The sequence below is a fragment of the Falco rusticolus genome, chromosome 6 (genome assembly GCF_015220075.1).
Source record: "Falco rusticolus isolate bFalRus1 chromosome 6, bFalRus1.pri, whole genome shotgun sequence".
In the NCBI taxonomy this organism is placed as follows: Eukaryota; Metazoa; Chordata; class Aves; order Falconiformes; family Falconidae; genus Falco; species Falco rusticolus.
The window spans coordinates 20,627,123-21,203,838 of NC_051192.1; the positions used below are offsets into that span (position 1 = coordinate 20,627,123).

A 576,716-nucleotide genomic window follows, 5' to 3' on the forward strand; every position below is an offset into this window, starting at 1 on the left:
TTGAAATTCGAACCAACTGTAACCAACACAGGGATGCCTGTCTGGTTTTTGAAGCAATCCTAGAAACACGCTCAATGAGAAAAAAGCTCTTTTGCATCTCAGTAGGACTGTACTCTCCAGACCACTTTCTGTAGCCCAGAAAGTAATACTATTGCAGTGAGGAATGATATGGTGTCAGGTGGAGACAGGAAGAAGGCTCTGAACATTATCATTTAAGTTGTTGAGATAAGTATGATATGAATCCTTTCCTTTCCCATCAGAAGAGGACACAACTGCTTCCACAGTTTCCCAGGGCATGGTGGCTGTTTCTGCTCTTAGAAGGAAGAAGTGTCCACCTTGAGACACACAGTTATCACTCTAGTTACAGACCAAGGCAATGATGCTAGAGCTGGGTTATGGATTTGAAAAGTATGTGCTTGGAACTTCACTGTTTTATCTAGCCATTGGTCTGAAGCATAATAGATCATGCTTCAAAGGCTGTCAGTGTGTAAGCAAATGTATAAACCAGTCAGAAGGTTCCAGTTCAATCTCTCTTTTAACTTATCCATTTAGTGGCATCACTGAAATGGCCTGGCAGTATATTATTAATTTTCCCAGCTTCTCATACAGTATTTCCAGCCTGGCCTACAGTTTAGAAGGCTGTATATATTGTATAAATAATTGTATTGTATAATATATTGTATAAATATTGTATAAATAATATCAAATTAATTTTTTTTCTCTCTCTCTGTCTTTCTCTTGTACAGTTGCCCACTATTCTGCCTCGCTGCTCAGACTCACCAAGCAGCTATTGCAAGACAAGGAGTAGAGGCAGTACTTTTTGACTAAGGTTTCATCAGATGGCCTTCATCAAAGAAGGTGAGGTTCTTCTAGGAATAAACATCTCTAGCGGTTATTCCTAAAAATATAATTAATGACATATTGTGTGCAATGGAGAGCAGTATTAATTTACAGCTTCACAAGAAGAGCTAATAGCTTTGGAACCTTGCTAAGGCATAAGATTTTCTTTAACTGCTCATTTTAAGCATTTGATAAACCTGTAGATGAGTTATGGAAGCTTAAGAATTAAACGGGATTTTGTTGTTTAGTAAAGAAGCATTATTCTCCACTGAAGATGTAATGATTAACTCCACTGTGTGGCTTTGTTTTATATTGCAGGTTGTGACATAACAACATTGGTCTACAGTTGGCAATGATTTATAAATTGCATTTAAAAATGGTCTCGATCCAATCTTGACAAACCTTAACTTAGTCAGGAGCTAGTTTTCCTTATCACTGTTATTATTGGAAGGGAACCTGTTGCCTGTGAAGACTGGAAGACAGGATTTTCCAGAGGGAGAGAAGTTAATATTTATTTTAAGCTGCTAGGATATGTTCAAGCTGTATAAAGTGAACAGCATTCCCAACTATCAGACTTCTTAGTCTGTAATAACCTGTGGAAAACTCCAAGTCTGACAAGTAATTGATGTTATCAAGTGTAGTAATCAGAATGATTTTGAGAGAACACACAAAAATATAGTAATTTAAAGGGCATATAGCTATTTCCTAACAAAAACATTCCGAAGGAGTTTTAGAATATAAGTTTAGGATGCATAGGGACTAGCTAAACTACAAGCTAAATGTGACCCCTTCCTTTCCCTCATACTGCAGGTGATAGGACTGTGTATATCTTTTTGATCTGTGGGAGATAACCAATTAAAGTAAAATTGATAGCTGGGTTCAGCATCTGAACACTGTTTTGAAGTTGTGGCCATTCCTTTAACTTCTCTGCTTATTGAGGCCCAAAATGGCAAAGCAGGATTTTGGATATACTTCATTAGGGGAGTGAATGGCAGAATATTCCTTAAAGTAGTTTCCTCACGGAGGTATAATGTATAATGTATGTGCTAAAATTATGCTAAGTGACCTGATAACTCAAAGACCCATTGATTGTGCTGTTCTGTCGCAGACAATTAATTTTGTTATATTGTCTGGAGCCTATAACTTTTTAAGGTAAATAAGTAAGACCTGTAGCTAAAATAAGAAGATATAAATAATTTTTAATTCTTCAAAACCTGCTTTAAAATAATGACTGCAGATTTTTTTTCAAGTCCTAACATGTGGCTTTGGAAAGGAAATGGATTACTTTGAAGTCATTTGTAAAGGTGTTGGTTGCTGTGAAAACATTCACTTTTAGACGGTCACTTTGGAATTCTAAAATGGGAAAGAAAAGAATTCAAATGAATCACACATGGTTCAAAGCCATCATTATCAGAGCGCCTCATTTCATCATCTGACATCTGTGAGAAGCTCCCTCTGTAAAATAAGATTAAAAAAAAATGAAAAGACACGGAGTGAAGTAAAATGGGCAGACAAGCTCCTTTCACCTGTGTGCACACACGGAGAACCAGCCCCCACTGACGTTGCGGGTAACTTGCCTGGCCATAGCCACTTGCCTCAAAAGTCAGAAAGAACTGACAAGCACCCATCAACAACCGAAGCTGCTCCATCAGCGATCATGTTTCCCGTTGTACGTGTATGTGCATTGATTGACAGCGCTTCCTCTTCCTCCCCGAGGGACCCCAAGGGCAGCAGCCTGGCAGCTTGTTTTATCAGCTGCAGTCAACCACCGCCGGCCTGGCCCGGGACCCTGCACACCACAGGGAGCCCCACAGCCAGTGCACCACTTGGCCCCTGTGCCACAGCAGAGCCCGCCGCCTGCCCCCAGATAACATCTCACTGCCATCATTTCAGCCTCCCCTCAGAAGGGAGGAAACACAGAGGCAAGGGCGACAGCAAAGCCTTGGAAATCTGAATTTGCAGCTAAGCTGTCTGTCCAGATGAATACAAAATCTGGGACTTCACAACTGCTTATTTTTTCTAACACTTGTGTGCTTACCTGCTTGTTCCTGCTGTATGTCAGGGATCATGTCTATAAAAAACAGAAATTAAACCAGTTGGTGTTTTGCACTATAAAATAGAAAGAGGAGAATTAACTAGAAAATGAACAGAAATGTTTGTGCTTTTTATAATAATTTTTCCTAATGTTCCATTTAACTCTAAGGACCAAATTCAGAAGACAAGCTTGTCCCCTCCTCTCAAGTCCCACAGTGATCTTGCTTTTAAACATTCTTACCTGCTCTTTACAGAAACCTAACAGATATAGTTCACGTGCTAAGAATCCAGGCAAAGTAACTTCAAGTAAAAGATACCTTATTCTGGTCTCCCAGTAGACAAATTAAATCAATGCAGACTCTTCAAAAAGTGTGAGATTTCTGTTTTTACAATACTTTATGTATTACTTCTAAACTTCATACAGAATTTTCAGATTTAAATTTAAGTATTTGCACAGCCCTAACTGCAAGCTTGGATGCCTTTAAACAATTCCTCCAGCTGCATGGCAGTCTTGCCACTCAGTCCCTGGTGCCGCTTCATAATGCTCCCTTGCCCCCCAGGAGCCACCTCCTTCACCACTCTCCTCTCCCATTATTTCCCAGCTCTTGTGGAAGTGTTGCCACCTTGAATTACCCACTGAAATACTGTCACTTGTTCTCCTCCTTCCATCTCAGTAGCAGAGCTAAAACTGGTCTGAAAATTTTGGAAGAATGCAAAATGCCTGTGCCTATTTTAATCACATGATTGAATGCTAGCTAATTGAGGGAAGGATTTTCTTTCTGAAATAAGGCAGCATTGCTCAAAGTACTTTTAGGCCTTTTGACTGTATAAATAACCTTTTGCACTTCAAGGGTCATTAGATCATGATAGTTTGTAATACAATTATAGTCAGCACTCTGCTCTTATGGGCTGCCTGGTAATTTGCTTGTTAATATATTAGCACAAAGCATTGATCAAGTAGCTAATCCAATCACACGCTTGTTATTGATCTCTTATTGAGCATCCCGCCAGTGATCACTTTTCGCTCAGGCCTGGTCAATAGCAAATGCCAAATAGGCTCTCCCACACCTAATGAGCTTACGAAATAAACCAAACATTTTCCTTTGCCCTCAAGGCTAGGATCAATTGAGAGCTTTTAGAGCAGAAGTCAGATGATTTTTTCATCAGCTTTTCCCCTTTCTTTCTGCAAGCATGCAGGTTTGCATTAAGACCTCTATCTAAGGCTTTCATTCTAATTTGAGGACATCTGAAAAGCAGCTGCCATGTCTGAAATACTCGAACAGCTGTAAACAATAAATCACGCGGGTGAGGAATTCTGGGCTGTACGTTGGCATGTGGTCTGTCAGGCCAAAAAAATAGAGACATACAGAAGATCAAGAGGTCAGGGGTACCTGAAGTCTACAAAAAAATGAACTTGTCCCATATTTCATTCCAGAAAGCCATATTCTGGAGGAAGGTCTACACAGCATTCTTTTACAGGAGGATCATACCTTCATGCATTGGGGTGGGGGGAGGCTTAGGGGTGCTGCAATGAATTAGACATGAGCCTTTTCATACTGCTGCTATTGCATTAAGGCAATTCCAGTATCAGCTAATGGAATTTCACACTATAGACACAAATTCTTGCTGATGAAAAGCACACCCAAATTATGCAGGAAGAAACAGTATTTTAGTCACATGCATAAGTGCCAAATGCTAGTTCTTTAACTTGTAACAGTTCCCAGTTGCTTACCATGCAGTATACGAATGTGACCGTAATGGATTTACAGTTACTCAGGAAAGAAAAGGGTGAGAGAGAGGAGAGGAGAGCAATTTTTTAGAAGAAGTAACTTTTACTTATTGCAAGAATTTTGTAACTTTTATCAGATGTCTTTTCAGCTAAAACAGCTTATTAAGTCTCTGAGGAGAGTTCCTTGGAAAGAACATTTTTCCATTTAGTCAGAGGCCTTATAATAAAACAATAGTGCTGTAATAGTAGCTTCTATTAGATCATAAAAAAAGAATGCAAGATCCTTAGATCTTAAATATCCTTGCTTCAGCTATTACTATTAGCACTATTTTTATATAGCTAGGTTGCATTTTCACTTTAATCACTTTTATTCCATGATCTTGTTTTGATTATTGTGCATACTATTTTCCTCATTACCATACCAGATTTAAATTACAGAGAGACACAATGTGAATATAAACCAGGTACAGATTCAAAACCTTTAAAAGCATTTGTAACATGTAAGCATGCAATTTAAAACCATTACCAAAATCTGATTACTTGCCTGAGGAAAAGCAGTTCAGCTAGAAACATTGGTGATATCTTTTTCAGAATTTTTCTTTTTAATTACTCACAGTTATGCATTACAAAAATATTTGTTTGGCAGACTGTTTTGATGTCAAATGAAAATGAGTGCATCTTGTGACTCCGTATTTTGCAAGTTTCTGCTATCTGTTTCTGTGCAATCCTCTTAATAACTAGCTGTACTGTACAAATCTTTACTGCTGAGCCTGGAGCTTAGGTAAGAGGACTTTAATTTACATGACAAGTCCTTGCTCTTGCCATTAGTAAGTCTTACGGGGTCAGTCCCCACTGACAAATACTTTAGCTCAGTGGTTCACCTTTATATTTCATCCTCTTATTGTCCTACTGTCTACACTTATTCTCAGGCTTTCTTTTGGAGTGATACAGACAATTCCTCCGATCATGATACACATGCTTCCCAGGGTAGTTTAACACTGACATCATCCCTGAAAAGACTGTGAGGGGACTGAGCTGAGTATGGGCAGCATCCACCTTGACCTTGGACAAGGCTCACCTTCTCAAACATGTACACGTGAATTCATGATGCAAACAGCACTGGGCTGGTACCTGTGTCACTACTCATCCTGTTTAAGGCATTTTTGTTGAATGTTCTGGGCTCCCTAGTTCAAGAGAGACAGGGAACTGCTGGAGAGGGTCCAGTGGAGGGCTACAAAAACGTCTAGGGGACTGGAGCATCTCCTTTATGAGGAAAAGCTGTAAGAGCTGGGGCTGTTTAGCCTGGAGAAGACTGAGAGGGGATCTGATCAATGTCTACAAATATCTTAAGGGTGAGTATCAAGAGAATGGGGCCAGGCTCTTTTCCGTGGTGCACAGTGACAGGACAAGTAGCAACGGGCACAGACTGTAACACAGGCAGTTCCACATGAATATGAGGGAGAACTTCTTGAGGGTGACAGAGCCCTGGAACAGGCTGCCCAGAGAGGCTGTGGAGTCTCCTTCTCCGGAGACATTCAAAACCCACCTGGACATGACTCTGTGCAACCCGCTGTAGGTGAACCTGCTTTAGCAGGAGGTTGGAGTGGATGATCTCCAGAGGTCACTTCCAACCTGACCATTCTGTGATTCAGCCAATGCACTCCTTTAATGCCTATCTGGGAGAGGATTTTCTTGGCTTCCTGGCAAGTACCTGGCACTACCTTCTTCAAAGTACCAAAAGCTTTTTGTTGAAAATGGGAGCCATTCGAAAATAGCCAGAAATAGATTTTAGCATAGTAAGTTTAGTCATATATTTTATCATGACTTGAATTTGTGCTGTTCTTAGTTATTTCTTCAGTGTTGATGCAAACTATTCTGAAGTTCTATAGTGGCAACAAAGTAACTTATCTCTATGAATACAAAGGCTAATTGGCTACACATAGCAAGGTGAAGTGTTGTGAAAATATTCAAAAAAAAGAAAATCAGTATGTTAACATTTTCGTGGTGGAATGACACCAATAATGACACGGGAATTATAAATTTAATTAAATAATATCAATATTATGTTAGAAGCATAAGCATAAGTGGAAATATTTATTTTGCACATTCACCTGTGAAAACTGACAACAGTGTTAAGGCTTGGTCAAATACAACAAGGCATGCATATGTAGCAAGAAACTATGAAAATGCCCTTTTTCCCCAAATCATTTAGATAAGTGTTTTTCTAAAGCAGTGGATAAGAAAGCAATTCTCTGATCTGATCTGAGTAGCCACCAACATTTGGTATATAATGCTGCATGTGATCATTATCTACTTCTTTATAGTGTTTCAAGAATTAAAAGAAATCACAAAGTCATGCTCAGCTCAGTTCCCTTGTGAAAAAAAGGCATTAGACAGACTATCAGAGACATACTCCAGGGAAAGGCTGATGTCTCTAGAATGTCAAGGAGGTTCAGAGAAATGATGATTCCAAACACAAATCTGATAGAGGTAAAAATTAAAGATGCAAAAATGTTAATATGAAACACTTTAATGTTGTTTTACATGTGCTGCTTTTGAAATGTATATTTGAAAACACTTTGTTTAAGAACTTCCTAAAAACAAATCTGTGCATTAACAGCTAGTAACAGCAATTTAAATAGCTATGAAAATTTCTATCCTTTCAATAACATTATGAAAGAAATCAGTAAAATTTGTAGAATTAGTCCCCACTGTGCTTCTTATCCACAATATTTTAATTATGTCCTTTAAAATATCTTTTAAATATTCTGTTGTAATTATAGATAATAGTCTGTTTTAATACTGTTAATGTTGTTTTAAAACTACCATCCAAACACACTAAATCAGCTACCAGAACTCTATAATTAATAGCTAACAGACTGAAGGGAGTGAGTAGGATACCTTCAGAAAACAGATTAACTAAATGACACTGAAAAATCCAAAATGTCCACATTAGACACTTGATTGAGATTTTAAGGCATTGAAAAAGACAGGCTTCAGACTTGCTAGACTGAGTTAGATGCTACTGTAGTGTCTAGTTCAAGAAATACAGCTCAAGAAAACTTGAAGGCATATAAAAAAATTTCATCACCTTCTTAAATAGCTATAACACAGAAGACATCTTTAAAAACTTCTCATGTGCCTTCCTTCACCTTTGCTTCTGGACCCATGCAGAGGTACACTGCTCTCAAAACCTAGACCTGTATTTGCTATATGGAACTAATTTGAACCTAAGTGCAACTTATATTTTAATCAGTTACTCCCTACAGAAATAGTGCTCGGAGCCAGGACTGACATCTTTTGGCTAGTCTGAATATCCTAGCCGTTATGCCACCAATAGTTACAATTCTTGTCCCTCCTGCTCGCTTGTTCTTCTTCTGCCTCAATGCTGGCCACTGTCAATTGGATGAGAGGAAGATGTCTCTGAAGTACTGTCTGGATTGAGTGCAGCACATACTTGTCAAGTGGAGGATGTAAGAAATTTTTATGTTCTCAGGTTATGTAAGGAACTGACCCTCAGTTTCTGCCTTCCTAAGCAGTTGCTCAAACCACTAGGTCATCATAACAAAACAGATTCACAGTTTAACCCTCTCCTTTTCCCCTTCAGCAGTGTTCCCCTTGCTGTTAGTTTTTTGTAACCAACAGGATTTGGGCTTTCTGTGCTAGACTCAGTGTTACTAGTGTAAAGTCTAGCATTTCTGAGAACTAAGGTATTCCTATGATTTTCTACTTTCCAGCTGGATCATGATGAAATTGAGGGGGAATCTGGTCACCCAGTTGCTCAAGTCAAAGCCTTTATGAATATGTCCAAGATGTGAACTGAAGACATCTAGCAAAATTTCAGGACCACTGGCAAGATATCTAGAAAGCTGTAGGTGCCTCTAGAGGTATATAGTGCTAGGGATAATCTCTCTAAATCACTTCAATGGTTTAGGTGCCAACATTATACAAAAACCCCAATCTAAGCTGATTTTGCAAGTTTTATCTCACCTTTAAATGTGTTTAAAGCCTAATCTGCAGGTTATTTTGGATTAGAAGCATAATCTTTTTTTCATGTTGAAATATAATTTCTTCTATTGCTAATTCTGTTCTCATCAGTGGAGTAAGCCTTGAAGGAAGCTGACACCTGACATCCATTAAAGGGATGAATGGCTGGCTCTATCCGAAGGGTTTTGTTCACTCTTAATCAAGCAAACTCCCACAAAAGTCAATGGGAGCAACCAAGCCAAAACTTTAGAATTCATTCTGTACTGAACTTTAATGTCTGGGGTTTCTTTTTATTTTATTTAAAAAATAAGAAAAGAAGAAAACAAGCACAACTTTTTAATGTGGTCTCAAACTTCCCTGTAAACTCTTAAAAAAATTCTCTTATTCCTACTCATAGAGTCAACTGATGTAAGAACCATTAGGTTATTGCAACAGCAAAGGCTCAGTACATTTCATGTTGTTGCTTCTCTTTAAGTGAAATATATAAATATATGTCTCTTCTTGAAAACTTTGAGCTCCGGCTTGAAAGATGTCAGACTTAAATTGTAGTAAAACATTAAAATGCTCTCTGAAAAGTTAATTTCAGAATTATAAGTCTGCATGTTCCTTGTCCCTAATATAGATCTACTATATAGTATTTTTTAAGTGCGTGTTTTCTAAATTAAAACTATTTGTGATTACATACACTAGGGAAATTGTAATGACACACTAATGCACAAATTTATGTCTCTATGTGATTGAGATTAATAACATCTTAAGAATTAGAAGGAACATCAAAAAGACCGTGTCAGTCATTGGCACAGGAGAGCTATTATGCTTCTTTGGATATCTACTTATTATTCTAAAATTAGGATACAGATACAGAAGCTAGCCAACTGGGGTACCAGGAGTCATTTAACTGCAGTACCATACACCTCTTTCTGGATCTGGTTTCACTGCATTCCCCGTGTCCCAATGTCACGGTCACCTTATGCAGTGCAGTCTCATGGGTTTGCTTCCTCTTAAATATGTCCACGTTTATTCTGCCTTGGGAGCATATGCAGTATATCATATAAATCACAGTTACAGTGAAAAATAGATCTCTCTTCTCCCAACATAACAACAAAACAATAAATCCTGCCAAAAAAATGAGGCAGGGGGAATCCCCGAACAGCCTCTTTGGTCATTATCCCTCCTTAAGAATGACTAATCAGAAAACCCAGAGATTTTGGACCGTGTCCATTTTGCACACTGAACCAAGCAGAAATGGAAATTCCAAAGTCAAACCTTCCACGGAAACTGTCTTGCATTATAATTCCCTGTTGAGCTCTACCAACACGGCATCATCTGAAGAAAAGTCTGTCAGGACCTAGAAATACAGGGAGCAAAATGCATGTTTTCCAAAGAAATTCATGGCTGATAAAGGCTACAAATCACTGCTCTAACGTGCTCACTGAAAGATGTTCTGTTTAGTGAATTCTCACCACAGTGTGCAGCACTCGAATGTCTAGTCATCCATGAAAGCAGAAACCCCAGAAACACAAATTAGTGTAGGCTTGTCTCATAGGGTTCTCTGTAGGAAGATTAATATCTAATATTTTCAAATATATCTTGGCAAGAACAGATGCACATTAAGATTCCAGCAACATTTTCTGAATATGGCTCCAGACGGCAGAAAAGCAGGAGAACTCCTTCTGAACACTAATATGTTAGCAGCTCCACAGATGGCATCCACAGTATTGATTGCCTTTGACACAGTCACAGTGAATCTTTTATTTAAGGAGATATTCTTCAGTGAATCCCTGCAATAAGCAGTAACAAATACTGCATGTTCTTGGTTTCCTGCTGGAGTGGTAATGGGCAGAAACTCAGAGTGTTATTGTTGCCATATGTTTCGACAGTCATATTGATTTAATTGGTTGTCATAAAAAATCTGACAAGAGGGAATCCAGTTCATAGCTGGGTATGGGCCAGAGAGTACTGGTGAATGGACTGTGTAGATCTCTCAAGTGCCTCTTCGTCTTCTACCAGTGTCATTGAACTGGTTGTCTTGTCCATAATCTAGAAACAATCCATTTTATGGATGGAAATTAAGGCCATTTATTTTTAGGTCCAATTTGTCTTACAGAATGGCAGAAAATCTTGTACTGTATGGAAGCTATCTGCCTTAAAATATAAATTCCCTCAAATGGAAAATGATTTTACTGAGGGCAGCAGATGGACTGCTTCATCATTTGTATCCATATCACTCACCCGTATATCTGTGCTGTATTTAAACTACTTCAGTCCTTCCTTGACATCAAAAGACAACCACATGCAAGAACATCCATATTACATAACAGAATATTTAGCATTTGCATGAGAACCATCACACTGGAAGCTTAATGCACTCTTTCATATCTGTGGTTTACTTCAGGGTAGTGTTGCTACCCACACTTTATGGAAAGGGAAGGAAAACAGAGGTGCTAGAGAAATGATGCGACTTGGATATGGTGTGAGGTAAAACCAGGAGTGGAGCAGGGGTGCTCAGCTTTTGGGCTATGGGTTTACTAACAGAATGGTCCTCTTACTTTTTACCTGCCACGCAGGCTCTGGAGCAGTGTGAAAATATTCACCCTGTTTGGAAGAAAATGAAATTACATTTATCTTCCTACCTCATTGAAAATATGACAGCCAGGAGATACTCTTGTTTGTGTGTTCACTTTATTGTATGCAGTTCATCAGTTAGGTTCATTCCATGAGGAAGTTAGGTGCCCAGCCTGGGTGAACCACCTGTGCTGCCTCTGTGTCATCTTCTCTGGCAGCTCTTTCAATTGTAAGATGAATATGTCTAATAAACAGAGAGAATCATCCTTATACATTGAGAACATATAAGCATCACCTAAGAAAGGATTTTGAACAATTTTGAAGCAGTCCAGTGTATCAACTTAATGTACTACACGTACTACAGCTTTATGAATGCTTTCAGATGCACCAGAACTTCTGTAGATTTATTGCAGACTTAGTGAAAATACAAAAGGTTCAATAGGTACTATTATATTCAATGTATTGCATTAATCTATAAAAACTAGAAATGTGAATTTAAAGACAAGGTTCAGCTTAATCTTTTATTGTCAGAGGTTCCTAATGATGTTACTTATTTGAAAATGAACTGAAAATGAACGTAAGGTTATGCAAAAATGCTACACTAAACAGTGTGCTGTTCTGTTTGGGTTTCCTCCAGTAAAAGATTCACCCAGACTACATCCATCAAGGCTGACTACCCAAATCATTTACTGAAATCTTTTTTTGGTTCAGAGGTCTATCAGTGTAGGTAATTTGTAAATCTAGACATTTATGCCCATAAACCGTACTATGCAACAAACAGAGTTGACAAGCTTATCTGAACAAATCAAATTAAATTCTTGATTTTCATGCCCTAGTAAACGGTTCAGCTAGTTATGAATGAATTTAACATATATAAGTTAGCATCACCTACTCCTGAGAGATGATTATTGAAAACAGCATACCACCGTGGCAAAAAATTGTACAGCAAGGAACATTTCCATGCAGCAATTAAGTTGATACCCATTAGCTAAGGACAATGTATGAAGGCATGAAATTGATTGAACAGATTCTGCACAGTAACTGACTCCTATTTCAAAATACTCAGTGAACAATCATCTGACTAAATACAACTTATTATAATTGAAGAGACTGTAGCTGATTTTGGCTACTGTGTCATAAACCTTGAGAAGAATCATGCCACTAATAAATTTACTCAGTTTTCACCACTAAACTTGAGATTAAGTGACTTGCCCTAAGGAGTGTATTTGCTGTGATAGGAAAAGCAAACCAGTCAGATCACACCCTTTGGTGTATTACACCTGTGCAATCCTACTTACTTCTGTTGGGTTATTTCCAATGAAAGTTGTTGCAAAACTGAGTGTTGAACATTTGTATGTGGAACGCTGATGGGTTTTACATTCTTAAGAGCTTATCACGCTCTAACACAAAAATCAATTGCATTAAAGCAATACTAAGCAGTTTATTGAAGATCCTGGTTTTCCCTTGTGAAAGGCTTATCTGAAAATTGGTTTAGATGGTGGCAATTAATTATTTCCATAAATCTAAGAACTTCCAGATCCCAGCTATTTTGTCTAGTAATCAAGATAGTGCGTACACCTTTTGCTGGCCTATGTAAAAAAAGAAATTCCTTTAAATTGTTAAAACTAAAATAAAAGTTTGAGATATTCAAGTAGGAAAAATCTAAGATTTTTTTTAACTTGAAGGTATCACGTGAAATGCTGGATTTGGACACACCAATTCTGAGCACCTCCAAAGAAGCAGATAAAGTTATTGACTTTCAACCGCATGCATGACAGCAGATTTTGGCCTTTCCATTTCTGACCTTTCATTTTTATAGGTGTTAACCTGATCTCATATGCGTTCAAGCATATTTTTCTGATTTATCTGCTATTAGATTAAACACATGAAGTTGAGGACCTACGCAAAAATTTAGGGATTCAAGTGCACTACTAAATAGCACTGAGATGATCAAAATACCAGCAAATAACTGCTTCTTAATAAACCACATGCCTAAAGTACCTGTGTTTTCATTTTAAAATTGGAGCTGGTTAGAATTTTCCTTTTGAAACCCAACAAGCACTTCAACATCCCCAAGGCACTTTGGGGATTTAGGCTCATTTAGCCCACAGGTAACACAAGAGGCCAATTTTCAAACCTGTCTGTACCCAGTGCTTGGTCTTAGAGGGTAGTACAAGTATATGGTCCCAAATTTAACGGGATCTAGGAGACCTTACAGGAGACCACTGGCTACAACACGTCCAAGGTAGTGGCAGCCAGTGCCTGCTAACCTCAGGAATAGAGGTTAATGTCAGCTATATCCAGACTCACAAGCACTCCAAGTTCCTGCTGAGTTCCTCTAAGCCCTGTGATGTCCCATGCAAGGCTCTATTAGGATTTACCCTACTGGAGAATTTTCTGTGGGTTTCCCTGTATGACTCAGCTCCTTAGCAGTTATGTCCACTGCTGAGCTGAAGAGCTGACCAATTGCAGTTAAAGCTTTTCTATATTAAAAAAAAGCCAAGTCAAGCAATGTGTTTCATGAACCCAGCTGGAAGATGAACTAAAGGTAATTATTAAACTAACTATGACTGAATAAAATATTACTTTTTCATATATCACCACATTTGCTTTGCTTCTTGTATTTTATCCTTTCTACAAACAGTGGCAAGTCATATGGCCAGGAAAAAAAAAACAACAAACATCAGTCAGAGTAGTCTCACAGAGAGCAACAACTAACCTTCTGCAGAGCTTAATCTCCTCCAGTGGAGTAACCTCTCAGTTACGTTCTCTTTACTTATCCTTCTCGGCAATGCTGCTTTGTGCTGACCAGGCTGACAGCATTTCTCATCCACACTGTATTTTGCGTTGCTGTTCTGCAAAATGAAATCAGAAAGCTGTGTTCACTCAAACATTATATAATATTTAAATTCGTAATGTATTTGAGGTCTTTTAGCTTTTACTCCTGTCCCTACATTTTCCTTTACTTTGCTGCTTTAAAAGGGGTAAGTCATGCCAGCAAGCAATAAAAAAAACCCAAAAAAAACCAAACCAAAAAGTGGTATTTTGCATTGTTGAGGCAAATCCAAAGAACACAATAAATAATTTTTATGGTTGTCTGGATTGGTTATCAAACCATCTTTTTAAAAGGGGAAGAAGTCACTGAAAACTGTCAAATGCCTTTACAATTTACCAGGACTCATGATTTCATTGTGATTAATGCTAAACTTAACAGTTCCGCCAGCATTTGAAATGAGTTCACCAGCATTAAGTCTTACACAAGTAGGTAAGTGCTACATCCAGCTCCAAAGTGTGTATAGTAATTAATGGTTCACAGGAAGAAAGCATACCGCTAACAGAAGCAGCTAAGTAGCTACCATCACACTGTATCGGAAACAGCCATCATTATCACTTTTCATAGCCTCATACCAACACACTCATATTGCCAGCAGCCACACAGATTGAAGAGCTAAGGAAAAGTTTTGGGAAGTGGTCCACAGACAAAAGACCACAGTTGCTCTGCAGAGATTTCATTGTTTCTCTGCCTAGAAGTGGTTGGGGTGAGCCAGAGCAGGGCAAGGCAGAAGCCTCCACAGGCTTGCTTACCCACATAACCAGGATTCCAGAGTACGTGGCCTCCATTCTCCATTTTACAGGTAGCATGCCATCTGGAAGCTTCACTTCAGTAGAGGAAAAGCTGCGAACAGGTCACTCCTACTTCATATAGTACAACCATTTAGAGAATTTGATTTGCAAAGATACAATTACTTGCATGGCACAATGGTCAGCATCATTAGATTAACACAGAAAGTGCTGCAGGCTCTTTAGTTAGCATCAGTGATTAGTTCCTTATTTCAGCTGGAAGATAGGACCTCCAGCAGTAAAGGGCCCACTTACTTCACAGTGAACCATTGACTCAGTGAGATACAAAGTTTAAGTGCCACCTACCAAATAACCAGAACCTCCTCCTGCTCCTCCTACATCCTTCCCTTGGCTCCAGCACCCAGGCTTTGATCCTGTTTGCTGCTAATTTGGAATCAAATTCAAGAGCCATAAAACACAGCAGTCCACAGAGGTAGACTTAAAAACTTAGAATTAAGTTAAAGAAACTAAAATGTGGTTTTGTTTTTCAAAATCCAAGCAGTTATTTATTCTAAAAATCACAATTACGTATTTGAAATCCTTCCACAGTTAAGAAATTTTATTTCTGGCACACAAAAGGGATTCCTGTTTTAAGTGTTTGTTACAGTGTTGGTCTGCAGGTGAAACCTGTTGGTTTAGGTGTCTTGTCTGAATTTGTCAGATTCAGAAGTAATTAACAAATATTTCGAGTATGTTGAACAAATGAGCCGGTCATGTAAGTAATGGGCAACACTGGACAAAGAAAATAGGAGTTGTGCTTGTCAGTATGAGGGATTTCACTGCAGGAGAGTTGCTGTGGCTTTCATTATTTCAGCAGTCAATGGATGTTGCTATAGAAACTATATAGTTAGCAAGCCATGTAGGCAAAAGAAATATGATAAAGCCAAAACTAAAACAATGTAAGGATAAAGGACATGTCCAACAACTTAAACTCATTTGTTGGTTTTCTCTTTCAATCATACCACCAATTGACGAGATTTCTAGCAACAATATAGTAAATTCACATATCACTTTTATATGTCCCATCATGTAATTTAACACATAATAATCAAAATCGGCATCAAAAAAAAAAAAGCATTTGGCTTCATAACAATATATTAACTGTCCATAAATACTAATAAGTAATTATAATACCTCTTGTAAGATGTACTTTCTTTGCTTAGAGGAAAAATAACATTATAATATTTTAAATAACATACGTGCCAGAAAGTACTTGCAGATGCAGTTACCTGCCTGAAGTATGCACACATTGATGATCACCTGCCTAACAGGTTGGCTTCTATTCAGCGCATGTCATGGTTTATGCTGATTTAAATATTTGCACTTAATGAATGAAGTCTGAGACTCTTCTTCCATTTTGGATAATCAAGTAAATAGCCATAAGAGCCAAATGGGATTAAAGAGACTTACAGATTATATCATTCTAAAGAGAAAAACGTGTATGACAGGTGATTATATAGCATTCTGAGTTTATACAGAATCTGTGGGCTGTATTCTGTGAAAATATTTTTTGTTGATTTTTCCATAGCCACATTGTCCTCTAAATTGATTTCTGTTGTGTACCCTTTCAGTAACAGGACAATGTGATCTTTTTCCTTTTAGAGGTGAACACAGTAAATATATACAGAAAAAGAGATACCCACCAGGACCTGCAAATCCTCTTATTTCCTTTCCTAGTTCTGCAATCAGGGCTGAGTGGCAGAGCCCTGAGCTTTTCCTTCCAAAAGCTGCCTAGCCAGAGGACTTTTTGGTAGAGGAGGCCATGGAATTAATCAGCAAAATAGATGCATTAAATAGGCAAAAGTCAAGCAAATGAGAAAATCTGATATATCAAGATACGAGCTGTGCCAAGTTACCAAAAACAACACAAGCATTAGTGACTTCAAACAAAGAAAAGCAACTTGAGGAACATAGCGAAGCCACACAACATTTCCTCTCTATTCAACTGCAGCTTGTTCATCTAGCCATCACAAATAAACCTTTCATTATCACATTGCTTTCCAGGTCTATGGAGAAAAAAATGTCAACTTATAGAAATGATTGCTTGAATTTCCACTGAAAGCCATGGTGCTTTTAACTGCAAAGTCTCTTGAGAAATAAACTCTTGCGGCTAGGTCACATTAGAAAAAAGAATACCAAGTGTTTCATAAATGCTTGTATGGGCACTATAAAAAAACATGCAAAAATGATTAAAATTAAAGAGAGCATTCCAAAACTTCTTTTTAGATAGAGAAAGAAATAAACAAGAAATAACAATTTAAATAGGACACTTCTGGTTTGCACTGGTCCATGATTTGGTCAGTTTGGTCATTTTAGCTGGACTATTAAAAGTAATTCTCAGAAAAGGCACTGAGTCTTCAAGGGTCTATTCCCTTATCATCCAAGAGGGATGAGACTAATGTCTACTATGGGACTGTGCCAGGAACATGGTCTTTTCTTGTTAACGCTGCTCCTGGAAAAAAAAGAACTATTGTAAACCTCTTAACGCACTTTCCTCTTGCCGTGTCTCTCAACCCTGTCACACAATTTGAAAGGATATTAGAACAGACAGAGAGTGCAGAGTTGAAATCAAGCAAAAGTCCTTATTCCATGAAAGCTTTGCATATCACAGGGCCTGTGTTATGAAATGGCCAACCGTTTGCCCCTGAGTCCTCATCCATTACATCCACATAAAAAGACCATCTTGTAGTCAGAGCTGTGCAAACCGCTGGATGCTGCCTCAATCTGGTAGGCAGGAGGAAGTCTGCTGCCCCAGCCTGCCAGCTCGGTGTACCCCGGGGGACCCAAGCCGAGCCAATGCAGCCAAAGGACAGACATAAAACCAATTTGTTTCTTTATAGAATATAATGTCTGAGGCTGTTATTGGTGTGCCTAACCTTTGGATTAGGGGTCTCTCAGGTAGAGAGAGCTTAAAGCTATAGCAGTGGTTGGGGCAGAGCATACTACCATGGCTGGTGATGAAGATCACTTACCAAGGCAGACATTCCTTAGGAATAGAGTGGATTTGACAGGATTTCTGTAAAAGGAAATTATGTGGTTTAAGTGCCTTTGCTTGGTGTGATTTGAGGGAAATCTACTAATGCAAAATTGGTCTGTTGCAAAACCACAACACACACTATCACTAGCAAAGAAGAAACTTCAGCAGCTGAACACGATTTGTTCATGGAAAATTCTCTGAAACTGGAAAACAGTAATTACTTTCCTTATCACCTCAGGAAGGTAACTCAGTGTCTTTTTTACACACAACCAACCTAAGGCATGAAGGTCTGAATCTATCCTATTCAGTACACATCGTTCAGTGCAGAACGTCACCCAGGTTTGCATTGTAGCCACCAGAGGGACAGGATCATCCTGGGAGAGACAGCACACTTCACCTCTGCATCAGGTAGAGAGAACCTGGTGAAGCAGCTTAATTCGGTAGCCCAAAGCCGTGCACCAAGTTAACGACAAACCTCAGAGCAGAACGCTGCCCTTAACAGTTTTGGCGGCAGTGTCAGTCAGCCATGAGGATAAGTGGGTTCTAAGTATGGGGCAATCAGTAGTGAACAAGGGAAAATATAAAGGAAAAGGAAGGCATGGATATGTTTCTATGGCTTCTCTACACATACCTTATGCACGACATTCCCATGTCTTTTTCTAACTATCCCAGTAACTTTTTAATCACAGAAAATACTTTGGCTTGTTTTGGAATTGCTACTCATTTCTTCAGAAAACACCATTCAACAGATCTGAGCTATAAGTTTAAGTCAGTCCTGCTGTAATAGATACATAAAGCAAAATACTGAGAACATCTATAAAAGCAGAGTTGGGAATTTGCAGACCATCAGCTTTCAGTGCCTAGCTTGCAACACCTGGGGTTTGAATTTCAGTGGTACTCATTGCTGGCAGTTTACAGTGACTTCAAGAGCAGTAGTAGTGCTGCACTTCTTTTTCCTTATTAAATATTAACACATTCATGCATGAGAAACCACAAGGGTAGTCTAATATGTTGTATATTTATCAAATATTAAACAGTCATTGTTTGGAATTTAAGAAATGGAATCACAGAATTATGTTTAACTTTGTTCCACTTCTAGCAAGGCGGGCTCAAAATAGTGCAGAGTAATGTTTAGGTTACTAGCAGTTTAGTAACACTGTGCCATGGTTCCTTAATGAAAAATAAGATGTTAATAGAATGAACAAATGTTAAGGGGCAAAAATCTCTTCAGACATCGCCCACTTAAACAGTTGCCATTAGAGGAAGCTGTATTAAGCACAGATGTTGAGCACCCACAGGGGCTGCTGTGCGAAAATGTCAGGCTGGTTCAGCTCTTTCCAAGGCTCAGTGCCTGAACCCTACATGCCAGTCAGACTGAACATCCTCTGTGGAAGGAACATTTGCATGGAATTCTGTCTCTATCAATACAGTACACACCCAGATCTGATTATTTTAACAAGGTTTCTTACTGTGTCAGTTCCAAATGGGCATTAAGGCTGAGCACCAGAGTAAACAGTGGGGGCAACAAACTTCATCACCAAAAACACCTGATGACCACTTCCACCAGCCCTTTCTTTTTCTCTTGCAGGCTGCCCATTATTTTGGTCCTCCTGGCAGCAACTAGCTGTCATCAGGCTTGCTCTCTCAGGCACCCTGCTAGAGACTAATCCCCTCAACACAGCCCATTCTTCTGCCTCTTGCCATTCTTTGTTGGTTACACCATGTGCACAAATTAATTAGGGCTCAATTTAAGGGCTGACTAAGCTGGTTTGTAGCACAAATGAGTGCAGCTGTTTTTCTGCATAAGGTTTTCAGCTTCTTTTTTTGGCTTTTTTATCCCTCTTGGTTTAGAAATATATTCTCTGTGTGTGTGTGTGCGCACGCGTGCGCAAACTAAACGAGATTTTTGGGAGATGCAGTTGGCTAGGGAAGTTGGCAACATGGATCTGTTTAGCCCATCTGCCCCTGAGGGTCCAACTGAATTTCTTTCAGAGCTATAGGGTTAGGACTACTGAGTTTCCAGTGTCAAAGGGTGGCTTGTCTACCTCAGGCATGCTGGCATTCTGATCCTGGGAGGTCCCTGCCCCCAGAAAAGAGAAACATCTGGAATTACATGGGCAGCTTGTCTGCTGAGCTCAGCAGCAAGGATCCCTGTAGCTACAGCTCCACCCCACTGTTAGGGGACCTAGAAGGCACTTAACAATTACTGTCTTTACTATAGGATTACAAGTGCATTCAATATCATGTGTATAGTACGATCCTTCAGGTTTTACACAGAAATATTCTTGGGGTATAGTTCACACTGAAATATATCCTCAGAGAGATAAGCATCATGTTTTAATTTAATTTAGTGAAAATTCCTGAAATAAAAGGATATTTCACAAGTGACCATGTTATGTTTATATCCTCTTACATACACTTGAATTTTAAAATTCTGAGTGATGATTCAACACCACAGCAATAAAGCACCTCAAGTGATTGGGAAAAGTACATTCTTCAAATGCAGATATTAATCTTCACTGTTCATTTCAGCTAAAGGAAATTAGAATGATTATGAAATGAGCGTTTGATCCTCTGTTCTCACTGAAGTCAAATGGGAGTGTTGCTGTTAACTTGTATAGATGCCTCTAAAATGTTAGGATATGTGTGTTTATGAGACCAAAACGTTTACTACTTTGGGCTTGGTTTCACTGCCACTGGGCTTTAAAGATGATATATAGATATAAATGATATATAAATGATGCTAAAATTACCTAGTTGTGGAACAGAAGATACTCTCATTGACTTCACACCATTTTCCATTCCCTGTGGTCAACAGAGGTCTTATTAAGATATATAATTATTATAGAGTTTAATTATGTAAATATTGCCAAAAAACAATCACATACAGGTGTAAGCCTCAGGCTAACCAGAATTTTCCACAAGCTAGAAGAATTAGTATATATTTCAAATCTATATATGTACATATGTATATACACATATATATACACACACACCTTTATTTTTCTTTCAGAATATTTGTATGCTCCTTGGGGTAATCATTGTCCCTGACTAAAGTGTGCATGCCATTCAACAGGGACCACAGTCCAAACAGTGGCAAAGGCAGCTTGGCATATGAAATCAGAGGACTACTTACATACTTGTGATTAAACAGCTGCTGAAGTGCTTTATTAGACCGGGTTAACCACCTCCTCCCCACAACACACCTTCATTTCAATAAATGAAATTCTGTACTCGTATTTACTGAAGCAAAAGTCTTCAGTTTCTTTGTAGTTTAAACAGGAAGGAAACAAATACATATTATTTAGTCTGTTCTATCTTCCTTTTTGTAAAAAAGTAGATACTCAGTTGTCATCAGTTCAGATGTGAAGTACTACCTTGAATGTTGAATACAAATATTGCATAAATTATATGTTTGAATCACTCGTGGAATAGATATGGAATTATTAGACATACAGTATGTAAACACTAGGGCAAAAGTCTCTGAATTGACCTTTGAAGGTAAGTTATTTAAATCAGTAGAGTGAAAACAAGAGGTAAAGAAGGTGCAGTTCAAAAGAGAAACCAGATTCATAATTTCCTAAAACAAACGTGCAAATCTGAATTCAGCTGTGCTAAAAAAAAATAATAACAAAGGCAAATATTTACGTGAGCAGAATCTCACCCAGCCCAGTCCCAATACTTGTACACATGAATAACTTTAGACACTTTAGCAGTAAGATTGTCTCAAGTGGCATTCCTCAGGTAAGGAATGTCCTGTACTTGCAGAGCCTGTCCATTACCACGTAATTGTTATGCATCGTAAGAAAAGCTTGCCAGTCTAAAGAAAATACTTCAACAATCCAAAATAAACATTTTTTAACAAAAAGATTACATTTACCTGTAGACTTTGCTATTAATAGCCACTGATTTTTAGGCTGTACCTCATTAAGATCTTCTGTACCAATGAAGCCTCTTTCTAGATTGACAGGTGGCTAATTTAACAAAACAAAAAAAAAATCTTATTTTGAAGTTTTTTATCATGAAAACCCCTCTCAAACAGCCCAATGCATTGTGATTTCCGTGGTTCTTTTTCTTCTGAGCTGTTCAATTAGTTGGAAATCTCTCTCTGATGGACTGAAGCAGCTTGAGTGAACGCCTGAGCGCACAACCAATTAGGCTCATTTGAAGTTGCAGAATTGCCTTCTTTGGTGTTAAAACCCCATGTCAAACACTGGGTCTAAGATCATTTGTACTACAAAATGAGATTGACAGAGCAGCTGCAACAGGGGGCATGCCTGCTGGACGACTTAATTGTGGAGACTGAAGGGCCATCATGAACTGGCGTGTGGAGATTGTATCGCCACTGCTGCATTACAAATGCTCTTTATTAACAGTGATCTGTAATCAATGAGCTCAGGCTTTTTGCCAGACCTCCAAAATCAGATAGGCAGCTCTCCTCACAAGGAATGGGAGGAGCCACTGGAGAGGGATGTTGTGCTGAGAGAGGGCGCAGGGATGGGCTTCCTGGCATCTCCTTGGGGTTGTGAAGCTGCCGAGAGGGAAACAGCCATCCAGTGACACACAGCTCTACTCATTCAGTAGAATATGCATTGACTGGGTTGAGCATGTGGCAACATACAGGCAATTGCACTTGCATTGGCATGAATGAAAAATGGTTACTTCAACAAAGTGATATTTTATTATTCAAAGAGACTACACCAACTCACACTGGCCTGAACAAATAGTTTTCATGGTGGCATGATGTCTGTAGCTTAATGGTAATCCCATGATACAAACGACCTGAAGTAAATCCAAGGGGGTTCCTTTCAGCAAATTAATGAAAAAACCCCAGTCTATTTTAGTCTTTTCAGTAGAAAACCTTTACCTTTTAATAATAAGACATAATGCTTTTGAAAGGACTAGTTACCTTTCACTGAGACTTCCCAGCCAACAATTTTGTTTACTCCTTCATTATGAAAACCAATGTCCACTTACTGTAACTGGAGAGAAATCAACATATCTGCACAAGTATTCAAAGATTACGTTATGATGAGGCAGATGTAAAACCAATGTCAAAGTCAACCTTAAAGTTAGGCAAAATCAGTGGTAGCTGATTGTAATTACTTTTGCTATGAGAATAACTTCACTGCTTTTTTAAAAGGCATTTTAGTCTTACCTACTTCATGCTGAAAGAATCCCAGAGAAGGAAATAAGAAACCTGAGTGAACAATACAGGAACAGCTCAACTAGTGTGGCAAATCACATGCAGATGAGCTCTAGTATCATAAAATAGTGCTTCAAGTTTGCACTCCTCAGTTAGATAAGTAAATCATGTAGAGATGCATAGTCTAAACTTCTGGCTCCTCATTTCAGAACGAGGGACAGAATTTACTTTTAATTACAGGCTTTGTTCCCCAACCCCACCCCTCCACCCCACCCTTTTTTTCTTTTATTTATACCACAGAGTAAGATTATCTCTTCAGGTTTTTGTTACAGGTTTGTGGGTTTTTTTCTGAAGGGTTCATTTTGCTATTACCAGTAATTCCCACATGTTTATAAAATCTGTTCAAATTGAACAGATTCACATTGTGTCATTCTGCATCAATTGCAACATAAGCAGCAGGCAGCTGAAATCAGATCATTTTAGGAAAAACTTCTGAAGTAAATACCTGCACATGCAGTCACATTTTAAATTATCTTTAGGAACTCTTTTACCACAATACATGAAAAAAATTTAATAATAAACTTGACATTGTTTAGGCTGCAGATTGTCTCACTGCTACCTTGTGGTCCTTGTGTGACTCAATCTGTCTGCACTCTCTTTCCTTAGAACTAGAGAACGAGCTCTGAGTGAGAATTGTATTTCTGTCTTTTGCACAGTGTCTAGCTCAACACCATCATTGCCTATGACTAGTGCCCAGGAAGCTACAGCAAAATCACTTACTGCTACTGTTACAAAAAATGATAAGAAAAATCCAAATATCCTGCAGGTTTAATGTTGGGAACAAAATGTTATTGTATTCTATTGTTTATGCACTCTTTATTTACCTGTTGCCAACTCTTGTGAAATGTTTCTTCTGCATCAGCAATTCCTGATAGTAGGAAGGTAGATATACAGGTAATAGAGAATTTTAGTATAATCTAGCTATTTAAAAAAAAAAAAAAGTAGAATCCTTTTTTAAATAAATGGGTGTATCCATCAGCTACACTTGACCACACCATTCAATATTTTCTAGGTTTTTTGCAGTGGTGTTTAGACCAGCTCAACAAAAACTAGTATCTAAACTAATATGCTACCTTAGCATAAGGAAATAACTAAACAATAAATATGTGACTGAAATTAAATGGCTATGTGTTTAGCCATACTAATGCTGTTGCAACTAAACTAATACCACAGCCAGTTGTAGTGGAAGCTGGGTTAATTAGCATTGATAATATACAGCTGTGGGCTGGCTTCAGGAGTGGTGGGTTGGCCGATGTAGATGAGGTGCAGCTGTGGGTGGTTCTGTAAAGTGGTTGAGAGCCAGTGAAGAGAGAGCAGCTGAGGAAGAGAGGCAGGGAGAAGGGAGAGTGTGCTCTGGATGAGGAGAGGAGAAGGCAGTAGAGGGATTGTATGAAGAGTATGTTGGTATGTGATGGTAAAAGACCCTTTTGCAGCTTGATGATTTTGAGTGTGCTGTGATAGCCAATCAATACAAATACGAAATGTCAGTTCTTTTTCCTCTCCTGCTTACAGTTTCTGTATGTTCACTTAACACCACCTTTCCCACATATCTCAGAGTATGGCCTTACATAAACTGATGGTGGGGCCACTGAAATCTGTATGAGTTGTCTTGATATTACTTTTTCAGTTCCACAATTTCTGATCCTTGGTCTTGTTTGCTGTTTCTTACAAAACTTCAATGCCAGCAAAGATCTGAAATTTAACATGCTCTGGCTATGGAAAGGATGGGATGATTCAACGCAGGCACAATTATTTGGTGAATTTGCAAGCTATCAGCAGCCTGTGAAAGTTTTCTCTAGCTATGGTGGTGAATGTGTCTGTATCATGCTGTCAGTATCAATTAGTACCCTGTGGTTTCAAATAAACAATGTATGGAGGTTTCACAATACTGGAAGAAGACCACAGCTGCCCTGAATAGGTGGTTGTCCTACCTCTTGAAGGATGATTTAATAACAAAGAAAGATTATATTTCCTTTTTTATTTCCCAGTTATTCTGGGAAACCAGAGAGAGACGGTGTGGTGGAAAGCTCTCTGTGTGTGTATATACTAAAACTCATCACTACCTTTTGAAACTAGAATTTCACTAAAACCAAACATGGAAACCATTTTTTTTTATTGTGCTTTGTCGAACTCACAACCCTTTCCCCTTCTCCCACTCACTGCTGTGAGAGATGCAACCATGAACTTACAAGCATCCCATTGTTATTTTGTTGAATAAGTGATATTCCATGCGTACATGGTAGAGATACAAATTCAGCATGCATATAATAAAGCAGACTAGTTTTGAATTATAAAATAAATGGAATATGATAAAATGAGAGAAAATAAACAAAAATGCTCATGTTTTAATCTGGAAAGCTATTGTGTCTTCTAGTATAATTCATTTTTATTTAAATTATCTATATGAAGAGCCACAAAAGGAAAAATACAGAATAAGAGAAAATTTTATGATCACTATACAGTTCTCAAAGTAAAAATAAAAAGAAGTAACTGCTACATTCCTTTATAAAAACTTAAAGCAACTCACAGTTGGTTGTACAGGATGTATAGGACTGAATAACTACAATTCATCAATATCCAAAAAGTACAGCAGGGCATATTCTGCACCCAGAGTCAACAGCATAATTTCTGACTGCCTGCAGTAGAACAGTCAAGGCCCAGCTCTTCAGCCTTTTTCTTTTAATTGAATTATTTTTGCCTAAATACATTACTGGGATATATTTTCTTTAAAAAGTTACCTTGATTCCTAAAAAGCTATCCCATAAACTCAGAAGTCATCTTTTAAAATTATCCAAACATTTCAGTCAACAAATAACAGGGTCTAACATAAATCATGCTTTTAGAATATGCTTTGAAAACATACTCTTTACATTCCACCTTCTGAAGACAACAGCTGCGTCCTCTGTAATCTAGAGAAATGGGGAAAAACTTGGCACTGTACAAACATTTTTTTAAAAAATACATCTTGCTGCTTTAAATCTGTGCAAATTCTTCAGTGATTATTGTCTTTAAATACTATCACAGATATAAAAGGGATTAGTGTTGATGCTTCCAAAATTTCATGCTCATTTGCATCCTATAGATTTTCGTACAAAGAAATCAAATTGCTCACATCTGCGGAAATACCACATACTATACTTATTTGGACTTCTATTTGGGAAGTCAAAGCTTTTTCTGCAAGCTACTTTTTATAAAAAGAGAAAGAAAATTAAAATACAACATACAAAATGTATTGGCATTGCTAATCAATAATCTGTGACTTTATACCTGGTTATCAAAAGGAAGTTTCATGCAACCAGGAATTAAAGGACAGAATACTGTCACTGGTATTCTCAAGAAGAATATTTTAAAGAGCAGTCAAATATTACAAAGTAACAAATATATCTAGCACCACACTACCAACAATTGTAGCTGGGACTTACAAATATATTTTTGATGTTTTAAAACCATCACTAACCATTAGGTTAATACAAGACTTCCTAGAAAAGGACTTATTCTTTATCTAGCAGCCATGGGTATTTTGTACCTTTCCCTCTGCTCATACAAGCATTCCCTCTGCTCTGGTCAAGCAAGCTTTAACTGAACAGACTATGTTTAATTCTATCATTCAGAGAACAATAATTGCTGTTATTCAAAGACTAATAACAAGCTGCAGTCTAGTTCTGGAATATTTATTGCATCCTCTTCTCTCTGCTGTCTTTTGTTAGTTATGAGAAGGTAAGGAATGTCTAAAATATTCTGCTTCTGAAGTTATATATAAAAATTCTAAATATGCAATATAAAAATACAATATTATTTTTTAGTCCTGTGGCAAGACTTATTTTTCTCTCCCACAAAAACAGGGAAATAAATCTGACAGACTCAAATACCAATTGATTTATAGCAATATACCCAGACTGGGATTCATCTTCTGTAGTCCAAGTCATCCTGATCTCCTTTATGGTCAATAGAAGAAATCATGTAACTTCAGAAAACAATTCATGTTGCCTGTATAAATACAACCAGTTTAAGATGAAATGAATTGCTTATTTGTCTCATTGACTATACATGGTCCCTAGGGAGACTAACCTGAATTTGAACAACTTAACTTTAACACTTAAATTAAGGAAGATAAATCTTCTCCCAGTCTGTAAAATTGCTTAATTCACAAGTAAACCAGAAAATCAGCTATATGGCAGCATGAGACAATACCCAGGCTGCTATGGTGAGCCTGAAAGTTTTTACCCTTTTAGTTTTGCTCCAGTCACTCTAAGTCATTAATATCTCCTTGATTTTCAGTGATTAATTTCCTTTCTCATTGATTATCCTTTTCCATTTGTAAAGAAATGTTGACCTGCTTCTCTGAATAACATTTAACATTAACAACAAATATTGCCTCTCTTTGTGATCAAGCAGGATTTAAAACTCTAAAAAATCCTCCTCATTTATGGTTTAGCAACCCTTTTTTCAGAAGCCAACCTACTATTCATATTACAAAAAAGTTATAAAATGAAGAATGTAACACAGGAATAAGATCCTACAAGCAGTAGAATTTCTACAAAGAAAAGATGTAGAATCCTAACAGGCTACAGATAACCTTCAAAGTACTGTTGTCTGAGTCTGTTTTGTTCATTTTATAGTTCTATTATTAAGCCTTTTTATAGATATTTGCAATGATAAAAGAGCCAAAAATAATTAGGAAGTCAGACTGTGACTTCATGAAAGAACAGGAAAGAACAATAATAGTATATATATTTTTATGAGCAGTCTAAATTAGGTTGTCCTCAACTTTGTTGTGGTTACTTGCGAATGATTGTCCATTTGGATTAAATGTGAAGATGATTTGGCATTCTTCCTTGAGTGAAAACTAATCAGCTGACAAAGATTTTGTTGCCTACACTTAAAGACAGAACCTTTCCACCAAGAGGAAAAATATCTAAGTCACCAATGATTCGGTTTATTGCTGTATGGTGCTTTACTTGCTGTTTGATCATTTCATCTGTTAACAAACCAATTTTATTTCATTTGTCCAAGTGAAGCCTGATCTGTGCATATTATGTATCACTCACCTATGCTGTGTCACACATTAGAATCAAAACCCCTGTGATATTTTTATTGTACGCACTGGTCTTCTGTTTCTTGCCAAACTTCTAGTCATGCATAAGTGCTCTATCTCAAACTCCAAATGCTTCTGCAGAGATTTTAAAATATTACTGTACAAATTATCGTAGGATATAATGGTCTGATATGGTAGCACATAAACTATAGTTTAGGAACTTCCAAACAATTACGACTACAGCACCAATGCATCCAACCTTGTTTCTACTATCAGTAGATGTTTCTAGAGATTGTTCTTCACTGTAGTCTTGACTGATAATGCACTTAATGACTCAAAGATGGAGATGCATGCTTGCAGGCACCTCTCCATAGACCTTTTCCTGATAAACATGGGAAAGTCAGCTGCCAAGGAATGCATCTGGGTCTTTTCAGAGCCTGAATCTATAGACTTTTGAACTTAATATGCAGATATCAACTAGGTTCTTTCCTCTTTTGTTTTTCATGTGACTAATGATTACATTCTTCATATGTTCTACATCCTTTTTTAGGCTCTTAGACTTCTTCCTCCTAGTTTGTCCTTTTTTTTCCCCTATTAACTTCCTTCACTATACCTTCTTTTCAGTTCCTCTGCTTTTTTCCTATCTCTTCAATACTCCACTTCCTTTCAAATTTTTATTATTAAAGAGTAGATTTGTCTCACATAACTACAGCCATAGAAATGCTAGGTATTTTGTCTAAGGCAGTTATCTCAACCTCCTTTATAGTCAACAGAGAATAAGTATATTGAACAAAGTTATTTGCACTGTGCACTTTATACATCAGCCTCAGATAGGGTCGTGCAAGGCCTCCTAGCAACCTCCACAGATGGAGACTGGACAACTCGTTTAGGCTGGATGATGAAATTTAAGATAGTTATAGTTTGGCAGAATAAATCCCATCTGTTATAACTCTCTCATCATCGTTTGCTGTAAGCTTTTAACCCTTTAGTTTCACTTCAATAACTTCAGCTATTTGTCCTTGCACACTCAGGCCTCTCTTCCTCTTCTGCTCCTTCTGCAACTTTAAGGAAAAAAACAGTGACTAAGGATCTTGAATCTTCTTACTGTTGCTTTCCTTTATCCCTTTTCTCTTTCCCCCTTCTATGTGCATGCTCTCAGTGTGTGAGATTAAACTGTGAATGCTACAAGTAGATATGGACTGAATGTATATTTTTCTGTAAGTCAGGCAGAACATTTTAGATGCTCTTCTTTTAATAGGCACCCTCTCAGGTGTTGATGGGATAGAGTGTGGACTAGAGACACAGATTTTCACCTGGAACAGAAGACAGCCAACTTTTCCTGGGATGCCTGAGAAACAATCCATGGGTTGCTCACCAAGTTCTGTAGGTGTTCACTCTGATGATGAAAATACAGGAGAACTTTCTAAGGGAATGTTAAGGATGTTTCTTCTCCCTGTGATTCTTTCAAAGCTTTTGGGTTTTTTCCCCAAAGAAAAAAGGAATCAGTTTGATCAAACGTGCTGTGTTTAACTGCGAAAAAGCAAGGAAAAAGTCTCTGCAACAGCTTTATCTTACACCTGCTTTAATAAATTTCCTACACAGACAATTGGTAAGTTAAATTCATTTTAGTCAACCACAAATTGATCAATGATTAAAAGAAATGTTTTATTTAGAAGTAACATAAATATTTCTGACAAGTCATACAGCTTTTTTAAGCAATTTAAATCTGACATGCAGCCTTGCTTACCTTCTACATCATTTAAAATATAGCCTAAGCGCTTCCAAGAAACTTATGACTGCTTTTTTTCAGGATGAAATATAAAAATATTCACACATATTAAGCACCTTTATTTCAGTATTTCCCAGACACTTCAAAACACTGAGGTTGAAAAAGCCTAGTCAGATAAGTGAAACACTTCACTCACGATTAAATACCTCAGAAATGGCTGTTAAGCATTACGTAGTCACACATTAAACAATCAGTTTTCAATTATGTCTTCTCTTGCCTAAATCAGAGCAAGAATCCAAAACTAGGTGAAGGTTAAAAAGCATTTTATGTGCAGAGGCTGATGAAAGGAAAAGCAGAACATGCTGGCTAGGAGAGATGAGGGAGGTCAGCAGGTAAGTAGAAAACCCTCCTCATCTGAAATAGATGGGACACACTAACTTAAAGCCTTGCAGCTGAAAAAAGTCTTGCGGGGCTTTACTGATCATAAGAGCTCAGTCTCAGTTTTGAAGGAGATATATTTCCTACATTTTCTGTCCTGAATTATACTGTCACAGCTGCACTGACAATTCCACAGTATATTTTTTTCTAAAAATAATATCATAACAAAAGAGATCTTGTTTGTTATGTTTGAAGTACATTCCTCTGAATGTTCCTCCAGCCAGGCAAGTTATTTCAGAATTTTACATCATCTTGCAATGCAAGTATTAAAAAGTATAAAAGCACCCCTCCTGACTTTTCTATACCACTTCACTTCCTCCAAAAAAATGAAACCAGATGACATTTTGGTTTATTTGTTATTGAGTGGGAAGAATCTGATGTTGTATACATCCTCAGTCCATTATTTCTGTGCCAGCTTGAGTTTCATAATTTAATTCAATTCCAGTAGGGCAGAGCACAGCAATACATTTAATAAAACAGTAAACTATGCAAACATGACATTGACGTTATAATGCAGTATTCATATGCATGCTGAGTTGTCATTTTTATAACACAGCATTTTCACCAGAGGGACACTTAATTAAAAACAGATTCTTTGTATCTGGTATCAAACTAGAACCAATTAATTCATTCTAATGCTATTTTTCTATCAGGAGCTAGTCTTTAATTGTGTTGAAAAATGCAGCATCCACATTTGGTTTGAATTAAAGAAACCATGCTAAGGCTCAGCAAGAAGCAAAAAGTGGATAACCATTTTGTTACAAGGGAAAAAACCCCAACTATGTACAAACTACAGGAGACTGCTGTTTTTTGAAGAGAAAGGGAGCTGTCAACATTACACAATATAGAAGGTGGACAGGTGTAAAAGTGATCTCGTAACATTACAGCCTGTGTAAGTTATGTAATACTAACAGCATCCTTACCTAATACAGTACTCAAATAAAGATGTTCCCTGCCCCTACTCTTTGACTCAGATATACAGGGGGCTGAATCCAGTAGAAAACACCAAAGTGAGCAAGGTTGGGTTTGAGTGTTTTCTCACTGTCAAATTCACTTCTGTGTGTTTAAAGAGAAGCAGTGCTTTAGAAAGCATTTGAATGCGAACAAGGTGATGGGTTTGTAAACAAAGTTGCTAAAAAATATCCATGCATGGCCAGAAACATGGGAAAATACACAGAGAACTATATGTGACTGCCACTGGTGACAAGACTGGGATAAGTCAAGGTGAGAACTGGATGTTTTTAGGCAGGAAGTTAAGTTCAGAAAAGCTCTCACTGGCCTCAGTAAGCTTTGGACAAACACTTTTTTGCAGATTTCTGTATCTGCCACCAGATACAATCCAGGATACCCTGAGCAGATGATTGCCCAAGCATGAGTCAGAGGTTTTTACCTGAGAAAGACTCTTCCTTAGTGCTGATGCCTCCTGTCTCAGTGCCCTACGTCACACCCCTGGGGCAAGACACAGAGCAGAAAATGGCTCTAGACTTGGGGAAATGCCCAGAGTGTGGGCAGAGCTATTCCATCTCACCTGCCTTATATTTCATTATGAAGGTTCTTAAGACGTTTTGCATCAACTTGGCTGTGCCTCCTTTGTATATAGGTCTTGTTTGAGTCAAAGGAAGACCAACAACTAAGTCGGCCTCATTAGCTTTTCCCACAATCAACGTTATGGTCATTTCTCACCAGTCTGTGGCACCGTGTGTCTCTCTTTCCAGCTCTCTTCTGCAAACTGCTACTTTCTTCCACAGCTTCCTGTTTAAGATTTCCTCGCTTTATGACCTGTTATTGTTACTGTTTCTCAAGTATGCTGTCTTTGTGTTCCTACTTTGAGCTAATTGGAAAATGACTATTTATCTTTTTCTGCCAAAAAGCAGAAAAGGTTCATGGCTCCAGTGGTTTTGCTACATCTAACCTCTCAAATCATGCTTTCAGCAAGCAAACACCACAAAGAATACCAGGCTCAGTCAAGATACAGAGCCTGTGTATCACTGTTCATATTCCATGGCCCTTGTTTGGTAAGTGAGATATTCTTCATCTCAGGAGTTGGAAGTAGTGCAATCAGGCTAAAAACCATAATGGTAATATAACAAAAGGAACAAAACCAGATAAAATGAAGGCAGAATTTAAATACCTGTGTCAAGGACTACAGTCTGAATCTGCTAGACCCTTTCTCCCATCTCATTTAGGCACCAAGTTGCTTGGCATCCAGGTTTTTGACAAAGTTGTTTTGCAAAATGGCAAACTTTACGATTTTCCTGACCTTGGTATAAATCTGTTTTATGTGCCAATAAACCTAAGCTTGGATTTTTGTTTCCAAGGTCTGTTCTGAGCATGCCCAAATAAAAAAGATTGAGTCCAGCAGGAAGGATAGGAGCTTGTGGTGCTACTGTCCTCTTCAGCCAGCAACACTTTAAATACTACAGACAGGAGTGAAGCTTGTTGCCAGAATCACAACAGATCAGACTGCCCTCACACTGAGCCAGAATAGCTGTTCCCTTTGGCCATTATGAGTTTCCAATTTGTGAAGGACATAAAGAAGAAATATATACCTAAAGAATGTGAATTTTACTGCCATGATTGAAATGGGATCTGTCTACCTAAATATGAACATTACCAAATGTACAAATGTACATCTAAGGAAATAAAATATTATTTTCTTTAAGCCAGAAAATAAATTAGTCATTTTCTAATACTTACTCCAAGACTTCTAACTTGATATCTCAATTTTTGTTTTATTAAAGAGGGCAATAAACAGTCACAGCCTTTCTGCCTTCACTGATTATAAAGGGACACTGGGGTGCGTGTGTCCAATCTCCTGTAAAGATGGATGAGATTAATCTAACTCTCAATTCCTGAGACTTAGGCATAGCAAGCGCTGCTAATAGTTGTCACATGCAAATTCTGGTTATTAATTGGAACTTATCACAAAATGAATATTTTTCTAGCCTAAAGAAGAAAATAAGGGTAGGGTTACACCAATGTTTTTTTATCATCACAAATCTTTTTGACAACCCAGCTTCAGATCACTTTTGTAGGTTGAATGTGAAGAAGATATATAAGGCAAATGGTTGGTTTGGGGTTTTTTATAGACATGGTTTACTTGAGCAGTTCTTTTGATTTATTTTCAGTTTCATTTTCATATATTTTCACTTTCAAGCTGCCCATAGCAGTTTATTTATGCCCTGGTAAGTTCTGACCAATGCATTTTGGACATCTCCAAATCTGCTACAGGTTGAATAGTCAATTTCATTTCTTTTCTTTCTTATATTTCATTTCTTACAGTGCTCTAGTAAACACTAGTGGGCAACCAACTAGGAAACAGCTCTGCAGAGGACCCAGAGATCCAGTTCTTGGCTCCTCAGTACAAGACAGCCCTGAACTTACTGGAGGGAAACAAAGATGATGAAGAGATGGAACATATGTCATATGACAGGAAAAGGCTGAGAGAGATGGGGTTGTTCAGTCTGGAGAACAGAAGGCCCAGGGGTATCTGATCAATGTGTGTAGATATGTGACAAGGTGAGCGACAAGAAAGTCAGACTCTTCCCAGGGTATCCCAGTGACAGGAGAAGAAGCAATGAGCACAGACTGAAAATCCATGTAAACATGAATACACTTTTCTATAGTGAAGGTGACCAAGCATCGGCACAGGTTATCGAGAGGCTGTGAAGTCTCCATCCTTGGAGATACTCGAAACCCAACTGGACACAGCTTGGGACAACCTGCTGTAATTGACCCTGTTTTGAGCAGGGGTCTTAGACTTGAGATCTCCAGAGTTACCTTTCCAATCTCCGCCCTTCTGTGATTCTATGGCTCTGTAAAGTGTTTTTTTCAATGAAAAAGAGACATTTCCATGAAAGCCGAACTTTTCAGTAAAAATTATAATAAAAATAAGCAACTCACATAAAAGTTCCGGTAGAAATTTCCAGTGCCTGGTTTTCAAGAAGACAGCATTTTTAGGAATTTTTGTGTTGCTTTGTAGAGGGAATAGATATAAATCTAATCTATTTTTGTTACCCAGAGAACTTAATACAACAAGGTTGAATTTATTAGAAGGGAAGGCAGAGTAAATTTACTGTCTGTGTAGGCAAACATGCACAAAAGAGCATAAGAAAGTAATTATGTAATGCTCAGATTTGACATGCAAGTAAGTATAAACTAATACTGACTTGAGCCTTCTAATCATGTTCACACTGATTCAAATGAAAATGTATGTTTTCTATTACAATTATTTTACCACTGATTTAATGGAATTTCTCTCCAGCTAAGAGTGATTATTAGTCACAGAAGTGCTGTAATGCTGTGACCCTTTCAAACTTTTGCTATGAAACAGTTGTTACTGCATTTCTAATGTCCAAATAGTTGCAGTTGGATTCACATAATTTGACAATATCTTGCAACAGAATGTCCATATGTAATTTAGAGTTTTCTTATGATGTTCGTTTTCAGAAATACAACAGATAGCACCTAGCCTATTGATCAGAGTAAGTAGTTAACTGGTTTAGAATCATTCCTCTCCACAAACTTGACAGGATCATTTACAATAATATTCAACAAGACAAAATAAACAAAGTTAAATGATTTAAAGACTGACTGCTATTCTTAAACATTTTCATACGCTTCATCTAACTGTAACACATATTTTTGAACAGATAATACTGTATGACTGTTTCTTTACGTTGCATTCTTAGCAGGTGGTTAAAGGACTTCTTGTTTTCTTATTTTTCAATTAATCTTGTTATTTTAGGGTTTTTTGTGTAGAATGCTTTTTACACAGGTAAAGCTCTAGAGAAAACCCATGTGAGCAGAGCTATATATGATCGCAACTGTTATGTACCTTTTCTTATAAGTATCAGTGATAAAGGTCAGTGCAAACATATAATATGTAGTCAATTATTATGTCTGAAATAAAATGGGACAGATTATTAAGAAGTATGCTAATAAATTTGCCTGAATGATCTTTCTTATATTCACAATGAAGTATTACAGATAGAAGAAACAGAAGATGTTCTCAAGAATGGCAGTAGATAGCCGTAATTGATTTTCCTATTCTTACTGCTTGAAAACACACTATTGCACATATTTAGATCTGCAGGGTTACAAAAATGCTTTAGATACTATTTTACTCAATAGGCTTTGCTTTACTGTAGTTTTCTTTATCTACTTTCTGTGTCAGACTTGTCCTGGACAGAATAAATTCTAAGCACAGGTGAGTAGAGGCAGATGTGTGTTAAATACACAGCATTTCTGGTTAAGTGAGCATTCACTGGTGACTGAAACTAGTGGCAACAACTAGTAAGTGGGTTGGAGACACTGGCCCATGAGTTATTGTGTTGCTTTGCACGCCCTGAGGACCAAATACCAGTAGTGAAGAAACTGCAGTCAAAGATTTGCCACAGTTTATCCTTGCGTTCTCAGTGAGAAGAGATTTTGCACATTCCTGTAGGCTCATGCCATTAGCAAAGTTTGCATGAACAGCTTTGCCGCATCCAGCACAATGATGAAATGTGGAAGTGGAGTTGTACTCTGAAGTGACATAAATGCATTAATATTGTATGTCCAGCAACATCTGCTCTGGCACTAGGGCTGTTAATAGATCTTTAGCTTTTTTAGCGCTTAGCAAATAATAATATTTAAATTCTTTGGACATAATGAAGATAAGTCTTCTTTTTCTTCTTTTTTTTTTTAGTACAAAGACACGTTTAGGGAAATTGGTCAACTGCCAGTTCAAGAGAAATACTAAATGTGAGAAGTACTTCAGACATACATTAGCTAGATAAATTAGATAGCTTGAAAGCTCCTTTCCTCACTGTAGGATAATCAAGGAACTTGGTCAGCCTCCAACTCAAGATATTTATTTTACTTGCTGCAAGCTGCAAAGAGATATAAAGTACCCCATAGCTTTTGGGAATATAGAACTAAACCAGCCAAGCCTGAAGGAAAAATACACTTGTGAATACCAGCAGTCAGGAACTATCCATCACTGATGAAGAACCCCAGTATCCTGACAGCCTGTATTGATTTGGTTTGATATTTGTAGTCAGATCTTGCTCCTGAAAGCAGTGAAATGATCCTCTGTGATGCAATAGTTGTGGTAACAGACCAAATGACCATCTTCCAGAGGCAAGTCTCTAACAGACTTGCCGAAACCCAGAAATACCCTTTAAAATTTATTTCTTTAAACCATGAAAAGGATTTAAAACTGACTTAGCCAAATATATGCAGGACTATACTTTCTGAGTTTTGCGTACTTCACCATAAGGCTTCCCATAATCATTGCTGTTTCAATTCTACATTGAGGCATTTGAGAGCAGACTCCTAAAGGGCTGCAAATGACCTGGCTGTTATCCACACACAGGGCTGTAAAACATGTGACCTTGAAAGAGTAGTTGGTGCTAGTCTTTGGTTTTCTCATCTGTGTTTGGTGTTTGTTGTCTTTGCCAAACTTTATTTTCTGTGTCACAACACATATAATGCCTAGAAAGTCTTTTAAGCTTTAAGTCGTGTTGGTTTGTGGATTTTATTAACTTGGTTCTAGATTAAATTTTATAAGCCATAATGAAAGACATATGTCTAGTTATAGCTTCACAAAACTATACTTTGCCTCTTCCAGTATGCTGACATGGTCTCAGAGGGTCAGGAGAACACCCTGGCCTTGGCTCCCAAAGCTTTTCCTCTTGATGAGAGGGAGACCTAGAAGACTCCCTCTTCCCTGGGAAGGAGCCACAAGGTAGCCACCACCTTCTTAGAGCAGAACATCTGAGGAACCAGGAGGCACTCTGCACCACTGAATGCACCTGCTCCACCGCCCAGACATCCAGCCAGTCCTCCACTGAAAATGTCTTAAGGGCAGGCACTCAGCACGAGGCTAAACTCAGCCCAAGTGTTACAGGACTTGCTCTGCATAATGTTTAATTTTGGCTCTTTGGTCAGACAGAGCCAGGATATTTCATGATACCTTCATAACAACTTTCCATGGTTTCTCAATAGATATTTTCTGCTTTTAAACCTCAGCTGAATTATGTAGTTGTAGATTTTGTAACTCAAAAGGGCCTGACATGTAGGTGAATAAGGAGGCTAATCATTTTGCTGTAAAGAAGAAAAATATGTATATGTTCTCATGCTTAGTAGAGTGTAATAGATATCCTAGATGATAAAGGCTCACAATCACAGAGTAGTTAAAACAAGGCTGGTCAGTTTAAATGAATTAAAACCCCTTTAATTCCTCTGAGGCCTCTCGATTTCTGTTCAGATTTAAACTGTAGTTACAGCCCCCTGTTAAGTAATACACATGCTGTGGATTTTCCATCCTATTCATCACAAATTCCTGCAGTAGTGGGAATGGGGGAGGGGGTGAGGAAGGGCTTCAGCTCTATAAATCGCCAAGAAGTGACTGACAAATACCAATGCAGACCTTTAAAGGCACAGTGCTGTGCTGGGGATGGCACAATGCCAGGCAGGCTGTGGATACACATTGCATTCTTTCTGAGCAATTTTAGAGAAATTATATGTTTATTCTAAAGTAAGGGCGGGGGGCGGATCATAAAGGCGCTTTTGCCATTTCAGTTGTAAGACAATGGAAAAACTATTTGAATTGCCTTTTCCTGTTTTATTGCATATGCAAATAAGGAAAGGGAATGGGGAAAAAAACACCAAGAAAATTCATTATCATACACTGTGAAAAATAAAAAGGTAATGAAATTTATTTATTTTATTCTAAATGTGTTGTGCATTTGCTGTTCCTTCTTCAGGCTTCAGTCACATTTTATCATTTTTGTATGTAATATAGTTGAATTCCAGGGTATTTTATATTTCTGAAGTAAGCATTTTTGCTTGAAGTAAAAAAAGTAATTTCCAAACTTCTTCCATCTAATTAATGATATATGTTGTATATTTATTTAATGAGCTCTATGTAAATTCAGTCATTTATCTGATTTATGTACACAGTTGTCTAATCACTGTTTGGTACTTGCCATATAGCTACAACTATGCAACGTGAAACTTAAATTATGATTCTACAAGTCTGTGTCACTGTTTGGTCATAGTTACAAGAGGACAAGATGATCATACTTTAACTTAGACAGTGATATATGCAGTCAGTGTCTATCCTTTCTGTTTATTTACTTAATTTGTCACAGTAATACATAAAATCTGAATACAGGAGGGAAGAATTCAAGAAAAAATCAAGAAAAGACAGTCTGGCCCTGCATACTGTTTTCCTAAGATACGCATGTAATATTGTGGCACATAAGATACACAGCTCACATTTATACACACTCATGCCGCTGTCATGTCAAAAATGTCATGCCTACTAGACTTCTATGAAAATATTCATTTTGCTCATTCCTGTGAATTAATGTCAATATTTTTTTTTAAATCACTAAACAGTGACCAATGTTTTGGAAGACTTTTTCCCAGTCAGCTTTATTTATATTGATAGGAGAAAAATGAATGAATGGAAAGAATACAGAACTATTTTCAGGTTCAAAAAAAATACAGAAAGGAAGCATTCAAGTCACTATCCCTTTCATCTCTTGCAGCTTACTGATCACAGACAGAAGGCAAAAATGTGGAACATATTCCAGATTTCCTACTTGGCTCTGTTGTTTCAGTGCCAAGAGGAAAATAAGTAAAATATTATGTAAAATATTAAACATTATGAGCCAAATATTCTTCAGGGGGCCTGGAGGAAAGACAGCCAAAAGAAAATGCTTTTCAATAGGGGTAATGATATTAACTTCCTTTCCAAAACACTTTGGAATACATAGCTCAAAAGTGACAAGTATCTTTAACAATAAAAAATAATAATAAAAAAAAAATCCACTCAGCATTCTTACAAAACTGACTATTCAGCACAAATTACGAACAAAAAGAAAGCTGATTTCAATAAAATTTCCAAAGAATTAAACCCCCTGAGTTTCAGAGGTGATGAAAGTGAAGTGTTAATTACTAACCAGATTGCTTAGTGTTCCTTGTCTTCATATCACAAATACAGCTCTTGGAGTTACACAAGCAGACACTTGCTCTCACTGGCGCTCAGAATAAACCAAGCATAGGGATCTTGGTGGCAAGTCTAATTATGCCAGTGCCATCTTATTAGTTTTCCTTGTCCCTGTGAACAGGCGTCTGACAAGGATAGATAACTATCAGTGGGATGACAACGTCTTGCATTTTAACAGGGACAACAAATATAAAAACTGAAATACAGAAATTCAGCAGGCACAGCAAATGACAATAATAATTTTCTTTATACAGTTGGTTAAGGTGATATTTGTCATTGTTTATCTCATATAATTCAAATGCAAAATAGACATTGTGAGCCCATTTTACATTTTGATGTCAGGGAAACCTACAGGTTCAAGAAAAGAGAGAAAGAGGACATATCAGGGTATTTGTTTTCAAAAGAAAATGAGCAATCCATAACTGCAACTCTGCCTGTCTGTCATCCCTGGCTGATTACTTGTAGCATCCAGCAGAGATCATCAGAAAGGGATTTGGATGAAAGCAGGCTAGCAGTTTTGCAGATTTATTTATGGAGGAAAACTTGTGTGATCAGCACTGTGATATCATCCGTGGAGATGACCAAGAGCAGAAGCAGATAAATTGATCTTCAATATTAAGAAGACTGGTGGACAGATACATTAAAACCCAACATTGGGTAAGTGGTTTTGAAGAGAGATACGAAATGGTTGATTGGATACTATGGAAACCTTTAGAAAGTTTCTAAAACAGGCATGGTCTCCTCAATGTAAGGGACAAGGAAAATCACTTTACATGCTCAGGTCTCCATGGATTATTTGGATCTGAGAGGAAGAGTGGCAAAAGGAAAGACTGACATCTCTGCAAGACAGGTCAGAAGAAGGCAGTGTTCAAGGGATTAAATACCAACCTCCAATGGCATTTGAGAGAAAGTGACTTTGCCTCCTCCATGAATATCCAGCCAGACCCCTTTTTGTTTGTTCGTATTAGTTATGAACAGAGATGTACAGATGCATCAGATCTTGAAACAGAGGTGTGATTCAAACCATACCTATTAACACACATATATCATACAGACCTGCTGAAGAGTTTAACACAATGTGGAAGGAGTCAAAATTTTAATACATATTACCATAAATCATGGTTAATCTTGGCAAACAAAGTCCACTCTTTCTAAGGACTCTCAGATTCTTTGGATAATTTGACTGTGTATATTCAAATCAACAACTTTGAAAAATGAGAGTAGTGTAGCTGTAGCCATTGCATGGCAAAGCCAAGTGTAATGCATACAGGGCAACACAAGAGCTCCCGTGTGTCTCTACCATTGTTTCCCAGGCTGAGCAGGGCAGGCCAAGCTGCAAGGAGATTCTGTGAAGTGGAAAATCCCTTGGCATGCAAGATCAGGTCAGCAAACGTATTGTAGCTTGTTGAAAAACAATAAGCCCTGATTTTGAGTCAGATCTCTTGTAACTGAAGTCTATGCAGCACATGACATGTTTATTCACCCGAACAAACCCAGAAAGCATAGTAGTAAAGATTTATTTCATGTAATGTTTAGTTTACATTCAACAAAATGTATCACACACAGTTGCTACTTGTCTTTGCATCTGTGCAGGGACCTAAACCAGCAGAATTTTATTCATAAGTTACTATTATTTAAGCTTGTTTAGGAACAGAGACAACTGTATCTTAATAATTTGTCAAATGGACAATTTCTACTTGGGCTAATAAATATTTCTGAAGAAGTTACCTGATCATCTCTGTGGTCTATTGACTACTTTTAAGAGATGTGAGAAACTAAATTAAAAAGACTGATTAACATCGGTCAGCTTCATTTTTCACACTGAAAAAAGATTAATTCAGAGACATCATTTTCTCAAGGTGTCTCCAGATGAAAAATGCTTGAAAACCACTGTTTTGTGGTAGTCTATAATCACATTTCTGGTTGGATTCTTTCCAGAATAAATGATAAAATCTCACACATTTGACACTGGGGAACTGAAAAGACTGATCACTTTATGGAAGTATCATTCTCCATTTCTTGGGTTTCTAAACATGGCATTATAATTTAGCATATAAAAAATGAATGCATGTGAAAACAAGTAATTGGGCAAAGAAATAGGAGGTGGTACTGAAAAAATGTAGATTTATAAGTGGTATTTAAAAAACATATTCTTTCATTAATACAATATTTTTGTATAAGGTAGTGAATATGATAGTTTTAAAGTAGGTTTAAGTACAATTAAGGCAAGACTCCTTTCTCCTCAGCAAAGTTGTACAGTAGGTAGGTAGGAGGGTATGTAGATGATAGATAGATAGATAGATAGATAGATAGATAGATAGATAGATGTGTTCTGCTTATAAGTGACCAGATGTTTTTCCAAAGAACTGCACAAAAATCTTGAAGTGAAAGATATTGCATGTGTTTTAGCAAAGCAAGGACAATGAGGGGGTATACAAAAAAAAATTAGGAACTAGCCAAGCAGTGTAACATTGCTGATCTTCAGAGTGTCTAGAGCATACATGTATAATCCTAACTTGTTCATCTTTAGGGCTTACAGTTCTAACCTGTGCTTTTAACTTCAGAAATGTTGTCTGGTTCCATGACAGCATGTTAGCTAATATGCCAGTTCATCCTCGTTTAATGAGATAAGCAGCGTGATTTCATGTACAATGTCTTCTTAGGATGCTCCACAACCCAGCCCACTTTTTCAGTGGGCTGGGAAGAAATTATTTTCTTTCTGTATTGCCACTTGTTCATTTAAACCGTAATTACACTCCCAAAAAAACCTAAAATTCCCATACGAATACCAAAAAAAAGAGTCTACAAAAATTTTTCATTCAATGACATGGAACCAAACACAGCACCAGAAATGTAGCAGCAAGATATATCAGAGACTGGAAACACCTGGAGACTTGTAAAGGAAATGAATAAATAGCAAACAGCAACAAAATGGGCCATCACAACACGACACCCGAGGTGATGCTCAGAAAGCACTACACAGCTGTATGTTTCCTACTGGCTCAACCAAGAATTCAGTCTTGTTCGGATAAATGTCTGATAAATGTTCCACTATACAGCAAGCATTGTGATAGTCCAGCCTTGGTGATACAACAGAGCTGACCATGCCAGCCAACAGCTACCAGTGACTTCTCATCACAGCAGCACAAAGCAGCAGAAGAGGAGCAGAGTGGAAAAGGGGTATTTCTGGACTATATATGATGATTTATTTGCCATCAATAGCAAACATCCTTCCAAAGGTGTTGACAATCTCTGGAATTTTTTACCAGTTTTGGAGTGACACAGTGGACAGTCACTTATATGAAGTCCCATTACGAAGTTGGTAATGTAAAGATATACAAGATCAGTAGGTATCCTCAAGTGTCTTTACTTTCTTTACTTTAATGGTGCCTTGGTGAAACATGGAATATTCTTTTAGAAAATATCATAAATAGGAAGACAGAAAAACATAACATGCAGGTAACTCTACTGACTTACTGGTTGCTCTCCTTGCATTCTGGTTCATGTTTTAGAAGTTACATATTTAACTAATGTTTCTGTCCTGTATTTGCACTAAAATTACAGCACGGAGACAATCAAGGTTAGGGTTCTTTTTTCCTTCAACAAACCAAACCCTTTTATCTTAATTACAGGACATGGCAACATGTCACAGAGCAGGTAGTAGTTTAACATAAGGCAAAATCATATATCTAAAATTATGCAGGCAGCATTAAATATTTTCTCTAAATTAAAAGTAGAATTTTAAAAAAATTAGCCCTGTTTTTTATTAGTTTTGTTCTTGTCTTCTGTTGAACTTCTAGTCAAAAAAGCCAAAAGAGACTGACGCGTCGAAGAAGAGCCAACAGCCCACTCTGGCTTCCGGCTCCTACACTTCATGTAGAAATTTGAGAGAACTTTGGAACCAGCTTTGCTCAAATGATGGAAAGACTGACAGCAGCTCCTTTCCCTTGTAAAAACCCTCAGTCAGCATGAAGCCTACTTAGTACAATAAACAACACAGTGTGAACTATTTTTGCAGGTGAGACATCCTGCTGGTGGCCCACCCATAAATCAAGGACACTGCCTAACAGCAAGGGAAACAGCCAGAGCTAAAAGAAGGGGAAATGAAGTGTTGCACATAACCCCCTACTGATTGAAGGTCACAGACCTGTTGAGACTGACAATTTATTATAATTTATTAGTGTTGCATTTCTTCTTTAAACCAGCAGGAGCATCAGAATCCAAGCATATGAATCCTGAAAACCTGAGGAAGAAAAAAAGGTCTTTAGACAATGTGCAGTCTATGAAGTAAAGGGAGATAAGGTAAAGGTAACTAATTCAGCCAATTTGCTTTTGACAAAGGTAAAATTTGAATGGTGGATGAAAAGCAGTATTTGTAAACATATTTAGAGGGACATAAAATATGCCAGAAATTATTAACGTGTGTTCATTGATATAAACATGCCAAAATTTACCTTTCCCCAGTGTCTGGTACTTAACAGTTAGACCTGGTATCAAAGACTTCCTGGAATTTTTACTGTAAACAGTAATTAAACAAACCCAATCTTTGGTTGTTGTTAGGCAAGAGATTAACTCCATGTGAAGTCAGTAGCAACCCACACTTTTGAAAGGCTCTTTGGGACCAGTTTTGAAGTCCTTCATCTAGAAAGGACTGCATTTTCTGATCACATATTAAAAGATTTCAGCCAATGCCAGCTTGCCCAGCTCCACAGAAACTGTTCATCTGCCAGGTAAAGAAACAACCTGTGAGCTACAGTAAATCAGCATTGTTTCTTTAACAAATGAGAGGGGCAAAATGCACTACCTTTTATATATTAAAAACCAACAAAATTCCTAACAAAAGGAAAACTTTTTTCTACCTTTCTTAGCTTCTTCCCACATTTAGATATTACATTAGCTAGTATGTACTGGCTCATGAAGTGTTTAAAAGTAGGAATCCCCACATTTCTACCTCAAAAACTGTGATTTTTGGAGTTAAGGTAGGCTCTGTATAGTCACAAAATCATTCAGAACAAAGTACCAAAACTAGCCAAGTGAAAATTCACTAGCTTCACACGGCTGGACTGATAAATCCTAAAGATTTCCTGGGAATAAAACATGAATATCAAAGTCATGTGTTGGGGAACATTTTTTTAATCAGTCATACCATTTAAAAAACTCCTAAACCAGAACAATACAGTGCCCCTCAGGAAAAGGAATGATCAAAAGAACAAACCCCTCTGGCAGATATAAATCACCCCACTTAATGCATTACTGGAGGGTTCTTATATTCGGGTGATGAGGGCAGTTTAAAAATGTAGTTTGACCATATGGTATGATGTCTCATAACTTGGATGGTAAGATGCCAGCTTCATCTCTCTGGCTGCAGATCCCAAATTCAGCTTGTCCCCACTTCCACCAAGGTTCAAATGACCTTTTTTGTTGTAACTTAAATTGCTTTGATAGTGAATCACCACTTTCTCTTTGTTCTGCCTTACTGAAATTTGGATGTAACAGTGATTTCCTTGCTACATTCTTACTTATCCAATGCTTTCTTACTCTACCTTTATTGCCACTTGAAGTGATCAGTTCTGAACTTGAAAATGCCATTTCTTACAGCACATGGGTGAAAGCATGCTCCTTTAAGAAGTAAGTACAGATGGCAAGTCCATCAGCTAAGTTCAAACCGGAGGTCAAGAGAGGAAAAGGAAATTACCCCTCGTACTCCTCTCAGACTCTGCCCTCTTCCACTGTCTTCTCTGACTGCTGGTAAATTTAGCTCATCATTTCCCCAACCAGCACCCAGCTTAGCCAGTGACAGTGGGAAATCAATATATCCACCACATTTGACCTTATCACCTTTAAACCGGTATCTTACAAATCACTCAGGGTAAACAGTCATGATCACAGAGTTAGTAGGGAGGTCAACTAGTCTAAAGGAAGAATCAACTATACCTAAACTGTTCCTGGCAGATGTTTGTCTAATGCTTTCTTAAAATCTTCTAGCAACTGAGACTCCTTAGCTCCCCTCAGAAATCTCTTCCACCGTGTAATTATCCTTACTGATAGAAAATCTTTTCTCATGTCTAACCTAAATCTTCCTAGCTGCATTTTAGCATGCTATTTCTCACCTTAAAGATCAATGGATCAATGTCCTAAATAATGCCTGGAGAACATTTTGTTTGTCTCACCTTTGCAGCAGCCTTTTACATGTTTGAAGGTTTACATCTACCCCTCAGTTTTCTGTTCCTTGTACTCCTCCATCCCAATTCTTTCCTTAAAGCCATATTTTCTAGGCTTATGATCAATCTTTTTTGCTCTGCTTTGCCCTCCCCTTCTTCTGGTCCATAAACTCCTGGAAATATGGTGCCTTTAATTGGATGCAGTAATGCTCCAGCTGAGGCCAGTATTCAGCAGAGCAGCTGGTTTACATATAATACTCATGTTTATACATCCTGATACAGTGTTTGCTTTTTTAAAAATATTTTTGGCACAAGTTTAACATTGAGAATACATGCTTGGTTTGGGGTGCCTTCTAGTTCCTAGGCTTTTTTCTGCAGAACTGCCAGCCAGGTAGAGATTTGTCTTCATGAAACAACAGAAAACCAGAGAAGCCCTCTCTTCTATGTCAGAGGACTCTGATGTGAGGAAATTCTGGGCTGATTTGACAATTTAGATTAGTTGTTACTTAAAAGGTTATTATCTTCAAGGTGCTTACAGACAGTGTGTTATTTGTTCCCTCATTTCTCTGCAACTCTGGTTATACCAGCTGTTTGGTAACTCCTTCCTCTAGCAAAGAGAAGACAAGAATTAGCTTCCTTGCCAGCCTTAGGCCATGATCAGTGCGTGCCTTATACAGGCATGTCTCTTTAGGGAAAAAAAGAAATCTTATGGATGGAAGATGTTTACCTCTCATAACTGAAGACAAAGAGAGGTCTTTTCTAAAAGAGGTCTAGGTGGCTGAGGAACACAGGTCCTACTAATTGTATCTCAGGGCTCAGCAGTAAGTCCTTGTTCAAGTAACCCCACTGATTCAAACCAGTTGTGCCATAGAACTGAAGGAAGAGGCCCAGAGCTGTTTTATGTGCAAATACTCAGAGATGTTCCCAAACAGAAACATATTAAGCTGTTTCCAATGAATCAAGAGGAGTTTTAACTTTCAGATATCCAAAGGAACACTGTTTGATTGCTTATATTTTTTAGGCTATGGTACCTGGTAGCAGCAGTCAGCGCACAGGGGCTGGTAACAAGCCCCACAACCAGCATGCGGAGTGCAGCAGGCACTGTTCCACAGCTCAGCTAAGTAGCACCTGCAGTTACAGAGCACACTGATTTCAAAGGCTTTTCTACTTCATATTCCAGGTATTCGGCCTCATGTTCACCCTACTCAGCTTTAATTCATTGGAAATTATACGTTCAGACTAGGCATGCTTACTTTCTTCTGAGGTAAATCAATAACAGGCAAAAAATTATTCAAAGTCTCTAAGATCAGAATAATGCCCTGGAGCTATTAATCTCTATTAAATATGCATCTGCCTTATAAATTAGTAGGTTTTGTGCTCTAAATCCCCTATGTCTGATAGTACTGGTTTTCCTACTTCTTAGGCACCTCAACTGTAAAGAGCTTGGTAAACATCAAAATGATGTAAAAAGATAGGAGGAGGGTGGGGGTGGCGACTTACTCTGAATGAAAAAACAAAGGACTTTTTTTTCCCTCAAAATTTGACCCTATTGGCTAAATTTCTTTCTTCCCCAGAGCTGTGCCTCGTAGCAGAAAAAAGAAGGCTATCATCTAGCTACCTGGTTCTAATAGCCACTGCATTCCCTGTGTGATGCACATCTACCAAACCTGTGACACTGAGTTGTGCCAATAGAGTTGGTTGCTTACAGATCTCGTGCTAGAATGACCAACAAGGTTAAGAAGCTTTGCTCCAATTAATCCTCCGTCCAAATGCTTTTGTGTCACCTGGTCAGGAATGCTATGACAAGACAACATTTTGGGGGATTAAAAGGCATTAATAAAAGTATGCTTTTCAGAGGAGTAATTTTTTTGAACAGGCTAGCTTGCAAAAAACAGGGGTTCAGAGTTGCCTAAAAGTTTCTTTTGCATTTATCATTAAAATAAAAGCTTTGCTTTTCACATGAAAATCCCTCTCCTGTTGAGGTACCAAGGTATTTTTAAAGGATTAAAATAATTACACTGATTGTATTTGATTTCTCTTTTTCTAATCAGTTCACAGAGGTTTTACAAATTGATATTTCATCAAAAGTCAAAGTCAGAGAGGTTTCACTGTTTCTGTAAGGATTAGAAAAATTCCCAGTTGACTCAGATCTGCTTTTGAGCACTTCTGATTATTTTGTATTCTTTTGTCCATATGTATTTTTTTCCTCATGCTAACGTTTTTACAGAACTTATTTCCATTATTTTGACATGTGCACTCATCGCTTGAAAAGCTATAAATATCTTCACACCCCTCATCCCTAACTACTGCTTTGAAGGTACCATTAAGTCATGCATGTGGCATAATTTGGAATTGGGGTGATAACTCTTCTTGCAGCCTGGACCACTTATCAGTGTTTAACACCTAGTGAACTCTTTAGGACAATCTTTTAAAGTATTATGTATTGGTCTGAACTGTACTGAGTGACTTTGAAAATTACTGTCACCAGAAATTGTTCCTTGTGAGAAAGTCTTGCACAGCCACTGGAAAGGGAAATGTTTTCATTTTTGCCTGGCCTCTGCTCAGGGAAGGGTAGTTATGGTTAAATTACCCATATTCACTAGTGTATTCATCAAGATCTGAACTTACAAACTCACCAATATGGAGATACTTCCAAACAAATTCAGCATCCCTGAAAATTTCACTCAGAAACATAAACAAGCCTGTTCAACTCCATGTGTGAAAATCCAACCACCAAACATTCTGCACAGTAAACTTAGTTTTCATTCACAGAATAACAAACAAAGCGCGTATTGTAATGACTTTTGATCCTATAATCCACACCAGAGCCCAGAGGTGAGCTAGCAATTTGCGGAGCTTTCTCCCCAGGCCTTGCTGGCACTTTTGTGCTATTCAGGTACACACTGTCCTGGTGACTGATCCAAATTACAGATATGGTAGAAAGCAGGGGATCTTGCAAAGCATACTCTGAAAATTTCGATCACTAACATTTTTTACCAATTTTTTTTTTACTTTTTCTTCTCCTAAGGAAAATTTCTCATCTTACTCTTAAAGCTGTCATGTGATTCAGCATAGCGTTATGCCTGCCAACAAGTCAGCATAAAAGTGGAACAGCAATGAAAAAGCACTGTTTTCACATGCCTTTTGACTTTATTTCACAAAACATGGCTTCTTTTCTTCTCTTAGAATTTCCAAGTGCCAAAATCTCAGCATCTACATTATAAACCAGTACAAAACAAGCTCTTAAATTGCAGTAATTTCAACTTGTGCACTATTGTGAAAATCCGTTTTCAGGCATTTCACTGAAATATTAATTAAAAACTTGAGTAATGTTTGATTTTTATATTTTACTGACATTAAGTTGACTATAATGAGAAAGTGTCTCTTGTGAGGACTTTGGTTATCAAAAAGGGCATTTTGCTCTATCTGATTTCCTGGCTGTATTACCAAAGAAATCCTAAAAGCTGAATTCAGATTTGGAACAAGAAGAAAGTCTCGTAAAAAATGTTCTAAAATGCCAGAGAGGAAGCATGATCAGTCAGAGAGGATTAGAAAAACTTCTTATTAGGATTACCCAGAACTACTGAAAATAAAAATAAAAACCACTGGGAATAAAAAAAAAAAAGGCTGAAATAATCCAGATTATTAATATAATTAACACTAATAATAATAACAGATTATTAGTTTAATTAACAATCAATTATGTTGCATTAAAAGGCCAAGCCAGATCTATCTGCAGACCTGGCTAAACCTACCCAGGAGAGGGCAACGAGGAGAATGCACATCTCTGCTCAGTCACAGGTTTTCCACATACAGCAAGTGATTTCTCCACTTTTGATCTCAGCCCTTCATTGGTGGGAGCAAGAACAACCACTGCTGTCTGTGCCATTTATGCCCACACATTTTCTTCTGAGCTGCATGTTTTTTATTCTCCACCAGAAGTTAGCCACAAATCAGGCATGTATGGACACTCCTGAAAATGAATTAAAGTTTAAAATAACCTGTTGGGCCACGTTATTAGGAGTGTAACCCTCATTTAGAAATGTAGAAATCTTGACTGGGTTAAGTGGGAGATCATGCATCCTGATCCAACTGTGGCCAATGCCAGATTCCACAAAAGGGTACAAGATCCTCTGAAGTGTGCAAAAAAGGGTTAATAATGGAAGAAAATATCTCTTAACTTTTTAGAAAGTAATTCACTTTCATTCTGATTCAGAATCCTTGCACTTGGTCTAAGCTTCTTTCATTTAATTCTGTTTCTTATTGTCCAAGTAAATATGAACCTTTTAAAATTATGGTGAGATTCTGTAAGCAACAGTATATTGTAGCAATTAATTCCAGAAAGACATAACACATTGCATAATGTTTTTTCTTTCTCTAGAAATTTTTCATCTTTTAAATTATTTAAGCAATCCCTTCTCTCATAATCAGAAGCATGTTAACTTATGTTGCCTTTTTCTCATTCCTGTGTTCACCAACCTCTTCAAAGCCTGACCATTCCTTCAATAATTTTATTTTTCCATCTGCAAAATTTCTGATATATGAACCAAAAATATTTTATATATAGGCAAAGTATTTTTAATAGGATCTCATATCTGAAATGTAACACAAATGAGAACATACTGCCATTTTTTATTATTGGCACTGCACTAACATTGGAATTTTTTCCCCTCTTGTTTGCAACATTTTCTTCACTGGTTTCACTGTAGCAGCAGACTGAGATGAGAATGCCATTGAGGCAAACTCAGTGATGCTGAGGTCTACTTTCCTAATGCCAGCACTGAATTTTAAATTGGCAGAATTCACTCAGACTGTTCCATCTCAGCATTTAGGAGCAGTGAAACCAGTGCTGTGCTTATTTTTCCCTACACTTTTTACAATTCTTATCAACTACCAATTAGTCTAAGTACCTAGTCTAATTCAATTTTTGGTACTTGCCACTTCTCTAATTGTGCCTTTTTTCTAGGTCATTAATAAATAAAAAGCAATAGCTTTGGATATTCTACTCCTAGAAGTGGTTACACAAAGCTAGTAATGTATTCTTAGTCTCACAAGATTGTGAGTACAACAGTATGGCTGCTTATTTGGTGCCTTCTATCACGAGTCCTGATATTACCTGTATGAAGGAACAACTTCAATGCCACACATATCAAAACAGTGTACCTGAACCAAGAGCTTGCTTCTGGAGTCTTTGCCTGTGTGAGAAATAGAGAGCAGTGTTCAGCCAGTTTCATATATATGTTCATGTATATATATTCATTTTGCCCCTCAGTGAGTGAATTAATCATGCTAATAAGCCTACTGCAGAGCTTTGAAAATCAAATAGAGGTATCTTCAGATATTTATTAGAGCAAGGACTCCTCCAGTAAGCTGTTCTAACAACTGATCTCAAGACAGGAGGGATTTGACTACCAGGGCTTATTTTCGCTACCACTGAGCAGGAGACAACACACAATGACAGCCTTTATCTTTGATGAGCATATTATCAATGTCCTAGGTAAAGCACCCTGTTATTCTCACCCACAAACTACATGGGAAAATAACAGGCAAAATTCCTGTGATGTAAATGTGCTACAATCCTCTAGCAGCTACATACTCTCTCCTGATCTGCTTGAAAATATGCACCAAAACAGCAGTCAGCTCCACACTGTTAGGGCTCAGAGATGTGAAAACCAGATTTCACTGAGATGAGCATCTTGGGTGATGGTTCCCCAGTTAACTACATCCCCTCACCAACCATTCTGGTCTGAACCTGTAATGAATCTCCAAGAAGTACACAATCCACTCTGTCCTTTAAGGCTGGTTGAAGGAGTCTCTGCTCAGACATCTCTGTTCGATACAGAACAATTCACCCTCTAGTGGGAAAAATGTAGAGAAAAAAACATTCACTCAAATCCTTCCATGAATCTTTTCATAACCTGGGCTTCCACTTTTGCCCACCGATCTGGTAGCTTATTATCTCAGGATAAGTCCGCCTAAGAGGTGGCTTTGTAAATGGCCTCAGGTTGTCTCAGAAAGCCTTTTCAAAGGCAAACATAAGCACCGAATACAAAAAAGTAACCAGCTAAATCATTCATGAATGCTTCAGGCAGAAGGAAAATACCAGAAAACCCCTTCAAGCACCATCCAAATCCAAATGGTTATGCCCGAAACCTGCAAAACACCTTAGTCTTGGATATAACAATATAATTTGCAATATACAATGTCCCCAAAGGGGAATTTACACCTTTCAAGGTTTCCCAAAGAGCCATTTTTCCAGTGTTACCCCAACAGCCTCATCCTTCCCCAAACTGGACCCCAGTGAGCTGTGCTATATGGAAAAGTCACAAGTGGGAGAAAGTAACATACAAAGGCAACAAATCCTTCAGCATGGTAGGGGCCACCAAAGTGAACAAGTCACCAGGGAAAGACAGAATTACGAGTTTCCTGTCAGGTTTCTATCCCTAAGGAACAGCAACGGCTTGCTAGTATAAACCCCGCTGCCCTGAACTGTTCAAGGTGTACATTTCCAGACTAAACTGCATGTGCCCCGGACATCTCTGATATCAAGGTAGTTTTCCTGTCTGCCTCATGCCTGCATTACAGCTGCAAAGCATGGGACAGGGAAATGGGCAAGTGAAACAGATCGTTGCAGCAAATAGTTTTTCTTGTTTTGATTTTTGGTTGTGGTTGGTTTTTTTAGACATACATATAAAGCTTATACCTGTTTTCCTGCCTGACTGTACACACTGGAGATTGGAGATGCTGGGACCTGCTGAAGACAGCTTTGTCGGGTGGGGTGGGCAATTGAAGTTACCAGGACTGTGTACAGTAAGTGGTCAAGGCACACAGTTGTTATACAGTTGTGATTGGCTCATGTCATCCAGATAATGATGCATAGGCAGATTTGGAAGGTATAAAATGTACAGACCAACTCTTCTGGCAGGGAGACTACCTGAGCAGTGGAGGTTTTTAGAAGACCTGGGAGTGTGTGTGTTCTTGTGTGTGCTCAGTGATGAGCCCAGATTTCTCATTCCTCAAATAGGAAATCTGGGGGAGAGGGGGATTTCCTGAGACAGCATGAATCTGTGTGTAGGAGGGTGCTGCAAGGCCAGATCTGAGGTTCCCACCTCCGCAGGGTTTCCAACACCCCACTCATAATACACATGGGTCAAGGCCACAACAGAAAGCCAGGGAACCTACCCCTGAGGGAACCATGTGGGGCTTATTAATAAGACAATGTAGATGCCATCTAGAAGAAAGGAGCAAGAGGCATCGCCATTGCAATACTTTTGAGTGTTGGGGGGGAGCACACACAACATATTGATCCCTTATGGATGGTTTGGGAACACTTAGCTGACGAAGTCCCTGAGGAATGAATCTTGTGAATCACAGAGGGGTTTGGCTAGGAACTGGGCTCCAAGCTGCTCAGTGCTTTTGAGACTAAGATGCTCCCAGGTCCACAGAGAAACAAAACGTGAGGGCCTATAAAAGTCCAAAAGCACAGTCATCTCTCATTTTCACATTGCCTCCCACGTTAGGCAGTGGTTGAACAGGATGTGTGCAGTTTTTCCCAGTTACAAGTAAGCAGCTAAACTTTACATCCTTTAGTAGGATTTCTTAAATGTCAATTGGACAATACAATCTGGTTCTGGTAGTTTGCTGGTCCACAAAGCATCCAAAAGTTCCAGTACCCTTTTTATGTTTCAGCCTGTAAGTCTCTACCTTTCTTATCAAAAGACTCATCTGATGTTCTTTGCAGACCTACACAATAAAAAGATAAAAGGACCTGTGAGTGTCCTCTTGGTGGTTATAAGTTATATCTACTCCTGTCTTCAATGGCAGTGACAAATAATCAGGGAAACCTGCAAGAAAGAAAAGGGCCTTAAACCAAGTTTCTGAACAATGACACAAGAAGCCAGTAACACTTTGGAGCCAGTTTGAATTCTGAGCACTAAACATTTTCTCATGCTACTCACATTCTTAAAACTAGAGCAAGCAGTCTGCAGACTCCACAAGCACACGGCTTGAAGCCAAACTTCTTACCCAAAATGTTTCGACATTTTGTTTGGATGAAATACTGTTCAGTTAGCAAGAAGCAGTGATTCTGCTCATCAGACATACCACTGCCTTATCAATAATTGACATGCTTATTTTGCCAGGATGGTATCTTCAGAGGTAAATGGAGATAGTTTAAAAAAATTGTACTTTCATCTGAATTTCTGGACTTTCAATGTTCTCTCTTATTGTTATGTTTAGTATTGTTGGCCTGTCCTGTTAACAGGATTATTTAATTCCTAATCTTAATTACTTACTACTTTATATAAAATATAATTGTAACATCCTTTTTAATTTTTAAATCAAACTTTCCTGGTACTTTCACTGTGTTTGGGATTTACTTGAAATTCCCCTAAGCTTTAGTTTAGTCTACTACCCTAACAGTTCATAAACTAAGTCCTATTATTTTTTCCTTTATTGCAAGCACAGGATAAGTACTGTTTGTAGTAACTAGAGGATTTATATGTAGTGTATGCATCATATTACCTATCTTAAGAATGCCAGGTGAAATATTACCAAAACTGATCTTGGCAACTGACATTTTGCTAATCTTTTGTTGTTTTTAAAACAAAAAGGTGTAAATAAAGTAATGCTGTAAATGCTCTGTAGTCAATGAATACAACGTAAAAATATGTAACTAATTTTGCAGGCTAGATTTGCACTATTCCAAATGGCAGCAGCATGCTCCAATAAATTATTATTCTAGTCAGCTCTTTTGTAATATTGATTTGTTACTTTTGTATAGCTTTGAATCAATAAACTGATTAAAGTCAGCTGCATTAGCTTTCAAACTTTTATTCAGCCATTAACTTCTATTCAACAGTATCACAGCTGACAGCATCAGTAAAGCTTTTAATAGAGACAAGCCCCAAATACAGAACACTAAAGAAGTTTGGATATGAATACCACAACTGGACCTCCTTAAAACAGAGCCTGCCTTAGAATAGTTATCATCATTTTTAACCTAAATCGCACACAGGTTTGGTTTTCTAGACCTTAAAGCACATCAAACTAATTCTCACTTTATGCTGGAGCAGTATAAACAATTCTGAGCAGGAATAAGAGTCAGGTCCTTATCTATTTCAATGTTTGCTTTCTTACAGCTATAGTTTCCTTAAAATAAGGTGAAATACAAAATCAATTTGCTAGTTTGGACTGTGAGGTTTTTTCCCCTACCAAAGTGTTTATATGGATACTGTAAAAATCTTTAACTCAAAGCATTAGTCCAGCTATAGTTCTAGCTGAACTTTGCAAGGAAATACATCTTTTCATATTTTCTCAGGGAAAAAAGATCATGTTCTGTTAACATATCACTGCTAGAATGAGTAATACATATTTTTATGTATTAAAAGTATATTATCTTAATACTTATGTATTAAAAGCATCTCTGTTGAAAAAAGTCAGTCCTTTGTGTAATATTAAACCAGTAAGAATCATATTGATTTTCATACTTTTCCTGTGCTGTCAATCTGCCATTCCCATTGTTCCTTGCAGTATTCTTATAATAGAAAATATACAAGAAGTGTTGCATAGCTGTGCTGAATCCATTTGTCTCAAGTACGCCAGCAACTGCTGGTATTGCTCTTGTGTTTCCTTGCTAAAGCTCCCATATCTATCACTACTTACATGAGAGCCAACATTCACTTAAGGCAGCAGGAAAGGAAGTGGAAAACCTCCCCTGCAAACTAGATCTGTGCTTTAAATGCTTAAAAAGATGAGCAGTGTCACTCTAAAACGGGCATTACTTATATGTTAGAGTCTTTTTTCTATTTATATACTTTGCAACATTTACCATTTAACCTAAGAGAGCCAGTTCACCGAATGGAGATAGGGTTTGTGCCTGATCCCCACTAATACACCCTAGAAGACTTCTTGATGTGCCAAAACATATGGAGAACAAACAGCAGTTGCACAATGTTCAATTTATTGTCCACTCTTGCATACTTTACCCACATCCTAAAGGAACTCACAAGTTACAGCCTGAGGTGAAATAAGCTTTGCTGCTTGCAGTTCTGCAGCCATTGAATTATTAATGCTTAGGCCACTGCTCAGAAAGGTTCATTTCCACAGTTCACAAGATCACTGCCTGGTGAAATTGCTCTTTGCTTTGCTACACCAATAGCTCATACACTGGCCCTAATGGGGCAAAGTTAAAAAGTAGTACAAGGCTTCCCCTTGTAAACACTTGTGCATGGGGATGTGAGTATGTGTAGGGAAGAGAGGGAGGAAGGGGGAGAGAGTCGTTCTGATTCTTACATATTCACATCTGCCTGCAAGGTGTGCAGTTCCTCAGGGCGGAAGACCTGAGCCTGGCAATCGGTAAAAGCTAAAGAAGCCACCCTAACTGCTAGGAAAAAAATAGCTAGCAAGAAAACAGATGGTTATACATGTGGGGGTTCTCCCAGAATTTCTACTTAAGGCTTTTTTACTTTGTTTTCACAGCAAAATGGAAAATTTGGAAGCATACAGAAAAAGCCACAGATTTATTTTCCGATTTTGGTCACAGTATTCTTATAAAAATGAAAAACTTACAGATCTGGAAACAATCTTACTGTCACATAGCTAATTTCAAAAAAGGAGTGTAGACTGTAAAATGAGCGTGCAATTTCCCACAAATGCTTCTGTGTGCACAAATGGTAAGATTTTATGGGTACTCTTATTTACACGTGTGAAATTATGTGGTTACCTAGTGATGCAAGTTTTCAGGCATAAAATAAAATCACAATTTCTGCACATAGACAGCAGTCCCAGAAAACTCTATGCAGACTGACGCTAGAGCTTAGTGTGCTGCTTCTACATCAGCTCAGGAATAAAAATAATTGTAATATTAATATTTTTTTTAAATAAAGTTAGTGAAAAAAATGGCTCAGTCCTTGTCCACTGATATGTAACAGTTTAGCTTACTGACCATGAGCCATACAGGGTATGTGGTTCAGGTGAATTACTTAAATAATATATTCGTTCTGTATTGGTTTGTCTGTCTTCATTCCAATATCCTTGTGCTGACATAAGGCAAACACTGCATGTGACAGCTAGAGTGAAGGGGGGAAGGGAGTAAGAAGGGAGCATAAAACTGACATGATTAATAGAGCTGCCACAATTTGTTTACCAGAATGACTTTGATGAACATGTACTTTTTTCAAGACTGTTAGCTCACTGCCATTTGTCTGTTGATTCACATTAAGGGTAAAATCAGGCCATCAAACTGTCTAGGGAAAAAAACCCCACCCTAGCAAGCTGGCTTGAACAGCTGAAGGTATTACAGGAATGTTCAAATGCTGTGATCACTGCACTGTGCATCTGAGTTATCTTTTTATGCATTAATGTAGACTAAGGACAATGGAGGGCACTTTCTGTTACCTTCTTTACAATGCCCTGTACATTCACAAATAATATTCCTCATTGATAAAAATTACATGGAGTTAATAAAACAGAAACTGCCATGTTCCAGTGATTAAAAAGGTTAACCGTAAAGTAAGTTTGAGCCAGCATTTCAGTCTGAGTTCTCTAATCTTATCTACAGATTAAAAAATGTATAAATTAAGATGCTTTTTGACATACTATTGTCTTTCTTTGATGTGAATGACTAGCAAAATTTAATAAATTTGCAGCTTGTTGTGATAAAAGGAGATGGAGACACTGATTCTGTCAAGGTGTTTCTTAGATAAAATCCTGTTTACTCAGAGAGCATATCTGAAATCCCAAAAGAACTCAGATAGGAGACAGTTGATTTGCCCACAGATACAAGCTTTTTTCAGACAACACTTGACCCAAAAATTACATCTCAGATTTTCTCAAGGTCATACTCCCAGAGCATCTTTGTTCTTTCCTTGTGTATAGCCACCCTGTTTCTACCACTTCTTTGCAAGCCCTGATCCATCCATAACCTCTCTAGCCACTCAATTTATCTTACTGAGTAGTTTTACACATAGGTCAGCTTTCCGATGAAACTACAGACCAGCCAGCTAGCTCCACAGAGAGATTTGTTTCTTCCACCTAAATAAAAATCCTAAATATTGTTCCAAGAACTTTTCTCCCAATCCTTTGCATAACAATGCATTACATGTCTTTTTTACTCATTTAAAACCTCCCACATAACCAAAGTTATACCAAGTCCTCGGGTTTACAAAAGGAGGAGGGAGGGATTGATAATGGCTCACTAAGCTGAATTTGTAATTTCCACTGTCCCCCAGGTGGCAGATACTTGGATTTTTCATGAAATCATTGACTAGGAGAAATGCAGCTAAGTGACCAGGCTTTTTCAATTTTCTCTTGCTGGCTTTTCTTCAACAACTTTCATCAAATTTGTAAACTTCACAGTGATCAAAATGGCCCTTGTGTGGCCCACAGGTGTTGTCTCTCAAACTATGAATTTAAGTGCCCAGAATAAGGCATCTCAATTGGGGAAGTTGTGGTCATATTTTTGAAATATGAGACTCCTGTTTCTCTTGATGACATTGTTGACCTGTGAATGTGCAAGTGAAGAAAAAAATAATGCAAAAGCCCTTAAACTATTAAAATAGAAAAGTGACAGAAAATTTGAATTAGTTACGTTAAAGATCAGTCAGTCTCTTTTAAAATGGTTAGAGACTGAAGTTCTCAGTTTATGGCTTCAGTCCTATAGCTTACTCAGGTGTTGTATGTGTCTGGACTCACGGAGCCTTACTGAGTCTTTCAGTCCCTGCGGTCTGTCACCCAGGCAAGACAGGCATACAAACAGTTCTGTAGATTAATTCTTCGTAAGGAATACTCTGAGAATGAATCTACACAGTAGCTACTAAAATATGGCTCACGGAATTTTATTAATTTATCACAGTTATTCAGTTGTTATAATTAGATTCCAAATTCACATTGCATTTAAAAGATACTTTTTTTATCAATCTAGTATTCCACTTTTTAGGAGGCAATTTATTCATGGATGTGCTGCACTCTTAAATAAAAAATAAATAAATAATGTAAGGGCAAAAACTCAAGCCACTGTATAAATAGTAGAAATAGTAAAATAATAAAATGAACTAGGGTTGTTCATAAAAATTATTTTACCAAGTTTAACTAAATTCACAACATAATAAAGGACAGAGATGATAGCCCATAACATGCTGCTACTCCTCTTTGTAAGTTTACAAACTCAAGGCATTATCTCTCTTTAACAAAAAGGGTTCATTTTCTAATGTTTAAGCCTTGAAATGTAAACAACATTTAAAGGTTTCCTTTACACTATGGCACCTAAACTCCTTTTACATGATCAAAGTTAACATGGATAAATATGAAACTAAGTACTCCAGTTCAAAATTTTACAGAGCATCATTTTCACTGGGCAGACTTTTACAGTATTTGAAGGTTATTTGGGGGGTGGACTTTTGTTTTTCTCCTTCAGGAAAAAGGAAGTCTTATGTGATGGTGTTTAGCCCTTTTGTAGCTGAGTGTCAGTCTGTAGTGCCAGAGTACCAAATCACCATATCACAGTGATCTCAATAATTAGCCAGCTTTTTTCTACTGTGCAATAATAGGCAGTGGTATATAAACCATTCTTTATAGAATCTTCACAAAAAGCCTATGACTGTAAAAAGTCTAGACATGATGACAGTGAATATTTGGGATAAAGGAACAATCTGACAGCCGCGCAAGGAATCTCACACAACAAATGCATAGTTTATAGTGAGAAACCTGTGCACGAAATACCATTTCAGAGAAAATTCAGTCCTCAAGAAGCATCACAGTTTCAGCAGCAGCTACAGACCTAAATGAAATAAACCAGATTTCTTCCAGTGTGAAATTGAAGAGAAAAAAATGAGTCATCAGTCTCTCTTCATCCAGTTCTTCCTATCTTCATTGTGTGGAATATAATCCTTACAAACCAGAGTATTTTATATGCACAGAAGCAGAACAAGCTGTGCATTAAATACAGTAATGTGAAAATCCAGCAGAGCAATACATGAAATCCAGTATTTTACAATCCAATCCAACCTAATCCATATTTTAAAACAGGATAGCTAAAGAAAACTAAGGCATCAAAATATAATTTAAAAGAAAGTAAATAATACATAATATTAAAACAAAATAATTGTACATGAACACTTCACAAAATACTGTCGAAAGCAAAATGTATTTCCAGGGTCTGTTAAGCGAATTGCTTTTAGTTCTTTCTCTGCTTTTTAAAGTAAATCATAATAAGCTTCTAAAAATAAGTTTAAAAGCCACATGTAATGACTCCACAGATATATCACAAGAAGGTCACTTGCCAGTATAGCATTTAGACTCCCTTCTTCTCAACCCCTTTATGAAATGCAGTACCTTCCATCACTTAACCAGATAAAGGCGTATTTTCTTACTCTAAGTGCTAGTACATATTACATCATCTTCACTCCAGATCTGAAAGGTCTCTCTTTATCATTTTGGACTCATGAATTTTAATAAGATTTAATATGACAGCTAGGTTAAAATGAGATATTTTTTGTGAGATATGATACAAGTGTAGTCACTGGTGGTATGTCATTTGTGATCATCACACTGAGACCTTCCAATGTTTTTCAGTCTGGACAGCAGGGGTTAAGATACATTTTGTGGCACTGTATGTTGATCCCACATGGAGTAAAGATCTGCTGCTAGAGAGGTAGGAATAAATCAGGCATTCTGTTAAACTTTTTTTAAAAAAAACTGATTCTAGTTTTCAGTAATCTAATCTGTAAAAGATATAATGAATAACTAGATTATACAAAACTGGGGGGTTGGGGGGAAGAAAGCTCCTTATTACAGCTAATGATCTAATTGTTCTAATATTCCATGTCTCTCAAAAACTCTTGTAACCAATGGTAGAGAAGCCCAAATGAAACACATCTGCAGAACAGAGACAGTGTTACCCACATCCTTCTTCTCTATGCAGCACAACTATAGTAGCTTTATTGCTTACAAAGTCTTCCAGAAACAGTAAGTCTGAATAATTTCTCCATTTTAATATTTTGTTTCTAGAGAAGAGGGCTGAGGGTCAAATCAGGAACCATTTTCAAGTCATAGTACTTAGAAATCTTAGAGGTGGGTGAGAAAAAAAAAACTCTTACAAAATACTTATTCAAACTAGTCATGCTTTTTTGTTTTAATTTTCATGTCTCCATTGGCACATTTCTCAAGAAAAGTTGTGTTTTAAAGTGTTCACAAAAATAATTTCAGGCAAGAGGAAGAAATCTGTTCAATACTCTTTTGGACTGTTTTTTGTGACAAAAAGAGGAAGAGAAATGACATTATACCACTGAGAGGATCAGGCATACAGACCAAGTAGAGTGACTAACTTAACTCTGTGTATGAAATAACTAAAGTAATGCTCCATTTTTACATAGATCATACAATGAAATGTATACAAATAAAGTAGTATTCCACCAAACTATGACTAAACTATTTGGATTTTTTCCTGAATCGGAGAGCACTTTACCCAGAAATAGCCAGAGTTAATCAAGGAAAAGTTGAACAAGAAAAAAAAATCACATCAAAAAGATAAATTGCCCCACACTGTATAAATTAGCAGGGGATATTATAATATTGCCTTCGAACTGCCTTCCCTATACCTGAATAAAAACATTAAGAACCCAGACTTTTTCTCAAAAACTCAAGTTTAAAAAAGATATAAGTGCCAAGATGTAGGTATTTTTTAGATCTTATGTGTGCTATTTTATGCACGCAATCCTATGCATGCAACTGTATTGCAGCAAGTGTCTAGGAGAAATCAAATCTATTTTGTTCTAAACATTTATGAACAGTGCCTTTAACTCAGCACTTATGAGACACACACCACAAGAAGATACTTTTTTCCTTTCCTGGAATGTATACGTCAAGATTCTGCTATTGCGAGATGAGTTATCAAAACCAGTTTGTGTTAAATGTAATGAATTAGGAAATTGAGAAAAAAGGACTACACTCTTTTCTCAAGTCTCCCTTCAGCTGGGTTCGGCTAGAGCTTCAGTTGCTCAAGAAAGGACATAATCATGTTCTAAAAGAAAGAAAAAACCCAAAACACTTATATCTGCCTGATGATGAGACCTAAGTATAGTTGCAGCAGATTCCTTGTTAAGCTCCTCATCAAGAGTTTTTCATAAACCTGTTTTTGTCTCTCTGGTCAGTCATCAGTACTATGTTCAGTTTAATTCTTCTCGGACTTGTTTCTGTCTTTGTATCCAATTTAAGAAGTTCACTAGTGAAAAACCCCATTTTTATTCAGCAATATTTCCAACAAAAATATTCACATTTTTTTCATCAGGAGATGCCAAAAAATTAAAAAATGCTTCTGCAATGCCACATCCAATGCCAAAAAATCTTCAATTTTCATTTGTTAGTATCACTGCTTTCCCAAAATTTGCACCTAACTTTATCCTGAGGACACCACAGCCCTCCAAAACACAGCACAAAAAGAAGCCTGTGAATGTCAAAAATTAAATAGAAATAATTTTTTCCTTATCAATCAACTTTTGTATTTGTATATTGCCTTTTTATTTTTTTAAGTTACAAAAACTGAGTGCAAGTTAGCATGTAGCACACAGGGTACCTCTGCTTCTACTCCATTTATTTTCTATTTCCATTTTCAAAATGTCAGATGCAATATTCAAGCTAGAAAATGATCTTGTATTCATCTTCACATTAATACTATGCTGTATCTAAATTGTAAGTCGTGTGGCTTTTAAGAATTCTAATAGCATGATGCATACTTCATACATTACCTCTATTTTCCTCTTGCCCTTTCAACCTTGTTTATAGTTTTGCATAATTTGTAATCTGCTCAGGAGGGTGAGATAATTGCCTGGTTAAAGTGGAGAATATTGAGGCAGGGCTTGAGCCTGAAAATCTTTTCTTGAGTAAGCAGTCCTTACTCAAATATGTATTAGCCAACAAATTCAAGAGAGTTTACATAAATGCAGTTTGCAAGTGTCTAGTCTAGGAGGATATTGAATCCCGTGTCTGTAGTTTCCCTACAGGAATGGATATCAGCTATGCTTTCATTTTCAGTACAACTGGAAAAGGATTAATTCATTAGATCATGATGGATCATCCTGCACTTAGCTTTCTAAGTTACCATAATTTTTTAAGGCCAGATAAAAACAGTGCATCTCCAGAGAATTCAGGAGAATTATACTGTTGTTACTCATGAACAAACTCCCACTCCCATTTTACAATAAATCTTATTATAATTTCCAAGCAATACTGTATTCCACAGCAAAGATGGGAACAGAAAGAAGCACAAGACAGTTTTATAAATCACTGCAAAGATTCAAGAGCTGAAAAAGAAGGTATAGAATAATAAACCATAATAATACTTATTATTTTTTATTTATTAGATTAATCAGGAAAAGATAAATATAGAGAGCGCAAATATTTCTTAAATTGTGATTATGGTCATACAGTCTTAAAAATGGAAGCAGGCAAGGAAAAGAAGAGGTCTAGCAAATCACAATGTGAAAAAGATAAATCAGCTCCATGCCACTTATTTTCCTTTGAGTCAATGGAGAATGTTTCCATTTCATTTCCAAATGGAAAGGGGTAAAGAGACTTTAATTAGTATTCCATAAACAACCCCAATACTTTCATTAGAGGACAATAAACAAATGACAAAGAATGTAGATCTTCAAAAGTGGCGAAGTGTTTGGATAAAATCTGTGGAAGCAGTGGGAACAAAAATTAAAAAGAGCCTAATAGATGAGGTATAATCTCTGTAAGAAGGGACAAGATGCAGAGAGGATAGGCGAGAGCATAGGTTAGTTGGGGTTGTTGGAACTGACACATCTAATCCAAAAAGTAAACTAAACACAGAACCTTTGTATTTTGAAACCATCTTAGGTAGCAGACTTTTGTGTGCTTCTACCTTTTTAGTTTAGAAAGGAAAGTTAAAAAAACCCACAAACCTTTTGATGGAGAGTAAATGGCATACTTTAGAATTTCACTAAATCACGATTCCTTTGCTGTTCGATTAGGAATGCATTTGAGAGTCTGGACACTTTCTTTCAAACTTGTTTGCTTTTCTTCCTCCCTGCTTCTCTTTACGCGACATTGTCTGTCTGTGGTGCCGAGATTTTAGAGCTCTCTTTACCCTTTAAACTGTTGCTGTCAAAGACTACAATAAAAGGGGGATTCATAATACGAAGTGCATTCTGCCAAGGCGCTTCTCCAATATATATTGCCATTATGTATCTTGACAGACCCTTGTGATTAATACCGTCATTCTAAGCCAATGAAATTGATCCTGTCACCACCTTTAGAAAAGAAGACAACCAAAAGAAAAAGTTCATTTCTAGGGTTTACACAGGAGATGAAAAAAAACTTTTAAATGGTCATCACGCAAAAGGCAAATTCATTCCTTGCATGTGTTCACCACCGATTGCTGCCAGCCACGCTGTACACAAAAACCACCTTGGACTTTATCGCTATCTAAATCTAGTGTCCCTGATACACTTTCATTAGCTGCATTCTCCAGAAGCACAGAGAGTATTTTCACACAACCTGGAATGAACCATATGTTGTTAGCAATTTATCATCCTTGTCTTAAATTCTTCTGCTCCTATAGACACACAGTAGAATTCTCAGGCCAAATAAAAAGTGTCAGGGAACAACACAAATCAGTCTTACAAACAGGTAATGGAAAAATTTCATTGATCGAAAAGCATTTACAATAAAAGCAATAAAGACATAAACACTGCACCTTTACCAAATTCCTTTTATCTTTTTATCTTTTCTAGCTCACCTTTTTTTTTTTTCTCCCTCCTGCTGGCAGTACATAAATGTCCAGAGAAGCTATATCTTCTTTGGGCATGGGCAATCTTTTCAATAATAACTTGCTGCTTCCTTCCTTTTCCTTCTTGCTGCTTGAATGAAGAATTCTTCTGCAAGACCACATTTTTGGCTGAATTGATTGCCCAAACCTTTAATTCTAATGTTTCAATACATTGACTCCTGGAGATTATATATGTGTCTTGTATTTCATAGACTTTTAGTTGTGATAATTTTGGCTTAGATTGCTGATAATGTTAGACCATTAGAGAATATATAGTCTGACAGCAGTCATAAAACAGGCATTTGTTACTGCATTGTGTTTTATGTTGGTTAATGGTGTGTCCACAAATGTTTGCAAAACATAAAAGATACCAATATTTTAATGATGCAATAAGACTGAATCAAATAAAAAGCCATATCTTTGTGACAAGAAAATTTATTCCAAAACAATGGCACCAGAATTTAAATGAAAAGTTTTATAGAAAAGAATAGTATGCTTGTCAGAGCTTTATATATGTATGTATTTATTGGTGTGCTAAATTGATTATATACAGTAAATGGCATTGCTGCTATTACACCATATTCTGATCATTTCCATATGCTCTAGGCTTTTATTTTGACTTTGCAATTATGAAAGTATAATCACAGTTATTTGAGTAGGTTACATTCTGCAGGGAGAAAAAGTGATTGATCGAGTAACAAAATAACACATAAAAACAGGAAAGTTTAGGCGCTATGTTGATCAGATGGAAAACCAAAGTGCTGACTGCTTGCAGGCTTCAAAATATATGCTGCAAGTTTGTTAATTTGAATTGTACCAGTAGTCAAGGCCAGATAAACAGCCTATGGTAGCAAATGTGAAGCTGCTCAAATTTGAAAGTAGCAGACCTGTACTGACAGCAATCTTTTGTTGTTGTTGTCCTTATATCAGCATTTTACAGGTAAGAAACTGAGACAGGCAAGGGATTAAGCCACTTGCACAGATCAGAATTTCATACTTAAATTCTGCCTGCCTCAAATGGTCTTTGCAACGACAGCAATACTGCTTTTCTTTTTTGTCTTAAACTGATGTAGAGGAGCAGACAAAGAGATGCTGAGTGCTTCCATAGCAGCATTTGCCAATCTGCGTTGGATAAAGTTACATCCTTCATCTCTTTGTGGTCTTCCCCCTTGCATGAGTCCTGGGGCTGTAGCTGTGGAGCAGAGAGCTCACTGACCTCACCACAAGGTGCCTCCAGGCAGCAGAGCAGCTCAGTGGGGAGACTCAGAGCCCCAAACCAAGTGTGGAGATGGAGGTATGGAGCACACAAGCAAGGGAAATTACTCTGACTTACACAACAGCTGGGCATTGTGCTGGTGAAACCGCAGCTGCACTGCCACGTAGGGTAACAGGATCCCCTGCAAAGGCAGAAGTGCCTGAAGTGAAGCACTGCTCTCACCAGCTTTTACATCTCTTTCAAGCTCAGACATAAAACAAGGGGCAATGGCACCAGGAGGCAAAGTGGTGAAGAGACAGAAAAATGGCTCCCTTTTCACAGAGGGATATTGTCCTAAATAGCACCTGTCCGGCCCCAAAGGCATAGGCAGAAGAGAAGCCAACCACATGGGTGACACTCCAGGGAAACCTTTTTCTTTCCTCACTCAGCATGCAGGGGGATAGACATCAGCTTCCCTTCATCACTTTCAAGAAGGACTGTTGCAATGAAGTTAGATACTGCAAGCCAGAGAAGTCTCCTATGCAACATCACATGGGAGTTAGCAGGAATCTTCTGCAAGACGAGGAGGGCCTGAAGGACTATACCTGTTCCCTCTGCACAGCAGCCTCTTGCTGTGAAGCAGTCAGTGAAATAAGACACAGGTGGTGCCAGAGCTATGCCACAGGATCAAAGAAGAAAGACTGATGGAGATGCACAAGGCATATCAATGAGCAAGACCGTGTAAAATAAAATGACATAAGAGATAGGGCTATGTATTTTCTACCTAAATCACGTTCTGCAGATGCTTTTTCCTACATCAGCCTACCCTTTTGTCTCCTTTGTGTTAAGTACCTCCACAGAGTACTGGCATTTACTGTTATGTCAGTACTTTAGTCAGTAGCAATTTTGGCTTAGCACTTCATAGAATAATCACCAGAATTTTGAAAAATAATTCCCCCAGTATTTGACTATCCTTTGAAAACATTTTGTTGTGTTATCAGCTTCAATAGCTCCTCAGAGAATCTTAATTTGTTATGAATAATTTATTGAGGATGTTGGCTGAGATGTACAAGCACATTCTGATTTTTACATTAAAGAGTGAGTAACATACAAATGTATACTGCTTTCAAAGAGTGGAACCATTTCTGGTGGGTTCTTTTTAAAAAAAAAAAAAGCTTGATGGACACTTGTCACTTTTTTATTTACTGATTGTCTCAATGGCAAAACTGGCCATTTTCCAAGCAAGATTTCTTTATTTTGCAGCCTATTTTCCAAAAAATACAACTGATTTATGTACACATTGTATCCTGGTTATAGCAGGTAAGCAAGGTCACAAAGAGGGGTTTGGTTGGTGGGAAAAAAATCTTTCAGTCAGCACAGTTCATCTGCAGGGACTTGGACAGACTTAGGACATTTCGGTGATTGGTATTTCCCTGAGTCCAAAGTATGTAACTGTGAGAGGAACACAAGCAATATGTAAAAATCAGATGCTTAAAATTATTAAGAGGGCTATTATGTGTACTAAAATAATAAGCAACTGCATACTTCAGGTTGTATATCCATAAAGCTGAAAAACATGTTTCTGCTTTTAACTAGAATTGCCTGCAGGGCGATAGTATTTGGCATTATGAAAAAGTAAAAACATTTTAGAAATTCATGCTTAAATTAGCACACAAAATCCTGGTTGTGCTAGGAAGTGTTGTTAATCCAATTTCTATAAAGGGAGGTGAATAAAACAGCAGGTTCTCTAAGTACAGCAAACATGTTTGTTTCATGGGGAGGAGAAGGCACGTCCTTGGTTCATAGATCAGTTCCAGTAACTTTCTGACAGTAAAGAGAGAAGAAACTCTGAGACTCTTTCACGCGAATGTGCCTCATAACTAATGGAAGTCAGACAGAGCAACACAAACAATTCACCGATTGCATTTTGTATTAGAAGTCTGATTCTGTGCTTTTAAAAGAAATAGAAATGTTGGTGGGATTGGGCTCCAACAGATGTGTGGTGAGTTCAGAAACTGGTTTGGTCTACACCACATCTTCAAGACCACTTTTCAGAGGAACAGAGACCTGTTTTGCCTACTTCAGAGACCCATGAAGCTGACAGAAAATTTCCATTGTTTTTAACGCTACTATCCCTCACAGCGTAACAATGGATGTGGAATAAATATTTCAAGATTAAAAAGTTGTAGAGTCTTATGTCTTAAATAGAAGAGATACCACAAAACTGTACTTATACATTACTGTCAATGGAACAAAACAGATCTACCTACAGTCAAATTAATAATATTATTTTTTAATTGTTTTTATTCAGAATCTACAGTCTTCATTCGGGTTCACTCACACTGTTACAGCTATCTGCAGCTAGTTTTCCAGTCTGTTGTTGTCAGGAGTGACATGTTGGTAAATACCAGTTTAAAGTGTGTTATCCAATAAAGGAGGCCTATTTTTTTCTACAGAATTTGCATTAAATTTAACTTTATAGGGAAATAGTTCACTATAAAGCAAGGACCTCAGGTTCAGCAAAGCAGCTGGGTAACTCTGCTAAAACAGTATCCACTGGACACTCCACTCGTGCTGTAAGACCACTACATGCATGGTCAACGTGGCTGTAGTCAGCACTGTTGAGGACAGTAACTCCCCAAAGCACAGTTATGGCTCTGCAGCTACTTGCAAAAATGTACAGTTCGATTTTAATGTCATCTTATCTATTCAATAGCAGTTCTCCCCTCCCCAGTTTGAAAAAGCAGCTGTGGTGTCAACAGGCACATTATGTAAAAATAAACCATTTGATAAGTGGATAGAGAAGAACACTCTTTGATCAGCAGAATATACAGACGTCTACGAGTGCAAGGGGCACTGGTGGAATGCCTAAGAAGTAAGTTCCAGCAAGAGTGAATTTGCTGGAAGGGTAATTGTGTAAGAATCTGTCAGACAGCAAGAAAGAGCTATAAGCTTCCAAACCATATGATCCAAACCAAGGGAGGGGGGCGGGGGGGGGGGGGGGGGGGGGGAAGGAAAGCACTTTTGCTTTCAAAGGTCTCCCGAAAGACTAAAAATAGATCATGGGGAGATGAATCAAATAATAATTTATTCAGAATACTAACTTGCAGACAGAATACACAATCCTTTGATGTTTGAAAACTATTGAAGAAGGTCAGTCCATTTCAAAATAGTACAGTTTGAAAGTTTTCTTTCTTCCCCCTTATTTCAATGAAGTTTGCGATGTGGGTAAACTTTGCTCCTGCTGTCATATTTTCAGGCATCAAAAAAAGCAGAAGAGAAGTCTGTGGGTTTGGGTAAAGAATAGATTTGTGCCTGCTGTTAAATTAACAGTAAGTCCTGCTCCAGCAGAATATACCCATGGTTAAACAATCACCTCTAGGATTCTCCAAAGATTACATTTTGTTCAACCTCTAGATAAAGGTCAGCTCTTTTAAACAACTAATTTCTAGTTTTTTCTTTGGGTTGTCAACTTACCAGTTTCCATGTACACTTCAGAAAAACAAGCACACAAGGTTTCTATGATGTATTATTTATAATGAAAATTGAAGGTATTAAAATGCCTTCCCCTGTATAAACTCTTCATGTTGAGGAGTCAGACTACACTTAAATTTGATTTGATTACTTGATTTCATCAGATTATGATGGAATCTGATGATCTGTATTTTCTGTAGTAATTTGAAGACAGAACCTTTGGGAGATGTAGTCTGGCAAAAACCTGGCAACTGACAGCATGTTTAAGTCTCAAGTTGCTATATTGATTATCTCCTTTTGCATTTTAGGATTTCAAATGTGCAGTTGATTTAGCTAATCAAGTGGCAAAAAATTTAGTAAGCTATTTTTCCACCCTTACTTTTCATGTACATTTTCATTCCGTAACAAAAATCCGGTTTATCAGGAGGTAAGCTTTCTGGGAAAATCCCAGATTGCTGGCTTTAAAGACTGTCAGCAATTACTGAGGATACCAAACTTCACTGAGACTGTCAAATCCAACACCTGCAGAAAGATAACAGAGGAACCCAGTGCTGTTTCAGAAACACCAGCAGTATCACAGTCACAGCTAGATAAACATCACATGACGAGAAGCGATAACAAACACACTGCCATAACCTCAGGAAGATCTACGTTTACAAAGATCAAGGGGGAAAACACGAGGAAATCCAGTTAAACAAAGAGCCTAAAAGATACTTCCATTTCACATCAGTTGTGGAAAAATCAATAGAAAAATACAAAGAATGAACTCGGTGTGTTGAGATCCTTATAAAAATAACTCAGAGCAAATGCAAGCAAGCTGGAAAATCAAACCACGCTGGCAGTTGTTAAAAGTGCTACCAGGAGGATTTAAGCCCTGCACTGCGTTGGCTTTCAGATGCACGCAGTTTGCTTTACAAAGAGGGGGTGTGTTGCAATTGAATGTGTCACCTTCTATTAGCTGGTGACAAAATGCAAGGCCCACGAGGAGCTGCTTAGGTCAACCTTAAAGACTCTGCCTCATACGACAGAAAATTACATCACCCACCCCCTGCCCCTCATTTCCCAACCAGTGCTGAGATAAATGATGCTTCCTTTGCTGAATTGTGCTGCCTTGGCTGTTCAGGAACCTTACCAGACTCTGCATTAATACTGGCATCACCACTTCCACCCAAACTGGAATTCAAAGAGGGAATTGATGGGGCAAAATGTCATATATTTTTCAGTGACTTGCCCCATATTTTGTGTTCTCAGTATGTTAACTTCATACGATGCTGCTGGTGCCTGTGTGAAAGAAATATGCATCTAAACCATCTTTCTTAATTTGTTGGGTATATGAATAGAAAAACTTAATAACAGTAAAAAATTTTAAGTCTTTGAAACAACGAGTATAATTTACTTCACATTTGTACCCTGACCTTCTATATGAGTTGGATTTTTACATTATGTCTTAAGGCTCAGATACATTTCTTTTCCCACAAAGAATAATTCCAGATTAGATGTCATAGTCCTTGCTATCATTACTGGATGAAAATGTTCTGAGTTATTTGTTACACATGATGAAAAAGTTCTAGAAATGAGCCATCCTTCTGAAAATAATGGCTTTTTGGTTTAGACTGTATACAACAAAGACGGGAAAAAACAGTAATAGCCACTGCTTTATTTTGCTTAACAAATATGAACCTGTAAAGCACCAACCACATAAATCCACAGTCATTTATCTGAAACAACAGGACCCTTTGCAGACCCTGACAAGTATGAACATGTAAGCAACCTGATAGATCTTTCAGGCTCTTCCTGATTTCGTCCCAAACAAATAAAATAAAATTGGACTTTCGAATGAAAATTCTTTCACAGCTACTTGCAGGCAGAGGCATATCGCACAGCAGAGGCAGGAGCGCGCATGTTTCCTTCTCACCTGTGGTTGGCAGAGTGGGCATGGGATTTCCCACCTGGCTCTGTCCTTCCTGGGAGGGAAGCGTTGTGCCCTTCAGTGCTACTGGCTGGACCTCAGCCTCGACGTAAAGCTGAATACACATCCTCAGCATTTCTCATTCTCCCTCTGCAGAGCAAGGATGCCTGTTACAGGCCAAAGAAAGGCTGTTATGGACCTGTTCTGGCAGATGAGACTTCAAAGGGCTATTGAATATGATCCCATATCTTGTACACGTCATTTCCCTTTCTTTTGTGTTTCAAAGGCCAGCTGAGACTTAAAAAGGTGTTTTAGTAACAGTTTTCAAGTTAGTTACAGCTTCTAAGTATCAACCATAACCTCGGGGACCATTTACTGCCAAACAGGTTTAGTGAAAGAGTTTTAAAGGTTTCTTTTAACAATGTTTTCCGTTGTGTGAATTAGCTGACAAGTGATAAACACCTGCCCACAATCCTGATCAAGACGGCTAAGATATTGTGTACTATCCTACCAGAATGATGTTTGTTTTATAAGGTGTCTGCTTCTGAAGATCACCATTAACAGACTTGAACATCGCTGAGACAGTGCTAGGAACTGCTGGGATAAACATATTCAAATACTTATATTGTCTTACTGATGAAGCTGTTTTGAATATTTTTTCTTCTGCCTTCACACAGAATGTGCCTCCTAGTGCTCGGTGGTCCGTTGCCCCCCGAGTCATTGAAGTACTCAGAAGTTTTATGACCAGTCTTCCGGCAGGAAGCTACACACTAACTGAACTTCAGGCATGTGAACCATCCCATTGAAGTTAGCTGCAGATTTCAAGATCATGCCCATGTGTCTGTAGGATGACAGTACCTCAGCATCTTCATGCCTCTCAATTAAAGGCTGGTAATTGGAGCCAGCTTCTGGTAATATGGGCAACATTTCCCTCTGCAGCTCTGAGGACTCAGGATAGGGCTGCTCCTGTAACAAAAAGTGAAAAAAGACAGCCCAGGGAAGCCAGACTTGCTGTTTCTGGAAGGGTCTATCTCCTGCACTTCACATCACAGTGGCTTCTCCAGGGCTTTAGCTCAGGCAAAGTGATGGCTGTGGGCTTTGCTGTCCACATCTTATTTCGCTGCTGTAGCAACTGCTGACATTTCCTGTGCCTGGAGATGGCTGCAATCTCAGTCATTCTCAGCATTGTCATAGGAATGTTGTGAACCCAGAGACGCAAGTAAGGAGACAAAAGATAACTTGATACCCTGCACAATAAAAGGAACCCAGGCGCACAGAGCCTCCTGCTGAAGAAACAGACATTTTTCTCTTCTGTTCTGGAGCCAAAGGTTGTTTCACGTCTTCAAGGCCTCTTGAGAGTCCACTCTTTGGGGCCTCTGCCACAGGATTGTATATGAGGCATAACCTCTAGCATATATTCATCTCAGCTCAAACACTGAAAAACTAATAGAAGAGAACACCAAGGGAGAATAAGATGATGGAAACTCCTGATAGTTGGAAGACAAAATTAGAGAAGGTCCAGGTATTTGTCATAAAAGAGCTTTGGGACCACCAGCTACCTCTGTGAAGAGAAACGTTGTCTTTACTCCTCCTCAGTAGTGAGGACATTTGGACTGCATTAAACTGCAGAGTGGGAGGGGATTTAAAACAAAATCCCCCCTGCCAAAGATTGCGTGTAAGGAAAAGAGCATGATTGTCATAAAGCTTAGTGTTACAATGTTTTCAATTAGTTTAAAAGCATTTTTTATTGATAATTTTTATTATGGTTCTTCAGTTATTTTGTAACTTTTATTTGTAATAAGACTCAGTTTATTTGAAACATTTTTAAAAACTACATTGCTTTTTCAAGTGTTGTCAAGTATGAGTACTTTGCAAGGCCAAGTTAGCATACCTACTTTCAATTTTTAGTGGCTATTTTTGATTTAATGTTTAAAAAAGTTCATGTTGTGTTTGGGTTTCATCTTTTAATCTGATTTTGCAAGGCTTTGTGTGAGGCTTAGCTTCCGTTCATTTGAGGTGCTAAGCACCTTGCAGAATTTTGGCTATTGTTTTGTAATTGAGATTCAACAAATTCAGATACTGATGATTTGTATAGAATTCAAATCTGATATGGAGATAGCTTTCATGAATAGGTTAGTTTGCTATATTCTTACTTTTCTAACTTAAACAACGCATTGTCTTTTATTTCTGTTTATTTCAGGTTTTGTTAAGTGTTTTTGTTCTGGCTTGAGTCTAGGTTCTGCACATTTTGTAAGTTCCATATTAAAGGTTTTAAAAATCTGAAAACTGATATGTCAAGCAGCTCAGCAATACTTGGATGATATCCATGCCACATGCACTTAACACACACGCACAACAGATAAGTTCTAGTGCAAGACCTATGCTGAAGATTTGCTATGACTGAAGATTTAGTATTAATAGGATACAAATTGCTATAACAGAGTTATCCTGAGTAAGTACTTTCAGCTATTAAATATAAGTAACTTGATCTATTTCTAAACCAATTATAAACTGCAGGGAGTTTGGGGGAGAGGGAGGAGATGGTGAAGGATAACTGGAGAAGGAGAAAGGAAATAGAGAAAAGGATTAATTGAACACGAGCAGAAGATTCGTATGAAGGAAAACATATCTATAATGTTACCTATGAGACCTAAAGAACATACAACAGCCTACCTGCTATTTTTGCTAATAATTTATAGACACAAGATCACTTGTAAAACTTGCCACTCGGTAGATGTAAGAAAAGTGTAAGCAACACTTAGGTTACTTCAGTGATTCTGAATGTCCATGCTTTACAAAAAGAGATGGGAAGAGATAATAACTAGATTAACAGGATATTTCATTCCTAAAGCTGATACCATGGTAATTTTTTTCCCTTCTGCCACTACAGTCATTCCCCTCATAACCGACTCCAAACGCTAACTGACATATCTGACAGCTATAACCAAGGACCACACCATAACAGAACTACATCACAGAGCAACTTCATCACACAGCTGGTGCTATTAGGTTGTCCTTAATCAATCTAGCAGAGGGAAGACACCACGAAGCTCAGATCAGTTTATGCACGTTTAATAATTTGGAACTTATTCAGGTATATGACTCTTCCTCTATAAAGGATTTTTTTCCTTTTTTTATTTTTTTAGTGTTTTCTAACCCTATTTGGTGGTGGTTTTTTAATGCTATTCTTGTTCAGAATGTTGTGGCAGATGACAAACCTGGGGCATATTCTCCTTTCCACACAAAATTCTTTGGGGAAAAAAATAGTTGTCAATTTTCAGAACAAACAGACTCATCTCCAAACCACCAGAAAAGTAGAAAAGGGGAAAGAGGACTCTGACAGAAAATGAGAGCCAAGTATTTTAAGGGTTTTTTTTAATTACAGAAATGGCAGTTTTACTATGAACCTGTTGCCAGACTCCAGCATAGAAGCAGGAGGAGGAGGCTGGAGTGAGAAAAGGTGAATTGCCTCTGCCCATTTTTTTGCACCATTCTGTTAATATGGGAATTTTCTCATTAACCAAGATGCTTGAAGACCTACACATACAAAATACACATATTTAAAACTTTTGCAAGACGCCTCCCGCAACTCAGTGATTCATTGTATGTAGGCTAAAAAGTGAAAACAGAATTCCACATCAGTAAGATTGGCCTAAAAATACAAGTTTGCCAAAACTGAAAGATAAAGATTGCAGCAGCACTCAATTTGAAGCAAGAAAGCTAAGCTTTTAAGTTCAGACAGTCCTCATTTCTGATTAAATTCTTTAGCACTCTGATTTCCTTTCCCAGAATATGAAATCAGATCACAGAAAGGGAAAAAAAAGATCCCAGAGAGGAGACCATTACTGACGGAAGCCATGTGTCATTAATTCAGTTATAAATTATTAGCTGAAAGCAGCCTCTCAGCATTTGTATTTGATGAACAAAAATTGATTGCTTCAAGGGCATTTCAATCCTTTTGATGTTACCATCTTTTAGTCCACCACAAATCTGAATCCTTAACAGAATGATTATAGCATTATAGTAATCCTAAGAGCCAATACTAAAGGATTTGGAAGAGCAACAGAGATCAATAGTTTGAAAAAAGCATGCCTTTTTGAGTTGACAGAGCTGTCTAGCCTGATAGTGAACCTGAAAAAAGTAAGTGGGGACTAAGTAAACAAGCAATCGTGCAGACTGAGCTAAACTGAGATGATGAGCCATTTTTCTGAATTGTTGAATACACCAGGAAGCTCTGAATATTTCCATGGGATTTAAGCAAAACTAATGGCAACCAAGGGATATTTTGACCACAATAAAAAAAAAAGAAGTTTCAGAAATATGTTTGCAAGTGTTTTCAGAGCTTTGTGAACTATTCTGGAGGTTGGGAAGTTCTGTGAGGTCAACATTTGTGTTTTGCATAGACTTTGAGATTATTTGAACTGGGATTTGAGGGAACATTCTTAATGATTGTCTTCCTTTTAGTTGCTTTGAAATCCAGAATCTGGGCCATATTCCAACACAGAGATGAAAGTGTAGTCCTCTCAGCAATTGGATTGTGAGATACACAGTAGACAGTACCATGCATCCTTATCGTGTAATCTCTACCAAACTTTAAAAAGCGTTTAAACTATGGAAGCAATAGGTAAGGTTTGTGGAAAGTTCAGGTTGTGTCAGGTTGTAAGTAACAAAGTTTCCCTAGCACAACAAAGCAGATAATGAGCTGAAAGCTAATGCTCTCTTCAACAGCTCAAGGATTAGCATAAAATTATACTTTGAAGAAGGAAAAAGAACAGCATTGCAACAGTGGGGTATTGTTAAAGATCACTGGAATGGATAGAGGGAAGAAAGAGCAGAAAAAAATCCTTACACCAGAACACTGCAAACTGGTATAATGTTTAGCAGATATTTAACGATTCTTTTGGTGTGCTAAACAACAGATTAACTTCATAGTACTCAAGTGAAAATTCAGAGAAATTCAGATGCAACACATCTGGAGAGCATCCCCTGGCAAATGGTGAATAGCTAAGTAATCTATTTCAATAGCAAGACATGTAGTGATAATTTATTGTTTGTAACAAGGGCTGTGAGCTTACCATTACTTCTAACACAAAAAGTTCTAAAATTATTTGAAGGATAAATGCAGGACTTCCAACAATCACATTTCTTTAGTGAGACATATGCCACCGATACATAGTATTATATAAAAGATAAAGGCATAAAAGTAATTTGAAAAAGGGTGTGTTTTTCAATTCTGTATGGTTTTGTCTATGAAGACTAGTGGAAAAAAAGTGCAGCATGTACCTTTTATGCTACTGCAGATGATTTTCTTTATGGGCCATAGCTTTTTAGCTTGGTTCATGTTTTCACATTTCTTACATCTGAAAGAGTGGCACAAATTAAAGGCACATTAAAGAAATTATTTCAGAACATTGTGTTGAAGCAGGTTTAACCCATTATTTTGAAGCTGTGCATGATAACATGTGATCTTTAAGCTTAACCTTTATCTCAAGCTGTTTGAAATGTTTTGTAGCTGTTCTTGTCTAAACGAATAAAGAGGATTATAAGCAGGGACTGGCATAAATAATAGCTGTTTTAGAATGGGCACAGAAATCGATAGCTCTACAAATGGTAGCCACCTGTATCAGGAAACTAAAGAAAGAGTATTCAGTGAAGAAGAATGACTAGAAACCTGACAGCAAAGTATAGAAATGACAAGGGGAGGGGAGAGAGATCTTTTTAAATTGCTCTGTTATCTAATCATGAAGTGCCAACTTCAAGCCTTGAATATTGGTTATATCACTGGTAGTCTGCTGACTTTATCCAGCCACTCCTAACTTTACAAGATTTCATCAGTGTTGGAAGCTGGCTTGTCTAATGAATACACCAACCTTCATTTTTCCTTTTTGTGGGAGCGTTGTTTTGACCATGGTCTGTAATCCTTCGACCACATCTCACACACTCTTAGGCAGAACTGGAGACTATGAGCATGAAAGAGGACAAGTCTCTGACTGTCTCATGGTAAGATCTCATGGAAAACCTGCAAGCATTGGTGACTTCCCAACAGAGGTTCACAGGAGCAGAGGTGCTTAGCAAAGTACAGCTGGCTGACAAAAGACGGACACGATTCATGAAAGCACATGAGCAGACAAAATGAGACAATAGAATAACTGTTGTAAATCACAGGATGCTGGGACATGCAGGTAGTCTCATGAGGAGATAAAAGGCTAATTTGTGAGGCCTAAGACAAAATCTGAATCAATGCTTCCGATAGAGACAAAAAGAGAAAGCTATATTTTATGCCACATTATACTTCCTAGGAGACCATAATATGCTACTTGTGAGGCTAAGTCCTTGAAAATCATTACATCTTTTTCTTTCTGTGACCCACATTCACATCAACACATGTGAGCTTCTGCAACAGGACAGGGGCTTCAGCTGTCCTGAAAAGCCAGAACATCTCTGACTCTGGCTGCATGGCATAAATCCCATTAGCTCCCAAATGGGAAAAATTTTTAACTTGCTCAATAGGGCTTTTCTTTGTCTTGGCCCAGAAAATTTTCTTGTTTTCAACAATTCAGAAAAAGTAGTCGCTCTTCAAACATGAAGCTACTGTAGAGTTGCTTACTACTAACACATTGTTTTTGCATTTTCACCCCACATCTGGACAGTCAGAAAATATAAGTTACTAACTTTACCCTAGTCTTTAGGAACAAAGTAGCACAGAAGCATTGCAGGAAAAGATCTGCACTTCCCCTTGTTAAGGTCTGACACATTCATCTCACCCTACACTTCTATAAGAAATGTGGAGTTATTTCTATAGATTATTGCTGGGGTAGATTTGAAATTTGCATGTATGCCCCTGAAATTATTGATATGATTCTTGGTAATTGGGTTGTCAGATTTATACTTTTGATAACAAGACTGGCATTCTAACCAAAGTAGCTTAATCCCTAAAAAAACATATATAACAAAAATCTTTATATCCTGTCTATCTATCTACAGAATATTCCCCACAAATGTAAATCTCTATACAGACTGAAGTTTCCAAAGGTCCTGTTGACGTTGGTGGCAGTTTATACATATACAGTTTGTTCTCCATGAGAGGGGAAATTAACTAGAAATAAGAAAATTTAGTGCAAATATAAAAAAGTTTTGTAAGATTTGAAAATAATTTAAAATAATTTAAAAAATAGTTAGACCTTACACAGATGCATGTATCATGTAGACATACAGTCTCTTATACAGTCATAGAGTCTTAAAAATATTTCAGCTGGACAGGACCTCAGGAGATGATCTGATCCAAACCTGTCTGTCCTTACTGAAGGCAATCAAGACCCACTTGATTCTACCATGCTTATCAATGAATAACTCATTCAAGTTAATGTTCTTCACCTGTGGTACAAGAAGGCTCAGAAACACAGTATGTGAACTGTAAAAGTTACTGTTTCTTGTAGTGTCTGAAGGATTAACCTCCTCAGGATTACTGTCCTTCTTGAAGTTGCCCCATCTTCTTCTCAGACCTTTATAACTCACTATAACTCTCTTCCTAAGTTACAAGCTTTTACTAGTTGCCTACTTGCACATAAATTCTTATTCAGAGTACCTAACTTACTCTGTGTGTTCTGTAATACTCACATCTACTTCTCACAGGCATTTTAGAAGTGTTATGTGCACATTATTTATCAATGAGGATTGCTAAACAAAAGCAGATAGAATTCATGTTGAAAAGTGTTAAATATTATTATAAAATTTTCATTCCACAATTAAAGTTGTGTGACATGGACTCCAAAAAGACTGTCTTATTTTAGGAACTATATATGAGGTCACCTGAAGGCTTCCCATATAGTTTTGGTGAATTGAAGGGCAATCACAAATATATATTTAGGATTAGAAGGATGCTTAGCCATTAAATTTGTGATTATTAGGGATCAAAAATATCCAGTGAAGTTCACTAAAAACAGAGGGACTGATCCACCAACAGGCAAACCAAAGGTTTTCATTAAGATGGAAAGTTTTAAAGTCTAGAAAGGAAACAAATCATCACTATGAAATATAAAACATTTCAGCTGTGTGATACTGAGAAACCATAGGGAGATGACCAATGATTCCTGAATCAAGGCTTAAAAATAAGAATAATTCTATGTCATTTTCTGTTTTAGTAATGTTTGACGGGTTTCTGATCTGGAGTCAATTGATCTATCACTATTTCTACTTTAGAATAGTGATACACAGCCTTTGTATCTGTTATTCAATAAAAACTGGATCAATACTATAAGTATTTCATGGCTACATGTCACATATACAAGTTACATTAAGAGTATAGGACTGGAGAATCTCTCAATCACACAGCCTACTCAGCTGCCATAGCAGGCAATCATAACTACTCACAAGCTGCGACATCTTTTAATTTCTTTGTGTTAATTTTCTTTGTTCCAGAACATCGCTGTGTTCTACACTCAAAATTGTCCTTAGTTTTCACCCTACATTTTTTCAAGAGCATCTTCTACTCATTTATTCTTGGATCAAGATTGTCCTTTAGCTTAAATAATTCTTTTTGCTCCTTAGGGCTTCTTTCCATCATACATTTTGAGACAGCAGTAAAATTTCTCCCAGTTCTTGTTTTGCTATGCTGCACAAAGCCAGCTCCTCTAGTTTGTTCTCACATGTTAGCTCTGCATCTTGTGATTACCCCATCCTACTTACTTTTTGAATTGGAGCTTTCTAGAACTTGGATAACCAGATATTCTGGAAGAGTACCCTGGATAAGGGAAAAATTATTTCCCCTACTGAAAAATCTTTGCATGATAAATCCAGTGACTGAATTTGCCTTTCCTATGGTTCCTCACCTGTGGATTTGCCTTTCCCATGTAATCCCACCTGTGGATTACAGCCATTTTATGCTTAACTAATGCAAAATATTTCTCCTCCTCTACTCATAACCTTTGAATTTTATTATTAAAACCCAAAGGCACAAATCTGTAATTCCTTCTGTTCAGTGTAATTTCACTGCAACCATAATCCAGGCTGATTATTTAAGGTTTTTATATTTTAATGTATTTAGTTAGTATCTTCAGGACCAACACTAGCAGCTTCCTTACACCCCAACACCTCAATTCCAGTACTCAACACAGTATCTGCTCAAACCAGGTTTTCTGCCTACACTAACCAGTAATTTCTCAAATGTAACATCAGTCTACTCAGGCTGAGATAACTTGTGCCTACTACATTTAACTTGTAAAAAAATAACAAATAAAAGGCTACTGCGTACATTCCTCAAACGTTAAAAAAAACATGACATATCTTTTATCCTTTATAAAAATACATCCCACGTTTGTTATTTATTTGTTACTATATTTGCCATATAGTAACAGTGACTAAATTTATTTTTAAATACCTTGCCACCAATCTTGCAATTTCACATGCTAGGCCTCTCAGAACTCTGGAAAGGGCATGAAATTCAGAGTTTATTCCCCCATAACATAGTAACATCCATCTTTTTATTCCCTGTAGCTAGCTGCCTTGCCCTTTCTTACCTGTATTTCATATGACTTATTAAAAATTGAAGTAAAATATAATTTTAGAGATCGGACAGTGATCCTTTGACCCATTCCTACCCCTTTCAAATGCAGAGTAGTATCCCTTCTTCCCTCACTCTCATTTTACTTATAAGGCTAAAAAACCTTTTGTTCTTTGTTTTGAATTCCTTTGTGATGTCTAACTTGTCTCAGCTTCTGCTGTCTTATAACTTTTAACTGCTCTTTCTATACCTTATGAACTCTAGAATGTCATTTCCTTTGCTTAACAATCCTTCTTTCCAGCTGTATTCTCTTACCTAAATCTTATTTTTTTTCTCGTATTTTGCTCTTATTTTGAAGATGATTATTTTTCAGCCAGGATGAAAGTGTGACTCTCAACTTTGGATAGAGTTCCAAAGATTTTTTGCTCCTTTGACTTAAAGTAAATCCAAGCCTTGACTATGTTGTCCCTCCTAGTTCCTTAGTCCAAAAGATATGACTACCTGAATTCACTTAGTTTAGTAAGCATATTAAGGTTTCTAATTTAAGCAATCAGAATTCAGAAGATACCAGTTCTAAGGGTGCCTGTGCAATTTTCATTCAAAATCTTTATGCATACACACTATAAAAGAGTCTTTATGAACTATATTATTATTTCATTCAGCCTCATGCAACATAAAATAAGGACAGTATTTATTGAGTACATAATCATTCACAGTCTTTTTTTTTTTTTTTTAACTAATTTTTCATTGGGTTGCTCCCATCATTACTTGGTATTCATCATCCAATCCCTTCACAGAATGCAGACACATTTACTTGCATCTCTGCTCTGCTGTGCTCATCACCTGATTTAGTGGAGATACACTCTGCCTTCATTTTCATAATAAGTGACAGATTCTTTAGTCACTCAAATTCCAAGATCTTCAGTGAGGAATGCCCAAAAAAAAACACTCTTTAAAAAAATGTTTTTTGGAATCATAGAATCATTTAGGTTGGAAAGGACCTTTGAGATCATAAAGTCCAACTGTTAAACCAGGACTGCCAAGTCCACCACTAAACCATGCCCTGGAGTACCACACCTACACATTTTTTAAACATCTCCAGGGATGGTGATTCCACCATCTCCCTAGGCAGCCTGTTCCAATGGTTGAAATATTTAATCAAACATGCTAAATGGGTTTAACTGGTTGCATAAGGAATTGCTCACAGGAATTCTTTCACAAGGGCATGGATATTAAAGAGTTTTCTAAGACAGTATTTAGATCATGTAATTGAAGAACATGCCCCTCTACATCTTTTCCCTTATTCTGTGCACAAGAAATTTATCTTCTGTGGCCAGCTCCAGAAGGAAGCTGAGTGCATGGGGTAGTGAACTCCAGGTGGAAGAAAAAAGGTTAATTGCTAGAAAGATGATTTTAAATTAAAGATTTGGCCTTTCCATGATGGAATGAGAAGTTTCCCTCTTAGTTCACTAGATCCTGTTCCCGGGTACGTGATTTTAGATTTCCAGTAGATGACAGGGTACCCAGAGTTTAGCCGTAGCTGTACTGAAGTGGAAGGCCTCATGTGGCTCTATTTTCTATTTTATTAAGCAAAGAACATCAGTTCATTCCAATGCAAAAGAAGCAGAAATGTGGATTTACTTGTCCAAAATTTACTCTGATTTACACGAAGTTGTGAGTTACGAAGGAATTCACCGCAAGCCTGATCTTACTTTCTTTTAAGTGGTAAAGTCTGCAAGTTCCCAATTGCAAAGTTTGCAACAAGTCATGCTGTTCTGGGGACTAAGTTAACAGGACCTGCCAACGGCTTAGAAGGACAAAACAATGTGATCAAGTATTCCCAGAGGGGGCACAAGAAAGCTGTGGAATATATAGAGGCATAATATAGCCCTCCAACCCCTCAGGCAGCTGGGGTCTGACACCTATGTACATACTGTCTAGCTCTGCACGATAGGCCTAGGAATCTGGGGCAGGGGGCGGGGGAAGTTAAGCATTCTAAGTATTAATTTGAAAAAAATTTAGGCTGGCATTTTTTAATGCTTCATACTAAAGAGCTGCAGGCAAAACTGCACAGAAGAAAGACACCATCTCCCATTTGTTCTCTGCTGTCATTCAGCTACCCCTTGACTAGCTTTGATGTGGAAGGGATTGTAATACAGCACAGGTTCCCTGCTCTGACCAGGGCATATCAATATACCTTGAATCAAAAGCAAGAAGAAATTATTTCTTGACAAGACTTATAAAACATTAGCAGACATCTCAGTGAACCATTACAAACCTGAGAGCAAAAATGTATGTCTACTAGCTTCTAAATTAATTGATGGGCCTATTATTCTCCTCACAGGGCGAAAAAGAGATACCATTTCTTGAATTTTCTTATTGGTGTTTCCCTTTCCCTTAGGGGAATGGGACTAATGTTAGGTACGTCAATGTAGTTACCACTGAAAATGAGGAACCACATGGAGCAGCTTTTTGGTATGTTGGAGATCACTCATTCCTGACATATAATGAAGTCACCAGCTTTTTTTTTTTCCCCTTTCTTTTTTTTTTTTTTTGGTCTTTAATTGATCCAACTTTATTTCTATTTTGAAGACATTATCTCACTAGAAAAGTATGAAGATCTGATAAGAATTGAGCCCATTATAGCCAGCCAATTCCATGTAACCCTAGGGCAGCATGCCATACTTTTTTTCATTGGAAACTGGCTTAGTCCCACAAATGGAGACAGGTCAGGGGGAATAATGCCAATACAGAAACATAAGATCTTAGAAATACTGCCCATGTGAACTATGACTAAAAATATTGTATTAAACATAATAGTGTTTCAGGGGAAATTTCTAAAAAACAGTTTAAGTGCAGTAGAGCAGCTCCAACAGGAACAATAAAGAAAGGACCACCTTAGACTTCCAATATCTTCTCTATTACTTGGTACACCCCATGGGATATTGGCCTTTTGCCACACCATTCATGAGGTCAAAATGCACTTTATGCTTACTCCTCAGTGGAAGCATCCTAACAAGCTGCCAGAGAGAACATTCATGTGAACACCACCCCCCTTTCTCGCTTTACATAGAGTAAACCGTGCCTAAGATAGAACAATTTGCTCTCCAGGCTGCTGGTTAAGACAATTCTTTCTGAGCCCTACAGCCTGCTGATTTCAGTATTCCCTTTGCTCACTGGGGCTCTCAGAGAGATGGGAGAATGAGAACATGAAGTTTGAACGTGGCTTTCCTGCCCTTTTTTGAGTACTCTCTTAATCTGCATATATGTGCAGAGAACTAACAGAGCTCAAGGAACCAGCTCCTGTTAAAGAAAGGTTTTTAAAGCACTTTACTGAAAATAATTACAAAATTCAGCAATTAAGAGTACATCATACAAATATTTTATGAAAATATGCATACTACATTTAAAAGAAAAAACGAACAGAAATAGAAGAATTATAATTCAGAAGTTTTTATGTTTTAAGATGTTAGAAAACACTAACAGGTGGACAGTCTGTTAGGGATAAATCTTGCCTAAGCTTTAGATGTTAAGCTGCAAAAGAAATGGAGGTCTCATTGCATTTGCAGATGGGAACTTTGGCATAAATATGAGTTCAATGCCAGATGAAGGCTGCCTCGTGGAAGAGTCTTCTTTTATCACCTAATCACCAGCATTAAGCTGCACTAGTACAAGTATGGCAAATGAATGCATTTAATGTCTGTGGGTGGACTAGATCTGACTTTTGTCCCAATGCATATACTTCATTGTTACCTAAATGAGTCTGGTGTTATTCTGTGGTCACTTTTGTGAATGTGAAGAATTAATAGTTCTGTGAATGTGAAGAATTAATTCAGTGACCATGCCTTTTGATTCCTGTTCTCTGTTCTGACTCAAAAGCCAGTCAAAGTTTGACTAGAGGTCTTAATTTATAAATCTTAGACCTTTAGTATTCTATTTCCTGCTTATTCCTGGAAGCAGTCTTTTTACTTTATTTGCAACACCCTCACCCTTAATCCTAGAACTGTTAAAAGGTTTAGAACTGAAAAAAAAAAAAATGGAAGTGAACTGGAATATAGCCCCCTGTTTTCTTACTCTAAGTATCCAAAGTTATCTTTTATTTTTTTTATGCCAAAGGACATTAATCTCAAACAGTTCACTTTGGCAAGAAAATTCCTTTCCCATCCCACCCACCACCACCATTTTGCTTTATTTGCTCCAGTGAAAAGAGAAGAAACATTAGCATACAACCCTGAAAATTCATAACTTATACTCACAGAAACCCTGATGGGCAATCAGAGGAAGCTGACAGAGTTTGGGGACTGTTGCCTCCATCAAAGAATGTGAAGACAGAAATAAACAAACCTGTGGGCTCACAGGAAGTGTTTGCCAAAAATCATCTGGGAGGGCAGACAGTGATGACCTGTTCCCATAGATGGTATTACTGTTCCCACATGAGAAGCAATTTTATTTACATTGCATTTAAAAATCGTAATTTGTGTTTTCAAAGCTTATATTCTCTGGGACTGGTCAAGGTCAGAATTCATTGTGGATGCAATACTGACTTTCCTTTTTCCATATTTCTGATGATACTAAGGCCAAAGAGACCATTAGGTATAGTAACATCTGTATTATCTGCTACTAATTTAAGCCACTATGAAGTTACAAATTCTTGCAGGATCATCCTGGCCCATTATGCTACTAGTAGATGTATGCACTCTGCTATCCAATGAAAAAAGTAATTTTTGTGGATACCATTATTTTAGACCCATATTTCAATAAAATTTCATGTTACTAGTTCCCAGAATTTATCCTTAAAGGAACTGGTGTGCCCAGAAAGTGAATGTGCAAAAATTATTTGATACTTTAAAAAGTGTTCCTGGTACATGTCTAATCTAAAACTCATTCCTCACTCTCCTGCAAAACAGTGGTTAGCTCAGCAGAACTAAGAGGTGAAAGAAAGAGAAAGTTATCCTTCCTCAAACGTGCTAGAGACACCATTTCAGTTATAGATACAAAATCATTACTGCTGAACATAAAAGATTAAAAACAACAGAACAGCCTGCCTAAATGTCAAGAGTTTTAGGTAAATATGCAGAGTTACATGTTTGGTAAACCCAGATCTAGATAAAATAAAATATTCTAAATGGTATTTTAGGCAATGATAAGACTGTCATTGTCATTCTAGTTATGGTCAACTAGTACTCAATTATCTTATTGCACTTTTCAGAAAAACCATTAGTCGTGTTACGATTTAAGAAGAAATTATTCCTTTGTACTAACATACTTTTAGGAGGTTTACCACAGAAAAAAAAAAAAACTTACCTTTTCATCAGTTCTTGATGGCTGGAAACTATTTGATTTCCTCAAACCATCTTCCTTCATTCCTTCAAAGGAATTATCTGGACAACAAATTAATTGAAACTGAAGACTCTGCCAGCTGAGTCAGTTCATCCCAAGCTCATTAGACCCATAAATAATTTTTCATCTCTTACCAAATCTAGAAGCACCTGCCAGCATCACAGTGTTGGTCAAGGGTGGCCATCAGTTTGCGGGTGTATGAAGAGGTTCCATCCTGAAGCTGTGATTCATAAAGTGATTCACAGAGAAACATACTTTGTTAGCTGCATTACTCCTCTAACAGCACTGCTAACGGTGACAATCTCTGTCCAAGGTGCTCGCTCCCTGCACCACCTTCCTCTCCCTTCCAGCAGCTGCACAGTGAACCAGGCCAAGGAGCTGATCCAGCAGAAACACAGCTTTCCCAATTAGGCAATTTTCCAGCCATATCACAATTCTGATTCAGCTCTTTTCATGGTTATCCAGTAGAGGGGTATCAATCAAAGGATGGGCACCTCTTAAGAAGGTTTGAGCATTGCTGCAGCCAAATGCTAGATTGATTTTTTACTGATTGCTTATCAGGGAAGCTAAAGCATTTTCTTTCAGTATAGCTTGATGCTACACTAAAACCTTGGCCAAAGCCCAGTAGTGTGGTGAGCTGTTTATCCTCTGGAGAGGTGACAACCACATGTGGTTACTCTTAGGAACATCAGCATTATGACTGGTTGAGGATTAAAGTGGTCAGGAAACAAGAAGGGAAACCCCTTTCTTGTTCATTCAAAATCTGAGGTGGGAGAAAGCAGAAAGAGCAAAATGGAAACTTGGTTTAAATGGCCTTCCAAGGGATGCTTGGACTATAAAAGCAGGGCTCCAGACCAGATCCTTCTTCATAAGTGCAGCATAAAGATATGAAGCTGAAATAGGAGGGGCTGTCATTAAAGAGGGTGTGATTGTCTAACATTTGGCCAGCAAGAGAGTGAAGGCTGAAAGGAAATTCTGGTGATACACTGCTAAATAGATCTGCCAATGGATCTCTTTTCACTTTTATTCACCTGTTGCCATGAAGTTTTCAAACTCACTAGAGCAGTAGGTGATAGGGAGGATGAAAAGAACATCTGTCTTTGTTTTATGGAAATGTTCTGCTGCTAACTACCAATGCCTTCAGTGAACCCAGTAATGAGTCGCTGAAGAAAGCAAAACAAACTTTAAGGAAAATACGTAATTCCAATTTAGAGATTCCAGCTCCTTCTGTGTGAGAACCTTTTGGAACTGAGTTACAGATCTCCTATAGCACAAAGGAATATAAGTGCTGAAGACATAAATCAATCACAGTATTAACAAATTGTCCACATTTTTTAACAGCAAGTCTAGGCAGAATATGTGAAGTTTTATCCTGAGATGCAAAAGAATAATCGATCTACATAAAGACACTATTAAAAGAAGCAAATATTCAGTTATTTAAACAGTATTGAAGCATCTGCACCAAAAGTATACCATCAATACAAACAGACATTTATTTTTTTTTTATCCTTTAAAATCTAAGGGCTCTGAAATATTCAAGTCACACAGACTAATATATTTTGGCTTTTTATAAAAAGTTTGCATGCAATTATGAAAGGCATCTGCTAGTTGCAGACCTACCAAAAGGCCCAGTTTTTAGACTTCTTAGAGCTTTTGTCACCACAATTTTTCAGAAGAACTTTATCAGATTCTCCATTGCTTAGTATTTCCACTGTACTTAAGAGAGTACACAGTAAAAAGAAGCTGTGGAACCATAGTCAGGTTCATGGCCTTATACGGAAGGCTGGACTAGATCATTACATGATCCCTGGCCTTACAAAAGAAAAAAAAAGTGTTAGAATCTCATCCAAGCAGTTGCAATTCCCGTTTACACAGATTAGTTTAATATCCATGCACTGGTTCTCAAAACTATTATCCCTTACTTCAAGGAGGCAGGGAAATTTGAAACAAATGTAGAAACTATAATTACAAAAAATATATACTTGCCAGCTGGAAAAGAAATGTGAAGCACTCTTATATGCAGAACATACTACTACTGCTTCTCTCCCCAGATTAAATACAAAGCAAAAAGAAAGAAGCATATTAGCAAAGTCAAATCTGTATTACCAAGCCCATGGGTAACAAAAAAACCAACAGATCCTGGGAAGGGGGCTAAAAAAAAACTGTTTTGAGGATTACTACCCAAGATGTTTAGTGAGAAAGAAACAAAAGAAAAAAAGCTTATTGCAGACTTCCATTTATTTAGCCATCTTTTTCTGTCTATCCACATCAATAAATTTTCTGGACATACACTTAAACAGGCCAAATTACATTTCTCTGGAAATGTGAAATATTATTAACATGATTAGTATCCATAAGCATGATCCAATGGGATTTTTACCATTAACACATATACAGTACAGATTTTATTTCAACTACTATCCTGAAACAACTAGATAGGGTCTTTTTGTCTTTTCCATTTACCTAAACAGAACTTTTCCTTATACATGATAGAAGTTGACACCACACATTTCAGAAGACACCCTGCAACATGCAGAATCCCCCATCAGGATCTTATCCTTACCTTGGCAGTTAAAGAACTTTATAGTTCAAGAATGTGAGGGATACTTCATCTTCCTTTCTATAGTTTTAAATTGAATTATTGCACTCTGAATGTAATTGCTAATCATATGAAAAGACAGTTTCTCTTTCAACCCCACTGAACGGTTGGTCTTTATCACTTTCTGAACACAGATCTCTGTGCTGCTACCTCAGCTCTAGATTGTCTCTCAATTAATCAAATTGCCTTTTTCACAGAGACACACATGTCTTCCTGAAAGAGGAGTTTGATTTCAGTGAAGTCAGTGCACCCCCTCGCCAAAGAAATGCAGACATTTGTACAGCTATTTGAAAGTATGTGATATTTATCTCACATATCTACTAATATATTTTATCATGGTTTGCTAGGAAAATCGTGGCGTAGTTCTTCACTGGATATAAGTCAAAGCTAATTAATTTAGGAACACGAACAAAGTACCCCAAGGTAAGGCAGTCTGCCAATTTACAGTGCTCTCAGGATGCTCATCAAGAGCTCATTCAAAGCAGCTCATCCATTGCTGACGACAAGACCATTTCCACAGACAGTAAGCCCTGTGTAACTGGCCCTTAACGCAGCTTAGCTAACCCAGGCTGGTTCAAGAATCCAGTCTCATGTGGACCTCTGCACAACTGCAATAGTTTATCACAGCTGAAGGGTCAGTTCTTAAGGTGTGGGGTTTCTTTTCTATTTTTCCTTTAGAAGAAAAAGAAAAAAAAATATTGCACTCTACAAATGGAGAGAATACAATGCTTAAAGAGTTTTGAGGGGAAAGCCTTGTGCTTTAAAACATGAAAAAGGAATACCAGTTCAAAACCAGGAAACATACACTATTCTGGGCTTGAGCCTGAGGTCCACAGACCTTACAGGTGCTAAGAACATTTTAGACTTTTGGGGAAAGTCAAGCCAGGGCTGTCTTAAATTTTCCTTACATTGTCAACTTTAAAAAAGGGGGTTTCCTCCTCCTGCTTTTAGCCAGTGAGAATTTTCTTTTTCATAAGGGTCATCAGGCCTGTTGGTGTGGAAAATCAGTTTGGGGAGTGTGAATGCCACTGTTGCCAGTAGTCCATGGTGCTGATGAGGAGATTTATATTTGAATATGGTCAGTGTCCTCAGCCTGCAGCTGGAATGGATTATTTCCAACATTTTTTGAAAGGTCAGTTGGTGTGTTTCTGTGTCAGCATTGTCAAGGATTTATGGACAGCAAGAAAAGGTCAATAATGCACACAAAATGGCCTGCCAAAATGAGTTGTGATCTACTAGTGGGTTGTTGCCCTACAAAGTTCCACTAAACTGGAGATAACATACAAAAGAACCCACTTGTTCGTTTACCATGCCATTTGGCAATTGCTCAGCATAGCTCAGGTCTCCTCCTGAGCTAAGAAAAAAAAAAAGTGGTACTAAAAGTCACAATAGGAAAAATTTTATTATATATCATCTTCATGGTCCATTTTTCTTTCATGTGCTTCCCCATAATAATGTAGTGTTCACTAGATTGTCATGGGTATCCAGGGTATGCATGTTAAAAAGAGCTGATCATATTCACAAATATATTTGCCATTTTAACCCTATTGTTCTATGAGATCCTTAACTGTGCAATATTTTCATTAAAAAGATGCTGTTGCCTGTCTTTCATTAAACTAAGAAAGGAAGAAGTGTAGCAGGTTGGTATTATGAGATTTTTTTTAAAATTACTAGTGAAAAAGGCTAGACTATGTTGTCACATTTTACAATGGTAACCGACAATGGCTGCACATGAGAAACAGAGTGCAGAGATAAACTTCCCTTTATCCCCCCCATCCAGATTGTGTCCAGACCATCACATGTATTAGCAACTGACTGACCTAACCTTCATTAGTTTGGACCCATTTAGCTTTTGGCTCATAGTCAAAATCTATAGCTCTAGCAAATACAGGAGGACTGAGTCACCTGTCAATGCCCAGAGTAACCCACTGAGATCAGACCCAGCATGGCAGCCTTCATCACACAATGCTCATTCTGCCATGCTCATGGTAGCACCATTCTCATGAGTACTGTTAAAAAATGTCAGTCCCCAAAGCAAAGATGTGTGATGAGCACCCAGCTACTCCCAGGACAGGGGCTAACCAAGTCTCAGCACAATTACCTCCTCCTGAGTTGTCACTTCCCTTTGTGCAAAGAGACAAAACCCAGACTCCTCTTCTGTAATCCAGCCAAAAGATTCTGTGGAAAACAACGGAGTATTGTTCCTCCTAAAATCCTTCGCTATTTCCCTAAACATTTGACTATCTTCCCTTCAGATTTTTCCTGCCTCCCTCTGAGCCACCAGAAAGGGCACCTTGCTCTGACACCTCATTTTGGCCTTGGCTGAGATGTCTGAGTGGCTGCTTCTGCTTGGTGACTTGGTCACAGATGCAAAAAGGCACAGGCCCCCAACTAGAAAACATTTCTAGGACATTCCAAGTTGGTTGTTTGTGCCCTGTCCCCCAAATAAACATGCAGAAGTTAGGATATCTACAATGTTTTGCATCAGATGAAGGTCCCTCCCTCAATCTGCTTCCGTTTTATTGCTGTTACTAGATAAATTATGGAATTACATCAAAGAAGAAACAAAAACAGAAATGGCTTTTTTTTCTTCTATATCAACAATCTACCCTTACCCACTTCTGTGTCCTATAACCTTTTCAAGGAAGTCAGATAAACTTTAGATAAGCAATCAGAAATCTCCTGTTATGCTTTCATACTTCAGCTATTGTTTGTACTGCCCCTGTACATCCCAATAACAGGTATGTTTTACCTCGCATCAGAAATGCATCAAGCAGGCTTACTGTGGTGCACTCACCATGGGCTCACATCAGGCAGCACCAAAATGGGGAGAATAAACATGGAGAGAAGCTACTTTTAAATCTCAAAGTAGGACTTCGTTTTGAGTTTTGTTCATCACTGGGATCCATTCCAATTTTAATGAAACAGTATTTCTTGGTAATATTTCCACATTACTGTTCCATCTTTCATTAAAGTAGAGCCAGAAAAGCACTTAAGCACATGCTTAAAACTTCAAAATGCATTCTGAACGTATTGCCTAATTCCTGTGATATTTTTGTTCACTGGGGGTCTTAACAAGTTCAGACTAATACTAGAAATTGGCTTTGATTTAGATAAAAGCATTCTTGTGCTAAATGAGGTCAAATACAACAAGGCCAAAACCTGAAACCTTCACATGTGCTGGGGGAGACAGACACCATCATTCTTCCCTAACCTCGTGCAGTTAAAACATTGGCCACTCAGACGCGATGTGAAGAGGAATTACTAAGTCTGCTAGCTTCCTCGCTGCAGACAGCTGCCCGTTCGCTGGCCTGTGGGCTAGGTCAACTCAGGTGCCAGCACCAAGAGCAACAACTGCTTTCAGCATGGCGACTTGCTGAGTAAAGTGTTGTCCAAAATGAGCTCTAAAAGACTGTAGAAGTGGCAGCGTAACCATTGCCCTATCCAGATTTTTAGGACAGCCCTGAGTCTTTACTTTTATTACTGGCTTCTCTTTGTCAAAAAAAGGGCATTTTGTACTGTGGGATGTAATTTTCCCCCTTACGGACCTCATGTCTTCACATGAAAGCATGGGATTTCCTACGTGGTTCACAAACAGGCCAAATTCTTAATCCAGTTTCAAAATAGTATTTTCTTCAGTAGTCTTTGTGAAGAAGGTTCAGCTCCCGGAGAGCAGGAGTGGGCTATTTTAATACAAAGTAACTCACACCTTTAAAGGGATTCAAGCTGCTCTTTATATATTCCAGAAAGCCTTGCTTCGAATCTCATGCTTCCAGCATCTGCTCCCTATTCTCACCTATTCTCCTTCTTTCACCTGGGGAGTTAGGTAATGTCTGGCCCAAGTACAATAAGGCCCCCACCCCCTTTAAAGACCATCTTATTCTAGTACAACATTGTTTATGGATTCCATATGGTGTATCATTAGTGTTATCCTTGATTCTCTGTCTCTCACTTTCCTCTTGTGCAATAAAAGAGATGAAGTAACACATTGTAAAAGAATGTGTTTGCAAGATAGAATAGACATCTGCCTCTCTACTTTAGAGGCTGCTGTGAGAATACAGTTGCTACCTATTTTGCCAATTTGACCCCAACATGTCTAGGGCCTCTCAGAGCAATTGTGCGTGAACACATCAATCTGTTCATGAGCCATAGCTCTGTGTCTGAGATGGCCATTGATATTATTTTTTTTTTCGCTGTTACTTTGTCCAAAACCTGCCCGAGTTATTGTTGGTACCGTTACAAAAGATGTTAAGGATCTTTTGGGGAAGATATGACCTGATCTTTCTGGAACATTTTTAAAGAGATTGTCTTTCTTTTTTTAAAGAAAATATCATTCTTCCTTTGAGCCAGCAAGCCCCACATGCCCAGGCAAGGCCAGGAAGAAGTCATGTTTCCACTTTCAGAATTGAAGACAGAATGCTTTGTGCATTTCTAAGGAAAAACAACCCACTCCAATTCAACCACATGACTTGCCTTTAGATCTGTTGTGACAGCTTAAAAATTAGTAAGGATAATTTCATCATTAAAACCACCTGCTGTTTGATTTATGACAACTACATAACATCTAAGAATCAGTGAGCACAGTGGATATTGTCAAAAAGGCTCATATTGACCTCTTTTTCTTTACACCATCTTAAGTCAGGAATACCTCTAGTCAATTTGCTGCAATTAGCCTGCTGTAAAATGTACCAGAGGTGGACAGCTTCTAACTGCAGTGGAGCCATCCCCCCCCCACCTTACACTGGTGCGGCTGAGATAGGAATCAGGCACAAAGGCTGCAAAACTGGTCCTTAACCACACACTGTCAAGCCTGACAGCATTTGGAAATCTGTTTGTATATCTCATTACATTGCCTCTTTGCCACAAGGCCATTGTTTAAAAAAAATTATAAAATGATATGTCTTCTCTTATCATCACATAGAAAAGGATATAAAAATATAAATAAAACTGAAAGCATCAGTCTTTCTGGATTATTTGAGAATAACCTCATATTAATGAAGATATAAACAGTATGCTTTAATAGAACCTGCAGCACAAACTGTTTGAAAGAGAAATTATTATTTCTCTTCCATTTCCTGAGTAATCAAACTTGAAGGCAGGTCTTGTGTTACTTCACAGACATAAGACAAAGACTGTTTTAAAAACACTAAATCTGTTCTTTCCTCTTCGCTGAAGATCTGCTGTTTCACTGGTTACTCAGGGAAAACTATTGCTGGTGTTGGTGAAATATATTTGGACTGAGGGGTGCAGAGGTGGGCGTACTTGTTATAGTGCTAAAACTATCTTTCTCATGCAAAAGATAACCAATCAACCAACACAAATGAATAAAACCTTACTAGTTGCCAGCAAGTCCACTGAATCTTTCTTCTTAAGTTAGAGGAAGCTGAAGTATCTGCCTTCCTGTCAACTTCATTTCATGGTCTTCTATCTTCCTCCTACAGGTATCCATCAATTTCCAGCCAGAATGTTCTGTGTGCCACTTTTTTGCATGTGAACGACTCTTGCCTTATTTTTCTCTCTGCCTTCTGAAATCTCTATAATCTGAATTTATCTACAGGGTGAGAAAGAAAGTAAATTCAAATCTGTGGGAGAACCAAGGAAGTTCCCTCAGATCATCTTGCAATTTTACAGGTAAGACTGGCCAAGACCATGACTAGATCCTTCACAACTGCAGCAGCCAAACAAATACACTGTTTCCAGGGAATGCAGGTGTACAACTAGCAAAGCATTCTCCATTCACTAGAAGAGGAAGCCCTTAAGAAGGACAAAAGACTGCATGTGGAATATGGTACAGTGGGAAAGACACTAAAGATCTTAACCTAGATGCACTCATATAAGCATTGAAAAACCTCAGGTCACCTCAGGTGTTTGTTATTATTTTAATATCATTGCCTCTGACTGACAGTAAAAGTGAATTGGAAGAGTATGTTTGAAAATCCTTATGTATAATACAATTATGCCAAAATGTATTTGAACCTCTATACTTGTAAGGGTCCGCTCATCATTAGTCTGGAACTGATATTTGGACACTGCTTTTTGCACTGTTTCATTTGAACTAGATAATGGTAAAGTCTTCTTTTCTTCAGCATACTTTGTGCAGTGTAATTTACAGTGCTATGCAGATGCTGGATCATTCGAATCTCCATTCTGTTGCACATAATTTACATTGCCGGTGGCAAATAAAAAGATAAGTGCAATCCATATTGCAAATGTATCGTACCATTGTGAATTTGCATGCTTTATCCTTGTTCTTCACCTCGTGGAATTTATGTGGTCATTGTAGCAATGTCCGATATCACAGTGAATATCCTCTTATCAGTCATGTTTGGATTTTAAAACTAGCTCTTTCTATATACATCATCATAGCAGTCTTCACTATCACTCTAAATAATTTGAAAGCTACAGTAAAAAAATCTGCAGAGCTGACATATCACAGTAGAAGTAAGGACACTGCTTGAAAATAGACATGTAATGTTTCCTCTTATTTGATTCATACCCAGGCAAGCAGTTCTAAGTCAGATGTTTGGGGGTTTTTAATTAAATCACTTTACAAATTTAAATCCATTTGTGTTGGGATATTTTTTAACTCAGTGACACTTTTATGTGGACCGTATAGCTCTTTTGAAATATTTTCAGTTGAGCATCAGTGTTTCACCATGTCAACAAATGTTCCCCTGATGCAGGAGACCATCTAGTCTTTCAAAGCTCAGACACATAAATTAATCTTCCAGCTATATTTGAATCAAAGTAACTTTAAATACAATAAAATACACAGTTCTAGGAGAAGATAACCCACAGAACCTCACTCTCTAAGGTCTGGTTTCTTGTGCCTTGAATTTCCATGTTCTGATGTTGTGTAAGATGAAAGCCTGTGCTTCACTTTACTTGAGCACAGAAGGTCTTGGCTCTTTGTAGCATCCTATTTTTTTAAAAAATGTGATAATTTAGACTGATGTCTCTTTTGAAAACTCAGTTCAAATAGGCTGAAGAGTTGCAAAGATATTAAGGATGAAGTAACTGACAGACGGACAAAGAGACAATGTGGTTGCATGAACTTCATTCCCATAGGAAACCATGACAACTAGAAAGAGAGATTTGGAGATCTTTAGCTGGAGCAAGTCGTTACAGCTTCACTTACCTCAGTGAGATGGAGTGACCTGCTAAGAATCTGAGCGGTAAAAATAGATAGCAATTAAAATGGAAACACTGGGCTGGGCAAACTCTGCCTGAATGTTCTCTCTCCTCTTCACCTCCTTGTAATAAAAATACAGTGCAATTGAATATGAAGTTCTTCATTATATTCATAAAGTAGCATGGTTTTAAGTGGGCATCAAAAACAGCACTTTAAAACAGCAGTTGTAGAAGTACCTTGTAATCTAAATACAGTACATTCTTTTTGGCATAAATGAAAAGTTCAGTTCTTACTCTTGACTTTTTGAAATTATTTTTATAACACTGCAATTCCAGTGCAGGAAAATTACATTTAAGAAATGGAAATTAAGATCCTCTGTTTATTTATTTTCTAATCACTTTTCCATATCCTTCTTACAAACTACCAAAAATGTTTACAGTAATTGCTAATGCTATAAAGCATCTGTATTTGGCCCCTCCCTGTGAAGCCATTACCTAACCAAGTGCCACATAATTAAACAAATAAACAAATACCAAAATATGATCCATTGCTGTTGTGTAAAAAAGGAAAATATTAACCAAAGTCTGTTTGAAAAACTTTCATGTGATCAATCACAACTTGTTAAAAAGTCAAATGAGTGAATGTTTTCATAGAAGCAGAAAACAGAGAATTTCAATCTCTTTTAAATTCTCTCCATAAAAAATAACCTCTTAAATTAATTTGATGCAGTACATTAGTCAAACATTGTGGATTAATATACAGAACCTGTGACGTGTTGATGTGGGTAGTGAGGGAGTTGTTTAAACTACAGAAGTCTTTAAAAACTTCCTTGCCCTGGCAGAGTGATCTCAGGTGGGATGTTAAATGTATGCTCAGCCACCGGCTGCAAGTAGTCACTAAAGCAAACACCAAAGCACCCTGGTGAAGGCAATTTCAGCCTCAATCCTATCAGCCGACACTTCTGCTCAGTGACCCTCTCAGGTCTTAGAAATGGTCTTTTCAGATTCCGGGTCTTGCTGTATTGATTTCAATCAGCAGCTTTTCCTATGAGCCCCGCTTTGAAATAGACCTGACATAATTTCTACTCTCTAGCCCAAGTTTTATCTCTGGGGTTTTATTCACATTTGACATCGTTCAGCTAAATGACAAGTGAGGATTTTGTGTGCACTTGTTTTCCTACCCACATTTTTTTTTAATTATGTTTGTTTCAAACAGGAGTAAATCTCTTTGTTTACTTACGCTTTCACTCGCTCCAGCAAGGGAAGCAGACTCAGCTGCCTCAAGTGTTGTTTTCAAAATGTTTTTACATTTTTGGCCATGCTTCAGTGGGACCAAAGCATTTCTGTCAACGACTTCATTAATGTCAGGATTCTACCCCTGGCTTTTGAATGCCAGCAGCACCCCGTCGGAGGCTCTCTCACTGCTCAGATCCCCACGCTTCCCCTTTACCCTTACCCCAGCAGCACAGGCTCCGACAGCCCGCGCACCCCTATGGCACAGGCTGGCCAGGGACCAGGCAGCTGCTGCTCTGCACCAGGAGCCAGGAGGGGGGCAGAAGGGTGGAGAGTGGGCGCTGCAGCCCATCACGCCTCTCCCTCGCCAGAGGCTGCATCCACTGCACCACACCGCCAAAGGCGCCCAGCAAAGCAGGCTGGAGGCAGGCAAAGTCCCTTAAACCATGTTTGCACCTTCTTACTTCTATAACTCTTGGCGTAAATTAGAGCACCCTAAAAGGGCACAAGATGGTTACGATTTGGGAGAGGGGGAAAAGGGTATTTCATATAGTAGAAAAGTTTCAAAGTTTTTCTCTTTTTCTGTTGTTTTTTTGTTGTTGTTGTTGTTGTTGTTTCTTCTTTTAAATGAAGAAAGCGATCAGGAAATCCTCAGCTGAAACTGAGAATGGGTTCCTGATGGCTGGATGGATTTTGCCAAAATCCATTTTAAGGTTTACTTTGAGTAAGCTCAAATCAGGTTGCCATATGGAATTACTCCATGCAGCAGCCTGACCCAGAGCAAAACTGAACAAAGCTGAGATTATTTACTAAACTCCTAAACTGCTGGCTGTTTTGCAACTCTCCCACACTGGATCTAATTCCTTAGGTAAATAAGCACATATTAAGTTAAAAACCCAAGTTAACCGATAGGCCAAATAGTTGTACACAAGGTAGGCTGTTTGATGACACACAAAACGCAACCATGAGTCAACATTCATGCCTCAGACTGTCTCAAAGCTTGCTGGCACCTGCAGTTTAGCATATTTACTGCTGTAGCCGAGAAGATTGATCACAGGAAGCCAAAGCTGTTCAGTTAAAAAAAAATAAGAATCAGCTGTTTTCTATGAGCAGTCTGTCAGATAACCAGACTAATGAAACTGTGGGCATTTCTCTTGAGCTCAAGAAACATTCATGCTGGAGAGGATACTGGAGTCATTCTAATACTTTGCAGTTGTTTTGGAGGTTAAATAGAAAGCGGCACAGAAGAAAGGTTTTGCCTTTGTGATTGAAGAAAGGCAGAAACATAACATCAAAATGCACAGTTGTGCCCTCAGCTAAAATAGTCATAACACTAATACTGTATTTTTCACCTCACTGATGCGCTCCAAATTGAAAACACAAAAGATGTCTTTCACTAATATTGTTAAAAAAAAATAAAATACAACTGTCCCACAGAGAAACCAGCCAGACAAAACACAGTCCTGCTTTTGTAAAAATAATTCATAACCTGATGAAATGTCTTGTGTCAGAATCAAAACCAAGAAGCTTCATATGAAAAGTGGATCTGACTCCTGTTAGGACTGCATAAGCTGCTCTACCATCTTGGCTTTCCCCATCCTGGGCTCCAAATGAATGCAAAGGTAAAGGGGAAGCAGCAAAAGGCTCAGCACATGGTGATCTTAGTGTCCTTTGACAGGACACATCACCGACATGGAAAACACCGACATTCACGCATGGGCTTTTGGTTAGCTTCTACATACAGACATGGTTTCGCCAGCTGCCCCACTGTCAGTGCAAAAGGGCATTCCCACAGGGGCTGCCTTACCTGGCTGGATACAGGCAGGACTCTACTGGGCAAGCATTTCTTCTGCCCTGGTGAGAACAGTCTTGTGGATGTTTACTCAAGTTTTGCTGGGCAGTGTGGGAGAAAAAGCATAGTTTCACATCTTCTGGTACCTTCTTCCTTTCATTTCTTACAATTTGTGAAGCTAATAGCACGGAAGAAAGGTGGCAGCCTAGCCTAACCTGCTTTACCTCACAAGACACAATACTAATGTAAAAAAGTGTTTTTAAATGGTGGTGAGATGCTCACCGCTATTCCAGCACTCTTGCACTTGTAAACTCACTACAGGCCAGAGGGCCATTGTTTTTCATGTGACAGACATGTAGACCATCATGGTAGGTAGCACAAATCAGTGTAGCCTCAAGGCCACTCTAGCTAGTCCCAAGAGGCTGACCGTTTCAGAGCTACCTCAAGCTTCAAGGGACATAGAAGGTGCCATAGGAAGGTTCCAGTCTGCCCTTTGAAAGTGAATCAAATCATCTCTGGCACTACATCTTGAGGGGAAATTGAAAGTGTCCAGCTTAAAAAAGGAACCTTAAGCTTTTTTCACTATTTTGTCATGTTTCTCCTAACCAAAAAAAACCCAACAAACAAAAAACCCAAGTAAATGTAGCACACTTGATAATATACAAGTTTATCTGTTGGCAACACAGCTTTGGCATAATTTCCAAATACATCATACTAACAATTCCTAGGAATACTGCTGGAAGTGAAAGATGGCTCCTGTATGACATTTACCATCTGATACGTTGGGTACCAAATAGGGGAGCTGATAGCCAGTTGAAAGCTTTGAATATGCTGATACTTTCTGGGGTTTATTTTCCAAGCCTCATTTTATGCTCTGCATTTCATATTAATGTTATTTTTGTTATAGAATATTTTTATTTATAGATTAATAAGAATATAGGTAACAGGTGACAAATATAGATAACATCATAAAAAGGACAAAGCTGATGACAGCTTGTGATAATAATGGACAAATTAATAAGAATGATATGAACTGTAATAATGAAATTTTAATTATTTGCATGTAATTTAATGCATGCTTAGACAAAGTTTCCCTCTGAGGTTTATCTAATAGTAGCTTTTGTTGTTATTTTCCAATACAGGCATACATCCTCTGCTCTCACCTTTTATCTTCATGTTCTGTTTGCAGGCCAAGAATGACAATATTTTGCAATGCAGCTAAAGCAGTATGTGTATTTAGTATGCTGAAGGCATCTATCATCTTTTGTCTGTAGCTTTTCTGAAAAGTTCATCACCTCCATTCCCTCAACCAATAGCTTTCTTGTAGCAGAACTAATGCCTGTGAGGAAAAGATTGCAGGGTCCTCAGTATGGCATTTTCACCAGCTGTATAAAAAAGGGAAAGGGGAGTGCAAGTGATGGAAACTGTTGTCAGATGATAGTTATTTTCCTCATGAAAAGGAAAACACAATTTTCAGGATCAACTGAGGACACTTGCTGGACAAGCTAGATCACAGGATTTGTGAAATCACAGGCCAGGGCTTGGGGCAGAAAGGAGGAAAGGGAGATGGAAGGGGCAATGCCTGAGAGTGCCAAAAATGAGAGGAGTTTGGGAGAAAGGTAATGACAGACTCTGGGCAGAGAGAGATGTCTGTGAGGATGAGCAGGCTTGATGATGGTGAAGCCCAGCTGTTTCCATGTATCTTGTCATGTATTCCAGTCTTGTACCTGACCTCTGGACCATAGTCCAGAGTGTTGTATGCATGCTTAGTGAAGCTCCATTTAACATCCATGAAGAAACCATGTAGTCTGTCAGGCTTTGCACTGTGGTGCATAGCCCTTTTTATTCACACAGGCACACCAGGCTGCATAGCAGCAGGCTATTTGTGACCTTCTGACAGTCAGAGAAGTTGTATCAAATGAAATTGCTGATGCCGAAATCTCTGATGGCCACCATATGGGGATAGAGGAAGTTCCTGATGGTATCACACACTTTTATTACAGTGGCCATGACAGCAGATTTCCTCACTGCAGAGCAATTTGCCAATGAGCCTAGGAGTCAAGAATGCATAGAGCCTAGTGGGCAATGGGTACTCTTTATGGGCTAGAAGAGCAGTCATAGATATGGCAGGACTTTCAGCGCATAACAGTGAGGATGATACTGAGTTTTGTTGCGGAGCTAAGCATGGAGAAACTAGGACTACTGCTGTCCTATGGAGGAAAATATGGTCCCATGAGTGCCTATTGATCTCAGTGTCTCTTTCAGTATGGGCTTCAAAGGCAGAGAGGTAGGTCAATAACAGGCACTTCTGAAACCCCTCACTCATGCATTTAAAAATAAAAAGAAAAGAATGAAAGAAACCAAACACATGTTTTGCACAGCTAAACAGCATCATTTGGGGGAAAGATGACACCATTTCCTGCCTGCATGGAAAGCCAGGGCCAAATTCAGGCCAAGGAGAGGGGAACTGCCTAAACTACCCTGTAGGAAATGCTAAAATTATGAACCGTGTTCAAACATCTAACTCAATACTGCAGAGTATTGCCTAATCCCAGGAGCTTCTCCAAGAACTGAGTGCCTACGTCCATGCAGGAACATAGGACCAGCGACACAATTTCATCTCTATTTTATGCAATTAATTTCCTTGAGATCCAAAACTGACTCTTCAGTGCATCTCACCCCCATCACTGCTGCTTATGCATTTTGCTCTGAGTCTTGAGAATGGAAAATAAGTGAGCAACCATTGTATCCTGAGAAAGCTGCTTTCTGATCCAACCACCGCATCAGGTTCCCATTACTCTGACACCATCAGTCTCGCATTTGTTCACTTGCAGGGAAGACCCTCAGTGAGAATGACTGAGAGGATGGGTTTGATGGCTCAGAAACCGCTCCAGAAAGTGAACGCTGTGACCTGAGTTCAAAAAGACCTAAACCCCAGACCAGGCAAGAGTTGCAGCCACTAAGCCGCTGCAGTGTCTCATGTTTTTATGGGTCAATTGAACCATACAAGCACACAGACCCAACTAATAGCCAGCTCTCAGGTCTGAATGCAGTTTAGCACAACTTCTGGCCTATTCCTTTGTCATAATACTGCTCTTTGTCTGTGTATAGTATTTTAAGCACCTAAGGGATGTTACGCTCCAAGTCAGCAAGCTGATTTAGCTGATGCACAGGGGTGGTGGGTGGCTTCAAGAAACATGGCAGACTATTCACAAAGTAGACAACCTTAACTAAGGCCCTGTGAGTCGGCTTTTCTTGATTCAAATAGTATCTGAGCAGATTCAGATGTCTTTCTTAAATGCGGTAGCAGTATATTATCTGTGTCTCTTCATATTTTGCTAAACTTCATTCAAGATTCTGAGAGCACTTAGGATTCACAGGAATCAAAGTAACTTACCTTTACTGTGTCCTCTCCCAATTCTGAGAAATGCTACCATTAATTAAAGTGAATTCCTGACAATGTATCCTACATAGGACAAATCTTAGTTTAAAAATGTAGAAGAACAGACAAAAATTGCATATTAGTAGCTATATTTTAAACCAAAAAAAAAATCTTCACATAATAAATACATCTTATGCACATTAACTTCAAATTTACTTCAGAAAGCTATTTACAATATAAATAATTATAAATGGGAACACTTTGCAAGATATTGTTGACATAGCTAAATTGTGTTTCCTACATTACATTCCAAAGGAAAACTTCAAATTACAGATGTTATGCTACAATGTCACTAGACCTTATACATTGCAAGGCATGGGATTTGAAACACTGGCAATCGGTGTCTTTTTTTCCATAAATATAACCCGTTGGTTTAAAGGAAACATGAAATGCTTCATTATGTCTCAAGTGCTTTTTTTGCTAGATAAATAGTTTTATGCATTGAAAGATCTACCTTGGGAAAAAGTTGCAGTGCCTTAAAAGTACTTTTTCCAATAGACTTTGTTTTCTTAGAGATGTAAGGATGCCAACATTTTATAAGTGAGCAAGATTATTTCTTGCATTTCTAATCTTCCCACTGTATCGGTAGCTGAAAAGAAAAAAAAATCATGCAGTCCAAATTGCAATAAATAAAAATGTTTTAAAATTGTCTTTTGAATCCTACAATAGGTAATCTTGAGAAATTCAGTCTTGAGAAAGGGGAGTTAAATAGTGACTACAACCAGACAAAAAGCTTTGCTTCTTCCTGTATTTGATCTTGCCTTTCAAATACAGCTTCATAGATGGAGTCATAAATTACCTCTTTTCAGAAAGGGATGTATTCCTAGCAACTCAGAGCCAGATTTATCCACAGAGTTTTTGTATACATAAGTTAAATGCCACAGTGAAGTTTAACCTCACAACATATTTTTTTTTCATTAATAAATGCTCTAAGGAAATATGAAATGGAGTCACACTAGTGCTCTATCCACTCTGAACAGAAGACTATTTAATTTTTTGGCCTTCAGAATAACAGCTAAACCCTCAGCTACACCTCTAGCAGGCTTTACTAACACCAAACTGAAGGGTTATAATAAAAACTGGAGGGTTTTTTGTTTTGTTTTTTCTGTTGTTGGTTTTTGGGTTTTCTCAGTGCACAGAGCTGAAATATTTAAACCTCAATACTAAATGCAAATAAAGTAAAATGGTCCTCCTCCGCACTGTGGAGGTATCTAGAGTTAATCCAGTATACCTACAGGAAAGCATGTTCATCCACCATTGTTCCTAATAACAAAGCCTGTATTGCCTTAAGACCCTTAGGTGTTTTCAGTAAACTTGCAAATCATGGAGAGACCAGAGCCTGAATCCATTTACTACCAGACATTAACTATAGCCACCTTAAAATAGACATAGCTAGGTCTGATCCTGGAACTGTATGCTATAATCCCCATTATATACAGCTTTGTATGCAGAACGTCTGAAACCAATGTGTGTGCTATAGCTTTGTTCCTTGACTGAAAGGTTAACTGACCTTTGGAGTAGCCAGTCTGATGTTCTGGGGTGGCTGCACCTCTTCCAGAAATGCTATGTGACCTTTTATTTTTTCCAGCTCACTCAGGATGTTCACATAAATGAACATATGGTGGTTGACATACTTAGGGACATTAATGAATAAATGCTGCACATCCAGAGATAAAAACAAGATTCAGATTAGAGTGATTAAAAGAGTTTAAAAGAGCAAAATTTCACTGTGTAACCTATGGCAGTGTTGTGGACACATCAGCAAAAGCCATTCAAAGCTTAAGAAATACTTCTGGGGCTCTTCAGTGCAGGGAGATGCACTCATTTTTTCAAAGCACGTATAAATAACCTCTATTACAGAAACACAGCCATTACAGCTATTACCTTCCATAGCTTCCATACTCACATCTTGAGATTTAAAAAAAAATAAATAAATTACAACCCCCAAACCTATTGACACTTCACAAGAAGTCAGCTTTTTTGCCCTTACATATATTAAGTAGTAGCTTACTCCACAAATATTCCCATTTGAGTCAATGGGACAAATTGCTGAGTAAGGTTCTTCTATTTTAACAATTGCTTTGCAAATTTGTCCAAAATTACAAACTCCATGCCCCTGGGCTGCGATTTTGTATAGAGGGGTTTTTTGCTTCTTTAAATAAGACATATATCAAAATCATAATGCATAAAAATCATAACACACCATCCACTGATATCAGTAAGAAATGGTTTGAAGGACCTGTGGTCACTCTGTATTTGGAGTAGCTACAAAATATTAATTTGGTGTTAATAGCAAAACAGTATTATTTCAGAGAAATGATACAACACAGCAGTTTATATTGTTTCTGTTCCAAAACACAACCTACATACCTCATTTGAAGTGGTAACCTTTAGCTAATGTGATACATTGGAAATATATTTGGTAGAAATGCCTTGCATTTTTCAGTTTTGCAAAATATCTCATCTTATCTGATTTAGAAAACAAAGAAACAAAAAAAAGAAGATGATATCCTTGAAGGATACTAAATGAAAAGTTGAATTAAATAAATATATACTAGAAAAAATAAGCTTTATACCATATTGAAAAGTACATGTAATATGAGCTGCAGTGATATTATATGCTAGAATTAAGATTGCAAACTTACTTTCATGTAGCATGCGGAGTCTAAGTCTACATTTAATGATTTCTGTCAATTGAGAAGAAATTCCTGGCTATCTAAAGAAGCAAGATGGCAAATTAGCTGACAAAAGGCATCTATCTCTAGCAGGTTGTACTGAAGTGCTAAGGAGTGCCAGTTGCTGGAATCCCATGAGAAGAGCGAGCATCAGCCTTTGCTTGTAGCACAATGTGGCTGCATGTACAGACTGCTGTACTGATATATTCCATTCATTACAGTGCATTTTTTTACATTTGTCATTGTTGTGGACTGGAACTATTGAAAATAGGATCAATAACTACAGGTTGGGAAGTTTTATTTCACTATCACAATAGATAATAATGGGGAATTTTTATTGCATAGCACACTGGCTTTTTTTCCTAGGTGAAATCATATAGAGTATAAGCATCTTATATTGTACCTGGGTTTTTTTTTGAAAGTGCAGAATGCGAATACAACCGTGCCCAAACTGTGGTCTCCTGACTGCTTGTGGCCATTAGATGATAGCCAGGGAACTGCAGCTGGTCTGCAGAACTCTATTAACTTCTAATGAGAAGATTGATAACAAGAGTGCTTGGTGATCCCAAGAAACTTGAGTGCTGACAAATTCCCATTCATCCAAACTGTTTAGGAAACTCTTCTGTAATACAAAATAATATTGACACTTAGACTTATTTTTATATGTACTAGTAGGGATAATATGATACCATGTACCTCTACTCTAATTCGCTTTGCAAATTGTATTTTAATACTGTACAATGAGACTCCAAATACAAGTTTATTCATATTATTCATAGGAATAAGTGAAATAAATATGTATCCAGAACTAGATTTATCAAAAATACTTTTTCATTCCTATGCTTTAGGAATATATACAATTGTTGGGCTGAAAGAAGTCCATTTTGGTCCATTCCTTCCTCTGAGTTAACAGTTGTCAATGTTTTACTTCCCCTCAATTATTTGTCTTGCTTTTATCTTAAAACAAACAAACAAACAAAAATCTCTAGCTGCTTCTCTTTATGACCTTTATTGTTCATTTGGCAGTTAGTCAAATAAACTTCTTGCCAAATCATTTTGTTCTCATTTTGCCTTGGCTAACATTCAATGCCCTGTCTCTCATTTCTGCCACTAGTTCAAATAGTTTTAGACCATTATTTATATCTCCTCCGTGCAGAGCTTGGTGCACACCAGTGACATTTTCCCTTTCTCTTTTCCCTTGCAAAGATGACAGACCCAGTTTATTTAAAGTTTTTATTAGATCTTTCAGTCTCTTTATCTTTTGCTGAGCTCTGCTCCACCTTTTCTATTATGAGGTTTAGATAATAAAGACCAGACTGTGTTGCCCTTCCTTGTGTTCAACGTACATTTCATCAGGAGTGATCACACTGCAGTCAACAAAGATTGCTTATGGAGTAAGGTACTACTCAATTCAACATTCACAATCTGCCTTGGAGTGATCAGGACTATACACAATATTCCAAGTTCAGAGAGGTAATTTCCTCTGCTTTCAAGTACATCTCTACTTACGTGGCTTAGAATGTTATTATTTAGCTTTTGCTTCTGATTAGTTTTATTTGAAAATAGATATTTTTAACCCACCCATAGCATGCTGGTTTATATTTAGTCCCATTGATGACTCAGTCCCATATGTCGAGCTTCTTAATGTTACAAATGAAGCTAGACTTAGTGCTGATCTCATTTTAGTAACCACAAGTCCCCTTAACTCCACATTGGTGTAATAGGGAGCAGTGGTCCTGCTCCCATGGCAGTCAACTTTGAGACTTCATATAAATGCCATACAAAGAAGGACAGGTCTACCAATTGTGCCTACAAATGCCCTATTTTACTCTTTTTAGCATATGCTTTTTATTTACTCTTTTCCAAACAATTAGTGTCTCTTTGTTCATGAGATTATTAAAAATTGCAAAACGTTTCTCTGCCTCTTTTGATGTCTTCTATAAGTCTAGGACAGGCCCCGATAACATCAGCATTCTTAAGACAACTGAATTTCTTGGAACCCTGACTTTCCTCAGTATTTTTTAATGAACATATGACCAATTTTGATACCCGTAATATGTTTTGATATTCATTAAATTTTCTGCTGCAAGTAAGAAAAGAATGCCTATCTCTTTTTCAAAGTTATACCTATTACTTCACTGTATGTCCGACAGAGCAGTTACAAATTTCTATACTTTCTTAATTTACTCCAAAACTTTATCAGAAGTAGGACAAACCACCATACAGTTTCTGTCTATTCTCATCTCTCATATTTTCACACTTATGCAATTGCATTTGCATTTTACAGCAAAATTTCTAGATTCTACTGAGTTCCTTCTGTGTTTCAAATTAATACTTCATTATTCAGCCACTTAGAACCACTTTTCCTGTTTTTATAATATTACTAAATGGCATACATAGCTATAGGGTTAAATGTGTTTATCTTGGACCACTCCTAATTCCAGCCTATTCTCCCCATTTCTCCTGACAATTTTCTTTCATTTCACTCCACTACCCACCTTGTGCAACCTTGCAAAAATATGAGGACAATCTCCCATCTCTACATCAAGACAACCAAGCCCTATGTGTTTCTCAAAAGTACACTGAGAAAGGCCCTCTTTCTTTTAAATACAGTAGAAGTAAATACTTGATTGTACTAATCATAAGGATACTGCTCATTTGACTCCTTTCAAATCAAGCATGTGTAAATAACTATGCATGTGAGTACACAAGGAAATAACAATTTGAGTTCTCTCTTCTTTTTCCCCTTTTTGATTTTTGTATTGGTTAGCCATGGATGCTTTATACCATGGAGCAGCATAACATACTTGGCCATTAGGGAATAAACAGATCACCAGAAGTACACTTTTTGTTGTGTATTTCAAAGGAACACATTCCAACTTTCCGCATAAAAAGAGTGCATAGCAGTTTTGTTGGCTGGGACCTGTGGTGCACATGCAGTTCAGAAGGGCTGCCCTTGGCAGTGTTTCCAAACAGCCAGCTCTTACACAATGCACACAAATTGCTCTGCTATCTGCCCCAAGCACTCCCTGCCTAGACCTTTTCCATCCTTCTCATCTTGCATGGCACCAACGTTGAGTTTAGCTCCACTCACTCTAACCTGCATGCCAATGCATTTTTATTTTTAAAAAGTAATGTGTGTTAACTAATTTAGCCCCTCAAACCTTAGATTATTCTTTGTAGTGCACTGTGTTATATCAAATGCTGGTAACGACAAGGGCATGAAAACATATAATATCTTCCAATTAGATCTCAAAGGTTACTTTTTAAAGCACAGAAGTTTTTAGAAAAAAAGTGTCAGCTTCCATTGGTTATTATAACAGATGTTCCCTTGTGTCCTTGTGCTGGATCTTGCTGCATCCTTAAGTGAGAAGTCACATCAAAGTGTGATCCATTACAGCCTAGTGAATAGTTTCTAATGGTTTCAGTGTCATATAGATGCTCCAGGGCATATCCAGTTAATGTGTAAGAATGCTTATCAAAGTACTGCCTGTGGGAGCTGTAATAATTTGGAGAGGCTGCTGGGTGATCCCCTGGGGTTTGATGAGGAGACACATCTGAATGCAGGTAGTCTTTTGCTAGTACCAAACTAGATTTTGATATTCTGTCAGAATTAGGGCTGCTTATCCTAGACAATGTTGTGGGGCTGTTGTCATAGTCATTTTCATGTGGGCTCATGATCTTTCCATCTCGTTGCTGGATGTGTTCACAGGGAGGAGTGTTGGCAACCATCGGGACGCGGCAGACATCCCCTGCCAACTGCTGCTGAGGGTAATTTGCAAAACAGATAGCATGCTTCTTCCCTGTGCCATTAATGGAGATCAGTGGATCAGGAGTCGTTTTCCGCAGTTGTAGTCTGTTTTCTTCCTCTTTAATCATTTGCTGGGTGGCTCTTATAAGAGTTTCAATTTTGCTAGGTTCGTGTGGACTGCTTTGATATTGCTCAGCACGGTATCGGTCACCTGATTCACTGGCAGAGCCAGGATCAGGTGAGCTAACAACACTGTCCTCATCCCAGTGTCCTCTCCCTAGGAAAGATAGAAAGGAGACAAGCATTGAGATTGAAGGAGGCAAGCAATCTTAAAGAACAAGTACCCTGAATCTTATTTTACAGACAGAAAACCAAGACAGAGGCAAGTGACTCATAACAAAGTCACCAAAAATGACTGTGGTAGACCCCTTGCTTTTCAGTGACAACCTCTAGTTTCCAATGTCTGCACATGGAACAAGTGACCTAGCTGAAAATATACGAAGCAGAGGTCTAAGCACCTCAACACAGAAATCCAGTGCCACCTGAGATGCTCTAGGGTAACCAAGCTTCTGCATGGGCCCAGCAGGTATGGCACCAGCTCTACAGGAACTCTATGTCTTCTGGAGCAGCTAGAGGCTAGGCAGGGCACTATAGGGCATGTCAAAGTGCCCTCAGCACTGACCTTCAGGCCCTGACCCCTCACTACCTCTTTGTGTCAACAAAGTCTGAGTGAATTGGTACCATGATGAAAACAAAAATCTCAAGGAATTACAAATGTACATCATTCCAACGTATCTTCTGAGGCCTTTCCAGGAGCTAAAACATAAAGACAGCATTGTGGAATAGCTTGTGGCTCTATAGTGACTTTATGCAGGTTACACAACAATAAATAAACACAGGTAAGGAAGTAGATCTTTAGAAGCATAAGAACCCATAGCTATTAAACAGGGTTACTGTACAAATGCGATGTCATATCCCAACACATAAATATTTGCCATATAAAACTTTTAGAATGGGAAAATATAACTGTATTTGAACCTCTCGTTAAAAAATAAGGCCCACAGACATATCAGAGAAGGTGTTCAGCTTGCATATATCTGAAAGCACAGAATCAGACCTGTCAAACCTCACTAGGAAGAAAGCGAGTGAACCCTAAACCTGAACAACCAACTAAGGCCACACGATAATAAAGTGCTTGATAAAGGATTTGCTGAGATACATACCTGCAGGAGGGCATGCGTTGGACTTACAAAAATTACTTAACGATGCCTTTGCCTCAGCACATGCAAAGTCCTCTTTGGAGATGAGGCCCATTGGGTTGGTTGACCGGACTCCTCAAAGGAAACCCATTTTCAGACTAGCACGGCTTTCCCTGCTCTGCGTTTGATCAAGGCATACAGATCTGCCCAGCTACCACTGTGTGGCAGAGTTCATGGCAAAAATCAGTGATGGGCTTTTATCATAAACATATCCTGCCATTTGTTGGTGGAAGTACTACACTGTTCAATACTCACGAGCACAAATTTATCCTTCACACCTTTGTAAGATCTGGACCCAAAACACCAGGGCCTGGAGCTGGAAGGGAGCTCCAGCCATCCACGCACACAATAGGTCCAGCACACCATGACACACTGTGGAGCTGGTTGGCCGCAGCACTAAACCATATGCTCAGCTTGTCTCACTGCACAGACCATATCTGCAGTGTTCCAAACTTCCTGAGCATGACCAGAAATGCATGGATTCATGTGTAATTTCCAGGACCTGTCGTACTGGTCAGCTAATTCTCATTATCGTAAGGTGACTCCGAGCCCGGACTACCAGAAGATACATTAAAAGAACAGAAAAGGATGCAAATATTTTCTGCCCAAAGAAACTGCTCTGACAGCAACATTCACATAGTATTGTCAAAAGGATTTTCATTTGTGAAAGGCCAAGGTTTGAAACTGCCTAAATCTAAATGAAAATGTCACATTTGCAAAGGAAGATGAGATGTTTCTCTCCTCAACTAAGGCCAACGTGTGAGGTTTTACCCTCAAAGCTACATGCAGACTGAAGGCCTATTGAAATACATAAGACTTGATACAACAAAGAAAATAACTGCAGCACATGGAATTACAACACCACCAAGGAACAAACTAAAATCAAATTATATTAACCATTTGCATTGATTAGCCTTGATAAAGGTGTGGAATAAATATTTAACACTTTTGTATTTGTACCTCCGTATGGTATTCCTACATTACTATCTTTCTGTGCTCAGCAAGAATTACCATGCATGAAATTTCCCAGCAAAATCATCATACTTTGTTCAATTCTCTTCTTTTTTTGGAGAAAAGAAAGCTAGAGAAACAAGCATGACAGACGTACAAAAGAGACACAAGGAAGGAGGTGTGTTCTCACAGGGAAAATGGAGAACTGTCCTCTTCAAAATTTAGGGCTCCCTTTGTTTCCTCATTTTTCCACTGATTGTATTTCTTAGAACTTGCTATTTAATCATATTTCTAATCTCAATAGAATTTTCCTCGGATTAGAGTGAAATAGTGCAGTTCTTTTTTATTTCCAAATTCTCATTCTGCAAGTCACTGGAGTGGTATTAATGTAATTAGCTTTTATGAGTTCTTTAGATACAACCTATATTTTAAAAGATTATTTTAGTAGAAAAGCATTTTTTTAATTTAAATTTATTATATATATATAAATATAAAAAAACAATTTTCAATTAAAAAAATTAAATTCACTATCCTTACAACCTTAAACTCTGACTTCTGGGTCAGCTGCAGTCCTTCATCTCTCAGCCTACCCTTTAAACCCGAGGAGCTTCAGATTTTTCCAAACCCAAGATCAGTCTTTCACCGTGATTTTTTTATTAGCTTCAGCCTCTGATGATGTGCTACTGCATGGAGTTTGCAACCTGCCAGACACCAAGCAAGGCTTCAGACTTGGTGCTAAAAGGGTGAAGAAACTCCAATTAGCTAAAAATTATTGGTGGGGGTAAATGTCTGAAACCAAAAGCAAATGTTAATTTGAATTGCCAATTTTAAATAAAAATAAACAGCAAATCTTTCAGAATCTAGTAATATCCAGTTGGATATTAATGAAGAAAAAAGTAATTTGGAGAACAATTTCTCCAAAGACTTTAAAGATTTTTTAATATCTAGCTTGGATGGAGCTCTAATTTTTTGCTAAAGATATTCCACCCAAATCAGTTTGATCTTCAGTCAAATAAATAGCACATTTCTATCAAGTGTATCATTTTGTTTGTATTTTTAAGATTACCCTTAAAACCTCACCAGTCGGATATTTCCACTTTAATTTCACAGATTAAAAAAATATATAACAAAATTATATTTTGCTGCATATAAGCCAGACCATCAAACTCAACTTGAATTTTAAGCATTCCTCATCTCCATAGATGCGATCTCTGAGACCAAGACATATATCAAAAGCCTCTCTCAATTTCTGCCTCTCACATGAACAGCTGCATGTTTGTGTTGCGTTGCTCTGTCGGAGATGGTGCCTTGTTTTCGCTTACCATGAATCCTGTGCACTGACGTTATGTGGGGCATACTGTTCTCATATGCTTCTCTGCTCTCTGGGGATGACTTAGTCAGAGGCAATGCTGAACGAGAACCCCACCAGCTCTCCCTTCCCGGCTGCGGTGTGCCGAGGAAATACCGGCCAGCTTCACATCTGCCGCCTTCACAGGCCTGAGTATGGAAATGTCTGTCATCAGTCAGCCTGGAGTGGTCGAGTGCAAAACCGTAGCAGAGCGCACTGCGGTCTGAGTACTGTCTGTAGGCACAGGAGACATCATGGTGCTGGGAGCTCGGTCTGTCTGTGGGCTCCAGTAGCTGGGGAGAAGCTGTATCAGTCAGGGGGCTCCCACCCCACTGGCTCTCGTGGTCAGACTCGGATCTCTCAGTGTGAAACCCAGAATACTGCAAAACAGGAGAAGCAACAGGGAAATTACTACGCCTGGGTGAAATCTGCAAGTAATGGCACGGGAAAGAGAAAGCATGTATGTGATAGGGTGTTTTTTGCGAGCGTGCCCACATGTCTGCACCTTCTGATTGGGCTCCTAGTCCTTTCCTGTACAACACTCGGTAATGAGCTCACAGATGACAGCACAGACCTCATGAAAGCCTAAAACATCCCATGTCGACCCTTAATAGCCATCTCCTTTATGATGTGTAATATTAAGTTCAGCAACATCAATGTCACAATTCAATATTTTTTTAATATGTCCAGGTTTTTCCTATTGCTTTGAAAGCTAGTGCTTGTGCTCAGCAACGGTGCTCAAATGCTCTTCAGCAAAACACTTTCAAAAGGGACTGAAATAAGACTGCTCTGGAGCATTCTCACATGTCAAATTGAAACTGAATGTATTTCAAATTCTTTTTCTAAGGGTTCCCTCTCTTTTTCTCATCTTTCGTTTGTTGTTGGGTTTTTTTTCTTACCTGAAGTGGTATCTTTGTACTTCTTTCCTCCTATTAGTAAGGAAAAGAAAGCCTCCTGTAGATCCTGGGACTACCAACACTCCTACAGAAAAAAGCTCTGAAGTGATGGCAGATTGGCAAGAAGGTAAAAATCACAGCTCTGTTGCAACATGAGAGCAAGGAAAATCTAGAAACTATTTGCCAGAAAAGGTGACTGCTAGCCAAAGCAGGCAGAGTTGGCATTCCGCACCCTCACTTAAGCTTTCCCAACACGGAAGAAGCAAGTAGCAGGCAGTTGGAAAAGCAGAGCATGAGCATTTGTTTAGAGAGAAGTAAGGGTTAAGTTAAATGTCACAGATTTCTAGATATTCATAATGAATGTTTCAAATTTTTAGATACTTTTTGGGAAAGGAGAGAAAAAAAAAGATAAAGAATGCTTATTAAACCTCCTAGGATTTAGCTATCTCATTTTTAAATCTTTTTATTTATTGGAACTGTCAAACTTCATGGAACATCTTTAAATCAATTTCACCCATGATTACAGATTGGGATGAGACCAAAGCTGTACATGCTCGCCTCTTCACTACTGCACACTCATGTCACAAATCAATGTATTACAACATGAAACCTTGGAATTCTCCCATTCCATCACTCACCTTCCAGATGCCCACTATGCGTTTTCTTTGAATAGGCATTAGGCCTCTCATGAAAACATAAGCCTACCTTCCTTTTCATTAGATTGAGTTGCTATGAAACTCCTCATTATCAGCCAGGATCAAGGTTTTATGCACTTACCAATCGAAAGTACTGACCAGATGTTTGACTTACAGAAACTTAAACCATCTGTGCAACACCAGTAGTGGTTTTGGCATTTAATTGAGTATTTCTTCAGTATTCCAGTTTATATTTGTGAATACTGTTTGTTAACATGGTAGGCTATTTAAAGGAAAGAAAGAAAGGGTCATGGCTTTGGGGAGCTTGATTATATTTTGTTATTAGTTGTCAGAGAAATACCTGTAGGCAAAAAGCCTGCCAGTGAATATGGAGGAGGTCAGCAAGTTAGTACTACCATACTCATTGCACAGTTTTAGAGATGAAAGGATAAACTGATTTTGCATGGAGGTAAGATAGTTTCAGAGGCAAAAAAGAGTTCTTTTAAATGCCAGTAGCTCAACACACATTAACTAGGAACTTTATTCAGCCATCACGGTGTTATGTGACCAACTGGAATGTCTAACTCTTCCATTACCCTTTCAGATCTGATGTCTTCAAACTGCTTTGTCACAAAGATATCTCTATAAATACAAATTGAGTTACTGTAAACTTTTTAACAAAAGCATACAAATCAAATTAAGTTTCCAATAAAAAAATAGAAATTATTAACAAGATTTTGACTATTACATTTTAGTTAAAATGGAAATTCACAAAAGGAAAAATATTTTTGTACCTGTTCTTAATTTATTTTTAGCACTTTTTTTATTTGACTTCTACAAACTGGTTTTTTTAAATTTAAAAAGCTGAAATATAAGATATTATCAGCCTATATGTAAGTAGAAAAAAGTTTTAAGTTAATTTATTTTCTTATTAAAAACAAAACTCATAGCACATTTTTCTTTCATGAGGAAGACAAGGAAAATCAATTTCCAATAATATTATAATGATATTCCTTTTTTTATGTACAGTTTATGATTATAAGAAACATCAGAGATTCTTTCAAACTAAAAATCCTTAATTTCACTTAGCTTTAATAGATATTCTCTTATTAGTTTTCTGTTTCTAAAGACACCTCAGGGTCAATACAGCTTCTCTTGAAAGGAATTTCTCCATTTAACCAAAAACTTGCTCAATTTTTTTTTATTTTTAACCTAACCACAAAGGATTCAATTGCACAGCATTCATGCACTTCCTTAAAAGAAAGGGAAATATTTTCAAAGTACACATGTTCAGTATATGAGAAATGCACCATGTAATGTCAAGTAACCATGTAGTCAAGAGCAACAATACTTCATGCATATTCTTTGTACTTGATGTAAATGATGATTATTTGAGATCTGACCCATAGCAGCTGCTGGCCATGGACGGAATTACATTAGCACAGTGAATTATTTGTGGCACACATCGTCTACCAAGGTTTGATATGACTGCTCACCCTTAAGGTACAACATAAGCAGACATAGGCCAAAAATATGTCTAATTCCCTCCAAAGCTAATCACATCTCTATTTGGCATCACAAAGCTGCCTCTACCACTGCGGCCCTACCATTACCTCTTCTGGGAATCTGATGTTGACAGGTGGAGTCTCCAAATATGGGTATGTGTGACATGTTGACAGGCGGAGCAATGAAAGGATGATCAGAGATACTGCCTTACTGAAATGAGAGCGGAAACACTATCTCTCAAGTCAGAATTACACTCCCATATGTCAAGTGATGAAAGACCATAGAAAATGGAATCAGATTTAACGAAAATGATGGCCAAATAAAATTACTGAAAATATATAGCTTTTTCAGTCCTGGTCCTGCCTCACCAGAAACATTTTCCTTTCTGCCAATTTTTGCCTTCTGACTCCTATCAGTCAGATTTTATTATTTTGGGGTTTTTGACAAAGTTTGACCAGCAGACAGAAGTTAAACATGATAAAGAACTTCAGATAGGCAACATCTGAAATCCCTTTGTGATTTCTGAATTGTCTTCTGGCATAAACAACAATGATAAATAAATTAAATGATCCTCCAGCTGGTTCCTGGAAATGGAGTTGCCATCTCCAGATACTAGAAATGCCTTCCAGAGTGCTAATCCAGCGTACCATCGCAGTAAGAGCACACCAGCAGGATTAGGACTGGTGTAGAAAGGGGCTATAGGCCACCACTGACACTATTTTCACCCCAAGAAAAACTTTGTGATGGCCAAAGGGGCAAGGAAATAAGAAAATATAAACTCAATGTCAAAGAAAAGCTTGCTTTACAGGAGTCCATAGAATTGTATTAGGCCAGTAGACAATTTAATATTTCTCTGGTGATTTTATTTTGCCTGACCTTCCTTCCATTCCTACAGGTGTCTCACTGGCCTGAGCCCATGTCCTGTCATAAGCAGCAACATCAGCCTGCTCCACACACTGTGCCAGATGTTCAAACAATAGATGTTATAGATATTTAATTTTCTGGCAACCTACTCAGGTTTTTATCATTATAAACATTAAATATATAGTGAAACCCTCTCAGAGTTCTCTTTTCCATGAAAAACTTTCACTGCATCAGCATTAACAGCTTTCCTCTTGATTTGTGTCTTAACCATGAGAAAAAAAATCACAGATGCTGGCTGCATTGTACTACGAACATATGCATGCTTTTAAATCACTTTTATCTTACTTTTTACTAATGTAATCCTGAAATGTAAAATACATTCTTTTTGCATTCACTATTATAGGCAGAACAGATGGTGAAAAGGCTTAGATTAAAGTAATACAGTATGTCCATTAAAATAACCCCCACTGCTGGTGACTCTTCACCAGATCAGGAGTTATGTTTACTATAAAAAGAGAGGTTTGCTTTGCTTTTGAATACACTGGGAGTTGCCAAGGCTTTAGTCTACAGGCAGAAATGGAAAAAAACCCAAACAAACAAAAAAAAAAAAATAGGCTGACTAGAATTCAGCCTGATATGATCAAATAGAAGTGGACAGCAGAATTAATCCAGATTATCTGTTTAAAGGAGCTATAGAATCAATTTACCTCCAAAATCAGGTGCATTAATAGACACATACTAGAGAAGGCTCTTACTTCCAAAAACTCCTGCATGGTGTAGCACGCACCAAAGCCTCCGTCCAAGAGCTCTTGGGTACATCCTTACTTGTATACGTGCATTCCTTTTATATATATATATATATATATATATATACATATATATAATATTTACCCAAGAAATAAGATGAGATATGAATCAATAAACGTTTATCCAGATCTGACCAATAAACATTTCCATTAGAGGCAGACAACAGACAATTTTAAATGTTTTCTTTAAACAATCATTACTAATGGGAGATTAAACTCCAAAGCGGTTGTTCAGATGATCACAATTAAAATGTTTTTCCAATCTTGTTGTTATTTCCTCTGTACAGAATAAATGAGGTCCAGGGCTAGCTTTTGGGAACACAAAATAAATGAGGTCCAGGGGTAGATTTTGGGAGCCCCTCACAATTATTATTATTATGGGGGAAGACTACACACATCTTTTAACCAACTCACAATTTTCCTTTTTCTGCAAAACCCTATCAAGCCTTCATCTTTCTTGTTTCTTCACCTCTTCTTTTGGCTGTCCACCTCCCTGGTAGGACAGGACTAGAAAAGCCCTGTTCAAAGTGTCTGGACAAATCCTACAGCTGTGTCGTGAATTTTGGTTTGCTCTCCTCTCTGCTGGCCTTTCCCCTGTCTGGGGCTGGTTTCACAGAACCCAGTAGCCCACTGTACTAATGTCAGTCAGTGCTAATCATATGCTGACTGATGCCTCCAATTTAATAAACTCTAATTTTGCTTAAAGTGCCTATAAGGGCCATATTGCACCATGTCTGCTTTTGCATAAGATTTGAGGAAAAAAACATTAACGTTGTCTTAGGTGACCAAAGCATCTGCATTTTGCTCTAGTGGTAAACATTCAGCTGAAATTTATTAACCTGGTTTTCATACAGTTCACATCTCATGTAGCTATCCTAGGGGCACACAGCTGGAAATGGAGAGGCTTCTCGGTCATCACCCAGTAAGGCATATGACTCTCTTTTCTCTTCAAGACTGAAGCAAAGTAAGTGGTAAGGTGAAAAGAAAGAAAAAAAGAGGAATTAAAAAAAAAAAGGAAAGTATGTACATTTAAAATTACCTAGGTGCCCTTAACTTTAAGAAATACATTGCCCACTGCCATTATTTTACCAACAAACTTCCTGCTTCCTTTGTCCACTAAAATCCAGGCTCCTGTGTAAACCAAAATCTGTGACTTCATCTTTCAGTCATGGCTTTTGAGCCACACTCTGCTTCTCCGCAACTGACTGGCAAATTATGTAGGCTGGGGACTGAGGGACACAGGCCATGACACCTGCTGCATGTTCTTCACAGCAGCTCTTACTCTTTCAACAGTTTGTTCAGTGGTGGGGGAGGACGAGAGGGATGCAAAGCCAAGCTGCCAGTGTTGCTTGTGATGATGTGCTGCAATGAATGGTATGACCATTTTTCAAGATATTGGCAACTAGTACAGCTGGTTCTTTTTGAATTATGAAATCTGTGACTTTGCTACCAGGCAGCTGGTAATGAGGATACAAAATGAAACTGGAGACTAAACACCCTGAGCTGTCAGACAACAATCCCTGGTAAACCAACAGTCTCGACACTGCTAGTCCAGGGTTTTTTCTGGTGGCAGAGAGAATAAGGAGATACCGATGAAAGTCACATTTTCAGAAAGCAGATTGATGTGGGAGGATAACAGGTCTTCAGCTGGGATCATCCTGCTAGCAAGTGAGGACTTCTGAAAGGACTGTGTAAGGGGAGATGAAGGGTAATTTCAGCAAATCAAAGATAGTTATCTTAAAAATCTAATTTAGAATTAATTGTAGGGAAGTTTCCCAATTCTTTAAAGCATTTTTATTACAATTGTCTGGTGTAACGCATTCAAGAGAAAGACTCTCCTTTAACAACCTACAGAAATGCATATGAACAAATGATTAAACAACCTCTGGCAAAATTAGATTCATAAAATTAAGAATCTGACTTCATACCTAGGCACTTGGTTAAATATTCCCTGTGCCAAAAGCAGATGTCATTTAACTGAAATTCTTACCACCCGGTACTTTTGAGGGGAAAAAGAAAGAAAAAAAAGAAGTGATGTAGACACTTGGGCTCACATTGTACGGCCTTAGAGGTCAATTTAGAAAACATTGTGCCTGCAGAGAAACTGTAGTCATCAAGGTCATTTATCAGTTAAATATTGACCTGAACTCTTTAAAAATACATAGCTTTTAAATGTTACATCATGAAGGCATATATTTACATCCACTGTGTGGTGGCATAAGGGCAGTAAGACTTGCATCATTATTTAGTAAACATAATGGTTATTTTGACAAACAGATTTATTTGAGCTAAAGGGTTGACAATGTAAGTATGCAAGTGCTGTGGCATTCTCTGCAGAAATCAGTTGTGTTAATGTATTAGGTAGGCTCCAGTCCAGAGATCTAATCAAATTTGGTCCGTTCTCCAGGCAGGGACATGTTCCTTACACATTAGGCCTGAAAATGGAATCTGGGAAATTACAGTCCACTGATGCCAGTGGCCATCTCCTAGCGCTTTCTCCCTTTCAAAGCTTTGTACGTAGAAAAGCTTTCTTGTTCCCGTTCAGCGTTAGCTTGTTGCTTTCCCTCCTTAAAACTCAGTCCTCCTGACTAAGATTTCAGTATTAAACTGCTGTCAAACATCTGGCAGCTTTCTAGATATGCTGGAATTATCGAAGAGTAAGAAAAAGCAAGCTTTCTCAAATGGCAAAACTCACAATTCTCTCGAACCAAGTATTTCAAAACCAACATTTTCACTTTCTTCCTGTCCGCTCCTCGTTAACTCTGAGCCCTGCACTGTTATTGTTGTTGATGATGATTTATTATGCATGCTGAAACATAAATGTTTCCAGCTTTTTAGAAACAGTTTAAAGAAATATATTCCTGCTTCCAGATCTTTTAACCTGTCATCCTTTATTCCCTTTCAGTAACATGTTCTTTGGCCCATTCTAATTACTTGGGTAAAATAGCAGTCAAAATCAAGATATTAAAAAAGATATTATTTTGGTTTTTAAAGGCAGCTACCTGTGGGTATGGTGATGTCCTTGATTTTGACTTTGTGCTCGAGAGGCGAGATTTGCTTCCCTTTCTATTATCCGTTATGGTCGGAGTTGTATTTGCGTAAGAGAATGCCGGCTTGGTAGCAGTGACCTGATCCAGGGAGAGCTGTAGTCCTTTATATTCAGTATCCCTATATAAAAGGCAAAAGTGAAAAAGAAACTCACTTCGTATCTTAATGGGAAACATTTCTTCCTTCTTAGTAGGGGGTGGAAACAAAACATATTTCTAAGGAAAAAATAAAACCATCCAGGGCAAGCCACTATATCCCCCTAATACATTTAAGTAGTATAGCTTACTAAACAATCGCACTATTTTTATACTGAAAATATGATTGCTTTTTGCATCCAACTGTTATCATGCTGATCTACTTTCTTCAGTAATAAAAAACAATGGGATTGAAATTTCTGAGATTTATATTACAGTTCTGCATTGGTCATATAGCTAAGCAGTAAATAGGATACATTTTCCTCAAAACTCTTTTAACTGTACAACTACAAACTTACCACATGTGTATGTGTGTTCATGCATGTGTGGGGGTGCACATAGCAGCCTACATAGATGACTAAATAAATTTAACAATTTTTTTTTTTTATGGAAAACACTTATTTTGAAGTTATTTTTCATTGTTCACAAAATTTCAGGCAACTGGTGCAAATTTTTGAATGATTCCTCTTCTATGAGTCTTGTGAGTGTTTATTCCTCTCTTTTAAGTTTACCAGTCAGAGAAAACAGCTAAATAAATACATATCTTCTGATTTAAATGGTCTGTCCCCCACTCACCAAATACTAGAGGTTTTCTGTGGGGAGCTAGATGCAATGGCAGTTTGTGATGTTCAGTGTTAGTTTCTTCAAACTTTCTAATGAATACATAAAAGTAAGGAAAACTGGCATTATTCACAATGTCTTACTGCGCATAACGAGGGCATATGCATTGGACTGCACCCCTCTGCACACATGTGCATGTCTGCTGATACCCGGGGGAGTAAGAAATGAGCTCTCCAGCTTTCATGTAGTCATACGGAACCTATTCTGACAATGATTTATTAAAAGACAGCAAAGCAAGAGTTTCTTCCTGACCTACCTACCTGGAGGAAAAGAGGAAGGATTCATAGCTTTTCTCTTCCTTTGTGTTAATCAGCAGAAAAGTAAGAGAGCAAGGGAAAAATAACGCTTCTCTTATGCAGTCAAGGAGGCATATTCATTCACACATTACCCCATCTAAACCTAACTCATCCTTAATGAATTATATTAAGTCCAGCTTTAGCAAAAATATCTTGCTTTATAATTACACATATATCAATGTAAGCCATGAGAGTCTTAACATTTTTAGAAAGGAACTGCACCACAACCTGAGCATAGCACAGCTTAGTACACTGGAATGCTTTCATATAAAAGTCAGGGATAGAAGGACAAACTTAATAAATCACTGAAATAAATGAAATAGGATGAATCTTTGAAAAGCCACAGATAAACCTGCACAACAGACAGATCTATTCATACCAGTCCTACACTAAAATGTTTTTGCACTTGATAAACAACAAACTTGTTGGTTGAAGAGGTTTAGGTTTTTTGGCAATGCAGGCAATGTGTATGTATCCATGTGTTATATATAAACACATGAAAATTCATCACTGACATTAGAACTGTGTTGACTACACTGTTTCCAGTCCATAGAAGACAGAGATTAGCCAAGTATAATCAATGATTTCTAATAAAAAAATTACTTCTTAATGAGGCCATTTCTTCAAACTTTGGCTTTAGTAGATATAGGCTTCTGCTAGAATATTTGCATTTCAAACATCCTGCCTGCAATGAAAGTACCTGAATATAGGGATTTGCTTTGGCCTATTTGACAGGTAAAGCTCATCCACATGTTTAGAAACCGTCATTTTTTCCCGTGGTTAGCCTCCAGAATTTCTATCCAGACACCTTGACTCGACATGCAAAACATCTGTCTCCATAACTGAGTCCTACCAAATTATCTTTATGTTGTACAAAATGTCAGAAACAAAGGATGCCAATTAATCTTCATACTTTACTACTACAGTAGCATGACATATTATCAATAATCCTGAAAAAACTATCAGTCTCATCCTGATACACACATTCCCCCTGACTATTTGATTGTAAGAAAAGGAAGCCTCCTGTGGTCTCAGTGTCCAATGCAGCAAGTATTGCCTCCAGAAATGAAAATTAATCAAAACTAAGTAGGTAAATTATATACAGCCTTAGGGATATAAGAAGGTTATTTCATTTTTTAACCTTCCAACCCTTTTGCCTCCCTGTTTGCTGGAGAACCTGAAGCTCTGCACTCCTGCCAGTACCCCTCCATCCCTGGTGTATGCAACCCTGTAACAGTGTGCTGCTTTCTCATGTCAGTGGAAGAGTTTTAAAAAATTGGACGAAACACCACCCCAGCATTCAGACCACAGACTGCCACTCTAACACTACTTGGCTGCCGTTACAATCTGTGTAAGGGCCAAGCATTCAAATCACAGAGACTGCGCCATAAAATGCTTCTAGGTCACAGAAATCTAAAAAAAAACAGGCAAACGAGGCTGCCCAAAACCTTGCATGCCATTATCTGTTACTTTTCTAAGTCCTTGGTATCATTACAGTGAGGAGTCACCCTCCCAGACCACATATAAGAATAAACACCACAAGGTGGCATCTGCAGCCAGTTGCTTAGATGGCAACATCATTAAACAAAAGATAAGAAGAAAACTATCTGAAGTTCTTGCTGCGAAATGCAAAGTTTCCCCTTAGAAAAAGAACACATCTGTACTCTCCTTGCAGATGAAACACCTGGACTTTTTTGCATCACCATCTCAACCCTATCCTAGCACAGCTACCCTTCAGAAGAGCCAAGATAGACACCAGAACACCAATAGTAACAGGCCAAGATAAATACCAGATTAAAAAAAATGCAAAGAAAACATGAGGGAAGGGTCCTGTGGTCTCAACGTCAGTTGCAGACGATGTTCCATCAAGAAATGAAAATGTTTGAGTATATCCATATCCACTATGAGGCAAAGGACTAGAGGAACCAGGGCTCCTAGTGGTACACAAACTACAGATGAAAATTCTGACAACTTCCTAGAGGAATTTATAAAACTTCCACCACCTGTGGAACTGTAATCTCCAGATTCCTGTTCTCAGGCACCTGAATCCTCTATTAAACAATCCCAGCAACGCAGTAGTACTGCATCTTGTGTTCTACATGCAATTTAAAAAAAGGTGGTGGATATGAGCCTCTTCCTCCAAGGTCCTCACCTTCAGGATCCCACAGGGATCCATACAGTCTACATCTATCTACATGAGACTGCTGAGAGAGAGAGTGATACGGCATATGTTCAATTGCTAACAGTATGTTGCTGACAATCTACTATTTATCTCATTTTCTGATGCAACTATCATCACTATAAAACATCAGAATAACTACAGGAAATTAGCTCTTAAATGAAGAACAGATGGAATAAACTGAATCCAGACAAGACCAAAGTGATGCTTCTTTGCAAAGGGATACATATTGAAGACCTCCACCTTTTCATGATGGGAAACAGCCATTCTTTCCACAGTTGGATGGAAATTCTAGGTCCTCTTTGACTCCTCAGAAAACCTGGATGCAGATACTTTTGGTAGTGTATGCTTCCAAAACTGTATTATTTCTCCTCTGCCTTGTCCCTCCCCCCAGTACGAGAATCTGGCCAGTATGGTCAATGTATCAAGCACCTACAGACTGGATTACCATGCTTCACTGTAAGTGAAAAGAAATCAGAAGACAAAGTATAAAATCCTCTTGCTACAATATGTCGCTTCCCGTTTTCATCTCAGATCTAACTCGCACAAGCATTTCCACTCTGTCCCATATCTCTGGCTCTTCCAACGCCTATTATAAAGCTTGAGCCTAATTTTGAGAGCACTTGTTGATGTAGTAGAGCTAGCATCATGAAAAAAAACAAGGATCAATGGCTGTACCAACTGCACTTCTCTGCAATAAAGCATCTGAAAGTTGAGTCCAAAGCATTTTTACTAAAGGGATCTAGCTATAATTAGCTGCATAGGTAGAGAAGGACAAAGGCTGAAGCAGAAAAGCATTTGGAAGAGGAAGGCAATCTGTTTGCTCACAACTTGGATGACAGCTGGGTCTGCAACACTTGTGTAAAGAGTTCTCATAATTCAGCTTTAAGAGACACTTTCTGCCACTACCATTGCCAAAATGTACAATATGAAACATGGTGGCAACAACAGTCTGTCTAATGGAAGTTTGAGGAAGGGATAATGACTTATTAGCAGATAGACCCAAAAAAGTCTGGTAAGGGAGTATCAGAGTGCCACAAAACCTGAAATCTCAGCAAACAACAGCTTGCACAAATACGGCAACTGAATGTGTCGATAGAGCTCACCATAAAACTGAAGAAAATGAAAGGGTTTTTTATATGATATCTTTGAAGGAAAAAAGATGAGGAAAGGGTGAGTCAGCATTGCTAAAATAATGTTGGGAAGACTGGAATTACTGACAAAGGTCCCGTGGGCATGGTATGCCCCAAGACAAACTAAAACTGTACAGACAAGCCACGCTTTTTTGTAGTTGTGTTTCTTCAAGTAACACGATGAAGTCTGGAACTACTTTAACCAAAATCTAAAAGTAAAAGTGAGACTAGACATTAGCATTAGAGAGCTAAAAGCATAAATAATTTTGAAGATATTTAGATTCCTACTTAAAGACAGTGTTGGCTATGGGACAGAAAAGAACTTAAGCACTGAAAAACGCTTTCAAATAGAAAGAACAGTTCAAAAGGATGTATGCAGAAGAAGGACTAAAATAATGGCATCCATTAGTGAAGAATAAATATCCAGATTCAACCAAAATAATTTAAGGACAACCAGACTTAAAAATAGAGATCTTACATATCTACAGTCATAAGCAACATAACTTTCGAACCAAGAAGAAAACCTTCAAAACAGAAGAAAAAATGCTCAGCCCATGGAAAACCCTGCAAAAGCCATAAGAGAGAGCATCTTCTTACCTTAATGCCACAACATGCCAGAAAGGAAGAATAAGCTCTTCATAAAGTGACAGAGAATACACAGATAACCAAAAAGAGGCAGATATTTGTCATCTACCTGGACTTGTGCAAAGCTTTCGACATTGTCCCACACAATATCCTTGTCTCTAAACTGGAGAGACATGGATTTGACAGGTGGACCACTCAGTGGATAATTGGCTGGATGGCTACGCTCAAAGAGTTGCATTCAACATCTCAATATCCAAGTGGAGACTGGTGACAAGTGGTGTTCAGAGGTCCGTACTGGGACCAGTGCTGTTCAACATCTTTGTCAGCAACATGGACAGTGGGATCAAGTGCACCCTCAGCAAGATCGCCAGCACCAAGCTGAGTCGTGTGGTTGACATGCTGGAGGGAAGGGATGCCATCCAGAGGGACTTTAACAAGCTTGAGGGGTGGGCCTGTGCAAACGTTGTGAAGTTCAACAAGGTCAAGTGCAAGGTCTTGCATGTGAGTCAGCACAACCCCCAGAATCGGTACAGGCTGGGCAGAGAACAGACTGAGAGCAGCCCTAAGGAGAAGGCTTGGGGGTGCTAGTGCATAAAAAGCTGGACATGACCCAGCAATGTGTGCTTGCAGCCCAGAAAGCCAACCATATCCTGGGCTGCATCAAAAGAAGCGTGGCCAGCAGGTCAAGGGAGGTGATTCTTCGCCTCTAGTCCACTCTTATGAGACCCCACATGGAGGCGAGTCCAGAGGAGGGCAATGAAGATCATCAGAGGGCTGGGGCACCTCTCCTGTGAAGACAGACTAAGACAGTTGGTGTTGTTCAACCTGAAGAAGAGAAGACTTCAGGGATACCTTGTAGCAGCCTTTCAATACTTAAAGGGGTCTTATTAGGAAGATGGGGACAGACTTTTTAGTAGGGCCTGTAGTGATAGGACAAGGGATAACGGTTTTAACCTAAAAAAGAGTAAATTTAGATTAGATATTAAGAAGGAATTCTTTACTATGAGGGTGGTGAAACACCGGAACATGTTGCCCAGAGAACTTGTGGAAGCCCCATCCCTGGAAATGTTCAAGGCCCGGTTGGATGGGTCTCAAGCAAGCTGCTCTGGTGGAAGACGTCCCTACTCATGGCAGGAAGGTTGGAACTAGATGATCTTTAAGGTCCCTGCAACCCAAACCATCCTATGATTCTATATTTTATGATATTTACAGTGTATTTAATTCCATCAAAAGACACTAAATTGAGACGCCTTAAAGAAGATTCACAGAAATTCAGTTTTCATGCATGGAGTTATGGCATTGGATTATAAACACATATCAGATCATTCTTTCCAGCAGCAATCAAATTCTAATTTGATTGGATCCAATACAGCAATTCCAGTATACAACTGGAAACAGAACTTATTCTTGTTTTTAGGTATCTTTCAATTTATAGTCTGAATAATATGCAATTTTGTCACTGGAATACTGTCACTGGAAATCACAGCAAATAAAAAATAAAAAAGCATCATGTGGCCACATAAACCTGAAAAACACTGGATAACCTACACCCATGTCATTCCCTACACATTTCAAAGTAATTGATGACATACAAGCTGCAAGTAAAGGCATTAGATGATTTTAATGCAGCAGGTTCCTACATCATAGGTACAATCACAACTGAAACAAAGTGGAAAGCATTGTTCATGCAAAAGAAATCAAGGTGCCATTTTAATTGGTTTCACTATTTTTTCTATTGAACTCATAATATATGTATGTTCATCATTTCCTCTAGTTTTACACGCAAATCTATGAAAGGGGTCATATGCACTCTGCATTTTTTAGTTAAAAATCAGAAAAATTATTTGTCAGATTTTCTGCCAGTCTAAGAGAATACAGGATAGAAATGTTGGGATTAAACTGAAAGTGTTAATGTCATTAATGCTCAGTCTATTTTGCCAAGTTGTTGCAATTCATTTAAAATCAGCCATGAAGGTGGTAAAAGTCTGGCACATCCTCGTACATGTCTGACCACAATACTATAATATATCATTCTTCTACTTTTAAACAATGCCTGCAACTTTTAACATTTCCACACTCCAGCTTATGCAATGCTAACAGAGCGCCATTCAGCAGATGAGTGAAAATAGAACAGATTCTGGCTGTTTGTCATCTTCAGGCTTTCTAAATCAGCAGATGGCACAACAAAACAGACAATTTCCTCATCTGCCATGTCCTCTGTTCATGTACAATGTGTCTCAGAAATGTTTACAAAGGCCTCAGTCTGCTCACAAGACTTGTCAAGGAGGAGCGTATACAATCCCCTTAGCATCTTCCACAACCAGTCAAAATAAGATTTTAAACTTAGCTCATTCAGGAAGCCAAATTTCAGGACAAAGTAGGAAAAAAGCTTTGAACCTCACTGCTTGTTATGAAACTACACTGACATTCAGTTGTGCGGCATTGAAGATACTCCCTGCCTCGATATTCCCATTGGTTATTGGGATGGTGTTAGTACGCCTCTTTTCTAAAACGTCTCAGTTGAAAAGTCCCATATAGGCCTGACCTACTGCTCACCAAAGTCTTTGGAAAGACTTTCCAGAAATCTTTCAAGTGGCTGTCTATCATTAACACACTTAATGGTTAAGCAATGTATCTACTTGGAGAAGTACAAGATCTGTATATTGGATCCCTTCATTAAGTTCCAGGCACCCATTTAATTCCATAAATAGCATAAGCAACGGTAATACATCTTGAGTCAAAGTTTACAGCTCCTCCAGCCCTGAGATTCACATACATGATATTTTGTTTCTGTATTTGTGTTTCAACACAGAACGATCCAAACCAGGAAGCTTAATTAAACGATTTGATACATTTGGGAAAATTGAAGCACAAAGTTTCCTATACGAATCATTTAACACAAATATCTGAGGGTATCCTCTAGACAGCTACTCTCAGAGAAGTTTTGTATATTCAGTGATTTGTTTCGGATCTCAGAATGCATTCACTTTACTGTCAGTTGGAGTTAAATAAAACACCCTGGCCTCTAGACAACCATGGTGTGGCAGAGTTTTCAGCAGTCTGAAGGTACCGTTTGTCATTCTCAACCACATAGCTAGCATCTCTGGCTCCAAATGGAATCCTTTGTACACCATATTTGCCTTTATTTACTAGATTTGCTAGATGAAAACCTGCACCGGGGATTTATTATTGTTTGTGAATAAAATGCCTAAGATACCTTAGGCTAATTATATATAAATGCATTACCATTTTGTTACAGATAGCACTGAAAAAATGCTTTAAATAAATAAAATATGATGACCTGAGTATAATTCTGTAACATTTATATATACTGTGAGTGCTTTTTTTCAAATGTGAGGTGCCTAGGAGCACAGCTGGCTAAAAGTTATGTTCTATGTGTATTCAGCCAAGTTAAACAGAGAAATATATTTGACAGTAGTTTATAAATGTTTGTATATGTTAAAATCTGTCTGATAATGAGAAATTTGGATTAGAGGGACATAGCCAACAATGCTTTTTTTTCTTTTAGTTTTTTGGGTTTTTTTTGTTATGGCCACCAAATAGTTAAGAATACTTTACCTGAAGGCATGTTAAACCTTGCAGAACTCCATGACTCATGTCCATACTGTCAGCCTTTGTTAAATTATCATGGTGACCTCTTTGTAATCATTTGAGGGTTTCCATTACTTTAAATTCACCTGCACATTCAAAATAATATTTCTGAATAAACCAAAGGCCTGTTAAATGAGACTTCAAAAAGTCTCATTTTTTTCTCCTAACTACTCCCTTTCAACCCCTCCATAAAAAAAATGTCACTTCAGTGCATTGGCAAGCTCAGGTACGCAGCACCCCTTTAGGAATTAATGCCACATAAACAGAAGTTCTCATGTATCCTTCCGTTTTGCAGAAAGCCAGACTGACAACAGCACAACAGACTGCTATTAGAGAGGGTACATTTTCCCATCTTGGGCTTCTTAGTATTTTTCCATGTTGAAAACCATACCTTGAATACCACTGACACCTTTAAGACACCAATCTGATAACCAAGTGATGTGGATTCAATTCTCAATCCTCCCACAGCGTACGGGTGCCACACTGGACAAATCACGTCATGGGATTTCAGCAAGCACTTGGCACTTGCCTGAGCTTACTTGCCAGGTGGCCAGCAGGACTTTCCGTTTTGCCAGGGTCAAATTTAGCCCAGCACTGATCACTGATCACTTCTGAGAATCCCTACCTTAACTTTGCTGAATATTAGCTCTGAAAAGGAGCATAAAAATATGTTCTTGTAGGAAACGTTTTTGTGAAATATCTTTGTCTGTCTCACCTATTAAACTGAAGCTTTTTGTTGGAAGGAACAATCTCCCACTATTAATGCATGCTAGCTAATGTTACTAAGCTAACTCTCAGCTGCAGCCCCTGGCTGTACATCTACCAGAGATGCCAAAAAATACATTTCTCAAGACCAGTACTCATGTCACTATTGATGCAAAGCATAGCTTTATTATTTCAGAATCTCCATGTATTCAACACAAATGTTTTTAACTACGTCCTATACTATTTATCCTTGATTAAACCTCTTCTAGATAATCATTAATGATTTATTTACAGTTGCTGTGTAAACAGTTAATTCACACCTATGATATATCAAATTTCACAGACATGTTCTTTAATTGGATTCATTTATTTCTAATCTATTTAAGCCCTCACTACTGTAATGCTTGACTAAATATACATTAAACTCACTTATTTAAACTGCTAAAATAAATTTGAAATGTATTCTATGAATAAAAATACTTGATTGAATACATGTAATACCATTGTTATTGTGTACCTAACTGAGCAGAAATTCTTGGGAACAGCACACTAGATAGCTATATGATACGCTTGGACAAAAGGATTTGAGAGGATGCTGACGATTTTTTGGCAGAGATTATAGATTAACGGTTTTCTAAATCCTAAGAATTCCTATATCACATTAAGGTATGGAATAAGGAGAACCAAAATGAGCTCCTCATTATTTTCTTGATGGATGGTGGGTGTTTCCTTTTTAAAATCCAGGTATTTTTTTAGACATAAGAGCCTCATACCAGATCTGTCCCCTCATGGCAAGAATAAGAGCTAAAACAGCCAAGATACTTTCAAGATTTGACTATTCTATGTTTTGTAAGTAACAGCAGCTGAAAAGTTGACACAAAAATGGGTAAAAGTCCTCTTTCTGGGTGTTTAGAAGCCACAAAAGACAATTATGTAGCTAGGGACTCCAAGTTACTAGGGATGTATATAAGAGTCTCCTCTATGGAGCTTAAGTATGGTCTTTAAAAGCTAGTTTCAGATTTTTCTTTCTAAAACTAGTAGCCTTAAACCCTGTTTTAGTGAAGAATCCTCTAAGGTATATGTTTCTTCACTTACACTGAGAAGTTTCACAAAAGAAAGATTCATCACATTGCAGAGAGGTCACTGATAACACAGACTGCCCTGTGTGTAAGAAAATGCATGACTATGTAGTAAATGAGGATTATAAAAATGAGGTTTATACCTGTCATGCACTGACACCTCAAATACTGCATACTCTGACTGTCCCATCTGAAAACCTGAAAAAGCTCAGAGTGGGACAGCAAGGATGGTGGGCTTGGAACAGGCTTTCTATGAGGAACAATTAAAAAGACTCCTCAGACTGAAGAAGAGGTGCCTGGGAGAAGAAAATAAGATCTGTAAATTAAAAGCAACATAGAGAAAATGAGTGGGAAGCAGTTTTTCACTTTTCCTTCTAATGCAAGAAGTAAGGGCTATGAAAGGAATAAAAAGGTGGCACGTTCACAACAAAAGGAGAACTTTCTTACCACATTTACTTCAGCTTGGCAAAGGCTCACATGGTTTCAAAGGTAAGGAGATAAATTTATGGAAAAAAAAAAAAACCAAAACACTGACAGCTAATACACTCAAAGATCTCACCTCTTTCTAGGAAGTCATTTGAACTTCTTGAAGATTGGGACAAAGTGCTGGGGAAGCATTATTGCATGCTTGTCCTATTTTTAAACTCTTTCCAAAGTATTTGCCATGACCGCCACCAGTATGTGCCTGATCCCTTATAGCTGTTCTTACGTTACACTCTCTACCACAGCAGTTAAACAATTTCATACTTCAGTTCCTTTGAAACTGTGCAGTAAAGACTTAGTCCTAACAATTTGCTGTCATAATTTACTGTAAAAATTAATCTATTAATATTTCATATTTTATCAACTCCTCTGTGTTCCCCATAATTAAATCTTTTCTTGTGAAACTTTCCTAAGATCCTAAGGTGAACACTTCAAAAAATTAGCTTTTCTGCAATGACTTTCTGAACAAGCTTCTGTGATCTTGCCATAGTTTATTTGAGCAAAATTATGTGCTTGGAAAGTGGTTTGCTGTTTATTCTGTTTGTTCGTCCTTGGGAAATTTCCTATCTGCATGCCTCATAACATACTTGTCCATCATTCCAGCCTACTTTTTGTGGTCAGCTGCACCCCATAGTGAAGAGGCATGTTAAATCCAAAAGGATTCATGAACTCCATCTGTTGAAGAGGTCCCATCTGCAATAGATCGCTTTCATCAGATTAGTACTTTCTTGAGATAAGACTTTCACCTTCCTCAGAAGAAGGAAGATTTTTCTACAATGAAAGTCTTTCCCATTCACCCGTCCAGAGTTCCTCAGCTTTGGCCAAGGGACAGCACTTTGCCCCTGAGGGCCATTGTGGGCCATTACCTGCCCACAAAGCAAGCAACCATGACATCTTACTAAATGCTTTTCAACTGAACCTTGTTTGGCTTAAGTTTTAGAGTAGGTAAGGGGAGGAAGACAGGCAAGGACTTGCACGTCATCCTTGGCATGTGAGGAGAAGGGCTTTTTGACTTTTTAACAAATTAATATACCTGTTTTCTCATTTCATTATTTTTACCTGAGTTAGACTGCCTTTTAACTCCTTCCCACGCATAGCCAAACCACTACTGCAGCCAAATCTCACTAACATTACTTGCCACTTGTGTCTAAGGCTCTGTTCATATCAGACTCAGGCTTGATGATCCAGCTTTAATAGACATACAATGTATAAAGAGTTGATGTTGATAAAACAGGAAACAAATAGCAAGAAAAGCCAGTATCATGAGGCTATAAGATAGCCCATAATACTCCATTTTATTTGATACTTTCCTGGTAATCACTGATTCTGTCTCCTGAAAGTATACATTATACATGGTTATATTGGTTAAGTGGGTCCATTAAATGCTAAAATTGATACAAGATAACCTGCTTGACTACCTAGACCCTCTGGGCCACGGAATAAGTTAAACCACCATATATGGCACAACTACTGCTGACCCCATGCCTTCTATCAAATTCAGGAGACTTTTTTAATAGTAGTTAATGCTTTTTGACAATACTCCTAACAAGAACTCAGCATTAACATACACAGTCCCAGAAATGCATGCCCATGTTAAAATCCAGCTTATGAAACTGAAGAATAAGTCTCCAGTGGGTTCAATGGTTGTAGATAGTGAAATACTTACTAGGTGTGTCTAAAGTTTCTCAACAAATAAATAAAAATCATTTAATAAAACACAGGAACATCAAGCTAAAATCTTCTTTAGAAATTTAAATCTATCATCTGACTAGTACCTTTGCCCTCTTGGTCCTTGCTTTGACTAGGACAAGCAGAGGCCTTAGCCACTCTGTTTTCACTGCTTCATGTGCACATTTATCAAGGGGTTTTGGATGCCTACAAGTGTCTCTGATCAGGCTGCTGCATGTTCTCATAAAAATGTCCAAAGCATATAGGCAGATCAACTCCACTGACAACCTACAGCTGTCCTTGGACCGACACTACAGCTCATCTGCAGCTGAAGTAACTGAACATTTGATTTGGTTTGTGCAACAAGTTTAGTATATCATAATGTGTGAGGTTTACTGTGCTTATGGTGACCACTTCTGTAGCCCATACACAGCAACACCGGAGTAGCTCACCTGTGCAAACGGTGCTGTGCACCTTCTCTCCTATTGCTTTCTTGAACCCACTAGATATCATCATGGAAGCCCTAACTGCATATTCCCATGTTAAGTTACACAGTTGTAGTCACACAGACATGCAGTTTTCTTTGGACTGAAGCCATGCTCCCACGCCTCTTGGTGGTTTTCATGGACTAGAAAGCACTAAGGAGGCTGATCATCTTTCAGAAGATGGCACTTTTTCTGTAACTCTCTCTCCTACTAGCAGCTTAGGATCAAGAGAATTATTTTCAGCATTTTGGCTGCAAATGGGAGGATGCTATCAAGCTATTTACCAAATCCGGCCTTTATTTGGGCAAATACTCTACTGGGATATGCCTTGTGAAGCAGTCATTGAAGATTATGATTTTGTTGTGGGTACAAAACAGTCTTTGGAAACAGCAAGAGAAAAATTGCGTGCAATGCCTTTGGGTGGGTTTCAGTTAACCAACAACTAAGTCAGGGAAAGAGAGTTTTCTACAGCAACAGCCCAGGCTACCAGCTGCCAAACATAGTACAGAGATGATCGAAGCCACAGGCTACTTGGGAACAGGCTGCCTTCAGGGCAGACTGTGCGTGTTCACTTCCTAACCGACAGCACAGATGTAAGAACATTGAATATTGGATGTTTAAGGATCTTCACTCTAGGTTATGTCAAAATATCCACACAATGCTAGGGATATGTCCAAACTTTAGTTAGCCAGGCATTTGAGTTTCCATAGCTGGACTGAAACTTCAGCAGATAATAGCTGTTATTTTCAGCATTGCTGTCCCCAAGATTTATACACAGTGGTTTGTAGCTGAAAAACTACGGCTGTTCTTTATTAGGTCCCAATTCAACACAGTAACAAACACGTCCTTCAAGTCATCTCTATTATGGCAACACCAAGGAATATTCTTATTTCTAAGCGTGTGCCTAAGGCTTTCCTTTTATTTCAAAACCGAATTCACTAGGATATAATCATGTACTAAAAGTTATGTCTAAGCACTTTTAGAGCCTGCCATGTGCTCAAGTGCTTTAGTAAATCAGGACTTCTGCAATTTAATTGCACTAAGTGGATGATAACAAAAGACAACAACAGGAATAAATTGTCTAACTGTGTTCAAGATCATGTGATTGACTCCAGACTTCAGCCATCCCAAGCCTTCAGAAGGCTCAGGCACTATACCCTTGTTCACACAGAGCAATGCCTGCCTCCATAAATAGTGTCATCAAAGTGAAAGGGGCTGCCTCTGAAGTAACCTACTGAGTACGAACATGTGTGCTGGAGCCTAGCCCATGCTGTAAAGTACAAAAGAGAGGTGAGGGAAGGCGAATTAGATTTTAAACAGATACTTGCCACTGTTGAATGGACAAAGGAGATTTATTTGTTAACACTTAATTTAGGCCATGTCGAAATGCCACATTTGTGTGTATACGAATAAAAACTAGCAAAACCACCATAACATAAAGAGAAGTGCTTACTTCAGAAGTAGTTTGGTAACTTACCACACCTGTTGTATCTCATGATAATTACAGTGAAACAACACGGGAGCCACAAGAGTACTGAGATGCAGCACAGAGCAAAAAGAGCAAACATGCAACAGATTAAGGAAACAGAAGCCAAGCTAGTAAAACTGTAAACCTGCTTAAGGAACACACTGTTGCTGTTATGAGAGCAGGAGCCAGTTCTGCATCAAGTTTTGTGCAGAGTATCAAGGCAGTGATAGCATGGAGGTGAATCCTTAGGCAGCAGTTCAGTGGCTTGGCCTGCCTCTGCTGCACAGCCACTGACACAACCCATAGACAAGATATAAATGCCATGTGGTAAAACCAGCAGATGCTCTTCCAACCACCTTACTTCTTTCCAGGTCTCTGAACTCTCACAGAGCAATGAACATAACCCTGAGCTCCATGGCCTATGGTCTCCCCTGGTCTGCTGTGTGAGAGGACCACTGGCGCTGATCCCCACGGGACTGAAGCTCTCAGCTGCTGTATTGGTGTTCACAAACCTCATTGATGCCATTCAGAGTGCGGAAGGGCAGAGTAAGAATAAAGTGTGAACAACCTCTCTAGCAATAACAGCTGTGCTACAGTGTACAGACCAATGCTTCCATGTAAAGTGAAATCTGCGGCAGCTTACCTTAAGCCATAAACTGTGGCATTTTAGGAGTAAGAAACCCTGGAGCAGGCCCTGTACCTTTCATCAGTGGAGTGAGGCAGACAGCTGGAGATAGTAATTACTCCAGCCATTGCCCTTGCTGAATGTGTCTCAGCCCCAGACAATCATTTTACAAGATCTGTAACTCAGTGTTTGGGAGGAGGGAGTTTCCAAAGGTCTGGAACAGCTGGTATGCCGAATGGGAAAAGGATGAAGTGGAAAGCATTTGAAGTCGCTTTTCTTTCTTGGAATAGAGACACTTACTTGCAATCCTGAATTTCATGCTGTGTGAGACTATCAGTATGCATGCATTTAAACTAATGACTGCTTTTCTGTGGATCTGAGCTGCAGTCCTTTAATCCTTACTTTAGCAAATAAAACTTTCTTCATGCGAGCAGTGACTGTAGACTCTGGCCCCCAGTTTTAGTGCCTTGGCCATTACAGTCACCTGGTTGAAATACAAGCATAGAAATTTGGAGTGAATTAAACAAATGGTAGCTAAGAAAGCCCCTACATGAACAAAGAAGAACTGCAGAAACGTATTGTGGACACCTGGAAAAGCCTGTCTCTTATTTGCAAGATATATATAAACAATGTTCCAGGGAGACAAGTCTGTAATAAAAACTAATGGCAAACAAACAGAATGCTGCACTGAGTAGTTCAAGAAGAATCCTTTTATACTTTTTTCCTTTGAGGCATATGCTTCCCAAGCACTTTGATTTATTAAAACAATTCCTTGATATATTTACATTGCTAATTCAATCATGTGAGTGATGGTAGGTTTTCCAGTCTTAGGAAAAGTACATTGCAGATTGAACAGATAAATTGGGACCCAGTTCTGTGCACAATTAAGCAAGTGGCAAAATTCCCATTAATGCTGAGAAATATAAAGGAAAAGTAGCAGCTCAAATTTATTTCTGCTGTTTACAACTATTTAAGAAAGAATACATTATTCAGTTAAAGCCACTAAGCCTAATGTCGAGAATTAATGTTAGATGGCTAAGCTTACTCATACAACTGGTTCCACTAACGATATGAAAAAGGGTGTAGTAGGATTACTTCTGCGAGTAATAACTTTCCCAGTGTCTTCATTATGCCACATACTCCATCACACACTTGGGAGATACAAGAGAACATGCATCTGCCTTTGTCTAATGAGAAGACCCTGTGGCAATTCCAGATAGGTCAATTTGAGAAAAACACTTAAGGTAGGCCTGCAGGTGTGGACATACAGTTTGTGGATTCTCCCATTGACTAGGAAGACAAGAAGGTGAGACCTGATGTCCCAGAGACAGGCCAAAAAGAGGATTCCTATGAAAAGCTATGAAAATATTTCATTGTAACTGTCAAAAAATATGGGGAGAGGTTTATTTCCACCTGAAACACAAATTGCCCTAAAGCCCACTTAATATGCTGGGATGGATTGTTTTCAAAGTCTGAGTCATTACACATAATGACACCACATTGCTCATACAATCATTTTAAATCTGGTAGTACACAAAGCTATAAATAGTAATAATAATTTAAAGATTAAGTGTGTAGATACAATTAATGGTTAATTTATTCTAAATTGCATTTACTGCATCATTAAGTAAAACATTCATCAATATGGCAGTTGTTTGTAAAATAATCTTTCAAACAAATTGCATTTAATTTGTGCTTCTAATCAGCCAGTTACATAATGCAATGTAAAGAGGTCAGATGGAACTATATCATAGATGTACTATATCATCAGAACAGAGATTAGTCACAATTAGGTACCTAATCCATGTTATCTGTGTATGTTACTGCTACTGCTATTCTTTTAAATGCTAAAGGACAATGAAACGTATATAGGAAAACTTCCTTAGCTTTCTCTGGAGACAAATTATTATAATATTTGCTCACGCTCAAAAAGTCAAAAGATTTGCCCTTTGTGTTACTCATTTGTTTAAAGGGAGTTTGTTTGCGATCTAAATATAAACTTAACTTCAGCAGTTGCGTTCTCTACTAATTGACTCATACTTGAGTCCCTTTATGTGATAAACATGCACAGCTAATAATCAATGATATGGCAACTGTGTGTACAGAACAAATAAGAAACAAATATTCTGTGTCTGTACTCACATATGCCAAGCAGAATACAAAGAAGAGCAAATACGTGTGCTTTAAAGCTGGAGTCCTTAAAGGTCATTTACATTAATTTTTGACACACTGCTGTTACATAGAAAATAACCTTTCCTCTTGTTGCTAAAATGCCCTTGCCACCATACCTATTTAGTTCAGCATGTATGCTTATTACAAACATTTGTCCTCAAGCCTAGAACTCACTTTTTCAAAGCTTGGGACTTACTGAAGTTGGAAATTACCCCTTTTTTATTTTCATAGCTGGGGGGGGGTGGGGGGGTGGGGGGGGTGGGCAGGGGAGGGGAGAGTCCTTTCTGCATAAACCCATTCTCATTTTTTCTGTTTTCATTATCTATACCACCCAGGGCAGTTGGGAAGCTACAAGGTAAGAGATTCTTGCTCTTCCTCTCAGCCTGCACTGAAACTAGTCCTACAGACCAGTTTGGCACTTACACCCCTCAGTATCCATGCCTTTCCAAAATATCAGAGCACTCAGGTTCCTCTCAATAGTGAGAAAAAGCTCCTTATCCCATGAGCAAACTAAAAAAACTCCTAGGGCTTTCCCTGAGTGAAGAAGTACTGTGCAAGGGGACCAGGGACCCAGCAGGTCAAAAACCTGCACCATACCTTCCAAAGCTCACAATCCCTTTTGCTATTTTCACCCCATTTGGGTGAAAAAGACTATCACCTATTTTCAAAGGAATCTTCAGCAAGAGGCATCCCACCTTTCAAGCTCCATTCTGCGATCCCAAACACGACTGTTATTGCAAAACCACTAGTTTGCACCTCTTTTGCTTTCTCTTCTGTATCCATACACAAGAATCAATATGCAAAGGTTTGTCTTCTTCTTTCGTAAGCAGGTTTTCCCTCTCTGGGTTTATAACATGACACAGGCTGCAGCGGGCAAACCAGTGCCTCTGCCAGGGGTTGCATCTGCACAAGTGGCTCTGCCATGCACCCACTGCTGGGTGGGTAAAGTGCACATACATATACACACGTCAGCTGTTCCAGGTTTACTGGAATAATCCAATGTCATCCTTAAGGAACTGCAGTAGCTATAGGATTTGCACAGAAACAAAGTCCATTAAACACTTGCAAATGTTGAGTGCTACAGGACTTTTACTCAGCACTCCTTGGATGGGGTCTGCTCCATACAGAGGAAAACACCAAATCCTCGTAACCTCTCATTTTTACCCTGTATTTTCACCACCTACCTTCCTCATTTGAGTGATAAAATGTTGACTCTGAATAACTCCTTAAGGCAATTAAGCCATAGCTAGGTATGAGTTCAGCATCCATCCTGCCCGACTCTCCCACAAGGAACCTTTCCCCAGCAGCTCCCCTCCCCCTCAGGTTACCCATTTCAGAGGCTGGCTACAACTCACTTTTTTAAAAGCCAGCCCTTTTGCTGCTTACAGCCCCCAGCACATGGTGCAGCCTGTTTTTCTCATGTATTTTTCCAAAAGGCAGGTTAGCCATAGGGTAATGATGATAATAATAATAACAGTAATAATAATACTGCAGTGGAAGCTACGCTTGTGCCCTGCATGCAGGACAGCAATTTCAGCAGTGGCAGCCCTGCCGCAGAAGCAAGCAGGATGCAATCCCTTCCTCTGCAACACTCTAATGGAAAGCCAGGCAGGATTGATGAGACCTCGAGGACCCAAGCATACCAAAACTAGATTTTAAAGCAGTCGTGGTGCCTGCATTGCAGCCCCTGGCAGCACATGGCAGCTGCCGCAACCAACGATGAACCTCCCAGCATTCAGCATCCACATTTTGGCTAGCCTGGCTCCCTCTCTGCCCTCTTGCCGTCCTCCCCACTCGAAGCAATTAAGCTAAGAGAGCAAGGGGAGCCTTACACCGAGTGCGACGGAGTCGGGCCGCGGTGTAAGCTCAGTCTCCAAGGGAAATCTTGAAAGAACTGGAGTTCTCCTACATGTCAGCCTGGCGGAAAACGGGTTTAAATATAACCTTGTAACCGGGGAAGCCGTCTCGCCTGCAGCGCTGCTTGTCGGTTGGGGTTTGGGGGTTTGTTTGGGGTTTTTTTAGGGGGGTGGGGGAGGCTGTGAGCGCTGGGCCCCCCCACGGCCAGCGCCAGGCGGCGGGGAAATGCCGGCGGGGCGCGCAAGGGCTGCCCGGGGCGGGCGGATGGAGGCGCGGCCGAGCAGCGGCTGCGGGGGCGCAAACAAGGACTGCGAACAAGCTGACTGCGGTGGCCCCGGCCCCTCCGAGCCGCTGGTAGCCACCCTGGGCTGGGCTGCACTGGTGGTGAACGCGGCACTGGTGTGCAGGCAAGTGGGCTAGGGCGGCAGGTGGTGTAACCGGTCCCGCTGCTGGAAAGCAGCTCCGAAGGGTTTGTCTGACCGGCCCCCAGGGGACCAGGGTACTCCCTGCTGGCTTTGTTGTGCCAGTCTGAAAGGCTGGTGCCGTGGTGGTCACCCCGGCAAGAAGGGGACAGATCAAGCCGGATCCCCAGCTGACTTTAAGCTGAACCGCTGGGATGTTTCATTTCCACTCGGGTCATTTGAGGTAGAGTTCCGTGATTGATTGTCATGCATTGAGGATTAAAGGAGGGGGAAACGACCGATAATCTCAGGTGCTCATAGGAAAACATGTAGCCTTTCTGGTACAAAACCACTCTAGCATGCTAGTTGCCTTTGGGTTCCTTGTTTCTTAGCGTTATGATACACTGACTTCTGTCTTTGCAGTTCCCCCTTCACCTAAGGTAAGTACTTGGACTTAATTGACAACGTGAGAAATACAGAGAGGTGCTGGTATAGGGGAGATGGACACACAAACGTGCGGAACGGCTGGGACAGAGGTGATGGTGCCTCCGCTGATCTGCATCCTTGCTGGGTGAACGCCAGACTATTCGCACCGCCGCGCCCCCTGTCCCTTTTTAAAGCGAATAAAAAGGGTTTTCTTTTAAAGGGTCTCATGGTTTACCCCCTACACCAGCGTACTGACCCAAATGTATGCCTTTTCATGCAGGCGCCATAACCCCATTCTGCCCAGCTAGAAGCACGATGCCAGTTACCACCTTGCGTACCTACGTGACTACATCCTAGGTGCCGTGATCCCCAGCTCCTTCCCCACCCCACCAGCCGCGCCTGTACACATGGCCAGAGCCGTTCCCTCCGTACCGAGCCACTTGATTCTGGGAAGCACGTCTTAAATTCGGCTACCAAACCACTTGCCACCTGCACATGGGCGAAACCCGCAACGGCAAAACCGCGATGCTGCAGTTCTAGAAGAGCGGAGGGTCGTACCTCTCAGACGTTCCCAACACCTACATTTGCCTCCGGAATATGAAATGAGCAGCGGAACAGAGGAATATTCAGCCCCTAGGATCTACAGGTACCGCCGCCCCGACCGGCCCTACGGTCCCAACGAAGCATCAGTGCGGCCGCCAGCAGCTGCCGCTGTGCCTGCAGGAGATGCTGACAATCCCAACGATAAACACCTCCAAACAGCCCGAGCGAGCGTCCCTTCCTTCACGGGGCCTCCCTGCTTCAGTTTAAGCAGCATAGCTAGAACACAACCCCAAATACTAGGAAGTGCGTTGAGATATATGGTATCTCAGCAGTCACTGATATTTAAAAAAAAAAAAAAAACTATTTTATTTTGGTTTTTAAAAAGTTTAACTGACCCTTCTGGTCACCAACTTGCTTTGTGGTTCACTGTAAGGATCGTTCTCCAAGAACAAAAAAGAAATCTCGGAGCTTTGATAGAGACTCTGGATGAAATTAAGAACTTCAAACCCCAGATTTTTGAAAAGAAAAACAGATGTCCTGTTTGTTGAGTATAAATAACTCCGTACGTGGAAACCTTTTTTTTTTTTTTTTTTTTTTTTTTTACGGTGCATTAAATGTTAGTTAATGCCGGGTGCATTTAAGCTGAAAAAAAAAAATAAAAGGGGGGGTGGGGGGTGGTAGGCAGCAAAGTATGTGGGTGACAAACCTCTAAATCTTTTCCCCTCTCGAAAGAGAAAGAAACAGGCAGACGGGAAACCCTTCATCTACATGAAAGTGTTCAGTGTGTTTCCTAGCAGACCTGGCGAGCCTGCCCTGGTCAGCGGCAGCGCGGGGGCTCAGCAGCCGGGATCGTGAAGGGGGGAGAGGAGGCGGAGGCGCGGCCGCCGGGCCCGGCCCGCAGCGCTGCGCGGCACTGCGCGGGGCGCGCAGGCAGGTGCCCGCCGCCGGCTCGGCCCCGCTCGGCCCCGCGCAGCGTGGCGCGGCCCTCGGGCTGACTTACGTGAGGACGTAGTTGACGCTGACGATGCAGTGCGGGCGGGACGAACGGCTGTTGTGCACGATGGTGGCGTAGCTCTGCACCCACACCCAGCCGCCGTGCTTGGCCAGGAAGCGGTAGTACTTGGTGGTCACTTGCCCTTTCACCAGCACTGCGGGGACAAAGCGGGGAGAGCCTCAGCACGGCTCCCGCCTCCGTTTGGATCGGCCCTGGGAAGGGGGCGCACACACACCCCAGACCCCCGTGGGCGGCGAGAGGCGCTGGGACCCCCTGCGCAGCACATTGGGAAGCGGCGTGGACCGAAATCCACGGGCAAAGGTGGTGGAGCCCTGAGATTCGGGCCGCTCCTTGTCAAAGGCTGTTCAGGAACATTTGGTGGGGCAGGATGAGTGTGTGTGTGTGTGTGTGTGTGCGCGTGTGCGTGTGTGTGTGTGTGTGTGTGTGTGTGTGCATCCCATCACCACCACCTACCCCCATCCCAACATATCGTCATGGAGATTTCTCGCTACAGTCTCTGTAAGGAAACTTTGTGGAAGTTAGTTTCATTTTTATTCATCTATCCACGTATTAATGTCATCATGATATCAAAATAGAATGAAGAACAGCTCTCCGAATCGGGCTCACTACTGAGGTCAGAATTAGATACACAGATAAGGTTTGTGAGACTTGGTGGAAGTGGAACAAAAGTATTTGAATTTCAGTGGCATGGCTTCTTGGAGCAAGAAAAAAGGGGTTTTCCCTAACTGGAATGTGAACTGAGAGCCTGAAGTTTGCGCAGAGGAGTTCTGGTCCTACAACGGGGAGCTGAGGAGAAGAAAATAGCCTTTCACAGTCGAACCCCTCCATCTGCCTCCAGCTCGGAGTTCAGTCTCTAACGACTTGTTTCACTAAAACCTGCTGCAAATTTTGCTTATCCTCCCCTCCAGCAAGCTGGTTTTTCCCGTTCCGACCTAGAGGTAAATCCTAGCAAACCCGAAGTCCATCTGCGGGGTGGGGGGGGCAAGGTCTCTACAAGAACATCATCTCCTTACACAAGTGATGCGCGCACCGCAGGTGGAAGGTGTCACAGCCATGGACGTGGTGGTAAAGGGTCTTCTCTATCAAGTCCTGGGGCTCGTAACCTGTTAGCTCAGCTACCCTGCAAGAGACAGAAGCAGCAAACAGCAGTATGTGAGAGGACAGGAGAGGAGGCCTGGGAGAGAATAAGGGAGGGACTAGTGAAATAGATTTGGAAATAACGCCAGCTCTACCTGGAATCTAAGAATATGAGCTTCATGTCCAGGCTGGCCCGAAACATGAACATATTGCTGTGGAGCTTGATCTCCGTCACGGCGCTGGGCGGCAGCGAGTGGCCCACGGCGACCAAGCCAACGTTTTGGTAGCAGCCGTCGAAGGGGGACATGTCCAGGCTGTACTGGCGGATCTTCAGGTACCCGCTGCAGTGAATGACCTGCCGGAGACACAGGAAAGCTCGAGGTCTGCCTAGCAGGGGGGAGGGCGTGCTGTGACAGGCACCCAGCCCCGTTGGGGGGTCCCGGCCATACCCCCACCGCCCCGGCCAGTGCCGATGGGCCACCGGGTGCCCCGGAGCTGCTGCCCGCCCCACCGCTCTGGCACTGCGGCACTCTCTGAGAGTTTTCTGCTTTTCTCTTTGGGTTGGGCTTGGGCTTTTTCCATACAAGAGTTCAGCACTGATCTAAGGCCTATTAAAGTCAACGAGATTTTTTTTTTTCCACTGACTTAAGTGGTTTTTGGACCACCTCCTAACTAAGCTTTTATTATTCTTCTAAAAAGGAAAGACGCGGAAGTGCCAAGCCAGTTACAACTTTGTAATGAAGAGTGTATGCGTGTGAGAGAAAGAGTTTACATGTGTGCGTATGTCATATGTGTAAGATATGTCTATTATATAGATAGAGCAGACGCGATCCGTAGCCAGAATGTATCTTTGGACGTAGATTTAGGTATGTCTCCTAAATGTATCCTCGCAGATGACTGCTTATGTACTTCCATCCTTTTTTCTCTATTATTAGGGCGTTTCTTCCTAGAGGAAGTTCAGCAGATGTTCGTGTACGTCGTGGCACAACATCTCCTTGGGTTATAGGTCCCCACGGCTCTTCGCTGTTGTGCAGCTGACACAAAAGCAGCGAGCAGGCAGGAGAGCAGGGGCTGTCCTCACCAAGGAGCCCTCAGCAGAACCGTGTGAAACACCTGGGCAAAACCTTTGACTTGGAGAGCCACCCCTGAAACTGGCGAGTTACCCAATAAAGAAATGAATTAACCCAGGGCTGCCACTGTGTCACCTGACAGCTCCCACAGACACCTCGGGAACGCCCGTGGTCGTGCAAGCTTCAGTTTAAAAAGCAAAGTCAAACAAACAAAAAAAAAAACCATAGGGAGCTCGATTGCTTAGTTTTGTGGTTTGAGCTCTTTAACCTGAAACTCCGACAGAAATTCTGGCTCTGAACCACATGAAAAAGGGTACCGGGCTGGGACAGACCCCGCGGGCAGAGGGCGCATCCCCACCCCTGTCCCCGTTTTCGCCACCCCAGCCCACCGCGCGCCTGCGCTGCCGGAGCAGGGCCACGGGAAGGCTGGCGGGGGCGCAGGGGGTCCCGGGCGGGGTCACGCACCTTGTAGCCCCCGCAGGTCAGGCCCGCGTTCCTCTTGGCCAGGACGCACTTCATCCTCAGGAAGAAGGACCTCTCGATCTCGTACTCTGGGAGGGGGGACAGGCAGAGATGGGTTGAGCCGCGGGCTCCACCGCCTCTGCGCGGTCCCCTCCACGCGGTTCTCTCCGCGGCCGCGCAGGCCCGGCGGGGGGCGGGGGGCGGCGGGCTGTGTACTTTACCCTGCACAAAGTGCGAGTGGTAGGGCTGGTGGGCCGTCAGCACCGCCGTCATCTCGTCGTGGTCGGCGGGGTGGATGTACTCGTAAATGCTGTTGCCGGTCAGCTCTACCTGTGAGAGAGAAGGACGAGGAAGGGCAGAGAAGGGTTCGGGGTTCGCGGCCGGCACCGCTTATCCTCCCCGCACGCACCTCCGCTGTCAGCCGGGGAGGGGGGGGGAAGGCAGGCACGGGGGCTACCGCCCCCCCCCCGCGTACCTGCGACAAGCCCAGGTGCACCGAGGCAGTCTCCGAGATGTACATGATCTTGCCATCCGGAGCCACGACAAATATGAAACCGTCCAACGTCTGCAGAAAAGGGTTGAGGGGTGGGAAGTATAAATACATCAATAGAGAGATAGATCCACCTCTGAAGACAGACAGATCTATGAAGTACCTGTCCCTCTGATTTATTTTAGCCATCAGTCATCCCTGTTCAGGCTGTGACTATTCAAAAGGTTGGAAGGAAATGAACAACTCCTGGACAGGGATGCCTCTAAAGTTCTTGGACCCCCGAGACACAACGGGGCCGAGCTCAAAAGTAATGCAAAGTACCTGAGAAGTATCTAAGAAGAGCCTGGCTACCCGATGATGAATATGTCGGTCCCAGAAATCCTGAATACTTCTACCCCATTTCAAATGTCACTAGGGGTTTAGTGCTTGGATATTTGCTGAGGAGACTTCAGGCGAGCGAGGAGGATCTGAAACTCTCCGCAGTGTACATAAGGGACGAGATAAATTGTCAGGCATGTTTCAGCAGACATAGGTGGGACTTCTGGGTGTGCTGAGGGCAAAATAGACCCCCAAAAGGCCACACAACCCCACCAAATACGCGTCCTGATGGTAAACGCTAATATTCCTTAATATTTCAGTTCGCAGTAAGTTTTCAAATATGTCCTACCTCCGACGGTGCTAATTTCTGTGCCTGATGAGCCCTTCTACCCAGGACAGCCTCCCCCCAGCCTCTTTCTAGAGCCTCTCCCTGTTGTCTCCACACCACGCTGGCTTCAGCACATTGACGGGATTTGTCACCTTGTTAATAATTTGGGGAAAAGCCATCACGTTCCTGTATCCCGACACACCAGGATACACTGAGAATCCTTCGCTGAGGACCCTGTGTTGGACAATGCTGGGGCAAAGGACCCGAAGGGACCAAACCACAGCCCCATTGAAACGCACGACATTCAGCCGCTACTGTTTGTATTTCTGAAGTTGTCCCCCTCCCGCCCCCCTTTTTATTAAACACTTGGACAGTTAAAAATTACTCAAGGTGGCAATTAAAAGGGAAGAAAAGGGAATGATTTCTTTAATCATTAATATCATATGTCTGCCGTTTCCAGACCAGTACCTGCAAAAGATGGGATCCCAGTTCTCGTCCAACGTTATCCAGCGGGCTGGTTCGGCTGGAGTGGCCCCAGGCTTCTCCAAGTCCTGTTTATTTAAGACACACAAAAAAGTAAGGCGAAAATATGAAAAATTGACTCCTGTTGGCCTGCTGGAGAGAAACTTTTTTTTTTCAATTTTTTTGCTTGTGTTCTCTCTAAAACATGTATACATACAATCTTTGCAAAGCTAGACATGATTTCGTTGCACAGAGAAGCCTTTTTTGAGGAGACCTAGCTCCCATAAGAGAAAAATAACAAAATACTTATTTAGAGTTAACGGTGAAGCTCATCCCTAAGACCTAAGTGAAATAGTGTGTCAGATAAAAGGGCTTCTTAGTGCTGCCTTCAGCTACTGGGAACTGGCTCCCCGAACTTCAGGGAACGCGCTTTTCTCCTAACGCCACCGACTCCTGGACAGCACTGGGAGCCATTTAAAATGAAAGAAAGAGGTGTGCTGGGGGAAGCCTTTGATGTCGAGGGGAGGATGCGGTTAACGTGGCACGACGGTCTCTGGGAAGAACCTCCCGGCGGTGCGGGCGCTGCGGGTCGGCCCTGCCAGCGCCCGGCGAGGCTGCGGGCTCCCCCCCGGCAGCAGCCAGAGCCGGCCTCGGCCTGCCGGGTAATCAGCCAGCAGTCCTTGGACGGGGAAGGGTGAGGAGCGGCTTAGACCCTTTGCTCGCCAGAGATCACTCTCCAGTTTGGTCTGTGACCTCCCCCTCTTTCTCTGTTCGGGGCCACCGTCCTCTCACTTGGAAGGTTTGTCATACGTGTTTGGGGAGGGAGAGGAGCGACCACATGAGGCTCATCCAGCCCTCTCCGAGCCCCGTGTTAAAACACTTTTGCTTTTAGTGACCCCCACACAAGTGAGTGGCTGTCACTAAGCCGAGAGTAGTTTCACGGCTGCGGTAAGGCACATTAGGGCGGCCCAGGCAAGTCACTGTCCCACGGCGCGGACTTGTCCTCCCTCCCCCACCCCGAAGCCGGGTCTCCGGGGTTCACCTCCCTCCCCACCATTCCTCCCTCCCGCTGCGCTGGCGGGCGGCCGTCTCCTCAGGGAGGGATGATCTGCCTCCAAACAACCCCCTCCAAAAATGAATCTTTCCGGACCTGTCTAATGTTTCAGACGCCGCTTGTTTTCTCCTATGCAAAGTGAGGAGGAATAAAAGCCAGATGGAAGTCACTCCAGCGGAGTAAAACTGTTTATGAGCCATGCCTTTTCACACTGTTGTTTGCCGAAATAATTTAAACGGGGCAGTTGAAACCTTTTACGCTTATGCTACTAAATAAGGCTGAGGTGTCTGACATGCAGACACCAAGATAAAGTAAAAGGGAGGGAAAAATTACAAATCCTGATTGCTGGCTGAGGTGCGGATCGCCCGGGGGAGGCGAGAGCCGTATTCCAGCCGTATTCCGGCTGTTTCGAGGCAAAAAGGCGAGGCGGCGGCAGCATGCAGCCGCGGGCATCCCTCGCTATTGACCGATTTCACCTAGCTGTTTGCCGGTCCAAACAAAGCTAACGATCTCCTCCGCGCTGTTTGAACGGGGCATCCCACGGCGGCCCTCGCCCCCCTACCCACCACCGAAGCGCAGGAGCTATGCGCCCCTCTCACCCCTGCCTTTCCTTCTCTCCTACCTCCTTCCTGGTCCACCTCTTCACGCCAACCTGTCTCTTCACCGCTCCTGCACTTCCTTCCTCCCTCGTTAACTTCACAGGCCCTACAAAGGCCGGGCATCTCTCTGGCCTGGCCCCCACCCCGCAGCCCCAGCGTGTACCAGGGTGCCAGTTCGAAACAAGCTCCTTCCCATTACTTCCTCCACGGCAGCTGACGGGGACCCCCAGTGAGTGGCTTTTCCCTGAGTCCCCGGGTTTCTCTGTTCCCTGCGCCCTTCGAAGCGAGTGAACCCGCGGGCAGTGCACCGGGTCCCCGCAGGCAGCTTTGCCCGTCCCCGGACACCCAGCGACCAGGACGGAGCTCCGTCCCCCGAAATCAGCAAGGAGCTGGCAAATCGTGCACAGCTTTCAGGAAAAGAGAGAAACCCCCGCTGTATATTTGTTTTTCGCGAGCACCTCAGAGGTTTCTCTAAGCCAGGATGGCCCACCAAGGCAGAGGCGGCCGAGACGGCTCCTTGCGACGCCCCCCCACCTGGAGGGAAATTTGAATGGCGGGTTCCTGTATTCAGGACTAAATCTGCACTCCCCTCCTGTGATTTAAGTTGCTTATTAATCGAAGTTTACGGGTCTAATTATTCTGCTTCTAAAAGGGAAAACAACCCGACCCTGGCGGGTTAATGAACAGCTCATGGGCATTGCAGGTTAACCTCCCCCGGGAAGCTGGTTCTTCACGGGGCGCTGAACTCCTCGCTGTGCTTCAGGTGGAAGCCCCGCGCTGCTGGGCTGTGTCTGTTAATGGTTTATAATTAAACGTTTCCACTTGTCTACCTGAGCCGGTTTTTTAAAATCCTATCGCATGAGACGATTCTTTGTACTTCCCAGATGTTTCAGCATTTTCAAGTCGGAGACTATTTCTATCCATTGGCAAGCCCAGCCTCTCCCAAATCGACGGGTCCTTCTGATGCCCCTTAAAAACTGGTTTTGAAGATTATACGAGAAAACCTCGCCATTAATACTCCCTTTTATTCCCCCCCCCTTTTCGCTTTAATATCCAATTTCCTTTTATCGAGGGGGCAAACTGTGATTTCTTGCACTTGACCTACCGCAGAAAATTCTGCAAATCCTTTGATTGTCTATTTAAAACAAAACAAGGAAATCAGATCTCCCTTTTGCTTCAGGATTACGCTTGGAAACAAGATCTAAAGATTCTCTTGTAATTTGGAGAGCCAACAGCATAATAGGTTTGGAATAGAAACAAGCAGCTTTGTGAGGGGATGGATAAAGAAATCGTTTTTAGGCGAAGGATTTTCCCAGCTAAAGTGGCCGAAGACAAAGCAAAACATAATCTATTTTGGAAGATTTCCAAGATATGCCACATTAACCTTAGCAGATAAAATTTGCTGTCTTCCCTGCGTTCCCTCCCCCATCAAAGTCTGGTTTATCATATTTACATAAGTAGCCTTAGAAGGGATGTATCTATTATGGATCTAAGGAGCTAGCGAGCTCACATTTCATTTGGAAATGGAGGCGAAGTTTTCCTGTTGCTTATTACTTGACGCATTGTAGAACCGCTGCCATTTAAATACCCCGACCCACGGATTACCTCAATGGACTGGCTGCATGGGTTTTGTAATTTCCTGAAAATGAGATTTCGATTTATAAAACAAGAAACCAATTAGTAACCAAATGAGGCGAAGTAGATCCACTAAAATTGACCTAATCCCACAGGCACCATTTAGGCCAGTTCTTGGCGAATGAATGATGAGCAACCATCTAGCGTAAGCTCAAGGCATCATCCAGCTGTGTTATTCAAGCAGCAAAAATAAATGGATCGAGCTTTTCTTTCGGAATGAATTTGATACTCTTGACAAAACATAGATTATAGGCTTCTACCTAGCAATCTCCCCCACTCGAGGATTTTTTCTTTTATTTTTCCTAAGAAGTTAAACAAATTGGGCCACAAGAAATTGTTCACTGTCAGGAGGAAGGGAGGGAAAAAAAAAAAAAGAAATAAGACAGGCTCTTGATTACTTTACGAACAACAGCCTCGTACCTAACGGCGTGCGCCAAGGCTGCACGGAGATTGCGCGGATCCTGCTCGGAACAAGCGTGCTGATTCATCGTTTCTCTCAGCATTTCCCAATGGAAAACCACTGCACTTTCCACATCAAAAAGCATCTCCATCGGTGTTTCATGGGATAGCTACACCGGCGGATCCATGTGAAATGCCTTCTCCCCAGCCGTGCCCACCCCCGGCACTAGGCACGCCGCCCCCCCCCGGCCGCCTGCCCCCCCAGACAGGCTCACGGCCGCCGCGCTTGGCTGCGCTGGCCCTGTCCTTCCCCTCATCTTTTGATTGCTGCAAGCCTTGATGTCGGCAGCCAATGGAGGGCTGGGTGGGTGTCATCCCTACCCAGTGGCGATGTTGTCTCAAGAAGCACTTCTGTCCCACGGAAGGGGGAAGAGATTCCTCAATCATTTCTACCTCGATCTAGGCAAAGACGGAGGAAGGCAGGCGCAGGGAAATGAAACTCCAGGAGGCCCGGGCAGCTCCTTGGCCCTGGTTGGTCTCCGGGTTACTTGTCCCTCTGTGAGCATCTGCAGCGCAGAACCCACCTCGACCCCCTCCTTTGTCTGGCAATAGCAAAGTGGGGCGGGGGTGGGGTGGCCAGAAGGTGCAAGCCCTTACCTATTTTGTGTTGATTTGCCGGCTTTTAAAAGCGCTTACTACGATTTCCCCAACGGACTATCCGTCACGACACGTCAGCGCGATCCGGACTTACGGTAGCGCAAAGACCGGTAGAGCGGACCGTTTGACGTCCGGATTTAAAAACCACTTAGTGGAGAGCCCCAGCCTGAGCTCCGGATACGCTTCTTTGGAGGCCAGGCTTCGAGGCACAGCCATCCCCGGGGACTGCCCGGGGACTTGTCCCTGCGCCATGCCTGGCCGCACGGCCCGGCGAGGTGCACGGGCCAGGGCAGGAGTACGAGGCCCACGGCTGCCGTGCACGGCGGGCAGGTGCCGGCCGGGAGCCGGGCCCCACAGGCAGGGAGTTTTCTCCCGTCGCTGGGGTCAGGGCGAGGGAGAGGCGCAGGGGGCTCGCCCGGAGGCGGCCCGGGGCGCCGGCCCGCCGGGGCGGCAGCGGGAGCGCCTGCCCGAGCCGGGTCCAAGGAGCCCCGCCGCGCCTTTCGCTTCCAGGCGCTTCTTAAACCTCCCCCTCTGGGCAGCGGCGGCGGCCGCCGCCCCGCTCCCGGGCTCTCCCCGCCGCCTCCCGGGGGCCCCGGCCCGGGAACGTCTCTCACTTCTGTTTCGTTGCGTTTGTTCTGCCCTTTTAAGAGCCGCTCTCGGCTCGTTAAAGATGGAGGAGAGGCGGCTCGCTCGCCCGCCCGCCCCTCTGGGGATGCTAACACCGCGGGCGAGGGGTGCGGGACCCCCGACGACCTCCGCCCCGGGGCTCGCCCCTTCGCTGCGGCACCGAGGCAGGCCGGCCCCCGTCAGCCGCCCCCGCGGCGCTGGGGAGGCCAAGGAGGGGCGGCCCGGGCCTCGCTCCCTCTCGCCTCCACTCGCTGGCTTCGTGTAACCTGCTCGGCGAAGAGCCCGTAAAGCTTTACGGCGGGCACGGGCCTTCCACCGCCGTGTGCAGCTCGTAGCGCAGCACCTCTCCCGCCGCCCCCTGCTGCCGCACGGCCCTCGCCGCGGCGGCTCGGGGGACAAGCGGGGCCCGCCCGGCTGTTTGGGGAGAGGGGGGCGGCATGGCGCTGTTCCCATCTCCGGGGCGGTCATTTCTCCTTGCTGCCCAGGGAAAAGGATAAATAACAGCACCGGGAGCCGCAGGGACAGCAGCTGTACGTCCTAGTCACCGCCAAGCGAAAAGGCAGGCGGCTGCTGTATCGAGGAATTAGCTTGATTCGATTAACCATTTAATTAAATAGGCTCCCGCCAGCCCTCCGCTTTGCCATCGCCTAGCGTCCGACAGGGCTGATTTCTCAGTTAATTTAACAGGCAGTGGTTAATGATAACTCAAAATCTTGGCCAAATGAGGCTTCTGTGAAGGAGCGGGTCGCCGTCGGAGGGTTCGGATGAAATGGAATAAGCTACGTTTAAAAAAAAAAAACAATGCTGCTCGTTTCCAACTGCCTGCGGATGCCATTAGCGAGGTTTTGTAAAGATTTATTATCTCGGTAAATCACATGTGTTCATTTAGAGCAGGGATAAGTTAGCATCCCGCTTACTTTATAAAAATAATAATAAGAGGGAGGAAAAGTCCTGTTGACTAAACAAACAATCCTATTAAAAAAACGGTAGTGGAAATAATGCCGAGACTGACTCACTCTAGAAAGAAATACCAACATTTTGGCACACACGGGGTAATGGAATTGCGCTCTGAAATGCAAACAAACGCAACCGTGCCCAAATTGGAAGGGGGCGGGGGGGAAATCAGGGAAATTTGTGAGCGCAAACTGTTTTTTCTCTTCTACAGAAGATGCAAGTTCAAAGAGCCCTTATTCCGAAGAAACTGGGGAGGGAAGGGTTTGCACCAATGCACTTGCGAACACACCCTATTTATATGCAAGTTGGAAAATAGCCTCCAACATTAAAACGGTCGTATGCTACTAAGAAGGGAGGGGATGTTTCTAAAGAAAATTGGATTTTCCCCACTTATGTCACTTAGTACTCTATTTAATACATAAATTTGCTTTTTCAACGTTCGTCCTAGTAGCTTAGTTCTCACTTCACATTTTAAGTTCGCATAAAAACTGGAATTAGACAGAAGCAGCGTGGAGAGTAAACTGCAGTTTAAATGAGAAAAACTTCTGTAAGAAAATAAACACTGAAACCTAATGCTCAATCATTTCCCTTAGCAGTAAGAAAAACAGCATTAAATCACCTATCCACGTGGGAAAACGGATTTTTTTTTTTCTGCTGATCTTCCCCCCTTAAAAATAAAACAAAGTTAAGGATTTCAATATTGAAATGTTAACCATCCTGATTCCGGCGAAGTTTATGTAACGGAGCCTCTTTTGTCCTTGAAAATCAACGCCTCTCGGCGCGGAAACGATCCATCCCCATCAGGACAGAGACTGCAAACGCTCCTTTTCCCTCTGTGCGCGTAAGCAGAATAGGACCCTTAAAATATTCCTAATTAAAAAAGAAAAACAAAACCCCCAAACCAACCCAAACAAGTAAAAATCTATGAATTGCGCCACTTGTTGGTTTGGGTGGGGTTTTTTTGTTTGTTTGGGTCGGTTTGGGTTGTTTTTTTTTTTCTTCTCCCTTCACTTTTTGGATACCGGCGAAGGTCAGTGAAGAGCTACCCCACTGGTTATAGCGATGGGATCTATTTTTAATGAAAACTTCTTTAGTCCTTCGACATCCCGGAAATTTTTCTAGGTATTTCTCGAGGCTACGTTACTTGCCATTAAATATTTAATGTTCAATTGCAATTTTAGGGTGTGGGGTTTTTAAATGAAAGTTAACTCAAGAGTAAATTTATTAGGAAGTTCTGCTTAAAAATTTTTTTTGAAAAATATCTTCCTTACTCTCCTCAACGATTTAGCAGGTCTTCAGCCTTCCCAAAAGCTGTCCGATCACGAAACTACTATTTGTTATAAGCTTTCTCCTCCTGAAGCAAAAGAGTTCTAGCACTGAAACGATGCGAGCTACCTAAGCCGCTGAACACTTTTCGCCCTTGACAATTTTAATCTGCTGGAGACCTAGTAAAGTGAAATCAGGGGTAGAGAGAACAACCCAGGTGTTCTAGTAGCTTGAGAGAATTACACAGCCATTACGGGAGGGATCTCGTTGGAAAATCTCTGCTCGGTTTATCAAGGTTATCCAGTGCCACTGGTTTGTGTTTAGATTTCTGGGGGCGAGACGGGAACCGCACCGTGATTATTGCGTGCGTGACGCTCTTGTCATTTTACTCCCAGAAAACTCTCCTTTCCAAAATTAATCCGAAGTCTCCCAACTTCTCTATCTCTAGGAACCTTTCAGATGTAAAAATATGCAGACAAATGCACACCGATTCTTTCCGCCTGTTCCCCTGTCCCCAGCCCCGCGTGTGCGCGGCGATGGAGAGCGTACATCTTTCTGTACGTGACTGTTTACAACCAACCCCTATGCAAGCACTCTCCGGGCAGATGGAAATCCGCTTTTGCACCGGCGAGAGGGGGTGTGAGTTACATTGGAAGGGCAGCTCACTCTTACGGAGGCAACGCTTCTCTATCCTGACTCTTCCAAGATCTCTTTAAATGTATGACGTGACACTTTACCGTGCTTGCGAGCCTCCTGCTACCCATCTCCAGCCCTTTGGCCAACTCATCGGCTCTGTCCCAATGCTTGTATCGCTTTCCTCCCCAGGGAAAAACAAGCAGAGGGACACCCCACCCCCCCCCTTTAAATTCGTCCAACATTCCCAGCCTGCCTCCTCTCAGGAAGGCTTTTCCATTCGGTGCGCACCTTCCCTGCCTGTCACTACCTGTCCTCCCTTCCCAGCGAAGCAATTACTTCATTTTCTGGCCGGGGGCTCCGGGAGACCGGGATCGCCCCCCTCTTCCTCACCTCCCTCTCTGCAGCCCGGCAGAGCTGGAAGCGCCCGCTGCACAAGCACACCCGCACCGGGAGCCCCAGCGGCCGCCCCCGCCGCTCCCGGAGTCCCTGCCGCCCCTCGAGGTCGCGGGGGAGACCGCCCGGCCCCGGGCTCTGCTCGTGCACGGCCAGGCACGGGAGCAGCGCCGGGAGGCCGCCGTGGGCGACTCGCTCGCCATCAATCGCGGCACCGGCGACCCGCGGCTCCGGGACCGGGCCAGGGCCGCCCCCCGCTCACCCGCCCGCCTGCAATACGTGGGAGGCAGAGCGAGCCCGCCTGGGCCGCGGAGGGGCCGTACGGCCCGGCCCCACGCCACGCCGTGGCCCCGCTCTCGGGCCTTTGTGCCCACCCCGCTTGCGGCCCGGGGGTGGGGGGCGCGCGGCCCCGCGTGGGTCTGGCTCCCGCTCGGCGTCGGGCCTCGCGCGGCAGCGCGCCCCGCCGGGGCGAGCCCTCTCGCGCCTGCTCGCCGCCTTCCCGTTTAATTTGCAGTTTGCCTTTAATTAGGCTGCGGAGGCTCTGCTGCCTGCAAAGCCCCGCTCAGCCGCCCCCTCTGTCTCCGCGCTCAAATTAGCATCTGCTGCGACCGGCCCCGGCCCCGGCGCACTTCGCCACACCGCTCCCCAGGGCATTCAAACATCCTGCGCTGCCACCGAGGGACCGGGATCGGCTATTCTTCCTTTCCCGTGATTACTCGCAGCCTACAAGCAACACCATATGCTTCTTCTGATCAAACAACCCGCTACATAGGCACCGGTAATTGACGAGACCTGCTCGAAATCACGCAGAAAGGTAGCCTACTGAGACCGCAGGAGTTGACAAATCATTGCTAATAATCCTTTTAGGAACATCATGGGCATCAGAGTTTGCAATAGCTTTATTTTTATAAAGTATGCGCTGACAGTATAAAGGACAACTAGGTCTCCTTTGAAACAGGGGGCTGTCCTGCATAACGCTCTTCAAGGTGGCAGGTCCCATAGAAGAGGAAAGGGGCTTGATGAAAGCTTTAATTATTATTTAAGGCTTTCACTTATCCCCTTCTTTGGTTCGAAGTGACTCGGAGGTATGGAAGGTTGTTTAAAGAAGTTATTGCAAAATGCACTGGATTGGAAATTACTGCTGTGGACTTTAGGTATAAGCGTTCATACGTAACCGGGGGTGGTGTGTGTGGGTGTACCTCCCCCAGTCCAAATGACTGCCCGATTGCATATTTACTTTTAAAAATTAGAATTAACACCGGTAGTTCACAGATGTAATCAGGTAAAAAACCCACCCCAAACACAAAACCAACAAACCCAAACAACAACAACAAAACCCAAAAAGCACACACACCCCCCAAAAAAAGCCACCCCACAAACCAAAACCAACACCGAAAACCAAAGCAACAGAAACCCAGGCCGTATACCCACTCTTGATTTGTAAAATATAGTACAAACATAGCACAGACAGACCGACCGACTCGAGGTACAGCTACAGAAAAGCGAGGCACATAGCTGTATTACATTGTTTCTTATGTACACATACTTTTCAATAAAAGATGCAGCAGATTTTGGTTTTATGTCGGGGAAATAAAAAGTTCTTAATACTTTTTCTTTCATGCGGACTCTCTCTCCACCGAGTTGATCTAAATAAATGATTCGTGAAGTATTTTCTGGGGGGGGTTCCCTACATCTTATGAAAGCAATAGGGTGAGAACACAGGAGAACTTTATTCTGACTTTTAACTTTCTGCGCTGTTTGTTTTTCTTGGCAGCCGATGTATAAGACCCAATCCTAATTCTACTCAAAAGCAAGGCATACTTTGGCACGCTTAAGTCTGCTTTCGCTAGGCAGGCGGGACCGTTGTTGCAGCTGTGGAAGCCAGCGCGAAGGTTACTGCTTGCCTGGCTGTGGAGGAGAATCAGGCCCGGCCTCGGACGCTGGGCTTGCAGCACTGGGTGGGCAGGGGGATGGAATGTGTCGGAGAGCAAAACGCCTGTTAAAAATTGCCGAGGTCGATTAAAGCCCTCAGACTGCCCTAATGATCCTCAGAGCGAGATGCATCACATTTATGATGCGATTCGGTGTGCTCGGCTTATTTATTTAGGCTGCGTGTGGGAGCATGCCTGTACGCGTGTGCTGTACCTGTAAACCGCACCTTTGCTCGAAACTTGAACTAAGGCTTTAGGACTTTGCGTAGACTTATGTAAATATTTACCCATATATTAACTCCCCCCCATAGTAAGGCTATAAATAGGGGTGAATCGTCCCCTCTTTCGCCACGCACGTGCTTGGCGGGGGATGTACATCTTATTGGGAGACTGGGGGAAAAGAAAACCCGTGTTTGCTTTAGCAGAACACGTAGCAGAGCTCAGTGCCTTCAAGTGTTGACAAAAGCACCGTAAGTCCCCAACCAAACCTGTCATAGGAACTGAAGGGAAAGTATTTACGACAGAGAAAAGTGACAGCGGAGAGCACCCTGCCTCCGAGCACACCACCCAATGCAATTTACTTTAAAAAAAAAAAAAAAAAAAAAAAAAGTAAAAGCGGCAAGCGATACCTGGATCAGAATGAAAATAGAAGCGAATAGGCATTCCCACCTACCTTCTGGAAAAACCACCCTCATTTTTAAATAGCTGGTGGTGAGTCTGATTATGGATGCTTTGTCCAGCTGAGAGGTGATAGCTGAGGGCAGGGGTAGTAATTTAGCCAGTTCATAAAATTCACTGTTTTCTTTCTCCCGTCTAGTCCGGGCAGCATTTTTTGACTTCTCTTTCATCGTGATTTTTTCCCCTTTCCTTCCTACAATTTAAACTCCAGAGATTCATCCAAAGGTGGAAGGGAAATTCAGCGGGAATTCATCTCTCCAGAGCATCAGACAGTGATTCTGAGCGCGGCCATTACTCTGAGAAACCGTTCAGTTGCGTAAAATGCAAACAAGTATTGAAGACCAGAGAGGTGTTCTTAAAAAAAAATAATATATATATTCTTTGAAAAATCAGAGTCAATCGGATGGGAAAGGCATTTATCCAATGCAGCTCAGAGACTCCAAGCAACTGCAGGGGGGGAAAAAAGGAGGGAAAAAAAAAATGAAAGAAAAAAACAGCTAGGATCTTGCGGCCCCAGACAGAAACCAAACGACGTATTTCTGGCCCTTTTTCCTACTCGTGGCGGGCAGCATAGCTCCTCGGAAGAGGGTCATAATAATCCCGTTTCTTCCCGTGATCCGCTGTCAATCCGAGGCCCGAAACGCCCGGCCGTGGGCTGCCTCCCAGGGCGCTGGGTGCCTTCCCGGGGAGCCTCTGTGAAGACAACAGCAGTCCTGGGGTGAGAGAGCCGGTACACAACGTCGCAGCGGAGCCGCGAGAAATAATAATCAACAAGCAGCCTCCGGCGGGTGTAGTATTTTCTCCCACCAGAGGGGAAAGAAAAAAAAAAAGAAAAGAAAAGTATATTTTCCCATCTAGTGCGCCTGCAGCGCAGCCTGCCCCGCACTCTCCTCCCACAGCCCCCACACTCCCCAGCCCAGGTGCGCGCTGCATGGCCGGAACAGGGCACAACCGAGGCGGGCACAAGCCCCCAGCCGCCGGCGCAGGCGTTACCGGCCGGTTTCGGTGCGGCAGGGCTGCGCCGTCCCCTCCGTGCTCCCCCGGACTGGCTCCGCCGCGGCGGCCAGACCTCCCCGCGCTGCCAGACCCGCAGCGGGGCAAGCATTTCCAATCCCGGAGTATTTAAGCTCTTTTTTTTTTTTTTTTTTTTTTTTTTAATTTTCCCCTCGTCTCGGCCGCTTTCCTCATTCTCCGGCTGGGGTCGGTCGGTGGTGGTGGTGGTGGTCTACCCCAGCTGCACCCTAGCCAGGGGAGGCACGCTCTGCCCAGCCCTGCCCCGAGCCGGAATCCACCCAAACATCACATTTTTCCAACCAAAAAAAAATTTTTTTTTCCACCGGGAGGAAGCGACCCACAGCCTAGCCCCGCACATCACTGCGGCTCCTTGCTGAGGCAGGCAGCTTGTGGTGGGCTGTGATCTTCTTTTTACCTACCTTGAGTCCCTGAGCCCGGCAGCCTGCAGAGAGCTCTCCCGGGGTGAGGAGCCCAACTCTTTAATTAGCTCATTAATGGCACGGGGAAAAGTTTGCGCCTGTCACTGCTCCTCACACCGATGGGCAGACAGACATTGCCGCCTCCCCATCCCCTTTATCGGCTCCTGGGCTCTCCCTCTCACATAACGGGGGGGTTAGGGTGGGGTGGGGGGCGAGGTTGGTATTAATGAAGAATCCCTAATTTGCGGCTGAGAAATGCCTAATAACTTCTTGATGGCTAAAAGCCTTTTAGCACAACTTCATTTCTCTCCCAGTTTCCCCCCCCCCCCCCGCCCGGGGCCGAGCCCTCCCTTAATGCCACTCACGGACCCACCTCGCTTCCCATTGGCCGCCACCACCCTGCGCCCGGCCTCCCACTGGTGAAGGGGGCGGTGACGTCACCGCGCCCCGGACACACCCCCCTCCCCTTTCTCCCCGCGTCCGCCCTCTGACCTGGCGGCGCCGCGCGAGGGGTGGGCGCCGTGCGGGGACGCCCCCCCCCGCCCCCAGAGTGTACCTGCCTGCGCCGCTCTGTTGGGGTTTATTTTTGTTTATTTGAGGGGTGTTAGGTGGGTTCTTTAGCCATCGCGATGCAGGCGACCCTCCAGCCTCCCCGCTGGGCACCGGAGAAGAGCGGCTGAGGTCCCTCCGGACCGTGGGTTGTGAGCATCGGCGGTTCTGCCCCCTCCCAATCCCCCACACCGAAGCCCCCCAAGCAAGTGGTCGTGTTTGAGAGAAATAAGCTGCAGCCACGTGTGTTGTCATCCCGTCCCCCCCGGCCCCCCACCTTAACGGGGTACGGTTCAGCGCCGGGCTGATGCTATGTGGAACAGCGTGAACTGAGTCGCGGGTTAGTGGGGAAGGAGCATGGAGCAAGATTTTAATAAATCTTGATACACGCTGAAAAAAAACCCACACCAAACAATCCCACAGAAGACCAAAAAAGAGGGGAACCCCCCCACCAAACAACCCCAGTCCTCCTACATCAGGAGACAGAGGCACTTTAAAACTGCCCTCAAAGTGGATGTGGAGCGAGGGGGGTTCTTTCTTTCCCGGAGAGCGGGACTATTCCTAATCTCGCTAGTTCCCTCAAAAACACTCACCACAAAACCCAACAAAAAACCAAAAAACCCCAGAAGCAGCTCCTAAAACTGTTGGCTATTAAAAAGAGTAGATAGAGCAGAAAAAGAGCGCCTGGGGGGGGGGGCGCGGGGGGAAGAAGGCTTATAGAGCCTTCCCTAAAACTTCCCTAAAACTAATTGCCAAACCAGTCGGTGTGAGAGTTCAGCTAGAACAGTTTTTTAAAATGACACTGCACTGGCAAGGCAACCGTCGGAATATTTCGAGGAAGAAGAAGCAGTTTCGGTTTTCGAAAGAAGAAAAATGTCAACAGAACCCAATAGCCTCTGAAGCACCCCATCCCTTTGCTGCACGGAGGGCTGCAGCTCGGAGCGCAGGCTCCCAGTGCCGACCTCCTGTTCGCTGCTTATCACCTTAAGTCTCCCTTCGGTTAAAAGCTTTCCCTGTGTTCATTTGGGTAAATAAAGGAAGGATGGAAGGAGAGGCATTCAACAACTCCTCTGGGTGTCCATCGTCTACCAGCAGCAGAAAAATGTATCCACGTAGTCTCAAATGTTCTTTTGATTGTCTTCTTTACCGAAACAACTCGTTGTTAAACAAACACGAACGCAAGTCATTTAGTGAAGGTATGGATTTAAAAAAAAAAAAAAAAAATGGGAAAAAAACCCACCAGCTATCCCCGCCCCCGTCATGTTGTAATGCAATCGCTGCTATGGGGGAAAGTGATACTGAAATTTTCAGAAATCTTCTCTGTGCGTTGCTGCCATCAGGTATGAAGTGGGTTTGGGGAAGAAGAAAAAAACCACCTTCCTTCTGGTTTTCATTTGAGGTAATTCTCTCGCTAAAAAGCACTGACGTCTCTTGGAGGGTATTTAGACATATGGGCAACAACTGGACTAACGCTGTCAGGTAGCTCACGGGTTATTTGTCAACATGAGCCGCAGAGAATGTCTTTTATAACACCCTTGTTTTGGAAAAAATAAATAGATCAGTAGGATACACTTCTGCTAATTTATACCAGGGAACATGAGCACCTTATACCTTAGCACCCCCCTACAGCCCCGGCGAGGACAGCAGCTCACCGAAGATCAGCTTTCCCGGTGCACCGGGACTCGGTTTTTCCCCAGCAGCGGCAGCCCGGGTGGGTGTCAGCAGCCGCCCCCGTTCCCCCCGTGGCCGGAGCCCAGGGGCTCGGACTCGACGAGCCCCTACGTAGATTTTTAATGTATGAATGCTGCGGTAGATGAAGTACAAGATATGAAAGGACCGGCGTACGAAAGGCAATTATTCAGCTTTCGAAGTGATGCCAACCGTGGACAAAGTCACGGCGTTACGGCATTACTAGCGCGGGGTCAGTACGCTGGGGACATTTCCCAGCACATTTCCAGAGGCAGCTCCCGAACGATGAGAGAATTTGGCAGTTTCAGAGACATTAGCCTTCTTTCCTTCGTCAAAATACTCTACTTCTGAAAGTGGAGATCAGAGCTAGCACTGCCCTGTTCCAGGTATACAGAGAAAGGCAGCCCACAGTAGCTAAATTAGTGGTTTCCGTACCAGCCGAGAGCCCCGTGTCACTTGCGGCGGGCTCGGCGAGGCCACCGCCGCGCCCCGGTGGATCTCGCCTGCCTCAGAGGGGAGTAGAGGATGCTGCTCACTAAATACAGCGAATGCACCACTTCGGGATGGCCATGCCGCCGTTACTCCGCGGCGTACAAGCCGTCGGAGCGGATTTTTAAAACAGCGGGGCGCACTGACGGCGCGGAGCGGCCACCTGCGGGCGGAGGGGCTGAGCCCCGGGAGAGCGGGGCAAACCGCAGCTCTGGCCCCCCGCCGCCCCGTGTCCCCCCTGCCGCTCCCGAAGCGGGGAACGGAGCGCCCGGGAGGGGGGCGGCGGTGTCTTGCCGTTCGGGGCACCGGGGAAACGGGCCGAGAGAGACCCTCCGGTTGCCTGGAGCACACGGGCAGCTGAGCTGTGCTCAGATCAGATGCGTTTATTCTCGGATGAGAATACTCTGGAAAACAGATAATGTGGGGAAATTGAATAAACAGGTACTGCAGCGCAATTTTATTTAAAAAGACGCGTAATAAAATGGGATATCTGAGGAAAGGCTGGGTGAAAACAAAGCGTCTCACAGACAGGTTTCCAACTATAGGTAGCAGAAAACTTGTGCACCCAGGCACATTGTGCAGCGTATATTGCAGCATGTGTGCGTGCGTGTGTGTGCGTGTGCGCGGAGAGAGTGGGGAAAGAGAGAACTGTACAAATCAAAGCCGGGGTGGGGGGTGGGGTGGGGGGTGCGGGAGAAAGAAAACCGCTAGTGGGTCATTTCCCTACGGGGCAAGTCTGATCCAGATCCTTCTCCAGCACATTCTGGCGTATTCTGATACATTTATTAGTTTATGAATTTGGGTGCGTTGACTAATTCCCGCCCCCCCCCCCCCCCCCAAACAATAAGGTGGCCATTTCTTATGCAGAGAGAAGAATCTTTTCAAGCATAAGACATGGCTTATACACCGCTGTCTTGGCAGCGTTCTAAAAAGGTAAGTATTAGCTAATTAACCATACGGGTCACTCTCACGATCACTTAAAAAAACCCATCGGCCTGGTATTAGTAACGGAGAGATTTGGACACGCCAAACCTCGCTCCGCTCTGTACCGGCGGGAGGGCAGGGTCCCACCTCGCAGGGACCCGCACGGCTGAAGGGACCACACCGCGACCGCAGCGTCCCCAAATGAGACGCGTTTCCGTCGCCTGAGGTGCACAACCTCGGGGATGTCTGTGTAGGTGCGGGCTCCTGGAGGCTGAGGCTGTTTTTAAGAGACCGGTAACTTCAGACACACGTGCTCTGGTACCCTGGTGAATTGGAGTGTGATGTGAATTTCCATCCCTGCCCTAATCAAGGCTTTATTGACATAAATATACACGGCAAATGCTCTTTGAGACCATTCAGAAGCCATTAATATGTTTTAACTGATCTAGATCTTAACCTCCAAGATTCAAGCCATGCTCTAGGTACTTTATTCCCGGTCTTTTGCTAACGTTATTAGGATATTCAGGAGAGCAGGACAACGAGAAAACCGATTCTCTAACAAAACACAGGAAATAGTTAACAGACCCTTGGATACCAGCTCTCAGATATAAGCAGTTCCGCATACATCTCTTAAAAAACATTGTAAAATTAGAGTACTCCATCCTTAGCATGACTGTTAGCTATTTTCTGTACCTCTCAAATATTTTTTGGCGATATATCCGTGGGTTTTTCAAGCGATGCTTGGGGGGTGGGGGGTGGCACTTCGCTTAACCACGCACTCCTTTCAATTTTATTGTTTTTGGCATAAATGTAGAGATGATTTATATTAATTTTTCCAGTGGAGTCAAAGTTCAGTACCTTTTAGCCCCTATCTTATTGAATACACTCTCGTTAATGATCAGAAGTCAAGCTATTTTACCGTTACTTGGAGCAGCGAATGAAAACATAAAATAAATGTTTAAAAAATGCTTAAAAAAGATCTACTTTGTGGTCAGTAACAATTACCCCAGGCACATTTTTCTTGCCTTCTGTATTTCCAAAGGAGCCCGGTATACTGAACGGTCGAACCGAGCCGAAATGCCTTTGGAAGGGATGAGAGGTTCTGGAGGGGCACGGGACTGGAAGTAACTTCGAAGGAATGGTGAACTTTGGAAAGTGCTTCCTGCCCTCTGTCTTCACAGACATCTTGCTTAGCTCCTCTGTCTCTTTCTGCTGCGCGGCCTTTTATTGTTTCCCTCCTGCCCCCGGACGGTACCTACGGCCCGGGCGCCATCGGTGCTGCGCCCCCGCCTCCCCCTCACTTGCACCGGGCTGCCCCGGCCACAGGGCCCGCCGTGCGGCGGGCAGGAGGCTCCGAGACCCGCGCCCCGCTCCCTCGCTGCCCCCCCGGGGGTCTGCCGCCCCCGACCCGCGCCGTGCGGAGCCCACCCCCGCGCAGGGTCTCCCCTGACTTCGGCGGGGAGTGACCCCTCTCCCCGTGAGGCCGCCGCTGCTCTATTTCTCTTCCTTCTCCCGGCGGAGGGCCCCAGCGCCGGTGGCGGCAACGGCCGCCGGGGGCGCAGCCAGCCGGGCGCCCCCTCCCAGGGGTCTACCCCCTCTCCCTCACGGCTCTCCTTCGTGGGAGGTCAGAGCCGGGCTGCCGGTGCGCTCCCGCCCCGCCGAGCCTCCGGAGCATTTCGGGGCAGGCTTCCCGGCGGCCGCGGGCTTTGTTCGGCTGCGGTGCTCCCGCCGCGCTCTCTGGTGGCTCGGCAGCGGCCCGCGGCGAGCAGCGCAGCCCCGCGCCGCCCCCCGCCCCCCTGCGCCGCCCGGCCCGGGCCCGACGCCACCGGCCGCGGGACCGGCAGCGCCCCACGCGCCGCGCCGGGCCCTGCAGGAGCGCGCCTGTGCGCGCCCGCGCGGGGAGCAGCGCTTCGCAGCGCGCCCCGCCCCCCCATCCCATCCCCGCCCCGCCGCGCGCGGGCGGGCACGGGCGGCCTCGCGCCGCGCGGTGCTGGCTGAGCGCCGTCCCGGGCAGCGGCCCCCCACCTGCGGCCCGGCCCGGGGAGGCCCACAAGGCAGGGAGAGCAGCTGCCCCCCCCCCAGTTTGTACGTCCACCTGCCTGGGGTCAGACCTGCCCTCCTCGCCCTGAAAGAGGGAGCGCGAGCGTTGCGAGGGGGGCGACAAGGGGGGGACGACAACGTCCCTTTAATGTTATTTTGTTTTATTGGCTTCGGCTTGCTAGGTTGGGTTTCGCTCTCCCTGTCCCCAGTTACAGGGGGCTTTAGTCCCGGGCAGGGCCGGCTGCAGGCCAGCCACCGCAGGGCAGGGGGAGCCTCCTTGGGGGCGCAGCCTCCCCCAGCTCTCAGGTACAGCGCCAGAGCTACACTTGGTCTGCCAGGGGGGCTGGAGCTGCGTCAGGCTGTCTCCAGCCCCTTGCTATCACTGAAATTTCCTTTCCCAAGGCCTGGCTTTTATTAGCAAAAAAGTTATTTCATTAGTCGTGGTGGGGTGGTGGTGGGGTGGTGGAATCTGTCAGCAGAAGCCTGTTTAAATTTCAGCACCCCAAAGAATAATGCTTAAAATAGTGGGATCCGTTCCACAGCCTGTTCTTACTATCAACCTGACAATTAAGAGGTCAGAAACAGACTTTGTTTCAGCAGAGGAAAGCATCTTAACCCATCTCGAGAACACACTTTGCTTCGAAATAACACATGCCATTTCAAATGAAACTAATGGCAAGAGGAACCACGCCCTTCTGGTGCTCTGAAATTCTGCCTTTGGCCTCCCATCATCTAGGAGAACAGGCTTGCTCAGAGCAAAGAGGAAGGATGTGGAGTGTGAGGCTGCTGTTGCACTTGGTGTGTATCGTAGTCATCGGAATGCCTATGGTTTTGTTGTAAGGCAAGGTGGGAAGTGTTCCCTGCGTGGATTATAATAGAAGCTTTGCTTGTTTTAGTGTCATACCTGTTTGCGGTTAGAAGTTTAATCACATTTGTGAACATTGCATGCTAAGCTGGGAGCAGCCCCTCTGTCGCTTAACAGTTTCTGAATTATTTGCGGGCTCTGCAAGGCTGTCACTACTCTCCTCTGCATTCCCTACGTAGTGAATAGATGCTTTCTTGCAACATTGGTATGAACTGAGTTTGTAACCGTTTTCTTCAGAAGTGATGCAGAGGAGATGATGTCTCCAGGGAAAACACTGTGGGATCAATTGCTTATATTGGAAGGGGGCACAGGGAAACAGCATCAGACTTGTAGGTCTGAATGCAGTTTTAAGTTATTTCAGACTATGCTAAATCTGTTGCTGAAGGGTGGGGGGTGTTTCCCAAGGCTTGGCATATGCCCATGATTAATATTTTTTTTATTTAGGTTTCGCCTCACTGTTGAACTGTTTTGTCCAAGCCCTGAATTCTGACTATTATTCACTGATGGTGGGACTCCGTTTACATAATGCTGGATGTAACCAGCTGAAGCTAGAGCCTATTAAAAGGACAGTTTCCCTGCAGTGCCTCTCTTGAGGAGTGTCCTCTACTTGCAGCTGGAGGGAGGAAGCTCCAGGGCTTGCTTGCTCTGTGTAATTCCTGTCAGATTTAGCTGGTAGATGAACAAGGAATTGTCATTTCTTTGGTCTGGCAATAGCTTGGTGATGTTAATGCCACATTTTTGAAATGTGCCAAAACCTTAGGATGTACTGGGTCTGGTTTTAATTTTGGCTTCAGCACAAAATGCTCCTGGTGCATGGCTCAACCCAACCACTTGTCAGAGCAGCCATACTGGCAAGAAAGGAGAAGACTGTGGGTGTCAGGCCCCGAGTGCACTAATTAGCCTTAATTGCCCTGATTGGCCTCACCTGCCAGCTTCACACACACTTCCTGCCCTCAGTGCTTGCTTAAGCCAGGCTGTAGGGGTTCCTGGCTGCAGAGGTACTGTAGCTATGCTTGTACTTTACTAGGGACCTTGTTGATCTGGACTCTGATGCACAACTGACTTCCCAGCTTGACTTCGGACCTGCCTTGCCACTATGGACTCACCTGATGACCTGGGCTCTGGCCTGAGCCTGAATGCTGTCCCTCTGGCAGCCCTGCTCTCCTGGCTCAGGTAGGTGGGCCCTGGCTAGTGCCCTAATAGCCTGGCTGTCACATTTGGCTTGTGGCTTCCTGTCCTGTCCCTGCAGCCCAGCCCTCATTGTTTACTGATGCTGTGCTGCTTCTATAGTGGGCTCCAATGACCTTTCTGTTTTCCCTCTAGGGGAGAGGATTCTCTGTCTCTAGCCTGCTTGTCTATGCTCTTTTGCTTTTCCAAGAATAATGACTATCCCAGAAGCTGTCATGCTCTGGGGTGCTTCCTGAGAGGTACCACAGACCCCTCCATGGGTGCAGGAGTGTACCTGCAGTTATGGGACCTTAGAAAACAGGGCTGGAGAGGGAAGGGTGTTGCATGGCATAGAGCTTCCTCTCATTTCCTGGCAGGAGCAAAACCTTTGAGTTGGAGAGATGTAAATAAGGGTCAGAACTTTGGTAAGATAGTGGACTCCTAAGCTTGGGTGTTGTTCAACTGCTAAAGGGCTGGAGAGGCATGGATTAGAAAGGCTCAGGCTCCCTGCACTTGAAGCTTGCTTGCTACTTCTCCATATAGGAGAGTTATGCAGGAAGCTCTGATTGCCTAGGAGGGCTGGGGGACTCGGCAGGGGTGCAATAATCTATGTACTCAGATCAGTTTACAAGGCTGGGACCATACAATACAAGCTCTTGGAGGCAAGGGCTGTGTTTATCTCCATACAGTGTTGATCACAATAGGATCCTATTTCTGTTTAGGGCTTCCAGATGCAATGCTAGTCAATGCCTATAATAAACAATAATATTAATAATAAGTATTAACATGCCAAGCTGCAAATCACTGACATAGTTTTCTAATATTGTTGGTTACTTTCCAGTATTGTCCTCCAGTCTTACTGCAGTACATTATATACAAAAGAATTGAAACCCAATAATTGGCGTGTCGAGAGTTTAAAGGCATGATCACTTTTTTTTTTCTAAAAATGAAACTGACATCACAACAAGTGAGTTCATTTGCCTAATGAACCCCGTGTCCAGCATGCTCACACTGTTCTGTATACCAGGACATTAGTAATTAGGCTGGTAACGAGGCTGCTGTTGCATACAATAACTAGTATGAAAATGTTAAAAGTTAAGCATAATGAGAGAAAAATGTAGTGAAAATGTAAAGAGTAGACATCAGATATGACATTTATTTTTACTCCTGGGAAGACAACTGAAAGGAAGACTTTAGCTATAATTTGTTTTTTCTGCTTTACTGAATCTATAAAAAGTTTACAATGATTTCGTCCTTCTGACCACAGTAATGTAGCTTTACATTTGAACAGAAAAATATCTTTAAATTTAGGTTTTAATTTCATTTCTGATTGCAGACATAGTAGAAACTTTACCCTAAAATAATATTTCTTCTATAGCCAGCTCCTTTTGTGCTACTGAAAGAAATAATAATGAGAAAGTATTCCAGCAGGAGGAGCTGGTTTAGAAGCAAATGGATTCCATGGCAACTCCTGACTCTACATGACACCTGATAACTAGCATTTATGTTGGAAATTGTCTGTGTTATCTTGTACCCCAGATCTGATCTTCTTATAAGGTTTCCCCCTCATTTTAAAGCAATAAAACATAGAGTTGGTGTGTTGGTTTTTTTTTTTTAATATAGATCCAAGAATTAACGTGAAGTGAAATGAGTGAGTTTGCACATTTGAGAACACATTTAAATGTGTGCTTAGGCAGGCTGTTTTCAAATTAATGTAATTAACTTTTTTTGAATTATTTCAGAAATAAAGTATTTGCTGAGAAACGTATTGATCTGTCAAGGGAAGAGTTGTATAGGATCAGAACACTGGAACTGTGTTTTTTTAACATCATGAGATATCCATATTTATAGTTTGAAACATAACATGAGAAGATTCAACTGAATCAGACCAGTATCTTGCTTCTCACAGTGCTGAATGCACCAGGGGACTCTCATCATGAGCAGCTGGAGAATAACCCGGTCCTATGGGCATCCTATCTGCAGTCAGTCAGCCAGTTTGACTGATTTATGATCTGAAGAATGTGGATATTTATTCTTCTGTGCCATGATCCAATCTAGTGTATGTGTGGGGCCTGACAACTGTTGCTGTTTGAGTGTGGAATATTTGAACTTGCTATTTTATACCTAGATTGAAAGGAATCTGTTCTTAAACTGTAATGTGACAAGCAATCTTTGTCTATGACAGTTCCAGTAGTACTTCATGACCAAGAGAACATTAGCTGAAATCAACCCTGGAGATGAAGTTTTCAGTAGACACTTTCAGGCCTGGATGGTTTCTCAGTTAGCTGCTGTTTAGCTGGTTTCTTGAGGGCCTCAGATGGTAGAAGAGCATAGTCTAGGCTTGGAAAAAAATACGGATCTCTTGTGGTCAAATGAAAACTGATTCAGGTTTGTGTTGCTCATCCCTCTTCTGGAATGAAGAAAGTGTGGCTGAAGAAAAAACTGGTTTCATGATTGTTTGGCTGGGGACACGTGTAATTGGAGACGGTGTTCTAAGGTGCAAGTGAAAGGTGGCCAAAATGAGAAAGATGGAAGAGTCTCGGGTAGTCTAATCTTATTGCTAGGTGTTACTGATAGCATTTGCATTTACATATTGATGCCTCTTGAAGATGCCTAACACCATTTAACGTTTTGCCCAAGCGAAAGAGTGCTTGTTTCCTCTTCCTGTTCATACAGACAAGGTAGGCCTTGTTACTCACCTATCGCTTAAAACATGGAGTAATCTTCAGCAAATACACTAAATGGATGGGTAGAAAATGTGAAAATGTGTCTTGGTTTAGCTCATCTTTTACCGTAGCTTACAATTAGATGCTGGCATGGAGTTCCTTCAGTGGAAAGCCTGATCTACCACAGAGATATTTGTGACTAGCACTTAGAGTAGTTTGGTTTTGATCCCAAGAAGGGTTATAACAGATTATCTAGAAAAGGTAATGGAAGAAGGAGGGCAAGGCCACAATCAGACTTTGGAACACAGTTTGAAGATAAAGGCATAGAAATGGAAAAGGCAATGGAAAATACAGGAAGCCCAGAGAAAGGTGCTCTGAGTAGCACCACTAGTAAGAAAATAATTTTTTAGCTTCTTTAGTAGGTGTGTATGTTTATTTTTATCTACAAGGGAAAAGAAGATACACCACAGAAAATAGAAAGGTATAAATAAAACGGAAGCAATGCTAGACACTGAGAAATTAATACCGAGCTGAGGTAAGGGCTATAGTGGAAAAGTGAGCATAATTATGGGAAAGGAAGAAGAATTAGAAAAAAGAGAAATTTCAAACAGAATTACTTGATTTATCCTTATTTCTGCATCTTATTTTGTTGCTGTTTCTCTTAGTCTGAAGTTTTTTAGTTTGGGGAAGAGATGGCAGAATAATGTTGCATTGGTGATCTGAGCTGGACAGCGATTCTTACATGAAAAGTGGCAGAGAAAAGAATGAAATAATAATTGTGTGTGTGGTGTGCTTTTTTTTTAATTCTTTTTTTTAATTACAGGAAAATAAAGGGGTATACATAAAGAAATGGAACAGTGGAAGTTAATTTTAAAGATAGTCTTCTCCAGTTATACATAAGCCTAACACATAGACAGGGATCTGATTCCAATCAGTAATCTCTTTGCTCTTCCAAAAGATCAGAGTGACATTTCTTTTCTGAATGCTAGTTTTGGTGGGTTCTTACCTTCCTTTGATAATGGTGGCAACAGTGACTGCTAACTTCAATGGCTTGTTATGTTCATGTTAATACGTAACATGTTCATATTACTATAATATTTATGTATAGGATTATACATACACATATAACATTGTCATGAGTCTATGAATACTTCCTTCCTTGAGAAATGTTGACATAGCTGAGTATATTTTATTAATGTCACGTGCTGTACTTCCAAATGTAAGGATACAGACCAGTTTTAAATACAAACTACTTATTCTTAATATCAAGTGGGTGTGATGTAACATGAGAGCTACAAGCATAAGCATGTAAAATGGAAAAAAGAGCAATATAGTTTAGAAAATGAAGAGCAAGCACTTAGTGATATAGCTAAGAAATGATTTTAAATAGCAAGAATTTCACCCCTAAATGCACCCAGAGTGGATTTCAAGATGTGAGGTACTGAGATTCCCCTATCTGGTAAATATGAAAAATTAGGGTCTCTCAGGTGGGACTGAATAACTGCATATGAAGAGGGAAGCCTAGCACAAAGATGGGACACAGAAATGTAACTTAAATTTGGTACCTTGCCTAAGACTACAGGAGAGGAGCTTGTCTGTTTAGGATACGTTACTTGGAACCTTCCTCTGAAAATAAGAGGCTTGTTGTCTTTCAGAATGAGAGACAGATAGCTCTTGTGCTTTCTTAAAAATTTGCTGCATTCCACTATCCCATTTGCTCCCATAAAAAATTCCCTCCTTCAGTTCTTTCTTCCTTTTTCTGACCACGTTTTCCCCTAATGTGCCCTAATCACCAGGTAAATGGTAGAGGTATGCTTTTGTGGAAGCTGTGCCATCATGCCAAAATATTTTAGTGTCATGAAAGCAGGTGAAATTCTGTAATAAAACCAAACAGGACCATTGCCTTACAGCAGCCCTGTCTGCATGACTCAAAGCTCTGTCTCTCCTTGGAGATGGGATTCTTATCCTGTTTTTCTCACTAGGGATATTTTTTTCATCTAATTTCATCCAATTTGCAATTTTTCATGGTCTTGAGTTCTTAGTTTGTTCCTGTAAACTCAATGGTTCCTAATAATTAAATAACTTTAGGACATTACCTACCAATCCAATTCAAGAAAACACAATTTATCCCTGAATTAGAAATGTTATAAAATCTGCAACTGTTAATCTTTGAGTCCTAGGTCTGAGTGAGGGATTAGATAATACTAATGCTACTGTCTACTCACCAAATCCTTTGAAAGTAATAGCAGAAACTGAATTTGATCTGCTAATAATATATGTTGGAAATGCATTTCATCCTTCAGTCTCTGAAGCAAAAGGGCAATGCATCAACAGAAAAGAAACTTCAGCATATTTTTCAGTCACTTAATGTTGGGATTTCTTTCCAGGTTCTGTTTGTTTCCTTAGCAGCACCCATATTTCCCAAAAGATTATCACTAATTTGATGAAAGTAATCCAGCTGTTCCCCAAGACTTTCAGACAAATATGTAGGTACAATGTGTTTTTAAAATGAAGAAACAGTGTTTGACATTCTTGTCAGTATCCTTTTGGTGAGATTCATGTTTACAAAGGATAGAATATTCTAGCAATTCATCTGGACTGTTTATTTCTAAAAAAACCCCTATTTCTTAACGATTTTGATCTTTGAAGGTCAGCTTTCCCTGTGGATACCGGTCCTGGGAAAATTTTGGACAAGGTTCAGTTTAGTTGAGGTGCATTTAAGTTTGGAATAGAAATTTAGGCTTCTGTTCCTAGTGTTTCTCTGGGCACACTCTCTTGCCAGCGAAGGAAGCTGAAGTATGACCTGGAAGGCTGATGTACTCGCCCACTACTGTAGGATGTGTGAGGCAGTGGGGTGGATATAAAGTTTCACATCCTGTAGTGGGGCTCAGGTGCCTCTGGCAATTCAGGAGTCACAATGCAGTACCTGAGAGCTAGCACCTGACTAAGAATCTCTTGCAAACCAGAGAGAAAATGGACTAAATGTCTAGTGTATCTTTCTTTGTGTGTTCCTGGTCTCAGAGTATGCAGTAACATTGATGCTGGTATTTTGATTTCAGCAACAAAAGGGAAGTGCTGTCATTGCACGTTCTGTGATTGTTTTTCAGGGAGGTCAGGATCATATCTATGTGCCAAAGACTGTGCACAACAACCTGCTTTTCTGTCCCAAAAAAAGCTAGACAGAAAAAATCACTTTCCACACGTCGACAAAATAAAAATTATTGTCTCATGACTTTTATACTGCAACAATATGATTGTGCTTCATTCAGCTTGCATAACCCAAATGTCATTTCTTCTACTCTTGAGCACCTAAGGAGTTTGAATGTTATTGCTTTATGTCTCATGGCTTTAGGAATGGATGTGATTCTAGGAGACTGGTAGCATTTCTTGGCTTTATAGGGCTGGACTAAATTAATTTGTTGATTAAGTAAATTTTTTACCATTGCAACTACTTTAATTCATAATTTAGTTATGTTTTTTAAAAAATGATTTAGCAGTCTTCTACCCAACTATCACTTTAAAAAAAGGTTAAAAAAGTATATTCATTTAGATCTACGTGATCTAGAAAGCTTAGATCTTTGATTAATTCTAGACATGCTTAGAACAGGTAAAATCAAAGAATTTCATCCAGACAGGGCGATGATTTTACTCGGAGCTGCTTTCTCCCAAAGGATACATAGTCCTTATCCTAAGAAAGCCTTTGTTTCAGCTTAAACTCTTATCTCTGAGTACAAGCCAGACTATTTTATTCTCACTTTTTCCCCTCCAATTTTCATTCTCTTCCCCCCATCCCCCCAACTTTACAAACTCCCTCTATTGGTAGCCATTTTCCAGTGAAACTTGCCAAAAAAAAGTTAAGTGTTCTGCAATTGGATGTCTAAGTCAAGTCTTCAGAGTTACAGTGGTATGTATTCTTTCGTTGTTCTTCCAGCTTGAAGTGTGAAACAGTTTTAGGACCGAAAAAAAGTGGTGTTGAGTCAGCTGTTATCAATTGTCATAGGTCTTGTAGGCTTATGGGATGAGAATGGAGTAATTGGGTTATGAATATAGCTGCAAGAAAACAAACACCTTTTGAGCAAGTTTGTTTCTGTTTTCTCCAAGTTATAAGTTTATGGCCAGACTATTGGTAAGACTGAACAGGTTGAAAAAGCTATTGCAGTACTCCTTGGATATGTGACATGCTGTGAAGCCAAAACCTGGGGACCATCAGCAGTGTTAGGGCAAAAGCCCTCTACTATTGCAGTTGAGCTACAAGATAGTGCTGTGGTGTGAAAAAAAATATGTTTTATGAAAGATAATTATTTGTAGGTGACAATGTCTGTGTTTATCAAGAGGAGGCAAAAATTGTTAGCAAAAGTTTCAGAAACTTAACCTAGTTGTGATTTATTCTGAGTTACTGGGTAGCATTACAAAAGATGGCACTGCAGCTTTATATACTGGGTGAAAGCAAAGTCTTAATCCTTTATGAATGTGTTTTGCAATTTCTAAACTTTTCATTAAGGGGTCTTCGTGAAGTTGTGAGATTCGATTGCCTTCTGGTGCACATACTATTGTATCTAAACTATGGAAGCTTGATTCTCTTGAGAACAGCAGAGCATGTATTTTCCTAATATCTGCAAGGGTGAGGGTGAAAAATGTCAGTGTTTGCATGTTTTAAGAGTTAAGTAAAAATGTGGGAGATGCACAAAGGCAGAACTCGTACTTGACTAGATGAATACTACATGTGTGGATATGGCCTATAACTATTTCACTATGGTCAGTTCTGAGCATTTAATTACCAAGGAGAACTGAGAAATCTCCCCATCCCTCCTTTCCCCCAGATTAGCTCATTCCCTCTTTGAATCAAGTCACTTAGAATTACAAACAAAAATTAAACTGGCAATTGCCTTAATCATACAGCTAACTGTGCTGCATCTTTTGCACCTGTCTTACTTAATATATTCTTGGAGTAACATTGCATTGTATTTTGAGTTTAGTACAGTAGAGCCTTATGTGGTTATTTGTAGATCTCACCTTGCAGGAACCTAATCGTGGACCAGGACTTCCTCTGTGCTATGTGTCCTATAAACAGAGAATGAAATTCGCTTAAAGGTCCAATCCCTGAAAGCTGAGTTGAGCCTAACATGTAAGGCTGTGTTGGCAGGGATGGGGGGGTTGGGATAGTACAGGGCACAGCCATGCCAAAGCAAAAGCGAGACACTAACTGGTGTAAACTGTAAGATAGTAATGTAGTAATAGTCATGTAGTCTCTCTGGGTACTGAGTTGAACTCTTTTGTTGTATTTTCAATAGGGATGAATCTTGCTTTGGTGTTGGTGATTGAAGGGGCCTTTTTATGGAGATGGCAGGATCCTATCAGTGTTTTTTCTAGCTCCCCCTTTAGTCATTGCAATCGTTTGAGAAAATAAGGCTTAATTGCAGAATATTCACAGCTACTAAGATGACGGTTTATCAGAACCTGATATTACTGTCCCACTACAATGAGTAATTAGTCCCTAATTAGTTGCATTTGCTGACAAATACCTGATGGGAACTCACCATGTGTTATTTGCATCTGAAACAATTTTAACTTGTTAGCTAGAAGAAAGTGCTGCTGTAAAGTACGTAAGCCTAATTTTCCCACATTAGCACGGTAGAAACTCAGTTATTTCCATTTCAAAGTGCAAATTTGCTAGTGTGTGAAGAATGCTGTTGATCACATTTATCTAGAGATTTAGAGTGTATGGTGATATTTCTAGACTCCCTTTTCTACTGTTCTCCTTGCCAGTAATTAATAGCATAGCCCTATAACTATTTGTACGTGTCACATTATTAAGAGCGTGATTTTTCAAAAATGCCCAATTCACCTCTGCTGTCATTACAATTAGTGGGAATATTATTACTGGGAATGGGAATACTCAGCACAGGACACATTTCATTTATTCATTGGCTTTGTAGCACATGAACAGTAGCCAATGTCTGTCTGTACTCGCCAACTCCCTCTACACCCCCACCCCCATTCTCATTTCTATTCTAAAATCTAGATGTAGACACCCCCCCCACCCCCCCCCAATGGTCACATGATATTTTCAATGAGATCTCCATCTTGTCCTCTCATCTGTGTGACCTTTGTCATTGTGCAATGAGATGTTGCCAATTCTGTTTCGTACTGATCTTCTGCAAGGAGAAATACAAGGCTTCTACTTTTGGGTGCATGTTTTTATTGAGAGTCTTGGTAGGACAAGACTAAGCTGGAGTAAAAAAAGCAGCAGTGAAACCTAATGCATAGGCTTAGTGAAGCTTTTATTTCTGAGGAGAGATTTGATCAGAGAAGGTGATTGTGATTTTCTACGAACAAAGATGAAGAAGAAAGGCTTATTGACTTGGGTAGTCCTGGATTCTAATCACATTGATGTAGTATGGTGCTCATTAGAAGACTGGAGTACAAGACATATTGTAAACATATTTAATTGCAGGATGGCATAATCACTGTGGAGAATCCTTTTCTATAGAGCTTGTTTCTTCTGTCTGGATGGAATCCTCGTAGGAATTATTTACACAGAGACTCATTTAGTGCAAGCAGTACAATTGCTTTCCAAAGAAGTTTCTTTAATATAGAAGTTCCCTTCAGACACTTCATGAAAGCAGCTTAACCTCTTGCCGCTACCAGTATCTGACATTAATAATAAACTTGGTCAGTTCATTCTTGAGCTTTTGCAAATCACTTCAGAAAAACGTGTGTCAGAATTTCTGCAGATGTAAGTCCTGCCACAGCCTGCTGAAGTGCAGCATGCTCCAAGAAGACATGTCATTTAACAAGTTTTTAAAAAGACAGGTGGGAATCAAACATAGCCAATGGAACAGGCATAGCGTGTAAGTTGAAACAGAGTGACTGTTCTCAGCAGCAGCCCTACTCACATTTTTGTAGCTCACATGTCTGTTGGGGCATCCTATGGCATCCAAACCTTTTTGTCAAAAAATATTTCTTCTCATGAAGAATTCTCCCTTCTCAGAAAATAGTTTGGAAGAGAGAATTCTGAACACTTATGGTTCTGACTTGTGAAATAGCAGGGGCTTGATCAGCTAATTAAACTTCACAGGGTAAATACTTACATACTGATATTGGCATACCTGCACAGGGTTAGCAGAAGTGACACAGAACCTGTGGAAGACTTGCTGTGTTCTGGAGTGCCAATTGAAATAACTGGTGATTTTTAAAGTGCGTTAGACACAGTTAAGCAACTGAATTGCTTACCTGTGACTAAACAGGTAATAAGAGCTCAATTTGGTTACCTGAATGTAGATACCTAGGGCCATTTCAGATGCCTTAGGTGACTTGAGGCATCCACAGAGAGTGACATATATAGCAGCATCATGTTTCACATCTGATATCCCTCTGCAAATGGTATATGTTCTTCTGGAGCTGAATGTAGAGGCCAGGTGAGATACTGCATATTAAATGGCACTAGATATCTACACATAAGCAACTTGAAGGCAATTTAGCTGGAAGAAAGGATACCTACAAAAAAGGTTTATATAAAAATCACTTACACAAAATTACCATTTCATATGAGGTATCAAGCACACTTGGATGGATGGGTGACTTCTTTTTACGCCTGTGACTTGGCTTGTTACAGATTTTTTTTTTTTCTATTCTCAGCATTAGTTCAGACTTTTTTATGGAGACCTTTAGGATGTGGAAAAAATATATACGGTTTGCTTGTATTACCTTCCTTTGTCTTGCTTCAGTATTTACTACATAAGCTAGTGTCCATACCATGTCATAGAAAGATTAAGCTTAAAAATACCTTCTGTGATAATTTCCTGGCCCTGATATGGATAACTGTCTCCAAACGGGTATGAATGCAGGGTCTGCAGGAAGTGGAAGGAGCTAAAGGGAAGTTTACTTTAAATGAGATGGGTGGAGGCAAGACAAGAGAGTGATGATTTAAGAACCAGATGCAGTAAATAAGCCTCTTCATAGAGAAGTGATCCCTGTTAGACCAGTCCATCAAACTGTCTTAAAAATATCACAGCCTCTTTTTCTTGAGTGAGGGAGGAACATAGGAATTTGGATTCAGGCTGTGATGTGCAAGAGCAGATGCACGCGCGATACCTTATTCTTTCTATAAGCACTCCCTAGAACACTGGAATTATGGAACTTACCTTTCTTTAAATGCAGCCTATTCAGTGAATGTTCAAGTTTTATACTAGGCTCCAGGATGGAGGTTGATGAGAGACTTCTTGAAGTTTCCTTCAGGATGACCACCTAGAGATGGTCTCTAGAAGCAAACTAATGATCAGGAAGAGGAATTTCGTGTCAGCCGCATAAAACCCTGAATTCATCTGGATGCAATTGGGGCCTCCAAAGATTCAACTTACAAGAGGAAGACCTGCACGATGCCACTGATGGATTCAGTACTTGGACTAGAACCAAAATCTTCAGTGAGGTTCTAAACAACAGATTGCATTGTAAGAACTCCTTAAGAGATGGGTGATGGCTGTACATACCCAAACCTGCTCCTGCTCAGTACTGCTGTGATGCTGTTATCAGATTAGGATAGGGGAAGGCAGAAAGGTTGAAGCCACATTGGCAGACTTAAATTCATCTTGATAAATGAAACATGCATGTTTTTTGTTGCTCTTTCAAAGTTTTGGACTGAGCAGGTGGGCACTAAATGCAGCTGCCCCCACAAAGGGGAAAACAAGAGATAAAATAAAAACCTGCTTGCAAACTGGAATGAGAAACTTGAACATTAAAAATTTCTGTATGTGCTGTTAATTTGTTCACTTATCCACAATGGTGAAAGTTACATCACCAAAGCATTTATCTCTATTTTTTCCCTCCCTGTGTTTAATTTTTGTACTTCTGTTAGCTGTTCTCACTTTCCACCATTAGATATCACTGGATTGAATGTATTGATTGTTCCTTCTAAGCAGCTGTTTCAAATGCATCAGAATTCCTTCTCTTGGATTCTTCAGATAAATACATATTCTAATCAATTTTCTTGAATTTATTCTGTGTTACTTCAGACTTTGGCTTCATGAATCCAATACTTTTGTAATATCCCCCCCCCCCCCCCCTTTCAAATATGTTATTAAGAAATTTCACCAAGCTATTTATATATAAAAAAAAAATTACCATGCTAGGAAATTAAATACAATATTTCCAAACCAGAGTACAAATGGTACAAATGACATTACAGAATCTCCTTAGTTGATTAATAAAGAATACTGAAGCTATTGTCTGTCTGCAGTTAGATTATTTTGTGTTGTGCTTTTAGCATCACTATGTTGGTATGTTATTTGACTGTGGCATAGCTCTTTTTCCTAATAAATTAAAATTGTTGAGGAACAATATATTGCTTAAGCAAAGAATTTTCCCAAAGAAAGGATTTAATTTCTGTGAAAATTTACTTGCAGATTAGAGCAAACAATTATCTTAAAAATGGGCACAGGACTAATAAACTGTGTGCATAACCAAACTTTTGCCTACCAATTTGAAAAAAATCCTGTTTGCTGTGTGACGTGGCACCACATTATTTTGATACAGTCTAAAAGGCAAAGGCGGCAGTTCCGTCATCTAGCAGGCTGTAAATACAGTGACAACTTTTTCCATTATTGTCCCATTTTCTTAGGCAATAAAGTCAACCTATAATAATGAAATAAAGCATTTTTAACAACATCAGATGATGTGAAGACCTCTGAAAACACTCAACTACAGAATTATTTTAAAAACTTTTCTTACAATTTAGAGATGCCAGATACATATGAAATAGATGTTTAACTGCTGACCCTTTGAAATCCTTCTCTTTGCTGCAATGTAGTGCTAGTGATGCCATACCTCGAGTACTGTGTCTGCTTTGGGGCTCCCCAGCGTAAGATTGATATGGACATACTAGAGACAGTCCAGCAAAGGGCCACAATGGAGATGAAGGGACTGGAGCATCTCTCATATGAGGAAAGGCTCAGACAGCTGGTACTGTTCAGTCTGGAGAAAAGAATGCTCATGGGGGGACCTCATCAGTGTGTATAAATATCTGAATGGAAGATGTTAACAGGAAAGAGCCAGGCTCTGTCCAGTGGTGCCCAGTGACAGGACCAGAGGCAAAGGGCACAAACTGAAACACAGGAGGTTCCCTCTGAACTGCATGAAACACTTTTTACTGTGAAGGTGACTGAGCGCAGGTTGCCCAGGGAGGTTGCAGAGTCTCCAGCCTTGGAAATATTAAAAAACTGTCTGGACATGGTTCTGGGCAACCAGCTGTAGGTGACCCTGCTTGAGAAGGGGAGTTAGACCATAAGATCTCCAGAGAGATCCTCAGCCATTCTGTGATTCCATGTGGGTGCAGCACCACCAGTGTCATTTTCTTCTGGAAAACTTTCAGGCAACAGCTCTGCCATATTCTTTCATCTGGTGAAACACAATGGAAATGATAGCAAAATGATTCCTCAGAGAGGTAATGCTTATCGGCTAAATGCAAAGCTGAACAAGTTCAACCGTTAATACTCAGTTTAAAATCCAGTCTGAATGAAGATGCATGATGTTTTTGCAGTGTGTTGCCTCCAAGTACTCACACAAGCAGCATCTTGAATCCCCTTAAGGCCGCAAAGAGGACTGACCTCAGGATGCGTACACCTAGGTAAGCAGTCTCATCACTGCACTGTGCAGAAGATAGGTGCTGCTTCTTTCAGAAGAAGTTTCAGAACTTCTCCTTTCAGATTTATGTCTTGCAGGTGGAAGTGCCTCCATGGTATTATCGCCGAGCTGGGCATCTCTTAGAGACTACCTCTTGTCTGGCAGAAGTCTTCCTTGCTCATCAAGCCATCTGTTGCAAACTGAAGCCTCACTTTTACTTACAGAATGTAGTTGCCCACTTTAGCACTGAACCCTAGAACAGGACACCTGATTTTATATGCCTTAGTCCTTCAAAATTCAGGAAAAAACACTAAGGAAATTGTAAATATGAAATATATGTGTGGCGTGTATATATACGTATGTGCATGCATGTAACGGGTAAACTTTATGATCTATATAAATTGCATCATTGCTATACTGCAAATATTTTATATTATTTATCGTGCCTTTATAACCAGATTTACTGTTTAATAAAAATCTGTGAAATTTTTCCTTTAGAGTACCTTCAAAATGTAGTATGTGTAAGAAGAGGATATTGTTACTATACATCTCATATTTTACACTGAAAAATCTAATGCAAAACATTCTTATGGACATATTTTTATTAAACATGAAATATAACACATTCATCAATATTTTCAGCAGTTCTTACACCAAATTTTGTATTTCTCCCTATAAGTTAAAAAAGATGACTATTTAAACTACCTTAATACATAGGCTACAGAACACTTTTCAAAATTAAGACTATAGCCCAAAATTTGCACAGATTACAGTATCTTTTAGTCTTTTGTTTAGATGTGTCAAAATTCAATTAATGATATGACTTCTGAAAGAAGAAAGATGAAAGAAGAAAAGATAAATCTTCATAAAGGAGTAAGGCCACTGTGGCTAACTCTGTGTTACCAGAGTCAATACAGTAGTCATTTTCAATTTCCTTGTTGTCTTGAGGTTTGAAGTTGGTTCTACTAAGGCAAACTCATTTTTGGATATCCAGAATGACCTGATGTCTTAGCTGCACAACCAGTTCCTTTGAATGGATTTTTCAGATCACCTTACTTCACAGCCAGGTGACACACAGCATCAGCCACCTCTGCTGTGACTTGTGCTGAATTACTAGCTGGTATAATATTCAGGTAAATATCGTACTGTTGGTCCATGCCAAGGTAACTGTCACTCATGAGATACAATGTGTAGATACACCTAAAATGCAAAAAAGCAGAATAATTAGTTTGGAAATTAGGTCTTGACTACTTGGAAAAAATAATCACTAGAAGAACTTAATTTGTAAATTTGTCATACTTTCCAGGAGCTTCTGGAGTATAAAAAGCAACAGAAACAGTATTTCGATTTCTGACGTATCCGGTTCTTTTCAGGGCAATGAGTTCTTTTTTATCGACTTCTCCCAATATCAAAAACCATCCTTCATCTTTAGCTTTGGGGAATCGAGGAGCCACTGCTTTACTGTCTTGCTTTCCCTGTTGGGGAAAAGAAACAGCTTAGTAAAGCTAGAAATCACCTTTCCAAAATGCCATTCTTTCTTGAATGAAACCCAGCTCAAAACCATGTTATCATGAATCGTTACATAAGACTATAATTTAGGCACACTAAAATTTTTTTGTTTCTTTCCAGATAAGCGTTTTTTAAAAAAATAAAATCACAGTCCACAGAGAAAAACCCAGAGTACAAGATTCTGTTCCACTTATTTTGTATCCTATTAAAACTTGAATGGAAATACTGTTCTGTTTTTTGTAATTTCATCTAATATATTCCGAATGCTATTCTCTGCAGAAGGGTTAATTGTAAACCTAGTGTCTTTAAATAAAGCTAAACAGTATTGTTCAAGATTAATATAAAGACAAAAACAGCACTTGAAGTCTTTATCTGAGGTTGATACAGCAAAAGGACAGATTATTTCAGTGATTCTTTAAGACTGTGACTTTACTGCTGAGAGCTGAAGATATAATGATGCATACTCAATCAGCATTCATTTCATGTTCTGTAGATGGAAAGGTTTTACTGAAGATTTATACAGAAGGAAAAGCACCACGACAGCAATGAAGCTTCAGAAACAGTTTGATCCAGCTGTTTCTTACAAAAGAGGGATCAAATTCTAGGAGAGGTTTATAAAACAGTGATCATTTCATGAAATGTTCCTGCTCCCTTCTTTTCTGCGGCTTCTGGTTAGAAAAAGTCTCTGTCAGTAACTGGCACGGCATATAGGACAAATTATGGAGGAGCTCTGACACTTTCTCCTCCTGCAAATGAGACAGTCTCCCATTGAAGTGATGGTGACATCCTTGTACTTGCTGTAGTCAGGACAAGAAGTATTTTGGGAAAGAAGAATACTTTTCAAAAAGGACTTACAAAAGAACATATTATTTTTATCAAAAGAAATTTGTCTTTACGAGTCTTCAAACTAACATCTAAAACTGTTCTCTGCTTTTATTTTGAACTCTTCTTTGTACCTTAACAAAAATGCTGGCAACTAATTCTTAAGTTGTTTGAAATGCTAGAGAAATTAATTAGCAAAATCATTATCATATATACAATATAAAAAAATCACATATATATGTGATATAAGCATATCATATGCCACTCGTGGTATACAAATGACAAAAAATGCATCTATAAGTGATAGCTACAATGTCAGCAGTGCCCAATTTGAATGCAGGAGGCATGGTCCTAAGGCTTACAAGAGCTGACAGACAGGTACATTGAGTTACTGCTGCTGGGGGCAGAGCAGCTGGAAACCTGTGCAGCTGCTATGTTTCTGTCTTGGTGCATGAAGACTTGCTGGGGGCCCAGCGAGGTGACCAGCCCAAGGTGAAATGAGATGTGCTTTAACTGGGCAAAGGGGTGGGACTGAAATTTAGGTGTGGAAAAGAACTGTATGTAGTTTCAAAAAGCTTCACATGTAAAATAGGAGGAAAGTATCCTCAGTAAAGGCCTGAGGGTGTGTTGTGAGTAGAAACATAGTTATAGGTATGGGTTTGGTATGCAATTTGGAAGTACACGGGAATATAATAGGGAAGCAGGATATGCAAGAGTACAAGTGTTAGGAGTTTGGGCCTGGTGACTACTTAAATACTGCCTGTGAAATTACCATCTCTACTGTCGCTGCTTACAGCACCCTAACAAATGAACTTTATGAGCTTCTGGTTTGTAAAAAATGAGGGAATTTTTTCATTGACTTGAATTGGTCTAGGATTTTACCTTAAGACTCTATTTACTACCCTACTGCAACCTGAAAAACCATTTGCTTCATTATTAACACAGAAAAGGCTTTGAAAGTTTATAATATACACAATTCTTAAACGATAAAAAACAGTTATGCTGTATAAAGCATTATTGATAAGGTAAATGGATTATTGGAAATGTGTGTGCTTGGAAAGGAAATGATAAATTAATCTACCTGATACCCCATCTGGGTTCTCTGCAGATTTATTTGGAGCACGTACTCTTGATCAGCATGTAACTTGATCCATCGTCTGTCATCTCGCGCGTCTGTTGTCACAGAAGTAACAGGCACTTCGTTCTGTGGCTGAACTGGGTTATCCCAACAGCCCTTAATGCTCAGGCTGACGTTTAGAATTGGCAAACGGCACAAGAAATTCCAAGCCTGTAGAAAAAAACAGATCCCTGTGGACTACCAGACGATCTATACAAACATTGCCACTGTAACAATAACGATTCAATGTGCAGTCTACACATTTATTCTATATTAATAACATTTTATTATGTATTAGAATATCATCTATAGTTGTATGACTCTCAGTCATAAGCATAAAATGCTTTTCATTAACTTTTTAGTCTACTTCCTTCTAGGCAAATAAAACAAGTATGAAACTTCTCAAGCATGTTACACGTGCCTCACTAAGATTACTGAGGTCTGAACACAGGAAAAATTCCTTTCCACTCTCGATTAAAGTATTTTTTTCCCTATAAGCCACTTAAAAACTAGTATAATTAAGTTTTAAATTAAAACTTCCTTAGCATAATCCATAAAGAACAAGTCACTGCAGTGCTAATTAGCAATGGGCAAACCTCAGAGAGTTCAGAGGATCAGTTCAGATAATTAACCAAAAGTTCAACTGCATATCCGAAGTTATCCCTAGTTTGTTTTTTTTTTAAAGGTTTTCTTGCATTGATCTTCACGAATCCTCCTTACAGTCCTCCTGAGGAATCTTAAGTCTCTGTGGTTTCTCATGAACTGCAACAGGCCCTCAACTTTCTCTCATCCTTGTACAGGGAACTATTGTTAGAGGCATACAATTTGTGTAGTTGAACATGACACTCCCTTCAGCCTTAAAGCAGCATCCTGAAAATGCAGCCCTATGTATCTATCACTCATTTTGGTCTCTATCAGACAAGGAAAAGCACCCTGAGAAGCTGTGACAAAAATGGAGAGGGGTAATGCAGGCTTTCATTTAGTAAAAAAGAAAATCAGCATGTTCACTCAATGAAATTTGTTAGGAAGAAATGAAAAAATGGGCTGTGGAACGGAGGCAGTGATTTGTGGCTTCATTATGGCTGAAAAAGATAGATGAGGCTGGCACTGGAAAAAAAACAAACCCAAAAGACCAAGAACCACGCGCTGCCCTGCCCTCCTTCCCCTCCACCCGCAAAACAAAACAGGAATCGGCACTTCACCAGTGTTTTCAAAGAATACATATGAAAAGCTAGCGGGTGGGAGGGAGAAGAAGGAAAGAATATTGGTCTTGGTAAAGAGCCAGCAGATGTTAAAATGGGAACTTGTGGGAATGAAGAGGGTAGGCATAGTTGCATGGGCAATACTTGCATGGAACAGAAATGTTTTATCTGGAAAAACACTAAAGTATATTTTTCAAGTACTGGCTTGACTATCTTGTGTTTCAACAAAATCTATTTTCATTTAGATTGTGCCTGATGTGTCTCCGATTACTTTTTCTGTGCTGGAAGGCCTAGAGCCCTAATAAAAGCTCAGTTTGCTTTTTGGAGACACCGTTGCCATGACTCATACTGACAATAATGGTGTATGTTAACACATAATTAGGGATACAGCAGCCAGGGTAAGCAGACCTAAGATCGCCCTGCTGCAGGAAAAGGTGGTGCCATCCCTCTCTCTAACATCCTCGCCACCAGCAAGCTGTCCCCCTCTCCATCCCCAACACGTTGGCACCGCCATGCTGTGATTGTGCAGCGAGATGGATCAGCTTGCTAATCATTTTGGTGGAAGCATGAACTTAGATCAGCTTAAAGCTGATTGTGGAAGCATATTCTCTAATCCCGTCAGTACTCTGAGTAAGCATGAACCTTCAGTGCCACTGGAAGAAGTGGTCCAGCCACCTCCTCTGCTGGCACAAGCATTCATGTAGCTGTTTGGCTACATGCCCTTTCGACCGTCAGCGAGAGGGCTGGTATGATCCCTCCTCCCCTCCGCCCCGGATGCTCATTCCCATCTCCTTGCCTGAACCAGCCCCAGCGTTTGTGCAGCTGTGCAGAGAGCTGGGTCAGCAGAGGTGAAAATGGCACGGGGAGGGCAGGGCTGCCCATTTCGGCTGCAGCGCGGACTTGGATTAAAATGGCTGCATTACCAGAGCCTGGCTGAACTAAATGAGAAATCTGATTTAGGCTAAAAACTAATCTCTCTCTCTCTCCCCTCCTCTGTGTGCTGCGTGAACAGCTGTGTCTGTTCAATGGAGAAGGTGGGGAGGGCCAGCTGTGAGCACTCAGGAATTGCCGTATAAAAGCAGGGGACGCCAATGAATTGCACTGATGTTCTTAACAGTGCCTTAGCTAAGAAAGGGCTGGAAAAATGTAACAGAAAATAAACCGCCAGAATGTCAAGGGAAAAGACATCCCTCTTTGTCCCAGCTTTGAAAGGGAAAAGGGGGAAAACAAGGCAGCACCTTGAAGCAGGAGAAAAAGCACTACAGACACTCTAAATGAATTAGCCATTGCTGGAATTTTGCTACATTTAACACACAAGACTACTAAAATCACCTCCCCAGATCACACTGGATGAAACAAGTTGAGTAGTAACACCTTAACTGGCAAATGATTTTACGTTTAAAGGTTTTTAAGATGAAGCTTACTGTAGGAACTGCACAGACCTACCTATTGTGTAAGACTCTCCATGTACCAAAGCAGCGTACTTCTGCTGTGCTCAGTAGAGGCACCCTAACGTATACCAGAGTGGTGACCACCACTTTGGTTACATTTTAGATATCATTTACCTGGAAAACTTTTACATGTACTATCTCAGAGAACAGGCCCTCTTACAATTATGTTAGAACAAGGTTTAATTTCAGCAGAGATCATAATGTATTATTAACTCCTTTAGTGGTGTTACTTGTTGCTTTGCTGAAGACTATGATTTGATCTGGTTTATACTGTACAACACCAACATATTCCATTTGTCAAAAGCTGTCATGTCCTCATGTAGCTTTCATGGTGCAAACAAAGTAACTCAGTAACTTTCTAATTAGATAAGAAAGTGGTTGTAATATGTCATTCGGTCATTAATGGTTGGACTTGATCATCTTAGAGTTCTTTTCCAACCTAAATGTTTCTATGATTCTATGATTTCAGGCTGTGTGTATTTGAAAATTAAAGGCAAAGTCAGTACTGCTCAATCATTGATATAGTATGGACAGCAGGCTGCCTTTTTATCATCCATGCAATGTGAAGAAAATAAAGAAATATTTTTTGTACTGAAAAAAAAAAAAAGTCAAGTAGTAGCAGGAGAAAATGAAAAAGATTATAGGAACACAGATATTTCCAGAATAAAAGCAGCTAATACTACAGCAGGGATAATATCTTTTGCAATCTTGAGGTTTCTTTTTTCTCTTTCAGTAATATAAATATCAGCTTAGTATTTGAAAAAGTGCCTAATGCCTAAGTGACTTAGAAACTGAAAAAGATTGGTAAAAGAAATATGATTCAGAATGAATCACAGAAACAAAGATGGAGCTTAGGCCAAAGATCAGTGTTACAGTCTAAATAGCTTTTGAATTTAGGCTGTCAGCTTTTAAAGTCCTGCTGACTTTCAATGAGGTTTAGGATTATAACTAACTTTTGGAAAATTAAACTCAGGCTCCCACATCACTTGGGTATTTCTTGACAATTTTACCGAGTTGCTATATAGGATGACCTAAGCACATATTATCTCCTTTTACATTAACAACATGCCCAATGTGTGCATATACAAATATACTATATATATATATTTACTTACCAAACCCATAGATTCAAATCACAATCACATGAGAAATTCTTCATGAACCTCTGATAACATCATTAGCATTTTTTCCAATAATCTGTCTCCCCAGGACTCAGCCTAATATTCCAAATCCATGAGCAGCTTCAAGAGCTGCTATTTAAAAATTAATTACCAATCTGCTTAAAAGACATTTTCTTCTTTCCAAATGTGAAATTTCTTCCTTTTCCTGTCTGCCTCCAATTTATGTAAAGCTCAAGCTGTTTTTACTAGTCCTGTGCTAGTAACAGCTTTAAGATAGAGGTTCAATATACTGTGAGTGAGAAGTAATAGGATTGTTAGGAAAAAGAATGTTTTTGGCAATTTACTGGTGTACTTACCACTTTATTTGATTTTGTTCAGGTCTGGTGCCAGAATCCTAGGCTTAAACTCTGTGATTTTATATTTTTTATTTTTAGAAAATATATCATATAAAGATGCATTATTTATTGCAGAATTTTTCTCTTGGTTGGCCCCTGTCTAACTGTGTATTGAAAGACTTTATATAAGAAGATGCTCAATAGGCAGTCTCAAAATGAATTTTAATTCTGTGCAAGGTATTACAATATTTTTTTTCAAAAAAAAATGCTGTAAAGAATATAAAATATTGGTATAAAGATTTTACATTTGCAATGACCTGCATAATACAGTCATGGCTTTGCTAGACCCATTACGGCCATTCCCAACTCAGGGAAATGAAACTTTCTTCTTATATGATGCTAAGACATTGTTTTTCCCTCTTATATGCATCTGTATTTACAAACATAAATATATAGAGGCATAGAGTCATTCACACTGTGAACGTACACATCCCATACACCATACACACAAGCTATTTTTGAAGAAACTGCTAAGACATTTCAATACCAGCCAAACATATTTATCTGAGGATTAATCTTCATCTATTGAATCAGACGAGAACACTGCCATGCATACAATTATTTAATTAGCAGCCAAATCCTCTGCCAGTCAGCAGCCGTTCCAGGCATACTGATGGGGCAGTAGATGCAAATCTCACAGTAGTACTGCTTTTTCTCATTACTACTGCAATTAGCACTTAAATTGATGCTTTAAACATACTAATTTCTGGAATAATTCAGGATTTGTATGTTACCTGGGATCGCCTCACTGCAGAGACGACACCAGATTGCTACACAAATTGAAGCACTTTTGAGCCAAATAACCATTATCATATCAGACAGAGCCAATTTGCATTTGCTTTTAAAGATAACAGAATGGCAATTTATGCAAATAAATTAAGTAAGTTTACTTCTGAGTTCTCCCTGAACTAATTATAACAATGTTCTAATTTTTTATCACATCTAAAAGTTGGACTGAAATCAATGTGTATTATGTTAGAAATCTGTTGTTAAAGGAAGCCTTGTTTTGATGTCAATACATTTTCGTAATTCAGAATTTTGATGTTAATTTAGTTACAAATGCAGATGTCTGTTATAGACATTTAAGTACTTTTCTTCTTGTTTGCATACCAGTAAAAGGTTTAACTGAAGCTGAACAGTCAAACACAAGACATATTGCTGTCCTTTTAAATATTCAAATAAAAAAGATTTTAAATGTAGCTGTTGAAGTTTTCATCTTTTGTACATTTATTTGAAATCAGTAGGCTTAGCATGTGATGAATACTATGGAACATAGCTGTCCTTTGCTGGGAACGGCTTGAAAATCAAACTGAAAATAAGACTCTAGCAGCCTCAACATTTTGGAATAGTATTTTTTTCCTTCCCCCCGTGAAGTGTGAAATTGTCATCTGCTTTTTCTGTTTCAAACAAAAAATGAGCGCTGCTTCTTTTACTAAGGGTATTCTCAGAAAAAATGGTGTTTGACAGACCACTTCAGAAACCAGCTACGATGACATTTGCAATGCATGTATTCCTAGTGCATAGCTGGCTATGAAAAGGTGGATAACACTCAGCAGATTGAGTGACCTAGAGAAGCATCTTTAGAGCAAAGAGATGTGGTAATATCAGTCATAAACCAGACTCTGTTACTGGTTAGCAGGGAATAAGTGAAAAAAATATTAAGAAAACAGGCCGAGAAGAACCTTTGGAAAGCTAGCACTACCTTGAAATTAGAGTAATGAATGTGTTACACTTTATACAGAACATCACATGATATTTGCTGAAGGAAGTGGAGAGAGTATTTCTTTTCCCAACCACTCTTCCTTTCCAATCACATTGATAATGACCACCGATAGAAAGTATTACCTGTGAAATGTGTGCTGTTTGCAATTCACTGTCCACAATGGAAGCAAAAACATTCTCTCTTCCTTCGCAGGCAGCCATTAGTTCGGGAAGACACTCGATAGGTCCTTGGTAACCTCCACGCAGACTCTTCCTTTTGCCTTGGCTCCACTTCCTGATACAGACAGCAAAACATATGCCCAGGGAGGGAAAGCAAACATTTGTTTTCAGTTGTTTTGGTGGTAAAACTTGATACTGGTTTCTGTTAGTAAATGCTGGTCATGTATTTTCAGGCAGCATTAATTACTGCATCATCTAGGCATCTATAAGGCTTAGCATTATCTATGACCTTAAGATGGATACTAATGTATTTTTATAACAGATTAAAATAAAGAGATAATTAATATACAGAGATAGATTTGTTAGGACTTGGAACTCTTCCAGTAATCTCTTGTTAATTTGTCTGGAATCATGGTTCTCAGAATAATCTGTGGGGGTTGATTAATCAATGAATGTTGAAAACAGGAACAGAAACACCATTTGGGAAAGCATCATTGTGAAAGAATGAGTTCTGCTTCTGGTGCATTAATGAACATTCTGGGGCACAATAATGACATTCAAACACAATCAGCAGTCAGAAGTGGAATGAAATTGCAAACCTGCAAATGCTTAGAAGAATTACATACCGAAAAAGGTAAAGATGTTGTAGCTCTATATTGGGCAAAGTAAGCAGGGAAGAGTCATGTATCCATCTACCCTGAACCACCATCTGCACCAGGTTGGTTATATTCAGAGCAGTCACCAGCCAGCCATGATGTGCTGCAACGTCCAGCATTGCCTATTCAAAGGAGACGTATAAAACAAAAGAGGATGGAAGTATAACTGTGTACGTGGTTCATACAAGTAAGAGCATTTATTTAATGTTTAACATACAGGAAGTTCTAGGCCTTCAACACAGGAATTTACGTCAACCTCTACTGATGGGAGTAGGCACCTTTTGCACTCACCTTGAAAAAACAGATTAAATCCTGCACTATCATCATCATCATCAACTCTTACTCTTGAAAAGGTAATTTACACCACGAGAGCAGAAGGTGGGATCTTTTCCTTACAAAACCCCTCTCTTTTACATAATCCAACTCAGAATGAAAGGAATAAATGATTATTCTAAAGGAAGAAGTTACAATTAACTGTAGTATTTGCTTATATTTTGACATGAGAGCTTTGCCAGAACTGCGTAATTGTTCAAAAATCCTTGAATTCTTTAGGAACAACAAAAACATATTTACATTGGTTCAAAAGTTAATGCTACTGTCATTTACCAGTAGCATTAATTATTCCCATTTTAACCTAAGGACTTAAAAAATCTCTTGAACCGGACTAGGTAAATGCACTAAAATTCAGCTCAATGAGCATTTTTGAGGTTTTGTTCAACACTGACAGCTAACTTGAAATCTTGAAGAAAGATTACAAAATAGCTACAAGTTTACTTAAGGTAAGAGCAGTCAGAAATAACATGGATTTCACCCTTTGCATTGTAATCAGTTGACTGTCTTGAGAACGAAGGATACTTGGCTGTCTCTCCTTTGGCACCTATATCCTGAATCTGAAAAGCTTTCCCAAAGTACATAAAACCCCCAAGCAAACACCTCCCCCCCCATCACACTTTAAAGTGTTAATGAGCATCCTGCCTTTCATGTCTCTGTGAGTTTCTGTTCCATATGTTTTCGACAATACAAGTGAAAGATATACTACAAGTATCACTAGTATAAAGAACTAAGTCAGCAAAATTCATTATGGGTTGTGCATTGTGAGTGCCCCAATTGACAAGAAAAAATTGTTATGCTTGCTTTTTTCCTGACTGGACTTAAATTCCGTTTGGTTAGTCTGAAAGAGAATTTAAGGGTTCTTCAAAGGAGAAAGGACCAAACATGGGCTTTTAGTTTCAACATGTTTTTTTTATAGTAAATGCAGTTATTTGAATATATAATATACATTTCACCTTATCTAGAGTACATTAAAACAATTACTATGATTTAGAGAAGCATTTCAGCTGGTGAAGAAAATTACACTGCAATATGTTAGTTGTCTTGCTTCTTTTGTTAATTCCATTATGATCACAATAAAGCGCAGGTCCTCATATAACAACACTCTAATTCAGTCAAAAGTAATGCATTTAGAAGTGGTGTTCCATGTAAGAAATTTGGAATTTGATTAAAATACTAGAAAATATTTTTTTAAGAAAGCAAGAAAAGAGTCTGGTACATGGAACAATTTCAACACTTCTTTAAATACCATCTTCTTGGTACTAGAAGAGTCGTAGTTTGACTTTTAGGACTAGGCTTAAGATGTTTCCATGGGTTTTTCTTTTAAAGACAAATGCTATTGTTTAATACTTCCTCAGACAGCAGATACCTGCATCATTTCAACTTATTTTCCAGCCACTAGTGTAATGAGGAGAAGCTGTCTATGTAAGTCTTCACATTTAATCAAATGCTTTACAGACAAACAAAACGCAGCATTTACTTAAGGCAAACTAAACAGTGAAATCTTCTTTAAACAAAGGAGTTGTTTACACACGCAGAGCTATTTCAATTAAATTACACTGATTCTGGAGCAATACTGAGTTTAAAGACACAAGTTAGTTTCAGTCCTGGCCAGTCACACAGTTTATTTTAGCAGTTTACAATGCAATTTCAACAGGTTTTATTCCAGATAGGGGTGATAAGATCAGTGACACAGAAAAATATTTAAAGTGTTACCCTGCATTACACAAATGTTGCCCCATTTCTCATGAATTGTGGATAAAGTGCCTTTCAGCTAATAAAGATCTAGATGTAACATTTAACTCATCCTTTTTGCAGGAAAAGCCACAGCACCCTGAAACACTCTAGTGACATTCTTAGTGACTGTTGAAAGAGTACCTCACAGCACAGCATTAATGGTTTTCTTTTTCTGTCCTTTCACTTGGCTTGCCAAGGTGATTTCCAGGTATGATTATTTTTACTGAACAGAAAATAAAATTTTGTTAGAAATCACATTTGAAAGAAGCAGCTTCATGGCCTGTTGGTTCACATGATTTTTAGTCAGATAAAAAGGGAATTGTTCTCAGCGTGTACCAGAGTGAAGTCCCATCTTTTCAACTGACAGGACAAGTTGCTCTTTACCCGCTTCCACATTTTAAAATACACTGAAGCCTAGGCACATGGCATAGTCTGTCTCTGAGTGTGATGATGAGACAGTATGTTATCGCTGTCCTATTCTCCACTACCTGATTCTTGTTTTTTCCTTTCTGCTTTTCTGACATAGCCTGAAACATCATGTTCCTCAATGACAAGACTGCTCTATATACATGAAGAATAATGGGTGCATCGATAGCCTGTCTTTTTCATGAGCAGCAAGAAGAATACAGTAAGTTGTATGTTTAGTCAGCATGAAGCTGTGGTATTTTCACAAAATTTCTGAGGATACACGCATAACACTGTTTTCATTGTTCTCTTTTTTCTTTTATTTTTATTTTTTTGTTTTATTTTAATCTATTCCCCTACCCCCACCCCTTTCAACGGAGGTTTGAAAAGGGGAAAGGAAGAGAGAAGACATAAGAGAAAGATAAATCTAAAACAAGCTATACACTGAAATTAACTGGAGGATCCTTTCACATAGAAAATCTCCTAGAAATTGATAGAGGCCTACAGATAGATATCCCGTAGGGAGTAAGGAAAGCCTGTGTGTGTGAGACTCTGTGTTCCACATTGTTATAATGAATCCACATGGCAAATCCTCTTTTCCTCCTTATTTTCTGCTTCTTCACCCATAGAATTTATTCACAGCATCTCTATCTGGATGTGAAATCCAAGACAGTGACATTGTGAAAAAGTCAGAACAATGGTAAAGTTGGCTTGTTTCATCTGCTGCGTTGGAAACCTGCACACATTTCATTTTCTCCTAAGTAAAACACACAGATGCTTGATACTTAAATGGTTATTGAAATTCCTATAAATACTCATGGTAACAAATTGACTTATACCCCTATCTCCAAAACAGTTATATAAAATGTGGCAACTAAGTAGAGAAAATAATATAAAAGAAATAATAAAAAATCAGACATATTTAGTATGTATGTTATCCGATAAATAATATTTAGTCTCTCTAGATTCTCCAGTTGTTACTTGTTTGGTTTGTTGTTATTTTTAAGTACAAACCAGTATAATTTTCTAGAAATGTGTGGCTTCTTTAACTCTTATTTGGCAAAGAAGTAATTTCTAAATATCTTATCATTGATAACATTGGAACAGATTAAGAATATTATTAAAAACTGAGAAATGGCATAAATTGGTGATCTGCCTTTCTAGCCTCACAATTTCACCAACACAGGACAATTTCATCACAGAGAAAAAATTAAAAAAGGAGGACAGCGAGTGCACAAAATGAAACAGAACTATAAAGATGCTTTTACTTATAGAAAAAACATACAAATATTTTTTGGTAAATCAACAAGTTAAAAAAACCCAAACAACCCCTAAGCCCACCTCTTTTTAACCTAAAGTAGAAAATATGTGGTAAGTACATGCAGTCAAAGGAAATATTGCTTGTTATAATGAAAAATCTGTTTACCATCATCTTATTTGGGTCTCTTTCTGCACTTAGGAGAATAAAAGCAGAGGCCTATACTAAGATGGTTTTTAATGAAAAAATCAGGTGTCAGCTTTGAAGTCTTTCAAGGGTCATACTTGAACAACCACAAAGTAATAACAGCAATTAGTGACATATCCTTTAACATTTTGTTCACCGTTATCAAAAATAGCTTGGCTTGTAACAACATGGGAAGTAATATGCTATAAACCATGGCAGGGGTAGGGCAAAAATGCTGATGCTAGGTGTACCTGTCAGGTATGGCAAGAATTTTCATTTTGATGATATTCAGAATTGACTATCATCTTGCTTCTTTCTTCATTCCAGCAGTGCATTAATATGAAACTCTCAGCATCTATTAACAGGTTTCCATCATCTTATTTTCAGAAGCAGTGGTTGGTTATCCTTAAGTACTGAATTATTTAAACTGAACAAATTGTACCTTTCTGGTCAATTATGAAGCTAAAGTTTAACAGTTTGTCTCTTTTTAGCCAAAGTTACCACTGATGCTCGGAATTTAAATCGTGTTTATAATTCCCTACCTTGAAGAGAAGCAAAGATGGAGGCAGGATGTGGGAGAGGTGAGTGTGTAGCACACTCACGGATAGTAAAACATTAACAGCAAAACACACTGACAGCAAAACATTGCTTTTCTGTGGTGTTGTAAGCACTCTGAATATGTGCTCAAAATAACAGATACTAAATTGGTCCATATTTAACATATCTGCCTCACTAACCCCCTTCCCATTTAGGAGTTTTGTCTAGCAACTGAAATATCCGACTGCAAAATCTTCTATTTTAGAAATTTCTTGCAAAGTTTTAACACTGTTTTTGGTATTACTTTCACATCCTTCATTTGAAAGCCAGATATTCTGGATCACTCTTGTACGACTGGGTAGGTGGCAGGGGAACAGAGGCTGTACAACTAGCAGAATTTCTGATCTACTCAAATGACTTTAATTGTTTTTTCCTTTAAGATAAGTTATTCAAGTGTTAAAATGAAACAGCTTGCAGCTTATTAACAGAGATTGCATACTGCTTGGAATAATTTCTTTCTCTGTTTAAAGACACCTGTCATATAACTGAATACACTAAGCATTTCTACTTAAACACTGTAAATATAAATGTCATTGTAAACGTTGTAAATATCAATGTCAATATTTTGTGGCTAAATTATATTTAAGGAAAGTGGCAACGATGCTAAATGAACAATGACAACTGCTCTGGATACAGAGGCTAGCTAAGGAGACTAAGGTAAGTTAAGAAGTGCCATTGTAGCTGAGAATTGCATCTGGGATCTGTGATTACTCAGCTGATAGTCAACTGCCTTACAGTGATGCCGTTGGTCATAATGACTTGGTGGATGGGGGCTGAAACTTCCGGAGTACTCAGGGTGAGCTACATGGCTCAAATTTATCCACTCTTAAAAGATTGTTTTTAATTTTTCTATCAGTGCTTCACAGACTATGACATTTTCTTGAGCGCCTTCATATGGGAAATTGAAGGTCGGTACACAAATGTATATGGCCCTCTAAGCAGAATGACATTCGTCTTAGACTTGAAAGTTTATGTAATGTAAATCCAAAACATTCTTAGCCAGACAAATACAAGTCTTATTCTGCAATGATGCTTTGAGGAAGGAAACAGGTATTTGAAAGAAATGAAATATGTAAGACTAAAATACTTCAAACTATTAACTGCAGTTACATCAAAAAGCAGAGTTAAGGCTGATTGGGTTTTGTATCTATTTTTGCACCGGAATTTATTGTATATAGTATTCCAATATCAAATAATCAAAATATCCCCACTCTTGTCTTCACTGTATGCTAATATAAGTTATGTTGTCTAGGACTAGACTTCAGTTAGAAATATGATTTTAGATCCACAGGTCTATTAAAATCATTAGAATGCTGCCTAATTACAGCTGTTTAGGACTACAAAGTTTATATGACAAATATTTGTAGATAATAATATACAAAAATGTATGCATTTTACCCATTCTCCTGAAAAATATGAATTCATAATAGATCTTTTTTATACATGCTTCAAACATAGGAAGCCTTCCAGTATGTAATATTATATTATCATCCACATGTGACTTGAGATAATACTAATACAAGTAAAATATTTTTCCAGATGTTAAAGCATGCTATGTACTATAATTTTCATGGTTTTATACAAATCATGATTACGATGCTTCAATTCTATACTCCAGAAGCAACAACTAACTTGAAAAGTTGAAATTTGTCTGAAGTTTTGCAGAGGGTTTTAAGGTCACTACCTTTTGTATGTTATATATTGGTAAAACAGGTACCTACGGAACCTTTGCCCTTCAGAGATCTAGTCCAAGATCACTTTTTAGAAATGTATTAATCTGAAGGAGGAGTTCTTAAATCAGACTCATACAGCTCATACAGACTCATACATCTGTATAGTTTCAGCCTACAGACACCCCCCCCCTTCCCCCACCTTGTACTTTATCTGATGTAGTAAATAAGATGTAATTAATCCTATTCAGGAGGCACCACTCCTTTTATACTGCCCTCTGCATCTCCTTTCCCTTCACTTTTTTACAAGCATATTCAGCTCCCACTTCCATATGCTCTGCTACCCCCTACGAGAGACTAATGCTTCATTCTCCCATCATCATAAAGGTCTCACTGATGTATGCAAATTATGACCTTCCTAGCTGCTTTGTAAGATTCCTATCCCTGTATTCATCTGTTAGCCTCCATAGTAACATTACTGGTATGATTAAAACCAGGGAAAGGACAAGTCACTTACTGTCTGCATTTAGTGGAGTGCAACCCTTGGGTTCTTACTGACTTTTTTTTTTTTTTTAATAGTATTACAGAGATAAAAGCAGTTATGGAATGTGATACAAGCAATGTAAACTTGGTAGGGCATAATGCAACATGTTCAGAACTTGCTGAGTCCCAATATCCAATTTATTTTCAAATTGATAATTAATAAATTGATATTCTCTACTATGCTAGTGAATGGTAAATACAATAAAACATTTTTGATAAAAATCTCTTGGCAAGAAATCACAGTTTCCTAACATAAACAATGTCTTAAAGACAGCATTTGTTCCAAATCTTACAGAAATCTACCAAACCTGTGAAAAATATAGCAGCATCTCTCTCATAATGTATCTCCCCTCTTTAGAATTTAAAATCAGTTTCAAAGTAGTAATGTAAAATTTTGTCAATAATTAAAATTTTTTGAGTGCATTCACAAGAATCCTTTTCAACAGCAACAGTTATTCCCAGTAACTTTCTCCTGAACTTTTAGCCCCATAAGGTTAGCATTCAGGAAGCTCAGCTGCTGTCTAACAAACTTAATTAATCAAAAAGTCATTTCCGAGCTGTAACTATGAGTAAAAGTGCTTCAAGTGTGCTAGCAAGCCTACAAGTTAATCAAAATGCTAATGCAGTACAAATTAAAGTTGTGATTAACATTTCACAGTAGCTGCTTAAGTGAATTGATCACACAAATGGGTTAAGCATTACTCATTTCCTCCAGCCCCAACTGGGAAAAGGTTTGTCATGGGTGGGGGAGGGATTATATATAAACAGCACCAAATCATCATTAAACTGTCACCAAGATGCTTCCATACACCAGTTCACCAGTTATCCACAGCAAGCAAAAACCCCAACACCACCGCCACAAAGGTAACCCTCCCTTCTCCCACATACACACCTATAAAACACAAGCGGGCAGCAAGTAATTCCACCCCAACATGTCTGGGTACTTTCATTACAAAGCTCTTCATTGCTGTTTAGTATCTATAAATAAGCATTACTGGTCAGTATATGCACTACAAGTTTTTTGATTATTCTATTACTCCCACCCTCCTAATGTGAAATAATAGCCATCCGACCATGAAAACAGCCAGTATTTAAGGAACATTGCAAACATGGTGCTACGGCTGGACTGTTACTCCATACACAAAGAATACATGTAGTACCTAAAGAGATACGGCCTCTGCTCTTCGCTGGTTTCTGAATAATCCTCTGCGTTCTCAAGTTAATTGGATTCTCTTCTCTCCCTTCAGTAAAGCTGCCCATTTTTTTATAGTTGCCAATGCATCCGTTAAACAAAACAATTATCTCTTTCCCTGGGCACCTCTGGGCAAATCTTACAGACACAACTGTAAAACAGGCCATTCCTGTAACTGCTACCACCTTGCAGCAAGTGATCGGCACACCTGCGCTAGCAACGGACAACGTAAGAGCTCAGAACACACTTAAGATCTTTTCCATTTCCTCACGGGCAGGAAAAGAAATAACCCAAGAGGTATGGCTCCCCGAGGCAACAGTTTTAGTGGCTGTTACGAACTGAGGAGGTTTAGGGAGGACAGGAAGTCCAGAGCTGAGGGACGCTCTCGTTCTTTTAGTCCAGAAACCACAGCTCGGGCACCTCTGCTGTTTGCAGCTGTGTGGATATGGCCAGAACATACCTTCCGTGTGGGAAACAGTAGATACAGCTCCCACCATCAGTCAGAACAGTCTGCAGTTTAGTAGAGCAAGTGTTTTGCACATAAGCTAGCTCTGGAAAGGCGGCTGAATGGGGCAGCATATTTGACCACTCTGAACTTGTACCACAAAACTGATTTTTATAAGCAGAACTGTAGCAAAAACTGCAATTTAAACAACGTCTTTAACTATTTTAGAATGGGTAAAGCGGTGTTACACACATGATCGTTCAGCTAAGGAAATGCAGTGCTTAACCCAAAGAGTTTTTTCTTTTCTGTCAAAATTAGATGCTCCAGAGGAGTAACATGATGGGGAACAGCAGGCCACCAGTGACAGCATTACAGGGTCCTCATTTTGGGGGAGTGTATGTTTCCTCTGCAAACTAGTCTTTATTCTGCAGTTTGGAATCTGACTTCATGTCCATCTTCTCTCAGTGCACAGCTACCCCACTGAGATGCATTTAACACATCCATAGGTAAACACTTCTCAAAGGTTAAGGCTGAGCTCCATGGCAGTTCTACTCCTGGCAATATTAAAATATTTTATCAACGATTATACTACAAGTGGAGGCTTGTGGCCAATCCCAATGCAAAGCCAGCAACTGTCACATTATTTCCAAGAACAGACTGCCCTGCTGAATGTGAGACTGACAGTATTACTGCCTCAATTATCCATTTCAATTAATGCAAATATAGGCAATAGTCTTAGATCAGCAGAGTAAGAACTGATCGCTGAATACACAGTCACAAAATATAAGGCTTGAAAAAAGAAGTAAAAAAGAGATTAGATTTATTCTGTTTCACATATTCTTAAATCAGAGATGGGAAAAATAGGAAAAAAAGGTGGGGTGCTGTCTTTACAATAATAATTATATTCTATAAAAATATTAGACAAATAATTTCATTAGAGGTTTTATTCTTTGATGTTCTTCTGCAAGAAGTGGACAAGTGATTTTGGGCAGCTACTGGACTGCTCGGTACCATCTTACTGACATCTCTGTCTTTTCTCGGTAAAAACAACGCAGAGTGCTAGGCTTGAAGAGAACATGTAGTCTACTGTAATAGTATTAAAGGTAAGAGAGGCAAATAAAAATTAAGGGCCTTGACCAAGGTCACATAGGAAGTCATGGCAGATTTTTTTGAGCCATGGGAACCTTCAGTGCTTTATCTATGACAGCCTGCCACTGATAAACTTGTTAGTTTTTGACTTGAGGTTTTCAATGTAGAGCAGGGACATTCGTTCAGTCTAGTCAATGCCTCAGTGGCCATTCATTACAGAGATGGGTGTGGGAGCAGATAGGCGTTCACCTTCCAGAAGGTTACTTATTGTTAGTCCCCATATTTCTGCAGTAAAAGGGAAAGAATTCTGTATTTCACTCTGGGTATACAGATACTAAATTTTTTCTTGCTATAAGCTCCATCTATATCTAACAAATGCTAACTATAGGAAAACTGTAACAGAATATATTTCTTCCATTTTCTATGTTAACAATCACATTCCTCTATTGAGCAGCACCATGATACGACTCCTCACATTCTGTTAGATGCTTATGACTTCTATCTTTCATCATGAGTATAAATGAACTGAGTTCTGACATAACACAAAACTTCTAAGACACTTCAGGAAAATTAAAGAGTGGTTGCCTATTTTTTTTTTATTAGAAGAGAGTGAAATCTCACCTGAAATCCATCAGCTACATTTATCTATGTGATGCTGTTAACACAGTTTTCTGACTGACTGCTAACACCACACAGCCTAAAGCCACCAGCAATGAAAACAGCCCAGAGGATATCGGAGGAATGAATGGGAGGACACAACAGGTGGGGTGCAAGAGGAACCATTGGAGACAAGGCTGATTCAGGTGAAAGACAGCTCAGGAGAGTGGAGAAGTTTAATAGTCTGTGATGGAAAGGCGCAGTTTTTTTTTAACTTGCTTACATATCATGGCTCGCGATGGCAAATCTGCCCTGCAGAGGACCTGGGACGGAGGCCTGCTGTACATACCCAGATACAACCACAAGCCCTTTGAAAGATCTTGCTTTCTTGTAACAAAGAAGCACTGATGATATGAAAAGTCTGTCATTCACATACTCGTCAGCAAAAATAAGTTTATGTTCAGGTCACAATTTGAAGGTTAGCTATACAACCTTAACAGCTAAAGTACTTTGTAAGTAAATAAACAAAAGTTCAACATAACTCAGAAAAACCAATTCCCATCTCACTGCTGAATTTTATGTTTGGTGGTGCATGAGCATGTGTTCACACACACAGAACACCACCCACTGAAATGTTTATCAGTGGACCCTTCTATGGTTCAGTTCCTTTTCCCAAAACATCTTTTTTTCCACCTCTGATGACCCAGAGTTCATCAGCAGGTCAGTGCTAAGGAAAAGGTAACAACCAGTATGGAAAGTGTAACCCTGTCTATTGCTTAGATTCTGGGAACTTTAACCTCCATTTGGAAAGCGTGACTAATAAGATGGAACAAATATGCTCCCAAGAGATGTAAACCATGTGCCAACTTCAAAATAAAAAAATGCTTGCACGTTTTTTCTTCTTTTTTTGTTGTTTTTGTTTTCTTGTTAAGGAGGAACTTTTTTTTCTTTAAGACGACAGTATATGTTACATTATGTAGTAGTTAACTGAAGGCCAGAGTGCCAAGGCCGAGTATGAAAGAGTAGTATTCTGAATTCTACTTTGGTTTAAAGGCACTGTTGAATATTTTAAGGTTTTTTCTTCTGAGTGCTTATTGTTTCTGAAATACCTATTATGCAGTAACAGGATTTGAGAATAAATTTCTTAGCAAAGCAGGATAAATATTGAGCAAAATAATTATTGAAAAGAATCTTTAATTTAAATTTTCTTCCAAATATGTAATTACCTCCCAAAACGTTAATTCCACAAATGTCTAAATGAACTTTAGGTATGTGATTTCTTTGAAACAAAGGTGAATTTTCTCATGTGACACTGTTCTTTGTTAATAACTGAGCATTACGAATAACCACTGTTCATACATTGAAGCTTTCAGCACCATGATTTTATTGATTTGAAATAACTGGAGTATGCAGAGTGCATTCAAGCACTGCTGGTTGCCAAGTTAAAGACTGCACAGCAATAACATCTGTGGCGTTACTTGCTTCTTACTATTCTTAGTTTTAGTTTGCTTTTTTTGATACTAGCATTAAAAGCTTGTAGTTTTTGCTAGTGTAAGGTCAAGACTCATCCAAATCACTGGACACTGAATTGCCCAGGTATTTTGTCTGTCTAGAGCATTGATTAATAATGTCCCGTAGAGTGGTTTTACAAACTGGTAGGCTTGACACAATGATGTTTGAGGTTGCCATATTGCAACAGGCTTCAAACAAAACCAAAGCCTCATTCTGCTGGTTGACACACAGATCACTGAAGATATTAAAATCCGAACAAACAAAAGCAAGGAAAAAAAGTAGGATGCAAGAATGATTGTCCCTATTTTACAGATACTGAACTGAGGAAGACAAGAACAGTTGAAGACTACCTGATCTTCAAGAAGCTATATATGAGTCCTTGTCCAGTTCTGCTAAAGAGAGTATCATTCCCTTCTCACAGAACCAGGGGATGGGTGTTCCCTGCATCAGCTAGGTCTCACCCTTCCTGCTGTAATGGTAACTGTGTTTTCCAGATATTGCAGCACTCTATTCCAAACTCAAATCGCTGCTTTAAAATTCTTTTGAGGCGTGCAGCCGTGCATGTGATCGCTTGTTACTAGTACTCCATAGTCAGTTTAGTTTCTGTGGGTTCTGACAATGGTGCAACCATAAAAGTCACAAGCCTCCAGACCAAGTTGAAAAACTGTGTTTAGAAGTGTGTTCTTTGACTCTGTGGTAATTGGGAAATAGTAGACATATCTTTTCACAAGCCTGAGAAAAATGCTGTATCTCATCCAAAATCACATTTCAAGACATATTTTATTTATGCTTGGCAGTGACTACAGCACTTTTGGGTGCTGTAAAAATAAAAGTACCCATGGGAGACAGGTTCTTGGGGGATCAGCATAACAATCTGCAGGGAGCACACTCATGCAGGAATGACTTAAAACATTCCACAATACAGAGATAGAAAGCTCTTGCATATGAAAGAAGGTGAGCCCTATGGCAACAGATGCCTTCAACCAGAGTACCACAGTTTTTACCATGTTTGTTTACCTCCAGTTCTGTAGAGTGGGTATCTTTATGGGCATCTAGATCCTTCCTAAACATACCGTGGTATCATACTGTGTGGTACCAGTCCTCCACAGGACTGCACGAAATCTTCAGGCTCTTCTATATTTAAAATATTACAACACACTAACAATAAGTAGTAAACCAACAGGAGTTAAATACTGAAATGCATTACTATACCTGACATATTCTAATTGCCTGGTCCAGCACTGTCTTTGTATCAGTTGCATAATCTGGGCAAGGCAGCATGGCATGACTGAAGTGGGCTTGCAGCAGGAGATGTGTTTTTGTGTGTGAACTGTCAAATGAATGGGGATTGACTTCAATTGGAAGATGCTTTGCCAGTTCACTGTTCATCTGATCTTCATTGTGTCTTACAGGTAGATCTGTGTACTCATCAGCATTCTTGAAAAGAAATAAAAATAAAAAATTAACTATTGTACTTAACTTCAGAATAATTACTATTCCTTACTGAGACATTAAAAGTATATGCATTTAAATTACTACAGTTAGATTTCATTGTTAAAATAGCAATTTTACTGTCTGGAAAGTGTACTTATTTATCAAAGTGATATGTGTGGGAAAACAAAAGCTAGTAAAATATTCACAAATATTCACAAAATTATAGGTTTTAAATTTTTTTTCACATAGATGATTTCATCATTAGAAAAGAAGAAAATAAAAGCAGTGAAACAAATACATTCATTGGATGGACTCAGTATTTTGAGATGACCTACAGATTGGTTGGCTTTCAAAAACATTGCGAAGTTAGCCATAAAGAAGTCAATAATTCACATTTTCAGTTTTCAAGGTATCTACTTTTCTCTCTGTATTCAAAACACAGTGAGTTTGAAATAGCTCTGGTAAGGTTCTTTTAAAATATATCTTCAATATTTTGAGCAGTCAGTGTCTAAGCAACAGACGATCAGCAATCAAAGCAAAGAGCAAAATTGTAGGCAGGTGCTTAAAACTATCCTCTGTGCTCCAGAGTGGGCCAGTACCATTCGTGCAAAAATGAAAGCTGTCTAAGAACTTTCTCACTGTTGCAAGAAGGAGCTGCACAACATCAGGTAATCTAAATGTAGTTATGAGTAGCAACACCCTTGGGGCTGAGAGGAAGAAGTATGACTGTTCTAGCAGCCAGAGCAGAGATGTTAATTCTCCTGCTAGGGAAATCCACTGTTTCTGAAAGAAAAAATATTCAACAGAAGCATCCTAAGAACTGTAACTTAGGTTGAAGAGTCAGTTCTATGACTTAATTGGTAACTTTTTGTCCACAAAATCCTATTGTGAATGTATGCATACATATTGTTTGGAATGATCTTTATAAAGTATAAAACTTGCAAGTGAAGTAAGAATTTTATAATATGTGATCTTTTCCCTCAGTAATTTAAGACAGTGTATTTCTTTTGCCATAAAATAAAAAGTCATTTTGGTAACCCAAAGGGCAATGTCTTTCAAACTATGGGCTTAGCAGAGACCACTAAATTAAAGTGTTCATGGTTTTATATTCCTCTTAAACTATAGATTTGTTATTATGCATTTTAGTCTTCAATCTCCATTCAGACTTCCTGCAAATCCGTATTAAAGAAATATGCACAACAGTAATCAATGCAGAGTGAGGTAAAAGAAAAATGGCAATCTTAGAACAACTGATAGAACTATCTAATTGACTTCAACGTACCCTATCTGCTCATTATTTAATATCCTAACCCACAGAACACACAAATTTTTTGACAATTCCTAAAAACAGTTAGATAGTTGTTTTTCAACCCCCTTGAAAACTGACAGCACAACATTTTCTATTTTCTTTACTGGCACAGTGAAACTACACCTTTTGTGTATTATTTTGTGACATAAATGTAAAAGGAAAGGTAAGTATTAGACAATTTAAGCTTTAGAAAGAATATCAGAATGTCATCAATTTATATCATATCTCAACTGCAGATTAGAACTGAAGATTGACTAAAGACAACTGCTGCTTAATCCTGGATGTCTCTGCTAGATCTCTTGTGAAAACTGGTCATTTATTCTCTGAACCTAAGGTCACAATCTTTTTAAGCCCTATAGAAGGTTGCATGTTTGCTTCACTCTTTTTATTTAACTGGCTTCTCCTTCAAAGATATTTTAAGGAATATTTACCAAGGAGATTTTTTTAACTTAGTTTCGCTTTGCAGTTAAAAGTAGCAGAAAGAAGAAAGATAGCCAAGTTACTCCAGACCAATTGGTACTCCTGAAAATGCATTTTCCTTAATTCTTCCCCAGCATGTTTTATTTATCTCCAAAACACTCCTCTTATTTTAAACAACCTGCCTACTTAATTTCCTGTTTGTGATCATTGACTGTAAGTAAGTGAGATTCATTTTCTTATCTGCATCATGTAGGTAATTAAAGGAAATTGAGAATGGGTAGTGAAGCTTTTATACAACTGAGAATGAAGCTGAATGGAGGGCACTGAGGTCAGCAGAGTCCATTATATTTTTATGTGAGAGGCCAGTATGTCTGCCCTGTCCTTGTTTGCTTAGTGTAGGCTGGACTGACTACTAACTGCAAATCTGTTTCTCTGATTTGCCCAGCTGTCCTTGAATAAAGACATCTTCCATTGCAAAATGTTAAATGACAGTGATTGACAACTCTGTGATGAACTCTGCTTGTAACCCCCTGCTACTGTTTTCAGGTTGCAGAAGAAAAGACAGAATAAAGAAACATCCTTTGTAATCACCTCAAATAGGCCCTGCTGTTCACTCAATATTTTTTCATTTTAGTTTTCCTTTTCATTGTGAATCTCAATCTGTTCTGCAAAGGCTATAGCTTCAACTGTTCCACAAAACATATAATATATACTATTTTAGTACATTCTATCTGAATACTGTTCTTACTTCCATGGGTGAGGAAACAGATCATATTACGTATCAATCATTAATCTTCATTCTAAAGTCAAGAAACTTAATATGAACTTTATAGTTAAACCACAAAACACTGCTGTGCATTTTTCACTTTTTCTTCTGCTAAATCAGGACTATTGCAGCCCATGTGCAAATAATATGTTTACAAGCACCTACACAGTTAAGCATAACTTGGAGTATACCAGGAGATAACTAGGAATTTTAGCTATGGGTTCTGCAATCATGCATTTGGTAGTCATGTCACATCTCTTCTATAGGTCTGTAATGGACTTTCCCAATAATGTCTTCTTTTGGGCATTAGAGACTGCTGCATCATTTTGAGGGTGCAAACCTACATTTTGACCTGTTTGTGATGCAGGGTCATATAGGAAACAGCCACTTGCTTTGCCAGTGAGAAAAGTCAAATGTAGACTTGCATAAACTCGTTAGTTACATTTTACAAGGCCAATGGGCTATTCTAATAATTTAATTCTGTTTCCTGCATAACAGCAATCACAGAATCATCTTGGAGTTCTGTCTGCAACACTGTGTTCCAGATATGCAGCTTATCATCACCCTTTATTTGAATTCCTAGCATTGTTCTAAAAGTAAAGAACTCATTCCATTTTAAAATGTATCTTTTGCATTTTTCTGGTACTATGAGGCATTTGAGGAGTCAGACTGAACTAAAATTTAAATAAAGTATCCAACATGGTGAGTACTATGCTCCACAGTGTTCACAGGGTTAAGAAAAAAAATCAGATTTTCTTTCTACCCACAAAATGTGTAAGTTTAGCTGAAATTACTGATTTATAGTGAGAGCTGAACTATAAACTTATACCATATGTAAACTTTCTGAAATATTTTAAATCTCAAGTAACTACACCTCATCATCTGTCTACAACAGAGAAGAGGATACTTGTGGAGCATAGGCAGAAAAGGGATCAAGGTGAGCAACCACAGTAAACTTGAATATTTTAAGTTCAGTTCAGTCATGGGAACGGTAAAACTTGTAAAGTTAATGAATTCTAGACTATAAAGAGCAGTTGATTAATTTGTAACAATGAGGGTCTAAACCAAACCAAAAATAGTTTCTCACATTCCAGAGTTGAAGCAGTAGTCTTTTCTTTAGCCATGCTGTTACTGAAACTACCTTAGAATTGACTGCCTGTAAGTTCCTTTTCTTTATACATGTACAATGAACCCAAACACACCATATTCTCAACTTTGATAAACCTGCAACTTGTTTTGCTCTTTTTCAAGTTTCTGATGTAGAAAGAAACAAGGAAAAAGCGTTCTTAGGAAATTTGATACCAAAACTAACAGTTAAGCCGAAGTATTAAAAAAAAAATCTTGCAGTAAACTACTACTAAAAGTAACTACCAGAATAATAAAAAAGGAGAAAAGATGAAGATCATTTTTAGCTAATACAGTAATTGCATCCTCTTTACCTGAACCTTGGCTTAAATTACATAAAATTCTGGTAGTCTAAGTACTGCAGAAATCATACATTTGTGCATAGAATGATAAATAAAAAATAAGCTGCAATAAATAAATAAATAAATGGGTGGTTTTTTACAGCCTTTCTGCAGTTAACACTAATCACACATTATGAAGTAAATTTTAGTTCTCTGCTATGAGAAGTTCAAAGGTATGCCAATATGCAATTTATTTTCCCAAGTGAAACCAGCATATTTTGATCTTTAAATAACTGGATAGGCAAATATAAGCTCAACAATAATATTATTATATAATTGGCTTTTCCTTTTGTTCCATTGTACAAAGTGCTACGGAGTATTTTAGTGCAGTGTCCTGACCTGCCACTTCCACATAGTGCTACAGTGTATAGGAAGTAGCTGGACTGCAATCTTTAAAGCAGTTTGTAACTGTCCTCATTTGGGTGATATCTATGGTATCCTTACTATAGGATAGAGAAAAGTAGCATGTTCAAAACAGAGAAATAACAAGCACTGATAGTTTGTGAGTAGCTAGGTAGCTGAATAATGTCTTATAACAGATTCACAAACTCTGAATTTTTCTTTGAGGATACTTGAACTTCTGTACTTAAAAACATCTGAAATTATTTCGGTTTTTCATATATACATATATGTACATGTCTCCATTCACATGCTGACAAAAGTCTCATTTGATTCTGTTAACTGCATTATAAGGAAAATAAAAAAAATAGCTTAACTGAAGTTCTCAAGTTAATCTTCCTTTGCCCATGCTCTTCCCAAGAGCACAGAGCATATAATGTGACATAATAATGACACAGGTATATATTACGAAAATAATTTAAATTAACCAACATATTTATACTGTATTTTATCATCACATTTTCAAGTGTGAATTTGATATATAAGCAAAGACATTAAATTTATACAGATGCATCCTGGCAGGCAGCTGGAACACAATCAAGCTTACATTTACTCAGAAAACAAATAATTGTGAGAAAACATGTGCTTTAAAAAAAAAAAATGGTAAAAAGAAAAAAAAGCCCAAACTGCCCACATATTAAAAGTTGTTTTTCAGTCATACCAAAAAGTAAAGTAGACAGCAAAATGGAATTGGAGAAGTACTTGCTAGAATTACTGCTCTGAAAATTGTATCTGTGTTAGGTATTCCATTATAAACTCCTATTTTGAGGAGTTTACTGGTAGCTTATAAATGTATATGCTTTGGTCTCAGTTTTACAGGACATAATTCAAACTTCCAGAGTTTTAAATGTTTGGGTGTTTTTTTACTCTTAGATATAAAAGATCTAGGATATTCCAGTTAAAGACAGTTCTAAACATATGTTACTAGTTATAAATTTTAAGAACAAACACGATGCATGTGTTCAAGATTCATATTATAGACAAAAAGAAAAAAAAAAAGTAATTTCTACCAGCTTATTGAAGCTGCTACGTAACACAGGGCTATTTATATTGGAAGCCACCTTTTAGACAGCAGACACTGGCACAAGGCCTCCTCACCCTGTTTTATACTTGTAAAAATATACTTTTAAGACAAACTTTGCAGAAGTGACATTCCAAATTGTTAGGGCAGCCTGGCAGGCTCCTCTATGCAACAGAGCAGGCTGAGGTTTTGTAGGGATCTTGAAAAGGGGCTAACATGATGCAGAAGAAGAAAACAGAAATTGTCAGGCAAGATTAGAATACATTTCCTGCATGATACTGTAATTCATCACAGAGACCATTTCTAAATAAGCTCCTTGCCTTCATATACCATGCACCATCGCTCCTTGTCAACTGCATGTGTATGGCAGCGCCACCAAAGGGCACCCGGCGTATCCGAGCCAGCCCTGCAGCCCAGTCCTTTCCCACGGGGGCTTCCCCGCCGCCCCCTGCCAGGGTGGGTGGCTGGCAGGGAGCCAGGGCAGGCAGGGCAGGGCAAGGCAGGACGCAAAGCCCCTGCCGGGCACAGGGTCAGAGCGCGGCCCCCGGGCACCGGCTGTCCTTGGCTGCCGAGAAGGGATTCTCTCTCTGGCACTGGTGCTGCGCCTGCCCTGACTCTCCGCTCCTGCTTGGGTAACAGGAAAATGATCTTGCCGCTTCCCTGGTACTCCATCAGCGCACTCTCCACTCTCTACTTTTGGAAAAATGACAGGAGGAAACCAGATAGGTGTAGGGTGGAAAGCAACATCCAAGGGATAAGGGCCGCTCAGTATCTTCTTGAAACAAATACTAACTCTTTTTATTAGTTAATTAGTGGTTAATGCATTTCCAGAGATAAAAGATACGTCTCAAAAAAAGAAATACAGAATTCAAATTGTAAAGTTAATCCAATAAACTAGGTAGGAGCAAAATAGTGAGGCTGGGCTACCCTGGGCTCTGTCTCTAGATTTAAGACTTATCAGAGCAGGAACTGGAAGTTTCCAGTTCAGCATGAGAAACTGAAGAGATGAAGTTGTAAAACTCAGTAACATGCAAGTATGTAAATCTATTCTCTTTTAAAAATTAATTTATAACTATCTTTCAGGATTTAAAATGGGCGCATTTCAGTAATGGGACCTACAAACGTAGTTTATAAGACCATGAAAGTTAAAAGCTCTTATAGTACTCACATTAGTGATCAGAGAAATCATACATAACTGTATTCTCAGACTTACAACTTTAAACAGACAAGTGTTTGATTTTCACTTTTAAATAGCTGCATATGATAAAGACCACACATTTTACAATTATAGACATCATAAAAAGTACAAGCTAGGGCAATGAAACAGTTGAGTGATCACTTAAAAACACCCTGAAGGGTTTAGATTTCACAAGTTCACCTCTTACTTAAAACATCCAAACTACAAACTACTGATGACATTCCTGATGACCAGGGGTCAGGAGTCTGAAAGACCTTTGCCACTGTGCACAGAGCAATAGGAGGTCAGCAATATTAGCTACCAGTAGCAGAGTGACCTGGCAGATCTGGGAACTTCTAAAGTACAAAGTTAAATTACAGACCTCTGCTTCAGCATAGAGTTGCTAAAAGAAAATGCAAGCATGCTAGCACATATGAGAGGGAGGATTATATAAAATAACAATAATTTGACATGGGAAAAAAGTTCTTAGGACTTCTATACTAACTTGAAAGTCGATTTCCCTCCCCCCCCCCTCCCCCCCAAGTTTCTTAAGCATATCAGAGAAGCTAGGTATCAGTGTACAGAAATATACAGTAACAGATAATACAGTCATTATAATTGGTTTACCAAATAGCAAAAAACATATTTATAGAACCATTCTGTTTCAGAATAATTTCCTTTTAAAATTGCATGCATTCCTGAAATACATCGAACCAAGGAATGAATTCATGATTTTAAGTCTTAACTCTCACAATCCATACTTCATAAAGTTTATGATTACAATTATAACTCAGTGCTTCATTTTCCTCCCAAATGTGTAAGTACTTTCACAGTATTAAGCTTATACAACTTTCATAGAGGTGGCTTTAGTTCACTCTCAGTTTTTTAAGTTAAATTATTGATTGTAAGCAAGCTGGTAACACTTGCCCCGTCAGTTTAAGGAAAAATAAATGCAAAAGAAGACTAAAGTAGGACAAAAATTAGAGAAAACATCTGAAACTGGTATGGCATACACATTCTTCACCTACAGCAAGTTACTCTGACCATAGCAAATAAATATAAATGGAATGTCATAAATTCCATTAAAAAAGTGAATTATAGTGAGAGAATTACTACATTTTATCACTGGAAATGGGATTGTTGAGATTTTTGCCTCTCCAAGATGCCAGACTTTTCCCATTACTTTTCATGAGAATGCTTTGAACCTGCCCATTCTGAATACATTATCATCACCCCATTTTTAAAATCTCAAGACCTAGATGGGGCAGTGACCCACAACTTTCTTCCCTTGTAATCTCTGGTGACATTACAGGAAAGATGTAAACCTGACTTTTTGTGGCCATACTGAAACTAACTGTATTGCACTAACACAGAAAAGCTTTTCAGTGTGTGAACTCAGTAATGTGCTAACACAAAACTGGGATAATCTCTTGAGTGTGCATTCAAAAGTCTGATTGCCATGAGAAATCTACTTCAGTTCTATTTGGACGTTTGTCCACAAGCTGAGCTTGGCTGAATCAGCTGGCTCAACTGCTGATTGAGATGATGATAGCAATAAAAACTGGAATAGCAAATCTTGGCACACAGCTTTCCCTGGGAAAGCGATCAGTCATTTTCCATCTTTGGCTTTGATTCTCCATTGGGATCTTCCAGTGCAGAGCCCAGACCCAGGGAAGAAGTTAACAGATCTCTGCATTAAGTTAATGATACTTTGCATGGGAGACAGGAGTAAGCACTACTAGTTCTTTATGTGAAATGGGGCCCATACATACTGTATATGTTAATGGCAAGCTGTAAAAGCTCTGTGTGTTGAAAACCGTATTTCAGATCTGCTGACCTGTGGCAGCTCCCCTAGCGGGGAGCCACAAATGCACACTGCTGCATTTTTGTACTGGATTAAATTCCAGATCTAGACTACTGTGTGACCAGAGACAAAAGGGAATAAAAAGTTCACAGGCGTGAATACCTGTCATCATGTGGTGAAATGACTAGCAGCATCTGTTCAAGAAAGGCTCAAGCCAGAATAACAGAAGAACAATACAAACTGGCAGAAATGTATGGAAACTTGGAAGGTGCCTACATGCACAATGCCTTTTCAGCAAGCCAATGCTACTGGTCTCATTCTGAGCACTTTTAAATGAAAATAGTTTAATAATAAAAAAAACACAACTGTAAGAGGAAGTGACAGCTGCTGCAAGTAAATTTCAATAAGGGTAGCTCCCTGCTGATAAAAACTGGCATATCTCCACTCATTTCAGTGTAACTATGTGGATTAACATTGCTTGAAAATCTGACCCAATGTTTTGAAGAACTCAAGAGCTACAGGGTAATGCAGAGATGGAAGACGCTGATAACTATAAGGCTGAGGAAGAGAGGGAATCACTGAGGAAACAGAAGTCAGTAAAAGGAAAAATATTTGAAGTCTATTAAATAAATAGACTTATCTGTCAGTATTTTAGTGTGCTTGATTTGAGGAAGTTGTATCAACACTTCTGTCATGAATGACCAGAGGTCTGATACAGTGAGTAACATGGCAAAAATGCCTTGGACCACACTTGACCTTAAACAGAACATCCCATTACCTGAATGAGACATACCATGCACTACTAGGGCCTATCTAATCCTTTTTGGATAGCAAGCGATAATTTTTGTTGGTGATGTTCACTGCACACACATTTGTGAGGATACTGTAAACTCAGGTTCCTACACAAACTTCTACCATGTATTTTCTACCTGTAAATAAAGGCATTCATCTAATGTACACTATAAGAGCTGTATTAAAAAAAAAGAAGAAAAAAAGAAAGATAACTGACGATTAAGAGTTGCAGATATTTTGCCTCTGATGTAAAGTTTTAAGAACTTCTTTTAAAAGACAAAAAACCCAGAGATTTTCAGTACCAGATGTCTAGGAAGATCCCATTTGGCTTTGAGCTACTTAAATTTGCAATCATGTATTTATACATCTAACAGAGCTTCTGTTTCCCCTAGAATCTGAAAATTAACTAGCTTTGTAGCATCTTCCTTGATCTGCCACCCGTGCCCTGAGGATTAGAGACTCCACCTGAGCTTGTTTTACAAGCATAACAGAAAAAATTAATCTCTGCTGGCAGCGATCCCACTGGGATACTGATGAATAATGATATCCCTCTTTTGCTGCCCTCTCAGTCCACTAGAAAAGCCACTCTAACCCAGCAACGTGGAAACCGCTGAAACCATTCCAGCTGTGGATTAGCAGGCAGTCAAGCATCCATCTGTTCTGTGTGAATCAAGAGAAAGCAAACATGCATTCTTATAGCTAAAGAAGTATTAAAAATTAGCATCTTATATGACTGCATATAGTAAGTATTAAGACAATCATATACAAAAGAAAAATAATTATCTACACCTCATGTTGTTTACACTTGCTTGCTGTCTTAAGCAAATGATAAAGAGTTGTAATTCATCTCATTAAAATCTACAGAATAATGTGCATTCAATGATATAGTATTTTTTAGATAAATTTTCATAATATTGTAGGTATCAGTTATACCTAAAAATATTTTGCAAGTAGACATGCATATATACACTAAATAAAGTGAACATAGTAGCATGCCTTCACCTTGACAGGAGAAGGATTTGAGAGACCTGTTGTGAGAGGAATTTTAGCCATTTTCTCAACTGCAAAGGTGAAAGCAATAGACTTGAGTTATTTTCTCTTTCTGAAAACTAGCAGTTTGAACAATCTCTGCTGGCTTGCTAGTCTTTTCCATTAGAAGACAGAAAGGAAAGGCAGTGGAAAGTTGGCATGTGGGCAACCCAGTCAAACTGGTGATGTCTGATTTGACTCTTCCATAGGCAACAGGACGATGATCTACTACAAATTAAGGAAAGCTGTATTCAAGCATCATATCAGATAAAATGACTTAGAAAAGTGTGCAATTTGACAGTTTTCACGTACATTTTCAGTATTTTGCTGGATGTCTGGCTCACATTCATTAAGCTTCAGAGGTGAAGAAAATCTGCAATCATTTGTTCTCTAAAAGCAAGCTTAGTATGCTATACCACATTTACAAAAATATATTAACTTTTTCAAATGCTAAAGAAAGTTTTGGCTTTTTGATATCAAAAATCCCACTGCAATTTCTTCTAACATAGGTATAGGTAGCATGAGCTACCTAAGTAACTGTGAAACAAAGCACATTGTAAATATTAGACAAATAATAGGAGAGGCCAATTTCTTAAAAGTTAATTTGTGATAATATAAAACATCAACATTTAAAACAAAATTCAACCTGCTAAAGCTAGCCAGGTTAAAAAAATCAGGGGAAAAAAAAAAGAAAAGAATGAGACAAAGAAAGAATCTAAATGTAAATAGGAAAATACAAGTGTCAGATACTTCATTAAGGACTGATCAGTAATCCTCTTATGTCCTTTTTTTTTCTTCTTTAAACTACTATGCTAAAGGAACAATTTATTGGATACCAATCTTGTATGATGTAATTATTTCAGCCAAACCAATCATTATCCTGAAATTTCTGTTCCAATCAGGGAACAAGCTACAAAATGCCTTCCTCTTTCTTAACAGTTTTACAAATCTGAGCAATAACTTCTCTCCTGACAGAAAAATGTTTGTGTGTCTTTAAACAGCAGTTAGTAAGGCTGAGCTGGCGTCACTAAGTGAACTGAATTCTGTGAAAACAAATTCATCAGCAATATAATTGTAACTGTATAATTAACAGTGTAATAGTATAATTCTATCATAAGTAAAGGCAATTAACTAGAAACCAGTGAAGACAAAAGAACTGCAGGCTGCAGAGGGCCCAAATCTGCCTACTGGACTTTAATTACAAATTGGGAAGGTCAAAGTCGGTAGAACTTGTACTGACTCCCTAAAGGCACACCAAGCTTGTAAGGCTGCCTTCTGGAGTACTTGGGGCATGGGAGCCCACGGCCACAAAGCAGTGCTGTGTGTTATAGAATGTTCAGCTTTATCTTAATAAAGATGTAGTTTAGACCTTCAGTTGTGTTTCAACAGACACAAACGTTATGTCAACAAATACATTGTATATTTATTTGAAAGTAGAGTCATATGACATGACTAGTGAAAAAGTGTCATTTAATTTTCAGTATGAATACTTCACAAAGTATTGGCTGCATGTACACAACTATGCATATTTTGAAACCTTGCATAATGATGATGTCTACAATTCTAACTGCCAAGTGGTAAGAAACTTTTGTGCTGAAATCAATCAATCAATAAAAAAATGGTGCATGGTTGAACTTCCTGCAGCTTTAAGTAGTCAGCTAAAAGAAGCTTGCTATCACTGAACTTGCTTCCAGCACATATACCAAGGACAAGCACTGATCTGCCACAGATGGCAGCCAGCGTTCACATTTTTAACTACAAGACCAGGACAGTATTTGTATCTGCCCTAGCAGATACAAGTGCAATAGTTCCCCAGCTCATCAAAATATATTTCATTGGTATATGTGAGCGTTTTGCTGCTATAACTTCATCTATAGCTCCTGTTAAAGGAGTTTATTTCCACATTTTTCTGACAGAAACAGTTACTAAAGGAACTGTTTGAAATGGGGATACAGACCAAAGCTACCGGCTTCAACTACGACATATACACTTCTCCAAGTTTTTACCTCAGATGTTGCACTATAATAAAAAAAATTTCAAAAAAAAGAAACAAATTAAAGATACTATATTATTTCCAAAATAACAGTTCTTGTCTTACGGTCTGCCTCATGAGAAATGTATTCAAACCTTTAGCTTCAACTTTAAAATAGGTTTTGTTTTAACTTTCCTGAGTATTGACTCATTTTTTTAAGCTGGCAAGTAATGTCAGAAGTTGAGTAAACAGATTGGACGGAAAAAAGAGATATGTTAAACAGAGATTAGACAGTCATGTGTATTGGAGATGGGAAGGTTTTATATTTTGTGGTTTTGAACGTAATTCTTTCTTATTGATGCCATAAAAAGGAAAGACTTATGTTGTGTTCAGTTAGCTGTCAGTGGTGGGCATTGTCATCTTGATTTACCAACTGATTGTGCTTTTCTGGAGAGGCAGGCAGCATATGATGCTTTCAAACTAAAAATCAAACAATCATTTGGAAAAAGAAAAATAGGAAATAATTGTGTCATGATGCTAGAAAAAAATTACTATATTCAAGTACTACAAGAACATTAAAAACTGCTCCATCTACTGGGACCACAGAAAAATCAAGACAAATTTAATCTGTGAGTATTCATATGTGTAAGTACTCTTTCTGCTAATTACAAGGTATTTTGAATATACTGGGTATAGATGACACAATTTAGATGCTATTAAAATTCACTGTAACATTTTGTTTTATTTTCATGAAGCCAAACACAATTTTCAAATTTAGACAATTTTATTAAATACACTATGGTACTATCTAGATGTTCCAAGTGGGAACTGAAGCACAAATGTTTTAAATACTAAAGTCCAGAGAGTATAGGCCCTATAAAAGTTAAGGAAATGATCCTGGAAATGCCTCTATTTAGGATGATGTTTATGCACTGAATGGTCCTAGGTATGGATTTATTGTGAAGAAAAGATTTAATGGTAAGAGGTAACAGTTTTCTCCTGTTACAAGGGGTCACTGAAATATGCACAAGGGCTGAGGCCTGTTCCTATTTGTTGAGTGGCCACAGCAGTCATGCTCATATTGTTGAGAATTCATGATATATGTGAAACCAAATATGTAAGTTCTTTAAAGGTTAGCATGTAACATAATTAATTCTCATCTGATACAAAGTTTATGTAATAAGGTGTTTTCTATTCTTGACACTGAAATGTCATATTTAAAAAGAATAACACAATGAAGACAGTCTTACTCCACTTTTATTATGAAGAAAATAATAGTAGCACCTTTATTTTCTTCTAAATTAAATGTAAATTTAAACTGGAAAATGACTGACCTAGGAAGAGTGATCTGATTTTTTTCTGAAATGGCTATAGAACGGTACATCAGTTTTATATAATACCTTAAAAAACCCCCGAAGTAATGCTTTCTGCCATGGCTTGCAGAGAAAATATTACACAAAATAGCTCACATTAGCTTGTTCTTGGGCAGTATTTTTGTAACTTATTAACTCCCCTTTCCCTGGCATCTAACTGGAGACCAGTTGAAAAGGTGATTTATTACTAAGTCAAAAATCTTTGTGGCAGCTTTAAGGTAGAATCCTGTTGCAGAAACAGTATAATTTTTGAATGAGAGTGTAAATACTCACAATGACTCGCATATTTCCCTGGTTAGAATAGGATGTGCCAATGATGATGAACAGAAAATAAAGGTATTGGTTGAGTTATTTAGAATCTCATACTGCAAATACTGAATAGGTAGTGAAAGACAGACAAGACATAAATAACTTTCGGCTATGTATCTTGAAGAGTGCCTGTTTCATGAATCTCCTCCTTCGACCTTCCAAATCTGCTACTTCAGGAATGCCAGATTTTCTGCTGAGTTCCAAAATACTTAGTCTAATACAAGCCAGTGTAAGAAAACCATGTCAATTACTGGATAGAAATATAGGGAAGAGGTATGTGGATACCAATTTGATAAGCCCATGTTTATGTCACAGAAAGGTGGATATGTATGCCTTGCTACAACACAAATAACCATGTTGTGCTGTCCCTAAGCTCCCCAGTTAGAAAGAAACCATCGCTTATAACCAGTTTATATGAAAGACAGTAGTAGGCACAAGAAAATCAACCAGTTCTTTCTTGTAGGTAGAACTCAAAAACAAAAATAAGAGACAACATGCAGATAAAACAAGGGATGAAAAATGGTAATGTTCTCTCCTTCACTGTCTGGTATGAACAGATATGATGAAGCATTTGCTCTGTAAATAAGAATATTAACCAGATGACCAAATAAGTGCAGTAACAAATCACCAAAAATCATGAAGCTAGTGGATCTAGCCAACACAGACCTGATTAATCATCAAGACAGACCTCCTTTCTTCAAGGTACAAAAAATTGTACATTTGATTTTAAAAATATTTGTGGTGATGCTGCTTCAGTACAGAAAATTAAAAAAATATACCCCAAAGTATCTCTTACTATTTTTTACCTAGACTTCTGTTTTAAACTTTGCACCTAACTTTCAGAATAAAAGGAAACAGTCTAGGTACCACAGGGAAATCCAGCCTGTCAGTAATAATTCATGAACACTTTCTCATCAATAATACTTAATGCAAGAAGCACCATAACTCAACAGTGATTAAGCTCATTTGGATTACTACTGTCTGAAGCACAGTTAGGGAAGTTTTAAAGAAAGCTCTATGGAAAAGCATCAAACATTTTCTCTCCGAAAAATAGCAGGGTCACTAGCACAAGTCAATTACAGAAGTAACTGAATCTGAACTTTGCCTGTTAACTGCAAACCTAATGCACATTTCACACCTCCAGTACAGATTTACTGAGAGGAAAAGGAAAAAGCATGATTGTACCCCATCTATTTGTATCACTTACTACTGTATACTTCCAACGTGACTGGAGGTGTTCCCACTTGCCATGTTCCTGCTCATGTTATGGATACTTCAACCCCTAAACCATACTGAAAAAAAATCATTTGATCTTGCAGAATGCTGGCAGATGATCAAATGAAAAAAATACAACAAAGAACAGATACTGGAGAATTGACTATGAATGGTCCTGACTACTAAGTGGAAACAATTCTTGCTATCAAGCGACTTTTTTGAGAGATTCATCAGAACTAGAAACAGGATGACTCAAAACTACTTTTTTATGTGAGTTGCAAAGATTCATTGATAACTCACTGGTGAATCATCCTGCATTCATCATGCCATCAGCATGGCAAAATATCCATCTGAAACACAAAAAGCCTTAAACATTTAAAACCCTTCATATGATGATAAACTTCTGAATTCTTGAATGTGATCTTGCTTTTTTCTTGGTTTTGTTTTAAACAAATGTTTGCTCCTTTTCAAGTTACACACTGACAATTTGGTAAAAACTTGTATATAACCCATTTCAAACCCACAGCATCAGTATCTTCTTTGTTACAATTGTATACTTCTGCCTTCCTCACATACATCAGACAACTTGTAAATGTCTAAAGGCTTGCAAGATTATGAACAAAGCAAACAAACAGAAGACCCACCCATATGTCACATCTACAAAATCCTGTAACTGCATTTGGGAATTGTTTTGGTTATTCTTAAATAACACAGTCCAAAATCCAAAATTTTAAAACTGAGTGATCAGTGGAATAATCACAATTATAATTATGTTTTGCAATGAGCCTTTTTGTACTATAGCTACAGCTTTCAGTTCCAGCATCATTAAGAGATTCTTCAAATTACTTTTTAAATATCCTTTTCCCTCAGGATTTTCACTTATACCTAATTAGACTACTTACCCCATGCCATGTAATTCCCTATTGACAAAACTGCTAAATGCTTCAATAAAGAAGGAAGAGGGCACCAGTGGAGCAAGGCAGATGTAATGTCATTGGTTAACAATAGAGGTGTGAAGCAACTGCTGTAATTATAAAACTCATTAATTCACAGTGTTTAGGGGAAAAAAAAGATCCTTGGCAATAACTCTCTTGAAATGGCAATTCTTTTCAACACTACATCAGATTGAGAAAAAATCTTTTCATTTACACCTTCAAGAAGATAGAACAGTAATTCCACTAGTAATTATGAAAATCAACATCTGCATAAAAAGCACGGAAAAATTGTCAGCTATAATGGCATCCAGCATTCATACATTCTTTTCATCTTTCAAATTGAAACTGGACAATTTTTGACCCCTAACTGATTTTATTTTTAGTCTCGTTCCTCTTAAGACTGTAAATGGACAACTTTACAGATTATATTGCCAGAAAATACTAATAAAAGAATAAGAATTAAAGCAAGGTTAATGAATTTTACATTTTACAATTTCTGCCCAACAGTAGTGCGCTAGGTTTTGTCTACAACAGAAATATTTGCCATTTACCTTTGTGCTTCATGGATGCAAGCTGTTCAAATAGATGAGGAGACCTGACATAAGACAGGCAGCACTACGTTCTGCTTCCATCATTCATCTTCCATATGCTGCTCACTAGCTTGAGCAGTGTCATGAAATGTCCCTCATCTCTTCTAATGTTATTCTCAAACTTTCCCTGTCCAAATTTGTCTAAAAAGAAATCCTGAAGTTTCTAAGGAGAATTTTTTCTCTAGAGAGAAGAGATTTTAAGAAGACAGCAGCTGGAGTAAAGCTCTCACCTTGAATGCTCAGCATTATATTATTTGACTTCTGTTCACTAGTGGGTATTCCTTCTTAAAATTTCAGTTATTTTATATACAGCGCATATAGGAATTGTGGTTGATTATCATTTTGAATTCAGCCAAATAGACTGAATGTCATTTCATATAATTTGCAATGTTTTCTGACAACAGAACAACAGATATTGCAGGGTCAGTGACAGCAATTCCCCTGTTTAGGCTGTCTAACACTTTCCATTATAAAAGATTACTGTGGCCTTTATTTCTGAGCTGTAACACTCCGAATGTTTGCAGCAGGTGATTTAAATTTATCAGAAAGAAAGTCTCTGTACTAGAAAAGTGGCTTTCCTAGTGTCATGAAATACTGATCAGGTTTTGTTGAGATGCAAACTGTTGAACAGCAGTCTTTATTTTGCTGTTTGTATTTCTCCTCAGAGAAGTTTTGGCAGCATATCAAAACAATAATGAATATAAAAGAACATACATAAATACTGTAAGATGGGACTCTAGATTTGAAGTTAACACTTGGAAATCAGAATATTACGGAATTTGGGTAACTTCTATAATGTATTACAAAGACTACAATCATAAGTGGGCCTGGATAAAATTCAGGCTATTCTTGTTTTCAAATATGTTTGTATAACTAGACTTATACAATTTTGAAAAAGAGTATTTTTTAGATATAACTACTTAAGTACTTAAAAAGGAACATGGAGAAAACCTTGATTCTTTTCTGATGAGAATGTAATACTGTCATGCTGCATTGTACACTGTGTCTCCGGATTTGTAACCTAAAATTTTTTTTGTCTTACATTGCTATTTCTCTACAAAACAGTCATTAGACTAACTGTAGGAGCTGGCATTATTGCAAGTTATGACCTCAGGGACTGTGAGGTGGCTGGGAGAAGGAAAAGAATGCATTTTAGGAGACAGGTGTTCCCCATATGTCTCCCCCACTTATTAAAACTGCTGTGTCTTTCCCATCGTCCCAGTGCAAAATGGTGGCCCTGGTACAGATTTAGGATGTTGACAGGCAGTTATTATTGCGGCATTTCAATATTATACCTAGCTTAGAAAAAAACAAGTATCAGATTTGTATAGATACTGAACATTATAAAGGGACATAAAAAGAGAAACAGCTGTTTATAGTAATTTTGATGTACTGATTAGATGAAATACTTGAAACTTCAAAAATGACTCAGGTATACTATTCAAAACAACAAAAAATGAAATTATAGATCAGGAAAGAAAGGTTTTTTTTTAATTTCAGGGGTTTAATTTCACTTCTAAGTGTCTACATGTGTCATGAGTTAACGTATGTGTAAGTTAAGAAAATATCAGCACTTACTGTCAGAATTAGGAGCAATTCTTCAATGCTGCTTTCAGGTTTCAATTGATCTTTGAACATCCCAATAGTTGGATGCTTCAAATAGTAATAGGAAGCAATGCGGCCATATGTCAGAGGTTCAATGCTGCGATTATCCTGTTAAAAGAGGAATCAAATATACATGGTTCCTACAGGGTTCAATATGAATGGTTTCTACAAAACTGTAAAATATTTAAAGACTACTCTGTAAAAGAGAACAGCAAAAATGATTTAACATCATAATTTAGCTGCAACCCCAACTAAGCTCAGTTTTCAATGTAAGTCTCACAAATAGCTCCATAGACAAATTGAATCAGGAGCATGTATACTGCTGTTCCCAACTTTTAGGAGCATGTATCTTACTGAATCTTGTAAGGCACAGATTAGTCTTACCTCCCCAACTTCAATACAGTAGGAGCATTCCAAATCGAAGAGGGATTTCTCAACAAGGCTTGAGAGGTACTTATTCATAGTGTCATGGCTCACATCATCCAAGTTATAGTAACTAGATAAATTGAAAACAGATGCACTACATGAATACTTCTTAGACTGAAGATTTTTAACAATAACGTCTTGTAGGAAAACTTACAAGGCTGCTATAATACACACACATAGTTGGAACAGCAAATATCCACATTAAACAATTAAACAGAATTATTCCCTTATATAGTCTAACAAGAAATTAATGATTCTTAAATGGTTGATGAGAGTAACCAACATAATACAAGCATGTACATAGAGAAAGATGGCAATTTATCTGTCTATTAATAGAAAAATTGATACAAACAGAACTCAACTGGTTATATTTTGTTAGTGGGAAAATTCTCCTGATTGCATATTTTCCTGATCATATAAGTACAAAAGTCAACTAGCAATAATAACACAACTAACAATACTTTAACTTCAAGAGAAAGGAAGAAAGCCCACCAAGGATAGCAAATGTTCCTACATCCTGGAACTCTGAAAACTAAAACTAGGCACATACAGTGACATCTCTTTTAAATGTCACCTTAACCCAATCCAAACACTCATGTTTATTGTTTTATTTTCATGTAATTTGATTCTCAAAATCACTAAAAAAAGGAATCAGGTATTTTTTCAATGTGGTTATTTCACATGTTCATTTTCAGGTAAAAGTTATTAGGTTCACTATATACAGCAACAATGGCTCTTAGTATCTGTATGAAGGAAAAATGCTTATAAAGTGTGCCAAAAAATATTGTTATATCAGCCTATAACAAAGACCCAGTCACTGAAGTTCGTACTTCTTAACTGCAGAACTTCAGCTGTGTTATAAGATTCTTACTAACACAAACTAGTATCATTTCAGGGAGAGCTCCAGATAAAAATGTAGTAAGAAGTTTTGTCCTAGATTCAACATGGGCACCAATTCAGAAAGTAACAATTAAGTTCAATGAGCAGTAAAGAAAAACTGAGCATGCTCAGAAAGTTCAAAAATTCTGAATTTAAGCAGAGCAATTAAATCATGACATTTCAAAGTGGAATTCAAACAAACAAAAATTTTGATGATTTACTGACGTGTTAAAGGTTGTCCCTGTTCATTTAATTCTGTAAAATACTGTCACACAGACTACCGAGATTGCTGCAATGATGGAAGATGCTCCTTTGTTCATACTAGCTGTTTTACTAAATTTTCCTACTGTTACGATGTACTCAGCATCCCCACTGGGAACAATACCACATGCTGTAATAGAAAGTAGGTTCTTTCCGTGTTATTTTGTGTAGGTGAACAACAGGCTCCAAAACACTGTGCTAAGATTCATTTTAGCTGATTTTACATAGTTACAGCTACAACAGAGTAAGTCTTTTTAACTCCCTTTACTGCCAGTGGAGAGGAACATGTGCTTGCAGAATGCCATTCATCTGAAGTATTCTATATATCTGCTTTAGGATGAGGTGAAATGTAATCACTGACTGAAAAAAAGAATGTTAGGCAATCAGTTCAGTTGTTGATGCCATATTTGGGCAGATGAACCCCATTCTCTGATTTAAGCTCTGTTTCATTCACTGTAATGCTGCTGTTAGCAAATTTCAAAAGATGGAGTTGTGTTTTTATATACTACAAGCATCCTTCCATGACTGTTTTATTAACAGATTCTGATTTGCATTATTATTTTCTTAAAGTTTTTAACATTTATCCTTTTTAATAGCAGTACCATACATGAAAAAAGCCTGCATGCTAATGAGCAGTACAGTAATTTCCACATTTTTTCCCTTGTTATTAATCCCAAATTATGGGGTTAATTCTCTGATGCTTTGAATGTTCACTTATAATTGGGTAAAGATGGAGTAAAGCTGGATTAAAAAAATCTGTTCTGATAGCAGGGAACAGCTACAGTAGACAACAACAAAGTGTGTATATATATGGCAGAGGAGTTTTCAACTCTGTGATATTTCATATGGGTTCATGCTGAGATGATCTCAAATATTTAAAACATAGCTATTGTCCAAAACCAACCCAAACCAAAAGAAAAATTTATATTGACTAAAAAGTTTTATATGGTAGACAGCCAAACATTATCAGCCTTATGTGAAGAAAATTTAATTGTAGCAAAAGTACTCTAACATCATTTTCAATGCAACTTAATTTTAATGAGTCCTCTTTTAAATTTACTGAAGTAATATAGCAATGATAAAAAATGGTCAATATTTCCATCTGCACCTTTTATCTGCCTGACATCATCAAACACATTTAGATTCTGTTTTATTAGCAAAAATTACTTTGTAACATTTTGTTTACCTTCTGAAAATAATTGAGCAAATTAACTACATAAATTGTTTAAAGATGTGGAAAGATTTTCTATTTTATACATCTAAACTAATAATTATTCATTAGTATTTTTCTTTAAATTGAGTGTAACACTACTGAAATGATTATAATTAAGGCACTTTGTTGTCATAGTATTCAGACTTTCACGGTATCATTTCAGGACTGTTATTTGCAGTACCACAATATTAATGATGAACATCGATAAAACAAAGGAAGAGACATGGGCAACACACTGAAATTCTTTTCTGAGACTGCAATTTAATACACTAATTTGAACAGCTTTTATCTTATGCTCTGCTTAATTTGCAGCATTTCACACTAGACGTAATCATAAAAGGCATTATAATGCCTTTTAAAAACTATGTGAGTTCTAAAAGTGCTGATTTTTGCTAATTTTTTGTCAGAGGAGTAAACATCTATCTGCCTAGTGTGAATAAAACAATGTAAAGAAAAATCTTAAATGGTCTGTAATCTTGAGTGAAGTGGCACCAGTGTGTTTTAACTACTATCTATAATGGGGTAAATATAATTTTGAGCACACCCACAGGAGCTTCTTGGTCACTCAGCACATTTTCCCTTAATAAAAAGCAAAGCCATTCATCTAGAAAGACTATGTTAAAATCATTAGTGAAAACAGAGGTATCATGACATTAGACAGTGTTTTGAATGCACAGGCATAAATGCAAGTTGAATTTTGCACGTTGGTATGCTCCAAGTATAAAAACTGCCTTGTATGTGAGTTCCTCTATGAAGCTTTATTACCTAACTATTTAATTACAGATAAAGAATAAAAACAATGCAGTTTCATGCTCACTGCATTGAATCATCTAGTCATTATTTTCCCTTTGCTATAAACAGACAGCCTACCTTTTTATCAGCACACCATTTCATTTATTTCACAGTGAAGCCCAGTTTCACAATAATTGACTTGTCAGAAGCTCTAATTTATGAGGCTGGGCTCTGTAAGCCTTCTCCTATATTGGACTCAACCTGCACACAAGCAGGGTTGAATATTTACAATGCTGTTAACAGGTGCTGAGTTGTTTAATGATTCTAATAGCCAGAAGCGTACTGAGAAAGCCAGCGGGATCACAATTACAGGCTGTTTGAACACAACAATTACTCGTCCCCTGAGAGGTGTGAAAGTCAAAGGCAGTTTTATCCTAACAGCATCTAGCACATGGGCTAGACAGGCTAACTTCTATTAGTAGTCCATTGGGAAAAAGCAATAACAAACCCCTACGTATCATAAAAATTTACAAAGTATGTAAAATTTAAACAATCAAAACCTGAAGGAACTTTTTATTGTCTTTTAAATATTTAAAATCCCAAATCTTGTAGAGCTTAGCAAGAACAACAAACCGTGAAACATGAACTTATTTCTCTAATCTAAGGAAGTGTGGAATTTCATCAGCTGAGAAAGAGAGAGACACGTGCAGGAACATAAAATGTAGATGAAGTTACACAAAACATTTAGGATTTAATGTGAATAGTGGCAATCATTTCCTGTTTAGCTTATGTAAACCTGACCTGAGATCTCTCTGGAAAATTTTTCATCAGCCTTGAAATGGTCTTGCTATAACTGTCAATGCTGTGAAGTCATTTGTAACAGCACCATGTTTTTTATGTTCAGATTATACGGTAGTAATAGTGACACACATAATGAAAATCGGTGGCAGAGTCAGCCAAAAATATTAAAAGGACAAACTTGCTACCCAGAAGGCCTTTTGAAACAAATATGCAAAAAAGGTGAATCTACAGCATTTATTTGACAGAAGAAAGTGTGCTGAGACTTTTACTGTCCTGAAAGCAACATTTTGTTATGAACAAGTATGGGGGAAGCACAGACAGCAATTTTTGTAAATCGTTTTAATGCAGCCATCAACTGTGTTTACTTTCATCAGCTTGTAGCCTTCAGCAGCTGCCATCCTCAAATGGTACTGGGAAATGGTACTGAGTATATGGTACAACTGATGGACCATCGTAGCCAGAGAGCTATGAACCAATGTACCAACTCACTTCTGTTGCGAAGGCATCACTGACTGACTCTGGAGTCCGTGACTGGCTTGCTATAATGCATTACAGCATGCACAAATGCTGCAGACAGTAATCTCTATATGTATTTTATGATATTTTCTTGCATTCACATATTGACTTGTGCCAGGTATGAGAAATAGGTACTTTGCTATCTTTAATCAGTTTTTAGTATATTAAACATTGTGGTTATTTAAGAAGATCAAAAAACAGCCCAGTTTCTCCGACATCAGCAAGGTACTTGCCTCCACATCAGTGTTTGTAATTAAAACACTTACAAGAAAGTTTACCTCCTAAGATGCATTCAGAAAGAAGAGAAATCAGAGGTAATAGGCACATGTAAATTTGCTTACATATTGACTGGGCATTTCTTTTTTCCTGTGATATATTCCAACAGATAATTTGTACAGGTAAATCACATCCAAGAGTAGGAAGACATTTACGTGAATCTGCTTTCTGAACGGGGAGTTGTGGGGTCTTCAGCTTTGCATTCTCACTGCAGACTGCAGCACACTGGGCAACAGGAGGTGGCTCAAATACTCAGCAGCCTGGGGCTTCCCAGTCTGAGAGACTCAGAAAAACTTCATTCATGTGAATAGTTTGGTAAAAGCATATAATGAATTACATTCCTGTACTTCTCATATCACTGTGACCCTAATAATTTAAAAGAACAAGCTCTTGTTATGAAATTCATAATAATGCCTATAGCTGTTATTTATGAAGTATATATACATGCACACAGATCTAAATGTGACTGTAAAAGAAAGAATTCAACCTCGAGAAATATCTTTTTACTCACTCAAAATATGGTTATTGGTAATTACTGTAGTGTAATACACCTACACCTTCACCTTAGCTTCCGCCAACCTCTTCCATCTTATGTCTTAATCTTAACTAATTTAACTTGCTTTAACTAAATCTCCCCCTTCTGATTTAATTCCAAACTAGGCCTAAAATTCTGAATAACTGTGATTTCATCACTGAAATACATATAGTTCTATCCTGACTGGCTGATATTTGCTGTCACTTCAATACCAGAAAGTATATTAGAACAGTACATATTCAGATGTTTTATTTACATGTTATTAGAAATGCTCAGCTAATCATACTGAGAAAAGAAAATTTTAAGTAAAATATAAGTGTACGATGACAAGAGCATCAGTCTGAGAAAATTTAATTATAATTTATGCTACTTTATTCTTTCACTCCAGAAAACTTCATAAGACTCATGCAAAGTGAAAAAAACCCTCCCCAATAATAATTCTGAGAATAAATTAATAAAAATTTTTTTTCAGATCTTCACAAAGAATTTACACAGAAAAATCATTTTATAAATGTGTAAATATACACACACACTCATATATATGTATAAATACATAAAAAACCCACACACATTTTAACAGTGATGTGATTTGATGCTCTCAGAATATCTAAAAATTAACTTTCCAAATGAAAGCTGATTCTGCTTAACTTTATATATGTTGCAGTTTTCTAGTTCTCTTTTACTGCACATGTATCTGGAAAATATAACTTGATTTACAAAAAATGTCTCCCATAGCCATTTCTCCATTGTAGAAACTTGTGGATTATCATCTTTTATAAGGGTGAAGGAATGAAATAGTCAAGGAATTTCAACCAAGGAAAGGAGATAGACAAGCCTCTCAAAATAGCCCCTTTCAAAGAATGAGGCACTTTGCTGATCTAGTTTGTATGATCTTATTTAAGGAAAGAACATACTGGCTAAAGCTGTATGTGGAAAGGAGAACACACTGTAGTACTTGACTGAAGTAGCACAGAAATTTTGACTTAACATGCAAATTCAAAACCCTCTCTATATTTAGGAATAATTGCTTTGAGGGAACAAGAAAGAAAGGGAAGAAACTCTGGATATTGAGACTGATACACTTTGATAAACAGTTTTACTTGGACCACCCCTCTCATTTGCACATCATCTCTTGAACAGCATGCACATGAGTAGTCAGTATACCTCTGAACAAAACCAGCACTCAGCTACTTCACTCCGCCAAATCAATAGCTCAATTACTCCTCTTAACTAGACAGTTCAAACCCATTTCACAGATTTCAAGATACAGGGATTCATCAAACAAGAAAATTAAAATGTTTTGATGAAAAGAAGTATTGTAACACATAAAATTTTTCAACACCACCATTAAAAAAGCCATTATTACAAGTCTAACCAATTATCTCAAGTGTGCCAGAAAAACTTTTGTAATAATTCCATGTTTAGAAGAAATCTGGATACTCAGAGCAAAAGGATACTTCGATCTCTACCTCACAACAAAGGTAGATTAACATTACTTAAATAATACAAATTGTAGGCATTTAGTAAGGCATTTTATGATACTGGGTTGGAACAGAATGATCCTAAATTTGTTTATGCAGCTTTAATACACAAGTAGCTAAAACTGACAATAAATGAGAATATAAATCTTCTGCATATTATCTAAGCCCATTATTTTGGGGATTTACAGCATCACATGCAATGACTTTTATGCCAATGAATCCCAAGGCAATTTACCAATCATGCATGCAGGAACTACTTATTCAGCACTAAGGTACAATCACCTGCTGGCTGGAAAACAGTTCTGGCTTCACGGTGGAAAGCAAGCTAACAAAATTGCTCTGGGGCAGGACATGATAAAGAACACTGCATCAAGTGACACTACGTGGTTATTGTGTAACTACCCAAATCAAAATTCAGCCATTGTGCTCCTACTCTTTCAAAGAAAATAAACCCTAAAACCTTTGGATTATTAAGGGTCACATCACAAATAGGTCTTGTTTGGTAATATCAATCGCTTCATATGCTCGTCTATGGAACAGTAAACTCTGTTACCATACTGCAATTTATTCAAAATTGTCCCAACTATCACTGACTTCTGCTCATAAAACTCTTCAGTCTTCCTTTGGTGTACCTCATTCAAACATCAACCACACTGGAACTGCTTGGCTTGTGGGAGGTCTGAAGATACCACAGACAGTAGGTCTAGGGACGCTACTAACTGGCTAGTTTAGTAACTTCCTATGAAACTTGATAGAATTTATTGTTATGTCAAAGAATGGAAAGCATGCGCATCCCCTGCATTTTGCACTTGGTACCTAGAAGTGACCTCTTTGACACAGTCAATAACATCCTTCACTTTTCTCCCTGCATGACTGAGTTCAGAAGGAATGCTGAATGCCTCTGCGTGGATGAGACAGGGAGTAAAGAATGCCTCTGCGTGGATGAGACAGGGAGTAAAGCAGCACTACTTGTGAATTGTTCCAACCCCCATGTGTGGCATTCCAATCTCTAATTTCATTAGAGACTTAGACTTCAAGATGCATTTCTATCTTGCCACTATGGACATGAGTAGCCAAGGTCTGTTCATCTTGTTTCTCACTACAAAGGCTCTGCATCTTACTATGAAATATAGCAGGTTCCTCCCCCTTCCTCCACTTTCTTCCCACAGTCCTCTCAGAACAGCAGAACTTTTGCTTAGAAGTTGATATTGTGGTAACTTCAGATTTAGCTTTCCATGACACTGCACATTAAAGAAACTGCTGAGTAAAAAGGACCATCAGTCAACATGCCAACCCCATACTCCAGTGGGAACCTTCTTTTATATTGGGAAGAGCTTGCCTATTAAATCAAACTACTATATTTCTATATTCTACACTTACCTTTGGGCTGTATGTTGTGTCTTAAAAATCTACCTACCACAGATACTGCACGATCAAAGTTTGCCAAAAACAAATAATTAAAAAATCACTTTAACACAGCAATTCAAGAGCAAGACATTTTAAAATAACATCACTTATTCTTTATACTAAAAAAGAATAGCGTCTGCAGTGGCAGAGTTTTTCACATTAGTTGCAGTATGGATCACCTGTAAATTCCGAAGTCATACAAATAAACACAGTTTTACCTACACCAAATTACACAAAACCAGAATTTAGCTGTTCGTTATTGACAGGGGAGAAATACCTTCCACATGAATGTATTCATTTTGTTCATTATGAAGTGAGAGAACTGAATATGTTTTCTTTAGTGTACAGTTCTAACACTCTGCATTTTTTATTTCCCAAGAAGATTAGGTGGAAATTCTGTTTTGTGGGAGATTCTCAGCATAGGACTAGATGCAGAATTCAAAACTAATGAAGACTAATAAAAAATTTAAGAAATTATTTTATCACCTGCAGCCTCCCACCAACAGGTACCCGTAAGAATCCAGCCAAAAATTCAGCCAAATGTTATAGACGTTAACATGACGTCAGGAATACAACATTGTGGAGTACATCAATAAATATTTAGTGCTATTAATGCCTAATTCTTTTTTTGCCACATTATTTTAGTGGGTGAGTGATCACATGATAGGTAACATACCGTTTACCCAAAACAATGTTGTGGCAAAGGCAGACTGCATTGCTGGAACAGCTCAGAATGATCTGCATACCAGCTGGAGCTAGGCAGGATGATAACAATCACTGAAAGTATTGCACACATGGTTTCACCAGGACACCCTAATGAAAGTAAACTTTATCACAGAGAAACAGCTGATAGCTATTCTCCCATTTATTAGGAAAATCCAGGTCTTAATAGATTTTCTATAGAAAACTGGGCAGAACATATCAATGTAGTAGCTAAAAAAAAAGTAACACATTATAAATACATACCTAAAGGAATGTGATAATCTGGAGTTTTATTTTAGGGATGCTGATGTAGTCCTCTCAATAAGGCTATTTTATAGTTGTCAATAAATTGTAAAGTTATCTGCTATGAAACGCATTTATATTTAAGAGAAAAAAATATTAAAACAATGTGCACACCAGTTCCATGTGAGGGCCAATAATGCTCCTACATTGGAGACTGCTAAGTATTCTAGGCTCCAACAGCACTGGGATCACCTTTGGATCAACTCTACCCTCAAGTTACCTTTAGATTAAATTGCATTTGTATTTTATACTTACGTTGGGTTCATTATAAGTCGACGGAAGAAATAAGTCCAGGTGATATAATCCATTGCATCCTGCTTAGAAGTAATAGTTCCAGCAGCAATTTCAGCATTTAAGTGGTCAGCTAGGACTTCTAACAAGCTGAAGAACAGGAAACAAGAGGACTTAGCTGACTTTATAATCACAAAGGCAGGTAATGCACTTTGTAGAGTTGTGCATTACAAGGTTTATTGCTTTTAATCTGAAAATATATATTTATCTTCTGGTAAAAGAGAAGCAGGGAAGAAGGGGGAATGTAATTGCAAGGTCACTCATCTTCTTTACATGATAGTGGAATGAAGATCAAATTATTTTTAGATTGGACCAAGAATGCACAAGTTTAAGTCATTCATGGAATGTATTCAGATGGAGCTACTCAGTGGTAACTTCTGAATACTGTATGTTGACCATATGATCATGCTGGTTTAATCCAATAGAGAATCATATGGAAAGACAAACAGGAAATGAAACAGTGGCAATAGCTTAGCTAATACTTGACAAATACTTGAGGGCTATTAAAATTACATCAAAATTGCTTCCCCCAGATTTTGCCTCATCTTTATCCAAGGTAAAAAAAAAAAAAAAAAGAAGAAGAAAGAAAAGGCAACTACCCTTACCCAGAAAGATCTAAACTCAGAAACACAGAAGAACAAAAGAAGTTTAAGATGATTCTTACAAAGTAAAATACTGTTTAGTGTCGTTAAATGGAACAAAGACCTTCATTAGGGTATCTAATGAGATCATGCCTGGCCAGAGTTCAGTCAGAGAATGGCAAATACCCTTAAGGACCAAGCTAATTTTTCCGGTATTATAATCCTTTTCTTTTCCTACTGTTCTTTTTCTATTGCTAATATTTTGGTTTTACTGCTCGATACCACTGATTGCATGCTTCTGAAGATAAGAACTGAAGACGTTCTACCCAGATTGTCCAACAGAAACCGGACAGATGACAGCTATTCCATAATAAAGAGTGCTTTCTCTTTTGCTTCTAATGTGCTATATTTCAGACCCATGATTGGTGAGAGCACAAGGCCTGTCATATGAGTTGTGTACTCAAGTCTTACAACTAATACATAGACAATGACTTTTGGAAAAAGCTTTAATTAAAAAAATATGAAGTTTAATTTTACAAATTGGAAATACCACACAAAGCTGATAAATCTGTTCTTTGGTAGAACAGATGGGAAAGCATGCTGAAGCTAAAAACCCTCTAAAAACCCCCAATCAGTTTCTCTTCAAAGCTATGAAGCTTCTTAGTTCAAATACTTGATCACAAAAGCGACCAAGACAACTCTTGAGTTAATCAGTTCACAACCTACATAGAACTTAACGAGATTGCTGATACGTGAATTTTTCAAATATTCTCTGTTTATAATAAAAGGTGAAATATATCAAACTACAAAGTAAATATATGCACAGAAAATGGAACTACTAGAAACATACAATATTTATAGTATTCCAAAGCAGAACAAGGTGTGATTACTACTGTTATATTGAAGATACAATTTCTTTATTTAGAAACACCACTTGCCAATTAGTAGAAAGTTTTCCTAGTTTATGTTAGTGCCATAGAGTCTGGATATATCATCAACATTTTACTCACACTGCTCTTTTGACTTATTAACTATCGTTTTGAAGTTCAACTCCTTGCCTTTTGTGCTAAGTGCAATTTATATGTTAAAAAAACAGAAAAGTGTGGTTTCCTAATGAAATGAAGTACATGTCTCCACATTCTTTCTTTCTTTGCAAAAATTGTATGTCTGTCTCTGCAACACAGAAATTAACGTTCAAATACACCAGCCTATTTCAACTACATTTCACAGGTGGATAGCACTCTCAAGCTCCTACAAATTTCCTGACCAGATAAAGGTCCCTTTATTACTTCTGTTGAGGGATGAAGTTTCCTTAGGAGAACTATACTGTGAATTCTTCCATCCCTGAGAAAAGCTTTCAGTAATGCTCATGCTTTATTAGATGTCTGAGAATTCCTTGACAAAATCTGCATCTATAGGAGACCAATGTAACTAGTTCTGCTTCTTGTTGAACAACTAAGTATGTTATGAATATCAAAACCAAGGCATAAAAAGGCTAGACAGCAAACTTTCTATCAACTAAGTTCAGAGAGGCTGCAAAAAGATGGTATTTCTACATTTCTGTCAAATATATTGCAATTTTGAAGTGAAACGTGTGTTGAAATGTATTAGTAGTATTTTACACTATGTAGATTTCTTTGTGAACTTGTGAGATTTTGAAGAGTGTGATATCTCTAATGGTACAAGTATTCTACGTAAAACGTGACAGAAGCTCACTTCTCTTTTTTTTTTAAAGAATTTATCACAGAATTTCAGAGAGGGTTCAGAGGATCACATATAGTTGTTCTAGACACTGGCCTTGAAGAACAGTTTGTGCTCTCATTCAAATGTCTGAGATAAGACTCAGAACCAGAGAAGCATTTGCAGTACTACCTGGGAACAGACTAAAAAGCTCAACAGTGCTTCAAAACTCATGGAAGAAAGGATTTTTCTGCATAAAGATGGGTAATATTTTTTGGAAAATGATTTCCCTCTAGGACCCCAATATTTAGGCGGTGTTCAGCACAGGAATTTTGTTTCACTTTTCTCTAACCCTCATTTGTAGTATTGTTTATAGTTTGATCAGCTTTTCTGATTGCTTTCTTTACCTTGATTCCACTGGGAAAGGTTCATAAAGGAATTTTTTGTAGAAGTCTTTCTTAATATCATGAACTAGAATTACAGCTTTTCCTTGGTCATCAAACTGCGGTCTGCCAGCACGTCCCATCATCTGAAGGACATCTGCCGAAAGACAATAATGTATAAACAAATGTATTTATTTGAATGTATAAGTAAATGTATTTACATAAGTATAATGTGCAATACAGGATATTTGGATTTCTTTGGCCTTATATGCCCTATTCGTTTTGACACTTCTGATTTTTTTTTCCATCTCAGATAAATTTACGATAAGCTTCTTTCTGGCAGGGTCGATCTTCCTGCATGCTTGAAGACCACCCACTGCAATAGAATCCAAGCTTACATCTAATATAAATATCCTTTACTCCCCTTCCATTCCAGATCCATCCCTTGTTTGATCATATGCAACTAAAGATGGTAAGTAAGAGAACTCATGATGCCTACAATGGCAACTGTCTATTTCCTAATTTTCAAGTATTTGACTTTACAATAATAAAAGTTCCTTGTATAAGCTTTTCTGCTATATATGATTTCTTAGGATTTGAGTATTTCAGCGATAAAATAGTACAGGCAAATTCTAATTACTGACAGCTATGATCTTTACCACTCAAACTTCAGGACAAGTTATATTATTTATTAGCACTGGAATAGAGATGGTTTTGCATCATATATTGTCCCTGTATCAGATCACAATATATGAATTTAAAAGCAGGTATGGTTAAAGCTTACCTCTACTACCCTGCCTACACATCATTACTGGCAAATACTAGTTAATAATTTCTAAAAACACTGAAAACACTAGTTTATACAAAACACGCTCAACTTGCTTCCTGGCCACCAAGGTAAGTATCCCTATCATCTATTTGTGTCTTTTGATAATCTGAGAAGTGCATCTGCATAGACTGTTTTGTGTCTCGTTTAACAGAGCTCTGATTCCTTTTTGGTACCTCCAACTGCTACTTAACTTCGAAGAAACAATGGAAAGAACTTAGTAAGTAAGTTTTACATCTTCATTTTAAAACTTTTTTTTTTATGCTTTGTGGATTCTCTATGATTCTCTGCCATACCTGCACAACATGGCTTGCAGTACCTGGCATTTTGAAAAGCAGTATCTTTGGCTTCAGAATCATTAAGGTTTTGGCCCAATGGTCAGTTGGTGAAGGAAAAGCAAAAGGGTGTAGAATGGGATAAGGCAACAGGCCATGAAAGGAGGAAACAGCCTGATGACAATAGAAGTTTTCAGTAACACATTTTCACTTGTGTACCTATGAGCTATATAGACAGCAATGTTTTTTATCAGTTTATTCCTTTTGTTCATTCAGTAGTGACATGAAAATGTAAAATGAAAATAGTTCAAAAATTATGTTTCTGAATAGGTTAGTGCACAAGAGGGTGATGAAACAACTTCTTGCTACTCTAATGTGGTGAATTAAATTGTGCATAATACCACACAGGAAATGGATTTACCAAAAAGCGTCAGGAAATGATTTTTGCCAATACCCACTACGTAATTATCCAAACCCAGTATTTTCTTTAGTGACTATATGTTGCTTGTCTGCTTTTAATCTGGACTAAACTCCTAACATGTTAAATATGATCCAACTGGCTAACAAAACGTCTGGTAACTGAGAAAAGGCCCTCCCCAAAACCTCTGACTTCACTCAAAGAAGCACTTTTACTTATTTTGAAATTACTGAATACACCAGAACGAATCATTCTGCCCTCCGCTACTTCCTTGGAGCCAAATGCACCCATGATACAGAAAGGTAACTTCAGCAGGGAGAAACCAAACTACACCATGACAGAAAGGAAGGCATAACTTGAGGGCAGCATTAAAGGCAGTATTGTGAAATTTTTGGAAGTATTTCAGAAAGAAATTAATCATATTTTCATTTTATTGCTGCTTCAAAACTGTACTACCTATCCACAGAACTTCCAGATGCATAAATATTCTCTAGAAAGTTAAAAATAAAAATGCTCTAAGTAAACCACACCACATGTTTCTTCATAAAGTAAGGAATCTGCATTTTCGGTTGCAGTGCAGACAACAAAATCTAAATGCTTCCATTACAGATGGTGGTATTCCATCCCCCCTCCAGTCTTACTGAAAATTTAACAACCCCCAATGTCCAAGTCACCTGAATTCAAAAAAGCAATAAAGAGTGCAAGTATAAGCATTCCCTAAAGCCTTTGTGTGTACTTGTACGACAGATTTACAGAATAGCATAGTAAGCCTTCAATGCTTATTGAGTTTCTGATTTCTTCTGAATATACTATTTTCTCGAATACTGATCTCTGACAGTCCTACAGATTCAACATAAAACTTCAAACTACAGCTGATTTCTTTCCTCATCACTTTTTCCCATTCAGGAATAAAGTCGCTATTCTTCCAGTTGGGACTCGCAAGATACTACTTCTCTGCAGAGACTGTAGTATGTTTAAATCAGCCAAAGTCTGTCACAAAAGGCAAGTGTGCATGGCTGAGCTCCCAGGTCATACCAGAATCTTTGAACAAGAGAGCTGGTCTGGAAATTGATCCCAAGTTTCCTGCAGAGCTCTAACCACTAAATTAAACTCTATGATAGGTTACTTGGAGAAGTAACCCCTGTAGTATTTTCAGTTTGAGCTTTTTTTCATTAGTAAACTTATCAAACTGAAAAGACAGCATGTGGTTAAAAAGACGCAAGTTCTCTATTTACATGACAAATAACATTCAGATTGTCCTTAGGTGTACACATCTCTGGCATAGCATAGGATTAATTAATCTCTTGCAAAAAGAGAAAGGGAAAACAGAACAGGAAACCTGGAATAAATTTAGCTTGTCCTCATTCTTCAAGCTTAGTACCATCCAGAGAAATATTCTCCCTGTCTGAACTCTGAAAGAAGTTCTTCTATGGTTCACTTTCTTAAGATTGTTGAAAACACTGCAGAACAGTTTATAAAAAGTGGAGTTGACTGGAGCTAGAAATCAATAAAAGCCTATATCAAACCAGAAATTAAAATATTTAATTTAGCTGTTTGTTTCTTAAGTATCACTTACATCACTGAAGACACCAGACTAATGGTTTTTTGCTTACTGTCAATTGACTATGTATTAATTTTATGTTCTCATACATGTGTGAGACAAGTTGCATTTCAAACCATGGCTAAATTTAATATTAAAAACAGATTTGTTCAAAAAAAAGGTTTCAAAAATGAAAAAAAAAATTGCATGTATGAAAATTTCCTTTTATACTATATATATATATTGTATAAATAGTAGTAGCTAAATATAACTTTAAATTGCCCCTATAACTGTTTAATGTCTATTTTGAACAATACCATTAAAGGAATTTAGCACGAAAAAAGATTCACAAACCAGAAACATTTTCATTATTACGTAAAATCTTAAGAGTTCTTTTACAACTTGCATTAAACAAAGAAACCCTTTCCTCAGTACTCCTAGTCTACCCAAATTAGGCATTTTCAGTGATTAATTACTAAAAAATCCAGATCATTTGCATATGCTTGAAATACATTTCAGCATATGAGCATTCCCATAATTTATGTGAGTACCTGTAATGGGATAATCCACGTAACGCCTTGTTTTTCCATCATAGTATTCTGTTCCTTTAACAATTACTAAATGAGCTGGAAAATTTACACCCCAAGCTAATGTGCTTGTGGCAATAAGAACCTAAAACAGAAAGAAAGATTAATGAGGTATATGTAACAAAAAGCCAACTTTTAAAATTCCATGTAAAACTCATTATGGCAGGATTAAAAGAACAAACGTACCTGGATTTTGCAGTTCACAAACAATTCTTCCACAGTTTTCCTGTCTCTCTCATGCAGACCTGCATGGTGCATGCCTATTCCAAAAGCAAGTGTCAGCTTCAGATTTGAATCTCTAACTGTCACTATAATGTCATTCATCTGTAACAGAAAGGATAGTTGCATGCTTTAAAACAGACTACTCAGAAATTTTAAACTTTTAGCGTTGTTATCTTTTTTTCTTTATAGCAAGGATAATTTGCTCAATACTGTTTATACAAACAGGAAAACGCAGTCTTCAGTCTCTGAACAGTCTGGTTTTAGTCTAAAAAAATCAACCATATTAATGATGGGGGGGAATACAAAACACACATGACTTTATTGACATACCAAGTAGTGCAGATAAGGAAATGAAAATGCTGAAAATATCTTGACAGGTCTGGGCAAATGCTGTGCATTCTGCTGTGTGTTTGTTTAATGCAATCCCTAGTATCAAAGGGGTTAGAACTGGTATAAAACCATAGCAAATCCCTGCAACCAGTAACATAACAGTCATGAAAAATAAACCTGGCTCTCTTTAATACCTATGAAAAGACACAGTTTTTCAGTTTGATAATTCTGTAATTATTCACAAAAAAGTTTCCTATTCACAGGCTGAATGCAAATTAATTTGAAAAAAAATTTTGAGTGTTTTTAATTCATAGACTCAAGCCCTGTACTGAAATCCAACATACAATAAGTGTCTTCATTTAAAACTTTTAGAAGTCCAGAAAAAAAGCTATTTATTATTATTATCACTATTTGTTTTTTCAAATGTCACATCAATGACTACTTGTAATCATTTTAACTACTATCATTTTCACTGTATTTCTTGACTATCTTTCCAAGCAGTAAACTTCATAATAAGCTCATTTATATCTGTAGATGACCTCTGTGAAAAGCCCCTCACTAACAATGAACAAAAGCTTTGTAACTTTTGTCTTGTTGAGTGATTTTACCTCTTAATAGTCCTTCTGTTGTTTTACTTCTTAAGGCCATTATTATTTTATGTGATTTTAATATAATTATAGCCAGGAACTTTCAAACCTCATCTCTTATTAGTGGTTTCCTGGTGCCACCAGCAGTGGCATGATGATATTGCATACTTATGGGCAGCATCATTCACAGTGAACCTAACAGGTATAGCGCCAAGGTTAGAGACAAAATAGTAGCGCGGAATGAATTACTCAGGGTAACTGAAGGTATTCAGTCTCATCTCAGACTGAGTATCTTAAAGTACTGAGATATGATACCTGCATGACTGCAGTGAAATCTTAATTTCCACTTAGGACTCTGAGGTGTTGCACCTCTGATCAGAACTGTAACCTTCTCTAAATGTCTCCTGGATTTTATAATTCTCAGACTTTAACGTTAATAAAATTATTCACATATCTAAACTCAAATGACATATGTCACTACCATTATAAAAAAAAATCCTTAAAAGGTACAAAAAAGCCAGAGAATATAATAGTCCATATTCAGGTTTTAAAAACTATCAAACACACAATATAGATTTTGTAAATCAATTTTGTCAGGAAGAGCAAATTGCAAAGCATTTTAAAATATCTATTGCTTGAAGTAGTATTGACTAACAGAACCAGAATTGATGGAAGTAACAGAAAACCCAATTTAAAAAAAACAAAACAAAAACCACAATCAAGTTTTTGCTTGGTTCAATCAATTTGATCTGTCAATGGAAGCTCCTAACTTTATTCTTCCTTACAACACAGTTGACTGGATGTTCCTGAGAGTCTCCTACATTATAAGACATGGAAGGTTTGTTGTATAAACTGAGCAGGCACGTCTAAAAGAAAAGGATGCTTACAAAAGAAAAGAGTGAAAGGGACTATAAAACACTAAAAGGAATGGAAGCAGAAAGAATAAAGCAATGAATTGAGAAGTGAAGAGGGGATAAGTCTACTTAGGAAAGGGAAACAAGAAGAGGGGTAGATAAGTAGAAGAGAGTAAAGAACTGAATGAAAGGAGGATATGTTAAAGGATAAAGTTTATCTATCTAGATACAATCAGCAAACCTTTGATTTCTCTAGTCAACATGTAGGCATGTGACTGTAGTGTAGACAACATGAATTATGACCCATCTTAAAGATTTTTTTTTCTCCTAAGACAAAAAAATAGCTCCGTAAAATGAGAACCTGTATACTGTTTTCTCTACAATTATGACCATCAACATACATTACTAAATACATTCTCGAACCTATTAATACTTGTTGTGCTATGGATTTATGAAGTGGTACTAGCACTGCACAGGCTCCTTATGCTTAGGTACACACTATGAGAAATAATAGTTATATGTATATATTTGACAGGAAATTAAGATGAAAAAGTAGAAAATGGCACTGGTAAATATCAGAAAAAATAAATGAAAAAATTAACGTATTTACATTTTACTCAATTGCTGCATTCAAAAACTGACAAAAGATACTATATTGCTGAATAAAGTTTTCTCTTCCCCACTAAGAATCATCATCTCATGATAGTTCTATCTTGAATGTAACAAGCCAGTTCCAATGACGTTTATCTCATTGTTAACATGAGCAAATTTGGTACTGGGAAACTAATGAATCTAAACTCTCTTTTCCTTTAGAAGAGTACAGGGATCAAATTAGCTGATTTGGATTAGTCTATAGCGATAAGACCGCTCCTTCAGCACATGCAGTTTTACAGTGTTGGTTATTTTCAGTACAGAATCAGAGCTAAACCTTTTTGCCATGTAGCTGACAGCATAAAACTTCCTAAATTCACACTGCTGGGAATTTATTTGAAGATGTTCTTCTTGCTTTTACAATCAGTGGTGGTTATTTTTTTTTTTTTCTCTCTGACTTGTATTACAGCGGTGGCCTGTGGTGCTGTTAGTCATACCTGCAAAGCACTGTAATTTACCACAGGAAAACTAAAGAACCCTTAGCAGGAGAGCTGGCACATGTACTACTATCCTGTCATTTTAGCAGCAGGGAATCCTAGTCATTTTTAGCTGACCCCTCACTTTCACATAAATCAATGTAATAAACATAACTATTTTACCCATAGGCACAATCCAAGGCTTAAAATTCTCATGACAATTTATTTTAAAATAAAACTCTCATGTCAGTGTAGCGTAAGAATATTATCACTTTGTATTAAGGAATAATAGCACAATTAATAGGTTCATTAGCCAGAAACAGACACAGCATTGTGACTACAGAACAAATCTAACGTTTCTATATTGTTGTAACTTCATTACTATTCATCTTTCTGAAAACAACAGTAATGTTAACTCATAAAAGGGTTAAAAAAATTACATTTTATTTTATGAACACAAGTGTATTAAAATAATATAAAGAAATATACATGGTACTGACACAAAAACCCACCATACAACACTGATGCAGGGAACTTAATGCAAGGAGGGATTTTTTCCTGGACTCCAAGACAGGCAGGATTGGGCCCATGTGGTTTTGCTATCCTTTTCTGATGAACAAACAAAAATATCTCATGTGCTTTCTGAACATTAGGCTGATTAGGAATCCATCTTTTAATAAAAAACCTTTGAAAACCAAATTGGGACTCCAGTAGCACTGAGAAATATTTATTATAAAAAATAAACTTTATTTCTACCTTTAATATTCTAATCTCTTAACAAGCTAGATTTTTCTCAAACTAGTAAGTAGTCATTTTCTTTGTTCCTGCACATATGTAAACTGTTGAACCATTTACTTTAAGCTAATAGAACTTTTTTATATTTTAAATTTATTATACTTAAAAAGCTTTTGTAGAAAGATAGGATTCCATTTAAGTAGATACATTACCCTGTGCCTGAAATACATTCCAGTCAGAGTATAATTCAGCAAGTTGATGACAATGCTGGCTCCAAAAGAAAGGAGGAGACCAGATTGGACAAGAATGAGCTAACAGATTGTGCAGCCCAATTCTGTCCCTTTGAGTGTGATATATTGTTTCAAGATGCTAAAAACCCATACTTTCTCAAAGCATATCTGTTGTGCTGGTTTTCCCATTTTCACAGAATCCTCATTATTAGTACTCTCTACTCTTTTCAAAGCACGTCAGACTCAGACCATATGCCACTGAATAATGCTTATCAATTGTCTAAAATGCCCAATAGAAGAAAGATGTGCCAAACAAAAGAATCGTGAAAGTTATGAAGTCTTTTACAAAAATAATTACATATTTCACATCTGCTACAGATGTTAAGTGTAATAAAAACATCTCCTTGTTATAACTAAATGTTAATTTTTTATGACACACTTTTGTGTCATAAAAACAACATCTTGTAGAAGGAAGTTGAACTACTATAATGAGTGAAACACTTAGAAATCATTCTTGGGTACCCTCCTGATCTTCGAAGGCAGAAAAAAAAGTCATCTTACAAAATTATTTTTGATGAAGAGTTGACTTGTACTCCAGAACTCTCCCACACAAAACAAGATGCCTAAATTTCTCAAAAAAGATTATTCAAGAAACATTTGAAAATACAGTTTAAACAATTGAGATATATTATTGAAACATATATATTTAAGGCTAAAAATCTCATCTAAAAGACAGCAATATACCTATTCATGACATAGACCAGATTCTTCTATTCCTGTTTTATAGCACAACATTACCTCAGAACATTAACATGGAGATAACAGGTTATTTGATTTAAAGGTTAGAGAAGGAAAAGTCATCTTTTGTCTTTCCAACAATTCTTGGGATTTTTTTTTTTTTAGCAATGCAAACCAGAACTATACAGTAAAATTTAATTCACTTTCATACATATGTCTATGCATATTTCCACACAGTGTATGAACACATATACAAATCCATAATTAGCGCACACATGTTTATACACTCACATAACTAAAATCACAGAATCTGTATGGGCCTGATTCATTCTTTTGGAGTCAACGAATGCCCTTCATTCAAATGCCTTTGAATTCAGTGGAAGCTGGCTATTTCTGGTATGGATGCTATTGAATATTACAGAAAGTATCTTTATGCTAAAGGATTTTAGTTATTTCTAGAGGTTTCATAAAGAACAGTCTTAACAAGATGCAGATGGTAAAATGATGCACAAAGCAGAATGCAAAAATCATTGCGGTTAAAGTTAAAACTGTGTACATGGGTACATTTCTTATCCATCCTTGAACTGTAAGTATATAAAAAAAATCCAAGTATCTGGCCAGGGAATAAATTTCTTAAAAAAACCCCCAAGAAACCCAAATAAGATAACACCCTGCTTGCTTGCTGGTAAGGACAGCATTCTAATTTCAAACAATAAACAATAAACACTACTTTGTAGTTTTGTTTTAGCTTAAAAACAATAAGCAGTAAAAACATTAGAGAAAAATAAACTGAAAAATAAATAAACTGATTCTAATAAATTATGTTGTAAAAAGACTGCAACATCTGCTGCCAGAACAGACATAGATGCAATTTTTGAAAGAAAAGGACTTGTTCCTCTTTAGGCAGCTCCTAACGCAGAACCGTAGAAGCGATCTTACCCCAGCTTAACACCACAAACCAGTGGCACTGGCTGTTTCCAAAAGGATAATCTGAGATATTGTCCCTTTCAAGAAGATAAGTAATGGGTCACACGCTTGAATGTGACAGTCCTGGCTAACAGCTCCAAATTAGAATATTAGCTAGAAACTGTATATTTAAAAATCATCTCACGATGATACAAAAAAGCAGGGTAAGCATAAGGTTTTATTTTTTCATTGCCACATTGGCATCAATGAACAAGAAAAAGAAATGAAGAATTACTCAATTTACAGGGGCAGTCTTCTTGAGGTGCACTGCCTATTCACATTTCTGTCACAATGCACCTGTGCCTCCTAAGTGTAAGTGGGATGATCACTACAAAGTGATGTCTACTGAAGTGTCCTTGGAACAACTGCAAATGGCAAGGAGGGCAGCTCCAGCTGCTTCTTCACTCTTTGGTAAAAATAAACTGTGTTGGGACTGCAAATCGAAAAAGGGATAGAGAGCTCATTTTGGAATGCGTATGGACAATGCACTTTACAGAAAAAGAAAAAGCTTCACTTCTAAGGCTCTAGAGATAGGTAACTATTCTTTCAAGAGACTGCCCACTCAATCTACTTTGGGCAAACTGTGGCAGTCTTGCTTAAATCCTGAAAAACATCTGCACGTGCTATCCATAGCAATTGGCAAATGCAGAGATGAGTTTTGAAGTATCAGCCACAAATCTCAGTAAGTAGGGTATTTCAACATCACTGGAGGCTTTCTTGCTCAGACTAAACTAGACATGAGGTATTTGAGTGGACATTTCCTCACAAAAAACATGTACATAGCCTGAAAATTAGTTGGATAGAATATGTTGTACAGATCTAACTATTGTGCAACAACAGTTCCGGTAGAACTGGAAAACTTATCTGTACTAGAAACAGCAGTTTTCATCAAGTACTGTTCAGTCTTATGAAGACTGACTGCTCTCTCAACTCTCAGTACCCTTCAGCTTTCTGAATACTGCAGGAACATGGGTATGAGCAGGAAACTACATCAGAGATAAAATTCAAGGAAAGCATCCAGGAAGAGCCATCTCCAAAAACAAATGGAGCTGCCTGTAATATATATTTTCAGTAGATGGATGCAGGACAAAATTCCTTCTTGACTATAATTCAGTTGCACCTGCTAGGCAACTGACTCCTTTGAAGGAAAGAACATTTTGCATGATTCCTCCATGATCCAGGTATGCTGTTGTCTGCTTTGGTGGCAATGGTTGAAGGGCTGTTTTTGTACATCATTTATACAAATAGATATTCCAGAAGATTCATACAAGTTCACGTTCTTTGAAATATGATTGTTTGAAATATTGACTGAATCTGGGACTTGGAGCTGGGTGGCAGAGATGGGGATGGATTTGCCCAGTATCTGAGAGTACTGTGAAAAGAAGTAGTGTGGTTTTGTGAACGGAACCCTTGTGAACCATCCAAATGAGAGCATGGCTTGGCACTACCACTACAGGGAGAATCTGTACGCAGAAGAGGAGAGAAGCTCAGATGATGGCATAGCTGATAAACAAGTAACAAATATCAGTGTTGGTCTCTCCCCCTTTCCAATCCCCGTCCCACAAGGCCTGAATCTCTCTGTTACCATCACAGAAAAGCTGACATGTAGGGTAACAGAGAAAACTCACTTTTAATGGCTCTAAGAATCTGTCTACCTCAATAGCAGTCTTCCAGGTATTATTATAGATTGCATTGTTTACAGCATTTTAAGAAGGTTTATGAAGTCTACACACTGGGAAGCTAACACAAACATAGACCAACATTTGGCTATCATGTAGAAAAACCAATTACACCATTAAACAAAACTAAGCAATGAGTTCTCAAAGGATTCTTATGTCAGTCAAAATTAGTATCATACAAATAAGGCTGAATGAAGAAAAATGCCAAGGCCTGTTGTAAAGCTTGTAAATGTTGTATACAACCACTTATGAAAAATGTCTTATATCTCAACATACTTCACAATTAACAATTACAAGTATTTTGAAAATAAAGTAATTTGTCTGTAAGTTCCCCTAAAGGAACACTGGTTGGCAAAAAAACAAACGTGAAAAATTGACAGGCAACAAAAATTGTTGTTTAAGGGCAACAACAATTTATGTCTTCTAACTAGTCCATTTTTATACCACATGGAATTGAGAAGCACTTGAAATATTGGGCCAAGTGTTTAAGACAGGGAATAGCTACTATAAAGTAAGCATCACTATTTCTACTTCTAATGCTTAAAAATGCTATAGCAATATGGAGAGAATTTTGTATAATTCACCCAGTTGAAGCCTGAGTTTAATATATCTTGAAGTCAGACTTTTTAAATAAAATAAAATTATTATGGATAAAGAATTAAGCAGCACATATGCTACGTATGTAGCACTACTATAGCTTTGTCCTTTGCTTCAATGTTGAATGAAACTCAGGCTAATCATGCTTATTTAAAACACAAAACTACAAACCTGTCCCATAAATATCAACTTGAAATTGCAGGTACTTCAAACACAACTGTGTTCTGCATAATAGGGGTAAGATATAACAATTTAGGACTTAATCCTGTCCTTTACACTTATGTAGTAAGAACTGAGTAACTTGGTAGGTATCTTATGCTCCAAACATTTGGCTTATTAATTCAAATACAAATCATATGCAAATATTATTAAACTAATAAATGCAAAGTCTGCTTGTCCTTGTTGGCTCCTCTTTCAAAACCTTCACAGGTTTATTCTGAAACATATGAAATTCAAAGACTCTTAATTGAAAACCCTTTTCCAGCAAATGAAGAAGCTTCAGTTACAGTTCTTTTCAGGACAGTAGTGGCTCACAGGACATGAGGAAGCTATTTATATTAATGCAAGTAATTTAGGGCAAGCTGGATGTTGCATATTCTAGTTGTAGGTGAGATTACTACAGCCAACTAGCACAAGGTGCTAGAGTACTCTACTATGCGGTAATATTTTTGATATGAAATGTTTCTGTTATGCTCAAGAAAACATTAAATACAGGTTACACAGTTAGAAAAGCAGCATCAAATTGAGACATGCTTTAGTACTCGTAGTTTATCAGCCAAGACATCCATTTTCTCTTTTAAAATCCATCTAAGAGAGCAAGGATACAGATGTTATGCTTTATTGCAGGAAAATCACACTTTAGTTTTTTGCAAAGAGCAAACAAACCCCCAAAAACTCATCTAGAAAGCTACACTTTTTGGCATATAATTTTTGGTATAAAATGGTATAACTATTCATACAACTGTTGATATAGAAATACTCATATGATATTCAATTTGGATCTTTTATGTATGAGTCACGTATTTTGATGCATTTTGGCCCTATATTATCACAGAAATTCCTATGCACAAGATTTGCAACCACTAGAAAAAGCTAACTTCCAAAATCTATGAAATCTGAGTATAAACCAAAAAACCAGTTTTGAGGCAATAATACACTATAATCAGGACCATTAGTCCAGAAGGAAATACACAATTCTGTATTCAGAGCAGGTGCTGAACTGAGTGCAGTAAATAAAATCTAGTATACATTTTGAAGAATGCAGATAAAAGAGAATATTGAATGGTTGTTTATTATTTGACCATCATTCATATTTTGCAATAAATGAAAGAAGGATTTTTTTGAGAAACAATACAAGAAAATGTAATTAAAATTATATTGCTTGAAAAAGAATAAAAAGTTAAACATTTACTCCAGCATTGCTTAACATCTGAGTGTTTGACTTTGTAATCTTTATGTTCTTACAACAAAGATATTGGCAGAAGGTATCCTATTTTTTTAAATAACATTTGATTTATTTCATTGATATGCAAGACTGAACCATTCCTAAAGGGTTGGTTCTGCTGTGTATCTATCTATATATATGTATGAATATAGATGGATAGACACATGTATATACATACGTACATATACACACAGATACATATATGCATATACATAACTCTCTACACAGAGTTACCTTATGAGAAGGATGCTTTTGCTCCTAAAACACTGAAAAAGATTTAGTTTAAATTCCAGCTGTAAACTTCGGAGAACACTAGTCTTCTTTCTTATATTCTTTGTCTTATCCTTGTATCAAAGACTTGTACCATGTGATACATGTTGTCTGGGACAAGTGAACCAGCATTAATAATAGATAGCAGAAAAAACAAAGATAAAAGAGTTGTATTTAAAGTTCAGATCTTGAAAAGATGCTTATATAGTCTTAATGCTGACACCAGTTTTAATATATACTGAAGTTTAGCATATGCATAGCAGTTTCAAGATCTACCCTCAAATGACTCTTTTGTTCTAGATGTATTTTCTTTTCAAAAATACATCAATAAAATAGAAGGAAAGCACAAATAATACAGGTAAAATCATTCTACCTCTCCTTCATCCATCTTCAGCCATTGTTTGGGATCGTCCTCAGTGGCTAGGAAAGCTATCAGATCTAAGGCAGTAAGCCTTGTCTGACGTCTGGATGACACAAAAATAAGGACAGGCTTGGCTGGAGAATGACTCCGAATTGCTGTTGAGGAAAACAGAAATTGAGAATTAGGCCCTTTAATGACAAAAATTAGAGTTTCTCTTTGCAATACCTAGACAGCTGATACACCTCTTTACAGGTGATACACAGATATGTATGTTTGGTCTCTATTCTGCCAGATATAACGGAGATGAGCATATACCGTCTCTCTGAATCAAAGATCACATAACTACACTTAGTCAAGTCTGAATTCATTCGTTATGCTACCCCACCAATCATTTTAAGCTAATTAAGAGAATCAGTTAGGACACCCCCCCACCCCACCCGCCTAAACCACCATAAAATCTGGACAAGCTTTCTAGACTTCAAAGCTTGTGAATTTCTCTATCTCAGCCTAATAAGTATGTTATGTTTTTTCTACCCTGTTGGGATATGTTGTCAAGCTAAGTGCCATCAAGGTCCAAAACTTGCTTTCTGCCTGACCAAGAGTTTATGCCACACTGCATAAACTCATGTCTGCCTGCAAAGGATCACTTCAATCTACCACAAACAGAAAAGGTGAAAAAGGTAGAAAGTGACTTTGCAATAGCTGCTGTGAAAGTGGGCATTATGGTACAAAAGGACTTTGTTTCTGTTGTTTACTAATTAGTCTGATATATTTAAATCTATTTGTTTTAGGACTTTTTAAAAAAGCATTTTCTTGTTCAGCCCATGTTTGAGAAGTTTCAGGTTGCAGCGAAATTTTTATGGTCTCAGGAATAAGTATTGCCATGAAAATGCTAAAATAACCTTGACTATATCATGTCAAACAAGCAGGGAAAAAAGCCCTCAATAAATCATATGTCTACAGATTTTTCTAACATCAACAAGCACTAGAAGTACAAACAGGTGTACATAGAATTTTAAATACTCTCTCTACATCTCTCACAAATCCATTTGTGTATTTTCTCATGTAATTCTCATTCTAGCAATTAAAATTATGTATTGATTTCTGAAAACTATTTCATACTATCCACCGTCACATATTGTTCCCCAGTTTATGAATACTACCCCGCATGTGCTCCTGCATATACAGACACTATGCAGTTCTGAAATTATTGAAATAGAATAATTCATGTGTATTTATACCTTACAACTATATATCCCAATATATCTATACATTTTAAAAGCCCAGCATCTAATGGATTTTTGTTGCTACAGGAACAGGTGTGGCAGAACAGCCCAAGACAGATTTATTGTTCATTAGTGTTTTTGTACAATGCTCTTGTGGAGGTGTAAATAATCTGAGCTGTCAAGATTGGTCTCTAGTCCACAATCAATACTTTGCTTCTGTCATAAGGCTAATTAAAGCAGCTAAAAAGTCACCTCACAAATGTCACCTCACAATCAACAGCAGTTCACATTACAAAATTTATTTTGGAGGTTATTTTTAATTGATACAATAAATATTCCTTATGTAACCAAAACAAAACATGTTCAAATAAAATATGAGTTTTTCTTAAATCTATCCTGCTTGCCAGCTTTGTTAAGAATAAAAAATTGAAAACAGAAGCATATCTGGATGCACTACAAATTCTGAATTTTATGGTTATTGCTTTGAAACTAGAATTATAGGAGGTTAGCCTGACTTGCAACTTCTGTTCACAATTTTTTTAATGCTTACATACAGTGGGTCCATATGAAAATACCTCAGCAGATTAATAATATGAATGGTTTTATTACTTTCTAAATTTCAAATATTTTTACACAAATATTTCTGTATGGTGTCAAACACTAAGAGAAAACACATTTTATTTCCCCTTCATTAGCACTAATTTTATTCTTCTGTTCTAAATACACTACATTCCTCTGTTATATGTTGCATTTGTGGCACGCTTTATGTTTCAGACAAATAGCTTCGGGCCATTAGCGGAGCAGATTCCCCCTATACATGCCAAGAGTACATACAGTAACACATGTTGTAAATGTGCTGCAAATGAACTGTGTAAAGCGCTCAGTCTTTTTTTCTTTCACAGAAAGAAGGAAAAGGTCTAGAAGCTTGTTGCTTACCCTGAAATGCAGGTTTGTTCATGCTAGCCATGCGAGGACAGTAATGCTGTCCAGGGAAGCCCTGAATGTGCACCTCCAGAGGAACGGGGCGTACCGATGGTCGGAAGTTGAACAGACCCATCTACAAGAAAATATTTTTTTCAAGTTTAACCTTGAATTGTCTTATAAATTGTTATTTTGTTTTTCTGCAGCACAAATACACATCCATCTTCTGAAACATTTTTCATACCTGATTAATATTTAGCCAGTCAGCAAGGTCTCTAGCATTTGCTAAAGCAGTGGATAAACCAACTACTCTTACAGGCTTCTCTGTGTGAGATGAAATGAAGTTTGTCCGAGACACAATCACTTCCAATACTGGGCCTCTCTCATCCCCTAGTAAATGAAAAGTCCATTGAAAAACAGAAAAAAAGAAAAGGTTCAGATGTCAAAAAGTATATCCACATCATACGTACCAGCACACTTCAAATTTAGCAATGATTCTAATTAAAAACAAAACATGCTCACCTAGCAGATGGATCTCATCTATGATAAGAATGGAAACTTTCTGAACATAGCTTCTGTTCTGCCAGCTTCTGCTGACACCATCCCACTTCTCTGGGGTAGTAACAATCAGGTCAGCTTGGGCAATAGCTCTCATATCAGGAGTTACATCTCCCGTCAACTCTACAACCCTGTAATCAAGAAAGATGGTGGCTTGTCTTTACAAAGCTTTAGAACATCTCAGCATTCCAACACTAAGTCCTAAACATAAAGTGAAGAAACAAAATTAAATAAAGTAATTTTCTTTTTGGTCAAATACTTCTAACAAGATTTTCAAAACTGTTTTAAAGTAAATAAACCTGTGTATCTGTTTTCCTAGCAAATACCATATAAACACCAAACATAATTCCTTAGCAAAACCATATAAAAGGAAGACGATGAATACGAGTCCCTAACCATATAATATGGTTAATTTTTCAAAATGAAGATACTGTAAGAATATTAGTATGATATAATGTGAATCATAACATCCTGTCATAGCCAGGATAAAAGCTTTCTAGAAAGCTACCAAGTTGCTGCCTGCTGTTCTGTACAGATCTCTGGTTTGAATAACGAGGCTAGATTGCAGTATATCTGCATTTGTTGATGAAGTTCCATTAACACTGGAGCAGAAATTATGCTGAGGTAATTTTTTGGGAAGATTAGCAGAGTCTTTCCAGCTGTTTGCCTTACTGCCCTTTCAAGTTCTACCAACAACGTTTGAGATGAACCATCATTTCAGTCTGAATATAATGGATTTTTGACATTTCTGTGACACTTCTACATCCAGTTGGAATTCCTCATAATAGAATTCCTCAGCGTAATGTGTATCTTCTGTTCAAAATGCCAGTCACAAGTAATAGAGTAAATTTCAAAAGGAAACATTACTTGAAAATATTTTAAAGGTATGAGGCAAATAATTTATCCTCACAGGCCACTAAAATATATAAAAAAAATGTAATGTCACTGCTGGTAATAGGAATCTCACTGGCAATTTCATGTACACAGAGTAGCACCTCTTTCTATTGGAACCTGTGGTGTGCTTTGAGCTTTAACTTAGGAAAAAAGCTATATACAGGAAAGGAAAAGGCCCTAAATAATGCATCCCATGGATAATATTTTTAATTCAAGAAGGTATAGTTTTGGAAACTATCAACATGACTGATATACCTTATATGTTATAAAGTAATGGCTGAACTCCGGCACCTGAGAAGATCATCAAGAAATTAATGTTACCAAGGAATACTACATCTAATTTATATATGAAGGACAATATATGAATACTAGAATACAGTTCACGCAACTTTTATGAGTTCCTTATAGCTGAGGTTTCTAAAGAAAGCTTATTTTGGATTGCAATTTCAGTTTCCAAAGATATGCATTGAGAGAAATCTGATCTTCATATATGTTATACTGGCTAGTAATGAGAATGAAAGTAGCTGGGTGTATCTCTTTTTTAGGTTCGATTTTGCTATCACAACAATGACCATTGATAGCATTTTTTATTTTTTAAGTACTATAAATTTGAAGGATAGTATACAATCAAAACCTATCATGAAATACTCAGAAGTATTCTGTAGATTTTATTCATACTTGATGGGCTGTTCTTTTGCTTCTCATTTCTCTGATTAGGTAAGGAGAAACATACTTTTTACCAAGTTTTTCTTCAATCCTAACTTTCCAGTCCTCAATTCTTTCACGAACGAGTGCCTTTAAGGGCGCAATATACACTGCCTGCAAAAGAAAAGATGCAAAACCAGAGATTAAACAAGAAATCTTTATTAAGTGTACCTACAATGAAAAAAAAATATATTTAGTACTTGTGAGATTTGCAAATACTCATTGTCTATCAAATGATTAAGGCTCGAGTTCCTTAAACGACCTACAGCAGGATTATATTTAAAACAGGCTTAACACTTGAAAATACTGCTTTATTTCCTGAGCCATTAGCAAGCAAATGAATTAAAAAAAAAAAAAAAAGAGTAATTTCTTGAAAAGAAAGTATTTATCACAAAATTTAATATCAAAATCCATTTATATAAATAATGCCATTTATTGCCAGGACTATAAAATCTGCAAGCTAACATTCTAGAACAGAAATAATCTGAGTTTCCAGCAAGCAATATCTTACCTGATTTCTAGTTACGTCATTAAATTATTAAAACATTACCAATTAAATTAAAAAGCTGGTTATTTTAAGGAAATGTTACAGTATTTTCCTCAAAGATACCTGCTGTGCAGGGGGGAATACTTTGACAAGTAGAAACAATATTTATTTACAGATTTATGGTTACATATTCTGAAGCTTTTGAACATGAAGAAACTGCTACATGTAGAATCCACATAAATTCTTTAAAATGTATAGCCAGGTTTTCAGATTTATTAAAACCTAAAATATATATTCCTTTGAGAATTGGCTATTTTGTAAGTCTAATAGATAAGCTGAAAATGTACGAGTGTCTTGTTTATGTCAATTGGACTAACAAATTACATGAAGATATTGAGATTTCAAAGATGAATAAGGGATTTATGCACATGATTTCTGTTAATTTCAAAGGTTATTCTTTGGTTATATCCCACAGTCTGATACAAATATCTTTTCCAAAGGCTTTTAAGCTAAAATGTGGCTATGACAAGATGGTTAAGTCAAGTTACACATATATATTCACTTTGAAAACAAAACCTCAAAAGCTGAGTTGTTCAGCTTTTAGGGAGTTTCAGAAACAAAACACAGGGGCAAGGTGGAACAGAAACTTGACTTGTAGTAATTAATTGCAACTTATTTGTTTAAAAAAGAGACAGACTGGGCTAGCTGTATTCACATGGAAGGGAACTAACAGCCACAAAACACTACTGCTAGTAGAAGGAGATTAAAGCAGGAAATGCAGGTAAGTACAGAAAAGGAAATCCAGCATCCCTGTATGTCATGTTTTTAGACTTAACTCTAGCTGTACAGTGATTAATATGTAAAGTTGAAATAAAAACATAATGTACATAATGCAGTACCATTTTGTATCTAGACAGGTATAAACTGGAGAAAGCAAAATTCAGTTTCCCATAGCCTTTTTCTAGGCTTTTGTATTGCTGAAAACACTCCTACATGAATTCATTATAGCAAACTTATTTTACAAACCTTTGATGTGGGATACTTGTTAAAAACTCTAAAGATGGCTAATTCAGCTGCAACAGTTTTTCCAGAACCTGTAGGTGCTCCAAGAAGAACATTACAGTCTGTGTGATAAAGTGTATGAAATATCTGGGTCTGGATAGGGTTGAAATGTGTGAATTTGTATAGGACTTCATATTCCCGATGTCCCAAGGCTGTGATAGGCAAAGGCTGAAGATCCAGAAGCTCTGAAAATACAAAATAATCATAACTGCATGATAACAGATATCATGACATAACATAGTTTATTATGAAGATAAAGATATTAACCAGTACTTTAGTGGAAAACAACATTCATTGGAAATTGTTTTACTTAATATTTCATATGACACACAGTCCACATTTGGGTCATTGTTAACTTCGATGAGGAATAATGAAAAGTTCATTTTATAGCTCTGAAGTATTTCTGCAAGTACTGTAGTTAGTATTCTGATAGCTGTGAACCAGCCATTTGCATAAATTAATCTTTCTTTTAAAGTTGTTTCCTTTTTACCCAGTTGTAGTAAGTTCTAAACCCACTGCATTAGATTATATGTATGTCCAGCTTCTTATGATAATAGAATGCGGAGTTGGAGAACAGCAGTCTGTAAATTTCAGACTGAAGGAGAAAAAAAAAAAAATCTATTTGAGAAGGAAGGATTCTTTGGAGTTTCGACGTTGATGGAGTAATACAATTCAGATGAATTCAACTCAGTTTTGCATCTAATCCCTTAAACATGTAATTCAAGACAATCTTAACAAGTAAACAAACAGCCTTTCAATCTATGATTCTCAATATATCTTCAGGGCATCTGCTACCCAAACAATTAGAGATTGTGGAATTTAGAAGATGATATATATAACCAGATTGGATTTGGAATCCTACCAAATTAAGGAGACTGCAGTGATTCTGCTATGCAGATGCTTGCTTTGAAGTGTGGTGGTTGGGTTTTTTTTTTTTTTGTTTTGTTTTGGGTTGGATTTTTTTTGTGGCTGGAGCTCTCATTGTCATTTTGGGGTGCTTCACATTAAGGTATGATATGGGAGTCATAAAATCTACTGAGGCAATGATGCCTAATATTCTTCACATGCCTTTCACTGATACCTTATGGCTGTTTTATCATTCCCACTGAAACTATGATTTCTTGGGCTCTGTTGAGGAGAAAGAAGTTTTTTTTGCTTAGCAGGGCCTCTATGTACTTCATTGTTGAGTGGGAACCAGATGGGAATTGAAATCAATTACCATAAATCCTAGAGGCTCCATAACTGGTGATGTGTAAATATCTTTCTGTTTCTTCTGAATAGTAGTCAGTGATCAGTCAATTAGATAAAAAGGTTACACATGCTTTTCCAGACAGCATAGGTACAGTATAACAATAGCTAAATACTTCACAAACACATGTGAATTTATGCATGCCAAAGGACAACACCGTATGAGAACTGAGTATTTCTGAAGGCACTCACTTCACAGACTGCTAGATGAGCCAAATGTAATTACAGTAGAAAGGTTTTACAATGACATCAGGCACAATGAATGTATAAAGCAATTTATGTATCCAGAAAAAAAAGAAGCAAAACACAAACATATGCTTCTGTGCCAAGTGTTAAAAAGGGAGGGGGAGGGGAAGGACATGACTTGATCAGCAGTGCGGAATTGAAACGCGATGGTAAGTACTGTTAACAGTGCTTGCTATGATGAATTAATTTTGGTAAAAATAGTAAAATGTTTCATATTTTCAAAATTTTAACTGTTTTTTCTTTGCTGAATGCCATTAACAATACAAACAGCCACTCTAAGATTATTTTTAACCAGTCCAGAAGAAATGTAATGCTTACAAGCACTAAGATAAAACATACTGTAGCAGAGAGATGTGCTCATTTTTATATGACAGTTTCAATTTCCCTATGGTTTTTAGTGAACCTGGAGTAACTAGAAGGCTGGTATTATGCTGAGATGAAATGAGCTCCTTTTTGTTCAAGAATTTAAAATTTCAGAGAGCTCTAAAGTTTGTAAAGAAACGGTTTCAATAATACAAATATATCACAAAGTGGAATTCCATATGTTTTTCTATGATGAAGCAGAAGTTAAGAGATTTATTGCACTATCATAAGGAAAATCAATATAAGCAAGATGAATTAAAACAAAATGATCAAATTTGAAGTTACCTGTGTGGGGTGGATGTCTCTCTGGAAGAATCAGATGTTGAAAATTTATGATACATACAGCCTCTGCTCCTAACCATCTATCGGACACAGCTCGAATGTAATATTGAGAAGGGAGAGGTTCAAAAATTGGGATTGTGAACATCAGCAGTTGAGGTTCTTTAGTAATGACCTAATGCAAATGTGTAGAGAATAATTACTGCACAGAAAAATCAGTAACTTGAAAAATCATAGTTTGCCTTATTTCCATAAGCATTACCAACACAAAGCAATAAAGTATGTGTGCAACTCCATGTGCAAAATAGTCACATCTTTGTAAAATATTTCACTACTGGGAACAGATTTTGTTTCCATGGACTTCAAAAGATAAAAATAAGACTGGCTCTTCATCTTTTTCTTTAACAGACAAAACTATTACAGTCTTTCTTTTTTTCACCTGGAAATAACTATGCCACCAAAAGGGGAAGACAAAAAGGGACATCTGAGATTAGAAAACATATTTGTGGAAGTCCAAGCTTATAACGTACATCTGAAACTGAAAGCTGTGCTACCTAGGTCAAAATACTGTTTGACCTTATAAATCCACATCTAACTAACTTTATTTTTGTCTTGCTATGAGATTCTGAATAAAATCCTTTACCTGTTTTTTTTGAATGATGAAGTACTCTGAATGATAAATGTGATCATTAGTAGGGTCTTCTACCCAAATCCACCAGGGCTCTCCAACAGTGCCGTGTACCTTTAAGAATGGAAAAGATGGCTTTGTTATAGTTGTAATGAGGTGCTCGTGATTTGCTGGGTATATTGGATATATTCCTAAATGATGTAGCCTTACAAAGGAATAGAGAAATATAGAAATCAGAGGTAAGAGCAATATAGCATTTTTAATTGGATCAGTCTGTGTAAAGATTATGTTTCAATACGGATTTGCTTAAGGTACTTATAATATAAATGGACATGATACAAATGCAACTGAAGCTAGTGCCTAAGCTGTTTATAAATAGACTAAACTCCCAGGGTTTTCTCTAGGCTGCTAAAAAAGGACACATTCTCCTTTTTCCTCCTTGTACTTCTGTCTTCAGGTTCTGTATAGAGGATTGTCTTTTGCTATCCAGTGCTCATTTTTCAGTTAAAAACATTATCTCAGGAAAAACTGGACATTGAATTGTGACATTCCTCTCTCCTCCTCTTTCTCTTCCACTTTCCTCTAGAAAGATAGAGTAAGTGGACTCAGAAGGCTGTAGATCTAGTTATTGCTACAGGTGAAGTGGGAAGAACATAAATAGAGCCGTCTCTTGATGATTCCCATGCCATCTGGCAACACTTTATTCCATCCTAGATTTTTGTTTGCTTTGTTGTGTGCCTTACTTTGCAATGCCAGCCACAAATCATAGCTAGATGGGATGATCAGTTAAGAATTTTTGCTTCTTTGTCAGAATAAATGACTTGTGCCAATGTACAAGCATTTTGCTTAAATCTCTAGGAAAAGAAAAACGTATAGTAAAGGATTATGGATGACATACTATTAAGTGACATAGGTTTCTTATGAGGACTGTGGTAAGGTAGAAAACCAGAATGAAGATGAGAAAAAGTTGGAATTATTCCTAAATTTTAGTTAATAGGAAAAACCACAAAGCACATAGTTGCTCCTAATGGCAATTTAATGCTACAGGAATCTGGTAATGATTCTCACAGCATACACTATTTTCAGCATAATTCATTATTGTGTATGTGTTTGAAAACAGTCTATTGGCTTTTGGAGACAAAAATACATATTAAGAATAGAACTAAGGTGCTTTTAATTCTTTTCCAACATGGTTACACAATAGATAAGTAGATGGATAGTAAAGACTAAGTCATTTTCATTACATTTACATTTCACTAGCAACTTCATGGAATTGAAGCATTGAAACTGAAAGGACAGAGGTCACTGCAGATGACACTGAAAAATTACAGTGAGACTATTACTTTATCAGGGTTTAGGAGAATTTACAGAGAGGAAAGAAGAATTAAGCAAGGTGATAAAGTTTAAAGCTCAGAATTTTTATTATCAACTGTAACAGCATCTTAGTTTTGGAGAGTCCTGTGACAAAGCTGCATGGGGAAAGAAGGGCAATATGTAAACAGGCAACACAACACGCTCTCCAGTAATGATTCTCAAGAACTCTAGGGAGCTCTTAAGAACTGACACATACCTGTATTTTGGGCAACCACTGCCCTAAAACTCAGCTAATTAATACTAGTTGTGTTATTCTGTATCCCTGCTGGACTTCTCTTGGCTGCAGTAAGGCTTACTTGCTCTGTCTGGGTTTGTTTACAGTCCTTTGCATCTAACAATATAGTAAGTATTTTCCACTGGGATATGGTTCACATGCTTTTACTGAACTTACAAGCTCCCAGCACTGAAAACTGCAGCCATTAAAAATTAAGATGATGTCATATCTCATGACTACAAAAATGTATCTTCTATCTCTTGTAAAGACAAGTGCAAAATTTGGATGAGATCATTCTAGAAATAAGTATCCAGATAAAGGAACTATCTTAAAACCATGAAATGTTAGCTAAGCAAGGTGTTTCAGTTAAGTATGGTATTTCAGTTTTTAATATTCTGATTTTTTTTCACTACTCCCACTCTTTGAATGGAATTTTTTTGGCAGCATGTTTTTGTACCAATTACAGCTATACCTATAAGTTTCTATAGTCTTCTTAATAGCTTGCTAAAATACTGTTTGATGATGGAGCAGTTTCAGTGTCAATGGTTGAATTTAAAAGACTGTTAGTCATTTTTAGAGACTATTAAAATTTAACAGCTTTTTTTATTTATTTGCTGTGATAGAAGTTTCATTTACTGAAGAAACAAGAAAATCAACAGCTACTTTACAAAAATAAAAAAGAAACAAAAAGATTTCCAAGTTTTAATGAGTACCAATATATAAATTCACACAAAGAGAGCTCCTTAACTTGACCTGATAAAACAGTCATAATGTTTCTAAAGCAACCATTAGGAAAACTGTGTCAAGGGAAAAAACAGCAGAAAATAGATTTTTGCTAAAGTTTTGCTATAACTTTAGAAATTGAGAATTGAAATAAGAAAGTATGATTATGTGTGGACCCCTTTTCAATTTGTAAAAATATAGAAGAAGCTACATTTTGTAGAAGAAACTAAAAGCAGATTGAGAAATTACTTTGTATTAAGATACAGTTTAATATGAAGAACAGTCATGAGTTTCTTTGTCTTTGATATATTACAGGTGAAGTGGATGAAAGATTGAATAATAAAAAATTGTTTCAATCCTAGAAAGTAATGCTTGTTTGCCTTCTGAAGTATTGCACATAAGTAAGGCAGCAAAAAATAAATCATGTTATAATTCATTTTAGGAATCCATTCAAATATTTCTGTAATAAATTCAGGTAGCAAACAAAATCTAACTTTCTATATTTTGATCATTAATCTCTCATTCGTAAGCTAACTTGTTGAAACTTCCAAAAGAAAAGAAAAAGCCTTTAGGCAGAGAAAATAAATTCTAAAATAATCTAAACGTTTGTGGAATAAAACTCTAATTTACTAATGATTAAGGTAAATTTGTAATCTAAGGGTATTTTAAAAATATTTTTTAGTAAAAGCACAGATACTTAATATCCACCTTTCAGAATGATTTATCTTAAAGTGTAAATGTCCTAAGCATAAAAAAAGAAAAATATGCTTGCCCACTGAGGTGTCTTTCCCTTGTTTCAGTAGAAAGTTTCAGAAGTACCAGCAACAATACAATGCCCCCATGTGGACATTTGTATTTCATTTACATTTATCTTACATCTTAAATCTATTTGTAATGAACAGATTCTGAATCAAAGGGTGTGGGTCTATCTAAATGTGCAACAAGTACAACTCTTCATACAAATTTGCACCATAAAATATAGATGAATATAATTCCAAACATATCTCAGTTTTTCTGTTCAGACAAATCCCAACAGAAAAAAATGCATGCCGTGATGTTGTGAATGTATATTTGTAAAGCTGTAAAGAGCAGCAGAACTTGGCATGCATGAACTGTACCTCAAGGCTTTTTTTTCTGTTTGACATTCATTCATTGTACAGACAGCTCTCTGTGTCTTGCTTTTTCTTGCTTCTTTTTGCGTGTATAACTCAAATCTTTGACTACTGTTAATATTCAGTATAAGCATGTACTTCAACATGTTTTAAACACTGCACTAACTAATAATTAACAGAAATAAAAGGAAGATCTTTGGGTGCTTTTTTCTACAAAAGTCTTAACAGTCATCCCATTCCTATTATCAAATTTGCTTCTCGGCTAAGATAAATACTTTTTTTCTTATCCAAACAGCTATGGACTCCCTGTGATCATCTCCTTTACTGAAGCTAAATTAATGCTTCCCATCCTGCCTCCACCTCCTTTATTTTTACCTGATCACTCCACGTGAAGTCAGGAGCGATGTTCAGCCGAACTCGGAGCACTGTGCGAGTAATTGGCTGAATCGTTGCTTCCATTAGGATGGAGGGGATTTGATGGACACACTGTTTTACCTTTAATCCAATCTTCACATGATGCAGCATATGACCTGCCAAGAAAACATTAGGTGTAACAGATTTGCATTTCCAGGAAAAATAATATAACTCCGACTTTCAAATAGGCTTTTAGAGAGCAGTATTATTGCTTGCTTGTTTTGCTGTTAGGTGCGTAAATGTCTGACTCTCTTGACCTGGCGTGTCTGAATATTTTGTAATACTTAACTTGAATTAGCAATTTAGAGCCTAGAAAAATCAGTATTAACTCCCCTGTTGGCTATAACTAAGGGGTTAAAATAACTATTAAGAATTCACACTGAAAACATTATGTCAAGCTAGTTCCCTTTACTGACTTTTTGACCAGGCTCTTACCAAGCCATATAGTTCTTTAAAGCATGAATAATGACCTTTTATTTAATGAAGGGCACACATTTGAACTTCTACAATTCCTCTGTAGTGATTCAAAGCAGACAGAATGCTTTTCATAAAATTGAATAAAGGTAGTTAATAGCTTAGAAATACACACAACTAGTAAACAGCTCACAGCAGCTCTGATCTTTCAGAATACGCCAGTGTGCAACTGAGACAAAGGAAAAACTAAATGTTGCAATGTTTATTTTCTATCACAATCATGGTAACTAAGGCAATAAAGTGATTATATTAATTAATTTTTTTTCCTACTTGTATTTTACAGTTGAAATCTCTGCTCCCCTGCTCTTCGTTTTAAATCTGAAGTATATAGCAGTGATTTCTTTTTTTCCTGAAAAATATGGCAGCTTCTATCTTATTTAGGGAAAGAAGGCTGATTTATCACATCTACACTGAAATTGCTTATATAATTATGTGGTGCATATTTTAGATTTTAAGTATAATGGTCATAAGAACTTACTGTGAAAAGCTACCTTACAAATGGCTACCGGTATTTCCTGGTATCATTATGTGGTTCCTGAGCATACTTTTCCCATTAACAAAAAAAAAAAAAAAAGAAAAAAAAGAAAAGAGAAGAAATCCCGTTATTTGCACTATGTGCAAAGTGAAAAGGTGATACAAAATTTTTCTTGCTATTGCATGAAATTTAGGAGCATAACATCTTGCAATTGCTAATATTTTTGTATTCATCCTGACTTTCGCTCTTCGTTTTTTTTTATTTAACAAACTGGCAGATTTTGCCTCACACAGGCATTTATCTATACTCTGAAGTAATGAATGGTGATCTTGCTTAAGCAAATCCCTAATGCAAAAGTTTTAATGCATATTTAATCAGTTTAACTTGTGGTTGGTAAAATAAGTACACCTCCAGCAAGTGGATTATTAAAACCCAAAACAATTACATTGGTACAGCTCGGTGATACATGCAGTACTAGAGCATACCTGCACAGTAACTACCTTTTGCAATTAGGCGGTAAAATTTCAGAAATCATGTTACATAAAGATAGGCGACAAATTCAAAGATATGACTCAATAAGCTTACGTAGGCAAGTACATTTTCTAATGCCAGAAATAATTTTCTGTATCATCATGTGTGAGGTGAACTTCTGTGTTTGTATTTGACAGCACTGAGGTTTTGTACACTTATTTGCTAGGGGAAATAAGGCTCCTCTCCCAACTGCTGTAAAATATTATAAAACTCTCCCCACCCCCCCTTTTTTTTAAATAGTCACATTTTGAGAAACTATCAATGGTGTTTAAAAAAATGTTAAAATCTTCTGAACAAAAGCTGAGTATTCAATAAAATAGGCATGTTTAACAAAAGAAGAATACATTTGCTTATTCCACAATGATTGTCATCTGTATTCTGATAAACCAGGACTGTTTATCTCAGATAACATAGTGGTTTCTTGGCTTTCTGGAAATTCCATGATTACACTGCACTAGCGCATAGATTGGTGTTGACCAATTTGTGGTACACTGGAATCCAGGATCCGTGCACAAACATGCTCTTCATTCACTCAGAGAGCTGGCACCCATCTGATGCTTTTATCCCTCCCTAAGCCATGGACTGAGTTAGCCGGCTAGCCCCTGTCTTTTTTAGTCTACTCCAAGGTCACATGAACCTTTAAAAAGGAAGAAATGCCAAGACTGAAATTAGTCCTATGGAGTAGAGAACAAGGCAGTACCCGGAAGCAGTGCCTTTTCCCATTTCAACAAGGCTTTGAATTCAAATAAAAATAAGGTGGCTGCCAGGCAAGTGCTTCCTTCACACCCTTGGTGTCAGAAAAAGAAGGTAGGCAGGAAGAAGTATGCCAAGTAACAGCACTTCACAGAGATGCACAGATCAACTTGCTTTGATGTTTATAAGGCTGAAGAACACGAAATGTCATTACATATAGTCAGCAATGATCTATTTTCACAGATAAATCCCAAGTCTCATCTACTTCCATACCAATATAAAACAAAACTAGACATTTTATAGGTATATATTGATATATTTCCATCTTGTCAATACTAATTCCACTACACTGAAGGAAGCAAAACTGGTTTTCTATTTTAATAAAAAAATTATTGCTTCTCCAAGGGCAGGTATGGGGAAAAAGAAGCATTAAAAAAAGCTGAAAGCACTAATACAATTAATGGAAAAGAATATTAAGTAATAAAACCACTGCACAAATACATACCAAATTAACAAATCTGGAAAAAAGTGTGCTATAGTGCTTCTGAATAGAAAACCACAATAATGCCAGCACTTCTAATAAAATGTTATACTTTTAATACCTTTAAAATTACTACATATTATAATGCACAGTTAAAGTAAGCCTTTAAAATTTTCTCATAGTGCTTTGGCTTAACTTATTAAATAAAAATATAGCCTCTAATTCTGCAAGGTTTTACACTATTTATCCGATTTTTCCAACCTAAATTAGGCATGTAACAAAGCTTCCTGAAATAAGAATGTAGTTCTCCTGTGAAATGACAGAAATATCAAGTCAGAGGTCACAACTTCTGAAAAGGAGTGCCTATGAATTGCATTTTTACTATTAAAATATTTTTTTTTAAAATGACAGTTTGTTTATCAGCTATTTAGCAATAACAGGTGCAAAGAAAGCCCCAATAAGAAAAAATACACTAAGATACGAAAAAAACCCCACATTAGAAGCATATTTTTTTCCCAACTTCAGCCAGCTGGTGGACAGTTTATGCACAACAGTTTATACACACATACTAGAAAATGCCATTATCTCTATCAGTAGGCTTGTGGATTTTCTCATTATCAAAGTGTCAAATCCTTTAAAAAATTCCATTAAGGTTCTGCTGCAATGACACCAGTGACAATGAATTCTCTGTGTTCAATGAAAATTAAAGCAGTGTTTCAGAAGCAGGCCATTTACTGATAGTAAACCAGGACATAATAATCTGCTTTCATTCTTTTTAATGTTAATAGTATTTCAATTAAAAAAAAAAAAAAGCGCCATATTTTGCCAGCTGGCAAAAATAAATAGAGGCTTTTATAGTAGTGTATTATGTAATGTGAGCAAGAAGGGAAGCTCAGGTCAACATAAGTGTGTATACATATATGTAAATATATGTCAATACACATCTGCATTCCACATGTGTTCTGGGGTTGCAGGGACATGGCCTAGCCTTACCTTCAAAGCTCTGCCATATTACAAACTGTGGAGATTGAATAAATGTTCTTTACTGGACAGACCATAATACCATATTAATGTGTGTATGTGGCTTCCAGATCAGAGTGATTACATTAATGAGTAGCTCAGATTTAGTTCTAACTTGCCCATTGATAACTAAAAGTTTAAGCAGATCAGCATTGCTGATTTCTCACCTATTTCATCTTTTCTCATGTCCTTCATCTTGTCTATAGTGAGATTCTTCTCTTCCAGCTTGGAAAGGACGGATGGTGGTAACACTGAGAACTGTCTCAAAGGGCTAACCCAGCCCCACAGCCGCTTGTCGATGACTTTGCTGAGATTCAGTAGTCGATATGTCATTGCAGGCCAACGTTTCCTAAGGGCAATCTCAAAAAGGGCTCGAACAATACGAGCTGCATTCTGGAGAGTGGAAAAAAAAAGCAAAAATGTTGTAATTCTTTCAAGTATTCTTTGTAAAATGAAAAGGATCCCATAGACTGATCTTTGACAAACCATAACAATAGATTTTTCTTTTCAAACTTATTTCAAACATTCTTGAAAACTATTTTTTCCATCAGTCTACTGGCAGAACTACCTCATGATTGCCTACAGAAATTATGGAAAGAAACATGTGCAACTTATTAAAATTGTAGTGGCAGGTCTGTCACAGAATTTTGATCACAGTTATGCTAACATTAGGGAGTACTATATTTATTGCATCTCAATCACTTCTGAAACAAATTCACTTACCATATTTAATATCTTACTCTTTCTTCCCCCGTATAATACACACCTGCAAACTCAGTTGATATGGAAATCAAAGTTTTAATTTTTCACTTCAGTTGTGCTTCCATAATAGCATTCCATTTCACACTGATTTTCAAAACATTTGCACAGAAGTTTAACAGTAGTGACTTTTTTTTAACATGTTACTATCTTCTGAGACTATTGTATAACCACTGCATAAACCTGCTTTGGACTTGGAAAAGTAATTACTAACATAAGATTGAATGAGGTTAGTCTTATCCTGGAAATGTAAGTTATGGCATTCCTTTCATAAACTTATCAAGCTGTATTATGAAGTTGTGCGGTTTTTGGTAGGGTTTTTTTTTGCCTACCGGTGCTATGCCTGGATTAGCAGTTCTGTTCTTGATTCACTGAACAGAATACAATCACTCTCTACTGGCTCTGTAATGCCAATAGGAATTAAAAATAGAAAATTACTTTTTCATGATAGGAAGCATATGTTACTAAAGAAGCACATTTCTTTTACTTTGAAAGGATAAATGACTTTCTTAATAGTCACTATCCAATTAAAAATATTCACAAATTGTTACACTGGTTCCACATGTACAATTTATGAAGATCTGAGAAGATGACCATGTTGCCTCATTGAAAATGCTGTAATTGAGACAGACAAATGAAAGCAATTGTCTTGAAAGAAAAGATTAAAAGAATATACTGAAAATCATCTTGCTGTGCAAGTACCACAATTTTTATGATGTGCATAATGATTTCAGAATTTTCTTATTTATACCTATACATGCTATGAAATGTAAACACTTCTGAAGAAGATCATGTCAGTACGAAGATCTCACTGAAAAATATGTATACTTTTGAATATTTAACTCTTATCTTTAGCACAAACTAAATGCAATTTTACAATCAATTCTTTCTAAAATGGTTTTGTAAGGATAAGAAAAAAAATGATTCAATGCAACATGTTGCTGCATGTTTAAAAAAAAAGGAAAAAGAGACATAGGATGGGCTAAAAGGTAAAACTTTCTAATCTATTTTATACATTCATTATTGTTGCACATCTGGGATTGTCTAAGAGCATTTTATCACTTGGAGTTCTTCAGGATCCAGAATTCTAAACTTTCAGGCAACATTCCTTTCTTTCTAAGATGGGCTTTAGTTCTGTAAGCAAGCAGCTCTCTGTCACAGATTTGCAGTTCTCTTTTTATTCTGTGTAATAACTAAACATGCTGTATAACTATCAACCATTCAGGTGACAAATCAAGCTGAGAAACAAATATATAGATTGATATGTACATTGTATGATTGCATCTAGCAATAAAATTGTAATAGCACATCTTTCTTGTGTAAACCAAGGTATGTGAATAAAACAAAAATTATGTTTTGCAGAGTAAAATATAAAAGTACACAAAACCTAAAAAGAGATTGCAACAGTTTTCCAGATTTACAAGAAAATCCACTAAGTTAAGAACAAAGTTTCTGTGAAATCTCAGTTAGAGCTGTATAGTAAGACTACAGGGATAATACAAACCAAAAGGACATTCATAATTAACAAAAAAATGGAAGTCTCCCAAGGTAGGCTTTTGCAAATCTTGAAAATCTTGCAAATACTTAAATATTATACCACACAGGTACACACACACGGCTCTGATTTTTAAATAAATTTGCATAAAAAATGTACAAAAATAGTTGCAGATCAAGCACTAATATAACTGTAAACACACGGGAGAATGAACACAGCGGACGACAGCAACAGATATGTAAAAAATACCATTTTTACCTGTGCAACATATGCAGAATCTGAAATAAGGGAGAAGCTGTCCATCTCCCCTCTGCTAATATATGTTTGAAGGAGGATATTAATTTTTCCATAATTGTTTTCCACACCTCCTGGAGCAGGAAGTTCACAGAAATCATTCAGTAAGGTATGCAGCTCTTCTATTTCTTCTTCTCTTACCTAAAACACAATTATACATTATGAAGAGGCTGGAGCAATTTGATAAAAATTTTTACTCTGAAATCAAATTTTCCTTATAACATAGTTATATTATTTTTAAATGGAGCCTCTAGTTTTAAGCAAAAAAAAAAAAAAAAAAAGCACCAAACCCACATCGTCCACAATGTACCTAATAGGCCATAATTGAAACTATCTTAATAGTGACACAATTACATTTTATTATTCATCACCATCTATTAAGGTTGCCATTGACATACAAAAATTTGATATGCCACAAAAATTGAATCTTCTGACCCTACCATCCTTCATCTGATGAGATTTCATTTTTTATTTGACCAGAGTAAAACCTCTGTCCATCTGGATTAGGGCAATCTTGAATTAACATTAAATGTACTCATTACAGTTACATAGTTTGCATGCGGCACAATACATTTTTAACTCAAAACTATGAAGTACTATGATTCATGATATTAAAATTTTCACTGTTAATAAGATTAAGTCTTAATATGAGTAAAGAAATATTAATATCTATGGTTTGAATAATGCATAACATTTCACATTCTAACTGATGACCCCAACATGGCAAAACCAGCATAAATCTACATATTCTTTGATTTACTGATAGTCTGTTAGTGTAAAACTTATTTAAAGAGGGTAAATGTTTGGTCCCCGCAGGGAACCAGCTGGAAGTAATTTTCATTTGGACCTGACTACCTGACATACAAAAGACCCTGAGACAATTGGGTTAAAATCCCCAACTATCCAGCCACTGGTCCTACAGGAAAGAAAATTATGAAGGACACAACCATCACAGATGACTCCAGTGTCAGGGGAATATTATGCTCTGCTTACAACAGCATTTTTGATAATTTTTTCTGCTCTTGCATAGCACAGTACAGGTCAAATCAGATCTGTATTTCAGCTACTGGTGACTCACCTATCTCAAAATATGGAATTTTTAAAGGCATTATGGAAACACGATTCATATTAACAAAAGTCACAATTGTATCACACAGAGGGCTAAATCCTGAGTTACTTTCGCAAAAATCAGTTACTAATTTTGCCATTCAATGCTGCACAGCAAATGAATCACATAAAATTGGAAATGATGGTTACTGATGCCATACCATAGAAATCTGAGAAAGCAAACTAGAAAAACTATGCTTTAGTCAAGAAGCATCACTACTAACTTTATTACAAATATAGCAACATATCACATCATATTTTCCATATGCCTTCCTTTTAAATACTCAATTATGCTAAATTTAGACCTAGCAAAGCAACATCACTATCATAAAACCCCCTTCTAGTTTGGAAAACATTTCATGTATCACTGTAAAACCTCACTCTTATAATCTTCTATAATAGAAGAGATTAAGGCAAAACAGAATTTCTCCATTAGATAAAGAGATGTTAATACTCAGAAAACGTGTGTGAATATGTAAATATGTAGATGGTGAGAGATTCACACTGCCAGTTTGTAGAGCCAGGTGAATGAGAGCCAACTCTGATCTTAAAATTGTATAATTGTGGTAAAATGGCAATAAGCCCAAGCTAATAAACCCTGTGGAGTCTGGCTCGCACCTCTATGAAATGGAAGCATGGGCAAACAAGCTTGTGCCAGCTTGCAATGTATTGTCTTGTGTCCTACCCACACAGGAGGCAAAAGGGAGGTTGGATCTGAGCTGAGTACACTAGTACAGTAATCTTCTAGCCTGCACAAAAAAATCTGTTACAACAACAGGATTTCTGCTTGGATTTCAATTTTTGGAATTTCAAATTTGAAAATAATTTATCAGAATTCATCACTCTGCTAATCTAATATTGTTCCCTGCATGAAGTACATCACAGAGTTTACTTCAGTGAGTCCCGCCTCATTTCTGACAAAGTAAATTGTACAGCAAGACATCTAATAGTGGTTTAAACTTCAAACAGAAAAAAACATCTCATCCCTGGGTGCACCATTCCAATGGACACTTATCTTCACCTTTTAATAACTGAGGAGCTGAAAAGTTCTTAACATAATTTAAAATGAATTCTCAAAGATCCATAACTAGTTATTAAATGTGTACCATAGTTCAAGCTGAACTACACATAAATTTGAGTGGCAGCATATATAGTTCAAGGCAATTACGCCTACTTAGAAAACATTTTATAATGGAGCTTAATATTTAACAAAACTTGGGTCTGTGGACACTATTTATGGAGTGACTACTAAACAAGTGTCTAGTTCTAAGGCATTCTTTGTACAAAAGGATACAACTTTACCTTTATCTGTTCAAATTCTTCAGCTTTTGATACTATAGCAAGAATATCACCTTCTGTTTTATGAGCATCGAACAATTCATTGAAAGTCTATTAAAAATAAAATGAATGGATTTAACATTCAAAATAAATATACACATATAGGACAAAAGAAAGAAACATTAATCAAGATTTTAAAAAGCACATAAAGTTCAAATGTAAGTAAGATATTGGAAGACCAGAGTAATGCAGTTTAAACAGGAACAATTTCCAGCATGAATTCTCAGCGCCTTCACAAAAATAGTCCTTTGAAACTTGGTCACCCCAAAATCAAGAGACATGCAATCTATGGCTATTTCAAAAAAAGTCTAGGACATATTTGAGTGAATATGTGAGACTAATTATACATAGTGACAGTAAACAGTTAAAAATTATTACTGTGAGCCTTCACCATTTATTCAAGAAAAACACTTCCCACAAAAGAAAGGTTTTAAGATGAATCTGTACATCAAAATCAAGCTTCCAATACTACCAAGTTTTGTAAAATGCATCTTCCTTACATATTTGCAACACAATCTGATTACAGGGCCAGAAGTTGTTTAAGGTTGGCAACCTGATAGGATTTTCATGCAGAAAAACTTTTCTGTTATCAGACTCTATACTGGAATGTACCATCACGTACCAATGGTTGCACACACTGTTGATATCAAAATGTTTCTTACAATTCACCAAAAAGAATGCAGAAACCATAGAAATTTCAAATCTCACTGCACACCAAATCTGATTTTTCAGTATTGCTTTATACTTAGTTTCTTTCTTTTTCGTATTTCCTCTCTCCCCATTTCATTCAAATATGATTTGAAAATGTATTGGACAAATCAGCTATATAGTCTGTAGTATCTTACAACTATTTTAGGTATAGGTTCAAAAAGAAGGAGAAACCCCCAGAAATAGAACATCATATTTTACCTCTATAGTATTGTATTTAATATAGTAGTGGCTGGCAGTTCTGCCTAAATCTGTTGAAGAAAAAAAGCCAGTTCGTTCTTCAAAGCGGATCATGCGGGCTTTGTCCAGTTTTCTGCCAACTTCGATTACCAGTTGCTCTCTGTGCTTTTCTAGACCTGGATCCATCTAGACATGAACCACATACATTAATTTGTATAAAATACAAATGTTAAATAAATAATTTTATTGAGATAACCCAGTCACACAATGCCAGAAATCAAGTAAAGGAAAGGTACAGTTATTAAGTCAAGATTTTCCTGAGATCTCACTAATAACATTTACATTGACATTATTGACCAAAAACTCTATACAGGAAAAAAATAATCAGAACAATATTTCTTTTACAATGCTTTGAGACCATCAATACAATGTAGACTAATACTACTTACAAAACAGTAGCATGATTATGAAATAAATTTACATTTAAGTTTTTGAAATAACTTTTAACAATAACATATTCTTCATGAAATTATCATTACTGTATCACTTCAGAAAAACATGCCATCTTATTGTATCGTCTATTTATGAAAAAGGCTGAAGATATACCTTGGCTGGGTATCTGACATGAGGATGGCTTTAATTGTATCCCAAACAGAATAAGCTTCAAATTAGATGGCTGAAATGTTTACTAGCAAAAAAACTTTGGGTGTGTCAGCTGGGATACTCTCATTACCGAGTTATAGATGTACCACATAAACATGTTAAAAGCACACAAGAAACTTGCTGTGCCCAACACCGCTTCTATTGATATCAAAGTTCAGGAACTTGGACATTTTGTCCAAATAATAATGCACATTATCTCATTAGTACATACATGGCTGGACAAAACTCCCATCTCAGTGGGACTGCTGTATAATTTTCTCTTTCCACATCACGCACCCGGGATACCCACACTGACAGGGATGGAGGAAAAAGGATTCATAGTCATGTTAACCCTCTGGCTATGTGTGCCTGAGGTATGGGGTCTAATCACACAAGCAATGACTGGCCACCAAATTTGACTGTTTAAACTCTGTTCTAGTTGACAGGAAGCATTCTTATTTCAGGGCTTGTATAGTTCAGTTTTCCTACAGAGTAAGTCATACCAGCCCTCTTGGTTAAGTCTGCACCAGAGATGTATGACCAAGAGTACAAAAAAAGAGTAAGCTCGAAGAATTGCTATGCCTTGGTTTCCTCTGGTTTTCCCTGGGCCAGAATTCAGTTTCATCTTTGTGCCGAAGCCCTTCATCTCATGTTCAGTGAAGCTGCAGATGAACACAGCCATCTCCACAAAGCAGCTGCAAGACTAGTGCCTAATATTCCCTGTCTTTGCCAGTTACTCTGAAGCTGTTTCTCCTTAGTTATGGCTTGCCTTAGTTTCAAGTCAAAAGCTAAGATGGCAAAGGTCTAGAGTGCTTTTCTCAATAGTAAGTCATGCATCGAGGTCAGATTTCAGAGCAGAGATGGTCAAAAAAAAAAGTAATCAGGATGCCAGATGTTTAACATTTCTTAAAACTAAAGACGAGGAAAATTTTAAAAAATATCAAAACACTTCCCTACTCCTTTGGCAGTCCAAAATACCTGCCAATCTGTTGCCTTACATACAAAAAAGCTGAAGCTGTAATAGTAGACTAACATTTTTTACAAATACAAAGGTTTTAACTTTAGAGGAAAGGTCACAAACTTGAACAGGCTGTGAAACAATACTCCAATCTAGAGAATCCGTGGTTAGCACCCTTCTTGTTGAACTTGCATAATTAGAAATCCCACAGAGTAAAAGATCCAGACTAGAACAGCTTTAAGCCATACTCTTAAAAACAAGCCTTGGCATGTCCACAGCAACAAACTAAGCAGGTCTGGAGTATAAATATGGACATTTAAGAATGCATGATAAAGTACATTATTATTCATTGTTTTCGCTAGCTGAGGAGTGTTGGGGATAAGTGCCTCTAACTTTTACAGATGTTCTAAATATAAACATACGGCTTATGGGGATAAAAAGCTTTGTTTAACTGTGGGAACACCAAAGAGTGGAACCAAAAAGAGGAGAAAACAGACAAAGGGGTTACCTTAAAAAAAACCAGCCACCTTTCCATTGGAACTCTAAATGGATGAGAAAAAGCCTGTAATTCATACCACAGGCTTCACTAATACAACACTCAACATTTGCTCCACTTTTTCCTTCCACTCTTTGTTTCTTCTTGCTGTTCATCATAAATTCTGGCCATTTTCCCAACCCTATTGGCACGCCTTGCAAACAACTTGAAAAGTCACAAATCAAAGCAGTGGGCCTAGGGTAGACTATGCCTGGCACAGCCCAGAAATGGGCTAGGTGGGGAACAGTAATATCGCAGATGCAACATGTGGGGTGCAGAATGTGTCAGTGCACGGCAGATACATGCTTGCCCTGGTTTCCCTGAGCAGTACAACACACCCCTTTTGTGTAGACAGGCTGGACCTTTTGTGCCCTAAAGTAATTAGCAGGTGTGGTGAGTGCCTGTGGAAAGGGAAAGGGGAACGAGTTTGCATCTTCTCAGCCCCACTGAACAGCTGGGAAGTGTGACCCACGATGGTTATGCAGGTACATGGATTCTGAATGGGTAACATTGACTGTCAGCCAAGACAGAGATAGAAATTGGCACACTGCAACTTTACTAAGAAACAACAAAATACCAATTATGAGAATTGGATACCTATAAGCAGAACAGAAGGAATAGAATGGCCTAAGTGAGCAAATCTGTGGTTATGCCCATACCTGGCACTATACCATCCATATACATATGTCTATAACATATGCGCTTTGAAGTTTAAAACTGGTTTATCTAGAAAATAAGGGGATTGGCATTGGTTTTGCTCCGACATGAATGGATAACACTTCAAGTTGATATAATTTGTTACTGCCCTAACACAAAAATAGGACCGTCTATTATTAGCACATCACATCAGAAGGGGTAGAAAGGAGGTTAGTGGCAGAAAAAGACAAGTGCTGGCAATCTCCAATTTCTCATCAGCTGAATAAAAAAAAAAAAGCAAGGGGAGGGGAAGCAACTCTTTTTCATTACTTTTTAAATTTATAAAAAATATTCCTGTTAGTGTTTTATTAATTTTTTTTCACCACTTATTATAACCATGATTACATTTCTTTTAATCTAAAATTTGTTACTAACACTGGTCAAAAATATCTAATTAAAAAAAAAAAGGAGAGAATTTTATAGGAATGGGACAACAGCATTCTTCTCACTAGTAAAACAATTTTTGCTTTTCATTTATCTATTGCTTTGTGATTTGTGTCATATAGTGTTATATTAACATATGGTAATGTACTGTAAGGCTTTTTATAGAAAACAGATTTGAGATGACCAGAGGTCTAAAGGTGTCTGCAGAAGCTTACTTAAACAATAGCCTATCTACTTCCACTGCAGTTTCAACTACCAGGCACAAAAGCTATTAAAAAAAGTATCTCCTGACATACATCTCTACATGATGCAATGACCTGAACAACTGTATCTCACAATATCATGAAAAATTATGAACTCACAAAACATATTCAGGACATGTGAAAAAACCTGCAGTTACCATACACTTGTGAAATTTTCACCTGCATTAGGCTCAATTACCTGTGTCCAAACCATGCCAACATTAAATGCTTATAAGCAGCTGTACAGAAAAAAGTGACAATATTTAGATAATCTATAAACCAGTAAACTTCCTAAAAATTACATATAATAAAAAAAACTTGAAAAAACTTATGTAACTGTGCTCTGATTTATATCACTGCAAGGGTGCACTTTAAATAAACAAAAAAAATTTAAAATAAATGAATAACCCCCCCCTTATAATTACTAAATCGCAAGAAAGAAAAAAGCAGTTAAAAATGTAACTTTACACTTTATAAGATGTCATGCGATGAAACATTCTAAAACAAAAGCTGAATAGGGAGGGGGGGAAGCAAGCAACTCAAGAATGCTTTATTTTATCATTTATTCCTAGCCTACAAAACTGAAACACTGACAATAGGCTAAGTTACGGTAACTGATAAGAATGAACGTTGTCCTTTGGAGCATAACTTGGCCAGTTAAAGTGTATTTTTATTGTGAACAGAAGGGGCCTCTTAATTTAGTGTTAAAAATACCCTGCTACAGAAAATATCTTCCTTTTTCTAAGCACTTTAAAAGAATTGCTGATGTCAGGTTAAGTAGAAATAGCAAATATTTATCCTCACATCAGGGAAGGATTAGAAACCCAGAACAGGTTACAGATTTTTTTAAAATGCATTTTATACCTGATAAGCTTTGTGACTGATGCCATATACTAATGGATTTGCTCTCATCCGTACATAAAGATAAGTGTAACTTATCCACTTTACTGCTTCTTCCACATTAGTTACTGTTCCAAGAGCAATCTGGAAATAGGAAAAGACACAAAATTAAATGTATATGTTAAAGCTGAACATAAGCATTTGGCTGGAAACATATGGAATTCAGAGCATTAGCGCTAGATTAAAGAAAGCGTCAGTATGGTTTCAACAAATTATTTTAGAATAATCATAAGACAATTACTTGAACCATTTGCACATCTTTACCTCATGAACATTTAATAACATGGTATGCTCTGTGACATAATATTATAGACAGCGACCCACACGATCTTTGCTACACCACTTAATGATTTTTACAATTAGAAGATGATACTGAGTGAGGTATAAAAGAATGACAAACAAACCAACATAATTCTTTAGCGAATATGCTCAGGGTAATTTGAAGAAGAGTACCTTTAAATAAAAAATCTACATTTTAAAAACTTATTTTTTCATACCAATGTAAAAGCAAAGTGTGGTTCAAATCCTAAACCAAATGATACCAACAATCTTTATGATTTTCTTCATCATGCTCTCATAGTCGGCAATCTGTTTATACAGTTTTCACAAATAGTTTTCTCCTTTTGTATCTGGCAAGTTAAACATACAGGTACCTGCTACATTTTTGTTCTATCAAAACATAACAAAATTGAACAGGTATTAGGCACTTTTATATATATATTTATATATATATATTTGTTTATTTTTCAAGGCTAGATAAGGTATACCGAACCAGGTTTTTTTTACTATTTTGCTAATTCAATAGTTTTATCATCAAATTATTTATCACACACACATTTTTACTGGATAAGTTGAGCTCTATTTTGTATTGGTTACATTAAGGAGAAGCATTGTACTGCTTAATTGCAGTTAACCTCATTTTACCAGAAGAATTTAATATTTCCTGCATGTTGCATGAACAAACATTTTTTGGTTGTTGCTGGTTGTTTAAAACAAGCAAAAGTTCCTCTTAACAAATTTTTGTGATCCATTACTAAATTTTTAAAGTTATTTTTGTTTTATTTGTGTTTGGATTTCATATAAACGTTCCACATGACTTGGCAAAACCTAAAAAAACCCCTATGCAATTGTAAATGATTTCATATGCATGTTCAGATCTAAGCATCTAGACCTTAATAATAATATATATTGGTTTTGAAATAACATAAATATCTAGTAAAATGCATGCCAAATCTGCCTTGAGTTAAAATAACTTAAATCCAGTAAAGCCTTGTTGATATCAATGACTAATAGCATAGAGTAACCCCAAGCTCTGCATATACGTTTTTCAGGTGATGTTTTGTTCTTCAGCAGCATAAGGAGGTTGGGGGAAGCTGGATTGTGGTGTTTGTCAAGCTACATAGCTACATAATGCACTGAAGTAGCTACAAAAGCGTTCAGTTCTTCCTAGACTACTACAGGGAAAAAACATCTAATACAGCCCACAGGTTATTATTACTCAATTGGCTACCAAGGTTGATTTCAGTGTTTCTTTCCACGATTCAAATGCCTTTCAGTAAACAATTTGAAATAGCATTAGAACATTGTCCAATAGTAACGTTTTCCCCCAAACAGCCACTTTCACAATCATGAAAATGTAAAATTCTCATTACTGAGGACAGTGAAGTCTGACAATTAAAAGACACCCCCCCCATTTTTTGCCTCCTTTCTTTAAATATCTCACTGTATTACTTACAAATTAATTATTTTCACAAGTTAAAAGTAAAACTGAGGGAAAAAAGTGGTTATGACATACAGTTTGGTTTCATATATGGTACTGAAATATAATACTGTTCTTTCCTTCCTCCATCAACTTCAATGAATACTCACTGAATAATATGCAGACAACAAAAAAAGGCAACTTCTAAATATTTGCTGCCATCTAGTGTTCAAGGAAAGTTCTTAGGGATTGTTTTGAATTTATACCTTTGTTAAAACTGTATGACGATGGAAGCCATCACATTAATAAAAACACTTCAGAGTAATTATGAAATAAATTATTTACCAAGTTAGGAGAGGACTTCTGTTATGATCTAGGACATGTAGTATTTATGAAATTAATAAATAGACAAGGTGATACTTTATTAAAACAAAAGAAAAAAGTTCTAAATTTTTCAGCATTTCCTCAACCATGTATTAGGTATCTAGTTACAGATGGAATAATCAACGAGTAGAAATATTTACTATGTTGACATTGTATTGTCTGATTGCAGCCATCACACAATGCTTTGTTTTTAAAAACTGTTCAAATGCAAACAATGTGGTATACTCACAAAAAGAAAACTTGACTATTATATTAATCCAACTCACTGTGTCATTTTAAATGAAAAAAATCATCAGCATCAGAAATTTTCAACCAATTGTTCAATGGCTGATGCCACCATCACCAAGTGACATGCTTAGTAGTCTGCATTTTCATTACATTTTTTTTTTTTAAAAATGGTATCCCACAAATTTTATCAAGTTCAACAGCATTTCAGAGGAGGTGTTTTTGATATTCAAAACAGTGCAAACAGATACAAGTAGCATGGCTTTTTGAGGGTAGTTTTTAAAAAATGAAGTTTTCTATACAGATTAGAAAATGGCATAAAAACTTTACTGATAATACATACTGTATGTATTATATAATATAAACCATAATATACTGCATTTTTTTACAGAAGAATGTTTAGTTGCTATTATATTTGTATAATTAAGTCAGATTACATGGATGAAAAATTTCTATATATGAATCAAGTATCTGTTAAAGGTAAGAGAGGAATCTTTCTAACAACCTAATAAGCAGGTTTTGGTTTGCTTTGGAAACCAGTGTATTCTGAATTACTATTTCAGCATCTGAAGTGACTATGGTCTTATTCCTGTACAGCTTTTGAGATAATTTCTTAATGCTACTGGAATTGTCCCCAGTGGGACAGAATCTCCTCTAATCACACGTGACCACAGGACTGTTTATAAGTACATCTGAACTACACCAAAGCTGTCATTACCTGTTAACTCCAAATAACTTGTCTACCATTTGGACATGGCAGCAGAAGGTGAGGGGAGAACAGATGAGGGTGCTGGTTTCATGCAGCTCAGGTCAGGCCTCAGTGCCCTGGACACCCAGGGAGAAAACTTTAGTTCCCCCCAGCCTGTGCTTTGCCCCATTCCCAGATTAGCTGTTCAGTCACCCAGCTCCTGAGTGATTTTTTTGGAAGGGCTTCAAAGGAATTCTTTGTCTCTTCTGAGAACCACAACAGTTGCCCACTCTTTCAAGGCAAAAAATAGATAAAGAGGTTTGTCCCAATTAAACAAGTCACCACCTTTTACATTCCTGACTTCACAACAAAATCATAAGTAAATGCAAGGAAAGGCACCCCCCCGGGGAATGTATACCTACTGCCAGGCACTGCAAATCCTCTCAGTTTGTGAGCTCTCTGGGGAAAGGAGTCATCCCAGCAGCAAGCTGGGGTCCAGCTGTGGATGTCAGGGAGGGCTCTTTCAGGTGGAAACAATTAGGAAAGGAATGGTGACCTGCATTGTATGAGCTATTGATGATAGTTCCCAGATAAGTTAAAGTTTATGGTCTAATTAAACCACATCCCCTGCATCTTATCTTTCTTCCTGTATCTCCAGAAAATATAGCCATAGGTATTTTCTGTTTGCCAGCTGGTCAACTGACCCAGGACTGACTCGCTCCTCTCAACTAAGCACCCTAATCAGCTGTTTATTTTATTCCTTTTCACATTCCCTTATGCCCAGTGGCACAATTTCAGCAGGAAAGGAAAAGGGCAACTTCATGCCTATGTTGCTCATCACTGACCATTTACTCTTCTACTCATTTTTAGAAGAAAAAAAACCCCAAACCAAACCAAAACTCAAAACAAATCTGCAGGAGAGAATTCTCAGTGGACTGAGGTGCTGAAATACATGTTCAAAGTCTTAATTTTGGTGTCAACTCAATGAAGTTGGGTGTATTTCAGCTTTCCCCACTCTGCAGCTTTACTAAGAACAAACATGCTGGGACACGAAGGCCAGCGCGCTCTCTCTGCAACTAGACAACAGCAAATGCTGAAGGGCAGAAGGTGGCAATGAGAAGCGTCACATAAACTTCTCCCAAATTCTTCAACTATTGCATCTCAAGGTCTTTAGTTAAAGGTATTGGCTCTGTATTTGATAGCTTTCAATCGAGTTTTATTTCATTTCCGTACAGTTTTTGACTACCATTTAGATACAACTTGCTGCAGCAATATGGTCTAACCACCCAGCTGGCATCCTTTTGTGTTTTCTGAATCTGCCACTGATTCACCTCAGCCAATATTTCCTGATTCTTGTCCTAGGAGAGATGCATTCATTACTTCATAGAACTCTGCCATATAATATCCCATTTGTCTTTGTTCTCACCTGAAGCATGCAGGTAAACCAGTGTGTTTCTTTTATAGGAGCTGAACTATTCCTTTGCCCATTCTTTCTGAAAATTTCTGCTTCTAGAAAATGAATTTTGAAATGGGAATAAGAAATACCCCAGTTTTCTTGCATCATTGCTCAAATTTTCTCTCCTGCAGCACATAAGCCTAGAAAGGCTAGAAAATTCAAGGCTCCTGATTCCACTTAGTGATTGTGTGGTTAGGATTATGTATTGTATTACCCCAAATATCAGAATAATTGCCTCATTCTTACCACCTACCTATTTCTGCCAAGAGACCTGACCTAGATAAAAACAACTTCATATTCTTGTGGAAACATGGAGTCTTCCCGTATTTCCAGCTGCTACCTTCATTTTACTAGTTCTTCTTTTGGCCACTGATCTGTCTATAACAAATTAAGAACTTAATTCAGCAGCCCTTCTGGCCTTTGATTGGTTTCTCTTTACAACTACAGCATAAGCATTTGGATTTCCTGAATGACTTGTAATAAAAGCAGACCCAGCTCCTAAAATATGTCTTTTTATTACACATCAGTGCAGATTTCTTGGTGCTAACAACAGGCTTTTTTATGGCAAAGATGACAGTGGTCATCAGCATACCATCTAGATTTCTGTAGCGAATCATATATTTTGTCTCCATAGAGTGCTCTTGCTACTGCCTAAGGGACAATGCCTACAAAAGATGACCAAAATGGAACGTGCTTCCTAAGATCATCTACTGATTAATACCATGGCATATGTTTTAGAATATTTTTTTCACAGTGCTGCAGCCTATGGAATAGTCATCTCCAGGAAAACATAACAATTTCTAAAACACCTGTACACTTCTCAGAGGATTCCACTATCTTAGACCAAATCAGCATATATAGAAGTTTTAGACTGACTCCAATTATGATGAAGTTACTTTCCAAAAACCCTAACACAATACCTCCTTGTAACTGCTCATTGTGTGGATTTCCTGTAAACTGGCAGGTGCTAATTTTTCATGCATGTCATGACAGAAGGATAATTAACATCACACATATCAGATGACAAAAATGGTGGTTTCATGCCCTTGTTTCTCTATTGCTTTTCAGCTTTTTCCATTGCTATTTCTACTAAAACCCATTTATCACAGCAATTAACAAAATTCTGACTGCATTTTCAGCTGCTGTAACTGTACTGCAGCCACAATCTTCAATAATTTAAAGCCAGGAGTACACTGTTCTTTTCAGACACACTACCATTACATAAAATCTGAAAAGAAATAGCTCTGTCTGAACTAGTTTATCAGTTTTCTGCACTCTACCCCAAACTCCAAATCCTGTGGAAGAAGTGCTGCATTTCGCAAACTCAGAAGTAGTTTTTATTATACTGTACATCACATACTTCCTGTATATCTTTGATTGGGTAAGTTTAGATGACTGCCTCCAATGAAATCAAATTATTGTTCTGTTCCACTAGTTTTTTCTTCTCTACTTCAACTATTTTAACAGGATAAGAGAATTAACTTCTTAATTTTACACCTTCAATATGACCAAATTATTTTTGCAGTGTCTACTAGCAATATTTTTCGGAGAACTACTTGGAAAGTCAATTACTGTTAAAAGACACTACATTTGTGCTGAGATTTTCTCTACTTCTGGAAAGAATTTCACTAATGTGTAAATATTTGAAAATAAACTATTTAGCAGAAATACATACTTCCCCAGACAAACAATCCTCTTTTTAGGTAAAAATCTAAATAAAGCTTCATGAGTAAGATTGCTTTTATTGCTGTCAGCCTCATCTAAAATTGCTGCAACTATTTTTTTTCCTTTTGGACAATTTTTAGTGTTTCATAATTACTGCACACATTACTATTCTAAGCTCACAGACCCCTTTCCTTGTTGAATGTCTTGCTTTTTGATACTTTTTTCCCCTCTTCATTAAGTATCCATTTGGACATACTCAGCTGGTGCTAGAGAATAGTATATACATTTCCAAGTGTTCAGTGATTTCTTTTTTAACAGCTTTTAAGCTAGTGGAGTGCTTACTGTTAAATGTAAAGAAAAGGAAAAAAAAAAAAAAGAAGATACTACTACCTTTAAAAACTGCTGTTAAAATCACAAGCCTGGGAGACATTAAAATTGTTTTGTATTCAAACAATCAACCAGGTCTGTTCGACGTTCAATGGTTTTTTTGGTGCTAACTCCACCAAAGTCAATGCTAGCAGCAGCTTGGTACCTTAATTAACTATCTAGTATAGTAACACACAAACATACAAGTAGATATTTACTACATTATAAATATTTTGTTAAGCCATTCTAAATATTCCTGTGAGATAAATACCTAGGACTTAAAACTAAGAATTTGCAATCTGTACAGTGGAAAAGGAGGAAAAGGAGAAGAATCCTAATGTCTAACTGTAACCAAATACGTCTTTTCTTCGTTACTGGAAATGTAATCACTTTTAGAATTTAAATTTTTTTTTTCCTCTGCACAAAATGTAAATTCACTTGTCTCCTCATAAAAAAAAAAAGCCCAGACCCAAACCAAACCCCCTTTTTTCTTTAACCTTGTATATAATAATCACCTGCTTTCTGGCCTTGCTGGAAAATTTGTGCATTTTGGAACTACAGCTCAGATCAGAGGAACAACATGCTGTCCATTAAAACCTCTCTCTGCAGAATAATACACATTGAAAAATTTTAGCTTACATCTCATACTTTCTTAACTAAGCATTCTTAGCTGAAAGGAAAGAAATTGGACTGCAGCTTTTGATTCATCAAGTCAAATCTTTTCCTCATATACATCTTCCATACAAATCCCATCACGCATTACAAAATCTTCACTGTAGAAAAAAATTACATTTCTTTTATCTCCAGTACGGCTAAAAGACAGGCTGTTCCAGATGCTGTATTTCAGGCAACCTTACTTATGAGCACGGTAATTAATTCTTGTACTGGCACTGGTCAAAATTGTCTTTTTTATTTCTTTTTCTTATTCATTTCTAGTTCTGGCTACTTATAGAGAGCTGTCATACCTCTTCTGAAACTTTTTTTTGCTAAGCTAACCAACAAAATTTTTTAGGGTATGTCAGTAAAGTATTTTCCCCACACAGGCTAGCTTTTCTACTGGAGCTCTGCAGAAGGAATGCTTGAGATTCCCAGTGTAATTCATGTGGGCACACCAGCACATCCACACACCACCTAGACAGTTTAAGGCATTACAGACCAAGCCTGAAAAAACAGTAGCATATAGCCATGCCATTTGTTTTTCACAGCATGCCCATCATAGAGATCTTCTCTGATCCAGTTCAAAATAGGTGCTTATTATTCCATTGTCTTTGTAATTCTTCACTGACCTGAAGGCGTTCTGTGAGATGGGAGGACTAAATTTCTAACATTAAAATAAAAAAAAATGAAAAATAAATCCTTTGCTGCAAAGAATTTATGGAAATCAGGATTAAAGAAATAGGATTAAAGAAAGCCTTTCCAACTCTTTTTTTCTTTGTCTACTTCATGTATCTCAAGAAAAACAACAAAGCTTTTCTATGAAATCTGGCTGTATTCTTTCCTAGTGAAAAGGTACACAGTATTCCAGGACTAGATCTCTCTCTCCTAATTTCTTGGGGTGCTGAACAATAACTACAGGTAATCCTGGCCTTCACAACTGACTTTAGGATTTAATTTGTCACTGCTAATGTGTAAATTGCTACTATTCAATTTTAAAGAACTGAATTTCCATCCAGTTCCACTTAAAGAACATTCACAACTATCCATCTCCAGGAATATAAAAGTGTTGTCAAAAGGAAGCAGTTGAGAGCCCTACACCTGCCCGCCACAAGCGTGCCTTCCATTTATTTTTCCTCTCTCTTTTGTGGTGGAAAGATGGATGGGAAAATTCCAGATGGCTCCTTCTCATCATATTTGTGTCTCACGTTGACTAAGAGTTCCATTTCTCTCTTCCCTCTTGTACTCAAGACCACTCCAGAGTTGAGGTAAAGAGGAGTAGCTGTGAGCACAGACAGCTCAGTTTTCATTCCCCCACATTTGTGTGTGGAAATAGTTGGAATAACAGTTAAACCTTATACTGCTTCTGACATGTGACTGTACTTGGGAAGATATTTTCCCTGTTAACAGGAACTGAAGAAATAAGTTATGAGACCTCCTTAAAACAAAAAAACCCAATACCCACCAAAATCATGAATGATCAAATTTGATCATTTGTAAAGAATAAAGGAATGAATCTTAACATTTTAAAACAATGTATCAATTTATGCTCCTTTCCAGAATTTCATTTAAAAATTATTATTTTTGACTGAATAATGAAAAGACTTAAAGTGATGAAAAGGTAAAAAATAAAAAGAGATACGTAAGAATTATATAGATAAACCAGAACAAGTATCTTAAAAATCCAAGACTATTTCTAATAGACCTATACCTAATAAACTTCACATCGTTCACAGGGATAATCAGTTTTAAGACATCAATGCACACTTCAGTTTAGCTGAACTCCTTTACTTTTATCGAAAAAATTTCCAGTGCTTTTGAAAAAGTATTCTCTTCTTCATCTAAGCATGTTTAGATTTCTTAATTTTCCTTGTAAAAAGTGTCTCTGTGTGTGTATATACATATTTTTAATTGTTTATTACAATAGGCAGGTTTTGAATCATTATATTTTAATATGACAGAGGTCAGTACTTCCAATACAACCACAGCATTTTCAAAGAAAATGCATTATAAGATTTAAACTGAAGCAAACTCGGAACTTCCGATTTATAATAAACCAGTTCTGATTACCATTGTGAAAGAGAAGAATTCTAGGGCAGATACGTTATTCTTCCTACATTGCAGCGAACCATGTGAAGTAAGTTTGCTTATATACATACAGACATGCTTTAATTTTTTTTGCAGATTTTAATTTTCAGTTATGAAGAACACTTACTAAATTCTAATAAAGCACTTCTGATTGAAAGGTTTTAAGATGCTGTGCTTCTACAACTTTATCTTAATGGTATTTTGACCCTCTGTACTGCTTCTTATAGCTACTACCTTTTGTAAAAGGCCCCCAATATTTTCATGTGTAACAGTTCACTCCTCTTAAACATATACACTTACAGATTACCAGTAATAATAAAATTTCCATTTTAGATATTTTAAATGTGACAATATTGCATTTTTGTTTCAAATAATATTAAACCTTTAAAGTTTGGTAGTTTCTGTAAATGAATCAAAGGTTACCTCTGCATTTAGGTTGTCTGCAAGGCTTTCAAGAAACTGGCTTTCAATTGGATTCTGCTGAGTAAGAAGAGTCAGGTAATGACTGAGTTTATCATGAGTTGTAATAATGATGCCTTCTCCGAATTTGTCAAACTGAGGCCGTCCAGCTCGACCAAATATCTGCATGACATCTAAAATTCCAAGGTCAACAAAGGAGCCTCTTTTTGCAGCATATATTTGTGTTCCCTGGTTGAGGAAAAGTTAATAAAAATTAACATAAATACACACGAATATAATCCTGATGAGCTGAATACTGAAATTAGGCAAATATAGCATGATTTCGGAAGTGTACTTTAACTAATCCTTTCATAATCTTTGATATATTTAAATCTTTACTATACAAACCAGACTCCCACTGGAGAGAATCAGTTTAATGAGATATAAATAACATTTCAAGTCAATCAGACATCTCGCCTCCAGGCCCGAACCCCACAATAACGATCTTGCTATCTGTAGTTTTTTACAGGTTTCTTTTAAGACTGATACCCATGTGTAGAGTAATGGAAGCTCTTACCTTAATAACAACAGCATGAGCAGGAAGATTGACACCCCAGGCAAGTGTAGCTGTACAAACTAAGACTTTGATATGTCCGTTAGAAAACAAGTTCTCAACCAAACTTCTGTCTTGCCGCAGCATTCCTGCATGATGAATACTAAATCCGTCTGGAAACAGCTCACGTAACTGCTTATTTCTGGATCTCTGTACCTAGAATGGACAAGCATAAAAATGAAATTCACACCTAATTACAGTACAAGAAGCACTGTATTAAAAAAAAATTACAGGGAAAAACCCACTGAATATTATTATGAGTCATATGAAAGAAACTGTTTCTATCAATGTCAAACTTTTAATCAACACCAATACGGCATGATTTTCTATACATAAATTTGGATTCTATTCTTATTTTCCAAAGAATAAACTTCCTTATTTAAAAGAATTCTTTTATAAAAATATAGCTTCAGTTAAACAGAGATCCAAATTTACTGATAAGCAGTATGAACACCAAACCTGAGAACTCACGTATTGCATTTCCTTAAAAGCAACCCCTTCAGACTATGCAGGCAGTTAGGACAGGCTTAAGGCAGCAGGCCACACACTGTATGTAACATTAAGGAGGGGATACCTTTCCCTACCATCAGCCATTGCATCAGCTCAGGACAGCGTGTGGATTAATAAATTCACAGTACAGAATCAAACTGTTCACCCACCCTTCATTTCTACCTCTCCCCACCCCCACCCCCCCCCCACCCCCCGCCCCAGGAGGCCGGGATCTCAGTCCACAAAACCCCTGGCCCTCCAGCATCCGCTGCATATGAGGCCCGTAAGCACGCCTCCACTATTTCTGGGTGCTAGCTGCAGCATGCATCACCTAAAACACATATTGACTGAAAGTTAAGAAAAACTAATACACCTCCCTTCCAAACACTAAGCTCTGAAACTTGAATTGTTTTGGCGTGTGCCTTCCAGAAGCAATAGGGAAGGAAAAAAGAAACCCAACCACTTAAAGAGAAAACCCAAACTACTGCAGTTCATGCCATTTTAGCCCAACAGGAACAGTTGCCTTTCTGTTCAAAACAAAGCTTTGGGCTAAAGGTCACGTATCACAAAATGTACAGCTCTTTTATTACAATTAAGATGACAGGAGGAAAGGCATGGTAATCCTGTTGTAAACTGGAATAAAGGACCTTCAACCAAGCTTATATGAGCTTAAATACAAGGTCAGAGAGCATACTGTGTACAGTCTCCTTACTTCTGCCCTTGGCTACTGGTTTCTCAGCTCTTCATGTTCAAATGTCTCTGATTTTCCACAAACACCTCCATATTCCTAACTGCTACACTCGGTAGCTACAATCCAAAATTGATTGCTGCTGAATATGACACTGGAGGGTTGTGGTAATGATGACTAATCTTTCCTTAAAATGGATTTCTTTATTACCTTTGTCAGCAGAGAATCTTTACTTTTCCATAGACCACAAGAGTTAAGTATTTTTTATCATTGTAGTTTCAGCCCTGTGTATTATAGTGACTTAATTCTAAGATAAAATTACTATTACTATCATGACTATTACTATTTTCTCAATCTTTGCATTTACTACTACCTGACACACAGCCACTGAGAGTTGACTTAAGTGATACAGAGTGGATAAAGCAAAGCAAAATATGGTTCACAGTACTGGCATACTGCCAGTCATGAACAATAAATCTCTGCAAACACAGAAATAAATAGGGAGATGGGAATGCAATTATAAATGAGGACATGAAAAGAAAAATATTGTGGGCAAAACACATTTTTCAGCTTCACAATTATCCAGCTTCTCAATATCTGATCTTTCCTGCTTTATCAGTAATTATTTACTATTCATTTAAAGGAAATCAAATTCACCTCTTAACTACACATGATTTTTTGGCAAATTTAATTAACTGCTGTAGTGCTTAAAAATGAATAAATAAGAAATTAGGAAAGTGGCAGTGCAGTTCATGAAGCTTATTCTTTATGAGTTAGCAGATGGAAACATATTTCATAAAGAACACAAATGCACCAAGGTTTGCATTTATATACTTTTTTATATATATATTTAAATGTATCAACAACAAATCTCACAGAAGACAGGCATGTGGAAAATTCACGTCAGCTGCAAATTTAATTGTGAAACAGAAATTTGTATCGATCTTGATTACATTCAGAATGTGGTATAAACATTTAACAATGTAATTAGGCTTTGTCTTAAATAAAGCAAATTTTCCTATGTGATAAGACAACTACCAGAAATTTTATTTATCAGTAGAGCGTGTTGTTTGGTGTTGCATTTCTATTTTACAGGTATCAAAATAACTACTTTTCAAAAAGGAAAATTATTCAATATAAAAACCTACACTTTAAATATTATAATCTGTAGCTGAAAAAGCCAAATCTTGCTCTCAAATGTCCACAATTTAAAAATTACACGCCTTTGTTTGTAACCTCATTGTTTATGTTGTTTAATGCAATTGAAAGACAGGGCAATTTATTAATGGGAAACTAAGAAGAGTAAAATTTCGTACTACTATACATGGCAGGTAACTGTATCTGTTTACAGTTTTAGGACATAAAATTTCACTAATTTAGAGAAAGGAACTTGTAAATACATGAAAAAGGAGGAGGAAGGGGAAAAAACTATGACAGAAAACACATTAAGATATGGCAATGCTAGTCTGGCTATAAATCAAGTACTACCAAGCTGTTTAAAAATACATAGGTACATCAAGACGTATCCATATGGTTGTGTTCAGAAAGAATATCCACATACTTCTAAAACATCACCACATTCTGAAACATCATCTTTGAAATAATTAATATTCAGAGGTTTTGTCTGTTCATTTATTGAATTTATGAAATGCTAGAATTCCAGCTTACACAGTAACCAGTTTAGAGACGCATTAAAGTTTTTTTTTTCCAACACAGAAGATGAACTTTTTTAAATGAAAAACTGACAGCCCACTTTTGACATGGGAAAAAACAAATGCTGAACAAATCGAATCACTGATTACCTTAGATGATACCATTAACTGCACAGAAATTGAACTCATTTTATAAAGATACAGGCGAGTTAGTTTAAGAACAATGAAGTAACCCATTATTATAAAGTTACGCTTGAGAAAATAAAATTAAAAAATAAATAACATCTCTCAGTGATGGCCTGGAAGACTGCTCGCACAGCATATCCTTTAAAGGCAATGTATTTGCAAACAGACGTGCCAATAAATGGCATGATTATTCTATTCAATCTGGATTTTAATGGTTGCAGAGACAACAAAACCAACGACTACTAAATAAGGGAAGTGAAACTATAAAAAGTTATACTACTCCCATCTTGTTCTATTATAGACTAAAGGTTTTCTTAAAATGTATACCGAAATGTTACTAAGTGCCTCAGGTGTACGGAGAAGTTGTTATTATGAGGTCTGGCACTGGTCTCCTGATGAGAATTGATTTTCTTTCCCCTCCCTTATTGCTCAAGAGGGCTGTAGATTTATGACCTTTGCTTACATGTGTGTGTGCATCTAAAACAGTATGTATTAAATAAAATTCCTACTTTAGCTTGCTGCCACCTATATTTCTCCTTTAAATGTCTAGAATTTCATGCAGTTCTTGATTAAGACACATTAAAACTGTCACACTTAGACACAAAAAAAAAGTCACACATAATTTTAATGAGAAGTGAAGCATATGTATAAGAAAAAAAAAGATTTAATCAAGCCTTAGGGTATTTCAGCTACAGACTTAAAAAAGAGAGCACCCTTCCTTACCCTTTTCTTGCATCTGGTATCGCAAAGGTATCATAATTCATAAAGACTGCATGCTTTTTGTCTGAACGATCAATACTATGTGAATGAAAGCATGAAATTTTTAATATGTTTATAGCTATTTTTTCCTTATTTTATCTAAAAAACAAGTAAAAAAAGAATAATAAAGCTTGATTATGAGAAGCAGCTGCCAATTGATTACTTCTTAAGTGAAACACCAATTTACGTCTTTTCTTTAATCTCCAGTTGCTACACTCACCTAGGACAGACTAAGTAGTTCACCACTACTTGGTAAGATCAAGTTTTTTTTTCTTTCCATAAATTACATATTTTTTCTTTCTGCTTCTTCATTTGAAGATACTGTTTGCAACTTTGAATTATGGCGTTTTTTCCCCACTAATAACACAGTTTTTGACTTTCATGTATTTTCTTCCAGTAACAGAAATGGCACAGGCTATTCTAGCATTTTTCTCACGATGACCTTACTATAGCGAAACTTCATGCTTGTGACCTGAAGACTCAATCATTGTAATTTCCTTTCTGTGGAGTTCACAATAGGGCAGCACTTGCAGTTTGTTCAGAATGCACCATCATATTTGTTCACTGGTTTGAGCAATTCCGAGCAATTTATTCTCATCCTTCATTCTTTGCACTGTCCTGACACCCTGCAAAGTACCAGCTCTTAATTTTGAGGGCTCATCAGCTTCACTTGATGAGTGTTGGTGTTCAGATAGCACAGATATCAGAGACACCTAAACCAAAGGAAGGTATATTTTGCTGCAGCCTTCAATGAAGGGCAGTTTTAATCAGTGCAACTACTGTGTAATTCATACAATTGGATTATTTCCAAAATAACTATTTTGTGACTTTTCTGAAGACATCCAAAAGTGTAATTCTTAGGTTGACCTAAAGTGTTTTAGGTACCAACAGGGCAAATGCCTCCTCTTCCTCATTCATATTAATCGTACTGCTGGAATGTACTCTGCTGGTTCATTTAAAGATTATCAATTGTCTTTCAAAATTTTTGAGCTCAATGTAAGATGTGAGAAGTCTCCACCTGATCAGGAAGTAAAGCAAAATGAAAAAGGGGAAGTTGAAGAGTCCATCAATGGGCTTATTCCTGTCCTACAGGAATACAAATACAAAAAACCTAGCATGTCTTCTGCATGTATGAGAACTGAGAGAAATGGAAAGAAATGATCAAAGGATTGCATGATCATTCACCATTTTTGCTCTTCAGAATTTACTACATACATACTGCATATTAATTAATCTATACAAGTTAAATTTTGTTTATTCTTTTTATTCACAGCTTACTCTTTTATTCATAACTGCTGGTTCAGAGCGGAGAGATCAAAACCTAGTGCCAATAAAATGATGCGACGGGGTTTTTAAATATGAAATGAAAAGATAATTTACTGTTACAGAAAAAAAAAGTGAGACCCTTTAATATGCAGTTAGAGCAATTATATGAAACCTAGAGAAAATACTAAACCATGAAGATGAGCAGTAACAGTATCTGACAGTTTATGAAAGAAACTGAACATGAAGAAATACAGATTAGAGTCTAAAGCGAGAAAAATGGAATGCATTTGAGCTACAATGATTTTACCTGAGGACTCTCCTTTTATGAATTAGAACTTTTATTTGTATTAATCAACATGTACTGTCTGCATAATAACTAAGCTATCAGCAGCTGTTTCTAGGACAAGGATGAAGTGGCATGTTAAGTGGTAACAGTAAGATTAAATTACTATTTTTATTACAGAGGCAAAGAATTAACTTTGAAAGAAATTTTCCTTGAAGGATTTAAAAGTTGACTGAATTTCTGTGATGAATATATATATTAAACAATTGGTCCTTATCTTGCATTACCTTTCACACTGCTTGAGAAACAGCATAAAATGCAAAATTATTAGTATGTACTAAACATGTAGTAATACACTAAATCATACATAAACAACTTGTCATGAGGCTATTCTATAAATTTATAAATAAATCACTTTGTAAAAGATACCCAGCAGTTAAATACTTTGGATTCAGGTAATGCTTCTGTGTTGATCTGCCCTCAGATTACTTCCCTTGCTTCTTCCTGGCAACAGCAGCATTAGCTTTGCTGACTGTTCACCCTGCAGCTAGTTCCTGTGAAGAACCCAGAGACTACTGAGTGCCCTCCTCAAGCAAGATGACTTACATGACCTAGCAGATAATTTCTGGATAGATGCAGGCTGGCCAATACGCTATTCTACTTAATGACTATACATACTCATTCTCTGCATCTTTACTTTTTAAATGTATCCAGCTATTAACTTTGTATGGTTATCCTGAAGTAATATCTCTGTTCAACACTTATCCTTTTACTGGGTTATAAATAGTGGGTACCTGGCAAGAGAGTATTTGAAAGAGGTAATTCTAGCAAACAAATGTGAACCAGTTTGCATTTCTCCTGGAAGAGTCAATAATCTAATTGTCTCCCTCTGGAGATTTAAGTTCACTGTATTAAAGTTAGAATTCTTTAAATCTAGGAGTTACTGATCTGATTAATTTACTTAAATCACCTCAGTAAGTTCTATACAATATACCTCTGAAGGAGAAAGAGAGTAGTGTAGAAACTGCTTTGCTTAAACACCTCCCTCTATCAGTATGAAGAAAACAATGCTTTGAGTACAATCACCAGGAGCACATTATTCAGGACTAATTTTCTGTATTATAGTATTACAACTTTTTCTTCTGAACCGTCTCCTCTGTGTGTGTATACAGGTTTCTATTGATTTGGGCTTGTCTCCTGTCAATTTGTAATTTAGAAACACTTGTTTAGAATAGGAATCTGTCTGTCCTTAGTCCTCAGTAGGCCACAGACCGTCTTGCAACTGAATCAATTACTGATTCTCACATAAAAGGGTTTAAGAACTTAGAATGAAAAATAATTATTCTGTGAAAACACACATGGAAAACAGCACTAGGTTTAGATAGAAAGGAAACATTTGTTACAACGACCCAGTTTAAGCTCTACCACTGAGTGAAAATGCAGTAAAAATAACAACAATTTCCATATATTGTATGATGATAAACATCCTTCTATTGTTTATAGCAAGTGCAATACAAATTATATAGGGACATTTTTGTACTGCTTCAGTATGATGAAAATCTGGACTTCACAGTGAACAGAAATCTGCACCTAAGGAATCTCAAATTTTATTAAAAGAAGTGTCAAAACATTTCAATTTAGCAATAACATGAAAATGCACAACAATTAACACTGAATTAATTGCATAACATCACAATTCTAAAATTCATGCAAAATCATGTAAAGCTCTGGTTTTCTTTCTCATCAGTTTAGAATTAAACTGTTCTCTTTCTGAGAGTAGATACACAAACCATGTAAAATACAGCAAGGTATCCATTGTTCTTCATCCCTTGAGACAGGAAGCCCTGTCATCATACGTGCTGACCACTTGGGAGTACACAGATGAAAAAGTCATCAGTCTTGGTCTGTTTTGCCGACAGCACAAGTTTTCAGTGTGCTGTTAGAAAACTAACCAGTAGGGAAGATACACAGCATGAAAAGAAGTTGATAGAGCGAGAGAGACAGTTTGATGACATGCGAGGGTAGCATTCCAACAGCAAGTATGAATTTGTACCAGTTTCAGTTTAAATTCTGACATCCTCCAGAGACCTAGTTGAACCTTTTGTTGCTGTGCTTAGCAGTGCAAAGATTTCAATATTTCTGCTTCAACAAGAAACTCAAACTGCATGGTTTCCATACAAATATTTGTTATATTTGAGTACACCTCTTTGCTGTGTAATACTCAAAACTGCCACTCTGCTGAGCCATGACAATACTGGATGCATTTTTACTCTGAGACAATGAGAGCAGAAAGTGTTTTCAAGATCCTTCCAATATAGCTGCAGCCTACTTATTACATATCATCATGATTTTTAGTGCAACTCCTCCTCAAAGGCTATACTGACTGAGACATCATTAACCCTGCAAGAAAAAAATCCATTTGTGAACATTAACCGTATTTCTCATTTCATAATTAAACCGTAACAGTCCACTACAACTTCACAGCTATGCCAAGTGATGGATTGAGGATTCTTCAGAAGAATGGAATTTCTCTTACAAGCTTATAGGTAATTGGAAATGTGCAGTATGAATTAATAGTCTATAGGGTTTTCAGTTTTAGACTGGCATCAATATGTAGGACATGAAAAGCTGAGAATTATCTTAAAACAGGAAAATAATTTTTGGAGATGAACCCTAGATATTAAATGTCTTGATTTGCTATTGTGGCTTGGTTTCTTCACTTTTCTAGCTTCTGTCCTAGAGCATGGAAGAAATAAACGTAACAATACTAAGCGGACATGATAAAAAAAACGCAAGTCAATAGAAATGGTACAAATTCCTAAACTAAAAAAAGTCAAAATTATACTCACCACTCATTGAGTAACTTGAGCTATGTAACCTGAACTTTAACAAGAAAAAGATAACTAAATGAGAACATCAGACCATATGCAGCACCATAAAAATAAGTGTTTTTCACCAATACCTGTGTAATATGAAAACCCATTAAAAAATCCATGATGTAATTCTCATCATATAGTATTTATTTGTACGCTAATAATATCAAACAAGTCTCTGAACTAAAGAAATTTTATTCCTACTGTGCCTTTGCTATTTTAACAGAATTTCAAGGATTCTGTTATAGTAACACTTTGTAGTTCAGTGTTGCCAAATGTTAAATCTTACAAGACAAGCACTTTTGAGAAATCTCAAAAGCATATGAAAAATTATAGATGTTTATGTATTTTCTTATTGCAATATTCATAGAGTATTATAATAATCTGATTAATGATAATGTGGTAATTATTTACTTTATCTGCTAAAGTACTAACACAAAAATAATCCTTTGAGAAGCCAATGTACCTTTAAGTGGTGGGACCGGTGAAACCCAGTTTCCTATGAATTTTATATTCCTTGTGCCCCTGTCTCAACTCAAATGCATGCCTCATCAGATTTCCATAACCTCATCTCTCCCAGAATTATCTCCTTGACTTACTGTTTCATAAATTTTTCCACTGCACCCGCAGGACAAAGATATACATCTTAGAAATGACATCTGTAAGACTTAGGCTCATTATCAACACTGCCATCTGACCATTACTAACACCTTTGACAACTGGGTTGTCTTTTTTGTTAGTTTTATTCCAAATTACTAGCAGGCTGCTCTCTGAAATTCTGCAACCTCAGTACAGAACTGTGAAGCCTGTGAACTATTAAACATCATTCAAAGTCAGTTTCAAAGTCAACATGACGTCTTTACACACCTAAAGAGCACAGAAGTAGCACCTAATAAGTGATGAAGCAAAGTTTATATTACTATGCTCTTTTGGCCAGGAAACTTTGGAATTTAGGGACAGATTGTCAGTTAAACTGAGACGACTATTAGGCTCGCTGCCAGAGGAAACCAGCCAATGCAAGAAAGGAGCATGCTATAAAGTTACTTTCATAGAGCTCAATCTTACAGCCAGATCCTGTTCAAATGTAGGGTATTTCCCCCAGACTTCTGCTAGTTATGAGATCCCTTGTAGTTTTAAATTCTATCTACTAAAAAAACCTCAAGGTTTTATTACTCCCTCCTTACTTTAAAACAAAAAAATCTCCTCAAATCCAGCCTTTATACTCCCAATATTTTATGTCACTTACTAACGTTATGTTTCATACTTCATGAAGCCTGTGAGATTATTGCTTTATAAAGTTTAAAAATCACAGAGATGAAGACAATTATGTATAATTAATTTGGCTTTAAAAGACTGTTTTCTATGTCTATAGTTCTTGAAGCATGTACCTAGTACATATACCACCTCTCCAACACTGACATTTTGTGCAAAGGATGACTTATTTTCTTGTGCAAGTGATTTTTATAATATATTTACAGAGATCTGAGAAAAACATTGCATTGATTTTAATTCATTGATCTGCCTTGTCTGAGGTTTGTAAACTAGATCAGAAATCCTCTGTCAAAACTGAGGAGCCCAGTACCATTAATATATTGTAATTCATATACCATTATTTTAAAGCAGGCTAAACAGTTCTTCAGCAAGCTAGCTTTATGTGTCTTACCCACACAGCAGATAGATCTCAGGGAAAATTATAGCAAGTGTCTCACATATCAAGCATACCATGGAGACTAAATTATCTGGTATTGGAAGAAGTAAGGAGACTTAAACTTTGTCACTTAAGGCAGCGCATAGCAGCACAAAACAGGTGAGAGGAGAGCTGCTGTGATGCTTCCACAGTCCTTCTCCAACCCTGATTAATTCCTGTTTTTCATACTCTGTTTACTCATCATGCATACATTAGTGCTAATGACTGCACAAGTGTTAGATGCCATACTGTGAGCTTCATTTTCTTTAATCTTTTAATTATATTAACAGTCTTTCTTCTGTACAATTAATAGTCAGACCTGTTAAAGCCATTACATCCTTCATGCATTTAGTCACCTTAAAAATGTTTGTCGTCTCACAACTCTGTCTTCTTTTAAGAGCAGCTTAATTTCAAAAGGCTTTGCAAAATTGTTTACCTAGAAGTTGAACTCATATCTGTAATGCTGCATTTATTGGGGTGTTGGGACTCTGGGAGGAAAGCAAATAGTGAACAATGCCAATACTTGCCTTGAAATAAGTGTGTCTATATAATTTACCACTTGAAGTAATAACACTGTCAAACTGAATATCTTTATATTGTTTTAAATAACAAAAATAATTGAAGCTTAAGTAAAAACATATATAAAAATAAAAAAAAATTTTACTTACTTTAAGACTGAAAGCTAATACTATCAATCTAAAAGAGTTCTATAACTAACACTGCAACCTCTTTCAAGATTTATTAATAGGTTTCCTATATAAAAAGAAACTTTATCTGACTGTACAGAACTAAACCACATACCATGGTTCAGTGCTACGGTAAATACCATGTTTGTGGAGTTTGTAACACACACAAACTACCGGGTTATCACCAGGATATTGGTTTTCAGTGGTTTCAAGTTGGTAATACTGAATCATGAATTGAAATCAGAATAAAAGCAGTGGAGAATCTTTGACTCTCACAATCCATAAAATTTTTTAATTAGATTGTGAGACAGATATTTTAAAAACTTTCACTGTTTTGCTTGATTTTCTTATTATATACTTTGAAAGCTAACATGAAATATGATATATTTTATATAAAATGAATGTAAACAACAATGTATAAATAATAAATAACATAAAATATATTGCAGAGTTGGTGATCATATCATCACCCATTTTTAGATATTGGTTTACACATCTAAGAATATTTTACTTTGCAAATTCAAATATTTTAATTTCCTTCTGTTAATTTTGTATTTGGATTTCAACTAATTTCTAAATTTTTTTTTTTGAGCTCCAAATATGGAATTGCCAAATATTGTGTCACAGAAATTGTACACAGAATGGAAACGCAGAGGCTACACTTACCTATAACAATGGTGTTTTCTCTGCTATCCCCAGTGACCACTCACTAGAGGAAAACCTACTGAGCCTGTTTTCTGTGATAGTATTGGACAACCTTTCTGATGTGATTTATAGAAACAGACTGATGACTTGTAATTCTTGGCATAGCCTTTTCAATCTTGAGATCAACCTAGAAAAACTTCCTACTCTATTTCTTTTTTGAGGAGGCATCACTTGAGATAACTAGATAGTTCCATCATACGTGTTTAATCTGCACGCTGCTAGAACTGAAGATAAGAGGGCCAGCTAATGCTGTTTGATGCAGAGAAATATCACCAGAAAGTAACTGCTTGACCATTTGAGACAGGCCACTTTGCCAGCAGCTTGATACAGCAGTGTTCAGTATGAGATTAAAACACTGTAGAGGCCTACAAGCAGATCTGTACAGCTGCAGCAGGAGTCTGAGCACCCTTCGCAGTCAATGGGCATCAGACAGCAGGGCTTGTACAGTGCTTCTGCTCCCTGACCACCCTTTGTCAGCTCATGGTTGAGCACAGGCATCCTCTCGGCTCCACTACCTGAACTCCAATTACAACAGGACCACAGAGACATCATGCATTTGCAGTTACCAAGTGCAGTCTTCTAAAATCTGTGTGCTATAATCTTAGCCTGAAAAGTACTCCACTGGGGTGCTTCAGATTTAGACTAGCGAATAGGAATTATCCTGGAAAGAATTAAAGACAAAACAGACTCTCAAATAACTCCATTGCAACAAATTTATATTGTAACTGACTCAGGTGGCACTGTCTCCACACTCCCAGATGGCACATACCAGTAATAGCTCCTAATTATCACTCCTATTCCAAGTAAATTGGAATCTGCATTATCTGTCTTCACACTAATCTTTGCTTATTCTGATATTGAATACCTCCTATCACAGAGAAAACGAAGAAACAATTGAAAAGTTAATGGCGCTATACCTGAAAATTAATCAGATCATCCTATGGTTCTAAATGCATGAACATAAAGAACTAAAGAACATAATGCGAAAAACAGGAATGAAGACTTTTCATCCTTTCTATTCGCAACAATGGAAACTTAACAAGGGGGCATTATTTATCATAAATTCATTTTTCACTTGTTAGAAACACCAAATATACTTATACACCTTCCTATAAAATGCTACATCCCCATAACCCTTTCTTTGCCATGGACAAAATTACGCAATACATTCATAGGATCTGTCCTCATCACACTTGGTGCAGGTCATAGTGCTACTTGAAAGTACGACAAGAAACAGTTTTCCCCAAACATGACAAAGTTTGTAAGAACATACTGTAACTGAAATGTTCCCAAACTGTTGTTGTCAGACAAAGAATGGGATTAAATGTCTAGCTAATCTCAATTTTCCCCTACTAAAAAAGAGAGCAGATGTTAAATGATTTTTTTTTCTTATCTGTGCAAATTTCTACAGTTACTGGTTTAACTTTTAGTTTGAGTTCAAGAGTTTAGTGTTTGATGAAATGAGTTGCCTATGAAACCCTGAAGTTGTCTGAGGGTCTTGGGTACAAATTCAGCCACTGAGGAAAAAAGGTTTCCACTAGTATCAGGAATTAAGTATGAACCTTATGGGGAATCCCAACCCTACCCCCTCAAAGTCCCAAAAGAAAATGCTTGGTAGAGTACTGGTACCGCTTCAACCTCTACCTTTAAACACAGCATAGACTTTATTACAGAACAGAAAACTCAATTCAGGAAACCCTGGATTGCTACTTTGACTGATGGCTTCCTGTATTTCCAGGAGCCCTTTTAGAGTCACAATAAATTTTGACGTCTGTCCTCCAGAAGACAACAGAAATTCATAAATCTGTTTTGCAAAGCTATGTTCAAGAGTAATCAATTCACCTTCATGTGTTTTCTCCAACTCATCCCAGTTCTGATGCCTGAAACTGATTTCATACATGCATTTAATAAAGAATAAATACAAACTTGGAGGATATAAATATTGAATTTTTCTATTTACTATTAACTGTTATTCCAGTAATCCAAACAATTACTAAGAGACAGGAAAATAAATGTTTAAACTGTCAAATTTCGCTAGCTTCGTAAAACATTCACTGTCCAAGAATTTCTATTTTTTTAAGCAACAATGAATGTAGTCCATATTATTATACATGTATGTTATACGTTATACTTATTACACATGTAACTTACCTATCCTGCATTTTATACTATCATGAATTATTGTATGCAGGAAAAAAGGAATAGAACAAATGAGGGAATAAGAAAAAATTATCTCAGAAATTTCATATGAATGCAAAGAACACATGTTTCAGGTCAAGCAGAGAGATGCACTTCAGGCTAGATGCCTGGAAGTAGAACATATTTATGGATTTATTTTTAATTCTAGCCTGCAAAATGCTCTGAAGTGAAATGATGAACAGGGGCCTTTCACCCACCATTAAATCAGCACCATACAATTGCATTAAAAAATATGGCCACAAGGTGGCTGTCAATACTCAGCATTGAAAACTATAAATCTGAAACTGAAATAGAATCTCGATTAGCTTTGTTTTCTTAATATTTTAAGTGATGTGTTCCACCTCACTTATTCTTAGAAACATAAATTTCCATACTAGACAAATACTTTACAGATATTTTATATTTATTTTGTTCCTTAACATCATGAACCCTTATATAAAGAATTCCAGTGAGAGATTTCCAGACTCAGTCTGTGACAGCATCATTTTCCTGCAGTCATATATTTCTCCCATAATCTGAGCCCTTTTGAGAGCTGGAATTCACATATATATAACTGAAATAATTTATTTACTGTTTTTCGGTTAAGTTAGTTTTCAACTATTTACCAGTACTAGCTCTGTTTCACGATGAAAACTGTATGAAACTTCTACATAGAACATGCATTTGAATGTGGATAGCACCTTATACATCTTGTTTTTTCCCAGTATGCTCTAGGTATATTCTTTATGTTCTTAATTACCATTTTATTCTTCCTTTTACAGGTTTATTAACAGTTATGGGTTTTGCTGGAAACCTTCAACCCATTTTTGTAGTCAGTTTCAAAAATATCTTTGTTTTCATTTACCATTTATTTTCCTCCCAAGTGTGGAAATCTGAAATTTAAAGAAACTGGACCATGTAGAAAAAATAATAAACAGGGTTATGATTGTTCAAACTAGTAAAGAATTACTGATTCTGAATCAGTGAATTGTAGAACTGGACTATACTCTGAAAGGATAGAAGTCTCTTAGAACCATCATCTTGGATATATTCCTTAGACGAGATCTTGGTGGTTACTGCAAGGAATATGCTCCCTCACCAGAAGAAAATCTAAGAGAATACCTGAAAATAACTATTACAGCTGTTTTGAAATCACAGGCCCATGCGGCAAGAAACCAGCTATGTTTTCAATGGTCCGCTGCAGTACAAACGCTTTTTTACTACACTGTAACTACTGAATCAAGAGCCCAGAAAATAATTTCTGAGTATAAGGGATATTTACAAGAATTGTAATACTGGTGAACCTATATGACTGTTTTTAACCCATGAATCACTGGGAGAAATTCACATTTTCTTATTGCTTTCAGCTCAACAAGCTTGCAGAAAATCTGCAAAAAGTTAAACACTGTTGTTTTCATTATGATACACTATTTTGTGCTGTATTAAGTTGTGTCCTCAGGGCTTACTCCAAAGCCAACAGTCTCTTTCCCATTAGCTTCAGTACGTTTTTCAACGAGATCCTTCAACTGCAAACCAACTAGGACTGCTCAATTATTCAGCAATACTACAGTTTAAATGAAAACATGGCAACATGATGCTAAAGATTTCAAACCCTTTTCAGATTTCTCAGTTGTCCTTGATAAACACACATAGCACAATACCTGGAAAAAGTGATCTCTAGAATCAATGACTTTGCACTGGAATTCTACATGTGATTACACAACTCATGGGTATCAAAGCCAGAGGTACCCACACAGACAGAAAATGTGCAGTATTTTTCATCCTTCATGCAACAGCCTTTGATTCCTGAGCTAACTGCTTTTGTTATTATTACGAAGTCTAAAAAGGCTTTTGCAAAGCTTTTTATACTACAGATTCTAGAACCTAAGGGTCTGCCATCCACTCCTAGGTTTTTAGCATTTTGTCAACAGTTCTCAATATTTTACAACTTCCAAATTTATAAGCCAACAGTCTCTCTTTTTCTCTCTCTTTCTCATAGAGAAGAACCCCCAGCACACCAATTACTAAACTAGAGGTCATAACTTTAAACACAGAAATAATGACAGTTTTGCACATGGCAAATTCAATTTATATCTCATAGTGTTAATAATCATAATGAAAACTAATCATACAGTGTCACCTATATAAATTACAGATCCTCATAGTAGTTAGCTGAAATCAACATGGTTTCTTCAAAAACGCTGCTGAAGGTCATTATTCAAATAGGTAACAATTGTAGAAAAGCTCTGGCAACTCCTTGTTTGGAAAAAAACAACTTAAATTCAAAAGGAAAACATATCAGAAACCGTGGTCACAAGGTCTGTTGGTCACAAGTCCTTTGCAGGTGTGTGGGGCAGAGCATCTGGGGTAGTGCTGAGTTCAGGCAATCAGCAGCTTTACACATAAAATTTTTCTCCAGGTAACAACTACTATGTTACACAGTTATATAACAGACCACTTTATTTTTCTTATCCGAAGGTATTTTTTGATTGTTAAGAAAAAGTAACTTAATGCAAATGTTTTTACTTATCTTTACCTATGTGAACTTTATTTTGGTCTTAGTCCTCTTGTATCTATTGGGAAACATGGACAATTGGCTCAATTATTTTTTTTTTAAGAACCTTCGCTAAGCTTCATCAAAATGTTCCAGTATTTAGGGAAGTTGCTGGCCTATGTCCACAACTGCCTCAGCAACTTGCATCTTTGCAATTTCTCCCTTCTGTCACAGAAAACATTCACCAGAGAAGCTGTGCATAAACTTTTGAAATCATGTATGTAGTTTTCTTACAGAGGTGATAAACCACCACAACACAGCAGAACTTACGTACAGATATGTATTTTCAGTAAATCTTCAGATATGTTTCATTAGGCATTTTTAAATAGCTGGGCAGATCTGAAGCTGAGTTACACAAAAGACAGGTTATTTATAAAAAAAAAGATTTTGATTTCTGCTGCAAGGGGCACAAAACATGAATGTGAGAAACTTGTGAGGTACTGGGCAGGGCAGAGGTATGGAGTGCTATGGCTGCAAAAGCACTGTCAGAAACATGACAACTTCACTACATGCTGACACCATTCTTTACTGAAGAGGTAACAAAGACCTATATATTTTATTAGAATTAAAATGCACCAATGGTTGATTAACTAATTGTTGATCTCAATATAGATAAAGCAAGATACCATAATGCTCATAATCATATACTGGTTTTAATCTATAATATATATAATTTATAATCACAGTTTAAGTTCCATGCCTTTTGACTTAAGATAATTAAATATTCAAGATCTTTGCTCAGTTCTCCTATTATTGATTATCAAAAGAACAAAATATTCTCAGCATCATTATGTCTGCAGAAGAAGTTTTACTTGTTTGTAAAATTGGAACTGCTTTAAATTTGAACTATACCAAGAAATACAAATTCTAAGCCAAAAACCCTTCAAAACTGAAAGTTCTGTGTAAATTTGTTAGAAAAGTTTTCAGGCCATATGCACATCATCTGCAAATATGTCAAAACAGGATCTGTCCTGCTTGTCTTTTGTTGTTTTTCTAGTTTTCCTTACAGGTTAGAAATTATTTTGCCCAACAAAAGTCTGATGCTGAATAAAACCACTGCCTGAAATGCATTTCAACTCCTCCCACACATTTGGTGTCCAAATGTTCTAGAAATACCATCCTAGTCCTTAATATTCTCTTAATATCCCATTCTAAAGAATGCATTAGAAATGTTGACATTATTAATTTCAAATGGCTTTTCCATTTGGAGTATGGTAAGTACCGGGACACGGCACTTCTGGGGTTTTAGAATTTCTTAAAATATTTCATGCATAAATTATATATGATTGTTTCTTGGAAAAGAAACAGATTCTGCTGGTTCCACAGCACCCAGCATTGTAATAGCCATCATAAACCAAATCTTGCTTCTTACTCAAGTTGATTGACTTAGTAAGCAAAGTTAGTATTTAACAGGAAGGAAATATCTTAGGAAAAGACCTACTCCAGTGTCAGTGTTTTTCAGTATGTCTTATTCAAGTACTAAAAATGAATGAGTTGAAGACCTTGTTCTACCAAAAGCCTGTAAATAAAATGTTAAGTTCTAGAAGTTTAGACATATTCCATTATTCAGCTTTATTGACTAAAATGAATTAACTACTTGTACTGATATTGTCCAACGCCAAAGGCCTGTTTAGTGGCATGGTGATGGTGAACATTTAGTTTTTCTAAGAATTCATACTTAAGCACTGAACTTTACAAGTCTTCTAATATTGCTGTCTTCCTACCTGCACTCTTCCAGCAGCTTCTCACAAGCCATATACTTCTAAATCAGTCTCCATTTTTTTTATCAATTTGATTTTCATCCCATAATACAGAGCAAACTCCATTTCTATTACCTACCAATTTTCATTATAGTTCATGCACAGTTTGTGTATACTCTAGTCTTGTCACAAACATGTTAGTCTAGTTCCCACGATCATAATACATAACCTTTAGTTTATTTTGCTCTTTTGCTGAAACAAGACCAAAATTACTAACATAGTACATATACAAAGATGTATCCAAATACACATTTATATGATGCTCATTTGAAATCTTACTAGTGGGATAAAAAGAATACTGTTTTTTAGCTTTTTATGTTTTTGGAAATCTGTAATCAATCTCTGGTGTTTTTGATGTTAACCATTTGCTAAAACAAAAAGAGGTTTCTGAAGGAATTAGGTTGTTCAAAAGAGACTTGGCAAATTTAGGCAAAATTATAATTTTACTTTGATAAAGGTGACATGCAATGGTACCTGTACATCCTAAAGCATACTGTTTGTTGTTTTATACAGTGCAATGCTTTTCTCCAGAACAGTGATTTCCAGTTAGCAGGGATTCTTCTGAATCTTGGCTGACTTTTGAAATTCCAGTTCAAAGGAGCTTAAAATGAATTCAAAACAACCAGAAGATAAGACTATACGTTAAAGATATCAAAGCTTCCATATCTTCTGGCCTCCTACTATGGAGAAATGTTGATAATATAAAACATACAGAGGACATGCAAAAAAGCTGAGACTGACTATACACTTAATAAAATTAAACCAGAAAAAGAAATACACAGCAATAAATATGCACAACTTTCTGAAAGTATGCCTAATTACTTTTTAATTTATTTTGTTTTCTCCAAAGCACCTCTGGCTCTCAGTATGTGGTATTAACAGACTGTGGATCAAATTCAATTCACTCACTCTTAATGGGTATTTCTAATTGCTCTTTTTTATTTAAAATTCATAAAAGCGTGCACTTATTTTAGTCATTTCACAATTCATTTTAACTAGATGTCAATGCAAGCTGCAGCACAAAAATGCTCAGTCCAGTTCTGATCTACCCTGCATACTTTGCAAATAAACTAAAGGAATAGTTAAAAGGCCCAACCAAATTTGCCTAAATTATGGTGTTTGGGGGAGCTGGAAGTGGAAAGTGGATGACAACTGAAACAGTGTGTACATAGCTAAAAAATTATATCAAACCATAATCAAATAAAACTGTATTCTTAAAGCTTTTTTATTTTGAAAATAAATGAAATTAAGAATATGAATGGAAGCAGAATGTAATATTTTTCTCCATCTGTTAAGAAAATCATGTTTTCTAAATGAAAAATTGTATCAAGCATCTAAATGTACGGGGGTGGGGGGATGTGGATCTAATGTTTGCCACAGTCTGAGTCCAACAGGAAGAAATCTATCGATAAGTAAGTGAACAGAATATTTCATGCAACAGGTGAATTTATTTAATTGCACTTATTCTAATCATGTTTTTAAAGTGACAGTCTGAGATAGTTTCCCATATAGCAGTGATCTTTTCTATCAATTAGGTGTTTATGAACATGTATTTTTCAATTATGACAGGTCAGAAACTTCAATTAATAGTGATACTCTGAAAGAAAAACATCAAGCAACCTTAGAAGAAAGCACATAGATTTATTCTGCAGGATAACTGTGAATATAGGTTTTGTTTGGAATTCTATTTCAGGAAAGGCAACTACAAAGGGTGTTCTGTGATGGCCTGCACCTTTAAAGCAATGACCATTCACTTAAAAAACCCAAATATTATATCCTTCATTTACAATCCCAAAGAACAGTACTTCAGGATTTTTGCAATGATCCTTTATAGGTCAACTATGATGCTAGAGAAAAAACTAAAATCAAATGCAATTCACTGAACCTCAGAAAATTTACTCTGTTAGTTCCTGTATAAGAAATCAAATATAGTTGCTCAGAATGTCAATCACTGAACAGGATGAAGTCTGTTTGAGAATAATGTAATCACCTTGAAATACAAAGTACAACTGATTAACAAGCAGCATTCACTATCAGTGCACACTGCAGAAAACCCAGAAATCATTACTAATAGCTACTGTAGTTACACTGTTTTCCTGATAATTCCTAAGTAGATAGGATCTCTTTAAATACTACTTTCTAGTCAGTATATGGTTTCTGTACTAAGCTACTTAAATTGCAGATGACCAGAACCATTTGACAGTATGGTTTGGTGCATCCTGTAAAGAAAAGGTGCCTGAAAAATATGATTACTGCCTACAGCCTCACTGTGATCATATTGCGCACCATTCTGCATTGCAGCCAAGGACTTACTGGCTTGGAACTTGGAATGCAAGACCAAGGGCCATCAGTAAATTAAGCATTTCTCTTTAAATTTCTTGCCTGGAACAATCCCATGAGATTGAAAGCAGCTGAGCAAACTATGCTTTTTGAGGGAGGGCTTAAGAGGGACTAGGCCAGAGAGCACCTGTGCTAACTTTCATATATCTTACAATTTCTTTTTGCTGGAGTAACCAGATATTTCACAAGTAACCAGATATTGCCAGCCTGTTAATATTGACAGAATATGTTAAATGATTCTGAACCTGTTAAATGACAGAAGAAAACATGAAGAAAAGGGAACTTCACCTCTCGAAATCTTACGTGTTTTTAATATATACCTGAACTTCATTATATATGGTCAAAGCAAGCACTGGCAAACATCAAAAATGGGTAACAGGCTGTGTTGCTGAAGTGGAGAGTGTAGTCCTGTTTCCCAGATTTTTGAGTATGAAAGCAATCACACTGGGTTTTTTTGGTTTTTTCTGTCCTAAAGAGCTTTGAAGTTTTATTTTGAAATGTATTTCTTTAATATTAGCATAGCTATTTGATATCCATATATATTTTATGTAACAATGAGACTTCATGTTGACATCATCTTACCCAGTGAAGCTATCAATTAATAACTACTGTGAAAAGACACAGCACACTTTTTTCTTTGTGACCTGGATTACATGTTAAAACATTCCAGCAGCTAACTGAAGGAGATTTCCATGGTCAAAGGGAAAAACAACGCTGTGTGGCTTTTCTGTCAATGCCCCAGAATGAGGTTAAAACTTCAGGAAAGATCACAAATTCTCATGTAAGAAATAGCTAAGAATGCACAGGAAAATGGTTAAAAAAAAATAATATATAAATATATATTATACTTACATTCACTTATTTACATTGAAATAAATTAGTTTTACAGTAATATCAACAATCAAAATGACAATTTTAAAGGACAAAAAATACACATATGCTGCTACTGACTGTGCAAACTTCTGTGACTGTATAACCAAGCAAATAACTTGTTAGAGCTACTCATTACAGTAAGCAGTGTCACAGCTGGCATCAAGGAACCTCTATTAGCCTAATATTGTTCCCATATCCCAGAAAGAAGTTTCAGTGTATTTTAATCAAAGACATAAAATAAAATAATAGATTTAAATCAGATTAACCATTAGCAATATTGTTTTAAACAATACAACACTGAATTTCAGTTTCTGTGTTTACAAGCAGAAATAAAGAAGACATTTTAAAAAATATATTTACCTTAAGATCTGAATTGACTGAATGCAAATACTGCACTACCTTGCAGCAAGTTGCAATAGACTTCATTTAGGGAAAGAAGCTTAATCATATTAGAAATATGACAACAGTTTCAAATGATCTTACTAAGTATATTTAGTATTTAATAGGAAATTTTGTCAACAATGAAAGGGGCTGCTATAGGCAACACATTAACCTACAGTTTATCAGAGCATTTCCATGGAGGATTATAAGAAAAGGCATTAAATCTTAGATTTACAGCGATGAAATCCATTACTGATTTTAACCTGAATAACTCTGAAATTGCTGAAAAGTTGTGTACTAAAGCATAAAACGTCTTTTTGTAGTTCCTTTGAACAAAAACATCAGCATCCCTGTCAGCTGTATTTGCAACCTCAGAGATCACTCTAGAAAAAGAATTGGTAACCTATTTTGTTTCTAGGAGTCCCATTACTAACACAGCACAGCTTATGGAAGTAGAACAAATATTCATGAGGCAGCTTTCTGGTGATAAACAGGATAAAACTAAGCATTGTGGCATATCAAGTTGATGCTCAGGATAGATAAAACAGAATATATGATCAAGCCAACAGATTAGGGAAGAAAAGGTCCATTTTATTTTTCACAGGATAGCAGAAGACTGTTACTTGTTACCTCAGTGCTGTAACTATCAGAGCTCGAGAGACAAGCCAACAAACCTGAAATCCTTGGATCAGAGACTTTCAGAGATTTTCAGAAATATAGCTGATAACAGAATTCAACCCATACCATATATTTTATACTTTCTGATTCATAATAAAAACACTAGACAATTCCAGTAGACTGTATACAATGCACAGGAGTCCACAGAACTACGAATAGAAAATAGAACTACAAATCTAAAGCTGTGCAAATACAATTTCTGGAGTGACATGTAAAAAAGTAACTATTACAATAACAGATGTATACATCAAACTTCATATGTTTTTCCTTTTTAAAGGTCAGGAAAGCAAAAGCAAAAAGGAATTGTTTACTGTTTCTGTCAACTTTTTATTTCTGTTTGCAATACCTAACGCTTAAGTTAATTCTAATACATAGGAATACTCCAAAAAAAAGATGAAGGCAACATTTTTCTATTGTTCACAATGTACTTCCCTGTAAACTGGTGTTGTGGTTTAACCCTAGCTGGCAACTAGGTACCATAGAGCTGCTTGTTCACTCCAAAACTTAAATGTCTATCTAAATAACTCTTAATACTAAATTCCACACCTCAGGATTCATTAAAATAGTGGGATCACTCTATACAGAATACATTTTTCTTCAGCCTATCAATTGCTAGGACCACATCATCTCATGAATTTTGTCTCTGACCTTTAAGCAGAACTACTGAATAAAATATCCCATGAAAGAAATACAAAGAGCTTCATTCCATTCTCTGAGATAATTAGCAAATATTTTTCAAAAGTAAAAAAAATGTAGTAATTATAAAGCAAATAGGGAACTTCAATATATGTTTGACATTTAATATAGCCTAATGTATTTGAATACATATTCTCATTTTATTTTTTATAGGTTTTTTAATGACATATCAAATATTAGATATTTTATTAGTAAAACAAAAATAAAATGAGGATTTGCTCTGAAATAATTAAATGTCAAACAAATGATTACACATCAAATATTTGATGAATGTTCTCTAAAAATTAATTTCTAATAATTTAAAAACATGTGACAGATAATTAAGAGGATTAGCAAAATTGCTTTCAAATTTTAAAGGCCGGCAAAGAATACAATGGTTTTAACTGTTCTATTTTTCATTTCCTCCTCTGTGTTCAAGCAGCCTTCACTTACACGTGGTGTGTCTAGAGTAGAACATACATGATTTGGGCATTACTTATTCTTGTAAGTCATACACTGGATTTCAGATGTTTCCAAGTATCTTCTTAATCCATTACAGTGGACACTGTATACAGAATACAATATAAGGACTGTAGTACATTATCAAGATTATTCTCTGCCAGGTATTGCTAAATTTCGTCAACTGAAATGGCAAGACTGAATGGCCTGCAGTCTGTTCATTTTGGGAACTGTGACAACAAACATCGCTTTACACAAGATAGCTCTTGTCAGACAAACATGATATTATCATCATGAAGCTTAAATTAATCACTTTGCATCACACAGCACTGATATAATGCAGTTAGACTTGTGTCAGAAATTTCATTTATATGGTATGGCACTGGGAATTTAGCACTACATAAAAAGAATTTCATTTATTAAGGAGATTAAAATTAGGCAATGATGATCAAAGAAATTAAGTGCATATAGAAACTCTGACTTGACAGAACGTCTAATTAGGTTCTTCAGAGATTCAATTTGACCCATGGATATTTCCCATTTGTATTGGTGATCAAAAATTTAAAACATGATCAAGCTGATTAAAGGTACAGTTTGGAAATCAGAAGCACTCTGAAGGAATGGTAAATGCTTGCTAGGACAGATCAGTTCCACAGTGCCATTTGGCTCACCTACAGGCTGAGCTTTAAGATATCCGGGGAGCAAAGAACCTAACAGATTTAAAAAAAACCCTGAAAATCTCTTACAAGTCGTGTGTTTTACCATGTTAATACATCTTATGCAATAAATTAAATATCTGATTTATAGTATAAGGCATAAGAGCTGCTGTGCCAGGTCAGATTGAAAGTCTGTCTAGAGCAGTATTCTCTGAACAGCAAATGCGTAAGAAAGAGTATGTATCAGTGCTCTTCCCAGTATATTCTCCTGGCAATCAGAAATTTGCCATTAAGAGACCTACTGACTAACTTGATCTACCCCTAATAACAATTCACTATTATTTAAAAGAATGAGAACTTTCACTGTGAAAAAAATTTAAATTAGTGAAGAGAACCAGCATGAAATCCTAAGTCTAGAGCAGCAGGCAGGCCAATTCAGACATGAAGAATGACACACATCAAGGCTATATACTGGGTAGAAATTATTGCTGGAACTCAAACAGAAATTCACACCTTGCTCAATTCTCTACTTCACAGAATAAATATTTCAAAACAGCTGGTCCTCCTTGTCCACAAAAACTATGAATCCATTAGTGTCTCTCTGTAGTGTTTCTACACATCTGACTTGTTCTGTTTAGAACCGCACTTGGCTGTAGTGACAGTGGTCTTTTTCTGGTAGTTTTAATGGTAGAAAACTGAATGGTTATAATTCCTGGTGACAGCCACTTACGCCTATATATGTAGGCTCTGTCTGTACAAGTAGGTGGTACTGAAGTTCTTACCTTACCTTAGCCAGTAAAACTCCACAGTATCACAATTACCAGTGGAGGTGAAAATTTCTACACTTTCAGGTTACCTGAACGTAGATGTGTATTGCACATGCTTAAGACAGTGCTACGCCAGCCTTAGGCGTTCAGTTACAGGATGGGTTTATTGGAGGGGAGCAGAAAGGTAAGGGGAAAAAAAATCTCTTTATATCCAGTTAAATAAATAACTGCTGTTACTATAGTAATTTCCGTTAGAAATATTTACTTCTAAGAAAGAAAAAGAGAGTTTAGGCTGAACAGTAATAGCTTTAATAACAACCCCCCACATGCTGTTATCACTGAAGTCTTTGGTGTACTTGTAAGTCTTAATATGTTAGCCTTAACTGCTTAGCAAAATATTGCTAGCATATTACTCATTTTATGATTATTGATGATTTTTTATGCAGAGTTGCTGCCTTGGCAAAGTATCCATTTGATTAGCATTCTTATTGTAATAACTGTATATAAATAAAAATATGCCTCAAAGATACATGCTGTGACATAATCATTGCAGTACATGAGCTCTGCACAGCCAAAGATTAACTAACAGGGAGTGCAACTCCATCTTTTCCTCTTCCCTGTCTGTCCTTTCCAATGTGGTATACAAGATGCATTGCCTCAGAGAGGTAAGCTGCCTGCTCTATTCACAAGTATATATCACATCAAAACACATTCATATTAACATTACTTTCTGAAGCAGTCAGAAATGCTATAAACACAGCTGATTCCTCCTTTTGATGTAGTGTATACTAGCACATCTTTTAAAATGCCTTTTACAGTACTATGACTAGGATTTTTTGCTCAAGCTAAAAAGCAGTTAGGGAAGAGGCTGACCAAACCCAGGATACTCTAGCAGGTCAAATTCTGGCAACCAACAGTTCACTCCCTCATGGAAAAGGATTTATGGGAACAGACAGAAGATTGAATGCGTTATTTTGGCAAGTAACGTATGATTTAAAGATGATAAGACAACTACTTTAAGGAATAGACAATGAGTTTATTAAAAAAATACCCCGATTTCAGATGTGCTTTTCATAACTAAATAAAAAGAGTTTCTCCTTAGTAATGTCACAAATCTGATACTACTTAAAAGACACTGACATCTTAAGAAAAAAAAGCAGCCAACACTGGTACAATGATTCTTATTATGCTATGTTTAAAGACCTCTTGTCATAATGTCTACTCATTACACTTGAAAATAAAATATCGAAATAAAAGTTTCAGGCATTTCCAATGGAGAATAATCATATCTTTCATACAATGACTCCACTTCTTGTGGTGACAGTTTTTAAATGTTTCGGTGAATTCCCAGTGAAACTTATTGAATATCAGAATAAACAGTTATTTTTTGTTGGCAAACTTTAACGCTTATATTTATTATATTTTAGTATTATTTATTAGTTTACCTTCCTAAGATTCTGAGGTAGTATAATGAACACTATAGTCTCTGGCTTTATTATAGTATATGAAATGGTTGTTCACAATACCACTCATACTACTTCAATTAAATTTTTTAAGTCCCTAAACCTTCTGGGTAAAAGGAACATTTTTCTGTTGTAATAATGCAGGAAGTAGTCAAAAAGAATCAAAGATTTCCATGAAATATAAGAATTCATCTGTATTTAATTACAATGAAGGCCATTTTGCTTTATTACAAAAATCAGATAACTTAGAATCATGGAATTGTTTAGGTTGGAAAAGACCTATAAGATCATCAAGTCCAGCCATTAACCTAGCACTGCCAAGTCCACCATGTCCCTAAGTGCCACATCTACACATCTTTTAAAAACCTCTAGGGATGGTGACTCAACCACTTCCCTGGGCAGTGTGTTCCAATGCTTGACAACCCTTTCAGGGAAGAATTTTTCCTAATACCCAATCTAAATCTTCCCTGGCACAAGTTCAGGACAGTTCCTCTTGTCCTACTGCTTGTTACTTGGGAGAAGAGACCAACACCTACTGTGGTGTATGATTGCATGGACTCCGGGAGCAGATCAAATGCACGAAGACACTTTATTAAAATCAAGCAAGTCTTGTATACCTTTATGGGGGGCTGACGTGTCAGCCTGTAACTATGCTCAGTAATTTTCCACTCTTAGCTCTTTTTTTTATTACAGACACAGAAGCTTAGCAACTCCTTTTATGTACAAGGCCACAAGCCCTGCAGACTACTCCCTATCTTGAAGTTTCTCTTCTTGCTCCCATGGCTTCCTTCCAACAAGCATAACTGTGTCTCTCTCCCAAGGTCGGTTTTTGCTCACTGATGCCGTTGAGCTAGCTCAAGACATACCCACAACCTACCATGTTACGACCCCCTTTCAGGCAGTTGTAGAGAGCAATAAGGTCTCCCCTGAGCCTCCTTTTCTCCAGGCTAAACAACCCCAGTTCTCCCAGCTGCTCCTCATAGGACTTGTTCTCTAGACCCTTCCCAAGCTTCGTTGACCTGCTCTAGACACGTTCTAGCACCTCAGTGTCTTTCTTGCAGTGAAGGGCCCAAAACTGAACCCAGGATTCAAGGTGCGGCCTCACCAGTGCCAATTAAAGAGGGACAATCACTTCCCTAGTCCTGCTGGCCACGCTACTTGTGATACAAGCCAGGATGCTGTTTGGCCTCCTTGGCCACCTGGGCACACTGCTGGCTCATGTTCAGCTGGCTGTCAACCAGCACCCCCAGGTCCTTTCCCCCAGGCAGCTTTCCAGCCACCCTTCCCCAAGCCTGTAGTGCTGTGGGGGGTTGTTGTGACCCAAGTGCAGGACCAGGTGCTGAGCCCTGTTGAACCTCATACAATTGGCCTCGGCCCATTGGTCCAGCCTGCCCAGATCCCTCTGCTTAGCCTTCCTGCCCTCCAGCAGATCAGCACTCCCCTCAGCTTGGTGTGGTCTGCAAACTTACTGAGGATGTACTCAATCCCATCATCCAGATTGTCAATAAAGATATAAAACAGAACTGGCTCCAGTACTGAGTCCTGGGGAACACCACTTGTGCCCAGCTGGCAAACGCATTTAACTCCATTCACTCTTTGGGCTCGTCCATCCAGGCAGTTTTTTACCCAGCAAAACATATGCCTGCTCAAGTCATGAACCCCCAGTTTCTCCAGGAAAATTCTGTGGGAAACAGTATGAAAGGCTTTACCAGAGTCTAGGCAGACAACATCCACAGACTTCCCCTCACCCACTAGCAGGTCACCTTGTCATAGAAGATCAGGTTAGTCAAGCCAGACCTGCTTTTCATAAACCCATGCTGGCTGGGCCTCATCACCTGGTTGTCATGTACGTGCCACGTGATGGCACTGAGGATGACCTGCTCCATAACCTTCCCTGACACCGAAGTCAGGCTGACAGGCCTGTAGCTCCCCGGAACCTCCTTCTGGCCTTTCTTGTAGATGGACATCACATTTGCTCACTTCCACTCAAATGGCACCTCCCTGGTTAGCCAGCACTGCTGATAAATGATGGAGAGTGGCTCAGTGAGCACTTCTGCCAGCTCCTTCAGTACCCTCGAGTGGATCCCACTCGGCCCCATAGGCTTGTGTGTGTCTAAGTGGTGTAGCAAGTCGCTGACCATTTCCCCTTGGATCATGGGGGCTTCATTCTCCTTCCCATCCCTGTCTTCCAGCTCAGGGGGCTCAGTACCTAGAGAACAACTGGTCTTACTATTAAAGAGTGAGGCAAAGAAGGCATTCAGCACCTCAGCCTTTCCCTCATCATTTGTCAATATGTTTCCCCCTGCATCCAATAAAGATGGAGAATCCCCTTAGCCCTCCTTTTGTTGCTAATGTATTTATAGAAACTTTTTCATTGTCTTCCACAGCATTAGCCAGATTAAATTCTAATTGGGCTTTGGCTCTTCTAATTTTCTACCTGTATAACCTTATGACACCCTTGTAGTCCTCCTGAGTGCACTGCCCCTTCTTCCAAAGGTCATAAACTCTCCTTTTTCTCCTGAGTTCCAGCGAAAGCTCTCTGTTCAGCCAGTCCAGTCTTCCCCCCTGGCTCATCTTTTGGCATGTGGATATGCCCTGCTTCTATGCCTTTAAGAATTCCTTCTTGAAGAATGTCCAGCCTTCCTGGACCCCTTGTCCCTTCAGCACTGCCTCCCAATGGACTCTGTAAGCCAGGCCCTTAAACAGGCCAAAACTGCCCCCTGGAAGTCCAAGGTAGTGGTTCTGCTGCCCACGCCCCCTTACTTCTCCAAGAATTGAAAATTCTGTCATCTCATGATCGCTATGCCTAAATGGCCTTCTACCATCACATCACATCACCAACAAGTCCTTCTCTGTTCACAAACATGTCCAGCAGGGTGCATTCCCTAGGTGGCTCCCTCACCAGCTGTGCCAGGAAGTTATCTTCCATGCACTGCAGGAACCTCCTGGACTGTTTCCTCTCTGCTGCACTGTATTTACTGCAGAAGCCTGGGAAGTTGAACTCTGCCACAAGAATAAGTGAGTGACCTTGAGATTTCTCTAAGCTGCTTATAGAATATTTCATCTGCTTTTTCATCCTCGGTGGGTGCTTTATAAGACTTCCGCCATGATACCTGCCTTGTTGGCCTTCCTCCTGATTCTTACCCATAAACACTCAACCCTATCATCACCATCATTAAGCTCTGTAAGTAACTTCTAAAGCGAAGTCAGCTTTTCTATAATTTTTCACACAGATCAGCATTTGGCACTACAATCCTCAAACAATTCAAAATTTGATTTAGAACAGATGCTCAGATTAATTACAAATGTATGTGAGCTGGGCTGGGGATTTAGGGGATAGAAGAAAAGCAGGGAAATTTGCTATTTTACTCAGTATCCCCTAGATTTCAGTATGATGCATAAATAATTTTAGAAAAAGAAGCTATTTCAGATATGCAGCCAGCCAACCTATATGCCATATTATCTACCACTCTCTTAATTCGTACTATAAATGTTACCTTAATACTATCCAACTACATGCAGCAATAACCTGTATTCCAATAGGTTTGGAACTTTTCTCTGTGATATTTTTGTGGTTCTCATCAACATAACATGCTTTCTAACTCATTTAATCCCAGAATGAAGAGAAGAACTAAACATATAGCAGTAGTTTTCACTGAAATACACAGTAAGTTGGACAAATACTTTGACAGCTACCTCGCATACTATGCACTGCTGAAATAAGCATATAACTTTTCCTAACTTCTTTAGCAATAATTTTGTGTGTCTAAATAAGCACTGGTACTTTCAATAGCTTAAAATATTTCCCCCCTATATTAGCATTGAAAAATTAATATTATTTTTAATAAATTAATGAGTTTCAGGTTTTGTCCCAAGAAATCTAATGAAAAAAAGTTCAGCATTAATTACCAGTGTTACAGTAGAAACATGGGAACTCCAGGTTCAGGTTTGATATTATTTTTATAAGGCAGCAGATACTAACATCCACTAGAAAAAGAGGGGCTTTTTGATATGTTATTTTATGTAATATAAGGATATCAATTTATAAAGCACAGATTTTGAAATATTTATTATTGCTCTCAGAAGCACCATGACAGAAAGAAAAAATATGATCCTGATTTTAAAAAATCTTTTCTAAAACAGAATTTCCTCTACATTTCAGAAATTTGAATTTACCAACTGTAACATCTATGCTCCATTCAAAATTAGTAAGTATGAATAAATCTTTCCACATTTTCAGAAGTATAAAATAGGGTAACATATTTATTACATTTAAAGACAGACACAGAATCTAAAACCCTCACAACATTCCTAATTCACAGGGCCCCAAAACATTTACGAGTTTATAAATATATTTGCCAGGGAGAGAAGGTATCTTATAAGGATATTAAACTTTCTACAATGAATAAGTATCTCTTCTATGTTCTGCTATTTAACTGGGGAGAGAGAAAGAACATTATTTTTCAGGGAATATTAAGAAGACACTGTCAACTCTAATATTTAGACCTCAATATCACCAAATGCAAATGTCACATATAACAGTGAATTAAGAATTGTTTTGGCAATATCGTCTCATCAGAAATGCTAGCATATTGTTGAATAAATGAAAAGAAGTTGTTGCAGACCGTGTTACTTCTGATTGTTATTTATCAGAAAAAAACCATGGAAGGTCAACTAACATAATTCATAGACAGAACTGTTAGAATGCATGCAAATGTACAGTTTCAGCTGGCAAGTACTTGGGTACTGCTCAAAGTACTAGTAATTTATGATACATATACATATTTTTAAACATGAATAGATTAAGGGGGCTAAACCTTTGTGAGATTCAAATGGCCATGCCATTTTGACTCTTAAATAGATTATTTTTTGATTGCCTACCATTAGTTGATTCATGAGGGAAGTCAGATGGTTCTCCAAAGATGTTAAATGTACAGACTAGGTCAGATTAATACTTTAAGGCAGTTTTCTGTCTTAAAGAGTGGACAGTACCAGGTGCTTAGGGGGAAAGTGCAAAAAGCAGGAAATACGTGCTCTCCCAAATTGTGGCAACTGGTGTCTTTGGGACTTCCTGAGCTGCAGATTATATGAAGACTACTGTCAAGTAGTACAAGTTGCATAAAACACAACCAGTTATCAGCTTTTCAAAAAAACGTAAAAGTAACAGCACTTTTCTTTCACTGTTACTCTTTCCTCTATTCAGTTCAGCAATTCCACACATCCCTTCAGAGCAAAATATATCTCCCCAGAAGCTCAAAAATGCTTCATCTCTTCCCACCTTGGACTGTTCCAGAAAAACATGAATTCTAGGATTTCAAAGTCTACCAATGTAAATTACTCACCTGTTTCTCAGCTAGTCCGTAATCTGACCCTTGGGGTGACAAGAAGTGGCAAATATGACCATTGTTTTTTGCTTTTTCTCGAAGACCCATAGCAGTTCGTACTGTGGCATTTCTAGCATGAACAAACACCATCACCTTAAGATGGAGAGAAACAGGGATGATGAGACAAAACAGAAGTCTTAAATAATGAAAACACTTTAATTACAAAATACTTCCTATAGGAAAGAAAAAACCCATAGTTAATACATGACATACTGATGAAAACTAATGTTGCTTTAGGGAAGGTAAAGCGTGATCCTGCCTACATTGTATTTAATGTTTTCAAAGAGCTTTTGAGAAGGTTCTCTTTTTTTATTCTTTAGTCTTTAAAAGATTGAGAACAATTGTTGGATTTTCACAAAGTAGGGAGATTGCCATTGATGTGAAGAGCTTTTTGACACATCCTAAATGATCTGGAAAGCAAATAGTAAGGTGCTAATTTTCCTGACAGTACGACTTGACTATGTGAGGTAGCTGAAACAAAAACTGACTACAAAGAACCTCAGGAGGATACTTCAGTCCCAAACCACTGGACAATCAAAGAGAAGAATGAAATTCAGCACCAACAAATGCAAACCACATACTGGGATACAAATTTTAAAATAACAGATATGATCATGGGTTTTAAACCACATACTATCACTCACTAAGATACCTCAGAAACACTGTGGACAGTTCCCTGAAAACATCAAGTAAGAGCTGAGTATGTCTGACATCATTGTGATCATTCATTCAGAAAGACATACGACTATTACACAAAAAATAACTAAGAAACAAGCATTGTATAACTGTCCTCCACCCAGACGCTCTTCTAGTTTTTATAAAAAGCAAACCTAATTTTCAGATGTGTAGCGTGTTTTCTCTATGAAATCTCCCACTGTTTTTAAAGTATATAATGCACACCTGAATTCATTCACTTTTCTGTATTTCATGATCACATATCAACACCTGACCAAATTTTAAAATTTAAATTTAAAATGATTAACAATAAATAGTGAGAGGCAGACAGACACCAAGTCTGATTAAACAAAATAGACCACTTTATTAACTGATAGAGGTGCCCAACATTAAGGTTAATGTTTACTTGTAATCTCAGTACATCACCAAATAGTTTGTAAAGAACTAGCCCTAGCTAAAAATTGACATATAACACCTTGTTGAATGTTTTTGCCCCAGTGAAGTTCATAAGCATTTACCAAATACATTGTGAGACAGCAACGTGATCTTAAGAGGGTTAATTTAGCCTGTCCTAACTATGTCAGAGAATATTATATTTCAGTGGCAAAATCTCCGTGCATTAAATTATGCAAATAAGTTAGGAAAACTAATTTAGAATAGAGAGAAGTGGTTCCACAGCTACAAGCTGTGTAATTAGATCCGTACTCCGCAGTTCAAAGCTAGCTCTGGTGTATATAGCCCTAGTGCTGAAAGCGTCTGCTGCTGCTCTCCTGAAACCAAAGCTTTTAAATAATAAAAAATATACAAGAAAGGAGAAAGAAAATGTCTCTAGCTAGGTTACCTCCCCAGAATTTTCTCAAAGTATGAAACAAATCAAAAGTTTTCACCAAGGACTTTGTTAAAAATTCAAAGGAGGAAGTGTCTGCATTTCCCAAGTGTTGCATATTCCAGGTTGTAATCTTTCTGAAATGCATTAGTGCATCACCAAAGCACTGCAAAGCGTACTATTCAAAATACCTACAAGAACTAGTACTTTTCTGTTATCAGAGACATGTAACTAGACACTAGTGGGATTTACATTTTCACTTGGAGAAACAAACACACAACATATACACATAACAAAAGTATCTAAAATCATTCATGAAAATTTGTATCAGGTACTTGAAATACCTTTCTTCTGCCTTTGACAGTAAAGATGCTTTCACTAACTTTTGCTACTAGGAAATGCGTCTTTCAAACTAACATTCTCTGTAACAACTCCAAAATGGCGTTTTCATCCTTTTGGAGAAGCACACTGACTCTTTCAGGTATCTTTCCATCCTGTTACTAGAGTGCTAGTCACTCAGTGCTTGAGTTCAGCATCTCTTTTTGCTTAACACCTCTCCTTGAGGACAGAAGGCCTAGGTTTTGCCACCCACTTTGCATCACATCTTTCAAAGAAATTAAGACAAAAGAATGAATTTATTTAATTCAATGTTGATATTAATGATGTAGTTAAGAGACAAGTATATATACTTTATTTTAGCTTCAAGACATTGTTTGGCTTTGCTCAACTTAATCCTTATAACATGTTCTTTTATGTGGTATCCAGTTCTTGACCTGGGTATCACTTCTACTGAAAATGAAGTTAGGAATATGGATCAACTGATCAATCTATCCAGCCATTTTCTCCCTTAAGGTCAGCATGAAACCTTCTCCAAGTATTTTACAAAACTCTATTCGTAATGAGGTTTTAACATTTTTCCCCAAGGAGAGCTGACTGCACCTGTTTATGTTAAACAAAATCATCCTTTGCACCTCATTAAACAGAATCATCTCCTACACCAAGTACAACTCGCTAATGTCTAGCTTTATTCTAAGGAATAATAAAATTGTTTCTCTCTTGTGTTGTGTTTTCCCCTCGTCTACCAAGATACAGTTCAAAACTCCAGTGCCTAATATTTACAGAGCGAAAAGCATATTCCACGCAAAATATAAATGAAAATAACACATATGGTTCACTAATTGCTCTTGTTCAAAAACATTCACTGCAAAATCAGAATGTCTTGATTACCAGATCTAAATGACAGCGTGACAGTGATTTCCCCTTCCCTAATATCACAATGACTTATGAAGATCGCTATCCAGAACTAGTAACTAAAAGAGCAGCAATGAAGTATATGAAATAAGAATTTTTATAAGGTGACCTATAGCTTAAAAAGTTTAATGCAGAAATCTTGCTTTAATTTTAGCAGATATTTTTATTTAGAAAATTAAGTGTTTTCACATCTTAACATCATGGGAATGGAAAAAGCTGAACGGGCTGTGTCACTTACCAAGGCAACAAGAGAACTTGAATTTATTTTCTAATTATTTTAATTCATTTTAGTACATCTTGTATTTAAAGGAAACACTGATATAATCTGCATGTGTGTGTATTAAGATCTTTTACACTACAAAACTGAAGGATTACTAAGCTACATACAAACTAGTTCTAATGAGACATTTCATATATCCTTCATTTTGTATAGAAAATTCTTCGCAGGTTAAAAGCAGACTGCATTAACTCATCATATAAAATTAAATGATGTGCATCAGAATACAGGAATTTTCATTCAAGCTTGAGGGGTCAAGAATGCCAAAAAAAAATTCAGCAAGTCACCATCAAAATATTTATACATTCAAGGGAAACATTCAGCAAACCCTGCTGAAGAACAAAACTACACAGTACTATACAATATTTTAACAGAAAATATTAATGAATAACAACAACAAAGAAGCCTACGATGCTGCATCAGGTAATCAGTACTGTATTGTGATATATTCTGAACTCCTGATAGATTACCATTAATTGCTCTCTGCTAAGCTTTAACTGTTCACTCAAGTAAAACCCAGGTTTTTTGACAAAACCTCTACAGAATCTAATAAAAAAATCTATTTAACATAGCTATTTATCTAATTATATTTCTATTTAGACATACCAGCTTTTAAGGGTAATAAGTCCTATTTAGTTTACAGATATTTTTACTATCATAATGTGCACTTGCTCATCTATTTATACGTAATACTACTTTTTAAAGACATCTGTCCTATCATTTCAAGTTTTTAGTTTATTTTACTGTGAAATCTATTTTTTATTTAACACGAGCCCACCCTAATGAATATTGTATTGTACAATCCCATCTAATTTTTATTACTGCTCATGAAACTTTATGTACAAAGCTATGGTAAGGACATTATATTGGAACTTCTTTCTTGATTTTCTTCCTATCTGCCCTTCCTTCATTTAGCCTTTTGTGTTCTAAATCTATCCATAAAACAGGCTTCACTATTGTACACATTCTGAAACACTACCATCTTTCTTGTTCCTCATTTCTCTTAAAGAGTTTCCTTCTTGATACACCTTCTGCTGTTTCTTCTCTGACTTGTTACAATCTTTATTGTTACAGCTCTGTTGTAATTCTCGGTATAAACTTAGTTCCTCCTGATTTTGTTTTCTTCCTTTTTCCTTGTCTTTCCTCTATCTTTGTTGTATCGTGTCTAGCAAAAAATCTTCCCACTTAACAAGACTTAAACACAGAACCTGTGAAACGATTACCATTTAAAGAAAAATTCTGTAGGCGTTGTAAGTATGTAACAACTTTTGTCTTTGATGGAAAAGAAATACTTTTGTAACAGTACCAATTAGTTCCAACAATACATATGTATGTTTTTTAACATGTTTTTTTCTTATTTCTGTATAATTTATAGGCATTCTGAAAACTTACTGGCTCACTGACTTCTAGGTGTCAGGAGATGATTTAAAAGGTGCACAGAATCCCTCATGAAAGGTAGGTTCCACCACAAAAAAAATGGCCTACTACAGTAAGTTATTACATTGACTTTCTAGGATTATATCTAACAAGACATTTTAGCCTGGGGTAACCAAGGAACTTTCTTTAACTAGAAGTTGATACATTTTCTTCCTCATCTTGTGACTTCTTTCCCCCTTCATTTAAACATTATAACCTCAGCTGAATTTTTTGCCCTTTTTGAAGATGGGGATGATGTGCTCTCTTTCAGTTCTCAGGAACCTCCCCTGATCACTATGATCTTTCAAGGATTATCATAAGTGGTTCTGCAATATCGGCCAGCTCCTTCAGCATGCGTGGGTGTCCAATCAGGATGCATGGATTTATGTAAGGGTAAGTAAAAGGATAAATCTTAGCTCTGATCTTTCCCATTTGTCTCAGGGATATCCTTTGGTATATCTCAGGATTCCTGTAGGCAAATCTTATCAGCAAAGACCAAGGTGGAGACTGAGTAGCTCAATCTTCTACATGTCCTTTGTCACCAGGTTTCCTGCCACACTCAGCATTTTCCCTTGTCTTCTTGCTGCTGCTATATATGGAAGCCCTTCTTGTTGCCCTTCACACTCCTTGCCAGATTCATCTCTGGGTGGGCTTTGGTTTTTCCTAATCCTACTTCTGCACACTTGGACAGTGCCTTTATACTCCTCCTGAGCCTCCTGTTCCTGCTTTACCCTCCTGTATGCTTCCTTTTCATGTTTGAGCTTTGTCAGAAGTTTCTTGCTCATCCATGCCGGCCTTAGGCCAGCTTTGCTTGATTTCCTGCACATCAGGATGTACCGTTCATGAGCTTGGGAGATGTGATCCCTGAAAATCAACCACCTCTCCTGGACCACCTGCCATACAATTCCTCCAAGCAGATCCCTGAAGAGGCCAAAGTGCTCTCCTGAAACCCAGGGCTGTGGTCTAGCTTTTTGCCTTGTTCCTTCCATCAGAATCCCGAATTCCACCATCTCATTGTCACTGCTGACAAGGTTTCTCCCAGCATTCATATCCCCAACCTCTCCTTCCCTTTCTGCAAGTACAAGGTCCAGCACAGCATCAAATCTCATCAGCTCCTCAATCATCTGTGCTAAGAAGTTGACCTCAATGCACTCCAGAAGCCTCCTGGATTGCTTTTGCCTTGCTGTATTGTCCCTCCAGCAGATATTGGGGTGGAAGTCCCCCAGGAAGACCATGGACAGTCAACATGAGGCTTCTTCTAGTTGTCTGAAGAAGGCCTCATTTACTTTATTCCCGATCAGTGGTGTAGCAAACTCCTACAACAATGTTGCTCATGTCTGTCTGCTGGCTAATCCTCCTCCTAAGCTCATCCATCCCTAGGCAGAGCTCCAGGTATCCCTGCTGTGCTCTCAAATGCTAACAAGTTTCTTGCCATCCTGGCCTGACCTTGCTCAAGAGCTTGTTTCCACCCATTGCAGCACTCAGTCATGTGAGCTATCACATCACATCTCTGATTCTCAATATAATCTTAACTCAGGATCTGGACGCAGACTGCTAATTTCTCTTTTTTGTTCCATATGTTGCATGTTGTAATGCACAGGCATTTCACAGAGGCACCCAGTTATGCTCATATAAAACATGACATGGTGTCTTCTACCACTGTGTAAAAATGAAAGATATAGGGTTTTAGTGTAATTTCCATTCAATGCTATGGATAAAACAGTTCTGGACCCGTAAGCTTGACATTAAGCCTCTAGCATTAAAATAAAAGACTGACGATATCAAACCTTTACAGTGAAGAACAGTCAGTGTGTATACTGCAGCACTAATGGGAGGATGTTTCTGAGAAAAAAAGCATTTGCCCATGTGAAACTTCATGACTCTTCCCTTATACCTATACAACAGTTACATACATTTTCCACTAATGTATGCTGATTGGTTTGTCTGATTTAATTTACCTTAGGAAGGTCTAAATTATTAATTACTTAAAAATTGCAAGCACTTGTGTTTACGATCTTGTTTTATTATATTTTGAACTATATTAGATGGTCTATAAAAAATATTCAGTTATGGAATCAATGCCTGAATATGGATTCTGGATATTAGAGGAAACCTGTTTCAGAACAGCATAATGGGATCTATGCTGTCTTCAATTTTCTGGCATTAGCCAAATATATGAAAAAATGCAGAGAAAAATAAGTAGAATGAAAATTAAAGTAGAGGACAAATTATTCAATAAGACAAACAAATAACACATTACTGACTCCTACAGGTAGTAGAAATTATTCTGAATTTTAATTAACAGGATAGAAATAGAAATAGCAATATCTATTCTTGTATAGAAAATTAAGCAAGAATAGCTAGTCTATTACTATGCAAATATGTGTCATTAGGCAGTTAAGAATTGCATTTTTGCAGATGCCAATGGACTTGAACGACAATTATTATTCAAAATTATAAGCTGCTTTTCACTGCGTCTTTTTTTAGAAAAACAAGTTCATGCAGTAATTTGTTTCAAGCATTTCCCTTTGTCCTGTTCTGACATTAACTATTTTGACTTTGTACAATAAAATATCTTTCTACATTACCATAAATTATATTTTAAACATGTCTACCATATCTCTCTTACTATTTATACTTATATGTATACCATCCATAATGTGAAAAAATAACCCAGGAGCCAGTAGTGATAAGCACATTCAGCTTTACTGAAGGAAAGAAACATAGAGGACAGCGGACAAATCTTTGCATCTATTCCCATTCCTTTTACTTAAGTAAAAAGGTTAAGAAAATTGCCATGTCAATCTCTGTATCTTCTGGTTTTGTAAGATCCAGTAACATAAATCAACCTACCAAACAATTAAAGAACAGAACAGTCAGGTTTTCTAGGTTATTTCTTATCACTACTGATTTAAAAACACAGACCTTTATACAGAAGCTTTTTTTGCTCCTAATCAACAATTCTGCATCATCAGAAAAGTGAAGAACTACCTTCAAGAACAAGCAATGTTTTTAATACGAAACTTAATAGTTATGAAGAATTTAAATGATGCAATAGTTTGTAAACAATAGTAAACTGTGCTAGAGCAATTAGAATGTCCCTCATAAACCCATACCTTATATGTATCTCAAGATATCCTCTCCTAAATAAGAGTACTATAAATACCTCACAGTTAAATACATGAGAGTATACAAATGGAACATATTCTGGAGGCATCTCTTCAGTAACCACAAAGAAAATTATCAGCATCACAGCACTGCATATGTGAGAAATCTCATACTCTGGAAAGTGAACAGAGGTATTAAGTCAGAAGGAATTCCTTGATGCATCTTAGTGTCTTAATATTAAATTCCCATCCTTATGGATTTCTCAAAATGGCCTATTTTCTATAGAATCCTGTAATAATGTATATTTCAAACTAAAACCTATGAATGACATTACTATTGGATTCTCATGTAACATCTATTAAAAAATCTGTGATAGCCATAAGGTCTCGGTGGACAGTAATTATATCGTTACATTTTGAATAATTTACAGTAGTTTTAACAGTAACAAGGAAGTTTATTGGTTGATACTCCCTGTTATGTTAAACTAAGCACACAGATTCATTTCTTTCAGGACTACAGAGCAAGAATTTTCAAACTTTTTGGACTACTGACAACCATCAACATGTCTTCTGGAGCATCATTTATCCTTGCCATTAAATTCTTACTGGAGGAAAATGGGAAGAAATCCTAAATATCGGTTAACAGAAATCTTTTTTAGTAGGGTGGGTCACTGCACATCAGACAGGGGATCATCCAGCTCATCTCTTGAACAATCAGGTAGACTTACTGGCCCGCTTGGCAAGGGTGGCCACAGAGGGTGAAGAATAAAAATGGGAACATCTGTTAGAACAGCTACATGTTAAACAAGACCATTCTGGAAGTAAAGATCTGTTTAAGGAAGCAATCAGTAAGGGGTGGTCTGTGACAAGGGAAGTGTGCAACACCATTGTCTCAGCATGCAACTCATGCAATACTCGACTGGGAGAGCACAACCCCCACAAGGATCAACCCCTGCACTTAAGAGACAATAAGGGGCTGTGGGACACCTGCCAGGTAGACTACATCTGTCCCTTCTGACTCTCAGAGGGAAAATGTTATGTGTTGGGAGGTGCTGAGGTGATTTTGGGACTGACTCAAGCAGAGGCAGTATGGCTAGCAACAGGGATAACACAGTAAAAGGCTTAAAATTGTGGTTTAGTTGCCTGCCTAAACCCAAATCAATTCAATTGGACAATGACAGCCACTTCACTGCTGGTGTGGTCCAGGAGTGGGCATGGGCTGAAGGGATACAGTGGGTTTTCCATATTCCTCTCAGACAAATTGTATTGTGGAATGCACTACTGGGCTTCTAAAATGAGCCTTGAGGTCTCTCAGCCCTGGATGGGCGCAATAGGTGTCTGATGCAGCAACTAAGGTTAACAGCTGTTGGGGAATCAATATTAGATGTTAAACGAGTATGTTTATGTAACCTGCTCCTGATCCATAGCATTTTGTCCCAAACCTTTGTCTTTTCTACCTGAGAAAAGAGAGAACAAAGATCCAACAAAACCACTCCATTATGCTAGACAGCTTGTTTTGCTGGACTTACCCTCTGTGGGACAGGTATGCCTGACTGAAAACTCTGCTTAACCTGTATGCATGGATAGCCACCAACATCCATGGAAAGGACCACCGAATCCATACTCGATGGAGTATTCTGTCCTTTTAATTATTCTTGGTGTTGTATATACATATATACACATACATAGACAGCAGGCTGTGGACAAACTTGTGGAATCCAGGCTCCTGATTGCAGTGTGGATTGCTACTTGTATTGTTTGTTTGATTTTGTCAGGAATATTTTTGCATTGCACTAAGGAAAGATGTGGTAATGGAATCATGGGGTGAATCCCCCAGTTTGGCTTGTCAGTTGTACAAAGGTTTGGGTGTAACTGGAACCAGATGGACCAGGGGATAAGTGTTGCCCTCACTGCTTTGGCAGCAGAGGGATTCAAATATACAATGATTAGTTTAAATCTTACAGAAGTATTGGAAAATGAGTTTAAAAGGTCATAACCTAACAGGAAAAAAAACCATCACATTGGGAATAACTGAATACTCTTTTCTTGAGCAAAAAGAGAGACAACTGTGGAGAAACAATGGGACATAGATCAAATACTCATGGGTTTGCATCAACTCCTGAACAATTCTACTTGGGAAAATTTGTGGAATCAAACTTGTTATTGATCTCTAAACAAAAATTCTGGTATCTGCTTCTGTGCCTTGTACTCTAGTACCATGATGGGATTCCTGCTCTGAAAGTGATTATTTTGAACATGAATATAACATGCATTGGGACACAAATTGGTGTATACACAATATGGTTTCAGAGAAGCGTTTACAGATTCAACAGGTATCTAAAATGACTTTACAAAATAGATTAGCTTTAGATGTGTTATCGTTGAAAGAACATGGGATATGTGGAATGTTAAACCTAACCAAAGGGGAATGCTGTATTACCATCCATAATGCCTCCACTTCTACAGAAGAAGCACATGCAAAGATGAAGGAAATTGCCGGTAAGATCAGAGAATTGTCCAAGCAACACAGCCAGCAGATTGGTTTGATGGACTTGGCTCTGGGATAATGGCAAGTGATAAGCATTTCTGCTACCCAATTATTTACCAATGAGCCTAATTATGGAATAAAAGTTTTTGTTCACCTACGGACCTCAGGTATTGTGTATACCCTATTCCAACCAAAAGAATCAGCAAATATGAGTCACTCCTCCCTCCTCCTTGGTGGGACATGATAGGAATTAAATCTGATTTTTTGTTTCAATGATTTACTGTACATTCATAATACCAGAAGAACGGCAACTCTAAATAGTAGCACTTGTTACCTTAAACAGTGGTATATCAATACCGACCTTATTGTATGGCTGTGTAAGACTACGGACATAAACTGAACACCTCGTGAATTCATAATTAACGGAAAAATACTAAATTGCTGCTTCTGGTCAACATAAATCCATTGTGAACACCTGAGTACACATATAGAGACAAGCTACTATGTAAATACAAAGATACATGCAAAAATTAGAATAAGGCTAACTTATTCTTAAAGCATACTAACATTTAGAAGGCCACCTAATTGAAGAATAATGCGTTATTATATACATAACTTGCTATGGCATCCATTTCCAGCAATTTCCTCAACTATTCGTGTAGGCAGCTGACAAGTTATTAAACGTTTAAAGCCAAACAGATTTGACCAAAAGATATAGAGGAAAATAATAGATATGTATCATTTGAAAATAACATGAAATATCTGCTACATAGTATTTTTTGTAGCATTATCTTCCACACAGCACATCCAAACAGTATTTTTAATTAAAGTAAGATACAAAGTTTCATTTGTTCAGGCTTAAGCTTATATTAACTATCACATCCTTAAAATTGCAAAAGGCAGTTATTGTGGAAATGAAGTGCATAAATAAATGATGAAGATGCAGAACAAAAATAGTGTACCATCATTGAATTAGTTTGTCTATGATTTTGTTAAAGAAACCATACATACAAATGAGCCCTAATTGTGCAAAAGAAATTCTACGGAAAGAATTAAGGTCTTCACTTAATCAGCAACACAGAAATAACAGTTGAGTTGCATGTTATGGGAATTACTATAGCAGGAACCCCTTGTTGATAGCCAGGCTAGGAGCATGGGGAGAAGTTCAGTGCAATGTCAAACCCTATAATCTGGCCTGAAGGATTATTATTATCCTCTGACCAGAGGTGGAGATTGTAATGGATATACCTTTAAACTGTTGTAACCTGAGATTTGAGTTGCATGTTATAGGAATTACTATAGCAGTAACCATCCAAACCAGTGGAGGACAACTCTTACAGGAAGCAGTGCAAGTGCAGCAGTGACTTGACCCAAGCTGGCTTTTGTGCCCAGTTAATCCATGCAACACACCATGTCTCCAATCCTGACTGACCACCATAACAGATGAAGCCCAAAGTAAGAGACTAAATTAACTCAGTGGACATTTGTGGACATTTTACAGAGGCTATCCGTCGACTATCAAAGGATGGGAAGGGGAGTGGTGATTAATGATGTTGCACTGGAAAGTGTGGCATGACTAAATGGTATAGAATAAGGCGTGGATACTGTCCTGATTTCAGCTGGGATAAAGTTTTGTGGTGTGGTGGTGGTTTGTTTTTTTTTTTTTCCGCTCTCTCTTAGTAGCTGGTGCAGTGCTGTGTTTTGGATTTGGTGTTAGAATAATGTTGATAACATATTGATATTTTTAGTTGTTCCTGGGTGATGTTTATAGTAAGTCAAGGACTTTTCAGTTTCTCAGGCCCTACCAGCCAGAGGGCTGGAGGGGCACAAGAAATTGGGAGGGGACACAGCCAGGACAGCTGACCCAAACTGGCCAAAGGGATATTCCGTACCATGGGACATCATGCTGAGTATATAAGCTGGGGGAAGAAGGAAGGCAGGGACGTTTGAAGTGATGGTGTTTTCACAAGTAACTTACACGTGATGGAGCTTTGCTTTTCTGGAGATGGCTGAATGCCTGCTGATGGGAAGTGGTGAATTAATTCCTTGTTTTGCTTTGCTTGCCTTATTACAATGTCTTTATCTCAACCCACAATTTTTCTCACTGTTACTCTTCTCCCCCATCCTACCAGGGGGAATAAGCAAGCAGCTGTGTAGTGCTTAGTTGCTGGCTGGGACTAAACCACAAACAACATCTACAATCATCAGCCACAATTCAGCTATCCTGCCAGACCACTTTCTGCATTTGTGTATTTTTATACACCTACATACATGTGTGCATATATAAATTTAGAAGCAATATATACACTTATATATGCAAATAAGCTACACCAGGTGGTGAAGTAGAAGTAATCTGTATAGATGCAGTGTTACAAAAACTCAGACTGAAAAACTCTTAGGCTGTAAGATGAAATTCAGGGAAAAAAAACAATCTAGATAAAGAATACATTTTAACAAATCCAGTAACTTTTCAGTTATTTGTCCGAGTGTGCTGTAAACTCTTTTACCCAGGAAAAATGCTAGGACAAGCTTAATTCTCAGGGTACTAAGTTCCAGAGAGACCTCTGAAGAAAATACTGTTTTATTAAATCTTATCTTATGACACAGCTATAAAAGCATTGTCAACAGTTGCAGTAACTAAGCCTATTAAACTTCTATCTTCACATGGCTTCTGCAACCAAATAATAGCTGGAAGACTGATAATAAAGAAATTTAATCCATCATTTTTACAGATGAAATTAATACCTGTCAAATTCACTTCTGACAATTTAATATAATAGATTTAAAGTAACTACTCAGTGTTTCTTTTTTGGTTTAAGATAGCATTGTAAGAAAAACAAGATGACACTTCTTAGATCTGCAAAGTTCAAGTCAATTATTGTAAACAAAGAACAGACTAAGTGATTGCTTTATGTGCAATATATAGCACAGAACCAGTTTTGACTATAAAATTCAAGTGTAATCTGTTTCTGATCTGTGACATCAAAAATCCTGATTTGAAACAGTATTAAAAATCTGTGCAAGGTGATACTTAGAAATTATGTCAAGATGTAAAAAGTATATAGCAACTCAGTATTACTTCTATTCTAATGAACTAAATGCAGAACAGTGTTATGGAACGTTTTAATTAAGTACATAAATTCTAATTAATAAAGCAAGCTTTTTCTCTAGAAAACTGCACACTGACCACCCAGTGCATACACTAATTAAAAAATTAACAAGTATATATACTTTGCACATTAAAAAAAATACAAATTTCATTTTAAAAGATAAAGCTTGTCATAGGTATATTGGATGCAGTTAAGACAATACTGCAAAAGCAAAACATTAATACAGAAGAAGACAGCTAAACCTAAGAAACTAGTTCAAATCAGAAAAGCCAAAGCTCAGAAGCTAACAAGGTACTTGAAAAAGCACTTTTCTTCAAAAGATTCTTAAGAAAACTGAGCTGAAATAAGCACAAAATGGCAGTCTGAAATCACCACTCACAGTGCGTCATTGAGAATGGATGGTTTATATCAGACTGTTCATTATTTTAAGTAGTTTTTCTCTACATTTTTAGTCCCAGTAGTAAGATTTTCATCATGTTAATTCTAAAAAGATTGCCATATCTTCACTGGTTTACAGTTCCTAAAGCCTGCTTCACTTGAGTTACCCAGAGTTGTTGCTACATAGTTAAGAATACTACTACTACATTCATTTTTGGATGCTGTGGTGAGGCTGTGTGAGTTATTTACCGTTTCAAAAAAACAGGTCTTTACAACAGACGACTTGGCATCTTTGGCCACCAGAAAAGCTCTTCCTTGTGTATTGAAACCACTCCCTGCAAAGCAGTGAAGCCTCCTCAGTATTTACGTACTGACACCTTGACCCTCAGTGCCTGCACTGACAGCAAGGGCAATGAGAAATTCCACTGAACAGTCATTTTTTGCTATGAACTGAAAACACCAAGCTCAGTGAGAAAAGGAACTTCCAAGGAGTTGCAGAGTACCAGAGCTAGCGGAAGAAAAGTGAAAGCAGACAATATGTCATCTCAGAATTACACAACACTCTCAAAAGCAGTGGAAAAACAGGCATTCATTGTCTTAAAAGGAAAAGAGGTTTCAGAAGACAGGAGAATGCCAAAAGCACTCCAAGTTGAAAACTGTAATAAACAGCCAAAACAGCAAATGAGCAAAGAACATTGGGTAAGGAACCAGGACTGAAACTTAGGTATCTGTGGCTGAAGACAAGTAGAGTAACAGAGTACTGAAGGTCAGAAAAAAACCATACAGGACAGTAAGGTGCAGAGAGTAAATACAGGAGACCTGCTGAAACAACACAAAGGGCAGAGAGAACACAGGACTTATTTTGAAGGTTTAAGTAATATTAAAGAGAATCAGCTATGAGAAAAATAAAATAAAATAAAAGGTTGCAGGAACAGAAGAGATGAGTAGTCTGGGGAATATAGCAAAACCAAGAGTTTCATGAGTGCAGTTTGTGGAAGTACTTCCTCTGAAAGCTTTTGAAGAACTTCACCAAATGCCCTTCTACTTCATAATGCAAGTAATTAACAAGATCCCAAGAAATTTTATGCAATTTCAGGTTTTTACTTTTTTATTTTTTGATCAAGAGAGACTGTTCAGACCATCTGGGGGAAAAAAAAAAAGGAAAGAAAAAGTAAAGCTAGCAAACAGTAAGGTTCTGACATCCTTAACAGCAAAAGTATTTAAGATGGGATGGGGACTATGACAGAAACGTATGATCATCTCTCAGTAACCAAAGTAATGGGATAAACCAGCTAAAGTTCAGCAGCAGAAGAAGATATAATGGATGTGAACCTATACAACCAGTGATGGTCAGAGTCAAGAAGTTAATTCCCTAGGATACTAACTTAAGCAACTGAACCCTGGCAAGCAGCAACAGCTCCATATTTTTTAGATAAAGGAATTTAACATCATATGGAAATTTTCACTTTACATGTTTCAGAAGGAAAAATATCCCCTTAAAAATAATTGTTATTTCTTAAAACTCCTAAAAATACTGTTACTTCCCAAAGCATAGCATGACAAGGGTGCTTTTCCCCCTCATACATTGTGAAGATAAAGGCAGTATGATATGTGTTGTCCTAAACTGGTTAGTAATGCAACATTTCAATTATAAAAATGACGTTTATATGTATGGTCTTCAGTCATTGTCTTTGCTGATCTCATCAGGTTCTCTGCTGGCTGCCTCAGAAAGGTGCTACCTGCTCCCCAGAACTCATTGCCACTAGATGCCCTTCTCACAAGGCTGTATAATGTGAAGAAGCTTTTCCAGCTCTGTAGCTGAATTAATGCTGTCAATGCATGTGGCCCACTGCTAATGATTGCCTAGCAAGATACAGCTGTAACCACTTTGAGGTAATGATAATTTTCTGTGACCAAGACTTCACCCAACCTTCAAGGGAACAGTATCCCAGCACATATATGCTGGCAAAAATACTCTACCTGCAACTGAGCAAGAAGTCATATTCTCTGATTAATGAAGTGTAATTTCAGGGTTTTTTTCCCCCTTTGTTTAAAGAAACTTTGGTTTGTTGAGAGGTTGAAATAAAGCTCCAAAAGCGCAAATCAGTCCAAGAGAACCTAACATCTTTTCAGATAAGATCAGAACAGAGTAAATTCAAAGAATGACAGGAAAACAAATTTTCACTAGCTAGTATCGAGCACAGAAGGACAGTCCCAGGAAAGCAGACATAACAGCCCTAGAGGTTCTCACTTAAAGCAGTCTTTAAGAGGTAAGATCTGACAAAGAAACCTCCTAATGAAGATCCACATTGTTATTAATCCTACAAAAAAAGCACACTGACTTGAAAAGCACCTGGAAACCTCTTGGACATTCAATCATGATAAAAATTTTCTGTAACAAACCCCCTAGAAAACTCAGTAGGGCAAGCCATCTATCATTATATCTTTCCTCAAGTTAAACAAGAGAAGAATTGTGCTATAAGACAAATGTTACAGTTTCAGTTGCATTTGGTAATTCAAAGTGAAGCCTACAAATGAGATATCTCATTAGTTTGAGCAGATGGATCAAAATTAAAGGCTGAATCACCAACTCTTTAATTTCCCAGTAGCCAGGAAGAGCTTGAAGTCTTGCAGAGGATGACTGTTGAAAAATCAACATAAAAAGCTTCTCTCCATCTGTCAAAACACATGCCTGTAGAATAAAACTACCTCCTACCAGCCTTTAGTCTTAAAAAATGAAAACACATGTACAACTATTAAAACACATGAACATATCACATCAGTCAAGCATCGCACTATAACCTATAATATGACAGGAACACATCAGCATGACTTCCATAAGAGTAAATTATTTGTTTCTGGCATGGTAGAATTCTTTGAAAATGAGTTAACAGAACAATAGGTAAACAGTGTTGGATTTAACTTATTAACACATTCCAAAGACTCTGGCAAAAAAATCTTAAAAGAGATGACACTGTGAAAGTTTGATGGCCACAGAAAGGTGTATATTCACTCATGGAACATTATAAGAGCAAAAATATTTTTCTCCAATTCTGGTATTTCTTTGTTGCACTTCAGCATAAAACAGAACAGGTAGGGTTTTGGCTCTATGGAGGACTGCTAATTAGATCTGTGTCTGTCACACATTACTGCCTGAATAGCTACAAAATTCCAACCATGTCCTGTATTCCATACAGATATACAACTGCAGTGGAAATTTCTTCTAAAGTATCGGGATGCAAATACATTTTTCTAAGAAGTATATTTAAAAATAACCACAGCTTTGTTAAAAAGCAAACAAACTCTGCACACACAGAATGTAATTGAACACAAGTTTCAAGGATAACACAAGCTAAGAAAGGTTAACAGAGCTTGATGGTAACAGACTACGGTGGACATGGACACAAGGTAATGGATTTCTAAAAACTAAGAAAATTAGAGGAAGCTACTAAACTTTAGAAGATCAAAGGATATTCTCAAAATTATGAAAAGACATGAAAGAAACCCATCCTAGTGTAATGCTCATCATATTAGCTCGTAATCTTCATCTTCCACTATGGGCCAGGCATTTCAATGTAGATGTATCTATGTGAACTTTTTAAATTTTTGCCCTTTTTTAACATCTGCAGTTGGTTTAATGATTAGAGAGATCATTTGTCATAGCATACTCATTAAAAGGAAAAATCCCTAATTTTTAATGTCTCACAATACTACATACTATAATTAACTGTATTATACAATGAGCTGATATGCTTGATTCTGCATTGTCAAAGACTGTATACCAGTGTTTGTATATCACTCATTTCAGGATATGAATTTTTGTTTCATAAGTATGAAGACTCATATGTTTTAAATACTCTGAAAGGAAGTCCAGTGTAACTGGTTGGTATTTAGACATGTATTTAAGACAGTTCTGCAACATAGCAGAACAAACCTTTTCAAGCAAAGAAAATTCTTAACAATTACAATCAATTGAATCAAATTAACTGAAGTGTTTTGAAATCAAATCAATATTTATATAGCAAATGAAACAACACTTCTGCTTTGTCTGAAATATGCTCCTCATTTGGTTGTTGGTTTGAAATACAGTTTTCAGAAATTGAGATCAGCAACAGTGTCTGCTGCTGAAAATGTAACATTAAGTAGACTACAGTTCTGCACTTGACCTCTTTCAGCTGTAGCTCATGCCTTAAATCAGAACACTCATGCATTCAGCTGCTAGTACAGGAACTAAAACTGTTCTCAAGGAAAGCTACAAAAATATCTGCTAGAATTAGGCAACTTACTGTACTTGATTTTTTCCAAATAGTATTATATATGTTTGTAGACAGTTTTTTTCCTCGGTGTGAAGAAAAGAGAGGGGAAGAAAGCAGCAATAAATATGCTGGGACAGCATGCAACTTCTGACAAGAATTGAAGACGTTACTTATTTAGACATGCCAATTTAAAGAAACTGCTACTTGTAGGTTTATCCACTGCAAGTGAAAATATGAAACTGTAACAAGAAATGAAAGATAAGAAACTAAACATAGCTCAATGTTACAAATTTGGTAGGGTATGTGCATAATTGACAACGAGGAGAAAATAAACTACAGTTCCCTTGGTACTGCCAATAAATTTTGTTAACAGTCTTCACTCAGGAAAATGTCAGAATTTCCACATGTTATCTTCAAGAAAGTTTTCTGAATGTAACAACAAGTAGCTGATACAAGAGAAGGTAAGTGTAAGAATGGTGTTAAAGCAGGGGAAGCAGGAAGACTAAAAAGCTGTTAGTGAAGTATCTTCCCCTCCCCTGCAAGTCATAAACCAACTGTTCATCTTTCAGAAACATCACAACCTGTATTTATGTGAAAAAGGGAAAACGTGCAATTCTCAGTGTGACTGTGTGGGTGAGTTTCCTTCTTTTTTATATAGGTTATTTAGTGAAATGCCTCTTCGAGGATTATAATGCACTAGCATTTGTTCCTGCTCCCAACAGGTGCCCTATCTGCTACAACTACTGCTGCATGTGCAAATTTGTAACAAAAATGAGACATTGTGTGTGGGTGCTTCAGGAACATAACAACAACAGAATGAGAAACTACTCAGGCACATGAGTTAAACCCATGATCTTAGTGGAGGGGAATATCAGACTTGAAAATTCACTGCAGAAACCTCTACTGTAAAGCACAATGAAGGATTACTTCCTTTAAACAGAAAAAACCACAAACCCCAGGATATTTTAAATGACAGATGCTGAGCCCTTGTGCACCATGTCTTGAACACTCTGTAATTCTCATCACTCACCTATAACATGAGACACTAGAACATGAAAGATCTGGGAAAGGCTAAGAATAATAACTAAGTGCTGTATTTTTTCTTTTTTTAATCATGAAATGTACCTTAGCATAAAGTCTCTAAAGCACTGACCTACTTTGCCTTGCCATTTTTAAAAAAAGTGACATAAATATACATTAATTACTTTGAGGGATAAATAAAGTACCAGGAATTTTCACCTTAGCTAGAAGCTAACGTTATTTAGCCTGTTTAGATTTTCTTGCATGCTGTTTCCATAAAGTGTTTTCAAGATTAGAAGTGACCTCTGAAGTGATGTATCTCAAAACAATTAAAAAAAAATAATTTCTTAATACATTGTTTTGATGATCAAAACTGCTTTCTTTATGTGTGTTCTGAATGTAAACAAAAGCAAAAAATAAATACCTGGTGTCCAGACATGATTTGCTTCAGCACATTTTCATAACATACTTCATCCATATGATTCAGCTGCTGTACCTGAAAAACAAACATCATACTTCATATTAAAAGCACTTTTATATTTATGTATTTTCTAATAGATATCAAGCAATTTACAGTGATCCATGAAACAAAAATGTGATTATGCAATTGAATTTACAATATTAGGAATGACTCCCATTCCTAACAATATCATTTTGATATTCTTAAATTCACAAACAGAACATGAAAATAAGGAGAAAGTATGACTAAGGGCAGTGGACAGAAAATTTATTATGTGGCTTTGTCAAATTTTAAAAGTTTTTATTATTTTTTTTAACGATCAAAGAGACGTAACCCAGTTCTGTTCTTTGATTTATCTGTTTCATATTAAGAAATCTTACTTCTACAGTACTGATGAACTATCCATTTAATGCACCATTTTACCTCACTAAGTCTTTCCATTTGGTAATATAACAATAAGTTTTTACATTGCATATATATATATATGTATCTCCACAAAATTAATGATTGTCAGCTTTGTTGCCATAAAGAACAGAAATTTTTTTCATAGTTGGGTCATGCATGGGGAACAGCAGGAATATGATATACAGAGTTTCCCATTATGGATAAATATAATGTTTCAGTAAGGTTCCAAACTAAAGAGTTCAGTTGAAATAAAAAGTATTCTTCAAGCTACCTTAAAGATCTTTTTTTTTCTATTTCTTTAATGCATCACAATATAAATAGCATGCATCTAATTGAATGAACCTCAGCATTAAGGTTCTGACAAATCAAAATCATTAAATGAAGTTCAAAATCCGAACAATCACTTCATTCTTCATTTGCGCATTCATGTTTTCTGACCACATTTTTTTTTGACAAAAAGCATGTAAAAATTCAAAAAAATGGAAATTCAGTAGTTAAGAGTTATCTAGAGTAGCTGAAAATTGAAAATCACAGCTTTAAAATAGCTTTAGGGGGAGAAGAAGAAGATTCATATTTGGAATCATACCAGTATTATAATAAAAAGATGAGACAATATGGACATACATGCAAGAGACAAATAGCCAGTCTAATTATTCTGAAAATGGGAGGTGGGCATTTTAACTAACTATTTTTTTCAAATAATAAGTGAAAATCATTAAGGAGAAACATACATGAGCAGTGCATAGGTACACATATGGACATATATACATACATACATGCAAACAAACATAACTTTATGCAGTCTTTGCACCTATACATAAAAAGCAAAACATAAGCACACATAAAGAAAAATATCCAACATTAACAGACCTCCAACTGAGGCCGCCAAACATTAGACTTGGTCCCATATGCTCTAAGAGTTTCAATGTACAGAGTTTTTATTAAGCATAGAGGTTAGCCATGAAAGCTCTAAATACACCACACTGTCCTTGCCTTTGAAAGCTTGCCCACGGTTTGCATGTGATTATGCAAATCCCTAATCAGCTCCAATTTTCTGGGAATTTTTTTTAGATGAAGGATGTCAGGAAGCTGTGGCAAAGTGTCTACCTTAAGTAACTAACAGCCTTCTATCTCCTTGCAACTCACCACTGTGGATATAGACATAGCATTGATAGCATTTGCTCATGTTCTGCAAGAACTGCTTTTGATTCTGTGGGTTTTTACATTGCTTTCCTCCTGTCATATAGACCAGAAGGACGTTGATATTGGCAATAATTTGGCAGCTTTAGTATTAGTAATATCCTGAATAGAATCCTTTTTCAAAGAGGCTTAATACTTTTACTTTCATTTGCTATGAAGTGTATTATCTTGATTGCAAAATATATTTTAGTCTATGAAATCTCTAACAACATTCTTCTGAAAAGCAACAAGAAAAACTCCTGGCTGTGGTATTATCAAAATGGTGTGCCAGGTACTCACATTTCAGAATAACTACTACCTCCTATTATTTCCTCATATCCTCATGTTTTTTTAGGAAACTTACTGTTTTTTAAAATAATTTCAAATTGTATAGGATTATTTGTGTATTTCTTTGATTTTTAAATCACAAATGCATTCTAAAGTGAGTAGGAAGAAATGGAGTCTTTCCTTTTTTCTTACCATACAGTGGAAACAAACTACATATTCAAATCAAGTATCAGGAAAAGATTAAAGAAAAGGAACAGCAGATAACAGTAAAGGCACTTGAAACAATTAATGAAGGTTAAAATATGCAAATCATGGTAAGCACCATATGGTAAACTATTCTTACGTGTATAGACTTGAAATGGCTCTCTACAGATGCAAAATAAGTTTTTTTCCTGCACTGGAGATGGAATGAAACTACTTAAATAACCTAGTAAGAAAGGCAATGTCCATTTTTACAAGAGAAAAAAGCTATTATCAATTAAGCTATGAAATTAAGTTTTGATTTAAAATGTTTTGATTTCTATTAAATTAAATCATAGCAGAATAAGCTATTTAAACTGTAATTACCAGCTAGTGAGATGCATTGAAAATCTTACGGAAAAGTGTTTGTATTAATTCCTGTATTTAAAGAAGAATTATAATTTAGATGTGCAAGTGGCACTGCACTTATGATTTTTAATGAGAATATTATACTTTACCATAGCCTTAATGCTTCCCAAAAAGAGCAAGAGCACTAGGAGTAAAGAAGCTTATTTAAGGACTACTTTAATGTGTTTTCTGTCAAATGTGCACATACAATAGTTAATAGTTGAGCATGACACTATTTTAATCAATAACTTATATCCAACTAGTATTAATGCACATCATATTAATATATATACACATATCTATCTCCAGATTTCATATATTAATATTTTCTTATAACATCTTTTCAGCTAAACAAGAAGTACCACTGCTTCTAGCAAATGGAAAACTGAAATGAGAAAGAGAATAATCAGCTGCTACAGTGACTCTGCAATTGAGGATGATTATTTCTCCATCAAGCAAAACTTAGTAGCAAAGCAGAGGCAGTGCAAAGCTAGATACCATTGCATGCAACTGCAACAAAGTCTATTTACAAGTATTATAAAGTTAGAAAATATGATTCTTAAGGTACCTTTCAATTATGTATATCTTTATACAGAAGAAAATATGCTTCATGAAACACCTGTAGCATAATAAGCCCGTACCCCCTACACACAGATACGTGAAGCATGATCAAACCAAAAGCAACCCTTTCCTTGGCATTCATGGCACTTTACCTTATTGGTTGTCTTAATTCCTATAAAGGTTTGCCCCAGTGGTACAGGTCGGAAACGGCCATCGAAGTAGAAGAGTCCAATGTAGGGATTGACGTGTAAAAATGCAGCAACATCAAGATAATTGGGTAATGTAGCTGAAAGGCCCAAAATCCTAATCATACTTTGTGTAGATTCAACCTATTTAAAAACAGAAACCTGTATGTGATCCAAACGTTACAAGCCAAGAAATCAAAAACAGAGTTTTAAAATATCCCTCAGAAAACAGTAATGTGAAAGAAGCAGTTAATACTTTATACAAAAGGTGAACAAAAGATGTGAGTTAGTGATTATCCCGTATTGAAGAAACGAGAGCACACTGCAATGCCATCAAGTCTTGCTTATTCATCTTCCTATTCTGTTGTATCTTTGCTCTCTGAACGGTTACTTGTCATTAACTGACATGGAGGAACAATAGCAGTAAAACCAGCTTTGTTAAGAATGGATAGTCCATTATATTATGCCCATTTATAGGCAAAACTAGGACAGCCAGTTTGGTATCATTTCTTCCTTAGTCCAAATCACACCACAATTCTGAAAAGAAAGAAGAACGTAATTCATGTCATTCCTCAGTCTTGGCTTTTGCTTAACTATTTCCACAGCTCTCTTAGACAATCTACTCTGGTTCTCTGTAATAGAGACATTTTTTTCTTTTTTTTTTTTTTTATTTTTATTTGCCCAAATGTTTGCATTATATGCCTTCCCATTCGATGAAGGGCAAAAAAAGGTGTTTTGCAAAAAAATAATCTGTTCCACAAAAGCCTGCATATTATATGTATTTCCAGGGAATTGTCAAAAAGAATGAAACCAGCCAAAAGACTTGAATAAGGCAAGTATGCAAGAATTTTCCTATTTCCTTTTGGAATACTGAGAGCCATGTAGGCTGGCTCACAACTTTCTTACTAGCATAATTACTTAGAAGCAAAGTTCACAGTAATTTTCATCAAAAGTCTTTTTAGACACTATAACTGAAGCCATATACAAGGTTCTCAACTTGCCTTAAATTCGTGAATGTCTCATGAAAAGTAAGGCTGGTAACGTCAACCTGGCTAAGTCCTATTTAAAACAATATGAGGTTTCACTTGGAAGACAGATGTTTAAATCATTCAGGTGCTTGAGTTAAAGTGAAAGGAAGTACCATGTAATTAAAGCAGACAGAAGTTTTCAAAAGAGCATTAAAAAGTGTATGGGAAGCATTCTTAAGGAAGATAAAATACACCACACCATTAATACAGAGCTGGTGAATAGCAAGCACACCAAAATAATAAACCAAATTCCAAAAGAAGCCACCCACCACAACCGTACAGACATCAAGCAAAGCAAACCAATACTTTGCCTCGTAATGGACATGTCCCATGGCAAAAATTTGGATGCTTAAACTAAGGATGTAACCTACCAAATGACACAGAAAACCTACCGACCCTTTTACGCTTACACAAAGAGCAGCTTTGCAAAGGGAAGCCCATGTATGACAAATTCTTATATGTAAATGCAGATTTTGAGATGACTGGGATAAAGGAGGGATTTAATTGTCAAAAGTCTTCCAGCTAAAGGGAACGAAAGCAGCATTTACCTTTAAGAGTACAAAGAAGCATTATCATTCCTTACACATCTTTTTATAGCTGGATTATGTGATGATGCAAGGGATACAGTCAACCTCAACTACATTGTTTTGAGGTGTCTGAGGTTTTTTTTTGGTTGGTTTAGGTTTTTTGGTGTTTCCCCACCCCCACCCCCAAGGAGGGTGAGTGGGTGGTTTTCCTTTTCATTTCTTTGGGGTTTTTTGTTTTGGTTTTGGCTCAGTCCCCTGGTGCACTGCCTCCTTCTGCACTGACCCTGATGTCTGTGAGGTTGTTTCTCACACTTCTTTCCTCACTCCTATCTCTCCCTCAACACCTGCACAGTATTTTTACCCTTTTTTTCCCTGAGGCACCACCTGCAGCCACCGCTGCCAGCGCCTGGGTACCAGCAGCCAAAACAGAAGTTTAATTTCCTTAATGTTTATACACTTTTTTTTTTAAAAAAGCCTTGAATCTCTAAGAACAGTAACCACTTGCTGATATATTTCTCCTGTACTTTGTTCACAATAAGCACAATATCTGAAAGGGTAACAGCTCCAATCTGGAGGATATTATTGATTTTGCTAAATTCAGTAACATTTTTTTTTCAAATCTTCTAAGAGCCTGAAAGCACTAGTTTGAAAATGTGCTCAGTTCCACCTGAAGGTAGGAAAGCATTTCAAGTATTTAAACAATTACCAAGAACTGTGCTTAGTAACCATGGAAGTATATGTTTTTATAGCAATTAACTGTAAGCTGTTTGTTCAGAGTTTTCTTTCAAAATATAAACGATGCCTAAAGAACAGTTACAATTTACCGAGACCTGCCACTTTCAAAACCTCTGTAAAAAGAAGCCACTTCATTGATCTGGCAGTTAGCCCTACAGTTACGGAGCTGATTGAAACCCCTGAATTACAACTCTGCATAAAAACTGCAGCGGAGAGTTAACACAAGCAAGTAATTAAAATTAATAATGTGCACAGCATATTTTAAAACAAAATATATTTTTGCATATTTTATATTATACTTTACATATATTTCTGCATATGTATGTAGCACCTACATAACTTTTCAACTTGTAAATATAAAATTTACAAATTACTTGGACAAAAATCAAGTCAGAGTGCTATAAGAAATCAGGCAATAATGTCATTTGCTCTATAGTAACATTTTGTTATTTATAATTAAATAAAGACTATTAAGACTAAGTCATTCCATCAATTTCTTTAACTTCTTTCAAAGTAATTAAAACAAAAAATATTTGGGTTTTTGCACCTACTTTTATATTGACTTAGCAACACAAAATATCAATAATATATATATGTGTGTGTGTGTGTGAAAATAATCAAGAAACAAAACCAGGTAAATTTACCACATCAGACAAAATGTAACAATTCTCCCAAATATTTTATGCTCCTATCAAATTTAAACTGTAAACTAAAACCCTGTGTGTCTGCACATCACATACATATACAGAATGAGTTTTGTTTATTCTTTTAATTATACACAGCAATATCCAAAGAGCAGTGACTAAAACTGCACTAAACTTCAAAGTCAGAAAAACAAAATTACCTGAATATGCAATCAGAACACACTATTTATTTTCATATTTTCTTTGTGATTATAGTTCAGTTTCATTTATTTATTATTAATCTATCCAAGCACTATAGAGTGTAATTTTTCATAATAGCTTTTAGTATTCTAACACATTTTTATAACAGAGTTCTCTGCATATATTTTTCAACTACTTTTCTGACTTTCCCTTGAAGAGCAAGATTAGTATGTCTTGCTCTCAGATGCTTCTAAGGAAAAGTAAATCTTGAAAGCGCAGATTTGTGTGTACCCTTTGTAAATAGAGTACATTCAAACATTAATACTTTTTGTGTGCTGGATAACTTATTTGGTCCTAGAAGTCCCAATTAAAGATCATGCTTTCATATATAAGACACTATGAACATATAATCTTTTCCTGAAATTGCAGTAAAAATTACTGAAAAGGCATTTTTGATGACAAATTTTATGTTTACATTCCCTATCACTGGCTGGTGGTAAGCAGCCAAGTGCATTTCCTTCACTACTGGCATACAATCTCAAACATTTTGATCTTCATATGTGTCCTTATCTCAGTAAAAATATAAGTATCATTTAGAACTTATAAGACCTTTGGAAAATTGAACTGTCACAGTGTTTGCACATCATGTTCTCTGAAAGCTTTGCTATATTTTATTGATGCTGGTGTTACACTGGAAGTTAAGAAATAAAATTGCCATAACTATATTTAATTGACATATCTAATTAGAATATCTAATTCAGAAGCATTAATGACGGCAAGTGGAGAATTGACAGCACATTCACCATACACGTTTGCAGAACACAATTATCACACCATGAAATTCTACGTATACAGCTATCCAGTACTGATTTCCACACTCAAGCATCATCTGCAATTACACTGTAAATGATAAAGGATCAGGAATTGGAAGTGCCTCTCTGGATTGTAAACTGATCACAGCAGGATCATTTTCTTCCTAATAGGTTTTAAGATTTGCGTATCATCTCATTACATTACAGCCATCACTTGAGAGCAAACAGAGTATGCACAGAGATACTCTTTTGTCTGACTTCTAAAATTCTTCCTGAACTTTTGTGATCTTCGCAGTTGGTTCCATCTCCATATATTAAAATATCACATTCACAGAATGAATTACAACCAAGCTGGAATGCACATCCCTGATTGTTCAACTTGAGCACAGAATTAAGTAGAGCAGACAAGTTTACATATCCTGATCTTTGAAGAATTGTCCACTGTTAGAAATTAATCTGATATTCAGATGACCCAGGATTACTTCAGTACACCCTCTACAGTCAGCCTGTATGCCCTTCAGATGTACACTAAAGACAAGATACACAGAAAATGACACACAAGCATTTCTTGTTTTTCAGTCTAGACGTGCAAGAAGATGAATTTGTAACTTGGGTTCCCAAGTTCATTCATACCACTGTTGAACAGGGAAGTACTGCATATGAGAGGATTCACATTAGTTTTAGTTAGATACCAGCCTACCCACAGAATGGCTATAAGTTTCAGTTTCTCACAAGATACGTGTTTTTCCCATTGTTCAAAAAAAAGGAGAAGAAAGGAAAAAAAAAAAGTAGGAATCCTTAGAACATTAAAAAAAAAAGAATTAAACATGTTTCAAAATGACTAAGTTTGTTAGAATGTTTCACCAGTGTTTACTTTTTATTGATATCTTGTTAACTGTCTAATGAAGAATCAAGAAGTTGTCAATAAATCCACATAGGTGGTAATTTCTTATCTTTAGGAACAAAAATGGAAAACTGAGTAAAACTGCAAAATCAAAAGTACATAGTGAAAATGGAATTACTAATACTGTTTTGAAGATTCTACATCGGACGTTATCTACAACCCAAACACTGTGCACAGAATGCATTTGTTACTAGGCAACCATCTAGTTAAGTAATTTTATAAATGAGTTCTACTATGCTTCCAGTGAACCCTGAAAATACTGTGATCTCAGTCCTCCATTTAGAACATATTTAAAAATCCATAGGTACTGAAAAAATGTAACCATGCAGAAAGCACTATTAGAAGCCATATGATTTTCCCTCAGCTAAATACTAAGTATGCAATACTTTGCCTTAAGAAATGACATTTTGAATGTACCTATTAAGAGATTTCTAAGACCTGCACAATGCCATGCCTGTTTTTCTTGAATGACAGAATGCCTTTTCATGCTATGCTTACTGTTTTGCTCCCAAACTAAGAAAGAAAAAATACACAGTTTAACAGCTTTACCATATTATGAAAGAACATAAAACACGTGACAATCACTATAACCTTTTAAACTCCATGGATATATCACAAAAATGGAAAAACGTTCACAAATCAATAATAAAAAATGACAGGCAGAATGACTTCCTGACATCACTTCCATTGAAAGTAATAGAAAAGCTGAAGATTAATTTAAATATCTGACATGTAACATTTTCTGAACAAATGGAGGTTAGGTTTTGCTTTAAAGAAGTATTTTGTTTTAAAAAAGTAATTTTTACACAGCTACAAGGTTGCCAGAAAAGATAACAAGCTAGGTCTAGACTCATGTATTCGACTTAAGGCTGCACAACACACTGTTTAAAAATAGCATCACAGAATAACAAGAAAACATGTGTTAAATTTATCACAAGCTGACAAACTGACAGATTCTAAAAAGAATATATAATTGAAAAACAGCAATTAAAAGGGGACGCCCCTAACTGCTTTCTAAGCCTAACTCTATTCAATAATTTTATCCATGATATGCAGTAAATAAAAAAATAACTGGTGACAAGAGCAGGTGATTGGCAGAATTAATACAACTGATGTGTGTGTCAGCCACACAGGTAAATCTAGGTTGATGGTCCCATTCAAACTAAACGTCTTTTAATTTAGCTTATTCTAAAACAGGCCACAGCTGCAAGACAAGACTATTCTCAGGAAACATTCTCATAGCAACAAGTGAATCCTGCAGCGACTATAAAGAGGTTTGTCTGAGGACTTCATGAACAAGCATCTGAATGCAAGGTCTGAATATGATGTCTGAGCAAGTTAAGTACATGCAATTCTTAGGGATATAAAAAGGACAGAACTGAGTAATAGGAGGAAAACACTCTACCTCTGCCTGTGCCGCAACCAAACTAACACAAAAGTTTTATACCCAGTTTTGCTGATGTTTTAAAAATACAATCACAAACATCAGTGAAAAAAGTCCTACAACACTATAATTAGAGACAAAAAAATTATTGTATAAGGCTTCAGTAAGCTTGTTTGGTTTATCCTGTAACAGAAGATGCTGAGAAACTTGATTAGCCTATATAAGGAATATCAAAGAGACAAAAGACTAAAAGCAGTCACTCAAGATGAGAAATGAAATGCCCAATGCCATTCTAACCTCAACAGACATATATAGGAACTACAGTGGGCTATCATTAGACACAAGATATATAGATCTGATCAGCTGGTTTTAGGTCATTATCTATCAGCCTTGATTTTTCTTTTTTGAGTGAAGAAAGCTCAGAAAGGAAATGTGACAACTTCCAGGGGAAGGAGAACAACTCCACCATCTCATGGTCACTGCAGCCAAGGCTGCCTTAGACGTTCACAGCCCCAATGAGCCCCTCCCTCCCTTGCTGGTGACTATGAGGTAGAGCAAAGCACCTCTCCTTGGCTCCTCTGCTGCCTGGAGGAGGAAGTTCTTTCATCAGTGCACTCCACAAATCTCTCTGATTGCTTATCCTGCTGTATTGTCCTGCCCATTATTTATCTAGCAACTCTGTTTATCTAATACAAAAACATGAAGCAATTGAAATTTAAATTTGAAGAGTAAGACTGATGAGAACAATATTTGTGTGTCTAAGATGGGAACTTCAGTTCCTCAAAATCTGAGAAATCTTTTACTATGGTCTTTCTTTATCATTCACATAGTTGAGAGAAGATATCAAAACTCACGTATCACTTCAGTGTAATACAATATGCTTTTTGTGAAAAAATACCTGTAAGCAGCACAGAAGTCATAAAAATCTCTGAATAATTATGACAAAATAATTCAGTGTCCTTTAAAAGCAGACAATTTTTTTCTTTCAAGCTAATAAGCTTAGTAGCTATTACAGAAGTGTGGAAAGTTTGATTAAAAAGTTTAAGCATTTCAGTTCTACATCTGCATTATGCTCTAGACAAACTTTAAACATCAAAGCTATATAAATTGGATTCAAAGAAGTTGTTTGATGTTATACCTACAGTATGTAACAGAGCTCAAAGCAATTTTTCCACCAAAATGTTTAGCAAAATCAATTTAGTCACTTGCAGAAACATTCTCTAGAATTTAAAAAGTGCAACCATGCATGAATATGCTGTTCTTTCTGCTATTAGTACAACTGTCAGCAATTTCAATATATATGCTCCTTCCAGGTTTAAAAAACGCCCTGATTCTAAAAAATGCCATAAGTTAAAATGAACATGTTAAAGTCTTACAGTAAGTGGTGTGACTCAGTGTTCATCTGGGGGGGAGGGGGGAAAGTACAACAACAGTTCAAGTATTTTGAGGTACAAACTAGGACAGACCTGGTAATGCATCAGGATATTCTTGTTTTCAGGATGTATTTGTACAGCATATGAAAATGGATCTCAAGCCATTCTTTTCTGCCACAGTTGTAGGCCCAAGCAGCTAGTTGAACACTAAATTCTTAAGACCAAAAAAAATTCAAACCCCCAAACATTTGTTTTTCTATTATCCACCATCTAAGAAAAACCCTCACACGCTCCAACAAAACAGGAGATAGACTTTTTTGATAAAACAGGATAACAAGCCCTGCAATATGTAAAAGGCATTACACGACACATCCTGACCTGCACAGAAGTTGTGACATTGTCTCATAATAGAGTCTCATACAAGCTAGAGAAGTATGATCCAGATGGTACACAGAATTATTATATAGGTACACAGGTATAATAGGTATATTATAGGTACACAGAATTATTAGAGTAGCTATTAGTGATTTATTGAAAAGGCTGAAGTAGTATTCAAAGGCATTTATCACAGTTCTGCCCTAGAAGTGATCTAAGAAATGACTGTTCCAGGTCAGACCAAAAATCCAACTACTTCAATACACTGTCTCCCACAGTGGGCAAAAGGGACAGTACAGAAACTGGGAAAATGTCAATGATAGTTGCCAGCATAACTCCTGGCTACTACAGCCCCTAGTCTAATCTAGTGACTATTAATCTGCAATGGATTTTTGTTTGAATTAGTTGTCTAATCACTTTCTGAATCCCTCCACTCTGAAAGAGGAAAAACAATTTCTGACATCTTAAACCGGTATACAAATAGGTCATTTCAGCAATTACTGCAGTGGTGTAATTGGCATAAGGATATTTTAGACTGATGTTGTCAATGGAGGTTTTTTTTGTTTTTTAAAAATGGAACAATTATTCTTGTTTGCATGAATACTGCATGAATATGATGTTTTTATAAATATAAATGAAAAATATGTTCTAGAACTACTTTCAGAAGGGCTGGAGAGGAGCTTGATGTTTCATGCAGAACCATCGAAACCAGCACATTGTCCAGGGATAGGCTGAATATCCTGCGTTTAGTTCCTGCTCCAGAGACATTTATGAATTTTTATCAAAATGCGTAAAACAGAACTATAAGCAGAGCACAGAACCAAAGAACTTTAACCAAATATTTTTTCCTTTGCAAAATATAATTAAAACATTATTAGATGTGATTTTTTATGCTTAAAACATCTGTAATACTATATTCAGTAAACTCCAGTGAAATACTTCTGAAATCAGAAATCTATTGGGTGACTAAAAGAGATAACATACAAGTTTCAATAATTTCATAATTAGTTATGGATGTATACTGCATACTTCAGAGAGCTATCCAGGTGGGCTCAGATGCTGCAGTATAAAATTTCTTTTTTAAATTTTAAAACTAACCCTCTTATTATTGTTTCCATATTATAAAGGTAAAACAGCTGTACAAAACATCTCCTGTTTCTTTGTCCGCAAGCTCTCTGGGACGCTTGCAATTCAAAATATTTTTGTCTGGAATTGTTTTCTACTGCATAACTCTAAATATTTCTACAAGTACTTTTGTCTTCTGTTTAACTGTGGGGGTTTTAGTGTACTTTTAAAATGCAGTTTTTCCCTTTCTTCAACAACCTGCTTGTAAAGATTTAGAGTGGTCTCTTTCTTAACAACTTAGAATAAATACGGGTCTTCAGAAAGGTGGTGAGGTAGTTAATTTCAAGATTTGTGTTTTGTTTTTCTTCTCAGCTGTTTCACTTCAGAAGGGTTACAAATTAGTAGCTTCAATTCTGGATGAATTAAACTCCAACTTGGTAGGTAAAACGAACCTTGAAATTCTATAAGATTAAAGCACTCTAGAAAGCTATTTTTTAAATAAGTGTTGAAGTAAGATACTGATTTATTACAGTAAATGCACTAAATGTAGGAGCCAGTACCCAAGACATAATTGCCTCAGATTTTATATTCCTGAAGTTACCTGCACAGGCTTGACAGACACAAAAAGGAAAGGATCTATGGAAGATTTGTGTCCAAATGAAACAAGGATGCCAAGCTGAATAACGCAGGACAGACACAATGGCTCTAGACATCTATTTTGGACAGCTGATGCCTACCTTAGAAGTCTCACAAAACTTTGCATTAGAAAATGAATGAGTCTTGCAATCTGACATGAAGACAATGACCATCATGGCCACTGCTAAAAGCTGAGATGCTTTACTTTAAGGACACCTAAGGAAAACAAGGTTATCAAAACCATTTAAGAAAAAAAAACACTGTATCAAGCAGGTTAAGCTTCAGAGCCTGTCCTGGTTTCGGCTGGGGTGGAGTTAACTTTCTTCTTAGTAGGTAGTACAGTGCTGTGTTTTGCTCTGATGTGAGAACAATGTTGACAGCACACTGATGTTTTTAGTTGTTGCTGGGTAGTCTTTACACTAAGCCAAGGATTTTTTGGTTTCTCAGGCCCTGCCAGTGAGAGGGCTGGAGGGGCATGGGGAATTCGGAGGGGACACAGCCAGGACAGCTGACCTGAACCAGCCAAGATGTATTAAATACTATGGGACATCATGCTTTGTATGTAAACTTGGGAGGGGGGAGGTTAGCTGGGGCCTGGGGATTGTTGCTTGGGGACTGGCTGGGCATCGGTCAGTGGGTGGTGAGCAGTTGTACTGTGCATCACTTGTTTTCCTTTCTCCCTTTCCCTCTGGATTTTATCCTTTCCCCTACCTTTCCATTATAACTGTTGATGTTATTTATTATTATTATTGTTGGTTTTATTATTATTTCATTTTTATTCTGTTTGAATTACTAAATTGTTCTTATACCAACCCTCGAGTTTTACATTCCTTTCCGATTCTCTTCCCCAGCCCTCTGGGTAGTGGAGGGAAGTCAGCAAGTGGCTGTGTGGTGCCTGGTTGCCAGCTGGGGTTAAACCACAATGGTGCCTTTGAACCAGGTAGTCTAAACTTCACAAAGCCCTACTCTCCATAAAAAATAAAAATAAAAATATCTTTCCAAGTTTAGCTTCTAAGCAATTATTACTTATGTTGTACTTTACACAGGAACTTTACATTTTCTGTACTGGATTACAGCAGACATGCATTTTGTTCTGTTCTTAGAGGAGCTGGATTCAGATGATTCAGAGCACCTTAACAAGGTTATTGTAGTCTTACCAAGCAAAAAGCATCTTGAAAGCTAAAAGGCTTTAAACATTTAACATGCTACAAATAAAGCCATAACAATAGCAATTGTGTTTATTTTTAACTTGTTACAGATTATTTGTATTGACATACTTTTGCTCTGCATGACCAAAAAAAAAAATTGCACTCTATCCTCTCCTTACCATTATTTATCCTAATTTAATCCTTTTTATTCATCCCTAAATTCTACATTTTATTTTTCTGGTAAACACACATCTCACCATTGAGACCAATCTTTTTTATCACCTAACTGTGAATCCTTCTTTAGTACAAGATTTAAGAAAAAAACCCCACAAATTTATCCTTTTCTCCTTCTGCCGTTTCAAATCTTGATATTTAGGAACTACCACTAAAGCATGAGGAAAAAAACACAAAGGACCAATTATGCTAAAGTACAAATTACGTAGTATTTTTCTAGCAGTACTGAAAGTTTTATCTAGATTTAAGACACTACTCTTACTTAAAAAGAAAAAAATCTAGGAAAACTGCTTATTAAAAATCAGCATTTCTGGTAAGAAAATATTTTCAATTTTGTTTATGTTAAAAAATTAACCTGATTATTATTTGTTTAAATACATTTAATTTTGCTTTTACTTGTACAGTAGGTAAATCAAGTAAATAAATCGTAAAGAAATAGCTCTGTAATAGATCATGGAATTTGTAGCTGATTTAATACAGAAGAGAAGGTAGAAGTCAAAAATTTTTCTTCATTCTTAGTACAGAATAGCTATGAAATAAATTGCAAGCTGCCTAAGCATTGCTCCTTTTACACTGACATCTATCTATTCTTGACCAATATAAAATTCTTTTGAACATTTTTTTTTGCCTCTTACCTGTCGTAAAGTACGTGCTACTATACTTTCAAGTACTGGTCCTCTGTCTTCGTGCAACAGATGAACTTCATCAAGAACCAAGAGTTTTACCAGCTGAGAGAGGGCTACATCACCGACGCTTTTTCTTGTCACTACATCCCATTTCTCTGGAGTAGTCACAAGCATCTAGTAGAGCAGAAAAAAGAAATATTAAGCATTCACAAAGAAAAAATCAGATTTAAATTTATTAAAAACCCCAATATTTTAATACACAGTAGAGTAAATGCAACGTAGAACTTAACAAAGCTATTTTAAGTTTTACCTGCTTTATATAAGAGGCAGACACAATTTGCTGCATCTACATGTGTTAGCCATTAGTAGGATTTTGCATGGAAAACCATATGGAAATATCAACTAATAACTTCAAGCTAATGTGCATCATTTGTATACATTTTTCACATTAAAACAATTAAGCAGCTATACAGAATCAATTCTTTATATAATCATGCAAGTCATTTAGAACCATAGAATCATTTAGCTTTGAAAAGACCTTTAAGATCATCAAGTCCAACTATTAACCCAGGACTGCCAAGTCCATCACAACACCATGTCCCTAAGTGCTGCACCCTATGTGTTTTTTAAACACCTCCAGGGACGGTGTTTAAAACACCACTTGCCTGGGCAGCCTGTCTCAATGCTTGACCATCCTTTCAGGGAAGAAATTTTTCCTAATATCCAATCTAAACCTCCCCGGTGCAACTTCAGGCCATTTCCTCTTGTCCTGTCGCTAGTTATCTGGGAGAAGAGACATACTTCCACCTGCCTACAACCTCCTCCCAGACAGTCATAGAGAGTAAATAAGGTCCCCCGTCAGCCTCCTTTTCTCCAGGCTAAACAACCCCAGTTCCCTCAGCTGCTGCTCATAGGACTTGTGCTCCAGACCCTTCACCAGCTCTGTTGCCCTTCTCTGGATGTGCTCCAGCACCTCTATGGCCCTTTTGAAGTGAAGGGCCCAAAACTGAACCCAGGATTCAAGGCGCAGCCTCACCAGTGCCCAGTACAGGGGGACAATCATTGCCCTAGTCCTGCTGGCCACACTGTTTCTGATACAAGCCAGGATGCTGTTGGCCTCCTTGGCCACCTGGGCACGCTGCTGGATCATGTCCAGCTGGCTGTTGACCAGTACCCCCAGGTCCTTTCCCCCAGGCAGCTTTCCAGCCACCCTTCCCCAAGCCTGTAGCGCTGTGGAGGGTTGTTGTGACCCAAGTGCAGGACCAGGCACTTCTCCTTGCTGAACCTCAAATGTAACGCATGCATCCAACTAATAATTATGTGATAAAATATCTATAACCTTCACCACAGCAGATACTTAAGACCCTCATCATACCTAAGCTTGAGCTAATAGTTCCCAGTTCCCTATGAAATACTTTCTCCCTAAGGCATAATTTCAAGTTGTACATATTGATATCTTGATCCCAGGACTGGCAAAACAGATTAAACTACTTCTACGAGTCCGAGAAAAGATAATTTCCAAACTTTACTGTTTCATGCAGATACATCTGTGGTAAGTCTCTATTATGGTGCCACGCATGCTCTTGCATGGCTTCTCTTTTTGCATAAATCCCTAAGTAACAGACTATCAAACAGATAAAACCGAGGTACGGTTGGTCAATTGCCAAACAATCATAGTACCCTCCATTCCACACAATGAGAACATACGCAGCAGTCACTTCATATGACCTTAACACAAGAATTCAAGAAAGCAGCATTTTAAAATCTAAAATCAGACATAAAGTGGTCACTCTAAATAAAGCACCTCACTGCTCCCCTCAAAAAAATTCTCAGCACCTTTTTAAATAGAAATAGAAATGCAGATTTCTTATACACTATTCAACAGAAATAAATTTCTATTTAAGTGCCAACTGCTATGTACAAATCCCACCTAGAACTGAATCTCATCTACTGAAACTCAATCTAACTTGCCTGCAAGTTGTGACTATGATTTATGGGCAATTATTTATTGCCTACTCATAACAAATCTAATGAATCACCACCTATAAAAGCTTGAGGTTTCTGGGACAGGCATAAAGCTTACCTTACAGTATCACTTATTTCACAAAAAAAAAAAAAAAAAAAAAAAAAAAAGAGCTTAGTACTACTAAAATAAAGGTTACTTTGCAGTTGAAAATCACTCAGAAAATAAAAAGGAAAATTCAAATTTTGCTGTTTCATAGGTCCCAATAGAAAAGTTTAGAAATTGGGCAAATCTTGTTCAGGTGACATCTACAGCAAATTGAATGCTTTAATGAGTGAAAGAGAACAGGGACTGTTTGATTATCTTGACTGAAATGAAACTTCTTTAAAATTCAACTACCAATCATTGAAAGATATTAAGAACTGGCAAAATGGGGAAACTTCTAACAGCTTTGATAAATAGGCATGATACTAAAAGAAAACACAGTGATCATGAACTACTTGTTTATAAATAAGCTTATCAACTTGTGACAGGATCTAGAGAACAGCACACTTGTTTTCTAAAACTCTACTGACATTGACTAAATTCCAGTCAACAATTTCAAATTACCTTATCCTACAAAGAGGACAGAAAAAAATGCTTGATAGATGACCAAACTTGGCTATGACAGAGCTTTCAAAATAGGAATTCTGAATTGCCTTCCTACTTCTAACAGTATAACCTGATTTGACAAAGTATTTTTAACTTAATTGCCAACTGCTTCCCCTCAAACACACGGATTAGTTTCTTCTGACAGATTTTGGTTCCAAGGTTATTTCAATACAAATTTTAGTATCAAGGCCTTTGATTCTTAAAGCAGTATTACATTCTTATTTTTCCTCTCAATAATATTTTTCTGTAATTCTACTTAAAGAAAAAAAGAATAAGCAGTAATAAGTAAATGTTAATATGTAGTACTCAATGAACACACACTTCACATCACAAATAAGAGTTGAGTCTACAATCAGACAGGAAAACATGCATCTGATCCCTATCAGTTCTTTCATAGTAAATATGTTTTATGACTGGGCTTTCTCTCAACTTTAGATTTCCAGAAGTAAAACACTAAGATGACACACAGTTCAGCCTAATAGATCATAACGCTTCTACAACAAATATAATAGTAGTAAGTTCCTACAAAAGTTTATCCAGAAAACAATTGTTTGCATCTAGTCAGCATTTGCTATATTCCAAGCAGCCATGGTAGAATACTACAGAAACCCCCATAAATTAACAGTTGACCAGATACTATCAGTATCCGATCTCACATTTGACCAGATAATGTAAACCCAACACAGTGATTCATGGCATTTTCTTCTCAAACAAAATCTATTATCTGTGAGTATACAATGTACAAATAGAAAATAGATGGCTGCACTAGATCCCACACTGAAAAAATCCAGAAAGTGTCAAGACAAGTTAGGTGGCCTCCAAATGTGGTGCTGTGAGGTATAAAAATGGTACAAATTAGTGTTAGCACCAAAACCAGTTTCTTATCACAGAAATTATACAACGGAAGGGGTAAAGCCACTGGGTAATTATGAATAATGCTTCAAGGCCCTGGCTGAGAAAAGCAGATGCAGAGAGCGAGCAAAGACTTATAAAACCTTTGTGAAAACTCCAAATTTGAGCATTTCTCCCCATCAGAACATCCAACTTGGTGTCCACTGGCCATCCCAGGTCCTTCTCTGCCAAGCTGCTTCCCAGCTGGTCATTCCCCACCATGTATAGGTGCATGAGGTTATTCCCCTCCCCAGGGGCAGGATGTTGCATTTGACTTTGTAGAACTTCATGACACTCCTGTCAGGCTATTTCTCCAGCCTGTTGAGGTCCCTCTGGGTGGCAGCACAATCCTCTGGTGCATCAGCCACTCCTCCCAGTTTGGTGTCATCGGCAAGCTTGATGGGGGTACACTCTGACCCATCATCCAGATCATTAATGAGGATGTTGAACAACACTGGATGCAGTATTAACCCCTGGGGTAGACCACTAATTTCTGGCCTCCAACTAGACTTTGTGCCACTGATCACCACACTCTGAGCCTGGCCATTCACCTGGCTTTCAATCTACCTTACTGCCTGCTCAGCCAGCCCATACATCAACAGCTTCTTTACGAGGATCTTATGAGAGGCAGTGTCAAAGGCCTTAATGAAGCTGATGTAAACAATATACAATGCTCTCCCCTCATCCACCTGGCCAGTCATTTCATCATAGAAATTCATCAAGCTGTTCAAGAATGACTTCCCCTTGGTGAGGCCAAGCTGACTACTCAGGATATGATTTTCCTGTCTGTCTTGTCCTTGTTTCCAGTATTAGCTGCTCCATCGCCTTCCCAAGTCAGGCTGACTGGTGTAGCATTCCCTGGCTCTCACTTGAGAAGTGACATTTGTTTTTCTCCAGTCTTCAGTCACTTCTCCAAGTTACCATGATTGATCAGTTATGATATCAGCCAGCTCCCTGAGCACTCATGGATGCATCCCATCAGAACCCATGGACATATGCATGCCCAGTTTGCTTAAGTATTCCCTGACCTGATCCTCTTCCACCTAGGGTACACTTTACTTGCTCCAGCCTTTCCCCCAGTTGCTGGGACCTGGGATTCCTGAAGGCTGGTCCTGCTAGTAAAGACTGAGGCAAAGGAGGCATTCAGTACCTCAGCCTTTTCCACCACTGTTTAACCAGGTCCCCTGTCTCAGCAATGGACCCACATTTTCCTTAGTCTTCCTTTTGTTACCTATCTTGTTGTCTTTGACATCCCTGACTAGATTCAATTCCATTTGGACTTCAGCTTTCCTAACTGGATGCTCAGACAATGCCTCTGTATTCCTTCCAAGTTACTCATTCTTGTTTCCACTCTCTGTGTGCTTCTTTTTTGTGTTTGAGTTTGACCAGGTGCATCTTGTTCATCCATGTAGGCCTCCTGGCTTTTTTGCCTGACTTCCTATTTGTTGGGATGGACCTCTCTTGAGCTTGGAGAAAGTGATCCTTGTATATTAACCAGCTTTCTTGGGCCTCTCTTCCCTCCAGGGCTTTATGCCATGAGAGTCTTCCAAGCAGATCTCCCCAGAGCCAAAGTCTGTTCTCCTGAAGCTCAGAGCTGTGAGCTTGCTTTTTGCCCTGTTCCTTCCACTCAGGATCCTGAACTCCATCATCTCATAGTCACTGTAGTCAAGTCTGCCTTTGATCTTCACATCACCAACAAGCCCTTTCTTGTTGGTGAGTATGAGGTACAGCAGAGCACCTCTCCTTGTTGGCTCCTCCGTTACCTGGAGGAGGAAGTTCTCATCAATTGACTCCAGGAACCTCCTTGACTGCTTATCCTGCTGTGTTCCTTTCAAAATATTAGAAAAAAAAATGTATCTTACACAACACATGTTATTTATGAATACTTTTTTCTTCACTTATCTCCACAAAATATATCCTGATAATATTTATTCTCCTCAGAGAAGTATTTTTCCCTGCACTGCCTCACAATATTGTTCCAGTCCAATTATTTTACTAACATAATGTATCAGTCTTTACTAATTACCAAGAATTACTCCTGAAGAGACTTTGTGATATTACAGAAAAAGACATTCCTGTCCTGCAATATTTAAAACTTAACACATGAAAGACTCACTGAGTCATTAACATCACTGAGAGAGTGGTGGTGTGTTTCTGTTCTTTTAAAATATTACTGGGTGCATTTTGTTAGCAAATACAGATTTTTCAAATGCTTTTACAAAATAGTACATGTAAAAATGTATAACCATAATTTATCAACTGAATTGTAACACTACTACAGATGCGACTGTTATCACTTTAAAATGAGCCATGTCAACCACAAAAAATTAGCAGCTGTACTTCCACAGAACATTAATTAGCAAACAGTGACGAAATATATTTAGCAATGCATATTAAGATTTTAAGGTGTGAAATACTACAAATGCAAGCTACTTAGCTAATTTGTTAAATCTAAATTGGCAATGTTCAGAATGCAGGGTTTTCTTCCCCCCTAATGTCAGTCATGTTATCAGGATATCTATTTTAAATGGTACCATTAATTCTGTTTCTGATTCATGACTATTCATTACAATGATCTTTTACTTGGATCTTATTTTAAAACAGCAATGTTAGTCAAAGTAATGACCTGAATTAAAAGCTATACTTGATATACTGTCTCATTTAGTAAGACCAGCAATTTCCAGAGAATGTCTTCCCAGAAAATATGGTTGGTTCTTATATTTATTTTTCAGATAGGAATTACGGTTGAAAAAAAAAAAAAATCCTCAAAAAAACCCTGCCAAACAAATCAGCTTTGCAGTCTCAAACCATAAATTGAATTAAAATATATAAAGTATAATTAAAAATATCAGCTAGAAGAAAATGCTGATGATCAGCAAATGTTAACATAGATTTTGTCAATTAAAATAATAAACAAAGCAGCATTATGATCCATCTCATAATTATTTTAAATGTGTTAGTGGCATTTCTTTTTATAATTAATTTTCAGCGGCAACGTATTTTATCCACAGTCATAAACTCAAAACTCAGATTCAGCAAAAGAATTCTGCTTTCTGTCTGGGGGCAAGGGAAGGACAGAGTAACCAAGTCTCAAAATATCTTTTTAATATTTTTTTTTTCACTTTGACTTGAGTTAGCAAACTGAGAAACATGTTCATTGATATTGCTATTTCACCACTTCACCTCTTTCACTATTGAAACAGCCTGAAAACAAAGCATCACATTTACTTAATGAACTGCAACTCATGCAAAACATTTCAATCTGTTTTTTTATTAGGGTATGACTGAACAGAAATTGGTTAACTGTCAATATTTTTACTGTCAACTTGAATTTCTCTCCACACATACAATTCTCCTTTCCCAATGCTTTTTGGATTATCATTAGTAACTACTCTGCACTGACTTTTTCTACTAGCGAAAACATGGGCTTATCACATGTTATCTGTTTCAGGTGAGCACTGCCACTCAATTTTATACCAGAAATGGTAACATTTTTTTAAAAAAGTAATAAATCTTTCAACTCAAAGTGATTGCATTTAGCTTTGCTGTTAACATATCCCTACATTACATTACATACTGTTCATACTCAAAAATGTCCAATTACTTGATTTTGAAAAATGAAGTCAAAAGTGACGACACTAGCTGATAATTTCAATGTGAACTGACAAAGTTTCAAGTGACTGTGAAATAGCATTTTTCTGTAATTGCATGATTTGCTAACTATTTTTGTCAGTTTCTCTTCAGTCCTCTTAGAAGCCAGACTTAGTGGTATGAGGAACTTACATTATCGCCACAGTTTCATAAGATCTGCATGTTAAAAAAATGATGGGTTTTGTTGTTGTCTGGTGTTTTCTTAAGTCTGAAAAGGCTTACAGTCTCACTGAAATCTATTTATCTTCTATGAATTGCTAGCAGTTGCATAGCCTGCAGCTCACTTGCAATCCTCTGACTTTTTTTCTGCTTTAAGTTCTCCCAAACACATGTTGCACATGACTAGTATCTGACTTCTGCTTGAATAATTTGTGCAAGGCTAGTAAAACATGGTAATTCCCTCAAAAAAGTAGATTAAATTCACACTCCCACAGGTTCAATCCACATATGAAAATATTTCAGAACAACACACAATAATTGGTTGTAATGTGCCATACTACAAAATCCATGGCTTTTAAGTTCTTCCAAGACTATTTTTGAGAAGTTTTCCTCTCTTTAGCCACTTCAGCCTCAAAGCATGTCTGCCACTTATCTGACCTTTTGTTCCTTTCATACATACAATAAATCAGAACTTAGAAAAAACCCCTCACAGATAACTTCATAACTACAATGATTTCCAAGAAACAATTAGAAAAAACCTCGGTCATTCTTCTTATCTACCAGATATTGTCAAACCAAAATGTATAAAGAACTGGTTGACTCATATATCAGGTTAAACATCGCCTGGGATGATAGAAGAAGGGGGCTGGTGTTTTATTTTTGTTTTAGACAATACCATTCTGATTACAAAAAGAAGAGGGAGAACAGCTGGTTGTGAATTATCAGGTTAGTAGATTAAATTCTCCCTGCCCCATATCTTAAAAGTGGATTCTCAGAACAGTCTACTTTACATCTGTTCAAACCTTTCTGGACAGTAAGGCATCATTAGTAAAGTAGGCATGCATGGCAAATTTTAAACATGTTCTCATTTTAGGTTTCTGCTTTATCAGACCTGATGACAACCTAAATTTTGAGATGACAATGGTTTTATATAAATTTGCATATTGTGATTGAGCAAACACCCTACAAGCCAAATCATACCTTTGGCAATTTATCTTCAAACAGATATTTGTAAGTTTTTATTCCTGATGCACATGAGAAACAGAATTCAACTAGTATTTAAATATAAGACTTCTGAATGAATTGATGAAATGATTACAAAGGAAAGACACTGTTAAAATTCTTATAGCAGAGATTTTATGGACATTCCTGAGAATAAAAATGAAATATTCCCCACAAACAGCAGGAACAGAAGACTGGAAACTAGTCTGCTGTAATCAGCCCCATTCAGAAGTAGATCTTGCTGCCGGTGAGCTGTTCAATAAAATAATTTTTACAAAATGAATGAGTAAAGGCTTTTGCAGAACTACAAAACTGGTATCAACCATTAGATTTTAAGTCCAAATGAAGAGCTGCCAATCTTACAGGCACTAGAATTAGCCAGTAAAACAATCCCAGAGGACTAACCTGAACTGAATCAATGAATTAAAAGCTCTGAATAGAAAACTAACAAAGATGGCAAAAGGTGTACAAAATTCTGGACCAAAACAGAGGATGCATGAAAGAAAATCTTTTGAGAAAATCTCTTACACTGCAGTTGCTCCACCTCCAAAACACTTAACTCATCTTCAGCTTAACATTCACTTCCATGTTTTAATTTTCCTGCTACTGCTGTGTTCACAAATGAGTTACGAGCAGTAATTCTTTATGTACAGTGTTCCCCAGAAACACCAAAACTTAAAAAAAAAAATCAAAAAAATCAAATGTTTTAAGTAGGCTCATATAAATGTTAGGCCAAGAACTGCTAGAGATGGCAAGCTGTTGTGCAACTGCATGTGAAAGGTGGGAAAAACATCTTTCAGAGAAACTTTTCAGAGAAGCAGCAAATATCTGTCATTAGGAACAACAACCACTATCAACAGCGGTCAATTTTAATGTTTAGCCATGACCATTATTTAAAAGAATCAACTGTAGCAACAGACTTCATCCTCATCTAGGCAGGAACAGATAAATAATCTGCTATGGTATACAAAATTTTTCTACTACAACACATCTATAGCTCACCATAGATTCCATAAAATCATCGTCCTGTAGGGCTTTAAGAACTTTACTACACAGATTCTTATACTACATTAATAAATGCAATATGCAAGTCCTTTCCAGTAAAGTATTATATTGATGTTCTCTATCATTTGTTTACCCCCATGCCCTGTGCACGGGCACATAGTATTTTAAGATGTAGTTACATAGCCTTCTATAACATAAAAGGTAGAAAAGTACCTTGTACTTAGACTGGATAGTGCCGATATTCTGAGTATCAGCGCTATTCCAGAAATAAGCCTGCATGCTAACATACTGTAAGCGGAGCAGTAGTAGTACCAACTGACATCTAGTTTCAACATCTTTCCTTAACATTGGATGTAAATATGTATGCCTTTATTACATTAGATTTATGTAAATACACACAATGGCATGCACACATACTTTCAAACATTTAATCTGTAGGTTTGACTTCATATTATTGTATACACTGGGCATTAATAGCTATCATTCTTTCTAGAAGGAAACTGTAAGTAAGCTCAAGATTATAAGGAAAAAATCCAGAAGCCTCCACATGAGGAAAATATTGTGGATGTCAAATGATCACAATAATAAAGCTTGTTTGTTATGGGAAGTTTCCAAAATGAAATTATCTTCCCAAAGCTGGATCCAGATTTCATGGCCATATGTCATGACAAACGTTTCATGACCATATGTCATCGCACCCCTGCAGCACAACAGATATATTTTCATATTTATCAAACCTACAGGAAAGTACTACTTCCTCTCTGCTTTGAAACCATTATAATAGCTGCTAAGTAAACAGCAAACACTGTTTATGTCTTATTTCTCTGTGAAGTTCACAATATTGTTTCTCAAAGCATTGATTAAATCAACAAGAAATACACATTTCCACCGTAATTTTATTTTTTGGTTTATTTTACCCTCTTAATAGGCATTTCTTTTTCATTTTGCATTAACATATCTTCATAACTTTCCAATTTTCTATTAAGAAACCATCTTAATATTTCAGTATCCTTCAGACAAGAAAAAGAAAACCAAATCTCGTTACAGAAAAACACTGATGCCTGCGTTTTTTTAGCACAGGCTACCTCCTGTGCAATGACCAATGATGCTGGAGTTACTCATTCTGTTAGCACAAAGAAGTCTGATTGAAGATACCACAGCCAAAACTAAGGAGAGGTAAAGAGACTAAACCAGCTAAAATACATCCTGGAAGTAACTGAAATACATATTCTCCATTAGAAAATGCACGTTGGGTATTTCAGAAATTTGCCTTTTAACAATATAAAACAATGATTAGATACGACTAGAAATTATTTCATCATTTGCAGATTAAAGATAATTCTTTTACTGAAATTAAATGTGATGAAATAAAGCATCATTCCAAATATGGGAATTCTGTAAACTCACAAAAGGTAGTATTTTCTGAAGCACCTTCGATGATGTTGGAGAAGAAACAATTTTAAGGCCTATTTCATTTCCATATACAATTAAAGAGAAAACATAGTCCATGTACAAAATATAAGCTCTAAGGATCTAAAAGCTTTGGAAAGCATGGAACCACCCTCTTTCTATGTTAGTGTCTGTAGGAACTTTGTCCCCACCACAGTGACTCATCACGGATGGATGGCAATAAAGAATTCTGGTCTAGCCACTGCTGCTTTCTTGTCAATATTCAGACACTCAAGGATCTACTTCTGTAGATTTCAGTGAATGTAACTTCCTTAATCTTTATTGTTTCCACATTGCTACTGGTCATCTCTCTTCTTTTCCCACTCCTTTACACACATGTATAATTTCCCCTTACCACACCTGAAAACAGCATTTAAGAATATGCTGCTCATCCTAGAAAAAGCTTTGCTCAGTCACAGCCAGCAGTCCTCATCTCCTGACAGCTTTTTGGCAAAGGGGCACAGACAACCTACACAGTTTACTCTGTTCATGCTATGACTATTTATCTTTGTGCTTTGTTCTGGCAGCAAATTCACTGCAAGAGCTTTACTTGCACAGAAATGGAGAGACAAAACTCCACACAACTACACACATCCACCCAGAGCAGCCTCTTATTGGAATGCAGCATATTCTACAATTCTATAGGGAGAGCTGCTATGCTGGGGCTTTGTACAATTCAGAAATACTTCCCTTCTAATCAGTGATGCTTTGGAGCTTCTCGCAAATTTTAATACTAGATACCTGATATCACACCCCATGAGGGACACTTTACCACTTTGGCACTCTCTGAGGTAAAAACTTCATCAAAACATGTTATAAGAGCAGCAGCCTGCAAGTCACTTTCATAAGGTTTTTTTTATTCCTCTTTTTATTGCACTCTTACTCTGTATGATTTATTCAAGCGTTTCACAAAATCTCATGTGAGCTTGAGCTCAGGCAGGGATGGGATAACATATAGAAAGTAAAACCGAGGGCAGCAATTCAAACAAGAATTTGAGGTAGAGTGGTAGGAAGTAATAAATAATGAATACAAATATTTTGTTTTGCATAGATCAGAGACAGCCATGTGATGCTGTGTTTTACACAGTTAAAACCGAATTATGTCTGCAGCAAAGCAGATTCCTTACAATACAAAGACATGCAGATGAGCAGTATGCCCATTTGGGTGAATAGGTCATGTTATATCAAATCTTAATGTGTATTTGTGGTCTAAAGTAATAGCAATACAGGATTACATATACATATGTAAAAGCATCTTAGAAAAATTAAAGAATAAAAATATACCTACAAAAAGTATCTACATAAAAGACCAAGTTTTTCACGTTAGAAAGACTTACGGAGGTGTGTTATATTGATGCATAGTAGCAGCAATTAGTAAGTCACCAAAGCTAATGCCAATAATCAATCAACAACAGGTCTAGAAATCAACAAGAAAACAACAAAAATTCTAACAGCTGCCACTCAGAACTCATTAAAACGGCAGATTAATTTTTAACTAAGGAAATTTAACATTGTTCAGCATGTTTTATTCTACAACTTAATCCTAAGAACTCATAATGATTTAGCTCCTTTACAGAACCCAGCTGGTCCCTTAATGAAAAGGCAACCAATTCACAATGTATTAGCACACCACCTTAGAGGAGCAAGATACTTAAGGACACATCTGACACGTACTGTTGAACTGATTTTTTTCAGGTTTTAATTTGTTCTGTGTTCAGTTTCACAGTTATGATTAATAGATATAAGTTCTTACATTAAGACCTAAGATTTAATGCGTTCAGCACAGTTCTGGATGTCCCAGATTTTTACAAAATTACTTCACAAGTTCCAACTACTTTCAAACCTCAATACAACAGACTGACAGAATCAAAATAAACTAGACTCAGACCCAGTAAAACCAGTCAAGTTGATGAATTGGATAGAAGAATTGGATAGAAGAATTCCTTTTGTTACTGCTCTGATATCATTGAAGAATTTATATTCTTACTAATAAAATAAAGTTTTACATGTGGAGTATTTGCATTAATCTGAGGAGAAACTATGGAAAACAATATACATTAGGGTAACAATAGCTGTACTGAGATGTAATATGACACGAGCACCTGCTTTCCGTATTTTTTTTTCTAGGAAAAACCAGTTTGTTTAGAGTCAGTACAAACATTATTTTAACAGCCATAGTGAGGAAGAACAGCTTGCGTGCTTTTTGAAATTTAGCTCTTGTAAAATATATAATTAGCCACTCAGGCTTCAAGTTTCAATAATGATCTAAATGTTTTAAAGGAGTTCGATCCAAAACATTACCCTCTTTTCCTCTTTGCTGTTAATCAGTCCACTAATTATAGTTATACTAACCTCTGATATAGTACTGTCAGGTCTGATTGATGCCAATAGCTCCCTTAATCAGATCTGACAACTTTCAGCAAGTGTCTGTCTCTTGAGACACTGCATCCGGCATGCTTGTTTTCAAGTCTTCCCAGTGTTATTTTGCATTTTCTTCTTCCCCAGTCCCTTTTTCATATAGCACAGAGTGCAAATACACTTTACACTCATGTTTTGTTGTATTTGTGTAAAGTTTTTAAACATCATTATAGCAGTATTTGGGCTAAAGTTGATAGCTTGTTCACTGGATAGGTAAGAATTTACAAGGAAAAATTAAGTACAAGAACATTTTTTGGAAATATATTGATGTTTCTGAGAAACACAATATTGTTGCTTGGTTGGTGACTATTTTTCCTTTTTTTTCCTTTTTTTTCCCTTTTTCTTCTCTTTCTTCCTTTTTCTCTCAAAGCTGCAAGGAAAAGGGTTTCAAAGTCATTCCTCCTCTGTTCTACAGGGAAACTTTAGGCTTGGGTCGCACAGCTTCAGGAAACAAAGATAAAAGACCACCTCAGCTACCAGTTTTTCCAACATATATGTATTGTTACACTTTTAAGGCCTAACACAATGGCCCTGCATATCTCATTAACTGTAAATATAAAAAGTTCAGAATAACTTTTGTTGGAATAATCAAAATGTTTTATTTATTTAATTTTATTTTAAGATTAGCCAGAGTAGGGGGAGAGAGAAGTCTGTGTTCCTTTTCCTGGTACTTGAAAAAAAATCAGTGAGCAAACACTAATTCTCTGGAACACAGATAACTTTTTGTCTAAATGTGAGGAACTATTCAAGAAGCAGTTGTTCTTGATCAGCTTTTTCCCCTCTGTTCTGCTCTGCTCCTGTAAAGCACTACCCCCAAGGTGTGGATTAACTTAATATTATGTGAAAAAAGGCTAGACTGCAACAGTGACATTTTGTTCCAAATATAATTTTTAACACACTTTTCCTCAAGTTTTATTTTCTTTCATAGATTTGTATGCAAGAGGAAGCAAGTCATGTTCATTTTGTCTCAACCCAGTTTTTTTGAGAATCAATGCAAATCACTGATTCAGAGGCATACTAAGTATAGGATGAAGAAAGGTTTCTTAGTTCAGCTGAGATGCTGATGTTAAGCAGATATTGCATTAAAAGCCAACCTCCTGACACCTGTCCACAAAATGACAACCCAAACACCAAAACATTTGCGTGAAAGCAAGTGATATTTCATGAAATTGGCTTTCAGGTCTACACTCCAGAGAAAATTATGTATGGTAATATTAACGATAACGAGTGTTGAAGATGATTGCAACAGACCTACAGTATGACTGTCAGATTTATATTCTCCAGTTATATTAACTAAAAGCTAGCACACCCTTTGGATTTCAGCAGGATCCTTTAAGCAGTCAGAGGCAATACCAGCAGTTCACTGTTGTAATGAAAGGATCAAATCAAATGGAGTTCCACAAAAGTCCATCCACCTCAATGCTACTGCATAGTTTCATGAGCAGTCCTAATGATAGACTAAAGATGGCACTCACTAAACTTTCACTTGATATTATCCTGCACAGAGCTGTAAATGCATTGGAGGATGGAGCAGGAATTTAAAAATGCCTTAGTAAGTTGAACAGATGCATTAATGGATAGAAGTCAGTAATACAATTTCAATATTTTACACCAAGGATGAGATTCATCTTGCCTATCTTACCTGCTAATTTAGAAATTCACCATCTAACCTAGTTGCCTAGGTTCCCTTCAGCTGGTTCATTTAATCTGTCTTGGTATGAATCAGCCTTAGAAACTTACTCTTGGTAGTGTTCTCCCTACAAGTCTGTGCAAACAGTTTAGACTAGTTGCCTAACTTTTACATGGCTAAAGCTAAAATAGATTAATCTGACCTTTAGGAATAATTATTTCAACAAATACAGCATGTAAGACAATTGGCGAGACAGTAGTTGGGCAGGGAAAAGAGAAAGAGCCTATCAGTCCGCACATGAACTACAAATGCTATGCTGTTGCGAAAACTTTGAAACCTTGGAACAAAAATGCTGTTATTTGGACATGCTAAATAAACCTTCCACTCTGTTCAGCAGCAGTATGACCTTGGGGCAATACATTATATTTTGGGCAACTTAATTCAAGAAGTGCAAACCATCTGAGAGTCCAGAAGTGAAAAATGAGAATGACTAAACATAAATGAAGCATGACCTTTACAAAAAGTTTAAATGAATTGATGCTTAGGCTAAATAAACATGACTGAACAGAGACAACTACAAGAATCTTCAAAAATCAAACAGCATTGGATGGGGAAAAATGACATTCAGATAAGGAAAGTGGTATCCAAATCTGAGTAGGATTTACATTGAAAAAAAGATTCCTCTTAAAAATAGTAATAATAAAAGAATCTTCTAACAACAAAGACAGATAACCCCTGAAGGAGATTCACCAGGAAGTTTAGGAAAGCTCCATGATCAGTGTGTTCTAAGATTAAATTAGACCAATATTTATCAACAGGGCAATACATGTAGTATTACATCTGTTTTCACAGGAGGACAAATTAGATTAATTCTTGTACTATTTTGCATAGTTTTAAGATCAGCTTAGCATACATAACTGCACTTAATGTTGCATTAACACCAAGGTAAATGTCCTCAAAAATTCAATTAAAAAACATCTTTAAAATTTCGATTCTAAACTAATAAATATAACCTATATCCTAAATAACGTATTCAATTTATACTCTGTATTAATGATATATAATGCTACTAATATATACTCTACTACTTTATGCTAGAAGATATAATATTATACATCTCATGCTAATAAAATACTTCTATTATACTAATAATACCTTAAACAAATTATATATACTCCAATTCTATATTAGTGTATTTTTTAAATGTAGTGTAGAAAAAGCTTCACTTTTAAATGCAGTTAAATTTAGCAAGATTATCTACAATATTTTTAAGTATTTAAACTATAATTTGGTTTTTTTTCCAAATAGTCACAACAAATTATATACAACCTAAAATATTCTGTAACATGCAAAATGACAACTTAGAGGATATTAATTCTACATTGCTCTGATGCTGTTTTGTAATATACTTGCATTTTCAACTGACCAGGAGCTGTTACATTTGAAAAAGAGCCAAAAGCGGCAAACATTCCCCAAGCAACCTGTCCTCCTCTACTCAAATAAGCTATCTTTTTGCAGAGGAATATTCACTCAGCAGGCACAGCTGTTATTCTGCAAATTTTACATCTAAATCAAAGATAATTGGACTGCTGAGTACCTTTAAATTGTACTCTGGGAGAAGGGTCTAACTTAATGCATCATTTGCACTAACTATAAAAGACTGCTTTTTTATCATGTAAAATTTACTGTGCCTAAAAAAGTATTTGGAAGCGCAAAACAGTTAGTAATTTTATAGACACATGGATTCTTTTTGCACAGAACCTTTTCAGCTATAAAAGACCATTAAAACCAACAAAAGTAAATCATTTTTCCAAGTTCTTCATAAAGAAAAAATTAATAATAGACACTCTTTAAAATTATATTCCTAACAGTTTCACTGAAAATTACATTCTCAGTGCCAAAAAAAAGCTTGAGACAAAACTCCATAATAATATTTTATTTGGTGATTTAAATAAATTCATTATTTATTCATATGCAGATGAGCAGTTCATACCATGAAGTACTTAAATTTCAAATTCTTTGCTATTAATTTAAGAGCTTCAGTTGAGGCATTCTTTATTGTTACTTAATAAGATTCACTGTTCTTCAGAATTGAATGTACAGACAACATCTTTAAGGATTTTTAGTCTTAATTTTACCTATCAAAATATGAAAAGCATCCTGTTTATTAGTCTTCCACCACTGGAAAAGAAAATCTGAAATTTGTTTGACAAAATGTCATCTTTAATCATTATATGCGAACATTGTGCCAGGCAAAATGGTGTCTAAAATGGTTCCTTGCTCATCTTTTACTGCATGCAGCAACACACAGAGTAAATATCACATAGGCAATTCCATCAATATAAAATAATCTTGATTTTCACAGAATCGATAAGGTTGCAAGGCACCTCTGGAGATCTTCCAGTCCAACCCACTGCTCAAAGAAGGGTCACCTACAGGAGCCTGCTCAAGACCATGTCCAGTTGGGTTTTAGTATCTCTAAGGTGAAGACTCCATGTCTTCTCTAGAGAAACTTCCAGTGTCTGACCACCCTCATGGAAAAAAAAAAATAAAATCTTTTGTTTACAGAGAATTTCCTGTATTGCAGTTTGTGCCCATTGCTTCTTGTCCTCTCACTGGACACTATGAGGTCTGGCTTAGTTGCTTTTACATGATTACACAATGCACTCATTCACATTGACCACATCTGAGCCTTCTCATACCTGGGGCTGAATAACCCCAGCTTGCTTTGCCTCTCCTCATGTGTCACGTGTCCCTACCCCTTAATCATCTTCAAGGCTTTCTGCCAAGACTTACTCTAGTATGTCCTTGTACCTTTCATAACGGGGAGCACAGAACTGGACGCAGCACTCCAAATGTGTCACCATGAGGGCTGAGCAGAGAGGAAGAATCACCTTGAGCTGCTGGTGACACTCTTCTGAATGCAGCCCAGACTAAAAGGCTCATTGCTGGCTCACATTCAATTTGTTGCCACCAGAACATCTGTATCTTCCGGGAAGCTGCTTTCCAGCTGACTGGCCCCCAGACTGAACTGATGCATAGGATTATTCACCCATTCATGTGCAGGACATGGCATGTAACTCTGGAACTTCATGACATCTCTGCTGGCCCATTTCTCCAGTCTTTCAAGGTCCCTCTGAATGACCATACAACCAACTGATCTATGAATCGCTCCCCCCAGTTTTGTATTGTCTGCAAACTTGCTAAGGGTATACTCTGTCCCATGACAGAGCATCACCATGACCCTTCAAAGGTAACTGAGAATTAAGTCATGATGACTGATGAGCTCCCTCAGGACTTGTTGGTGAATCTCATCAGATTGCATTGACTTGTATTATGTTCAGTTTGTTTGCACATTCCCTAAACGGACTTTCTTCCACGAAGTGTTAAGTTTTCCTTCTCTGGAGTTTCCCGTTTGCCTCAGGGGCCTGGGATTGCTGAACGAAGTCCTAACAATAAAGGCTGATTCAAAGAAGGCTGAAGTACCTCAGCCTTTTACATGCCCTTTGTCATCAGGTATCCTGCCCCGTTTAGCAGTGGTTTTCCCCAGTCTTCCTTTTGCTATACACCCATAGACACCTTTCTTCTTGCCCTTCACATACACACCTGGGCTTTGGCTTATGAAACTCTTTCTCTTCATGCTTAAACAGCAACTAAAATTCCTCCATGTCACCTGGTCCTGCATCCACCTCTTCCATGCTTCCTTTTTATGTTTGCTTTTTGTCCTGCAGACCCTCTGCCGCTCTTGACTTCCTGCTGCTCATTAGGGTGAACCACTCTTGAGCTTGGAGGCATCAACATGGACTAACAAGTTCACAGGATAGTCTCCTCAAGTCTGAAAACCTTTAAGTTTTGAGTAAAAAATACTGAAGTAGGTTATTAAACTCATCAGTATCATATCCTCATTAAGTGATTTACAAAGGAGTGTGGTAAATATTGCAGTAACATGTTATTTGATCACTTTTCAATGCCAGACCATTTTGTTGAATAATGCTACATATCTATAATACCCTTACACACAATGCACTTTCTGAAGAACACTAACTGGATGGAAGACTCAAACTTATGCATAAAAGATTAAAACTGAAGGATCATGCTGCATGACAAATGCATTAAGCTAACTGAACTTATTACAACTATAATACTGGATCTACAATATTTGCATATTAGCACACAACTGAATTGGAAGTCTTTGGAACTTTCTACTACATTAGGAACTCTTCTCTCTCCCCCCTACCTCAATACCAAGGTCACCAGACCGATGTAACATTATCTGTTTTGAGAGATGTAGGAGTGAATACAACTTGGCAAGTAAACAAGTAAATAAGATGGACTATCTGAAACACAGGAAAGCAAGATCAAATAAGTGGAAGGAGCAGCAAAGAAATCTTGTGCTTAGCACTATGCCTTTGACACGAAGAAATAACATCTGGTTTTCAATATCACTGTCTAAAGATTTTTCTTAAATGGCAAAAGCACTCTAAATAAAGCACAAACCAAAACTGGTGTCTCTGAAGACCCGAGAGATAGGTTTAATCTACTACTGAATCTTATGTAAGGTAAACCACCTGACCAGCCAACACAATAGCCTACACAAATCTATTCAGATCTTTCTATGCTCAGAATCCACAAGACTGATGCGTATATGTACACACACACATGTATATATGTCTGGCAGCTTCCCCATAGGAGTTTCAGCACTCTATTGCAGGAATGGGAGAGCAACTCAGCAGCTCCAAATGGGCCTCCTTCTTCCCACAATCACGTGCTGTATTACACAGAGGCCTCACTGACAACACCACTAGTGTTCACGATGTAGCTTAAAACATTACAAATACTTTGCAGCTCACAGGTAATTCAACAGCCCCTGGATGATCATTACATCACTGTAATAATACAACTAGAATTCCTTCACATAAAGGTCAAGACAGAATTTGAGCCAGTCCCAGTCATTGAGAAGTGACAAAATACGTTTTCTGGGGGTTTTTGTTTGGTTGGTTTTTTTAACTAATTACAAGCCTGGCAACAGAGAAAGGAAGATACTGAAGCCTCCAAAAATCACTGAAGAACAGCAGTCCTCTCTCTTAACATAAATAATCTTTGTACATTAATCTACTTTCAGAAAAACTTCATTAATATTTGTTGTATTGAAGTAACAGGTTCAACAATCTAAGAGCAACCTTTTACTTATACAAATCAAAAAAAATGTTTATTAATCTGAGTTTTTTAAGCCAAATGCAGTAGTTTTGCCATTTAACTTAACATTCACTTCTGCAATAATCTACCACAATGAACTGAGACGAATCATCAACAATGAATTTTCACCTCTATAAAAACATGTATGATAAATTTTAATATCATAAATCACATGCATTTTCAGTATAATTCGATTTAAAACAGTAAATGTGCAGAATATTCTCAATAAAATTGTTCTATATACATTAAAGAATGATTTCCAAATTTTTTAGCAAGCACTTTGAAAAAATATTTTGAATGACATATTTGCAGTTGATTTCATAACAAGAATAAGAAGCAAAATGGATTTAAAATATTCATTGCAAAGTTATTAAACCAGATCATCCCATTTTCAATAAGTAACTTGTCTGAAATTTCCACTTAAAAAATTAAGAAATCTACTTGATTCACCTGCAGGGGACACTGTTGGTCTTAGCTATACAACCGAAGAGCAACAGCATTCCTCTCAATATAGTCAGTTGCAGTCTCGATCAATGGTGTATCCAAAACACAATTATTTTTCTTGTATTTGTATACTAGTACTTTCAAAGTTCCACTGTGTTATGGATAGCAACTAAGCACCACCCAGCCACTTGTTCACTCCCCCCAGCGCGATAGGAGAGAGAATTTGAAGAGTAAAAGCGAGAAAACTCATGGGTTGAGATAAAGACTGTTCAATAGGTAAAGCAAAAGCTGCACACACAAGCAAAACAAAACAGGGAATTAATTCACTTCCCATCAGCAGACAGGTGCTCAGCCATCTAGAGGAAAGCAGAGCTCCATCACATGTAATGTTTACTTGGGAAGACAAATGCCATAGCTCCAAACGTCCCCCACTTCTCTTCCCCCAGCCTTTATTGCTTAGTATAGGATCATATGGTATGGAATATCCCTTTGATCAGTTGGGGTCAGCTGTCCCAGCTGTGTCCCCTCCCAACTTCTTGTGCACCCCCAGCTCGCTTGCTGATGGGGTGGCATGAGATGCAGAAAAGGCCTTTACCCTGTGTCAGCACTGCTCAGCAGTAACTAAAACATACCTGTGTTATCAACACTGTTTTCATTAAAGCCCAAAATTGTCGCAGCACTCTCTGAACTAGCCGGCTGCAACAAGGTCTTTTACCATCACGTACCAACATACTCTTCATACCAGGCCCTCTGCTGCCTTCTCCTAGTCTCTCCTCACCCAGGGCATGTTCTCTCTGCTTCTTCCTCCCCTCTCTTCCTTGGCTGCCCAGCCTCTTCACAGAACCAGCCACACCTGCACCTTGTCTACATCGACCAACTTGCTGCCCCTGAAGCCAGCCCACAGCTGTATATTATCAATGTTAATTAACCCAGCTTCATTCCTATACAGAAAATATAGCACCATACCAGCTACTAAGAAGAAAATTAACTCTACCCCAGCCAAAACCAGCACACACTGTAATATCAAGCCGCTGCAGAAACAGTGATTAATGCAAATGCATCAAGTAGAGATCTTTTAAAATTGAATTTATTCTGATTAAGCTTAAAGTAAATGAAAAAAAGGTGCGCACTGGAGAGGAAAAAATAAAAAGAGCATATACCTATAGCAAGGACTCTTCATCCAAATGGAATATTTGTATATTTGCATTTAAGTGCTTAAGTACAATAGAGTTATATCAATTTATTTACAAAATAAGGGGAAGGGGGGGGGAGAACCACTCCAACCTTTGGTTTCAAAACAATTTAGAAAAACTTGTAGAAAATGGAGCCAAGTCAGGCATGAACATAATTACTTCCAATAAAAGGGAACACAACCAAAAATACAATTAACCCTCTATCCTTTAACTATGAACACAAAGAATAATTTTTTCCTGTTGTTCAAAATCATGGTAATTTTATCTGGCATCATTTCAAATAGATTTTAAAACAAAGATTAACTCCCACCTTCCAACCCAAGCTAAACAAGAGTTTTTAGTCAAGTGAGTCACACCAAAGAATACCTGTCAATTACTCATTTTATCAGAGTATGTGGCATTTGATTATTAAACACAAAGTAGGTTACTCAAAGGCTGTATACAGTTCTACAGATTATGTAGTAACAACAAGCAAGTAGGGATGTAGTATAATAAACCACTGTGTCTATTTGAAAAATAAATTATTTCAAATAAAATGTAAATTAGTGTCTTAGAGCAGTGATTCTAATTTCTGAAGTATGGAAGCCTGATTTTAGTAAAATCAAGATGGATTCTGTCATAAATCTGTCACCAATTAATTTAGGTCACAGGTAGCACCTCCAGTTCCTCATACAGAACTACTATTTTTTATTCAAACTGCTACTGCTTAATGATGTATAAGTACTTTTCCCCTCCAGCAAAATCTTAGCTGTCATAGGCATATATATTAATGGGAGAGCAGTAAATCAGAAGGGCTTCCAGCAATCCCACTAAGGTATTAGAAGACTGATGCAAAACAAAAAAAAAAAGGATGGAAGGCACAAATCAATAACATCAACCTCAGAAAGCAATACAGTTGTCCCTGCAATAAACCCAACAGAAATAATACAGACAACAATTCAACTAACTGAACCCACGAAATGTTATCCAGAAATCTCTTATACAAGCAAAACTTAATTTGTTTCTTAATAATTTTCATCATCAGACACAGCCAGGAGTCCTACATGTGAAGTCACAGAGTCTACTGCCTTTATTTCTGAGGGTTAAAGAATTCAAAGAATTAACATTACAACATACAGGCCCCAAAAGTTACCTCTCTGCTGTTTAACAATTTTTTTTCTCCTGCTTTACTATTTCCCCAAGTTGGTGTAAAGAAGGAAGAAGACTGTGGGAAAACAGTATACTTCATAAAAATGGCACCCATGGAAAAATTCCTTCTTTGTATTTAAAGACATCCCTTCTGATTTTATTTTAATAGTCTTGCTTTTAGAACTGAAACTAATTAAGAAATATACTTAACATTTACAGAAAGAAAGTTTTAAATGTAAACCAGAAAAAGATTTATAACAGCCTGTGCAGTCCCATCAAGCTTCAGTGCTTCAGAGAGATACCGGATAGTGGTATTTTAAACACAATTTGCCCTGAAGATACCATGGACAATGAAGCAGGGAGCGAGATTTTATTTTGCAGACTGGGAAGACTTCTGAAATGAAGGAAATCCTTCTGGAGATGACAGTGTGAAATGCAGATGACTTCGGGATACAGAAATCCTCTTGTATAAAAAGATTTTGATCCTGACTCAGCCATACACTTTAGCAAGCATTTCTGTTCTAAACATTTTAGTATACTTCTCTCATTTGAAAGGTAAGGTGTTTTACCTCATTTAGAAGAAAGACTCTCACTTTAAATAGTGCATAACTTTGAAGATTCAGAAGAAAGGACATTTTCTTTTAGCAAGGTTGTAATACTAAGAAATATTTTGGAAGTTTTCTCAGAAAGAAAGGCATGTCCCTTCCTCTTTCCTTTTCGTATTAGATTTTGATGTACTCTTGATAAATTATATCTTCCAGTCCAAATGCTGATTTAAAGAGAACATTCTGCTCCTGAAGCCATAGGTGTGCATAGAATTCAGCACTACTTTTTTTCAGCCCTATCAGGCTCAACTCTTCTTTTGAAATGAACAACTTGAAAAGAGGAAGGCTTTTCAGTATTGGTGAGCTTTATAATGTCTGGATAGCTTCTGATGGCCACCTCATGACAGTTTTTCTCCTCATCCCAAAAAAGATTTGTAGACTTTATTGCACCTAATGCATATGAAGTTTCTAGAGCAAGGAACCACTCTGTTCCTGAAAGAAATAGACTGGCATCTGAAGTCAGCAGTAATACAGTGGATTTTTACTTGCGGTTATTGAAAACACATGGCATGTAACTGCAGATGAAGGCCACTTACGGGAAACTAATATCAGAGTAAGCGCCTTACAGGGATGGACAAAATTACCAGAGAAGGATAAAGATTAGACAGTGATGAAGCATCAAGAGATGGGAAAATAAAATAGTATTATCTTGCTTTAAAGGCACTTTAGATTGCATAGTCTATGTAATTTTTCAGTGTAAGCACTTAATATAGTTTTCACAAAATGCTATGGTAACATGAATGGGATACCAATTAACAATGTCAATCTAAAAATTTCCCAACAAACTTTTCTCATACATTTGATTTCTGTTAAAATGCAGTACAACATATAGCCTGTGAATTGTTATTAAGGGAGAAGAGCTGTTAACATTCTGAAATAAAAAAAATCATAATTCTTGGTCACTGTATTGAAACATGTTTATATGAGTAAGGTGGTGTGCGTAGTAAGATGACATGCCTGCATTCAATAAAAGAAAGTGAAAAATTAAGTTCCTACAGGGTCTGTTTGATAGCTAACTTACTAACCGAGAAATGTTGAAGACTATCAACACAGACAGTTCAGAAATAGAAATATATTTGGAAAATAAGGCTTTGGGAGAAATAAGAAATGCAACACTTTTCCATGTTTTAATTTCATGATGTAATGTAATTTCATACATTTTAGCATTACACATGTAACCAAAAGACCAATCTACTTGCAATTAAGGGCATGCTGCAAACCCCACAAAATCAGGGTTCTTTCAGTTCTTCTCTGGTTTGGGGGTAACGGAAATATGAACTAGTGAATTATTTTTGTCTGTGCTGATCATGTACCTCCGTCAAATTCTTAGCCATAGATTTGTTTTACTAGATTTTTGCACAGACAGATTCAATAGACAGTTTCCAGTATCTTCATGTGTATCAAGCCAGGCTAGGAGGTCTTTTTAGCACACTATTAAATAAAATTTCTTAGTAGTAACACTTAAGACTGTTTCTTTATAACTGTACCCTGGAAGATCACCTCCACAGGACTCGTTAATTCCTACCACAAGCTACGAAAAGGACAAAAAGAATGCCAAGAAAAACAGAGTTAAAAGAACAAACCCACACCACCAAATCCTGTTTGTCAAGATTTTTCGTTTTTACAAAAATCCTTTGACATTGAAAACGCTGCTTACATAGATTTATAACATTTATCACAATTCAAAATACTTACATGGCTTCAGAGTTAAATAGGTCCAGAAGTCAGTAAGAAACACTTAATGTCTAACATGATTTAGTGGTAATTCTGTCATCACTAATTTTTTTGTCAGTTCCCAAGAGCAAAAAAATCCCCTTTGATTTCAAATATTCTCATCCTTTATTCACTTTTCCTAATATAAAGATGTCCTCATTTCTGGTTACACATAAACGTGCATGCAATAGGTGTGTAATGTTTTTTTAAATAAAGTATGAAAATGATTAACCACTGTGAAGAATCACTATATCATGTACTTACTATATGCATAAGGTAAATTACTATGTATGAATATTCAGCTTCCAACAGCGGGCTTTGTATATGCATGAAATGGGAAGCACATACAAAACAGATGATCACAGAATATAATGCAATAAAAATTAACAAAATTGGTGTATTTCAATTTCCATTGGAAAAGTAGCAGAAATCAAGTTCACTCTTTGCTTTTACCTAGAAGCATCTCCGTACCTTATTAAAGTGCAGGAAATAAGAAACAGTGTATGAGAAAAAGCAAGCTGTAGATGAAACGGAAGGCACCTCAAGTTTATAGCCCTCTTTTGCTTCAAATATTTTCAGACTTGATTAGTTTTATATTGCAGTTAAGAACTTAAGAAAAAAGCATTATTCCATTTTATTAGTATCAGATTCCAATAGGGAATAAAGCCTTCATGACTTAATATCAGAGTCTATCAGCTGACAGAATCTATCAGAGTGATCATTCATATCACTCAAAGGTCCTGATGCCATTTGCTGTTCTCAGAACCACTTGCCCTGTTCAGCTAATGCTTTTGTGGCCTCTGCTTCACTTCTCACTTCTGCCTTGCCAGCACGAGTACAATTAATCAGCTAATCTTTGAGATGTCAAAATACATTCAGTCCTTCAGGCTATTTCCTTTCCTCAAGAAAAGAATTCTGTTCAGTAATCAGACAAATGTATTTGCCAATGCAAATGCAGCTTACACAAATTCTCTTTTCATTTGCAACACTGGTGTTTTCAAAAACACCATCAGTACTGTCGTAATACTCACGCTTTTCAATAAGAATTGCCCTTTTGTTCTAAATTACTCTTATTTCCAGTATAAATAGCTAGCTTAAGTTAAAAAGAAAAATAACCAGTTAATAAAATTTGCAATAAGCTAACAAAACATGTTTCTTGGATTTAAAATACCAAAAGTAAAATTTCAATGAAAGCAGTAACTTTAAAAAAAATCCAAAATTAAAACTACCCATAGTGTGTTGACCTTCGTTGGCTGCCAGCTGCCCAGCCATGCTCTCCCTCACTTCCCCTCCTCAACCGGACAAGGGGAGAAAATAAGATAGAAAAAGTTCATAGGTTGAGATAAAGACTGGGAGGTCATTTACCAATTATTGTCATGGGCAACACACACTTGACTTGGGGAAAATTAATTTGATGTACTGCAAACTAAAAATAGAGTACAATAGTGCGGAAACAGAGAAAAAAACCTAAAAATCCTTTCCTCACAGTCTCCCTTCTTCCCAGGCCCAACTTCACTGCTTGGTTCCCATCTCCTCCACCTCCCAGGAGACAGGGGTTGTAGTCAGTTCATAAACCTTTGTTTCTGCTGTTCCTTCCTCACCCCGGCTCCAATGTGGGGTCTCCCCCATAGGACAGTCCTTCACAAACTGTTCCAGTATCGGTCCCTTCCAGGATACACCTGCCCCTGTATGGGCTCAACTTCATGGTCCACAGTTCCTGCCAGGAGCCTGTTTTTGCATGGGCTCTCCACAGTCCGCAATTTCCTTTAGGGCACCATCCACCTGCTGCAGCGCAGGGTCTTCCCAGGGCTGCAGAGTGGATATCGGCTCCACCATGGCCTCTTCTATGGGCTGCAGGGGAATCTCTGCTCCCAGTGCCTAGAGCACCTCCTCCCTCCCTCCACTCTGAGCTTGGTGTCCGCGGGGCTGCTCTTCACACTATTTTCTTCAACACTCTCTCTCAGCTGCTACACAGTGGTTCTGCTCTTTCTTAAATAGGCTTTTATAGAGGTGCCACCAGCCTGGCTGAGGGGCTCTGTGCCCTGTGGCAGGTCTGCTGGAGCTGGCTGCAACCAGCCCTGTCTGGCACCCGCAGCCCCCCTGCTGCCAGCGCCTGGGCACAAGACACCCCAAACATGGGCACAATGTGCTTCTAAGGTGACAAAAAGACACTCTGCTCAGTTACTGCTGGGTTTTTTCCTTAATTGGGATCTTGGAAATCATTCAGATTTTAAAACTGCTCAACAGGTGCAGCACTTGGCAAATGAAAGTGATATCACTACTCATAGCTAAAGCTTTGAAGGATGGTTTCTTAGCTAAATGTTAAGATAGTTTTTACATAAACTGTGAGCAACATCAAGAATCAACTCTGAAAGCCACATGACATTAGCTTACACAGGCTAACGAGCAGAGAACAAATATGACAGCTAGCTGCCTGTTTTCTGACTGGCAATGCAAGTCAGGTTTAGGTTTAGCAGGACTTTCTCCACACACACACACACTTTTTTCTTTCTTTCTTTCTTTTTTTTTTTTTTTTTTTTTTTTTAAACTGAGCTGCATGGATAAAAAGCCTAATCTTTCACTTCAAGTCTCTGTGTATTTCATTGATGCAGGACACTAAAGCAAACAAATCTAAGCTTTGAGTTTGATTCATTTGAACATCCTGGAATTTTTCAGGGTTGTAAAATAACAAAAGTTTATGAAGAACGCAGTTCTTAACAAACAAACAGATGAATGCTACTTCAGGTTTCCCACTTCCCATTCAGGAGAAACATTTAGAAGCATTTTAGGTTGAAAACAGACCAAGGTCAAACGCAACATTTGCTTCCAGTACCCCTTTCTTTAATCAGACAAGGAATTAATTTTTATCAAATCCGTGACAGAAAAAATGGTATTTGGAGGCCTGCAGAAACCTAAAAGTTTTAGAAACGTCTGATTCTGTGAAGGCTGGAAGGCCCATGTTAACAGGCACAGCCTTGCAGTTCATTAAAAGTATACATTTTTGTGGTATACATTTCTGTGGGCCTTGAAATATTTCAGTACTATGTAAACACTACACAAAATCCCATATTAAATTTTAAATGAACAACCTTGCTTTCTGTATAATCAGTTTCTTGATCGAGAAGAACAGTAACAAAAATTGGAATACTTTGCACTATTAAAAAACATATAAATCCATATTCCAAGAAAGTTACAAAAAAAAGTATTCAATGGTTCAGAAGTGCTATCAGAACTATGCCCACAATAATAGTTTGATTCATTTTCCCCTAATATTTATTTAAAAGGCAATAAATTTCCTTCTCCTGTTCTCTGAATCCCTTTAACTCCAAGAATATGAGAAGGAAGGAACAGAGATATATAAAGGTTTATAGGTTGGGGAAATTAGGCCGCTTTCAAAATTTGACCAGATTTGTTTTCAACTACTACATAATTTTAGCAACATAGAAAGCACTGATAATCTGGTCTTAAGACCAAGACATATCTGTAGTGAGCAAGCCTCGTGACAGTCTGGCAGTCTTCAAGGCAAAGCAAGAGACACAGGACCCATAAAAGAAGTTTTGCTTATTATCTGCAGGTCTGAGACACAAAATAAAGCAAAAACATGACAGAAAATTTATCTCAACTTTAAAATGTCAGTCTCACTTGTATGCACTTATCTGAAGTAGGATGCTAGCTGTTGACAAGGACTGTAGTGTAACACATCTTGTACAAAACTGCTGAGGTACTAGTTTAAGGGTGAGCAATATTCACAGTAACAGAAGATGCAACAGAATAGTAAAATAACTTTCCTTAAAAAGAAAATAAAATACCTTTAACAGGATCATTTTTTTTACATTATTTTTGAAGTTTACACAGATGGAAGAAATTGTAATAAATTTTCACTGTGCTATGCCAAGGATCTTAATTTTGTTTCATGCATGTACAAAAGATTAAAAAGAAATTATCTCCTACATGTGTTTTGATGGCCACTAACTTTAAAAGCTACCGTTAAAGCCAGAAGGCATTTCTGCAACTCCCCAGAGGCTACCCCTGTTTTGTACAAGTTAAGGCATCACACTAGTCATTAGCTTACAATACACCATGCTCAGTGCGGGGCAGTGCCTTCAGACTTGGCGACTACATTATAAATCTATACTGCTGTAATCCCAGTTGTATTCTCCAAACTTTGAAAACATAATTATTACTACTATTCGTTGCAAACACAAGATCAAAGGTAACCATTTCGAAAGCCCACAGGTTGATTTTGAAGTTGTGTTATATAATTTTCTAGACAGTATAAAGCAAATATCTATGAGTATATCTATATATATACGCACACTCAAAAAAGCCATAAAGACAACGACTCAAATAATCCATTGCCTTCTAACAAAACACTTCATGTTGTCCCAAATGCTACCCAGCAACATACATAATTTAATACTTCTAAAAATATTTTCCATTTAAACATTGACATACCAAAACCGACTTACCTAACAATAAGATTATGGCTAGAGTATGCTTAATATCATTGTGTTTTAAGTAATGTCCAAGTTATCAGAGATAATATTATGTCAGTATACAAACATGCTTAGATAATAGGTCAGAATACAAACACGCTTAAAATAGAGCCAATAGGAAAAATACCAACTGCAGGGAAATAAACCTCCTTAGATTGTTTTTTAATGAGGGAAAGAAAGTGAAAAGTTAATGTATCTCTATTTAGGCTATGAAAAAAGGCTTAATAACAGAAGATACATTCTTTACAAGAACGGGTATAATAGCTAATGTTATTTATCTTTGTAACAAGTTTATTTTGTTCTGTTCCCACGTTCAGTAAAGCACGCACTTACATCCAGATTATTTGGTAATGGACCCTGTATCTATTCTGTCTGAAACTTTACAGCAATATGTTAAATATTTACACTTACTCCTTTTAACAAAAACATAAAGGGAAATTGTGTCTTACAGTTTTAACACTTACCCTACATCTTACACTTAGAGAAGTAGTAGCTGTGGCTTTCACTGTACAAGCTGGGGAGCAGGTTAGAAGACTGACTGAAGAGTCAATAAAACATTATTTTGATTTTTCTTTTAAAGATAATTTCATTATTGGTAACATGAGAAATAACTTTTTTTGAAAAGCTTGGCTTCTGAAGTATGTGTTGGAACCATAGTACTGTTAATGATTATTCAAAGTATAGTATGGAATAAGATGGAAGTAAAATAATCTCATGTATAATACCATAAAAGAGTAGAGCAGAAAGAGACAGGAATGCCTTCTGGAGGAGTATAAATGACAGTATGGAAAGCATAGAGAAAGTTATTGCTGAAAAATTATGCTTACAAACCTTCTTAACGGGGCATATCTTTCAAAAACATTTAAAGATTTTATTCCATCCTAAAAGAATGAAAATTTAAATTACTAATTACTTTTTTTTTGGCTTGTTAAGTGTGGATTCCTAAGAAGTGAGAGAATCAGCAGTTTCTCAGATAAAGCAGTTCTTCATCAGCACATGGCAAACAGATACATGTAATGACTTACAAAATACACATATTTAAATACACACAGAGAAAGTATGAAGGATGAAGGATGGAAAGGAAGGAGAAAATTATCAGGATTGTCCCTGAAGTGCTACTTCTAATTAATACCTGACAATTATCTCATTTTTAAATCCTTCATTGTGACTGATTTGATTCACCCGAGGATGAAAATGAAGATGCTGAAAATGGAGCTGCTCAGAAAAGCAGAAGACAACTGTGACGGAAGACTTACATAAGGCCTTCAGTTTCCTAGAAGAATCAGCTGAGATCTTTTGAAACAGCGATCCAACCGGAAATACCTGCCATCTACTTCAGTTGATGCCTTTTATCCCCCATACTATATATACTATCCCTGTGTATTTAAACTGTGTGCATGCATTTACCTGCTGTAATATTAATTCTTACAGGAAAAACTGCTTTACTGTTAAACACAGGCACTTCATCTATTACACTAATGAAGGCTAGAAAGCAGGGTAGTGATTAGCAAAGTAACTCTGAAACTATAAGTAAAGCAGCAACACATATCAGAGTATTCCTATCTGAGAAATGTATACATTAGAGAGGCTGACAACTAAAATAAATATTTGAAGCAAGAATCTATTTAATATAGGGTAAAAAGCAATGAAAGAAACCTGCTTGCATGAGGTGGCTTAAGTGCACAGTTCATGAAAGCAAGCTCCTGAGTTTTCACAGGAAACAATATACACAAAGAGCAGTAAGCAAGATCCTGCACAAGCAAGTGCCCTTTTCTCAGTTTATAATAAGGTTACGTATTTTCTGTGCACTTTTATAAGCAGGGATAAAACAAAACCCAATGCTCGTCACCAGAGTCTGCAAGAACAGCAGCAGCAATTACAATGGTAACTCTTGGATTGGTGTTCTCTCTCTTCTGCACCTCCTACAATTCTGACTAATCATAACGAAAGACTGACTGTCTACAAAAAGCAAAAGAAAACAAACAGAGTATTTCACAGTCCCAGGATTTTTGGACTTTACGTATTTGTCTTTTTAACCTTTCAAATGTTTTCAAGAGCAAAGAAGCAAAAGTATTACTGATGCTAAAGCAAATGTGAAATTAATCAATGTTATAGTTCCTTTGAAAATCTAGAAGGTAAATTTTGGGTCATAACTAACATAATGTTTTCCTAATTTTCCCTCTTCTGAGGACAATTTTTTCTTCCACCTGCTTTCCCCCAAAACGTTTAGGAACTACAAATACACTACAATTCAGATTAGTATTTCTATCCTATGAAGTACATGCAAAACTGTAGAAATGCTTTGAAGGTAAATTTCAGATAAAAAGAAATATTTAATTTCAAAGCAATGAGCTAAATCCATGGCAGAAAAACCCCCCTGATTTTTACCTAGGTCCTTCCCTTGCCATTTCTTCTTGAATTTTATACAGAAATCTACTTTACCTTCTTCCCCAAAAGAAAATAAATTATGCTACTAGTAGTATTTTGGACTGAAACAGGAGTGCATGATAAAGCAGACAGTCTTTCTACACTTGAAGTTACCATGTTGCTCTAAATTAATACATTGTATATATTAATTTCCGATTACCAGAGTAATAAAATTTCAACTTTGTAAACTATTTTCCATACACATTTCTTAATAATGCCTGAAATGTTGGTTTTTGTGGTCCCCCCCCTTCCACCTTACATCTTTACTGGATGCAAGCAGAGTTTTAGTAATGAGGAGAGATTTTATAGCTGAAAAGTTCTTTAGTTTTTACACCCAATTTTTATGCAGATGGTGTTGCAAAGTAATTCTGATAAATTACCAGTGGTATTGCTGTTACTGCTTGTGTCGTTATTTATTGGTTACCACAGCATTGTGGCTGTATGTGTCGATACATACGCACGTACATCTTCTAATAAATAAGATTACTATCCAGGACTTAATACTAGATTACTGCAGTGGTCTTCTTTATTATTAATTACATATAGACATCTTTTCTTGTCATGTGAAGAGTTTTCTCTAGTTTTACAAAAATGTAAAATACATCAAAGCTAAGACTGGCAAAATATAACTCATCTGAATCAATAATTACTACAGGTTACATTTATAAATGTTCATATCAATAATACAACCAAGTCTTACTCTGTCTCTTCATCCAGGCAGGAGGAAGAAGAGTAATTACAAGGAACTTGATGAAAGAATATTTATAAACGTATCTTAATATTTTGGAAAAATGATATTTCACTGACATAAACAGCATTTGTGTGAAATACACATGACAAGAAGCATCCACTAAAAAAGAAAAATCTCCATCTGTGCAACATTATTTGGAAGCTAAAAAAGCAAATAATATTCATTTCTATGAATGTTCAGATGTTTAACCTAGCAATGTCTTATACTTTTCCTAATTTGTGCTTAAGAAGGAAAGATAAGATCAGCTATTAACAGGAACCTGCAGCTTTATTATCTTTTTTTTTTTTTAATTAACAAGGTAAGTATTATTTTAACATATTTGCAACAATGTTGTTACAGCATTTCAAATTTATTTAAGATTTACCATTTGCAGACTAGACCTTCAAATTTCAAAGATTGCTATTATCAAAGAATGTCTAATCTGAAATTATGAACGTTAGGCTCTTGCAAACACATACATACAACACTTGGTTTATAATTCTGGAAGGTAAGGGGCACAACCCACTAAGGTTCACAAGCTGGAAATCATGCAAGATTTTATACAAAGAGTGGGGCACCATTCTAGTAAGTCTGAATGGGAGAAACCAAAATGTTTAATGAGCTAGTTGCTTCAGATATTTCAGATGCATTAGTGTTTTAATCACTTTGAACTGAAAGTCACATTTTGGAACAGAACCGAAGTAATTACAGACTCGGTAATAACATTTCAGCTGCTTTACCAATATCTTTAACGAGGAGTTTGAAGAAAAGACCAGCATACCTATAAAGAGGTATGACTACATACAGAGAACATTTTAAAATATTAAGCATACCTGTGTTCGCAGAATTTCACCTTTTGACAGTTGCATATCACCGGTCAATTCTTTCACAGTAATGCCTAGTGGTTCCAGACGCTTGCTGAAGTAATTTGTCATTTCAGCTGCCAAAGCCTTCATAGGAGCAACATACACAATCTGCACCAAAAGGACACTTGCTTGATAAATGAGCAAACCCCACAATGTCGTTTGTTTCATGGCAACCATTACAAATCACAATTTATTCTGAAATATGATGCCAGGCGCTTACAGTGAAAAATCTTAATAGTGATATATGAAAAGTAGTTATCTTTGTTGGATAAGTGTGCAGCTGTTTAAAGGACAATAGATTTTGTTTATACAGCCTCATCACTTTGAAAATTGGTTCTGCATCAAAGCTAAATGCGTTTTCATAGCTTTTTACTTGCATAATAAGACTTCTAGAACACAAATAAGAATGGCTTTAACAATAATGAAGTAAATCAAAAATAGCCTTATCTTTGACTTGGAAAACCGTAATACCCTTGAAAACTTCCTGACTTCATATTCCGTATATAACATACAACGGGTTTTACCTTGTAAGTTGAAAAGCTGTTACTTCGTTCATTAAACTCCTACCTTAAACTCATCCTTTTTGATAACACCATGCTGGACATGCTGGCGAATTTCATGAAGGACTGTCAGCATGGCAATGTTAGTCTTCCCAGCTCCAGTGGGGGCACAGATTAGCATGTTTTCGTTTGTGTTGTAGGCGGTCTCGAAAACTATAGATTGGATTCGGTTTAGTCTTTTCACGCCTTTAAAAGCAAGTTGTCCAATCTGTAAAAACAAACAGCATGCATATTTTTGATTTTTCATATATACATGCATGTGTGTGTATATCTACATATATTAATCGTAAGAAAAAGACCATGTGGTAACAAAACTTAGGATACCTGTTGAAATGTATTTATTATTCCAAGGTTTTTATTCTGAGGCTACCACTCGCACCCAACCCTGAAATACTGAATCCATAAGGAAAAGAAATACAGCAGGAAAATACGTATTAAAATCAATCAAAATCTCTAGACACATGCTATTTCAGTATTTAATTTGTTTTTCATCAAGACTGCGACCAAAACTACTATACAGTAATGACCTGTTAATAATTATACATCAGTCAAATAGCAATAGTCAAGATTAGAAGAATAATCATCTTTAAACCTAAGATGATAAACTGTGACTAATAGAACAGGCAGCAATACACAAGAACCTGCCAAAGAAAAAGATTATTTTAAAAATTACTTATGATCAATTTTGTAAACAGACAAATTCAGTAACAACCTTCTCTCTGCTTCTGAAGAAATCTCCATCTTGCAATTGCTAATGTTCAGACCTTTCTCCAACAATATTTGCAACAAACTGCAACCTCCAAAAGGAACATAAAACTTGCCTGTACAGTCCCAAATAAACTTTGAAAATGTTTTCAAAAATTAAATTAAATTATATAGTTAAACCAGGCAATTACACTTCTTATAGTTTAATGCATGTTTAAATCTTACAAAGAACAAATCATCAATTATAGAAATACTTTGTCTCTCTTTTTCAGACAACTGATTTTTCCACAACTAATTGGTGTAGACAATTACAATTTCTGCATGTGAAGATTCTAAAACTTTAGCAACTAAAGAACAGATCCTTAAGATATAAAATTAATTTTCTAATAAACTTGCTTTTTCTTAGTTACTTTTCAGACACTTAAAAAGGACTGCAGAACACAGAATTATTTCCTTTCTACAGATTTAATTACCTGCACTACTTCTACTAATAATCATGAAAAGTATCTGATTTTTTTTTTGTGATTATCTTTTTTATTTTAATTGTAGAAAGCCACAGATGTACAAATTCACTGTAAAGAACAGTCCTGAAAACACCCTCTGAAGATTTCCCTTTCCATTATTCTGGAAGCTTTAGTTAATTTATAATTATATAATACAATATATATTATTATTTAATATATATATATATAATATATAATATAATAAAATAATAATTATTATATTATAATAATAATAAAATATTATATATTACTTTTGCTATGGTAACAGTGTCTCCAATACTAATAATATTCTTTCCAATGCTTTCCAATACTAAGCAAATTATTTGAGCAGCACCCCAATTTAGTACTACCTCGAGCAACACAAGCTTAGGAATGAGGGCTTCATCAGCTATTCAAATCAACTATTCTATTTAACTTTGTGACAAACTGCACTAGGTCTATCATTTTGCTGCAGCTTCTTATAGTAGCCTCATGTGAGAGGCTGAGATACAAATTACAAATTTAGGATAATACATAATACTCTTTCACTCTACTCTTAAATGTAGAGGAATAAAATAACTGGCCAACTGTAGTTGGATTCTAGAGAACTTTAAATATAAAAAAACCCCAATCACCGATGTAAAAGTCAATGAAACTGCTATGCAATCAATTACACTAATTCTTTTTGAAAAATATGCTTTTTCAATTTAGGATTACCATTGTCTTCACAAAGCTTTCAGGTTGAAAACTTCTCGCACAACATTAAAAAAACCAAATTCCACCTAAATCATGAATTGCATTTGTATTTATAGGATTGACGCATCTCAAATATATTCAAATTTCTATTCTAAACTGTTAAATGTCTTCAGTTGAAAAAAAAAAAAGTAATTAATGCAAGTACTTCCAGTACTTTTCATCAAGTTTCTTCAATTAAGTGGCTGAATTTCAGGATTACATCAGTTCTTGCTATCAATGTTCTTTCACAGTTTATTCTGCTTGCAAGATTACAGGGTGAAAGCTTATTTGTTTTGCACCAAGTTTTGTATACATAACGTTTATGCCATGCATCATCTTCAAAATTCATTTCATCTCCATGAATGAGACTATTATAAAGTGTTAATGGGTTTCCTGGAGACCTGCTGATTATATTAGTGCTATCAGGGTTCAATCAGCTATTTTTATGGCCTGCTTAGTCATTTTAGGTTTCTAATTTGCCTGTTACTTCATTTTGAGATTTCTTGTCAGGTCTTTGAAAATGGTTATGTTTTTCCTTTTCCCTTTTCCCTCCCAATTCCATCTAATTGGTTTTAGAAGCTATTGTAAACACCATGAAGTTCATAATGATAAACACTGTTTACATTGTTAATAATAAAGGATCTATGGACAAAAAACTAACAAACACAACTGGTGATTACAGAACTGAACTAACAAAACACTATACTGCACGGTATGTATATTATTTAAAGAAACAGTTTTTAAACAGAACCAGAAACATAGCTGTCTAAATGAAGTCTGGTCTAAGTATCTTTAGGAAAGAATGACAGGAATTTTTCACATTCACATAGTTGAACTGCATGGCTTTATATAAAATGGTCTCCTTACAGCTGTGACGTACCCTTAAATAAAGTACGTCTTTAAGTGTTTTCTTAAGAGTACTGCCTGTAGGAATGTATTGTTCCAGCTTCTCTTAATCTTGAAGTTGGCAGTGTAAGACTTTTTCCTCTACATTTGGAAGAAATTACATATACTATAGCCCTGGGACATGCAATTGTTAGCAAAAATAAACAAATATTTAGGTAAAGAAAAATATTTTCCTCTCTTTTCCTATTGGAAAGTAGCAACATCATGGATTGAGACTGACTTAGTAAGCAGCAATAAACAAACAGAATTTCCAGAAGCATCAAAGAAAACTGTGTAACAAGTTAGAAAAATAAACATCAGCTTGTTTTTCTACAAAGATGCTACACCTGCTTGAAACAGGAACATTAAGAGAGAAATAAAGATTAATAAAAAAATAAACCCCATAAAAGTCTGGTTAAAAACTAGAAGAGTTTGTGGGTTTTTTTAAATAATGGTATTCTGACCAGAATCTAGACTTTCATTCAACACACTGAATGAAAACTTTCAAGCAACTCAAAAGAAAAATGCGGGCAGTGACATATCAATATACAACATTCACAATCACAACACACAGTCAACGCATAATATTCTTTGAAGGGTGACTCTGTAGGAACATATTAAGGATTAAGAAAACTACAAGAGAAAGGAATTCTAGAGGAAAACAGTATCTTAAGACTTACTCAAATCAACTCCCCATTTGGTTGAAAAAGTATTACAGGTTAACTCTTTCTCAAAACTTCACAGTATTCCAAACAGTACCTGTAAGCACCTAATCCAAAAACAGTAGTTCTGCCCTTAAAAATTAGTAAAAAAACCCCAATGGACAGAAATGCAACAGTATGCACAGAAGTCCACAGTTTGACAAACTTACTAGAAGATCTGCTTTTTTAATTTGTCATTTGCACAAGCTACCTAGCTTGAAAGCTGAAAACAATTTTTCGTTTCCCCTCTGGCATATTAACGTCAGTCAAGATTTCTACAGACCAATTCTTTTTCAGATAAACCAGTGAAATCCACTCTTACTTAACAGACTGGTAGCCACTGGATGGCAGAATCTGGTTTTTTTGCTGAAGGTGAATGAGCTGTAACATTTTTCAGCTTTCTATTCCACAGCTGATTTATTTAGAATTCTACACAAACCAAAGAAATTTAAGCAGAATACAATCTGAGTGCTACTCACAACAAACAGAATTTCATGCCTAAAATGGTGCCTTTTTTACGTAAGCATGAATCAATATGAAAGACGACTGAAAAGCAACTCTTTCCACAAACCAATGATACTCACAGCAGCTCTGATATGAACCTTTATTTTTACCTCAGTAAGCTTTCCAATTCTCTCCCAAAGAATTTACTACTACAACTAATGCATTTATGAGTAAACAAGATTACACTTAATGAAGACATTTGAAATAAGTCATTTCATTAAAAAGATATTTGTGTGTTGGTGCTCTAAGATGCAATTTAAAAATAGGACAAAACAGTAAAAGTCATTAAAGTAATATCCATTAATAAGGTCATACAATTCACTCTGCAGGCAAGCTACAGCTCAGAAACACAATTGCTTTAATAACACAGTAGTAACAGTGTCTGTTCTAAATAGCACAGGCCATCAGCACTTTAGACAGAGTTTAGTCACACAATTCATTAGCCAGATCTTACAGTTCTACAGAATTTAATGGTGTGGTTGGTGGGTTGACCTTGGCTGGATGCCAGGTGTCCACCAAGCTGTTCTATCACTCCTCTCCTCAGCAGAACAGGGTGGGGGGTGCAAGGGAGTGTAAGATGGAAAAATAACAACTTGTGGGTCAAGATAAAAGCAGTTTAATGAAACAATAGCAAAAGTCATGTGTGCAAAAGCAAAGGAAAACCAAAAGATGTTACTCTGTACTTCCCATCAGCATGCGATGTTTGGCCACTTCCCAGGAAGCAGGGCTACAGTAACGCGTAGCAGTTGCTCCAGAAGACAATCATCATAAATAACAAATGCCCCCCTTCTTCCTCCTTCTTTCTCTTAGCTTTTCTATCTGAGCAGACATCATAAGGTATGGAATATCCCATTGATCACTTTGGGTCAGCTGTCCTAGCTATGTCCCCTCCCAACATCTTGCCCACCCCCAACTTACTGGTCAGAGGGGGCAGGGAAGGTTGGAGACACAGCCCTGATGCTGTGCCAGCGCTGCTCAGCAGCAGCCAAAGCACCGGTGTGTTACCACCGCCTTTCCAGCTACCAGTACAAGCGCAGCACCATGAGGGCTGCTGTGGGGCTCAGCCAGGCCCACTACAATTAAATGCCATACAGAAGACACTAAATTTTTTCCCAAGACATACCTGTGAAATCTGCTGTGTTCTATCTACGGTCTATAGCACATTCCCTCACCAAGAACGAAAGGGTGCTAACTACAAGTTCCATTAAAAGCTGAGATGATCTTTCATTCTCTGTACCACTTTATGCATTAATACTAGTTGACAGAAACAGCTTGTCAGATGCAGTTAACCTCTATCACAGATTTTCACTTGGTGGCCTAATATGTTCTTAAGTCAACTTCAAGGCACAATGCCAGCATTTTAGTAGCAGCTTCTAAATTCAGTATTGGCATGCACAGACATAGCATAGTATGTCTTATTTAATTTATCCAGACCAACACCAGAAAAAAAATATAGCTACATTTAGTCCTTAGCAATTTATCCAGAAAACATGTTTGGGTGTTACCTCCCTTAAATGATCATATTTTATTGATTTATTGACAGAACATTCTCTATATATTCCTCATTCCAAGAGATTTTTATCTTGTCCACATTCATTTTTTCCAGTTTTCAGGTAATACTAGACAAATTTTCTGATGGCCTGAAATAAAGAAATGTTAGTCATCTGTACTATTTTCCACAGCATAAAATCACCTGAAATAAATAGTCTATAACGATGACTTCTTCTGTTGTACTCTAACAAAATAATAAAATTACTACCCTTATCATAATCTACTGCACTCAAACCAAGTTTAATCTTTTAGCATTTTCCCTACTCATTGGCTTAATTTTAATGTAGATATATTTTAATCAAAGTACCTTATATATTTCAGGTGCAACAAACCCCATTCTGTATTCAGTTGGTCAATTGCACTTTCAGTTAAAAAGATAATTTACCTAACTGGTAATAGCATGACTAATCCATGCTGTTTTACAGAACATCCATGACAACCAGGAAACGAAGGTCAGATGTCCCTTGTCCTGGCATATAAATAATCACTAGGTTATTTTTCCCCTTTGCTGCACTTTGGAACATTGGTTAAAACATCTATCCATGCACACACTCTCATATATATATATTTGTATATATCTCTGTGTGTGCGTATATATATGTATATATAAATACCTACACATTATCCCTCCAAATTATGAACATTTAGTAGTCCCCCCTGCTTTCTAATAATGTATGTATACACTTAAAGCACTTTTGTGCCAGTGTAAATGCCATTTTGTTATTGAAGGTACACTAAGAAATAAACATAGGTATACCTGGGGACCTGCACGTGCTCCCTTCTCCTAATGATACTTTTCATATTCTGCTACTTTAATGGAGGTGGTAGCTCATGACATTTAGGAACAATAATAAATAAAAATATAACTATATAAATACCATAAAGGTAAAATTATTTTTGTATTTTCTTGGAAGTGCTATTTGAGAATACAATTTCCTATCTGCTCCAGAGACTTACAGTGTATATATGCGTTTTAAAAGACAACACTTAAGTAAAGGCTCATAACATGTAAAAGAAAAACTGCATGATGATTGGATCTGCTCCATTTAGCACCAAATCATATCAGTGAGATTTGATTGGACTTAGGGGGACAATTTTTGTAGGAACAAGTTGCATACACAAAGATATGAAGATTATACAAGTGTACCAAATAGATTTTAGGATTGGCTTTGGGCCATAATCTGCATAATAATTTCTTCATGTCAGTACAAATGCCCACATCCAAAGTGTAGTTAGTACCTGGAGTTATGTGCTATAAAGGAAGCTTGGAGTAAACCCATTTAGACAGAAGCAAGTAACAAAAGGCATGAGAGAACCCGCAGCTGGTTTCAAAGCTGTTGGTGCTGCAAGTGTCTAAACTATAACTAAAAGCAATTATTGCATGGTATGGCTATCCATGTCACTTTTAGTGGTAATCACAGATCACAGAATAATTTAGGTTGAAGACCATCTAGTCCAACCCTGCTGCTCAAAGCAGGATCACCTACACCAGGTGGCCCAGGACTGTGCAGTTAGTTAAATATTTCCAAGGATGGAGACTCCACAGCCTCTCTGGGCAAGGTGTACCAGTGTTTGACCACCTCACAGTAAAAAAAAATAAAAAATTACTTTCCTGTGTTCAGATGATACTTCACGTGTTTTAATTTGTATCAGTTGCCTCTGGTGCTGTCACCGGGCACCACTGAGGAGTTTGGCTTCCTCTGTTAATCATTCTCACATCAGGTATTTATATACACTTGTAAGATTCTCCCTGAGCCTCCTGCCCCCTCAGGCTCTCCTCACATGAAAACCACTCCAGAGTCCCTTAATTAGATTAAGAAGCATGAAGAAATCAGTAGAAATGACAGATAATGAACCGTAGGGGTACTATAGAACACAGAATCACAGCCCATGAGACTTTCATGAATATGTTTTTAATTTGAATTAATCATCTTTTGGAAAACTATGGAATCTTAATTTTTGACATTATTCCCACATTCACCTGTTAATGCAGTAGGTATTTCAGTAGCAGTAGCCACAAGAAACCAAGGAAACTGTCATACTTTCAAATTATGTTAGTGTCATTGAACTCAAAACAAACTGCAAAATTTTCCTAGATCCCAACAGAGTTCACAAGTTAAAAAAAGTATCCCGAGGAGGGCAGAAAACCCGAACACATGTGTTCATTATGTATGAAAGGATTACCTCTGCTGAAAGCTATCACAGCACACCAACTATGAAAATTATTAGTTTCCCTTTATTTGGAATGCTGCTTTTAAATCCTGATTAAACATTTCCTCTCTGACTTTCAGACTTCATGTTTGCCAAGATACCGAAACTGTTATTTTTCTGATGTTATTCAGTTCTCAGAAATGTGAAAATTCTGGACAGCTTGTAACAGCGAGTGCTCTTCAGCAACAAATGTTCATTAGAGAACCAGTCTCTATTCAAAGAAAGTCCAGAACAGCTCCATTGAAAAGCAAGATCTAGTAGTGTATTAGTCTCCTACTAACTATGGTAACATAGGCACTCCTTGAAAAGAATAGCCAATAAAAATACCAACAAAAATAAAGAAAAAAAAAAAAAAGGTCAGGTTTTTTTTGGTTTGGTTTGGTTTTAAATCATTAGTCCTACCATCTGCTCTTTTGAAGAAAGAAGAGACCTATTCAAAAGCAAGAGTTTTTAGGGGAAATATTTAACTTCACACATGACGGCTAAGAGCTAACATGCCTGAAATAATTTTAACAAAAATCCTTTTAGGTTTATATATAGACTGTGACCAACATTATCTAAACTATTCTCCTGAGAACTACACTATACAAACACCTGCAGCAGTCATACCTTTTCTATAGATTTCTGAATTATTCAAACATTTACTGTTGCATTAAAAATAAAACAAAATATTCTTTGGTTAAATTTATAGATTAAAACCAAAGACTTCAGCATGTAGAGACCCAAAATCAGTTTGATGGAAATGATGGGACAGCACCATACCTCCAAGGCTTTCACTCCTCTGAGTTAAAAACACTGAAAGAGCTTGGGGAATCTCCTCCCCTCGCTAGGAGAATTGTTGTGTTCCTCAGCCTAGTTATAACATGACAAAAGATTATAGACAGAATGATTATACCCTCTAGTGATTTTATTTGAGAAAATGGATAACGAAGTGTTTCAGAAAGATTTTTCCATAAAAGCAACTATTTCTGCAGCACAGCAAACATACATAAATTCTGGCATCCAAACAGACACACAGGGAAGACTCTGATTTCAGTGACACTATTGTAAACTCAAAAGTATCTAATGTCAAGAGAATTATTCCAGATTGTAGCAATGAAATCGTGATCAGAACACAACCTTCTCTTTGAGCTTTCTGATGCCATTTGTGAATTACACACAAAAATTACATTGAAGTATCGCAGCTAGTATGAAAATAGCAAAAGGGAAACTGGCAACAGTTGTAGCATTTCCTAATAACATCAGAAGTTAAAATTTTATGAGGTTAGAAGGATTTGAGTTTAATTTGCTCACTTTTCATCCATATTAATAGTATTAAATAAACAAGGTATCTTTACCTTAAAATTTAAAAGTGACTTAATGCTATACAAAGCTAAACACATGGAAGAGTGAAATACAAAAAAAAAACATTTAAAATGTTGTTACCCTTAACAGCAAGGTTCCTTCTGGACTTAGTACAGACGTACTGACACCTCCACTACCATTATCTCCCTGACTTTTCCAGATGCAGCAGTGAGGAACCTGATGTTTATAGGCCACAGTCTATTCTACAAGTTTTGTTGGGGTTTTTTTTTGTGTGTGTGTTTTTTTTTTGTTTTGTTTTTTGTTGGGTTTTTTTTTTTCAACTCGGAGAACACTCTTATAATTTCATACACTTGTATGCAACTCAGACTCATAACTCTGCTGATGACATATTGCTCCCTTAATTTATTCCCCTGGAAAGACACAGTGCGTCTTTTTTAAAAAAAACACACTGTTTCAAAAGTAACAAATCAAAAGAGTTAATACAGAAAACACTTTTCTAGTTGTTAAAGAATATAGACACTGCAAAGGGAGAAATCCAGCAAATAAGAAGGAAAGATAACAAGGGCATCCGCAAACTCGAACAACTACTCCTCTTCAAAAATTTTAAAATTTCCATATCATCTTTAGGTTAATAGAAACTGCAAGTCTGGGATGAATAACCTATCAGATATAAATTAAAAATTTTAGTCATGTAGGTCCTCTATACCAAACCCTTTTAAAAACATTTAGAAGCATTTGGTGATTTCTAACTGAATCCTTTTACCTCAGTTGCATTTCTATTACTGAAAGTCCTAGGACATTCCTATCCTAGATAAGAGATTCATATCTCAAAGAGAGTATAGAAACTTGTGCTAACTGAAGACAAACACTAAAATCAGACAAACTATAATTTGTCTAAAATATTTTCAGTAAGAGTTAATCTTTTAAATGTTACAGCGTATCAGAATTAGCATAGACTTCTTTCACCTTTCAAAATTCTCACTTTGAGACTACATTTCTTAAAAACAATAATTTTGGTCTTGAGTATAATATTAATTAGAATTTAAAATACTATCTTGTATTTCTCTGTAAATTGAAGACTGATGACTCTTAAGAATAAAAGCTTGCCTTCTGGTATGCTATCAAAGTAAAGCAGACTACTTCATTCTTCTTCCACAGTTGTACCATGAAATTCCATTGAGAAATGGCTATCCCCTTAACAGGATGCAGCAGAAGCACATTATTCACTCTCCAGTTTTAATTATCAAAAGGACTAAAACTACTTTGAGTTATTTTCACTAAAAATTTTACAGATCTCTGCATGTGCTTTATACCAGAAAGTCTCTATATTCAGTCAATGACATAAATGTTACTCTTGAAAGAATGAAAAATGACCACTTTACAAGTTGCTTCCTCTATTTAAATATTTCACTTATGATGATAATTTAATGAGGTCAACAAACATAACAGCTGCAAAGTCACCAGGTAGGTATAATCTGATTTCAAATATTACACTGATTAAGCACAAGAGGAAAAAAATGCTGTGAACCAGAAAGCTGGATTTCTTTGAGCTACATGCAGCTGCACTGTGGCAGAACACGTCTACCTGAAATGCTTCTTAGATTTTTATTAGTCATTGGTTTTACTCTACAAAATTTAATACATAAATAAAAGCCACTCAATTTACAGTCAGTTGAATATCACAATTTGGAGCCTAAATATTTCCTTCCTTTGAAAGCAAATTCAAACCTATCTTTAAGAGCAGGGTAACAGCACTTCATATTATACTTTCAAAGTATAGGTTTTTTCAGTATTCTTATTTTTAAATAAACCCTAATTAATAATTCAATACTATTTTTTGCACACAAAAGCATCAGTTCTAACTGTTCATATAGAAATGGATATTTAAACTGCTAATGCAGAAGCCGCTTCAGGATAACATTTTCAAACTATTTACTTCAGCTTACCCTTTACACATGACAAACTATTTCTTCCGAATAACACTTAATGAAAACCAGAAAAACAGAGAGCTCTGAAGGATAATTATAGTTAAAACCAGTAATAATTTTCACACATCAAGTACAAATGAAAGAATGGCACACAGAAGAATATTTCTAGAGGAATAACTACTGCTGTCATAATCTTTCTACAACTCAATTTTCTTCTCTATTTCAGTTAATTTCACACTACTGCTAACCAAGAAGGCAGTACTGTTTTGCAATACAGATGCTACATGACTTTTTCTTAAATTTTACAAGAGAAGACTACAAACACAATCAGTCTTTTTTTCTACAAGAACACAGCTATTTTGTTCTCCCAAATCTCAACTAAATCAGCAGCATTCACTAAGTTTTTCTTCCTAATCCACTGTTGGAAAGGAAAGGTAGGTGAGGGCTGATGAACTTGTGTGGTACGGTCACCAATGAGTGGGAAAAATAGAAGTTAAAAGTATCAAGACAAAAAGTGCAACAGTTTTAAAAAGTATTTGGGGAATTTGGCTAATGACTTCTGATTATACAGCATATTTTTGTGTGCGCATCACTACCCACAATGAATCAAACACGCTGCAGTGAAAAAAGAAACATACCCTCGCAAACCCCCTGAGATCTATCTCTCAAACCAAGCCAAACAAAACTGGAAGCCTGCTCTTTGGTAGCATAATCTCTCCCATTCTGACTACATCTTTTAGTAAGACACTACGCACAGCATAACTGAGGCTTTTGGCTGCCATATCTGGGTTTGATTTTATTAAAACAAAAACATAAGATAGTTATGAAAATGAGAAGCTTTCAGAGGCTCCTACTGCTGAGAAGTGGAGCTCTTTTGCACAAAAAACCACTCCCACCTGCCCACCCCACCCCTCCTTTTTCTTTTCTTTAGGCATTCAGAATTAGTTTAAGTAGTTGAATCTTTACACAGATTAAAATCCTGACAGGTAAAACCAGGTACTTGCTAGATTACTTGTAGCTACAGGCAGATGCATCTATTCCCACAGTGGCTCAGCAGGTGCTTTTCAGCAGCTGGTGCCCTTTACCAGTTTGCCTTTGTAAGTGTTCCCATCAGATTTTCAACCGTTTCAGAGGCAGCACTACACAAAATACACACGCTTGGCAGCTGTGTAGAAAATGAAACAGGCTTAACATTTTATTTAAGTCAGATGCAGTCAATTTTGCCTCATGTTAATATTAAAAAGTGCATTTCCCTATTCTTATTTACTATTTGCATGAAAAGGAGTGACCAAAATACCAAATAAGTGTAAGAATGACAGTATCTAAAAAACACTTCCCAGCAATTTTTGCTTAGTATATTATACACAGCCATGCTAGTTTAAAGAACAGACAAAAAGAAATTAAGTTCTCTATATTCAACAGTACATCTATTCTCATATTAGACTTTGACCCATGCTGTCAATTAATTGTTCTTGACTTCAAAGTTATAGTGCTCAAGAAAAGATAACTCAGATTTTACATAGCTCTTTTCAATGAAGGAAGTTGTACATTACTAGTACTTAGAATAAACAGAGTATATATAAATGAGAAGATCTCTTTAAGTTTCAATTACAATCTCACTAATGAAAGGACATTTGAAAGTAATATCTTATATTCACAAGGATTTTTTCCTTGCTGGATCTACGCTTATCGGTGCTTTTCACATGTTTTCATTAATATCAGGCCTTTGACAATAAAAACGTGCATAAGATCACAACCCAGACAGACACAATTAAGAGCATATTTATCAGTTTTCCATAGCATTGTTGCCACCCTTAACATCTCTAGTGTCTTAAATGTGGCTTGTTCACGTAACACAACTGTCAAACTTCTAAGATGTTAAAAAGCTCTTAGATGAGTATGTAAACAGATAAGCCAACACCAAAAATAAAGCTATAATGTAGTACACTATACTATCCTAATAGTGTTTAGAAACTGATGTTTAATGAAAAAAGACAAAAGTCTTGGTAATCTTAAAAAGTATAAAAGCACAAGACTACAAAATGTCTTTACACTGCGACAAAGGCAATTTAGAGAACAAGTAATCAGATCATATTTTAAGCAATTTTAAGACACTACAAGACAGGGAAAAGCATTAGGTTATAGCTGAATAGCAGTAAGAAACCTATTGGCCAAAAAAAAGAAGGTAGTTTTTCATCTTTGTGAAAAAGTAATCTGAAAAATTTGTGTAGATGAGCTAAGACAGCACATACTGTGAAGAAAACCCTCATTCAGCCTGATTCTACAGGAATCAAACTTGCCCAGTGTCAAACCAAAGCATATAAACCTGCTGTTCAGCCTACAAAAACAGAGGTTTATGACAGAGCTAGACAGAAAACATTCTTTTGGAATAAGAAAAAGGTTACATGGCAAGTTGTTGCATTAGTTGTTTTTTTTAAAACCAGCGAAATGTACAATCTGAGTATGTGGGTGCAAATGGTTATCTATGAATTTCTGCAATAATTCTGGTAACACAAAAATTTAAGAAAGTATCTGCATTTCTTCCCATTCTTATGGGACAATAATTAAAGCCGGTTTTCATTATATTTCTCTGGTGAACGTTTTTCCAATTTCTGTAAAAATGATCTGCTTTTAAATGATCAGTGATTTGATTCACAATGTCACACCAAAAATAAAACCCACATCATATGAATAGGCCAAGGAGGATGTAGTTTGAGCAAATACAGGCTTACATCTGATCAGTTATATAACACCTAGCTCTGAAACTCATGGGCGGCATAGCATATTTGCTTCCTTTACCTTCACTTCTCCCCACCCCAAAAGTGAACTATGGCATTACTTCCACAATGGTGGGTTGACACAGACTGTTCAGAATGTATGGGCTACTGCTCAGTGAAAGCTGCTTTTTGCTTTTCATAAAATCTGACATATGATCATACTTTGGTTCTTGTCTCTCTCGAATTATTCACCATCCTCCTCTCCTTTTTACATCCTACATACATCTGTATAAGGGACGCAGATTGGCATGACTATCTTTTTTGCATACAGATCTTTTTTCTATTTAGAAATAACAAAGTAAAAATCTGGTAAGCTGAGGGAAGCAAACGGGAGGATATATAAAATAGCGGTGATGGGTTTGTTAAAAAAAATCTGTTACTTTAAAAATCAACTCTGCATTAATAGGAAATACATATATACCCCCATATATGTTATATACATGTGCTGTGTGTATATATATATATTATAAATATATTTTTAAATATCTAACATTTATATATTACCATTTTTTTAATAACTATGACAATGTTGGACTAAGAATGGAAGAAGCATCATGGATTAAGGCAAAGAGTCCAGTCATGTCACACCTGCCTAATGGAGAGATGTTTCAGAGAAAATAGTTCAATTTCTCATCCTGTGTTAATAGGCAGGTCTTCTCAAAGACTATAATAGTGTCAAACACACCTTTTTGCAGAACCAAAAATCACAGTTTTCAAATGCTAAGGGTATATGACAATCCTTATTGCCAGGTATCACTGCATTTCACAATGTTATTTTAAAATAACTGTACATGTTACAAAATAAAATGCTCTGGGGGATACCCATGACATTGCTAAAACATGAACATATCCAATACTGTGTTCAGCTCTTAAGAACTAGCACACACCTAGGATGTGTATCTCGGGGAGGGGGAAACGTTGTATTATGTGTTTTGTCAGAAAACAAGATGTCAGTCTCTACTTCTTGCTTTTGCATTTCTATAACAACTTTGGTATCACTATACCTGATGACACTTCGCTTTCTTTTTGTGTTTTACTATTGTTACCTTTAAAAAGAAAATCTTTATCCTAAGTACAACTCTTCAGAGACAGTTCACTCTTTCTCATATTAGCACTAGCATAAGCTCTTATTCTAATGTTCTAGGAAACCCCCATTACATGTTTTGATACAGATTTCAGAGATGCAAAAACCCTCTCATTTCAGGCAACAGTAGATATAGGTGGAACCATGTTTAGAATGTTAATCTCAAATTATCAGAGAAAATTATCCATCTATAAAGCATTTCTTGATTACATTGTTTATTCTTTTATTGTCTGCCTGCTTTATTCCTGATCTTCCCTTTTGGTGTTGGTTTTCAGTTTGTCAAACTCATGGCTGCTGGAGGGTAGTCATAATCCCTGATCTTCCCAAGCTTTGCTCCTAAGAACTCTGCCTCACTGGAGCTGGGACATCCAATGTGTCATGTTAAATCAAGGAATTCAGACTTTCACGTTTCATTCTGACATAAATTCAAGTTGTACTACAACAAAGTTGTACTACGACATTCATAAATCCTTGCTATCACTGCAGCGTACCTGTATTTCAATTAACAAATCAAGTCTATTTGATGTTGCCATATCAAGTCTTTTTCTCTCTTTAAAGTATTTACATATGTTTTGCTTTAAAGATGTTAACCAAATTAAATCAGGTTAATAATCTAGTATACAATAAAATCAGTGATTCTGTTAAACAAAAAAAGAGCATCTTACTGCCAAACAAATACTAGTATTTAAACTAATAGAAAGGTTTTATGAATCCAGGAAAATGCTATGGTAATCATCTGTAGTATTAACGGCTTTATCAATAAAGTAAAAGCATTTTTCAAAATACTTTTCAGATACTTATCACAACGGTAAGATGTTTTCTATTGCTGAAAGGAAAAGAACTATTTAGCATTCAGGAAACAGTATAATGATATCTAAAAATTGGAAAGCCGCAGTCAAGTGATACATGTTTTAAAAATGTTACGTTCAATGAGTTATATTCAAGTACAGCAAATGTCTTCAAACACTGAATTAGTAGTCAGCATCAGAGCACATGTTTGCATTTCTCCAACACGACATTATAGGTAAATTTTAAGACCAGAATACCACTTTAGAGGTTGCACACCACAGCACAGATCTTTTTGATGAAGCGTTAATAAACCATTTCTAATAAGAAATAGAGTTTTCTTAACAGAAAAAAATCTTAATCTTACACAAGACAGACAATAAACTGCTGGTTTGGCACGAAGCACATATTTTCATGTGCTTTCGGCCAAAGCAACAGTATTTGTTCAGACAGTTTACACAAAACAATGCACAAGTGCCTCAGCTGAGGCTAAGTTAGATACTCGAACAATTTGATGCAGAAATTGTAAATATTGCACCTGGAATTCTAAAGTAATGATAAAATACTCATTAACGCATACGAAAATTAAGCCATAACTCATACACTTTTAGATTAATATCCATGTAGAATCTTAACTCAAATATTCTTGTTAACCTCTTATTGCACATATTCTACCTTCTTTGGACCCTGCTCATGAAATATGAAGACAGACTGCAATTCCTAATATACATTACCAGCTATTAAAATTACTGTATCTTGACCTACACTTTTTTTTTCTTGTCTTACATTGGGACTAAGGATTACAGAACTTGTAAACTTTCTTCTGAACATTTTTCTAGTGTACTTCATTGGATAAGTGACAGATTTCAATACAATTAAAAATATTTTTTTGAATATTCAATTCAGTCCAACTGTCAATTGCTGTTTGGAAAACATGCAACTGGAATATACACTAAGATCAACTTAGGAACAAATGGTCCAACATTCTGGATGTGAAAAATGTAATTTATGCAAAAACATCCATACTTATTCAGTAGACTTAACTTGTACAATTCTAAAAACAAGAAAACATTACAGGAAGAAAGAAAATATTGATTTTGTAATAATTCCTTCACAATGCAGAGAGGAAAAAAAAATGTCTTATTTAGATCATTAAGTAGTGCTAGTAAAAGGAAATGGAAATAACATGAAACAAAGAAATAAATCTTACCCTAAACACCCACTTTAGGTAAAAAGCTGAAGTAATTTTTCACTAACAGCAATTTGTTAGATTAAACCTGTTTTCACAGTCTTGAAGAGGAACTTTCCCTGACCTGAGTTTATGACTTTCAGGGTACATTTATTTGGCAAAAAGGCTTGCACAAAACCACCTTTACAGAAGTACAAGAAATATATTTCACTAATGGTCAAGCTGCATGTCAAAGAGACAAAGCTAATAAATCTAAGCTTGCGCTTACTCCATTTTTTAGATTCTCATTATTGAAACAACCTAGCTAGCATGCCACTTTTGGAAGTAGCAGTACCATAATACTTCAGACTAAACTGGTGTGACCAACCAGCTCTTATAAGCCACATGTGCTTGCACTACGGTGAAAACACAGCTCTCCAAATAATAATAAATGCCAAGAACAATTATCTACAAATTGAGTTGGGGGTGAGACTTACTGCCTTGCAGTAAGGTGAGAACCTTTTGCCTTTGCAACTCCTTTATGGGATGCAGCACACCCTGCCACCAGAGATGCTCCTGAGCAGCAGCACAGCACCCTCCATACAAATCACTAGCTCCTTCTCCCAACTCAAAGGGACTAGGAAATAAATACTATAAGATGCCACAAGTAGAGTTAGAGTGTGGCAGGAGGTAAAAAGCAGTTCATAGTGTAGAAAGGCAGGGGTGACAAAGCAGAAAAAGGAAAAACACAGTAGGAGAGTAATATCAGCAGTTTATGACAGATACTACAGTATGATTTTATGGCTGCTAAATTGTGAAACATCGGCCACTCCTAATCTTGTATTTGCAGCTCACAACAGGATTAAGCACAAAAATTTGGACCTTTGTCAGTTTGTTCACAAGTTTCATCTTAGCATCTGTATTCTTACAGGCACTGATTCCATGACACTTAGAAAAAACTGCCTGTGGAATACTTTAACTAATCACGAAGTTAAACTCTTCAGAAAAGCTCTGACCCTTTCCAAGGAGGCTCTAACTAAAACTAAATAATTACTTTGAAAATACCAACCATAAAATTTCTGACAATATAGTGCCAAACCTAGCTAAAATGTGTTATTTCTTCATTCTGGAGTGCAGTGGAAGGTGCATCTTGACTACACTGCCAATCCTATAAGAACTTCTTGCATCTGTGCTAGTTTAAGGCATTGCTGCTCCCTTTGGTGTTGGTTCACAGAAGTTCTGTCATTTTCTCTTATGTTTATACAAAAGAATCAAATAAGAAAATGAGTCTATACATGTTTAAATAGGGTTAAAATGCAGTTGTTTAAAATGCTGTTAGAATAATATTTAGAGGAATACATTTCTCTCATCTCTTCTCAACCTATTACATCAACTTAAGGAAATGAAAAAAATATGTTACCTGAACTAATACTTAAAAACATCTAAAATGAAAGATTACTTCAGCTTACATGATCCAGAAGTTTAACTTTTGTCTAACAGTTCAAAATATAAATGAACTCCTTATCATGAACTTAGTTCTGACCTTAAGAGCTTTGAAGATTAAAATTAATAGTGTATGGTGCAGTACACATTACATGGTTTAATATTCCACCCAAACTGCTGACAATGTGATTAAAGTCACATAACTCATGAGAAATAGAATCCTTAAAATTATCTTTGTGCAAATGAAAACATACAGACCAAAAAGAAAAGAAGCTCCTATGATACTTCAAAAATTCTCACATTAATATTCAGTTGAAAGTGAAACATTTTTGGAAACAACACATACTAGCCCATTTTAGACTAATTCTTGCCTTCCCTATTTTAAAAGGAAAATGAAATTAAGCTTTTTGACAATTTAGTTTCATAACCACCATTATGTTATGTCTATACCTCACAGATTTTCTCACAGAGCTCCTTTGTATGTTAAAAGACAGAGGTGACACAAACGCAAACTAGTAGCTGTATAACAGAATTTTCACCTGTTAGGTAATGTGAATAATAAGTTAATGAAGACATATAATGAAGCTATACAGCACAGCTTCTTGGTCTGTCTTTGTACATTCCCAGATCCACTCTTGTCAACGTACCCAATACTAATCATTAGTGAAGAACTAATTTTATTCTGTATTGGTACTATTCTTCTCACACTCTTTCTTATTGGTCACGCTTCATAGTGAGGTTTACTTCCCTTCAGTCCCTTGGGGGAAAATGATGCAGTTCAGGTTTTTAACCTTGAACAAGCAAAGGTGCCACTGGAAATTTTCAAATCAAGATGTAAGATTCTTTGTATTATCAATGGCATATACATTTCTTCCCTTTATACATTAAATAACTTTCCATAAATGAAATCTAAGTAGAAGCAGACTTCCCTCTACAATGCAAGAAAGTAGAACATCAGCTGTGTAGTACTTTTCCTTACTACCTACACTCCCCAAACTTGGGCTAGGTAGTTAGCAGGTGAAGAAGGACCCAGGAGAAGGCCTAGGCAATTTTCTTATTGTACAAAAATTGCTGTACTCTGTACCTGAAGCAATGACCCGTATGTCCCACAGATGTGCCTCATGTTTCAAACAGGACCTGTGTTTAAATAGAAAGGTCAAAATATTCTGTAGTGCAAACCCATTTCCACTTCTGCTATCTAGTCACAGCTTCTCACAGCAAGTGAAAGAAAACTGGCCCTTACAGAACAGAGCCTGTTATTACAAAAAAAGTAAATTGCAAACAAAGGGCATCACCATTTTTTACCACTATTGCATAGGCAAAGTAGCTCCAGAAAGCTTACCGGCAATTCATAACAGCTGGCCTCCCTCCAGCAGGTTGACACCCTACAGCTTTAAAAGCTGAGGGATGACTCCTGTCCCCCACTGTGCTGAGCACCTGGGGCTCTGACCTGTCTCACCTCCTCCTCACCCTCTTTGCAGTGGCTCTGTGGCAAAAAAGAACTTAAGAGCTTAACCCTTAAAGTCAGTCAGTAAAACTATTCTTGAAAAGCAGAAAAGTGATCTATTTTCTGTATGTAAAAAGATAATTTTACAAGGAGAAATGCCTTAGAAACCCCCAAGATTTTGAGTCTTTGAATGTCAGGACTAACAAACATTAGTACCTGAGGCAAGGAAACAGCCAGAACTGGCTCTCAGCAAGGCAAGAAACTCACCCAAACCTAACAAAAATAGGACTGGTGAATTGGAGAACAGATGAAAACTGAATGAATAAGCTCAAAGGAAAAAGAATATTTACAATCTTTAAAACCACTGGGATTTCTCCTTAAAACAGCAACTGCTTGGAAAGCTGTGATAAATACCCTTGTAACAGCAACCACAGACAGTTTGGTTGTTCCAGAAAGCCAACCAAATCCTGAGCTGCATCAGAAGAAGCATGACCAGCAGGCTGAGGGAGGTTATTCTCCCCCTCTCAGCTCTCGTGAGACCCCACCTGGAGTACTGCATGCAGCTCTGGAGCCCCCAGCATAAGAATACCACGGACCTGTTAGAGCAAGGTCAGAGGAGGGCCATGAAGATGATCAGAGGGCTGGGGCACCTCTCCTATGAAGACAGGCTGAGACAGTTGGGGTTGTTCAACCTGGAGAAGAGAATGCTCTGGGAAGACCTTACTATGGCCTTTCAATACTTAAAGGGGGCTTATTAGGAAGATGGGGACAGACTTTTTATAAGGGCCTGTAGCGACAGGACAAGAGGTAATGGCTTCAACCTAACAGAGAGTAGATTTAGATTCCCTACCACTAATGGCATCTCGTAATAGTGAACAGTAGCAAAACTATCAACTTCCTCATGATGCCTTTAGGTGCTGCTATGAACTATCTACGGTTATATTTACTGTCACCTCTCCTCCTTGCCCATCTGCTTAGATAATCCTGCAAACATATCTATACAGAAATATTAAGGCAGCTATCTTATAAACACCTATATATGCTAGGGATAAAGCTAAAAACCATTATTTTGCTGCTTTTGCTTATCCTAGTTCACCAAAAAGAATAAAATACATTGACAGAAAAATTTCTTGCACTTTGACTCAAGTTAATCGGTAAAAATTTTAAGTACCAACCAAGATTTTATGATCTCAGAGATCTATAACAGACATACAAAGGAAGCAAAAAGAAATTTCACCCTAACCAAGATATTTATGTCTTGACCAGGTATATCTTAAACAACAGACATGCTGGCAATTTCAACTTCTTTACCTCACTGAGAAAAAGGCACTATTCAACAAGATTCAAATCTATGAGTCTCACTAACAAAAATAGGAATATGACAAGTCCTGCAGTTGAAAAAACATTCATAAATTTGTCATCTTTTGTTGCAAGCTGATATCAAAGTTAGGGGTGGGAATTAAATATATAGGTGTTCAAACATACTAAACTGTATTTGCTGTTGATACTTGTATTCAATCTCCTGTAATAGGAAACATATGCAAGAGTAAAGTTCTGAAGTAGATTGTTTCTATTTCAAAATTTCACTGTAAAACTGAAAAGTATATCTCTTGACAATACACAATCTATAAAGGAGATTAATTATTTGTGAAATTAGTAAAAATGATGCATTTTTTAACATTTATTTTAAATGTGTAAAAATCTGCTAAAAATTTCTTTTAGATATTTATTTTTCTGTCTAAACTATATTTTTTTCTGAAACAAGTTATTTTCTATGAAAATATTGGTACAAGAAGTAAAAAGTTTACAGATTAGTAGGCAGTATTTAGCTTAGGAGAAAGATATTTCATTGCAAAAAGCTGTCATGCTGAAAATTGTCATATAAAATGTCACTTTTATAGCTAAGGTGGCTCAACTTTTCTATCTAGTTAAGCTGTCAGTCACTTCATAAACATGACATTAGGTACTGTCACCCAAGCAGAAAAGAATAGTTTCAGATTCTAAAATTAAACTGTCTTCAATATTAAGAGTTGTATGTAAGACATAATTTTTACTCAGAACCCCAATGAAGTATTCCAGATAACTGTATTAGATTTATATTCTCATTTCCTGTTTTCCCACACAGAAAAAAGGTGGGAAACATTTTTCCATATTGTATGCTGCTGAAGTACTAAGAAACATAAAACCTTTTTCATATGTACACACAAGTTCACTCTTTATGTCCCTGTTCCACGTCAACAGCAAATCTCCCATTCATCAACAGATCCGACATATACAATGAGTGAGCAGGTACACGTGATGAAGTACCACAAGTTCTAGACTGTAAATAGTAACAACAAATATAGTTCCCTTACCTCAGCTTTTTTACCATTTTAAATCAGTAAAAGTTAAAATGTTTTACTTGCATCTTCTCTCTCTGCCCTCTATTGTCTATCATCAAAGCTTTGCTTCTGCTTAAAGAAGCACTATTCCAAAAGGTTTTGTAACCCCATACAGTCTATAACACTGTAACTCAACACCCCCACAACTGCATCATACTGTAAGACTGGTCTGATGGACTGCAAAATAGCGCAGTGCAGTCACAAGCCAATCTATACAAGTCAAGATAAAGAAGCCCAGGCTCACTTCTGCACGTGGTCTCCAGAAAAAGAACAGAATCACCATAATATCTTATTTTCATTTCAGTGATTCAGATCACAGCTCAGAACCATAGATAGCTGAACAGGTAATGCCAAAAGAATTGAGAATTGCAACTCATGAACAAGTAGTTTAGAGCAGAAATTTCTTGAATCTGAGTCATCATGAAAGGGATTATTATCACTGAACTACATTCCCCAATAAATACTCTCAAAATTAGTAGCAAAACCTAACTGGCTGCACTTACACATTACACATCACAGTATTAACCGGTAATCTTTTCCAGTTAAATATTTTTAACATGAAGCAAAACGTAATTTAATATATTTAAATGGTTTACTCACCTCATCTAAGTCTTTAACATAAACAATTTTCTCTTCAATACCAATAGGCATTGGCTCACTATGGGGTATCTTCACCTCTTCATACATTTTATTGTTTTCTCTCTGAACTGCCTCTGGTAAGAACACCTAAACCAGTATTACAGGAAAATTAATTGAAAGTATGAAAACAGAAAGTGTCATTATGTATAACACACTTTGAACAATGGTTTATCACTTTCCTCCAAAAATGAATCCAAAATAGAAGCAATTCTCACTGATTCATTTTATAGGCAGCACTGAACCCCCAATATGGAAAACAATCAGGTTTACTACTCAGAAAATAGTCCCCAAAAGACAAAAAAGGTAACTCCATTTTATTAAATTTCAAAAGCCATTAAGTCTAGCATTTCATAAAGCATTCATTTTGTGGAAGTCTATTCAATGGTTTCCAAAAGACAGAAAGAGAAAAACAGTATTTAAATTAAGTGACCCTAGAAATAAAAACACAGTAGTTGAGAATGAGATTTTTTTCTTCTACAGTCAAAATAAAACCAGAATATATGAAAGTGTGTAAAACCCTCTGCAAAGAAGCACTGCTTCATACATTGGACTCCGATCAGGAGACTCTCTAAGGGGACAAAGAGAACCCTGCTGCACATTATTCACTGGGAAAGATGTACTGTTCAAGAAGGGTCATGCACCAAACACGTACCTTTGCACCCCCAATGAATGCTGATGTTTTCATAGCTTCAGCTCGGGAATCATAAACATGTGGATAATGAATTTTTTCAAAGTCCATCTCTCTCTGTCTGCCTAGGACTGGCACACTTCGAGCATTCAAAAGCGCTAGTTCTCTGTGAGCAGAAAAACAACTGCAATAATTCTGCCTATTACCCATTACAAAACCTGAATATCTTATATTAAAGTCAGAGCAAGCGTTGTGGAAATTTAAGGAAAAAAACATTGCATAAAATAATCAACAAAGGAATTTTACAGTGTTATTTATCTGGCATCAGTTAAACCAAGTCCTTGTAACAGACTGTTTAGATAAAAATTAGAAGTGCAATCCAGTAAGTGCAAGACTTTCCTAAATGCAGCTTTGTCTCTTTTTAAACAATACAACACATGTATTCACCATTACCAGTCCCGCTGTATTTTTCTCAACAAAAAATACAGCAGCTTATTTGCTCCATATAGTTTCCCTCCCCTACTCCTCCCACTACCTTTAGCTGACAACATGGAAGATAGTACCCATTAATCTCTAGTGGAAAAAAAGAAAGATAGTTCTGATAGATTTAGTATAGACTTCATAAATCTTAAGCAAGCAGTGTGGATAAAGGAACTAAGAAAGAAAGCCTACCCCTCTAATCTGCATCTCCAACCCACATAGATGAAATGAGGAAGATTCTCATTAAGTAGATCACTGCTTTCTTTCCCTGAAAATTAGGCTTTCGTATTAAAAAAAAATTCTACACTTGTAATAAAACGTGACTTGAAGTCAGAATCATCTAATCACCAAAGCAAACTAAACCAAAATAAACTGTTATGATATGCTGAAGTAGCATTTACAACAGAAGCATTTCTCAGCTTTTGGCATTTATTACCTTTGCATCCGCAGCTCTTTGGGATCAAAGCACATTAGTCCTTCTCCAGAAACTTCTCCATCTTCCCCAGCTTGTTTTTCTTTTCTGGCATTTCGCTTTTCTTCCCGACGATATTGTTTCAGTAACAGTTTTTCTTGTTCGGACTGAATTGTAACTTGACAACCATAATTGGGCTTAGCATTTTCTCCTATAAACTTCTTGTACTGTTCTGCAATATGATAACAGGTATGCATATCCGTAAGTACTGCATTCCATCTCTGTTCTTCTCAGTTTTCTTCTGAAGATTTGTTTTCTGATGTTTGTTGGTCTTTTTGGAGGGTTTGGTTTTTTTTTAGGCAGGGGTGGGGTGGGGCATGTATGCTTAAAGGCAGTTTAATTTTATGTAAATGACTGTGCAGCAGTTGGCCTCAAGAAACTAAAAGAAGTATCAGCTCATGTCCCAAAGGTAGGATGTTTAAAGTTACCATCATTAAGCAAACAAAACTTCATCCAAAAGCAACAGGATGGGCTAGCAGCAAAAGGAAGGGCTTTCTATATTTATAACTTCATCAGCAGTGGAAACACCACTTGTGTCTCCTTTCACACATAACTTTTCTCTTACATGTGTATACTGATGAGTAGAATGGTGTGAAATCAGATTAAAACAGGCTGGGTTTTTTAAACAACCTCTTCACATAACAATTAAAAGTGTACTCACAATGTAATTTCCCTAACAAGTGAGAAGAGAAATTCTAATCTATACAACCACAAGGACTCCCTCCCTTTACATGGATAAGCAGCATGATTGAATCAAAAAGGATCAGAACCACAAAACAACTACAGTAATAAATCTAGGAGAGCAGGGAATCTGAAAAAGCCCAGTCACATTTGCCATTCCAAGGCCATTACTGGCCAAAACCAAAGATACAACCAAGGCTTTTATATGCAATGGGTTGGAGAGATTTGTTTTGGTTTAAGTATATCAGTGTTTTTAAACTTTGTTTTCAAAATTCTGCAGATTATTAGTTTATGTAGGTTTGACTGCATATTACATACTTAATTCAATTGCATTTCATATGTACTTTTGCAGTCAAATTCTGAAGCCAAAAATCTGAAAATGTTTTTTCATCAAATAAACCCACTTGACTGATGTTTTGAACAATTTGTGCCACTTAATTTTCAGTTTTCACCTGTGGTGAAACTCCTACATCTCACAGCATGCATACTGGATAAGGTGACTATAACTTGCTAAATAGCATTGAATCGATTCTAATAAACTGTCAAAATGTCCACATTCAATACCATCATGTCTGTAGCTTTAACTCTTTCTCTTGTATTAAAAGGAGACAATGATGCAATTTCCTGACTAAATTTAATTCAGACTGGACACACCAGGACAAAGAAGTGTTACTTGATTTGTCTGATAAGCACAACAATCTTTACTGCCATGAGGTAAATTACATATGAAATAATCAAATAATAGAGTATGCTACAAAAATGCAGTACATGTACAGTTCATTGACTTGTGCTTATTTTCTCAAGACAGAAATTACTCAAAGATAACTAAATTTCTGCAGACATAAGTGACTTCCTTCCCTAAATGCAATTCTGGAAAGATAAAACTTCACTCCCCATTAGAAACACCATTTTGATCAACTTAAAAAAATAAAGCATTATTAAAATTAATAAACTGAATTTGGGGTAGAGCATCTTCAATTTCAGAGAAGGTACTTGAACATCATTGACTTCTTTACCACAGTGAAAGAAGGGTTCTCCCATCAGTGGAAAAAAGCATACAATCAGTAACATTTTCCTATTGTCTCAAAAGCACAACATTGAAAATATTCTTCCTCCACATTCTAGCAGAAATTACTGTGGTAATTTTACTGATAGCATAGTGAAGAATAAATTCATAAAAGCTTCCAAAATACTACTTCTGCTAAGTGAGAAGAAAATACTTGTGGAACTAAAAATTGCATGTAGGAGGAAAACAGTAATCGTTCAGTTTCTACTGAATGTATTTTTAATTTTTTTATTACGTGATTATTTGAGAAGGGAAAAAACACCAAGACAAAACCTTGTTTAGCAAGACATTCCACTTGGAAATTACAAACTGATAAAACAACAGTTGTTCTGATGAGTTTAGACTAACCATCAGCATAAACTCCTAAACACTTGCTTATATAACATTTCATTTAGAGATAAATGTATTAAAAAATGCATTATTTTGCATTTTTTAATTATTGTGAGGATACATAACTCCACCATTACCAGGTTTTTTTCACATTTTTCTAACTCCGTATGCTGTGAACATGCAATGGGCTGCACGGTGCTATGTCCATGTAAGATTTATGCCAAGTCACAACCTATTGACAGTAAGATTTATTTTTGCCAGAGGAGAAAATGAGAAGACTTGTTTTTAAACAGCAATTTGTAAAATGGATTTTAAAAGAATTAGCCTTTGTATTATAAAAACAAAAAACACAGTATAAAACCTGAGGTCCTTTTTTTCCTCTCACTCATCGATCCTTAAGCTTAACTTTATTTTTTTCAGACGTGGTTGTTACTGTGCTTTTTTGTGCCAGGACCCACATTTGATCATAGTACAAGAAGTAGACAGTAAGCAGGAAAGCAGATGAGGAATAACCAAAGATCAACTTATTTCCAGAGTAATCCATTAAAACAGAAAACGAGCAACAGTTAATAAGTTTAAAAATTACACATGCCCATAAGCAGTTGAAAAGTAAATAAATATATGCAATACATGTTTGTTTCCTCTGTATAACCAGACCCCAATTTCTTTGTTTAAGCCCGTATATACATGAACCCCACCTCCCCGTTTTTTTTTCCTTGCTTTTTATATACACATAGACAGTACTGTTCTTTGAAATACAACTGAACAGTTTCTGGTATCTGGTTTGGAATAAAAATTTTGTAGTTGCTTACCTTGCAGTGTCTGGAACCTGTTATCATTTGGACAAGTCAAAGACCTTTCCAGAATCAAAGATCTGTTCTGTAGCAGTTTCTCTATGAGTTCAAAACCTTCAGGGCCTAGCAGTTCAAATAACTACAAAGAAAATAAAGTTTTAAGTCATCACCTAAATTAACATATACTTATAAACATGACAGCAATATTTCTATCCCTAGCAACACCTATATCCACAAACAAAACATACCTATTGACAATAGTTTAAACAAATTAACGAACTTCAGCTCCAAACTATTCAAGCCAAAAGGTATCACAGCAAGTATTCAGCTAGCTAATTATTACAAAAAGGGAAAATTACAGAAAGTTTTCAGTTGGAAACATTTAAAATCTGTGAATTTTGTCTATGAAGTAAAACTCCATTTCTCTCTGAGATTCTTGCATAAAATTTAACTCTTTTCATGACTAAACTTCATGTGTCTCTGTTTATGGTTATCTACATAAACTATGCTGCAAATTTATTTCTCCACAATCTCAGCAGATAAATCAAGAGAGCCAATACTTTCTCATAAAAGTCAGATAAATAGGAAGTTATTCCCATTCCAGTGAACAAGAGATATGGCCTACTGCATTTTCACAGTCACATCCCACAAAAAAACCCCCCAAACAACAGATGTAGAGTGCAGCAAGAATTTTAAGAAACAAGTAATATGACACCAGGATCAACTTCAGTCTATACTACTTGCACATATAACACTGTGTGAGTGTGCACAATTCAAACACATGAAGCAGGTCATGTATGCCAGCACAGAATTCCATACCAGTAAGCACTGTTTTGGCCCAGTATTTGCCTTGCTCAAATGACTCACCTGTGGCAGGTTAGATAAACACAGTTCCCTATTTAAAGTTCACTTTTCCCTAGAGCAGTAAGTTACTTGGCACCCATTCTTGATTTCTAATACTGCTTAAAACAATTTTTCTCCATTTTTTTCCAACTTCCAAAAAGTAAAACACAGCAGTTTCTCCTTAGTGTTCTTTGTTTTCTGCTAATATTATTCATGTAACTTTGGGAATCAGGTAAGAATAAAAGTTGTGATGTACTTTGATGTGATGTTTTATGGAAGTAGGATTGCAGCACTGTAGGATTCAAGTATTTCTAACTATAAAAGGAGACAGGACTCTTACTATCCTGTATTTAATCTGCAAACTCCTTAACACATAGTTTTTTCTGTGGCTGTCTATGACTACTGCCCTTTGGGAACACCTTGAAATAACTTTATGCTTCCTCTTCATATATTTGTAAAATTTTGAACAGTGCCAAGGGCATCAGATCAATGATCCTTTTTTTCAGGCCAATCTGTACTTCATAATATAAGATGTCATTTAAAAAAAAACAACAAACAAAACCCCTAAATAAAAAAATGTTACTGCTGGCCCCAGGGTTTCTATGAAAAACATAAGGTTTATGCAAATTAGTACGGTGCTGGCAGAGTTTGCAGAGACCATGAAATAACAGCTCTTAAATGCCTAAAGTCTTGTAATTCTTGTATTTCTTTCATTAGAGTAACTACTGGACAAATAGAAAATTCTATACCCTGATAGAAGGAATAAACTACAAAAACACAGGACAGGGAACTGCTGGCTAGATGTCAAATCTGCTGTCAAGGATCTCAGGCTACGATGGCTTTCTTTTTATCCAGCCTTCACTAACAACAATTGTTAATTCTTGTCTTTTGCATAGCTATTCACTGTCACCTTACTGCCACATTTTAGCTAACATTATCTATAGGTCCAAGACAACCTTGTTTTTATTTTTCAAAAAAAGTGGCAAAGTAGTAGTGGTGAATTTGAGGAGTAGGCATTTTCCAAGGATAAATGCTAAGGCAGGGATGGAAAAAATATTACAAAAGCAAGAAGCGTATTTAAAATAGCTTAATTGTATGAAGAGCTGAATACAAGCTTCTCAGTTTTGCTAACTGTGGAATACCAGCAAGACAGGGAAACGTTTTCAATTCAATCAGATCTGGGCTTAAACACTAGCTTCTCATCAAGGCAGCACACCACAATCTAAGTATTTTCAAACGATGTTGCCCCCAAAAACCAAAATAAACATCCCCCCCCCCCCGAGGACAAACAAAACATCAGCCCTAAAACATCCAGTGTAGACCCTTAGCTTTGCACGGGACTCCAAAGCATCTCTATCATTGGAAGGTGTTAAGAACAAGCTAGAAAAGTAACAAACTATCAATCAGGAAAGGCGGGTTTTGCTGGGGAAATAGATGACACTCTTTAGGAACAGGAAGCTATTTTTCCACTCCTATCTTCTCAATATATTCTGAAACAAAAAACATCTGTATCAAAACTATTTCAACCAATTAGAACAGCAGAGCTGTACAAACAGTAATGTTACAATATGCATTCTACTTCATGGTCAGAGGTCATGAAGTAAAAGCAGTATCACTTAGTCCATTCCCAGTGAGCTAGGGGCTCAAAACAAGAGTACCAAGGTGAAACAGCACATCCTGCTCTCCAGACAGCCTAGTAGCCAAAGAGAATGGAATCCATACAGTATTACATGATAGACTGCAATGCTCACATGGTAAAGTCACTCCATTTTGCCTTCTTGATTGGTGGACAGAGCATGGTATTCATTTGCTAGGAGCAGTCTGAGAACTCTGTATCACCTAAATGATCTTGCTGCTGTCTGAAAAGGAGGGAGGTTTTCAGAACATTTTAAACAGCTAAGACAGACCAAGCTCATTGTTCAAGACTAAAGGAAAAAGCTAAAGAATACAGAAGACCAGAAGCAATGACCTGTTCTTACTGACAAGATGTCTCCCATGCCCACTAGAAGCCTGCCAGAGATAACAGGTAGAAAACAACCACTGAAGTCAAACCAAGACAGAAGTAGAAGTGTGGAGAGATGGAGAACAAATTAAAGAGTAAGATCTGTCACCATGTACTACTGATGGCAGAAATGGTGACAATGGCAGAAAAAGATTGTGAAGAGCAGAAATAGCTAATCTGGGGGACTCATAAGACCAATGTTATTAATCACCAGGTTTGTTCACACTATAGGAGTAATTCACTGCCTCCTAATTAAGGTATTAAGAACTACCACACCACAGAATGCTGCTGTTTCAAAGTGCAATTCTTTATCATATTTGTTTACACTTCCAAAAACATGAGTCCCTTCTGAAGGCTTTCTACCATTTCAGAACAACTTCAACATTTGTTGAAGTTTTTAAGCCTAATTTTCATAGTAATCAACAAATTAAACAACAACCTGAACTTCTGTAATGATAGACATCATTACAGATCTAAGCAGCAACTGCTCCATATGGTAACTCATGAAAACCAGTATGAGTTGGAGAGAAAACACTGCCTGTCAGGATCCAGCTTCAATAAAGTGAATGCTGAGTCTGACATCTTCAGAAATAGCACAAAATTTGCTTTCTTAAAAAAAACAACTTTCCACTGTCAGAATTACATTTTTATTATTAATAATCACACTACCCAAATAATCCTGACCAAAATTTAGAGAGCAAAAATAAAACCGCAGAGAGTTTATCTTACTCAAAAAAGAAAGAGGTGCTAAAGTTTGTACAAAGTCACCACCTCACTACTGCTATCATTCTTACACTGGAATGCACTTACACTTTACAGTGACAGGTTGACTATATAAATCGAAGAGCAGGAAAGAAAAAATTTGGAGCTGTGTTGAGCTGCCTTATGCCTCCTAGGAGAAATGAAGCCCCAAGGCACAGAAAACATCTGTCCAAGAAATAAAATAGGCTTTTTTTGCCAGGACATATTTTTCCTATAGTAGTTTTATTTTTTGATAGCATAAATTTAAGTTATCAACATAGGCTGAAGTGGCTGAACCAGCTGTAGAAGAGCAAGATCCACAACACCCTCCAGTACTGACAAAATGCTGATATACCCCTGCCCACTGCAGTTCAGCCTCATGCCTGGATGTTCAGCTGGAGGCATAATGCTGAAGTGACTCCTTACTAAAGTTGCTCTGCATGTTGATTTACAAAATACAAATGTATGACTTGTCACAGAAGGCTGTGTCATTTATTTTCTAATGCGCAGAACAGGCTTCCTCATTATGATGCTTAAGGTGACTGCCCTACTACTCCACAGAGTATGTCCATAAAGAAACAAACTCCACAAAGAGTAGTGAGAGAAAAACAAAGTAACAATTTCTGTAAAAGGTAAAGCTTAAGAAAGTTATGAGGAAAGCTGTCAATCCTATCTACTCTTAAACCTCTCCGAGTGATAAAACACTAACCCCCAGTGAGCTGCATTGCTCCCTTGGACAAGTATCTAGTGTAAGCTGCACAGAAATTTCTAATATTCACTACAGAAAAGGAGAACTTCTTCAGAGCTTTTACGCTGTTGAGAAAGGAATTTTCAGGTACATTTTGCTTTCTCTTCTAGAGAAGAAAAAGCAAATTGAAAAACTGTGATGCACTCCTAGCAATTTAGGTAGCTTAACAGGCTAATTATTATGTTTCATTCCAAATGAAATGCTTTCCATTAATCAAACCCAGGAGTTAGCAGGGTGACATCCAATCCAACAGTCCGTGGGATGAAATTTCTAGCATTCAAATGCCAACTAGAAGCAATGAATCTTGGAAGGACAGTAAGGCTGGGGACTATGTTGATGACAGCCAAGTGGTAGCTTTTAATGAAGAAACTACCAGCAAAACAGAATTCCTTGAAAATATTTTCAACACTTTCCTAGCATCATATTTATTTCTATCATAATGAGCTTCCAGCACTCATCTCAAGTGCTCATCCCAACAAGGGGACAACAGGGAAATTTATGCTTGAAATAAAGATGGTGCAGGTTTGAATGGCAGACACATATTCCTGGCACTTGAGCCTGTTACTTCAATGCTGTTAAGGCCTTCACATTGTTTATGGAAAAACATTAAACATGTAACAATATGTAACATTGCATGTAAAAAACCCAACAAACAACGCCACCAAAAACCCAAACAGGTTCTCAGACCAACGGGAACCCAGATCATGATCCTTTCAGGACAACCTGGTAGGAAAAAAAGTATCTGTGCAATCTTGTTTGTAAAAAGCTGTGAGGGTTCTGACATAGAAGGGTGCAATTCTGTGTTTAGCGTAAGTGCTAGCATTTCAGATTTGAAACATCATTACATATTCTGGCCTGAAAAGTCAATGTCCAAGACCATGAAAGCAGGCAAAGGAATGTGAATGTTCACAGCTGCCTTTTTATTAAGCTATATCAAGATAAACTAGACAGTGGGCAACAGTTGGAGAGGCTGCGTGTCAATCCTTGGTTTCTTGAATCCCAGCCAAACTATTACGTTCCTTGAAATCAGTAACAGATTGTGCCCAAAAGGCAACCCTGACTGCCTTCAATAACAAAGGTCCCAGATGACTTCAGCTACTACTCAGTGACCATAAAGACATAAATGACTGTGATACATAGTCACTCATATTTGTTTGAAAAATTTTTACATTTCATTTTATGTGCATAGTCTTAATATCTGGAAGAAAGCATAATGAGTCATCAATCTAGGAACAAAAGGACAAGATGTGTCATACTGCATTAGAAAGATGAGGCAAGGTCCCCATGCTAATGTTTTCTACTGAATATATGCCAGTTATACGGAAAAAAATCAAGGAAACAGACAGCAGTCTTGCAGATAGACAGCAGTCTATCTGCCAGTGTAGGTAATGAGAAAAAAGCTGAACTTCAGTGAGATGCATGACATTGTAAATTTTTTCAAGTAAGACTCAGCTGTAAAAAGTCATCTTTATTGTTTCACTCACAGTTAAGACTGAAACAAGATTTTATTCTGGATGTTAAATAGCTAATATTACTTTTCCGTTCTATAAGGCACAATTTACAAGGAACCTTGGAGGTCCTCAGGGTGACCTCAAATATGAGGTTCAGAACTGTGAGCATTACTTTAACATCACAAACTATCTGCCATCACAAGGTCATTTTCTTGATTTCTGCATCTTCTATGAGTGGGAAGGGATGCTATAAATCTCATAAAATATTTTGTTTTTCAAATGCAAACAGAAATAGACTAGGAACAGTCTCTGTACCTTGCTTGAGTCTTAGTACTAAAGTACTGCTCTGCAGCAATAAATGAAACAGAAAACCCAATTCAGCCAACCAGTGGTTGTCCTCTGTATCTCTCTACCTTTAGAGCCTAACAGCTGGTCTAAGTTACACAGTACCACCTACACAACTAATTGCTATGCCTGCACTTAATGTCTTGTTTGCAGATGATACTGCTTTACAAGGCACAGTTTTCAAACACCTGTAGAAGAATCATCTCCATGGCATAATCTCAAGTTCTGTTCTAGCAGCTCTTACGTAACTGAAATGACTGCTTCACTAAAAAAGTTATAGGGAAAATATGACATTTTTTTGGGCTACAAGCTTACTGCAAAAGCTGTCTGGATATAGTACTGAAAGAATACCAGACAAAAAAATTCGTATTAGCTCTTGCTTAAAAGACTCAGTAACAAAATCAAAGAAATTGAAGATAGGGTGTTTTTTCCCCATAAGAAAGTTCAATGCAAACTTCATGGATATAATATATACACTGATTGGTAATGACTACGATGCTGAAAAGTACCAGATTATCACCCCCTTTAACAGCTAAAGGTCACAGAAAAACACTTGGTTTAAAAACAAGTCTCAGATAATTTGTATTTTCATGTTTCTTACAGGTTGATTAAAGTAAGACAAGCCAGACAAAGCACAATTTCTTACCACTGTTATTAAAAACAGGTATCAGATGTGTCAGAAAGTCATTCAGCTCTCAGATCTGCTTTTTTTCAAGCCTGGAATTTTTGAATACACAGCCCATCACATTAAGTCCATCTACACAAAAATGATCTTCCAGTCCTAGAAACCATTTCCACCTAGGACACTTGCAGAGAGCTCAGCTTAATTGCATCTGCCTCACAAAGAGAACAGTTGCCAGGCACCTCAAGCACTTTGAGGGTGAGTTGCAGATAAAAGTATGGCTATGCAGAATGCATTTCTGATGGCTATTCCTTGGTACAGGGGGTGGAGGACTTTCATACTGCAGCCTCATTCATCACTGGGATCAGATATGACAGACCAATGTGCCCACAGGCAGGCATTCTAATGGGACAAGGAGCACCTGGTTCTCAGGCAGCCTCCAGCAGATCTAGGTGCCAGCTTCATGAGGATGAATGAGATGTTACTACTTGTTGTAAGAGCAGTCTTAAAAGTCTCTCTGTGCTATCAGTTAGCTTTGAATTTTTGGATTTTTACTTTCAGCCATCAGTTGGAAGAAAATAACTAAATACAAATTTAAGTTAAAAAGAGGCAGATTGAAGAAAAGCAGCAAAATTCTAGGAATTCTCCCAACAAAAACTTTCAGTATTACTTAGAAGATAGAAGGCAGAGTAAGGAAGCAGATGGAGAAGTTTTCATATAACATTGTCTTTGGGAAATATATTCACATAAAGATAACACATTCATGACCAATTCTTACTCATCATTCAACTTTTGGTTGCTTTTCTCATTATTATATCTGCAAGAAGTGCTTGAAATCTGGTCTTCAGCATGGGACACATTTTTAGTTCAGGACTACAAGTACAAGGTGCAAATAAAGATGCAGCCAATTACTCTTTTTAATACCACCTCTCCTCAGCATATCAGCATTGCCCTCTACTTTTATGTATTTCTGTACCCACAGATTACTACACAGCTTTTACTTTAACAATGCACTAATAGAAATATATGAATCAAAGCAAAAAAATTTCCAAAACTATTATTAAAATATGAAAACTAATTTCTTAGAAGAGTCAGCGTACAGGTAACAGACAACACTTTTTAAATCAAATTGAAATTGATCATTTAAAGGAAAAAAACCAATTAAGATAATTATTTTTCTTATAACAAGACTCAAAAACCAGACTATCAGACTGAAAGTATATGTAAATATTGCTTATTAGGCCTAAACCGCTCATCTTCCCTATTTAATTTCTTATCGGTTTTGATCACAGATAATCTCTTTAGTATTTTTGCTTATATTAAAAAAAATAGCATAATCTCTTGCAATATAATTCTGAAATATTTGTTGGAAAGCTTTCTCCAACAAAAGAAGATTGTGCAAATCCATGCAAAAACTGCCTACCGTACTTGACAAAGAGACAAGCACAAAGTCAAAACGCACCTTGGTAATTTTTCTTAATATTTTTAAGTGGAAATGAGCAGACTGGAGAGATCATCACCAATGTTTTAACACTAATTAGAAACTTACACAGATGCACAGTTTCGAAGATTTCAAACATATAGCTACAAGGCAAATTCTACCAGCTTATTTAGCCTAAAGACTTTGGCAATTAGAAATAATGTCAAACAGCAGCTACAAACAGCAGACTACCCCTTTGCCTTTAAAAAAGGAAGCCCTGAAGACCAATTTAAGTGTAGAAAAACTTGCTGTTACATGATTCCTTAAACTAGTATTTATCTTCAGAAGTATTCCGGGATCAGCTGTTAATGAATTTTGAAGAAAAAACCAAACCACTAAAATTAACTAATCAGTGCACTTGCCACTTTTCTTACCCATAGATATAAGAACACAGAGTTAAGAAATTCTAACTTTACCCAGCAGAAAACATATATTTGTAGAATTAGTTTCTGTGTAAGCATCAAACTATTTTGCAGTGTGTGGGAGGGTGTGGGGGTGTGTATTTCAGATACTTACAAAATAGTGGTGGTTGGTCCAGAATTATTTCCTGCAAAACAGGGCAATCTACAGGTTTTCTTAAATGACAGCAATTTTCAGATCTGACCATTTCAGGAGGGGGACTTGGCTGAGCATGGAGCTGTTCACCTCTACTCCAACACTTCTGCTATCCCAATGTGTACCAACAGCGTAAAAAGAAAAATACCAGCAAGCCAAGGAGTTAGTTCATGTTGCTTAACAGAGGCAGATAATGAAGAGCAGCAAGGGATTCTGATACCGAAACCTAATTTTATCCCAACTAGGATAATAAAGTCAGCATTTTAATATCCTCCATGAAAGGCTGCCAGGCTTCTCCAGGGAAACAGGCCAAAATGCCTTAGCCTCTGCTCACGTCAGCCAGCCCCAGGACACACACTTCAACACCCTGGGCTGCCATACGCCCACGCGGGGGAGAAGGAAACAAGGCACGTTTTTGCCTGAAACATAGCCTTTTGTATTCCTTTAGGAGCATGTCGAAAAGAAAAAAGGCTCCAGCAGAGGGAAGATTAATTTTTAGCCTAGCTTTCCAAGGAACCAAGGCCTACCAAATCACTCTGTACCTTTAGCAGCATGTGAACTAGCAAACAAATTTTAAGCCTCCTCAGTAACTTCCAGATTTGTTCAGGAACATTCAGGGCCAGTAGAGGAGACAGACCTGAACGACTGCTCTCTGTGCCTCCTGCTCTTGCCCTCAGTGCAGCTGTGGCACCAGCGGTGTCACACATGGGTGAGCCCAGCAGTGAGGCACCGGCACGGCACCTCCCTCAGCCAGCAACGCTGCGGCAGGCACCCGGTAACAGAAACCACACAACACTGCAAACCACAGGAAACCTGGCCCTGTGACTTCTGCAGCTCAAGCAGCTGCTGTTTTGGGATTATTTTTGTGGGGTTTGCCCCATTCCTGCTTTCCATAAAATGAATTGGAGGAAAGTGATTTTGTGTCTAGTTAGTAAGCCTTAACCTTTCAGGCGCCATCTGGAGAGGGGCATTTATAAGGGCATGTACTAATAGGAAAAGGGGTAATGGCTTTAAACTGAAAGAGGATAGATTTAGATTAGATATAAAAAGTTCTGTACTGTAAAGGTGGTGAGACATTGGAACAGGTTGTCTGGAGAAGCTGTGGATGCCCCATCCCTGGAAGTGTTCCAGCCCAGGCTGGATGGGGCTTTGAGCAACCTGGTCTAGTGGAAGGTGTCCCTGCCTGCAGCAGGGGAGTTGGAATTAGATGATCTTTAAGGTCCCTTCCAACCCAAACCATTCTATGATTCTGTAACTGGATTTCTTGCAGAAGCTGTAGCTCCTTATGTCTCCATGTGGATGTGACAAGAACTTCTCAGCATCAAAGAAAATAAAAAGGGAAACTTCTATCAGCTACAGACTGGCTTGGTCTAGAAAAACATCTCATAAGTTTAACGATATATCGAAACTGATTCAATAGTTATCATGAATAGATGAAGCCTCATACCACCTCAAAAGATACAACAATCTTTCAGTACAAAACTGAAGCAAAGGAGTTGACAGGAAAGAGGAAAGGTTACTGACAGGAAGGAGAGCGACCAGTTCTTAGTACCAGGATAAAGCCTACCATCTCTTGGCTCTCACTGTGGCTCTTTGATAATTTCTTAAGCTCTGTCCTCAAAACCCAGAACTCAAACACCATTCAATTTGGTTTCTTGTGAGGGGAGACAGCACGGCTCTCTTTTCACAAAAAGACAGTTTCCTGTCATCCATGGGGTTTCAACAGTCCTTGGACATCAACAGAGCTGTATACCTCTGATTTAAAAAAAGAACGCCACAACTAAAAAGAGAGAAAACCATATAAAAAAATAACTGGATTATTTTCACTATATGAAAGGGGAGCAGATAAGCTCTATGGTCAAGAAAAATGAGACCTAAGCTTTGTATTGTCTGAATACAACTTTCTTAGTAATTTTAATAAAATTACAAAGAGAAGAATATGAGCTTGAAAAGCCAGTCTCATGCCAAGTTAGAAGCTTTGATGATAAGATAAAGATAAAACACCACAGGGGGTGATCCACATATGCCTGTACTTTCCCAAAATGGGTACTGCTTTTGTGAACTAGGTAATGAGGAATAAGCTTTGTAATATGTTAATTTGTTAGGGCTAGAAAGTCCTTTTACTGAACCTAAGGAAGAGATACTTTGACACTTTAAACCAAACGTGCTTTATGAAATAAATTGCTTTGACATGAAAATATCTGAGATGGAAGGGTACACACAAACCAACTAAAAGCTAAAGTTGTAATTTCAAAATACATTAAGAAAAATGAAGATTAAGTTACATCAACATAGTATCACATCTAAAGTTTTCATGTGGTGTTGCATATACATAACAGTGAACATTTAAATTAGCGAGTTTTATGTCAAAATGGATGTTAAACAGTAGCTTTTTGAACTGTTCTGTCAAAGGAGCCTCACAATGAGAGCTAACCCACTTCTTTATTGATTTTAACCAAGAAAAAATTTCTAAGGACAGACTGAATTTTGTTTATTTTCTACTATGCAAACAACTTCATATAGTAAACTTGTGTGTGACTTAAGAGACAAACCTAACAAATTAACTTTCAGTAAACAGTTACATGGAAGTAATACAATGGCAATGGAATTCTGTCTGTCCTCAGGAAAGTTCCCTGGCAGAAGTCTGTAAATTGTTCAAAGACAAAAGAAGAGCTATACAGCATTCAGGGAGTGTTGCAGATGAAATTTAGATGTGACTTCAGGGGGGATGTAAGGAAATAATGACAGAATAAAAGTAGGAGGAATGTGAACTATTAAAAAATTACTGTGGCTATGAGCACTTCCTCTTCTTATGTCCCAGATACTTCAAAAAATACTAGATATTGCTCTTCCATGTTTTCTAAAAAATTTGTTAACTATGATATTGAAGTTTGGGATTCATAACCATTTGTAAACCGTCAAGACAAGGATCCTCAGTAAGTTTCCGAAATGTATAACTAACTTTACAATCACTAGTAGATTAGTAACAATTACTAGTGGCCTGGTTTAAGACTTAATCCAGGAGCAAAAGATTAACATTTCTAGAAGTCAGGTAAGTACTTCCCTTTCCTTCTGGATCACCAGAAGGTGACCAAAAATAGTCACCAAAAATAATCCAAATTTTCAAGTACCTTATATGTTTTTTAGGTAACATCTTAACTATCATTTCAGACTCTGTTCAATATTGCAAAAAAAGATACCAAATGAACAGTGGTTCGGTAACAATTAAAAACTGTTCTACCAACAGTAGAAAGTATGTAAACAGGTACAGGGACATAACAATACAACCTATGACAATTCCAGTTCTGAAGAGCACTGGCAATCTAGCTATGTCCTATATAAAAACAGATATTGAATATTTACTGAAATAATAATAACCTACTCTGGATTCTCAGAGTCTGCTTAAAGCCCTTACAGGCAACTAATTTCCATGTCCAAATGGAGCAATTAGGTAACTTTCAGCATCCTGGAGAACCGCTCACATGGAGTATACAATAGCTCTGTGTGTAACAGTTCTGAGAGCTGATGCTCACGCACACTTCTTTTAACAGTGAAAATTGCTTAGTTACTGCAAAAGCTATGCTACCACCGGAAACAAGCTTGCCTAAAATCTGAAAGTAACTGAGACTCTCGGTGAGATTTTTCCTCACTAGGAAGAGCAGCCAATATTTACAAAACGTTTGTTTTATGCTGCCAGTCTACCGCTATCCCCTCCCTCTCTCCGAGTGCCTTTTACCACAGGCCACAGTCCGTTGATGCATTACTCCCACACTAAATATGTTTGTACTACTGATACTTCTTCGCATCAAGCCAGACTGGCAATTATTTCTTCATATTTCATTTCCTCAGTTATCCATGCTTTATTTCACATGCTACCTTCTATATGATGGACCTCCTGTGAGCCCTTTTCCAATTATTTTTTAGCACCTCCTATATATAGTAATGATGAAGTCATCTTCTGAAACTGCTTTCCCTATCAGTAGGCAGTCTATATTAACACATTCTCCAGTTAAGATCAACTATGAGATGTAGTTCTAACATTGAAAGCATCTGGCAGTACTTACAATGAAGGTCTTTAAGGTCTTTACAATGGGATATAAACATAAGAGATGTTGATGTCTTTGAAATATGTTCAGTCCAAATAAAATTTTCTGGTTGTGCCTTTTTTGGTTTTTATTTAAGTATCTACATACCTGGGTGAATATTCTCATGTTTTCAACATCTGCATTTTTTAAAATAATGCCATTTCAAGTAGTATGTCAAGATATTTAACATTTGATTACTTTGAGTAAGGATGGTCAGTAAACTCCTTACTCTAAAATTCCAACATTCATAAGGAATGGTTTAATAACGACTTCTACATAACAAAGTATTATGTTTTTTTGCTATTCTTACACATAGCATCCAAAAACCTAATCTCCACAAACTTCTGGACTCAATAAACATTGCCAAGTAATACAAGACAGTAATGTGTAACTATGCCTATAATATTCTGTATTTATACTATATATAATATGTAGTAATACAAGATGCTGAAGCACAGAATGCTTTTGTTGCTTTTCTGCAGAGTCCATGCCTAGCTCCGGCACAGCTTTAACATGCTAAGTTTAGAGGCCTGGAGAACTTCTGCAGCATGACAAATGTACTCCTGAGACACTCAGTTTTGGCATCAAATATCCAAGATTTTCCCTTTATTAATGAATTTCTGAAAGCTGTTTCACATCTTTTGTCTCTTATGATAAATAACTACGGTAATAAATACTATAGCTCATAAAAAACAGTTCATGTTCTAAACCAAGCTAATTAGTCAGTTTTTATGACAAAAAACCCCAATGTACTATATCTTCCATTTTGAACAAAAGACTTGGAGTATGACTACCCTCTGTTCACATGAGCATTCAATTTTGTTTAATATTTCACATAATTATTACTACATCTGCTTATACCAGTTTTTCAAGACTAATAGTATAATACTAGTTAAAAAATCAGTAAAGTAGTTAACTAGTCAGTGTATAACCAAATATCCAGTTCCTCAGTGGGACAGTCTCATAAAAACACAATGACACCATAATGTTGAAGCTCTTCTAAGTGGCAAAAATTTCCCAAGCCATGTAAAAATACATGTTAGTGCAATCCTGTTTTGCAATGGTGCTATTTTACTGGCTGTGTGTGTAAAATACCAGCTATACATACACAAGTTCAGAAACCATCTCTGTAAAATAAGTTAAAAAGATAAGCACAGAGTAAGACAACTAGTAAAAAGCCAAAAAAACCTTTTGAAATCAAGTATGAATCTCCAACTTATTTTAATACTACTAGTATTTGATCCTAGAGGTTTTGTCTTTGAACTTACATGTTTAATTATTATTTCAAAATATATTCAATTTTCATATTTATTTCACTTTGGACAATCGCCAGCCATTTCACCACTGGCTTCTGTTTCTGGCCAATTTGATTTTCTCGTTCACTAACAAGCTGTACTGTTTACTTATGTCTCCATAAATTATGCTTTTTATTATATTTCAAAAAGTGTTTTCCACTATTTTTTCTAAAGATTATATGCTAATTCTGTTGGCCTCAAGTTCTGCCAAATCGCATTTTGACACCGAAGTTGTCTTTCTCCACTTAACGGCTTGAGGAAAACCATGCAGGGAAAACAGCAGCCTTGCACTGGGGCTCTCAGAGCACCTTTGGTTCTGCTTCAGCTGCATTAGAAAAACTGCAGCCGGGAGTCCTAAGCTTGAAGAGAAGAGCGACAGCTTACACAAAAACGCCAAATGCTGGCTTTGACAGGGAACAGAGAACCTTCTGGGAACAAGGAAGCACACGTAATTAGACTGATGTGCCGAGCTATTGACAAGTAAAACTGAGTTTCAAACAAACATTCATATTTGATATTTGGAAGAACTAGCATCTGCAAAGTCCAATATCCAGCATTCTACAAAGCAGCAAAATATGACACAAAGCATCAGCTTTTTTTGCTTAAGGAAAGAAAAGTCCATGCCTACTTTCACACCTGCATACTGCACTTTGCTAATGGAGAAGGTCAGCTTATATCTAGGGCAAGAGCTACCCAGCATATGCAAACAAATGCCACTTGCCCTCTGAGCCAAGCAGAAGTATTAGTCAAATACTGAGCCAGAGGCGATTGCACTGCGCACCGATAATGCAGCTTGTTTCTCTAAAGCACCTCTGTTGCAACCTGCACAGTATGTCAGAAGAAAGGTCTCAAAACTAGCACCTTTAAAACCAATTACATATTCAGATGGCTCAGAGAATCACTCTCAATACAGACCTAAGAATTACTAAACTGAATTCAGGTTTAGAAGTATGAGCTAAGTGTTTCTTAGGTCATTACATTTTTGGATACTAATAGTTAGAAATACAGGTTTTATTTGTGAAATGTAAACACAAGTTCTGACTACTCATGAAAGCAATGAGCAAGACGTAAATATAAAGAACAGTGTCTGCAGTGTGTGCTACTGACAGCACACCAAGTCGCTAGTACAAAACAAAATCTACGCATGCTTGCTTAGTCTTACTCTCAAATAATGTGATACTGCGCAGTGCTGTATATGTCCTTCCATTCATTTACCTGAAAGAGTGAATAAGTGTGTGCAGTCTGTAGGAATTCAGAAATCCTTTTGTGGCTGGTTTGCATTATGAGCTCTGAAGTATGCTCTTTCTTGTTGAACTGTATTTCAATGTAATTTCACAATGTTACATTTGTCTTAGCTTACACACTGAAAAAACCTTAAACCTTCACATAAATAATGTTAGGCTTTTAAAGGGGATGAGAAATTTGGTCATGTAAATTAAGATGCTATGTATTTTCTCGTAAAAGAATGATGACCATTACACAGATTCTTGTTTAATGCAGGAAACCAAATTTCTCTGAACAACAAATGTCCATTATTTAGAGATACTTAAATTCGGTGACCAATTTAACACATCTGAAATCAAGGTCACTTTAAAACCTAATTGAGATTACTTGCAACACAAGGACTATTTATTTCCTGTATGCTGTAATTCATTAAATGTTACACATAAGGTTAAAACTAAGTACTTAAAAGGGGTACTCCACTTACTATGAGATTCTAACAAGGAACTTACCACAAAACAAGAATTTTTTTAACTTAAAAAGAACATATTAGGGTAAGGGACAACTTACACTTGATTTTAATGCAAGAAATAAAGCATCAAAAATGAAGACTTAAATTTATACAGAATTAGTAATAGATAGAAGAGTTTTCTCAAATTACTTCTATTTATTAAATTAAAATGACAGAATCACAGAACGGTTGAGGTTGGAAGGAAACTCTAGAAATAATCTAGCGTCCAGGACTGGAGACTCCACAACCTCTTGAGCAAACCGCTCCTGTGTCTGACCACTCTCACAGTGACAATAAATATTATGTTTACATGGAATATTCTGCATTCCAGTTTATGCCCACTGTCTCTGGTCCTGCCACTGGATATCACTGAGACAAGTCTGGCTTCACCTTCTTTACTCTCTCACCATCACATCTGATCAGATCAGATCCCCCTGAGCCTTCCTTTCTCCAGGTTGAACAATCTTAGCTCTCTCAGTCTCTTCTTGTACCTCAGATGCTCCAGACCCTTCATCATCCCTACGAACCTTTGCTAGACTCAGCATGGGAATACTGGACACCACCTTACACTTTTCAGATTTTATTTCTTGATCTCACTGCTCAAAGCAATAAAATGCATAAGTGTGATGTCAATTAAGAAAGCCTAACATTTAAGTAATAACTACAAATAGTTTTCATAGCTTTACCTCTGTGCTGCTTGCATTCCTCTCCATTTTATAAGCAAAATTAAACAAGAATACCTATTAATAAAATACCATTAAAAATAAAGTCAAAAGAAACAGTGACATGCATTCCCCAGAATAAAAGGCAAGTACTGATCAGTCTAGACACACTTTCTGTCATGATCAGACTATCATGTGAAATGCAGTATCATCATTTCTTAAATATAACTTTTTCAACTTTAGGGGTCAGTGGGGCAGTGTAGGAAAGAAAGCTCTGTTCAAATAAGAGGGGGCTGCATAAGATAAAGAAAGCGATAGCAACCCAAAAACTGTGGGGGCTTTTTGAAAGATACTCATGATAGATGAAAGTGGTATTTACCCAGCCCCACAACATACTCTTTCCTTGCAGCACTGTGAAATGCTGAGGGTAGTTTTCCCCTCAACAACTCCAGCAAACACAATAGTGAACATGATCCAAGAAAATTTAAGGGGTTTTATGTCCTTTAGCAACCCATCAGATTATACAGTAACATACTACCCAATATTAATATGCATACCTAAAATTGTTTCAGCAGCCAATACTAAAAAGCAACCCACAGAGGCTTTATATGTTCTAAAAAAATTGTGCACCTTTCCATGGTATCCCTGAGATACATGATAAAAAGCTTTCTGGAGGGAAAAAAAAAATGAACTGTAATTAAAGGCAATAGGAAAAAGTTGTATTATCTGTTGACTGCTGACCTCTATAGTTTCTATTTTGATCAATTAGCAAAACCGACCAATCCTGGTTTACTGTGAATGACATGCCCTGTGACTTGCAACCTGCAGTGTGAGGCTGCTACTTCTATCGCCAAATCTGTCCACTGTGTTTTAGTTTAGACATAAAGAGATTCTATAAAAAAATCATTGCTGCAGGCTGAAGCATACACAATTTTAGAAATACAACTTAGTCTTCAAGTATCAAAAAACCACACAGAAATCCAAGTTTGTCTAACACAGGAAGACTTTATAATAAAATCTGTGAATGCCTTTTCCTTATTTAATTGCAACCATCATTTAATAACAGCTTTATATGTGAACTGCCTACTTGTAAAAAAACATGTATGCTTTCAGATGCTGGTGATGCTATACTATATTTGACTGGGTACACTGGAAAGACTTCTTAAAAGATGACTACAAAGGGGAAAAAATGAAAGAAAAAAATTCATCTCCTGTTATATATTTCTTTTATTTATCTTTACCAGTACAATTAAGCCCCACTGGTGACAAGACTTGGAGTCTGCTCAAAATGGAGAGAAGTGTACCAGAGATAGAAAACCAGACAAAAACCTGTTCAGAATGGCAAGGGCATTGCTGGGGTGTGCAGAGACACAGTTGGAACGGCAAAAGCTCAGTTCAAATTTAAATTGGCCAAACATGTAAATAAATACAAGAAAGGATCCTTCAGGTATGTAAACAAGAAGAAACAGAAGGAAAATATTGGCCTGCTGTTAAACAGAAGAGGTGAATTAGGCACCAGCAGCACTGAAAAGGCAGAGTTTCTCAACACGTTCTTAATTTCTTCACCTCTGTCTTTATCAGCGCTGTTGGGCCCCAGGCCTTGGGAATAAAAATCCAGGTTGGTGAAAACAGACCCACCATCAGTGAAGGAAGAGCTGGTACATGAGCTGTTACAGGAGCGTGACCCCTACAAATCGATGGGCCCTGGCAACAGCCATCTGAGGGTGTTAGGAGAGCTGGCTGACGGTGTTGTGAGGCCGGTCTCCTTACTCTGTGAGAAGCAGCGGAGAGTGGGGGATGCGCCACAAGACTGGAAGAAGGCTAACGTCACCCCTGTCTACAAGAAGGGCTTAGAGGAGGACCCAGGAGATTACAGGCCCATCAGTCTTACTTCAGTCCCTGGGAAAGTTACGGAACGAAACCTCCTGGGGGCTATCCCAAGTCCAATGAAGCACGTGACTAGGAAAAGCCAGCACAGATTCACCGAGGGCAAATGCCTGGTTGATATGGGGCGAGCGATGGACATTGTCCACCTGGATTTCTCCCAGGCGTTTGATTCGGTTGCCTGCAGCCGCCTCCCGGAGATCCTGACGCACTGCGATCCAGACGGGCGGCCTGTGCGGCGGGTGGGGAACTGGCCCGCAGCCCGCACCCAGCGGCTGGCGGTGAGCAGCTGCGTTTCAAACTGGCAGGCTGTCACAAGTGGGGTCCCCGGGATCGATATTGGGCCCAACGCTGTCCGATACCTTCACAGGTGGTCTGGGTGATGGGATCAAGCTTGCCGTGATGAAGATTGCCAATGATGCCAAACCAAGCGCGGAAGGGGATGCTTCGGTAGGGAGAGCCACCCTGCAGGAAGACCTGGATAGGCTGGAAGGGTGGGCTAGCAAGAACCTTATGAAGATCAACAAGGACAACATTGCAACCTGGGAAGACATAACCCAGGAGTGCAGCACAGGCTGGGATCTACGCGGCTGGGGAGCAGCTCTGTGGAAGGGGACCTGGGGGTCCCTGTGGACAGGAAGCTGGAGATGAGCGACCAGCGTGCTGCTGCGGCAAGGAGAGCTGGCAGGATGCTGGGCTGCATCAACAAGGGCATCACCAGCGCAGATCAAGAAGCCACTATCCCCCTCTACTCAGCGCTTCTCAGCCACACCTGGAATATACTGTGTTCAGTTGTGGTTCCCGCTATACAAAACGCCAGATGTGGGCAGGCTGGGGGGCGTCCAGAGGAGGGCCACAAAGATGATCGAAGGACTGAGAAGCCTGCCGTGTGAGGACAGGCTGAGAGAACTGGGTTTGTTCAGTCTTGAGAAAAGAAGGCTTAGGGGAGAGCTTATCACCGCCTTCCAGTGTTTGGAGGGCGGCTACAGAGAAGATGAAGACCTCCTTTCTACAAGGAGTCACACAGTAAAGATGAGGGGTAGTGTGTACCTGGGGAGATTCCGCTTGGACTCAAGGGGAACATTTTTCACAGTGAAAACAGTTAGCCGTTGGGACAATCTCTGCAGGAAAGTGGTGGATTCCCCAACACTGAACGCTTTTACGATCTGGCTGGACAGGGTGCTGGGCTGTCCTGTCTAGACCATGCTTTTGCCATGAAAGGTTGCACCAGATGATCCTTGAGGTCCCTTCCAACCTGGTATTCCTATGATTGTATTTACTGGTTTATATCACTACATCAGGGAATAATTTTAGTGTCTTTTGCTTTGAATTTATCCAGGCGTGTTTTCCATTCAGAGTTCCACGGACCAGGTGATTTCGCTAACTAGGTCCCTTACTGTAGCATAAATTTTCCTTTTGAAAGGGAAATTTTGACTCTTCATTATTTAATTACTGACATGTTACTTCAACGGATTTCAATTTTAAAATTCATCATAGACAATTCTGATTTTTAAAGAAAAATGGTTTTGGATATAAGGATAAGTTGGTTAAAGAATAAAGAGTATGGATGTAAAAGTGATCACATGGAAGCTAAGAACAAAATTCAGATCTCACTGTTGCAGCTTGAGTGTAAGAATCTTTCATAAATCTTCAGACACTGGCACATAAAATTGTAGGTCAGGGAGCACACACCTACAAGTGCAATTATACTGTGGATAAAAAATATAAATATGATTGCAGAAGAGTTAAAAGAATATATTTTTGAAAAAAATCACACAGGTAACTGGAAAACGGCATAAACATAGCATGGGCTTGCTATTGATACATCACTTGGTCTAACACTTCATTTATCTAGTGAATGAATAAATAGCAGTTGTTTCACATTTGGACTTCCTTTAAAGCATTGCGATTTTCCACGAGAACTTGTTAAATTCATGAAATTGGGCATTAATAGAAGAATTAAAAGTTGGCAAGGAACTGCTTGAAGAGTAAATGAAAGGAAGGGCAGAGTTTAAAAGGAATAGCATTGTCTGAAAAAAAAAAGTTACATGTGCAGTTCTTTGATGCTCATTTTCTAAAACGGTTTAAAAAAAAAAAAAAAAGGACAACTGTAGCACAGGAAAAGTTATCATAAATCAGCCCTGAATAAAGCCAGAAAGCAGATAACGAGTTCATTTTCACCACCCAGGCAACAAGACTCTGGAGCAGTCTTCACCAGAGAAATTGGGACAAACTTTCCCATAGTCCTTTATTACCGAGTCTTCCTTAGTTTAAGATACTGTATCACTGACAGAAAAGATCCTTCCCGACTCTGTGAAAGTTTGAACAGATTTTGCTCTCCTTTACTCTTCTGTACTACTTTTGCAGAAAGACTGGCGTCAGACACAGAGGAGCTTCCTGCCAGTTTGCTGAATTGACAGATTAGTTAAATTCCCCTTGTTCTTGATCCCAACAGCATTTACAGGTTTGGCCAACAAAGCACACTGGCAGACATTTGTGGTAGGATTAAGACAGGGCAACAGAAACCATGTAGATTAACCCAAGCACTGGGGGAAAAAAAAAAGTCGAAAATTATATTGCTACTAGCAACAAAGGCAGCTAAAGAAAAGTTACAGACAGAAGCCTAAGAGACAATAAAGCTCCACACAGCAGAGCCAGGGGAAAACTGTCTAAAAGCCTGTGGCTACATCAAGCATTCAGAGACACACAAACATCACACAAAAAATCCAAGTTCATGAAACAACAAAATAATCTATTAACTTCTGTTCTGAAATAAGCATGAAAAGAACGACATTTCTGTAATAAAGGTGTAACCTTCTGGCTCTAATGATGAGAATATTACTGGATGCATATTTTAAGAAATACATACAAGAAGAGGTGCTGCCCAACTCTTGACCTTCCCCCCCCCATATAAAAACCTATATTGCACAACTTGTACTTTTCCGATTTCAGGTTTACATTCATTTGAAAGGAATGTTTTTGATGCTTGAAGGATGCAACACCTTCAAATTCCACATTACTACCCTTTGGTCTCTTATGGTAGTTTTCCTTACTCAAATATTCTCAGGTGCTTATGACAAGAAGGAAGAAGCCATATCACGCTTTTTCAGTAGGAATGATGAATAATGAATTATCCTTAGAAATGAAACAAAAAGGAATGTTTTTACCACAACAACTTGCAATATAGCTGGATTGTATTTAACTGATGGAAGTCCTGGATACTATAGTTCAAGTATGTTTATATGCTAGCTTTTAATGCAGGGAGCTGGAGACAGTCAAAACTATAAAGCAGACAAAAGAAACCTAAGCAGTAAAACTCTTGTGTCTTCCTTTATAGGGAAATAAATATATCATATATAGAGGTAAGTAAACATATGTACTACTCACATAATACACAAACTACTAACAATGTAATTTTCTTGGAAGACTTCTGCTGTTTTACATCATAGCCTGGTATTCTAGTCATTTATACAGCATTTAACATTATCTTGTCTGAGAAACACCATTTAATCTAATATGCTGAATGACATTAAGGTTTCTTAATTTTATTTGGGCAAAGTCCTTTCCTTTGCCTGAGACAAACTGCACAGTTTTTCATAATCTGTGCAGTATAAATTAGATCTTAACACAATTCTCATTGCATTTCCTTTTTTTCCTCTAGTTATTTTAGCTCTATAGAAATTTCTTCCTGTTTGAAGATAAAGGGATAATGCACCTCTGCATTAGTGTAAAAATAGAGATAAGTATTTCCAAAATAAAATTCAGAAAAATTTTGCAAATTAACTATGTCAAGAGTTCACAGAAGAGACACACCCTCTGAGAACGGCAGAGGTGTAACCAAAGAGGGACTTAACCCCTCCACCTTTTTCCTAGTTTTCCTGGGATGGGTTACGTGGCAAAGTTGATAAAATACTCTCAGGTGCCTCCAGTCTTCATTATGGAAGTGCCATATACTAGAAACTGAGTACTGGAATTGGAGGAATGCACTGCATACTAAGTTTTAATAAAAAATAACAATAAAAAAGCACAACGGTTATTGAGCAAAACTCCATAGTTTGTCATCAGCTTTTTCTTCCTGTTTTTAAGTAATGGTTTTGTTACCGCATCATTACCATTTCATACTCAACAAAATCTGACATACAGTGAAATCATGCTCCAGTAGTTGTCATTTAGCTTTACTAGACTTTATGTCCCCAATGAAAAGCACGTGCCCCAAACACTAAGTTATAACTCCCTTGTCACTCCAAGCATAAGAATCAATTTTCCTCTAATTAAGAGTCACTAGTGATATACCAGATAAACAAACTGTCCCAAAGGAAGTGTGCAATGTTCTTAAACAGTGACAACAAAGAACAAAGTATTACTTTCTTCTACCTCACCAACAACTTTAAGCATAAGCTAATACAGTGGTGGAGGAAGTAGCTTATTTCACCTTGTACAGTTCATAAGTAGATAAAAACCTAAATAGGATACATGTTGTGTGTGCCTATACATATGCTACAAAAAAACCCAGGCTGTCACCTCTGAAATGATCTAAAAATGCTCATAGTTTTCATGTGATCTGGAATCTTAATAAACTTTGCTTAAAGATCAAATGAAGTTGTCTTATAGTAAATCCACTCACCTATATCCTCAACACCAGCATGTTCTTTTCCTGTTTAATAATAAACAGACAGTTCTGTCTTCCTAGACAGAAGAATAGACACAGCCACTATTTTAACATATTAATATTTTTTTTACTGATCTGGATTTTTATTTACAAAGAATTATCCTTTCATATCAATAGTTCTTTTTTTCTTGGTTTATAAAGAAAAAAACCATTTGTAGAGCATGGAGACCTCAGCATCTATGCATCACCCCAATTAATGTAAGATTTTCAGTATGCATGATCCATGATCATTCAAATACTTGTTATACCATCTCATTTGGCAAATTATGACCTAATTCTAGAAATGGGTTATCTTCAGGTTTAAAACCACCATCTGCTCTTAGTGATGCCACCAGTAAAGTTGCTGTAATAAAAAACCCAATAATGCCTAAGTGATGTTAAAATCCAAAGTCCAAAGAAATTTTCAAGTCATGACTACACTTACAGAAAGCACAATACAAATGCCACTAGCTTTTAAGAAAAGGTGATCAGGTTCAAATTAGTCTCACCCCCTTCTCAGCCCCCACATTGTGCAATGAACAATGAATTAATAAGAGTGTTGCAAGGAAAGGCAACATGGGGGCTGAAATAAGAACTGGGACAAAATGTATTTTTTTATTTCTAACAGCTCTTGAAAATCCAAAGTAAGAAACAGGTTTCAGACACTCAAGGGAAAGAATCCTTTTTTCTCTAGTAACAAGAGACAAGGATTTAATCTTGCTAAATAATCTTCCGATTACTGGAAGAGTAAATAATTTTTTCAAATTATCAAATTAAAATTCCTGTAAAGCCATCAGAACAGACATTTTACCAGAGCCAAAGGAAAGGAAGTCTTTATTGGTGATCCACATAAACTGATAGCTTGAACTGTCTGCCAACTGATTTAGCAATCCATTATAATCATACTGTTGCAAAATAAAAAAGTTACTACTTCTTGCTTCAAATGAAAGGTTTCAAACATTTCCTTTAATATTTTACAAATTCAATTTAGGATTAAGTATGCATTATGCATAAGTATGGAATTATTTCTGCATACCCTGTGACTATATCTGAAAAGTATTTTGCTGATCTAGAAAAAAAAAATTGAAATCTTTATCTCCGTACAATTATAAACTTCAGGTCCCTATGGCAAATAAAAAAAGAATGCCTTTATGTTTCATCTGACACTCAAGTTTCTTTATCCAATCTCTTTCTCCAAGATCTGTTCAGTTGTCCATTTTCACGTGTCTTCCCTCAATAAAACCACCCAAAATATGAAACTGTTTGCAGACATGCATAAAAGTGTTATTTTTCAAAATCTACTTTAATGCAGTAGAAATTATATCAGCTTCTCTTTATATTCATGTTTAGGCTCTCAAATTAGAATAAGTTTGTAAGAAAATATTCATATACAGAACACAGATCAAAGGACAGCTGAAATGTGGTCTATTGACTTTCAAATGAAACAAGACGAGGGCTTTGGGAACTGTATCACTATGCAATAGACACCAATACATAGTTATCTAAACTTAAAATGAAATATTCAGCTCTTCTATCACTTACTTTTTTGTTAAGAATAATAAAATCTACTACTGTAACGGCAAAATCCAGCAAATTTTCATTATACTGTCTTTCACAGGATTGTCTATTCCTACCATCAGTTGTATTTCTGTAGCAAATTTTCAACATTTAAAGTCTTTCTGAAGAGTCAGTTTGAGATTTAAGTATTGGATATTTTCAGGGGATGAAAGCAGAGCAAATAAGGAAAAACAAAGTAGACATAAGAGTGCACAGGAAGAAACAATAAGCAAATTGCAGGAATTCTTTCCCAACCCCATTCAAAAACAGTTCTCTTGACTAGATTAATCCAATCATCTCTCCTGCACACACCTTGAAAGCCTCTTCACCAGCCTTTAATCATGCTCTTTCCCCTTTCTACCACTATGCTTATGCTTCAACTCCAGTCTCCCAGCATCTGTTCTCTCTCCCTCAAGCTTTCTCTGCCCTTGCAATAAACCCACCCCCTGTTCTTATTGAAAGAAATGGAAGTGATGTGACAAAGTTTTAAAGTAGCACCACCTGCACAGTCCTCCAGCTTTCCTTCCAGCTACAGGAAGGCTCTGAAACTGCAGATGGAACCTGCCCAGGAAAATTAACTGATTTGTTTTCACAAGTTCTGACATTTGTATACAGTAGCTTGATTTGGCTGCTGCTTAAAAAGAAAATATGGGGAAGCTGAGCAAATGGCCAACACCCCACCCCACCCCTCCCCCCACAAACCGCATGTCTGTTATGGGGAAAAGGAGACTATTCACATGAAATTCATGCTGCTCCCATATTCTGCCCGGTAAATTAAGATGCTTCCATGTAATTTTTTTCAAGACAAAAAAAAATTAAAATATCAATGACACTTGGATAAAGTATACTGACATAATCCAGTATGAAATAGTTGTGTATTTCTGCAACTTTCAAATACATGTAGTATGGTTAATATGCTACTATACCTCATTTTGAAGTTCATCGCCACTTTTGGTAGAAGCAAGCATCTCATACAAAGTACAGCAGAGGTCTTCTGTTGTTGGTCCTCCAGGGGTACCCCCTTGAGATTCATTCAGATACTTTCCAACTTCACACCACAAAAAAGAATCATCTACTTTTTCCAAAGACTTGAGGTCGGATTTCTCTTCACAGTAATTCTGTAAGTGATTCAGCTGGTTATTCAGAAATTTGTTATAATCTAAGCTTATAATTTTCTGCGTATCAGCCTCACCATTCACGGGCAGCTCCTCAGAGTGATCCAAATCATGCATATCAAATGAAAACACTATATTTTTACCAAAGAATACCCTGTTATCACCATTTTGCTCTTCAGCCATCTGTATGAGGGCTGTAAGCTGTTCTTCAGTGAAGTAAGAAGCAATCCGACATGTGGCATTGCAAGCTGCAGTAGCAGATGATGATGGAAATGGCCCAAACATCTGCTTGATCACCTTCGTCTCATCACGGCCAACATATTCTTTCCCGTGAAATGTCTTAAAGAGAAAAACAGCTCCGCTTTCAACTGCTTCTTGTCCATTCTCAGCTCCAACTGTTAATGAAAAAAAGCAAAAAGTACCTTTATATACTTCAAACTGATTTTCTTTCATTGCCTATAACATAACTGTATTCAATTTCTTGCTGCAGTTCTCATCAACAGAGATATGAAGACCATAACAACAAGTACCAATTGTTGCAATGTACTGAATTATAAAAGGTATATGATAATAAAGCATCTGTCTTCATTATGCTTCTACTCACTAGAAATTCATATTAAGGATTACCAATGCTTTCTCATTTTTCTGAGTTAGACAAAAAACTTGCCTGAGGTCTTAAACTCATGATGGTGTATTTATGAGCTTTTTAAAGGTAACAAATTTCCACTCTGTCTCACTGTTTATTCACTACCTAATCTGAATATTCATAACAGACTAAACATACAGAACTCAGCTGGGAATTACTACATTCTTGTAGTAATTCCCAGCCGAGTTACTACAGAATGTGTGTAGAAAAATTGCCCAGAGAAATTAAAGCAAATAAATGCATGAATTTGGATTTATATCTACAAAATATCACATTATGCAAATAAAAATATATTAGAGACAAACATGAATTTACCTCTTTACACAATTATTCACAAGGGTACTCAAGGAAAACATATGCAAAACCTCCATATGATGAACCAAAATGTCACTGCTAGACAAAATTTTAAAAGTCACCAAGCATAAACTAAACAAAACCATCCAGCTCACTGGGTTTTTTTGGTTTATATGACAAGAGCATGTAGAATTTTTTTATGAAGTTTAAAAAACGTTTTTCAGTAAGTTGGATAGGTTACTCCAACATTTTTAGTAGAATATTTCTTACAAGATTGCATAATTTTAAAAACATCTTAAAAGCTTACTGTGATGATTTACAAGCTGCTGTTCTCAAGATGCCTATCTGGTCAATTCTTTACATCAAGATCAACTCATAGAACTCCAGCAAAGAACAGTGCAATTTAAGTGGTAACACTCATGATTTAATTCTTGGTATGGCTAATTCAAAAGAACTATTAAAGACAAACTATTTATTTTAAAAGGAACAATATTATTCATTCTTTAACCCACCCCACCCACAATGGCACCACTGACACAGTAAATGAGGCTATTCTCTTTTCAGTAATCAAAAGTGTCTTGTCACTGCCTCTGCATACCTGTTATCCAGTTACAGGCCTATGTATTTGCTCTACTATGTCCCAGTTTCCTGGCTGTTAAAATACTTATTGAAGACAGTGGGGGGGGGATTCTTAATTACTTTGGCATCATTACTCGATTCAACTTAGGCTAGGTTTAACCCCAGCAAAACCAAGGGTTTTTTTCCCCAACAGTGTAATAGGAAAAAGCAAAAGAAATACAGCATAAGAAGATGGAAAAGGCTGAGTAACTAGAAACATAATGTATAAGTGGAGGTGCCTAAAAATTCAGTATTTCTCTTAAACTTTCCTATGGTGCACTTTGAAAACCTGAAAAGTTCACGGAGAGGACTGGAGATGATATTTACAGGCTCATTAGATACCTTCATATGGAAAATACATGACATAAAGATAAGGCACATACACAACATATATGTAAATGTATCTCAAAGGAAAAGATTGTTCAGCCTTCCTCTCAGCATTAACTATACGGGAATCACAGGGAAAAAAAACCCTAACATCTAAAAACTTACACACCTGAGCTTGGCTGCATAAACCTTACTCTTATATTCCTAACATACAAATACACATCATTATTTAAAGAAACTTCTGTGAGAACAGAAGTACACGTTACCAAACTAAGAGAGCAATTGTACTGAAAGATTTGAGAAAAGGCTCTTAGCTTTATTATGTGCTAATTCTCCTTTATTATTAACATCTCCCATTCATGGAAGCATCTTTTGAGAAAACACTACCCCTCCCTACTGAATATAATGAGCCAGCCAAGATGGCACTACTTGAAGCAACTCTTTCCTTTGTGGTTTTAAGCCAGTCAGATCATTTCAGTAAGTGACGTTTTCCCTGTAAAGTATATCAATATTACAGTATCTGTTGCCTAGGCTGAGATTTCATTTCCTTGAAAATGAAGTAAAAAGACATACAAGCAATTCCTTTTCTCTACTACATGCTTCTGATGAGGGCATTTGGAACATTAGCACCAGTTCAGTTTGTGCCTCAGTCACTGTAGCCTGTTCTCATTTGTGTAACATTCCACATCTATCTTTATTGAGAAGCGTCAAAGCTGATAGTTTCTTTCCAACTTACTCTAAGTAACCATGCATTTGTTTTCATTAGTTTTGTCCTCTCTGATCCATCAAACAAATATTTACCACACTATTACTTTCAAGTCTCTCAACTTACTCTACCTACGGACCACACTGGGCCCACTATTAAAGCTGGGGTGGGGGGAAAGAAAATTAGAAAGTTTTTGCAGCAATCTTTGGCAAATGTGAAAATTAAATAATAAAAAAAAGTTACACAGGTAATGCTTGTTTCTGTCATTAATACTGAAAACACAACTCCACCGAATTATTTTCATAGATGGCATTTGCAACTAAGAACAGCAAATGCTCACTTTGCTTATAACCTTTTTTCCATCATCAGACATTTTTTCCTACTTGCTGTACTACACATGGTCTTACTTTTTGTACTGCAAACGTTATAATCTTTATATATTTATCAGCCCTAACTTAACTGACATTTTACTTCAGTACTTCTTATGATTAAACTATAGCCAGTGGATATTTAAAACACCTATGTAGATCTTCTCAATCAATACAGGTCTATTATCAATACAGACTGCACCTTTTCCATATTAACTTTGGGCACTGACGATTGATACAAACTCACTCCCAATCTTGCATAGACCTTCCCTCAAACCTTGTGTATCACAAGTGCCAGCTGAAATCTGAGCACTGAAGCAGAGGTACCTGAGCTGGGGCAGAGAGGTGGCCCCTTCCTAGAGGCCTGTCTCAGAAAAACAGGCAGCCACATGCTTAAATTCTGGCCTGAAGAGGTATAAGTCTACTAATAGCATCAGCTCTACTAATTGTATTAGAAAACATAAGATTAAAAAAAAAAATTGCACCAAATTTGTAAAAATAACTGTTATGTCACTAACATGGAAGAACTAAACCACAAAGCAAAGTTTAGAACACATGTATCATCAGATGAGTTTAAAACATTTTTGTCAGTGATTTGAGAAATACTCGAAATTTTTCTTCTGATGACTCACGAACGCAATACCCATTACAACCATTAATAGCTTTAACAGACATCTTCCATGCAACTGTGCAGCACAACTGATTACTACATGCTGGACATGAATAACTTGTCTAGCCTTTCTTGAAAGTCTGTGTTTAGATATTTATTTCTTTCTCAATTTGCTAGTTATTTCCAAAAGAACTGTTGAGAAATAGAAACACAACTGACAGGTTAATATTTGTATTGTGATAAAAACCATTGGTGTATAATGCCAAAAAAAGACAAATATACTTATCTATATTAGTTCTCTCAGTCTTTTTACTTACAAGATTATATTCAAGATATTTGAAATTATCAGAAAAGAAGAAAATATACCTATTAAATTGAGATGAAAAATTCTTATGTATATGACAGCTAGAGCTTGGGCCATGTGCTCAGTTTATGAACTGATGAAGTTAAATTCTGCTAACAACACAAGCTGGATTAGTTTTAGTCTTTGATCAAAAACTAAGTTTCCAATCAAAACTAGGTTTTCACACTTCCTTTGCTATAACATATTTCAATTTTAAAAGCTTAATTCCAGATGAGTGAAATCTATTATTTATTTCTCTCCTTAACACCAAACACTTCAAGCAGAAAATATTTCTTAGATTTTTATTTGCCTATGTGTCTGTGCAATTTTTCATGATACCAATCACATGGAATTAAAGCAGGTAACATCACGGTTGTTCTCTTCTCAGAGTACTGCCATTCCAGAAGATGTTGCTTTTGCTTACTAAAGGTCCATCACAAACCATACCATGCACTAAAAAACAGTAATATCAAAAAGGAAGACTATCCACATAACAATGGTATCATATTTTAAAATAAATAAAATAAAAGACCGAAATGTGCACACACAGATCAGATTAACTGGAGTTTCAAAGATATTTCTGGGCAAGTCTGGCATCAAGGTAGAACTAAAATTGTACCAGTATGCAAAGTATGCAGGCAAAAAGCAGCTTGGAAAAAAACCAACAACGAAAGAGTATATTATTAGACTACTAGAGAATGAAAACATACCTATTTGTTTTGCAGCTTGTAATATAGTTTTTAAATCATCATTTACAGTTTGGTTTTCTTTTTTATCCAAATTGTCATCAACAAACTTTATTATCTTCTTCCAAGTAAGATCAGACTTCAGCAACTGTGCATGTAGTTTTGACCTTTTAGTCTGAAAATGCAAAATATTTAGGGTTTTTAATTTATTTCAAATGACTACACGGAGGTTCCTTTAAAATTAAACACCAGATAAAACCACTTCTTTCCAACTCCATTCAGTCAGTATGTAGTAATGATTGCAAGCAGTTTCCCTATTACTTGTTCTTTACACCCTTTCCTGAGCATAAGGAAGAAGGAGGATACACATGCACAGACTGTCTGACTACTTTACTCCTTCCAAGACAGAATTCTCTGTAAAGCCAAACTCTTGCAACTTCAAGAGATATAGAGCTCCCAAGATTCCAAATTCATTTCACATTACAAGTTACCACAACACATCTATTGCTTTAATGCACTATTTCTTGCAGGGAGGAGAAGCATCTAAATTCAGTATCACTAAACTTATTCTAAATAAATCCCAACAAGAGTCCAAGTTGAACTTCGTATTCAAAAGGAAATGTTTGGCACCCCAGTTCTGCATAAGCTAAAAACATACCAGCCCAGCTTAATGTAACTTCCTAAAAGATGAAGTAACAGGGCTGTGCTAACCCAGCCAAACAACACTATCCATATAGCATATCATCGTTGTAAGCGCCTAGAATAAACCACAAAGCTACAACAAATCTGACTTGGAGTGAGGACACTATAAAGGAATGCACAGGAAATTATACGCACTCTTGCCCTGTCTTGCTTCCCTCCTCTTATAAAATGGCAATGCAAACAAAGGAGGCAAACAATTCTTACTGTATACACACTAATACTTTACAATTATGCTTTAGAAAAGAAAAAAATCTTTACCGTTAAGTCAGCTAATTCTTCACTGTAATCCTCATGTTTAGTGACATTTGAAAAGGAGCGTAACGCGCCTGTAAGACGAGGCAAGGCCATCTGTTACTCATTCAGTGATCCATAGGATGAGAAATGAAATCCCAGTTCAAGCACCTAGATGAGCATAAAACAAATAACGTGGCTTTGTTAATGCTATAAATACAAACACATCACAAATTTGAAAGACCTTTCTGAGCAAGCAGAACGTGACTGGCACTTCAATTAAACAAGTTTAAAAAAAGTCTCAAAACGCTGATAATCAAGATTCAATAGAAGGGAGGTGTAAAGCACAGAGCATAGGCAAGTCATGGAAACATGCAGAGATCACTCAACAGGTTCTTCTCTCTCCTCGCTAAAGACAAGTTACCAGCAATGAGGCAAAGTGGCAGTTATTCCTTTACAACCACTAAGACAAGAGTATTATAGTGAAATCTATGTAACTGAACTTTAGCTCCCAAAAGCAGTTAAGTGACTACAACCTACAAGAAGATTTTCTCTGAACCAACCCATACTGGGAGCTTTAGGTCATTAGCAGCCTCCGGCGCTGATGCAGGGACATCTTTCTTGACAACCGCTTAGCCATTTGTAACTAGCAAAACAGGCAAAGAAAATCACGACAGGAAAAAAAGATTGTAATATGCAGAGCCCTGAACTATCATAGGAGATAAAGGGAATAAAAGGACTAATGGGAAACTGGAAAAAGTATGCCTTGGGATGTTTCCATCTCACAACTGGAAGCACGGACACACGCACACAGTGTGGGGCTCTCTCTAGGGCTACAGCCTATTTTTGCACAGTCTAATTTCCTCTGTGAAACAGGCTCATATCTATACAGCAAAACACAGCTGTTCTCCATCTGAACTTGTACTCATTCCAAACCTTTTACCGAAACTATTCTCAAAAGTTATTTAATTTCAAGAGATGTCCACAGCTGAATTGTTTAATGAACTCTAATGCACAGCTACAGCTTCAGATGGTAGCAGATAGATACAAGTTTAGATTATTTTTGAAACAATTAATGATATCATTATAAACCTAATGATCTGCATCGTTCTTAGCATGCCTGAAGACCACCGGCCATCCAGAATTTGAATAACTTAAACCAGAGTTAATAAAATGACTTCCCCTGCTCCCCGCCCCCACCTCCCCCCAGTCATACACTGTATAGAACTCCCTGGTTTAATCCAATTATCCTTAACATTTTTCTTAATTTAATAGCTGCATTTGTATTTTAGCTATCAACTATGCAATACAGCACAAAAGCAAATCCAGATGCAGTGTTCCAGTCACAGACAAAGAAATACCACTGACTTGTCACCTCTACTTGTTTTCTCATCTCACATTAAGATGCTTTTTGGAGAAAAGCTATCACATCATCTGATATTTTGGAGATAAATGTTATAACAATGAAGCTACAAAACATGGAAATTCAAAATCTGTAACTGTGAATGTGATAGGGCATGTTTAAATTCAAGCCTGGAAGCCGACAGAGCCAAGCAACAGCGCAGCTTTTATGCTTGGCTTTTAAGATGTCCAGTGGATATATGACATGTAATTCATACCAGTGTAGCTCCTAGTGAAAAAGCCCACGAACATTATAGCCACCATTATAAAACATGTCCAAAATTTGAGGGAATCTAATCTGACCTTTTTTGTTTGAACCCAACAAAAAAGGTAAATCACTCTCATGCTACTCCAATGACAACACTGCCATTAGCAATGGATCACTCCATTTGGCCATTTATTTTATACCTACACTCAAATACCTTTTTCTATAGCATTATGGTCCTTTGCAATAACACACAACAATGCAACTGTACCATTATCATCTTAATTGTCCTTTATGAAATAACATGCATAGTAATTTATGAAAGTTCAAACTGACTTTTAAGTAGTTCACTTTTTACACATGGTTTTAGGAGTTTTTAAAGCATCTCCAGCAAGCCCATTTGTCAGAAAATTGGATTTTGAGGGGAGTGTTTCTTCCTCCTTTATTCATTGAGTTATTAGTACTTTCTGAAATAAAAAACCTGGAACCCCAGAGGACAAGGGCACACCTCCCTGACCGCAGGCTTGGCCAAAGAGCCAAATCCAGCCCTAAAGCCCTACAGTTGAGCCTGTACTAATAAACACTGCTCCATACGTGCCTACGTGCTTCCACAGCTTGCCAGTCCCTGAGGAGGCTGGTTTGGCAAAGCAGCTGCACAAGGCTTCTGCACCTCATTTACAGGCGAACCCCACACGTGCCCTTCACTTCTGGTCCATGACACCCACCCTCGCCAGGGCACCACAAGAAAACAAAACCTGCCATCAATTAGAAAGTGGGGGACAGGTGCAATTACTGTTAACAGGAAAAACAAGGTAAGGTTTATGAACTTACACTATTATTCCACAACATATTTGAGCCAGCTCTAAACACTGGATCAAAAATGCTGTGGCCCTTACATTTGTTTTAAAAAAAACAAAACTGTTACCTGCTTTCACATAAAGCTTGCTAATGTAGGTACCTGCCTGCATCACGTTGCCTTTAGAATGCATCAGCTACTGCTTGTCTTCTCACAGCTACCATAACAGTAACTAATTCCTTCTGATTTGACAGAAATACATGTTTGCCTGCAGCTTCACCTGAAACATCTGTACTACCAAATGATCCTGCTAAGATCTGCCTGTTTTGGAACAAAGACCTAAAAGGCAGCAGCAATTAAATCCTACTTACCAGGGGCCACATACAGAGATGCAAGTTGAACTTTTGCCATTCTTCTGCCCATTCACCCTCAAGACAAGGGTGTGAGAACTGGTACCATGTTTTCATGTTTGTAGATGGACATGTGGAATGGAAATTTAACCTTAAAATGCGTGCAATTTTACATGATAAAAATTATCTCCCCTCACACACTTCAATGTAAGGACAATCAGACATTCTGCTAATGATTTTTAGGAAAAGGAACTGAAGTTTGACAATTCCTTGAACTATTTCAGATTTCCCGTCTCTTAAAAAACCCCTTCACTTTCCACCAAGCTTCCGTTTGTAAAGCAGAAAAAGCAATATCCGCCTTTCTGAAGCTTTGTGAAGATGAGAGGCAATAACTTTTATAAAAGCAAGTATGATTTTAATGCTGAAACTTTTTATGAGAGGAAGTAAAACCTAGAAGCAGATTATACTCAGAATTCAGATATCAAACCATTCAAACTTTATTGTTTGAAAGCAAACATGGACCATAATCCCAGCTGGTTTTTATTCATTAAACTGAAACATTTAAAAAAAATGCTAGCAATATCACAGAGGTAACAAACGTTACTAGAGAAGTTTTCCACTTCATACTTTCACCAGCCTATTAAGTTTTCCTCCCACTCCTGGCCTTCCCATATTTTTTCTATAATAACAGTCAGTCTTTCTCTTGCCCACTGAAATGTTAAGAGAGATTATGGTCAAACAGATGCTCTTTTAAAATATACTTAAATCCTGTAATCTCTAAGAAATCAAGCCAGCTGCCCAGTAGGGCTAAGAGAAGGGGACTTCTGAAATTTGGTACCTCAATTTTTAAGTTGAACACAAACCTTAACAGAATCAGAGGTAAAATTAACATTATCAGAATCATTAACAGAATCAGAAGTAAAATCCATGCTTCAAAGTACTAGCTTCTGTAGCCTCTAGTATTTGACTTAAGTCCTTTAAAACTTCACAGCACTCATTTTATTTAAACTGTTTAAGGAATATTGTCACGTTACCAGGTTTTGCCTATATTGCCTATAATTCTTTAAATTATTAACAAGTTTCTTGCTGTCTATGTAAAGTTTTCATTTATAAAACCTGAAGAATTTATTACTAATTACTATTCCCATCAACGAATATTATAATGAAAAAAAGGCTTTAGACATTGGCAATTAATAGCAGGTTACTATTGACCACATAGCATTTGGATCAAATGGCATTTTCACTTGCTCTTGTGAAAGCAGAAACATTTCAAATGAAAAGGAAGTAAACAGGCAAAAGATATCCCAGCCGTAAGGCAATACAAAAAATAAAAGGGACACTGCAGTACTTTCTGCACTTTAATTGTATTTTACAAACATTAAAATAAATGTTAGCCCAGGATTATTTAAATCAAACACAAAAGCAGCAAGACCATGAGGACACATTAGGACATTTTCAAAATACCCACATACAGAATATTTTATTGCTTTACTATGCAAGAGGAATAAAAATAAATAAATCCCAAAATGTTAAAATTTAGTGAACATGAACTCATTTTAGAACTGCTAAAATTAACCTCAGCAGCTTCATTAACACAAAGGTAAACTTCGTATTTTATTTACAAATAAATACAGTATTTAAAACTCCCCACATTCTATTTGGTGTGTATTGCTCACTGCCATTTTAAAGAAACAAGTAAAAGCATTAGATGAAAAACCTATTTTACAGCAATGGGGACGATTCACTTAAACTTCTTATCCAAGCTTGTTTGATGCAAACAGTACAAACACAGCCCCTAGCACTGAAGTTGATGACAGCCAGGGATAACAGTGGTTTAATAATGTTTGGGACATTAATCATAACAGCAGGTCAAAGCAAGATACTACAATATTATTATATTCCAACTTCATATTTTGCACCTTTATAAGCAGTGCTATATGATGTAGTAACAATTGTACACTTTCAGACAAAATTTTCTGCAAAAGGCTCAGACATCACACTGGAATTCTCTCAAGTTGTCTGTGTTGAATATTGCTGATCTCGAGTCAAGACTGGGTCAGTCTTTGAAAGCAAAATGTCAAGATTAAGGACTACGTACTCAGGAAGAAATAGTGGCTGCCTGATACATGGTATTCATCTCACTGAATACCAGAATTCCAACAAATGTTTCAACATAATGAGGAGGCATAACAGCACCTGTGTGTGCCATCTTTCATATAAGAGACAATTTCAGGATCTTAATTATATAAGTCACCAAACAAAAGAGAAAACCCAAACCCCTAAAAAACAAATAATGGAATTGTAAGTCATGCATTCAATAGAGTATTAACCCTTTCCCCCTCTCACTACCGTAGCCATGATTAAACACCAGCTGCCTAACTCTGTTCCAGCTAGCATCAGCTGGCAAGGCATTTCAAGGTATTCCCTGTGATTATGCCCGATAGTGCACTGGTATAACACCAAACATGGCTTGGCCCTTTAACGTCTTCATTTTAGATGTGCTCTGAGATCATTCTAAGGATAGCTGTTGTTTCTAAAAAAAATAATAAATAAAGACCAACAACAAACAACCAAATCCAACAACCACCAAAATTTAAACCAACCTTTTTTTCAGAATAACTCATCTTTCTTTTTGAGGAACATAAGACATAGTTCAATTGTTACATTAAGAAATGCCTGCATTTTTATGCCCCATAACCTTTTCATTCCCTGCTGCAAGAGACAAACTGCATCCCAAGCAACAGAGACTTAAAGACTTGCCTTACAGGTGGAGATGTACTATGAGCAAATCTCCAATTTCAACATACATAACATGTATGTTCATTTAAACTCTAGGTACAAGCCACAAATACAACAGGCGGAGGGGGTGTTTGTTTTTGCTTTACCTTAACAGGCAGCTCTCTATACATCTCTTTCTCACACTGTGCCATCAACAGAGGCTGAAAACCACCCCAGGGCATCCATCTCACGCCATTCCAGAAAAGTTTGTCACTAAAGGAAAAACAGGAGCTGTATGGAAGGTAAATATGGATGTACATGTGCAAAGGAAGTAAAGGGAGGATGAAAGGCAATACATAAGTGAGAGAAAGAAAAAAACCTTTGAGCTAATGACAGCTAAGTAACACATGATGCATACATATGCATACATACGTGATGCATAAATATGGCTGAGAGGACATGGGACGTGCTTCAGCAAATACAACTACTCTAATCATAATTGCATAACTGCTGTGATATTACCAAGGTAGAGCACCTTGTCAGATGGTATTAATACAGTCTCCATAACACATTCCTGTAACAAACAGCAAGCACACTCGAGGATAAAGCCTCCAACTAACTACAGAGTCTACAAAGATAGCATTGCCAGGCTCCTTTTAAGTCAGCTTCAGGAGGTAAAAGAATTGCTTATAACACTTCCTAAAGATTCACAGTAACATTTTAATGGAATGAACTTGATACTACACAGAGGTACAATTGGATGATGCATGTGAATGAAAATCTGTACAAGTAATAGTCAGCAAGGATAACAGGTTTAATGCAGCAGAAAACCACTAATAAAAGCTTTTATCTTTCTTCTGAGCTCTAATGGGAAAGCAAAACCAGAAAAAATAATAACTGTATTTCTCTGCTGTGTGGCCTGCATTAAAAATAATAATCTGTGCAGATCAGGTCAAACCTATATAGAATACGCAGCCTGAGAAAACAAGTAATCTTCATAAAATCATAGAATACCAGGTTGGAAGGGACCTCAAGGATCATCTGGTGCAACCTTTCATGGCAAAAGCATGGTCTAGACAGGACAGCCCAGCACCCTGTCCAGCCAGATCGTAAAAGCGTTCAGTGTTGGGGAATCCACCACTTTCCTGCAGAGATTGTCCCAACGGCTAACTGTTTTCACTGTGAAAAATGTTCCCCTTGAGTCCAAGCGGAATCTCCCCAGGTACACACTACCCCTCGTCTTTACCGTGTGACTCCTTGTAGAAAGGAGGTCTTCATCTTCTCTGTAGCCGCCCTCCAAACACTGGAAGGCGGTGATAAGCTCTCCCCTAAGCCTTCTTTTCTCAAGACTGAACAAACCCAGTTCTCTCAGCCTGTCCTCACACGGCAGGCTTCTCAGTCCTTCGATCATCTTTGTGGCCCTCCTCTGGACGCCCCCCAGCCTGCCCACATCTGGCGTTTTGTATAGCGGGAACCACAACTGAACACAGTATATTCCAGGTGTGGCTGAGAAGCGCTGAGTAGAGGGGGATAGTGGCTTCTTGATCTGCGCTGGTGATGCCCTTGTTGATGCAGCCCAGCATCCTGCCAGCTCTCCTTGCCGCAGCAGCACGCTGGTCGCTCATCTCCAGCTTCCTGTCCACAGGGACCCCCAGGTCCCCTTCCACAGAGCTGCTCCCCAGCCGCGTAGATCCCAGCCTGTGCTGCACTCCTGGGTTATGTCTTCCCAGGTTGCAATGTTGTCCTTGTTGATCTTCATAAGGTTCTTGCTAGCCCACCCTTCCAGCCTATCCAGGTCTTCCTGCAGGGTGGCTCTCCCTACCGAAGCATCCCCTTCCGCGCTTGGTTTGGCATCATTGGCAATCTTCATCACGGCAAGCTTGATCCCATCACCCAGACCACCTGTGAAGGTATCGGACAGCGTTGGGCCCAATATCGATCCCGGGGACCCCACTTGTGACAGCCTGCCAGTTTGAAACGCAGCTGCTCACCGCCAGCCGCTGGGTGCGGGCTGCGGGCCAGTTCCCCACCTGCCACACAGGCCGCCCGTCTGGATCGCAGTGCGTCAGGATCTCCGGGAGGCGGCTGCAGGCAACCGAATCAAACGCCTGGGAGAAATCCAGGTGGACAATGTCCATCGCTCGCCCCATATCAACCAGGCATTTGCCCTCGGTGAATCTGTGCTGGCTTTTCCTAGTCACATGCTTCATTGGACTTGGGATAGCCCCCAGGAGGTTTCGTTCCGTAACTTTCCCAGGGACTGAAGTAAGACTGATGGGCCTGTAATCTCCTGGGTCCTCCTCTAAGCCCTTCTTGTAGACAGGGGTGACGTTAGCCTTCTTCCAGTCTTGTGGCGCATCCCCCACTCTCCGCTGCTTCTCACAGAGTAAGGAGACCGGCCTCACAACACCGTCAGCCAGCTCTCCTAACACCCTCAGATGGCTGTTGCCAGGGCCCATCGATTTGTAGGGGTCACGCTCCTGTAACAGCTCATGTACCAGCTCTTCCTTCACTGATGGTGGGTCTTTTTTCACCAACCTGGATTTTTATTCCCAAGGCCTGGGGCCCAACAGCGCTGATAAAGACAGAGGTGAAGAAATTAAGAACGTGTTGAGAAACTCTGCCTTTTCAGTGCTGCTGGTGCCTAATTCACCTCTTCTGTTTAACAGCAGGCCAATATTTTCCTTCTGTTTCTTCTTGTTTACATACCTGAAGGATCCTTTCTTGTATTTATTTACATGTTTGCCCAATTTAAATTTGAACTGAGTTTTTGCCTTTCCAACTGTGTCTCTGCACACCCCAGCAATGCCCTTGCCATTCTGAACAGGTTTTTGTCTGTTTTTCTATCTCTGGTACACTCCTCTCCATTTTGAGCAGACTCCGAGTCTTGTCACCAGTGGGGCTTAATTGTACTGGTAAAGATAAATAAAAGAAATATATAACAGGAGATGAATTTTTTTCTTTCATTTTTTCCCCTTTGTAGTCATCATTGACTGCCATAGTGAAGACCACAAAAGGTCTGAAAGTGGCCAGAAGAAAAGCTTACCAAAACAAGCTTTCCCATCCTAGCTCTGTTTCTAAACCATGCTGGGGAGCTGTTTCTCGGTTGTCTACCCCCTCTCCGTCTCCCAGGAGAAGAGTTTACAGGTACATTAGTCCTTTCAGAACATCAGAAGGTGGTGTCCCGTAATATTTCACTTCAAAACATCACTGCAATTGAGCTGGGAGGGCGAACTGGCCTTACATTACATGAAGGGAGAAAATGGATGCATTTACATGTCAAAATCCTTCAGCAACTCAAGAAGAAAAGCAAGAACCAGAAAATAACCATATTGAAAAACATTCTTGCAAAGATAAATGCTTCTTGTATAATACCATTAGCTGTAAGTGTAACTTAATTGTGCAAGAATTAAAACCCATCACATTATCGCTCCTCTAGAATGGTTTGTTAAATACTATCTATACAAACCCCGTGTGAGCACCTTTATGCAACTGAGGCAGATTAACAAAAAGAATTATGAAGAATAGTATCAGCTTTAGTGTGCAATCAGGTACATCTCTTATGGATAACACACAGCTATGCCTGGACATTGACCACTACGACATATGGTGAAAAACCATACGTCTTTTTGGAATTAGCTAGTAACAATTCACAAGCAGAAGAGATAATGCCTCAGATTAATACCACTGAGGTTAATAAACTGGACCTCTACTTTAGCAGAGCAACCATATTACTTTACTTATTTTTATTAACTTCTTTTAATAATAAAGCTATAATAAGAAATTCACTATTGGATAATACAAAATATCCTTAATTAACTGAAATACCAATGCATATAATAGAAGCTTACTGTTGGGATATCCAACACTCAGAAAGCAAGTAAAGTTAACTGATTAATGAGCTTTCAAAGGACAAGATAAATTATACTTGGTTCATGAGCCTGGTGTACAACTAAGATCAAGATCTGTTTTTTATTTTCTTTTGAGAAGTTTCTTATGTTTGGTACACAGAAGAAAACAAAGTCCAAAGGACTCTTCAAGGGAAATGGGAGTACCAGAAGAAAAGCACCTTCCTACTTCTTCAGCAACAGAAAATGAGTAAGACCAAAAGGAGACATGTATTTAATAGATGCATACCTGAAAGCGCAAAACAACAAACTGTGCATCCAATTATTACAATTAGGATACCTAAGTCATACTGTTCACAGTAGGTACATCTTATTCATAGTTTAGTTAATTCTGCTTTGGTATTCTCCACAGAAAGGAATAACTAACTAAATTTTTTAATGTTTGAAATCAAGCTTGATTAGCATGGGTTTGCTTAAGGGAAGGGACAAACATACCTTTATTTAAATAATAAACCTTCAGCAGATGCTACAGAAATAGTAAAGATACCACACAGCTTCTGTTCATTATCAGTGAATTTGGTTGAAAATTGTGCTCAGGAAACAGAATATGCTTATTTTTTTCCTCTCCAATGCTTCCTCCCTTCCATCTCCATTCTTAACAACACTAAAATACTCAGTGCTACAAATACACCTGGGGATTGTCTGGAGCATTTGACCACTTCAAACTGATGGCTTAAGAATGTCTTTTTGCCACTGCTTCTTGTGAGAACAGCATCGGTCCGTGCCTGCTGGAGGAAACTATTTCTGAAAACTTCGCACTCACATTTGCCCTTGAACCTCAGCAGGTGTGGGGGGACAGACACAGACCAATCCTGGTCCCTAAAGTACAACTCGAGATGCAAATCCTACACATACTCCCAAAGTTTGCCTACCTTGCCTAGATTAATCCTAAAAAATAACAAACATAGAGGCTGCTTTTATTCAGGTCTAAGTTCAAGTTCCTAAACAACTGGAAACAAGACTGAAAAGCAGAAACAAAGTCTTCATCTCCATCACAGAATAAATTTGAAAATTGTTTGTTAGAAGGTCTACTATTCTCATTTGATCCCCAACATGCATCCACGTTACCAAGGAAACAGGACAGGAAAATTAACATTCTGAATACTGCAGCCAAGACCTCTATGGACTCATACCTATGTAATTTAATAAAAGAGCACCTCACCTGTCTACTGTGGTTATGTTCACGCCACATACATAAGCAGACACTACTATGCTTAGACAGAGAAGTACCACACAAAGCCTACAGCCCATTTCCTTCAGGGTCTCTAGGCACATGACATTTTTCTCTCCAAAACCAACAATGTGAAAACCTGTCTGAAGACCCATGCCTGAATCATGCAGAAAGATTCAAGTTTCCCTTATGGCAGGCACCTGGGTGAGATTCAGTCTCGAAGCAGTGTCCATGGTGTCTGAGACCCTTTATAAGTATCAAGGATATTTGCATGGACCAGTAGATGTGACACAGGTCCTGTGAAATATCCACACCCTCTGAAACAGCAGCTGGATACAAGGTGTAGTTCTGTGAGGTTTTAAAATTGGCAACAAGCGTGTGTTCAAGCACCTGAATCACCAGATTTACAGACAACTAAACAAATACCTCAAATACTGTATTATCTCCCAGTTCTAACTAACTGGATGCTTGTTATCCACTCAACACCATTATTATCCTTCATCATTAACTCTGACTTCCTTCAAAATATGATTTCAATAGGCCTCAAGGTTGGAACTGAATCACTCTGAATTTAGAGCATCTCCCCCAAATGCTTTTGAAGGATACACAAACCATCCCTTTTGAGAAAAACATAACCTATTTTAGCATGATGACTCAAATGCAATAAAACAAAAGACTAAGCGAGATACACTAATCTTTAAGACACTGCCCGTACACTATTACTCAAGCCACAAAGGAGAGGCTGTACAAGTATGATTGCTCTCTTACTTCTCATTAACCCATCTTGTAAGAATCCTAAAACTTTGGGAAAGTTTTTGAAACAGGGTCGAGCTAAAATAAAAAAGTACTATGGTAAAGTCTAGGAAATAGTTTTCAAGAGGCATGTAACATCCACTATATATCAGTTGCCATTATTTTTAGGAGACAATACACAAGACATCTAATGTCAGCGTCCCTGAAGCATGAAGCTTCCTCCAAGACCTAAGGACTGTGTGGCCACACAGCTAACACGTCCCTGTACAAACATGGGAGTCAGTACCAGTAGCCTTAGGAATCCAAAGCGGCAAACACCCTACAACACCTCTAGTCAACTGAAAAGGTCCTAATGTACAGATTTTTCAGAGCCTATTTTGTTCTTACCCTGGTTCCCTATTTGAAGTGTAGCAAGATCATACTTAGGGACATGGTTTAGTGGTGGACTTGGCAGTGTTAAGTTTACAGTTGGACTCTATGATCTTAAACGTCTTTTCCAACCTAAATGATTCTTTATATATGTATGGTATCATAAGTAATTTTTACAAACTGACCTGAAAGAAAATGAAGTCTTCTGTGTACATAGACAAGTCCAGCTGTATCACTGGCAAAACTCTTACAGACTTGGAAAATATATATCTGAGATTCATTTTACAATGGTCAAGTCAACCATAACAGAATGTCTTTTTGAAGTTGTAATACTGACTGGATGAGTTGTGTTGCTATTAGTACCACCAAAATCGGAATCAAGGATTTATTAATTAGTTAAATAACACTGTCTCTGGTACTTTATGACTATTTCACACCCTGCTAAATTCATCATCAAAAACTATGTCCAAGAATTTCACTGGCTTGTAAGTAAAATGGTGACATCATTGGCATCATCAGAAGCCAATCACAAAATTCATGCTTTATTCAGCATCCACACAATGCAAAACAGACAAATTCTACCAATTTTGTTTTCTGACCACACTTTGGCATTTTGAGGGGGCATCGATTACTGGATAACTTATACCTGTTTTCTGCATAAAACAGCTAACAAGAAACCCCGATGTGCCTTCACTTTCAAAGTGACTTACAGCTAGTCTCCTAAGTCAGATGACTTACCATTCATCTCTGCCAATAATCAATGTCTTCCACAAGACAACTACTTACTTGTTAGCACTATACTACCCCTCAGTCTTTCTAACACTCCTCCTAAAAGTTTCTGTCAGCTTATTTTAATACTTTTCCAAAGGCATGTCCACTGGGTCCACATCACAGCACACTGAATGTTCAGTCCAGCTGAGTGGTTTAAAAATGTTGGCTTTTCTGATAGCAAATACAAACAGAGGCACATTCAAAATAGAGCTCACTGTTTGACATTACATGGCCAAATATCGAAGGGTGGGGAAGATGCATACAAATTCCTAAAAATCAACCTATCAAGACAAACTTTTCCAGTTGAGGAAGAGCTGAAAGGAGAGTCCAGACCACCCCAGCCTTCCAGGCAGCTCTGGGGATGCCTTCCTCTTCAGACCTTCCTCCTACTGCCTGGAGGGAATACTGTCTTCTCCCCTGCAAAAAAGTCATAAAGAAAAGCTGTCCCAAGGCAGACAACTGTCCACTTTTGATTTGGCATAAATATAAATTACTCTGATCTGTTATTTAACATTAGTAGGGTGTAGGAAAAAAATGGCCAACATTTCAGCTGGAAAAAACGGTGCATGGAGCACCTTTTAAAAGTATACTCCTATATCCTGAAAACATGCATACTTCTTTTTAAGGTAGGCCCTTCTACCAAGGAAAAAAAAAAGTTAATTATAAATACTTTTAAAGAGCACTCAACTATTGAATAGACACATAGTTCCATAAAGTAATATTATTAGAGAGAGTCCCTTGTCTTCTCTTTAGAGCTCATATACTACATAGGCACTTCAAACAGCACATCAGCTATTTGATGGCCAGCAAATACAGTAAAAAATTATCAGTTAGGAAGCTGTTTACTGCTGCATTCCTGTAATATTACAATGCATGCAAACTAGAATCAAAACTAACACCTGCTGCCCACCCTTCCCTGGCTGACTGCTTATAGTGTTGGCAATACAAGAGGATATTTTGAGAAAGACACGCAATTTAGAAAAAATGTACTGTAAGAAATATGCACATATTAGTCAAGATTCTGTTATTTAACAGTTAAAAGCCTTTGAACAAGTATCGTATTTAGCACAGCAGATACACAAACTGTTCAAATTTATAGGAACAACTTTTAAAGACTCTCCATAAACAAAAATGCCACTCTAACAAGAAAATTATATAACCATACAATTTATTTATATTTATGTTTCAGTGGCAACACAGCTCTATATGATGTCATGCTCAGCAATAAAAACTCAGGGAAAGGAGAAGCAAGGGGCTGGGGGGGGAATGACACAACACGACATGACACCTCCATGCTTACAGTGTCTGTCTTCCTAAGCAACTGTTACAGGTCTCCTATTTTCTCCCCATCTCGCAGCAGAAGGGATTGAGAGGCTGGGTGGGTGTTTGGCTGCTGGCTCAGGTCAACTCACCATAAATAATATATTTCTTGAAAGAAATGGAAGAGAGGAGTTTCAGAGATCCTCTTTACTCCCCCCTAATCTTTCAAGGAAGACAAATTGTTTCCCCTTAAAGCAGCAGCTAAGAATAATGCCTTCAATCTTCTTGAACAAATTAATCACAAACCAGTTTCTAAATACAGACTGACTAACAGTAGTCTTCACCAGTTTCAAAGAAAGGAGTGTTTCTATGTTTTAACAAACATTTGAACACATGGAAGTCAGTCACCACTGTACAAACTCATCTACTTACTCTTACAACTTCCTCGGAATCTGATTTCCAACTGGAAAACTGAAATTTACTCCACAAATCACCCCACAAATGCTTCAATTGCCAACCCATCATTCCATGATTTATTTTTACTGTATGACCAGCTTAAGATTGAGATTCAGGCCCATTAATATCAAATTCAGTTTATTTTTCAGGCCAGACTTCCAACCTACCTTTGGGCAACCAAAAGTAACAGATGCTCAGAGTAAATACATGCCATAGAACAAATGATGGGAAAGTCTAGGGAGGTGTATAATCCATATCCCTAAGTTGCGATCCTAAACTCAGCATACAATGAAAGGGGAGAGCTAGCAACTTTTGCTTCCCTAAAATCAGTTATGTAGAACATTCTCCACCTTCCTGTTAAAGATATTTCTCTCTAGCACCAACAAAATTTAACGGGCCAGAAAAAGAACACAAGTTTTAATTTGAATCTTGAGAGATGCAACCAGAGGCTGACCACCAAACTCCAGTCCACACATTAATGTACTGAATAAAACAGAAAACACCAACTACCCTTTCAGCAAGTACAAACTCCTAAATGCCCAAGCAGTCCAGCACAGACACCATAACCTAATTAAGTCTTTGTTTCTCCCTAGCCTAACTGATTTTCAATAAACTATGCAAAGTTGTGTACAACTTCAATAGGAATATTCCATACCAAGTGACTAGAATCACCTCAAAGAACACAGGGCGTAAGAATCTTTCACACCACAAGTTAATTCAGTGAGTACTGTTATCACAGAACCAGAGTGTGCTGCTATTTTTTCCCTCAATCATATTTTAAGGTGCCGGCGCAAAGTGTTGAGGTGGGTTGACCCTGGCCAGCAGCCAAGCAGCCACACAACCATTTGCTTACCCTCCACCACAGTGGGACAGAGGATAAAATAGGAAGAACAAAAGTAAGAAAACTTAAAGGCTGAGATATAGACAGCTTAACAGGGGAAGTAAAAAAAAAAAACAACAAACAAAAACCCAACAACACACAAGTGAAGGAAATTGCTCACCACATCCCACAGGCAGATCAATGCCCCACCAATCTCCAAACAATAGACACCTTGGAAGCAAAAAAAACCCCTTTCTTCTTCCCCTACCTCAGTTTTTATTTCTGAACATGACAACACCCAGCATGGAATATTACTTTGGCCAATGCAGGTCAGCTGTCCCAGCTCTGTCCACCCCCAGCCTACTCACTGGGCATGCAGAGAGGGAAAAAGAAAGCTCTGATGCTATGCAAACACTGTTCAGCAACGGCCAAAACATTGGTGTGTTATCAACACTGTTTAAGCTACAAATCTAAAGCACTATGGCTATGATGAAAGTTAACTCCTAAACCCAGTACAAGAATGTACTTGCATTGCTTTGTGCAGAGGCGATCAAATTCCTCAGAGAGAGATGAGCATAAAAAGTGCCCTGACTGTATATCCCCATAGGGATTGTGCTTGCAACAAACATGAAATTGCTCATTTCTGTGATGTGATAAGGTATTTTAAAAGCAAGAATGGGTAAATACAGATGACTGACTGTTGCCCATAATGCAAGAATAAGGTGGTACATGATGAAACTGAATTAGTGAAAACAATACCAAATGGAATGCCTTTTCTATGTAGAACATAATTAAATCTGGGAATTCATTGCCACAAGATGCCAAAAAGACTACAAGTTCAAGTATGCTCAAAAAGTTAGATGAATTAATGGAAGTCAGTATCTGACTTGGTAGTTACCAAACTCAACATCTTAGAGACAGATCATCAGTTATTTAAATCACTGACTACTGAAAAATAATATGAAAGTGAAGTCATCACTGTATTTGTTTTCCAGGGTTGTTTTTTTTTCCCAGTACATTGCCTAAGCACTTGCTACTAGCTGCTACAGGAGAGCTAGCAGACAAACGTTTTGTTTGAAAACAGAGCATAAAATGACAACAGAGATTCTGAGGATTACAATTTGGGATTAGGAGCCTAATGTCTCCTCTAAATCACTTTGTGGGTCCAACCCACGTTTCCTTCTCTTCTTAGGTCAGACATCAGCTATCATATTTCTAACTAGCTATGCATTATAGGTCATATGTTGAACTGCTTTTAATTTGATAAGCTTATCCAAACTAAGGAATAGGGTGGGTTTTTTAATTCTTTCTCCAAACATTAAAGTGCAATTCTATTTTAAAAAGTGCATAGGCTAGAAAGTGCTCAACACCACCTTCAACAATCATTACTATAAACTATTTACCAGGAAGACATTCATCTGTTATTTGGAGTAATGAGAACTTCCAGCAAATTTTGTGCAAGAATCAATTCTAGATTGATTGAGCTAGAATCAATAACATATTTAGCAGCTTCCAAATAAACTTTACATTGTAACTATCCAGCAAAAGACAACATGTGCCTTTCCTGCCCCCACCCCAACAGTGGCTGGTATGACTATGCAAGAGAAGAGGAATGAAACATGCAGGAAGAACATGGGCCAGCATGAGCTCAATTCAGTATTTATAAAGAGCAATTTTGAAAGAAAGAACTGTAGTTTAACAAGAACCTGCAGAAATACACACTGGTAATTTACGAAGGGCAAATTTTCTATTAACTCTGTAAAAAAAAACGATTTTTCAACTCTAAATATCCTTCCTGACAATAGAATTAAGACTACACTTAAGAATTCTGTAAATGATACTGAGATGCAAGGTACTACAACTGTTTTAGGGGTCAAATTACAATTTACAATTATCTTGAAAGAACTGTATCTAACATGGCTAGTAAAATATATTATATTAAAGCAAGAGTAAGAAAACACAAAAGCAGAGTATGCCAAGAAACAACACATTAGTTACAGTTTTTCAGAAACACACCTACAGAGTACAGCAAGCAACAATCATGTCATTTGTCATGCTAGAAACACGGAAAGACATGAAACATTAATATTTAAAGACAAGAGTGAGGCCTTAAAATATACCAAGTTGTCCTTTCACTAGTCAATATTAAAAGACTAGATCAGAGTACTGGTGCATTTGTTGTGCACCCTGTCTCTAGAACAGGGGTCCTCAAACTACAGCCCGCGGGCCAGATACGGCCCCCCAGGGTCCTCAATCCGGCCCCTGGTATTTACAGACCCCCCCTGCCCCGCCACACCCCCCCCGGGGGTTGGAGGGGGGGGGGGGGGGGGGGAGGAAACAAGCAGCCGCAGATGACTGCCTGCCACTTCATCCCTGCACCAGCCCCCTGTTTAAAAACTTTGAGGACCCCTGATCTAGAAAGATAAAGTTTCAGAGGATGTTGTGGAAGATTAACAAAAACGACCACCAACACAGAAGACATTACCCACTAGGAAAAACACAACAAACAAACAAACAAAACAAACACTTTAGATAGTTTACCCGGAGGAGAAACATATTGCTACATGTCAAATAAACACAGGTCAGTTACAGGAAGGAGGGAACAAGAAAACAAAAGGCTGAAAAGGAACAGTGTGCACCTCTTAATTTTAAAACCAGAAAGCCTAGCTAAGTATCAGGTTTAGCTTGAAAGGAAGCTCCATAAGCACAGAACTGCCTGAACAAAATATCATCATTTGACAATTTCTTACCTTTTCTCTGATTCAATGGAACTACTGATCTCACCTTTTCCAAAGGCCAAGCTAGTTTTCAGAGAAAACAGATCTAACAAACTAATTTACACAATGCATAAAGGACCTAGCTGGGAGTTGGTCAGTGTGCCCATACAAATGGGAAAAGTTCCTCTAAATATCTACACACGTAGTTCCAGGATGATGCAAGTTTACTCTGTCATGGCCAGAAGCAAATCATATCCAAGGGAAATTATTTTATTACTGCTGAAAAGCTGCATGTGTTTATTTATACTCAGCACCTCACTGAAATAAATTAATCTGGTCTTCAGATGAAAGGCAGCTCGCACCTGCACTGACAGCTGGTTTGGTTTTCTTCCTTCTAAAAATTTATCTCTGCAACCTACCATGTGGATAAACATAACCCTTGTTGCATCGTACCTGGAATTTGTAATATTTTTTCTACTGAATTGGCTACACTCAACACAAGCCTTTCCTCAAGAAAATAACTAAGCTTGACTATTAGATCTCTTCTTGGTAAAAGTGAAGATTACCAATTTAATTTCAACGGTACTAATTCACAGTCAAATCTTTGAAAAGCCTTAAGATTGAAAAGGGTCTACACAAATGTTAGTAAATTAAAAACAACAACAAAAAAATCTAAATTCAGAACTCATAAAAGCTTTTAAATAAAGGCATTATTTGAATTCAAACACAATACACTCTCCTGGAAGCACCTAAAGGGTAAGGGTAAGCCTTAGGATGCCAGAGATCGTGATGTATTTTACAAGCAAAGCGGTCAGTTTACCATGACCAACCACAATGAAGCAAGTAGTACTTGAAAGGGGAAAACCCTTTACACGATCACGTGCTGGTTCTTCATTCTTCATTTCTAGTTTTCCACACTTATTAATAATAGCAGTAAGTACTGAAAGTATCCGGGCCTATTCAACACCTGTGCCGTTTCCCACTTGACCATACCCCTGTTACCCGTTTCAATAACCACACTGAGGCCAAGACCAGGATCAGAATGGGAGGAGAACGGGCCCCGGCCTTTATTAGTGGTCCCGCACCGCCCGCCGAGGGGCGCGCCGGGCTTGGGCACACGCTGGCGGCCGGCCCCGCCTGCCCGCCCGCCGCCGAGCCCCCGCCGGGAGGCGGGCCGAGGGGAAGCAAGGCCTGGCACCGGCCTCGCTGCCCCAGACCAGCCGGGCCTCGCCGGCAGCCCGGCACCCCCCGCTCCGCCCTCCCTGCGGGGCGGCGGGCAGAGACCCACGCACCGCCGCCGTGCGGTCCCACTCCTCACCGAGGGGGCCAGACCGCGGCTCCGCACCAGCCGCGGCGGAGCGCAACGCCCGCCTCATCTGCCGCAGCGTGCCGAGCTCCGGCCGCCACCGAGGCCCGAGGCCGCCGCCAGCAGCCCCCGCCCGCCCCCTGCCCGCCCGAGCCTGCCGCGCACCTGCCTTCCGGCCTGCCGGTTCCGCTGCCGCGAAGAGCCGGCGCGGCGCGACGCTGCCGTAAAGCGAGCAGGCGGGGGGCGGTGAGGCGGCGGGGAGCGGCCCTGCCCTTCGCTTTGCTGCCGCCGGGCCGGCTCATTTGCTCGGCCGGCCTCGCCACCGCCCGCGCCCAGGACGTGCTTCTGCCCCCCCCCGCCTACTCCGGCTCTGGGCGCCGTGCATAGGCCCACCCCGGGTACAGGCCGCGCCCCCGGTTTGCTCCACGCCCGCGCTAGCGCCGTCAGCTGCCTTTGCTATACAGACAAACGGGACCGCCTGCTGCGGCCGCCCGCTTGTTCCCTGCGTGATCAAATACACCGTGGGGGCAGCACCCGGCAGCGTTTCTGCGCCCGCGTCGGTGCCTCGGGCGTTCCTGTACACGGGGTGCCGCGGCCCTCAGCCTTCTGTGCTCTTCACCGGCTCGTCCATCACTGCACACTCGGTGTGGGCCTTAGCATGCTCCTCCACACTTATTCCTTCAAGCTTCCAGTCTAATCCAAGGGCACCATAGTAAAATGGAGCTAAAGACCAAGCTGTGCAGAGAGAGGGGGAAAGATGAGTGAGCAATGTCAGATAATTTTGGGACAGAACCAAGCTGCGAGGAAAATGCTCACTCTAGAGTGCTTGGGTATCTGTACACAAATGCATCTGGACTTGTAAGAGGCCTCCAACTCTCTGGCTGTTAGCATTCAGATGATTTATTTCTGACTTCTGTCTTCTTGAGTGTTGTGTCGTGTGTTCTGTCTTGCAAGGCATGTAACGGCACTATCTTTTCAGATGACTGGACTGCTTTAATCTCTACAATTTTGGCAAGTGTTCTGCTCATATGAAAGAAGGCAAGCACTCGTGCATGTAGGTGCCTGTGTGTGTATTTGTACAGCTGGAGATGTTCAAAAACATACTCCCAATAGATAGTAACATAAGCCATCCCTTGCTAAAAAGAAGGAAACATACACAGTTTGAGGGCTGCTTTGGGGAAAGAACTCCATCTCAGCCAGACCCAATAGATGGTGTCTCTTTTGTAATGCAGCTAAAACCTTCTTGGTATCTACCCTTTTCTTTTGCGTTATAAGTCACCTTTCATATATTCCTCTGGATCCTAAGGGAATCTATCTGTCCCTATTAAGGAGAATGCAGGAGGGGCTTACAAGATATCAGCATCAGGAGGTCTTCCCTCGGGATAATGTTCCTGTTGGGAACATTCCTGCTGTTCCCAAAGTTCCTGTTTTCTGTCTCCTATCTTGTAACTTGATGTTTATATTTATGTTTTCTTAACACAATCTACGTCCTTCTCATTGGCTCCCAGCTCAAGTCTGAAAGTTACCCTAGAGCCTTCCCAGACTCAGTTGACAGAAATGACTATCATTTTGTACAAACTAACTGCCTCAATTTGTCAGACTGTCCATATGTGATATTGACCGAGCTTAAGATAAAATACATCATGCCATAGTCAGCTGACCGCTAGACAACTGTTAAAGCAAACTATAACCCACTCAGGCTGAGACAAGCCAAGACAGATTCTGAGACCCTGCACGATCAGTCAGTACAAAGCCTGAGGTCTTCTCCTAATGGGGGCAAAAAGGAAAATCATGTTTGCTGGGTTACATTTATTTCCTTATCTTGGAAAATGTTGAAACTACATTTTTATAGCTCTTTGGTTTTTCTTGACTTTCACTTTCCAACAGGCATTAGGAATATACCACAGCCTTATTATCAACTAGCTTTCAAAGACCTTGAATGTGCAAATGGTTGTACATACAAACCTACTACTGTTCCAAATTTTAAATAATTTTTGAAGCAAGTTTTTTAACTAAGTGGCCTATGTTCTCAGTTGTGTTAATACTGAACGTATGTGTAAGGTGATGTTTTACAATGAAGATATTATCTGGTAGATTTATAGGTGCCGACATTGCATGAAAATATTTTTATCAAATGCAGATGACTTAACATAAACTTACTAAGTACCTTAGGAAAAAAACCTTGATTTTCTTCAGTATGTACTGTTATTTTTTTTGTGATTTCTAAAAGTGATAAAAAAATAATTCATCGAGAGGACTTTGTGTTAAAAATTTATATTCCTGCTATACAGAAATCTATGTCTGTGCTCATCTTCTGCATTTTCTTAAGAATCAGTGGAAGCACACAGGTTCTGTCCATCTCACCCTAAAATCAGATGAATCATACTGTAAGAGTGCCAGTGCTTCTCAATTATCCGTAAAGGGAGCATAAAATGACCAGCTCACATGTAGATGTGTATGTATTCTTGTAATGTGTAAAGTTAGCTAAATGGAGATATACAAGGTGAGTAGAATTTCACCCTATTGACTAAGATGAAAAGAAATATTAATTATGAGATGAACTTAAGAGAAATTTGCTCCTCAGGAAAAGAAAAAAAAGCTTTGTTATTTCTTCTTACATCATTTGTCTGATGTCCACACCTTAAATAATCCTTTGCTTATTCTTTTTTGCATAGTACCAGATCTCTTGCAACATTTCAATGTTCTTTAATATGTAAATCTGCAGTTTATTTTATCTTGTCCTTTGGCTGTTATACTTCTTACCTGTCCAGTAGAAAGGAGTAAAAAAGTCTCTGTCTTTTTCATTAAATCCTTCCAACATAGCCATGTGAGTTTTAACTTGAATTTGAGAAAAAGGTTTCTCAAAATTATAGAATCTGAGAAGCAATGAATGTACCTGATTTTAAGTTTGCAAAATACCACGCAAATTTACATGAGTGAATTTGCTACTGTATTTGTCACTTGATGTGTTTCTTAACCAAGGGATATTGCATGCAGAGTTAAACAAGGGTTTTTCACATGGAGGACAATGGGTACTCACAAGACCTGATCCCTAGTTTATGGTCATTGTGAGTACTGCCAGCTGGTGACACCTGAATTATTATCTGCAAATGCATTGTAATTTATGGGCTATTGAATTGACACTTTTGTTTCTTTTAACAACTAAAATCTAATGCTAATATGTAAACCATGAGTTTTACAGTTACTTGAAGTATACTTCAGATTCAGAAAAGAAATGGGCTAGTAATTAGAATGACCTTGTCCTTACTTTGACAACAGAAAACATTAACTCACTGTCTTCCAAAAAATTTAACAAATTCAGCCTCTATTGAAGTTGTAAGACAAACCTGACAGACATCCTTGACTCACTGTTGATCTCTGCTGTGATCAAGCATTCAAAACTAAACTGCTCTCTGCAGATGCTACTATTACCAACACCGGGAGAAGAATTGTTAAATCATTGTTATTATGTGAGGATAATGCAGTTTCCTCACAAAACATCCAAAATCTCTATTGCTATGATTACGAAGTAATCATATTGTGCATGGCCACAACCACAATGCTAGCAAAAGTTGGTGCATCAGAGATGCTGTAATTCAAATGAGCTGTAATTCCTTACAGTTATCTTGTTCCCATGGCTTTTAATACTTTATTTAAAAGTCACTGTGTCAGTTTGACCCTGGCCAGACACCACGTGCCCACCAAGCCACTCTATCACTCCCCTTCTCAGCTGGACAAGGAAGAGAAAATATAGTAAAAGGTTTGTGGTTTGAGATGAGGACAGGGAGATCACTCACTGATTGCTGTCACATACAAAACAGACTTAACTTAGGGAAATTAATTTATTACTCATCTAATCAGAGTAGGATAACGAGAAATAAAACCAAATCTTAAAAACACCTTTCCCCCACTCCTCCCTTCTTCCTGGGCTTAACTTCACTCCCAGTTTTGTCTACCTCCTCCCCTCCAACAGGATGGGGGATGGGGAATGGGGGTTGTAGTCAGTTCATCATACATTGTCTCTGCTGCTCCTTCCTCCTCAGAGGGAGAGGACTCCTCACGCTCTTCCCCTGCTCCTCCGTGGAGTCCCTCCCACAGGAGACAGTCCTCTATAAACTTCACTAACGTGAGTCCTGCCCATGGAGTACAGTTCTTCACAAACTGCTCCAGCGTGGGTCCCTTCCATGGGATGCAGTCCTTCAGGAACAGACTGTTCTAGCACGTGTCTTCCATGGGGTCACAAGTTCTGCCAGCAAACCTGTTTCAGCACGGGCTCCTCTCTACAGGTCCATGAGTTTTGCCAGGAGCCTGCTCCGGCACAGGCTTCCCATTGGGTCACAGCCTCTTTTGGGCATCCACCTGCTGCTGCATGGGGTCCTCCACAGGCTTCAGGTGGGTATGTGCTCCACCGTTAACCTCCATGGGCTGCAGGGGCCCAGCCTGCCTCACCGTGGGCTTCACCATGGGCTACAGGGGAACCTCTGCTCTGGTGTCTGGAGCACCTCCTGCCCCTCCTTCTGCACTGACCTTGGTGTTTCTCTCACATAGTCTCACTCCTCTCTCTGGCTGCAGTTACTGTTCCACAGGTTTATTTTCTCCTTCTTAAATATATTATCACAGAGGTGCTACCGCTGTCACCGATGGGCTGAGCCTTGGCCAACAGTGAGTCCGTCTTGGAGCCGGCTGGCATTGGCTCTATCAGATATAGGCGAAGCTTCTGGCAGCTTCTCACAGAAGCCACCCCTGTTAGTCCTCCCGCTAGCAAAACCTTGCCATGCAAACCTTATATAGTTGCACAGATATTTTAAGTGGTCTGCAAGTCATTGAAACTTAATACATAGCATATCATAAGAAAATACTGCTGAAGAGGATATGCATGAGAAAATATGTAGCCACTGCTGCATAAAAATTCATAATTCAAATTTGTTCTTTGAGACTTGAGCCTTTTTTAATGTAATGCAGGCTACATAAAGGGGATATATCATCTCCATTATTACTGTTTCGTCTGCATTGCTCTCTGACTTCAATCTGTTCATATTATCTTCTACCGGATATGAATATACTGAGGTTTAACGCCCAGTTGCTCTTCTTTAATGTAGTGATTTTTCAGAGCAATCTTATATTTTGGCCAGGGTTTTTCACATTAATCAGCACAATATTCCTTCTGTGCTGGTGAATATCAATGTAGCCAGAACGGAAAATATATTTCTTATTAGTTTCCATTTATGTTTATCTATAATTTCTTAAATTTATTTAAAAGTGCAACAGCATTAATTGCTTCACAAGTACGGACAAAGAGCATAGATATGTCACACACATTCTCATAATTTATCAGGATCCTGGAGGGGTAGCGGACAAGTTTTCTTTCAGTTGTTGAGCCTAAGTCTAAACAGTTCCCAATTTCCTGGTAATCTGCTATAATTTTTTTTTAATGCTAATAGAGTTAATCATTGCATCATGAATAACTTTCCATATGTAACAGTGGAATAAGGAATGCATTATTATTTTGCTTTTTTATTTTCTTTCAGAAAATTATGATCTTTTATTTTTTTTTCAAAATAAATACATCAGACCCTAATAGGAAATTTATATTGTTATTTTCAACATGGAGCCTGAACTTAGAAAACATTAAAAATATTTCAAAAGATTTACCAGTATTGATCTAGAGCATTATTTTTAAGGGTCGTCTGTAGCCATAGTGTTTCTGTACCTGGGTCATGTGTCAAGTCTGATCCATGCTTGCATAATTTCAAGATGACTGCACTATGTGTCATGTCTTGTGAATTTACATTTATATATTTGCCAGCTCTGTATCAAAGGAGAATGAAAAAAGAAAGTAAACCAAATGGAAACATCCTTTCATTCTGAACATGAAACAAACAAGTAACATTTCATTTGTGAAAATCACCACATGCAGCTGTTTAAAGATAGAATAGAACAGAACAGAACAGTGTAGAATAGACTATTTCAGTTGAAGGGACCTGGAAAAATCATCTAGTCCAACTGCCTGACCACTTCAGGGCTAACAGAAAGTTAAAGCATGTTATTAAGGGCATTGTCCAAATGCCTCTTAAATGCTGACAGTCTTGGGGCATCGACCACCTCTCTAGGAAGCCTGTTCCACTGTTTGACCAGCACCTTGGTAGGGTAAAACTTTGTAAGAAAATGACAATTGATGTTTGAAGCAGCCAAGTTGTTTCCAGGGTTTAGTCTTGGTGAGAGATATTCACAGGTTTCACAACTCATAACTTACCTATGTGTTGATATGACAGTATGTTGTCAGAGAGAGATGATCTGTTGGATAATGTTTTGGTTAAACAGTGAGGAAGTGTAGAACTATTAAAAGCTATTAAGCCAGGGCAAAGCCCAGAACTGAATCCCGTGTTTCATAATTTGTTAATTTATTTTTAAAAATTATTTATAATGTAAGAAGGAACTATATGTGTGGTCAAGAATGGGGCCTGCTCAGAAATACAAACCAGAAAGAAGTTATGTTGGTATGAGGTGTGTATATGGTGTCCTTTTTCTGGTTTATTTCTCATTCTTTTGTTAGTGATTTAGAAAGACTGCACATTAAAATAATTCTTTTATATACATAATTTCAGGTGTGGTGTTGAAATGAACAGAACTGAAATGTTGAATCATCATGGTCAACAGACTGGACTTCACGCCCATTTAGGCTGATTCAATTTCAGATTTGGAACCTGGTGGACAGACCTTACCTGTCATCTTATGTTTTCTATGGTCTTTCTTCATATTTCTATATGCCCTGGTGGCACATACAAAAAGTGGTAGAACTGGTTCTCCATCTCAAGTATACTTGTCCTGATTTATGCTGGGATAGAGTTAATTTTCTTCTTAGTAGCTGGTACAGTGCTTCATTTTGGATTTAGCATGAGAATAATGTTGATAATAACACACTGTTGCTTTAGTTGTTGCTAAGTAGTCTTACCCTAAGTCAAGGACTTTTCAGTTTCCCATGCTCTGCTAGTGAGGAGGTGCACAAGAAACCAGGAGAAAGCAGAGCCAGGACAGCTGACCCGAAATAGCCAAAGGGATATTCCATACCATAGCATGACATGCTCCGTATATAAATTGCGGGGAGTTGGCTGGGAGGGGCTGATCACTGCCTGGGGACTGGCTGGGCATCAGTCAGCAGGTGGTGAGCAGCTGTATTGAGCATCACTTGGTTTTGTTTTTTTTTTTCTTGTCTTTTATTCCTCTCTCTCTCTCCCCTTTTCACTACAATGGTGGCTGTTGTTATTATATTTTAATTTATTTTAATTATTAAATAGTTCTTATCTGAAGCCATGAGTTTTATCTTTTCCCAGTTCTCCTCCCCATGCCACTGGGATGGGGGGGGGGGGCAGGGGGAGCAAGCAAGTGGCTGCGTGGCACTTAGTTGCTGGCTGGGGTTAAACCGCAACAATACTACTGCAATGATTCACACTATTTATATTTCCTTTAATAAGGAAAAAATGTCTTTGTCAAAGAAGAGCAGCTGAAGAAAGTAGTTTATTGAAGGAAGTATCAAGATCCTATCTCTAAATACTGGAAAATGCTGGAGAAAGAAAAATGTAAGTGATTGATGCACATGGGTTTTTGAAAAAAATTACTGGGAAAAGAAATGTCATTACAGCCACAGCACCCACCCACCCCACCACACCCCCTTCCTGCCATCAATGAAACTTGTTAGTTTCAAGCCAAGAATGCTGAGATCTAGTCTTCAGTATTGCTTATCTCAGAATATAAGCAGTCTGTTTCCAATATGATGCATTCCTTAAAAGCAAGGTGGCTGTATTGTAGTTTTGTGGTCTGAAGGTGATAGTTACTTAGCCCAGATGATACTCATCTAGAGTCACCTTAGGATACCAGCAAAATTTTCACAAGAAAGAAAGAAAAGATTGCTCTTCTAGCCAGACACAGAAAAATTCTTTTCTCATTTTAACTGATAATTGATCCTTTAAAGGAAGATTTGAGTCATTAAACAGCAAGAACAACAACAGTATTCTTGCCAGATTCTGAAACTGGGACATAGTCAGAATTCACTCAGTCAGCTACTGTTGCAAATGTAATCTCAGCTCCGTTTTCTGCTTGCTTCTTCCAAGTTCCACAGCCTTGTGGCAGGATCCTGGATATCCCTGTGAGCTCTTGCTGAAAGTGGAACATCTTTTTCAATGCCAGGTGCTAGTTTGTTGTCAGTTACGCTGCTAGGTGTTTGCCATTCTGGCTTATATCACTGAGCATAGCGCTGTAAAAAAAAAGGTTAGATTCTGAGTTTATTTCAGAAATGAATATGTGAAAAAGGTTGGTAGCTGTGAGAAACTGGCAAGGGTCTTCTGTAGCTTAACGGTTCACTGCTTACACAAACTGCTGATGTGTGTGTGTATGTCTGTATATTTAGATATCAAAAAAGTAACTCAGGATTTTATACAAGTTTTTATTTAAAAACTAATTGTGGGTTATATCCAGATAATTGTTGTGTGGTTTTTTTATATTAGGAGGTTTCTCAGAGGCCTATGAAGCATCTAAAAAAAAAAATTTGTTATCGAAAGCTTTGCTGACACAAGATGTGATAGCACTTTAGGGATTCATGTCACATATACTGCAGGGGAGGAGGAGGCTGTTCCTACCAGCAGCAAAGCAGAAGCACCAGAGACACAATAGAATGATTTCTAGCTAGGACTTTTTAGGAGGCTGTTCCTACCAGCAGCAAAGCAGAAGCACCAGAGACACAATAGAATGATTTCTAGCTAGGACTTTTTAAGTCCTACTTAGTCACTAACTTGGAGAATGACTTCAGGCAAGTAATTTCAAAAGCTATTAAAAAAAGAGAATATTCCAACAGATCTCATCAGACACAGACGTCAACATTTGCCCTGTTTGGAAAGGGAATTCTGAATGAAAAGGGAAACAGTGAAGTTGGGAGACACTTAGAAGAGTGCTGCCTGAGGACACTAAAGGACAGAGCTGTCCCAGTATGAGATGAGTAATACCTTGTGCTTTGTAAATTGCTGAAGCTGTTGTGCTCACTTCTGACTTAGAATGGTTGACATGAAGTAATCAATAAGTAGAGTTTTAAATAGTATTTTGTAATGGATACCACAGTTTTTTACCTATTTATTCAGAGGGATTATATTAGCCAAAGGACTTTTTAAAGTACTTCTATTGAAAAAAAATGTTGAGATATTCCTGCTAAGATTATTTCTTTGTATCTCATAAAGGATTGTAAGAATTGTCCAGGTGTCCTTTAACACACTAATAAGTATGATTATCCTTTTGTTGTGATCGTCATGCCCCTTTTTCCTTTTGAAGACTGTTCAGGGAACCAATTACTTGTATTGAATGCAATTGTCATATGAACTGAACAGAAAGACCCTTTAACAGAGTGGTCTTATTTAAAATGTTAATACTTAGTTTGACTGGAGGGATATGATGCTTTTTTTTTGTCATATGGCTCCCATGTTACTGTTAGGATATGTGGTAAAAAGCTTTTCGGCACCACAGAAGGGAGCACAGAGAGACAGCTGCCAGCAGGGGTACCTGAATTATGGACTTGGAGGACACTGACCAGGCCCCTGTCAGGGCAACCCAGGAGAGCCTTAACCATGGGCTATGTACTCATACATCAGAATGAGTCTCTGGAACACCTTGAAGATGAAGGGAGTCACTGCACAGGGGTATGGGACACATTATGGAGTGCAGAGAAAAGACCATTTTGGGATTATGTGAGACTTGTTTAATGGGATGTTTAAGGAAGGAAAGGCGGCAGGGAAAGAGATGAATCTCGGTGATTTGGGGAAGAGTAATCATAGGACAATAGAAGGATAAGGGGATTGAAGGGGCCAGTTGCAGGCAAACAAGATTGGTACACTTGTTTGGCCATACCCTGTGCCTGATCAGCGCAGTCTGTTCTGTCTTATCAAAATCCATTTTCTAACCCTTTTCCTGGGTAAGAGGCTATGTGTGGATGTGTCTGTGGTGCCAGTGAATATGTGAGCCCTAGTGAAGAGCAAGCTAGACTAGGCAGCAAGTAAGTGCAATGGCCAGGGAGCTGGTTGTGCCACTCAGGGTGAGACCAAGGAGGAGTTGGGGACTGGGGACCAGGATAGTCCCAGCTATCTGTCTGTGTGTGTGGATCTGAGAGTGAGGGGGTCTGCATCAGCAGCTGGAGTGAGGCTGTGGCCTAGGGAGCTCACATGCCCAGGTGCCAGCGACTGGGGAGACTGGGGTCTAGGAGCAGCTTCTGGGCAGAGTGAATGCCTGAGCCCAGCTGCTGGAGGGACCCACATTGTACAAATGTATGTACAAGGTTCACAGTAAAAGACTCATCCTGCTCAGCCAGAAAGCAGAGCAGAATGAGGGTATTGCTGCTGTTTGTATGAGTGCTCTGTGTGTCCACAGTGCTAGGAATATATTCTCATCCTTGCTGCTGGTTGGACCTGGGGGCATGGATCTGCAGCAGCTTCACCTCTGTCATGCTAGTGGATTCACTCCCCTGCCCCCCCATTTCCTACGCAACATTTACTCTGTCATCTGATCAAATGGTTTTTGTATTTTAATCACAGGACAATGAGCAATCACAGATCACACTGGTGACAAAGCTGCTTCAAGGACTGATGCCAAGTTTACCTTTTGCACTCTGACATAGGGGCACTGTATTATACATTACTTACGTGGGAATTACATGGGTAAAACCAGTTGAAAACATGCCCTATGCCCTATAAATTATGAAGATTTCTGTTTACTATTTTCTATACCTAATTAATTTGTTATATTTGACTGCCATTTCCTTTAAACTGTGTGGTTGGTCTGTCTGCTGGAAATCTGCAATAACAGTCTGGCCCTCTTAGGTTCTAGCTAGTACCATGCCATAAATGTTTATCAGCCAAAGATCAGCTAGGTGGTATTTAAGATACTAGAAGAGGTATGCTTTCTTATGCCTCCAGGAGATAAACTTTTTATGCCTTAATCTCCCTAACAGAACAGTGCAATTCCTTAACTATAATCTTGTATTTCTCCACAAATAAACTACTTCACATTTTTATAAGTATGCATGTATCAGTGATGAATAACACTTCTAAGTCATGATTATAATTTGCATTATAATGTAAGAGGTGTTAATGTTGTACATACTGTGCTTCCTTACTTTGAAGGACATGCACTCTTCTCTACAAGTGTCAGATGATCAGATGATCAGCAACTTGTCCCTTGTTTCTGGAAGAATAAAACAAAAGCCTGTTGAATATGTTGTGTCATATTCTGTTTACACAAAACAAGCAGCTACAAGAGAGTTCAGATACCCTAGAAGGGCAAGCAGTCATCATTGATGACTGTTGTAAAGAGAGGACAGAGAATCCACCAGATACACGTGATTTTAGTAAGGGATGATGCACATTGAAATTAGTTACAAGACATTCATGTGGAACTATACACTTTAGGAAGCTTCAGTTATCTTGAAGGGAGGCAGAAGACAAAAGCCCACATAATCTTCTTAGAGTCATTCTAATAGTACTGAAAAGGCAGAAGATACCAGAGGGGACTACTGTTTGCATGGCTGGTATGAAAGGGAAGTTTTCAGTTTGTCAAACATTTATCCTAAGAGATGGTTGCATTTATAAATACCACAGCTTACTTCTCTCAGGAAAAAAGGTGATAATCTTCTCAACTGGCGATTAGCTTGAGCAACTGTGAGGCTATTAACACAAAAATAAAAAAGGAAACTTAATAAGAATGCAAATGTGGTATAAACAAACTCAGGATGTTGTGATCAAGGTCAACAGATGTGGAAAGGATGTATTTTTCAATTGCTATATGCTACTGCTTGAAGGCAATAAGCAAGAGGAATTGGAAATTCGCATTGATTAGGAGAAATCTGATATAACTGGTATTCCTAAAAGCTGATGAGTTGATTTGCATGATTAGAACATTAAAATCAGTGGTTATTACCCACTTTAGGAGAACAAAATAGGCAAAAGAGGTAGTAGGGTATACTGAAGAAACATCACTGTGCTAACTAGCATAGTCCAGATGATTGAAGAACAGCATAAATGAAAAGAAAAATAGGTTATTGTCAGTAATGCTGTAATCTTTAGAGACACATTAGAGGTCTCATAAAGCCCTTAAAAAAGCATCCTTTAGTTCTTTTAAACGTTGTAGATTACTGTTTTCTAACATGAAAGATTCTGCTTCCAGTGTGCGGTTTCTCTGTTTTGATTGTCATTATAGCAGATAGAGATGAATTGGTCACCTGGGCTGAATCAAAACTGGCCATTTTGTTTATATACAGTCTGGCAAACAAATGAGTGTTTTCCATTAATCAGAAATAACTGATGAAAGTTTACTAGTGGACCAAAATTACTGGATCCCACAGTCAAGGCAAGTCCCCTCTGCCTCACTGGTAAAATGAAAGTTAGAAAATAAAATACAATATACAACACAAGAAATAATAAATATATACTAAAACCTGCCTGCTAGAATTGTTGTAAAAAAAAGCTGAAGGAAAGTGACAACCACTGGGAAAAGATCCATAGTGGCTAAGCTAACAATAATAGAATAATTTTTTAAGGATATGACGAAAATATTCAAGCAATATGAATACACCACATTTCTCATTGCTGATTGTCACTGAATATTTCTCTTCTGCATTTTGAAAGAAGTGCAATAAAGGGCTTATTTCACAGGAGGGTGATAGAGTATGTTCCATTACTAACCAAGAAGGTTAAAAATGTGTTGTGACAGACAATTCTGAATTCACCAGGTCTGGATAGAATTCCAGCAGATGTGACTGAAGCAATGCTTGACCAGCTGATGTGCATTTTTAAGAAGTCTTGGAATAGTGGATAAATTCCAGAAGACTAAACAAATGGATATCTTGTGACATAACTAAATAAGACACTTGAAAGAAAAATTAATAAAGAGCTGTTTTAATATATAACAGTAAATTATTGAAAAAATTAGTGATGTTTCTCACTGTGCATTTATAGCAAACAGGTCATGTCAAACAAACTTGGATTCCGTTCCTTAAGATTACAGATGTGATTGCTAAAAGGAACTGCTTGGATGTAACATACTTTCATTTTTGTAAGTCATTTGACTGTGTCTCACATCATATCTTGATTATAAAATTGCACTACACAGTAGTGATAAACTATGCATTTAGCGGACTAATGAGCTGGCCAATGTATAACCTATGAATAAGTAGCTATCAACAGAATATCAGCCTCCATGAGGGGTTCTGCAAAGATTGGGAGTTGACCTGGCACTATGGGGCATTTTCACCACTGCTCTGAAACTGAAAATTTGTCAGTTTTAAATAATGAAAGCTTTAAATTATACTGTATGACATAAATTTCCTGGTAAGATACATTCCATCAAACAAAATTTATTTAAATGTTGCCAAGTGTGAAAGGTATAAATGCCTAAGACACATAGTTGAAATTATACACAGTGAAAACAATACATACACAAGCTTTCAACTGTCTACCACTTTCTGTGATGTTATGCTCAACCTTCTACTGTCCCTCTGGGTTTTACAGCAAGTCATCAGCTTCACAAGTCCTTCACTGGGAGGAATGTTATGGCGATAGTGTCTTCTGCTTTACTCTAGGATCCACTTGGTGTCATTTTTATGTTTGTTAGAACAGTCTGCACCTGGATCTTTCTCCATTGGTCTTCAAGTCAATGTTACATCCCAGTTTGCAGTATTTTATGTAATTTATGTCTTAGATACTTTTTCTTTGCTCCATCATCCCTAAAACTGGTTTTGCCCCATTCTGAATGCCCTATTACTTTGATGACCATTGCTACTTACTGCCAAGTGGCCTCTGATGTCTCCTGTACTTTCAAGGCTTCCACTATCATCACATGTCCATGCTCCTCTAAATAGCATTTCACGCTAGGGCCCATAGATAAGTCATTACACATAGCATAACTACATATTCTATTTATTAGTTACAAAATATATGTAGCAATAGGAGCTGTTTACATGACTCTGTGAAGCCCAGCAAAAGCTGGAACAAAGTAGGTAGTAGTGATTTGGTCACTGGGTAATTTCTGTCACGTGCTAAAACAAATCTCCAGGCAGGCCAAGACTAGTCCAGACACAGCTTGACCCATCCTGATACCTGTGTTACTAACTCAATGCTTACCCTGTGGTCTGTTACAAGCAGTGGCAGCTCCATATTTGCTGGGCTACAAGGCTACAGTATTGTGCTAGAAATTACAAGGGTAGGTTACTTACAATTCAAATCAGGGTTTATTTTCAGTCTGATTTCCATATTTCACATTAGATTCTGTTTGACCGAGTCTAATAATATTTATTTTTAAAGTAAATGACGTAGTTTATTTCTTCAATAGGAAAAGCAAATTTAATGGATGGGGTTTGCTTCTTGTTAGATTGAGATACTGCCGCCTTTGGTCTTGGAATGGTTTCTTCTACAAAAAGCAAGGAAAGAAACAGAAAAGGTACAAGGGGGTTTTTTTAATACATTGTCTAATATTGCCATGGCAACATTAAAATTTCCTCATTAAGGTTAGTTCTGTGAAAACAGAAAAAAGCAATATTGTTACCTAATGACTTGGCTCAAGTCAGTATACCATCATTTTAAATCATCTAAAGAGAAAATCACTGTGAAATGTCTTAGTTGTCTGTGATTATATGGGTTTTACTGAAACAGAGATGTTCCAAACATCAACTTTTTCTGACACAGAGGCAACGTACTGTAACAGTATGTTCTCTGATTTGTGTCTGTGGGCAGTCAAGTTGTCGGGCTTGACCATTACTTCCCTAGTTCTTTGGGGTGTGGTTATTCTAAGCAATTGAATAGTACCTTGTGCATGTAGAAAAGTCAGTTTTCCTTTCTGATTTAGCACAAATTTCTTGGAACAATGGAGACACTTTTTCTTTTTAGAGCAATACAGTAGGTTTAATTACTTTTTGAATATTTGAACAAACCAAGGAAAAATATTGATTCAGTTACCAATGCTACTCTTCCATCCTAGGCTCTGCCTTAAGAGGTGGCCTCATGTTGTGGCTTTCAGGTTGTACCCCTGCAAGCCTGTGCTGTAGAGCATGCTCTCACAGATAACAACAAAGACTCTCAGTACCTGGTTGCTCTGGATGCTTTTGTGGCCCAGGGTTTGCGTAGGGCTTATACGCTTTTCTGCTATTGAACTGGACTCAGCAGGAGCACAGGTGATCAGAGATTGTTCAACATAGGAAGCACAGGTTTTACATGACTACATTTTTTTTTTAATTCATGCATTGGGATTTCTCTTTTATTTGGGTACAGAGACGTAACATCTTCTGCAGTTTAGTACCGTAGCCTGAATGGGTTAGGTTTTTAAAGACCATCTGAGCAGATTGCAGCCTTAAAAGCAAACTGCATTATGGTATTCTAGTTTTCTTTCTTGAATCACTTGTGTCAGGCTTTATGGATCACCAGTGTTACAAATAAATTCCCATAGATTTTTGTGCACATTCCTCACTTAAAGTTTTATTTCTATTATCTTCTTCCATTATTTTTTTTATTTTTAGCTATGCTATGTCTGTTTTAGATAACTTATTTTTTGACCCATCCTGATATTTGCAAAAGGTTATGGAAAACTTGGGGTTAATATGGTACTTCTGCCACTATTTTATGTTACTCATGTCTGAACCTGAAAACAAACAGCAGTGCAATTCTCTGATGTTGCCAGAGGATCTACAACTTTTTCAAATTGCCTAAAGGTGACCATTATAATTTCACTGTCCTTTTCCAAACTACAAATACAAATGTCTTATCTTTTATATACGAAAAGCCATTGTAGATATGGACATAGCCAAAATCCCTAGGAACCATAGCAAGACAGACAGACAGTCTGCGGTTCTTTGGCTCCCTAGACAGCATTCTGCTGATTCTGAAGCAACTTCAACATAATAAATTGACATTTACATATTCACTTATCTAATATGTAAATAATAGCTTGACTGTTGTGCAACTTACTAATAAATTAAATATCTTTCAGTCTCTGTTGAGCATGTATTATTAAAATTCTTTGGGTTTATTATTATATTTGTATACATGTTCTTTTAATTTTAGAGAGTTTATTGGAAAGGAAAATGTTAAAAATAATTTCCAGCTTCTCTGTAAGAGACTGGGGCAATGTGATGACAGCCTTGCAGATTTAAATTAGGATTGAAGGATAAAACCTTTTAAAATAGAAATAGTAACAACAATAACAATAGCAATAACAGTAACAGCATATGGTGGTTCCCCTTCCTCTACTGTCTGTTGTTTTTTGCCTCCCCCCAAATCTCCCACAAGTTTCCTTTTCTTCAAATGCATGGAAAACAAAATCAGATGTATAAACACCTGCATTCCAAATGAGGGAACAGAAGCCTTTTTTGGACAAAGAAGAGAAAAGAGCAGAGAAAAATAACCATTTTTATCCTTTTTTTTTTTTTCCCTCCCAGATTGATTACTATTTTTGCTTACAAGGCAATCATAACAATTGTAGTTTAAACTTTGATTCTTCTGATCAGACTATTTCATTATCTTCATACCATTTTGCCTTTGCTCTCATGATCCCAGCTTTCCCAGGTCTTAAGGAATTGAGGAGTTGTAGTCAATAAAATTTAAATAACAAAATTAAAAAACTTTTAGAAATGGTTTGAACTGATTTTCTCTCCCTGGTAATATCTCAATTTCAAGCACAATAGAGGAGACTAGAGGCAAGACTGGAGGCTCATGGCTCTGTCACTGGAATGTGAAGATTTTGCTTTTCTAATGGAATAAAATTGATGATATAAGATGTAAAACATTAAAAAGAAAATATTTAAAGATTAAAGCTTCTTGCAAATGTAAAACTAAACTGGGTCATGGGTCTGTTTACTAAAGAAGCAGAATTTTTATACTTGGGAAAAGTAGTTTGGTCATAGGTAAATTAATGAGTCAGTGTAAATGGCAAAGTGATACAATTTTTAATCCACACCTTTTTTGTGGACATCATCAACACCACAGAAAAGATTACAGGTGCTGAAAATATTTTCTTTTTTTTTTTTTTTTTTTTTTTTTGTGAAGAGTAAACAATAAAACTGAGTATGAATTGAAGGATTTATCCAGCTATTTTGAGGAATATCCGTGTTCCTGCATCTCCCTGGAGGAGCAATGGACTTGCTCAAAAAACCAGTGATACTGAATGGTGCAGAATAACTATGAATGAATAACCTCTGTTTCTGACTTGGAGGAGATGAGCTATCAAAGCAAAGAGTGCTGCTCCTGTGCTGTCTCTGGCTTGCAGCATTCTTGATGTCTGTCCAGAATACTGACAGCTGACAGGAGACACTGCTTGTTTCTTGATTAGCTTGCTTGCAGAAGATTAGGTGCTGACAGTAGTTGATGAAGTTGCTAGTGTCTGCTAAAGATTTATTTAGTCCTAGACAGACTTCTGCATGTTTTAGGAAGAGTGATCAATTTTCTGTCAAGGGAGGTGTTGGTCATCTGCCTAGTGGGAGGCTTAGCTCTTCATTCTCATATTGCCCTGGAAGATGACTAGGGTCCTAAGGGCTACTGTTGGCAATTTCTGTGATTGTCAATTTGAATAAGTTGACTGTTTGGAAAGAAGGTACAGTTTCTCATCCCACACGCAGTTTCAGGTTGGTTTTTTTTTTATTGGACACTTATAAAGCTGTACTATCGATTTCAATTTGTTAATCTTAGGATGAGATTTAACAATTGTATGAATATAATTAAAGACACTGATAGTATTTCACTGAAATGTTCACCGTTTCAGTCTTCCTTCCTCATTTTGATGCAGAATTGATCATTATTGTCAGACAGTAATGTATTTTAAGTATATCAATGTTAATAGGAATAATAATTTAATGAGAATATGCATACTGAAGATACAGACTATTTTCCAGTAGTATAAACTTCCTATCATTTAATTGTTATCAGCCTCTTCAGCAATGCTATGTGAAAATATATTGCTTGAAAGGTGATTTAGTGTGAACTTGAAATTATACATATTGCTGGTAACATATCTCATGCTTTGTGCACAGAGTGGGCTTGTGTAAACCTCAGGTTTAAAGACACCAAGTTGGCTCTGTACAGGACGAGCATACAGAAAAACCCATGTTAGCTCAGTATGAGACTGATAGGTGTAAAGATATACATGTGTTCAGGACACTGTACCTGCTCTCTGTTTTCAGAAGTTAGCTAGGATAGTGATGATTTCTGCATTGCAGTGTATCCTAAATATGACTGCAAGTTTTAATAGAAGCAGCAGCTGAGGACCATCGTGTGACTGGTACTCAACTACATGGGACAATGTGTCCACATAATGCATTTGACATTACAGGATATCAGGGTGGAGTTAAGCAACGGCTTCGGTGTGTTCTTGACTGAAGAGCTGGCCAAATCAGTGGTAATGAGTCATTCCATCATTTAATCATGTGGATTTTCATGTTTTCCTCATTAGAAAGAACAGTCAGAGCACTATATCAGTGATTTAGCTGTAACTCACTGAATTTTTCTTTAATTGCTGATGAATTCCACACAATTTTTGTACTCTGTTATCTTCATGATAATGGAAAGGAAAGCCTCTTTTCCCAGTATATGACTTCCATGGACTGCATATGCCACTATAATTACAGAAATTTCAAGCTGCTAGTTTAGATCTAATGGATGATGACAACTTCAGATGTGACAAAAACTGACACATTAGTTTGGGTTACACTGGTTCAAGGTCTGGCAGAGCTTTTCTGTCCAGGTAGAGGAGAACCTTTCCCGAATATTTTTTGCCAGTCATTGAGACCATAGAGAGTGTGTGGTGGGATCAAGAAACTTGGGCTCACAGACACTCAAAGAATTTTTATCTAAAATTGTAGAATTGCCAAATTCCTCAGTACCCTGATTTCCATTGCTGTTGTTCTTATGTATAATTTTTTCTAAGCAAGGCATTCCCGTTTTTCCTTTTCCCCTCAAAAAAAGGAGCTGCCTATAGTTGTGTAGGGAAATAGAACCTATACTACATGGCATAAATGTCTGGCAAAAAGGCTGTCACTTGAGCAAGATTTAGTTTGTATTTAAAAAGTAGGTGTCTGCTGATGGCCATATTCCATGAGTCAATGAAGATATATTGAATATCATTAATAAAAACCAGAGAACAATTTGGTCCTGTATAGGTCAGTTGCCTATTGACTTAGCACCTGAATCACATGCTATGATCCGCATTTTCTCAGTATCTATAAATTGTAGCAGAGGCTTAGACAGCTCTTGTGCCTTCAGAAAATTCAGTGGAGTTGTTTAAATTATGAAATGAATCTTACCTTGTATGTTGAGGACCTGTTATCTTTAACAGTGGTCAACAAAACAAGAAAAGCATACTTAACTCATACAATTACTCCTGTGTAAATGCTGCGGTCAGCTCTCATACATTTCTTGAATGGTTATCCTCTTGAATTTACATTTTCTTCTAAGTATATTTCTTTTCCTGGAAAGGGACCCCAGATTACCTTGGCTCCTGTTTTCCAGAAGTTAGATATAGTACTGGCTTATTGCATTCCTCATTTAGGAAGTATATATCAGTTTCCACTTTCCAGCCTCTGGAAGCTCTGAGCATTCATACATAGATTGTTTCATAACTATAACTTATAGCAGGACTGGGTGATTGCATGCTGGAGACAAGATGCAGTTCACAGCTTCTTCCCATATGATTTAAGGCAGTGCTGCCTTCTTCCATGTTACTGGAAAACATTCTGTTAGTATGTGGGTTATCATGGATTGCAAGTGTTATTTTCCCCCTTCCACCTTGACCACCATTAACTACTTCTACCTACTTTTCACTTAAAACTTTGCCAGAATAATAACTGGGAAATGCTACAGGATTAGTTTGGGGGCATTTGAAAATTTTCCAAGTGTTTGAGCCACTTTTGCTGATACCCTACGGCTGAATCTCTAATACTTACAGATAACTATTTATTTTGCTCAGTGATGGAATCAACTTTGTTGCTTTGTCCTCCTTGTCTTTCTGCACCGCAGTGCTGCAGTGAGCTGACACACGGTACACTGTTCAGGTTTGCAGAGCTGCCTTAATGGGAAGCCCTGATTTAACTGTTGACTTGTGCTCCAGTAACTGTGTGGCACATGCCTGCAGCAGCTATACGGCCCAGAGGCAATTGAAATGCAAGCTAAAGGTGGAGGCCAGAGATGCTCATAACTCTGTATTTCAATCCACAAAAACATTGCAAATGCAAAGTTAAGTCTCTGAACAGATGATCTCTGGAGATTTCTCTGAGTTTGTACTTCTAATGTTCAAGAACAAGTAGCTGGTGTAACAAATATAAAAGCCACTCCGCAAGTTGCTTTCGGAATTAATCAGTGTTGTTTCAGTTCATATAACATTTACTCATTCAAAGTTTATATTGGACCTATCATTTTTATCAGGAATCTTATTTTAGATCAGAGGATCTTACGGTCACACGATTTATGACTGCTTTAATTTTTCCAAAGAACCTGTTTCAACAAAAATTACGAATGTTGAGAAACTGACATTATCCCTCTGAAACTGATAAAATTACCTGTTCAGCACGTGAGACAAATGCTCTGCCCACCTTTTTTATTTCTTTATATGCTATTTAAATCTTGCTCATTTCAGTCATGTTATGACAGCCATCTATCTGTAAAAAAGTGTTAACATTATTTCACTATAAAAATGTTTTCCATCAGGCCTTTCAATGGAACTTCTTTAATTTTTCTGTCTGTAGAATTTCTATTCCCATTTAGTTTATGACTCTAATGTAGAAATTCACTGTGGGTTTTTTCAGACTTCCTTTGCCCAAGTAATTATATAGTTCTAATTCACTTTGTCTGATCTTGACTTCAGTATATCTGTCTGTGTAGGTAGTATATGTCACAGCTGCTCCTGTCAATATTTCCTTCTTGCAGGTGACATAATGTGGTTGCTATCCCCAACAAGTTAGTGCCTTTGCGGTGCCAAGACATTGGGCTTAAGAGTCGTTGACTAATTGGATGGTCATGTAAATAATTGATATTTTGTGTTCTATAGCTGAGCCCCACTTCCAAAAAAACACTTTCTAAAGCATAAACCAGGGTGGGAATCTGTCAAATTTAAATCATCACATCACTTGGCTAAGTAAAGAGGGGTTTACGTGAAACCCTAGAACAGTATAGTCAGTTTTCTGGTCACCGTGGTTCTGGAAAGCTGCTGGCTAACAGAGGGAAGGTGCTCAAGCAAAGAGCAGTAATACTAAGAAGACAAGGGCAACTGACACAAGCAATGACTAACAAGTTGCATATTTATATTAGGAGTGCCAGTTTCAAAACTTACTTCTCAAACTCAGATTCCTGAAAGAACCAAACCCTGCAAATCTGTTCTGCACAGAATACTCTTTTGGCTCAGTGGAAGCTCGGTGTGTTGAGGTTTTCCAAAAGTAGATTCTAAGTATATCCCTTTCTTTTCAAATGCTGGTAATTTCAATTTACTTTTGTCTGTATCTCACAGGGAAATATTTCTGTTCAGGTGCTGAGTAGCTAAAATAAAAATCTCCTCTAATTTTGCTATGACCAATGAATTTTGTGTATACCATACACTAAACAGCTATACTTCAGCAGTTCAAGAACAAGTTTCTCATATGTGTAATGGTTGTTTTATACTTGAAATTAGAACTGTTTCAATAAAGAGGATTTTTTTTTTTGCATTGAGTGGAATTTATATATTGGAAATACAATGCAAGATTATTGGAAACTGCTATTATGGTAAAAAATACGCTAATTTTGTATTACCTATTTTGTACTTACGTATGAAATATATCCCCACATTTCAGACAACTAAAGCACTAAGATAGAAACAAATGTAGTTGATAATTGTAGATTTGGATATATGATCTTCTAGTCAGTTTAGTTGTATACAAGTTAAAGGGCTTTGTAATTTGCTCATTGTATACAAAAATTTATCTCCTGGGAAGAAATTTTGTTGGCCTGGTCTACATAATTACCTTTTGTGGAAAAAGTAGTGAATAAAATAGAGGATAAAAACTTATGGTGTTTTTAGGAACACAATGTATATTTAGAGAAAATTCTATAGGAAAATGGATTGCATGGATAGATCCTTAGTAGCCAAGACAGATGACGTGTGCTGAGTGAAATGCATCTTTACTGGCTTTAATACTGCTTTGTCCACTGCATACTGTCTGATCAACATATGATTGAGGTATTAAAACTGTAGGAAGAAAACATGTTTTTACACCTGAAAGGTTACATCTGAATGCATGTGTCCCATGGGAAAAAACCTAAGGATTAACTTTAGCCTTTCTGACACAAGCAATTAACTTTTTAGCTTCAAGGTGTAATGTAACTTACGTTTAGTATAGGCTGTTTTCTTATCGTTTACACTAATATGTAGGTGGAATAAGATGAAAAAATATTCTTGAAAGAAATTTTCACGAAATCACGGAATGCTTGAGAGTGGAAGAAGCCTCTGAAGGTCATCTGGGACAATACCCCTCATCAGGCAGGGCCACCTAGAACCTGTTGCCAAGGACAATGTCTGGGTGGCTTTTGAATATCTCCAAGGTGGGAGACTCCACCACTTCTTAGGGCAATCTGTACCAGTGCTTGGTCACCCTCACACTAAAAAAGTGTTTCCTGATGTTCAGAGGGAACCTCCTATGTTTCCGTTTGTGCTCATTATCTCTGGGCACTGGGTACCGCTGAAAAGGGCCTAGTTCTGTCCTCTTTGCATCTTCCCTTCAGGTACTTACAAGGTTCCCCCTGAGTCTTCTCTCCTCTAGGCTGAACAGTCCCAGCGCTCAGCCTTTTCTCCTCATGTGAGAGATGCTCCAGTCTATTGATCATCTTCTTGGCCTTTCACTGCACCCTCTCCAGTAGGTCCATAACTCTTAAATATTTATTTCTGTCTAGCATCGTATCTATCAAATTTTGTCATTTTATTCAGGGCATTTTTCTGCCATGTTGCAGAAGGTTGCAATGAGCATTTGTATGTAGTACTTTTTACATTTACATACAGAAAGAAGCAAGCTGTAACTAGAAAATATTTTTCTGGTGCTCCTATCCTGATAGTCCTGCCATGTTTTTTCTGCTTCTCTGTCACCTAACATACCAGTTTGGCTTGTGTACTGTTATGCTTGAGTACAGGGTCTGACAGCAGATGGGAAGCTGAAACTATCCTTACACTTTTCTCTCAAACATACCAGTGTGAATCCTGTACTAATATGGGCACTATGAGACTGCAGCAGTCCCCTACTGATTGTACTTTACATAGCAATTGCCATAAATTCCCTTTTGCTGCATATTTCCCTTATACAGGACTCCATATTGTTTTAACTGTATTGTCTTTATTTAAAAAAAGGCACATAATGTAAAAGATATATAACATTTATATATGGAGATATTGTTACAAGTGATTTTGACAAATCAAACTCAATCCACTAGCCTATTTCACTCATTTGCTCAAAAAAATGCTAATAAATAGCTCTACAATAACAGATATTTCTGGGATTGAATGACTAAGGAGAACCTTACAGGAAGGTGAGTTATTTTTAAGGGATTAAGGCAGCATTAGTAAATATTTTTCTAAAATAAAATGTAAAAGTTGAGATTATTATAGGATTTGTAAGCAAATATGCTTATGGTTTTGGTTAGCAGACTGTTCTCTGCTGTTTCTATCATTTCCAGAAGTTTTTGCTGCTAGCAAAAGAATTATGAGACTGCTGTCCATTCAACACATAAATTATCATAATTTTCGGCAAGAAATGAACATGTGCCACATGAAGAAGTTTGTCCTTCCTAGATATCTTTATCAGAGCATGCACATGGCTTCCCCCTCCCTTCCCTCTGTTGAAACCACCTACAGTTTTGACAGGAAGATGATACACTGCATACAGTGGATATATTCCACACCCTGGGTATTATCTGAAATAGCTCTGGCAGGACTGCAGTTTGTCATGCTTGCATGGCACGAAGCTGGTAAAATACCAACTGCACACTCTCCCTTTCTTTTCTTTCTCCCTCCCCTCACAACAGCATATTGTCTGTGTGGCTTTCTCTTGACCTTGTACTACTCTTAAAATGTAGGGTACATCCAAGGCCCACCTGCACTGGAAAACAATAAATTTCTGTCCATGGTTCTGGATTTCTCCCACCCATGGACAGTCCATTCACTAAGCAAAGTCTGCCAGGGTTCAGGCAGGAAGAAGAGCAGTACACTAAAGTGTGGCTAGTGTACCCCGGTACCCTTCAGAAAAAAACAGGACACTGGATTCTTTCTGTGTTGCAGGCTCTAGGTTAGGAAGGAACAATTTGCATAGTCAGGTGAAGAACCTTTTATTAAAGTTCCCTAGGACTTTGGACTGAGCAGCACCTTACATGACTGCACCTGCAGATCCAGGCACACAGAACTGGAGGAATATCCCACAGCTGACAGTATGGGCAGGATTCGCTTCTGTAAACCTAGGCTTCTAGCATCATTCAGCATGCCTCCAAATATTCTGCAGCTGCCTTTTCTACAGGTCCCATAGAACAGATCATCTTGAGTGCCATCACACAGCATGTACAAGACAATGAGATGATGAGGTCCAGCCAGCATAGGTTTATGATAGGCAGGTCCTGCTTGACAAGCCTGATCTCCTATGACAAGGTGTCACACCCAATGAATGAGGGAAAGACTGCGGATGTTGTCTACAGACTTTAGTGAAGCCTTTGCCACCATTTCCCACCGTGTTCTCCTGGAGAAATTGCTCATGGCCTGGGCAGGTGTGCTGTTCTCTGAGTAAAATCCCGTCTGGCTGGCCGAGCCCAGAGGGTGGTGGTGAATGGAGTTAGATGCAGTTGGTGGCCAGACACAAGGGTGTTCCCCAGGGCTCAGTACTGGGGCCAGTTTGGTTTAATGTCTTTGTCAATGACCTGGATGAGGGGATTGAGTGCACCCTCAGTGAGGTTGCAGATGACAGCAAGCTGGGGGGAATGCTGATCTGCTGGAGGGCAGGAAGGCTCAGCAGAGGGAGCTGGACAGGCTGGACCAATGGGCCGAGGCCAATGGTATGAGGTTCAACAGGGCTCAGTGCCAGGTCCTGCACTTGGGTCACAACAACCCCCCACAGCGCTACAGGCTTGGGGAAGGGTGGCTGGAAAGTGCCTGGGGGAAAGGACCTGGGGGTGCTGGTTGACAGCCAGCTGAACATGAGCCAGCAGTGTGCCCAGGTGGCTGAGAAGGCGAGCAGCATCCCGGCTTGTGTCACAAATAGTGACCTTATTGCTCTCTACAGGTCCCTGAAAGGGGGTTTTAACTTGGTAGGTGTTGGTCTCTTCTCCCAAGTAACAAGTGACAGGACAAGAGGAAACGGCCTCAAGTTGTGTCAGGGGAGGTTTAGGTTGGGTATTAGGAAAAAAAAATTTCCTGAAAGGGCTGTCAAGAATTGGGACAGGCTGCTCAGGGAAGTGGTTGAGCCACCATCCGTGGAGGTATTTAATAGATGTGTAGATGTGGCACTTAGGGACATGGTTTAATAGTGGACTTGGCAGGGCTAGGTTAATGGTTGAACCTGATGATCTTAAAGGACTTTTTCAACCTTAATAATTCTAAAAGAGCTCTGGAAAACTTGTGAGTGGGGAGGGGGGGGAGTGAGGCATAAATCCTGTCTTATAGGTGCACATTCTGTTGATGTACTTTTAAGAGTTTGTGAGAAAGCTTAAATGTAGAGGAATGAAGCTGGGCTAATTAACGTTGATAATACACAACTGTGGGTTGGCTTCAGGGGTGGTGGGTTGGCTGATGTAGATGAGGTGCAGGTGTGGCTGGTTCTGTTAAGTGCTTGGACAGCCAAGGAAGAGAGAGGAGGAAGAAGCAGAGAGAGTGTGCCCTGAATGAGGAGAGACTAGGAGAAAGCAGCAGAGAGACTGGTGTGAAGAGTGTGATGGTAAAAGACCTTGTTACAGCCGACTAGTTTGGAGAGTGCTGTGACACTTAAGTGCTCCTGCAGGCACAACAGGGGTCCACACAGTCTGTTAGAAAGGATGTTTTTTTCCTGAGAATATACATATATGCAGTACAAGATCATAATTATTAACAATGAAAGCTCAGCTTTACAAAACTAAATATAGCAGGAATTTTTGTCTTGATCTTGTCTACATTCCTCACCAAGACTTCCTCCATAATTTTGCAACAGAGAACCTCTAATATTCCCTGATTTCATCTCCCCTTTCATGTCTAGACCTGTGTTTCTGAGGGACAAGGAGAACACATCATGAATTTTTGCTAATGCATCCCATCCAGGGCATGCTCCTCTCTATTACACCTTAAAGGTGATTTTCCTAGGGCATCTTTCAGTGGAATTACCACAGCTTTGAAGTGCAAAATACAGAAAACATTGTCCAACACAGAATGGGGAAAGTGAACAGGCTTCCAACCAATAACTTAAGTTAAAAAAAATCCCAACGCTGGGAATTACTCTTTGCTCACTCATTTGCAGAATAATGTTTCAGTTACATGGCAGTTTCTTGTCTCCTGATTACTGCTGGGCATCCTTTTCAAAAGGAGACCATTTGATTTAAGAAGTTGGACAGCTTTAGTTTTTACAGGTAGAGTGCTGGGCAAAAACCCCCACCCACAACAGCTGCAAAGGACATCTGTGGTTATTGGGTCCTCTTCCCAATGCCTAAATGTTCTTTTTGGGGCATCTGCTACTGATAATCAAAAAATATTACCAGGTTCTTAAAGTGCCTGTTTCATGGGATTCCAGTGGCTTTCAGACTTAGAATTAGGACTTTTATCTGATAAATTTGTTTAGGGGGCTGTTTACTCTGTGAACGTATTTAGAAGTCCACACTTGTGACATCAAATATTACTTATATACTGTGTGAGCAGCTAATGTAACCACCAATCTGCCATTTTTCATCTCTGCTTGAATTTCTTTGAGATTTGTAGCCTTTACTGCACCTTTTTTTTAATGTTTAGCTTCTGAGTTTATGTTGAGTATCTGTCTGATCACTACTGGTTAATAAAAATTAGACATAAAAGACCCATCTCAGTAAAGAAACAACAGCTTCAGGGTTAGGTAGCTGGTTTTCACAAATGAACTTGTGTGTAATACAATTACTTTTAGACGGTTTTTCCTAAATGTTATGAAATGATCTGAAATAATTACAAAATCAGTGATGGCAAACCAGTGGCATTTCAAAGTTACGGAATTACTTTTTAAATGGATGTTCAATGTCGTACCTTTGTTCCTACAGGCTACAAGCACTGAGCTGAAACTAATGACAGTGAGTTACCAATGGCTTTACTGACAAGTGAAGATTTACTTAATAGTGTAATAGAATTGGAACCAGCAATATTTATCGCTTTATCTGTTCCTTTATAGTCAGCAGTGGGGTTTTTTTCAGTCTAGAAGGCAGAATGTTCAAAGAAGGAAGATAACTGACTTATTTCCAGCTTTGCCAATGACTTCTGTTTGGCAAGTCACTTAACCTCTGTGTCTGAGTCTCACTAGCTGTTAAACAAAGATAATGATATTTTTCTTCTTTTGTAAATGACCCTTCTGGGCATATGACAGAGCAAAATAGCATGCCCATAAACATGGGTACAAGGTATAAATATTACAGAAAACAATGGCTGTCAAATGAAAAGCAGCTCTGGGAATAAATCCAAATGGATGACAGAGGCATGAATGCATATAAGCACATAGAAAATGCAAGTAGCCATTTCTAGGACAAGAATGAGTGTGATATTGGCTTATTAGCACTGTTTTGAACAATGTGTGTAGTTATAGGAGGGGAAAATTCAGAGCTCACTGGAGGCTTAAGGAAATATGGCTGCTGACTAGGGTGGTGTAGAGTAGCGGACCACCTGTCCCTTAGATGGGGATTGGAAGAGCTGGTCCATCCTCATCTCCTGCCTTCACAGGCTGCAATCTCTGCTGAGAGCCGCTGGGGATGACAAGTATGGGAAGGGACTGCTCTTCCTCCAGCAATAACTTGTTTTTACCTCTCTTCATAAGGGTGAAGTCATGCCTTCCACTGTATTCCACAGCCTCTGACCTGGCTCTGTGGGGCATCTGGGAGGCTTAGTGGGGTGCTCTAAGGGTTAGCTGTGAATTGGTCAGGGGAAGGGGCTGCAGGAGGAAGGGAACAGCTGGGGAGATGAAGTCAGCAGAGTGGGGAAGGAAAGAGAAACCTGTGGGGTGACCTTGGCTGCCTCTCTCCTGCTTTCCTTCCTTTCCTCTATTTACCCCTGTGTGACTTAATCTGTTACTTTAAGATTTTGCTGGCTGGCTGAAAAGCCTTAAGGCATCTCCAAAATAATGTGGGGATTATAAATTAGTATGTAGAAATAAAAAAAAAAATAAATTAGAAAAGTATGTACTAGGTGATAGAACAGACATACACAGGATTATATTGTCCCTTAGGAACAGAGTATATGCTGCTGTTGTCTCGGTATAAACTTCCTTACAAATATTAGTCAGACTTTGGAGTATTTTGCTTTACTGATTGTAATTGTCTGATAAATAATGAACAGTAATTCACAGAGTTTTATGTGTTGCAAATTGGTGAGATTCAACAGGAATTTTATTATTTAAGTTAGACCAGAGAGTATCTGTGCTGTTCTCATCTGTGCTCTAAATGAATGACTTACCAGCTGGGTTAGGTACATTTACGGAGAAAGATGGAGCCTGTCCTCCAGGACTATTTGAATTTCACAAGATGAAGTAATACTAGCACATATGTAAGAGAAACAGAATATATATTAACATCACTGCTGAGTATCCCTTTTCTCTAGCCTGTCAGAGCTTGCCAGCTGAAATGAATTACCTTAATAGATTTTAAGGACAATGATGATTTGTGATTACCTGGTCTGCCCTTCCGAATAATATAGCCTATAGAATATCTCCCCGGTGTTTTCTGCATCAGGCTCTTAACTTCTGTTTGTGCTATATGCCACAGCATAACGACAAATAAGAGGACACCTTCAAACACTCTCCCCCCAGTCCAAAGATACAGGTGGGGGATTTCCCCTGTAATAAAAAATTCAACAAGGAGCTACAAAGCATGGTAGTAGTGACTCACTAGGTGGCACTCTTACTTCTGAATCCATACTAAATTAAATCCCAGGCATCTATTTTAAGGGTTTTGTATTAAGTAAACCATTTGTTTTTTCGGGAAGATATTATTCATAGTCCTCAACCTCCTTACTGCTTATGATTTCAAAGTATTATTTGGAAGAACTTGGTAATCTAGAAGTCCATTATCCTTTCACTCTTACGCCTCTTTTTGCCACAATCTGCGTCATTTTTCAAACCTTTAATAGTTACCAAGGAGTTAAAAGTGTAGAACTCTGCCAGATACAATTTGCTGCATTTGGGCTTGGTAGTAGGCTTGAAACAAAGGAAACGATTATCAAAGGGTGCATAACCTGTCTTTGAATGGAAGTATTTTGCATGTGGGAAATCTGGCCTCCTTGCTAAGATGAATTAGATATAACCTATATAATTGCTTTCTGTACTCTTCAAGAATGGGGGACCTGGGAGCTATACCAATTGGCTTCTCTGTTACTGAGTGGGTTAAAATCTCTGCTGGGACATTCTTAGTCAAGTAATTCAGTTTTGATCACTGACCCTCTGAGAAAAAAACTGAGAAAAAAAGTGGAGGGATATTTCCTACCTCTAGTGAACCCTGCAAGGAAAATGAGACAGGATGATAGCATTGCAGGTTGGTGATGTCCTCCAGGAACATGTACATTGAAATTGTGTTTATATACAAGAACCTTCCCCAGGTTTTCTTTGTATAGAAAGAAACTGATTTCTTCTATTTGTAACTTAGTCTGTAGAATATTTTAGCATGTCTAAGGTATGGAAAATACTACAGTTCCAACTTTGTAAAGACCTGATTGTATTAACTAGGTCATTCCAGTAGTATCATTAGCACTATTTGCATAAGTGAGCACAATAGGAGATAGGTTTGCTATCCTATCCTGTTATTAATGTTCTCAGTTTTTAAATTTGCAGTGTACTGGCATTCCGTGCAGAACTCTTTATATGTACTGTAATGGGTTGCACTTGTGATTTATGGTTATATAATTTATTGCAACATTGTTTTAGGGCCATACAAGGGTATAAGAAAAGAAATAGGTAGGACTATGTACCTCCATTTTGGCTGAGAGTACATCCGCATGAGCAAATAGTGGAATTGGAGCAGATCAGAAAGCAAAAGAGGTAGCAATAAGGACCCAATGTCCACATCATATTCATCTGCAGGATGTTGTGTTACTTCAGAGTAGCTCTGCTCTGCACTGAATGCCAGTTGTTTGTTTGAATGCATGAGGTGTGTGTCACTCTACAGCACATCTTCTCTTTTAGTTTCATCTGAAAGCAATCCAATTTGTGTGCTCAAGACTGCTCCGCAATATGAATGTAAGCAGGGAAGATCAGAAATTAGCAACAAAAGGCACTCATGTTCTGAACTAAAATGCTAATGGAAGAGCACCCTAAGTATCTTCATTTTCAGTCCAGTGGTAGCATCCAGAGAACAGTACTATGCGCTAATGGAAGAGTGGATAACCAACTGCTTTCAACTGAACTGATTTTTTTTCCTGCAAAAGTCCTTTTCATCAGGGATAACCTAGTCTTCTGAAATTTAGAGGATTTGTTTTCCATTTCTCAATAATTTAGTCTTACCTTAAAAGAAAACTTTTGACAAAGAAAGCACACCTTCTGATTCTACTGTTTAAAATATTGTTTCCCATTAGAGGGGAATTTTGTATCATTTTCCTTAAGTTGTAGTAGATAATGAGATCCCAGATCACACTGTGTTTTCCATTTTGACTTGTATGTCTTTTCAAATATAAATAGTTGCATATTCCCAATGACTAGCATCAGCTTCATGTATTTTTGCTGCCAGTTTTTTGCTTAATAAATGTCAGTAGGTGTCAACCATGTTTTGTAGATGCTCATGTGTATTACAGTGATTTATTTGTTCACATATGTCTGAACCCACAATATGGTAGGACAGGAGCTTTGTTTTAACATGCCTGATGCTACAGGGATTCAAGGTGACAGATACAACTCAATACCACATACCCTGGGTATTCCTAGAAATCTGTAGAACTTGTACCTACTCAGTTATAGCCCACAAATCATTGTTGACACATTGGATACATCATTCTTCATTTTGCAAAAAAAAATTGATATAGTATACTTGAGCAGACTTGCAGTATCTTGTAGCAAAGCCATCTATGAGAAGCAGAACCACTAATATAGGAGAAATAAGCTGTCGTCATTGGCATGTGACTTATTTTCTCCTTTCCTTAAAGGTAACTGACAGAACCCATGGATACACTGAAGAGAAACCTACTTTTTTTTTTTTTTCCCCAAGTTTTGTGGCTGGCAATGCAGTGGCTTTAGTTTTCTCTTTTCCTTTATTGGAGAGAGTGTAAGAGGGCATACGTGGGTGCTATATTCCCTGTCAAACTTGTGCACTTTTGATCTTTTTTGCTTTAACAATTGTGATGTTCTGTTAATAAAATGATAATGAAAAGCTTGCAGGAGACTGAACTGTTTTATGCAAATGTTGTGCCTGTTTCAGTTGTTGTCACATTCGGTTCATAGATTACTGTGTATGATTTTGCCCCAAGGTTGGCACCTCACAGTCTGCCCTCTTCTATTTTCTTTTCATCAAGTTCTTTTCATAACAAAATTCTGCTTAAAAGATGACAAAAAAATACTCATGAAAACAGGAACCTACATAATGAAACAAAAATATTCAGCTGGTAACATTTAAGTCATTTCATTGGAATAATGAAACTGAGTGAAACCTTCTTTCCTCTTTGCTCTGTGCCTGCCTTCAAAATAATACTAGATATTATATTAGATGAAATTCTCCCGGGCAGCCATTGTTTTATTCTACTGCAGAGTTCCTTGCATAACTAGGCCATAGGGACTTCTCTAGTGAATGTTACAAGGATAGTAGGTCTTGAACTCAAGAAAACTCTAGGAATTGTAAATTAGGTTTCACACATATGAGACACCAAAATGAGAACCTGTTTGGAGCCCTGAACAAGATTTTATCTTGTGCATTTTGACTCCTTGGGCTCACCAGTGGTTTTAAATGCAGCATGGGCTCAGACTAGTTCCTTGCTTGGTATGGTGTTCCATGACTGATTCTGTGCTATTGCCTCACCCTGGGTTTCTTAACTATTTTTCTTCCTCTGTAACCCTTAGAGAGTAACAATATTCATGTGCCAAAGTGAAATTCCCAATACAAAATTATTCTGGCCTTCATATTAACTCCCTTATCCTCTTACAGTGCTTTGATCAATGGCCAAATAAGTAATGTTGACAAGTTGATCTTTCAGTTATTATCAAAGCACATCTGAGTTAACAATCCATTAAGCAATTCACACTCCCAGAGCCCTGAGTGCTAGCTCATGCAGATGTTACAACTGCCCATGTTCTGACCTTGTTTTATCTGCAAGGATTAGAGAGGTGTGCTTGTTCTAATAAAAGTTTATGATATTGAAGAACCTAACAATAGTACCCAGGAAACAAAAGAAACAGACCTTACTTAATTAAAGCATTTGTTATTAGTAGCTAGTTCCTTCTTTAAATGGATCTTAAATTGCCCCTTGAGCCATCCTGCTGTGAAGAAAAGATTTTACTTCTCTATGAGGAGTGCTTTAAGCCATGTTTTGAACTCGGTCGGGGAAAAAGAGAAAAATTATCCAAGAGTTGTAATGAAATGTGGTAATTCAGATGTCATTTGTGCTAGGATTTATTAGGAATAAAGAGCTAAGCAGAAATCATTATTATAGTATGTCAATATGTAAGACTGCAATTTGCTCATAAATGTGTGCAGGTCTGCTAAAGACAATAATCACTTTGCTTCAAACTAAAGGTCAGCTTACCTGTCCTGTCTCCAGCAGTGGTCAACAGTGCCTGTCCACAGCAGGGGAGAAGAGGGAAGGTATATGTGATCCTTCACTAGAGTTCTCTTCCATCCTCCAGCAATTTCTGCCTTTGGAAATATTTGGTAGCTACTTAGAAGCCTCTGGTGGCTTCCTCCTGAACTTGTCCAACCTAGGTGTGACTTCCATGACACTAGCATTTACGGCTTATTGTGACACAGATTCTGCATTCTATACTGTGCTGGTTTTGGCTGGGAACGAGTTAATTTTGTGCATAGCAGCTCATATGGTGCTCTGTTTTGGATTTGTGACCCAGACAGCGCTGATCAGTGTCAAGGCCTTTTCTGCTTCTCACACCACCCCACCAGCGAGTGGGCTGGGGGTGGGCAAGAGGTTGGGAGGGGGCACAGCAGGGACAGCTGACCCCCACTGACCAAAGGATATGCAATAGGATACCATATGATGATGTGCTCAGCAATAAAAGCCTGGGGGGGGGGGGGCGGGGGGAAGATGGAGGAAGCGGGTCATTCAGAATTATGGTGTTTCTCTTACCAAGCAGCCGTTATGGGGGGGTGCAGCCTGGCTTTCCTGGGGATGGATGAGCACCTGCCTGCAAGTGAGAAGTAGTGAATGAATTCTTCATTTTTCTTTGCTTACACACACAGATTTTGCTTTCTTTATTAATCTGTCTTTACCTCAACCCATGCTTCATTTTCTCGTTTTTACCATTCCAGTTCCCTTCCCCACCCTACTATGGGGGAGTGAGTGAGCAGCTGTTTGGGGCTTAGCTGCCTGCTGAGGTTCAACCATGACATACACTATACAACTATACATTGTGTAAAGAAACACTGCATTTTGATTGGGTTTAGCCTACTGTCTGATCAATTTTAGCAAAGTTGGTAAATTCATGCCCACTTGTGTGGACCTTTGCCAAAACAAGCTTACACTGTTATAAAATTGGCAAATTCCCCCTTCCTTAAACACACTTGACATTCTTCAAACTGTTATACCACAAACTGGTGGGCACCCTAGTTCTTAAATGGGAAGAAATAGTGAATAATTGATTAAAATATTTGTCTTTTGGGGAGGCTAAGTACTTATATCACAAGTCTTTGTGGGAACCTTTTTAGGCCTTAGATTATCTTTGCTCCCTTGGAAATTTTGCAGATCTATCTACTAAATCCTTTTGACCATGAGGGACTTCCACACAATGTTCCAGGTATCGTTGCCCTGTGAAGTTTGTAGTGGAGTAATATTCTTCTCAACATTATTAATCCTTTCTCCACCTCTCCTCTCCCCAACAAAACTCCTCCAACAGACAAAATAGTGTCTGAAGCCATAATGCAGGCCATGCTGAAAGCGGTGGAACAGAAAACTGGAAGGGATGTCTGCCTGTGTGGTTGAATCTAGGATGTTGTCAGAGTAATCAGTCATGCAGTTTCATAAAATGCTACAGATCATCTGTTTCATGTGATGCCACCCTGCCAAGGCCATGTAACCCTCCCCAGCAATATTTAACAAACACAGGACTGATAATAAAACCAAAAATCCATAATCATGTTGTACCACTGAAAGAAAAACAGAAAACAAAATTGGAACACCCTGTTACTACACATTTTGATAAAGGTTATAGGTGACCCTAGTCAGGCTGAACCAATGCATAAACATAATTACTTAACTGATTAGCTTAATATTTTGTTTCTGGTAATTCAAATTTTGTCATGCAATCCTTTCTATATGCCACCTAAGCATAATTCCAAAGCATTTTAGCTCCTTTTCTCATGCTATCTAGCTTGGAAACTGCCTTAGAAATTAATTTCTCAGTGGCCAGAAGCTTTACTCCAGTTTCCTGTCTTAGATATATTTTCTGCTAATTAATATTATTCCTTAAACTTAATTTAATCTGGGAGACATTTCATTATTTTTCCAATTTACTAGGCTGGACCTGTGGTGAAAATTTACCTATAGATAATTTAGAATGTTAAAAATACTCTATCCATTTTCTCCTTTTCACATTTCTTTTCTGGTTGGGTATTTAAACAATTTGGTTAGCTGTGAAGTTTCTGGTTTAAGCACTTAAATAGGAACATACTAAGGAAAATTTTATAGACACCTTTCTTTGGTACATATGCACAATAGAAAATGTGTTTTATAGAAAAATTCCAAAACACAAATCAATTTGACCAAAAGTAAGACCAAGCATTTGGAAAATGCCACTCCTAAAAGACTTCCATAAAATTAAGTAATAGAAAATTGAGGGTTTAGACCTCTTAAATTAATTATTAGCTGCTTCCAAACCTTATAATATGGATAATGTTACAATGCTTCTATTTCAATCTGTTAGTGCTTTCTTAAAGAAAAAAGATAATTGTTTCTGAATCAACGAGATGCTTTAAAAAAGTATAAAATTCAAACACTGCTTGTGGACCATTCCATGAACGCACTGCAGAAACAAAAAGACTGGTCTGAATATTTTACAAGCTTAGGTTGTGAAATTCTTTGATTAAAGACTCTCAACTATGTCAGCATTAAGTCAAACTTTCTGAAGTGTTATGTGAAACTAAGGAATTTCCATTGTTTTCAAAGGATAATTTTTGAAGGCTGGCTTTGAAGTGAGGAAAGCACGAGGCCCATAAGTAGATAATCTATAGAAAACACAGCAGTTGTTTCACATTAAGACAGTTTTGTTGACTGATATGCATGTGAAAATAGGGTTTTACACTGAAAAAAAGTACTCGTATATTAAAATAAAAAGCACAAGTCTGTAGTTTCATAGCCATAATCAGGTTGTAAATGATTGAAAATTTCAGTGCTCCAAAACAGAAATCCAGTTTTCCTTGTGTCAGCAACTGCTGGTAATGGCTGGTCCAGTGTCAATACAACCTGATACAGCATCAAATTGGACTGACATAAGTTCTATTATTTTAGTAAATAATCACATTTAAAAATCTGTTCAGAGATTTCCAGGTTTGATTTGAATATGTTCCAAAATACTTCTAGCTGACCAATATATGCTGTATTGCAGATGTCACTATTAAGTATGTGTTACTGAAGTCAGTGTGCAAAGAATTGTTTTGATTTCCAGATAGTGCTAGACATGAACTACATTAGTAGATGTACACAAATTAGTAAAGGCTAATACAGATTTATTCTAGGTTAAATATCATGGATTGTTGTGGAATTATTGTGATCACTGTAACTTTTTCTGTCACTTACTGGAAGTTAGCTATTGTTTATACTTCATTTAAATTTCAGTTTATTCTATGACACTGTCTGATTAAGGCACAAAAATGTTTACTTTATGGAAGTAAATTTAACTGTATGTACTCTGAAACACAGAATTTAATGTTTTACCTGTTAATCTGTTAAAATAATCCCATTTCACTGGTTAGCAAGAAAGGAAAAAGAGGGTACTTCTGTTAAGTTAAAATGTTTGGTCTGCCTTTCAGAATAGCTCTTTTTTTTTTTTTTTTTTCTTCTTGGAGTAACAAAAAACCTCCCCAGAACCAGATGTTCCTAACTTACTAAGAAATGTTATAAAAAATAAGGTGTGATAGATCCATTTCAGGAATTAGATTCTAGCTTCTGAAAAGAGGCATTTGGAAACTGTGTCCCATTTGACCAGATAATGTTAATAGCTAACTGATGCTTTGATATAAAATAGTATTGAGTCTTGCAGTAAGAGAATGTTAAGCATGCTCCCTTATTTCTGCTGAAATAAATCCCTCACTGTATAATAGCTTTAACATGAAAGAACAAAATGTTCGTGTTTTCAGCTTTCTTGTATTTTTACCTCTGTGATACCTGGAGCTCTTCTTCCTAAACTCTACCCCTCTCCTGTTCCTAAGGTGTGCCATCCAGCTCTACCTTATTTTTGGTCTGAGAACTGAGAAACAGGAATTAACTGCCCAGCATGATCTAAGTAGCGTATGGACAGTCTTTATCTAAGAGAAGAAGTGAGAGGTGCTCCCTGACCAAAAATGTCCCCTGGAAGCCCTATCCCTACTGGCCATCACGTGATCTCCTTGCACCCATGTGGTTTCTTTACTCTCTCTCTTTCTGCCCTTGTGGGGTCTCCATTTTGTAAAATGGAGGGTGTGTGTGTGTGTGTGTGTGTGGAAAAAAGAGACAGAAGCATTTGAGGAATAAAAGGAAAAAAGCTGGAGAATCCTGACAGGCAATGTTCCCCTCATGCTTGGTTAATAAAATTTCTTTGTGCATGATTTACATTGACGGTCCAACGTTTCCTTTCTTACGTGTGTGTAGTAGCTGCTGATTGGTAAATATGTCTTTGCTGTGACTTCTGTTAAAAGGTAACTATGTTCCTGGGGAGGTGGTAAGCTTTAGGCGTATAAATCCTTTGTTAAAAGCTGCTAAAAGGCAAACAGAAGCAATCTGAACAGAAGCCAAGTGGCAACCTGGCTTACAAAACAGGATGCTTACAGCTTACACAAGGCACCAAGAAAGCACTTTAAAAGAAACAAGGACTAGAGCTGAATAAAACATTGAATTCTTCTTGTAAATATAGATGTTTTTCATATATTTAGAACTACTGAAACTGCTTAAATGATACTATTTTCCATTTTGCTTCTTCACATTTTAATGGTCATGTAAAGATGCCACTGTTTACATGGCTAAATGTTATCAGTGAATATTTTAATCACTTTAAAGATTTATTTGCAGTGATTTTGGTCTGGAAGACTTATGATGAAAATAGTTATTAGAACACATTGTTCTCAGACTCGTACAGATTATTCCTTACTTTCATATTGTTGACTTCAGAAAAAGTATATATCAATCAACTTCTAATCTATTCAACAATTTAAATTTCCTGTGTGAGGTTCTGGTTGCTTTGCAGTTTACCATTAAGTGCATTTTCCTTCCTTAGAATTTTGTATTTTATAGCAAGTAATGAAGTACCATTTTCTTCCTTGGTGAACACAGAAACTATGTCTGGCAGAACAGAAGTGTGTGATCAAAGACATGATGGAAATAAGCAGCTTTAAATTAATTCTGTCGCACAGGTGTGCCTGCCTTGTAACAACGTTTTCCTTTACCTGGGTACCTGATTCACAAGTTTCTATTAAGATACAACAATTCTGCAAAATGGAATTTCCTCCTGTCTAACCAGTAGCTCTGTTCTTAAGCTTTCTTCTAGGCTGTAAAGGTACAGGAGACGTACTAGGGACATGCAGAAGCCTATGGAACACATTTTAACTATATATTTATATTACCTTTGTGGGAACTACAGTATCAGGAACTGGATGACATTTCAGGACTGCTATGGAAGACAACAATCCTAACCAACACAAAGGCATGGAGTGGCTGCTCAATCTCTTTTCAGTGATTTAATTTATCTGTCTTTCAAAGCTTACATTCTTAAACTTATATCAGAAGATTTTTATGATCATACTAATGGTTCTGAAACAACTTTCCAAATTATCTCAATGGTCTGATGATTTTGTATTTGAATAGATACTTTTTTTCCTACTATGAGATATTTTTTCTCCAGCTGAACCATACTAACAATATAAGACAAAGACTGAAGCCTTGTGTACTTTTTGAAGTTATGTTTCAATGTTTACTGTAATATGAAACAGGCTCTGTGGTAGAATCATGTGCAGAAGGTAAGTTTCTTCTTATTAATATTAATTCATTTAAAATATCTGCATGATACTTGCAAAGCTGTTCTCCTTCAACATCCTGACTTTCTCATTAAAGGGATCTGCGAACTAAACTTTGTATTTACTATCTGCAAGTGATCACTGTGCTGCTAATCTGAGGAGAGAGCCAGCTGCCACTCCTAAATAAAAATGCTGCATATAGAACTTGGGTCAAGGTCTTTATTTGATATCAAGTGACATCTTTGTTATAACCAATAAAGTTCTGATTAGCCAATAAGTAGACCTTGGCAAATACGTAGCAGGGCTGTCAGTGAAAGGATATTATGACAACTCACAGAAGGAGCACTCAGACTATTTAAAAAGTAAAGAAATTTTATTTTTTTTTTGTTATTCAACGGACTTCTTTCTGTCTGTTCTATTAATGGCAAACTTGTTTCTAATTTCTCTTGCAGAAAAAGGGATAACGTAATGTGGGTAATGGAAGAGGATAAATTGGGAAGGCCCACCATAAAGCTTACCAGAATAAAAAAAAAATGGAGATAGAATATGAACACTGGATCTCTCACAGTTCTGAGATCAAAAGGTGGAAAGTTTACTACAAAATAATGTTGAAATACTGAGAGGCAGTACCAGACACTTGTCAGACTTTTCAGAGGGAAGCTTATGAATCATAAAATGCAGTTTTGATTTGACTGCTAGCAGGTACTGAAGTGCTTACAATGTATTAGAAAACAGAAACCCAAGAATCTGCTAAGCCTATGGAAAATTATTAAAAACATTTACGTTGTTATGAAGGGAGAGTGAATGGGAACAGATTGGTGAAAACGGCCCTGGACCTGCCCCTCTCTTGACCATGAGACAGACATGGGGACTGAAAGCCAATCATCTGAAAACACAATGGGACATCACAGTTCACAAAAGGGTTGCTCCCAACTATAAATTGGCATCTGAAACAAGACAATGGCCCTGTGTTCGTAGTGGAAGGGACTTCCCATGCTGAGGTACTTCTGGATAAACGGCAAGGGGCAGCTGGTCCTGCTGACCAGTTACAGGGTGCTCTGTAATTATGGGGTATGACATTTTACAAAGTGGTAACTGCCAAAGGCAGAAAGGAGTGGAGTAAATAGACCAGGTAATTTGAAGAGGGGAGGGACTTCTGGAGCAAGGGGGTCACATGATAGTCAGAAGGGGTAGGGCTTCCTCAGGAAGGTGGGCACCTGCTGCTTCTTCTCTTGGAGTACTCTTGTCCTCACACTGCTTCTCTGAAGCTGCCCATCTGCAATTTGGCAAGGCTGTCTTTGGGAAATGATTGCCAGTAGCTGCCTAATAGAAAGAAGAAATAGAGGGTGAGTTTTCCTTCCCTTTGGTTTATGTGAGTTTTGGTTGCTCTCTTTAGCTATGGAGTTTCATAAGCCTTGTAGTAATTTGCTTATCTGGCTACTTATAAACATCATCCTTTGTATTTTACTGAAATTGGCAAATTCACTCATAACCTTTATTGGCAGATGGGCAGAGTAAAGACCAAGTAACTGCCTGTTTTGTCTGGCATTGAGGCTAGTGGAGGTTACGATATGACGAGGCAGAGGTTAGTCGCTTCTGAATGTTGTCTAATTGTCTGAATGTGCCCAGTATAACCTATTGTTGGAAATAAGGCAAAGGCAATGAGAATCGACAAAAGCATGTAGCTGAACTGAATTCAATTTATAATTTCTGTTGACATTGGATAAAAAGAGGATTTGCAGAAGTTAGCTAGGCTAACTAGAAGTTATCCTTCTCTAGCTCTAAATCCAGCAAAAGTTGGCTCCTGGGCGGGGTAGATGTTTAACACCTGTTTGCTATGGACCTCCAGACAGGTTACAAACGGCAGTAACTATTTTTATATAAAGCTGCTTTCTTATGTGATAGATCTAGGGAAGTTAAGCAGGTCACTAGCATGTAGTAGGGAAAAACTGCAGCAGTGAAACTTGTTCATCCTTTGAGTCTTCCTTCAACAAATTATAAAGAATGTCAGAAATGGGAAAGAAGGTGAGGATCTCCTGATTACCAGCCCTGTACATGTTCTCCTGATTGGAGTAGATTTTTTTTATGTTCGGGGACACATTAAATCATGTGTTGAGCTATGTTTTAACACAGCTTTTGGATTCATATTTTTTCATTTCATTTTGGAATTAAATATTGTGACAGTCAGTTATTTCTGCCAGTATTGCACATTTGCAAGTGGAATGAACAGATGTATAGGTCACAGATGATTGAATGGATAACTGTCCTGGAGGATTCTAATAAGAGTTTAGGAATACAATGGTAGAAAAGACATTGGAGGTGGTTGAGATGAAAGATGCAGCCTCTGCTTTTTGCTCTCCACATCCATGTACCTTGTACCAGATACTTTCAATGTATTTAGGGCCTGCCATACATACCTGCTCTCCACCGAGACTGCCTTGGGTTTTTTCTTGCTTTCAGGTATTCACATTTTATCTCTCTAGTAGACTGGAGACAGTGGTAGAATAGTGAAGTTGTGATACTAGAGAATGAAAACGTGGTCCTCAGCTTTGGTCCAGACTTATAAAAAGAGCTGACTGCTTTGAAGTGGCATAACTACTGTTATCTACCAGGGTGCTAAGGCTAAGAAGTAATCACATTTTTAATGTGAAACCTGTGGTTGAGGTGGATTCAAACCATTGAGAGGGAATAAAGTCTTCTCTGTTGTGTTCATCTAATTCAAGAGTGAGGCGTGCATATCAGTATTTTGGAAATAATGGGAGATAGATGAAGTCCTTCTAACCTTTTTGGCTTCATTTGCACAATTGGTGCACTTGCAGTAGAAAAGACTTGGCTTTGTGCTGTTAACTTCACAAGTTGTCCAGAGAGATGAGCACCAGAGTGAAGAGAAGTCCTCGGCCACCAGCAGCAGCAACCTACAGGCAGCCAAGTGCCTGCAGCTGCTCAGCTGCTGCTCCACCTGTCAGCCTTTTTATGGATGGAGTAAAAGTTGTCAGTTCAGCATGAAAAGAAAAAAGAAAAGGCAGAGCTGGCAGTATACTAAAATGATTGCTTTTGAACACTGATGAGCTGTGCTGGGATCACTTTTTTTTTTCTTTCTAATGAGACACAGAGCTTCCCTGTTTGCCTTTTCTTATTGCCCTTGACTGAAAACCAAAGCTTCATTAAGATTGAAGATGTACTGATTCTTTGTAGGTGTGAGGACAGATTTCTGGTTCATATTGCACCAATTCCGTGTGTCTTTAGTTTGCCTGGATACTTAAGTGGTACCAGGTTTGTCATTACAGTCTGAACAAACCCCAGGGAAAAGCAATCAAATAAAGGCTTAAGAATAATAGAAGAGAGAAAGGAAGGTGCTTGTTTCACGCAGAAGTTGGTATACTGACAGTAACAGTTTTGTAATCTTTTGTGAAACAATTGCCATGTATCAGTTTTTATTTTCTTCATAAACCTTGATCATTGTGACATAGATATCTATGCTGTGGACAGCTGTGTAGTGAAGAGATGTGCAACATAAGCATACTATGATACTTGAAGAATTGTGTCTGTGTAAAGCTCTCCAGATGAAATTCTCTCTTGTGGGGTTATGTGCTGCCCAGGGTTAGACTTGTGTCGGTAAGTCATCTCTTTATTGCAATTTGCTAAGCTTTGGATTTCAACTTTTTTTTAAAGCCTTCATTTCTGTGGAAAAAAATTGAAATAGAAATACTACAGAAAAAGAAATAATGAGAAGAACCTTAAAGTTTTAAGCCAGTCTTGTAGGGTTTATGGAGATCAAATTAATAAGTTTCCTAGCTGAAGTTGGTAATTTTTGAGCATAAAACTGGGCAAGCTCAAAGCTCGTCCTATATATATGCAGTATTTGTAAATAAGACACTCAGAAACACAATAATGTGTGTGCTGTAGTTGAGATTACCCAGTATGTAGATTTTGTATGTACATATAGTACTACGTATATTGTGTGGTTGTGTTAAGGCTGTGGTGAACTGAGGCTTTAAGTGCACAGATGTACAATATGCTGTTGCCTTCTGCCAAACAGATGTTAGTGATGTGGTAGTACATATGGTAACAAATGCAGGATTCTTTGTCAATTGATCAAAAACGAGGACTACAGGAAGGAATGATGAAGAGAAGGATTCTAGAGTTAATTAATCCTGTCTTAATTTGACAGGATGGCATAGCTGAAATGAGAAATACTGTCTCTGCTCTGGATAGCTGTGAAATTCTGCATTACTAAGTTGTGGGAGATAGAATACACTGAAATTATTAAACAGGTTCTGGGTTTGAACTCTCTCAGGGTTTCAATCCCATCTTTCCTACCAAGGAAGGGCAGCATCAAGTGAACATCATATTTACATCAAATTGGCCCTTGCGACTCTTACTATACAGAATCAGTTCTGAAAGGGTAGTAGTAATGTTAGTCACCAAGTTCTTTTCTTCAAATAACTTTGCTCAAATAAAAAGCAGAAATGTAGTTATCATCCACTATGGATAATGCTGCATGTTAACAAACAGCATGCTACCTTTAAACAACGCTGTAGTGTTACTATTGGCCTGCTTAGCATGAAAAGGCAATACACTTTTAAAAGATAGGGTCAGTGTAGTGAGAAATAATGGAAATAAATGATACAGTTTGTAACTATTCAGTGTGGAGGGAGTGTTGACAACAATCTCTCTGGATTAGCTCCCAGTAATGAAGCATGTGCTATTGGAGTGCCTGAAACAATTATGGACATTGATATGCATGAAATTATTCAAAATGTCTCAACATCCTATAAATAAGTATGATGTGGTAGGAGATACTGGATGTTGTGCGAGTGTTATGAACAGCTTAATGTCACTGTTCAAAACTGTAAAAGACAAAAAAAAAAAGGAAGTATTTGTCTTTGCTCCAGTGTCTATCATTTAAAGGTGAAACAATATGCAACAGAGCTGAACAGAAATATGCTTACTGTAACCTTTCCAAATAGATCCTATTTTGTTTATGCGTAGTATTGTCTTTATCCTGTGGAAATAAATAGAACACATGGTGACTGAAGTAAAACCAATGGCAGATGTGTATATGAAGAACATGATTTTTCCCCAGGGTATTCATTAGCTACCCACCTGCCTATCAGAAGTATCCCCCTCCCCTTGTGCCCCCCCCCCCCCCCCCCCCCTCCCCAAGTCTCTGTGCCATGTTTCAGTGCTTGTAAGAAATTTCTCTGAAATTGCAGTCAGCTACTCCTGTAAAAACTGTACTGGGAAGAAAGCTCTTGGTACAGTTCAAAATAAAATGCTTTTATTGCTCAATGTTTGTTTCTAAAGAAATTATATTGGCTGGATACATGTTCTTTTGTATCAGATGCTTTGTGTGAGTCAGAGCAAAAGTCCTCTAGTTCTCCAAAATTGTGGTCATTTGAAGCACCAGTGTAAAAATCAATTGCCAGTCCTTCACTGCTTCTCCCTAGACCCCATTAGGATAGCAACTTGTTTGGAGTTCTGGCTTTTGGAGTAGGGTTCCATTTCCCACTGCCTCCTTGAATTTTGCCTAGGTTTTATACATCTCTTCTCAAGCAATTTGCTTTTTCTGCCTTTTATTTTCTGGGGCTGACAGTCTCTTCTGAAACTTTCAACCAAACAACTGAACTACTTATCATTGCCCCCAGAAACACGGTTCACCAGTTTGGGTTCAGCACTGTAGATCGCTGACCTCAGCCAATGTTCCCAGTGCTGATGTAATGTCTATACACAGTCATTCAGTGGCCTTGATGTTTTCCTCCTAGCCTCCACACTTGGCAGTGGTCTTGACACGTTCTTTGAAAATGTTTTGTGTAGATTTAAACGCCAGATTCCTTCAGACAAAACATAGTGTGTGTTCTTCCCAGCTTGTATCTCTGGACTTCTAACAAAACCCAATTCTAGGAAAAGAAGGGATTACTTTACTGTGTTACTTTGTCCTGGAAGCTTCACTTCAGGTTACCTGAGGAAAGAAGTTCACTTTTTAACTCCTGAGATCTCAGACAAAATTTTCCTGAGGTTGGGCTGTTCTCTGTCTGGGGTGTCTGCAAGGTGCATTTTCAAAGCAGATCCTGATGGTCAATATAAAATTACAGCCTTACATCTCTCCCTGGAAAAGTGGCTTTGAAAAAAGGAAAGCTTCAAGACACGAATGATGACACATCTATCTCTCAGACTAGTTGTCTATCAGCTGGCATAAAAGCAGCCCATTAGCACAACTCTTAAAATTTATTTCAGAACAGGGTTGCAAAATCACAGTGGCAATTTAATTAATGTTATGGAAATAGTTGAAAAATGTCTGTGAATCTTTTGATTGCTTCTGAAATAGAAACAGTGTGGCATCATAAATGATCTGTTGCAGCTGATACGCAGACAGTGCAACAGCTGTACAGGTGAAAATAATTTTAGTAACAAGGCAGGGAGGGAAAATGGAGATGAGCTCGCTAGGGGTAGGTGGCACTAAACTTCATTAGTAAAGCTGCAGCTTTTTGCCTTGCTGCAGGAAAAGTCTTAGCATGAGTTATAAATTATGGTATAACCTACAAATTATATTCTCTTTGTGTATATAAACACATACCATAAACTATAGTGTGTAGAACTATTAGAGAACTTTTCTGGAGCTAAACTTGATCCATTCTCCACTTCATTTTGTGGAGTACAATTTTCTTCTGGTAACTGTCATGCTTTAACCGGGCATGCAGCGAAACACCATACAGCTCTTTGCTCACTGCCCACCCTGAGTGGGATGAATGAGAGCATTTGGGAAAAAAAGTAAAATTTGTGGGTCGAGATAAAGACAGTTTAATAGGACAGAAAAGGAAGGGGAAATAATAATAGCAATAATAATAATAATGATAGAATTAGAATGTGCAAAGCAAGTGATGCACAATACAATTGCTCACCACCCACTGACTGATGCCCAGCCAGTTCCCAAGCAGTGGCCTCTGACCAGCTTCCCCTCTAGATTATATACTGACAATGGTATGGGATATATATCATATGGTATGGAATATCCCTTTGGCCAGGCTGGGTCAGTTGTCCTGGCTGTGTCTCCTCCCAACTTCTTGTGCACCTCCAGCCCTGCCAGCGCCCAGCCCTGCCTTCTCGCTGGCAGGGCAGTATGAGAAGCTGAAGAGTCCTTGACTTGGTGTAAGCACTGCTCAGCAACAACTAAAACTTCAGTGTGTTATCAACATTATTCTCATTCTAAATTCAAAACACAGGACTATACCAGCTACTAGGAAGAAAAGTAACTCTATCCCAACCAAAACCAGGTCAATGTTCAAGAACTGGAAAGCTGTTTTGACATCATGGAAGGAATCAACATGAATTAGGTAGTTACCTACAATAATGCCAGAATTTGTCCCTAGTTTACCTTATGTTTGCTTTGTAGTGCAAATAGGGAAAACAAAAAATTATCCAGATGCATTTTTTCCTAAGCATTGCTTTCTAATAATACTTGCTGAAGTTTTAAATCTCTAATCATTATTGCATATGGCTTCTTGTGAAGAAAAGATATTAAGCTTCTGCCTTAAAAAACAGAAAGAAAGATATACCTGTAAAAATGGAGTGGTGTGTAAAAAGGAAACTTTATAGTTAGCTTTAGTTGTATCCTAGATGCTAAGTGATTTTGTCCCATTATTAATTAACTTTACCTATTCAAACTCCAATTTATTGGCTTTGATATAATTCTTTATCTGAGATTTATAATTGGAGAGACAGACAATTCCTTAGACTAAATAAAGATTGATTATTATTGGTGGTTAATTTGATTTAGCATGAATTCAATACTGACGGTCACTGCCCTGATGTATTTCTAGTTTAATTTAATATTTTTAGAGAGTAGGACTGGAAGGGACTTCAAAAGGTCATCTAGTTCGTCACCCTGTACCAAGGCAGGAGTACTATACTCACGTCATTAGTATTAACAGTAACATAGCTTTGATGTAGTATTTCCTTTATTACTCAGTGTTGTGTTAAAACTTGTACAATTTACATTAAATCACAGTACTTGCAAGAAACCACATCAATTCAACCTTTTGTATTTCAAGTAGTCTAAAACCTAAATTTGCCCTCCTGCCCTTCTAATGTTCACATGCAGTCCTGGCTTCTTCTGCTAATCATAGGAGAGTTTTTAGAATAAAAAAAAAAGTTAAATCACTGCTTATAATTCTACCTGTCTGCAGAAAAATAGAATCGGCAAAATAAGTTAGATATCCTCTCACCTACTCTTGTTAACAGTTACAAAAAGGTCTGTGGATAGCCTCCTTCTTAGAATAGGCTGATGGGGTATCTTTACACAGATTATCCCACTTCGTTCTCAAGGCCAGTTTTGCTGCATCCTTTTCTTTCATTTTTTGCCTATTTAAATTTTGTCTGTGTGTGTACATGGGGGGTGTTGTTGAGGCTGATGTTCATGTAGTGCCTTATACAGTGTTCAGCAACTGCAGATCTGGGGCCTGCAGGGTTTTTTACAGGTAGTTCAGAGGCAGTATCTTGCAACTGTACATGTTATAAGCTTATGCCCAGTAAGGTTTCTATGCTACGCTACAAGTATTTTAAAAGAGGAGGAGGTAGAATACAGTCTTGAATAATCTAGGCATTTGAATTCAGAGTCAAATTCCTTTGGAGACGTTTGAGCTGCACTTCATCAGAGTGAAACACAAAGTGTCTGTGAGGTTTTCTCTGTGTGTACCTTAATTTTACATCAAGAATGAAATTTAGTTTAGTGTATGAGATAGAAAAAGGGGTAAGGATTTATGTAGCTCATGAAAATCACTTGAAGGATAATCTTTAGCTACCACAAAGAATTCCAATGGACAGCACTTTGTCACAGCAGTGGCGTGGCTGTAGTTGTACTGTCCATTTTGGTTTGGATGTATTAGTACAATATTCTCTTTGTGTCACTAAGGTTTTTCTAGACTGACTTTTCTGGGAAAATCTTATTTTACAGATGTTAATTGGGCAACAATTAAAGTTCGAGGAAATTTTCTTCTTGCTCGTTGAGGCACTTGGAGAGAGCGAGAGCTGCATTGCTGCTTGGCTTTTTATGAAATGAAACTGAAGTACAAGGTGTTAAAGGATGAAATTTTTCCAACTCTGTCCTGCCTTATGTTAGGCATGTTATCCACAGAAGATTAGGAGCCCAGTGAATCTGTTTTTTACAGAGAAGCAGACTACAAGTGGATAACTACTTCTTTTAAATAAATTTAAAATAAAAATGTACATAACCAGATGTTTTATTAAGTTCACATTTAATAGTTTCTGTGTTACATTAGCAGCTAAGGTACCTTATTGATGAGGCAAAAATCATGTATCAGACTCAAAGAATGTGTACATCAAAAACGTAGCACCAAAAACTAAGAAGAAGGTTAGTTCCCTCAGTTTCTTTTTCAGGAGTCTGTTTAAAAAAACCTTCTATTCTGTTTCTTCATTACAGATGTAGAGGTAATCTAGCAAAAAAGTTCTAGTTCTATTCTGCCTTTATTGCATATGTGGAGATAATTAGATTTTGCTGACAACAGGACTGTGACACTTGTGTGTGGTAGGTTAGTATCTGATCAGTGTACGCTAATAAACAGATGTTACTTATGGAACTCGCTGGATAGATAAGCTTTGGTTACTACAAGGAATTATTGCCTTTCGGCTGGTGATGCAGAGACTCAGCTAGAACAAGCTGTAATGATAAATGTCCAGGTTGTCCATTGTGTTTTGTTGTGTACTCGGTGCACTGGATAAGGTTCCCTACCAGACTTGTGATCTGTGTAGGTGGGTGCATCCCAGCTGCTTAACACATAAGTTCTATTATTGTCATTAATTTCATACTTCTATATGTATATATCTATATACCACACATCTATGGTATGCTAGTAACCTTGTAAATATCACATTACCACCAAAAGTTTCCGACATGTGGATTTTGAGAGTTGAAACTTAGGATGTAGTCTGACAAGGAGGGAAGGTTTTGGTGGCTGTCTCTGAAGATGTAAGAAGAGCTCGGTTATTACCACTGTTTTGGTTATTAATTCAGAAAATAAGGGGTTTTTTTCTGCCATTGCTCTGTAGAAACATTTGGTTTATTAAAATATGCTTTTGAAAAGAGATGAGGAAGTGATCCAGGGTTTCCTCAAGAAAATGAAGACTGGGAAGGCTTCCGTGTGAAGTTTGCTTGATTCCTATTTCTGTAGCTTCTTGCAGTAAAGACTAAGAGAATTAGAGGTTTACACTTTCAAAGTTATTGGAAACTGTGTGTGGATATCTAATTTTCTGAGATCTGTCAAGAAAATACAGATTATTTGTTAACCATGACCATCAAACTTGGTGTTTCTTACTAATTCTAACTCAAAATGAGACAACTTACAGAATTTAAGGCTAAAGGGAAGGGAGCGCCTCTCTTTTTGTAAGCAATCCTAACAACATTACTGCATGCAAAATTAGTCTGAGGTTAAGCATACATAAAGTTAGGAAAGCTGTCTTGATCAACAACCCATCAAGTATTTTTGAGAGATCTGAGGTAAATTTGATCCCTTCTACAGCCCATATTAAGGCTTCATCAGACTGATTGCTGAACTTGAAGCTGTCCCTCATATCTGCATCCCTAAAGTACAGGAAAATCTGAACTTGAAGTCAAAACTAAGGCATGACCAAAGGCAGAACTTCTTTTGACTTGTGGTGTATGAGGAACTTTCCTTAGAAGTGATGAAACATGAGAAGTAATTTTCTTTTGTCGCAGCTGTAGAGAGAAACTCCTCAACTCTGTTTTTGTCAATAACTGTATCACAACACATCATAAGTAAAACAACAAAAAAGTTCCATTTGAAGGAAGAAATGAGGGGACAAATAATACCTGACAGCTAGAGTCATGCTGCTCATTGAACTTCGGAAAGAAATGTTGCTAATGGAGTGGTGAGAACCTGCACAAGATAGAATTGAACTCTTCTGTTGAGCTAAATGAAGAACAGTCAAAACAAATAATGATTAAATTATGTACTTCACTGAGAGAGGCTAAGGAGCATACTGAGGTAATCTAAGTTTTTTAGAGTGTTCTCAAACAGTTATAGTTGAGGAGGGGTAAAGACTTCCCATAATAGACTTGGACATATTTTAAGGAATTTAACTTACTCAAAGAGAACATTTAATCTTAATTTTTTGAAGACTGTTTGACTTCATTGATTCTTTCTGTATAGGAGTAGCTACAGGCCTGCAAGAATATTTTTGACATGCTGTATTTCAAGGACCTCAACAGTAATGAAAAGTGTTTATCTTATGAAAAATGTATGTATTTATTGCAGGATTTACAAATAAGAAAAACAACCCAAACTTTCTTAAATCTGATACGCTCTACGTTGTACATCCAATTACTAAGTTTCATTATTTTTCCGTGTAATCAATTACATGTTGTTAACTGGCTCTGAATATTCTTGCTGCTGATGATGTAAATTCATGAGCTGTAATCAGCTATAGAGTAATTTTGTTCAGATCGTTCTCAATGAATTTTTATAAAGAAAAGTCATAATTACAGTAATGAACATTTCAATGCTCAACCAAATTTATCTGGTGTGATAACATGTGACAGACTGTGACAGTGGTGGTATTATGTTGGGAATGAATTAATTCCTTAATGATTAGCAGCCTGGTTGATCTTTTGTGGTTATTCTTTGAATGCAAGTAGATAGCAGTGTAGACGTTTCTATGATTAGCATGGTGGTATTTTATTGTTCTCTGCATAGATCAAGCTATATAGGTGTAGCAGCATTACTGGCTAGGTACAACCAGTTCACCAAATGCTCTATCCACAAAGCCGGTAATCAAACTTGCAAATTATTTAGGTAGATAAACTGCATGCTAGGCATATTGTTCTTACCTGATGACTAAACTTTTGAAGGCTGAGATCTGGTATGTATCTGTTCTCTAGATTTTGCTACATAACATCTGTTGACAAACTTACTATATATATATTTAATAGTTATATTGCTTGTGCCTTATGTTGCTTTCAGGTGGGCATATTTGAGATGTCTGTGTTGGAGTTGGAGGTGACTAGTTGCAAGAAATGGTATAATCTGTATATTCTTTTCCTCTGAGCAAATGTAATGCAGCTGATGCAATAATGCACAAGACTTCACTGCCATAGGAGAAGTGTCTGCATGATGTTTCTTTGATAAAGAAAAATCAGATCTAAAGCTTGGCAACTTTGTATACTGTTTGGCTCTATTGTACTTTGGTGCTATTACTTTCTGTTCGTATCAATGCTTCAGGCAGGGAACATCTCTTACTCTATAAAATGCCTGTCGCTCCCTAGTACTAGGGATGACCTCGATCAGAGGTGGAAGTTTGTTATTCAGAAAGGGAGGTCCAGCAAGTCATCAAGGTTCTTAGCTTACCAGTAAACTGCTAAGTTATGTTTCCTTCGCTTACATTCATGCTGACTATGATCCATGTTTAGTTTGAAGTGTTTGTTCAGTTTTTCCTATTTTTCCCTCTTCATCTTGTGGGAAGTGATCTCTGAAGTGGAGACTTTTCAAGTATACTATTTCAATGCAGATCTGTAGACTTATGATACTTTTTTGCAGAAAACATTGTCAGATTTATCCACCCTTCCTTATGTCTGCTTTGAACCAATCATTGCTATTCTTGAATGCTTACATCTTTTGTCTATTCTTCCACGGAGTTTAAGTCTGTAGGCCTGTAATATATGTTAGTGTTGCTAGTAACAGATCACAGGCTTTGTACTAAGTCTGGAAGGCCTCGGGACTGAGGCTTATTAGTCTTGTTCTGTCTGAACTTCTCTTTGGATATCTGGAGCTGTGTTTTACATGGCCTAGGTCTAACAGCAGTTTTTGTTTTGGTTATGCCTGCTCTGTTTCCCTTCTACTTATCTTTCTACAATACAACCATAGGTTTGTATAGAGAACCGTAACCAGTTATTCTGTGTAGAGTGTGATGTTTGCAACTCTAACATAATGGTGTAGTATGTGCTGTTCTGGTGTGACAGCAAGAGGTCTTGGGAAATGGAGGCACAGGATGCAGCATAGAGGAGTACAGGCACAGGGTGCCAAGAGATGGGGCACAAGCTCGTTACTGGAGACCCTGCTTCTGCAGACCCACACTTTCTTCCATATGTCCTTGCCTCTCTTGTACTGCAGAGCTCGGATGTGTCTCATATGGGCTGAGTGGAGAGGAAGGATCACTTGTCTGTTGGCAACAACCTACCTAATGCAGCCCAGGACACGGTTAACCTTCTTAAATGAGGAGTGAGCAAGGCATAAAAACATGTTAGTAAAACTATAAAAATGATCCCAAGTGGATCCTAGAGGGAGGGGAATGAAGCTATCAACACAAACACCATACTCTACCTGATGAAGAACTTGCATACACTGCCAGTTTGTGTAACAGCCCCTCCCTCTCCCCAGCACTGGATTGAAACCACTGATCTCTTCAGGACCCAGAGGAGCAGGGGAAGGGTGAGCATAACACCAGGAAAACAGGTAGAAACTAGGAAATTTTTTTATTTTTAATGTATTATTACTATTAAGTCTTTTTCTGTAAAGAAGTGTCATTTTTTCTGTAATAATTACACCTGGACTAATAATTATTCTTTGAATAGAGCGTTAAGATTTTGACTGTACTAACAACAAATTTGGCTTTATATGTAAGGAACATTTCCTCTTGTAAACAAAATCTTGAGTGTAAAAAGACTACAAGAAAGATTAATTGTACAGTTTTAATTTGACCACTCAAATTAGTATTTTGGAAGGGGGGGTCCTTTTTTCTGTGGAAACTAGCTGAGCAATGTGGTATTTGGACTGAAAGTCCATAGCAGAGAGAATTAGGGTCATTCTGAAATTACATGTATGATGTACAGTGTTTTTCAGGGTCAGGCTGACTGCAGGACTAAAGGATGTCAACTTTTTTTTTTATGGGGTTATGAACAACTTGCAAAGCTCCTTTTTCTTCAGTCAGCATTTTGCTTTGGAAATTTTTAAGTGCAGATACAAACAGAAAGGAGTTTATTTTCGAAAGGGATCCCTTTTTTCCCCCAAGTGTTCTGAGGTAAGTGCATCTCACTTGCTGACAGCACCTGGTTTGAGCCAGGGCTACCACATGTACAGCACAAGTACAGAGGTCCCACTTGAAGTTGGAGTCCTGGTGTGTTAGCTGCCATACATGCACATGCTGCATAGTGTAGTGAGTGATGGATCATGCACTAAGATAGGTTTTAAACAGGATGCAGTCAAGTCTTCTTGAAACAGTGGTGTGCTAAGTAGACCTGTTAACATTTCTATGTGGCAATAACACTGTGCCAGATTCCATTACATGCTGTAGTATATTTACTGTAAGTATAGCATATTCATTACTATCATCATCCTTCACCTGGTTGCTATTCTGAGATCAAAGCAGGAGGGGAAAAAGTATAGAATTTCCATATCTGCTAAAAATAAATCCTGCTTCCCTTCATGAAACTTCTTGACAGAAAATGTTTTGCAGCTACTGTAAAAAATATTTATGAACTAAATGGCTCTGATGCACTCCATCACTGTCCAGATGAAGATCTTTGAGAAGGGGAGAAAATTTTCATACTCTGCTGAGATGAACACAGGGACATCCCACTTTATTACTGGTGTTGCAAAATCTTTTTTTAAAAAACATACTTGAAAACTCATATGAATAAAGAAAAATCCAAATGAATATTTGCACAGATGGGAAAAATCTTTCAATATTGTATCATCATACACCATAGTTTGTGAAACTCTTGTTAATGCTCTGTAAAGAGCTGGCCCATCAAGAGTTTCTGTACTGTCAATTGTCAAAGTATATTAAGTGTGTGTGTTTTATATTTTTAGAAGAATGTATTAAGTATAAAACCCTGTCTACTTCAGTGTATGTTACATGAAGTTATAATAGTCTGCTCCATATGATAATTTGTCTTAAATGAACTTTTACATGGCAATGTACATTCTCTTGTATCCTATATTTAATATTCTAGTCTCACTCAGAATGTATTGTAGGCATAATGTTTCTATATTGGGGTTGTTAGCCCTTAAATAGTGTTTGGGTTTTAGATTGGAACTACCCAAAAAAATAATTCAGGAAGCTTTATCAATCTTACATGGACTTATTTATTATTATTCTGTAATATTAATAAGTAGTATTGCCTCAAAAGTAGTGACAGGCATATAATACATTAATATGTAATCATTAAAATATCATCCCTACAAATACAAACCATTTAAATGATTGCTGAAACTTGAATGAATACTACAATTAGAAATCATGGTCTCCTCTTAATGGTATCATCTGCAAAATTTATGAATGACATGATTAAAACTTCCCAAATATAACACTTTAAAGCCAAACAATTACTGGTAAATGTAGCAGTTTAAAAGATGGTTAAATAATGTGGATATTCCTAAATTATGATCATCTGCAAGCAACTACATATGATTGAGTTTTCATGAAGAGTTTACTGTAGTGTTATATGACAAAATAGACTGCAGTATTTTTTCCACATGTAATGGGTAAATGTACTTAGCTAAAGCCAGAAAACAGAAGCATTAAGAAAGTAAATTTGCTTTTTGATTAAAAATTAATTATTGTTTTTTATGTTAGCTTTGCTACACCTAAAGAAGCACTCTCGTGGTTTTGGTTCTTCTGATTTTTGCATACTGGTAATGGGTGTAGCTTGATGTTTATTAAATTATTTTTCCTCTTTCAGAAGTTTTTATTTTGTCTAGGAAAAAACCCATAATGAATTACAGAAAATTACAAGTAAATAAGAGATGACAGCAGTCAGTCTGGCTATTCAGTGTATGCACAGACAACAGAAAATAGATAGCCCCAATATGCCCGTCTTGTAAGTGCAATCCTGTACAAGGCCGTAGTCCTGTATTTTTGTGTGGTTGGTCTGTACCTGCTTGAAAATCCCCCTTTTCCTCCCATGAAAGTTTCATTCATAGGTAAAACATGGCATTATAAAGATAAATAAACAAGTAATATCCAAGAATGGGAAACAACACAATATTTATGATCTGTGTCAGTAAAATAGCTACATTTTTTACTGTCCAGAAAGTAATACAATATCCGTTAAATGGTACAAAGTGATTGACTATGGAATTACAGTACAGCTAATTATGGTCTCAATAATTTGCATTTCTGCAAAATGTTATTGCTTCAAAATGTCACATAAACAATTGATCAAGTAATTCACTTAATTTTGTGGCCTTGTTGCTATTGTCATTTTTAACTGAATTCTTTAAAGTAACATATTTTCCTTTTAATAAATTCTCTTATTGTTCAATACTCATTTACAGGAGTAGTTTTGTGTTCTAATCTCACATTCTTCATGTACAAGAAGTATAAACCTAGAGGTTTTAGGTTGTACTGTAATTTTCATAGCAAGTAATATTGCTGATTTGATACGGCACACAACTATGATTGAAGCCTGAAGCTACTTCAGCAACTGAAAACCCAAGTGTGGACTCCTGTTCATGCTTAGACCTATGTGGATTTTACTGTTATAAGTCCAGTAACTATATACTGTTATATACAGTTATCACTGCAACTGTATATTATTGTTATAGACTCCACATCTGTTTTAGGTCCGTTTATGCTCCAGGTGCAGTGTAATGAGAGACAGTTTCCATCTATAGGCATGGAGGCAAATTTTTGGCAGCTCTAAGTTCAGATCTGGCTTTCTAAGGCCCAGGTTAAGTGGGCTTAGAGGGCATGTTTTCAAACTCATGGGATGTGCTTACATTACTGTTTTAGTTCAGGACAGAAGTCCACTTTCATAGAGAATTTCCAGATAGCCCTGACTTGGATAAATGCTGTCCCATGGCCCCACAGAACACTGATTCAATTCTTCTGGGGTGAAATGAAACTGGGGTCCAGCTAAAACAATGCCGGGGCCACTTCTAGAGTTAACTGATCACCAGCTGTTCTTTGCAGACCCACTCCCATACCTTCGCACTCCATGCTAATGTAGTGGCACATTCTACCTTGGCAAAATGTTAGTAAGATAGGCTAAATCCTAGTTGTTATGCTGAAATACCATTGCATAATAAGAAGGCATTAAATGCTTTATTAGGTATTGTTAGATAACTCCAGTTTTTCAGTTAGAATTTAGCCCTTTCACTGTTAAAGTTGATACGGGGAAAATTAGGGCTTGTCACCTAATGTCATTTTGTGCTGAAGTTTTCTTGTCTTTCTCCTTCTTCTTATTTGTGGAAAATTTCAGATAATAGCAGAATGACATCTAATTTGGTTTTCTCAATTTTCACAAATGGGAAACAAAGTTCCTTGTTCTTACCACCTAATAAATCTAATTAAAATTCTTAAATGAAAGAAAAATCTATTAAGATAAAATAACTTTTTGATATTGTTTCTGTATTTTCAGTAATGCAGATTAGATGGTGTATACAACTGTGTTATGCTACTTCTGCAACACTGTTTTAGGTCCATATACACTGTTCTGACCCTCTAAGATAGTTATAAACCACCTTTAGGCACTCTCAAGTGATTTAAGTGCAAAAGCTATTGGAATCTTTGCCTCACAATAAGTACACCCTCTTAGGCTGACTCCAGTAATAGAGCTGTTGTGATACCTCAGTTAAAGCTGACTCTGGTTACATATTTTGTATGTGAAGGCACAATACTAAAGAAAGCAGGTGGTAAAATAACACTCCCTGTGACTGATTTCTCTTTGGGCTCTATAAATAGGTGATTAATATCAGGCAGTGTTTTGTAAACCTCACTATGTATTTATGGAAGTGTACTCCGAAGAGTATAAACATGGAAAAAAAAATGGATGACATGAAAATGTACAAGTAGGTATAATGAAATATGTTAAGTAGCCTGTGACATATAAATGCCACTTGGTTACATGCTTTTAAAGATTATTTCAAATGCACATGCTGTAGATTTGATCTATGTAGTAATTACCAGCCCCTCCCTGACTGTTACAGAGATAGAAGTTTCAAGGACGAGAAACAAAATCATTCTTGGTAAGTAGACTGCTTGAAACTACTTAATTTTTTCTTCATAAAAATGACTGAAATTTAGGAAGATTTTTTAAAGAACATTTTTCACTATATTTTTTTGTGTAGACTGAAGTATAAAAGGTTAAACGCTTACTGCCTTTTGGCCATAGAGTAGATTCCAAAGGAAACCACGTGTATTGGATGTTTAAAACTAGGTGAGAGAAGAGAAAATTAAACTCTGGGATGTTAAAATACCCATTAGTGATACAAAAATGCAGACCTACAACAGAAGTGTGCTATTTTTAAATACAGTGTTTTAATTATTATTTCCATAGGCAGGCCTCTTTAAACACAGCAAGGAGTATATGCAGAATGATAAATATTAAGTAGATGATGCTATATTCTTCAGGTTCATTCCTCTCACTCCCAGCAGTTGTGCTGCTCTTAGGACAGCAGGATAATTATTTTTTTGGTGACAAAAAATAGAGGTAACAATGTCATCCTTAAGTAGTGTAGTGAAAGCATGGTTCTGGTCTGGCTAAATGTATATCAATAATTAGCATATCCAGCGGTATTTTGACCTTGAGGCAATGGTTGGTATTTTCTATAACTAGCTTCATAACTGAGACTTTATTCTTTTGATACAGGCAATCTATAGTGCCAGGATAACTTTTTTAAAAGAAGTACTAACTTGTCTGCCACATGGTGAGAAAATGGGTGCTTTGGAAAAGCTTCTCAGTTTTGAAGCATTGCATTCCCTTTGACTGGAACATTTGCACATACTATTAGTGATATGGAGTTCAAAGTTCCAGCCATTAAGGAGAGACTAAACTTTTTTCACTATTTACAGCTTCAGATAATCACTGTTGGGAATAAAAATTAGAACCAGAACTGCATGTATCTTTCTGCTACATTAGTGACTTAGTCACCTACGGTGTCTCCCACGCTATTTGTGTCAAGTTAATTTAGGGAGGTGATAAAATGTATTCTGTTTTGTTTAGTGGACTCTAAAATTGCTGACTTCGGTGGATATTAATATATTTTCTTTCAAAACACTTTTGACAATGATATAAGACCTGTACAGTTTTATATCATAATTTTAGAAGATCAGCCACTCAATTCTTCTCTAATTGTTAACGGTAATTCTGATAGGGTGGCCTAGTTAAGAAATATCTATATTCTTAATAGGTATAAGATCTGTTTCCTTTGAAATGTTGATATACTTACCTTCTGCTGAAAATTCCTTTTTCTAGTGGAAGATAAATATCTAAAGAATTTTGCTATTATCAGCCAAGATCTCTATTAATGCTGTGTGTATCTGATTTGAGCATGATGAATGCTTCTTGCAATGAAACTCTTGATTGATTTGCCTTAATCTTTAGTAGCATATCCTCCTTGTGCTACCTCTTTCTGCCACTGGCCAAATCTACTGTCTTGTTACTTGGCTATTTGGCCAAACACACTCAAAATCTCATTATGGACAAAAAGGAAACATATGCATATAAAGCCAAAAATTTATTGTTCATATATTTGAAAGCTTAAGAGTCTAATCTAAGAATCCTAATTATGGAAAAAAAGAAAACAAAGAAAAAACCTGAACACTTCTATACTGAAAGTCTCAATAATGTAGTTAAAGTTTCTATACACACACTTCCTGGTTTCTACCCCTTTTTCTTGAAGTGTGAATGTGGCAATCAAATATTGTATCATTCAGGACAGGGTGAACTGCTACAGGTGCTCTACTCCCTTCTCAACTGACAAGGTGGTGAGCTCTAGGCTTTCCTAGGCAGCCTGAGGGTACTTCCCTTGTTTCTGTGGTGAAGCATCAGGACCCATTCTCAGCACTTGACCCAGATGCATTTACATTCTTATTTTTGCAGGGACCATAACTGGGGAATAGTTTTTACTCATTTGGTGCACTTGAGTGACTCAAGGAACTCAGTGCCTTGAAATCCGCACAGAGATGTACTGCTGGGGTAATTTCCACTTGTTCTTATGCTAATCTTCACCAGCTTCACAGATGCTGGTTTGCTAAATCCACTATCAATCCATTTTCTTGCAAAAAGGGTACAAGCAATTTCTTGCTCTTTCTCTTCTGGCAGACTGTTAGCATTAGTCTGTACACAAAATGTTCCAGTTCCTTTTGCGACCTCCCTATTCTGCAACTGACCCGATAGGGGTACTGGACCCACCTTATCACTTTGTTATGCTGATCTATATCAAGTGATCTACTAGGACAAAATTGTCAGAACCTCATCCCAGTACCTCAGCTGAACACCAGTCTCACCATTAGTGAATCACTACTAGTGAACTACTGCACTGAACTACTACTACAACTGCTTATTACCTTTGATAAGGTTTATTAGTCAGGGACTCTTTGTCATCTTTACCTTTTCTTTTTGTTTTAGAAGACATGTCAACTGACTGCAATTGATTAACGTCTTCTATGACCCTTGATTACTGAGCACTCTTTTAATAGGAGTTTTCATCCACAAAATGTTTGCCTAGAATTAAAAGTTTTTCATGGTTCTTACTTTAGTGCAAGCACAAACACATTCTGTTGAGATAAAAATGCTGCAGAAGCAATATTCTTAGCACTTGGCAACAATTACAGTCATACACTAATCTTGGATTTACTAAATGTTAAGATGAGAAGGATCACAGCAATGTATCTTTACTTAAGCAATAGCCCACATGCCTATATGCTTAGCCCATAGCTTTTTACCACTGACTTTATATCCAATTAATTTACTGAGAACACTTCCTGTACTTCTTTCATTTGAGCTGTCATAAAACTGCTACACCTTCTTGCCTGTATTGCTCTGCTCTTTCTTTTACTTTGTGCAATCAGTTTCCACATTTCCATTAAGCTTCTACAAAATCAGTATGGCTTTATATTATTATGATTTTGTTTTACTAGTGGTATAAGATTTTTACAAAATTATCTATATCCTATAATTGAAAAAAAATTTCAATATTAAGTACATCCTTCACCATTATAAATCTTGTGAGCATGATATAAAATATGTGTAGTCATGTTTTAATCTAAATCCTATACGTTTATGGTTTCAGTTTCTTATAAACTTAAGATAACTGATTTGGAAATAGAGAAAAAATGGCAAGATCATTCCTTTTTGTAATGTCTCACACTTCATTTCCTTGCATTTTATGCTATTCTGGCTAATGAATTGCTGAAAACAGGAATTGTGTTAAAAGGAGTAAAAAGGTATTGCTCTGATCATAGGCAAATAAAATTATGGGGTATATGGTACAGAAACTGCAGTTGTCAACACAAAGTAATGGAGATCTGCAACAAATATGAAAATATTGGGTACTTAAACTGTTAAGCCATTAATTCATTTGCAACAGAGGTAATGTTATGGCTTGATATGAAGACTGTATTCAAATACTTTTTAGTTATCTTATTAATATAAATTAGTTATATTTGGGAGTCTTTAAATACATTTACACTTCTCAAGCATTTTTTTCTTCTCTGAACATTTTTTTCCAGTATCTTCTGTAACTTGCATGAACATGTGTCACAGAAAAGACAGTTTTCTAAAATTTGGAGTGATCTGTTGGAAGAAAAGAATTGAATGCAGTCAGTAAATTAAAAGTATATTTAAATAGACAGTTAATGTTATAGAAAGGAAATTGTTCAGATCTGGATGTATGATGAGAAAAAGACTTCACCTTTCCAAGTAAAGAAACATGTTATTGAAAATAAAGTTGCATTCAGTTATTTAGTTTTGACAGACTTTTCAAGGGTTGACTACATTGGAAATTCAAGCTTCTTCATGCATACATGATTATTGGGGGGTTTTGTTTTGTTTTTTTTTTGAATGATGCTATTGAGTCTTATGGGCTATTTAATCCAAAACATACCCACAAATTTACATTCGGTACAAGCACAACATTCTTACGGTACCATTTCCAGAGATCCAAGGCACACAGAGGATCAAATTCAATCAGGATGTAGAACACCTCAAACTGTGTCCCATTTAAATTTGTCTGTTTATATGGGGGCTGAATTTGATCAAGTCTGTAGCAAACAACTAATTAATTCAGTCCAATAGCAGCCTTATTTCACATGACTTGTACATCTGTCTTGATGGTGAATATAGCTGTTTTCCCAGGAAATGGAGCTTTGCTCTGATGAAATGTGTCTGGAAATTCCAAACAATTTTTAATACATTCAGTAAATAATACTTCGTTTGCAATTCAACCCACATGTTTTTCCATCTCTATAGAACTCCTTTGTTTTAGATTCTGATGACTAAATAATTCAGTCTGGTAGAACCAGGACTATTTCACTTTGCAATTACAGCTGCTTGAGGCAGGAGAAGAGTGTCCTGTCCTCTCCTCCTGCTATTGCAGAGGGTCTCTTTTTGATGGATGGCACTGGAAAAAACAAACAAAAGGAATAGATGGATGCTTTGGGAGCCTTACAGTCCCACATTTGAAAAATACTATAGTAACTTCTTTGTACAGCCACACAGTGTAGAATTGTTTAGGCTCCATTACATCATTCTGTGTTGCATTGTAAAATGAAGTGATTGCAATGTGATTGGAGCAGCTGATATATTTCAAATCACTTGACAAAAGGGGAAGTGTAGTGGAAAATCAAATGGATATATATGGGTAGCAGAAGTGATCAGAAAAAATTGTGACCATAATTATATTTGATTGCTATCCTTTCTGCAACTGCTTTATAATAGTGGTTTGGTTTGTGTTCATGATGGTATAGAACTTCTCTCAATTTTAATTTCTCAGACACCGTACAGCAAACAATAGTTGAATAACCCGGTGATAACAAAATGTGAGTACATTATCTTTAGTTGTGTGAATTTGAAGATCTTTTGGCTGTTTCAATTAATTGAATTGATTGTAACTGCTTCTAATCAACTGGGGTAATAAAGCTAGCATCAATAGAGGGTTTTAATCCACATTTAGATGGGGGAGGAATCTTTTCTACCCTTATTCTCCAGTTCCTCTGGGCCAAATGCAGCTGTTCCTAATGCATTAGTAAGTCTTGGATCTCTTCCAATCTTAATGTAAGCAGCATAGATATGATGGCATTGATATTGATGGATAGTGTCCTCAGGGATATAGACAAAGATGAAATGTCAGTGCTAGTATTTTTCAGTCTGCTAAGACTCTCTGCAACTCCCATGCAAAATAATCTGCTGATCTGTTGGTGTGACTTAGCACAGGTATCTAGAGTTAGGCAAAGTAAAATCACTGACTTATCCAATAAAACTTGCTGGAGCATAATGAGAATCTCTTCTTTCATACTGAGTTTCTGTCTTTAAGGCTAGTTCTGTCTTTTTTTTCTGATTCAATACGTACCTGAGGCCACTGGGAGAGCTTTAATGATGAAAGTGTAAAAAAAGAGTAAGGTGACTAGTCAATGAGTTGACAGTTGGAGAATGTACTTTGTAAGTCAGGATTACAGATAGTCTGTTTTTCTTTTCTGGCCTTTTTAATAGTGGCTGAAGATATGCACAGGTGCATAAATGCATGTAATGGTGGAAAGGTAACAACATACTGATGAAGAAAAGCCTACTATATGTTTTCAGGCAAGTCCTCCATAAAATAATGAAGACAGCGAAGTCAAAATTGGATAATAAATTGATTGTTGTTTTGTTGGGGTGTTTTTTAGTTGTGTGGGTTTTTGTGTGTGTGGTTGTGGTTTTTTTTTTTTTCTTAATTCAGTAATGCTGGAGCTAAGTAAGCACCTCAAATATTGTCTGCTTTGGTGATATGCCATCGAGATACAACTTTATTGATCTTCTCCAAATCGTGATAGCAAGTGATGATGTCAGTGGAATTTTGGGAATTAACAGGGGACTCAAACTCTTTTGAATATTATCTCAGAGACATTTGTTTACCCTCCTTAGCACCTGTAACTTCAGCCCTAGAAGCAGCCCTTTTTTTTTTGATCCCTCTTTTGTACCTGTAGCTAACTGATATGAATGGAGCACTGTCAAGGTGAATTTCTAAATCTTGTCCATCATAAGAGCAGTTTGTATAACACAGATCCAGTTTTATTGGTGCTGCAATATACTTCTGAGATACACGTTTCTAGCATATCACATGTAGCACATTTTATAGAATGGTGTGAACACTGATTTGTATCATTAGTCCGTTAGACTCAACACCAAGCTTTAAGGTTTGCCATCTATCCAATATCCTTTGTTCACTTTGCTTCACAGGTCACAATCTGAGACCCCTTTGGGTTTTTTTTTTAATGCATTTTTCTGTTTGACTTGCTGTACTGAGAACATTTCTTCTCAGAACTTAATTAATCCTGAACATCTTTGTGATTGTTTGCTGTATGCTTTGGCCTTTCTGTCCAAGCCTGCAGGTTAGGCTGCAGATCTTTCTTTGCATATGGAATTTATTCCATTCCTCAGATTCTGTGATTTGGGCCCGAAAATAAGAAATGTCTTATATTTGTCTAAGAAAATGTCATATATTTGACTCAAGGAGACATATATACATTTATGGTGCTGTAGAAGGCTTCATTTTTTAATGAGCTAGTAGTATATTACTACTTGGTCAATTCTAACACGAGATCCATAAAAGAATTTCCTCTTTAGTTTACTACCAGTTTGCAGTTATATACATAGCTGTCTGAAAATACAAAGTCATTATACACAGGAATATGATTTTCTTTATATTCATGTAGCTATTTAATATCTTTTAATTCCTTCCCTCCTCCCCTCCCCCAAATTTGTTTCCCATTTTCTTTCTAATATTCCATCTGGACATCACTTTTCATGTTACTCATTATACAATCTATGAAATGGTTTAAATAATTGTTTTCATATGTTCATCAGCACACAGTTTTCAGCAGAATCTTGGAAACCTCAAACCAAACAATTTCTAAAAAGGAATATTAGCATGTAGCAAACTGAACAAAGTTAGCAGAGCAAAACCCAGGTGCCATTTCAGTATTTAACATTATGACTCATTGCGACAAATTTGTCAGTGCTATCAGTTTCAGTCTTATCAGTGACTCAAACTAACTGTGATGGATGTACATTTCCATACTATTATTGTCATGCTTCAGGGTGACACCTTGGCTTAATTATTCCAATGCATGTGGCTGATAGACCAAATTTTGCAAAGCAGCAAGTAGAGAACATTTCCCAGTCTGTATTATACATCTATGAAACCTTCCTTTCTAGTGCTTCACTGTAGGCAAACTAAATGGTAGCCAGAAACTTCAGGGCATATTTATTTATGAGAGATTAGGCAAAGATGTAAGTGTTAAAAATTTATATTAAAAAAAAAAGGAGATGTGTCTTATACAATATTTGTCAAGGTCAGAAAATAAATAATGCAATAGTTTCTCTGCAATATGGATTTTTGTGTCTGATTTTCAGAAAATCAATGCCCTCTGCCTATTACTGTGTTATAATTAACCAATACTTAAGCAAATCCTGTACAGAGAGTATAAGATCTTTCTTTTTTTACAAATTGCAAAACCTAAATTATCAACACTAAAACCTCAGATAAACCCAGTAAATATAAGGTAATTGAACTCCCAAGCTGAATGAATTTTCTTCTGCGTTTAATAACTCTTATATCAAGGACGGCAAATTAACGTAGATCCTTTGTTGCTTAAGTTCCTAGTTAATACAGTGTTAACTTTTACTTTCCTGCCTCACAACAGTGTTTGTTGATAAACACATTTTAAAAGTATGACTTCCTGAGAAAGACATCTTGCAAGTGCCTGAGATTAATCTTTTCTAGCTTATGTGGATAAATGGGAGCAACAGTGTAATCAAAGGAGAGAAGAAAAGGATTGCTGTCTTAGGGAAAAAAAAAATTAAAATAGAAGATACTTGTTCTCCATCTTTAGTGAAGAAAGTAGTTTCAGTGCAATGGGAATCTGAGAGTTTCCTTGCACTGAAAACTCATAAAGGTTAGAGATGACTCCCAGTTCTGGTGTCAAAGATGATTTCTTCCAATGATCTTTGTGTTACTTGTTAAGGATCTGGTCTGAGCCTCGTGGACGCTTGCTGGGAATGCTTGGGAAAAGGCATGCTGATTTCCTGGTACTCATCAAAATGTAAAAATGTCCTAGAGGTACATTTACTGTGGGATGAAGAGAGAGAAGACACAAATCCAGAAAGAGTTTCAGGCAACATACCTAAAACAAAACAAGCATTCCGCTCACCAAAAACAGGCAAAAGGGGACACACAAATTCCTCTAATCTGACCAGCAAAAGCTGTCTTTTCTCCCTGTATGCGCAACTAACCATTACGCAGGGAGGCTATGAAGTTTTTCCTCTACAGAGAATGTATCTGGCAGGAGGAAGCTGATGACCAGTGTGGTTTAGGCTGGCCACTGGTGTGCAATTGGAGAGAGTGGGAGAGTAGGATGGTTAAATAAAATGTTATTCCCGAAGGTGTAATACCAGTTCTTTTTCATGTTGAAGACTTTTCTGATATTTTCTGTAGGAGCAATTGACAGAAGAAGCATTAAGTGTCATGTTCTTAATTATAGATCTTATCTCACTCTGAGGGAAGAAAGTTTCCTGGAGGGGGATCCTTGGGAAGTAATACAAGTAACATAGGAGAAAAGGAAAACCTAAAGCCTAAAGATTCTTCCAGGTCAAGATATCTTTCAGGTCATGATATTTTTACATCTACAAATATGTGCCATGAGGAACTAAAGATCAATCTGTTTACATTTATATGGTAATGAAGATTGGTATAGTCTGTCTTCCACATGCCTGCTTCTTCATGCTTATTTCTGGCACATGTTGCTCACCACCGTTAAAAATCCTGGGTTGAAACAGTATCAGACACTATTGAACATAATTATAAACTGACACTGATAAGCCTGTTTGCCTTGTATCAAAGGAGGCTGAAGGAGGGAAGAAGTATGGGGCTTGAAAATTGCTGCCACATTAAGGAGTGTCAGGATGAAAGCAGAACAGGGCTGGTTCTGGCTGTACGGTGAAATGCTGACATACCATAAGTACACTAGATAGGAAATAAGAAGCTTTGTTTCAGCAAATAAATGGATCAAAAAATTCATTTGTAAAAGGCAGTATGTGATAAACTGCTACCGGCATCTGGTAGAACCCAGAGAAAATGACTTAATTTCACAATGAATAGTCATCCCAAGTATTCAAAACCTAAAATTTCACTGTTCTTCAAGAGCACTTCGTGTGGCCTCCCCTAAGTTCTATTTTCTACATCCATTCATATCAAGAACCAAAGTCTGACTGACTTTAATGGGAGCAGAATTAGACTCATATTGAATTTTTAGAACAATGTTAACGTTGCTATCAGCAAGATTATGAGTTCTACCCTCATGCTTTCCCCTGACATCTGCCTGTTTCAAGGTATAAATGAACTAACACAGAAAGCACACTTGAGGAAATTTTTACATCTGTCTGTATTGGCAGCCAGGAGAGACGTTGTAAAATACTGGAAGCTTGACAAACCCTGCAGCTTTCAAAAGTTAGATTACAAATGTTTTCAGCTTAGTCTCATTAAAGTAGGAATAATAGTGAAGGGAAGGCCAGACTTTAGATCTGTTCTTGAGCTAAGACTGCAAGATGATGGAACAAGTACTTCCACTGAAGACCTATAACCAGCCTGAAATACAGGTTTATTTCCATTTACACAGTGAAACTAAGGGCAAAAAGATTAAATCATCTATTTGATGCCTTGGTAAAAATGTCTTTTTTTTTTATAACAATAGGTTAAATGTGTGTGAAAATTTATTTTCCACTTTACAATACTTCTGCAATTGATACGTTACCATTACTTCATTCTTTCTATGCTTCTCAACCTTGAATTTTTGCATCTGCTTCTAGTGTTTTGTATGCAGACACAATAATTCTGTGTCCTGCATTGTTTGAGTAATATGTAGCAGATGTCTGTTCTGGTTTTGCCATTGTACAAATCAATATATTTTCTTAAATGAAAGGAAAAAAAAAAAAGGTCATCCTAGATGTTGTAGACAAACTGAGTTTCTCTAGTCTGAAATACAGATGCAAAACCCACAAGCTCCTTTCACTGAATAATCAGAAAAAGGCTTCATTTTTAAACTTACTGAAATATTTAACTCCCACTACTTTATGGCTTATTAATTACTTCAACAACTTGTTCCGGACTTTCCAAAGGTACTCCATCTTGACCACAACTGAGAATAAACTATTTTTTAAATTGGATTAAGATTTTGTTTTATTGTTATCAGTATTAACAACTGCATGTCCTTAACATGCAAGTAAGAAGGAAACCAGAGCTGTCTCTTATGTGCTGCTTGAAAACCTAATAATGCAAAGATACCAACTGCTTCCTGCAAAGTGACAAACTTCTTCAGCTTCTTCTGGATTTTCAGTGAGCAGGAATTGAGAGCATTAATTATTTCACAGGATGTACTGAGCAAGTCATGGGATGAAGCTTTTCCAAAATCCCTACTGCTACAGACTGTACTTTGGCTGAAATATTAGTAGATACATGTAGCATTTTCTTACTAAGATGATTTTCTATTTCCATGGTAACAGACAATTTGGACAGAATTCAAGTGTGTGGGGTTTTTTTTCTTAGCAAAAGGACTAATGAGAGCAGCGGGGTTAAATTTCAGCCTCTGTTCTGTTTGTTATACAGAGCTGTGGTATGTGGCTGTTCCTGGCCAGGAGATAAAAGATGAATGAGACAGATATGCAGTAAAAAGGAACTAGAGGTGAAGACATGAAGTACCTTGCCTGGGATCTTTCAGTCGCCAGACCTCTGGGCCATAACTAGTGTTTGTCCACTTTTTGCAGCTTTATTCCATATTTTCTTAGTAATTCCAGTTGTATTATGTCTATAAACATGGTGCAATGTACATATTATGTTTAATGGTGGTGTTCTCCAAACTTTTGTCTATCCAATTCTCATCCCTCCCTGTGTTTCATGCTAGATCTAAGTTTGGAAAACAGTAACACACAAAGGAGATTGATTGCTGCTAGTCCTGTTGCTTAATTTTCAATGGGAATTTCAGTTACTCTCATGATAAAGGTAGGACAGAGCCTGAACTAATGTTGGATATAATACTGTCAGATCAATTGAAGTTACTTTAAAAGAGTGAAGATGGCCATATTGCCACAGTACTCAACTATATGGTTTTATGATGTATTTTTGGACTGTACTTCTACCATACCCAATTTCAAAACGTGCATGGAGACTGTCTTATGGAACAAAGGAGAGTATTTGGAAAGAAGATTGTGGGTAGGTGTCATAATAATATGGTAGCCACTGTTAGAAAACCACAACAGCTACTCTTACATACAAATACTGAGGGTATGAATATTCAGGAAGGAAGTAGGATAACGTAAGAAAAGGTTACAGAGCCAACTAATGATATAATAAAAAAGTACTCCTTTGTTCTTCATCATTGTCTTTATGTCTGTTATGTGTGTTAATCCTCTTAGTATATTGCCTTTCTGATTGGCATCTCAGAAATGGTTCGTAATCAAGTTTAAGTGAAAGACTTAATTGCAACGAAAGTGGCAGTAAGTGAAGTTTTACAGCTGCAGCCACACGCATTTTACTTCAGGGAAGACAGAGGGGAATGAGCTGGGGCATTTTAGGAGATGCTAATAAGTAATTGTCAAAATTACATAGAGTACTTAAACCCTTCCTTGTCTAGGATGCTTCAGATGGCTATTATCCAAAATTATTAAATACGGTACTACAAATCAACATAGTTCTGCAAGAAAAACTGTTGTAGTACAGTAGTGTTTTGAATAAATATCTTTAGAAATACCATGGTACCAGCACAGTGAGGTTTGCATCTTGCTAGAGTTAATGGCCACAAAAGCATCTGAGGTGGAGAACTGAATTAATAAGATTGCTAATATTCTCTCTCAGCTTTTCAAATCCCCACTTTCATCCTTGTGCAAACTAACTAGGATCTTTTGCTCTTTAGGTATATTTCAATTTCATTTTCTTTATCAGACTTTCTCAGACCAATGAATGCAAGTTGGAACAAGTCCCAGAGTGAATGTTGGGAACCCAGACATGAAACAGTTACTGATCCTGTGGTTAAGATGGTAACTTTTTAGACTCAAGTTCAATCCTTCCCTGTATCTTACAGAACTGCACAATGCATCATTTCTTACATCCCTCAGAACTACTCTAATGATTCAGTTAATGATTCTGGGATAAATGAGGTTCTGATTTTAAAACAGGTCTTTTCATTTTCTTTTTTACATTCTTGTGTAATACAGTAAGTTTCAAACTTCCATTCTGTGGGGAAGGTCTTCCTTCTCTACTGCAACTACACATACATCTGTAGTTTTGAGATCAGAATACAATACACATTCTGACATAGTTACAAAAGATGTAGATAACATGCTTTCACAGATCATATTGCTTGTAGCACAAGCATGAAATCTTCCTACTACTGGAGCAAAGCTAGGAGTCTGAGCAGTTAGAAGATATTGGACCTTCAGAGTGCTCAATGGTTTTGGACGTAGAGCAGCAGTGAGCACAAAGGATAACGATGCAATAGAGTAAAAATCAATTGGTTTAAAAAGTCTGACAGAAAAGTGGGGAGAAAATAACTTTGTATCACAAAGACAGCTTCATATTAGGGCAAGTATGTGCCAGCATAGGCTGCTGGCAAGGATGACAAACAGCTGCCTCCGTCACTAACAACAATTGTTAACAAGCCATAGCTAAAGCCAGCTGTGTCACTACAAGCTCATGGTTGCAAAATTAAGTCACAGATCCTACTATGTGGTTAACCTTGTCTTCTGCTGTAAGTAATAGCCAAAAGTATTATTTAAGTCTGTCTGTGTTAATTATCAGCAGATATTGCTTACTATGCTTACAAAAATGCTTTTCCATTGAAAATTCTTCTTAGAGAATTGTAACAATGTCAAGTTAGAGTCTCCTTTTCATAGGAGACTTTTGCTCATAGACCATAAATTGTAACAGAACACATAATTTTGGAGTATTCTTTTTTCATCTAAATGCAAGGCTTTGGATTTTACACTTTCAAATTTTGAATTTTAAATCAGATTTTAATAATCTCATATGGTTTTAAACCTTAAGGTAAAGAGCTACAGTGAAGGAGATAGAGAGTGTCTCCAAGATTTTATTGGGCCTTTTTGCCAAATTTAATACAGTAGTTGAGTGTGACTGAAAATAACACTTGAAAATTCATAATGCTCAGAATATCTGGTTTGACCAACATTTACAGTGTTATTTTACATTTATTTTTAATTTAAATGCTTATTCTTATGCTAAATAAGTATCTCATAAAGGTCTAAGGCTTGTTGAAAATCTGTATTAATGATCCAGAAAAATCCATGATAAACTCCCTTTAAAGTTTCAGGTAAAAAATATCTGAACCACATTTTCTAAACTACTAAATTAAGGAAATGCAGTGTCCTCTGAATTAATTGATGAAGTGGAAGGTAATACTCACTCTGTGTAATGCATTTGTCACATTTTTCCCAAATGCTGATGAGTTATGTTTATTCCATACTTCTGTGTGCTTTGTGTTGCTGTTTGACAGTTTTACCATTTACCATTTTTAGAATATATTTTCTTACATCTTCCAAAATTAAGTCAGATATTTTATCTTTTTTCCTTGTTTCCCTAGTTTTTAATTTGTAGTTCCTGATACAAAATTCCAGTCTTCATTTGCTATATGCTAGTTTTTATTATTTTTAATGTCTGTGTTTTGTAATCCTCTAAGCCAATATAATCATGAGTGTTTCTTAATTACAGATATTTGAAATATGTAATGTGATAATTTTAGTTGGATTACACATTGTTCTGTTCATTAAATTAGTTGATTTAACTCATAATTTACTTGTAGACTTGTGAAAATACTATTTAAGCCTTAAACACATATAAATCCTTCTTCTGTCTTATTCCACTTGCACATAGCAAATATATTCAGAACAAGAGCACTTGCTACAAAGTAATTTTAGTTCTGTGATCATAACGAAATGAATTTGGATTTCCTTTTGAATGGGTGGAAGCGTTCCTGAATTAGGAGACTGACTTACATGCCATAAATTCTGATGAAATCAGTTGTATTAGAAGGGTGAAACATATGGCATCTTTCATTAAGAATAAAGGTTCCTTTATAGTTACTTCATAGTTACGCATTTGAATAGCTATCCGTAATCTTTTCAAGGATCGTTTGCTTGTCAGATACGGGTAACTGTTTTGGGTTAACGTCAGTAGGCGGCTGAGCCCCACACAGCCACTCGCTCACTCCCCCACAATGGATGGGGGAGAGAATCGGAAAAGTAAAAGTGAGAAAACTTGTGGGCTGAGATAAAGACAGATTAATAGGTAAAGAAAAAGCAGCATGCGCAAGCAAAGCAAAATAAGGAATTCATTCACCACTTCCCATCAGCAGGGAGGTGTTTGGCCATTGCCAGGACAGCCAGGTTCTGTCATGTGTAACAGTTACTTGGGAAGACAAACACCATCACTCTGAACTTCCCCTTCTCCTTCTTCTCTCAGCTTTATATGCTGAGCATGATGTCATATGGTCTGGGATATCCCTTTGGTCAGCTTGGGTCAGCTGTCCCCCCCCACTGTGTCCCCTCCCAATCTTTCACCCACCCCCAGTCCCCTCGCTGGTGGGGTGGGGTGAGAAGCAGAGAAAACCTTGATGCTGTGTAAGCAGCTGCTCAGCAGTAACTAAGAAATCTGTATGTTATTGATACTGGTTTGGTCACAAATCCAAAACAGAGCACCATATGAGCTGCTATGAAGAAAATTAACTCTACCCCAACCAAAACCAGCACTCTATCAAAATAGTGCTAGCTGTTACTAAGTTAGAGTGCTGCTTCAATTCCCACTTTGCTTTCTCTGTTCTTTTAAAGTTAATTCTATCTTATTCTTCAAGTTGTGCAATTCATTTCACAAGGGTGCTGTAATACCAACTCTATTAGGTTTGGGCATGTAAACATTTTTATCTCTCAAGCCCCTAGCTCAACATCTTCATAGGCTTTTGGTTTTGGATAGCTTTTTTAAAACACAGCTTGATTTAGGTCTAAGCAAGTGCTTTAGTCTTTATCTTTGTTAATAGTTTAACACCCTACTAACTGGGCTAGCAAGTTTTATCTGGGAAGGAAGGTGACTACTAAGCATTGTACATGCCATTATTGATAGAAGCAAGAGATGTAAGGGACAGCAGTATTTTTCAGCCACGTATTCAAAAAGCATCTGGGAAATATTTGCACATCATTTACACTTTTTTTTTTTTACATACCACAGTTTGTAATCCTTACCCTACATGTATTTTAGCTCACCTCTTATTATATATTAAAGAATTAGTGATGCAATAAAGAAAGAAATCTTGATACATTGCAGTTTTGTGTGGCGATCTCAATGGCAAAATTGACTGTACCCGTTTCTGCAAGAGGTGTTCAGCAAGTTATTAAACAATATTACAGCTTTTCCTTATATATGATGTATTTTAAAATGTTAGAAACGCTCAGTGTTTGTTATTCAAAACAATGAGAGAAATTACCATTATCCCATGTGGAGGCATTCAGGGCTGGAGACAAGGCAGAACTGAGCTTGCTTATTCCAGTATATCTAAAAAGGTTGATAATTCTTTCATGCCTAATATTATCAGTTATGATGAGTCCTCAAATTAACAGTAGTGCCATAATTTATTGTAGATTCATGCAGTACTATCATGTAATATATACCATCCAAAAGGGTTGTCTAGGGTTGCTTCAGATTTGGGAAAAATATTCCAGGCTCTCATAACTCCTGCTGCTTCTGTGTAACCAAACCCTCAGGTAGCAGTGGCACTCTTACTGTACTAGGGATGGGAGGTAAGGAGAGAGGCAGAGAGGGTAATTTCTAATTTTTTTTCATCCTTATGAAGTACTTACTGTTGCAGGACTCTGGGAGAACTACTCTAATATCTCAATGGCTTTACCCAAAGAAAAGGAATTTTATAGAGCAGGGGTCCTCAAACTACAGCCCACAGGCCGGATATGACCCCCCAGGGTCCTCAATCCATCCCCCGGTATTTACAGAACCCCTCCGCCCCCCACCCCCCCTGCCGGGGGTTGGGGGGGGGGGGAACCAAGCAGCCGCAGATGACTGCCTGCCACTTCATCCACACGCCGGCCCCCTGTTTAAAAAGTTTGAGGACCCCTGTTCTAAAGAGACACCTTCATAGTTATAGATATATATTTTTAATATTTACCAAAGCTTACACTTTTAAGCAGTGACCACATACTTGTGACACAGGTTGAGAGGAAAAATGAGGAAATGCACTTATTACCTTGAGTTCAGCAATTCTGTATCAGCTCATCATTTTTAGTGCTAAAGTTATTAGCAAGAAGAACATATAAAACAATTCCCAGTCTCAGGATATATGTACATTATCTTGAAGTCAAGGGAAGAAAGTTACAGAGTTCTAACTACTGAGTAAATAAAGTAAAAAAAAGTGGAAAATTATTTTAATGTAAATACAGTGGAATTAGCAATTGAGTATTATACAAACAATATATATTATATGGTTGAAAGTGATTTGTACTGTCTTGTTTAGGCTTAAACTGTTGGTTTTGGAAGCAATGCACTTTTTAGATAAAAGAATATGGCTTTCTAGTTCAGAATTTTAGACAAATGAGTAAAAAGGACAGGACAATTTATTTCACTTTAAACAGTGACAGACATACAATAGCTTCTCTTTATGCATCTGAAGATATGTACTATATATCTGGCAGCGTTGTACCTTTGGCTTCTCATCATAAATGATCTTATACCAGTGACCAGATGATCTGCTTTTATAAGAAGTTATTTCAAGTCAGTGATCCTCCTTGTCAGCTAAAGTCTTCTTTTGTCAGTCCATCATCTTTAAAAGCTTTTCTTTCCTCATCAATTATCCTGAATTCATATTTGTCTTGGTTTATGTACAGTGGATACAAACCCCATTTGTTTCAACTCTATTAGACTTGAATGCTATCTAAGATACAAGTTAGTGCCACAGAAGTATTTTCCATGGTATTTCTGCTCCTTTTGCTATAATTTAAATATTATCAACTTATTTTTCTCTTCTAAATCCATTTCCCAATTTAAACATTTCTCTACACTTGCCCCTGGCAAACCTGTCCTCCTTAGTTAGAAACACTTCTTCAAAGTGAAGTCAGTAGCAACAAAAACTATATAACATTTCCTCATCATTTAATTTTACATTTTGGAAGTAAATCTTATTCACTATTTAACAAATACCAGGATTAAAGTCGGCCTGGATTTTTTTTGCTTTTGTTAAACATGAAAAGCTTAACAAAACTGTCAGGCTCTCAGTAGACTTACATCAGTATTCTGTGGTGGTTCTGAGAGAAATCTAATGTATTCTCTAACCTCAGCCCTGAGGTCCCTATCCTTTTGACAGTCTATATAATAAAAATGCAGCACGTAGGAGGTACTGTTTGAGATCAACATCCCTATGTCACAGAAAACTAGAGAAACTTTAAAGAAACTGAGTGGCTTACCCAAAATACTTTATAAAAAATCATTCTGAATGATTCACTTCTGTTTTCATATGGCCCATCATATATTGCTTAAGTATTGCAGCCACGATATAGTTCAGATGCTGACCAGTAACAAAGTGTTACAGGAAGATTTTTTTTGTAATGTTTTTCATGTGAAAATTGCCTACATTTACCATGGTCTTAGATTTTCATGCTTCAAAATTCTAGATGTAAGTATTTGTCTTAGCAAGGGAATTTCAAGCAGAGAAGGTTTTAAAAGATTTTCTATTCTGTGAAAAATTTTGAAACCTAAAAATCCTGTTGTGCACCATCATGAGGTGAAGGTATTTGGGAAGAGACAAAACAGATTAGTCAAGACATTCACTTGTAACAGAGAATCTTATTTTCTTCTGTTTCTGACAGGGATCCTGAGGCTGAAGTTGCTGTCTATCTACTAGAATACTGATGTGGGCAAAAGTTACTTTCTCTTCTGTTCTATTAAAAAAATTAATCATGGACCAGATTATCCAATGATTTTTTTCTCTGGATGAAAATTTTTTTGCAAAAGTTTCAACAAAAAGTTTTAGTTACATAAACTGACTGATGTAAAATCATTGTGTTGAGGTTTCTCGGTCAGCTCCAACTCTTACGTTTTTATAGGTGCAAAGTATTATTTATGAGTTATTTTGCTTCCTCCCATCTGTTTGTGTTCTCCAGAATTATTTCTGTTTTATAAATAGTACGTCAAAAACTGTTGTTGAAGCATCTAGTTGCACAATACAGTGTTTCCACAGTTAATAGAAGAGTTAAGGAAACAAAATTCAAGAGACCAGCAAAAGATTAAAGAAATATAGGAGATTATTTCATCCAGTTGAAATTAAATTTAGCATGCTTCTTCCTTGGAAGGAAAATCATCATTTACAGTCTAAAACAACAATAAAGATGCTATTTTATTCATTTCATATTTATGTGTATACATGCATCTGTTTCTGAAGACTAACAACAAGTAAGTGTGTAGAATGTATTGTGTTATGCTGCCATACGAAGGAGCTGTACCTCAAGTCATCTATATGACATACAAATTTGCTTATACAAAGAACATCTTTGACATGAGTGATGCTTATGAATTAAACCTTTACAAGCATGCATTTGGTACATTTCAAGTCAAACACATTTATTTCAAGTATAATTAAGCAGATCCTATCATTTAAAGGCATCATCACTGAGAGGTTTAAGATGGTCATTGAATGAAGATTCAACATTTCCAATACTCAGGCAGAGATCAGTAAGGTTTGACTAGAAGGCTCACAGTTACAAAACACACACTTTAAAAATAAGGCAATAGCCTTCTCTCTGAACAAATATTTTCTTGTCACCTGGATCTTTATAGGCAAGATGAAAGGAATTCAGTAAAATCTATAGCTTTTTGGAGACAAGATTTTCTCCAGTCTTTTGGTTGCTCTCAGGTTTTGTGGAGGTTGACTAGCAAAGTTATGGTTGACTTGAAGCTTCCTCTTCAATATTTTAAGCAGAATATTTGTTGCATTCTTCTAAGGTTTTTTTTTAAACAAAATAGTATTATTATTTCTAATCTTTAGCTCCTTGCTAATAAATCCATTGCCCAAGGAATTCTCTTGTGTATCCAAGAACGTTTCCACATTCTCCAGTAAAGCTTACAGCTGTTTAAAGGTAGGAGATGCCTCAGAAGAATAGCCTTTATCCTTAAAATACTGATGTCTATTTTGTGTTTCATTCTGATCCTTCAGGAATGAATTTTCTTTTCTAATCAAATATTAGATGGTAAAGTATGGTAAATCAAATCATGGTAGGGTAGAAGCTGGTGTATAAAACTAAAGCTAAAAACTGTATATCATCTTAGCTAAAATAATTATTTGCAAACACATGGAAATGTTTTTTGAAATGTTATACCTTCTGAGATACTAAGTATTGATTACAATTTTTTGCAACATTTCAAAATTCTGATGAGATGATTACTTAATCCAACACACCAAACCATGTTCCAGTGCATCAAGACAGTTAAGTATGTTACAGTCACACCTAATATGTAGTTAAATTGCAAAATGCTTATGATAACAAAAATATTTTTTACCCAACATATTATCATCAATGGATTTAAAAATTGTCTTTGTGTGTTAGTCACCCATGCTATATTTACTTTCTAGCTTGCTTTCTGCAAGAATATAATGGGCTAAATGCCATTTGTAGCATCTCTATTAGTGGCAAATGTAATGCAAATGTCTGGAAGATTATGATGTGGGGTTTTTTCTCAACTTTCATAACAAATCACAACTTTTTTAGTTTACAAATGAACAAAACCAAATTCATTACCTGAATAAACAATATAGAAATTACTGATATGACAGAAGTAAGGACCCTTACAATGCTATTTATGTCATTGCTCTTCTGAGTCCCTTTTGAAATAGTTTGCTTTGATTTAAAACGTGTGTATTTGGTTATAAAACACCTCTGTACAAATAGAGCTGAATGCATTGGGTAGTATATTATAAAATTTATTTCTATATTGTGGTTTGTGAGACAACTTTTGCATTCATTATACAAACAAAGATTGAGCAGAATAAATTTAAAGCCTATTAAGTCAACCATATGCAATATGCATCTACTGATGATAATAAGAAAAAATAGCTAGCGAAGTTTTGTTTATTTTACTATATTTACATATTTAAAATATCTTGTCTTATGAAGCATTAATAAGATCATATGTACAGTCTTCCTGGACCATTGTATTTGTTGTATTTGCAGAAGGCAGCTGATGGCACCTGACATGAATTAGGATTTTACAATTATAGAATGAATTACGAGGCTACAAAGGAGAATCTGAAGAGTGTTCATGGTGTTTCTCTTGTCTAAAATCTAACAGTGCAAAATGCTTTAAGTTTCTCTGTAACACTGAATGCTCTGGAGTTAAGACATATTTTATTTGGCATTTATTTGTGCAAAAAAATCACACCATCTAGGGCTGGAGGCTCTAGGGAAAGGTAGATAGGCCGGGCAAAGTTTCTGTAAAAGTTTAGGTAAATTCCTGGCAAATATGTAAAGCAGGATGGAAGGTAAACAAACTAGAGAGCAGAAATATTCTTGGGAATGGTTTAAAATCAACTGACCTACCTTGCTCTTTTGCATAGCAATGTAGGAGAAGGGCTGTTAGACGTTTGAAATAAATGAATGCATTTTTGGCTACTTTTGCGGTCATCTAAAGACACTTGAACCTGGTTGATGATTTGCTTTGACACAATGTCGGCTGAGTCTAGGTTTGCATCATATAGCAATGCTAATTATTAATAATCCACTAGATGTTCCTTAAACTTGCAACCTTTTTGTTGCAATACACAAATAACTCACTTGTACATTAATGGGCTCTTATAGAAGCTTATTATTTTTTCTTACTTTAATTTTCTTTCACAATCTATTCTTTCAGAATACTCTTTCAGAATTCTCTCAGAATCCTAATTCTGCATTTGGATTGTTTCCTTACTCCTTAATCTCTTGGTGGTATAAAGGTATACCTCCACAAAAGAATGAAATCTGTTTTGAGGTTCTGTGTTTCTTCAACAGTGATAAGAACAGCTCCTTTATCTTCCTTGATTGCCTAAAATTTCTGTCGGTTTATTATTACATTGTTATCCTTTGTGTGTGTTAGCAGATTATACATAATAACTGCAAGAACCGTAAGCATTCATGATTGTTCCTTATTACCTTAAATGGCAATAGAATAATTTCTGCAGAGTTGTTTGCTATTTCGTTTGGAAAAAAACCTTGTTGTAATAGTAATTCTGTCTTTTGTTTTCATGCTGTATATTCTTGACAATGACGTTTTCCCCTGTTTATCTTTCTTTTTTTTGGTTAGCATTTGGTCTAGTTGTCAGTAGTCTCATTTAGGTTACTTAACTTTTCTTCACTTGCTTTTGAAAATTTTTGAATTCACTCTGATTCACTTGTGATGCTTTCTATATTGTTTTTTCATTATTCACTTTGCATGCAATCATATATGATGTGGATATTTGGCAATTCAGTTCACAAGGCACTGTCACATAAATAATGTATTTCTAGACTTCTGCACATGCCTATTAACCTGATTGACCTCAAACCCCTTTGCAGTTTGTAAGAAGTTTCCTTCCACAGCAATACTTTATACTTTGCATCTGATCCAGTCTTTTTATCCACTAGCCCATTTTAACCCTTATTCTTTACCTCAACTACTAATCTCTAGTTTGGAACCTTGTCAAATACTTTTGAAAATCTAAGTATATTACATCCACTGAATTCCCCTTATCTCTTACAACAGCAATATCTTCAAAGAACTCCAACAGGCTAGATAAGCATGACAGTTCCCTGCCAGAGTCCTTGCTGGTTATCCTTAATCAAACTATGCTTCTCCAGGTGTTCTCCCTACTGCAAAGGCCTGTGTGAAATAGTTTAAATTATTTTCTTCATGAACTACTATCTACAGTTTGCTCTTAAGCCATTTCAGATTACTTCAAATTTAAATCTGCAGTTTTCCTTGGCTTTAACTAATGCTGTTTTCCTTCTAACTGGCGTATATGCTATGCCAATATTTTTTGCTCACATTTTAGATATTGTTATGAATAGATAATTACTGTTTGAATGGTATCTGTTATAATGAGATCTGTTACTGTGAGCTGTGGTTGTCACTTTAAGAGAAACTTGCAAGTGTACTGCTGTCTGCTAAGCAGATGAATTGCTGTTTTAACAAACAGCAAAGAGAATCTATTATATTGCCCTAGAAATTTTAGTCAAAATTCATATTCATTTGTGCTCAGTTTTGGCCCTCAGTTTTGGCCCACTCCTAAATTCACACCAAATGCTGTCGTGAGTGTTGTTTTTTGGAAAACATTTATCATTTAAGTGAGGGATAACTCTTCCCTTTTTTCTTGAATGTCTGTTTATAAAAAATCAAGCCTCCAGTTACCATGATCTTTAGGTTTTGCCTCTTATTCCTGCATATACTGTCCTGACAACTCAAATAACAAAATGTAAAAATGGTCCGTGTATTTCCTTATTTTCAAATAACTATTCTGTGGGCTGTTATGTAAATGTATATGGCTCTACTGGTAGATATATATGTATGTGATAAGAAATACATTAATAACTATAACTTAGTGGGGGCCTTCCCTCCCCTCTCTCAGACAAAGAAATTGTGGTACAGCTACAGCTAGATTTAAATTCCTCTGAGTCTTTCTACAGTATCACTCTGTAAAAGTTGTTTTTGACTCTTTATTTTGGTCTGATATTTTTATTCTGTACCTTTTTGAGGAGTCAGTAAACCACATATTAAACAGTGATTATAAACAAAGATCAGAAATACCTTACAAGCTTTATTTCAGCAGGACCTGTCAGGACATGAAAAATCATAGAATCATAGAATGGTTTGGGTTGGAAGGGACCTTAAAGATAGTCTATTTCCAACCCCCCTGCCATGGGCAAGGACACCTTCTACTGAACGAGGTTGCTCAAAGCCACATCCAGTCTGGCCTTGAACAATTCCAGGGATAGGGCATCCACAACTTCTGTGGGCAACCTGTTCCATTGTTTTGCCACCCTCACAGTAAAGAATTTCTTCCCTCTAATCTAATCTATCCTCATTCAGCTTAAAGCCATCACCCCTTGTCCTATTAGTACATGCTCTTGTAAAAAAAGTCCATCTCCAGCTTTCCTGTAGGCCCCCTTTAGGTACTGGAAGGCTGCTAGAAGGTCTCCCCAGAGTCGTCTCTTCTCCAGGTTGAACAATGCCAAATCTCTCAGCCGGTATTCATGGAGGAGCTGCTCCAGGCCCCTGATCATCTTTGTGGCCCTCCTCTGGTATTGTTCCAACAGCTCTGTGTCCTCCTTACGTTAGGGTCTCCAGAGCTGAATGCAGTACTCCAGGTGGGGTCTCACAGGAGTGGAACAGAGGGGCAGAATCACCTCCCTCGACCTGCTGGCCACACTTCTTTTGACGCAGCCCAGGATGCGATTGGATTTCTGGGTTGCTAGCACACACTGCCAGGCCATGTTGAGTCTCTCATCCACCAACACCCCTAAGTTCTTCTCCTCGGGGCTGCTTCCGGTCCATTCTTTGCCCAGCCTGTATTTGTACTTGGAATTACCCTGACCCAGGTGCAGGACCTTGCACTTGGCCTTCTTAAACTTCGTGAGGTTTGCCCAACTCTCAAGCCTGTCAAGATCCCATCAAATCCATGTCTCTGCAGTTTAGAGACAAGAATGTCATGCGGGACAGTGTCAAATGCTTTGCACAAATCCCAGTAAGTGGTGTCAGTTGCTCGTTTCTCATCCACCAGTGCCGTAAACCCATTGTAGGTGGCCGCCAGATTTGTCAGGCATGACTTGCCCTTAGTGAAGCCATGTTGGCTGTCACCAATCACCTCCTTATTTTCCATATGCCTTAGCATATTTTCCAGGAAGATCTGCTCCATGATCTTGCTGGGCATAGAGGTGAGACTGACTGGCTTGTAGTCTCCCAGGTATTCTTTATTTTCTTTTGTAAAAATGGAGGTTATGTTTCCCCTTTCCAATCTGTGGGAACTTCACAGGACTGCCATGACTTCTCAAATATGATGGATAGTGGCCTAGCCACCTCACCCACCAGTTCCCTCAGGACCTACAGATGCATCTCATCACTCCCATGGACTTATGCACCTTCAAGTTTCTAAGATGGTCTTCAGCCTGATCTTCTCCTACAGCAGATGGTTCTTCATTCTCCCAATCCCTGTCTTTGCCTTCTGCGATTTGGGTGGTGTGACTGCAGTGCTTGCAGCTCGAAGCCTGAGGCAAAAATCTCATTGGGTACCTCAGCCTTCTCCATGTCTCAGGTAACTAGGTCTCCTGTTTCCTTCTGGAGAGCACCCACATTTTCCCTAATCTTCCTTTTATTACTGACATACCTGTAGAAGCTTTTCTTGTTGTCCTTGACATCCTTGGCCAGATTTAATTCTATCAGGACTTTAGCTTTCCAAACCTGTTCCCTGTGTGCTCAGACAATTTTATGTATTCCTCCCAGGCTATGTGTCCTTGCTTCCACCTCCTGCAGGCTTCCTTTTTGTGTTTTCTTTTGTCCAGGAGCTCCTTGTTACCCATGCAGGCCTCCTGGCACCGGTGCCTGACTTCTTCTTTGTTGGGATGCATCACTGCTGGGCTTGGAGGAGGTGATCCTTGAATATTAACCAGCTTTCTTGGGTGCCTCTTCCCTCCAGGGCTTTATCCCATGGTACTTTACCAAGCAGATCCACGAGGAGGCCAAAGGCAGTTCTCCTGAAGCCCAGGGTAGCAAGCTTGCTGTGTACCCTCCTTGCTGCCCTAAGGACCTTGAACTCCACCATTTTGCAGTTGCTGTAGCCAAGGCTGCCCTTGAGCTTCTCCCCACCAGCCCCTCCTTGGTTGGTGAGACCAAGTTGCAGCATGCATCTCGTCCTTGTTAGCTCTTCTATCACTTGGAGAAGGAGGTTATTGGATTGCCTATGCCCTGCTGTGTTGTCCCTGCAACAGATATCAAGGTGGTTGAAGTCCCCCATGAGGACCAGAGCTTGTGAACATGAAGCTGCTCCTATCTGGCTATAGAGGGCCTCATCCACTTGGTCTTCCTGGTCAGATGGCCTGTAGCAGATCCCCACTATAATTTCACCTGTCCCTGCCTTCACTTTAATCCTGACCCATAAGCTCTTGGTTGGCTCATCATCCATCTGCAGATGGAGCTCCATGCATTCCAACTGGTTGTTGACATAGAGGGCAACACCCCCTTCTCTCCTCCCCTGCCTGTCTTTTCTAAAGGGTCTGTATCCTTCCATTCCAATGCTCCAGTCATAGGAGCCATCCCACCACATCTGTGTGATGCCAATAAGAGTGTAGCCCCACAGGCATGCGCACTTCTCTAACTCCTCTTGTTTATTCCCCATGCTACGTGCATTTGCATAGTGGGATTCAAGTTGGGCCCCAATGAAGATGACTTGCTGGATGGAGCAGCTGGAATTCCTTTGTGCTCCTCTTCAGGTGCTCTCCTGCTGACCTGCGGTCCCTCTCCAGGCTCTGGGTATCTCTTGCTGGCACTAGCATCAAACTGGTAGGAGTGGGATGGATTGAGGTTCCCCTACCCTAGCAACTCTAACTTAAAGCCCTCTTCACCAGCTTGGCAAGCCTACGAACACAGATGCTCTTCCCCTTCTCTGGCAGGTGGACCCCATCATTCCCCAGCAGACCAGGTTTCTCAAAGCAAGGCCCATGGTCTGTGAACCTGACCTGTAACCACTTGTTGATTTGCCAGATTTGACTGGCCCTTTCAAACCCCTTCCCTTTGAGCATGAGGATTGATGAAAAAGTTACCTGTGCTCCAGGTGAATGGATGGCTTCATTCCTTCCTCAGAGCAGACTGGGGTACGAAGGGTTGTGCATGGTACATAGTATGATTTGCCTGCCCTGTTGATGCACTGTTCCTCCACTTCTGTGTTGGGATGAGGGAGGTTATCAGTAGAATCCCACTCTAGACATTTTTGTTCTCACAGGATGATGTCAGATTGGTCTTCATTTGTAACAACTTGCCTCTCTGCAAAATTGTTAATGACAGTTCAGTAATAGACTGGCATTAGATAAAACAGATAACTAGATAATGGAAATGGCAACTGCTTCATCCTTCCTTCCACCCATCTGTCTTTCCTTCCGTCTGTCCTTCCTGCCTTTGTTCTGTACAGTTTCTCTAAGAGTTTTCTGCTTAAGCAGGAGCCAGAGATTTCAGTAGACCATTGCATAGACCTTGAGCCATTGCAGGTGAAGGAAGTATATTGTGGGCTTGTTTCTGAAACAGCCCATGTAACTTTCATCAAGCCTATAGCTCTGAAGCATTTACTTTTCTGCCACTCCACAGGGACAGAGTCTCCCATGCACAAAAAAGTCACATAAGCTATCTGTCTGAAATGGAAGATTTCCTGGTCCTCCTGACACCTCCATGTTCTGAGCTGCTGTGACTGAATCTGGCTATAGCCGTTCCATGGTTCTTTTTGCGTCTGACATCCTTTATTGTTGCTCTTGATTGAGATAACACTAAGTGCCTCTGCTATCAGGAGATGCCTGAAAATCAACAAGTGGGGTGCAATTTCTCTTGCTTAACAGTGATGCCTAAATTGCTATTTGCTTTCAGCAATGCTTAGCTGATGATTTGATAGCGGGAATATTTTTTTTTAGATTCTCTCTTACCACACTTATAGCTAAAAAAATTGCACGTGTATAATAATTGCTCTGATGTTAGAAACTGCTTACTGGGAATGATTTATATTCGTAGCTCTCTGATGAACCTATAAGAAGTGATTTAACAGAAAATTCCTCTGAAAATTTAGGCTGTACTTTCTATGACAAAGTTACAGTAGATAACTTTTTCAGAAAAAAATAATTCCCTATTTTCATGAGGTTGTAAGAGTATGGCTATCATTAATTTGAACTGAATGACAACAAAATATATTAAATATAATAACTATGAAAGAATATTGAGTGTCTGAAGAATAAATCTATAAAATTATCTATTCAATTTTCTTGTCATTTTCTTTGGAGCTCATGTTTATGGCTGTGACTTTTACCATAAGGAAAGCATCTTTTTCTTGTAACAAAGGTTTGCCACCTCTTGAATGATACTGGTTTATTCTTCTTATGCCTCAAGCTGGATGCATCAGCTCCTTACCATGTGCCTTAGCTCTGTGCTCTGACTCCAACTGAAAAAGTTTGGGCTGCTTCAGCTGTCTGCCTGGAGGACAGGCAGGACCTGGCAAAGCTGAATAGGGCTGTCCATAGTAGTCATAGTATGCCCACAACGTTTCTCAATATGTAAGCAAGGGCAGTTTATACATTTCTAGTACTTCATAAACACATCATGTGACTGAGAAACGGGACTGCACTGAGAGAATTAACCTGCAGTGTAAGATTGGTGCTGTGTGAGTGTATTCTGTTGTGGAGAAACTGTGTTGTGTATTTTTTGCCATTGTCTTTGCTGGTTATAACTAAAATGTAGTGAAGGTTTCTGAACAATCAGCTATTAAAGGTGCTATATAGCATTTAATTCTGAATGTAGGCTGGCAGATTTCAGAGTCAAGCAGCTTCTGTTAAAAAGTATCTGTATCTGAAATCTGTCCAGATCTTGTGCAGAGAAATCCTTTATAATAATTGCTTAGTTGATAGCTATTTTTAATTCCTGTGGATTAAAGTGAATGTTGGGTCAATTACAGTTTTGACAAACATCACAAATTCAGGATAGTTTCTGAAAATAAAGGTATCAGTCTTTATTTATACCGTAAAATTATGCTTAAGGGGAAATAAAATTGCAAGGTTGAGGATTATTTTGGAAGAATTCTCTCCTTAGTGTCAACCTCCATTAACTAGACTGAGCAGAGCAGGGGTCCATGGCAGAGAAGCATCTCTGTCTAAAGTCATGGGGCTTCACTGGCCTCACAGCACATAGACACATTGTTAGATTCCTCCTCTTTCTTTCAGCTGGTAAGCATTTTACACATAATTTTGAAAGCATTTTCTCTGGGAAGAAGAATGAGGATAGGATGACCTCCAAACAGAAGGATTCTTCAGTACATTTGCTTTCATAAAGTATCTGCCTTTCTTAAGCTAGCACTTAAACAGAGGCAAGGTTTGCATTATGCTGAGAATGCTTATTCCATGAAATCCATAAAACAGTAAATGCCTACATGACTCAAAAAGAATTACCCTTACAGTATTGTCTCAAAAACTTAATTTCTAATTTGATCAATACATCAAGACATAATTCTATTATCTTCTTCTTGTCATTCACATACACTTTATTTGTGATGTTTTCTACAATACTGTCCTCCTTGTTATTATACTGCCTGTAGCACTACTCTGCATATTTACGGTCTTTGAACTGGATCACAAATGAAAATTCCTCCTCCAACCCTCAGCCACATTTTAGTTTCTGTATGGCTATTCTAATTTGGATCAGTTTGCTGATCCAGTTCACTTCATGGCCCTACAGACATATTTACAAAAGCAAGTGAGTAGCACAGATGTGGAAACAAGCAAAGGGCAGGCAGAGAATAACTGCTTAAACTTGTATACTACTGCAGAAAGAACCCGAGTTAAACATTTATGAGGAGATGTGTGGATATACTGTGCATATATCTAGGATCAGTGCAATCAATTTTTCTTTCTTTCATAAAGCACTTGTCATCAATCTTCTGCAAGCAGTAAGTGAAAACAGAAGCTGTCATCTACGGTATTTGCCTTACACCCTGGAGGCAGCAAATATCAGCTCAGTTCTCTTTAAACACCAGGCCTTTCTACTTTGCTTTTTGATAGCCAGAAGATTTGCTTTGTCTGTTGTACAGTCCAGCATACAGATGTATGTGTTAGATTTTTTTTTTCTTCATTCATGTTAAGGAACCAAAGAATGATGAAGAGTTTTTCTCTCAAAGAGTGCCCCTCTCATCCCAGCTGTGTGTAGTAGCTGCTAGGCATAGAAAGACAACTGTAGCTGGATAGCAGTCAGGAAAACTACATTCAGGACATAAAGATCTGATTTAATATAATATACAAAACAAAATACTATAGAGCTATAGAAGAAAATATAAGTGAAACATATGGTTTGACTGCACAGTCTTTCAGAGAATAAAAGTTTTGCCTCAAGAATTACAGGCTCAGGCTTTCAATCTTCATTGCCTGAGATGAGTGCATGATATGAAGCATTGTGTTCTTCAGAATCTGGATGTAATGAGATGCATTAAGGAGAGTGTCATTCTTGATATTCTGCCATAGCTCTAAATTGCTTATTCTCTACAAGTTTGAATTACAAATGAAATGTTTCTTTGCCTAAAGTAACATTAAAAAATATATATTCCTCTTTGTTAGAAAACTCTCCATTAGTATGTGTGGTTTACAGACTTATGCTCCAAATTATGAAATGAGTATATAACAATATTCATGGGTTATTGAGAAAATAATAAAGTTTGTGTCATGTTTGCCAGATAAACACGAAAGGAAAGATTTTACAGAAGGGCTCTTACTTGTGTTCTGAATTCTAACAGCCCCAAAGAAATCAGAACTTGATAAATCATGAGAGCTATTTTTAGCCTCTTGTGTAACAACCTGCTTTGTACCTTTTAGAAACTTCTAGCTCATAAATTGCCTTGGTGATCTGCACTACCTTTTGTGGAGCTGTTAAAATTGAGTCAGTATGTACCTTTAAAAACTATAGTAGATTAACTTGCTGTTATTAATTTCTTTATTTTTCTGGTTTTCAAAAGGCTTCGGTACAAACAAATAAAATGTGAATGTTAAGAAATGAAGACTGAGATCCTGACTTTGGATTAATATGAATGTTACACGAAATGTAGAGTACAGAAGAAACATAGGTATTGATTGGGATCAAAATGGCAATCCATATTTTCCAACATTCTGTCTAATGTACAGTACAAGGTGATGCAGAGACAGATGTAGGAAAGCTTTCAGTGAATGAGTTCTGAATAGCTGTTCACAAAGCAATTTAGTCAAAATAGTGAAGAAAATACTCCATGGGAGTGTGCTGCTTTATTTCCAAACAAATATTTATTTCATTTTTTCATCTGGTCTTGCACAGTGCACTGGCATTTTAACTGAGCTATCTATACTGACTTTTATGCTAAAAAAAATTTAAATGCTTCTGAAATGATTGAAAGCGTTTGGGGTTTCAGAAAAATGCTTGGATACCTAATTCTTATTGAAAGTGATGGATATTATCAAATAATTTAAAATTCTGTTCTGTAATAGCTATATTTATGCTGGAAAATTATAGTGGCAAATACACAGGATCTTTCAATGGTATTGAACCCGGCTAGCACAGGACAACCTGCATACTTGCTATACATTCACTTTCCAAACCACACTGGCTGTGTCTAAACTCTCTATCTGTAGCTGCTTGTCCTTTGTTAAATTCCAGACGATGTCTAGAAACTGAGAGGCTGATACTTGGTCTGGGTTCAAACTGCATTAGTGACCTTTGTAACAGGTCTACAGATTAGATTATTTGGTTCCAGTGCCTGGGAAAATTCCATGTCACTGTTTATTTTACTAGCACTGGTATCACTGAATCATAGAATGGTTTGGGTTGGCAGGGACCTTTAAAGGCCATCTCGTTCCACCTTGCCTGCCACAGACAGGGATACCTACCACTCGATTAGGTTACTTAAAGCCCCATCCAGCCCTGACCTTGAACACTTCCAGAGAGGGGGCATCCACAACTTCTCTGGGCAGCCTGTTCCAGTGTCTCACCACCCTCATACCAAAGAATTTCTTCCCAGCATCTAATCTAAATCAACCCTCTTTCAATTTAAAACTGTTATCCCTTGTCCTGTCACTAAACTCCCTGGTAAAGAGTCCCTCTCTATCTTTCCTGTAGGCCCCTTTAAGTATTGGAAGGCTGCTTTAAGGTCCCTCTGGAGCCTTCTCTTTTCTAGGCTAAACAACCCCAACTGTCTTAGCCTGTCCTCATAGGGGAGGTGCTCCAGCCCTCTGATCATCCCTGTGGCCCTCCTCCGGACTTGCTCCAACAGGTCCGTGCCCTTTTTACATTGGGGGCCTCTGAGCTGGACACAGTACTCTAGGTGGGGTCTTATGACAGTGAAATAGAGAAGGAGAATCACCTCCCTCAACCTGCTGACCACACTTCTTTTGATGAAGCCCAGGATGTGATCGGCTTTCTGGTCTGCTAGCACACATTGCCAGCTCATGTTCAGTTTTTCATCCACCAATACCCTAAAGTCCTTCTCTGCATGGCAGCTCTCTATAGCCTAAATTGTCTTAGATTACAAGTCTAGTCAAAAGAAACCATGGTTTCATGAAGGTATCTTATCAAAACATATTTGCAATTTGCCTTGCAATTTCAAAAGTCCAACTAAAATGTGTTGCATTCTATATAATATGGAAAACAGAACCTATGTTGATAAAATTTTAAAGCCTAAAACCATTGCTACAAATGAACATAACTGGTTGATGAAGTCATTCTTGAAATTTATGCTACAAAATTTTGTCTAAACTATTCAGAATACATACAATTAAGCTTTAAAATGTCGCACAAGCCCTTTTTTTGCTCTTATCTAAGTCTATCCATATAAGTGAATTATTGTATTTTCCTTAATTTAAAGTCCATTTGTTATCCAAGGTAAATTTCACTTGCCCTCTTCTTACTCCACTTGAGTCTTTCTAGTCATTCCAATTTTCCATGGAAATTGTTTCACGTTTGCCTACAAAGTACCTTCCTTTAAATGAAATGTCAGTAAGCAACAGTAATTGATTAAAAATAGAGGTTTCACTGCTTATCCTTCTCTTTCATAATACTTACACGCTCTGAAATCCTTTAACAACTAAAACTTAAAATGATGCCTTTATAGCCTAGATTAAGTCTACAGCTGTAGAATTTAATCTTACTGAAAAGTGATGTTCCATAATATAGCACTGGCCTAATACTTTCTTGAGGTTCGTTTAATAAAGACCCTTAATAATTCCTTCTTAGTAGTATGCTAACTCCACTAATCAGAAATAAGAATATATCGAAAACTTAAGTAGTGTCACAACTGAAAATAAATTCAATTTATATAGAAATAACATATAGATATTCCAGTAATGAAATCTACTTTATGATTAAAATTTATATTAATAACTGTGTATAATTTTTGCTTTAGGTTCAGAATAAATACCCTCAGATTTACAGTGCTAGAATATATGACTTTAGCATTTGGAGAGGGAGTGGTAGGAAAAGGAATGTAATTATTCATTACTTCCCAGGTTCAAAAATGACCTTTACTAACTATGACATTCTGTCAAGGATTTAAAGATGCAAAGTTTATTTGATAAGTTTATTTAATGCTCAGTCTCTCTTTTTCTTTTATTTACCTTTTTTAAAAACAACAACAACTTTTTCTTTTCTCCAGTCTTTTTTTCTTAGGGCAAAGAGGAAAAAGAAGTGGATATGTGATGAGAAGTGATGCAGAAAATTCAGTTCTATGGGACAGACATAAGAAAGCCTTTCCATCCTATCAATTCCATGGGACAAAAAAAGAGGAAAAACTATTCTTTTAAAGCCTTTAACATGCCAGTTTTCCTAGGTTGTTGATATTTGAGTGCAAATATGTTGGAGAAATCCATGTGAAAAATAGCTATCTCTTTTTAAGGTCCTTTATTCCTGCTAGATGGTTAATAGTTCACAGGAAACAACACTGAATGCCATTCCTAATTTATCTTTAGAAATAATTGAACATTTAGTGCCGGGAAATGTAATGGTCAAAAGTATATGCTTTCCATGGGAAGATATTTGGATAGGGAGTTGCTGCTTATATCCAGAGGGAATTCAGTTTATTTCCAGAGGTATGAGCGCTATGTGGTGAGGTGACCTTGGCTAGCTGCCAGGTGCCCAGCAAGCTGCTCTATTGCTCCTCCTTCTCAATGGGGCAGGGCGAGGAGATATGATGACAAGCTCATGGGCTAAGGTAAGGACAGAAAGAGCACTTACTAACTACCATTATGAGCAAAACAAACTCAGTTAGGGGAAATTAATTTAATTTATTGCCAATCAAAATCAGAGCAGGATAATAAATAAGAAAAAGCGTAAAACATCTTCCTCCCACCCTTCCTCTTCCCAGACTCAACTTCACACCTGATTCTTCTACCTCCTCCCCCTGAGTGACACAGGGGCAGAGGGAATGGTGGTTACTGTCAGTTCATAATGCTTACTTTCTGCCACTTCTTCTTCCTAATATTCCCCTGCTCCAGCCTGGGAACCAACTCATGGGAGACAGCCTTTCATAAGCTTTCTCAGTGTGGGTCCTTCCCACAGATGACAGTCCTTCTGGAATGGACTGCTCCAGCATGCATCCCCCCCAGGGTGATAGGTCTTGCCAGAAGAACCTGCTCCTGTATGGGCTCCTCTGAATGGGACACAGTTCCTGCCAGTAGCCTTCTCTAGTGTGGGTTCTCTATGGGGCCACAGTTTCTGTCAGGGCACATCCACTTGCTCTGGTGTGGGGTCTGCCACAGGCTGCAGGGTGGTACCTGCTCCACCTTTGACCTCCATGGACTACAGCAGGACAACCTGCATCACCATGGGCTTCACCACGGGCTGCAGGAGAATCTCTGCTCGGGCACCTAGAGCACCTCTGGCCCCTCCTTCTTCACTGACCTTGTGTCTGCAGAGTTGATTCTCTCACATATTCTCACTCCTGTTTCCCAGCTGCTGTTGTGTAGTGTTTTTTACCTCTTAAATATGTTGTCACAGAGACACTACCAACATCATTGATGGGCTCATCTTTCACCAGCAGTGGGTCCTTGGAGCCAGCTGAAACTGGCTTTGTCCTATATGGGGGCAATTTCTGGTGTCTTCTTGCAGAAGACACTCCTGCAGCACCCCTGCTACCAAAATCTTGGCATGTAAACTCAATACATTGTCAGATGTTACAGCATTCTGTTGAGGTTGATAAAATAAAGAAATTCTTTGAGCCTTGAGAAGCTGAATTCATCTCCTGAAGCAAACTTAAATAAACTCACTACTAACAAGTCTTTTCCGGAATGGTTAAACATACTACCTAGTCCCAATCCAAGCTTAATTTTAACATAAGAAAGAGCATATGTTTTGAAAAGCTGTTGTTTGTAAAGGAAGTTTTAACAAAACCATGAAGTTGATGGATGAGGTAAATGCGGATTCATTACTCATAAAACATTATTGTACTAAAAGTAGCTGAAACTAGTAGATCAGTTTGAAACAGCTTTTTTTAAAGGCAGCAAGCAGTGAAAGGTTTTTAGGCAGCAAGTGCTGGAATTTGTTGCCATAGAAAATTGCAGACACAGAAAGTGTCAATAGATAAAAAAGGGATTAGACAAACTCAGAGACTAGAAATAAATTAAGAAGGGCTAGAAAGCAATGTACCTCCCAAGACCATTAATCCAGTGGCTGGGGATCCGAGGGGAGTGTCCACTTCGAGGACCCCATTGAGCGGTCAGGTTTATGTGCCTTTCATGAATAGCATCTCCTATGGTCACTCAGTTTGGTAGACCAGACTACCTGTATGATGCTGTTAAGGGCATTTGTAATGCTTTTATGTTTGTTATTGAACATTAATTCACTTCTTTTTCAGAGTGAAAATTCAGAGTGAAAAACAAGCACAAGATAAAATCTATGCAAATTCCCTTGTTCTCCATCCACACACACGTATATCTACCTCCTTACAAATATTTGAGTAGCTTTTGGCTTGGAAATTTGAGAAATTTTTCAAACAGACAACTAGCTACGTCATACTCTTGTTGTTCAATAATTCAAGGTATTACACATTGTTGGGTTAGTCTACTCTATTTTTTTACTTCTGATTCATCTTTTAGGACATAATTTCAGATCCAACAATGGTGTGGAGAGAAGGGGGTATACAATAAACATCTGAATTGATCTATGACTGAAATTCCTGCTTTTTGTATATATCTATGACACAGATAACTGTGCCTTTCCACAATGACAGTTAATGTTGACGAATGGTTAGAAAATGGCTTGGATGATGCATGTGATAATGTTACTTTACAGTAATTTACAATGACACAATAGTCCCATTAAAAAGTGATTCACATGAGCTGGAAGCGTTTTATTATATTTACAACACAATAGAGCTCTGCTTCTCTTCAAATAACGATGTTCATTGCAAATCATTGTGATAGGGTTTATGTTTTAAGTTTCTCCTTTATTAAGTTTCTTTTTCCATGGTGGCCCTTTCCCATCTTTTCTAATGCAGTGAGATTGCCTGTTGCTGGTGGTGACTGTTAGCCGCAGCTGCAGCTGTCTTACTGCTGCAATGATTCTACTGCAAGTGTGGACAAGGACTAGGATCACTGATTTTTTTTTTTTTTTCACAAAGCCCTGGGTAATAGTATAATCACTGGTCTTTTTCATGTTCTGTAGTTGTAGTTAATGGTTAACTGCATCTGTGTCTGAAACTCACTCTTCTGTAGAATAAGATACAATCTATAAAGCTCATAAGAAAGAAATTTTGTACACAACTTCAGTAACAAGTATCTTTTGTTTCCTCCTCTTTTTCCTTTAAATGATTGCTGGGGGCTATGACACGTCCTAAAAATTACAGATCTGTGAATTAGCCAATGTTACATTTGGAATATGTTAATTTAATTATAGATTAGGGGTGTGTACTTCTCCATTAATTCCAGGAGGAAATCAAAGAGATCTTGAAGTATATATAAAGAAAGAAAACAAAAAATTATTTCAAAACTGTAATATTAGGAGAATTAAAAATTGTGATCCTTGAATGGTATTTTAGACTTACGTGAATTGCTTAAAAGCTGCAATAAGAAGTTAGCTTAAACATTAATGTGCAGTTCATTGCCAAAACGATGTCTCGGGCATAGCAGCTCTCTGTTCAGTTTATTATTATGCCTTTGGATTGATCTTGACCTTGCATGTTGAGTCATATGCTCACCTGGCCATTGAATCGCATGACCTATGATCAGTCAGTCAAAATCAGTCACGGATCTTAGCTGTTACTTGAAGCTTTTTGTCTGTTAAACAGATTTAGTGCTCTATATTAGTCCATAAATGTGACTAGACAAAAAGTGATGTTTTATTATTAGAAGGCTGATTTTAATTCCTCACAAAAAGTCTTATCTGAATGTATGATATTAGCTCACTCTCACAGAACCATCTTTCCACAGTTTCAAAGTTATTGAGTGAGCCTTTATCTGAGATACAGGACTTTGGAAAAAAAAGATTGAAACTCTATGGTCAGAAAGCTAAAATAAGTGTTTGATCCAGAAATTTCAGTTTGATTTTCTTCTGATATAAAAATATAGTATATAGGATCACGTTCAGTTTTAGTACAACAAAGAAAAGAAAAGAAAGTAGGAAAAGAAACATTTCTCTTCAAGATAGATACTTTAACCAATGAGAACTACTACCATTTCCCTCTGAATACAAAATGTTACAAATATGTACCCCAACTTCACCCGCAACTTAAGCTCATAACTTGAATTCTTACTCCTTGTGATGAATAACCTGAGTCCAGCTTAGTGCAGAGTTTTGGGCTAGGTAGTGATTTGACCCATTTTAGTCACTACCATAATGGCAGATATTGACAATATTCAAATACTTCACACATATGATCCTCTGTGAGGCTGTGGCTGTGGTGCAACACCAGGACAAGAATAAACATTTATGAAAGCTGCCGTTTTCACAGCAACTGAAATACAGCAAAGCAGAGAATTTTGTGATCCTGCCTCCAAAACAGGATTTAGTCAGTGGACTCTTGGTAAAACTTTTTCTCATCCTTGAACTTCCTCCGCATACTTTTGTGCCCCCTCCTTTTTGTCACCTTATTCTAGAACCCTCATCCCTTGAATTTCTTTTCTTCCATATCCCTAACTATCAAATTCTTTTTATGCATGCATTTCTGTTATTTTCAGGTGACCCAACTGAGATCAACAAGCACCATTTCTTTTCTCTTCATGTCTTGCAGTTTTCTATTGGCTTTACTGTTGTCCTACTTACCACTGCATTCAGCTACAGAAAGCTCCAACTCCTGTTAAAAACCCAGAGATATTAGGCTGCAATCATTAGAAAAAAAACTTCCCATGCAACTTTTAAAAAAGCAATGGTGATGAAAAGTCATCATCAATAGTCCAAGTGTTTCTTAGAACAAATATTCATGGGCTTTATGTTAGCATATACAATTGGGTTATTAAAGTCATGTTAACAGTTAAAAATCTTAAGTATGCTATGCTCACATAAAAATGCAGGTTGATTAACACTTAATGCTTCTGTTAGTCTTGCTTGTTAAGATTTGTGTATTTTCCTTTTTTTGCATCTTTTTGAAGATGCATGAGGAAAGATTAATACCTTACCAGTGAGCAAAACTAGGATTAATTCAGGGCTTTAGCCACTATTATAGTTGCATTAATTTAATCATACTATTTCAGCAGTAGCCACAATTCTTCCATGACAACTGATCAAATGGAAACCTCTCATTAAGGGACCAGTATGTATATAGAGTAAACATGCCACGGTGACATACGTGGGACATTACCAAAGTGCTGTAGTTTCAGTTTAAAACAAAATGATAAAATGATACAAGACATGGAACAATATTTCTTCATTTTATTTCTTGTAATGCCCAAAATTAAAGGTTGAGAAAACTGATGTGTTCCACTGAGAAAAGACTGGAAAACCTACACCTCCCTTTCTCAGTAGTTTTGGGCAAGAGCTATTTCATTTACTGCAAAGACAATCCCAAACATTCCCATTTTTTTCCCAAACAATGGACAAAAATGCCAAGTCTTTTTTCTATTTATTTTTCACATGCCAAATACTTTGATGCGATTCTTTATGTTTAAGAGTCCGTGCCCTAAACTGGAGGCTTGCAATTACATTTTTAAATCACTCTGAGATCTTTGAGCAAGTAACTACATATTTATCAAGTGTATCTTCCCAAGTTTATGTAGCATATGAATACAACTTTTAGAAACCTGAGATACACATGCTTTACCTAATTACAGAAACGTGGCTTGTAACCTTGTAAACCAAAAGTATTGGCTCTTCAGGCATGAAAGTAAGGCTCTGAGTTATGAGCTCTGGTCTAGACTGATATCTAGCATATAGCTCTTCATCCATTCTCATGCAACTGAGGCTACTACCCCTGTAACAGAAAAAATGTGGAAGATCATATGTCAAGCCTTTAGCTGGAGCAGTTCACACCTGGGAGTATTAAACTCAATTGTCATTGCTTGTAGTTTAATACATTTGGCTGTGAAAGGTGGCAGTTTAGGACCCTTCTTTCTACACCAGTTTGTTTTAACTGCTACAGCTGAGGTAGTTGCCAATTCCCCGTGGGGCTAGTAACATCCTTGTCTGTGACAACAGACTCACCAAGGCTGTCAAAACACCAAAGACAACTACAAAACTGTAGCAATACAGCTGCTGGGATTTGGCAGCAAGGCTGGAACAGAAGTTACTTAACAAATATGTGAATGAATGACATCTACTGGGGGTATGATGTGCCCACTTACTCAGTAGAGGTTTCCATACAGTGCTGTAATAGGATGCTTCACTCTTACATTCTTTTGAGAAATGTTATAATCTCTTACCTCAAGATTCTACGAATCTGGATCAATCATTAGGATGCTGTAACGTGCCAGGTGCCACAGCATGGAAGACTATGTCTGAAACTGTAAATCAGATAGTCCAGTCAGGTGCACAGTGGCGCAAGATACCCTTGTATGGGTATCTCACACGCCAGCTCAGTAGAAGCTGTAATAGTTTTATTTGTGCTAGATCTGAACCTGGTGAGTAGGAGGTAGGGAGAATTAGCATTGCTGTGATTCTGGAAGTAAAGTTCCTTTCAGGCACACTTTTAGCTATTTATCTTCTGTCATCTATATGTGAAGTGTTGTGTAAAAATTCTCTTGGAGATTTTAGATGCAAAGGTATAATATGCCTGTGTTTCCATGAGAATAAAAAACCCAGTCAAACAAATTCAGTTGATCTTAGATCTATGCACTGTGAAAGTGATGGTAATTTAGGGCTCAATGGTAAGAGAGGTTGAGAACAGAGACACAGGACAGGATACACTGAACTGATTTCTTCTCCTAAGGAACAGGAGAAACAGCTCCATCTCTAAGGATGAGCCAATTCAGTCAAAGAAGGTAGATGTCTTAGGGTCGCTACAGTGCCATTTTGAAGTTCTGTCACAGTGCTAATGGTGTTGATATGCCACAATCTTTTATTGCTGTAGCTTAAAACACTGGTAGTGATAAAGAATTTCTGTGTTTTATTTGTTTTCTTGTGTGACAGGTATAAGAGGTGTTAGCATACGCTGCAGGCAGTCCTTTACTGCTCCCTGGAAAGTGAGGATACGTCAGCATTTGCGGTAACCTTTGTGGAGGCTGGACCTTCTACAAGAGTATTGTAACAGAGCCGCAGAATGATGTGACTGTATGGGGCATCTGCACTATTTTATTCCAAACTCTGTTTCTGATCAGCTGTCTTGTCAAAACTAAGACCATTCCAGTTCTATAGAGAAGTAAAAAATGCACAGTTCTCTTACTTAAGGAACTTATTTCACTTTTGGTTTGACAGGATTTGTTAAACTCCATTACCCTCTTTAAGGTCTTTCTGTCTTGCACAAGCATTTAACTCACTCTTCTGTGATACTTCAATATGGATCTTCGAGGGGTACTTCAGGTTTATTCATTAGCATCTTGTTAGCTCAGTGTATGTCTCTTTTTTCCCCTTGTATGAACTGATATCACTTCACTTCTCTGAGCAAAAAAGAGGAGGTAAGAAGGCATTTTTACCATTCAGCATTACTCTGGTTGTATTCTAAATGAAGCCATTTCTCAGTTGCAATTTGCTACTAATAATGATTGAGCCTTAAGAAATTTTTATGAGTTTAAGCATTTGTAGGCTTTCTATATAAATAAGACATTTCTACATAGAAATAATAGACTTTTATTTTCTGGTTAGCAGAGTGACAGAGGGAATGTGGTATCAGGTCCTTAGCTGATGTAAACAAGTGAGAGAGTAGTGGGTTTCTTGTTGTTTTAAGTGAAAATTTTTAACAGATTACTTTATTCACAGTTTTCAGGAAGTGAAATTTTGGTCAATAGAATTTCAGGAAACCTTACTCAGAAAATGAACTTGTTCTGTCCACCTCTCCAAGAAAGAAAAGCTCTCTGAAGCCCTATTCACCACCTTCTTTTCTTTAGCATGCCTGGGTTTTCTGCCTCCAGAAACCCAAGCAGATTTTAGACAATTCTATCTTGGTTCTGAAATTTTTGAGATCCATTTTGAAATGAAAGTTGGCCTGTTTTGAAAGGGAATAGTAGTATGTTAGAATGTGTTTGGAGAGAGGTTTGCTACAGCAAAAGCTTACTGGCTGCATCTGCTCTTCAATTCTCAATGTTCCTTTTTAGCAGCTCTTGTAGCCACGTCATATGATAGCTCACTGATGGGCGTTTTGGAGTGGAAAGTCAGTAGCATTAAGCATAAGGTAATTGGGGAGAAGAGTGATGGAGATGGAGTGGTTTAGTGAGAAGGAAAGAGATGAGGAATAGGACAGGAGAGCTTGACTTGTAGCATCCTTTCTTACCAATGCAGGTAACTCTAGCTTGACAGACATTTTTGTGATATTCATGCCTTGCTCTTTCCTTCAAAACTAACACTATGCAGGGCTGCTGGGCTCTCTGTGTCTCCTAAAAAATTTCATTTTGCTTTCAGATGTAAGTTGAACAGTAGATACTGATGGGATAGGGCTTTTCAGATGACTAGATCTACAAATTCCCAGAGGAGGATTTTAAAGGAAGTTCACTCAATTACTGGCTGTGTTTCTTACTCCTTTTGGTTAAATGATTGTAGTTCAAATGTAGTTGTTCTACACAGTCTCAAAGGACTCTATTTTGAAATAGCATAAAATAATGTGAATTTTAGTAATCATTGACACTTCTGAAATAAAAGGATAGCATGCGCTGTGTATTTTAGACTGGCTAGCTTGATCTAAGTATTTTTCAGGAACTGTTGTCGCAAAAATACAGCTTTGCTATTTGTGTAATCCCTTAGTGAAAGAAAAATCATTCTTAGAATGATTTATGACAACATGTGTTTCAAAGTGATTACTTTAGGCAGTAAATCTGTGTTTTCACTTAAGTCTGCATCAGAAATGCAAAGAACAGCATGGATGGACAAGAATTTTTATCTCATTTCCTTCATAACAAAGAAATAAATGCTTAATATTAAAAAATTATAGATAGTTTTGGAAAAGTCATTTTTAGAAATCTGATGGAAGATTTCATCATTTGTCATTATAGAGAACTACTTCTGGCTTGAGAAACATTTTTTCCTTCAAATCAGTCCAGGCTTACTACAAGCCCACTTAATTATGGTCAGGTGGTGATGAGAAAACATACAAAACTGGTAAAGAAAAGCTCGCATAAACCAGCAAATAGAAATGTATTTACATTTTTTTAAAACTACTTTAGTGATTTGGTGTAGTTTATACTTATGGTGGTCTTGATGGCTTAGTATAGTGGCAAAGACATAGTGTATCTTTCCTCAAAGGACCTTTGGAGCTGCCCAAATTAGGAATGAAACTACCCATGGCATTTGAGACGTCTCTGGCAAATAAATGGCCCTTTTATTGGGGGGGTGGGGGGGCTTAAGTCCACCCATGATTCTAATAACCATGTCCAAAGGTATTGTAGGAACATAATCTCTCTAAATGCTTTTTAATGTAAGCTGTTTGGTTAGGTGGAATAAACCCAGCCTACAGAATTTTATCATATAGGAAAGGCAGGCAATTAATATTAAACAAATAACCAAATAGTGTTGGCTGGGGGAGGGAACCCCTATATAACTGTAATTGAGAATAGCCAACTCAACTGCAAATAGATATAACTTACTTTTAGCTTTAGTGAGAAGTACATATTTATTTATTTTCGTTCCCTCCCTAAACTGGCAATGAGCAATGCAGAATGATGAATACAGCTTTTGCATAAGCTAATCAAGAAATCAATCCTTAAGTCTCTCATTTAAATTGCATGAAAACTGGAGTGAGAAAGCACTGGGGGAAGAGGAAGCAGAAAATTTCAGCTGAAAATGAACCCAATTTATAAGCAAGATAAATTAAATACTACAGTTGTATGCCCAAATACAAAATAGCAAAGTGTTTAAGGTGATTGTATTTGTATAAACCTGTTTTTTTGCTACATGTACCTGCACATCTAAGTGGGAAAAAAGTTGAGAATGTGTTTCTGTGAATTGAAAAAGGAGGAACTCTTCTTTCTCCTCATGATACAAGGAATTATGTGGAAAATGGTTGTCATACCTGCTTTTTAAGTTTCTTCTGTTGGAAAACTGACAGGAATTGGTGAGCACTGAGGAATTTTTCACTGAATCTGGAATTTTCCTGCAAAAGGTTTTTTTTTGAATATTTAAAAAATGAATCACTTTACATCTAAAAATTTCCTTACCAGTAGGAATGTGTTGGTACTGCAATAGATCATGAGTTGGTCTGAACATACAGTCAAAGGCATTTGTTTCCTGTGGAGAATCCCTGCACATTTAAACTGTACATGAACACAGCTGTTGTGGGTACTGCCTATAGTACTTACAAAGCCAAAAGACAGGGCTGGTATAACTGGCTTGTTTCTTTTGTTTGTCTGCAATTTTATATGGAAAATAGTGTCCAGCATTGAAGTGTGGGTTGTCAGGGTCCTGAAGGTACTCCTAATTAATTCTTGCTGTCCCTGCCCACCTTCCTGGCACTCCCTTCACCATGCCCAGGGCCCCATTTCAGCCCCTCAAGGCCATCAGTCCCTGCTCCAGCAATGCCACATCAGGGCTGGTCTCCAACTCCCCACAGCCCTGCCCTGCTGTCCCCAGGAAGGTGACCAATGCTTGGGGCTGGGGCTGCCAATGGTGCCCCCCAGCTGACCAGCTCCTGGCTGGGGCAGTGAGATGAGCCCCCTGTCTGAGGGACCTGGGGAGCCCCCAGCTCCTGATGGACCTGACACAGGTCATTCAGGATGACTCCGGTTTTAAGTGAGAGCAGACAATATTCCAGAACAAGAGAGAAAACACTGCTGCATCTTGTTTGGAATAGGCTGCTTCAAATACCAGTGCGGAAGACTGAGAGAAAAGGTCAATAAACTTATTAATTCTAACATAGCACAGCAATTGCATCCATGCTCTACAGACTTATTTATTGAAAGATTAGTGACTATCAAGCAAATTATTCTGTGAAGTAAAAAAAATACACTCTGTTTCCCCTCCTGTGTTGATCTATCTTTATCATTGCTTGGTGCAGGTGATTATAACAGAAATAATTCAATCGTTCCCTAATTTTTTTTTACACTCCAGCTTTAAACTAATGATTTTAGCAGTGGCCATTTGACCAATATGATGGGTGGAAAATGTAGGTGTTCTGCATCAAGCATTGTTGGTTTGTCTTGTACAGCTTTTACAAAGATACTGCTAGTTCTGGTGGCAGTACTATGTAAGCCTGCTATGCAGGTTGCTGCTGTGCAGTGCTGCTGTGCAGCACTGATATCTTTATGCTAGGTTTCTCTAATGATGTCAATACTGTATGTGCCTATAAGTGTTCTCACTTCTGTAGAAATTTTGGTGAGCAGGAAGTGGTACCTGAATGTGCAACATTAAAACCTGTCTGATGAGAAGCTTGGCCTTGAAAACTCTTGAGATGGATTTTTCTCATGAGATGGAATTTTTGAAGCATTTTATATGGCAAAAATGAATGAATACATGCATATAATATGTATTTGAGTGGTAAGATATGGGAAAAATTGAAATGATCTTTTTCATAGCTGATTGCCTAAATGTTTGCTTGGGATCTTATACTACTCAGTGTCTTACATATTGCAGATAAATGCATTTCTAGGACAGCTTGCTTTGACTTCAGTCAGTGTTTAGGGTTGCTTGTTCCAGAACTATGGAACAATAGGAGCTCTGCCAGTGCCACCCAGCCAGCTGAGTCCTGAAGCACCAAGCAGAACTCTTCTGTCTGTTACAGTTTAAAGGTTTTCTTTTTTTATTTACACAAGTTTGGGGTTTTTTTTGTAACTACTTTATTAAGGCTATTTAGCACTTATGCCCATGCATAGAAACTGATTCTCCAGTAGTAATTGAACAGTGTTAAGAATGCTTTTAAGGACAATTTCTGCTGAAGATAAGTATCCTAATTCTTTTAGAATTGAAAAGTTTTAAGTTCAATTATAACCAAAATATTTTTTTAAAACATAAGTTGTTGTTGGAATATGTGTTACTGTGATAAACACTGGCAATGTGCACAGTGTGAGTTGAACATTTCACCAAAATAATTTGATTATTTTACTAATAGATATATTCTTTGACAGCAGAATAGGTCAAAATTAAAAATCAATATTTTCTGTGTTGCAGGAAGACACTATTTAAATTTAAACCTAGTCACATTCAATTTTATTATGTCATAAAATGCCCTAACCAAACCAAACTAAACGAAAACAAAAAAAGATTATGTGAAGTGTTGGATTAAAGTTTCTTTGTACAGGTGTCACAGCCTATAAGAATTGTAGCACTGCAATTAAATTATTATTACACTTGCATGTTTTTATATGTGTTTACACTTTTATGACAGTAATCCTTCTATTGGAATCGGAACCTGTCCTTCATTGTCATCAATGAACAATCCTTAGATAATTTGTCCTTAACTCAGAGTCAAATTTCTGCTAATTAGGTTCAATTTCACACCATGCTCCATATGTGCTCTAGCAGAATTATGGATAAGCATTACAATGAATCTATAAGTAAAGTTGTAAGAATGGTCACTCAGTGGATGTTCACATATACTGATAAGACTGCAGGACAGGTTAGATTATTAGGTATGTGTAGCAGGACAGAAAACAAAACTCCCTTGGAAAATCTTCAGTCATTTAGGTCAGATGGCATAAAAAGAGGTAGTGCTTTCTAACAGCTAGAAGAGACTTTGAAGGTCGAACCTCCAGGTGGGGAGGGGAAATTAATTTTGTGCTACAGTTGCTGTGTAAAGCAGTTGTGATGAGAGTGACTCACCTCAGTTGTACCAGGGCTCAGTGTGTGGAGTTAAAGAACAAGAGTTATGCACAAGGTCATTCAGCAAAGAGAGTCAGGGGACTTCTGGGGAGAAAAGGAGGACCTCTGCTATGCTCTATTTTGTCTTTTGCCTTTTTAAAATTATATTTTGAAGTTGGTTACTGACAAAGCGTCTCCTGCTGCCCTTACCTCTTCTTTCTGCTTTGTACGCCCTTGCCTTCATTGTTGACTGAACGACAACAGCTCTGCACAACTACATTCATTGGGAGTCACAGAGCTGGTAAGGAATGAGACTGCTGCAGACACTGGGTTGTAACAGGTGTCCAGACCCTTCTTCTGGGGAAAAGGTAAGTACTTGCATAAGTTGTGCACAGGTTGATAAACTGTTACATCAGGTGGCAGAGCTGCAGGAAGCAGTTAAAAGGCTGCACAGTATTAGAGGAGCTGAGATGGAGATAGATAGGTGGTTTCAGAATTATGCTCCTCTAGCATAGTGGACACCACCAAGAATGGGGCACTTTGGACTCTGGTGACCAACAAAACCAGGACTCTGCTTCAGTCTCCACCCTCCAGCATCACAACAAAAAACAGATATGAAACTTTAACAGCTAGAGACACCCATGAGCAAGGTCTGCAAGGAGAAACTGTACCAGCAGCTTGCAGTGGATACTGTGAAAACAAATGATGAGTGCTTGTAGTGAGTGACTGATAAGGGGCACTGAGGCATCAATCTTCTGGCCCAACAGAGAGTCATGTGAGGTAGGCTGCCTTCCAGGAGGTAAGGTCTGAGATGTTGCCAAGAGGGTGCAACAACTTGTCAAGAGCACAGACTGCTGTCTGCTGCTACTCTTTCACATGGGCACTAATGACACTGTAAGCCAGAACCTGGGCAGAATCAAGGAAAACTATTAAGCTTTTGGGGTGCAAGTGAAAAACACTGGTGTGTAAGATATCTTTTCTTCTGTTTTATCAGTTAGAGGAAAGGGTGCAGTCAGAAATAGACATGATGCAAATCAACTTCTGGCTGCTTTGTGGCTGGTGCCATTGTGAGGGTTTTGGCTTCTATGACAATGGGACATTCTTTGATGACTGTAGCCTGTTAGGGAGGGATGGGATCAACCTCTCTAGAAGAGGCAAGGGAATCCTTGGTAGCAGGCTGGCCAGCTTGGTGAGGTGGGCTTTAAACTGAAGAACTCAGGAGGCAAGGTCTGAGGTGGCAATTCTCATGCTATTGCATCCAACTGGGGAATAAGCCAGGCCCACCAGAACAATGACAAATGTTTTTTAGCTGCCTCTAAGATGAGAATGGGAAGGCCAACTACCTCAAGGGTGTGTGTGGCTATGATGGATCCTCTTGCTACCCTTCTGGGAAACATGCAGGCTCAATTGCCTTTCTGAAATGCCAGTACACCAATGCACACAGTATGGGGAATAAGCAGGAAGAACTAGAGATCTGTGTGCAGTTACAGGCCGTGATCTCATTGCAATCACAGAGACATGTGGGATAGCTCGCATGACTGGAATGCTGTCATGATAGCCACATATTTTTTAGGAAAGACAGGCCAGCAAGGAGAAGTGGTGGAGTTGCTTTTTATGTGAGGGTGCAACTGGAATGTACCAAGCTCTCCCTATGGGTTGGTGAAGAACAAGTTGAGAGCTTATGGGTAAGGATTAAGGGGCAGGCCAGCATGGGTGACACTGTTGTGGATGTTTACTACAGGTCACCCAGTCAGGAAGAAGTTGATGAGGCCTTCTACAGACAGCTGGAAGTAACCTCACAATCACAGGCCCTGGTTCTCATGGGGGACTTCAACCACCCTGATACCTGCTGGAAAGACAGCACAGCCAGGCACACACAGTCCAGGAGGTTCCCACAGAGCACTGATGGGAACATTTTGATGCAGGTGGTGGAAGAGCCAATGAGGCTAGGTGTGCTGCTAGACCTTGTACTCACAAACAAAGAAGGACTGGTGGGGATGCGAAGTTTGGGAGCAGCCTTGGCTGCAGTGACCATTAGACGGTGGAGTTCAGGATCCTGCATGGAGGAAGTAGAGCAATAAGTAGGATTTCAGCCCTGGACTTCAAGATAGCTAATTTTGGCCTCTTCAAGTACCTACTTGGAGGAATCCCATGGACTAGGTCTCTAGAAGGTAGGAGGGTCCAAGAGATCTGGTTAATATTCAAGCATGACTTCCTCCAAGCTCAAGGTTGGTGCATCCCTATGAGTAAGAAATAGAGTAAAGGGGGCAGCAGGCCTGCATGGAATATCAAGGAACTTCTGGAAAAACTCAGAAGGATGTTTATGGGATGTGGAAAATGATCAGGCCACTTTGGGAGGAGTATAAGAATGTTGTCAGAACATGCAAGGAGGTGACAAGGAAGGCTAAAGTCCATTTGGAATTAAATGTGGCAAGGGATGTCAAGGACAAAAAGGAGGGCTTCTACAGTAGAAAAAGGAAGACTAGGGAAAATGTGAGTCTACTGCAGAATGAGGTGGGTGCCCTGGTGACAAGGGATACAGAGAACGCAGAGTTACTAAATGCCTTCTCTGCTTCAGTCTTTACCACCAAGGCCAGCCTTCAGGAATCCCAGACCCTGGAGGCAAGAGAGAAAGTCTCAATGGCACAGAGTCTGGCTGGAGGCCTGTAGCCAGCGGTGTTTCTCAGGGGCCAGTACTGGGTATAGTGATGTTCAACTTATTCATCCGTGACCTGGATGGAGGGACAGAGTGTGCCCTCAGCAAGTTCACTGATGATACAGAATGGGGAGGAGTGGCTGACACCCCAGAAGGCTGCACTGCCATTCAGCGAGACCTGGCCAGGCTGGAGAGCTGGGCAGAATGGAACCCAATGAAGTTCAGCCAAGGCAAGTGTAGGGTCCTGCACCTGGGGAGGAACAACCCCTTGCACCAGTACAGGCTGGGGGCTGACCTGCTGGAAGGCAGCTCTGCAGAGATGGACCTGTGTTAAAAGTAGTGTGAAACATTTATAATTCCGTATTCAAGAATGATCAGGACAGAGGGAAAACTGTTGAGATTTTGTTTCAAGCACATTTATGTGTCGTTATAAACCTTCTTTCACTTTACAACTCAGGTAGTTAAAGTATCAACGATTGTCTCTTCTGATTGGAATAAAGACTCTTAAATGGATCCACTCTAAAACACTTCAGCACAAGCTTAACTATTAAGTCAGCAGAAGTACTGATATTCAGAAATGCAAGCGTAATCATGTGCAAATTTCTTTGGAAGTAATGGTGGAATACAGCAGCACTCACTGGGAATAAGAATGCCAAGGAATTAGGTCTGGGAATGGTAATGTAAAAGTCTAATATTCCTCTGCCTGCTAGCATTTTTTGACTTGCTGGTAAACAATTTGGAGATACTTAAAGATCACGGTTTTGTCAGGCAGGATTTTTAAGTGCTTCTGTGAATTTGTTTTTTGGTTTCCAGCATGCAGATATCCATGTATGTAGAAATGCAATGTTCTTAACTTTTACAGTTCTTACAAACTTTTCTGTAAAAAGTTTCCTACCACTGTGGTTTCATCCTGTTCACATTTTGTATCTTGTCTTCTGTCCCTTTCACTCTCCTCATATCTGATCTAAGTAATGATCTAGGATTCCTCTTTAATGAAGTAAAAATGATGAGTGCCATTAGAGTTCAATTCATCCCATCTGCCTACAATATTTGGTTTAAAATGGAAGGGTACTGATGACTAGTTTGGACACACAAAATCAGGGAAGATCTATCCCAGCCCTTTTTGAAATATTTTCATAACTGAACACTATTTATTACTGTACAAGATTAAGAGCAGCTACTGCACAATTATATAAGTAAAGGTAAAATAGACAGATCTTTCATTTCCACTAAATAATGAAAATAAACAAGGTTAAATATACTATTTACCACCAACATACATCTTCAAGTTCTGAAAAAACTGCTAGTTACTGTGTAGAATGACTGATTTCACAATGCAACATGTGAAAATGTAACTATCAATTATCTAATATAGATTTTACTATATTATTAATTATAATTAACTTTTATCATGTATATGTAGATTATTGTTTAAAGCCTTCTTTTTCTATGATAACCTGTAAATTAAAATAACCAATAACATCATTATGTTTGTCACCATCACAGCCTGTATCTTTGTTTCTAGTGAATCATGGGTGAGAACATACTAAAATTCATGAATATTTTCATCTAGAATTGGATTGACCATGTGAGTTCACCTACATTTTTGTACTTAAATCATGTAATGAATTCGGCCCTTGTTACCTTGCCCATTACATTAAATCAACAAGTTTCACTTAATCATTTTCATCAGTCTTCCACCTGTCACATAGTTTCTCCTTACCTTCCTTTGGTTGTGTCAGTCAAAATTACTCAATAGACTAGAATAGTTTGTGTTAAAGGGGACCTATAAAGGTCATCTAGTCCAACCCCTCTGCAATAAGCAGTGACACCTTCCACTAGATTACATTGCTCAGAGCCCTCTTGCACTGGCAATGCTTCCATTTCCCTAAAGAATGCAGGAAAGTGTCTGAAAACTACTTAAAGTTTCCAACATATACAAATGAGGCAGTAAGAAGAGAACATGCAAAACCTGATGGTTAGGAAATAAAATAATACATATGGGATTTTTTTTGTAGTAAACGGTAGTATTGCTTTGTTCATGGACATAACTGGGAGACCAAATGGGCAAATAACTGTGTTTCAATTAATATTTTAAAACTGACCATCTCAAATGAATGTGTAACTAAGATTTAATCATACTACCTTTGGCATAAATAGGCTAGAGCTCATTCTTCCTGATAGGCACTTTTTATTTCTGATAATGAATCTTCCTTTTGCTTTACAAATTTCTCTTCCTGGCAAGAAGTGTCACATTTAGCTGTGCTGAAGCCAGCTCACCTCTCTATTAACAATCTGGAGATATTTGGAAGTATATAGCAAGCTTTAACAGGAATTTTGCCTCATTAAATATTGCTGGGTGAGCATTTTCTGGGGTTTTTTCCCTTATTTTGGATTAACGGAAAATTGTTTACAACCATAATGTAATAATTTTAAGTTTAAATTTTGTGGGTTTGTGTTTACATTTTCTGGCTTACTCCTCCTTTTGAAATTATTGTTTGCATGAGGGTGGTAGAATTGACAAAAGATCTAATGCTCTCAAGCCATGAAATCTTCAGGGATCTCAAGGATCATTCTATACTTCCCTACTTTGGAACAACTTTAGCAATGGAGTTACCCAAGAAGGCATCCCAGAAGGGAGTAACTTTTTTTTTGAGTTGGTAACTATAGTCTGAGTACCATGTGTACTTCATAGCCATGAGGATTACCAAGTGTTTGGAGAAAAAGGTTGCTGTCAAGCTTATGCATGGGCACACTTGCTTTCACTGAATGAAAAAACAAACCAAGCAACAATCGGTGGTAAGGAAACCATGATTATTTTTTTTTAATTATCTCTTGCACTGGGGTTTAGAAAGTGCTAAAATTGGTTTCCAGTAATAAATAAAATTTTATATTATTTAGTTGCAACAGTGTGATGCCATACGTTAGCTTCATGGGAATAGAGGAGAAATCTTGTTTGGTAAGATTATAACTTCCAAACTCTAGTAAAGTTTTTTTCCAGACCTTCATGCTAACCATCTGTTAAAACATCTCTGCAGAACTAGCCATCTGTTAAGTACTAATCTTCTCTAGTGCTGTGCTTGTGTATATTTTTTTCAAGAATATTTAAGTTTCCTGTTTCATCTGGTATTGTACCAACAAATATGAATATGTGCATATTCTTACCATGAAAACTCTTGCAGTAGGCATACTGCAGATGGGTAACTTTTAATACATTAGCCACCATTCATTGGTGTCGTGGTTTAATCCCGGCCAGCAACCAAGCACCATGCAGCCGCTTGCTCACTCCCCGTCATCCAGAGGGATAGGAAGGAGGATTGGAAAGGAATGTAAAACTCAGGGGTTGAGACAAGAACAATTTAATAGGTAAAGCAAAAGCCATGCATGCAAGCAAAGCAAAACAAGGAATTCATTCATCACTGCCCATTGGCAGGCAGATGTTTGGCCATGCCCAGGAAAGCCGGGCTCCATCACATGTAATGGTTACTTGGGAAGACAAATGCCGTAATGCCAAATGCCCCTCCCTTCCTTCTTCTTCCCCCATTTTATATACTCAGCATGACATCATATGGTATGGAACATGTCTTTAGGTAGTTCGGGTCAGCTGTCCTGGCTGTGTCCCCTCACAATTTCCTGTGTCTCTCCAGCCCTCAAGAAATCAAAAAGTCCTTGACTTAGAATAAACATCACCCAGCAACAACCAAACCCATCAGTGTGCTGTCACCATTGTTCTCACATCAGAGCCAAACCACAGCACTGCCCCAGCTACTAAGAAGGAAACTAACTCTATTCCAGCTGAAACCAGGACAATAGGCAAATGTCCCATGAGAACATTAGTGCTTTATCCATTACCTAATTCAAAACATAAAGTCTATTTCTATTATCTTGTGACTACATAACTCAAGATTAATAAATAGATAATATCCTTTTCCTGCATTCTTTTCCCATTAACAGTGTTAGAGCTAATTTAATGTTTAGTTCTCTTGCACTTGTTGTGCATAGAAAACTTGGAAATTGTAAAATAAAATTGACCTATACATCAAACTGGGAAAAAAAAATATCTTGTGCATTAAAAAAACACTGCTATATAATCTTCTTTTTGCCATTGGCAAATATACTGTATTGTTTGCATTGAACTTATTAAGGGTTTTGCATTTGGTGGTGCTATAATGAAACTAGTTTATCGATGTGCTAGCTGGATGATTGCAGAATTATTTGTTGTTGATTTATAAGTCATAGAATTTTATGGTAACTTCAAATATAATTATCATTTGTAATTACCTAGAAAAATAATCATAATTATTCTGTGCTATATAAAATTACCAAAAAATTTATCAGTTTAGTCAGATTAGTATTTTATTTCTTTGTAGCATAATAACACTATACTGTAAAATAGATTATATTCTAAAACTACAAACAGTCGGCAAAGCACAGTAAATGTAAGAAACAAGGCTAGTTTTAGGCAAGTAAGCTTTTACATGAAAAAGGATACCACAAAGTGAAAATATTCAACAACTTTGTTTTGGTGAGCATTCAAATTAATGTCAGAACTGGTAGTATGTTCTCATATAACAGAAAGAAAGCATGATTTTAAAAAGAGTTCTAGTGATCAGATCCCAGAGAAAAAAAACCAGTCCAAACCTTACAAGTCCTCTGTGAGGTCCTGGTATGTAAAAGTGTTTAAGGATCTGCTTAATGCTAAGCATGTGATTAAAGGCTTTGCTTTTCTGTACTGGATTGAATAATTCTTACACTTGCATTTTAAAATGGCTTTTGAATAATTCCAGTGTTTATATAGACTTAAGGTACTGGCATAAAGATGACATTTACCGTATTAACCAGCTTCATCAACAGGTTTCCTGTAATACTCAAGAGGCAGAATCTGACAGTGGGCTTGGAGAAATCTCTATTGCCTACACAATGAACCAAAGCCAGACTGAGCATACTAATTTAGGTGCACAAACTGGATGCTCAGAATTCAGTGTTGTGCTGTGACTTGACAATTCTTTGTCCCCAGGACATTTGTATTAAACTCCTGATGCTGAATTCTTTCAGCAAATGTTAAACCACTGTCAGCTATTTTCATAATTTGAGGACCAGGGCTGCTGCACATGTGCATGGCATTCAGGCTGCTCATCAGTCACATGGATGGCGTCTTCTTCACCCAGTGATGCTTCCTAGAAAATTCCTCTTTTCAGAGGGATAGAGAGGAGTTCTTACTCTTTCTGCTTTTAGAAGTCAGTAGGCTTTATTTTATGAAATTTAAGGTGTGTACTTGCTCCACACCTGCCCCACTGGCTGTTTTGCCGCCTTCCCCTGTCACAAGCTTTAAAATTTTTTCAGTTGTTCTGATAGATGTTTGCACAGTTACTGCAAATCGGTCTTTCATTTATGACTGTCCAGAAACTTTAGCTAATAGATATATCACTTTCCATTTAGCAGACTTCTCTCATTTGTGTTTGCAACTCTGCTTTGAAGTACCACCCTGTAGGAACCCTCACTCTATGTAATTCTGGTTCTGACTGAATTAGCATCTTGTTATGTGCTTACAAAAGTAATATGAATTCTGCCATTGATTGCAAACCTCTGGAAGTTCACAAGTACAATTCTGGATGGTCAAGGTAATCTGAGACACAATTATTGAGAGATTTAAATAGTGAGATTATAGGCAAGACTTTTCGGGGATGTTTAACTTGAATCTGATTGCTGTGTTCTGTAAAAGCCCCATACATTTCCTTCAGGGAGAATTCATGTCACATTAAGTTCTTAGTCTTCAGTCTGGGTAACAGGAAGATGAGTGCATGGAGGTTTGCTATTGCATCTATGGACAATTATTTTAGAATTTAATATAGTTTAATTTTTTTTTTTTACAGGTAGTCTGGTGTGCCTACTGTAGGTATTCTACTCCTCCCTACATTTATAGGATCTTTTATTAGATCAAACAATAGGCTACAGTATTTATTTCTCCGAGTAACTCAGTGTTAGAAGGGTAAGCAAAAGACTAATAGAAGATACTACATTTACCTACAGATCTTTCTTCATATTGCTCATATCATCAAAAGTATGACAACACTGTTATTATTTCTGCTTTAGATCACATGTGAATACTGTGAATATTCTGGTTCTTGTAGAGAAGCAAAAGGTCAGTTAATGAAATGCAACAATATAAAATGTAGTCTGTTCCTATAGCTTTAATAGTGATCAGTATTTTTGCTATTTTTAGTTAAATTGTTTAGCCTCTGTACCAACATACAGCATAAGAAAATTTGGCCCCAATAAGAATAATTGGGAATATAAAGTGGTGTAACTTTCTTAAGTGCAGAAGGGCTTAGCAATCTCAGAAATGCCAATGAATAAAGGTGAAGACTAAGATAAAATAAGGACAGGCAATATTTACTTCTGTAGTAAAACACTCAAACTTCTTCAAGTCCCTTTCACTAGCTACTTGTGTTTTTCTAGCTAAAGTCCTAGGCTTTCCATCAGCATGGAAATTACTTCAGTTTGAAAACACATCACTGATGTTTCACTTAACCTATTGTTTCTGCTTTCTTCAATATTAGCTTTTAAGCTGAACCATTGCACTCTTGCTTAGAAATATATATATTTCACACAAATATCTTGCAGAGAAATTGAATTACATATCTTTTTCAGAGAGACTTACACTATGAAAATCCATGCTAAAATGATTACTAAGCACCTGTTGTGCAAGGTTATGTGGGTAGTGCCTCTGGCCTTCTACATTAAACCCAAGCTGAGTGTTTAATGAACTACTATTTTTGGAGTATCTTACAAAAATCGGCTAAATGATCCCTTTAGCTCCCCACAGTCCAGTGTTAGCTAACTATATCTTTTGTGGTGCTGTGTACTAGATCCCTACAGGGATCATGTGTGTACTGAAACTGCTTGATGAAAAGTAGAAGCTTGCCCTCCCAGCTGGTCATAATATACTTTTGCTCTACTCATTGCCAAGCCAAGTGGATGTAGAGTACATGCCACATACATGTATACAGCACGAGTACACCCACAGGGTAGCTAAGTCTGGCTATTTGGGAAAGTGCCCTGAGTTCAGATACTCTCAGAGATCAGATAGTCAGTTTCTTTCTTAACAAGGTTGTGAGTGTAGGGATACAGCAATGGGTAAGAGGAAATCTCTTTGTTAAAAAAACCTCACAACCTTACAGAATTACTGTATAAAAGAAAAAAATATTTTACCAACTTTCTAAGTTATAGCCTTGATTAATTAACTCATTGCCTGCTACTTAATGTCTAATAGAGAAGAGAATGAAGGGTCAAGAGTGTCTTTGAATGCCATGAGGCTAAGTTGCCATGTTTTTACATTGGCCAAGCTCCTTTCATATTGTTACTCTAGTTCACACCAGCTGAAGAAAGAAAAAGGTAAGCCTGATGTGTACTAATGTCAAAGCAGCTGAAAATCAAAGAAACTAATTCACTGGACTATCTTATCAGCATTATAACTCTGTAGTGATAGAAAGGGCACACATGGATCCAGTGCCCAATGCCTCTGTCAGTTTGCTTCAGGTTTGTAGTTACCTTATTTCCAAGGAGTGCAAAAAATTTAGAGAAAACTGGTGAATGCATCACCAGATCTGTAAACAGCTGCATACTTTGATGGAAGAGTTGGGCACACAATGGTATCAATGCAGGAAGAAGACCAGAAAAGCTGCGTGGGGATTGTGGGATGTGGACTATGTGATACAATACTACATACCGGTGATGGGATGAGTGGAGGATAGCTTCCCTCCTTGCTGCTACATCTTTTTTTTGACATGTAATCAGCAACCTTGTTTATGGTATTACTCTAGCATAGAGTCTCAATTCAGTCAGGGGCTTCCTCACATCCTCCCGGTCCCCTGAATGCTCTGTAGGGCCCTCTGTCCTTGTCAACAATTATCTACCTATTTTTCTTTGTTTCTGTTTAGTAGTTGTATCTAGCCTCCAAACAATACTTTAGCCTGGTTTCTGCAGTGTTGTTTCCCTGGCTCAGAGCTGGTGCTCTGCTTAACTCTTTCTGTATTAACAAGTGTTCTTAGAAAAAATTGCTACAGGCTTCCTCTAAAAATGAGCGGGCAACTTCCTCCCAATAAAAACCTTAACATGATAATGTATCACAAAAAAATCCAATTTTAAGGGAAGAGTACCAAGAAGGATCACAGACTTTCTAAATAACAGTATGACTGTGCAGTTTATAGACTATAGTAATACCATGTAATACAGAAGTGTAGGTGATGCTGGTGGGTAGCTGATGATCATAATGGACAATTGAGGTAAATTTGCACCAGTATATTAAAATGCACATCATGGAAGAAAGTTCAATAAACTCCTTTTTTCATAAATGTCAGAAACACCTATTTAACAGTAGAGACTAGAAAGATAAACCCCCACATAAAAAAAGCTGCCTCTGACATCTTATTTATTATATAAATGTATTTTAACATAGTTGTGAATTAAATATAAATGAACTAGGAAGGGTTGGAGTTAAGCACAGTAAATAGATCCTACAGGCCACTGCTTAACAGGGCAGAACAATCAATAGCAAAACTGCAAAAATCCCAGTGACTTGTTTTCAGAGACCTAACCAATTGCAACGTAGAAACAGAAGAGTCGGTCTAGAGGAACTGGGAATTGATTCATAATAACCTGTTTCCAGTGTCCTGAAAGAAATTGCAGACTTCACTACTTTAAGTGTACCTGTGAGAAACCTTGTTTTAACAGCAGCTGAAAGAAGTAATCTCTTAATCCTAAAGTTTCTAAAGTCACTGTGGTTTTCAGGTTACCTAATGCCATTATAGATTTTCAGATGGCCTGTTGACTTTTTATTTGGTCCAGTACTACTGATTAAATTCAGTTTTGGGGAATCCAGGAACTGTGTTTCTAGCCAGCATAGCTGCTGGCAGATGACGATACCCCTTTCCAAGACTCAGGGTGATCTGGATGACTTGTTACCTGGCAGTCCTTGTCTGTTGGTATAACACAAGGGATGACAGAGACATCTTTGAAAGCAGAAAAGGCTTGATCATGCTTTCTTAGTAGGCTGTCACTAGCTAGACAGTTGGGAACTTCAAGATTTTGAGGAGTGAAAAGAATTTAAAGACCAATCCAAATTCCTTCAGATCCATAATACCTAAAGGTGAAGTGAGATTTCTGAATTCTAGCTGGCCCTCACCTCTCATGTCAGTGAAGTAGAGGTAAGGATGAGAATAACATGTAGACAATCCAAAAATGACTGCAGCATGACAACACAAAAAAGTTAGGTAGCTGCTCCCAGTATGCTGCAAGGAAATGGTGGTGTACTTTTGATCAATCTAGTTAAAACTAGTTCTAGAGAACACACACAGTGGACCAGTAATTACTCATTTATCTTTCATTATTTAGTTTAAGAGAGTAAAGTCTTCCTTGCCCTTTAGTATATTTCTACTGCAATTCTAGAACTGTTTTTTTTAAACTAGCTACATGATTAGAACTTTCTAGAGCATGGGGAAAGATTGAAGATATTTGATTTATTTAAAGCTAAAGAAGAGAAAATTAAGACAAGAAATAATAGTTTGCAAGGTCAGAGGAGGCTGGTTCAAACAGAAATAACCTATTCACTATGGCCAGGACTAGAAATAATGGGCTCAAACTGCAGCAAGGAAAAACATTTGGCAGAAGTTTCTACAAGTTTGCTAGTGAAACTGAATGCTGAAACTGGCTGCCTGGAAGGCTTGAGGAGTCTTCATCACTGAAGATCTTAAAGGAAAGGTCTTTCATGCATGAACACAATTGGACAAACTTTTGAGACCTTTCTCAGTTTTATGTTTCCTATGATTCTATGCTATCAAATGGTATGACAAACCACCTATGGAATGATGCAACAGAAAAAACAGCAGACACATAACTGTAGAGACTATGGGAAGCTAAGTCTCCAATGTTTATGGCTGTCATTGTGTTGAAAAATCGAATTATTCTGATAAAAAATCTGAATGCATATGCACCAGATTAACAAGACATTGGCATCTTCCTGATTGTACTGTTATTTCTGAAGCTTAATTTTACCACAAGCCTAATCTAATTGATGCTTTGTGATTCTGCAGAACACTAAATATGTAAATACCTATCTCAATGCAACCTTGCGATTTGCTTTTACCTTTCTACAGATTTCCACTCTTAAATTTCATTGGTCTGTCTTGAAATCAATAAAAGGAAACCTTTATATTTAGTGTCTTTTATTATAGAGCTTAAATGTTTTTCTATTTACAGCTTTGTTGTCAAAATATCCTATCCCAACCCCTCTGCCCAATTATGAGTCCTTATTTTAAGACCAGCTAATGTGAGCACTATTCCAAATCTGAATTTACGCAAGAACATCTGCTACTTTCACATTCTCTGTTTATATCAATTGAGCCTTCAAGAACAGGCAAGCCCATCTGTACTATCTTTCTGGTTCAGTCTCAGGAAAAGGAACTCTATTCTCAATCTTCAGGGCTGCTTCTATTCAGATACACCTGAAACTTCATCCACGGCTTTTCAAATTCTCATTCACCGATGAATTCATCACCTTGGTGGCAACACTTCTTCTGCAGCTATCCTTGAGTAGCCCTTTGTGATCATGATGATTGATAAGTCTCTTGGATCAATGGTATGAGATTTTTAGCACAAGTATTGTAATACATATTTTAATGATGGATATGTCTGAAGCCAGATGCATAGTAATGATATGTTTTGAAGCCTTATTTTGAGATCATTATCCTTCTGGTCTTTGAAGGTCTGATTATAAAGGACTCTTATTTCCATGATAAATAGGTGCTAAAATATTCCTGGCTTCCTTTACTCATGGTATCTGCTCTGTGTAATTCAGGATGAATGAACAAGAGATTTACTAGTTATTACTGATGTTCTTGCTCATAGAATTATAGTCAAGTAGCATAAAAGTGGGGATATTTTTCTTGAGAAAAGAGCACCAGACAATGGGGAACAGGTAAAAGAACGCAGATACTTTTGTTTGGGGTTCTGAAGCTGAAGGTTATCATAGGGTTAACAGTTGTGAGGGAGGGTAGGACAGTTGACATGTCAGGTGTTGTGTCAATAGAGCAACCACTCTTGGACCATTCAACTTCTAGCTAATGTAGGGGCTGAATTTAGTTGTGCCTCACCTGGCCTGTCTTAGGTTTTGCTGGATAGAGTTCCACACCCTGGGTGCAGGGAGGCAAATGGTGCATATTTAGCAAAAAAGATAAATATGTTAGTTCTGTAATAAAAATATTGTTTTACAACAATATATTAGGGCAGTTAATGCATCTCCAACAAAATAAAGACCCTTCATTTCAGTATATCAAATAAATAAATCGCATGATGTTGCACCACAAATTTTCCTTGCTTATATACAAAAGGAGTATCCACAAGATATATGGATATCTCCAAAGCAGCATAGTTGGTTTCTTCTTTATTATTAATTTATTTGATAGCTTGAAGTGCAAGCAAATGCTTCAGGTGATATAAGTATCTCTGTGAGTACTTTGTGTGCAGTTACTTGGACTTTTTTCACTGCAGGAGACCATACGGATACAAGGTTGCCTCCTATCAAACTGTTGACATGCTTAAGCTTTCCTAAAGCAGAGCTGGTATAATTACTCTCTATTTCATGCTAATATAACTGCTTACACAGTATGTGAATCGACCATTTATTATTAATTTTTTGTATCTTTTCCTTGTGTTAAATATATATGCCATAAGTATATGCTTCTCATCAAGCAATCACCAAGCTTCCTTAATGGCTTTATGTAATGGACTTTATCAAAAGCCTTTAGCAGAACCTTCTCCAATTAGTTAATGTTAATGGAGTACTTTGAAAATGAAAAAGTTTAATTTAACTATACTACTGAACACTTATAAAGTCCCTTTATTAACGATTTTGCTAATGGTTTAATTTAAATTCTTTATTTTATTACAAATTTTAGAACAATATTATTTACATACAAAATATTCAGGATTATAGCCTGTGCCGATGGAGAAATCAAATTAAGGAACCAATTTTAAAACTTGGTACTAATAAGAATTTTAAAGCTGAAAAATATTCATTTTTTATTCCATTAATTTCTTTGTGTGCCTAGTTTTCTTCCTTTCTCTCTTAGATTCTTGACCCTTCATTTGGCTGCACAGTGGCTTTCTGCTGTCAATTGAGTTAATAGCTTTCCCCTCTCCCTTTCTGTCAGTGCATATATATATGCCAACTAAACAAATCTGGCTATTTCTACATCACCCTTAAAATAGCACCTAATTTTTAATCTACTATTCAAACTTGTTATCTTCCTAATATTTTGTTTTCTGACCCAAAAGAAGTAGTGCAAAATAATTTCTTCGAATGCTTCTAATGGGGCATTTCTTTTCTTAGAGAATAGATACTATCACTTTATGTCCTATCTAAAACTAATTGGGCTCTCTGCCAAAATGTCTTACTCTTAATTAGCCTGAATTTTGATGAGATAGTGAATAGACTATTATATGTAGACACAGAAATGCATATTAAGCCTTACAATCTGCCACAATCTCACTACTGTATAATTTAGCGTGGCCTGGTTCTATGTTTTCAGGGGTTCATAAATGATT

The 576,716-nt window shown here is 37.8% G+C and overlaps 2 protein-coding genes across 3 annotated transcripts; both read right to left on the bottom strand.

Annotated features, from left to right (window-relative positions):
* Positions 1-107,493: 107,493 nt before the first annotated feature.
* Positions 107,494-156,216, bottom strand: SIM1 (SIM bHLH transcription factor 1). Its single transcript, XM_037392526.1, has 11 exons — positions 156,042-156,216; positions 145,224-145,306; positions 144,095-144,184; positions 143,841-143,949; positions 143,623-143,708; positions 142,243-142,442; positions 142,024-142,130; positions 140,996-141,143; positions 119,418-119,583; positions 111,683-112,088; positions 107,494-108,427 (listed from the first exon to the last, which is right to left on the bottom strand). Exons 1-11 carry the CDS (start codon positions 156,214-156,216, stop codon positions 107,697-107,699), a joined length of 2,301 nt encoding a protein of 766 aa, XP_037248423.1. The 3' UTR covers positions 107,494-107,696.
* Positions 156,217-179,069: 22,853 nt separating this feature from the next.
* Positions 179,070-460,196, bottom strand: ASCC3 (activating signal cointegrator 1 complex subunit 3). Of its 2 annotated transcripts, XM_037390923.1 has the most exons (42): positions 460,018-460,183; positions 440,879-441,022; positions 439,943-440,093; positions 435,132-435,715; positions 409,574-409,694; positions 406,649-406,856; positions 405,757-405,898; positions 405,066-405,191; positions 382,380-382,580; positions 381,780-381,920; positions 348,205-348,369; positions 336,492-336,668; positions 333,283-333,354; positions 314,013-314,147; positions 282,577-282,768; positions 282,024-282,248; positions 272,340-272,459; positions 268,040-268,204; positions 267,095-267,181; positions 264,650-264,826; positions 262,305-262,530; positions 258,425-258,579; positions 254,642-254,740; positions 254,005-254,173; positions 251,827-252,047; positions 250,342-250,427; positions 248,679-248,845; positions 248,401-248,546; positions 248,172-248,292; positions 246,022-246,164; positions 236,116-236,253; positions 235,894-236,014; positions 232,308-232,440; positions 229,604-229,729; positions 220,201-220,312; positions 219,790-219,924; positions 201,413-201,637; positions 188,610-188,761; positions 187,948-188,098; positions 181,898-182,104; positions 179,785-179,960; positions 179,070-179,685 (listed from the first exon to the last, which is right to left on the bottom strand). In XM_037390923.1, the coding sequence occupies exons 2-42, from the start codon at positions 440,966-440,968 to the stop codon at positions 179,538-179,540; spliced, it is 6,636 nt and encodes a 2,211-aa protein (XP_037246820.1). In that variant the 5' UTR covers positions 440,969-441,022; positions 460,018-460,183; the 3' UTR covers positions 179,070-179,537. The 2 variants fall into 2 exon arrangements, with proteins under 2 accessions (XP_037246820.1, XP_037246821.1); XM_037390924.1 differs by lacking the exons at positions 179,070-179,685; positions 179,785-179,960; positions 181,898-182,104; ... (23 more) ...; positions 282,024-282,248; positions 282,577-282,768 and adding an exon at positions 303,377-303,445 and having other exon boundaries at positions 460,018-460,196.
* Positions 460,197-576,716: the final 116,520 nt, after the last annotated feature.

What these genes read in the sequence shown, in the direction of transcription:
- SIM1 (XM_037392526.1), bottom strand. Translation starts at nt 156,216, where the DNA reads ATGAAAGAGAAGTCAAAAAATGCTGCCCGGACTAGACGGGAGAAAGAA. An exon ending in CCACTCGCACTTTGTGCAGG is followed by an intron (nt 143,709 to 143,840) that starts GTAAAGTACACA and finishes CCCCCCTCCCAG; the next exon opens with AGTACGAGATCGAGAGGTCC. An exon ending in GTCAGTGCACAGGATTCATG is followed by an intron (nt 108,428 to 111,682) that starts GTAAGCGAAAAC and finishes TATCTTTCCTAG; the next exon opens with GGAGAGGACACTGGGATGAG.
- ASCC3 (XM_037390923.1), bottom strand. Translation starts at nt 440,968, where the DNA reads ATGGCCTTGCCTCGTCTTACAGGCGCGTTACGCTCCTTTTCAAATGTC. An exon ending in ACGGACTAGCTGAGAAACAG is followed by an intron (nt 282,769 to 314,012) that starts GTGAGTAATTTA and finishes TGTCCATTCTAG; the next exon opens with GTACAGAGATCCAGAAATAA. An exon ending in TTAAATACAATACTATAGAG is followed by an intron (nt 267,182 to 268,039) that starts GTAAAATATGAT and finishes TATTTTTAATAG; the next exon opens with ACTTTCAATGAATTGTTCGA.